Genomic DNA, 536,403 nt, shown 5'->3' with positions numbered 1-536,403 from the left:
GAGATTTGGGGCCTTAAGTTTCCCACCCAGCATGGCTATCGTTGCAGATCATCTACATGATCGTGAGCCTCTACGGCGCACATTGACGCGTCTCGATGCTGAGATGGTCGCGAAACACTCTAAAGAGAACAGAAGCTCTCGCGTCAAATCCTTCCTTGACGAAGAAAACCCTACCGCCTTTCTCGATCGTCTTCGCAACCATGTCGCAGACTTCCCACGGTACCTCGCGCTCGACTGTATTGAGCTGACACGCATTTGTGGCGGTCTTCTCAGGAGGTTGAAGTCGGATGACGTGAAAATACTCATGAAGTACGGAGGAGTGGACGAAGTACACCAGCAATATGTCGCGTTGCTAATCCTTCAAGAGCTTGACAATGAAGAGTATATGACACGACCAGGTATGACTGTACCGAAAGTTACGTATGCAGTAGAAGCTGCGGCTATACTGAAGGAGTACATTGAAGGTGGCGAGGATGCTCGAGCAGCGGTTAAAGACTACGTGCAGCGCTGGTAGTTCTGCTCCGCGATGATGACTCTCATACCGTAAATATGTACGCGTAATCTCAGAGACATACCCGCCTATTACCCAGTTCCAGAACCAGATCATTGGCCTTCTCTCTTTCCACAGCTCATAATCCTCTAGCAGTTTTCGTCAAGCTTGTCATAGATTACCTCACGCGCACGAAGCACGCCTGTCACCATACATATACAGTGTTTCCCAATGAAGCCTTATTTCATCTCAGTAACCAGTTGTAGATTTGCCTTAGGCATGCTACATTAAAAGGTTACCACGTCGCCAGCTCGATCTATCCTCCAGGGCTCAGTCCGAGCTAGAGAGTGAGTTATACCCAATGCGGTAAAGTCACTCGGGGGTCCGCACACTCCTTGAGCGCGTCGCAGCGTCCTCAATCTTTCCAAGGTTCTTCTCCACAACTTCGATGGCGCTCAGGCTTGAACACAAGAAGTTCGGTTTCCTTCTAACTATGCACTGTCACTTCTCTATCAATCTGGACGAGAATGTGTAAACGTCTTTCAATGCCCGCGGAATCAGCATACGTCCGAATGATGTCACATCGGACGCATTAACCGACGCGGAGGATAGCGCATCAGCACATCATCATGCCATTCGCCCTGTGCTGGCTGAAGGATGTGGGATTGTGCATTTGCTGCTATTATCGTTGCAGCGGGGGACTAAGCACTGCATACCCAAAACAACTCGCACGACCTTGAGCTCGCGGCCCACTGGAATATTGACAACGACCAGCATTTTGGTTTCTATTACACGTTCTGGACACCGAAACTTTTAGTACTGTCGCATCACCTATCGAGTCGGGTATTCTCTCTCCACGTTGGATACCAGCACTTGTCATGTCGTCGACACGCGCCAATGAGCACAACAGCGGGAAACGAAACAGTAACGCATCACAGCTGCCAGTATGGCGCCGAAGACTACGTCGCATAAAGTTACCGATACTCCCAGTTCACAATCAGGAGGGCAATAGAGATCTCGAAGTCACCACAAGCAAAGGTCACCTCTATTTTCTCGACCAGTTTCGCGACAAGGTACCTCTACGCATTCGCAACCGATTTATTGCAATGATCTCTGAGTTCGTGGGAACATTTTTCTTCATGCTCATCGGACTAGGCGGCAACTCGGCCGTCATCAACAACACAGCGGCTGCTGCACAGTTTAATGGAGGCGAATGCTTCAGCAGATCCTGCTAAGATCCTGCTCATCGCTACGGTCTGGGGCGTGGCTGTCACGGTCAATGCCTGGACCTTTTTCAGGATTAGCGGTGGGCTTTTTAACCCTGCTGTAACTATGGCTTTGGTGCTCATCCGCGCCGTACCACCACTTGATGGTCTTCTCGACGTCTTCAGCCAGCTTGCAGCATCTATCTTGGCAAGCGCCATTGCTTATGGACTCCTACCTGAAGGTGCTCTTGCAGCCACTGAGCTGGGAGAGAACACAACCGTCACGCAGGGGCTGTTCATCGAAATGTTCATTACCGCCCAGGTCGTTGTGTCCATATTCATGTTGGCGACGGAAAAGCACAAGGCTACATTCATCGCGCCTGTGGGTATCGGATTAGCTGTATTTGCATGCGTTCTCATGTAAGTCTTCCCTATATTCTCCGCAGCTATTTGTAGTCAGCACTACACGATTAGGGCAAGTTACTCACGAACTATAGGGCTTCAACCTACACCGGCGCAGCCATCAACCCAGCTCGCTCTTTTGCGGTCTGTGTGGTGCAGGGAAGCTTTCCACACTACCATTGGATCTATTGGGTTGGTCCCGGGCTGGGTGCACTGCTGGCAACTGCTTTCTACCAGTTGGTACGCAAGCTGGAGTACTGGACGGTGAACCCCAACGTCGACGACTACGAGACGAAGGTTGGCGAGACCATTCGAGACGTCGCGAGCAGAGTGGCAGACATATCAAATGTTCCAGGCACGAGGTCAAACGATCCGACGAGGATGCCAGAGGGACTGTGATTACTTGACAGATCCACTGAAATTCAATCTGTTCAACACACAGAGTGCATCGGGGCGATGTATGTCTCTTTTGGTCTTTGCATAGAGTACAGGTCATCTCGTGCTTCTATACAGATACGCGTACATGTGCAATGATATAGCTATATTGGAAGCGTCTACAAACAGCAAGAAAGCATTGCGGTATTGATACGGCCATAGCGATCAGACTTATTTGCAATAGAACGGTAGCTTTAGTTGTCAGTCCGGTCCTAACTCCAAGAAAGAAACAATGCGGACGCGATAAGGTCGGACCTGCTTGATGCACGGGCCATTTGGACCCGTTGGTACTGTAGCGTGCCCGAAACCTGGTAAACCCCAATGCCATCATCATCCACCAACATGCCCAGGCATGAAGCAATCCCAATCTCCTTGACGGAATACCAGGCTCTTCACTTTTCACTGACCTTCCTATTCAACATTACTGCGCCGCTTGCAAAGGATGCGGGCAACACGAGGCGCCCACTGCAGACCTTGTTTATCCGAGATGCCGGTTGCTGGTGCCTCTTGGCGGGGACGCAGCGCGCCTTGGGAGGCTTAACACCTGCTCAATGCGGCAACTACGATGCGCATATCAATTAGACTGATAGATGCAGTGGAAGGTAGATAAATAGGTTCGTTGCCTGGCCTGAGCACGACAGGTGCTTTGTTGCATTCGTCTTGAGTTTCTACCCGACGTATCGTTCTTGCTTCTTGCAAGTGCGTCGCCATGCGCTCTTTCGCGATCCTCGCTGCGGCGCTGCCGTTGATTCACGCCATCGACCCTCCGCGCATGCCACACCAACCTCTCGGCAATGGCACAAAGCGTCTGAGTTACAATGAGACCACCAACGCTCCTGGTTCTTTGACGCCCTCAACCCGATCTTTCACCTGGGTTGGCACCGGAGAGGATGGCGATTACATCTACACAGCCGCGTCTGGAGACTTTGTCTTCGAGAACGTCGCCACTGGCGAATCCTCAACTTTCATCTCGGCTGATCAGGTCCCGGCTGACTACTGGGACTACTTCATCTCGCCCGATGCGACCAAAGTCATGTGGGCCGTCAACTACACCAAGCAGTACCGCCACTCTTACTTCGCCGACTACCTGATCATGGATGTTGCGACTGGAGAGTCCGTATCTCTTGATCCCGAGTCCGTCGGCGATATTCAGTACGCTGAATGGAGCCCGGTTTCGTCATCTCAGGTTGCATTCGTCAAGGGCAACAACCTGTACATGTCCACCAATGGCACCATCTCCCAGATTACTGAGGATGGAGGCCCCGACTACTTCAACGCCATTCCCGATTGGGTCTACGAGGAAGAGATCTTTGGCGATCGCTACACTCTGTGGTTCTCTCCCGATGGAACTAGGATTGCTTTCCTCAGCTTCAACGAGACTGGCGTCGGCACATTCAGAATCCCATACTATATTGAAGACGATGCGGAATACGTTCCCGTCTACCCCAACGAATTGGAGCTCCGCTACCCCAAGGTTGGCACCAAGAACCCCACGGTGGTCATGAACTTGCTCGATGTTGAGTCTGGTGAATACACAAACGTTCCCATTGATGCTTTCCCAGAGGACGATCTCGTCATTGGCGAAGTCGTCTGGCTTACTGAGGAGCACAGTAAGGTCATGTACCGCGCTTACAACCGTGTCCAAGACATGGAGAAGCTGGTACTTGTTGACGTTGAAGCTGGGTCATCCAAGGTCACTCGCGAGCGCGACGGTACCGATGGATGGCTAGAGAACCTGATGCAGGTTCGCTACATCGGAGCTGTTGAGACTGCAAACGCGTCTTACGGAAACGCTACCGAGTACTACATGGACCTTTCTGATATGAGCGGCTGGGCGCACATCTACCTCTTCCCCGTCAGCGGCGGAGAGCCCATCGCGCTGACATCTGGCGAATGGGAGGTTCTCAGCGTTCTCAAGGTTGACTACTCTCGCGGACTCATCTACTACACCTCCACCGAGCATCACAGTGCTGAGTCTCACATGTACTCCGTCAGCTTCTCCGGCGAGAAGACTGCATTGGTTGACGACACTGTGACCGCTTTCTGGACCGCTTCATTCTCTTCCGGTGGCTCATACTACGTCTCTCGTTATGCTGGACCCGACGTTCCATACCAGGAGCTGTACTCCATCAACTCCACCGAGCCAATTCGCACAATTGTCAACAACACTGCGCTTTACGAGAAGCTTCAGGGCTACGCTCTTCCCAACATTACGTACCTTGATATGGAGCACCCTTCCGGATATACCCTGGATGCCATGCTCCGTCTTCCACCCAACTTTGACCCCAGCAAGAAGTACCCTCTCATTCTTCTTCCGTACGGTGGTCCCAACGCCAAGGAGGTACAAAAGTCCTTCAACGCACTCAACTGGAAGGCTTACATTGCTTCTGACCCCGAGCTCGAATACGTAACTCTCACCGTCGACAACCGTGGTACCGGTCGTAAGGGTCGTGCTTTCCGGTCTCTCGTCACTTCCAACCTCGGTGAACTTGAGGCTGAAGACCAGATCTGGGCTGCCAAGGAGATGGCCAAGAACGAGTGGATCGACAGCGAACACATTGGTATCTGGGGTTGGTCATACGGTGGCTACCTCTCCTCCAAGGTCGTTGAGGTCGGCGACCCAATCATTAGCTACGCCATGATCACCGCTCCTGTCAGTGACTGGCGCTTTTACGACTCTCTTTACACCGAGCGCTACATGAAGACTCCCGACATTAACCCCGAAGGCTACAACCGCAGCCGTGTCCACGACGCCACTGGCTTCAAGAACATCGCTGGTGGTGTCGTCATCCAGCACGGTACCGGTGACGACAACGTACACTTCCAAAACTCGGCTGCGCTCGTCGATCTCCTCATGGTCAACCAGGTCACTCCTGAGAAGATGCAGAACACTTTTTTCACCGACAGTGACCACAGCATCAACTTCCACAACAACGGCAAGTTCTTGTACAAGCAGCTGAGCAAGAAGCTTTATGAGGAGAAGGCTCGTAACGGCGACAGCTTTGGCGGACATCAGTGGAGCAAGAGGGCTTTGGGACGGAAATGGAGGGCTTGAACGCGCTTCAAGTTCAGTCAAAAGTCATGTAATCTTTAGTTCCAACAATGCCATAATGTAATGAGTATTCAAAGGCCTACCAACTTTCACATCACATTCCGTCCTATCCTGCCAAGCCCCTTCTTCACTACTTACCTCGTTTCTAACGATTATGCCTTCTTCGTAGACGTCATCATGTCTTTTCAGACGAATCAACGCATCCAGATCGACAATGCCGCATCGAGAGCGCGATGTGTTAGGGCGTCAAGGTCTGCGAGGCGAATTGCCGCTTCTACAGCTGACGTGCGTGTGTGTATCTAAGTGAATAAAAAAATTAGCAAGGGTGACAATCAACGCTGATACATGAGACAAACGCGATTTCTAGTCGTATAGTGAAGAATCTAGCACTCGCTAGTCGCATTGCGCGCGTCTGAGACTCCAATCACTAACAAACAAACCAGCGATATAACACAACTTGAAACGTTCTATCACCGCCATCACATCTGCTAAAAGATCGAACAGACCTCTCCTGAACGAACAAAATGACAGACCAGACTGACCTTAAGACGACGCAACATGAAGACACCCCGGTCGACAACTCCCAGAAATTTCAACACATGAAGACGGTATCCAGTCTCGCGGACGGACACCGCTACGCACTGAAGTACTTCCCCGAAGAGCTACAAGCGCTGCTCAACATAGCTTCACTCAAGCTCGAAGAACGTGTTCCCGGTCACTTCGGCGCTATCCTAGGATGGCAGAAAGATACCAAAGCAGCGTCTCAATACCCACAGGTGACGATGAAACCCTTAGAAATTCTCTGGGATCTGGAACACCGTACTATAGTACTGTCCGATTCGTTTCCATTTAGTAGGAGTACTTGGAAGATTGTCGACATTAATGGCGAGGAAGCACTACCAGTATTGCGGCGCGACTACGATCTTGTACCGCCATTCTCCACGGTCCTCACAGTAGTTGACCATGAGCACTTGGTCTTGCTTGAGGTGTTCTTCCGCTACAACCTCCTGGTTCAGGGCTTCGACGACGCCATTGAAGGGTTCAAGCACGATTTCTGGCTTTGCTTCGAGAAGCTTTGTCGCCATGTTGCGGAGCAAGCTTGGGCAGCCGATGCGCAAGAAAAGGAGGACGATGCGGATTTATCCGAGAAGGCTGCGCCGTCTACACCTGCTCACACACAAGACGCAAAGCTTGATACCCTCACCAGCAAAGTCGATGATAGCGAGCGCGCACACCAAGACAGCAATACAGCGCCGGAGACCAAGGAGGAAAAGGCGGAGGCTACCGGCGACCATGTTGAAGAACAGCTCGCAAAAGCGCATAAGGAAGCAGCCGGATGGAAAAAGGCTTATGAAGGTGAGAAGAACTTCTCAGCAAAAGTAAGGTTTGTGTTACGTAAGCACGTGGCAAGGAATGATGAGCTTAAAGCCAAGCTCAAAGAGCGAGAAGGGGAAGTGGAAGAGTGGAAGGAGAAGTATGAAGCCTTGTGCAAAGAGATCCGGGAGGCTTAAGCTATCTTAACCGCTTACGGATGTACCTGGTCGCATAACATGGGAGTGAGAGAAGGTCGGTCAAGTAATATTATCTAACGACTAGTATTGAGCACACATACTCGCTGAAGAGTTCATATTGAGCCCACATCTCGTGTTCTCGATATTGATAGCCCTACAAACATCACAGCTACTTGAAGCCACCTTGGCCCCTACTGACCCTCACCTTATCGGGTGACGGGTTTCAATAAGTTTCACTACTTCGATCATTCCCATCATGTGCAAACCGATGAGGCCTCCAATCGCCTCCACCGCTACTGGGCCTGCTTCTATCACCCCTACCGTATTGTCCTCCATCACCGCCATTATCGGAGCTCTGATAACTGCCTGGACTATTCATTACAGGACTAGAACGCTCTGAGCTCCTACCCCTACCATATCCGCCTCTGCCTTCAAATCCACCTCTTCCGCGGGGACGAAAAGATCCACGGCGACTGCCAGGACTCATGTCGCTGGGACTAGAAGGCTTCGAACCCCGACCGCTACCGTAGCTGTTCCTGCTGTCAGGTCTACTCCTGTTAGAGTTTGGAAAGTTCCCATTGAAGCCACCTGGACTGAAACCTGCGGAGCTGGGAGATCCTGGGCCTCCACGACTTTGCGGCCGAGAAGAGATTCCTAGTGCTCTATTCTTGCAACCTGTCTCTCTCGAATGCTTAGGCCAGTCTAGATACCGCCTACCATTGGGCAATTGGATCATGTCGACCGGGACGTCAATGTCACAGTACTTGCAAAGGGCTGTTACAGTATCAGACGTAGGGGACGGGCCAACTGGCAGTGACGATGCGTTGCTATGCGGGGTGGTCGCGCCTGAAGCATTGTTGGCCACACTAGTATCGATAGTAGGCTGTGGTTTGGCGGCAGGAGAGTCAGGATTCTCTTGCGCTGGGGAGTTGGTTGATGAGTGCGCACTTGGAAGGCTTGCCGTTCTAGCAGCAAATTTCTGGATCTCTGGATCGAACTCTTGTTCATCGCCAGCTGCCCAGCTTTTTCTTGTGCCTGGGCTCCCACTGGCCTCGGCGGCTGGCGCCATGGGAAGTTTCACTACAGGACTCAAGGCTTCATCAACTTCTGCGCTTTCGCCACCAGTCGTCGGTCTCCCGTCTGGGGCTGTGGGAATTTGAGCGGCCACCTCTACCCAGCTATCATCAGGTGCAGTTCCTGATGTGTTCGATTGCTGAGGCGAGGTCGGCAACTTCGTGATATCTGGCTGCGACTCGTCTCTCTGCTCTGAAGCGTCACTAAATGTGTTGTCCTGTAGACCTTCGCCATGCTCGTCAGCTTGATCTTCACTTTCCTTTGCCTGACTGTGCTCTTCCAACGTCGCTTCTAGATCCATCTTTTGCCTCTCCAACGACTCGACTTGGCTCGTAAGACCGTCCAGCTGCTGCCTGTTCTGCGCTTCATCTGCTTTCATCGTTTCGATATGGGCCTCGTTCTTTCCGATGTCTTTGGTGAGTACATCGTTTCTGACTTCTAAGTCAGCCCTCTTGAGACTCTCCGCCTCTAGCTTTTCTTTGAGATCATCTATAATCGTGCTCTGATCCGCTCCTGGCTGTCTCGTGCCCTCATCAAGCCCAGCGAGCCTCTCGTTTGCTTCCTTTTGCTGGTCTCGTTCATGCTCAGCTGATGACAGATCATCTCGTAGTCTGTTGACCACAGCCAAATGGTTTTCGATCTCGTATGCCATTCTTTGCTGATCACTTCGAGATGATGACAGGCTTGTCTCCAAATCACTGATCATTGAAGACAGACGGTTGTTCTCTTGTCGCATCTCATTCTGATCGCTCTGCGCAGTTAATAGCTTACTCTCCAATTCCTCGAGTTCAGACGACATTTGCGTCGTCTTGTCTCTCGCCGTAGTCCGATCTTTTTGAGCCAATGCCAGTCTTTCCTCTAGTCCCTCGATCTCATTTTCGTAGTTTTTAATCACTTCCTCCTGCTGCTTCATCGCGGGATCTCCATTGGCAGCCACGCGCTCCTTCTCTTGCTCAAGGATTCGTAAAGACCGTTCAGTTTGGGCGACCTGAGTTTGAAGCTCTTCATTCTGCATGAGCAGTGTCTTGTACTCATCACTCTGCTCCTCTCCTTCGGACTTGGTGGCGCGCTCAAGGTCTTCCTTCAAGCTCGCATTGGCCTGCTCTAGCTCGTCCTTTCGTTTGGTAATCTCGCTCATTTTGCTCTCCAAATTCTTTATATGTGATTTGACCGCCACAAGCTCGTTCGCATCCGCCGAGCCTACATCCGTTGTTGGCTGCACGGTCGAGGGCCTCTTGACATCGTGAGTACCAGCGCGAACGGTTTGAAGATGATCAATATTTTGGCTGAGATCGTTAATTCGGTCGCTTATAGTATTGAATCGATCGGTAGCTCCATCTGCCTTCTCGCGAAGCTCGCCGATACAGGCGTTGATAGCGTTCAACTGCTGCGGTAACTGTTCGAAAGTAGCGAACCCCTCCTGAAAGGTCTTCATCTGCGCATCGTGCCACTGCTTCTGCAATCCAATGTCACGAACACGGCGAATCCAGTGAAGAAGTAAGGCGCCGGAACCGAATGCAACAAAGACCGCTGCGAGAAAGACAACATCGTCGGGTGTACTAGGCATCGCGCTGAGCGCACGTCGTGCAAAAGTATATCTTTCCATGATTGTCGGTTTTGCTTCAAGACTAGCAGAGGTGAGATAGTGTGTCTTCAAAGTCTGATCATCTACAGGATGTTGGGCGAACATATCAAGTTCACGTGAAACAAAGGCGCAGCGCAATAGACGAAGGCGAAAGGTTCACAAAGACGCTGTCTGAACAAAGAGGCAAGGAATGCACCCATCCTGCAGTTCTGAAAGAAGACCGATCGCGATCGCGGGTTTCAGGTTCGTCGAGCCGGGGGTGTAGTAGAAAGACTATACTCTTTACCAAATGTAAAGTGAAGCACATACGCCTCAAGTAGTTTCCGGTATGTCTGACTTCTCCAGAATCTCGTCCAACAGTTCAACGAACCTAATAGCCATCTTCTTTCCGCCCGCTTCGTTCGGCTCAACCCTCGCTGTATAGTCATCGGCCAGCTTGCCATCGAGCACCTCGTACAGCGCGCAAGGCACTATCTCCGTACCCTCACTCCGTATCGCTTTCGTCGCCATCTCGTATATCGCTCGAATGGCGGCTTGTAGCTGTCCCGGGTATGAGTTGTATCCTAGCGCCTTGAGCTGCGCATCAGCCCAACTGGTCTGCCCTAGACCCGACTCGAGTGGGAAGTATATCATGCAGACGATGACGGCGCGAGGCTTGGCTTTGGCGGTAAGGCGAGCGATGTAGTCTTGGGTCTTGGTACCGAACATGTGCTTGAAGTACTGCAGTGCGCTTGCGGTCCCGCTCTCTAGGCTTTTGCGTTGGGTCAGCCAGGCGAGCTGTAGCATGTGTCGTATCGTGGAAGGGTTCGGGCGCAGCGCAATATCGTTGGCGCCAACGCTGACGATCAACACGTCGTTCGAACGAATAGTATCGCGAATGAACTCGTCGTGCGGTAGAAGTACGTCATCTCGATCTCGAAGCATGGATTCTTCTACTGCCGTGTTGATACAAGTCGCACGATGCTCAAGCAGGCTGTTCATCCAGAACGCGACATCTGGCTTCGGAACACAAGGGTGTTTGAATGCTTCATCGTAAATGCCTGGCAGATGGGTTGGAGCGATAGGACTAGTCTTGTCAACCCAGTGCTTGTTGTCGAGAGACGAATCCCCAGCCAGATATACGATTGGTTTGTCCGGCCGTTCTGCAAGCGTAATGTTGCGGAAAGTGGCTAGGTCCTCGATAGGATGGCCCTTCCACTCGAAGTAAAACCGGGCGCACTGGATCTTTTCCATCGCAACTGGGGATGAGGATGCCTTTCTTCGCGAGATGTAGGCCGTCGTCAGGGAAAATAGGCTCCAGTCGGATGACCCATGCCAGCAATACGCGACGCTGCCACTACTGCCGTCAGGTGATGTCGTCTACATATTCGGGGAGAACCGCGGAGTTTGTATTGACGCGTGTTCGCGCGGGTTTGGAAGGGAGCATCTTCGTGATGCGCGTGTGACGACGGATGATATGGAAGCAATCGCGTCGAAGATGCGTGGGCGCGCACGGACTCCACTACCATGACATCACCGGGAACTCGATGAGCAGTTGCCCAATCGGGTGAGTTAGGGAAAGGTGTCGACCGTTCCGCGCTTTCACGGAAAGCGCGTCTTAGGCGAATTGCGCGAACTGCGCGATAAGAGTGAATTGGGCGGACTGCGCAGCGTGAGCGACCGGGGCTATTAGGGCGTCCATGTCGTCTACCATCTGCAGGACGGCGGATCGAGGAGTTTAGCATCTCATTACTCATATATTAATCACTTCAGGGCAATATGTTCAAGGAATAAGAGTTAAATAATGCTCTCTACCTACTCAATCAAGGCGACTTGGTCAAGAAGACGAAGCCTATGCTACATTGCTGTGCCGAAATGTAGCCAAAAGCTGTTCCTGCATAGCAAACTGCTCGTTTTTGGCAGCGAGCTCGTCGGCCAACGTGCGATGCGCAGGATCCAAGCACTTGGCTTGATTACGGATCTGTGTTTCCAGAGCTTCAGCATGGTCCCGATACTGATGAACGGCCTTGTCTAGCTCGACAACACGCTTGGTCTTTTCTGCATGGTCCTTCTCGACATCCTCCATGAGGGCTACAAATTTGTTGGCAATCTCTTTGGGCCCTTTTATGTCGACTTTGGAAGTCGAAGACATGGCGCTTTTGACGCGCTGGAACAAAGAGTAGTTGCGCTTGTTGCTTGGTTTGATGTTGATTGTCAAGGCCACATTGGGTAGATCGGGTGTAGCTCGCGTATTAGCAGCAGAAGTGGTCATCTTGAATGGTGGGTCGCTGAGGTTGTTGATGGACTTACCAAGATCCTCCAGTCCAGCTAGCATGTCAGGGTTGATTACGGACTTGTTTGCGACAATTGGCGTGCGTGGAGAGGTCGAAACGTTTTGTAGGTCGGAGAGAGTCAGTGTACATTTGTTCCTTGTTTCTTGTTCCTGATCCAGAGCCTTCAGTGTGGATATGACAGACACGACCTTCGACTCCAACTCGGTACACTCCAGCGAAAGGCTATGATTTTCTGAGGTCAAGCCTTCAACTTCCAGCTCTAGGGCACGCAGCTCGACTTTATTGTTTTCACGAGCGATGGGAGTAATGCAGACATTTGTCAAAGGACCAAAGGAAAGAGATTGGGTCGCCGTGTCGTCGAGATCGATATCATGGAATTCGCTAGAAGCAAAATGCTGTTCGGCGCGTAAACTGCCAATGACTTCTCTGAGATGATTAACTTCGCTGTAGCGTCGCTCATTCTCATCTCTCAGTTCCCGGATACATTCCAAATCCGTAGCCTGGCCATCAGTCAAATCTGCATTAGCCTTCGCTAGATGACGAAATCCTTCTGCTTCTGCTTCGGCGGCGGCCAGTAGTTCTTGAGCATCCACAAGCTGCTGAGATATAAGCTTTTGGTGCTCCTCGCAGCCGTGCTCGTGATGCATATCTGTTGGGCGGCGGTTGGCTAGCCTAGTCTGGGCGCCGCGATACGCGTTCTCAGGAGGAGGCTTGAGGTTAGATAATCGAGCTTCCAGTTGGTCAATCCTAGTATCCTTGGCACCGAGTTCGGTTTGTAGCTGAGCGATGACGTGCGTTGCTTCTTGGTCCTCCTTGGTGCTCTTCTTCGTTGTTTTCCCACGAACAACTTCTTTCTCCATCTCGCGAAGCTTCTGCTCACTGTCTTCTCGCAGTTTGGCCATCTTGACCTCGAGGGCTTTGAAGTCTCTGGACTGTTTATTGGACGCACTGGTCATGTCATAGATCTCATCTTTCTTCTTTGCTACTTCGTTCTTGTAGAATTGGAGTTCGTGAGAAACTTCGTTACGCATGTTCGTAGCCAGAGCCGAAGAACTTTCAAGTTCGGCGACTCTCGCTCTCAGTTCTGCGACTTCCAGGCCTTGCTCCGAGAGCATGCTATCGTGACGCGAAACCATGGCGATTTTCTCCTCGGGGTCATTGGGGATGAAAGGCGAAGTTGGCGGTGCTGAGTCTTGGTCAGACATCTCTACACTGCTCGTACCCACGCGGAGGCTTTTCATCGGGAAGTCTAGGTCAATCCAGGGATGTGCACTTTAGTCCAACAGGTCTCGCACTGTAAATTCAGGCGAACACTATATCGCTTCATTGTACTCGTCACAGGGTACTGGTGCACAACACAAGAACTCTTCGACCATATCCTCACGGTATGTTGTAGCAACAATGCAACAGCTAAACTGTTGCTAGAGCTAGACGACCTGTTGCATCACGGGCCGCGGCGATGTTGGTTGCGCTAGGTAACCTCATGCCACTATAGGTCAGCGAACATGATTCGATAGAGGCTGACGCTTCACATAGCCTCAAGACTCCGTGATGACATGCCGCTGTACGTTCGTTGGCGGACATTGACCCGGTTCGTTGCATCGATTTGGTGAATTGATCAGAGTTGGGCCATGGAATGCACTTTTGTGCATCTCGGAGCGCACTGCGAATGTTGAAGAACCACAAAGCCAGCAGTCTAGTAGGCGGTGTATACGTGATGCGGCGCTGGGCTGCATCTGCCGTGTTGCCGGCATACCCTTGGCCGCGTCACGTCGCAGGCTGTGGAAAATGAAACCGTGCACCGCCACACATGTTTGACGACGCTGCCCAAACACCGAGCGTGGGACCTTTGTGTTGAAACAAGACGCTCGACGCGTCCGAAAATAAAGCTGTCAAGTTACAGATTATTTTGAGATGAAGGAACGCGAAGATTGATTGTAGTGCGGGGGACAAGGCCAGGACAAAGAGGAGAAGATGCGAGAAGGTTGTGCAACACGTCGCATCGCCAGCGGCACTAAGAGCTGGGATCGCGGCGACTGACCAATCATGGACGCGACATGTGGCTCCCTGATCATGCGCCACTGCGAGTGACGTCGGTTTCAGGGAAATCAAGAAGGGACAAGGTCGTGGCAGCATCATCGCCTGCCAGCCTGTGCGGAGGCATAAAGAACCAGGCCGCCGCTGTGTTGCAGGCCTCATCGAGCCTCTCTACACCCAACTGCTGCAAACAACAAATACCATCGACTTTCGGTAGCGAAGACATCTGCAGCCACAATCTGCCTACCCGCTCCGTAGCCCCTGCAGCCATCCATCGCGTAGCCGTAGCGCCTCTCTACTATCAAAATGGTCGCACCCGCTCTTGTCCTAGGCCTGCGCGGCGTACAAGTCGTCTTCAGCATCATCGTGCTGGGTCTTACAGCCTACAGTATGTTGCACACAGACCGCGCGATGCCGTAGCGTCACTAACATGTCTGCAGTTGTCGATGCCTACGTCACCTGGGTGCCGGCGAGCGTCGCCTTCATGCTGTTCACCTCCATCTGGACCCTTCTGGCTGTCGCATATCTCGTCCTCGCACCAGCTCGCTTCCCCGCTGCAGCCCACAAGTTTGCCATTGGCGGAGTCGAGTTCATTACCATGATCTTCTGGTTCGCAGCCTTCGTTGCAGTGGCCACTCGATGGGGTAACAACTGGTGGGCTGGCCGCCAAGGCACCTTCTACAGCTGCGGAGTCGCTGCCATCGTCTTCTCTGCTTTCAACTGGTATGCCATCTAGATTTTCACCCGCGACTGTGTACTGACATACCACAGGGTTGCCTTTGTTGCTTCGACCGTGCTTGCGGCGCTGCACATCCGCAGCTCCCCCAGGAATGACACCGCTCCTGCACCGAACATGGCCGGCGTCTAAACGACGATTCTCTGTCGCGCGATACGGTCCAGACCAGCTGTTGGTCTTATAACTCATGATACCCATATCTTTCCTAATCTTACTCTTGTACACACGGTTAGAACGTAATGTCGAGCGTGGCGTTCGTGTTATGTACGGTGCGTCCGAACCCCCGATACCACGTTTATGATACATGCTCTTAAAGCGTCCTGAATAATGAGATTCTTGACTTTGATCTACTAGTTGCAGATGTCAGCTACAGTTTTGGTGATGATTACCACGACGGCCCTGCGGCAATCGCGACTGACAGTGCCCCACCTTTAGCGACGCCGCCGGCCACCAACCTGGAGATCATCGACCCTGCTTGGAGCAATCGACGCTTACTGCAGAACTTTGTCAACTCCAGATATTCGCATCTCACCTCACTTAAGCTGTTTTACTTTGTTGCTGCCTCTCCCAAAGACGCGTCGGCTGCAAACAAGCGGTGCGCTACCCGACGCGAGTCATCATTCCCTCCTCCACGCATCCATGCGAATCAGCAACGAAGCCAGCGCTGGTCGTAGGCCCTTGGCCAACGCCGCATTTACGACTACCAATCGCCAAGTTTCCGGGGAGTCTGACCGACAGTTGAAGCGCGTACCGTGGATGCCGTTCATGCTCAGCAACAAGAGGGAATGCCTTGTGGAGATCTCTTACCTTAAGTACCGCTTGGCTGGGACACGGTACATCCGACTCTTCCTGAGTGCTGTTGGACATTGATGAAGCACCCACCAGGAATCAGGATTACCGTGCATTGGGGCTAACCTACCCCGGGAAGGACTCGGTGGCTGGCCCACTCACTCTATCTGTCTCGCGTGCATGTTCGGAGCAATCCCACGCGCTTCCCGTCGATGAAGTACCCACACACGGACATGTTGCTTCAAGAACATCAAGCTACGGGCTTGGTCTAGTTGGTTGTGGACTCTATACGAATTTGATTGCCATGCTAACGCCCCGACACTGTCCCAGGGCGTGATACTCGTGCATCAACCCCCGCCTGTCGCTTCGGTAGCTACGACACGAGCATTTGCCGCGTTCAAGCCATCGCTACCGCTTAATCCTCCTGATATTCGCGCTTAGTGCGTGCGCCTCTGGATCATCATGAGCCGAAGCTGGATGCTTGTATCATGGGACTGGACATGATCTTCAAGTCCTGGCAATACTCCTGTTCTCTCCAGGGCGTGATCTGACAAGCATATCATCACACGTCCCATCAATTTGTAGTTGGACCCCAAATATGTTCGTGCCTTGCGAAATTGACCGTTAATTCGCCATAGGACAAGATCCACGGTGTCGGGTTAACATTTCCTGTCCGTGCCGTCGGAAGAGCACGACTAGGCGCTGCCTCGCTAAAAGTGCCACTGCAACTTCGAAGTGCAACACGAGAGCAGGTCACGTACCAGCCAACAGGTTAAACACAGGCTCGAAAAATGCACTTGCGAGCAGCAAGGCGTTCGTTCGGGCTCTTCTGAGCTTTGTTCGGGATGATTAACACCCGATAATTGGAGGAACAAGACCAATTTAACCGGCTGCCAAGGTATGCAGCTGATGCGCCGCGACGCTTACCCAATATAAGATGCAGGTTCGGTATTACGGTCGTGTTCTCCGCCTTAGCCTAGGTAGGCTACGGAGCATCTGGGGTAAAGAGCCGGGGTAGTGGATCGTCCTTGGGCCACGCCGTATTATAAAGGGTAAACCCCATTCTGCTCGAGCACCAGCAGCCTCCAGCGCTTCCAACACCGGCATCATGGGTCTCCTCAAAGCTCAGGATGGTACTTCCGACCCCATCATCACCCGCATGGTGGAGCAGGACAAGGTGCGATGGTGGAAGAAACCGAATCTGCGCATTATGTACATCTGGCTCTTCTGCTGCTGCATGGGTGTTGAGATTACCTCTGGTTTCGACTCTCAGCTCATCGGCACACTTCAGTTTTCCGTTCCATTCAACACATGTAAGTCCAAACTGTTGCAGCTTTAGATCCACAAGGCTGACAGTCTCAGATTTTGGAGAAGGCTACAAGGACTCCGATGGCGAAGCCAGCATCGAACCCAAAATCATCGGTTTCATGTCCTCATGCTACCAGCTCGGTTCCATTCTTGCAGTTCCAGTCGCACCCTGGTTGAGCCAAAAGTATGGTAGACGCATGTCTATCTTCGTTGGTTCCGTCATTATGGTCATCGGCGCTTTGTTGCAAGGTTTTGCTCAGCACAGTACGTACACAACCCGTCCACATACACAGTGGCGGCGTATCTAACGCAGTATCAGTTGGAATGTACATCATCGCACGTATGCTGCTTGGTTTCGGTATCCTCTTCGCCATCGTCTCCGGTTCTTCCCTGATCGGAGAGTTGGCTTACCCCAAGGAACGCCCATTCATGACCTCGCTCTTCAACGCATCTTACTTCATCGGATCCATCCTTGCCGCTGCCATCTCAATCAAGACAACGGAGATGGTAGGAAACTGGGGCTGGCGAGCACCATCTCTGCTGCAGATCTGCCCGTCCATCCTCCAGATTTGCACTGTTTTGTACGTTCCTCCGAACGAGTTTAGAGTTCCACACTGACTTTACTAGCCTGCTACCTGAGAGCCCACGTTGGCTTGTCAGCCGTGATCGCGATGATGAAGCTTTCGCCGTTTTGACAAAATACCATGCCGAAGGCGACGCCAACTCCATCCTCGTACAAGCCGAGATGGCCCAGATCCGATCCACAATCAAACTCGAGATGGAGAACTCAAGCCGCTCGTGGATGGACATGGTTCGTACACCTGGTATGCGACGCCGTGTCTTCATTTCTTGCTTCCTTGGTCTCTTCACCCAGATGAGCGGAAACACTCTGATCTCGTACTACCAAAATCTTCTTTTCAAGATGATGGGATACACCACCAAGTACGCCAAGACGCGCATCAACATCGCCAACCAATGCTGGAGTTTGATCAACGGTGTCACTATCGCTCTCGTCGTCACTCGATTCCGCCGTCGCTGGATGTTTATGCTTTCCGCTGGATCCATGACCATGGTCTTCATGGCCATGACCATCGCTTTCCAGCGTCTCCAAGTCGCCGATGCCAACGGCACCAAGAACCAGGCTGCGCAAATCGCCTCGCTCGTCTTCTTCTTCGCATACTCGCCCTGCTACAACATCGGTAACAACTCGCTCACATACACCTACCTCGTCGAACTCTTCCCCTACGCCCAGCGTACCATGGGTATCGGTGTCGAGCAAATGTTCGGCAAGCTCGCCGGATTCTTCTCCGTCTACGTCAACCCTATTGCTCTTGACGCGATTCAGTGGAAGTACTTTGCCATTTACTGCGGATGGATCACATTCGAGTTCTGCTTCGTCTACCTCATGTACCCTGAGACGTACAACCGCACGCTCGAGGAGCTTGCTTTCTGTAAGTATATGACGGAGACGACTTGTATTGAGCTATTACTAACTTTTTCGCAGTGTTCGAAGACAAGGAGTTTGCCGACGAGGCTGTCAGGGCTGTCGAGAAGACCGTCAACCACGGCCACGACGACGGAACGGTTACCGAGCACGGCAAGATGGAGACTACTACCATCGAGCGCACTGCTTAGGCCGCGTCTTGTCAATAGTCTGTCAGTGTCCATCACTCTTCGCTACATAGAGTACGCGCCTGAAGCTACTGTTGCTTCGATGAATCTAAACAAGTTTCACGTCCACGATTATGCCGATTGCTTAATGTTGATGTCCATTACTTTTTTTATATCACGCTTTTCAGAGAATGCGCGTCAATCTAACAGTAATAAAAGAACCAGTATGATAAAAACTGATGTAGGTAGCGCGATGGTTGCAACAAGCATTCCAAGGTTGGTGGCGGAACTCAGGTCTTTGACGCCACGGAACTTCGATTCGCCGCGCCACACTAAGCTCATCAAGCACACGCCACCCGCCATCTCAACCTTGGACTTCATCGTCCCTCATTTTCACCTTTTTCATTGTCCTTTGTTTGCTCATGTCATTTTTTTCCGGACATGGCATGACCCTCACCATCCTCTTCACTTTACTATTTCACACGTCGATTTCATCTTCTTCCGTATTCTCCTCGGTCCTGACTCGTACATTGCTCTCCAGCTCGGCGAGTACAACATCTTCGTCATGATCAGCTAGCTCTCTTTCACCGATGTCTAGATGCGCTTTCTCTAGATCTACAGGTCTTCCTTTGAACTCTTTGCCTTTCTCTCGCCTTAGGCTGTAATGCATGTTCTCTTATGTCTTACCTGCAGCTATTATTACCTATACAATTATATATTCTATAATATATTTTATTTACTCTAGCTAGCTATTTTATAACTTTTTAATTTTTAAAGTTTATAATCTTTATACTATAGCCTATAAGAATATAGTTAACTTATTTCTTTTATAGATTATATATAAAGTTAGTAGTAATATTTAAAAATACTTATTTTATAAATACTAAGGTATACTTAAGTATTTAAAGTTATTAAAAAAAGCTATCTAGTACTACTAGTTTAGCTATAAGAAAAGCCTTATTATTAATTAATTTTAATATATTAGCTATATCTTTAATATTAATACTATAATATACTTTAAAAGTAGCTAATATAAAAGTAATACTTTTTTATATTTATAATTTACTTTTTAAGAAGAAAAAAAATATAAGTAAAAAAAAACCTCTTTACTTATAATATATTTTTACTTATAGTAGTAGACTATTTAAAGTAAAAAAACTTAAAAAAAATTTCTATAAGTTATTAGAAACCTGTGTTCTAGATAGTTAGACAACGTTATGTAACCTAACTTAGCATAAGTATAAGTAAATCTAAGAAATTATTACCTAAAAGGTAATAATTTATCTATTCTTACTAAATAATATACTATTACTTTACTATTTCTTACATTTTATATTAATTATTAGTTACTTATTTAATATTTAAATTATTTACCTTATAATACGTCTATATTATATAATATCTACTTATAATACTTATAGCAATAGTTATATGCTAATAAACGTTAATAATAACGTAAAACTATCTAATATAGCAGTATTAGCTATAGGTCTATTAGTACTAACTTTTATTAAGAAAAAAGTGTATAAGCTAACACTTTTTATATCTAAGATAAATAATAACGTTAGTAATAGCCTAATTCTGCTACTATTACTATAAGATTATATTCTTACTTTTAATAAGACTTAAAATATTTTAAAAGAGGCTATTCTAGACTAGAAGCTATAACGCCTTTATACCTAAAAAACTCTCTAACTAAAGCGCATTAAGCTAGCTAAGTTATAGAACTTTTACGCTAAAGTTACTATAAGTAACTTAACTACTCTTAAGAAGAATATAAAAGCGCTATTTATAACTTATTTAAAGAACGCTCTTTCTACTAAAGGCTTTCTAAGACCTAAACCTCTATAGTTATTCTTAAAGACTAACTAAGTGTAATATAATTACTAAAAGTAGAATTATAAGTTATACTTTCTTTATATACTATAAAGCTTTATAATAGAGATATAGAAAGTAGATTTTAGTACTATATATATCTCTAAGCTATTAAAGACTTTATAGCATACCTATTAGGTATTAAAGAAGTACTAGAACTCTACCTAAACACTATTATAAGTAGACCTTAAGTATATTATATTAAACTTACTTAGTTCTTTATAAAAGCATAAATAATACGCTTATAATTACTTTAAGCGCACTATATAGTGTAGTAATTAAAATTCTATAAACTTTTTAGATTATATAAGGCTATTATAAAAGAAACTTAGATTAGACTAAACACTAGATATATAAGTACTAGAGTATACTATAGCCTTATAGAATAATATTAGAAAGAGCTTACTCTTACTTTTTATAAACTAATGTTTTACACTTCTATAAGTAGAAGAATATACTAACTTTATTTTTTAATAAAAGTTTTATATTATAAAAAATAAGCTATAACTACCTAAAAAGAATAGACCTTAATTTATCTAAGATTAATCTAATATTTAGAGTACTAGTAAACCTTTAAAAAACGCTAAGTACGCTAAATTAGCCTAAAATAAGTTAAAGAAAAGTAGTTTAAGTAATAATAACGTATCTAAAAAGTAAATTACATACTATAGATATAGTAAAGTTAGTTATTATAAAAATAAATATTTAAAGGCTAATAAGTCTAATACTATAGGTAAGTCTGCTAATAAGTCTAAGTTAGAAAAAGACTAGAAGTAGAAGAATTAATCTTCTATCTTACTACTTACATCTTTTTAAATAAGAAGAATAAGAATATAAAAACGCTACGCAAGGCCTTATAGCCTACTCTATTCTAACTTTTAATAGTAAAGTTTACTCTTAAGACGTCTAAGCCTAAAGAGGTAATAATTAATAGTAGTTTATAACTAAACCTTATTTCTACTATATTAGTAAAGAAGCAAGAATTAGTTATTAATTCTTTACCTAACCTTCTTATAGAAGAGGTTAATAGTAGAAAGCTTACTATCTATAAAATAACTAAAGTAGATATTACTATTACTAATTTATAGAGCTGCGTAAAGACGTAGCGTATTTTATTTATAGTATCTAACCTAAATAAGTATACTATATATTTAGAATTACTATAGATTAATTACTATAACTTTAAGTTAAACTACGCTTTATAGCGTATACTCTTTAGAAGTAATAAAGCTAAAGAGATTAGCTCTTTTTAAAAGATTATAGTAGAAAACATCTAATTATTTAAAAGAAGTATACGCAATTCTAGTGCAAACGTGTATACCTATCTAGTAGGCGTAGTAGGTTAGAATAACCTATTCTTAGCTTAAATAAGTAATATGCCTCTACTATATATAGAGTTTATTAATATTTATTTTAAGAAGAACTTAGTAATTATTACTAAGTATAGTCTATAAGACCTAGCTCTAAACTTAGAACCTAAGATAAATCTACTATATATACTATTATATAATCTTTCTTAAACTAAGTTAGAGCTTCTTAGAAAGTACCTAGAAAAGTATATAGTATAAAAGTAGATAAGACACTTAAAGTTACTAGCTAGCGTATCTATTTTTTTTATTAAGAAGAAGAACAGCTCTATAAAGCTATATATTAACTATTATAGCTTAAATAAGATTATAATTAAAAATAGATACCTACTATCTTTAATTATAGAGTCTTTAGACTACTTAGCGTAAGCTAAGTACTATACTAAGCTAGATATATAAAAGGCTTACTATAGAATTTATATCTAGAAAGAAGATAAGTAGAAAACTATATTTTGCATCTAATATAGTTATTTTAAGTATACTATAATGCCTTTTAGCCTTATAAATGTACTTGCCTAGTTTTAGGTATATATTAACTAGACTCTTATTAGTCTAATTAATATATTATATATTATCTACTTAGATAATATTCTTATCTTCTTAAATACTCTTAAAGAATATAAAGTATATATTAAAAAAGTTTTGTAGAGACTGCGTAAGGCTAAGCTTTATTTAAAGCTTAGTAAGTATAAGTAGTATACCTAACGCACTAAGTACTTTAGTTATATTATTATACCTAATAAAATTAAGATTAACTAAAACTATATTAAGACTATCTAGAATTAGCCTAAGCTACGTATAGTTTATAATATTTAAGTATTTATTAGCTTTATAAACTACTATTACTAATTTATTACTAGTTTTTCTAAATTAGCTCTACTATTAACTATTTTAATCTAAAAAAGCCTAAGCGTAGCTAAAGGTAGCTACGCTATATAGAGAGAGAAGAGCTAGTTTCTAGATATTAGTAAAGCTGCTAAGAAGGCTTTCTATAAGCTTAAGAACTCTTTCTTAAAGAAACTAATCTTAGCTTACTTTAAAAGAGATTGTAAGATAAAAGTTAAAGTTAATATATCTAAAGGTGTAATATTAGGTATTTTAAGCTAATATATTATAGAATTACCTAAGCTAGATAACTAGTACCTAGTTAACTTCTATTTACGTAAGCTTATTATAGTAAAGTATAATTATAATATATATAACTAAGAACTATTAGCTATTATTAAAAGTTTAGAATATTAGTAATATTACTTTAAAAGTATCTATTTTAAGATCTTTACTAATTATATAAACCTTAAGTAGTTTATAGAAACTAAGGTCTTTAACTATTATTAAGTTTAGTCTTACCTAGTACTTACGTAATATAATTTTAACTTAATTTATTATTCTAGAAGCACTAATCTAGTAGATAGCCTATTACGCTGCTTTAATTACATAGCTAAGTTATAGAAGCTAGTCTAGAAGTATAATAAAGCCTTTGTATAGTCTATAAGAGATATTATTCTTAATAAGAGTAAGAAAGCCTTCTTAGCTATAGCTACGCTAATAAGGTTTAGTTCTAAATTAGAACTACTAAATAAATTAAGTAAAGCGCTTAATAAGTTTAAGTAAGTTAATTAGACTAAACTAAGAGAGTAAGAGTCTATAGAAGATTAGAATACCTCTAATAAAGCTAGTAAATTCTCTTTAGAAGAATTAGACTTAGACATAAAATAAATAGACTTATTAGAACTTATTATAGGTTATAGTTACTTTTAAAAGCTTACTAATATAGAAAGTAAGTTAAAAGTACTTATAAAGTGCTATAATAATTTACTAGTAGAATATTTTAGAGTAAGACGCATCTTAGAAAAGCTCTAATATTAATATACCTAAAAAAGTATAAGAAAGAATATTACTAAGTATTATTATAATTGCTTAGCCTACTATAAGGTAACACTAGCTTACTATAAACTATATAGTTTATTAGAACTTCTACTTTCTCTAGATTAACTCTAAAAGAAAGCTACTATAGATTTTATTATAGAGCTTCTCTCTAGTACTATATAAGGCTAAGTCTATAACATAATACTAGTTATTATATATAGACTTACTAAGATAGCCTATTATATTCTAGTAAGAGGTAATTAGAATAGCTTAGACCTTGCCTAGGCCTAAATATGTAAAGTTATTTATCTATATAGTATTCTAAAGTAAGTTATCTTAAATAAAAGCTTACTAATAAATATAAAGTATTAGAATATCTTTTAATACTATTTAAACTCTAGAAGAGTTCTTACGTCTATATTCTACCTCTAGATAAATAGTTAAACTAAGTAGTAGAACTAAACACTAGAATAGTACCTATAGTATTACTATACGCTAGAATAGAATAACTAGGCTCTATAGATATCTATTAGAGAATTTGCGTATAATAATAGTATTTACACAACTACTAGTATAACTCTCTTTTAAGCCTATTATAGTATAGACCTAAAAGAAGTAGACTAGCCTAGTATAGCTTAGAGTAATAGAGAAAGCTTTATAAAGCTTTCTACTATAGTAAAAGTACTTAGCTTATAAGCTAAGTATAAGAAAAAGATTATTATAGCTAATACCTATTAGAAAGTATATACTAATAAAAAAAAAATATCTCTTTTATTTAAGGTAGAGAATTAAGTTTTAATTTTTAATTAGTATATGCGTTCTACTAGGCTAAAGAAGAAGCTAGATTAGAAGTATATAGGCTCTAGGCGTATAATAGCTTAGATTAGCCTATCTACGTTTAAGATTAATATACCTAAACTAAAGATAGTCTATTTAGTCTTTTACGCATTACTTCTAGAACTATATAAGCTAACTAAATAATTATTATACCTACTAATATAGAGTATTAACACTATGCGCAGATTTAGTAATAATATATATAATGTTAACTAAATCTTAGATTAAAGGCGTAATAAGAATAATTAGTAGAAGTATTTTATTAAATAGCAAAGCTACTTTAATAAGAAAAACTTTTAAAAACTAGAACTAAAGATTAGTGTAAAGGCGCTATAGAAGTTTTAAGATAATAAAAGTATATAGCTCTAATATTAGTCTAAAAAGAAAAAACCTAAGTAGAGCTGTAAACAGCCTTCTAAAAAGAAAAAGAATAAGTTAAGATAATGCTTAGAGAATAAAACTAAGTATACCTTTACTAGTTTTTTTCTAATTTAGATTTTTTAATATAGTGTTTAATAGTACTATAGCCTAATAGCTTACTTTAGCTATTCTTATAATAATTATATACTACTTATTATAGATTATTATAACCTATTCTATATTATAAAGCTTTACTTCTATTAGTTTTTTATAGATCTTAAACTTTAAGATAAAATATTATATTTTTATAAGTTACTTAGAAGATAGATTTTGTAAGACTTTAGTAATTCTTGCTAAGCTAGATATACGCTAGAGAATAAGCTATTAAAGCCTATTATAGGTTAGAATAATCTAAGATAAGCTAAAAGTTCTAAATATTATACTTAAAGGCTACTTTTTTGTTAGATTTACTACTAAATACCTAAACTAGTACTTAATACTCTAAAATTAAGCTATATGCTACTAAAATAACCTAGAATAGCTTATTATAAAGCATTTTACCTATTCTTAGTATTATTATAAATTATGTTAGCTACTTTAATTTTCTTAGTAAAGATACTCTTCTAACCTTAGATAGTATTAACTCTACTATTCTTAAAAGTATAGATTTTAGTAGCCTTATCTAATATAATCTTCTTAAGCTAAACCTTCTTAAAATTAATAACTATATGCTATTATAAGTTAGAATAGCCTATAATAGCCTAGTATAGAGAAGACTTACCTTCTTAAAACTATTCTCTATTATATTATTAAAAGTACGCTTTTACTTAGCTGCGTAAACTTAATTAGAAGCTAAAACTAACTTTTTAGAGTAACTAAAAGTAGAAGAGTAAACTAAAAACATAGTAGACTAATAATAATAAGTTTTGCTATTATAAAGAAAGAGCTTCTCTATATAAAAATAATATTACTTATTAAAAGTTAGAATAGCCTATAATAGCCTAGAATAGCTACTTACTTCTTAATAATCTTCTTAAAGGCTATAGCTATCTTTAGAAGTTTATTGTTAAAGCTCTAAATCTCTTAAGTAGTATAATTATAAATAGATTTAATCTACTAAGCTAGAGCTAGAATCTTAGTGCTATTAGTATTAGTAGAAAGTATAATCTAGGCGCTCTAATTATTAACTTAATAAAGTAGGTTATAGTTATAAATAGTAATAGTGCCTTAATTAATCTTCTACAGAAGATTACTAATAGTATAATTAAAGTAACTATTGCTTAATTCTACTTAAAAAAACTATATAATAGGTTAGTATAGGTTATAATAGCCTATTATAGAGTATTATAACTTACTATATAGTAATCTTAGTTAAGAATCTAGTACCTAAGGCACTTAGACTAATAGTAGGTCTTACTATTTATAACGCAGAACTAGCTGCTTAGAAGACTAACATACTTAGCGTATTCTAGAATCTTTTTCTTATTTAGTAGGTAGATAAAGTAATAGCTAACTTTTCTAAAGTACTTAACACTGCTAGTAGAGAAGAATATAATATAGTAGTAATAAAAGTTTATAGCCTACTTACTATATTCTATAAAAGTATTTAAAATGTTAGTAAAGTCTATAGTAGGCTATTCTAGACTATAATAGCCTTAGATAGGTCTTCTAGAGGCTAGATAAAGTAAAGTTATTAAGAGTAAGCGTAAACGTAAGTAAAACAAATAGTGTAATATAGATAGTTATTTACTAGTATTATGTTAGCTTAGTTATATCTTAGTAACTTATAATACTCTATAATAGTCTATAATAGGCTATTATAGGCTATCTAGGCTACTAGTAGAAAATATTAAAATTAAAAGTACTTATCTAATTATTATTAGTTAGTGTAAAAGTAATAGTTAAGAAATTTAAAAGATTTTAATATAATACTACTAAGACGCTAGCTACTAGCGTAGGTAGTAGTATTTACTATAATATTCTATTATTACCTATTTTAGTAGTAAGTAAGAAAATTACTAAGTAAAGGTAAAGGTAAGTCTAAAAAATAACTTTCTTATAAGATAGCGTATTTTATATCTACTAATATACGTCTTAATTACTAGGTAATAATAATCTATAAAATAGTCTACTTTAGCCTAGAATAATCTATTCTATCTAACTCTAGAGAATTAGAGCTAAAAAGAGAGATATTATTAGAAACCTATATTCTAGATAGTTAGACAACGTTATATAACTTAACTTAGCGCAAGTATAAGTAGATCTAAAGAATTATTACCTAGAAGGTAATAATTTATCTATTCTTACTAGACAATATACTATTACTCTACTATCTCTTGCATTCTATATTAATTATTAGTTACTTGTCTAATATAAGTACTATATAGCTATAAAAGCTAAGCTAGATATTAGAGCTTAAAAAAGTAGTAGTAATAATTAGTTTATTTATAGTATATAAGTTATATAAGTAATAAAGATACTATAGTAGCTATCTTATATTTCTCTTTTAACTTATATTTAAGTATAATATAAATTTAGTTTTTTATTTTTATTTTATAGTACTATAGTAGCAACGTAAATAAGTAACTTACAACTTCTAAAATCTATATATACCTATCTAATTAGGTTCTCTTGCAAAAAGAGAAGTATTGTTAACACAAGAGCTTGTAATGCATGTTTTTCTCTTCTTGTGCTCTGAGAGCGTCGAGATCTTTGAGCCGTTGGCTGAAACGCGTAGTTCGCGCAGACGGCTTCGTTTTGGTCTTGGGTGAAGGCATGTCCGGGGTTTTCTCAGCTACAGTTTTGTCCCTCGCTTCGTCGATGCGCGTTGAAATGTCTGTGTGGGTATCAGTGGAACTTTCGGACTGGGCTACATCAGAATCGTCTTTTTCTGAGTCCACTTCAGATCCGGCATCTTCAGGGCTCTCACCGTCTTGGTCCTCATCTTCGGAATTCTCGTCGTTTGTATCGCCTTCACCGTCACTATCCGAGTCGCTGGTAGTACCGTACAGCACGTGTTCTACTGTCCTGAACTCTCTCCTCATCCTGTGAAAGTACCATCGATTCGCGTCGGCGTCGTGCTTTTTATCGATCCTTGTCTTCCAGACCACCATCGCATTACGGAATGTTGTGTAAACAGTACTGGTGCGGTCTACGATGAGTTCTGTATTCTCCAGAGCGTAGAGGAGGTGCGCAACGGTCTCTTTGATAGGTTTGGTAGTGCATTTTTCGTGGTAAAGATTGAAAGCTTCTATATCTTGTCTAAAGTCAATCGGTGGAGTAGGTTGGGTGAAGGCCGCCATCTGAATAAGGTTATGAAGATTGTTGATCTAAGGAGAAACAAGGTTTTGTATGAGGGTAAGGTCAACATGTTTGCTACTTGCAAGACTTCCAAGGTTGTCAAAACCGCACATACAGTGAACAATGAGCTCATCAAAGTTCAGCACGTAGCGTGCCTGAATGTTGCAATCAACTAGCAGCATGACATTGTATTGTGCATGGTATTGATAGAAGAACAGATAACGGAAAGATGTAGCGACGAGCTCAGACCGAGCAGCACAGAATGCAAACGAAACTGGCGGTTACCATGGGGACGTGCTCAGGTGAAGAGAGCGAACTCTACCTTTGCAAATTGCGCGTCGTCAAGCGACCTCCACAACAGCCTCACGCCTGCCTCAAAATTTCTTGAAATTTTGACGCTCACATACTGATCCGATACTCTCCAGATTCTCGTCTCGCCGATCCAATCTCATCATGATGGATCTAGCATCCCAGCTTCACGAGCAGTTCCGCCTCAGCGGAGGGCAGTCGTTCCTGGCGCAGAACGAGATCGAGGCCACCTTCGCGGTGTTGTACGGTGCGCATTCTCTGAGTATTCGACATTTGTCTTGTCCGCACACTAACATCAAGTTCTAGGCGAGTCCACCGAGAAGGACCGAACCGACTTCGACCTGCTGTTCCGCGGTCTAAACCAGGACATGTGGGACCTGCAGCACGAGCTGTCGGTGAACACAGTTGGGTGGTGGTGGGCCGGGGTCGCAGCATCCCGTCTGTACGACCGCCTGAACGGGTTCATGGACAAGAGGGTCAGGGCATTGGCGGATGGCAGCCCCATCCTCGTCAAGGGCTTGCCTCCGACCATGCCAGGTCCGATGCTGTCGAAGTGGGCGAGCGACTACGTCGCCAACTCCCCTGCACCCTCCGCGCCTCTTTCCGCAACACCTCGGGGAAGCAGGATAATCGCCGGGGAGACGAAGACTCGTCGCACGGCCCGCATCCGTCGTGAGAAGCGCGAGCGTAAGGCAGCCGCTCTGGCCAAGGGTGGTGCATAGTACGCTGGTGGATGGCGTTGGCGACTACATGTCGGCCTCAGGATCAGGATACCCGAGCTGTGTAGATGATAAGTACACTACGTAGTCCTATACCATACCCGGACTTACCTCACTGTCCGAGGTCAAGCATTCTCATGTGCTTCCCCATCTTTCCTCGCTTTTCTCAACCTAATGTACTCCTCCAGTGTGATCTTCCGCACCACTGGAGTGGTTACATCCTCATTGGCGGGAACATTCGTCGTAGTGACATCGCTGCCGGGCACTGACTTCATAGCCATACTCGCAGATGGTATAGCGTGGGGCGCTGATGTCGTATCCGGGGTCGGTCCCGCAGTGATCGTCCGCTCACCGTCGCTGTCATGGATTATAACAGGCCCGCTCATATTGAGGGAGATGTCTGTTGCATGAGCCTTTGTAGAGAACAAAACCAGTCGTCTCAATGTTAGCATGGTCCTCGCTACCTCGTGCTCCTGCTCGGTGTGACGTTCGCCTGTTCGGTCAGGCCTACCAATGCGGTGATCAACCCATCCCATGCGACTCAAACTTTGATGAGGCCTGGTAGTAGCAGCGGTGTCTTGCTGACAGCGATTTGAGATCGTGACAGTGGGAGTATTTAGTGGATTATCCGACATCTCGCCAACTGTGTAGATTGAATGGAAGAGTTCTAGGGTTCATTGAGGGCTAGTCGAGTCAAAGTAGTGGAGAGAATACGGCTGTTCAAGCCACTATATCACAAAGTCTGTCTCGGCTTACGACGGGCTATATTCCCGCTACAGTTAGGCAGATGACTAAAATCGACGTGAATGAGCAATTGATTCTAGAATATCTGTAGTGAATGGCCGCCTAATTTGCAGTGCGTGAATTGAGTGACTGCTTACTAGGTGCAAGAAGGTATGTGCACACATAATTCCCCTAGCAGGATTTGGGCATCTTCTTGTCTCCGAGAAAGGCCTACTCTTCCCATTCGTTAACGCCCCACAACTCGCTCCACATATCCTCTTGCTCCATAGCCATATCTACGTCTTGCTGTGTTCGCGCATGTTCGAGTTCCATTTCTCTGACCCTATCGTTTGCAGCATTCTCCTTCGGCCTACTACCAAAACCTTTGTAGCTCTTATGGCCGAAAGCCTTCTCACCAGCAAGATCAGCCGGAAAGGCCTTAGGACGACTCGGAGGCTTCAGAAGTGCGTCAAGTTCTTTAGCTTGAAGCCCGGAAGGGCTGTCGTACTTAAACTTGAAGTCGTTTGCCGCGGATGGCATGAAACCTTCGCCCTCATCCAATTTCAAGGGCTCAGGTGCCGGTTGCTCAGATTCGATGGCCTTTGAGGACGAGTTCCCAGCTCCGGGAGCAGCGGCAGTCTTCTTTCGTGTCGAACGACGAAGGGGTATAACCTCGCGCGGGGTTTCTTCCTTAGCCAAGTTAGTCGACTCCAAAGTCGTTCCAGGAGCGGCCGGATTCATGAGTTGCTGGACAAAATCCATACTCGCAGGATCAGCGGTGATGTCACTGTTTGCCATCTCCCTTAGGATAAATGCAGCAGTGAAGTCATCGTTATCCACATCATGAACAAGCGTGCTGCGCATAGCGCTTTCATGCTCACCTTGAACAGGGGGTATGTAGCCTTCCTGTCCTTCGAGCATGGATAGAGAGAGGAGTTGTTGTTGACGTTCGAGGTCCTTAGCTTGCTCAAGATCGAAAGCATCCAATGGTTCGTCAGTATCCAGCGATTGCGCTAGGCTGTCTACTTCCCTTACAACCAATATCCTGTCGTTTGTAATTCTTAACTTTGGCAGCTTCAGAGCAGTGTGTTGTCCAGGGAGTCGAGATAATGCTTCCTGCGCTTTCCGCGAAGTCAGGAGACCCCTGGACTTTGAGGGCCTCTTCCGTGTCTGCTTTACTGGGTCTTTCTGAGCGGGCATTGCGGAGTCTTGTGCCAGAGATTCAGCCAGAGTAGCCTCCAGCTGTTCCTCTTCAGTTAGAACTTGATCCCGAGAAACCTGATTCACATTGCGCGTAGTACGGCGGACCCATGGAGAAGTTCCACCGTGGCCGCTCCCGGATCTCGTTACGCGTTGTGAAATATGAGTCGTGGGCGTATTTGAAGAATTGGCATCTTGTTGTTCGGGTATATCGAACGTTTCTTCAGCAGTTGCCATCTGTACCACTGACATCGAAGCCGGATGGCCTGGTTCGGTCTGATTATTTGCCATTTCCTTTATAGCTCGCCATAGCGAAGTACCTTCTTTGAGACGGGGCATATTTGGTTGGTGGTCGTGAGTTCTTACTGAGGAACAAAGTTTAGGACATAAACTCTGGAATTTTCAGGATGAATGGTATTGGGATTCATTCACATGCGTATCTACTCTGTAGTTGCACAGTACTAACCCCTAGGGCAACAATGGGTGTGAAACAGCTTGAGAGGACACGATAGCTGCCCAGTATAAGCTCAGTCACATTAACACTTACTAGAAACTAAAGGAACCGTCGGAATCAAGATGCAAGAGATTTTGTGAGTGCATCTCAACCCGATATTAGACTTTCATCTAATTCACTACATGAGAGCTGTTTACCCAGATACTTCCTCAGCAAGTGGAGGCCCTGGATGACTACCTATACTGCTTGCAACTCTCAACCGCGATCATTCCCGCCACGATCACCGACTCTCAACTCAATCCTCCAGGCTCAGCCCAGTCTTGGTCTTTCCAGGATCTAGGCTCCCCTTGCATGGTTCGTTCTTTCTGAATGGCCCTCTCAGGAAACGAGTCAGGCCAACCATCTTTGCGCCAGTGCTGCAACCGCCAAGTCGAGTGATAGCTGTATGGATCGTCGTGCCATTCGATACGTGGCTCTGCATACTGGGGGTCTATGGGCGAGAGTTGTTGCTTATTTAGGAACACCGATGCAGAGGGTTGCGCTTTGGTGATCCCTAAGATCACCCTGATCTTGTAGTCGGCCTCGGTAGTTACTTCCAGGCGGTTGTCATCGCAGATCTTTTCGATGGCTTCGTCAAATACGGAAAGGGCACTGCGGCGGTCTCTTGGCGAGCAGATATCGCTGTCGTGATCGTTTGGTATCTTTTTGGTGAATCGCAGTCGTTTCTCGCGGAGACCACGGGCTATGGTGGTAACAGGGTTGTCTTCTAGAGGACCTTGATACTGGAAGTCGCTCATAGAGAGGCCGGTTTTCCTGGTCGGTGGGGGATTTGGCGGAGTACGGCGACCACCTGAATCATGTGGGACGCTGAATGCTTTAGGCATTAGGGATGTAGTATAGCAGAGCAATCTTGGGAGTGGAAGAGAAAGAGAAGGGTGTTAGTAGGCGTAGGTTATGACACACAGCTACGCAACAAGACTTTATAGGGTCTAGAAAGTGAGTGATACTACTGTGTGATCGCGTGAGATTCTTGATGAACGTGACTGCAAAACAAACGCGCAGTACTAGGATATGAGCATGAGAGCAGTGACGGTTTGGTGTTCAACCATCGCCGTAGAACAGGGCAAGAACAGACATGGACACTCGCCGCCCGATAGCCACTTCTCAGGTGTTTCATGACGTCAGGCCTCGTTCCCAGAGCGGAAGTCGGACTCGTTGTCTCTTGCCCGTCATCCGCCTCCTTTGCAGGCACTCAGTCCCACTTGAAGAACTTTTCGTCGTTGTTGACCTTGCGCATGAACTTCCTATGGAGATATTAGACTCATTCAGTTGGATCAAAATAGCACACTTACTGCCTCTTGCTCAGCTTCCGAGCTCTGTTTGCGACAGAGCCCATCAGGGCAGATCGCCTGACAGCATTTCTGCTGAAGATCATGACGAGTGACTGCTTCTCGTTCCTCTCTCCGGCCATCTTCTGATCGCTGGTGCTCTCTGTCTTCTCGCGGAACCCAAAGCTCTTGTAGTAAGCCTTTGTGCCAGGCTTGTTGACCGAGCCGTCATCGAAGCGGAGGTCGGCGGCCTTGAAGATTTTCGCATCCCTGCCGTAATGTTTGATGGGGTGTGCCTGAGCAGGCGAAATGGAAGACGAAATAGCGAGCGAAGGCGCTCGGATTGGAAGTGCCACGGGGCCTTGACCTAGACCTGTGACAATGATGTCAGCATCAGTAGTCGCCATGGTGATGTTGAAGAGGTTCTGGTGGCGTTGAGGTTGAAGAGGATGCAGAGTGTTGAGATCGCGAGAGACTTAACGATGTATGAGAAAGTCAAGTGAACGGTGACGAAAATCCCTCTGCCGGTGAAAGGTGCTCGTCCAAATCAGGCCTATACGCAGACCCTCTTTCACAGCCATGCACTTACGAAGGGATCGCGACACCCGTACACCTTGTACTCATATCGCATCCTCGACCTATCTTGGAGGCTCAAGCTTGACCCAATATGAAGTTCTTCATTATGCACACCTGTCTTCAGCAGGCTAAACCTGGCGCTTCCATCGCCAGACCTCTTACATGAATCAAATTATCTATTTAAATGGGCCCGAGCCGCTCTAGTCCGGAAGGGGTGTTATAATCTCTTGAACTTCCTCCTCATTGTCGCTGGCGACGTCTTCGTCCCCCTGGGGAGCGCTGGTTTCCTACACAATGTTAGCGCCGCACGGACAGCATTAAGAAATACGACATACATTTCTTTGCGGGGCGGAGGATACGAGACCGCTGATTGTTGACGGTGGCGGCGGAGGCGGAGAGGGTGGAACAGACACGGCGGTCGAGGTGCCGATCAGGGGTTGATTACTCTGCGCAGGAAAGGCGCTGAGGGGAGTTGGCCGCCCAACAGGCTGTGAAATCTGTCAGCTGGGCACTCTCATACACACTCGAGCAAGACTAACTTGTTGTCCACCTTGGAGTATTGCCTGGACGCTTAAGTACGTAGGCAAAGTCGTGGCAAAGGCGCTTTCGATCTCTTTCGCAAGACTCTGTGGGTCACCTTGTCGTGCCTGACTCCTGTTGATGATGTCCTGAAGGGCTATGGTGATAGCGTTGAGAGCTCCACGAGCTGACTGCTCAACGAGGGCATAGTCTTTGTTCTTGTCGTGCGCTACCTACTGCGTTAGATTGCGTCTGGCAAAAGTTTATCATCACTTACCGAGGCCAAAAATAGAAGTGAGCGCAGTTTCGTCGACATTTGAAGTGTCGTCTACTCCAGGCTCACCGTTGTCTACAGCCTCAAAATGATCGTCGGGGCTGCTGTCGTCTTCGGGCTCGACGTGTTTTCCAGGCTCACCGCTTTCCGATTCGTCGTCGTCGTCATCTTCGTCCTCTGAGTCTTGCTCGCTAACGAACTCCTCGTCGAAGCCCTCATCCTCTTCGCTGTCATCAGGCGGCGGCGCCTCTGCCTGGACGTCATATGCATTATCAGTGGCTTCGGACTCGTTTAGCCAGTCTTGCCATTCTTGACGAGAATTGAAACCTTCCTCCTGCCATTCTGGGCGCTCCTCTCGGGAATTTGTCGACTCCGAGCTCTGATTTGACATCTTGGCTAGACGTGAAAGACTGATAGATGACCCGGGTTGAGTATATTGTTGAATGATTTCGAGGGGTTGATATATAAACGAAAGCGTGGTGTTGGTAACCACAATATCTTGCGTGGCGCGATATCGCGATCTGCAGTTAGGCAATGTGCGCAACTAATCGCTGTGTCACACCACGTTAGATCGAAGGCAATTGATAGCCGCTTTAATGAATATACATGTGCTGGAAGGGTGACTGGAGTACATACAGGCTGATGCCTCATTAGGTACCGCCCTAGTAGTCTGACTTGCCACAGTCTCTAGTTCAAGGTAGTGAAATCGCAGGGAGGTCAATGAATGACAGAGTACTCAATCCCGTTTTAGTATAGCTATATGACCTGCAAAAAACAGGCCTGATTCGAGGACTTATAACCACCTTGAAGATTGGCTCGCGGTTTGCTACACTGAAGTGGATACATCGAGTAAACACTGATACGTCCATAGCAAGCAGATCCTGTGTACCTGCTGCAAAAGACAGCAACCGATCGAGCGGTCGCACCATTGAGTGACTTTCTGACTGCTTTGGCATCCGCCTTTTCTGATAGATCGTGATGACGCAGGCGGACGTACACATCTGCTTGATGGTTTGCCTTATCGAGGTGAGTTGCTACGAGGTCAGCATCGGTTCCTTCCATATGATCACCACCTGTTGCATCGCATCTCAAATTCATCACTGCTTGGGACTTTCTTTTCTTCAAGACTCCACAAGATCTTCCATCATTCACTTTATAGAGACCATCGAACAGGTCCAGATGAGGGGAAGGTGCTCGCTTCGGTGTTATCGGATATACGGGCCAGCTGCTGTGAGCGTACCGTACGCGCATCGTGACCGCGGAATCATGGCCAGTTCGGGCTGCAGAAGCTATACTGAGTACCGGAGCTGATGGAATGTGACGAGGAGAGGGATGGTAGACGCAGGGAGTCGTAGCGGCGATCTGGTGATCGTCGGAGATTGCCAGCTGTTCCTCCGATGCATCGCCAAGAGGGCAGGAACGCCTCATGCGGCGTCTCTCGCCGTTGCACTATGTAGTTCGCGTCTTGGAAGGGGAATGTCTTGTCGATGCTGTAAATGTAGGTCTCAAAGCCATGCTCCACTGATGCCCCCGCGACGCGTGTCCCTCAGCAATACGAGGCCGCGCCACACCAGGCCTGTTCCACGCGTCTCGGTCGGGCCTAGGCTCCCCTGAATGCGGGCGGACGTTCGCAACGCGCTTTTTCTCAAACATGGATCGGGCCATTGCGATGGGGTGAAACACGTTTTGGGCATCTTCGATCTTGATCTCTGTACTCTCCTTTAGCTACCAATCCGACAGATGCCACACAGCAAACGCTAGCGACCATGTCGTCCTACCGGAAGCACATGCCGCGCCCGGCCCGCCTCGTCTTCAGCGTCATCCTCATATATGCCTTCTTCTGGGTCAAGGGCTGGCCGCGCACCTACGACGACGAAGAGCTCCCGCCGAGCAAGCGCCCGCAGCAAGAGTCGAACCTCGGCCCGCACCAAGTCGACCATGACCAGCTCGTCGTCGCCGTCACCACGACCGCAAACGACGTCTACAACAAAGTCACGCCTCTCATCCTCAACACCAACGAACAAGACCACGGCACGCTCCTGCTGTTTTCGGACCTACAAACCCAGATCGGAAGATGGCCCGTCTTCGACGTCATCTGGCGTTACAAATCCGACTTCATACAGAAGACGAAGCAGCTGGAGCGATACCGCGCTCAGGTCGACTATGCGCGGAGGAGCATACCACTGGCCAAGTTGAAGAAGGAGGACCCGGAAGAAGAAAAGAGGGAGATGGAGATACTGGACAAGTACAAGATACTGGAGACAATGGCGTCTGCGTGGGAGTACAGGCCAGACCGCAGCTGGTATGTCTTCGCTGGCGATGAGACGTACGTCAACAGGCCGAACCTACTCGATTGGCTGAGTCAACACGACCCAGATGCGAAGCACTTCTTTGGCAACCCACCTGCCCCAGCGACGGCGCGCGTCCCCGATCCCTTCGCCGCCGGAGGCACGTCGTTCATCCTCTCGCGAGGTGTAATGCTGGAGCTGTTCAAGAAGCGCAAAGACTTTATCCAGAACTGGCGGGAGCAAATTGCGGACCATACAACAGCTTTCGACCTCGTCGCCAGCGCGCTGCAGGCCGAGGTAAAAATCACCTTTACCACAGTCTGGCCCAGCATCTCTGGATTCGACCCAAGCACGGTGCCTTTCTCGCCTGCTATATGGTGCGAGCCTATCCTGCTGATGCACCACATTACACCGGACATCGGCAGTGATCTGCTCAGATTGGAGAAGGACCGACCCTCGGACCAGCCCACCCTGCGCTTTGCAGATCTATGGTACCGCTTCATGACCCCGGAAGACTTGAATTACACACGCAATGATTGGGACAACTTATCCTCCGAGTCCTCGAACAACCGGTGGAACATCCTTTTCCAAGGCGGCGAACATCAGGACGCGGATCGCGCTGGGAACGGAGAAGCGTCGCCAGAGGCATGCCAAGAGTCCTGCGACAACAGCAAATACTGCGTTCAGTGGTCGTACTCCTCGGTTAATCAGAGGAATTGGAATGAGAACCCGCCGACTAAGTGTCACCTTAGCAGCAGTATACGCTTTGGAACACACAAGGAGCCACAAAAGTTAAACATCGATGGAGAAAGGGTCACACTCACCTGGAAAAGCGGTTGGAAGAAAGACAAGTTCAGTAAATGGACCAAGCAGCAAAGGTGCAAGGAGCAACAGCAGTAGCTCCGTAGTCTCGTCATTTTTAGCGTTCTAGCGGTATTCTTATCTCTCAAATCTCAGCCCGGCTTTGTTCCTATCTCCAGTGGTTCTTGTAGTTTGGCCAAGCCCGCTTCAGTTCCGTCTCAATCCGGTCACCCCAGCTCTCCTGCCTGGTCTTGACTACTATCAAGAGACGTTGCAGGATGTGTGCGACCTTGACTTCGTCGACCCCAACACCAAGGCCCCTCATCTCCGCGCCCACCGTGACGTCCGTCTCGTCTCCAGAATCCTCGTTGTCTTCGACGTCGCCATCGTGCGAACTCAGGGCCCTCTCAACACTCCTCTCCACCTCTTCACCCAGCCCAGAAACCGCACGCTCATCATCCAGGACCCCGAGGCCCAGACCAACTTTCCTCGAAGCCATTTCCAGATCTTGGAACCAACCCTTCTTCGCATTCACCACGTCTGCATACCCGGCGGCGACGAAGTAGAATCCGCACAGTGCCTTCAAATTATGCAGACCCGGGCGCTCGACATTCTCTTGCAGATGCGCCCAAATGCTTGTCAAGGCGAGGCGCTCGTTATCGCGTCGCGAGAGACTGATGTTGCGGCGGAAGAGCTGGATGTTGCCCTCGCTTGTCATGTATGCCGAGACTTTGTGTGTGAGGCCGTCGACGACAATGTGACCGAGGAAGAGGGAGTGCGAGGAGAAGCCGACACGGTCGTAGTCAGGTCGCTCCCAGGGGATGTCGTCGACATCGAGGAGCGCGTTGTAGGCGTCAGGGAAGCTTTGCTCAGCGATCTTGACAATTTCGTCGTAGATGTAGGCGCCCGGGGGCTGTGTTTTCGCGTTTGCGGCCATCGCGGAAGGTATGTAGTTGGTAAAAGGATGGCAGAAGCTGAGATCAAAGGTCAAAAACAATAGAGCTAGTAAATCTCAATTCGAAGTCACGGTGAGTTGCGTTTGCAGTGTGACATCATTGCCGCATTTGGTCCAAAAAGTGAAGGTGAAAGCGCGTTCTGGGGAGCAAAAAAGAGCAAAAAGGTAAACCTAGTGGAAGTATCTCCATAAGACCGCACTTTAGGGGTATCGAACTGCGAGCCGATAGAGAGATTTTTGAATCAGTGGTAGTATCGCCATAGACGGCTCACTCTCAGCTATGTGTGCTGTTTGATGGGAGATTTCAGATTTAGATTGTATATATGATTATCTCAATTGCCAAAAGCTGATAGGAATGATAATTCAACTGCCTGAGCCTCATATGCTGTCGCAATAAACGCGTAAATCCACAACCACTAGATAGGACGTCATTCAAGAATGCCATAGAAGGTGTCGCACGCGAGTACTCCAGTGCACGTGCACGTGTTCACGCTAGCGGCAGTGGACCGCCTGATCCTTCCCGGAACAAGCAACGCTCCTGCGACCTGCATCTTCTTAGCCTTATCATCAATGCCCCGTCCATTGCGATATATCTTGCTGTAGTCCAGAGTAGTATGCACCAGACTTCTCCGCATGCTTTGTCATATATCTTGAGTGCAGGGGGTCGAGCCTCCGGCGACGCGTTGTAGCTCAGACGCGCCAACATCATCGCGCGACTTGCTGGCAACAAGGCCCGTGATCCTTGACAAACAATTGACCAGACATCGGATGCGCTGGAACGCGACACAGACGGCTATCCTCGGCGACTTATCACCTTCCACAAAAACCGGAAAATGTCCCTCCAGACAATTCGAAAGCTAATGGCCAAGGCCGGCGCCGACTCCTGCATGGATGCACTGCCACCAGCGGATTCCCTGACCTGGATTGAAAATGCACTGGATGAGGCGGAATCCCCAAGTCTGTTGATCGGAAACGTAGGCAACCGCAACGTGCTGACTTACCTGCTGCCATCCGGCGGTGGTTGGGAGGTTCGCTACTGCCTCAGATCCATTGGCGATGACCGCGCGACCTCGACGCTGCCATCAATCACCGGAGATGAAGCCATGACGAAGCCTCTCATCGTTCCGTTCAAATACTTCACAGATGGAACGAAGACCAAGAAGCGAATGCTTAGCATGATTATACGTTACTACTTCCTTTTGCAAGGTCATATAAGCAAAATCGATGCGTGGAACGATGACTTTAGTCGGCGGTTATCGTCTGTGCTGAGAAAAGTCTACGGGAATACCGATGGAAGCCATGGGACCTATAAGCACCCCCGAGAAACAGGCGAGACCGTGGAGGAAAGCTCAGAGCCGGAAGACATGGAAAGCCCGAATGGATTGCTGCCTGCCAACCGAAACGGCTTGGTAAACGCACCTGAGAGCAACGTCACATACGATACCCCACATGGTATGAGCTGGGACGGAAATCCGGATTTGCAACTACTATGGTCATACCTTGCTGAGCGCGGCGCGTTGCGACTCTTGGAGAATATTCCCGATGCTCATGACATGGAATTCTTGGATCAGACGTACATCCTAGAAGCCCAACCGAAGAAATTATTCGTCGGAACCCATGCGAAGACAGAGCACAGAATCTATGCCTACATGGTACGAATAGCGCAGCGGGGTTTCCATGAGATCCGATTTTACCTGGAAAGCGCTCGTGGTACCTACGCGTCAATGTCCGCCGAAGCTACAGGGAAGCAGCGCATCTTGCACCCTTTCAGCAAAACTTACCCCAGAAGTACCGGTCCAAGCGACCCACCTGACAAAGCCAGGTTGACGCTCATGGTCAAGTGGTATTTCATCGCAGCTGGAATTGCTACGGACTGCGTTTTACACGAAACCAAGGCCTACCCCGAGCGTCTCCGCTGCGCACTGGAGTACATCTCTGATCAGATGGGCCCTAGCGCCTTCAAATCATCCGGTACCGTACCAATGGATGACAGTATAGCAGATGAGAGTAGCGAAAGCTCCTACACCCCAGAGAAGCAGAACACCAAGTCGACGCTGGCCAATGAACCCACGCCTAAAGCGCCTCGCTTCCCGCAGAGCGTTGCGCGTAAGTCCGCCCCTTCAATCGCACGTCGTACAATCCCTCATGCAACAACAACGCAAAAGTCGCTGCCGAAGACCTCGTTTTCCAAGTCTGCCAGCCCCGAAGCAGATGCAACCCCTACAGCCCCGTCGCGCAACTCGAAACGCTCAGCCGAAGACGAAGAGTTCGACGCCCTCACCAGGCTGGTCATGCAGCAAAACGCTCTGACGAAGGACCTCAACAATGTTGATCACGAATTGGAGGTTATGGATGCACGTTTCGAGGCTTTCCAGGAGAAATGGAAACGAGAGCGCGCAGAGTTGGAGAAGAAGAGAGACGAGATCGAAGAACGCAGGGCTGAGGTGAGGAACATGTTCAAGAGGCGGAGGACGCTCGATGTGGAGAGTGACTAATAAGAGCGTGTGATGGGCGGTCACGTGTGCGAACCATGGTTGAGCTCTCAGAATAACGAGAACTCTGGTTAGTTATGCGAATTCCGGTAAATAGGCGCTCGAATGCAGCCCCATACATTCTTGATACGAATTATCTTCCATCCTTGCTGGGTATTCTTAACAACCCGCTCGCCTATTGCACATTCAGCTCGAATATCAGTCGCCATGAACCTGAATCAACTCCTCAACCCGAACACACCGCCGCAGCGGCTGCTGAAGTCTACATGTGTTTCAAAGAGCGCTTCCCTGTACTCTCAAAGCAAGACCGCTGCGTCGCAGCAGACGGCGAGCCCTCCAGTATGTCAAGTGGCGTCGCGAGTCACCCAAGGTTGCCTGCCTCTCGACTCCGCGGTCAGGCCAGTAGCGTGCCCTACTGAAAACCGACCTGAAGTGACTGGAGAGCCTTATGCCCAACCCTCGCAGAAGACGAAAGCGCATTGTGGTTCATGTAGGGCTTGTTCACCTGCAAAACTACCACATACTCTGAACTTGTCAACGGCAGTCGCACCTCGACTCGAGCAAACACCCATAAGAGACGTGAACACACCGCCTGTTGCCGCGCCTAGTGTTACTTCTACTGCCACCATCAAGAAAACAAGGAAAGCGGTCAAGCAGGCTCCAAAGCGTCGCAAGAAAGAGGAAAAGCCCGCTTCGGTCACCGCAGCACCGTCGCACGAATCGACAACTCTCCGCACTCTTCTTCCTCTACTACTACCCAAAGATGCCAACGTACCCAAGGCCGATCTAGCTACACCTTTCAAGCAGATTAGTTGCCCTGTAGCTCCAGATCTAGACCTAGATGCTGAACCACGTAAACTTATTCGAGAAGTACCGCAACGTCCTCTGGACCTACCCGTTCCGGACGCAAATGAAGCGAAAAGCAAGAAGCGCAAACGGGCAGCACCCAAATGTGACAAAAGGCCAGACCCGGCCTCTACAGGTCACCACGCCCGGCGTAAATGTTTCGGAAAAACGGAGGTTGTGACAGTGGGTGGGTGGGTAGCGTTCAGGAGGGTAGTGGCGTAGGCGTAACCTTGGAAGGCAAGGATGGTGGAGCAAACGCTTCTCGCGGAGACGCAACCTCCATTCATCTCGCGATATAGTCAGCCCTTTGGGGGTTGTATTGATATCTTGCCTCTGCAGAAACAATAGTAATTCGAGGTCACCTCGACTCGCAGTCACCACAGATGCGCTGGGCCTATCCGCTCAATTATATAAATATCTTATATTCCTTCGATGATACTTTCTTCTCCCATCTCGTACATCCACTCCCTAACACCTGACACAGCCATGTCAGATGTGCCAAGGCGAGCCCAAAAGGCCCGCGTGGTTGTTGACAGCGACTCATCAAGCCAGGCTTCCGAAGACAACAGCCCCCCAGCCAAGATCGACCCAAAGGCTAACAGAGTCCGTCAACACTACGCAGCCATGAATCCCGATCGACCTAACGCAGAAACGAACGGAAAGTATGGAATGTTCTCTCAGGTTGACCCACGTCTTCCACCGCCTGCGACTCCGAGCAAGACGGTCGCGAAGCGCAAGAGAGCGACCATGGATAAGACGGGTAGTAACAAGAAGTCAGAAATGAAAGACATATCAGGAGAGCGAGAGCAGAGTCCATTGTTCGAGCCGGAGTCTGATGGACAGCAAGATGCAGACACTGTTATGCTGAGTCCGCCTTCGACGCCATCAGCCAACGTGCGCCTACCAAGCCGTAAAAAGGGAAAGAGTACTGCCACCCCCCTCTCTACCGTCTTCGCTCTCGGTCGCCGTAGACACAAGCCCATCGTCATCGAAAGCGGATCTTCAGGCTCTGACTCTGACTCTGACTCCGACACAAACTCTAACATCGTCGTAGCTACACAAGATGACCTCGCGACCAAGGCCACCAAAGAGCTCATCGCTACTTCTGCTATGCCTGGAGATGTCTCAGTCGTTGATGAGTACATCAGTATTCTCAAAGATATAGCTACTCACTCCCCCGAGACCGCTAAGCATTATCAGGTTATTGAAACACTCGCCGAAGAAGAAGAAGACATATCTCTCGCTCTCGACTGACTTGCCGACGAAGAGGAACAGGAGTATACCGCCATTGCGCAAGCATGCGCTCAGGTAATACAGAACGACATGCAAGATCCGATCGTGATTGCTGAGATGTCCACCATCCAAGCTGCAATCACTAAGCGTAACGAAGAAGCTGAGAAGGCGCGCCGAGCTGTACCTGAGATCATGGCGAACAGGAAGGAAGTGCTAGAAGCGGAGAAGTCACAAGCACGCTACAAGAGAGAGACGTTGGAAGAGGAGAGAACAGACTCCGAATGGGAGAGATTGCAAGAGAGGAAGTCGGAGTTGGAGAATCGGGGTGGCATGGCCATGGCATTTGAGCTGGGCAAGAGGTCGGGCAAGTAAGAAGGCGCAAGGCAACCTCGGTGAGCTCGCATGATGCGCTATGTCTAAGCCTGCATCTCAACGATGTGACATGTCATCTGCACAATCATGGGCTTGACGAGTGTTATCTGGGCTGGAAGACTTCTCGTCTCAGTAAAAGCAGAGATGATGCGGAGACTACACGGACCTATCAATTAGCAACATCAAGGACTCACACGGGCTTTTGCCTCAAGTAGACTCTGAACAATGAGATTTATGGGTATACCAGTAAACTAGCGAACCGTCCCTTGAACCACGGAAACCCAAGTTGAAACGCCTTATAACCCCAGCTAACGAATGAAACTACAGATAAAGAAAAATCGCGACACTCATCTAGAGAACGCCTAATACAGGTCATAAGACCACTAACCCTCAACCTCAGTCTCCGCCTCAGCCATAACCTGCTCGCCCTCATCCAACATATCCAACACCCTCTTCAAACCGCCAACCATGGCATTGGCCTGACCGACCAGCAACAGCTTCTCGGCATTGGCAGGCAAGCCAAGGTAAGTGGGCGGCTCGCGCTCGGGAAGGTCATTGACCCAGCCCATGAAGTCCTTCCAGCTAGTCGAGGTAGGTAGTTCGAGACCTTCGCTGTGCTCGGTATCCTTGACGATTTTGAAGTTGTCCTCAAAGGCGGCTGGTGTCATAGTAGCATCGACGAGAGAAGCGAGAATGCGCCAGTCTTCTGCGTCGTCGATCTTGCCGCCGTACATCTCTGTGATGAGGTAACGGAGCATCTCCCATGGGATCTTGGTAGGGGCGATGTTAGATCGGCCTTGTGCGACGGTGTCGACCCATGTGTCGATGATGAAACTGCAGCATTCGTAGTCACTGTCATTGAACTCCCAGAAGCCCTTCCATCCCAAAGTCGGCGCGTAGCGAAGGCGCTCTTGAATGACTGCGTGGAGGAAGGACAAGAGGAGGTAGACACGTGCCTTCTCCACCGGCGGCTTGGTGGCCTTCTCGGCCAACGAAGAGAGCGAGTCTTTCATGTTGGCACGGACTCCAGCAGGCTGCTCGTAGGATAGGACGCGAGAAGCGCGAAGTAGGTTGACCGGAATCTTGGGGCTGGACTCCATTGACAGGAAGAGACGGAAGTCGGGGTTGGGCTTGAGAGCTTCAAGACGCTTCTCAAGCGATTGCAACCATTGTGGGGCGAGATGGACGTTCTTGACAAGTACCCAGTTGCCTGTAGTGGCGGCGTTAGCGATGGCTTTGTCGGCTGATGCGGCACCTTCGTTGGAACCCATGGCAATGTTTGTGCAGCTGACTTGCTCCCTCTCTACAAGATTGTCGACCTTGTAACTTGCATCGAATCCAGGACTGGAGCTGAGCGCCACCGGGGTTACTGCGTTGACTTGCTTGACAATATCGCCCAGATCACCGCTGGCATCTAGGATGCCCTTGCCAAACACCTCAGTGACAAAGCGCTCGACGGCGGGTACGAAGCGATCCACACGGAATAGCTTGACCAAGACGAGAGCTCGTAGTAGCTTGTCGAACTTGGTAAGATCTTCTGGCCAAGCCTGCGGTACATGTCGCTCTCCCATCTCTTCATTGAGGAAAGCATCCCAAGCGCTTTCTTCAATCTTTGGCAGCTCTTCCTTAAACATCGGGATCTTGCTGGCACGCTCCATGGCCTCCTCTTTGCGCTCTGTCTCGGTTGACACATCGATACCCTTCAGGTCGGGGTCAAGGATCTGATCGATGTGTGCCTTGTCCATCTTGTAGGGCGCCGCTTGCACGAGCAGCATAGCAAACGTAACACGGTCCTTCTGGAGCAAGGAGAGCGAAGTGCGGCGGTATGCGTCAACGAAGAGCTCAGTAACGATCTGCTCAATACGGGCAGCATGACCAGTGATGTTGGAGTTGCGAATCTTGCGCAGCACAGTCTCAAAGATCTGAGTAAAGTACTGGAGCGAGAACTGGTAAAAGTGGTTGAGATGGTGCAGTTGCTCCAACACAGCGAAGATAGCTGAGCAAGAACGAGCGACAACAGTGTACTCCTTTGTGATGTTCTCGACCTCTGTCATAACGCCAGCGGTCTCGGAGACCTTGTCCGAAATCTCCTTGGCCTCCTTCTTGAGCGTCTCGAGCGTTTCGATGACGCGGTCGTCGTCCAGAATGTTACCGCGCGACTCATTGAGAGCTTGAAGCAGTCGCTTCTCAAGCTGACGAAGATGGACTGCGAACTCTCCTTGCATCTTGATGAGGTTGGATCGGCGCTCATCAACATCAGGTCGCTCGGACTTGAGGACTTCGTTCAGTGTCTGTGTCTGCAAGCTGCTCTGCGTGACAGTAAAGTTGACGAACGTGGTACGACTGCAGATGTCAGGAGCGAAGTTGGCGGAAGGATCGCGTGTTGACAGGTAGAGGCGGAAAGACGGCGAAAAGTCGATCTCCTGCTTGCCGAGTTGAATGAGCACACGACCTCCAGTTTTCTGGTACTCCTTGTTGAGAACGTGGTTAAGGATGGGATCCAGATGTTCGGCATCCTGAATCAAGATTGGGTTACCGAAACGCAGGGAACTCTCAAGTTGTTTGGTGAATGAATCATCCAAGAAGCTAGTCACCGTGAGACGGCGGTCCTTGCATTCGTTCTGCAAGAACTCTGTTGTTCTGCCAGAAGGATCGATGATAAGCGGGTAGCGGTTGAACCTCTGCAGGATGATGGCGTTCTCGGTGCACAGGTCGTCGACCGGCAGACCATTGTGTTGCCAGTTCAGGCGGTCATCAGCAGTCGAGAGATATTCCGTGAATGGATTTGTTGGCTTGAAGCTAATTCCGGAGTGTTTGAGGTGATCGTACCAGTCCTCTGTAAGCGCTTTCCTGTACTGTTGGTCGTAGTAACCGGCATAAGCGATGAACGCAGCTGCAACCAAGACGTCACCAACGATGGTGTCGATCTGAGAATCGAAAGACTTGCTGCTCTCCTCCCATCGAACGCGTTCAGAGGACAAGCTGTCGAGAAGGCGGACACTGCGGTCGACCTTGAACTGAACGGTCGCCATCTCCGTCTTGATGGCCTGAGTTTCACTGATCAAAGCCGCGTACTCAGTCTTGTATCGGCCAATGCTCTCCTCGAGGTTTTGGATGAGGACCTGGGTTTCCTTGGCGCCCTCCTCTGTCTTCTGAAGCTCAACTTGCAGGTTCTCGACTTCGGCACGTAGAGGACCGACGCGGTCAAGGATGTCGGAGTAGGTGACTTGCGCAGATACCCATTGTACAAGGGGACCGCAAGCCTTGGAAGCGCGATTGACCTTCTCGAAAGTGAAGTCTTCTTGGGAAAGATATTCCTTCTGCATCTTCCTGCGGTGGCCTGCAGTCATCTGCCTCTCGTTGTCGAACTGTACGATACTGGCGATGAAGTCGTCACGCCTGACGATGGAAACGATAGTCTTCCAGCTGTCGGGCTTGTGTCCAAGAATCGTGCAGACGGCTTCCAAAGCGAGCTTGACACCAGCAGGAGGATTCTGCATAGATCGGACTTCGGTAAGATGCTGTCGCTTGATGTTCTGCACACTCTTCTGTGCCTCCGCCACAGCCGGCTCGGCAGCCGCCAAATCGTGTTCTACCACCTCTTGTCGCTTCTGGATCTCCTCCTTGTCCTTCGCAAGCTGAGCTTGCATCTTGATCGATCCAGCCTTCTTCTGTTCCGCCTCGTTCTGGTCCGCAATCATACGTTGCAGCTTTTCGTTCGCTTCTGCATCCTTCTTAGTGAGCTGCGTCTGCTTCTGTGCAAGGCTTGCTCGCAATTCCTTAACCTTGTCGAACGTCTCGCGAAGCTTCTCAAGACCGACGTTGAGATGGCGCTGCTGCTCCTCGAGGTCTTCGCGCTTTTCGTTGTAAAGCTTGACGTACTGCGCAACGAAGTCCAAGAAGTGGCGTGGGGTAAGGTACATCTTCCGGTTCTGTGTCTTCTGCAACTTCGCGTTCTTGCTGCGTAGTGAGTGGTGTACAGCAACCATTGCATTGACCACACTCTCGCGATGGGATGGCGGCAGGGTGAGTCCGCGATAAGCAACGGGGATGCTATCCGGTGCGACATAGTTGGCACGGTCGAGATCGACCGATTGTGTGAGCTCCGAGCTGACTTGGTAAAGAGCCTGGTCTGACCAGTCTCCGAACCAGTTGAGCACGCAACGGTTGAAAAGAGCGGGACTGGTGGCTGCCTTCGACGAAAGACCCTCCTCAGGCGGGTTCATGGTGAACACCACGTGGAGATTCTTGACGATTTGTTCCGTGAACCACTTGTACAGCTCTTCTTGTGAGTCGAGAATGATGCCTTGACGCTGCGCACCCTCCTTGATTGCAGTAAGCAAGGAAGCGTACTCATCACCTTCGAACAGACCAGGAACCTCCGCGTTGGCCAGGAGGGTGTTCATGCGCTCGAGGAAACCGGAGTCAAGAACATTGGCTTCGTCCATGATGAAGCAGATCTTTTCGCCCTTGCAACCGCATCGTCGAAGCACGGTACGCAAGTCTTCGTCAAAGTCTTCGCCTGAGTACTTTCCGTGGACCTTGATTTGGTAGACGCTCAGACCGTTCATCCAGGCCACGAAGCGAGACAGGGTTGTCTTTCCAGATCCACTGACACCGATGAGGATGAGATGGCCTTGTGGTTGACGGAAGACACGATCGATGCGAAGTACGTGCTCGAGCACGTCGTTGAATAGGATGAGTGGCACATCCACTTCTTCTTCGCAGAAGGTACGGAGACGAGCCTTGACGAACTCGCGAAGCTGCTCACGCTCAACCGGCACGTAGTTCTTGGACAGCCAGTTGGAGAAGAGGATGGGGCCACCAAGAGCCTTCTCTTCGTCGATGGTAGGGAAGTGTTCAGCCGCAATACGGTGGACGCACTCTTCAGTCCATTGCCTCTCTTCCTCTGCGATAAGACGATCCTGGAACAGGCGGAGTGCCTCGTGTGCCCAGATACGAACGAGGCCTTCGATCGGCAATGTCTCAAGTGGTCGTAGTGCCTCGTAGATACCACGTACCCATCGAGTAAGCTCACGAGGAGAGTAAACGTAATGTGGCTGGATATCCGGTGTGAAGCGCTTTTGTGACTCCGCATATAGCTGCACCATAGCCCTCGTAAGAGCGTCTGCGTAACCTCGCAGAGTCGGGATAATTTTGAGTACGGCGGTATTGAAGGTGCCGTAAATCTGAAGAAGAGATTGCTGTCCAGGGTAATCGACCATGATGAGCGGAGCGTGGCGTAAGAACCTGAGGCCCATAGGCGTACGTCCAGCATCGGTGGGAGGGTTACAGGCACCAACGAATTGAATGCGATCGAGTGTAACCCAAGTCTTGTCAGATGTCCTCCAGAAACCATTGTGCTCGACAAGCTGTCGCAGGAAGGAGATAGCTCGTTGAGTACCGTACTTGTCGGGTGCTGGCAAGTTGATCTCGTCGCAGAAAATGACGAGCCAGCGACCAACTTGAGTGGGAGTAAGTTGCACGCCGTTAAGAGTCTTCTTGTATTCACAGTACTGTTCGAACGTCTTGATGAGAAGATCCGGGGTAGTGGCACTGGAAAAGTTGAGACCAACAACCTGCATGTTGGGTAGCTTTCGAAGTGCGCTGAACAAGGTCATGGTCTTTCCAGAACCTGGAGGACCGCAAAGGAGTAGGGGCTTGTGCTCCGCAAGCCAGGAGTAGAGAACATCCTCGTGGCGAACCGTGTCCAACGTGGGAATAACCACGTCGGTTTGAGTAACGGAATGGGTGTTGACTTCGACGTTCGGTACCTGGCTCTGCCATGTGTCCCACTCTGGCTTGTCAGGCTTGACATCGTAATCGATGAGCGAAGTGGTCTCGTTGAGGGCGGGGAGTTCAACGTCAGTAAGACCAGCGATGAGATCTCCAAACTGCTTACGCTCCATAAGAGGGCAATCACCGACCAAAGCCCAGACCAAGGCTACGAGCAACTTCTTCGCGAGATAAGTCTCCATCTTGTCATCCTCAAGGGAAAAGTCCGGGTGCTGCACATTGTACTCCAGAACATTGCGGCATGCTTTGTTGAGCAGAGAGAACAGTGTGTTGAGCGCACGGATGTCGGTGTACTCCATGATATGCTTGAACTTCCTAGCCATGCTGAGAGCCTTCTCAATGAATCGGTCCTGGGTGAGCTTGATGTGCAAGAAGTCGGCGATGAGACCTTGTGTCGTCATCGTCTTCTGCGACATCTGACCTGGAGCGACCGAATCGTCTTCGAGGTCTTCGAATGGTGTAGTCTTGAGATGTTCGATGTAGTTCTTAATCATCATATCGACCTCCACAGTATCGTCGCTGAACCAGACCATACCGCAACGGGAGACGGTAGCCAGTGTGGCGTACTTGAGAGTCTCAACTTCAAACATGATGCGAACGTTGGATGGCAAGTTGAGACGCTCTCCGTTTGGCAGGGTGAGAAGCTTGTTATCGTCAAGCACTGAGTTCAAGTTCTCGACCCACTCAGGGTCAACATCACCATCAAATACGATCCAGTGACGCTTAGTGTCTTCACCACGAAGGTTGTCGACGATCTTACGCAGTATGCTTGTGAAAAGACCATCGGTCCACTCGCGTGTGGTGCTGTCGAGAGTTCCGTAAAGCTGTTCCTTTGACATGACTTTGGGATCGATGACGTGACAGACGCCTTCCACTCCCTCCACGGCTTGAAGGGCAGAGAGAAGCGTCCTCCAGGCAGCAGTTTTTCCAGATCCGGAAGAACCGACCATCATGACACCGTGGTGCAGCTTCTGAATCTGGTAAAGTTGAATGATCTTGGTCAACCAGGAATCGCTGACCACGAGCTTCGACTCCGCGGCGCACTTGTGGATAGCTTCGGTCAACTTGTCGAGAGGCGCAGGGATGTATTCCACACCAGGGAAAGCCTCCTCTTGAATGGCCATCAAGAGCTCGACATCAGAGCGGATAAGCTTCGGTGCCATTGTTTCGCGTAAGCTCTGGATGATGATTTGAGGCTCCATGCTGGCTTCATCCAGAGTCTGAGAGTCTTGCTGAGCGGCGATGCGGGCTCGCTTCAATCCACCAGAGCTGACGAGCACACTCTTCAGTGCACGCAGACCAAAGTCGTAATGAGCCTGCTTGGATAGACCAGCTGAGCACTTGTCGAAGAACGGTACGACCTGCTTCGACAGCTCTTTCGCTTGCGAGAAACCTTGGGAGTACAGCATGACTTCGGCGATAAGCTCCTTGTCGGGCTTGGACATGGCCACGCTTCGGAAGAGCTTCTTGAGATTGTCGGGCAAATTCGATCGACCTGCATAACCAGGGTTCATGGTGATGAAGACTCCAGTGTTACCGTTGACCTTCAGTTGACGACCAATAAGCTCGATCTGAGACTTGTCGTCTTCAGCGCCCTTCTTGAGACCCAGCTGAATGTTTTGAATCTGCTGAGACACAGCCGACAGGATACGCTCTTCCAGACGGTTGAACTCGTCGAAACAACCCCAGGCTCCAACCTGGCAAATACCAAGGAAGATACGACCCATAGCTTGGAAGTCGAAAGTGTCGTCACAACAGAACACAAGGGTAAAGCGTCCAAGCTGGACACCAAGAGCTTTGACCGACTCGGTTTTACCAGTACCAGCAGGACCGTATGGCGAACCACCAAGTCGCTGACAAAGCGCCTGGGTGAGGGTGAGGAAACAGCGGTCGGTAAGAGGTGTGCGCACAAGGCGATCGGCAACACCCAGGTACTCGAAACCGTAGTCGAGAACGGCATTTGCCATCTTGATCCTCAATCGCTGCAAGAGATCATTGCCGGGCTCATACATGTATCGCATGCATAGTAGCCACATGTGATGGGTAGGAGAGCGTGCGCCAACCTTGTCAAGCTTGTGGATGACGTCTCGCTGGTGAACGAACTCAGTAATGAGGTCCTCGCACTTGCGACGCTGAATGGGTTCAAGGTCGCCCAGAACAGCGGTAGCGAGGAGCTTCAAGACGTTTACTTGCTTCTCGTACAACTGAGGCAAGGTCGTGCCTTCTTCAGAAAGAGACTTCTCTACAGCATGGGTCCAAGCGATCTGCGTTCCGAGGACGACCACCTGCGTTGGGTACTTGGCGATGTAGTTGGTGAAAGCTTCAGGGTCCATCGCATCAGGCTCAATGAGTTGAGCGAACTCTTCGTAAGCTTCGAAAGTCAACTCGGCCAGGGTAGTCTTCATGTTGGCTTCAAGGGCGCCGAGCCATTCGTTAATCCTGGGTGTCTTAACGAGCGAGATTTCTTTGCGAAGCGTAACCTCCTCTCCTTCCTTGGACGTGAATCCTTGAATGACGCCGTCCTCATCTGTGATAAGTCCAGAGATACCAGCAAACATCTTTCGCAGATGTTTGGCAATACGCATAACATCGTTACTGTTACCAATTATTTCCAGTAGATCCTCGTCACCAACGAAGTAGAAGCGAGGGAAGGATACACGCTCTCGCTCCAGATACTCTCCGAGTGCCTTCTGGATCTTGTTCAATAGCTCGGCGAGGCGTTCCAACGACTTCTGCACACCAGAGATGTTGAGGACTTCGAGCACGAAAGGCTGTCGCGAGACCTTTTTCATGACTGACAAGAACTCAGAGTTGATGTTCTGGAAACGAGCCGACTCCATGGGGAGCAGGTGCTTGATGTCAGCGTTACCAGTGAACACGCCCTCCAGGTAGACCCATTGACGTTGCACATCGATCCATACATCGAACAGAACATGCACGCGATTGAGCTTGTCCTCCCAAGAAGACGCCTCTTCCTCGAACTCCTTGTAGTAAGGCGAGTGGCGCATAGCCTGCAGTGAGTTGAGGTTTTCGCTGCACTTAGCGAACAGGTCGTCCCATCCCCTGATAAGACGGCACTTGTTCTGGTAGTTGACGAGCTCCAAAGAGTAGTTCTGCCAAGTCTCGCGGACCTGCTTGATGAACTCCTCAAGTGCCATCTCGCCCGCTGCTTGAGTAATGACATCGCGAATGATCTTTTCGCTAGGGCCGAGCTTAAGGTCCCAGACATCACCGAGTGTCATGGAGATGGCGGAGTATCGCTTCTGTGGCCTCAGGTTCTTGAAAATCTTGACCCAATGGCGCTCCTTGACGGCATCAGAGCGCAGTTCTGCAAGAATCGTGTTTTCTTTGAGAAGTTGCTTCAGGGTAGTCTGAACGAATTCGAAAGCCTGGTACTGGCGCATCCGGCTGGGCATGTCCTTGGTCATCTTGAGCAAGTTGTCAAGGTTCTGTCGCAGCTTGCGAGGCTGAATGCTGGTCCACAAGACCTCACGAAGGTCGTCGATGCTGGCCCAGATGGTGCCAAGCGCAGACCAGACGGATTTGAAGTCTTGCACTTCCTCCAGCAGGGTCTCAAGTGCGTTTTCTGGAGATGGTGGTAGTCCAAGAGCTTCCTTGGCCTTCGAGATGTTGCTGGACTCGTTCTGAAGCTGGCTAAGCTTCTGGTCGAACTTGGCCAGAATGGCTGAGGCTTCAGCTGGCGCCAGGTTTCCTGCAACAGGCTTGTCCTCTGCCCACTCTCCTGTGATGTTCACAATCTTCTGGCTGACAACTTTGTCCTCCGCGCCAATCTTGGCGCGCAGCGCGTCAGCTTGATCGTTCGCAATCTTGGTCTTCCTCTCCAGAACCTCGTTCAGCGTCTGCCATTCATGGTCGATCTGTTCCATCTGCAGCCAGTCGGACGGGAACTGGTAACGCTGGCGAGCCAGAGTTGCTTGACCTTGACGGAAAGTGGACATCTCTGGCTCCCATTCGAGAACCTTCCTCTTGCATTGCTGTACTGTTGTAATAAAAGAGACAGCCTGAGCGGTGGATGAGGCCTCCAGGGTCTGCATTTCAAGATCCTTACGTGCCTTCTCTATCTGCACATAAACGTCGTTCATGCGCTGACCAAGCCTACTGGCAAACTTGGTGAGGATTTCCTGCTGCCATTGGTCGTACTTGGCGTTGACCTTGACCTGCACTTGGTCGTAGTCGACAGTGACATAGCCAAACTGGCGACTGATGTCAGAGTTGTCGAAGGTAGCGCGAGTTTTACGAATTTCCTGGAGTAGTTGTAGCCATCGTGAAAGATCTTCGCCAAGGATGTCGTAGACATGGTCTGACTGCAGATCCCATAGAGATTGGAACTGGAGCCACTCATCCACGTATGATGAGATGTCACGGAGCTTGCCTTCGACAGCGCCATAGACTTCAATAAGCGAGTCGGTGCACCGGCTTGGCAAGTCAGAGAACTGGCTGGCAGAGGTGTCGTTGGTCGCTTCAAGTCGGATCTCGTATCGTGAAGCCTTGATCTTCTGAAGAGTGCAAATGATGGCGAGCCATTGCTGTAGTTGCTCAAGCCAGCTTGCACGGGCGTATTCTACCGGAGGGCTGAGGTAAATGACCTGGTTGCGCATAGTAATCTCAAGAGTCAATCGCGCCAGAGTCGGCTTGACTTCTGGTGCCTCCGTCGAGACAACTTCACTGACTGGGCGTCGAGTTCGATCTTCCTCGTCTACATTATTGAAGACCTCAATCCACAATGCAATAGCTCGGCTGAGACGGACCAGCAAAATCGATTCGATGCGCGCATTCATATCAGAAACCCAAGAGTCAAGATTGGCGTAGCTCTCAAGGTTGAGCTGATCGATGGACTTCTGGATAGTTTCGAGGTTCTGTTGGAAGGCTTCCTTGGTGTAAGGACATGTCTCCAAATCCTTGAGCGATTTCTCAATCGCAGCGTTGATGTTGATGAGCGTTGCAACCTTGAGTTGAAGTAGTGATGTTGTAGCTGCGAAGTCACGTACGAATTGAACATGCTTGCTCTCACTACGGACGCTACCACCGCCAACAGGGAAACCAGATTGTCGGACATGAAGATCGTAAGCATGAACAAAAGACTCCCACTTGAGGGGAACACCTTTGCCGACAAGCGCTTGAACCTCGTTAACGTAGTTGTTGAGTAAGAGCGCAACTCCGCCAATCTCAGAAATCGAGCGCAGAGTCTGGGTGTACGTGCGGACACTCTCCATTAAGCTGACTGCGTAGGGGTAGACACGCTTGGCCTCTTTCGAGATGTTGTTGATGCCGTGAGGCACTTGGTAGCCGCGCCATGTCAGGTTACGAACTTCCTTGAACAGCGCAATGACTTGCGCGTCAAAGTTGACGTTCAGCTCCAAGATGTTTCCTGCGGCACGGTTCCTGCTGACAAGGAAGAGGCGTCCTGAGATCTGAAGTTTCCTCCTCGCCACTTCCTGAAGCCATGACTCAAAGATCGGCCTGGTGTCGAGCTTCTTCTTGAACATGCTGCTCTCAGCCTGGAGCTTTTGACCTTCAGCATGTAGCGCCCAGTCCTTACCGAGGATATCTTCGACCTTGCCCATGTAGCTCTCCAGCTGTGTTTCAATTTGTCGAGCCCAGATAACAGCACCGGAGACCGGAGGGAAATCGCGAAGCTGCGCCATGGCATGAGCTTCCGAATTACCGTACTGGCGCTTGAAGCGCTCGTGAAGTGCCAAGATATCCTGCTTGACATTCTCAATGAGCTGAGTCTGGTATTCGGAAATGGCTCCCCGAATCTTAGGTCGCACAAAAAGCGGATTGAACTTGGAGAAGACGCGGAACATCTCACTGGCGGTCTTGGCGGTACCAAGACGGTCTCGCAACCTAGCGATGATGGAGTTCTCGACACGGGAAGTACGCTCGTTATACTTCTGCTCTGCTTGCTCGAAAAGCCGTGTGCCTTCAGGAGAGACATCCAGGACATCGACGTCCTTGAGCACATCGTAAGCCTCCTTGACTTCTTTGACGGCGTCAACATCACCGATCTCCTCGATGATGACCGCCTCCTTGGCGGGAGCGCTCTCGGATAAGGAAGATTGCGAACCCAGGACATTAACGATGGTTCGCTGAAGCTGCTCGTGGTTCTTGCGGAACGTTGTAATGTAGCGAATGCGCTCCTCCGTCTCCTTGTGCCTAGCTGCAATCTTGATCGGGATGAACTTCTCGTTCCTTCGCCTGGTCACCTCACGAGCAACATTAGTGAATTCCTTTACGTTTTCCTCCCATGTGCGCCAGATGCTCTCAGCGACAGCCATGATCGCCTGGAATTCAGGGTAGTCCATGTGCATGAGTGTCTTGCCGTGTAGCAGATTGTGCAGTTGCTTGTCGAGGTCACCAGAGATAGCCTCCACGAGAGGAAGCGCTCGGCGGACGGGGTAGGGGCAAATGCGAAGCTTCTTGTTCATGTGGCTGAAAATGGCCTGTATCGCTTCCTGTACTGCTTGTAGTGAGGTCGAAGATAGCAGCTGGTCGAGGGGAAATTCGCGCATCAGCTGGTTGTACTTCTGGACCAGATCTGTACTCTCCTTGAGTCCGGTATCTGCGCTGAAGCTGACCGTCGCTTGGAAACGTTTCGCATTCTTCAGCACGTCCAGAGTGAGCCTAACACCGGGACTGCCCAGTTGAGTCTCAATGTCCTGCAGCCTTGACTCCATAGAGATCCAGAAATTGATCTCTTGCGCTGCAGTCCCAGTTGATACATCTCGGGATGTCTTTGTAATTGTCTGTATCGACTTGATCCATCCGTTAACCGTCGACTGCAATCCGTTAAGGAAGCTGCTGTCTTGAACAATGCCAGGGGGAATGAGTTCTGGGGAGGGCTTCACGTTGTGCTGGGCAGCATCGTCGAGCGCACTCTGGATGAGCGGGTGGAGAGGCAGAAGCAGCTCCGGAATCTCAACATTCTGCTCCAGATTGCCCAGACTGACGGCCAGTTCCGCAATCTTCTTCCGTGTCGCCGAAATACCCGTCCTCGCATCATTATCGCCCTTGCTGTATTTCCCCGCCAGGTCGCGCGTGCTCTTGGTGTAGGTGTCAAAGTACGGCTCGACCGCAGACTGAATGAGAGAACGAAGAAACTCATAGGGAGTGCCGTCGGGCGAAGAAGCGTTATTAGAAAGTATAAAACCGGGCAGCGTCTGTATAAGGACCTGCTGGCTAAGGGGTATCGCGGGGTCTATGGGTATCGGTCGCTTCGAAATAACAACAAATGCTGCGCAGGTAGGAGAAGCGGTAATCTCAGTCGAAATGGTGTAGGTGAAGCGCTGGGTCGCCCCTGCTGCTTGTGTCAGTCTGGAGGTTCCTTCCCCGTCAGAAGGGTACCTGCCGTTTGCTCCATCCAGGCCATCGATGCGGGCTTCATCGGCTCGGTCTTTCACAACGTAGAGCGCGGACTGCCCCTCGGAGGCGAAGCGGGCGCATCGTTGCAGCGTGTCCTGCAGCTTGGCGCTCGAGAGCAGACTACCGGGTGCAAAAAGATCTTCCTTGGAGGCGCCCAGACTGACGTCAAGTACCTTTTCCAGGTGGTCGACGATGAGCTGGGGGTCTATCGAGGGTGGCGAGGGGCTGGGTGTGCGTATGCTGCCGTTGGGCGCCCCTGGGTTCAAGGGTCCCTCCATGTTGATTGTTTATCGCGTGTGTCGCTATGAAGACATGTGGTTTGCGCTTCGAGCGGAGTAGCGACGGACGGAAGGCGGAGTGATTGCTGTTTCTCACGAGGGACTCGGTGCGCCGGCGGTGATGGTGGTGCCTTTGTCTCAGTATATTTCCTGAGTAGGCGTACGCGAAGTCGACGCGCACGGCCGTCACACGCTTATCCTGACTAGTGGGAGCGGCAGGGGAAGCGGAGTGATCAGCGTCTGATTGGCTCCTCAATTCGGGGTCATGCAGTGCAACACAAGGCGTGGAAATCGTGGTAACGGTTGGGGACGCGTCGTTTGCGGATGCTGTTGCAATGTTGGCTTTTTGCACGTCCAGCAGCCACTTTCTCCCACATAGGCAGCGGCGAATGGCGACAAGCAATGACAGCTCACCACGTGCAAAGTAAGCTAAGGTTGGCTCCACTTTCTAGGCTAGCCCACCCGCTCCTTTCATCTCAGGTACGAAAGGCGGGCATGGGAGTTTCAGGATGCAAACGGCGAGACTCTGGTTCGGGAATAAACGCTATCTATCTCTACTTCGGTCTTCCAGCTCCACATCCGTACTTCTCCTACCGTCTTCGTTATCATCGTCATCGTCGTCCCCCACCGCGAATGCTCCATCCCCTCTTTCATCATGGCCACTGGCCCGTCTCTCATCTCGCTCATCCCTGGCAGTCGCAGTGGTAGGACTTGCCAGCCTAACCTCTCCCACCTCCTTCAACCCAACCTTCCTTCTCCCCCAATTGACCACAGCCTTCCCCCATCCAGCTAACTTCTCCATGCCCTCATCGCCATTGCCTGCTCCACCACCATGTGCCCCTCCGGCCTCTACTTTGAACTGGTATTTGAGACAATCCTTGATGGTGACAAGACCAGTCAGACGGCCGCGGTACTCAATCAGTATGACACGCGGTCCCATCTTCTTGAAGAGTTCCATAACCGTTTCGAGGGGAAGGCGAGGGTGGACTGAAAGCGGTGTTGGATCAATGTAGCGCGTGAAATCGAGTGAAGTTTGAGACGAAGTAGTGGGTATAGAGTCGATTGTCGTGTTCGGTGCTGGTGGACCCGTGCCGCTTGCACTTCTGGACCCTGGGTTGCTAGCAGACGAGGATAATGAGAAGTAGCACTTCGCGTGACCTGGGGCCTGTTGCTCAATCTTCGCGCGATCGATCGCATAACGAAGTTCTGTGCGCCCGATGTAACCGATCAGGGTCTTTGTCTTCATATCTTCCACGATGGGGTAGCCTTGGTATGCGTTTTCGTTCATTAGACGTTCCATTTGTCGAAGTTCCATGCCTGAGGCTGGCAGACAGACTACGCGGCTTGCCATGACTTGACTGACTGGAACACCAAACGTGTGTTCTTCTTTGCTGTCGAGGAACGGGTAGCCGTTCAAGTAAATCATGCGGTCTGCGATTCCGCCATGGCCGAAACGTTCACTGACCGCTTTCGTGACGCCGACGACTATCATAGTGGGAAGAATGTATGTCAATGCGCCAGTGATCTCGAACATGATGACCACGACGCTGACGGTGATATGCATGATGCCACTAAGTGCTGCTGCTGCGCCAAGGAAGGCGTAGGTGCCAGGCGTAATACACGGTCCATCTGGGTCGCAGGCCGAGAAAAAGGCTGAGCCGGGGAAAGACTCGTGTAAAGCCTGGACGCAGATGCCGACCATACGACCGAATGCTGCACCGATAGCCATACTAGGCACAAAGATACCAGCCGGCACTTTGCACCCGAACGAGATGACTACCAACAGCGTCCGTAGCACTGTGGCAATAGCAAGTGTCGTGACATTGTGCCAGCGATGATTCGCGTCACAAAGCTGATCGTAGTCCTTGTCGCCCTCACACTCTTGAAACAGTATCTCCATACTCTCAGTCATATCAATCCTCAAGAACATGTTCGGGTAGCAAATCACGCCGGTGATGACAGCGAGAGTGACAGCTTCTGTGATGGGGTATGCAGAAAGGTACTTCTTGCGAAATACCTGCATCTTGAGGTTCCACTTGATGACAAAAGCGCCGTAGAGACCGCCGAAGATACCAATGATGATATAGAAGAGAGTTTCGAAGAAGTGCCAGGAGCGGTCGTAGGAGACGTTAAACATAACGAGCTGACCCGTTCGGAAGGGGTTCATAGCCTGGTGTACATCAGCGTTGAGTCATAGTATCTCCGGTTCTTGAACATACGGCAAGAACAGCTGTAGCGACCAGCGCACAGAAATAACTCCGCCAGAGGGTCTTGAGTGGGAACTGGTTGCTCATCTCCTCTAGCGAGAAAAGCACACCTCCGATCGGACTTCCAAAAGCCACTCCTACACCGGCTGCTGCGCTCGCACATAGTATCTCCCTCGTCTTGGCCGCATTCCTCCTGTACTTGTCGAAGAACCTACTGATCACATTGCCCGTGCAGACAGCGTAATGCACACTAGGCCCTTCTTTGCCGACCGACAGTCCCGACGCAATAGCAAGCGGCAAGCCAATCGACTTAATGAAGAGTGTAGTAAAGCCCAGGAAGCCTTTCATGACGAACCCCGCAATTATGCACTTCATCTCCGATATCCCCGATCCAGCTGCATACGGCGCAAAGCTCTTGACCAACCTGGCAGCCGTGAAGGAGAACAGCGCTGCGAAGAGCATGTAAAGTACATAGTTCACAGGCCAGAACCCACTCCAGCGCTTCCATTCAGGGCAACCTCCCTCAGCGCCCCAACAGCAGAAACTCTCGTTGAGGTAGAAAGCCGTGGTGCAATGTCCTAGCTTGATATCGCTAAGCCACTCTGTCACGATATTCAAAAATGCGGCGTTGAGTCCTATCGCTGCGCCGACAAGCGTGACAACAATCCACGCTTGGCCCGCATCATATGCCTCTGCGATCTTCCTCCTCCACTTCCCTCGTCCCCGGCCTAGGAACACTTTGCCCGTCCGCCCATCTTTTCGCACGCCGATGTTATCTCTTTCGCGCCGGCGCGCTTTGCGTCGGAGTTGTTCGCGGGCGGCGTCTTGTACCCAGTCTATAGTTGTAAAGTCCTCGTACCGCTTTATCTCGGCTATCTCTTCGACGATGGCCGCGTCGGCGTGTGTTGTTTCCGCGGCTTCGGGGTCGTCATTGTCGATATCGAGTGACAAGATCGATTGGCCTGTTGTGCGCCGCCGGAGAGAAGGTGCGAAGGATGTGGAACGTGAGGTTTGGCTAGGGCGCGAAGATGGGCGGCGCGTGGAACTGGGACGGAGGGGTGTGGGTTGTTGTGAGGATTGGCGGGCGCGTGAGCCCGAGGATGAGGATCGATTCATCGCATCGTTATAATTATTGGTAACTTCGCGTGGCAGAGCGTGAAGTATGTTGGTTTCGAGATTTGGCTGGGGTTGCGTAACTGGGGAGCTGTCTCATGCAAGGGTCCCTTCCGTCCCAGCTCCAGATCGACGTCTCGCCCGCGGGAGTCCACCCATTGCACCGCCACACTTATCTCATTCAAGGGAAAAATTGAACACTCTGGAGCCTACATGAAAATAAAAACATGCAGAGTGGATGACCTAACGTCAAAGTAGGCTCCAGGGTACATAAGTAAATTCGGGGTATATACGTGGATCTGTACCGAACTCTTGCTATGTTTTGCGTATTTGGCATCCATCACCTATCTTGCACGAAAATTCACACCTCAACACCACGAAGTGCGGTTGAGCTCACGTTCGCCCAAAGGGATATACGTGATAGCCTGGAGGATACAATGCGGTTGGAATCTACGAATTGATACCGTAGCGTGCAACGTATACTTCTGGGATACCCGTGGACTCGTTGAAATGTGACATTCCAAGCTTCTTCATCACAACAATTCCCACACAGCAATCTGGCAGCACTTCGGTGTCAAATTGAAATGTTGTATTGTGCTTCATCTTGCTTCATACGGGGTATCAAATGTCTAAAAACCTTTTTGCTAAAATCATGTTTGCCGACTACATCTACTTTGCGCGCCCACACTCGCGCCCGCCAGACGGCATGTCTACTCCATCTCGATAGTTCCCGGAGGCTTGCTGGTGACTAGAGTTATTAGTAGTTGCCTCGCTCAGATGAAATTTTCGTCAACTTACTGTCATATACCACGCGGCAAACGCCGTTGACCTCATTCACGATCCTCCGGCTAACCCGCTTTAGGAACTCTCCATCGAAGGGGAACCAATCAGCCGTCATGAAGTCACTCGTCTCAACTGCCCTCAGAGCAATAACCTGCTCGTGAACGCGCTTATCACCCATGACACCCACGGCCCTAACGGGCATAAGCGCTGCAAACGCCTGGCTGATCTTGTTGTATAGGCCCGCAGCCCTGATCTCTTCGATAAAGATGTAATCCGCTTCACGCGCAATACGAACTTGCTCGCGTGTGACTTCACCCAGAATGCGGATGGCGATACCTGGGCCGGGGAAGGGGTGGCGCCAAACAAGGTCCTCTGGAATACCAAGCTCTTTGCCCAGCGCGCGAACTTCATCCTTGAACAGCTCGCGAAGGGGCTCGATCACCTTGAGCTTCATGTCCTTTGGTAGACCACCGACGTTGTGGTGGGTCTTGATGGTTTGGGAAGGACCCTTGAAGGACAGCGACTCGATGACATCAGGATACAGGGTACCCTGAAGGAGCCACTCGACCTCACCAGCGTTGGAAGATTCATGCGCTTCGGCCTTGATCTTATCGGCTTGCTTTTGGAAGACCTCGATGAAGGTGTTTCCAATGATCTTGCGCTTCTTCTCGGGATCGTCGGTCACACCCTTCAGGCGGTCGAGGAAGAGGTCGGACGCGTCGACGACGGTGAGGTTGATACCCAGGCCCTCGTCGAGTGTCTTCTTGACCTGAACGGCCTCGTTGAGTCGGAGGACACCGTTGTCGACCATGACGGCGTGGAAGCGGTCGCCGATAGCCTCCTTCATCAGCTTTGCAGCGACAGTCGAATCGACTCCACCGCTAACGGCACCGATGACCTGTCCCTTGTCGCCCACCAGCTTCCTGATGCGTGTGATCTCCTGGTCGACGAATTTGCTCATGGTCCAGTTGGTGTTGGCCTCGCAAATGTCGACAGCGAAGTTCTTGAGCACAACCTTGCCCTGCTTGGTGTGTGTGACCTCGGGGTGGAATTGAATACCGTAGTACTTCTTCGTCTTGTGCGCAATGCCCGCGAACGGCGCATTGGTGGTTGTCGCGACCGTCATGAAGTCCTGAGGCATGTTGCTCAGCTTGTCGCCGTGGCTCATCCAGACCTCCAGGTCGTTGCCCAAGTCCTTGAACAGCTGGTCCATGTGTCCGCCGTGGCTCTCAACCTTCAAGTTGGCGTGACCGTATTCCCTCTTCTCGCCAGCTACTACGCCGGCGTTCTTTCCGAAGTGCCATGCCATCTCTTGCAGTCCGTAGCAGATTCCGAGGATGGGTACGCCGAGATCGAAGACGGCGTGGTCGACGTGTGGAGCGCCTTCCTCGTAGACGGAGTATGGGCCACCAGAGAGAATGACTCCCTTGGGGGTGAAGGGCAGATCGGCGATCTTGGTAGTGCATGGCAGCATCTCACAGTAGACATTGAATTCGCGGAGACGGCGAGTGATCAGATGCGTGTACTGCGAGCCGAAGTCGAGCACCAGGATGGTGTCGAACGTCTTGTGGGGAGGGATCGGATCGGAGTTGTCGGTCGCCATCTTGAAGTACTAAGAGTGTGATGAAAGTGAAAAAGAGAGGGGATAGAAGGAAAGAAAGAAGAAGAAGAAAGGAAAGGGACGGGTATATGAAAGCAGAAGGTACGAGGGGCTCGGTCACTGACTCTCACAAAGTTTTGGCGGGGTTTTCCAGAAAAATTCTTATCGATAACAGAAAAATGCTATCTCGTGCTTCATCGTCCATGGTAACGCGCAGGCAGCACAGACTGCGCCTGGGCTCATATATCACTCTGATGCATACATTACCGAGAAATTGCGAGAAGAGGTCATACGAACCGCATTGTAGACATCTAGCTCAAAATTTCCCCGCATGAGGTACAACTCAGGTGACGCAAGCATCCTTGTATAACCACTCTACGCGTATCGAAGAAGTCTCCAATTAGTCGATCATCGCCTATGGGTCGTAGTACGAACCCATGACAGCCTTGGAAGCGGAATGGCTCTGTGGCTGACCGTGCTTGTCCTGGGCCCCGCCCAAAATTTCATTTATCGATAACGGCGTAGTTGGATCGCGCAAAGTCGCGTCTATCCAGTGACCTCACCCACCCAGCTCCCTACCAATCGCATACCCACACAATGGCGAAACGAAAGTCAGAGAGAGATCCCGAAGAGCTGCCCGATGCGTCGGACAAGCGCAAGCAGAACGATGACGACGAGTCCGGCAGCGACGAGGTATGCGCCTTCCTCACAACCTCTCATAATGCGCCGTCTTACAAAATTGATAGGACATGGACATGGTGAACGTTGACTTCGAATGGTTCGATCCGCAGCCCGCAGTCGATTTCCACGGGCTCAAGAACCTCTTGCGCCAACTTCTAGACGTGGATTCGCAATTGTTCAATCTCTCTGAACTCGCCGACATTATACTGTCGCAACCGCTACTTGGCAGTACGGTCAAGGTTGACGGCAATGAGACGGATCCATATGCGTTTCTTACTGTGTTGAATCTGGAGACACACAAGGTACTATATCTTTATTCAAAAGTTTAGGAACTTGCGCATACTAACAGTAACCAGGACAAGAAAGTGATCCAAGACCTGACAACCTACCTCTCCAAAAAGTCCGCACCGATCCCCACTCTCCCACCCCTCCTGACACCGTCGTCGCCTGCGCAAATCGGCCTCATTCTGACCGAGCGCTTCATAAACATGCCACACGAAATTGTCCCACCAATGTACACGATGCTTCTGGAAGAGATACAATGGGCGGTTGAGGAGAAGGAGCCTTACACATTCACCCACTACCTCGTCCTGTCGAAATGCTACTCGGAGATACAGAGTCAATTGCCGAGCGAAGATGCGCCACCGAGCAAGAAGAAGAACAAGAAGGCCGATGTGGGTGAGGAGACATTTTATTTCCATCCCGAGGACGAGGTGCTGCACAAGCATGCAGTGGGATACACGAGTTTTGAGTATGACACACCCGTAGATGAGGGTGCGAGTGATAGCAAGAGGGCGTTCCAGGAGTTGGGTGTTAAGCCCAAGGGACATATGGTGCTGGTCGAGGCGGACAAGTTCAAGGATGCTGTGGAGGCTGTAAAGACGTTCCTGAATGGGCAGTAGATACGAATGGAAGATGAAATCACTAATAATGCAACCAAAGAGACAGCGAATGTTGACTCTGACTGGTGTTACATTGCAAGGGACACAAGCCGAATCTATGTGAAACAAACCGTAGGAAATTGATGCTCGCTCCTATACACACAAGTCGACATCACCGTCATCCACCTCCACCCAAGAATTGCTCTGCTTAACCAATGACAACCTTGCCGTCCTCGGGGAAGTCGTATGCGGGAATCTCCAGGTTGAGCGGGGCAGGTCCCTTTCTTATGCGGCCAGAGATGTCGTAGTGGGATCCGTGGCAAGGGCAGAACCAGCCTCCAAAATCACCAGCCTCGCCGATGGGGACACATCCCAGATGGGTGCAGACACCTAGTGCTGTTAGTACTGGATCATTGTAAGGATGTGTGTGGTGACGTACCCAACATGATCAACCACTCAGGCTTCTGGACACGGTCGGAGTCGGGCTGGGGGTCACGGAGAGACTGCCACTTGGTGTCGTCGGCCTCCTTGATCTCGCCTTCGGTGCGGTGACGGATGAAGACGGGCTTGCCTCGCCACTTGATAATGACCTGCGCTTATCAGCTCCACTGTCCGGATATGTCATGTCGAATTGCGAAACGTACGTTCTTGCCCTCGGGGATGGCAGCGAGGTCGATTTCTACCTTGGCCTGGGCCAAAACATCGGCGGAGGCGGACATGTTGACAAGGAAGTCTGTTGGGCGCAGTCGTTAGCCGTCCGGTCTTCATCAATTCGCGATCCAAATCATCCCCAAAATAACCAATTGCTCTTTCCCAGCTCTGAATATGCCATCGCCCTTGTTTCCAACGTTTTCCACCCCTCCGTCGAGCTATCGCAATGTTGGAGACCTACCCTGTACAGTCGCCTTCGCGCCAAGCGCACTCAGCGCACCCATGGTTCCGACCATGAAGTATTGGAAGACCTTGGGGCCGGTCTCGCCTCCCTTATTCCTGTATGCGGCGAACGAGGGGATCTTGGTCGAGTCCGGGCTGCCCTTGAAGGGGCTGTCGAACGAGGAAGCCGAGGCGTTGCGGGTCTGCAGAGCGGTGCAGCCGGCCGCCCGAGCGACGGGCATCTGGTGAGCGGTCCATGAGCGTGCAATGGCACGGGTTGTGTTGGCGAGGGCGGGCATCGTGAACGCGGGTGGGCGGGGGTCGTTGTCGTTGATGGGGAGGAGCTTAGGTCGGGAATGTTGAAGTTTTGGCGGTTTGGCAAGGAGCGTTATGTCAGGTGTCGTGTGATTGGCCCAGCGCCCTTCCGCGCGACCTTCGCCAGATTTGAGCGTCATCGGCAGGCATTACCACGAGAGTTATACACTGTGATATTCAATTTCGGATTCATCCCATTTATTAGGCAGTTCGCAGACTTGTACTCAGGACGTGAAAAATTGTTGCAAAGGAGAACTCGAGCGTCTCGTCAGCGTCCCAGGTGGTAAGATCGCAACATTTATACTGAGTTATCGAACCATCCAGTCTTCCTTCCTCGTTCAGCCAAATAATGCACGATAGTAGTCAAGACGGCAAGCGCTCTGGGTAAGCACCCTTGTTTGAATGTCTTGGCGACTGCCTGATTCCATGTGTGCCGCACGCAGCGTATCTCTCTTCGGACACGCGAAAGTCGTCTGGAAACAGCTGCTCCTCTCTCACTTCATTGTTGAATTCACTTTGTATCACTACAAGTAACCTCTGACAAACAATAAAACACACATCATGCCCCCCAAAGACTCTACCATCACATCCTACTTTGGGCCTAAGATGGAATCTCGCGCCCCAACAAAAGCCAAGGAAGCCACCAAAAAAACGACCGGAAAAGCGACCATGACACCATCGCCTGAGCCACAAGATAAAGGCAAAGGCAAGAGGGCGCTATCAGGATCTCCGGCACCAATACCTGAGAAGCGACGAGACATAAAGCCGGCAGTCAAGCCCACAACATCGCGCCATCTCTCACACAAAGATGTCCCCTCGAACAAGCTCTCCCCATCCCCAAGCTCGTCTGATCTACCTACCCTGACTCTCACTTACCACGCTGGCGACATCTTCGACGCACCCCCACAAACCCTTCTAATCCACGCCTGTAACACTCAAGGTGTATGGGGTTCAGGCATAGCCAAAGCCTTCAAAGACGACTATCCAAAAGCTCATGTCATCTACAGAGACTTCTGCACCAAAGAACACCTACTCAAATCCAGACCGGTACCCACCGGCACCGCCTTGCTTATCCCACCTGTGGATGTCGGGAAGCGGCATTGGATCGGGTGTCTGTTCACTAGTGCAAAGTATGGTAAGGGTAAGGATAAGTCGGATGTTATTGTCGAGAACACGAAGCCTGCTATGGAAATGCTGTTTGAGCTGGTGAAAATGGCGGGTACGGTTGAGACGGTCAGGATGTGCAAGATCAACAGTGGAGCATTCGGGGTGAAATGGGAGAGGACGGAAGGCGAGCTGGAAGGCATTGTAGTTAGGGAGGGGTGGATGGGGAGTGTGGAGGTTTGGGAACCGGAGATGGGTTAAAAGACTAAAGGGAGCACGAAGTATGTGCATGTGATGCAAATTGATCCACGTCAAATGTCTACTCGAGGAAAGTTCAGTGTGGACAATCACTTGTACATTTGGCACTATCCTGGTTCAATCGCATACCTATAGGCAATGAAGCCGTGATGCGACCGACCTTCCAAACAGCTGAGCCCCATTCCCATGATATATCTAGCAAACGCCGTTATGCAATGCAAAATGAATCGGCTTCCGTACCGTTCTGTCTCTGCCTACAACATCAAGAGCCGATTCACTTTTGACCATTGATCGCAGTAAATCCACCTGTTGACCGCCTAGCCTCTGGGCTCTTGCTTGCACTCGCAGTGGGTTGGCGAGGGGGCCCGCGCATCTCCATCTCGATCTGCATCGCCGCTGCGTCCTCTTCTGGTTCGCTGTCCTCCACGCGCTCGACCTCTTGGTCGACATCCATGGCATCGGGCGTCTCGTCTGGTATGGCTGGTGTAGGCGAGATTGTCGAAGCGCCGTTGGTGGGTGTCTCTGTGTCCTTGTCCGCACCCTCTGCCGTCTTGGAAGCACCGTCCAGCGTCTTCTGTCCGTTGACCGCGCCATCCTTCTTCCCGTCCTTCTCCTTCTTCTTCGCGTCCTCCTTCTCCTTCTCATCCAACTTCTTCTTCACAGTGCCCCATGTACTTGTCCTGGGCGCAACATCAACCAAGAACTCGAGGTTGTCTGTCTTAGATATCGCGCTGCTCACGTCGCGGTATTGTATGTTGCGGCGCGGCTTACGCTCCGCTTTGACGACATTGTGTGTGGTGGTTGCGAGGTGCTGGATGAACATTTCTGTGGCCAGTGCGATGGCGAAGGCGGCATTTTTGGAGGTCGTGATGCGTTCGGGGTCCGCTTGGATTATCTTTTGCACGCGTGCGACTGTGGAGTGAGTTAGCTTGATTGTCTGCTGCGAGGAAAGACGAGAGTACTGGGGACGTGGGGAATTGAAGACATTGCGCTCAACGCAAGCGGAGCCGAACCAGTCGGTCGTTATGAGGCCACCACAGGCGCAAGTCGCAGCAGTACTACACCGTGGTAGGGTGGTCTCTAAGAGGCACGCAAAGGGTCGGAGTGACGACGAAGGTGGTGGAGAGAAGTGAAGATGTGTAAATTGTTACTTACGAGGAAGCGACACATGGCCGGTGATTTCCTTATTTGGCGCAATCGGAGTGTTGTTGTAGGGCATGGTGAAGGAAGAAGTTGTTGCTCTGGTGAAATGGGCGCTGGATCGATGAGTCCTCCCAGCGTGCTGTTCGAGGCTAGTTGCGTGTCCAAAATATGAATAGCCAAGTATATCTGTGGGTAGTGCGAGTTGACACGTTCCAGTCGCGAAAGTTGGCCAAGAGAGATGTGTAGTCGCGTGCAGTAGTCGTGTTGAAGATGTCGTGTACCCTGGTCGATGCAGGGCGATCGCCGCGGGCTGCTCCAGCCGAGGAGGGCGTCATTAGGCTGCTCCTCTTCGTCAGCAACCAGCCATCTTATCTTCCTGCTGCCTGCGTGATCCTCAGACGATAAATACGTGTGTGTGATATCTTCGTCCTGTCTTGACTCTATCAATTGTATTCCGGTGTTTTCATCTCGTGTCGAGCACCAATTGTCAACCCATCAGGGTACACCTGCCAGCCATGAAGCTCTTCATTACTAGTCTGCTCGCCGCGACTGCAACAGCGTCCTTGTTCTCCCAAATCCCGTTCCAGGAGAAACCAGAAGTGGAAGGCTTCCAGGTCTACCAAAGTCCATTCTCCGAGCACCATTCAATTCGCATAAAGCATCAACAGAGCGACACCATCTGTGACGCGCGCTCCAAGCAACACACCGGCTGGTTAGACATCGGCTCAAAGCACATCTTCTTCTGGTACTTCGAATCACAGGACAAACCCTCCGAAGATCCGCTCCTGCTATGGCTAACAGGAGGACCGGGTGGCTCAGGCATGCTTGGGCTGATGGGCGAACTGGGACCTTGCACGATCAATGAGTTTGGGAACGGTACCGTACACAACGAATACGGATGGAGCAAGAATGCCAACATCATCTTTGTTGATCAGCCCGCTGGTGTGGGTTTCAGCTACGTCGATGAGGGCATCCCGCTTCCTGCGACAAGCTTCACGGCTGCTGAGGACATGCATCACTTCTTGCAGCTGTTCACGAGCGAGGTCTTCCCGGATCTTTTGAATCGCGACTTTCATATCACAGGAGAAAGTTATGCTGTAAGCACATGTTGCTAACCCCGCAAGACACTCACTAATCGAAGATAGGGCCACTACGTTCCAACACTCGGCGCAGAAATTGTCACGAAGAACCTTGAATATCCTAAGCGTCCGCAAGTCAATCTCAAGTCGACCTTCACGGGCAACGCTTTTGTCTCACCTCGGGACACCAACTTTGGTTTCTGGGAAACGCTGTGCACTACGAACCCCGGTGTGGAGACTCCCGTATTCAACCAGACCCGTTGCGACATCATAGCTACCAACCTCCCTCGCTGTATGGCACTTATCGACGTGTGCTACAAGAACCCTGATCCAGCCATCTGTCTCGCAGCTGACAACGTATGCATGGAAGGCGTTGTGCTCCTTTACGATGGAGAGTCTGGAGCAGGAGGTCGCAACCGATTTGATATCACGGACGGGTGCGAGACGAAAGACGAGTTCTGCTACCCAGAGATCCAAAGGATTCAAGACTACATGAACGTGCCGAAGGTCTGGGAAGCGCTTGGCGTACCCAAAGCTATAGCCAACTATACAGGGTTCTCTTTTGATATTGCGTTGGCTTTTGAGCTTACTGGGGATCTGGTATTCAGCATGCAGCCTCAGGTTTTGTATCTTCTCGAGCATGGCATCGACGTGCTCTTCTACCAGGGTAATTTGGACCTTGCTTGCAACACCGCAGGGAACTTGCAGTGGGCTAGCACCATGCAGTGGAAAGGCCAACCTGCATTTGTCGCACAGCCAAAGAGGTCCTGGGAACATGAGGGCAAGGAGGTGGGGTGGTTTAAAGAAGTCAAGACCGTGACTACAAGCGGTAGAGATACCACATTTGCGTTCGCTACGGTGAATGGAGCAGGCCATCTGGTACCGATGGACAAGCCGAAGGAAGCGCTGGCGCTTGTTGATAGATGGATCACAAAGAGGAGCTACGCGTAATTGTCGCGTGATGGATACATATTGTGTTTTGCGCAAGGCCGCACTTAGCCCAGCAAAGGATTCCGCGATCGCAATATCTAGGCATGCAATTTTCGTCAGCCCCAGTACCACATCGGCTTCATGCATGTCATCAGGCTTCTTGCGTTTGGCGCCCGAAATATCCATGGGTTGGTGTTTGTTTTCCCCACCATGATGTAATTGCTACCAGCTACGTCATCATGGGTCCTAGCCTATGCGCAAACTTCAGACCCTTAATAAAGAGGGGAGAAGACACACTCATCCAACAACAAACACAATCAATTGCCACTTCTCACTTCAAACTACACTTTACAAACCTTCCACTTCTTCCCACTTCCACCAACACACACATACAACATGTCTGGAACTTCCAACGTCGGTAACAGTGCGGTCTACGAGGCCCAGGACCAGGTCACCAGGTCCAACGCCGAGATCGAGCAGGAGAAGAAGGAGGCCCGCTTCCACGAGGGCAAGGAGCACTCTCACAAGGCCCAGGACTCCAGTATGTTTCTCTCGGCCTCGCGTGTATTTTCCTCTGTCGACATGCCGCGTCATCAGCCATCTCTTTACAAGATCGTTCACTAACAATCACCCGCAGAGGACGAGCGATCCATCGCCAACAAGCTCGAGCGCGAGGAGAAGCGTGAGAAGGAGGGTGAGGAGAAGTCTCTCGAGGACCGCCAGCGCGAGCAAGATGCCACCCTTCCCGCACGCGCACACGGCAACGAGCCCTCCAAGGGAGCCAAGATCGACCAGGAGCTGAGGGAAGAGGACGAGGCTATGCTCAAGAAGAAGGGCGCCAACTAAAGTCGTTGTGATGAATGACGATTTCGATACCCCGCACACATACTCAGCGTGTTAGGAGTTGGAGGAGGAAAATAATGACTTGGATTGACGATAAAACGTCTCCATGAAGCCCGCCTGAGACATGGCAAAGGCATGAATCAAATAATTTCAACTGAACATGTATTGCCAACAGTGTGTGACTGTGAGAAGGTTGGAGCCAGGTCCTCGTGCCTTGACGCGAGAGTTCTCCACATTGTCGTGCTTACCCCTCGGTGCCTGACTCGTGCAGCCTCGGAGATACGCCGATAGCGACCTCCTAACCGCTGCCTTCTGTCTCCAAATCCCCAATCGCCTCCCCCGCGTCCTGCAAACATCAGTTGCTGCATTACAAAGCATTGCGGTGTACATGCCTAATCTCTCGTCATCTCGCCAATTCCTCCGCACTGCTACTGCCTTCGCCAAAGCTCCCTTACGGCCCCGCCTCGCACCTACAAGCACCCAGCTATCGAACATCCTCCAACAACATACCGCAAACATGTCGACAAAGATGGCAGAGCGCCTAAAGGGCAAGACTATCGTCATCACCGGTGCTTCTTCTGGCATTGGCAAATCCACAGCAATCGAATTCGCCCGGACACAGCCCGACGACCTCAAGCTTATCCTCACTGCGCGGCGAGAAGACACATTGAAAGAGGTCGCTCAGGAAATTCAAGGCTTTGCAAAAGGCGTCAAGGTTCTACCAGTCAAACTTGACGTCAGCAAGCCGGACGAAGTCCAGAACTTTGTCGGAAATCTGCCACAAGATTACAAGGACATTGATGTGCTCGTCAACAACGCGTATGCCACCACCTCTTCAAATACCGCTTACTGTCTGCTAACAATGAATCTAGCGGCCTTGTAAAAGGTGTTGCGCAAGCTCCCGACATCTCACCCGCCGACATCGACACCATGTTCAGCACAAACGTGACCGGCCTAATCAACATGACGCAAGCCATCCTACCCATCTTCAAAGCGCGATCCACACCCTCCGGCGACATTATAAACATTGGTAGTATTGCAGGTCGCGAGCCCTACCAAGGCGGATCCATCTACTGCGCTACAAAGGCTGCTGTGCGCTCCTTCACAGATGCCATGCGCAAGGAGCTTATCGCTACACGGATACGCGTCATCGAGATTGATCCTGGACAAGTTGAGACAGAATTCAGTGTAGTCAGGCTTGGAGGCGACAAAGAGAAGGCGAAGAAGGTCTACGAGGGTGTTGAACCGCTGACACCGGAGGACATCGCGGAGGTTGTTGTGTTTGCTGCGGGACGGAGGGAGAATGTCGTGTTGGCTGATAGTCTGATCTTCCCGAACCACCAGGTATGTGCAACCGGAGGAACGAGACATAGTACACTAACGTTGTATAGGCGGCAGCGACAGTCATGCACCGGAAACCTACCGGTCAGTAGATGCGGCGATCGATGTGTACATAGCGACTACTTATCCGCAGTTCAGAGACGAAGCAAATATCCAGAATTCGACCTTCCTTATGAAAGACCTGTTTGCTGGCCACGACCTACCTCATGTTTCATGCTTGCGACTCCATCTCATCCCGTCTCCTCACAATGTCTATCCCTTCTTAATTCTTGTCTCCACATTCACGCGGACTGTCTTCGAAACAGGTGGAAGATGAAAATATAGCCTGGGCCCCGCCCCGCCGTTGCTGTGGTGAGCGCTGGCAAAAGAGAGACCCGCTTCTGGATAACTCAAACGCTCACACAGTTTTTGTACACACCGACCCCAGTTGTACCCCACTATAGTGGTGAGCGACCACGCCTTTCGTCCCACATCATCTCGACACTTAACTCAAGTAGCTGGCCATCATGCAAGCCGCGCGCGTTTGAGCGCCGGGTTTTCTACCACCACAGACGGAAGCACAGCAGTCAACCGACAGACAACATGGCGCGACTACGAGTTCCCGCATTCCCAGTTGAAACTCGTCGCGCGAATTATGCCCATGAAGGAGCCGGAAACAAGACGCCTAGCCGACCTAATCATTCAGGCCCACAGCCTGAGATCAATGTAGCCTTCGATCCGTCTGCCAATGATCCCCCTGAACATCCCACTTCCTTTCCGCGCATTGTAAGGAGCTTCGCGTTAATGGACGTGAAGACAAAGCGAGATGTACAAGGTTACATTGTCGGACAGTACAAGGCCATTAAGCAGATGGGCCACGAGCACATCACCGCGACTGGCACCAAAACAGTCTTCTTCCTTGGTCAAGCACAGCAAGAGGAAGAGTTCGACATATTAGACGAGGATATGAAGACCGACCTGGGCGAGTACATCAACGAGGATGAGGATGCGGATCGCTCATGGCGTGGGGTTTGCGACTTCATGCAGAAAATTCCGACCTCCAAGGCTGTGGCGCCGACAGAGTTCAAGGATAAGAATATTTTGGATACTGAGACACCTCATCAAGCCCGCTTGATGCGCGCCCAGAGTGCGCCCTCTCTGGCTCGATGTATCGCGAATGCTAGCTTTGACAGCGCCGGATCAGAGACAGACTCTGACTCAGAAGACGACGACATCGATCTTGAACTGAAAATCGAGAACGCACTCTCGTCCTTTGCTAAAAAGGTCGAGGAATTAGAGGATGTAGCAGGAGCGCTGTCAATCACGCCACCCGGCCGCACATATTCTGACGCTCACCCATTTACGCCATCGCCTCCCAAGGACATCGATATACCTTACCCCTGTGGACCAAAGCAAAACTCTCGACTTCGTCGTCATAGCGGTAACCGTTCACTCGCATCACTGATCGCTCACGTTGAGGACCACCGTACGCCTTCGTGCTCGTCACCTGATGCTTCGCTTTCTTCGTGCCCACTAGCTGCAGGTACCACCTACAGTGTTATCCGTAAGCCCTGCTACGACCCAAACTTTGAGGGTCACAGCCCTTGCGCCACGCATGATGAGGGAAGCTGCGGACTTTCAGCGGATGACGCTCTGGACATGCTACAAGAACGCTTTGGAATTGTACATTGCGCTACTGCTGGCACCGGCTTTGATTGTCGCGAATGGCTGGAATACAAGCTTGAGACCGGGTGCAGCATGGTACATGGCCCGTCGTTGCTACGATTTGGGACGAACTGCTATGGACCTGAAAAGCCCGGGCAGATCAAAGACGCGGGTGATAGCCCGTACGCTAATCAACCCGAAGCTACGGCTCGGATTCGCACTTCGTCTTCTAACGATACCCTGAATACCAAATCGTCCGTCCAAAATTCAGTGTTCTCAAAATGCACTTCGAGGACTTCCATTTCGTCTTACCGGACCAACCGTCCACAGTCTGCACGAACTGAACATTCTCGGCTTATGAACGCACTTGGCCCCGACAACGATACTGGAAAGTGCGGACATGGCTATGGAATCTCTGCAAAGACAGGGTGCAATTCTTCTGTCGCAGGTATTGTTCCAAAAAGCGAACACTTTCAAGGTTGTGCAGGTGGCACTGTGCGGGGTGGGAAGGTTGCACTCAGTCCACCTATCACCACTACCAAAGAATGGTCTAGTGGACTGCAGACGTGGGAGGGTGAAAGCTGGCCCAACGCATCCGAGCGCATTGGAAACGACTTTGAAGACGCCCAGAACTCTGTCACGAGGAATGAACATGAGGCTCGCGACGTAGAAGAGCTTTCACAGCTACATGCGTCGCTAACGATAGCTACGGACAATAACGAACCCATGCGGCCTGAAGTCATCGCCAACCGCCCATATGCGGCTCCGCTTACGTACGAGGAAGCCGCCGATTTTATTGAACATGTCGCCACTAATTCGGATGTTCATTCCGAATGTTGGTCAGAACCCTTGGAGGGTTGCGCGAAACCGCGCCGCAAGTGGACTAGCAAGATGAAGCATTGTCTCAAGAAAATACCCCAAAACACAAAGCAGGCTACCCACAACTATGTCAGAGCGACAAAACGATTCTCACGGACTGCTTGGCGCGTGTTGCCAGCTGCGCTGTCGAGCCGACATCCGTTCCAGAAGATCGACAGCATCCTCTAGATGGTCGGCTGGGGAACTGGATCTGCGTCGGAACTCTTTAGGTGATCCGACTGGTCTCACGGACCGTTCGCGCTGCCTCCGCAATCCACCCGGAACGATGGTTCGGCGAGCGTTTGGGCCCACTTCAGACCGAACATATGTTGGGGACATGGTAGATGCGTTGGAATTGATTGGAAAGCCCCTGTGAAACACTTTTCATTGGACGACACAGACATATTTTGTAGAGCATCTTTGCTTTTACTTGAATTCTCTTTTGGCGCGCTATGAAACCTCGATTCTAGATACCCACCTGCATGCATCAGTAGCATTTCCTGTATGAATATAAGCCCTGCCATGTGCCCTCATCGCACTTCAAGCATTTTGTGTGAATTCCAAAGTGTGGTCGTGAATGACTAAGCCCACGAGGAGTGAACCCTGGTTTGATCAAGGGTCATCCACTGCCGCGACGTCACCACACAACGCTCTCACTTGCCAAAATGTCTTCGGTTTCTCATTCTTTACACATTTCACTAGTTAGCCCGCTCGTCGTTTCCCTCTTTACGAACGACTGCGTCTCGACCACCACCACGGACATTTCCAACGCCAAGAGTGTGTAAAATAGTGGACTCTCACCATCGCACACCCACGAGCGAATTTGCAACTGCCTGGTTTACGTCACTCTTTCCATCACATTATCGCGTAGTATCAACCGCACTGCGATCTCGACAGCCATCACTGAACTTGATACGACGACGATCTCCAACCCTTCGATTACCACTCACGGTCACCAAACCAAAACAGTCACACAAGCAATCATGGCTTCCGACACAGTCGCTAGTGTCAATCAGAAATTCAACTGGGCCGACGACGACGAGGACGAATTTGACTTGGATAGCTGGAATGCTACCGTCGACACCTCCGCGCCCACTGCCGCCGAGCTAGGCCCTCTCCAGGTCGCTCCCACTGGAGATGACACGAAGGAAGGCGAAGTCTACACGCTATCCCGCATCTCCAACGAGCGCGCCTATTGGGATCCTCTCGCCATCCAGGAGTCGTCAGACGCGGAGCCTACCCCGGAGGCAGAGGCAGAGCCAGTTGTTGAGCCGCCAGCTGAGCACTGGCATATCGCCGTACTTAGCTGCAGTCCAGAACATCAGGTCATGTCTGCGCGGTACACTCTTATCACGCACGCTATTGGTCCTTCTTATGAAGGCAAAGAAGAGTCCGACGTCCCAGCCTATCCAGAATTGAGTGAGTACCCGGGCCACCGGTCTTACTATGCGAGAGGGTTCCGGGACTGGAAGATGAAACATAGAGGTTTTTCGTCTAGAAAGGTCTATCGTAATTCGCCCTTGAACATCGTCACTTCCATCGACAATGCGCATGAGATCGATGACATTGTCGACCCCGAAGAAGGGGCGGTAGAAGACGCCGATCGCGAGATGAACGAGGAGATTGATCGCATGATTGATGATCAAATCACCAACCATATTGATCAGTTCCAGTGGTTCTCCAGGACAGAACTTGAGAACTTTTACCACCAGTTCAAGGCTCAGGAGCAGAAAGCCGAGACTGGAGACGACGTGTCAGATGATGATGATAGCGATTCGGACGACGGCTGGGATCAAGAGGCTTACGAGCCATACAACGGTCCTGTTCACGACGAAGAGATGTCGCCGACAACCACTGCATCAGTGGAGGACAACGAAACAACGTTCGCGATTACCCGCCCATTCGCCGACAAAGAAGAGGAGCTGGACTTCAACAACGTCGTATTTGGAGACGATGACAGCTGTGATCAGTCGCAGAGTCAGGATGAAACCGACTCTGAGCCCAGCGATGAGGGCTATGTTTCCTCTTCACCACCAGACACTCCTTTTTTCGAAACCTTCAACAAAGCGGACAGCGTAGACGCGCAAAACGCCTTCAATCACATCAATGCGCGACTAAGCATGTCATCCAGGCGCCGCAAGACAATTTGTCGGACGGAATCCATGGACGCGCTCAACACATTTAGGCAAACTGCCAAGTTTGAGCAGCGTGTCGAGGACGCTTTTGAAGACGATGAAGACGACGAGGACTTTGGAGATCAACAGGAAAACTTCGGCATCGATGATGAGCTGGATACATCATCGGATGTCATGGAGAACACAGAGTTTGTCCTCGTCGTTACACCACCCGAGGATGAGCAAAGCACGCAAGACTATCTCTCCAGCCCTGCGACACCTTTATCTTCAACAAGAGCCACTGTATCCGCTTCGACTGAAGAGGACGACCAAGTCATTTCCGTCAAAGACGAATCACGCGGTATCCTCAATTCAGCCTTCACCTTCCCTAGCATATCCGCTGGTGAAGCCTCCCTCCCAAAGAAAGAGATGAGTACCGCAGACACGGTAATCGACACTTCCAAAACCTCCTCCCGGCGCTGGACCGATCCGCCAAAGTACGACCCTACCCTTCCAAATGTTTCACCATCGCCCAGTCATCGGCACCCAAGGCACACGAAGCATGCAAAGCATAGCTCTGTCTCACTGGACTATGTTGTCGGCGCCGTCTCAAAGAGCTGGCTCTACGTGGGCCAAGTGCCCTGGACGCAGATTGGTATCATGGGCGCTGGAGTAGTCGCCGGTGGATTGTTAAGCATGGCGGGGCGTACCTGAGTTAGCCCGCTCTTCCTTTCTGTATGTTCTTTTCTTTTCTTAAAATTTGGCTGCAAAGTTAGCGGAGGCGAAGTTATGCTGGCATTGCTGGTGGCATTATATACCCGGTGTGCTGTTCACCTACACATAATATGTGTCTCAAAAAGTATAAAAGTTAAACATTAATCAAGAAAAGTTATCACTATACTAGGAATCCACCAAGCCGTGTGACCGCTCCGAAGTTGTCACTAGTTGCAAGTACCAATGATAAAGTAGAAGTTCAATACTCAAGTCACAGTTAATATCCTTAACAAAGCGAATGTCATTTGAGAGCTGCTGTATCTACATCTGACTCACCGCCTTCAGAGCGACTACCCAGACATCTCAAGCATTACAAGCAAGCTTCCTCCTTGCTTAAACAGGATGAGCGACCTTGGCCGTCAACAGGCCCCTGATGTTTCCAACAAAGAAGCTCAAAATGAAGCAAGCACCACCGAAAGCGATCGAGATCCAGTATGGCCACCTGTACGCCAATGCGAAAGCTTCTTGGGAAGCACGCAGGACAACAGGGAATGCATCTCTCTGCAGCACTTCCTGGTTGGTAGCAAAGATCTCCTTGACTTCTTCGAACCGAGCATTGCCCATGAGGTTGGTAACGAGGGTGATGACGGCGATTCCGTCGGCCGACAGAGGGTTGATGATGGCGCCATACGCCAATGTCTTCTCCGCGACAATTTCAGTGAGGTGGATGGTGACCTTGCGGAAGAAGAGGTTGGAGTAGACTGCGAAACCAATCGCACCACCGAGGTAGCGGATACTGAGTGTGATGGCTGTGATGGTTGCGATTTGTTCGTCCGGACAGGCGATCTGCGCGATGATAGAGGAAGGAATGATGACCCCGCCAACTCCAATGGATGCTAGTGAGATGAGGGCGTACACTACGTTGAGGTTGTCGGGTGTCGCAATGCACATGGCTCCTGTGCCGGCTGTCATCATGGCCGTGAAGAAGATCATCAATTCGCGGATGCGACCCTTGGTGGTGGGGATGAGGACGAGGCAGATGCATGCACCGCCAATGATGCCGAAGCCGATGGGAAGAGAGCGGATTCCGACGCCAACCGGGTCGTCACCTAGATATATGTTAGTATGGAAGTAATGGGAGAGATATTTGTGTCATGCTTACCATAGACGTTGTAGATTTGAGTAGGCCAGAAGAGCAGCAGGACGAAGTAGTTACCACCACTAAGGAATGTGATAAGAAGGATAACTATCATGGTCTGCTTCGCTTTGTGGAAGATTGCCCTGGGAACCATGGGGTGTGGAGCATACACCTCCCATACGAAGAAGGCGATGATGAGGATGATGCCGAGAACGAGAGGCACGATGTTGTGTGGGCTGCCCCATTCATACTGTAGAGTGTCAGCAGTGCAATGTAACCTGCTTCGGATGGTATACTGACCTGTGATGCACCCCATTGTAGACCCATCATAAAGAGAGTGATACCACATGTGCTCAAGATGCCACCAATGTAGTCGACCTGGCGGAGGACATGGCGGGCGGTGTACTCTTCCGTCAAGCGCGACGGGTCCTTGTAGCAGAAGACACAGAGTACCAACCCGATGAAGTTCCATACACAAACCAAAATACCATTGTAGCGCCAATTGCTCTGTTGAGCGATCAACTGAGCCCACAACACTGATGGGCAGAAGGGAAGGATGGTGATCACGACAAGACCGACGTACTTGCCGCGATCCTTGATGGGCACGATCTCTGCTGTACCGGCGAGTGCGATGAGCTCATTGAGACCGGCACCGATTCCCGAGAAGACCTGACCGGCTACGAGTCGTTAGGTTTGTGATGTTTCAAATAAGGTTGCGGTACTTACCGATAGCGATGTTCATGGTATGCGCAGTCACTGTGATAATCGGCCCGACTATGAGGCACAACTGACCCACAATAGCCACCTTCTGTCGCCCAAACAGGTCGGACAACGCGCCCACAAAAGGACAGAGAGCCGCATTGGGGATGAGGTATCCGATGACGAACCAAATGTATCGATCAACTCCACCAACATCCTGATAGATGAGCGGAAGAACTGAGCCAAAGAGGAAGAGCGGGATCTGAGAGCCGATCCAGAGGAATGACATGCACAGAAGCGTCATGGCCAGCCTTGCGTTCATCTAGGGGTGAATTAGTATATGATCAAGCATTCAGGGTCTTACACTCACCTTCTCGTGGACTTCTGGAGCTCTGCTGGTAATGGGCGCCAACTGCTGCTTCTCGGGCTCGCTAGGTGGGGTGCGAGTAGCCACCATCTCGAGTTGGCTCTGGCCATTCTTGTCGACTTCGTAAGAGTGGTCTCCGGATCTCATCGTCTCATGCATCTTGACGGTGCAAAGCTGGGTGGAGGTGCAGTCGTAGAGAAAGAAAGTTCGGGACGTTCAAGTAGTTTAATGATTGTCCTGCCCTAGCAAGGCGGACTATCGATACGTCGTCCTAGTCCCCATACCATTCCCTCGTTTCTCACCTGGCACTGAGATGAATTGACTGAATCGACACTAAGTTCACTCGAGCCGCGGTAACATACTGGCCTGCGCGGGGCTGGGTGGTCGAATGACTAGGGTCAAGACACCCCTCATCCAACAAGGCTGCGCCAACCATGCCGTCTCGCCCGTTTGTAGAGCTGTAGATCATAGTGAAGTGTGTGGCGTGCCATTCGGCGGGGCCCCCGCACCTGGGCACGCCTAGTTGCTAGTCGCGCTAGCGTCCGGAGCATAAAGCTTGCATCATTGGTGCGGCCGGCACGCTTTTTCTCCTTTACATGAGGCTTGCCTCTTGGCTCTCTATTTCTCGATGTCTTTGGAATAGCATTGTCCCGTTTGGCTTCCTGAAGACCTCAATGAAGTCCTCCGTTCGAATGCTCTTTGTTGACCCTGATGTCCAATCATGGAAATCTTGTAGTCGCGGTAGTGTCTGGTGTGACAAAAGGACCTGGGCCGTGGAATGTGACTCTGATGAGTGCTAGGAAGGACGTCGTGGGAATGTTGGCACAATCCTATCGAGGGCGGTCCTTGAGCGCTTGCAGGATCCTTAGGTAGCGCCCAGTGCGATGGGTGGTGTCGATCGCTTCTAGATGCTTGATGCACCAAGCCACAGAACGGTATCTGGAAAGTTACCGAGGAACTTTGAGTTACTACTGTGTGTGCCTTCGATGACATAGGTATTGGCATGAGCCACTGCCACGGGTGCACGTGGGAACTACGCCTTGACAAGGCCTCCAATGTTTAGGCCGGGCTGACGTTTGTTGCGCATTTTACTGCCATAGTTTTATATAAAGCGGTTTCGCGTCTGTGATAGAAGTCTGATTGGGTTCTCGCCGTGCTCGACCATGGAAGTAAATCGTGGAAGCGCTGTTCTAGGTGACGTCGCGAAACCGCAAGAACAATTGGGGCCCCTCCAGAGTCGGTTCTTCCTCAATATGAAATTCTTGTCGCAAGTATTAAAGTGTGTGGCCAGGCGCTTAACTAGCAACACACTGTCAATTTAGTCGAATGGCCACACGTGGACGCGGTTAACCTTCCGCGCAAAAGGCGGTGATGCGACAGGCCATGAGACGCTCGCAACAATCTTGGCAACTGCGCAAAGTTGAGTTGGAATCATCTTCAATGATGACATCAGCTAGGATTGGAAAATCCTATGCTGCGTTGCCAGTGTTACTCTGCTGCGTACATTGTGATCTTCAAACCCTAGTCCGCTCGTTGAGCCAGACATCATGCTGCGATCAGAGAGACGACAGATAGCTGATACCTTGACTGTAAAACCCGCACATGCTGCCTTTTTTTCATGTCGTTATGCTGGACTTTTGCCGAGGCATGAAATAAGCTTGGTGCTCTGGTTCTGCCTTGCCTAGGGTCTTACTGTTGTATGCTTGAGGACAGGAGCCTACCAGTGACTCCGGGCCAAGATCCGTGGTGTTTACATCGATACTGTGTGTAAGCCGGGACCGGTACGTGGGAACCTGGGGTAGCCTACCCACATCACGGTTCACGGATCACCTAGCCAGTGACAGCGAGCGATGGTCGCATCGTCGAAAAGAGACATCTGCACAGTACTTAGAGATTTCCAGATAAGGGATTTGAGGGAATTGAAGGCCAGTAATATCTGCGAGAACGCTCGTAGTGTTGAAGCTTGACATTCGACCAGATGGAAATGAAGACACCAGGACCGGGAAGAGCCGCACTGGGCTGCGCTACAGCGCAAGAAAGCTGCGTTGTAGATTTGTCTTGGTACTTCCTGCGGACTGAACGATAGGTAACAGCTAGCTCCAAGCTAAAGAAGGGTGTTTGCCCATAATGGCAAATGCACTTGACGATTTGAGTGTCTGGCAGACCTGGTTTTTCTCCTCGGCTTCTCTGCGCCTTGTAGCAAGGCTGGTCGTGAAGTTCCCCGCATGATTCCAAGAAATATGAACCTGCTCAATAGGCCGCAGGCAGCTTGACAGACATGGGAGGTCGACGTTCGAATTGCTGCCCGTCCAGCTTCTTCACTGGCAAGGCCGCTAATCAGGTTTGAGCGGCCTTCTTGTTTTTTGTAGCTGCATCGGAGAGACAATCGTTCTTAGATGAGCTTGAACCGGGCGTTTTCCATCGATGATTACAATGGAAGGTCACTTGCAAGGTCGTTAGAATGCGAAGAGAAGGAAGCCACGATTAGCGTCTTGGCGCTGCCCCTCTTGCGCGGACGCAGGCACCCCCAGCGTACATCGCCGTACCCATACTCCGGTGATGTTTTTCGCAGTCATGTCCGCGAACGGGATGGCTACATCTTCCTTGAAAGCCTAACATTCTGGTCCCAAAGTCTTGTCGCCAGGTGCATTTGCGTCGCTCTCATCTTGGACTCAAGGCCCAGCGCAGTTTCCAGACACGACTGATTTCTGGCGGAAATGATTGAACTTTAGTAGGGTAAAGTTTTGCAGATTCGGCCCTGAGTGAGATGAAGAACTCAAACTCTTCAATCACCTTACGAATTGATCACGATACGACCTCGATCGGTTTATTATCACGGGACGGCCGATTGATCGGTGGGATTCCAGCCATTCCCGTGGCTCAGGCGCCGAGCAACCTCGACTAACAGCTGTTCGCACGGTCTCTGTTGCACTAGCTGCCAACTGTTGGGGGTCTGAGTTCTGAAGTGAGAGTGCCGTTTGATGTGTGTTCAAACGTAGCAGATAGTTTTGATGTTTGGCGTGTTAAGTAGATCAGACCCTGGAACTGCGTTCGCGGCATCTTCTCCGCCCAAGCTTCAAGCTGATGACGACAACCGCGTCAGCTATCCCCCGTCATCACCCCGAACGCCAGACACGCGACAACAAACCAACCTGAGCATGAAGGTCGCACCGTTCGGAATTCGGAATGACTACCAGTGCATCGCGCGCGCGAATAGCTGACTCGTGCTCACCGCAAATAGCGCACCTGTGACCATGAGCGGCTAGCCGTGACTGCGGGGTGCACGCCCTTCGCGGACTCAGCATGGAAGCAAGCATGGGACTTGTGACTGTTCCTGCTCTTCTTTCTTACCTTGCAGCTTTGAATAGCATGCATCCTCTACCACCACCGCCGCCGCCATGACAGAACACCGCCTACCGGTCAAGCAGCTGGCCATTCTCTGTACGTCCGCTCGACGCGTCTTCACCTGTAAGCTTGCTAACTTCGCGACAGCACTATGCCGGTTTGCCGAGCCCATCGCCCTCACGTCCGTCTTCCCCTACGTACCGGAGCTCATGGAGTCCTTTGGCATCCCCAAGAATGACATCGCGCGCTGGGCTGGTATCTCGTCCTCGGCCTTCTCGCTATGTCAGGGCTTCACTGGCCTCCTCTGGGGCGCTGCATCCGATCGCTATGGGAGGAAACCGATTATACTCTTTGGCCTTACCAACACTATGTGGTCGATGTTGCTATGGGGGTTCTCGCTCAATCTGCCTATGGCTTTAGCCGCACGCGCTATCGGAGGACTATCGAACGGGTATGTGGGCATTCTGCGCACTACGGTGGCCGAACTATGCCCATGGAAAGAACTACAACCGAGAGCGTTCAGTGTCATGCCTTTGGTCTGGACAGTTGGTGCCACGTTTGGACCTACACTCGGTGGAGCCTTGGCCAATCCTCTCCGCGTAGATCCTCGCAAGCCTAAGGGCACCGCTTTTCTGGAGAGATTCCCATATTGCTTGCCTAACATCGTGGCTGCTGCATTATTCACTTTTGGCATTTCAGTAGGCTGGTTGTTCCTCCAGGAGACCCTGGAAAGCAAGAAGCATGCCCCAGATCTAGGCCTGAGAACTGGGGCTCGGTTGACAGCATTTGTTCGCAAAATACTACACCTTCCAACCAAGAAGCAGAACAGCAGTTCAGAGCACGAGCCTCTACTTGGTCAGCGTAAAGCAATCGACAGCGAAACGATGTCGCAACATGATGCTGCTCATGAAATTCTCCCAGAAAAAGCACCAAGGTATCGGGATGTATTGACGTATCAGACATCGCTCAATCTGATTGTGTACACGCTACTCGCTATGTACCTTCAGGCATATGATCAGGTGCGTGATTTTGTGCGCCTACTAAGTATTGATATTGATCCAGTGCAGCTGCTTCCAGTGTTCATGCATCACCCTGTACAACTCGCAGACGACCCTACGGTATCCCTCCCTCTGAAATTTGCAGGAGGCTTTGGAATCGAATCCCGTCGCATCGGCATCATTTTTACCGTATTCGCCATCTCATGCACTGTGTGTCAATTCCTGCTGTTCCCACCCATTGCGCGCTATCTCGGTGTTGTTCGCTGCCTTCGGATCGCCTTTCTCATCTTTCCGTTTGTGTTCTTCGTCACACCGTTTCTGTCGCTTATCCCAGATCCAGTCACGAGGGAAATCGCCATGGTAATGCTCTTGATGGTCAGAGGCCTGGCTGGCACATTCTCATTCACCACCAGCACAATCATGCTCACGAACAGTGCGCTTAGTCTACGTGTTCTAGGCACCGTCAACGGCCTCGCTACTAGTTTTAGCTCTTTTGGTAGAGCGTTAGGTCCTACTTTGGGGGGTGGTTTGTTTACTTGGGGTGTCAAGCGCGGCTATGTCATTGTGCCTTTCTGGACAATGTCTGCCATTGCGCTTGCTGCCTCTGTACCAACCTTCTGGCTCGTCGAGGGTAAAGGGTTTGGAGGCGACGAAGATATCAACGACCAGGAGAACGTCATTGAGACAGAAGAAGAAGTGGTTGAGAATGACGCAAGGGCACCTCCAACAGCCTGGCAGCAAGATGAAGCAGCGTTTTCGGAGTCGGAATTCGGCGACTTTGGTGACCCACCAAATATCCTGAGTCTCACAACTACGCGATCGAGCGTGGCCATGGCCTCCGATGATGAAGACAACGCTTCGGTGTCTGTGGGTCAAGGGCAGTCGATGAATCCTTTGGAGGCGGCCAGAAGTCATTCGCAGACCAGACGACGAAAGATTGTAAGGAGGACGTCATCGATACCGATTGGTATGGGTAAGGGATTCAGGCGATATAGCTCTAACCTAGGTAGTACGGGTATCGGCGGAGGCGGTGCTAGCTGGGGAGGCGCATAAACTGGACTTGGGTGGGAATCTGTGCATTACTGAGTATTTTGGGAAAAAGCATTAATCCATGAGTTCATCGAGCGCATCGGTTTCAAATTGGCTCGACTTCCGTGTATGTCAATGACAACAGTGCTAGTGTTATGCTAAATCTCGATACACTTTTTCCCCATCCTGTCCACGACTGTATTATTCAAAATACTACATGAGAGCGTCGTGATAATTGCTTCGGAATCATCCAAAGCAGAATGTTGAGTACGAGCGAAACGTTCAATTACAATGTACAGACTACTGTTATTTTGTCATCCAACCTGCCTACGATGTGTCGTAACCCATAGTCTGACCGCCTAATCCATTAAGGATCATATACCAACGCCCCGTACCACCGTATAACTAGACCATACCAGGGTATCTGATACTCCACGATGAACTCCACCCAATAGTCATGCAGCGTCCCCCGCGATACCTCCCTAGCCCAAACCTTATTAAACGATAACGTAGTCAGTATCCCCATCCCAATCCCCGATGCTACCAGCATCGAAGTCCCCGCTGAAGGAAGAGTCGTCGGAGAAAAGACCAGATAGAACGATACGATGCAACGTTTCTCTTCGAAGTTTCCACGCAGCCATGCGGGGAAGAGTATGGTGCTCAGACTATGAGCCTTGGCCAACATTGTCCATACCGCCTCTGTTGGGCATACCAAAGGGATTCCGATTATCGCTGACGGGTGTGCCGTCGTGCTTATTGATAGCCGCATTGATAGGGCCGTTGATGCTCGCGTTACGGACGGGGCCGCTCATGCTGTTTCGGCCGTTTACGGGGTTGCCGTGGATGTTTTTGGGTACGCCGTTGTTGTTCATGCTAGGGCCTGGCATGCTGTTGTTCCGATTGTGGTTGTGGACCCCGTTGCCGTTGATTGCGACGGGAAGGCCGTTGGGCATGTTGTTATGCATGTTGTTCTCCAGGCCTGCGCTCATGGGGCCGCCCATCGGTGGACCCATTCTCACGCTCTCGTTGTTGTCACCCATGTTGTCGACGTCGGGCCAGAAGCGCTCTTCTAGCCAACACATTTGTCGGAAGATCTCTTCGCAGCGCGACATTTCCTCTTTGCCATCGCGTGTAGTTGTGATGTTTGCTAGCTCATCGACGAGCGCGCGTGTCGCCTCGACGAATTTGCTGAAGGCCGGAGAGGTCCAGTTCGGTATTAGGGCTTGGTGGAGGGCGACGATGTGCGAGTCAGTGGAGGTGTTGGAGAGAGTATTGGAGAAGGAGGCGGCATATTGCCATGCGGAGCGATAGCACTATCAGACATTAGCTTCGTGCGCCCATTGCTGGGTTGGGTTGGACCTACATGTTCGCTTGCCCATAGCACGACCATACCCTCTAAAAGTGATGCGCTCGCACTACTCGCGCTCACGAGAAGATCAAGCATGGCGCGCGTGATAGGCGTAGGCGGTTCCATGCCCAGCGCAAGCCCATACTTGGTCGCCGTGATCTCGAAGAACTGCATCTCTCTTCGCATGTTGTTCAGCGCAGAGATAAGTAGGTCCATGGTGCGATACATGGGATGGAACTGCGAGTTCTGCGTCTGCGGTAGTCTTATCTTGGCCAAAAGCTGTCCTATGAAGCGAATGTAGCCTCGCGCATAGTGTCCGTCTTGTACCAGCCATTGCGACAGCGGTCCTGCTCCTAGCGATCCACAACCGGCATGCGATAGGAACGGTCGCTGTGTTGCTTGCGCAAATGGCCCCGAGCAGATGCTTAGGAGATGAGACGTCAGAGAAGGCGCAACATTGGGTGACATGGCAATATTCGGCGCAATAGGCTGTCCATCGCGTGTGCGCTTACTGTTGGGACCGCGCCGATTTACTTGGAGGTTTGGATTTGGCTGCTGTCCACTCAGAATTTGACTGGGGCCTGGAGCCATGTTCGAATCCATAGGCAATCCATTTTGCTGAGGCGGCTGCTGTTGCTGCTGCTCCTGCGCAAGAAGATGGGCCTGCGCCTCGGGCGAAGTCAGATATCGCTGGCAGTCTTGGAGATGCTCGATCTGTCGCGTTGTATTCTTCGCACGCACGAAGCCGCAATGCAAACAGCGTACTTTGTTACATTTCGAGGGCGTGTCTTGGTCCTGAAACTCTTCGAATGCTCGCCTTATGTCAGGGTTGGCATGTCTGCCCATGGCGGCCTGCTGCCATGGTGGACGTTAGCCTCATGGCAGCACATGTCGTCGGAAAAGATACGGAACAAGTGGAGCTCACCTCGAATCGGGCTGTCTCGATGATGTGATGTGTATTGTGTATTGTAACAATCCGGGCGGGTAAGGTATCGCCCCTCACCGAGGCATGTTAGGCGGCTGCGGCGCCTTACCTCAGCCGACATTGCCCAGATGGACCTGCAACCTCCAAACGTGTCTCCGGCTGCACCTGCCCTGGAGCTGTTTACAATTTTCTAGTTGACATAGGCAGGGGCTAAGTTGGGATACAGTTTGGCTAGGCATTAGACGTTGATGTGGTTTCACGTGGTCGACATGTGCGTATCGTGGGCACCGTTAGTAACCCGGTTCTGTTCGTTAGGTTGCCGCCAGCGCCTGTGCACGCGAAATCTTTCCGTAATTTCAATCGGCGGCCATGCAGTGTGCATCGAGAACGCCTCCGCGTGACTTGCACTATGCCTCTGAAACTAAGCATGCGCAACATTGTGCGCCGAACCTCCAACTATGCGAGCAAGTACCATCGTCATCCAGTCGCCATACTGTGTTGACCGTCATGATGCCGTCTTGTCCCAAGTCACATGGCCTAAAAGCCCCCGAGGCCGTCACTACCAGCGCGGCGACTCTGTCTACCTTCATCACGCGACATCTTGACCCAAACTTCACTCCCACGATGCTTCACACTACCCCACAAACCTATGCTGTCAGCTTAACTCGTTCCAGTAGTCCAACCCGCCCGCGCATCTCCGCACCCCATCGCACGATGTACTATGACTGACGACGCTGCGCAGCTAACTGCCACCTTGGTAGACTAGCAGGCCGGCAGACGAATCCTCGTCGGGTACATCAACCTCAGCGAGCTTTGGGCATCCACGATGGTCACTAGAAAACTTCTGGCAGTCACACGCCCTCCCATGGCTCCGACGATCACGCTCGTAGATCTACTGCCGACTTCGCCAGCGCCGGGAAAGGCATCGTGCCACCTTCCCCGCATCAGCCAAGCTTTTCGCGATCGCGCGCCGTTGCACGTTTATACCCGACAATCGTGTCTTGTCAGTAACCTGGTAACGACATCACTTAGGCAAGCTGCATATGCGTCCGGTGTGTCGGGGGCGAATCTCGTGACGTGCAGAAGAGGAAGTTGGCAATGTACGGTGAAGAAGATGTTTGCGATTGATGACGTCGACGCTTCTGGGGGCGGCTCATCCTCCAGCTGCCCTATTGGCAAGCCACACGGTTTGCCTCGCATGTTGGACACCACGGCACGAAACAACTTGCTTTTACAAATGAATGTCGCCTTTAGCCAATTGGCAAGGCAGAGGTACCTGTCTCAGCTTCCAGGTACCACAGTCCTCTACATGGGGCAAAGATCACTGCCCACGAGAAGGCATGAGTCAGATAATGGCATCATACCTCCACCATGTTGGAAGAACTTCGGCCTCGTGGGCCTTTTGCCCGGGGACAGCGTGTTTTGCATGTGGACGTGTTGCCGATCACAGAACCACAACGAGGTCTGACTTTGACCTTCCCCGCAACGGTGCCGCTTGCAGCCCAGTCTGCATTCCTCAGCCGCCCTGTGTGGACGAACGTACGACATCAGATGCTCAGTACATACCAAGGGTAGTCCGTGAAAATATCGGGGAACGCCCGAAGCAACGTTACACGAACTTGGCCGCAACCGGATTTCCATGTTGTCGACCATGCTCTTGACAAGTCGGTGTTGGCAAACGCCAACTCACTTCCCAAGAACCCACCGTCCACGTTCCGGTGTATCACGACGCTCCTCGGGGACGCGGTTCCAAGCTTCTCGAAGATCATCTCCAACGCGTGAGCACCGCCTCGGAAGCTAAGTGGCTGAGACATGCCGATCCCCACATCATAGCCATCAAACAGTCCTCCAATCACCACACTGTACCTGAATATCCCTTACAATTTCCGCCAAGCAGCAACCCTGCATCTGACCTCTTTGATCCGCCTGACCCCAGATCTTTTGCTTTATGCTATGGCCTGCCGAGGCCCCCAGGGTCCATTCTACCGTAGCTTGCTGGCGGAACCGGTCTTTGTGGCGGTTGTCAAGCGGCTTGGGGTAGCTTCGACTTGCTTCCCCTATTGGAGCTGTTGCGTCACCGCGTCATTTGCCAGCGATGTCTCCGTGTCCGGAGTAAGTAACGATGTACACATCGTTCCGACACTGCTCCATCGCGACATGTCGGCGGTACTGCGGTTGGTTGCCTTGGTTGCCTTCCCCGACACCGCCCTAATGGTGGCCAGAATAGCTGTCGCGGCTAGCTGGGATAGAGCTCCGGGAAAGGAGATCATCCCTACGTCGTGAAGCAGCGAACACATGCTTGTATGGCGGGCATGACTGGGAAGAAAATTGGGGCGAATTTGTTGCTGTGTTGGCGGCTTGTGAGTCTTCGCTTTGTTCTGGTTAAAAGGAGATCCTTCCCCCGATGCCATGGGTCTGCACAAGTTCAAGTCTGGGTTCATCAGCTACACAACCTTTCCTGTACTCCTTTCGAGTACAATTGCATGTTATACAGCATTCAGTTAGTTGAGTAACAACACTCCTCATCTCAGTATGATCGGATCCTGGACATCAGCGGCGGCCATTGGCTTGCTTGCTCTGAGCACAAACGCATCTCCGCTCCTACCCATCAAGCGCGCACCCATGTTCGATTACAACAACCAGAAGGTCCGCGGTGTCAACACAGGCGGATGGTTCGTTCTCGAGCCCTGGATCACACCCAGCATGTTCGAGGGCAACAGCGCAAAAGACGAGTACACACTCGTTGCAGCTGTCGGCAAGGAAGAAGCACAGTCGAGGCTGCGTGACCACTGGAACTCTTGGATCACCAAAGCCGATTTCGAACAGATGGCCGGTGCTGGTTTGAACCACGTTCGAATTCCAATTGGCTATTGGAGCGTACTCCCACGTGACGGCGACCCATACCTACCAGGCGCGTACGACAAGCTCGGAGAAGCGCTCGACTGGGCGTCCGATGTTGGTCTCCATGTTATGATTGATCTTCATGGCGCACCCGAATCCCAGAACGGGTTCGACAACTCTGGCAAATACGGCAACGTTGGCTGGACTCAGGGCGATTCAGTGGCCTACACCATCAAAGTCCTCAACAAGATCCGCGATGATCACGCGTCGCATCCCGCCGTCTCAGCTATCGAGCTTCTCAACGAGCCTCTGGGCCCCAGTCTCGACATGAACACGGTCCGACAATTCTACATGGATGGTTGGGGCAACTTGAGGGACTCGAATGTTGCAGTCACCTTCCACGATGCTTTCCAGGGTGTAACTTCGTGGGGTAACTGGGGTGCTGGAATGTGGAACCTTCTCCTCGACACTCACCACTACGAGATCTTCGACAACTCTGCTGTTGCTATGAGCATTGACGACCACGTCAAGACCGCTTGCGACTTCGGTAACCAGATGGCATCCACCGGCAAGTGGACTATCGCTGGTGAATGGACTGGTGGTATCACCGACTGCGCAAAGTGGCTCAACGGAAAGGACAAGGGTGCGCGTTACGATGGTACCTTTGGCGGCTCCAAGGTCGGTGACTGCACCGGCAAGTCGACTGGCACTGTTGCTGGCCTGTCAGAAGCCGACAGGTACAACATCGGTCGCTTCATTGAGGCGCAGCTTGACGCCTACGAGAAGGCCACCGGCTGGATTTTCTGGACCTGGAAGACCGAGGGCGCACCCGAATGGGACATGAAGGCCCTCTTGGAGGGCGGTATCTTCCCCCAGCCGCTAACGGCACGACAGTGTAAGTACTCCTTCTGGTGTCGCATGAGCATGAAACTGACAACCTCTAGACCCCGGCCAGTGTGGCTAAGTGCCTCGTTGTTCATGCAACGTCTACTTGGCGCGATCCTACTCTTTTTCCCGTCCTTCATGCACACACACTCGCTCCGCCGCAACACCTTCTACTCGACACACCGACCAGTAATGACGTAACGAATTTCATACCGCTTCGAAGATACCCCGACGACGCATTCACTCGCTAGATGGGACACCCACATACAGTAGGGCTGTCCATGCTTGTCTCGGCTGACACAGCTGCCACCGTCGCACCGCCCATTGAGCTGTTGGCTGGGCAGGGGCGCACCTGGCGCAATGTAAATATGAGACGATAAACAAACAGTAGAGTCAACAATGCAATGGAAAAATTGAAACAAACGCAAACTATCGTGACACGTCTGAGCTGTGAGTTGGATTACTTTGTCCAGGTTTAATGGGGTGAAGCGGTGATTTTGCGGGCTGACGGGCTTGTTCGCGGCTGCCGCGCCCGGCCCAAGCCATCTCGCTCGCACCTGCCCTACGGTGAGATGAATGTCTGTGATGTGCAGCCTCGCTTAGACGGCGATGCGTCGAGCCAGAGCGCGCACGAAGGTGCGACAAAGGGCCAACCTAACTCTCCCTTTTCGGGGCCTGGTCGTGAACCAGTGGCGCCTCGACGGCCGCCAGTGCAACGGTACCTGAGCTAGAGCGCACGACTCGGGCACAAGCAAGCAGATCGCGTTCCACGGCTTGCGAGAATCTGGAGAACCCTCGCCCGCGCATCGTGACACCGCCTCACCGCAAACTCAAACACCGCGATGAAATGCGACTCTCATCTCTTCGGCGTTGAGCTGTCGGCCCTTCAGCTGTTAGGGCTGTGTAAGCGCCGATATTGCTGACAGTCTGCCGGCTGACAGGAACAACGCTCCTAACCTTCAGGCACCCGCAGACAGTAGCGACAGAAGCAATCTCCAAGCAGCCAGGAATAGCCCGCACCAGCGTCCAACAAGCTGACCGGTAAAGCCACCAAGCACTCCTGAAGACGCCGCAATCCACTGCAATACGAGCTGCCTAAATCCCTCGTCGCGGTGTCATTCGTCACGCGTGCCCAAGCGCGGTGCAATGCGTCCTAGCGCTGGCTCCGAAGGATATTGCACGGGACTGGAGCACCAATCTTAAGTTGCGCCGGCAACAGGGGTACCTGCATTGACCGTTTGTGGATGGGAAAATCGATATAGTTCGACTGACTCCCTCTTGTCTTGTTTCTTCCTACTGCTCACCTTCGCCTAGATATCTTGCAGCCCTCAGAAGACTTTTGTTTTCAGCCCTTCTTTAAGAAACCAGTCACTCATTACCAACCATCTCCCACTACTTAATACTCCATCTACCCCGGTTAATCACCTAATACCACCACAACAACCATCAACATGTACTCCAAGGCTACCATCATCACCTTCTTCGCCGGCCTCGCCGCTGCCCAGATCCACGCTCCCGTTGGCGAGCCCAGTGGCAACCCCATCACCCGTCCTTTGAACGAGGTATGTTCGCATCCCTGAGCGTTGCGCGCGCATCGCGAAACAAACAGGACCCTTGAAGCTAATGCGCCCCACTAGGTTGTCCCCACCTGCGAGCAGTTCACCATCACCTGGCAGCCAACTACCCCCAACACGGTCTCCGTCCTCCTCCTCAAGGGCCCCTCCACCAACGTCGTCAAGTTCGGTCCTTCCATCGCTGAGGGTATCTCCAACAGCGGTTCCCTCAGCTGGACCCCTGCCTCCACTCTTGAGGCTACCAACGGCCCCAACGGATACGGTATCCAGATCATCGACGATGTCACCGGCCAGTACCAGTACTCCACCCAGTTCGGTATCTCCGCTGGAAAGTGCGAGGAGGCCGTCTCTTCTTCCATGATTGAGCCCAGCAGCGTCGCCGCTGCCGCCAGCTCCACCCCCGCTGCCAGCTACGGAAACGGATACGGTGCTTCGTCTGCTGCCGCTAGCCACACCCCCATCCCTCTGCCGTCTTCCGTCCACTCCAGCGAAGCTCCTTACCCTACCACCGTTATGACCTCCGCCATGGTCCCTGCCTACAGCACTGGTGTCCACGCTAACGGCACCGTCCCCATGCCCACTGCTGGTGGCAACGCTACCACCTCCAGGCTCCCTGAGGCTACCACCAACGCTGCTTCCGGTGTTCAGGCTGCGCTCAGCTTCGCTGGTGCCGCTGCCGCTTTCGCTTTCATGCTATAAGCGCATTTCCGTACCCCGGATATGTTATTATGTTATGACTAGCATTGGTTTCCTTTCTCTTCGATGATACTCCTGGTGTTCACTCATAGGGTGTCGCCTTCTTGTTTGGTTCCGAATCTGTGCGTTGATTGTGTGCGTGTGTGTGGTGGGCGGTTGTAACTAGAGTGGAATGCGAGTGTTTTGCATAGTCGTCGGCGCGATTGCTTACCCAAAAGGACCTTTTGTGATGCGTAATGGAACCGATTATACCCTTTAGTCACTCTCCCCCTACGTGATGTTCAATGAATTGTGAATATGGACCTCTGCGACATTGCGCTCCAGCCAACAGTGCCCCGCACATCACACTCCAACTCATGACACATCAGACAGGAAAGGTTTACACATCTTCCTCTCATATAGTCTTACTAGGTAAATGATAAGCAGACGGGGCTGACATTGAATATGTAGTTCTTCAATCCATCATTCGTCACTGGCAGCCCTGTGTTGCCAAGATCACCAATTGAGCACATCAGGCCTATAGACATGATCGACCAACACACGTTCGAGACCTAAAACCTCTGTCCAAACCATGCGATCACGCCACTGTGATCCATAAGCCGAAGCAATTCTTTCACTCGCTCCCGTCCGTACAGTAACGAGCAGATAATTCTCACTTGACCTGCTGCCTGATGCCCGGGCTCAGAGTCCAATCCGAATACACGCGCGAAGCACATGAACCCTATACACACTTACACTCGCGAACGACTCTTGGCAGTCAAAAACATATCCGCCCTGCCAAGTGATGCTTCGCGGGTATATCCAGTGAACGGACCGCACCCGTCGTACCAAAGCAGCAGAGCGATTGGCTTGATGTGTCAACGCAATGCCCTTTCCCTCCAAACGGATGTCGATGTGTCCACAATGAGCAGAAAGTGTATCATTTTTGGTATAGTGTTTAGCTAATCTAGTAAGCTTGTGTAGCCAGGCGTACTGTGAACTGCGTTATGTGTCTGTATGTGGGTAGGTGTGCGAAACTTGGCATGCTGACTCTGAACGTAGCGGAGCTTGGCAGAGTGGCTTATGGGGTGGTGATGGACTTGAACCGGTGAGAGTAGTTGTTTGAATGGGATGGTTCTCGTGGTAAAGTCTGGAGTTCGTGCTTTGGGTTTGGTAGGTGAAGGTTTCTAAGTTATGATTTGTTGGGTATTGGCAGACTACCTCTAAGCTTGCACACGAAGAGTAGAGGGTCTTCTTTCTGGCGACTGTCAAGAGCCTGTACTCATTTTCAAATCTGTCATACTTACCTCAGGTCGACACGTAAGCTTCTGTAGCCAAGCTTCACGAGATTGTTCTCATACGATGGCAACTACTCACTCCATCTGGGCATGTCTCACGACTCCACTTCGTCAACAGTGTATTCAACCGAACCTTGCAGCAGCCAATGATAGTGAGAAAGACATCCAATTGTATGCTCAAGATGTCTGAGACAGTGGACATCATGATGACCAAAAGCAACACCGGTTTGGTCGACTATTCTCTTGCGGAGCGGACTTAAGAGTCTTCTGGTTGACATGCCAGCATATAAAAGAGGATGGAAATCCGCGTCTACTGGAATAAATCACTCAATCCATTCACCTTCAGACTTCCACCTTTTCAGTCAATCAACTCAATCCACAATGAAGTACCTCCTCGCCACCCTTGCGGCAACAGCCTCACTCCTGAGCGCCGTCACCGCCGACTTCGAAATCTACCGCGTAGGCATCGGCGGCAACGGTATCACGGAGAACGTCGAAGGCTGGCAAGTCTACCAAGATGAAGCCAACTGCGACACTGTGCTAGATTGGATTTGGCCCGACACCGACGACGCGAGCGGCCGTGGCGTCCGCTGCGAAGGCGACGGCTGCGGCCGCTCTGACGATGATGATCCTGCCAACATTGAGATCCTGGAGATGAATTTCGAGGGCTATCACTGGAGTAAGTGTCCTCTTATCCCTGATGTGCGATAGAAAGGGGAAGTGAGAGGCTAACATACGCTGGCGCAATCTAGCTTACTACCGCGACCGCAATGGTGGCGATTTGGTCGATACGAATGATGTGCCTGTTGGAAAGTGCTATCCGTTCCCCGCGGCATTCCTGACGTGTGGCCTGACCGTCGATCGGCTGGAAGGCTATCGCAAGTTGCGCTGTGACGGAATTGATGTCAACGCTGAGCAGATCAACTCCAACCGCTTTAGTCTCAGGGGCCGCAGCTTGCCTGGACGCAACTAAGTGCGATTCGTACCTATTGAGAACGTGGTTCAACACCTTGGATTCTCACTTGGCCGGTCGTCCTCTGTAGTTGACAGTGTGGGATATTTGTGGGAGTATTATACATTCATTTTTCTCATATAGCTCGTACACTCGCTTGGAATAAACAAACAGACGTCTGCTATCTTTCCCTCATGTGATCAATGCTCTCCTCATCAACGATTTAAGTGCCTGCTTGCCATGCCCAAGTCAAACTCCAATGGTTCGCCCTTCCAAGGCGCATCCGCGCCTTCATGAGCTTGATCAAGCGACGGCCTTCCGCTAAGAGAGGTTCGCTGAACCACGACCTCATGCGTGCACCATATCTCGCCATTACCTGTATTTCTCTCATTCGCGCGCCAATGCATCTCGTCCGACGATCTCTTCGACTCCTCCGTGTGCAGCTCCTTCAATTTGAAACCGGACTCTTCGTCTCCTTCGACAGTAGCAAGGCGACTCTGGCTGTGATTTCGGAAGTTGTCCCTGTTGACCTCCGACTCTTGTGTGCGTCCGTAGCCGCGGGAGAACGCGTTGTTCTTGATACGAACACTGGCGACGCCGAGGTAACGCAGTACATGTTGGAACGGCGAGCGTAGAGTCGGTACGCAGATGACGATAAAACCCACGAGCTCTTCGATAGCGGACCACATACCGACAATGATGCTTTCGTTCATCGGATCGCCCGTCTTGCCAAAGTTCATAGCAGCGATGATTTTCAAGATCGATGCCACGCCCGTGAAGAAGCCGAGTCCCATGAGTGCGCCGACGATAACGCGTTCGCGAACAGGGCGCTGGATCCCACGAAGGAAAGATACAGGCAGAAGGGCGAGTATGAAGTCGGTGAGGATATGGACGACGGACACGGTTATCGAGCTGATTCTAACTCCTGTCCTGCTCCAGCAATGGCCTTCTACTGTACCGAGTAGATCCCATGCTTTCTCGACCGGTATGCATTGCAGTAGTGTTGCTAGTGTGTTGTAGACCGCAAGTACGATCTGCAGACCGATCATGGACCAGAGGAAGCGCTTCATGAATCTCGAAGGAGAGATCCGAAGGAGCATCAGGGAGAAGGATATCTTGACCAAGGCCATAGACCACCCCCAGATTGGTTGAGAGATAGACGCTAATCGGGTTGCAGCTTGCGCGTCTGACAGGAAGAACTCGTCTGGTGGGAGTCCGAAAGCATACGGCGTGGCGGCAAGGAGAAGACATGTGTTAACCACTATCAAGACCTGATTCTGTCAGTCGACCCGATATCATGAGTATGTTAGAGAACATGAGCTGCTACTTACCCATGCTAACGCGCAGGTGTAATCGTCCCACTGCATTCTGTATACAGGCATCCATCGTGACCACATGCGCGCTCCAAAGACGATCAGAGCGATGCTTTGAAGGGCCAGCGTCGCACCGGCAATGGACTTCCCGCTCCTCAGCGCTGCCGCTGAGGGAGGCGCAGGAATCAAGTGAGGATCTGGTGGTGGTGGTGTTGCCATGACTCTCCTGTCAACATGTCGTTTGCGAGTGACGGGGCATTGATGCTCATTTCAGGCAGACAGTGGATAGAGCGGAACCGCGGCGTATATTAGGAGTATGTCAAGCTTCAACAAGCATGGCCCATGGTGGCGTGGGGCACACTCTGGTAATAAACTTCGAGCGCAGACCCAAATGACACCGATCATAGCTTGCGATATACTTTAGGGCCATGTCGTGGCAGGTTGGGTTCAAAGCCAATTGTCGGAAATGCGCGGTTGTACCAATGAGCACGCGGTGTTCATGTCGTTGTAAAATTTTCAGGCATGTTAGGTCGTGTGCCTGACGATGTAGGCTGAAGGTGATCGTTCTTCCGCTGCAGGGGCTCGCAGTTGGGTATGTCGATCACACCAAGATGTTGGTCGACATAGTGGTACTAGCTGTGGTAGTGAAACTTAGCAACTTTTTCCACGTCTCGATTGGCCGAGTTTCTCATGAAGGTGTGCGAAAGAACATTCGATCCAACTTCTGAAAACGTAGCCTTTGAGGATCATTTTGTCAGAGTTTGAATATTCAGACGCAACGTCGCATTGCCCCGACCGTTAGTTGCTCTTCGGGTCGATCATCTGTACTGAATCAGGCTAAAGACTTGACGTCGAGCACCGAATATAAGTCCGGAGGGGCTGCATGTGTGCAGGCTAATTCCATTTCAAGTTTCTCCGCGCAGGTATTTGACGAGAATTTGGCGAAAGCGAGATTGGAAAGATGGTAAAGACGATGTAGTTAGCGACGGGCGCGATTCCGAGCGCGATCGCGGGTGGCGCAATCGTGGTAGCCTTGGACCCTAATCATCAATGACTAATTCGACAATTGCATGTGGCACCGAGGCGCTTTCCGGCGATGGCGCCAACCAGCTTCTGGAATTCGCACCTTGTGAAGCTTCACGCAGCGCCGAATCGGCTTCTTTCCATGACACTACGCTCTCGAACTGGTGTGAGGGCGCCATTGCGCTCATCTTGGCTCCCAATCCTCCGTAGTCATGCCGGAGGTTGTCCTACGCTCTCAAACTCTACTCCAGCCACCGAGCTACAAAAGCTATGCTAATTACGATACTTCCATCCTTCATGAGCCTTCTAAGCGGATGTAAGACGTCGCTAAACCAAGTCACAGAAAATTGTTAGTCACGCTCGCCTGCCATTGCTGCATTGAGAAGCTGCGTACGCTCTCTTGGCCAGCACTCAGACGCCGAATTGATCGATCTTCACATCACGAACATCGCACAAGCATTGGCACGCGCAACGTCCTCTCATGGCAAACAAGGCCTCCAGCACATGCAACATGAGGCGTTCTTCGGTCGTAGACAGCTGTGGAGGCTCATACTACCTTGGGTGGCTAATGTGCTAATGAACACCTGGGCAGACATCGAATCCCGTACGAAGATGGACGCTCCCGTTATGATACACTTGCGACCATTTGCGCAAACGAGTGGAGGGGACTGGTAAACCGTGCGGATATTATAACTTATCTCACGACAGGTGCATGCTTCATATACAGAGGAAGAGTTGGAAGAAATAGGATCCAGAATTTCCGCCATGCACATTCGGCACCCGTAGGACAAGATACGATGTCACATAGCAGCATCATTGTATATCTCTCACGTCCACACACAAGAAAAACACGGAGCTAGGGAGACTATCAGGCATGCGCCATGTCTTGTCAAGTGGAAAGCCTGTATGGTGTGAAGAACCCAGGCAGTCAATGATTCCACGATCATCAGGGCGTTGCTTCACAGCGGAATGTTTCTATACTCGATCGCGGTTATCTGATTGTACTCCCGACGTCGTTCGCCCGGCTTGACCAGAGCTGAGGATGCGCGATCTGCTATTCCAGTCGTAGTGGCGTCCGGCAACGATGATGTGCCGCTGACGGTAAGGAGATCACGAGCGAGATTTACTTCCTAGTAAGCATGTACACGGCGTACACGGCGTACATGGCGTATAATCTTATATCATCATCAGCTTCTACTTGCAGTATCGCATGCGACAATCTCACAGCCAGCGGAAGAACGTATACACGGCAAAACTGTTCTCCGCTTTCGGAGTGCGCAAGTAGCGGAAATTGGAGGACCTAACTCGACATCGGTGATTGTAACCTTGGAAGGCACACTGCTGCAGGCAGAAGATGCTGTACTACTACCACACCCAAATGGCCACATACTGCCCTATAGCGAGAGGTGGAGGGTGGCCTTGCAGGGGGTGTAGCGACAGTTGTCTGCCCCACCACTCTTCTCGCGTTTCGCTGCTGCAAGCGTCAGGGCGCAACTAGGGCAACCAGCTCTCCACGATTCGCCAGCGTGTTAGCCTCAGTTAGCCAGGCCCCAAAGGCGGTCCGCCAGAACAGCTCAGCCTCCACAATGTCGCATGGCGCTATCCAGGATGGACAGATGTGACAGCGTGTCGCGAAACAAGTGATGGTCGCACCGGAGACCACGGCGTGTTGCATCTTGCATGGCCGACATGGCGGTCAGTAGGGAATAGATAGAGATTTTGCAGGATTATCGGATACGAAAGGGCGAGGCGACTGTGTGCGCCGTGTGTTGCTGTTAATAGCATCGGAGCATGGGAGCGGACTAGGACTTAGCGGCAGATCGGGTATAGGCCAGGCTTGAACGAGGAACGTGACCCTGGCCGAGCGTGTCGCTGCAGCAATAGCGCCTGCTAGACACCTCTACATTCCAAGCTGCCTTAGTAGTAATCGCAATGCTCCCATGTTGCTTTGGTCCCAGCTGAAGACGACCCAAGCGACCACAGACACCCTCATGGAGCCGCATCCGACGCCCACTTGACGCTCTTCGCACCCGCTATTACCACATCTGCCCACGCAAGGAAGGCGCGATCAGGCTTACCATGGTGGGGAGGCCTTCACACCATCACAACCCGGGAGCGCAACTCGACAGCACGGCGCCCTCAACGGAAGGAAGGGGGAAGGGCGTCGCTTTCGCCAGCGATGAGGGCAGCGCTCACAGAAAACGGGCGGCCTACGACGAGCGCGCGCGCACCACATCCGTCAGCTCTGAAGACTCCGAGGGCTACGAGCACGTGAACACGCTGCTCTCTGCGTCGTCGATTGCTAACACCGACACTATCTCCTCGTCAGGCCACTCGACGGCTATGACATCCGCCACTACCTATGACGATCGGCCGAATGACGATACGCCCATTGCCACTCCGTCCTATGCGGCCCCCAGCCTTACCCTCCTCGAACTCGTCTCCAACACTGCGTCCTCGTCCGCGCTCCCTGATAGCTTCGATGTCAATGTGTCACGAAAAGGTGGATATGTAGCGGTATACTCGGCGTCGAACCTGTTCTTGGTCAAGACCGTGCAGCTGCCGCGACTATGGGCCAGGACACTGCAGGTCAAGCGCAAGCCGGTCGCAATCGATATTACTGAAGATGGCTTTCTATTGGCCGTGCTATCGAGACCTTCACAGGTCGATTTATACGAGATCCACGGCGAGGGCGATAACCAGATCAAGAAGAGGCGGACCATCATGCTGGTGCACGAGGCTAGCTCTATCGTCATTTCACCGGACGCGCGCATCTTAATTACGGGCAACAAATTCGGCATCGAAGTCATCGCCATTGGGCCAGAAGTACCTGAGACGACACGGCGTACGCTTTCTGGGCCCGCCGGTGATGCATTGGAGTTCTCGGACGATGGTCGCACACTGCTCATAACGGGGTATGCGAGGAAGTCGGATGGCTCGGCCTTGTTCGTCCTGCCAGGTCTCTACGATGGTCCGCTTACAGAAGAGGGTGAACCAATCCCACAACCGCCGGAAGCTGCTTGGACTGGCTCGGTGCTGTTTCCTGAGACGGCAAGGATAGCACGCCAAGCTACACTGCTTCCAGATGCGGACACTGGAACGTTCAACGAACTCTTCGCGTTCAATGCCGAGGAGGACTCATGGGGCATCTATGACATTGCATGCCAACGCTTCACACAGAGAAAGATGTTCCTACCGGATCACGCGAGGTGGACGCGCTCGGAATTTGTAGACGATGCCATGCCTGCCGTCTCCCCCAATGCTGACCTTGCAGCTGTGGCCCTGCGCATGCGTGGTACCACTAATATCTGGATTTACGAAGTACCAGGTTGGGAGTACAAGCCGAGCGAAAAGGCCAAGGTGGATGCTCCGATTCAGCCTTGCTTCTGCATCCCTATCCCGAACGACAACGCAGGTACTTTGCAAGAAATATGCGTGCTCAGATGGGTTAGGCTGAACGCCAATGTGCAGCGACTTGTAGCGGTTGGCAACTCGAGCATACTACCCGATGAGAACGATGTGCCTGGGGCGCCACTGGGGTCCAAGGGCGTTCTGATCGTCCTGGATTTCGACAAGACAAAGCCCCTGGGAAGCGCTCCACCGACGCCGCTCAAGACTGAATACGACTTAGACCCCCTTTGTCCAGGCGAGATGCTACCGGAAGGCTCGATTGACTTTGATCGCGAGGTGGAATTGGTACGAACCAGGACCATGGCACAGCGCAGAGCCCAGGATCGAAATGACAGTGTTGCACGAAGACCTTCGAGAATTGGAACCACGCCTGTTCAGCGGGCGCGTACTTCTGCCAACCGGAATGCGCCAAGACCACCACTGCCTTCCGATGAGTCGGAGGAGTTGACACCGGAAGAGGCACAGGCAATGTTTGAAGCTCCGTATGATAATCAGCAACCTCGATCTCAGATGTCACTAGCTAGGGCTGCCACCGTCGCTGCCGTATCACCTGCGAACCGTCGTCATCTGCGCGCTTTGCCTTTCAGACCCCTGGAGTACCGTCGTGCAGACGGTCATCGAGAGCTTCCACACGAAAGCGATGCCGACAACTGGGTGCCACCCCCGCCAGCATATACGACCACCGCAGCAGCAGCAGAGAGTGTCAGCCTGAGCCATCCGGATGCGCCCCCTGTACCTCGATTACCTCATACTCATTCATCATCTTCCATACCGCCCGTTCCTCCACTACCAAACATGTCCGCAACCATTAACCCCTCTCAAATGTCTCCGTCGCACCCTTACCACCAGCGCCAACAATCGATATCTTCCGTCGACGTATCATCACCTCCAGCTGCAGACCCAGGGCGTCGCCCATCTCTGCTGCATCCATCCACATACCCCAGCCCCCAATCTTCGGGCTCGATACGACGGAGGCGATCAAGTACCCGATCACCATCGGAACAAATGTCGTATGTACCCTTGCCGCAAACGCAATCCGCATACCCGAACACCGCTTCCCACATGCCTACCCGCCGTCCCACGAATGGGCGCACTCAACGCGTTCCTCACGATAATCTCGACCTGTACGCCCCACCCGTCCCTAGTATTCCGGCCTCCCGCCGCGGCTCGGCTCCAAACATAGCTGTCCAGCGCCGGCCTCTACCTATGAGCAGCCCACGCATGAGCATGCCATACCCTGCACCGCCAGTCAACAATTCAAGTCAGCCAAGGAACACTCTACCGCCCCTGGCTGCTCCAGACCAACAGTACTCAGCCGGTCAAAGGTTCCCCATCAGTGCGCCGCCAAGAACAGATCAAAGTGCGCAGTACAACCATCCCTATGGGAGTTACTACGGGCCACAACAAGGTGGCGTGCATAGGGCGTCGCAGAGTGTGGGCGATCTTCTCGGTGGGAGTGGAGGTACTGGGCGCAGTTCCAGGATGGATGGCGTCCTTGTTGGGGAGAAGAAGGCCAAGGGGAAGAAGAAGATGGGATGCGCTGTCATGTGATGAGCGGTAAAGCAACGACGGACGACCGATTTATGTTTCTCATGATTATATTATACCCACGAAGTTGTTTCCTTGGTGTCGGCGTATTGGTCTTTGGCGAGGGAATGGATATGCGAGCGCTCCTGCAATTGGTTGAGCGGTTGAGCGATGTCATCTTTGTAGAATTTGACGAGATCGCACATGGTGGTTACCTATATACAAGGCACTTAGATTGACGCAAGGAGCAATCCAGGGATTATTGGAATATCATCTCTTTCTACATCTTGACTTGTTGACTTCGCATCTTGATTAGAAAAAAAGGTGATTACAAATCTGACGTGGCTTTACTTTAACCCAAGTCCTACCATGGCATCACGCTGACGAAATCAACCACTCACGACTCGATGACTTCCAAATTTCATACTCTACTCTACTCTACTACAGGATTAGGTCCTCTCTAAGAACGAGAGTCACAATCATAATGGAACCCCGTACTTTCATCATCCCAACTCCTCAGAACCGGTGACGTACTACGATATCACGCAATCATGTTCACTGAGCGCGTGAAGCCGTAGCAGACATTTGATATGACGCTAACTCATCTCTGTCCGAATTACCCCGTGCGTCTAGGCACGAGCCTTGGCGTATAGCGTTGAGCAATGATATATCGCATCGTGACATTGGAAGACCTCTTCAAGACAACACCCGCTCAACTATTCCAACACGTTCGAAATGGTCGGTCCGCGCAACAACAAGAAAGAGGCCGCGCAGGTACCCGGTGACCGAGGTGACGTATCGCGCTTGAACACAAGATCGCACTCCGTTATGGCGCAAGGTCACGATGACTTCAGCGGCAGTCGCCCAGGCTCCCAGCGTAACCAAAACGTTTCAGCCGATGACGTGGTAAGCTTCCTGCCCTTCGGTACCAATTAGTATAGCAATTAACGTGTGGCAGTTCGCATACAGTCCCAACGTCCAACCAAATGGCGCTCAAACGTCAAGGAACAACGTCTTCTCGCCTGTGGGTCAACCAACATTTCCCAACGTGAGTCCTAGCTTGGTAAATCAGGCACCAAAGACTGTAAGTATCTGCATTATCAGTGTAAAACATGCTTCAACTAACATAACAGCAGGAAGGCTGGGTCACACCAACACTGTCTAACAGACAGCCCACTGGTTTCGCTCAACCCATGGACGCTCGTCAATATCAACATGCTCTGTCACAGGCAGGCTACCCACCCTGGGCGACCCTATCAGACTCTCACTCGTTCAACCCGGGCCCACCCCAACGCCCGATCGCATCCCCGTATACCCGCTATCGAGAAGATTACAAACAAAACCTCTTGACCGATGCGTCCGCGGTACCTAACTCCTGGCTACCCCAACTCGATATCGACCTCGATCAGATGCATAACCAGTGTCCCGTACCCAGCCCATCAAGACCACTACTACAACCCTACTCGATCTCGTCGTTCAACGAACTCGAATTACCCACCGGCGCGGCTGTCGCATCTTACCTAGAAGAAATCATATGGCGACCGTCGACTGGCGCCTACGCTGTACCACAAAACGAAGCGGAGAAATCGTACTACGTCAAGAAGATCTGTTTCGGTCTCGTCAACCTCTCCAACCTATGGGATACAGTCGCAGATGTATATCCCTACGCCGTCAAGTTCTCAAAGACAGGTACATGGGCTGATCCCAGAGACATTGAGGCGACCGCCCACATCATCGTCAGCAACGCTATGCGTATCCACAAAGTGGGTGTCGCTGGCTTGCCGTTCCGTCGGTGCGAGGAGTTTGAGTCGCTGAACGCGGAGGACATGGATTTCACTTTTCCACAGCGGATTCATTACCTTGCGCGTCTGTTCTGGCACTCGAAAGTCGCGGCTGATAATGTCATGTTGGGGAGGGATATTGCCAAGTATGTTGCGCTGCCGCTGACATCCCTCCGCCATCTACCACGGTTCGAAGAAGAGTGGTCGACTATGTCGGACCAGCAGCGCATAGTACAGACTCAGATTCACCCGTATCCGCAGGGGCTTAGACATCCGACTCCTCAGGAGCAGGAGCAGATCCTAAAGCATGTACGTATGTTGCCGTCGCTGTTCAACAACTATATGGCTACGGGTGGCCAGTCGGGTACGTTTAGTCCACGTCAAAAGCCACCTGGTGGATCAGCAACGCCTGGGAAGCGTCCGGCCGAGGGAGACGGAGGATACAAGATGGAGCCTGCAGCTAAGCGCTCTCATAACTATGCGCGTTCTCGGGGTGATGAGAGCTTTGAGAAGTTCCAGTATGAAGAAGGTCACCGCCCAGGTAGCACCATGGGCACTAGATCGGCCACCCAAACTCCGGCAAGCGATCGGACCAACGGATGAGAGACCTTAGCAGAGTACTGAAAATGTGGAGGCCAGTAACAGTACGGTCATAGGGCGGCCTCTAGGCTCGAGCCTGGCGAAGTCTCGACAGTGCAGCTTACTTACAGTTCCAAGACCATGTAAGTAATGAACCGCTGATTGGATTTTGTTTGATGGAGGTTGTACTGCGGTGGGAGATACCCCGAGAGTAGATCAATTAGCTCGAATCTCTTGTCATTTTTCAATAGAAACTGGTTTCCGGTGACTGCACATATCCAGGCTATGAGGTGGAGTCGAGTCACCCAGCAGTCGCCTCGCTGGAATTATATATCGCGGCTTGACTAGCAGTGTCAATTTACGTGAGGCTGTTAACACTAAAGGTTCTCGCGGAGTCTCCAGTCTTGTATGCGCTTCAAGAGCGCTCCAGATTCGGGGATGTGATGCTCGTCATTGTCGCGCTCGTGCTCGGTGTGCCGCTTCCTTTCATCAAACTGGTCAGAGCGCCAACCCGACCTGTACTAGTCAGCGGACATTCGCGAATATTACAACACACCTACTTCTCTGTACAACTTATTCTACAACATCCGCGTTGACAAACATTGTTTCAATCTTTTCGCGGCTTTGTTCAAACTCAATTTTGAAATCGCCCCTCTTGTCAGTGTTGCACAGCTCTCTGACTGATATCGGAGTCTGCCATATCTCCGATAGAATTCCTACCTCGCGAGCAAGACCTATATCGATCTCGAAATCTGCCCGAACTGCCTGATCACCACCGACTGCCGCTTATACGACTGTCGAGATGCGTCCTCCAACTGCTTCATCCTCCCAGACGGGTATGGACTCTTTGGGCCGATTTGCCAGTACATACGATCCCCACGACCAAGGCCAGCCTCAACGCACTGTATCCGATGATCAGAGAGGAACAAGATACATCAACAGACATGCGCCCTACGAAGGGCCAGTGGAACGGGCTGTGTTGGGCCTTGACCAAGGCGATGCGAGGACGCTGTTTCGAGACCGGTTTGTTCATGAACGGGAACATCCGCAGCTCACCAGCAGTCGTGGAAACCAAAGACCTCAGTACTTTCTAGGCCCAGAAGAACATATTGCCAGCCCCGATGCAGTGTGGCTTGGTCAGAATAACACCATCGCCGCAACGCACGGACCCTTTGTCTCGCAACCATACCCCTCTCGTTGGGAAGACGCGTCCTGGCTATACAACAACAACGGCCGTATGTCTGGTTTACAGCTTCCACATGGTGTTGCTCCTCTTGCAGGGCTCCCACAAGCGTTTCATCCACGGCTCGAAGACAAAATTCCCGCTAGTCACCGCGATAAAGACAGCCGCCGTTGGAAAGAGCATGTCCCGCGAAGTGGGGAGAGTGGGGAGTGCGAAGAGACGCCCGTGGTGCACAGTCCCGTCTGGTCCGAAAAGGGAAAGACGAAGAACAAGAGTAAAACGTTGGAAATTGAAGAGCAGGACGAACTTTCCGCTGCAGTTGTCGGAGCTGAGCAACGTGCTTCGGTCCACAAGACGAAGATGAAGATGAGCGCAAAGGCGAAGAAGGACAAACAACAAGCACCGCCAGTAAACTCATTCGGCTTGTACTTCACGGAAGTCACAGAAGCCCGCCAAGGAGCTCGGGGGCTGGACTGGCCACCTCGTGAAGATGACACCCTGCCAAACACCAAAGAAGAACGGGTCGCAGTTGTTCGTGAGCTCTTTGCAGCCATTCAAGACACCAGCGATATCCAGGACAAGAAGTCGAGCCCCATGCTCAAGAAACGCTGGTTGGCAGAGAGTGCGGAAGAATTGAACGAAGACGGGGTTGGAGACCCCGGGAAGACAAAACGCAAGCAGAGTATCGCTAAGGACACGGTGTACAAGCCCTGGATGAAAGAGCGTCTCTGCTGGGAGATATTGGTCGGTATCGCTGCAGGATACGCAATGACAGGCGCTAACGTGAACAAGGAAACGACTGAACGCATCTACCGGGAAGGCACAGCATTCGTCTCGATCCTAGATCCGGTAATGATCGAGCGCTGCGAGAAATACCGGGAGCTCACATTTAAAGAGCGCATTTCCAGTGTAGTGGGGGTGTTGAAGTCGTATAAGAGCCGTGTTGATAAGTTGCTGCGTGGAGGATGTGTCGAAGAATACGTGTTGTGCCCGGATGCTGTTCTTCAAATCAGCTCGAGCAACCGCGAACAGAACGATGAGCGTCAGAAGGACCTTGCCCATGGTCGAAAGCGCGAAGACCGGCCTGTCAAGAAGCCCGGGAAGAAAAAGCAGATTCGTAGGTCTATCATCAGGCACCATGGGACTTTACTGACCATCGTAGTGGCGCCTACACCGGCAACTAGTCGCAAGCGTAATCGCTACAATCCCGAGGACGCGTCCGATGTAGAAGAGCCGCAGAAAAGCCGCACCCGTAGGACCTAGACGCAGTGACCTTGGAAGCGCGGTGCTGATCCGGTTGGAGTTTTCGCATTCCCTCAGGTGAGGGAGGCGTATGGTGTGCTCACTGCGGGAATATCTGATTTGCTTCTCTTCTGGTATGTGTGGTTGTTCAGTTTCCGCTCGTCGCAGCCAGGTTTGGTGCACGGCGTTCTCCCCTGGAGCAGGTGGTAAAGAGGGCTTGATACTTTTGGTAAATGGATCCTATTTCTCTACAGACTTAGGCGCTTTGGCTAGGTTCTATGCCTAGTATCAGTGACGCAATCCTACATCTGAGGCTGACGGCCGATGTGTCTGGCTGTACATGACGATATTGTGCCGCGCCCGCTCGTTACGGATCATGGGCATCAACCGCAATTGTGAATCTGCTTTCTGCGAGTTCGTTGGAAGTAAGAATATCGTGGAGATGTAGTGCGCGTAGTGAGTAGCGACTGGGTAGTTGAGGTGCGTCGGCGTGAAGTTTGACGCGAGCTTGGGAGCGCGTGACGTCATTAAGTGGGGCCTCAAGCGGAACGCGTGATGCCTCATCACACCAGCGACGCCTCTCACAACTTCCTCGCTCTCTCGCTGCGCGTATGCCATGCTAGCAGCAGTCGCGGGTATGATTCCGCTATTGTACGACGTCTGCCAATCGACACTGAGAAGATGAAGGTCCGCAACCAGGACAGACTCATACATACATTGCCGGCCGCATCACCACCTATGACATGACGCGTCTGCTTCTGTGCGAGCGACGAATGTTTCTTGCAGACTTCGAAGAAGACGCCGATGCCACCGAACTTACTTCATCTGCAGGTAGGCGCGACCTTCATGTAACAGAGGGAAAGGGCAAGTAGCTTTGCGTCACACATTGTACCTGCTACTCCTACAGATGACTGCCACAACGTCGTCGAAACGATCGCACAGCCATGTCGCTACACTCCCACACAGATCCTATCCTATCTCACCTAAGCTTCCTCGACACTCGTCTAATCACACATCGCCCCGATTTCTATCTCTCCTATCCATACGAGTGAAGAGCCATGCCGAGATCGTCTGGCGATGGATACTTCGTATGTTACCTGCAGAGGATCAAGCAGTATATGGACGCGCAACTTGCTAAGGAGGGTAGATGGGGCCGCGCGACCTCAGCCATCACTCGAAGTTTCCGATGATGCTGCGACTTCACGGCAGCATCACACCTAAGCTTATTATACCCGTTTTGCTGGTAGGCGGGTGGGCCACCGCCGTTACTTGCATCTCGAAGCTTGTATATGACCGTAAGCCATATTCTCTTCTTCCTGTACTACAAAGCCCTATTCTAACATGACGCAGTTGGAACCGACCAAGTCTTTATCACCGTACTAGGCTTTGTCGTCAGTCTGGCCCTCAGCGTCCGCAGTTCTACCTCGATGGACCGCTACTTCCAAGGTCGACAGCTTTGGGGGCGCCTTCGACTCGCATCGCATATCTTGGCTCGTCTGATATGGATACACGCTGAAGAGAGGCATGGTGCTGATGCAGGGGTGGGGAAGCAAGATCTGCTCGGCAAGGTCAGCTGCCTGAACCTGATTGTGGCTTTCGCTGTCGCAGTAAAACATAAATTGCGATTCGAGCCAGGAACGCATTACGAGGATCTGAAGCACCTGGTCGGTCATTTGGATACCTTTGCGCAAGCAGCGGATATGCCTGCGCCCGACCCTCCGAGCGCTTTCAGGCGGACTTGTCAGTTACTCGGCATGCCCATGGCGACGCCCAACCCACGAAAACACGTCAAGCAATCGCGCGTGCCTCTCGGGGACCTGCCCCTTGAGATTTTATCTCACCTCTCTGCGTACATGAAAGTTCTATACGACAACGGCACGTTGAGAGACTACAGTATCTATCAAACCCAGACTTTGGACTCGCTGACAATCATGGACGAAGTGTCGTGTGGCACGGAGAGAATCCTGAACACACCGCTTCCACTTGCGTACTCCATCGCCATATCCCAGGTTACATGGCTGTACATTCTATTGCTGCCCTTTCAATGTTACAACAGCTTAGGATGGATCACCATCCCTGCATGTGTGGTTGCAGCGTACATCATCCTGGGTATCGCTTTCATCGGCCGTGAGATCGAAGACCCTTTCGGCCACGATGTCAACGACCTACCTCTCGATGCCTTCTGCCAGCAAATCCGCCAAGATCTTGACATTATCATGTCGCGCGTTGCACCTCTCGTCAATGACTTTATGGGTCGTGAAGAAAACATGCCGCTGTATCCCCTTTCGTATCTGAGCACGAGAGCATGGGCAAACAAGTCGCCGGATGAGATACATGTCGCTTTATCGCAGAAGGTAGGTCTCCACCATCCAATGGTTGAGCGCGGTGAGAATCCAGCGCCGCCTACGCAAGGAAGACTAGGCGGCGTGGATAGCTGGGTCGAGAAGGGCGGAGCAGGACCGATCGGCACGACAGGTCACTACAGAAGGAAGCACGGAAGTGTTTAGTTTTCTCAGGTCCAGACACCAAGAACACTCCCTCTTATCACCCTACCTAACAGCTAGATCCCAAACAACCATTCTATTTCGTTTCCCGTCCAACTTACCCTCTCAAAGGGCCCGTCTTCCAAAGCTGACCCATCCCTCCCAAACCTCCGATATTCTTCAAGAGGGTGTCTAATTTCCACGCCTCTCTGTCTTCTCCAATACCCAAAAACCCCAAATCGGACAACAGTCTATGCGTCTTCTCGCCATACGCTTCTGCCTTCTCCTTATCGCCCTTCTCCAACCATAGCATAGCCAACATGGCATACTCATCCGTCAACATCGACCAGACTCCTTCGTCTTTGATCAGTTCGACGGATTCCTCGGCGAGAGCTATGGCTTCGTCGAGTTTGTAGGCCTTCGCAAGCTCCATAATCTTTTCCTCGGCCTGCGTGATCATTGTGCGGCGAAGATCGGAGGCTTGGCGTTCGTCGGCTGGTAGGCTGCAGAGGCTACATGTGCATTTGAACCCCCAGCGTTTTATCAGAGACTGGCGTTTCTGGAATGGGATGCCCAGGAGGAGGTCTAGGTGACGTTAGCACAAGAACAGGAAGGAAGAGGGTGGAGATTACAAGAGACGGTGATCTCTTCGCCGGCTTCAATGTCGCGATAGGCTTTTATGGCCATTGAGACGCCTGCGCGGGAAAATAGGACGAAGGAGTTTGGGTTGCATGCATGATTGATGCGCTGGTACGGTGAGCGACACTGATGTTGCTGTTTAGACTGCGTCGCGACCTACCGAGATCAGCGGATACAACGCCCTCGAGCTAACCTCCGCAACCGTACTGCCATACGCGTTCGTCTTCATGATGGCTTCCTCTAAGCTTCCTTCATTTTCGTCATCTCCATTTCCACCTTCATGGCTCTTCCCCGCATGCGCAGAACTCATGTCTCTGATCATCGCCGGTACGAGCAATTGATCCACAGCCCTCTTCATCAACTTCTTATTCTCAGCCTCACTCAACGCCTTCTCCGCCCCCATATCCACAACAACAGCGGCCTGATCCACCATGAACGTTTCGTACATCTTGATCTTCCGCGTAGCCACGACGCCTTTCGCCTTCCCGGGTATGTCGACGATTTTCCATGGTTGACCGCCGAGATACAAGCGCTCAGCATCTTTCTGAGTCAGAAAGTTATTGAGCGGGTTGTCGTCGAGATATTCCGACGCTAGATGGGCGGATCTTGGGGGAAAGATCAGGGAGAGACCGTGTGGGCCCGTCGTGTTGGATGTGTAGACGCAGTACTTTTGGCCGAGGGTGGGGAGGTAGCTGCTGGTTATGCAGTGCGGTTTATGAGACCATGGTGCGTACGGATGATCTTCATCTGGAGCAACTAGATGCTGTTGAAGATCTGGTTGCAGTAGATCGTCGATGTCCAGGACGCCTACCGTCGCTAACGCATGCTGGAGTGCAAGTTGCAGGACAGCAATCGTTGAGGCTAAGGAGCGCATAACTACAATGACAGGTTGCTAGACCGAAGTATGAAAGTTCTCATATAACTTCGAGGTACGACAGCACTATTTTTGATGTTCCGCGATTTCCCATAGTGTTTATTGTGTCACAAGCCCAGAAGCGACGGCATACGTCACAGAAGTTTACCCGGAATCTACCTCATACGTCTCTACCGATCCCAAGAACTTGGGACTTTGTACGATAAATTGTTGCAGTATGTTCGCCAATGATAAATATAGCTGCCTCGGGATTTGCAGGTAATGCAGAACTAAGAGGCTAGTTGCCTAGCGGCTCAAATAGTGAGCATCGAGATCGCTTCTTCCATTTTCCCAACACCCTTGGCAGCGCAACGTGGTGTTATTGAATATGATACTACCCCACATGCGACGGCAAAGGACAGCCTATCGTGAATAACTTTTGAATGCACCATGCTTTTGTCAAGACTAGGTATTCGGGGGTGATGTCAGGGCTCCTGGTAGACGTACGCCCAAGTATTCGCATCCAACTTCCATCATTGATCATAAGAATTCAGATCAAGGAGCTGTAGACGAGAGAACATATCTCTATATATGTAACATGAACGTGATAGCGTTAATTTGGACTCAAGAGAGGTATTGCTGTAGTTATCTGACCCTTTCGTCAATGTTGCGACAAGATGGTCATACATTCGTTCCATTGAAACAAGTACAGTTTCTTGCTGATTCCAGAAGCTTCTGCTGCGTGATGTTCAGTTGCGAAACAACAGAGTGAAGCCAAATAAAGGCGCATGCTGATAAAGCTATCAGACCGTGTTCCAGAACAGCCCAACCACCAAAGAATTTGAGCAAGATTGCGAAACCCACTGCAACGAGTGCAGTTACGATCTTTTTTTTTGCATCTAAATAATGCGAGTCTGTAGTGTTTTGTAAGTAACTCACGAATCCAACCAGCAAGAGCGTCCCAAAAGGTATCCAGAAAACAGAGCTGAATATCTTCAAGTAGAAGAATACTGGTTCGAGAGCCCTCCGCAGATGCTCTGGAAAAAGTATTGCAAGGACTGGACTGAATTTGGTGTTCTGTTGCGCTTGTCAATATCGTATTGTCAATGTTGTATATACACAGTGCCCAAATTGGACTAGCTGTTGACATACCATCCACCTGGCAATATATTGCCAACGTTCCATAAGTTCCGGCAATGGATATGGACGACGGGACCGATAGCTTTCAAGACGCAATCGAGCGAAAGCTTTCTCTCTGCCCTCGCCGTATATAAGCGGCATTTGCACTCCGAGAACTCCCAGGAGGGAGTAAGCAGCATCTTCCTCACGTTTCGTTTTTCGATGCTCGGTCCATCGCATTATTTCTTCAACGCTATACCTCCCGGCTGCTCTCCTTGTCTCGATGAGTTCACGTGGAATTTGAGTCTGGCGAGCAATTCCATTTGTGAAGGTTTGCCTATGCCCTATCCTATTGCCATCTGCAGAAAAGAAGACTAAATCACGCGGAGCAAGAAGCTCTTGGAACGTCCAACCGCGTGTGAACCAGCGGCTTGCTAGGAACGGATCCACAGGAACTTCCTGCCTCGTAATATCCAGGGTAGAGCTGAATATATCGGATAGGTAGACATAACACACTTTGGAGCGTTCGTACCACTTGTACATCGAGTTGATAGCCTCGGAGAGTTCGGCGCTGCTTCTTTTGTCGATGCAACACGTATCAACCTAATAGGCAAGTTAGCTCAGCGTCGTAGCACGAAAGTCTGTCGCGATTTACCCAAAAGTACTCAAGCCCATCTTCTTTAGCTTGTTTTGCGCAAAAGCGAAGTTTTTTGTAGCCAGCCTTGAACTTCCCTTTTCCTTGGCCTTTGTATATGTCCTTGAAGGTCACCTCCTCGTGGTCTGAACCCCATGTATGTGACAAGATTGCGTAGGGCGGGATATCATCGATGTGCTCGACCAGAATGAAGTCGTCGTCACCTCGAGCATGGAGGAGACGCATGGCACAGTTTACGCGCAGCGAAGCGATCAATACCGATTGGAAGCAGTTGTCGCACGAAACATTCCGAGCAAGAAGGCGAGGAGATCAATGGAAGCTGTAGAACATGAGATGCGGCGCGCTGATAAAACAAGCCCTGAACTGGGGCAGTGCAATACAGCTGAGAACAAAGTGAGGCTTGATGTGGCGTCGCTGCGCCTCTGACGCTGCTGACAGCTGTATGCCCTTGTATGAGCCAATCATGAAATACCTACCACCGGCGAGACCGATTCGTTAGACATTCAAGGATGAATAAGAGGCAGAAACTGTGGCAAAGGGCGGTTCACGTGTCTATTTGCTCACTATCAGACACGTGTGCTGTAGAAACCGGACCACGATGGGTTAACAGCTAAGGTCTCACCAACGCACTTTGACAGCCTTGCTCCACCGAATCGTCGTTCAACCTATGCATCATCAACATCAGCTCCACGCCTCAAAGCTTCGAGCTCATACCGGTATACGCAATGCACTCAATCTCGACCGGCACACCCTTGGGCAGCTGCTTAACGGCAACACAGCTGCGCGCAGGCTTATGGGAGAAGTACTGCTCGTACATGCCGTTCATCTCGGCGAAGTTGGCCATGTCGTCGAGGAAGACGTTGACCTGGAGTCGTAGTCAGCACCTCATCGGCTGTTTGTCCATGTGTGTTCTTGAACGCACCTTGACGATCCTGTCCATAGCAACACCAGCCTCGGTGAGGATACCCTTGATGTTCTCGCAGCACATCTTGGTCTTGTCCGCGATGCTACCCTCGATCAAGTTGCCCTTGGTATCGGCGGGGATCTGGCCCGAGACGAAGACATTGGGGCCTGCGACGATGGCTTGTGTCTAGACGGTGACGTTAACGTGGATGTTCGGATGCGATGGGGACGATAGAGGAGGAACGTACGTAGGGTCCAGCAGCTGTATCTCTGTTAGCTATCTCTCCTTCTACATCTCTGCCGTCAATTGGAACGTACGAGGACACGCGTTAGCGGTGTGAATCTTCTTGATATCAGACATCTTTCGTATTCCTTTGATGTCGATTGCTTTGTAGGGTGAAGTTGTGATAGCAGGTCGCGTGAGATTCGTGGTTGTAGTAGTAAGGGATCGTGAAGCACGTAGAGCTCTTGGTACCGCCGTGCGTATCAGCAGCATGGGACCGTTTATCTACGTCAGGTAAATCGAGGCTATCGTCGGGCTAGGTGGACACCTAATTGAGCGCGTCCGCCCTATACCCGTGACATAAGATGGGGCTTGGGAGCGGCATCGGAAGCTACCCCACTTTCCTTCTTGGGCGGGCGCTGCGTGTCAGCAGCTTGCAGGGATGTTTTTGTTGATGGAGGGGTAATGAGGGCGGAAATTTTGGGGACGGCGACTTTTGCGACGGGGAAAGAGGGTATGGCGCCGCTGTCGTGTTGCGCAGGGCGCAGGGCTTAGATCGGTGTCAATGATATAGTGTGGAAATGACCATTTGAAGGTGCGTATACGAGTAAAGAGACTTTTGACGTATTTATCGTGATATCCTCGCGCGCATCTCTCATCGCGCCATGTCGTGACTATACAAACCACCAACGCCGCCCATATGCAATCCTATGCCCCATCTATAATGTGTATTGTTTACGGTATCGAGTCGAGATTCCAAGAGTGAAGATTACCAGCCGTCTCAGTATTACACCCCTACTGCTCCATCTTCTCCTCCTGGCCCGAGAGCAATGTGTGTACAGGCGCGTCGAGCTGGTCGCGGCCCTTGAGGAAATCGAGTTCGAGAATGAAAAGGTATCCCATGATAGTTCCGCCTAGCTTCTTCACCAGAGAACCAGCTGCGGCTGCGGAGCCACCTGTGTCGTGTTAGCATGTCGTCTCGTCTCTGATGCGAACGATATCACGTACCAGTCGCAATAATATCATCCACAATAAGCACGTTCTGCCCGCTCTTGACAGCGCCCTCCTGCATCTGGAAGAAATCACTGCCATACTCCTTCTTGTATTCCGCCGTCTCACACGGACCCGGCAGCTTGCCCCTCTTCCTGACGGGCACAAAACTCGCGCCCAGCCTCAGCGCAAGGCTGGGCCCGAACAGGAAGCCGCGCGCATCGAGTCCGACGACGACATCTGGCTTGGCACCTGTCGCGCCGAACTGCTTCTCAATCGACAGCTCAAGACCGCGCAGCAGTCCCTCGTGGAGCGCGGGGTCTGCGAAGATGGGCAGGATGTCTTCGAAGAGGATGCCGGGTTCGGGGAAGTCTTTGAACTGGCGGAGCGAGGCCTTCAGCGTGCTTTTAAGACGGGCGAGTTCGGCGGCGGCGGAGGGACGGGGGGTGGACTGTCCGCCTTGGGAGGGGCCATGGCTGTTGGACTCGAGAGTTGGGTCGGGCTTCTGCGGGGGAGGGTGCGCGGCGGTTGCGTCGCCCTTGAGTGGGGGGTCGGCGGACGTGGTGGTGTTGATGGGGTGGGTGCTGTGGGCGGGCGTGTCGTGGGGAGCGGACATGATGGGACGAGGGGAGGGGGCGGCGTCGAGATATAAGACGGACGGGTCAGGTCTGTATGGGAGGGCGGATGCGATAGATAGGGCTAGGGCAGAAGCCGGGTTGGGGTAAGGTGGTCAGGGCTGGCTGGCTGCACTGCAATGCTGTCAGACTCAGGCGTCGTCGTGGTCGCTGAGAGTACCCAGCGCAACAAAAAAAATTGAGTTAGCCCCTCTGGAAAACGGTCCGCAGGGCCACACAGTTCCTAGGCCCACCACCGAAACCCCCGTATGGCGAATCAAGACGCCATTTGTTCAGCCGCTCAGCGCTCAGCGCTCAGCGCTCAGCGCAGCACCTTCGCACTCGGTTGCCTATACACCACCACGCTGCTCGATGCGGCAGCTCCCTACGCCCGCACCGCACTCGCCCATCCTATCGCACGCGCGCCACGGGCAGCTGTATCGCCGTGATCCCTGACCCACAACTATCTGCGGCGCCAAACATGTGCCAGACTCGACATTTACCCTTATCGGAACCAAGGGATGCCGAACGAAGACGTGCATTCACATGTCGACGTCACGCCAGGCCAGAAAACGAGCACGTAGGCTGTAGGGTAAGAGTCATACTGCCGCTTCCCAACAATTTCTCCTGCCCTCCCATGGATCCCATGCCTTCGGGCGACTATAGTAGCTGCGTTACTGTTGAAAGCCCTTCTCTAGCTTTGCATTCGCGATTCGCGCAATCTATTACTCAAACACGACATGTCAACAACATGATCTGCGTCCTCTGTCTCGCAACAAAAGCCAGTGCCGTCGAGGCGTAGCGGGGATCTCATGTGCAGTACCCCACGGATGTGGTAACCGAAAGGCAACTAAGGCGTTGTCGCAGCGGTGAGACGTTCTAGAAGGTCGAGCGGGATCCTGAGCTTGTTGTACCACGCTGGTATACCACCACACAATCTTCACCCAAGATTAGTGCAGACGGTGAAGAGAGTTGTGTATCGCGTTCCGCCGCTGCCTGAGCAGTAGCCAACGAAACACATACAGAGAACATGCTAGACTTATCAAGCGCCTGCGACGGCGCAGACCATCCAAGGCAAGCAAGTACTTTACGCGTCCTCGCAGCGAGCAAGCCCTTTGTCTCCACATTAACCCGCGGCATGCATGCATACTCACTAAAAGACCCCAATAGGGCAATGCCTAGCGTCTTGTCGCCTGTCGACTTGTTGACACCCGTCAACCGAATGCATGACGCGACCGTCAAGTTTCTCTCTGGAACCGTGGTTGACCAGCGTTTCGTCACACGATATCTTAGTCTCGACAAAGCGACTCTGAGGCAGCAGACGCGTGTCTGTCGGAAGAACCATGGTAGTAGCATCTCAGGTGGATTGGACATGCTCTAGAAGCTCGATAAAAGGTGGGTATATATTGTTTGATATGCCGCTGCAACCGCGGAGGCTCCCGGTGGCCCAGACTAACTGTCCTCTATACATGCTGCCTACATGTCGTAACCCTCTCCACTACATGTGTGCATGAACTACCAGAATAAGACTAACTAACCCCAAACGTCCATGTTGTTCACAATGCACTCCTCGTCTGTCCGCTTCCTCAGACTACCAACAACATAGACCTTCTCGCCATACTCTTGCAAACGGTCCATGGTAGTCCTCACGTTCTCTTGGCTAACGACGAGCACCATGCCGAGACCCGTGTTGAATGTCCTCGCTAGTTCCGTGTTATCCAGGCGACCTGCCTTCTTGAGCCATTTGAACACGTCCAGAAGTGGCCAGTTCTTTGCATCGAGCTCCGCGGTCAGGGTCTTTGGCAACATGCGAGGAATGTTCTCTAGCAGGCCGCCGCCCGTTATGTGGGCCATACCCTTGATCAAGCCCCGCCGGGTCGCAGCTAGTAGTGGTTTGACGTAGATCTTAGTTGGCGTCAGGAGTGCCGTTCCGAGGTTCTCGCCTGAGCTCCACGGGCATGCGTCTGAGTAAGAGATGCCTTGTGTCTCGACGATTCTTCGGACAAGAGAGAATCCGTTGGAGTGGACTCCACTGGAGGCCAGACCGATGAGTACGTCACCCTCGGCCATGGACGCTGTGTCTGGTAAGATCGTTGCGCCCTGCTTGATCGCACCGATCGCAGCACCTCCGGCGTCGTATTCGCCTGCCTGGTAGATGCCGGGCATCTCTGCCGTCTCTCCACCAACAAGGGCACATGCAGACTGCCGGCAGCCGTTCGCGACGCCCTCGACAAACTTAGCAGCGCCTTCTACATCAAGCTTGCTGCAAGCGTAGTAGTCGAGGAACATCAGAGGCTCGGCGCCTTGTACGACGAGATCGTTCACGTTCATCGCGACGAGATCGATACCGACAGTGTCGTGCTTACCCATCTCGAAGGCAATCTTGACCTTTGTGCCGATACCGTCGATAGCGCCCACCAGTATAGGTGCCTCATTGTAGCCAGCCGCTTGTAGGTCGAGCAGCCCACCAAATCCACCGATCTTGCCATCGGCTCCAGGGCGCTTGGTGCTAGCAGTCAACGCCTTGATCTGCTTAACGAGCTGGTTGCCCGCGTCGATGCTCACACCCGATGATGCGTATGTCAGCGCCTCGCCAGCTGGCTGTGAGGTGCTTGAAGGGCGGGTCACAGTGGTGCCCTCCTCGGCCGGCTCAAGGAGCTTCCAGTCGCATGTTATGCCTTCCTTCTTGAACTCCTGTAGCAGATGTTCTGCGATCTTGTCAAAGTTCTCAGTCGCGAGTGCGAGGATGGTCGGGCCGGCGCCTGAGAGACAGATGCCCAGCAGGCCGGGGTGTGATTGTGGGGTAACGGATTGGAGGATTTCGGTAAGACCGGGGATGAGGCCGCGACGGTAGGGTTGGTGGAGCTTGTCTTGCATAGCTGTGTAGATCATGTCGGGGTCTGGTGTGGCTTGACCGAGTGCGGTGGTCAGGACAGCCAGTCGCTGCATGTTGAAGATGGCATCTTTGCGCGAATACGACTCAGGCAGTACCGCACGCGCCTTGGCCGTCGAGACCTCGAATTGTGGGATGACGCATATGCACTTGATAGCGGGCGACCAAGCAAACTTGGTGTAGTGTCCGATGTTGAGGGGAGGCTCGGGTGGCCGCAGACCCGTGTCTACACCACCTGCAGGCTGTGGGAGGACTTCGCTGAGGGGAATTTCGAGGCGCTCGGTGTCTTCGGGCGACAGCTCGTTGAGGTAGGTGCCGACAAAGCCTCCGTATAGCGCTGCTGCGACGTTGTCTGGGTGACGCTCTTCCATCAGGCAGTAGTCGAGCATGCGCGCTCTCGATAGCCCAAGGTTTCCGACCTCATTCGCCAGATATACACCTCCTACAATGGCCGCAGCCGAAGAGCCCAGTCCGCGTCCCAGCGGTATCGGGTTCTTGACGTGGACGTGTGTTTCCGAAGGGAAGTCGCGAACGCCATGGCAGCGGAGCACGTATACGGCGGTTCGCGTGATGAGGTTGTCTTGCGCGGCGAGCGGGACATCTTCCGCGCCTACGCCCTCATAAGTTATCTTGCAGTTGAGCGAGTGCTCTGATTTCTCCTTCTTGGTGACTGTGACCTCGAGTTCGAGATAGAGGTTGAGCGCAAGGCCAATGACGTCAAAGCCGGGGCCGATGTTGGCGGACGAGCAGGGGATCTTGATGTGAGTAGTCATATTGGACTACAGAGCGCCTGGGGCTTGACGTGATGTCTTGTTATGTCGTCGCGCAAAAAATATTGGACCAGCGCATGGGAGGGATGAAAAAGATGGCGTGGGGCTCAAACGCCGACGCCGGTCGCGGGGTAGCGCACCGCCACACTTCATCTCTCCCAGCCTCGCGACGCGTCCAGCTACGCGCAGACAACCGAGTAATCCATTCCATCTCATCTCATCTCTGCATTCGGCTCCCCATTTCTGTCACGACAGCGCGATCGCATGCATCAGCTTGTCGGTCCAAGCCGCGGTCTCTCACGCAACCGATTAGACGTACAGACACCGCGATCCAGAGGGGAGTCGCGTCATCGCGTTCGCTATCAGCAGTAGTGGACATGATGCATCGCAAGCGTGGCTCGAATATGGTGAAGGCAGAGAGGAACTTGGGTGAGGCTGTGCAACACGTCTCCTCGCTTTGGTGGCATCCAAGAGCTGCAGTGACGCCACCGCTGACGCCTTGTGTGACCCGACAGCATTGCCAACGCATAGCCCTTTCAGCACTCAGGTAAGTAAAGATCTGTGTGAAAGCCGCTCACAGTAGTCGAAATCGACAACTTCGCAGCCCTTCTGCAAGGGCTTTCGCTACCAGACCTGCAGCAGGCAGACGTTCCACGATATCGCCGCACGACCAGGCAACAGGCAAGGCTGACCGGTTCTCTTGGCTGCCTACATATAGCCTTGTGGAGTATTTTTTGCTTGAATCTCAGTCCACCTCCCTTCTTCCTTTACGGTTATCTCTTACTTGAATAATCGGAGTGAATCGGGACTCCCTTTATCGTTCAACTGCTTCGATAATACGGTGAAACGAATCCTCAGCTCCGCTCGACTAGCACGGCTCCCAGCCTCTCTTACTGCACTACGCTCTCACTTCTTCTTCAACCCATTCAAAGCCTTTACTTGCCCCACCCACTCAGCATACCATCACAGTATTTCAAGCAAGCCGATCTCGAAGGACATCCGTCACCTCAGTTCAGTCCGCCCCAACAGCACTCGTCATGTGCGACTCGCCCACTGAAGAAGACGCGCGCGCTGAGCAGTTGGCCTACTTGCGCCAGCTCATGGCTCTGGAGCAACGCAACAGAGCTAGGCGCGAGGCTCGCTCTCCATCGGTCTCCTCTTCATCATCCGAAGAAGATAAGCCAACCTCAAAGACCAAGTCAAAGGCCAAGACCAATGGTGTCAAGCACGTTCTTGTCAACGGTAAAGGTCGAAAGCAGGCTGAGAATGGCGCCGCCGATAATGACATTCCGGAAGACAAGCCCGAGGACGAGGAGCTTTACAAACCAGGAATGAAGAACGGTCTAAAGCACTTGTACTCCGGAAAGGAAGACAAAAAAGGCCGCTTTCAGTGGCAAGAGGAGATCCCCGAAGACCTTGGAGAAGCCGTCGAGAACGACGAGACCGCGAAGTGGGCGTTGCTCGTGCGGAACGTCAAGGTTTACAACGATCCCCGACGAGTATTGTCTATTCACTCGATTGTCGTTCAGAGCCCGCTGCTGAAGAAGCTGCTCGCTGTTGTACTGAAGAACTACCCGGGTGTCACCGTCGGCCTCAACCGTCTCGAGTTCCAGGGCAAGTTTGAGCCACTGATTCATCGATGGACTGAGTTGCAGGACGCTATTGCCAAGCTTGGCGACGAGACAGAGGATAAGCGCACGACCAAAGCCCACGCTGAGTTGCTCCAAGACATTCTCACCAAGGAATTCAAGAGCATGATTGATACCTCCCAGGACATGAAGAACAAGAGGGTTATGACATACGAACACCTTTGGACGCTGTATCAACCTGGGGCGACTGTTTTCGCTCGACAGGATGGTCAAGAGACGGCCATGATCCTGGTCGAGACGCGTTATGGACAGGATTGCAAGGGTGCACCCTGCTTTTGGCTGACTTGCAAGTACGTCGATTGGGATGGCGCCAAATTCGGTTCCAACAAGATCAACCTCTCCATCGCCGCCTATACCGGTACACGCGCTATCACCAATCTGCGTGTCTACCCCATCGAGTTCCATCCCGAGGGCGAAGCTATCCGCACTCGCCTCATTGAACGGGGTGCCAAAGCAGAAACTCTCGCTGGTCCGAACTATAGAGCATACCAAGGTGTTGCATGGAGGCAGGGTGGGTTCGGGAACAAAGACAAGTACAACGTGAAGGGTCGGATAATAATCGATACCTACGGCTGGAACCGATTCGACCCCACTCATTCGGTCTTTGTAACGCCATTGAACCAGAAAGATCCCAGCCCACCACCAATCCCTCCTATCCCGGGACAGTACGACGAGGAAGAAATCGACGAGTGCCAGGATGAGTTCGAAGACGAAGACGACAGTGGCATGCCCTTAGATGGCGCATTTGCCGACGAGGACGATGCAGCCAAACACGTGCCGTTGACAACTGAACAAAAGCTGATCTGCACACCTCTACTTCGTGGTTACAGCCTGAAGAACAAGCTTTGGCTGAATTTCTTCGTAAACTGTGTCAAAGACATTGAGTGGCAAGACGACGCTTTCGATAGGTTGGTGCTCCCGAAGAACCAGAAAGAGCTCATCTTAGGCTTCACGGAGTCTCAACGGAAGTTCCGCGATACGTTTGACGACGTGATCGAAGGTAAAGGCAAAGGCATGATTATTCTACTCTGCGGCCCGCCCGGCGTGGGTAAAACTCTCACTAGTGAGTCAGTCGCCGAAGAAATGAAGATGCCTCTCTATATGATGAGCGCCGGTGATCTTGGCTTCGATCCTAGAAAGGTAGAGACCAAGTTGCAAGACATCCTCGAAATGTGCAGCCGCTGGAACGCAGTCCTCCTCCTCGACGAAGCCGACGTCTTCTTAGAGCAGCGCTCCCTCCACGAGCTCGAGCGCAACAAACTCGTCTCTATCTTCCTTCGCGTTCTAGAGTACTACGAAGGCACCATGTTCCTCACGACCAACCGCGTCCAGACCTTCGACCCGGCTTTCCAATCGCGCATCCACATCTCGCTCGACTACCCCGGTCTCACCATCGACTCGCGCAAGACGGTCTGGAAGAACTTCCTCGATTCGTCGTCGCAGGAACACACCATTTCCAAGGCTGAACTCACGGAGCTGGCGCGTATGGATCTGAATGGACGGCAGATCAAGAATATCCTCAAGATTGCTAGGTTGCTGGCTAGTCGCAAGGAGGAGAAGCTTAGTCGGGAGCATATCACTACTACTATGGATGTCACCCAGCATCTTCATAATGAGACGCAGTTTAGTGAGCGCACTAAGGGCACCCTGTATGGCTAGTGCGGGAGGAAGAAGGACATAGGCGGACGGATTGGCTTTCATGCATTCATGGGACATTCAGGGTCTAGAAACCACGGAAGGCAAGAGTACGGCATGATCAGACATCTCTCAGTAGCTGTAGGAACTGTGGCTTTCTCTTTCTCAAGAGCTTTGGGGTTTACATACGTAGGAAGTCTTACTAAATGATAAAATGAAAAACACGATGGATGATGAAATGATGATGGTATTGTAGAGTACCGACAGGCTAACACGCACTACCATCCCCACGCTCCAGTCGTCACAATGCAATATTCTCACTTCTGAGGACCCCAATGACGGCTCACCCAGTCGTAAGCGTTTTTCAAGAATGGCTCCTGGTTCTCATCGAGGTCGTAGTCGAAACCATGGCCAACATCTGTGTCCTGTACATAATGCATCCCCTTTGCCTGATCGAATTTTGGCTTCTTGTTCAACTCCCACACAACGTCCAAGCAAAGCGTTTCGGTGTCTTTGAACCGGTCGCCATAGAGTTCGGGTTTCCGGAGCGTCGCAACGAACTTTTCGGTGTTTTTAATGGGACAGTTGGTGTCATTATGGCCGTGATAAATGTAGATGGGTGGTAAGAGCTCATGATCCACTCTGTTTGCGCATATTTCGGCCCTCTCGATTCCATCCATGAGCGTTTCGTCAATGTTGCCTTCCTCATCGAGGTTTAGCGTTTTGTCTAGCGTAGGGTCTCCGTGCTGGCGCTGGAAGAAAGGCTTCCATTTCTTTGAAACGGATAAGAGGACAGCAAAGACCATGCCGCGAGGAGGTGGTCTACCTGTGCAGGTTGGCACAACACCCATTCTCTCGAGTCTGAGGATTTCTTCCGCCACCCTTTCGGCTCGCTCTTTTATCTCTACTTTTGACCGGTCCGCACCCATGTAGGGAACTTTCTCTCCTGCCTCGCGTTCGTAATGCGCAATCATGGGGAACCGCAAAAGGGCCGCTTGAATGGGGATTTTCAGTCCTCCGTCTTTCGCCGCATTGAGCCACATCGCAGTCACGGCTGCATGCGCGCCTGCACTTTCACCTTCAACATACACTTGATCCTTATCGATGGCGAGCTTCCCACCCTTGTTTGCGACCTCGCGGCATAGCCATTCCTGCCAAGACTTGGTTTTATCCTCGGTATCGTCCCAGACCTTTTTAAAGTACCCGTCCTCTTTGTACCACCTGAGGAAATCGTAAATCGCTCGGTAAATGTCGACGTAATTGCCTTCTGGTCCCAGAGGGTAGTTTGGTGCTATGATGATGGCGTTCTTCTGCTTGGCTCTTTGAACGGCAATTTGCGAGTACCATGGAATAAAGTCGGCAGCACCAGTACACTGTACACAATTTAGCATGTTTGGATTTATATCGAACACCCGGAATGTTTACTTACAAACCCGCCACCATGAAACATCCACATAACGGGCGACATTTGATCATCTGGTAACTGCTGCGGTACGTAGATTGCCACCGTGAGAGACTGTTTGTCCCACCCGTCCGAGAACGAGTATTGGGTCTCGAAAGAGTGAAACCCTTGCTCACTAAACCATTCCTTGCTTCGATTAAATATGTTGTTGGGTGGATCTGCTTCGTAGAAAAGGTTTCCATCGGCCTCCTTCTTAGTAGGCCATTCCAAAAGCCGGGTCAGCCTGCCACTGACAAGATCGCGGTGCTTCTTTGCCGCATCTTGCGCTTCCTTGATTATACCCAAAGGATAGTCCCATTTGGGCAGCTCTCCACATTCTGCTCCTGTGAGTCGTTCATTCCGGTTGTCGATTCCCTGCTTCAAGTCGTCAAAGTCCCTACTTTCCTTGTCGCTCAGCTCATATGGATTGAAGTCCGTCAACTTCGAGGAAGACATTGGGGGCTGGAATGTATGTTCAGTCGAGAGTCGTCGATGTGGTTTAGTTGAGTTTGCCTAAGCGTCGAAAGGTAGTATACTGGTGTGAAAGTACGATCACGTCGATATGCTCTTTATATACTCCTGATTGACTCACAGCTCCCCTCAGTCACCCCCGAAGACTCACAGTCGACGCATATAGCCACCAGTCAGCCCGCGTTCGACTCTCGAAGAGTCAAGCCCACGTTGGTATGCCATGTCCACCAACTGCTCTTCATACGTGGTACCATGTGATCGTGCACAGCGGGAAGCCGTGCGTCGTGACTCTATCGCCCGGGTACCGTCATAAAAGTACTTCTCGTAACACGTTGTCGGGTGTGAAGTGTAACACTGGATCCAAGGTTTCCGTTTCTCTCGGCATATAGGCCCCTCGTTGTGGCCGCGACCATGCCGTGGGGGACTGTATAACCTCGAGCCTCCGGTATCGCTCGTGGGTGTTTGTTCCTTTGTTGCCTGTCGCAGAGAACAAGACTTTGTTCATCATTCTTGTTGTAGCTGAGGTCTGAGCTTGGACCAACTATTGTAGCTTGAGTTGATGCAGATGATGGCTGACGAGAAGGAGTATGTCCGCTATTGCGCATCACCTTTTCCAGTTTTGAAGCAAGATCACAGGGCTGGTGGTGTGTTTGTGAACAATCAATCACCAATTGGTTCTTCCATTCCAAGGTGTCATCCGAACGTCATGGCCTTTCTTCCACCCAACACCCGCTCGGTCTGCGATACCGTGTGAGCTCGTAATGTAGCGAGAGGTGTTATGACCGCAAAGTATTCAGCTTCTAAGTCGCGAATGGAGCATGTGTGGCATGCGAGGAGTTGCAAAGGTGATGAGACGTGAGATCCGACTCCGCATTGGCGAAGGTCGGCATGGGTGGTCAATGCTGAAGCTTCCCATGTGAGGCCCCACTTTCAGTAGACGCGTACGGGAGGAGCGATCTCTAGCGGATGGCGTTGTTTGGGTGTGACAGGCAGACTACGTAGCGTACCGTTGTGTAGGGAGTTCTCCGCATTCCACCGGACAATTAGTTCATACCCCAAAATGTATCTTTGTTAAGCGCAGAGGAGAGCAATCACATGACAGCATTACACATGAATCAGTTTAAGCGTGTGAGCATCTCACGCTGGGGTATTCATTACTCGCTCAGAGAGCTTCGTGTGCTATTTACACTAACGAACGCATTACATAGTCCTATGCTAAGTAGAACTGGACCTTCAAATGATCTGACTAGTTTGGATCCGGATTTACGCAGTCGGGACAGCGCCAGTAGCGTAGCCTTTCTCGATAATCGGAGGGGGCTTGGGCACATTTCGGCGGAGAACCGTCTTGTTGATGAAGTAAGGCACCGACTGGGTGATCTCGTAGTGGAGGTACTGCTTGGTGGGCACACTGAAGACCTGGTCCAGTTCTTCAAGCGTGAGCTGCTTGGTCTCTCGGACGAAACAGAAGATCATAAACCAGGCGATCAAGTTGAGGCCAGCGTAGAATCCGAAGGCGCCGGTCTGCGTCATGACTGACACCATACGAGGGAAGGTGAGCGACAAGACTCCAGCGAAGGTGTTGTTGATGCACACTGCCCAGGCCATTCCCTGCTCACGCTGAATGGTAGGGAAAACCTCAGCAGAATACTGGAATGCGACTGGCCCTTCTCCGAGCGAGTACATGATTGTGAAGAGGTAGATGAATAAGACGATCGGTCCGAGTTGAGCGGCTTGACTACCACTGTGGTTAAGGAGGGATAAACCGCCAGCCAGTAGGAAGATGCACATGAAGGGGAAGGTCTAGCACACAGTCAGCACAAGATTAGTCGCGCAAAGGTTGGGAAGTACTTGCCCACATGCAAAGGGTCCTTCGTCCCTTGGTGTCGATGAGGAACAGAGTAGGAATCGTGGAGACGACCTGAAGAGCTCCGTAGCCCAGAGAGGCGTACAAAGCCTGGTCATCGGTAAAGCCGACCTGGGTAAAAATGGTCGAGCTGTAGAATGAGATGATGTTGATACCACACATCTGCTGGGCAATCATGACAGTCGAAGCACCGTAATTGGCACGCCTAATTCGAGGCACGCGGAAGCAGTCCCACATGCGGTCGAAGTAGCCAGCTCCACGTGCAACGGCTAGCTCGGTCTCATAGATGACGTATGAGTAGTAGTAGTCGCGAGCAGCAATGATGGGGTGTGCGCGCAGTCTGGCCATTGATCGGTAGCCTTTGGCAATGTGGCCATGCTTCATCAACCAACGAGGAGACCTAAAAGTGTTTGTCAGTATATGCTTGATATGATTGAGCGTGATGAATTTCACTTACTCTGGGCAAAAGAAGATGCCAATCATGAGGATAAAGGATGGGATGAAAGCAGAACCGAGTTGTAGACGCCATGAGATAGCTCCAGTGTCCTTGACGATGACATTGGCGCAGAAACCGAGGAAGATACCTGTGGATAGGGGTTAATAACATATCGTCGACAACGCGGATGGTACAACTTACCAATGACAACCCACAACTGCCAGAACATGACCAGGGCACCGCGAATTCGGTGAGGTGCAATCTCAGCAGAGTAAATCGGGACAGTGGCGTTCTTTGCACCGATTCCAATTCCCATGATGAAGCGCGCAGCAAAGAGCCCTTGCCATGATTGCGCACAAGCGGAACCAATGGGGGTGGCAGTCAGGCAGATAGCGGTGACGAAGATTTCTCCACGACGACCGAGGTACTTGTTGAGAGGGTCGACGATGAAAGCGCCGATGAGACCAGCAGTCAAGAAGATGATGGAGTTGATAAGTCCGATGATCCATTCGCCCCTGTCCGATCCGAGAAGACCAAATTCTTCAGGGAAGGACAAGTTGGCTCCGTTGGATCCAGTCTGGTCCCAGCCCTGAGTGGCGGCTCCAATGGCACACAGACCAATCGAGTACCACATCATGGTGGGACCGAACCACTTGTGGTCGCGCTCGTAGATGAGAGCATCGCGCTCTTCCTGGGTAAGGTCGGTGAGCATTTCGAAGCGCTCAGGATCGCGCGCGATAAGGGCGGCCTTCCCGAAGAGGGCGGCGTGCTCATCCAAGCCATGGGTGGCAGCCCATCGCTCAGCAGCGCTGACACACTCGGCCTTTGACTGGCGGGTTAGAGGGTTCTCGATGATGTTGTGGGCGACAGATTCGCGGCGGGCGCCTGTATCAGCGATGTGCTCTGCGGTGGGCGTGTAGTGAGGCTCCTTCTCGTTGGCCGGGTCGTAGGCAGCTTCCTTCTCAGCAGAGTAGGCTACTTCCTTGTCAGGAATGTGGCTGACGCCAGTGTCCTTTGCGTCCATGGTGGAGTGGATGTCTCGCAGGCTCCGACGTTAGTAAGACAAATTGCAAGGAGTTGCGGAGAGCAGTGGAGTGGAGGTAGAGAGAAATGGCGGGGGAGATGAGCAGTCGATCTTATACCTGGGGGAGTTCGGAGTGAGAGGGAGGCCTAAAAGTGGAGCCTCAACGGCGCACGCCAGCTGTAAGAGGTTTCCGACAGGCACCTGGGTTTTTCCAGATTCTCTTTCACTGGCACCACCGTCGCGGCGGTCGAGCACCCCGGGATCCTGGCTCGCGTCAGCCATTGAGAAACAGCCTTGGAGGAGGGGGTTTCACGCGCTAGCGCTATCGTTCATGAGGATCCCCACTCCATCTCTCCCCATGGAGTAAGCCTCCCCAAGCGTGCTGCGGCTATCTTAGCCACGCTTAAGGCCTGGGGCTTGGCCCTCACCCCAAAGCTTCGCGCAGGCCGACGTCTATGACCTCACCCTCCGCATTCTCGACCCCATGTGATTCCGCTAGCTCAAGCCACCGCGTTACATTGCTCGGCTGTCTTCCGAGCAACCGTCACGCCAGCCCGCTCTTATTCTGGAGGTTGGTGAAGGGCGCTGTCAGCTCACCCTTACATGTTTACCGGTGTATCTTGCGTCGCACGGCGCACGAGGCGCAATCGCCGTCACAGTAGCGCGGCAGGTATCCCGTACTCGTGGTGTCCCCGTGATCAGTGCAAGGCTTCACGTTGCATGTGCTTGGTGCGATCGAGGTGTGCGGCTTGTTAAGCTGACGCTGCCCAGCTCCGATCGGCGCCCATGTTGCCCTTCCCGTCAGCCGCCTGCATACCGGCACATGTTGGCGCGACCACCGAGGCAGGGAGCAAGGCGCCATTGTACTGCCGCCAAAGGTCCTTCCCGTTGTTTCCTTCTCATAAATGTCAGCCCATCCCAATCTCCGCCAGGATCACGACTGCAATCTATCTGGAGAGGTGTTCGACAAGTCCAGAAAATGTAGGAAGTCCATCGCATTGTCGCCTCAACCAATGGACGACGTCGGTGGCAAGCCTCGACGAGACCAGCGAACTCGATAGCGTACGCGCGGCGATGTCTTGGGCACCTTGAGTCTCCTTGTCCCAACAATCCAAGCCCTCGCCAAAGCTTGGGACGACATCGAGCCCGGCCCAACTGTCAGAATTGTGGGCTTACGTCTCATTCGTAGCGATGCCTTCTTGTGGAGACTACTCCAAAATTTTCTCCAGGTCTCTCCAGGATTCAGCGGGTCAACACACAGACCACGGAAACACTGCTCACGTGCCTGTGTTGCAACCTCGACCGCGCAAGACAAAGAAGATGGGATGCGCGGCCGACGAGCATGCCGGTGCTTTTGCCGCAAACAGAGGGACCAGGTACCGTCTTGCGAGCAGAAGCAACCCGCGGCTACCGGCTGTGGCACAGGGTCGCAAACGGTAAACTCATTTTCCCGGTCTTTCCTTAGCGCATAGAATCACACATATTCACAGATCACTAGTCTTTCCAGCGTCTGTTAACCATCCTCGCACTATATAGGCGCGATATGCACTTCGTGTCTCGAACCCATGAGGCTCTCGTTGAAGTGGGCCTCGGTCGATTGCAACGCTAGACATCGTCCGATACCCCACACCATGGAGCCGTCATTCTCCACAACCTCCGGATTGCCCACTTTGGACGACTAACCAGCGATTTTTCACTAATCACACTCGAGCCTCATCGAAAGTTACTCCGACGCCCTACTAGTTCCCGCTAGCCGCAACGCTGCGTTATCGATTTCGGACATGACCGACAATGCTCTAAATGCACTCTTTCAAACTATCGCCTTTTCACAGCTCTATCTGCATGCTCCAGACCTCGGCCAGGCGGTGTGAAATCGAGAAAGAACCTTCCAAAAAGTAATGCAGAAACTGGTACTACACCCAAGCCCGTCCGCTGCTTTCGGGGTTCGCGTTCGAGGGACTATGGGTGTGTACATTGGTGGGCTGGTAAGTCGATAACGGTGGTTCCAGTCCGGTGCTTCTAACTGGTTGTGGAGAACAGCTGATGTGGGCACACACGCAAATTGAAGGCGTACCGAATGCGTGTTGGTTGGTTGGTCTGACGGCTACTATTTGAGCAGGCAGCAATTCTCAGCTGTAGTATACGACTAAATGCATTGCAGGGACGACCGAGCGATGAGTTTTTTTGAAATGAAGGCACTGGGGCAAGCTGTGAACAACAGTACTTCTATTAGTCATAACCCAAGGATCGAGCTCGGTAAACAATGTCCATGGTCTACACCATATCTCCTTGCGCTCATTTGGCGCTGCCAACGAAGCTTTTATGTCCATTGGAGTGCGCTACTCTCGAACACTCACACAGGGTATCATTTCCAAGCTTGAAGATTTCCGTCAACGCCATACTCGTGACCTTGCAAATCGTTCTCATGATACAACATCGCGCCATGCTGTCCCTTACGGAGTATACAAGATATTGTCTATCGCGACTTGGGATAGTACTAGAGCCTGCTTCACCTCGGCTGTCAATATGACATTGCCAGTGAATATTTACAGCACTACGAGCGACAATGCACGGACCTTGAAGAACTCTCACTGCGCGCACTTTGCATTTGGGTTTTCTATTCCGAAAGTAGTCGCGCATTCTGTATGGTAAGCCGAGCATGGAGAACGCTCAATTCGACAAGAATAATCTCATAGATTCTGGAGATGATATGAAACTTCAAGTAGCGCAGCAAATTAGCGATCGAGACGGCGATAATGCTGTCGAGCTAAATCAGATCTCCTCGGCTGTGGGCGCAGACATATCCAGATCCGCAAACATCCAATATAGCTCATCTGCAGGTACTACAAGATTGAATGGGTCACAGGCGACTTTTCTAGAAGACTACATTCACCGCGCATACGAAGACATGCAAGGATTCTCCGACCCCTCGCCGCGCATCTTCACCAGATCTCCAGGACCTGAGCTCCAACGCGGCCGGGAGAACCGTATTGTAATCTACCCCGGATGTTTCAATCCACCACATGCAGGTCACGCCGCGCTTCTCTGGCACACCTATCTAAACACGGATGCGAATACCATCGCAGTCATGATCTTTGCTCTCAGTGACGACTGTCTAGATTCCAAAGATCATGTTACTGACAACAAGGGTAAAGCGTTCATACTCTCGCACTACCAGCGCCGCGAACTCTGGAAAGACGAGGTGCTAGGGAGATTCGCGTGGGTATTCCCAGAGGACGATGACGATAGGTTGGACATGTTTATGGCAACAGTCAAGCGGTTAGCGAAGTTGGATGGCTTCAAAGTCTCCTTTCCAACGCTGTACGGAGGCGACCACATCACCCAGAAGAGTATGGCCAACGGACTGTGGGGTTGGGATGGCAGGACGTGCGTTAGCAGCGATGTCACACGACCCATGGACTTTGTGCCTGAAGACGGCAGTGGTCTGCTACAGTTGGAAGAATGTGAGAAGTGGAAAGAGATGAAGAACGAAGGCCAAGAATGGACAGGCAAGGATAATGCAACTCCAGATTGCTGGCCGTGCTGGCCGTGCTGGCCTTGCGCCAAGATGCGCAAGGTCTTCCCCGAGGGTGTCCTGAAAAATGGGTCGTTCTCGTTCGGCAAGTCTCCTTTCCGGTGTTGCTCGGTCGTACCTTGGTGCTAACGTATGTACAACCAGACATAAGGGCTTCAAAGCACCCGCTCGCGACTATCTTAGCCCGTTGTCACTTCACCAAGAACACACTTCAGTGGACACGCTTGACCCGCAAACGCGGCTACATCATCTTCATCCCTAGCAATCGGAACGCCAATCCTCCTTCTCCTACGGCTTGTCCCACAATCAGTGCCACGGCGATCCGAGAGTCACTTCTGAAACTTGAAGTAGCGACGCAGCAGTTTCGCGACGAGATCAACTACACGGTACCAAACGGTGCCTTGCTTTGCATATACATGGGCTTGGACCGTCTTTGGAAGGACAACGGAACCTATGAGCAGTTGATAGGCGGCAAGCGTTGTGAGGACGATTTATGGTTGGAAAAACTGAGGAAGAAGCAAGCACACGAGGATGGAAATAAGCTAAGGCGAAGGTCGTCATCTCTTTGAAGGCCATGCCGCGGGTACTTGGAATTGATCGTCTATGCGCGCATCACCGAGTACTTCTAGAATAGCCTTGAACTTTTCTAGCATCTTGCATGCATGACTCCCATAGTCCGATGTCCACGACCTCACCATGATGCGCGGGCCCGATGGCCCTTGTAGAGCTTAACCTAGACGTCTTCCGTGCCCTTAGTCGACTGACCTCTCTTCCGCTCTTCCTCTAGCCGCGGCACTATCATCTTCATCGCCACAGTATTGTTCAACCTCCTCCGAATGCCCTCATCGATCACTTGGAATATCCGTTGCGTGCGGGCGCCAAACTCGTCAAAGGTGATTTCTTCGGTCCAGAGCTGCTCCATGAGGTATACGTATTCGTTCCAGTTGTCTGGGCCTAGAAGCAATGTTATCAGCGAGTGTTCCCGATAGTTTTGAGCAATAACCAATTACCAAGGGCTTTTTTTGTGCCTATCAACTCCAGAGGAACGACGTAGCTATGCCTTGGCTTTGGTCTGCTGGGTTTTGGTGGTGTCGCGGACGATACCTGTGGAGGCGCAAACATGCCGATGGGAGGCTGCGCGCTGATTTTTTGACCGATGTGATCATTTCCCTGGCTGCTCAGCCCGCCAGCTGCGTTATTATCTTGAGCCCCATCGTCTAGTCGCGGTCGTCCTCTCTTAGGGGTACCCAACGGCGGCGTATTGAACGACTTCTGCTGGCGTACTCGGCTGCCTTGTGAGGGGCCGGGAGCTGCCTTTGGTTGACTCGCGGATCTCTGTTGCTTCGTTGGCGGTATCTTTCTCGCTATGAATGGTGAGATGTCATCTGGAGAGCGAGCTGCCAGCGGCGCCTTCCTCGGAATGTTGTTTGATGGAATACGACTACCGTTCCAGCCCGTCGGAAGCGGTGCAGGCGAGACGTGAATAGTGTCTCCCTTAGTCAGAGAGTCATGTCGCTGGTCAGCGGAATTTGTATGACCACTGCCTTGCGTCGGTGACGCCGGCTGTTTTAGATCGATGTTTCTTGCGCCAGTGTTAGGGTCGACATTGTGCTCGTTGCGCGACATGCTGAACGGAAGTGGGTGTTCTCGGCGTCTGGCTGTGAGATCAGGATATGAATTTTCGAATGGATAGTTGAGATGCGGAAAAGAAGGCCAGTGAGGTGGTGCCATGGGAGGCAGGAAGGCCTGGCCGCCCGTTGCATTCCGTTCGGACCTGGCTGGAAATTTGGACGGCAACATGTTTGAGGTAGGTCCGACGAATGGTCGGTGTTGCGAAGGCATTAATGGACCTGATAGAGGTCGCTGTCGCGTGTTCTTCATCTGCTCTTGCGCCATAACTGGGTGTGGAGGGTAGGAGTGATGGGTCTCGACCGAGATCTTTGTCGAATGGAAAGCGCGACGTTGACAATACCGCGCGGCAACGTTGCGCTCGCACTGATTGATAGATGAACTTTCGTGTCTTACTTCATAATATACAGAAGTGTAGCCAGAAGACAGAGAGCGATTAGCGTAGGAAAATTGGAGGTGAGGGGCGCTTGCCGTGTTGGGGAGCAAAGCTCAACCTTAAGGAAGGTGCCTTCCATGTTAATATGAGTGTTACGTCACCAAAGGTAATCTGAAAATCGTTTCCAGCTAGCTTTTGATCTGCTGTTCCAGAAGATTTTAAGTGCAACGCCCTCTTACCTAGGTAGTCAAGTGAAGGTCCAGGGTCAATCGGTATGCGAGGAGACCGATGCAGCACCTAGGCAGTCATCACTCCCGCACGAGCCAAACCAAGACGAATTTGGATGCAAATAATAGTTTGATGCTCACTCAAAATACAGACCTTAACTATAATGTATTCGTGTGTCCCTCATACGACAGGAACCAGGTGTACAAGGTATTCACCTGCTGGACATTTTGACCTGATTATGAACGGCCGATACCAAACATCTTTGGCCGTGATTTTGTGAAAGTCATCATCTAATACACCGAATCTCATCGGTGCGTTCTATATACATGGTCTAGAATGATTCAGGTCTGTAAGATGTGTCTTCAGGGCTAGCTACTCGAAGATCAGGATGTGGGTGTGGCCGCAAACACACCACGAACAATGAAGTATAGAGCCTTTGTTCGATACATTATCGACCTAAGACAAGGAGCATATAATCAAAGAATACCTGGGGCTTTTTTGCGTTCTTGTGATCAAAACAAGAGCTACCTTCGGTACTGCGCAAAATAACTTTGGACCACATACATGGCAGATCCGCTGGCTTTACCTGACGGCTCGACGCAGAGATACAATGAGCTTTTCAGTGCACTACCCAACGACGATGCGCGGCGTGGATATTTGCTATTCTTAACGGAGTACAAGGGCGGGATTAATGGGGCTGGTGTGCTTTCACGGGTATGGAATAAGACGACATCCACGGCGCAACAGGAATACATCAACCGTGCCGCATCTGGGGCGGTCAGCCATGCGCCAGATCGTGAGATTGAGAGCGAAGAAGAGTCTTCTAGGGACACTCCCCAAGAAGTGATTAATGGAGGCCGTAAGCAGGCAGAATCGGGAGCCCGAGAAGATAATGTTCGCGACATACAAGACCCGTTGCATGGCGTAGCGACACCCGCTGAGGCCGAAAACCCGGAAGCATCGAATGAGACAGAAACGTCTCATTACGAGCCTAGTGATGGCGAGATCGCAATAGCAAGGGTCGGTCTTACCGAAGCAGATACTGGTAGAGCAGCACCTCCCCAAACGAGGAAGAGGGGCCTCGACGAACCACATGACGACGCAACGCAAGCATGGCGATGGTGCAAGACGCTGATGGACTCTCGTACTAGATTCAGTGGATCCAGAAAGATGCGCACAGTGGTATGCCTGTACGTGCTATGCGACGACACGGGTAGGATATTGAAAGTTAGTATCTTCATCAACTCCTACGTCGCTAAATAGTACTAACATCAGCTAGCGGAAGGTATGTAAGAAGATACGTTGTGGTTCGCAGAATATGGTGAATTTTGTCGAAGATGAATACAATATCAGTCGACAACTGGAGCTTTGTGATCATTGCCATCACATCCAGGCTGCCTCTCAAGAGGGTACGCTAATGTATCGCTTGTATTCTGATTACGCCGAGCACGGAGATCTCAGCGAACTTCTCAAAGTTTATTACCAGGAAGAGAATTTGGACAAACAAATACCAGAGCAGTTTATCTGGATGGTCTTTCATGCACTGGCCGATGCCATATGTACCCTAAACACGGGGGTGTGCGGAGAGACGCTCGACGAAGTCAAGACGGCGGAAGGACCAGAGAATGGCCCAGAAGTCGGAAAGGAGGGACAAATGGCAAAGAAAAGAAAAAGAGGTGGAAACAAGCCCAGGGAGAAGTTCAAAGACAGCATGGTGCACTTAGATGTCAAGCCAGCGAACATCTTTATCAGTACCGCTAAGGAACCCTACCTAGCGTACCCAAAAACTCTTCTTGCTGACTACGATGTCGTCAAGAGGATCTCACCAGCAACAGATGCTTCAGAGGGGAGGAAAGATTGGGGAACGAAAGGATTCCAAGCCCCGGAAATCATCGTAGAGGCAGCACACCATCATCCTGTCAATGCCAAAGCAGATATTTGGTCGCTTGGAATGGTCATCTGGAAGCTGACGCATACTACGCTTGGAAGAGAGACGTCGGACCAGATATGCGAGGACAGCATAAAAGCTTCTTTCCAATTTGCAGAAGGCAATACGTTCACATCGACAGACATTCCAGGTTACGATGCGATGTATTCCAATGTCTTGCACCAGCTAGTAATTGACTGTCTCCAGGTCAATCCAGAAAAGCGACCAGGTTACGGAATGCTGAGAAAGAAAGCGAAAGCGGAGTTCGAGAGATCGCAGAGGCGATTAGGTTCCGTCTTCTCGGGTGATAAGATGGGTAGTGATATTGCCGGCCACCTCCGAGTCCTTAGGAAAGAAGAATTGGAGTATAAGCTAGGGAATATGTTTGTGGAGCCTTTGAGCAAGAGGAGGAAGACTCATGCGCCTGCGGAATAAGATGGCGATGTAAGCGCGTTGGATATAGAGCTTGTAGCGATTGCCTAATACATGGGTTAGGTAATCGGGGATGGGTGCGTTCTGTCCGATGTCTTCTTATTCTTTTCCCTCCTTTTCCTGCTGGTATTGTGCTGCTTCACCTTTTTTAGCAGCATAAATGACCAGTTGTAGACGTCTGCAACAGTACAGACACTGCGGTAAGGATCGCGGCACGAGCCAAGCTTGACCAACACACTAGTGTTGGCTTCATCACTGTCTTCTTACTGGCGAGGCCACAGGACAAAGCGCCTAATGGCCAACACCCTACCGCTGTTGCAAGTACCGTGCACTGACCCAAATATATATAGTCAGCCGACAAAAACAAACCTGAAGCGTTTGCCTAGATACTCGGTGTTTGAGACTTCCCGGGTTCAACCTGCGGGCAAGATTATTGTCGCAAAAGCGTCGTATCGGCTCCGTAGTTACAACGCTCATAGTCAATCATTTTTCATCACCTTCATCGAGCTGAGTAACATGGCGACTATAAGCATGTTATTGTGCCTAGTCGTCTGCAGCCTGCTAGTTTATAAGGTCTGGAAGCGCCAAATGCAGCGCGAGGTAGGCGTGGTTGATAGAATGAAAGATGATGCTGCTGATGATCACCAGGAAGAAGACCGATATGCCGCGCAGATGGGGTGCAAAGCACCGCCCAAGTGGGCAGCAAAGTGGCCACAGGGCTTGGATCTGCTCCTCAAAGCGAGGCAACATGCAAGAGCGCAGACCATCCTGCAGTTCTTCGTGGACATAGTGAACTCTAGCGGTCCGACGCATGAGCAGCAGTTGCGTGAGTCCTTGAAGGCACAACAACACTGCGGAGTTGACACTACATAGTCGGAGCTCGCGGTATCAATACGGTTGAACCACGCAACATCGAAGAAATCCTCTCTACCCAGTTTGAAGGTTCGCCAAAACCGCATAGTTAGGACACGCACAGGCGTTGACGTTATCGTAGACTTCAGTCTTGGGCTCCGACCCAAGCATTTTGCTCCATTGATGGGAAGCGGGATTTTTACCCAAGACGGTGCAGCATGGAGACACTCGCGGGCGCTACTCCGTCCCCAATTCACTTCCAATCGCTACCAGAACTTCGAGGAGATGAAAAAGTCGGTCGAAAGCCTCATCGATCAAATTCGTCCCGACAGCATTGTTGATCTCCAACCGTTATTCTTTCGTTTGACCTTCGACACGACGACATTCCTGCTTTTTGGCAAAACATTGAGCTCTTTGCAAAGCAGTGACATTGCTGGACAAGAGTCTGAGTTTGCAGCAGCCTTTAATTTGGGACAGGATTACTTGTCGCATCGTGGCAGGCTGGGAGAGTTGTACTGGCTTGCGGGTACTCCCGAGTTCTGGCAAGCTTGCAAGACTTCTCATCGCTTCGTTGACGACGCGATTCAAAGAGCATTGGACAATGCGGAGAATACGGAACCCGAGAAAGTAGAAGCCGAGGACAGGAAGCATTATGTGTTTATCGACGCGCTCATCCAAGAGACTCGGAACAAGAAGGAACTTCGCGACCAGTGTCTCAATGTGTTACTGGCGGGCAGAGACACAACAGCATGCTGCCTCACCTGGACCTTGCGCCTGCTGGTCCGTCACCCTAAAGTTTTGGAAAGGTTACGTTCGGAAATAGAGGCAGTAGTAGGCCTCGGACAGCATGCGCCTCAGCCAAGTCGGGTGGATCTGAAGAAGATGAGATATCTTGATCTCATTCTGAAGGAGGTACTTCGCCTCTACCCATCCGTGCCGGTCAACTCTCGCGCAGCATTGAAGACGACGACACTTCCTGTTGGAGGAGGCCCAGATGGAAAGTCGCCGATATTGGTCAGGAAAGGCGAGGCTGTCGGTTACTGCGTATACGCTATGCATCGACGTACAGACATCTACGGCGAAGATGCGCTCGAGTTCCGCCCTGAGAGGTGGGAGGATGGATCACTGTTGCGAGATGTGGGTTACGGGTATCTTCCCTTCAATGGCGGGCCACGAGTTTGCCTGGGTCAAGAGTTTGCCCTGCTGGAGGCGGGATATACTGTAGCGAGGTTGGTACAAATGTTCCCTTCCATGACTGTTCCGAAGGATGACCCTGTTGTCCCTACTGGCCGGGAAAAGCAGACCTTGACGTTGGTAGTTGCTTCGGGAGATGGATGCCGTGTACACATGCGCTCGTAGACCGAGACAAGTTCACTCTCCATGAACGCTTGTACACTCTGAGCCGTGCATAGTCTTAAACGTAATCCTGCACCTGCGCGTGGAGGTGGTGCGCTCTCTCTTCGTTGTTTGGGTATATAGTCCGACAGAGGCCTTGTTTCGACGTCAAGGTCGAGATGTATGATGATTGTGTGTCCCATGTTTCCATAGCTTCCCAGCTGCTAGGTCCACGTATATCCGCATCGCGCAAGAGGAAGGGCGTGGCATTACCCATGCGGCGCGTGTGATCGGCGAAACAGCAGCGTGCTGCAAGACTGTAGTCGTAGTCTGGAAGGCGATATCGGCGAAGTTGTGGAGGGTTGGGCGCGTGGTAAGCTTGGTGTGTCGTGGACGACGGTCGAGATTATACGCGTCGGTCGAGGAGCGCGATGCTGATCTGTTGCAACAAATTTATGGTGGAAAACTTTCGGAAGTCGACGGCTGTAAAGTTTGAGTCGACACCTCGACATTGCGTCTGCTATGCGTCGTCGGGTTTACTCTGTAGCTTTGCTCCCTTTCGTCCTGGTGCGCGTTCGTACCGTGCAGATCGGTTGATCTCGAATGGGTAATCATCCATGTATCATAGTGAACCTCGGGACGAGACCGGAGTAAGGCATCGTTTGGAATGGCGATAGCCTCTGATTTTCGTGCTTAGCCAGGGCTTGTCAGGTCGCATGTTGGAGCATATGATATGCTAAGCGGTTGCCGAGAGAATGAACACGTCTGACGGTAGGAGGGATGCATAGTAGTGGCGACTTCGCGTGGCGTGTCCCACGTGGGAGATGAGGAGTGCATATGTCGAATCCGCTATCAAGCATGGCGACGCATAGTTGCGACTGATTGTACACGAGGCGCGCGATTGAAAGAGCTAAACCTCGATTGTGGGGTCGCAGTCGATACCGGGTCCATCGAGCTAAGAGCGCGTTCCGCGCTTCGGACGCGTGTTTTAGCGCCAAGCCTGGCACATCTCCGTTCTGTCGCTTCCGGTCACCCTCAATCCTTCGTTCCCTCGCGACCAGCTGCCCGAACAAGTTGCGACCGTATACTGTGTACAGCTCGCTGTCACATCCGTTTCCGAATCGACAAAATCCCTTCCGCGATGGCACCCTCGATCGTTCCTGGCCTCGGCAGACTCCCCGCCTTCACGGTGCATTGATTGCTGCATGCGTCGCTTACTGCATCCATGGATGTAAGGCTCCACTCTAGATGGCGTGGCAGGCCTTGAGCAACATACCCACCTGATCGCGGCGCCTGTCACAAATGTATCGCCTTGCTCAGCCCGCTTTGTGAGGGGGAAAGAAGTTTTTACTCCGGCTGTGCTTCATGCATCGTTAGCACAAAGCTCATGATATCCCGCTTCTAGATCACGCTACCCTATCGTCGTGCGCTCGTGGAGGAGTTCAAAAACCACCGTCACAGTCGCGCAGGAACCTGGTTGTCACTTGTAGGATCCGCACATGTTTTCAGCCAGAGGCGATTGGATTCTTACTATCGATACTACATGCCAAATGTAGTTGCTTTCATAACAGCTCCGACGGGAATGCCACAACAGTCTTCATGGGTTACTTTATGAAAGGCCCGTCGCACCGAAACTACCACACAACGTGCAGGACACGCATGGCAGGATTTACGCTTGTAGGGGCACATATTTCGTCGCGCCAATAAACGATACGTGGCAGCGTGCCGCCCCACGCCGCCTATCTCACGGGTAAGATGCGAACTGTATTAGTTCCTCTTGAGTTAGCAACTGTGGGGAACCTAGACTCAGCATGGTAGGCATCCAGGGCCTTGACGGGGCAGATGTACCAGAACGGTAAGTCACCTCTGCAACGTAAACGCCAGACGCCCCGTCCCGCATGGAATGGTTCAGCGGGGATGCTGGTTTTCAGGTCCCTTGAAGAAGCGTTGTACCCGTCTTGTTCTCACTTGTCAATTCAACTTGAACTTCATTCTAGCCCCAATGGCTTCCAGTAATAGCAATCTTTACTCAACGACCAAGTATCTGGCTCAAGAACGGACCCAGAACACCAAAGTTCCGGGCGGCAGTCGCTCAACCACGCTATCCGGAGTCAAAGATGCCGATTTCGTTGCCATCGGCCTTGGAGGCGCAAACATGCTGGCGATGCTGTGGGCTATAGCTATGGGCCGCCGTGCCGTCGGTGTTGAACTTCGCGGCGACCCGTTTCTAGGAGTGCACTGGAACATTCGTGAAGACATGTACCATCAGCTGGGCCTTATCGACAAGATGATGTTGGATCGTTACGGACTGGACAACCTCCCGAAAAGACTGGATGGAACACTGCTTAGTCTGGCAGATTTGTTCTACCATCCCATGACCAAATCCAGGGACATCATACCCGGAGCTATCATCGAGGGATACGAGAAGGAACTCCATATGGTCGGCGAAATCCACAATATTGAGTACATCGACGACCGCTGGAAGAACGGCAAGCCGCATCGCACTGTCACCACTGTGCCTCCGCCGACCATTCCGGAGCACCCGTGCCCGACCAAAATTCGTACTGATATGCGAGAAGTGCTCGACGGACCGTCGACATGGCAAGCTGCGGCATTTTCCATCCAGCTTCTTCTCCGCCGCTATCTCGAGGCGCTCGAGAAAATTGATCTCAACGCTAGCAAGACGCCCAGATGCCGCCTCTTCACCAAACACCGCGTGGTACAGGACGGAAGTGGTCTAGTTCATCTTCCGTGTGGTCGCGTCCAAATTCGGATCGAGGAAGTTACCGAAGTTCAATATCATAACGATCTTCAACGAATCCGTACGCCAGGAAGTGACTTCATCGATCTTGGAGTCCCAGAGCTGTTCAGCGTCGCCACAGGCATCAACTGCCGTGAAGCAGAGCAACTAGGCTTCCAGCAGCACGACGTACAGGTTGACCATGGCGATGGTCAAGGTGCCAAAGTAGCGCAAGCAGATTTCGTCGCTGGCCAATTCAATATTCTCGTTGATGGACGGTTGCGTCGTCGTATCGCTTCCGAATTTGATAAGCATGGCAATGAATCATGGGTACGGCAGATCGCTGTAGGCCACGAAGGTGACCCAAGGGTCTCCTGGCTCATCGTCGAGGTACCTGAGTTTGTCTCGCTATGCCCAGTCGAACGCGGACTTGTCGGTGCCGAGACCAGCAAAGACTCCGCCGAATACTTCGCAGCGTATCAACTCCTCCTTTACGACTACTACATCTCGCAAGCCTCTCTCGTCCTGGAAATCTCGCCAGACGAGCTCCGCCGAGTCGCCATGGTGTACGGCCCCAAACCCTTCAGCCTCGTTGAGCGCATCGGTACCGACGCGCGCGTTGCGACAAACGGAGTCGTGGTAGGTGATTCCTTCGGCAACGGCCATTTCCTCCATTCAGCAGGCGCAATGTGCGGTATGATCGGCCATGGATATCGTTTCCTAGAATACTGGCAACGCCGCGCCGCCGCTCACTGCGCTGAGTCATCTATCCGTCTTCTTGCAGACCGGATCAAAGCTGATACCGAGGCGCTGCTGGAAGTCAGTGCGAAGGAGTTCAGTCAAGCAATTCCCAGCAACTTTGGTGCGGAGAGGGGCAAGAAGGTCGCTGCTGCTAGTGGTATTGCGGAAGAGAAGCGAGCGAAGGTCAGCGCAAAGAGGGGCAGGAGGTGGGATCAGGCGCCACTGAATCCGACGGATTGGAGGAGGGTGTTTATGCGGAATGGGAGGACGTGGAGTGATAAGCTGCCGAGAATTGACGAGAGGCATCCAGCTTCGAGAGCTGAGAAGGCGAGGCTCTGAAGTGGGGAACATTAGCTAAGTGTTTTCCATGTTGGGAAAGTTTGGGATTCTTCTAGGTGTACTATCCACCATTACGCTGCATGAAACAACCACGCCGTCATAACTTATGAACTGTTTTCCGTGCGCTACAATTCTAGGGAAATGCGAGGTCTACAAGTTAATAAACAGAAACGCTGCGGATACATACTAGCTGCCTCAAAACACAGCTACCAACCAGCCCAGATATACATACCCTCCTGAAACCAACCGTCTGCACTAGAGCAAAATCTTTAGCGAACGTGATGTTTTATAGCCTATATCAGGTATGTTCCCCTTCTCGATCTTCTGATGGATAGTATAAACTGAATTGTCTGAACAACCTATCGTCTCTTGTCAGGGATTCCTTCTCACCCTGCCATCCGCACAGCGCTATACCTTCTGATGCTTTACCCAAGGCACTTAACGAGACATGCACCGTCACAGTCTCAATCATGTCGTCCGGTTCGCTCAGATACCATCCAGGTGAAACGTTGAACAAACGCGACGTAGTACCCATTCGTCGGAATCGATGATAGTGATCTCTTTTAGATCTTGATCTCAGGAAGACGCGGAATAACTCGACAAAACCCAGCGGCTTTTCAACGTCCGACAAATTTGATGTATACTCAGGCAAGTCGCGTAACAAGTCCTGCAAAGGAATTTGGTATTCGAGAGGCGCGTGCGATGAACTTTGGGTAGAAAGAAACAATGGATTGGCTGGGTCGCGATTGGCAAAGCGCAGAATCTCCAACAGATTCCACAGACAAGCCCTGTGACCTAGTTTGTGGTGTTTCAGTTCCGCTTCTACACGCTCATCATTAAAAGGAACCGTACCACTAGGCTCAAGGTATCTCTGCCACAAAAGACTGGTATCGTGTAGAAACACGTCTTCGATTTCGAACGTGAGCATTGGTTCGGCGGAAGGGATTGCATCATCAGATTTTGCACGACTAGGCGGCGTAAGACTCCTCACCAAAAGCGCAGCCGAACAGATGCACGGGATGTGTCTGGTTTTCGCGAGTATTTGCGCGAATATATCCGTCCATGGGCTCCCGTAATCGACTTGTATCTGTTCCTCTGGATGACACATTGCGAGTAGAGAGAAAACGCGATCTCTTGGCACAGCGCAGTGTTTGTCGCGAAATCGACCTAGCAAAGACAGTAGGTTCATGTCCCGCAGTGGCTGCAATGAGTCTGGAGTATGAGAGACCTGAAACTGTTGGAAAGGCGTTTGCGTAAGGTCAAGACGGAGGCAATCGATTCTTTTGCAGAAGTCAAGTAGCGACAGCGTTGTTGCATTGAGTGAAACCACAACGTCCCTTGCGAGAGCAATTTCCTGGACGACCCAGGCTCTGTTCCAGTACTCATTGTGCAAAATGTATCTTCCAATCAAGTTCAAGTTCGTTTGTAACTCGAAAGGTCCGATATGTTTGCTGCCATACGAAGAACTCCTGGAGAGTAGCGTGGACATGCGATCAACGTTGGAAGTTTTCCCAAGCCAGACATGGACGAGTCGCGCGCTAGCAAATATCTTGCCCATCTGAGCAACCTGATGATTTCTCTCGGTACCGTCTGATTGGTTTATGCACAAAGCATCGATCCAGTACTTCTTTTGCATGACATGTGACCACTCAGGCTCGGTGCTTGCCAGATGAAGAAAGTCATACAGGTTTTGGCGTATGGTGAACAACTTTCCGTCCAAGAATATGTCCTTCGATGTTTTTGGATCTTCGTCACCCCAGCGATAGGATAGGCATACATATTCCGACTCGATAGTCGCATGCGATATTCCACAGCTGATCAGCCCATCCGCGGAAAGACCAGGCGTGATTTTAATAAGCCGGATGGACGGTTGTGTATGATCCAGAGGCGCATGCCGGAAAAGAAGACGGTGCTCTGTCTCAGGAGAAGCCGTCATTGGGCTACGAGTTGCGTGACGTGCGCGAAGATGAAGCAGCGGGTGCTGAGGGTAGAGCGTATACAAAGCGGTGCGCTAATTAACGAGTGTTTCAAGCAAAGTGGTAGACCAAGGTGATGATATCCAAGCATGTGGTGTTGATGCCTGGGGCGGAGCTGCAGGTGGGGTGCCAGCCACTACAATCGTGGCTGTGCACCTGCATGCGCCTAAGCACGTTGAACAAGAAAGTAAACGAACGTTAGTGTGTAAGCCGAATTTAACACAGTCCCTAGGGTAATGTAGACTTCCAAGAGGTAGATGTTTGGTTTTCGCTTCGAGGGGTTGTGAGGGAAGAACTAGGTGCAAGGGCCACCAAGCCGAGCAAAGCGCCTGCCTGAAGTAGCTAATTCTCCAGGATTTAGCCACGGTGATGCGCAAACAAGAAGGCACGTTGGGCACAATGATAAAAATGTTTCTATTGCACTTGCTTCGTATGACTACGGGCTGTTCAAACTCGATAGCTAACTACTGCGTGATAACGCCATCCATCGACAGCTCCTCGTCTAATCCGACGTAGTACCTGATCCAGTTGAAGATGGACTTGTGCCAGAGAAGACTGTTCTGCCTGCTAGTCACCCAGTGGCCCTCATCGGGGAAGTGCAGGAAGCGCGACGGCACACCCAAGCTTTGCAGAATGTTGAACGTCTGCAGTCCCTCGGCCTGCACAACACGGTAATCGAGATCGTTGTGGATGATGAACTCGGGTGTGCTGGCATTGGCGAAATGGGCAAGAGGGTCCCAAAGTTCGTAGTTGGCGCGGTCGTTCCAGACCGTGCCGTTGTTGTCGCGTTGGATGAACCATAGCTCCTCGGTGGCGTAGGAACCGACTTGGTTGATTTTTCCGTCGTGGCAGACGAGGGCTTTGAACTCGCGGCCTAGGTCGTGACCTTGTACCCAGTTTGTCATGTAGCAACCGAATGATGCGCCGGCGGCAATGGCACGGTCGGTATCGATATAGTCGACGTTGTCGCGGAGGTGCTCAAAGACCTTGACGAGATCAGTGTAAGGAGTTCCGCCCCAGTTAGCTTGAATCTTATCCGTGAAGGCTTGGCTGTAAGATGGCGATCCGGTGAATTGCGTTGCAGTAACAACGAAGCCCTGATCTGCCCAAGTTCTCAAGTTCCATCGTACGCTCCAGTTGTCTCCCTGAGTAGATTGTGGTCCACCGTGGATAACGAACGCCAGAGGGTACTTCTTGCTTGGGTCAAAGCCAGTGGGGTAGAAGACAAAGGTCTGGATATCGTCGCCGTCATCGTTGGTGACCCAGAAATTCGATACAGAGTCTGGCTTGAGACCCTCCAGCTCTGGATCAACTTCGTTGGCAGTGAAGAGGACATGCTTGTCCTGGCCAGGGTATTGTTTGTAGAACATCCGGCTGGTCCAGGAAGCCGCTGCTGAGACGAAAGCACTGCCGTCGGGTAGAACACCGAAGTCGGAAAGCACTGTATCAGGACCGGTAAAGTTGACGGGTGTGAAGTCGGCTGGCGCGTCTTCGGGAACAAGCCATAAGCGAACAGAAGCGTGCAACTCGGAAGTGACCCAAAGATCGACATCATCAGGACTCCATTGGAGACCGGTCGGGCTGGAATCCCAGTCTTCAGCGACGGAGCGGACTTTGCTGTTCATACCATCAATCTCCGCAACGTACAGCTTGTATTTGTCTGATTCGTAATCGATGCCATCTTGCTGTGTGTATGCCAGCTTGCTGCCGTCATGCGACCAAACAGGAGCACCAGATGCACCCTGAGCTGTCTCAGGGGCAGTAGTGCCAGGTCCGTTAATTGGTACAGCGACCGCGGATCCGTCAAATGGAGCAACGTAGATGTAGCTAGCTGTGTAGTTTGCCTTGGGGAGATCTGGGGATTTGGTACGGAAAGCAACCATGCTACCATCGGGAGACAGATCATAGTCACCCGGGTCGCTTGAGGAACCCTGGACAGGGCTCTCTGGGCGCGTCACAGTGTAGTTCATGCCGTACAACAGGTTCTTGAGCTCTCCACCATAGTTGTAGCTTCCGTTGCCGCCGTTCAGAACTCCGCTGAAGACAGCAACACGCTCGGCAGTGATGTAGTAATCCCAATGCCTTACAAAGTTACTGTCGTATAACTGTCCGAGACTCTTCGGGGCTGTGACAAGTTCGGGGTTGTATGCGGTTCCATTGCTTTCGTATGAGAGGCAATTGCCAACAAAGTTGATGCCTGACTCGGTTTTGACAGCCTTCAATCCAGAAAGAGGAGCATGTAGAGATGCTACCAAAGTTGGCTCGAAAGAGTCGCCACTGAGATCAGCAGTGTACAGAGTGACACCTCCGGGAATTTCCTCGTTGGTTGCGTTGAGGTAGAGAATGCTGTCCGCAGTGTCACCGACCCACACAACCTCCGAGGCATCGCTTCCGAAGGGCGCTTTGGTGATGTTTCCAGACTCGGTGTCAATGAAGTACCAAGAAGTGCTGGACTTTTCAGACGTCCAGTTGAATTTCGTCTCGGAGAACAAAGCACGGTCCTACAAAGTCAGCATCCAGCCACCATAAGAGACAAGCTGGTCGACTCACTCCCTTGGGGCTCAAGTTACCAGTGCTTCTGCGAGGTGCAGCAAGCATGCCCCTAAGTATCGTCAGAATGAAGGTGCGCAAGCATTAGGCTGGACTTACTCGACTGTTATGGCTTTAGCAGACCCCAGCAAGAGGCCAGCGGCCACGAGCACCTTCTTGATGGCCATCTTTTCTGCACAGCTTGAGACGGATTCAAGAAGTCGGAAGTGCAGGAGAGACCTCTGTGAGATCAAGCCGGACTACTGGGACATAATTTGTAGTCCGGGTTATCGGGCGCGGCGTCACTATGCGGAGCGGAGCATCACAATCACTGCCAAGACGTTGGAGATACGCACCTGCCTCATTAGCCATGTGCCAAGGAAGCTTTCCACGGCTTAACCGACTTTTATTGAGCCGGCATCTGGGCAGACGTTGGACTTGTGCTTTTTGGACGATGATATCGCTGATAGGAGCGGGGTTCCATGGAACGCGCATGTTGTATTTGCAGGACCTGCCAGATGAAGCTTGAGACGGTGTGCGGCCTGAAAGAAATCCGGGTGACAGGAACGCGAGGGATTGCCAAGGTGTAGGGTAGTACGGATCTGTTCAGACGTGTCCCGAGCAGCCGTCACAGTGGTTCTGTGTTGCCGGACACGAACTCACGACGACTGTTTGAGAACCGCGATGAACTGCAAGATGACGAGATGGTTCACGGTGCTTGGCGCCAAGCAAATGCGTCCCAGCTGGACGACCAAACGCCTCATTTCTACGTCCATTGCATCAACATATCTGAGATGGTCTGCGGATCTTTGTCGTGAACCTGTGTCTTCGTAGTCGGGAATCTGATGTAATGTCACTAGCTTGACCTTGATGGTGCGAATAGTGGTAAGTCAACTGCACCGAATTGCGTGTGGACCGTTGGTTTCGAGGAACAACCAAATGAGCCTTTAAGATTGATCATCATACACGTGAATGAAAACCATAGCCTCTCCAATCTCTGGAAAGAGTCGATGGCTGCGAATGAGGCCGGTCGACGTCCACTTCTTGACGCAGATGGTCCTTTCGATACATGATGATAACGATAGTCAAACATACTACATGTGAACGAGCATACAGACACGTCAAATACGTCTTGAGACAGATGCTTACCACGGACCCCGGCTGAGGCCGGCTTAAGTCTGACTGAATCAAGAAACACCGTGTAGAAGCAGCCGTGAGCGCACCGAGCTACGCGTTCAAAAATTAGGCATGTTAATGCAGAAGACTCGCATTGTGGTCTGCGAATGCGGGATGAAACCTGGATCGACACGGCTGGGCAGGACGCTAAATTTAGTGTGCTGGCTGCGCCACTGCTCTAAGGCAAGAACAACGCGTTAATCAGCAGGTGGCCTCAACAAAAGACGGGCGGCAGCTGGCCTAAAGATGTCGATGTGTAGTAATACTGGGAAGCATGCCTTGATACTGGACATGTGATGAAATGTCGACTCTTGATATTGCTCAGTCCTGCCAATAGCGCTAGGGATGTGGCACTTCCGCATTCTGAAGTTGTTAAAAGTGTGTTTGCGGGCCAATCACATGCCGTGACATGCGCGTCTTCTCCGTCCGGATCGCGATTGAGCATAACAGGCCCTAATTCTCCTTTACACAGAGCTCCCCTAGTGGCATGACGATGACGTTGCGCCCATGCCTGGCCATAGTACGGGCTGTTAACGCGATGGATGCCGCCCTGTTCGCCAGTGCAGCCAGCTAAGGCCAGCATCATAGCCGTGGCGGCGCTGGGAAAACAGTCATTCCCGCACCTTCTTTGCGGCCAACCTCGAGTCGAAACGGAAGGAGCGTGTGTGCACCGTATACGAAGCTAGCGCCTTGTTGGTCGCGCTTCCATGGCCTGGCTTTCCTGATCCGCTGCACCCCACCGTAAACATTCGCCTCAGGAGTTTCACTACCAACGCTTTGGGTTTCCGGCTCCAGCTCTCCAACCTCACCCGCCTTCGATTCGTACACTCGCTATACGACGCTTTGTTATCGTCTTCTCGTCCATGCACTGCCGCTGCTGATCGCCCGGGTTCCGTCGCCCCTGCCAGCTCATCGGCGCAGCTTCCTCTGACGCCTGTTTCACTCCCAGCAGGCTTACCCTCGCTCGCCGTAGTACACTCTTCAGCTGTGCCCCAACGCATTCCACAACAGACTGCTCCGACCTACGCTCACCCACCGCACCCCCGACGCCGCCCACGAAACTACTGCCACGCCCACACATTCCATTGGAGACCGCCACCGGCCCATCTTTGCGACACCATCTTAAGACGATCGCGTTGAGACGCAGGCTGGAGGGTGAACATGAAGAGGGGGACGTCATGATGGCCGTTACCACCTCGCGCGATGACGCGCTGCGGCTGCCTGAGTCCGAACAGCTCACGATACCCTCGATACGACCCACACAGACGCCCCCACGATCGAGACGGAAAGCATCTACGTTGCCGGCCCTGCGCGCATTCTTCCCCCTTCTCGTCTTCCTCGCCATAGCCTCCTTCCTGCCAATCGCAAGCGCCGTATTCGTAAACTTTGAAGATTGCCTGACACGGGTCTACCTGGCCGACGGCAAGCAAACGCCCTACCTCCGCTTCACCCCCGAATACGTCTGGGCCGACTTCAGTCCGGATCACACTCTTAATGTCACCGTATACGGCAATGTCTCGGGTCAGGCCCAGCTTGGTGACTACCCACCATTGAACGACGACAATTGGAAGGACCCGAATATGACGTTTGGCAAGATTGTGAACCTCGCTCCGAACCACAAGCACTACACTACTCTGTTCTGGAACAACAAGGTCCTGACCTACAACGCATACAACGCGCCCGCCGCCCAGTTTTGTCAGTCCGTACTGAACACAAGCTGCCCGGTGGCTCCATCCTTCGGTGGGAACTTGAGCGAATTCTGGACCTTACCAGCTGTCAGTGTCGCACACAACTTCGGTAGCTCGTACGCATTCTCGACTTGGGCCTCGACACTGCGCATCGTTTCTGGTGACGACAATGCACAGGCTCTCGGCTGCATTTCTGCAAACATCACACCAGACCTCGGCAAAAAATTATCCGACGCGATATGCTACCTTCCGGCTGCCGTGCTCGCCCTCGTGGCTATTGCAACCGTGTTCGCGGCGACCTGCAGCCCATGGGGAACGTCAAACATCTTCCGCTGGACCAGTAACTATGGTCGAGATGAGGACCTGCTGCGGCTGGTCACGCCAGGATTTGGAGATTGTTTGCAGTACATCCAGTTCATCGTCTTGGCAGGAAGTCTCAGCCTGAACTACCCTGGTTACTTCCAGCCCGTCGTCAGCCAGGCCAGTTGGTCGTTACTCCTGTTTAATCAGAGTTTCGTCAGTCAAGGCAACGGCTCCCAGAGTCTTGTTGACGGCATCTACTTTGCTAACGGAACCTACGGCCTGAACCGCCTGGGTCAGTACGTTGGGATGAGTAGAGAGCGTGATATATGGGCGTGCATGGCCATCTTCCTACTCGTTCTGATAGCCTGTGTGATTGTGCTTACCCAGCTCGGCTTCTTTATACGCTGGCTCTTCCGCTGGATTACCAACACGCAAGATGGTGATCTGACTGGGAAGAACTGGTCTTTCACCGCCGGCAACATCATCCGTGTCGTGTACAACTACTTCATGCTTCCGATTATAGCGCTGTCCCTGTTCCAACTCGTAGTCGGTCCACGCTCGCCGGCTTCCGTCGTCTCCTCAGCCGTCATCATGCTGATCATCGTCGCCGGATCAGTTACCTGGATATTCTGGTTTATCTTCACCACACGCCCTCGTGCTCATTTGTTTGACGACCTCCCTACTGTCTTGACCTATGGACCACTCTACAATACCTACTCGGATGATGCCGCTCCATTCTCTTTCATCCCTGTCCTGCTCACTATCATCCGTGGCATCGCTATCGGCGCTATTCAACCGTCTGGCATCGCGCAAATCATCATACTTGCTATATGCGAAGTTATTCTGATCCTTACTCTACATGCCTTCCGGCCGTTCCAGTCGAATACTTCGATGAATGCGTACCATACCTTCTTCGCCACAATCAGACTCATCTGCGTCCTTCTTTCGGTAGCTTTCGTACCTTCCCTCGACGTGGATGAAGCACCCAAAGGCTGGATCGGATACATCATCCTGTTACTACACGCTATCGTGTTGGTCTTCGGCTTCTTCCTGAACGCTCTTCAGACAATCATCGAAGTTTCTGCCCGACTTGGTGGCGTAGGTGCGGACCAGCGAGGTGGTCTTACCGCGGTCTTTGGAAAGCGACAACTGTCGAAACGTAACGTTCATCGAAACACTCGTGGTAGTCTGAACTCGAACGCTGCCATGTTGTCACACGATGAGAACAAGAACATACAGCTCATGAACAGTCGATCTCGAAGTATGTCTGCCAGTTCAGCCGTGCTGTTGAATGGGCCTTATGACCGAGACAGCCAACGGGCAAGTGTTGGATTTGACGGCTTCAGTCAGGGCGACTACGGAAATGTCAGTCCAACTCCAGGATCGGGTCCGGTGCCCTTCACTTTCTTAGGTGGTGGGTCTTCTGGCCAGAGCTCTCGCCGACCAACGATGGGCACCATGGAGGCCGCGGATCCATACTATCGACCTCCACGCCCTCGCAAGCATACGATGGATTCTCTAACCGCAGCTGCACCAGGCAAGGCGCCTCTGGGGAGTGCAGACATTGTGGACGCCCCCTACTCGGACAATCTGGACACTGAAGCTATCAAAGCCGGTGAAGGCCCGTCGCGTACTTCCGGCACACCTGCTCCAGCCTATCTGCGGTTGAATCGAGACGACTCGGACCCAAATCTTGATAGAAGGAACAACAACAATACCGACTATTCCGTGCGCGAGTCAGACTTTTACTATGGACTTCGTGGCCCTGCTTTGTCTTCTCAACCTACGCGAAAGCTGAAGACAGGGCCTGCGGATCCAATGAGTCCTGTCTCGTCGGCTACAGGTTGGTTCAAGAGCTTGAACCTATTGGGTGGGCGGAAGAAGGAAAAGAGCAAGGGATTTGAAGTGGTCAGAAGTACACGAATACCACCGCAGATGATGGCCGTGGAAGAAGACGCTGAGTCGCCAGCAGTCGTGCAGGAGCCATATCGGGACAGTCCTGAGTCACCTCCGCGAGCTCGGAACGCATCAGGAGGGTCAGGCGTAGCGACAGCGGCTGCCTTGGCTGGAGGGAGACGAGACTCTTCCGATAGCGACTCAGACACGAGTGACGAGGAACGAGATTACGATCCAGGCAATCGGATTTCGCCTATTGCACCGGCTCTGGGACCCATTGAGAGTTTTGGCGGAATCGAGCTGCCCAGTAGAATTGGGTCGCGTGCTTCCCGCGTTACGCAACCACCAGGACCTCCAAGTCGCGTGCCATCAATACCGCGCAAGAACTCACGTCGTACGAAGTCGACGGAAGCTGCTCTCCTCCCAGAACGGCTGTCGACTGTTATGGACGTGCCGACGTCAGTGAGTCCGAGCAGTCAAAGACGCAGTCAGCACCTGCAACCGGGCGGACCTGGAGGCCTTCCCATTCGCTTACCCTTTGGATCGACCGAACCTTCACCAGAGCGCTCGCCTGGGCCATCAGCAGCATCGAGCATATACCGTAATGACGGTGTCAGTGAACTGAATGCGCCTCCAGCGATTGGTGGAACGTCGGAGCGTCCTCTCAGCACTGGTGTTGTCCAGCACCATGTGACGAAAGACAGCGTCCAACGTGACGTGTATGACGCGGGAAGTCATCTTGAGGCTTCAGCGGAGATTGTGGACCGCAGTCGCAGTGGCAGCACCCAACACAGTGGGCGCAGCTACCACAGATGAAAAAGTCATTTCATTAATGTCTGTTTTCCCGTATACCATATTGGGATTGATAGATTCCCATTTTAATTTTGATCTTGGCGCAAGACGTGCGCTTACGAGTTTCCTTACTGTATAGTTGTGCAAAAGCGATTTTGATGGCGTTGCTTGGGATACACGAGCGATGGGCTCTTTTGGGCGTAGACGGGGCCACTACATACTTCTTGATACTTTCTACATACATAAGCGGAACGGAGTGCACAGGCACAAGTAGTAACGTACAATAGTAATCTCAGTCAATCCACGGCTATTCAGGACAGATGGACGCTCCAAAGTTTTGACACGTGAAGAGGGCCGACGAAGACGCGGCGACGCACCGTTGTTCCCTCGCAAGGCTAAGGCAGGCGTGGCGGCGCAGATGGTCGCGTGAAACCGCTAAGATAACGGCATAGTGGCGCCTGAGGCATTCCAACGTTGGCCGGCCACGCTTAGAAGCCACGGCTCTCTGCTCACCAGTACGTGTCGCGTTGTGCGCTATTTGACGCCTGGCCTTTCTCTGATCTATCTTCTGGACTTTGCACCTTCACGAGCGGCGCATACAGTAGAGTGGTAGGAGTTCCCCTCGCCGAGCCGACGCGCAGGACCCACCCACCTCCGGCCTCTACACCGCAACCCAACGCTGCGCGACTTACAGGCGGGTGAAAGATAGCTGCCCTGTGGCTCCAGGCTGACTGAAACGAGCAGCGCTATCCACGCTCCGAGTGCCAAAGCCCACACGCGACGCAGACGCCCAAGCAAGTGGCGGCATGTCGCCGTGAGCCGGCCGACCTTCTCTACGAAGAGCACCCCTCCCGTTCACCATCACATAAGCCGTTGTTCACTCGCGCGTGAATTTGACGCTGTTGGCCTCTGTTGGCTCGCTCCCTCCGCTTTCGGTCGCGTCGATCCGTCACAAGCTCTCCCAAATGCCCCCGAACGCCAATCAACGCCCGAGTGGACCCTATTCACACCACTCGCACGCATACGGCGGTCAATATGACGGAGCAAGCAGCACCATAGACGGGCCACGCGAGGCTGTTATGGGCAGCAACTCCCGACACCATTCACAGGGCGTTGTCGCATCACACTTCCTGGCCCAGGACCGCGAAACATGGATGGACTTCCTGAGAGACGGTACCGAATCCACTGCCAACCAGCAACCACCGACTACACATAGCAACCCCGCTGCCGCCACCGAACCTCGCTCGAACCCTTCCCCGTCACGATACACCCTCCCAAACCGCCCCTCGCAACGCACCGACTCGTCCTCCTCCCGCAGCTCAGACCGCAAGCGACGTCTCACAACCGCCGACTCGCCCATGAGGCGGCCGTCGAGCATACGCATGCACTCGGAAAGCGCGGGCGACTCGAGTGCGGATCCCATCATGTTGGACTCGTCGCCTGCCTCCATCCGCGCATTACCTCCCACCCCGCCCGTCACATCACAAGCGAACACAGGCACCATGAGGAGACAAAGTGATATTGTGCTGCCGCCATGGCAGCCGGACAACGAAGTGTCTCAGTGTCCGGTGTGCAAGAAGCCCTTTACATTCTTACTTAGGAGGCATCATTGCAGGTACGTACCGCCAGACCTATCGTCGCAGTCGTGTCAGCCATCGGACGTTTGAGGTCATGTGCCTCGTCTGCTTAGAAACCTACAAGTTGCGCCCGTCTGGACTGTTTACTGACAACAAGAACAGGAAATGCGGGAGGGTCGTGTGCGCTTCATGCTCGCCACATCGTATTACTATTCCACGCCAGTTCATCGTGCATCCGCCGTCCGAGAATATAGCAAACTTCGTCGATCTGACAGGAGAAGACGAGAGCGCCATGTCAACTTTCGGCCCGTTCCGCAACCCAGCGCTAGGCGGAGGCGAGGAAGTCCGCGTCTGCAATCCTTGTGTACCTGATCCAAACTTCAGCCCACCTCCACGATACGATTCACTCGGTCATGGCTCTCGGCCCATCCCACCCCGATCTTCACAGGTCCCACCTCCACCACCCCCACATCCTCGCGCACACAGATCGTCGTCCAGCGTACATGATGCTTCGCGCGGCGCAGGCCAGAGCCATGCATATGGCACACGCGACCCCACAAACGAGAGCAATCAAAGTAGGAGAGTGAGCTATCATGCGGGCTCGCATATGGGAGAGCGGCGGCTGCCACCTCTCCCGCCATCTGCTATCGAGCAGCAACACCCACATCACCGCGCACCTCTCATTTCCCAAACCGTAGCTAACAACCGGGCCCGCAACGCACAAAACCGTGTGAACTTCGGGTACGGATCTTTCTCGGGGACCAGTCCTTTCAGCCAAGCCATGTCAACCCCTGTACCGCCTCCACTTCAACCTCAAAATGCCCAGCCAACCCGGCCTCGCCGCCAAATCCCTGAGGAAGACGAATGTCCCATCTGTGGCGAGGAGCTTCCTCCCCAAGGCCCTGACAACGACGATTCGGACCGCACCCAGCACATTGAAGAATGTATCGCCCTACACTCCGCTTCTCCAGGCCCAACGGCTGCACTCACGCCGCAAACATCTGCCAGCCTACCCACTCAACGCACCCGCGGTATGAGCAGTGCAGGTAATGGTGAAGGCGCCAGTAACGCAAATCGAATGAGCCATGCTGCGCGTGGAATGTTTCCGTACGTCGCGACTGAGAAGGACTGTGTTGATGAAGAGGGCAGACAGGCCGAGTGCACGATTTGTCTGGAAGACTTTGAATCTGGGGACAAGATGGCTAGGTTGGTTTGCTGGTGCAAGTTCCATGAGGTTTGTCTTTCCTTTTCCCAGTACGATGGGCCCAAGGTGCTAACATGTGTCTCAGACTTGTATCAAGGAGTGGTGGGATAAGAAAGGCCGGGGTGCTTGCCCCACGCACCAGTTGCAGGAGTAGCTGTGTGGTTATATCGATGACATCGACTGTTGCATGTCCCACCGGTAGATACACTTGGCGCACCGCAGACTCTTGGGATTAGGAGCTTTTCTTTATCGGCGTTTTTGGTATACCCCTATCCTTCTTTATCATCATAGGCATTATCCTTGGTTTCGAGTGTCTTTGCATTTATAGACTCACTCTTCGTTTCTGATATGGGAGTATAGAAGAATATGGCATAGCAGTATTACTACACTCAATACACCGAAAACAAGCCCCATGGTGGGAAGCAACCTGAGGCTTTGGTTACTACAGTGATGGTCGTTATAACCTCAATCTTGCTGTTTCCATGGAGTCATCCATTTCCCTGCGGTCGTGAAGATTCGATAATTGATGTTTCCTGCATCGAGCTTGTGAGGAATTGTCAAGAAGCATTACCAGGGACGTCACTTTTGGGTTCAAGTGCGATCACCAGAAGACGTCGGCGGCGTCTATTGCGACTTCCTGCAGGCACCGGACTAGGGTGATGGAAGTGGGTCTTAAGGCTAGTCCCACGAGGCTGGTAAGGCGAGTCGAGTAACGATCCTCGACCCACTCCCAACATCGCATCTCAGCGCGTCACGTCGCCTAGTCTCCAGCCTCCGAACTTCTTTTGTGGCAGCCACATCTCGCGACTTCATCTCGACACAACAACCATGTTGACGCAGCTTCCTTCATTCCGTACTCAAAACCGGCTAATGACGCGTAAGCAAGTCCCATGCTACCCGCGCGAACGCGCCTCAGAACTCGGTCGTCCTTTGCTAGCTCTATGGGTGTGGAACTCAGCATCCAGCCCATTAAACAAATGTTTCCGCTTCTGGAGTGTTGCATCTTGAGAGTGATGGATCTGCCGTAGGTCGAGGCGAATTCGCATTCGCGCAGGCGTTGGCTACAAATGAGGAAGCGGTGAGTAGGGCAGCCGCTGATGTAGTAACAAGACTATTAGTCAAACCTAGAATTTAGCTCTCTTGTTGTATACCCCGAGGCCATCGTAGAGGCGACAAACATATTCGCCGACACTAGATGAATAGCGCCGTCGTCCCGTCTTCGGTCCGCTTCATCTAAGACCTCTGATCGCTTGTACCAAAGTCACATCGTTTTTCTTTCCCGCACCACATCCCTCTCGTTTTCTTCCCCAAGACCCTCTGCCACCATGGTACAATTACAGCGGCTAGGTTTATTGACTGTGGCGCCCGGTCTCCTTTCCTTGGCTACCGCCAATGAATACGATTACGACGTGCTCGTGGTCGGTGGAGGCTCCAGTGGCACTCACGCTGCCATCCGGCTACAGCAGTCTGGAAAATCGGTTGCGCTCGTTGAGAAAGAGTGCCGGCTGGGTGGACACACCAACACCTACAAGGACACGGCGACTGGCGAGACTTTCGATTACGGCACCCAAGTCCTCGTCAATACCACCACCGTTCGACACTTGTTCGACTCCCTCAACATTCCCCTAGCTCCTTTCAAGCCTGGTGGCCAGCCCAAGGCAGTCGATTTCCGAAATTCGGTCGTCGGGCCCTCATGGCCCGTCGTCGACGCGAATGCCTCTGCTGTAGCTCTGGATAAGTACCAGGCTCTTCTCACGCAGTACCCAGACGATTTCTTCCGTGGATACCACCTCCCTGACCCCGTTCCGGAGGACCTGTTGATGCCTTGGGGTGACTTCCTGCGGAAATACGACCTGGGTGCGCTGGCATATGATGGCTTCTTGCAATTCCAAGGCATGGGCAACATCCTAGCCCAGCCTACCCTCTACGTGATGAAGCTCTTCAATCCCATGCAAGTCTCAGCACGCAAAGACAAGACCAAAGTCTCGCAAGCAAACCACAACCAGCAGGCGCTCTGGGATGCCGCAGAACAGAAACTAGGGATGGGCAACAGCTCTGTCGTGAAATGCGCCAGCATCAAGTCCATCAAACGCAGCCCGTCATGCGTCACCCTGGTCGCTCAAACCCCATCAGGCACTCAGACCATTCGCGCAAAGAAACTTCTTATGACCATTCCTCCTAAGGTCGCCCTCCTCGACCAGTTCCTGGATTTGAACACGGAGGAAGCAGACCTTTTCTCTCGCTTCAACAGCAGCGGATATTGGAACGCAGTTGTGGCCAACACTGGCTTCCCACAGGGCGTCTCTATGTACAACTACGACGCAAAAGCCGCCTTCGGTATCCCCGGGCTGCCAGGCGCATACTATTTCACCGCCGAAATTGGCAACCTCTACTCAGTGCAATACTCCACTCCCATGGAAGCCTCGGACGACTACTTCGCCTCTGATATTCTCGCCACGGTCCAAAGGATTCGTGGGGCCCTTGATCTGCCTCCTGCCAACCAGTCTACGACAATAAAGGCTAGCAACAACCATTCCCCCTTCGCTTTGTCGGTCTCGGTGGATGAGATCAAGAACGGCTTTTACAAGCGTTTCGTTGCTCTGCAAGGCATGACGAATACGTTTTGGACGGGCGCAAATTGGGCTTCGGGGAGTTCGAGCACGATTTGGGATTTCACTGAGGTGGAGGTTTTGCCTGCTATTCTTAAGAGCTTGGAGTGAGCAAATGTGTTCGATAGTGTATGCGTTAATGCTGTAGTCTAGTATCTACGAACGCGTATATTATTTAGCTCGCGGGTTCGTCTTCAGAACACCGACTCTTCTGGTGCAGACCCAGCAGCGTTAATATCCCAACTGACATAACCCACACGAATTGAAGTCATGGATCCATTAGTCCCGGTCCATGACCTTGGGCAAAGCTGGACTCGTCTCTTTTGTAGGCTATCCTTACCGTACAGATCAAAGAGGGACCATAGAGATATCCTGATTCTTGCCCGCCCTGGGCCGATCGCAGCAACGCTTCTACCAAGAGGTTGCGTATCTCTTGGCTCTATTGAACCCACATTGGTTGGCGTGGGCGTTTTTGTAAGCGACTTGATATGCTCCTGCCCACAATAGGTCGCATCAGGTAGTAACCTCGTGTCTTTGGTCGCAAAGGCCCGAGAACAAATGTGGTTAAGAACGACGCATCCATTTCCCTCCCCAATATGTACCCAATCAGTCCCGTTTGTCTCAATCTCAATATACGACCCGTTCCTGATTCGGCCATCGCTGTTGGGCTGAAGGTTGTCAATCTCAGGCGCCAGGCTTTGCATAACAACGAGAGTAGAACAAGCGCAGAGAGTATGCTCATTGCTCTTCATGATGGAGTACACCAGTTCAAGACCCGAACAACCGTAATCGACTGTGATAGCATGTGTCTCAGAGCATAGCGCAAGTAGTGAGAAGATCCTATCTCTGGCAACGCTGCATCTCTTGTCACGGAATGTTAACAGAAGGCTTGCTAGAGGGTTTCCGACAATTTTTTGACTGCTAATGAGCGCGAAAACTCGACCGATTGCTTCATCTGTATTCCCAGGCAAGCCACGGAGCAATACCCGAAGCCTATGCATTGTGATCGTTAATGGCCCAATTGCAACGGCGATGCGGCGCGCAAGTTTGAGCTCTTGTGTGATCCATGCTCGGGTCCAATAGTCGTTGCCGAGTAGATCATTGTTTACTGCTCTTCTTGCCTCCCGCACGGGTGTTCTTTCCTTCCAAGTAGAAGGATGACTGTACCTCAGCTGTAGTTCTCCATGATAATGTAGAACTGTCTCTTTCGACGCAAGTCCCAGCCATGCAATGACCGTTTCGGCCCTGGAGTATATCCTCCCCATCTGCATGACTTGGTGATTCCGTTCGACTGTGTTCTCTTGATCAACACAAACAGCGTCTATCCAATATGTATGAGCTGTACGCTCAGGATCGGCTCTGGTGACCTTCAAGTATTCGAAGAGATTCGGTTGAACGAAGAAATGTTTTCCGTTCATCAGTACAAGTTGTTTCGGTTCAGGTTCGCCCCACGCGTACGATAAGCAACGATAGGGCGCATAGTCTATGGTCGTATGCGATATGGAACATTGGACGAGGCCTTCAGCTGACAGCGTTGGTGATATCTTTAGCAGCCTTATGGAAGGCTGCGAATGATCGAGTGATTCGTGTTCGAAGAAATCGGTGGGAGAAGGCTGTACTATACTCCGCAGCTGCGAGACTGGGTCATCCGCCAGGATACTTGACGGGGAAAATGAAGTTGAAGTCGCCATGGTAAATCGCTTGAGACTTGACTCTAGCCCGAGCACGAGGATTGCGAAGGAAAGGTCAAGGTCGATGAAGAGTATCGTTGCTTCCGGTACCATGTGGAAGCGCGGCTGAGTTTATGCGGGGTTATCAGCTGAGGCAGCCACGGTGGGCGCAGCATGCTCAGCCGCAACACCGAAATCTTGCTGAGAACAGCGACGTAATCGCATCACTGAGAACGTGTTTCCAATCCAGAGGAACTGGTATGCAAGCTACCATGCGCGAGGGGGTTCGAACGCAGCGCTGAGCTGCGCCTTTATATCCTGTCAGCATCCGGTCAAGAAAAGGAGCTGATCGCGCAAGTCCTCCTTCTCAGCCTGCTCTTTTGGCCCGCTACAAGTATTTGTCAGCTCTCATTGTATTATCGTCCGGCTATCAAGATGGATTTCTCCAAAGATCCTATCATAATGACTGACACATCGGCACAAAACGGACAACGTACCAGTCCTCCTCCCCGCTTTGAAGGAAAGCCTTATCTGCAATGTCTCGACACGCTCGAGGATGCATTCCCAGCGCTCAAGTCCTTCTTGGAAAAGCTAGCAAACGAGGGAGAAGCCGGCCGTCAGGCTGTCAGGCAACACTACGAGAAAGAGCATCAACGTACGCCGGGTCGATGCTATTGCTTGGAGTTCAAGGCCAAAAGCGTTGTGGATGTGGAAAAAGGTGGCTTTAAGAGCGCTGCTGTGCTCCGGGAGTACCTCAAGGAGAAGCCAGCCAATAAGAGCCGTGAGGAGAGACACAAGCGGCTCTTCATTCTTGAAGATATGGAACCGGACTATGTGGATGCACTGGGCCATCATCTAGGCGTCGACCCTCTGGTCTTCAGCGAGCAGATGAATACCTGGAACGTTAGTAATATCCATGTACGAACTGTATGTGAGACAGACACTGACTTCGTACACTCATCTTTAGTTCACGGACTCCTGGTCCATCCCACATAGAGGATTGCCATCGATGTCAGTGCCCGGGCAGTCATTCACGCTGCGCTACTACGAATTGCGGACTTTGCTCTGTGCCAAGTCGGTAAATGTTCTGAAACTGCAGACGTCGTTCGCAGTGAATCGTCGGAGATACGAGAGGTGGCGGGATATTGACGTACCATCATCAGGCACCCCTGATCGAAGGCATGCTTTTGTGAGACGGTGCGCTTCGTTCTGGACATCACAGACTTCTCCTTCAGATGGAGAGGCGAACGATGAAGGTTGGGATGGTAAGGCTTCTGAGACGATGTTATCTGGTAGATCACTGCTGACGGCCACCCACTTTAGCTGTCATCCTAGTAGATCCCGCCTTTGCTACCGCATGCGAGCCGCCAAAGACGGAGTCGGCCAGCGGCGGACGGGCGACGGGTGTGGCTGCAAGCGAGTGCTTAAAAAATCACGAGGCTGAACTGGATCCAAGTGCACGCAAAGCTCTAGATGATTGCTTGATCCTACAAGATCCCACAATCTTCCCCGACCGGTCGGAACTCTGGAAAGCACAAGACCACAATTCATCTCGACCCCCCAAACTCGAAGCGGTCTCTCATCAGAGCTGGCCGTACCACTACGGATGTTCTACATTAGCTCCCCTCATGTTCTCCGAAGTTGGTCTGGGTACAAAAGAGATGAATCTTCCAATGTTCCAACAAAAGCGAAATCTTACCAGTGCTATGGAAGAAATAGCATTCCACTGGACCAAGCTTGCCACTCCAGACTTGATCCAGCAGACGAACCTGAAGTCATCCAATGCTGCTTATTACCTCTTGAAACATGTTGCGCAACACTGGGTTAATCAACTTGAGCTCATGAATACCACCATTGCGAGGGCTGAATGGTTCGCAGATGACTACCAAGCCAAAATCGACGACAATTTGACCAAAAAGAAATGGAAGTCTGACCTACTGGAGATCAATGAGATTGCGAAGGACATCAATTACATGCGCCGACACTTGAATCACTTTTGGCGCGCTATGTATCTCAACCTAGAGCGTCTTGGTGTTCAACTAGGTGATGAAACTGTCACCAAAGAAGCGTCTCTAGCGATCAAGCATGCGCAGAAGGACTTCCTTACAATACACACAAGGATGCAGCCTTTGCGCGATCGCGCAGAAGCCTTGAACTCTGTCTCAAACGATCTCGCGAATCTTCGGGCGGCGTTCAGAGGCGTCTCAGACGGCGAGTTCGGCCTTCGTCTCAGCCTGTTCGCATCCATCGTCTTCCCGCTCACCCTGCTTGCTGGCATCTTCAGCATGGGGGACGACTTTCGCCCTGGTAGAAAACAGTTCTGGCAACTCTGGGCTATCGGCATACCCGTTTGCGTTGTGGTCGCACTCGGATTGGTGTACGGGAGAAGGCCTTGGGCAGTGGCCACCGATCTTTGGGAGTATGTAAGATCATGGTTCGAGTACTACGGGCTCATGAAGCCCAAGGAAAAGAATGCGGCGCAGAAACAGAAAATTGAAGGTACACAAATGAAAGAGAAGAGAACCCGCAAGCAAGGCGGACGAGCAAGTTTGGTGAGAAGGACAGGTTGGAACGTCCGGGACGAAGAACATGGTGTTGATGATTGAGTGTAGATTCATGATAATCCGAGGTGCAAGGCTAGAGTGGGGTCTGCCGAGGCAGCACGGGCTTGGCACCACCGGGGCCTCACCCCTGCATCACGGCAGCAATAGCTTCAAGCTGCGCCCTCTTCCACCTCTGCGAGATGGTCGTATGCGTATCATCCTCCACCCTCAAAACGACATTTCCATTGTCACCGCCCAGCCTCGCCGCAATCTGCATTCCATGATGGGCAGGTACGAAACAGTCATCCTTGCCATACCACAACTGCACCGGCAGATCCTTCCTGATGTCCTCGACCCGGAAACCCCAGTCACTACATATCGTTCGCCCATCCAACGCTATACCGTCGAAACCCTGCGCTCTCGCTTCACGAGTTGATCGTAATATCAGGCGGATGAGGTCCTCATCTGCCATGATCTCGCGATCCCTTGGATCCTTGATTGAGGCGAGCTTTGAGGGGTCTAGCACACGCTGTAAACGCTCCTCGTCGCTTAGATCCATACGCCCAAAAGCATCGCGGCTGAAGAACCATTTGATGAGAAAGACGGGCGCGTGCTTCCATCCGAACGGGAAGCCAAATTGGTGCTGGAGGTCTGCTCCCTTCATGCCAATGTCCATTGGTCCGACCCCACATACAACGGATACGCATTTGAGCTGCGGAGCTGGAAGTGCTGCTGCGCACGCAAGAGTATAGGGGCCTCCTCCAGATGCACCCAGAACAGAGTAGCTCTCGAGTTGCAGACGGTCGACGAGACATTGTAGGTCTCTTGGGCAATCCAACAATGTTCGTTGGGGATGCGGCGTGCTCAAGCCGATTCCAGGTCTATCGACCGCGATTATCCGTAAGCCTAGCTCCAGAGCGATATCCTGGTACGAAGCTGCTTCGATGCGAGACCCTGGAAGTCCGTGGTGATAAAAGATGGCATGGCCAGAAGGCGACCCGTACTGTGCGTAACCCAGCTTGCGCCCGTCGGGAAGCGTCAGTGTGTCTGAGGTATCATTTCCTAAGGGGTATCGACATTTGCGGGTATCTTCTCCGTGAGTGGTAGTTTCATGCTCTTCTATGCTCATAGCTGTGTATGATATGATGGGATATCCTGTGATGTACACTCGGCAAATAGGTGTGCCGTGGTATTCTATCTTACGGGCAAATCGGATCGGACGTGCGCACTCTAACTACCATCATTATCACGATAGAACATGGTTTTATAAACACTCTCTTTGATGAGGAGAAGCCCCATCGGCACTGTCGGACAGCCGACCAACAGCATCAGGTGTTGTGCTTACTCCGATCCTTTCCGCGTTCTTGCGACGATTAGGCACCAGCTCAGCCTTGCCAAAACGTTCAGGGTGAACGGCAATCCATCCATCACCTTTATGTCTCGATGGGCGGCATGCGCCCACAAACTTTTCGCGTCTGTGCTGTGACTGCTTTACAGCACGGGAATATCAGGGTGCTCTATCTTTTTTTTCTACCTAGGAATGCGACACAGTTTCTACGTACAGTCTTTGAAGCGCAGGGAAGTGGGGACCAAGTTACCCGTCGCTTGAGGACCGCTGTAACATCGAAGTGTATTCATGATGCTCAACACAGTCGTTCAAGGCATACCTCACAGTTTCGACAAAGAGTACTTCAACTTCATTGTAGGCGGTGTGCCTGGTTTTGGTTCTAGTTGCTGCGGATTAGGGTGGAAGGAAGCTACCCATTCAACGCAGCCTTGGGCCTACGCTATTACCGGCCATGCTATTCTGAGGTATTTGACGCATACTAGCGACATACGCGCCCGTGTACCAGATTCTGCACATGCATAATCGTGAAAAGGTCTTGGCTACACTAGCTAGATATCTGCACATACACTATGCAGTCATCAGGCCAGATCAGCACACAAACGCCGTGTTACTTTACCTCTCCCGCTTCAACATAGTCTACACCGATTAGTCGAGATAGAGACACACTACGGAGTCTACGATCATGTATGTACGCCTTAGCATCGTACTCGAACATGGCAAGAGACGGCGAAATTTCCCCGCGTCCATGTATGGATTACCGCTTCCGGCTCGACCAGTGTATGTGGAATGCAGGAGAGAAAAAAAGCAGTCCAAGAGGCGTACTGTCAGCGCGTGCAGATATCCCGGTAGACACCATACCTGCAGCAGAAAATCTCGTTACCGTCTATGACGACGCGATTGCGTCGATTGCGTTGCGCTGCGTTGGAATCGCGAACACCCGGTGAAAGCTGAGAAAAGCGTTTCTCGACTCGCCACCACCAAAAGATCAGCGCAAACCACGAGGTGTCAACACCAACACATCCCAGCATCCACGCGCACAACGCAGATCACCAAAGAGTGAGGCTCAACGTTGCACGTGTCGACTCGAGTCATGTCTCCACGCCACCGCAGCTCGCGAATCTGGCCCCAGAGCGAGTTCTCCGTCGATCAGGATGAGCGCGAAACCAATGCTCGGAACAGCATACTCGCCTTCGTAGCTTGAAGCAGTTGAGATCGGCGACGTTATCGACGGCGCCCTGCAGCATGTGCAATTATCGGCGTTGAGCGCTTTGCTGCGTGTGGCTGTCGGCTGGTTGGCTGTTGTGCGACGTAGCATTCGCGCGTACCTCACCGATATTCAGACAGCGGTTCCGGCTCTGGGGGCCTCGATCCTGAAGACGTGTTCCGACAGCCTGTCACTCCAGACTATCGGGATTTCGTGACTAGCATGTGGTGCCCATGTTGTTGTTTGCGAGGGAAGAGCAACTTGTGATTGGCGAACTGGAGACGGGAGAATGTATGGCTGTGAGAGTGTGGATGTCAGGTAAAGCCGTGGCGGACTGTGGCGTAACGGGTCCGAGCTGCACGGGATCATCCTCTCACTCACAGATTGTCATCTTGATTATGTGAGCCAGACTTCTCACACACTACCATTGCAGTGGATTATGCCCATAGATTAGTATGCGAAGTGAATGTTTTTACGTGTTAAATACGGCGCTAGGGGCTTAGCGCGCCGAGCCCTACATTATTTAACCTACCTGCACCTATTTGCGAGTAGGCTGCAGGGGCTCTGCACCTTATACTTATCTCTATATATATATACTGTTGCTTGCAATATATACTTAATACATTTAAATTACGTGTTAAATACAGCCTTAGCTATATTATACCTTAACTAAAAGTAATAATTAATTCTCTAAGCGTTTTTCTAATACAGACTACCTGCATTACATCTTGCATCTTGCATCTCGCATCTTGCATTACTCTATTATTGCTCTATTATTACTCTATTATTACTTTATTATTACTCTATTATTACTACTTTATAACTAAGTATAACCTATTACTAACTTAGAGCTACTAATTAAAGCAAAGAGTAGTAAAGTGCTATTCTAGTAATATATGTAGTATCTACTAAGATAACTATCTACTTTAGAGTTATACGTATAACTATTATAATAAGCTACACACCTATAGTAATTAGAAACCTAATTATATAGAATAATATCTAAACCTAAAGTAAGAGCATTATAATAATAATAAGAACTAACGTAGTAAAGATAGCGTTAGTAATCTAAGAATCTTAGCACTAGATATAAAGAGTAGAATAGAAGCTAATAGCTACACTAAAGATATTATAGGCAACGTAGAGAATATAGATAGAGATTATATAGACTTTTATAGTAGTATTTATAATAGTATTAAGTATAATAGTAAGGCTATTAGTAATATAAGAAGACATAGTTCTAATAATTATATAAAAGATAGTCTATATAAGGTAATTAGCATATATAAAGAACTTAGAAACTATACACTATACTTATAATATTAAACGCTAAGCTAATCTAATATTTAATCTCTAATATATAGAAGTCTATCTAGTAGAGCTTTCTAAGTAAGATAATAGTATCTATTTATAAACTAGATATATTGTTAAGGTAGTTAATAACGTATAGTATAGAGTAGGTAAATATACCTAATATAACTATAAGAGTAATAAAAGTAATAAAGATAAAGGCTATATAAAGAGGTATATTATTATACAAAGAAGTTCTTATAAAAAGATTATCTAGTAGGTAGAGTAGAATATAAAAGTAAGTAATAAATATAGAGCTATTAGTAAATACTACTATAATATAAGTCTAAATGTTAGCTACAAGAGTACTAGACTACTACTTATAAGATAAATATTAATAAAAGTAGAAACTATAATCTAACTAAGATAATAATATAGTAATATATTACTTTATGTAGCTACCTATACGTAGTTATAAAAGCTATAATAATATCTTAGCTTTATATATATATAAAGAAAGATTAATAATACTTATATATTTTATAACTAGTATTAATAGAGATATAAATAAATAGTTTTAATATAGAACTAGGTAAATTAAGAGTAGCTAGTTAAGAGCTTTATTAAGTAGGTAAATAGATAAGTATATATTACTAATATAGCTACTTTATTTAGTTGTCTATAACTATTATAAGACTAAAAATAATAGTAAAGATCTATTTCTATTAGTAAAGCTTAGACGCAGGTAATAGAAAGTAGAAATACACTAACTATAATACATTTACCTATACTCTAGTATTAGAGACTTTATTAAACTTAGTAAATACGTGCTTCTAACTTTAGATCTACTTCTATAGAACTTTTAAAAAGTTATTAGAGATACTATTAATGTTTTTAAAACTAGAATCTTTACTAATATTTTACTTATCTATATCTTTAAGAAACTCTTATATAAGATTATATAAGATCTTATAGAATAGATAGAGTAATAGCTTTTTATCTCTAAGAGTTATAGCTATGTCTTTAAGTTACTTAGTGTAACTAGCTAGTGTAGTATCTTTCTAGCTAGAGTGTAGTGTATTTAGTGCCTATTATATATAAGATATAATAGGTAGTTATAGATAGGTAAAGATAAGTAAAGAAGTAAAGGTATTTTAGAGGTAGAAAAGACAAGTTTAAGCGTAAAATTTTCTTTATTATCTACTTTACCTTTATACCTAGGTATAGTTCTAAGTAAGCTACCTCTCTCTTCTATAAACGTAATATAACTTTTATATATAATAATACCTACTCTAAAACTATAGAAGATATAATATTAGTTAGATATAGTTATATAGGCGCCTAGCTATAACTTATCTATTTAATCTCTATAAGAAGCGCTAGCTCTTATAAGTTTAACGTAGGTTATAAGTAGTAGATAAAGAGCTAGTAGAGTAAATAAAGTGTCTTAGTTACTATAGAACTTATAAACTATAATAAAATCTAAGTCTACTAGTAAAGAACTTTTAGTTAATACTACTAATAGTAGAGTTTCTAATTAAAGCGCCTAGTTAGCGTAAGGTATAATACCTAGATAGAGTACTAATAAGTAGTAGAGTCTACTAAAGCTTTATTTTCTTTGCTTAGAATATAGAGTAAAGTTATAATCTTTACTATTATATACGCTAGCCTTATCTAGTTAGTGTAGATATTATAGCTCTAGAGATTGTATAGAGTTCTACCTAATTAGAAGGTTAGAAGAGTAGAACACTATAGCTAGATAATAGGCTATATTAACGTTGCTACGCTTAATAAGAGTATTATTAACTTACTATCTAGCGCTAATAGTTCTATCTCTACTATAGTAGAGGCTAAGCACTAACTTACTATCTATATATATATAAAGATTCTCTATCTAATAGCACTTATAAATCTATATTACTACTTATATATATTAAAGACACTTAGTACTCTTTTAGTAAATTTATAGAAGAATAAGTAGCGTATTAGTATTACTACTAGGTTTCTTAAAGTAGTAAGATTAAGCACTAGCACTACTCTTACTACCTCTAAAGACTATATTAAGTTATAATAAGCCTTAAGATTAGCTTACTATACTAAAGTAAAGAGTTTAAAAGAAAGTATAGTAGTTATTATAGATACTTATATAGAACTAAGATAATATAATAAGAAGATTATAATATACTAAGAATATTTAATATTAATTAGAAAACTTAATATATTACTAGGTAAAGTAATTAAGATCTAGAAAATGCACTAGTTTAGAATAGGCAAGATTTGTAATACTATGCTAGAGTAGTAGGTATTAGAGAATCTTATAATAAGAGAGTAGTATAGTAAAATACTAGATAGGTTCTATCTAATAATAATATAGGCTTTAGGCGCTTTAGACCTTTCTCTCTACTAATTTACTATCTTTATATAGCTTATTAGTAGATTCTATTTATAATATATAAGTTATAATTACTATACTTATAGTAAATACCTAGGTCTATAAGATTAGTGTCTAGCGCAGCGTAGCCTAAACTTCTAAGGCCTTAAAGTATATTATAAGGTACTTATTATATTTACTAAGACTATTTAGCTTATTTTATTTTATATATCTACTATAGTTACTCTAATAAGTATAACGCGTATATCTATATTAAAGCGTATAATAATACTATATATTCTTTCTCTCTTATAAAAGCTTACTTAAGAAATATTTATACTTTTCTTCTCTCTTAATAACCTACTATTTCTGCCTATATTATAGTATTACGTAACGCTTTCTTCTACTAGTACGTAAGAGTATAGTAAAAGTATATATTAGATAGTATATATATAATAAGAGAGCTTAGAGTAATTCTAAGTTTAATATATAGATAGTTAGTATTAGCGTAAGTATAAGTGTAAGATAGAGTAGTAGCTCTATTTAAATAACTCTAAGATAATATAAGTAGCTACTACTAGCTACTATTTCTAAGATATATAAGTAAATCTTTAAAGAGATAGCGCTATAGCTAGATATAAAGATTTATATTATAGTAGCCTTTATAGCTATTAAGATTCTTATTACACTTACGCCTATAATATCTTCTATCTATATTATAATAGCGCTTAAAGCTTAACTCTAGCGTATATACTTTATTACACTTTGTATTTATAAGATAAATTTACTTATAGTACTTAATAAACACTTTAGTAACTCTAAGCTCTTATATAAACCTACGTAACTATTAGAGTAAAAGCACTATAAGAGAAAGAGAGTAGTTTCTCTTAGTAGAATATACGTAAGTAGATTAAACTAAGGCAAATTCTATAGCTCTACTTTCTTATAGCTTATACTATAAGTTAGAAGACTATAAAGCTATAATAAGCTACTAGTTCTAAGATAAACCTTATATAGATTAACTTCTTTATAGCTTATACTAGATAGAAATAAGATTATAAAGTATATAACTCTATAAGTAAATATAAGTACTTTATAGCTTACTAGAAATCTCTTTAGCTTAAAAGTATAGTATACTCTTCTCTTTTAGTCTTTACTCTTACTATACTTTACTAAGATTTTACTATAACTATAGTTATTATAACCTCTCTATCTAATAATCTAGACTAAAATAACTACTAGTTAAGCTTACCTATATTACTACTTTCTATACCTATTATCTACGCTCTAAGCAGAACTCTATTAGATATAACCTTTAACTAAATTATCTACTAAGAGATTAACTTTATATTAGCTATCTACTCTAGAGATAAGAGTAGTATTATACTAGTGTCTAACTATAAATAATAAGGCCTAACCTAAGTTCTTTAAAAACTAATTAATAATAGATAGTTCTCTATAGCTTATATTATCTATCTTCTTAAACTCTTTAACTAATGTACTAGTAAATATTATCTATTTAATTAGACACTAGAGTACTTTATATACCTTTCTATAGATATTCTTTAATATTACTTCTTAGTAGTAAATATAATTATATACTTTAGTATACTAAGCCTAACTATAGTAGCTAATATAGTAGTCTAGCTCTCTAGTTAGAAATAGATACTATTACTAGATAGAGTACTTATTATAGAATTAGTTAAGAATAAGAAAGACTCTAGCTAGTGTAATATAGCTTAATAATATATAGAAATAGCTTTACTACTAGGCCTTACGCTGCATAAAGTTAATAGCTATAAAGTAGAATAAAGTAGTCTCTAAGAGTTTAGCCTAATAGTATTCTAGAAGTAATAACTAGTAATTTAGTATAAAAGTCTAGCTAAGTAGATAGATATATAAAGTTAGTAATAGAGAATATATAGTAAACTAGCTAACTATATATAGAATCTTAAAGGTATAACTATAGTTACTAAACTAGTTAACTATGTATAGAATCTTAAAGACATAATAGAGACTAATAAGAATAGTAATAGACTTTATAGCTTATTTATATAATATTATATAAAGAAGTAGTCTAAGTTCTCTTAAATAGCGCGTAGAAGTGTTTAGAAATTATAATAACTAAAATAAATATCTAGATATAAAGCTAATTATTAGAAGCTAGCTAGGTAAGAATAGGTAGCTTAGATATTTAAATTATAATAGAAAAAGTAAGAAATAAGTTTTAACTTTAATGTTGTATAGACTTATTCTACTATACTACCTAATATATCTTAATTTATAGTAATATCTTTATATAGACTAAGCTATATCTTACTTATAATATAGATATTACTAGTAATAAGATATTATTCTAATAGTATTAGAATAGCAAATATCTAGAGCAGCCTTTACTATTCTCTAACTAGTAACATACCTTAATAGCAAAACACTTATTATAATATTAAAATCTTAGATCTAGAATATACTATTAATAAGACTATTAATATATATAAAGAATATAATATAAGAAGCCTTTTACTCTATATATAGCGTAGCGCTAAGACTATTACTAGTAGTAGAAGTCTTTATTAGAGCAAGAAAGGCTAGAAGTTTCTTTAGTAGTAGGCTAGCTAGAAATAAGTTACTATTAATACACTAAAAGTAATTATAGAAGTACTTAGTAGTTAGTAGCTTAATAAATTAAACGTATAATAGACTAGAATTAAAGCTCTACTATATACCTTCTCTATATACTAAAGTAGAAGAATAATAATAGAATCTTACGTAATAGTAAATATAGAAGGTACCTTATATTATATTTACTATATAATAAGTATATTCGCTAAAGAGCTACGTATTATATAGATTATCTATAAGAATAGTAAAACTATAGTATATAGCTAGTAAATTTAGCCTCTCTAGTACTCTCTCTTTTATTTACTATAATCTTCTATATTATTTATACGCTAATTATCTCTATATTATAGAATAGTAGTATATAGTTAGATATAGTTTACTATAGAAAGGCTGCGCAATAGTTATAGTAGAAGTAACTAATAGAGGTTATTATAAGTAGTTATAGTAGAAGACTTAGTACTATTTAGCTAATAATAAATAGCGCTTTATAATTCTAGAAGCGCGTTAGTATTATAATAAGTATCTATACGTAGGTAATACTTCTTATAGCACTAGTCTTTAAAAGAGGTAGTATTTAGCTATACTTATACTTTCTTCTTCTTCTTCTTATCTAGCGTACTATAATCTAATAAAAGTAGGCCTACTTAATATATATTAGCGTTCTATAACTTTTCTAACTCTTTCTTATAATATATTTTACTCTCTACTAGCGCTTTATTTATTACCTTTAAATTAAAATAAGTTAGTAGTTAGAGACATACTTAAATAAAGCCTTTAAGATAGTTACTAAGTGTTAGCGCTTCTAGGTAGAGCTTATATATAATAAGTTAAGTAAGTTTAAGATTATTCTACTAACTTAGAAGAGCTATAAAATTATCTATATAAAGTTATATAGTAAGAAGCTCTATATTAAGTATTATCTAGTATACTTTATAGATATACTAAAGCTATACACTATAATTAGAGTAGTTTAGATAAGCTACTTTACTAAGATAAGTAGTAATAGTTAGATAGTAGTGCGCTATATTGCGTAGTGTTAAATATAGAATAAATAATTTAGTACGTAGCTATATTAGAACTTATAGTATAAGAGTAGTAAGCTCTATATAGAATTATGCACATATATATATACGTAATACGTAACTTATAATCTAAGTTAGAGTTTAGATACTAACTTATCTACTTATACTATGTTTTGTAAAGTAACTAGCGCTATAGCTTAAGTAATAAGTATCTTATCTTCTACTTAGAAGTAATCTATATTATTCTAGTTAAAACTACTCTATAAGCTACCTAGTAGTATAAGGCGCTATTTTATATAGTTTCTTCTATTACTTATATTTATTAGTACTACTATCTATAATAAAACATCTAACGTAATAAAGCTAAAAGTACTACTACTTAATAAGATTCTAGCACTAGCATTTAATAAATTTACTATCTAGAACCTAAATACTATTAAGAATTATAAGAACTAGAAGAATAAAATACTCTCTATAGGCTAGTAGTGTAGAGATTTCTTCTAGTATCTTCTAAATTATAATATAGCTAGCAAGATTATAAAGTGTTATAGTAACTCTAGACTTAAGTAAGTATTATATCTAGAATAATAGTAAGCCTTTTCTAAAACTAATAGACCTAAATATTTTACTTTTATTTTTATAAACTTTACTTAGAGCAAGTAAAGCTATATAAACTTTAAGTATAGCTTATAATATACCTAGTATATAGCCTATAACTATCTTATAAATCTACTTACTAATAATACTCTAATTAGCTATTTTTAGGTAGCCTTATATAAAACCTATTAACTATACTTTATAAAGTATACCTTCTATATTCTTCTCTATACTAGTACATATATATACCTTTTAATAGCTAAAGAGCTTAAGAGTATTATAGAAATATAGCCTTTAGGTAAATAGAATCTATCTAGCTTAGATTATAGTTAGTAGCTTAATACCTTTCTAGATCTATAGAAAAATAACTCTACCTATAGTAAATAGAAACGCTTTATATCTTTCTAATTTACAAATCTAAAGTATCTTTATTATACTATACACTAAACGTATAAGCTTAGTAGCTTTCTTACTTATAATCTTTTTCTTTTACTATCTTATCTAGTACTATTATATCTAGTTCTATTCTTTAGTATACGTATAAACTATATTAATTAGCTAGTATAGCTTTTACTACCTAATAGTTATTAAAAAGAATAAAAAACTAAAAAGGCTAATAATATAGGCATAGGTAAGGTATCTAATAAAGATATTAAATATAAAGTCTAAGACTTTAGTTTAAGACTTCTTTAGATAACCTAATACTTACTAAACGTTATAGTTATATAATATAAGACAGCGTACTATAAAGATAATAGATATATTTATATAAAGTAATTCTACTTCTTATAAAAGTAGTATATTATTAATTTTTTTATTAATAAGGTCTAATAGATTTTAGCTCTATAAATACTAATCTTATTAGTATTCTTATACTACTCTCTAAATATACACGTAAGAGTATTAACTATAGTTAAAACTAGTAGCTTATTAACTAGACGTAGAATATTTTTCTATCTTCTAACCTAATAACGCTAAAGTATAAATAAGTTATTAAAGTGTTATTTTCTACTCTTATAGGCAGGCGCTACTTTATAGTTAGCTCTTTCTAACTTAGTTACTATAAATTACCTTTAGAGACTAACTATAGTAATATTAGTATACTCTATTTTACTTTTATTTTTAACTATATATATTAGACGCTGCGTATTTAGAATACTTTATTATATAGTATATAGGTCTCTACTAGTTTCTATAATAATATACTAATACTTTTTCTTAATAAAGCGCTTCTTAAAGTCTATCTAGTTATGTATATCTAATATAGACTTAATAACTACTTCTACTTTCTTTTTATTCTTAATTAACTAGTAGCTTATAATAAATTTAATTCTTACTTTACTTACTATATATAATTAATTAGCTACTTCTCTTCTAGTATAACTATAATACGTAAGTAGTCTAGGTTTCTTTTCTATAATATTAAGCGTTACACTAAGTAGATATAGATATATTCTTAATATACTTATAACACTAATCTTACTAATTCTATACTATATAATTAGAACTAGCGTAATATATAGTTAAGTCTATACTTTATAAATTATAAGTAAATAAAACTATTTTCTATATACTACTCTATTATAAGTACTATATATACCTTCTAATATAGCCTCTACTACGCTAGTAGTCTAGTATAGTATCTTACTCTACTCTTAATAAACTTTATCTTTTAATTATTTTAAATTAAAAAGCGTATTATAAAGTAAAAATCTTTTAAATTCTTCTTACTTACCTATATATCTACTACTTATTTAAGTTTAGTACTATTAATAGCGTAGTAGACTACTTAATAAAGTTAGTATCTTTTTATAGTACTTATAGTAAGTAATTCTAAAAGCTTAATAAAGCGTATAATAAAAGCTATAATAACTTAGATACTACCTCTAGACTTACTAAATTATTATTACTACTTTTTAATAGTAAGAAAACCTTTTCTAGTACTATAGAACACTAGGTCTATATTACTACTATATAATAGTAGTAGCTAGCTTAGTTTTATGTTAGTATATATACTATAGATTCTAGTTTTATTAAGGTATATCTAAATTATTACATATAAATATTATCTTAGAAAACTAAAGCTAAGAAGAGAAATATAGTAGTTAACCTTACTTACAAAGCTCTTATTTACCTAATAGTTTATAGATATCTTAGTCTATATAACGCACTATATTAAATACTTATTTATCTACTATTATAAGTAATATCTTAGATCTATAACTATATCTAGAGTGTAACTAGTATCTATATAAACCTCTACACTAGCGTTAAGTTTAAGAATTAGTACCTAACTCTAGTAAATATAAATAAATATCTTATACTAGATAAAAAAACTTAATATAGCTTAGATTATATTAGTATAGTAGATATATAGAGAGGTATATAAATAGCTAAAGCTATAGAGATTACTTCTATAGACTTTAACTTTATTAACGTATAGCTCTACCTAGTAGACTTTAAGTTACTTATTTCTATAGATCTACTAAGAGAGCTACTATAATATAGAAGCTATTAGCTATTAATACAGCGCTAAGTCTTTATATAATATAAAATTAATTTTCTTAAGTAAGCTTATAGTAATAAGAAGATTACTATTAGTTAGTCTATTACTAGTAGAACTATAAGATAGTACTTTACTACTAAGAAATAGTAAGCGCTTCTTATCTATATTAAAGAATTATGTAGTTTCTACTTTCTAACCTTTATACGTTAAGATTTAACTTTCTTTAGTATAAGCTTTAATATAAGTAATACTATACTAGCGCTATAGTTAAGAAGTTCTATTTTATTCTAGAGAAGTAACTACTAGACATATTTTATATATCTATAGATATATACGCTACACTAGACTATATACTCTTATATTATTACTATTACTACGTAATAGATATAGATAGTAACTAGGTTAAGCACGTATATTATATAGTTTAAGACACTCTATATTCTTATTAGACTAGTTAACTATAATACTTTTTATAGATATAATTATAAGTTAATACTATAGTATAACTAATAGTGTCTAAAAGACTATCTTAAGAGTTAAGCTACTTTATAGAGAAGTACTTTTATAACATTATAATATAATATACTCTATATAGGTTTAGACTACTCTTTATCTTAGCTTAAGAGTACCTAATAGTAGACTTTAGCTATTATTACTATTAGTAGAGTAAGTAAGAGAAGAAGGTTTTTCTTCTATTAAACTAATCTTCTTATACTATTAGTTATCTACTAATATCTACTCTAGTAGTGTCTACTCTTATTTATACTAAGTATAGAGCTAGTTCTTCTTATAGCCTAATTCTTACACTATCTAAATTTAAGTATCTTAATACCTATAACGCTAGTTATCTACTATTTTTTAATATATTTAGCCTAGAAAGCTATAATATTTATAGCTTTATTATTATAATCTCTTTTAAGAATATTAGTATATTATTAGTTAATTATAATTACTACTAAATAAACCTTACTAAGTATAAACAAAACAAATATATAGCTTATAGTTCTCTTCTTATCTAGTAGATTTACTACCTAAACGCTATTATAGATTATATACTATATATAATAGAGCTACTTATATTTAAACGTTCTAGTAGTTATACCTAATAGGCTAATATATAGAAACTACTTTACGCCTATTCTAATATAAATAGCTTCTTATATCTTCTAGATTCTTAGTAGTTACTAGAGTAGTTTTGTGTTACTATAAGATAGCTACACTAAAGTTTTACTAATTACTATACTACTATTAAAGTTTAATAAGCCTTTGCTAAGCTAAACGTTCTAAATTATAAAGATATAAAAAGTAGTATACTTAATATATAAGAATAGAGGTAGTAGTAATAGTAGTAATATAACCTTATAGGTCTGCGTAATAATTATCTCTTTTCTAAACTTTCTAAAAGTAAAGCTATTAGTTTAAAGAGAATTAAGACTTATTACCTAGATAGTAAATAAAATAAGCGTTAGATAGTGTATACTAGTAACTAGGTAGAAAGCTCTTAAACTTAGTTACTTCTCTTTTAAGCTAGGTTTTACGCTCTTTATTTATATTATCTAACCTACTTACTACGCTCTCTACTACTACCTACTTTTATCTATTACACTACTTAACTTAACCTAGAGATTACTTACTACTTTCTATATATTACTATATATCTACTATTTAACCTAAGGCAGCGCTAAGCCTAGTTACTACTTCTAACGCTAGCCTTACTCTTACTACTCTACTTAACTTAACTTTTAGCTATCTTATAAAAGAAAGACTACTTTATTTTATCTAGACTATAGAATAGAATATTACTATATAAGCCTATATAGGTTATACTATTAATACAGCCTTTCTAGAAGACTTTTTAAGTTAATATCTAGATTTAGAGCTAGCCTAAAACTATTAAGTATAAATAAAGTATTAATATCTAAGACGTTATATATTAGAACTTAAATCTAACTCTACTATAATTTTATATAATATATACTTTTAGTAGAAAAAGATATATAATTATAAATTTAATATAAAGAGTTATCTCTAACATTATTAGTAAACACTACTTAGTAGAATAGGCTTTAAGATTTATCTTTTTATATTAATAACGCTATTTAATAAACTTCTTAAAACTTTCTAGAAACTAAAGCTTATAATAAGAGATATTAAGAAAGTTCTTACTAGTAAGACTACTAGATCTAGAGAGTTATTTAAGGCTCTATAGAATCTCTCTAAAAAAGAAGCTAGGTATCTACTAGATAGTATAGATAAGAATGTAACTAACTCTAAAATATAGTAATAAGCTTTTAAGAACTAAGCTAGTATAGTCTACTACGTAGTATATTAAGAAAATAGAAACGTAAAATATAGTATATAACTTATTTATAAGCACGTTGTCTAAGTTACATAGATTCTAGTAGTTTTTATTAACTAAGTTATTTATAATAAGAAACTACTCTACTAGGTTACGTAGATTCTAGGTAATAGACTAGATAGAAAATATAAGTATAATAATTATATAGTAGAGTTAATCTATCTTAGTAAATTAGTTTTCTTATACACTTTACTAGTAAGTGTAATATTAAAAAAAGTATAGAACTAAAGTATATTTATAACGCGCGCTATTATATATAGACTACGTAGCTAGGTTTCTACTATTAAGTAAGTATAAATAAACGTGTCTCTTATCTCTACTAATTATATAAGTTTACTAGTAATTACGCTTAACCTTTATAGATATAAGTCTAGAGCTAAGTAGTAAATTCTAAAGTAGTATAAGTTCTTATCTACTATAGCCTATCTATATTAGCTAGTAGATAGCACTAAAAAACTTAAACTATACTAAGAGAATAGATTCTAAAAGACTAAACTAGATAGATTTTATATATCTACTTATAGTATTCTTAACCTTCTATAAGTAAACCTTTACTACTAAATATTAGAAAAGGCGTATAAGACTTAGAGTAAGATTATAAATAATTACTATAATAATTATATTACCTCTTAATTAGAGTTAATAAAAAAGAAAAAAAAAGAAAAACTAAAAGTAATAAAGAAGCTAGTAATAGAAGTAAGAAAGTAAATTATAAAGCAGAACTTATCTAGAAATAGAAGTAAGAATAAGGCTAAACTAAAAAACTTTACTTAAGTCTAGTAGCCTTCTTCTAAGCGTAAGATAAGTATACTATCTATACTAAGTTCTAAGCGTATAAGAACTAGTAAATAGAATAATAGGTCTATAAGGTAGAAATAATTAATCTAGAGGTAGAGGTAAAAGTACTACTCTTATAACTACTCTATTTATACTAGTTTAGACTAATATTAAATCTAGGTATATAGACTATATTATAAGCTAAGAGTCTTAAGAAGCTAATTCTTTACCTTACTATAGCTTTAAATATATTCTACTTTACTTATAGTTAATATCTAAGTAAGCTATCTAAGAATAATAGAGCTAGAATATCTTAACCTAGAGTTATAGCTAAGCGTAATAGTAACTAGCGCTAATATTTATATATATATATTAGCTTTTCTAGTAATATACGTTATAAATACTAGCTATTATATAGTTTTTATACGCTCTTCTATATATAGTTTTATCTCTTCTTAATAAGTATATTATAAAATAATTTTAGTGCGTTATAAATCTCTTTTATACTATTCTCTAAGCCTTCTCTATTTATCTTTTCTTTAAGTATAGAGATAATTAGATTAAGTAGCTAATACTAGATTATATAAAATATAAGAGAGAACTTATTAATTAGCTATTAAGAAGGTATAGCTAGTATAAGATCTAATTACTATTAGCACTAGACTATACGTATAGTGTTTAAGCCTTACTACTAGGCTTTTTAGTATTTAGAATATGTTTAGAAACTTTTAAGATATACTTATAGAGCTTCTTAGAGAGTGCTAATAATATATCTTTTAATTTATTTAATTATAGAATTTATATAACCTAGAGCTAGCTCTTTCTAAACTACTTAATTATATCTAGTCTATAATTATAGGCTAATAGCGCTATACTATTATAAGTTTAGAAGAAACGTACTTATTTAACTTATTCTATATATAGCGCCTACTCTTTCTTTCTCTAAAAGTAGTTTTATATATAAAGAATCTATAGTATAAGTTTACTAAAGTTATTCTTTATAGTAAGCTCTTTATTAAGTATATATTTTAGATCTAAAATAGAGACTACTAACTTTATCTATATCTTCTTAGTAAAACGTAGCTACTATCTAGTAGTTATAGCGTACCTACTTTAAAATAATAGTATCTTACGTAGTATACTTTTCTAGAACTAGCTATAGTTTCTAAAGCTATAATCTTTTATTATCTATTATACTAATTATTTAAAATCTTTTTATATTATCTAGGTTAAACCTATATATAGAAGCTGCTATAAGAAGCTTAAGTAATTTAAGAAGTAAAGTAGTAAAAGTTAGAGAATTAGAGAGATTATCTTAGAGTCTACACTATACTCTACTTTAAACCTACTAAGCCTATTTAGACTATTTCTTTATATTATGTATATATAGTATACGTAAACTCTATATTTATAACCTTAGAAGTATAGATTCTTACCTTAAAGATAGTACTATATAACTAAATATAATAGAAGTTATAGCTAAGTAGCTCTATTACTTATAAAGAGAATTTTATATATAAGCTAAATAATAGAGTCTTTTATAAATTATAGAGCTTTAAAACTACCTAGATAAGTATACTTTTATCTATTACTTCTTTATAATTAGTACCTAAGTAGTGTATTACTATAAGTATAAAATAAGTAGTAATACCTCTAGCTTTAGAAATCTGCGCTATATCTTTAGATATAAAAGTAGAATGTAGAAGTTAGTAATCTATTACCTCTTACTTCTAGTGCTCTTAACTCGTAAGCTATAAGCTTTTATACTACTTATAATATAAGTAGTAGTACTTAAGTAGTTTATATATTTTAAACTTACTATATTTTATATATATATAGAACTTATAAGCTAAACGTTTATAAACTAAGTATTACCTTTTAATTAGAATATATAGTATAGGCGTATAGTAGATTTTTACGTAATAGTTATATACTATAACTTAGTCTTATAATAGCTATACTACTACTACTACGTCTATACTATATATATTCTACTTTATATTAGAAAGCTATAGTGCGTTATATCTATTAGAGACGTAAGCTTTATTATATTTATCTTATTAATTACACTAATTAGGTTATTTATAAAATAAGTATTTCTTCTAGATATACACTATCTTATTTAATATATATAGTTTATAAAACTTTTTTATATTATATTTTTCTAGGTTATTAAAATAGTAATTGTAAACTAGAAAGCGCTTTAGAAATAGTATTCTTCTAGAGAAACTATACTACTACTAGCTCTATAGTAGCTAGTAAAGTTTAGTGTTATAGTTTGTAAATATTAAGAGGTTCTGTAAATATAGCTATATATTACTACTACGTAAAGAGAAAAACCTAATAGATAAAGTATAGGTCTCTTCTTAAGCTAGTAAGAGATTTCTAGATCTATCTATCTTCTTATATATCTAAATCTTACTATTATTAAGATTTTCTGCGCTAGAGCTATATATAATATAAGATTCTACTAGAAGAGGTGTATATATATATAGAGTATTTGTATCTATAATCTATATATTGCCTTTTCTAATAATAATAGAGATTATAATATAGGCTTAATAGATAGATATAGAAGACTAGGTAGTAATAAAAAGATATAAGAAGTAGATATCTTATAGAATATAGCTTATTACTAATAACTATAATTTAATATATAAATTAATATAATAAGCGTAAGAGCTAGACTAAGAATATAGAAATTATCTAGTTTCTATAAAAATAGTACGCTTAAGTTAGAACTAATTATAAGTAACTATAAAGACAACTATAGTACTCTATAAGTAACTAATAGGTATTATAATAAATCTATTCTCTAGGTACGCGTAAGACTATACGTTTAGATACTAATAAAATTAACTATATAAATAATCTATAGTGCTTTTATTTTATTAATTATACTAAATCTTCTTTACCTTATATTTATTAGCGCTTAAGGTATTAGTTTACTATATTTTAAGTATCTTTTATGCGCTAGCGCTATATACTATTATATAGTTTAAAAGGCTATTCTAATTATTTATATAAATATATACGTCTATTAGATATATAGCGTATATCTTTAGTGTAATTTTTTCTTCTTTATATAGTTCTTGTATATACTAAATATGCTTATTCTTATTACTAGATTAAGAGAATAGAAATAACACTTTATCTCTAACTAAGTACAGCGTAAGAAAATACTAGTTTAGCAAATCTTAAAACTAGTTAACTAACTATTTTTAAATTTCTAATAAAATAGCTTTATACTTAATAAAATACTATTTATAGCTATTTTTAACTAGAACTATATTTATAATAAATAGACTTATAGAGTTATAAAGAAGTTATAGACTAGAGAAACTAGCAAGATAGTTATAAAACGTAGTAACACTTTTAAGCGTAGTGTTCTATTAGATATAACTATAACGTAGTATATCTAGATTATTATTAGGCTTTAGAATATACTATCTATAGAATATTATATTATTAGATAGATTTTAATACTAAATAGTTTTCTTCTATATAGCTTCTACTAATAAAGTAAGCGTATAAGAGATATTCTTAGCCTAAACATAATATAAGCTAAGATAGCTAATATCTAAAGCTATCTACTAAAACTACTAGAGAATAATATAAATACTTATTAGGTCTTCTAGTAATACTTAGACTATAAAGAGAATATATAATTACCTAAACTTTATATATTTCTTCTTTTATAAACAGCTTTTAATATTAAATAGTAGTAACTATATGTCTTTTTAGTAAATATAGTCTATAGTAGTTATAAGTTTAGTAGTTAGATTTTTAGTAAGAAAGAAGCTCTTTATCTCTTTAGAATAAAGAAGAAAAGTACTATTAGCTAGTGTACTTTTATTATCTAAGTGTTAACTATTAAATTAACTAACTATAGAGTATAGAGAAGCTAACTTACTTTAAATTACTAAGAGCGTAGATAAATCTAAATAGGCATAACGTAGTATATTAAATACGTTAGACTTAGTAATAAATATAAGTACTCTATATATCTATTTTTCTACATCTTTAGCCTTCTTTCTTTTTATATTACGTTTTAGTAGTATTATTATATAAACTTGCGTACTTAGATAGTAGATAGACTAAGTTTAGTAGAAGTCTAAACTATAAAGTAGTAAATTAGTCTACGTAGATAAATATAAACTTTAGTAGATAGTATAATACTAAAAGCTAAGCTCTAGAGTAAAGTGTAGATAAGAAGGTAAAGTTTCGCATAGAGAAAAGAGAATTATTAGATATATTACGTTAGCTTATACGTTTCTAGCTTTCTCTTAATTAGCTAGCTTACGTTTAAGTACCTTCTATCTTCTTAGATTATCTTGCGCTATTACGCACATATTTTTACTTATACCTACTAAACCTAATATTACTATTACGTCTACTAGCTAGTAGCTTTATTTAGTAGCTTTCTAAACTATAATTATAATAGTATATACTACTAGATTTTCTATACTATGCGTAAGGCTAAAGCTAGTTAAGTAGTCTATAATACGCGCAAACACGCTATAGTAAGATAAGACTAGTAAAAATATCTCTAAAGTTACTATCTTATTATCTAAGCGCTTAGCTTTATATACTATTATTACTAGGTTCTTAAAGGTAATAAGCTTTAATAAGCGCCTTATTTTCTATAATCTTATTACTTACTATATATAATAAAGGTAAGAACTATAGATTACCTATACTTTCTTTTATATACTAATAGTTTAGCGTAGTTATCTTTATTCTTATCTTTATAGTTATAGTTGTAATTACTATTACTATCTCTATTACTATATAGCTATTACTATATAACTACTATAGCTTTAAAAGTCTTATACTCTATATATAAATAGCTAAAATAGAGCTATCTAAAAAGAATAATAGTGTTAAAATATAGATATTAGTAGATATATACTCTTTTCTTTTACTAGTACTAGAAGCTTCTATATAAAAAGTAGTAAACGTAGATATATTTATAAAGAGATTAGTTCTACTAGTAATTATCTAAAAGTTAATAACTTTTTATAAGTTTTTATTTAACCTATTTAATTTATTACTAATATTACTTTTTAACCTTATAGCTATATAAGAGACTTTTCTACACTAATATATTATTAATTCTAATATACTTAGCTATTATAGTCTCTACATCTCTCTACAGTGCTATCTAGTACTTTAAGGTAAGTAACTAGACTAATAATATTACTCTAGCCTTTTTAAATAAACTAGATATAACTAAGAAAATAGTGTCTAATCTTATAGAATATGCTAGATAACTTACTTAATTAAAGAAGGTTAGAGTTCTTATTATAAATCTTAGTAAATAAGTAGTTCTTATAAGTGCTATAACTTTATATATTATCTATAAGTTTCTTATAGCTATAGATATTATATAAATATATTTAGACCTTACACTAGCTTATTTAAAGCTTTAGCTATTTAGACTAGAGTATAAAGCTCTACTATAGAATAAAAGACTACGCGCTATAAGTGTAAAATATATACCTAGTGTTATATATAGTTTAATCTATTATAAATCTCTACTACTACTAGCTAGCACTAAGATAGAAGGCGCTCTAGCTATAGAGAAAGCTAACACTTCTAATTCTTTTCTAAATAATAAATGTACCTTTCTACTTAATATTAAGATACTAGATAGTTCTATTATAACTATAGTTAATAACTACGCTTATATATTAAACTAAGAATAATAAAATTCTTCTACTTCTACTTATATTATTAACTCTACTAGCTAGTTACCTTTTAGATTATATATTATTATAAAGAAGTAATTAGAGAATTCTAATACTAGCTTCTTAGTAATAAATAAGCCTAAGAGCGTAGTGTAGCGTAGTAAGAATAGGTATTAGTTTTATTATAGTATAACTAAAAGTAGCACTTTCTATTAGCGTAAGAGGTTAATAACTTTAGAGAGGTAGAAAACTATATAGTATTATATTTCTTATTATTAAGAAGTATAGAATTAATTTAGATAGCTTTTAGTAGGTAGAGTATAAGTGTAAAGAACGTAAATTAAATTCTTTTATATCTATATAACCTTTGCTTTAAACCTATAGTTATATATATTAATAATATTATTAATATTAATCTATATATAGCTATTACGTTTTATACTTATATAACTCTATCTTTCTTATATTTCTCTACTTAGTTTATATTACTCTATACATAGCTTACTATATTTCTATACTTTTTATTAGCTTATTATAAAGATTCTAAATATCTTATATTTACTAATAGATAAGATAGAGTATAAGCTTTATCTTACTTAGGTATCTAGTAAGACTTATACGCCTATATAATAGTAACTAGACTTTCTAACTATAGTAGTAAGTAAGTAACTACGCTTTACACTTTATTAATATAGAAAAAGTATATAATAGTAGAATATTTACTTAGTAGTAACTTTAGTAGTAAGAGGTATATAGTATTAGTAAGAGCACTTATATAGAAGACTACTTTTATTAGATTTTTAGTGTACTATTAAAGCTACGTATTAAAGTATAATTACTTTATATTAATCTTATTACTAGTTAAGCTTTAGAAATTAACGCTATTATTTTCTACGCCTATAAGATCTACTAACGTAAGTATACTATACTATTTTCTAACTAGAATAAAGATATAGTAGACTAGATAACTTTATAAAGAATCTATATTAGAAGCTGTTTTCTATATCTTATAAAGCTTCTTCTAGTGTTCTATTAATACTTAGAGTATTAGTATACTTATTACTAAGTATACTATTAATAAAGTTTTAAAGCATTATATTATACGTGTATTACTACTAATTAACTAGATATCTCTACTTCTAAGCTCTATGTTACTTATAGTAGTCTAGAGTCTAGTAAAGTTAATTTTAATAGTAGTAATCTATATCTTAGTAATATATATAGTGTCTAGAAAGACTTACACTATAGATACTATAAGGTAGTATTCTAAATAGAAGAAAGTGTATAACTTACTAGTTTCTATATAACTATCTTCTAGAACACTAACTCTTTACCTCTTAGTAACCTATTTAAAAAAGTTTATAAAGAATAGAGATATATTTATATTAGTTATTCTACTATAGAAGATAAAGAGAAACTAGTATTAATATATTTTTCTTCTACTAAGGCTCTTATAATTAATAAGCCTAGTGTTTCTTACTATAAGCCTCTGCGTTCTATTAAATACTTTACTAAAGATATTCTAAGCTATATATATAACGTTAATAACTTATAATATATATATAACTAGATCTTGCAACTCTTACTAATAGCTTATAGTATTAGCCTTAGGCGTTAAGCTTTTAATAGTAGCTACTACTATCTTAACACGTTCTAGAGTATTAATATAGTTTAAATTAGAGCGTATATAAAAAGAAGAAGTTAAGAAGTAGAACTTATCTTACTAATAGTAGATTTCTATACTTATAATTCTATTACTTTTAAATATAAGTTTAGAGTTATAAGACGCTAGGTAGAGATCTTTAGCTAAATCTTTATCTAAGAGTCTATCTATTAAATATATTATTAGTTTAGATTATATTTTATTATTAATAATTTTATTAGATTTAGATATAAGATTAGAGTTATTAAACTCTAGGTAGAGAACCTTAGCTAGATCTTTATTTAAGAGTTTATCTATTAAATACGTTATTAATTTAGACTATATCTTATTATTAATAATTTTATTAGATTTAGATATAAGGTTAGAGTTATTAGACGCTAGAAGAGAAATCTTAGCTAGATTTATATATATAGGCGTAGTAATAGAAGGTAAAATTAGACTAGAATCTATATTGCTATTTAGCCTAAGATTAGTAAGAATCTATAGTAATATATTGCGTAGAGTTGTTATAAGAGAGTTAAATTTACTATTATATATATTAGTTTATATCTACAGCTCTTACTATATATAGAACGTAAAGTAATAGATAATTATAAATAAATAGGCGTAGTATTATATCTATGTATACTAGTAGAAGTAAAAGAGAAGATAGATAGATAATAAAATAAAGAATAGCTACTCTTAATAGATTCTACGCTATAGTAAATATACTATAATAAACTAAACGCTATATAGTAGCTAATAATAAATAACCTTTATCTACGTAACTACTTCTAATAATACGTAATTATAACTATTAATAATTTAGATTATAGCTTTATTAATAAGCTAAGAGATACTCTTATATATAACTAAATAGAAGAAAGCTTTAAATATAAACGCTATACTAGTGCTACTTTATAGCTAAACGTGTAAAAAGTTTATAAGTAGATTATTAAAGTAATTACTAATATAATTACGTATCTTATGCTAGGTCTTCTATATCTAAGATAACGTAGTACTAATATTAGTAGGCTAGTTAAGTTTAATATCTATTAGCTTATTAGGCTCTATATTAGTAGATAGATAATATTTAATATTAGAAAGCTAGTTAAGTTTAACATTAATGCGCTAATTAGTTTTAATATTATTAGGCTAGTTAAGATTAATATTAGTAGACTACTTAAGTGTATGCGTAGAGAACTAGAGAGAGTAATTAGAAGATATTATAGTTAGCTTTAATAATAGTATAATAATTACTAATATTATAAGTAGATAAATAGAAAAAGATCTAATATAAAAATAGAATTCTAGAAATCTATATCTCTATATAGTAAGATCTAGTAGTAAGATATCTTATTATAAAGAAAGAAATATACCTTTAACTTCTATAAGAGTATAGTCTTAGTTATATTAAAGCTATTTCTCTTAGTATATATAGTGTAAGACCTACTTAGATAGGTAAGCTCTAAGACCTTTTATAAGACTCTAAATACCTAAAAATATCTTATAGAATAAAGCACTCTAAGAATAACTATAGTACTATAGTAATACACTATATACTCTAGTAAATAATATTAAAGCTATTATAATTATACTATATACTAAAGTATAATCTTAATAACTTAGCTCTACTAAGACTAGACTATAGTGTAAGTAAAAGGCGTACTTTTTTATTCTTTATAGAATAAAGTAGTAAGCTAAGATACACTAGTAGTAAAGTTATATATTAGAGTGTATATTATAAAACTTATCTAGATAGCTCTAAGATCTTTTTTAAAACTCTAGGCGTTTACTACTAGCTATAATATCTCTCTAAGACCTATAAATATCTAATATAACTAAGACTTAAGCTCTAATAAGCTATATATATCTATATATAATTAGAACCTAATAGTAAGGTTATAGAGGCTATATACGCTTTATAGATTCTTATAAAGTTTACTATTAATTACTCTTACATACATTAACTCTAGATTAAATATCTTTTTTGCTAGCTAGTAACGTAAATAACTATCTTAATAGATAGTAATTATAAGCTTACTTTAGAAGCTTACTATTCTTTCTTCTTCTTCTCTTCTTCTCTATTATTATAATACTATTAACTATAGAGATAAAGTAGGCACTTAAAGCGTTTCTTAGTAACTACAGCGTAAGTATCTATAATACCTAGACACCTCTATATTAGTAAGCTAACTATACTAGATAATTATAGCTCTTTATAAAATTCTATCTAGAGATCTTAATAAGACCTATAGAAGCGCTCTTAAGCAACTAGCTTACTATTACTTTTCTAAGCTTAGTAAAAAACTACTATATAAGAAAAGAAAGGTAGAAAATAATTATAGTAATAGGTTAAGTAGAGGTTATAAGACTACTAAGAAAAGTAGAAAGAGCTCTTTTACTATAATACTAAACCTTCTACTACTATATCTCTATCTAGTAGTTAAAGCGTATCTATAACATTATAAGGTAGATATATATACTTTTCTATATACTAAGAAGCTTACTAATATAGCTAGTTATTATAGCGTAGATAGTAGTAGAGAGGTATTTATTCTTTAATATAGCTATACAAAGTCTTTAGATAGCTAAATTAGAATAAGTTATATTTAGTAGCTATTTATAATGCTTATATAGTATAATATTATTAAGCTTATATAACCTAATTATACTAGAATCTAAATTAGTAGGCTTATACAGAAATATCTTTATAAACTAATTATACTTATATATAGCGTAAGTAAGAATATAAAGACTATTTTAATAGAAGATATAGTAAGCAAGCTAAAACTATAGTGTAAACTTAGTAACAAGATTAATATCTTTGTTACCTAGTTTAGCGCAGAGTGTCTCTTCTTTCTAGATAATAGCTTAACGCAAAACTTATAAGTACGCTATCTTCTAGCAAACTTACATACTTACATAACTAGCCTAAACAACAACTATAATACTTCTAGCGTCTACTATAATAAGGCTATGCAGCATCTCTGCGAACAGTTACACCTAGAGACGCTACTTAACTAAAGTTCTATAGTACAGTAACTAGGCTGCTACATTTAGAAGTTCTTACTTTGCCTATTTAAGAACTCTGCTAAAAAGAGGGGAGCAGAATAGGTTAACATAATAGTAGAGGCAGGAGTGCAGGTAGACAAAGAGAACGTAGAAGAGGATGCGTGAACAACTTCTATTTCTGTGTACTTCGGCGAAATAACTGCTTATACATCCCTCTTAATTTATTTGGAAAAATAACATGCACTTCGTACATGCGTTTTTGGTGCCAGCCAGTCGTACGTCTAACCTCGCGCGGTATCCAGCGAATGTTGGTAGGAGCCGCCTAACCCAGACTATGGGGTCGCTTGTGACAAATAACTCCAAGTGGCTTCGCGTTTAGATGCGATCTGAACCGAGATTCCGGGTAAGCTCCTAAGCTGAAGAAGGAAATGGGGAAAACTTGAGGACAATATCAACAGTCTTGGCGGGGCATTCCATTCTGACTCGCCACGATACTGGTCTGAGATGCTTCGTTCCGATACCAAATATACAATCCATCCACAAGTGAACCCTTCGCAATCTATTCAAGGCAGCTTTGTAACAACCAATGCTTCCCTAGTCCAAGCCTTCGCTACCCGCGTATCTATTCCAGTCGTTCATATTCATGTTCTCTGTCATAGGCGTGAGTGATGACGACGCAGCGATAGTTGATGGATATGTCACGACCTGTGATCTAATCTGCCCTTGCTGTCCATAGAACCCTCCTAGAACGGTCGGTGAAAAGCCAGGTGTGGCCTCAGCAATGCTTGACATTTGTAACGGTGCTGCGCGGTGAGGAGTGAAGGGGGCGCGCGGGTTCGTCTCTACAACCCGGGAGAAGCTCTCTGATACGTTGAAAGGTGTGTGCTCGGCTGAGGTGATGGGCGTGTTTAGTGATCTTCGCTCCATGGTAGGCCGGTCGATGTCATCCGGTGAGGAGAAAGCCGGTCTGAGAATCGGCGGATGAGCACTGACTGGAGGTACGGCGGGACATGAATTATGCCTTTGTGGCCATGCGGAGGATTGGGACCTGCGCTCCTGAATTTCACCCGATACATCATAACTCCAATCATGATGCCAAACCATGTCTTGCTGCGGGTCTCCTGGTGCTGCGACTTTCTGGAAGTGGGTATATAAGTGAAGCGGACGGCTACTCTCATCTCCTCGGGAATTTTGCCACCCACGATGATCTATCGTGTTCTTCAGCTGATGATCATGCAGGGTTGAAAAGTCTGCAGGCGAGGTTGGAGCAGTGTAACCATGTGGCTGCATGTGATCGTCCTCAGACAGAGTCGCGTATCGTGTGGACGCTGATCGCAACGTGGTCGATCTGCGTATGCCCTGCATGCCGTCTGTGTATCGAGCGTTGGCGACATAATCTTTGGGTGATGCTGCTTCTTTCTTATATGTACCTCCGCGATGTAGACCTGCATGACCATGTTCTTCGGTCTGGGTGGCAATATCGGGATCGTTCCAAGCCATCGGGGAAGAGACTTCGTTCGCGGCAGTTTGCTGGCTCATGTCCTCGAGTAGAAACGTTCCAGTGTGACCCATCACTGTGTCAGTCACAGCCGAAGCTCGTGTTGCTTCGTTGTGCCGCGCCCCTTGCATAGCCGTATGCCTCTGTCCGCGCGATTGGACGTCGGACGACAGTGTTACTAGCCTGTGCAACTCCTGCAAGCAAAGACTGAGCTTCTCTACAGCCAACCCTGCAAGTTCGTGGACGCTGTTCTCGTACAGTTCCTTGAAGACAACGAACGCTTGTTCTGCTTTGAATGCGCCAGTGGTAACGGTTCGGCATTCTAATGCATCCAAGAGAAGGATCATGCATCCATTGAAGGCCTGTTGTGCGATCGCCCAATCGATCAGCGCAGCTGGGTCTCTGTAGTGGAAGAACATGAAAGCAGAGATAAGAGCTTCTGATGAAGCAAGTACCAGCATCCTTCCGCGAGGTGCAGTCTGTGTTGAGTATGTCTCGTGTGAAAAGTCCAAGGAGGACGCGCGGTTGGCAGCTTGGAATGGCAATACATTATCCTTGCCAGTTGAGGTTGTCGCAGAAGTGGCATGTTTCTCGATTTTCTGTTGGTTCAGAAGAAGGATGTAAGTATGAGCATTGGAGAAGTATACTGCAGCATGTGAGCGAATGCATACATCAGATGACGTCTTCTTTGGACCCTAGAAGGGGTAACAGCAGAAAAGCCGCTCACGGTTCTGCGATTCGGGACTGCGTCCAATACTTCCAACTCAAGGTGCAGGGTTCCGATGGCAAGATCGTACCTGTTAAGCACGAGGACCAAAATACAGGCAAAAGAGTGTTGAAACGTACCAGTAGCTATGGCGCTTAAATCCGGCAGAGGCGTTTCGGGAAGCATCCACGTGTCACGAAACTGAAGCGTTTCAGGTATCGTATCTAGTAATCTTCGGAGTATATCGGTGAACTCATTGATCCTGGCGTTCGTCAAGGGGTTACTACTCATTATCTGTCTGGCCAGTATCGTGAAGTGGTAAACGAACTCGCCGAATCGTAATAAAACCGGGTCGGTCGTCAATTCAGTCGGCCAGGGATTGTCACCAATGCCGCTTATTCCCAGAGGTCTTCCAAGGGTCATAGACATGTGTTCATCCAGGTGCAGCATGTGCCACCAGACCTTCTGTCGTATTACACAGTCTTTCCCATTTGTAGGAGCAGGATTCAGGTACTTGGGGTGACGATGAAGACCAACCGAGTGAGCAAGCCGGATTGTAGTGCCGAACAACGCAAACGAATCCAACATTCTTCCGTTGTTGGTAAGATAACTCCCAATCATGAGGAGCGTCTGGATTGCGGAGAGAGATGGCTTGTGTGTAAAAGAAGCCAGTCGTAAAGCTTGCATCGCTGCTGCAACTAGATCAAGAGCGTTAGCTCGAACTCCACTAGCATCGCATACACCTACTGTAGACGTTGCCCTTCTGAGTCTCGATTTCGATGGCGTTAGCGTCCCATCGCCCTCCACTTTTGTCCCAGACTGAATGTTGTGCGCCAAGCGCGATGAATCCAAAAAACAATGCCAAAGTTGCTGGATAGAGTTGGGAGTTCTTTCGTGCGTCGGAAAGGAAAGCCTCGATCTCCTTTTTCGTCGTCTCCACAGGCACTGGGCAGACAAGCCGCTGGAAAACTCCAAAGTACCCCATAAGCTCATCCTTTCCAGGGAGGCAGCTAATTAGCTGTGGGATACATTCATCGGGTGCAGCAACGAAGAGAGTCGGGAAGGGATACGTCGGCAGACTGCGAAACATATCTGAGGCTCGAGGCATTGTATACGACAATGGCAAAGCGCGAGCATCCGCCGAGGAGAACTTGTGATATTAGATTGGTGTTTAAGATGTGTGTGAATATACATACATCACTGAGGACAGTAGCGAGTCCAGGCGAGCCAAAGTAGATGCTATCCTGCCACTCGGAAGTCTGGAAACGCTTCTGCTTCACAGCTCGCCGTCTCGACGGAACAGTACTCTCAGTAAGAGGTGATTCCAAAGAATCCACATGATCCAGATCATCATCTGCTGATATCTTGTAGGCGCGCAGCCTTTCTTTAAGACGTAAATTCTCGGCGCGCAGTTTACGAAGCTCATAACTCTGTTGTATTGGGGCGTAATTGCCATCTTCTGCAATGAAGTGGCAGTCGCGTGGAGAGCCACGAGCACAACATGCCGAGCATGGTTTAGTGCGATCACACTATGCTACGTCAGCTCAGTGTGCAGTCAAAGTGCACCGCGAGGATATTGTCCGCATCTCTTATATCGCAATCTGTAATGCGAATCGATGAATGTGACTGACCTTGACCTTTCGCTCTCTGCATTTTGTACATGAGAGCAGTTGGCGCGGCTGTTGAGCCTGTTGCTTCTTCCGGTTGGTCTCGGCCAAGATTGAGGCCTCGTCTTGCGCGATATGCATGTGTGCGCCAGTACTTTCAGCCATGGTAGAAAATGATCGCTATGCTAGGTTATGTTGCGTAGTGGTGAATACTGGGCGAGAAGCGATACAAAGACAATTGGCTATTGATTGGGTATAGTAAGTGATCCCATAGATGAATACTGGATATTTGGTGGGCCGTTGGACCTCGGATAATAAAGGCTTCGGGGTACCATTATGTAGGGACGAAATGACAGACATCACCTAAGGTCAACTGCCGTGATAAGTAAACGAGAACCTGGAGCCTCATTCTTGAATTGAACGTCCGCGAGTCATTGGAAGAAAGACGAACGCCAATGATAGATATGCTGGGCTTTCACCGAATTTTGGGTTACCGAATAGGTGGTGTTGCATTGCGTTGACGCTAATCCTCATCAACGTTGAGGCGCTGTTGTACAAAAGATATCGCCAAGCGGGTTGAAGGGACCGTCGGGGCATTACAGGATGCTTGACACGGCACACAGATCTGACGCACCTTTTGACGGCCCGAGCCTCTGGGTCTCCCCAAGCGCACGCGCATGCACGACGAACCGGGTTGCTTGCCGTGTTGCTTCCTCATCTCCATAACCGAGCGGAGAACACGATCTTGACACCACGGATCTACACGAATGCTGGCTGTTCGTAGCAAATGCATTAGTGGCTTGGAATGGCTTGCAGGTGCGCGTGCTGTGACGCCTCCGTCGCTCTAGCCTCCATCGGCAAATTCCCATTGCTTCGGACGTTATTGCTGCGCACTATCTTGACCATTTCGCAGCCCACCATAGTCTTGAATGTGAGGCTGGCAATTTGGAATCGGGTGCGTGATTGAGGGCGATCTGCAATGACGGAGGGCCCGTCCCGTGCTGTGGTACAAAAACGCCTCCTCACGCCACCGCGGGACGCCAAGCCATTCGCCTGTCAGACATACAGTCTGCTCGGAAGGAAGTATGGTGCTTATCGATAGAACCCAAGTCTCTACACGATGAACTTACACCATAATTTTGACTCCATGCTCACTCAAAGCGCATCGGTGACTCGATCAAGGAGGCGAATCGGCTTGACATAGATCAACCTCGTGAAAAGGTCGACCCTATCTAGCGCTACTTCCCACTCGTCACCTTCTTTATAGTCACCGCTCAGGACAGCTTGGAGACCGTACTCAGGTATATCGCCAAGGGCGTAACGGCCTGGGCGAACGCGACGAGCCCAGAACTTAAAGGAATCGGGAAGAGCAGCCTCTTTGTATTTGAGGGCACGGTGAATCGCCTGAGCGACCCAAAACCGCGTTGAGTGACGCTTGGCCAGGGTAATGATCCGTTCCCGAGGTGAAAGAGTTACAATGGATTCCTGCATTTGTCGTTGCGAGAATGGAAGAGCTTTGTACATGGAAGCCTGGGTCCCATCGAACTTCCTACCGGACTGTGCCTCCCATCGCACAGCGGCTTCGATTTGCCAATGTGCAATCATATCAGAAAATCGACGAAGAGGGCTGGTGACCTTGATATAACCAGGTACTCCTATGATTTTATGTGGCAAGGGCGAAGAATGTGCAACAGCCATGCCAAGTGCTTTGAACCACCGCGCAGTGAGATCAAGTCGTACTTTTCCATGCTCTTCGTAGTGAGCTTGGACGAGCTTTTGTAGCTCTTTTGGATCCAGATCCCCGCTAGGTGGTTCGATAGTGCCTCTGTACATGACGGGGATATGCCTCTCCGTGCACCAAGCCGCCGCAGTTTGACCCGCAAGCATCATCATTTCTTCAACGATGTTCTTGGGCCCGATGGTGAGCTGCATAAAGCCTTCTGGTATCGAGTTCGTCACCTCGATGATCGGGTCTCCTTGTATATATCGTGCCCTATCCAGAGAAGGAGCGTTCCAACTTAGACCTCCCTGAGTGGTGCTTTCAAAAACACGGGCGTTGACGTTCGAATTACCAAATCGGACGCCACCAGCAGCCTTGCGAGCAGCCCATAGCGCTTGAGCTGCACTATAGAGATCACGCAGCTCTTCGAGTTGACTTGGAGAAACACTAGGCGGCGGCCGCTCCGATCCACGCGGCACCTCTCCGCCGACAACAATCCTTCGGGTGTTCGTAGTACTCTGATCACCCATGAGAGTAGCCAACTCGGATGGTGTGATACTGACGATATTTTGAATGAAGCCGTGCTGTATCTTTGTTTCTAGCTTACTGCCAGCTCCGTCGATGCGAGTACTAAAGGTTATAACAGGGCGGCCACGATCAAGACTGAAGTGGCCTTGACTAGCCCAAGTCGGAAGCATCGGGAAAGATCGCTCCGGTGTATAGACAGACTCGGTCATGTGCGCGGCGAGTCCAGACAGGGTGTGGGTCTTATCGAAGAATGCTGTTGGGTTTGCGACGTGTACGTGGATCCAGAACTCAGAGCTTGCGTCTTTGACCCGTTCAATCGATATGCCATCATCGATCTCCTGGGCGCCGACATCGTCAATGCAATACACGGTGGTCGAACCCCAGTCGCGACGTAGGTTCGCCATTGAATCCCGGAAGTCAGGATTCCTTCTTGTCAACTCCGCTTTAGTATTGAGTAACTCCAGATTACGAGACAGACGGACAGTGGGCAGCATCAGCTGCTCGTCATAGATCGCGCGATTGTCGTGTGGTGAAATGACGCCAATTTCTTGTAAAAACAACAATCCAGTAGCACGTTTGATGTTGCTTAGGGTATCGTCGGGAGATCCGGTATCGCCAAAGACGTCCGAACCATAGAAACCTGATGCTGAGATCAAGCTCGCACAAGCAGCATGGAGACCAGCCATACCCGTAAACTGACCGGTCAGTACCCATGCTTGTAGGAAGTTGATGATCTGCTTGTCAGCACCTGTGAACGGCTCCCCCCAAGTGATGTGCAGATTAGAGGGCCCGTTCTGTGTCGCTGGAGTCTTACTGGGTCCAAGGCCGCCGTAGGTTGGCTCACGTAACTTTCGACTCGCTGAAATAAGCCTGCCGGCCTTTGCCAGGAAGTCTATGATATGAGTGGCACCGTCAGTACGGCTTCGCTTGGCTTCCGAAGGGCTATTGACGGAAAGAGCAAGATATTCTCTGTATTCTCGGATCCACTCGTGAACTGTTTCTACGACCTCGACATCGGTTTTGGGTCGTATAGCGAACATGTTCGTAAGGCGATGGTTACGACCATCGGAACGAAAGCGAAATTCGTTGTGGTTCAAGGCCTTTCGTACTGCTAGTAGCGCTGCTGGCGGTGGTACCCAGTCGGGGGAACCCCGCGCGAGCAGAAACTTCGCAATTTGTGTCAGTGTCATCATACGTGTCCTCGTCTTGTCTGCCAGGATATCATAGGCTGTGTCCAAGACTGGAGCATTCTTTCGGTAGATCTTCTCGGCTTCTTCAGTCATATTCTCAAGACTCGCTATCACAGGAGCAGCAAAGTCTCGCGGGACATGAACCTCACCCTTGGGATTAGCCGCGCCGGGATCCGTGGGTAGGAATGGAATGAGCGGCTGGAGAAGTGCTGGGTCGATGCAACCTTGGATGGCAAATGAAACCCGACTTATGGTCGAATGCGTCCATCTGCCGTTGACGGAGAAGAACTGACTGTCGTTGTTCAGTTGCTGCACGAACACAGCAAGCACAGGTTCACGACCCGGTTGTGAGAGTTCCACCACGTCGCCAGGCTTCAAGAAGAGCCCAATCGTAATCACTTCTTCGCCCTCGTCTTCCTCAGCAGCATCCCACTCATTCTCTCTGGCGTCTTCGTCGGCCTTGAACGCGGACGACAACTTCGACAGGCCATTTTGTATGTCTTCACGTTCGGGATGATTCTCAAACGCCGATAGTACTTCCTCGGTCGGCCCACCAAACTGCTGTTGCCACTGCTCGAGGTATTCGCGGATTGCAACGCCCTCAGGTCGAGGAAGAAGAGACGGTTCTGGAGGCGGTGTGGGAGTTGCGGTATGTGAGGATATTTGCGAGCGCTGATATGTGTCAGTTTGTGAATGGCATACTGAGCGAGTCACTTACACTGCTAGCGACATGAAGCGCCCGCCTTGGTGTTTGCGAAACTTTCAAAGTAGAAAGCCCGCGTGAAAGTTGTATTTGTCGAGAGGCATTTCGCTGGTTTAGCAAGCGCCATTGACACCGCAGGCATACATGGCCCGCTGCCTGCTGAAATCGAGGATACATGTTGAGGCGAATGGTGGATGATGTCGTCAATACAAAAAGTGCGGCGGAGGGAAGGCGCGCTCGGGTGGTGGTCTGTGCAGACACGCTAATGGCCGCGCGAACTCACATGTTCCTCTGCACACCTCCGTCCATCTTTCTTACACCTCACGCGCCCAAGGTATGTACATCATCTCCTTCCACCCAACCCCCTTTCATGATGTATTCAAAATTATAGCATGTATTATCCGACCGTCGCTTCGGCGTCAGACTGCGGAGCAAATTTTTTCCTGATTGAATTTTATGTTCCCACTTAGGACTTGACGATGTCGCGACACAGTTCTGACATGTCTCGACAGGCATCATGGCACCCGCCAAAGCGCCTGCGGGCCAATTCTCGATCCTGTACTTCGCAGCAGCCTCCACCTTCACTGGCAAGACGAGCGAACATCTTCCTGCACCCGTCCGAGCTCGCGACGTCTTTGCTATGCTGGAGGAGCGGTACCCGGATATTCGTGACAAGGTGCTGAGCAGCTGCGCGATGACGATCAACATGGAGTACGTTGACGTTGGCGAGGATGATGCCGAGGACGCGAACAAGCAGATCGTGGAAGGTGATGAAGTTGCTATTATCCCACCTGTCAGTTCAGGATGAGCTCAACGGGATGGTTTTATGTTATTAATGATGTTATGAACTCGATCTCTTTAATGAACTCATTACAACGTTTACGAATTTTGCTTTGTATGCGATCACATGTGGTATGACAGAAGACTTATGCTAGAGCTTCGACACAAGTACTGCTGTAATTCCCGATGACGCCTCATTACATGCTATTCGAGGGGAATTAAATCCCGGCTTTCTGTAGAATTGGAAAGAACACTTGCTCAGAAGTCTACATTAAATTCGACTATTGCCAAATCTTGTCTTTATGCTAATGTAGACGGCAGTGCATGTGTTTAACTCTGATGTGTGAGGTGATAGACAGAAGCAAAAGTGAATAGCTATGAATCCAGTTTGGCTTGGCGCACGCACTGACGCCTGAACGCCGAGGTTTCTGTCAACTTTACCCACAGGCGGAAGTTCGGTCACTATACTACCGACGCCGACAGTCATTGAACTTAAGCCTCGAGATTGACGATTCGTGATGTCCGATCCGTTGCTCGATCCTAGACTTTTTGCGAGCGCGTCTTCAGCGCCATCTTCGCGGCCTCAGTACGCGTCTGCACCGCAGCAGCAGCAGAACACCGGCCACCCATACTACCTGCCATCTCCGACCGCTCAACACCACCCCCAGCTATCGCAGCCCGCCCCACTAGGGAACATACTCGATCCCGCCCTCGAGCAGACATCGCCGACCGCACCAGGAACAGAGCACGATGACGACGACCACGACGACCACGACGACGCGCATGAACACGACACACCTGGGTCTGGCAAATCTCCTGCCGACCTCAAGCGCCCACGAGCATGCGATTCATGTCGAGGACTGAAGGTCCGCTGCGACCAAGAGCGACCTGATGTATCATGCAGACGTTGCGCAAAAGCAGGCCGACCTTGTATTACAACACCGCCGACACGGAAGCGCCAGAAGAAGGCCGACAGTAGAGTCGCCGAGCTCGAACGCAAGATAGATGCATTGACAGCCACACTACACGCGCAGAAGTCGGGAGTACCGGGCGTACCGGAAATCAGGCACCATGGAGGCATACCACAACCCGGCGCCAGCGCCAACGCGATACCCATGCCGGTTGAGGGTCAATATCGCATGGGAACAGTCGAACACGACTGGGCGCAGCCGCCGACGGCCAGATACCCAGACATACCAGCCGGCTATGGTCCGGCACAGAGCTTGCACAGAGGGCCCGAGCCAAAGCGTAGGAAGATGGACAATGCGCACGCTGTGAGTCGAATCAATGGTATGTAAAGCCAAAACTAACATTTCAGACGATCCCCGAGGATATGGATGCTATTCATCGCGATCTAGCAGAGCACCCGGAGATGCGACGGACAAGCAAGAACAAGATCCACGCCGACCATTCACACATCAGTGCTTTGATCGACAACCTCATGACGCCGGATATTGCGGAGCGGGTTTTCCTCCGCTACGTGAACGAGATTTGTCCACATTTCCCTGCCGTACCTTTCCCTCCTGGTACGACAGCGCGCGAAGTCCGAGAGAAAAAGCCGCTCCTGTTCCTCGCTGTCCTGGCTGGATCTTCGCACGGGAGTGCAGAACAACTGGTCTCGCAAGAGGCGCAACGCGAGTTGACCAAGCTCCTCAAAGATCAGCTTGCCGACATCATCTGGCGCAACGGAGAAAAATCGCTCGAAATCGTTCAGGCATTACACATATCTGTGCTTTGGTATCGGCCGCCTCTTCATTTTGAACAGCACAACTTCTACATGATGGTCAACTGCGCTGCCGTAATGGCTCTTGACCTAGGTCTCGGAAGGAAGGCAACTCCAAATGTCATGAGACTTTCGGTTGGTCCGTTCAAGAGGTACCATCCCAACTCTAGCAGTGTCGAAGCCCGTCGGACTTTCCTTGTGTGTTACTATCTCTGCATGAGTATTACAATGGTTCTGCGACGACCAATTCTGCTCCGCTGGACTAATTACATGGCGGAGAGTGTTCGCATACTGGAGACCTCGCCAGAGGCATTGCCTTCAGACAGACTGCTTTGCCAGCAGGTCAAGATGGCGCACATTGGAGAAAAGATCTCAGTGGAGTTCTGCATGGATGACCCTTCAGTCGAGGTCACCATTTCCGATCCAAAAGTCATCTACGCCCTGAAAATTTTTGAGAACGAGCTCAGCTCACTCAGGGAGGAGAATTCCTCTCTGGGTGAAATTGATCGTAGGTTGTAGCAGTCATGATTCATTGCATCTACTGACAGTCGTAGCAACCCTTCGCTTAGCAGAACACGTCACAAACCTATACCTGCATGAAATTGCACTGCACCAAAATCAGGGCTCGGCCGATCTACAACCCCCTTTTGTTTCGGATACGTTGTCGCCCTCTCTACCATCTGGAGTCAAAAAAGATGTACCTGCTGGCCCAGCACACATAGGTGCCCTGGGTGATTGTCTCACTGCTACGCACGGTATCCTAGACACGATCCTAAGTATCGAACTTGACATCCTGCTGACTCTGCCTGTCATTTTCTGTAATATGCCCTGGTCTCAACGTAATGTACGCGCTAATACAATCCAGGTGTACGGGCCATTTACGCTATCGTTTGCCTAATGAAGATGTGGGTATCAGTCACCAGCTCCGGCGAAGTGGGTAGTATCATCTGCCAGGAAGATCTCAAGATCGAGGCCTATACCGAACAACTAGTCTCCATGTTCAATGCCATTGTCTCCCGCGATGCTCAATCGCCCCATGGAAAGTTCTACTTCGTTGCGAAGCGCCTTCAAGAGCGGTTCGCTCACATCAAAGAGGGTGCTGCTGGCGAGCAACAAACGGATCCCGAATACGACTCCACCCGAAACAACAGTCAAACTTCCCGACCCTCCACGCGCCAATCACCTGCAAACCAAACCCCGCTTCACCTTCTCTCGGAAGTCGCAATGGGTAGCAGCAACAATGTCGCTTCTCAGCAACAGCAGCAGCAGACGCAAGCGCAGGCACAGGCGCAATCTCGTTCTCAACAACAAGCTCAGGCCGCTTTACAGGCCCACGCGCAGCATTCTCAGCAAGCCATGCCAAACTGGTACCCTAACATGAACGCACAGCCTACTCCAGATATGATGGGTCTTGGTGCACAACAACCATTCGATATCAACTTCGATTTCACCCAATTCGATCTAGGCACAGGCTCGGACGCAGATCTGTCAGCACTGTTCATCCCGGACTCAATGGCAATGTGGGGTTACCCTGCCGATCCCAACATGCAGGGTGGTTACAATGGATACTGAGGTGCGCTGCAGTCTACCTACGCGTAAAAAAAAATACAGTTGCAACTTTGGGGTGTAATGTAGACTTCTGGGTCATTGTATTGTATCGTATGTAAAATCACTATACAGGTAGAAGTACAAAAGCGTGTAACACTACAAGATATGGCGCCGACCATTTGCTCAAGCATGAATCCATTGTTCTCCGCCACCAATATCGCCCTTACAGTACACCCTGCCGCGCCATGTATCGTATATCATCACTCCAACTTGAAGCCAGTCTTTCTCAAAAACGCCTCCACCCCCGTCAACTCCCCCTTGACCTGCTCCTTCGCCCACTGAACAGCCTCCTTCTGCCCCTTGCCATAATACCCATACTCCCTGTTCAACACGAACATCTCATACAACTGCTCCCGGAACCCCTCCGGGAAGAAACCCTTGACTACCTCATCTGGAAGCTGAACATGCTTGACCGTCTTCCCCGTCACCTTGCTCATGATCTCGGCGACCTCGTTCGGCGTATACAACGCCTCTGCTGCAGCAAAGAACTTGCCGGCGTACTTGTCTGGTTCAGCAAGGATAGCCCCAACCCATTTTCCCGTCTCGGTGATGTCGATGTACGGTACAGGAGTGTCGCCCGGCAAGATATCCCCCAATACGAACGTACCGTCATTCGCAGGAGAAGGACGGGGCTTCATCATGCCCTCAAAATTTTGCATAAACGATGCTGGAGCAAAGAACGCGCTTTGAACAGGCAAACCGCGGATATACTCTTCGATCTCAGCTTTGTCGTCAAAATGCTCTACGTTCTTCAGCTTCCCGTTGCTGATCTTGAACGGGTGCGACATGGAGCTGAAGATGATGTATTTGACACCTTGCTTGATGGCTTCGCTGCATACGGCGCGTGCTTGGCGTGTTTCGACTTCGCGCGTGAAGCCGGTGTATTGCGTTGTTGTTATGAGGAAGACGTGCGTGCAGCCTGCTAGGGCGGATGGGAGCGTCGTGGGGTCGTCCATGTCGGCTGCGGATAGCTCTGCACCGAGAGAATGTAGCTCTTGCATCTTGGGGGAGGTGGTAGAGCGCGAAAGGGCGCGGACACTGTACAAGGCTGATAGGGAGGGGTCGGTGAGGACGGTGCGGGCGACAGAGTTGCCTTGGTTGCCTGTGGCACCGAAGACGGCGATTTTAGACTTGGACATCTTGGGGCTTTGGTGTTTGGTGAGGATGTGAATGATGTCTTGACAGTGATAGTATGTTGGTAGATACGAAAGTTGATGATCACCTACCTTATATACCTCTTTGCTACTCTGATCTATCAGTCATCTTAGTCGGGCCACGTCTTGAACCAAGCCACGCATATACGCCCATCATAGAGATTCCGGGTGTAGTCATCGGACTTTACGCTTTAAAACCATCTGAAGTTTTTCGACATTGCGAATCTTCAATACGGAAATGGCCCGTTTTGTAGTACGACTGAGCCGGTGTATCGAGCCAATAGTACCGCGTGTTTACAGTGTCCTGGATGTAAGGCATCCGACGCGAGTGTTGTTGATGCTGGTGTCATGAAGACGGTGATCGGAGATGCTAAGTTCTCCGATCCGGCTCCGAGCTAGCGCATTTCGAGCTCTTAACTCCACTAAACACCATGCCCAGACTCCCAGCTTCGTCTTTCCACATCGCGCAGTTCGTCCTAAGCACCAGCGGACAAATTCCGTACCTATGACGCCAAGTTATCTTTCACTCTAGTCCGCCCGCAGGTCCCGACGATGACCTGGCCGTGAAAACGACTAACCGCCCGTCCTTCATTACGTCATGCGTCTTTGTTCACACCTGGTCAAATTAAGTGAAGGACACACTTTCCTTCATTACCTAGGTATGATACGAGTTGCAACGGCGAAGATGAACTCAGCCACCAAGATGATGCAACGAATCGACTCAATGGGTCCAGGCAAATCCTCCTGGGCCAACGACCGCTCGCTAACACAACAGCAATGGATATGCATATTCCCAATTACTCAACATTTCCATTGACGCGTCGGCAAAAAGCAAAATTCCATTTCAGATCCTCCAGTTGTGTCGAAGTCTGGCTCTCGTCTGACACATCATGCCAGCCTGACCAACAAGACTGGATTCGTACCTCGTGCATGAGACAGGGCAACCTCTGAAACTTCACGGGAAGGTTGTCGGCGATCAAATCCTACAGATCAGATTTTATCAAGATGTTATTGTCCCTGGCAAATGTTCTCATGCAGTCCATCTCGATTTGTAAAAGGGGGTTGAGAAGGGATTACTCAGACAAGCATGGTCTCTAACACCTCGAGTCCTTCCCAGGTCGGACATTGCGACTTAACCTACGCGAGCACCCCGTAACCTTGCAGACCACCAACAATCCAATAAAACCTCGTCGCCCCATTCTTCGGTTGCCGTCGAATGGGGTGTTACCCGCTGGTTCCCTTCGGGATTGGCGACCGCTGCAGGTACGAGACAGGAAGGTAATCCCTTTGCATCGGCATCGTGGTTCATCACACCTCACTAATGCGAACTGGACTATCCCTTTGGTTCTAGAGATCATTCATAAACAATGGCTATTCACCAAGATGATAATGGTCGGCGTGGTTCTGTTGGCCGCTTGCGCGATTGTCACGACTCGATTGCGACACCGGAACGAAATCCACAATTCTACATTCACCTTATTCCTTCTCCCGTCTATTTGAGTTCAGCGCATACTTCAAAGTCTCGCAATTCTTCCACGCTCACTGCGACTTCTCAACTAATTCTAGATCACCCCGACCGACTCCATTGAAGTTCCCGATTGCAAGACTCGCCTCAAGCAATCACATCATGAGTCGCCAGATCGTCGTTGCATCATGCTCGCTTGCTCAGTGGGCTCTGGATTGGGAGGGCAATTCTACCCGTATCAAGCAGAGCATCCGCGAAGCGAAAGCCAAGGGTGCTACATTGCGCGCTGGACCAGAACTGGAAGTAAGTTATCTTTTTTGTTTATCTTCTCTCGAAGGCGCTTTTCCACGCCTGAGACACTTCTCTGGTCATCCACACCTCGAAATTTTGCCATCCATCGGAACTTAGTGCTTCACAAGGCTACCTACATATTAGGCGTTAAGCACATTTGCTGTACCATCGTTCCCGCTAACCAAACTAGATTTGTGGGTACGGCTGTCATGATCATTTCTACGAGGACGAGCTATACACCAATTGCTGGGAAGCACTCATTGGTATCCTCACGGATGAGTGTTGTGACAACATGCTCGTAGACATTGGTATGCCAATCAAGCATCATGATTTCCGATACATCTGGCAAGTACAATGCTTCGTTGCTCCGATAATCTACTAACAACCCGTCAGCAGAGTGATGGCACACAACGGTAGAATTGTCTCGATACGTCCGAAAACAACTCTGAGGACTGACGGCAACTATAATGAGTCGAGGTGGTTTACCGCTTGGGATCCCACTATTCCACCCGAAGCATTTCCCCTACCAGACTTCATTGCGGACATGCAGGGCACCAGCGTCGTTCCCTTCGGCAGTGCTCTACTCTCCACTTCAGGCGCTTGTATCGGCGCCATCACATCCGACGAGTTGATTGGGCTCGAAGATTTGCTTCCAACAGCCTTGAGCTCGACAAGCGCTGATGTGTTGACGGTCTCTGCAGCCAATCACTTCAGTGTCGGGAACTTCGACTCCCTGGTATCTTCACTGCAGAATATCAGCAAAGACATTGGGGGAGTTATCCTCTACTCGAACCAGCATGGCTGCGATGGCGATCAAAGCTACTACGACGGTGGCCCGATGATCTTGGTGAACGGAGAAATAGTTTCTCAAGGCCCAAGGTTCTCGGTCCACGATGTTGAGGTGGTAACCGCTGTCGTCGATCTGGACGAGGTTGAATCGTATCGGGCGAAACAAGCAGTCTCGGAGCCCCTCGATGACCTTACCACGCCCCGTGTAGACGTAGCATGCAGTTTGTATCGCCCTGAGCTTGCCAGCCTCCGCCCGGATCATCATCATCCTATTGTCCGGGGCCCAAGCTTTCACACATTGGAAGAAGAGATCGCCATGGGACCAGCCTGTTATCTTTGGCATTACCTCCGCCGCAGCGAATGCGTCGGCTTTCTAGCGCCACTGAGCGGCGGTATTGACTCGTGCTCGACATCAGTGATGGTGTTGAGTATGTGCTATCTGGTTTTCGACGCGCTTCAAGACGGGAACGAGGTCGCATCAGACATCCAGCGCATCACAGGATCAAACGACTGGCTGCCCAAGACCCCTCAGGAGCTCTGCAACCGCATCCTGCACACAGTGTACATGGGCATGTCAGAATGCTCGTCCGAAGAAACACGTTCACGAGCTCAGCGTCTGGCAGACGGCATGGGCGCCCACCACATCAGCATGTCCATCGATACCGTATACCGAGCCGAGCGAGATCTACTCCCTCAGTACACAGGCTTCACCCCCGATTTCCGAGGCTCTTCAGCGGAGAACCTAGCACTCCAAAACCTGCAAGCACGTATCCGCTCAACCACAGCCTACTATCTCGCCCGCACCCTGCCCGTCATCCGCAACCACCCCGGCGGAGGCGGCCTCCTCGTCCTAAGCTCCGTCAACGTGGAAGAGTCCCTCAGGGGCAACTTAACAAAGCACGATTGCAGCTCCGCAGACCTCAGCCCCATCGGCAGTATCTCCAAGATCCAACTCCGATCCTTCATCCGCTGGGCACGTACCGCTTTCACCCTACCCATCTTAGACGAGTTCCTCGACGCAATTCCCCGCGCTGAACTCGAGCCCGCTAGTTTCGGTTCATGCGACGACAAGGAAAACGGCATGACGCATCAAGAGCTTTTCGTCTTTGCCAAGCTGCGCAGTGAAGAGCGACTGGGGCCGTTCGACATGTTCCAGCGTCTGCTGTGTGACTGGCAGGACAGGAAGAGTGCGAGGGAAGTGGGAGATCTGGTGAAGCGGTTCTGGACTTTCTATGGTAACAACAGGCATAAGATGGCGGCGGTGACGCCGGCGGTCCACGCAGCGGGTTACAGTCCTGATAACAGGTTTGATCAAAGACCCATGTTGTATCCACGGTTTGAGCATAGTTGGGCGTTCAAGCGGATCGATGGGGTGGTTGATGAGCTGGAGCGTAGAGTCAAGATGGAAGAAGATGAGGAGATACGTTTTGGGGAAGTGGGGTTTGAAGAGGAACCGCGCGTAAAAGCAAGGCTGTAGACATGGACTCTAGACGATGAGGTTCGATTAGATGGAGGGTTTTGCATTGTACTTAATCATCTTTATACACGGTTTGTTATTCTACTCAACCCACCTCCCCCTCTCGACGTCCAATTGTACACCCTCCTCCTTCAGTGCTCCCTCAAGCGCACCGTGCCCCTTCCACCCATGCCCAATTCTCCCAGTACTGCTCAATCTCCCCAAATCCTTTCCGCTTTTCCTCCTAAAATAGGCTTTCTGGTCTTCAGTCGGCCCTTTCTTCTTCCACTGCCCTGTCTTCTTGTTGAACTGATATCCGTTGTACCAATACTCTGTCAGGGCGTCTGTACCATATTCCTCTAGCAGCAGCTCCTCATATGCATACGGGACCTTTACGTTTACGCCCTCTAGTGTGGATTGTCGAAGGGGAAATATTTGGGTGTTGAGGTAGGCGTGGGTGTCTTTGACATAGAGTAATGTTTCGTCGTCGAAGGCGTCAGGATCGGATTCGTGGGCTGAGGGATGGGTGCTGGAGTAGGGAGAGTTGGCGATGGAATTCTGTTCCGAGGCCGGTGCGACGTGGAGTGTTGTGATGTCGATGTACAGCCCATTGTTTACATCGATCCAGCGTATGTCGATGTGGTTGTATATGTCTGACGTAGATTTGTTGGTGTAGTTCGGGTTTACCTCTAGGAGGTATTTCTTGCCCTCTTTCCTAATGTCTTCTTCCCATGCCAGACGCTTCGAGCGCGTTTCTGCATCTTCGTCCTGATGCTCCAAGCCGTGCATGATTCCTTTCTGCTTGACCTGACCATCCTCGTTGTCTGGTGCAAGTTCAAGCCCCAGTTCTCGAGCGTTGAACTGATGAATTGTCATGTTCCACCATGTACCCAATTCTCGTGCGCCGTCCTCTTCTACGAGGAAATCCAAGTCTTTATCCCACGGCATCAAGCTTTTGCCCCACCACCATCCAAGCAAACATCCATGCATTATCCATGTTTGTACTCCAATCCTCTCCATCGTGTCGGTGTACGCCTTCAGCATAAGCCTGAGATGCCATATACGTTCTTGGAAGGGCACCTCGGAAGATGCGAAACGTCCATCGTAGTGGCTGTTGAATGTAGATTCGTAAAAGTATTTGGTCGGCGCGTGCGCGTAGGTATGCCCATTGGAAAAGGAGTTGACCAGGGGCGTGAGGCCGCGGAATGAGCGGAAGGGTGTGCTGCGGCGTTCGAGAGGGAGCGAGGTGGTGAGATGTAGGAAGTGCGTGAGCAGAACCAAAAGTTCTACAGGAAGTCTCATCGTGACTGGGGCCTTGTCGGTATGAAGCGCATTGTTCTACCGTCTCGTTATCGCGGTTCGGGGTATTGTCGATCCAATGTCGATGACGCTATAGTGGGAAAAGATGCATGTAGCCAAAGTGAAGCATAACAGCGCAATCGCAGAAGGGCCAAACGAGGTTTACCGACGAGACGATGGAGAGAGGGTCGCAACAACCCGTTATCGTGTTTCTACATGGCGAGCGCAGGAGCCGAATTCGATGATGGGCCGACGCGCAGAGCCAAGGACGATCAAGCACGCGCCAAGACCTCTCACTCGCCCACGCTGCCGGCCTCATTGTTCTAGCCCGCATGGATTTGCTGAGTCTAATCGGCTAGCGTGTCATTCACAGCTGCTGTGAATGTGGAGCTCGTTCAAGCCGATTGCGCGTTCGCAGTCTCGTTGTTACTAAAGGCGGCTACTCAAGCTGCATCCTGTGTCGTATGGTGTCGTTGCTATCTGAGGCTAAGGGAGTGCAAGTGCGGGCCAGCCACGTGAAAACGAAGTCTGGCAGGCTAGAGTACGCGTCCTCTAGGCCGGCACCGCACGTGCGATGCCGCATCGTAACCACACTTCTCGCTAGATATGGCGTACGAGACATTGATCGAAACACATCTTTTCGGCGCTGGCAGTAGCATGGCACAGGATCCTCGTACAAAAACTTGATTGTGTTATCACGCGCTATCAACCCAGTCGATCATCCCCGCTCTACCACTCAATGATGTGCAGGCACGATCCGACGCGCTATTAGCTGGCGAAAGTGCGCTTCGGTCCGCCAAGAGACTCGGGTCCAGAGGAGGAAGACTCCATTGTTCTGTTATGGTAACGCTAATGTACGATCTTGAGAGCTGCATAAGGGTATGAAGCTTATAGTCAACTACGTCGTCATCACGGTCGATCAATATGTTCAGGTATCAAGGTATATGCGGGGTAAATGGTGAGTAACTACCCACAAGTGCAGTTCACGAGATGAGGACCATACTATGTGATTATCTGTATTGCATTTCATAGTTCTACAACCACAACAAGTGACCAGCTTTAGGTTGGTTTAAACCATAGGAATAAGTACCCAAGCACAAGTTTCCCGTCATCTACACATATCCACATGCGGCACCTCCAAACGTCCTGGTGAAGCTGGGGAAGGAAGAGACAATCTCGACCTCAGACCAGCCTGCCAACAATTTGATAGGGTTCCATCGCTCAGATCCAAACAGGCTCACTGAAAGAACGGACGCCGTTGAGTACGGCTAATTACACTTTCCACCGCTTTTGTTCGTGTGAAGTAAGTATACATTGAGAAAAATAAGACAATCCGGTGCTCGTGTACGCAATGCCGGAGAGACGAAATGGAAAGACAAGCTAAGAACTGTATGTTCATTCATAAGTAAAAACGCCGTGATACGCCGCCCGATGTTGAAACGCCACAATGGGAGAGTGAGCGCTGAATATGCGAAAGTCAGAAAATGAGGGAAGGAGAATCTATCAACAAGCACGTCTGCGGCGCCGGCAAACAGAGCGACAAACAAGGAAACCCAGAAAGCCAGCAATTAAAGGGGTATATTTGCGAAGCGTGGAAAGTCACTCAGATCCTTTTTCGTATTTGACGGGGTGGAAGAGCGTATTGCGCATGCATAACCGGCCGGTGCCGGCTTCCTCTTCTTGTGGGCCACCCTTGTCGTTCTCGCGAGAGCCGAGCCACCTTCGCCACCACTCGGATGAGAAGCCAGCATTGTAGTAAAAGCTGTTGCCGAGCTGGTTATGTTCACCCCAGCCGAAAACGCTGTCGGTCGGCTTAGGAGGCTTGTTGAAGGTGCCATCGAGGGCTTCGAGTGGCCAGTTGTGATCAAAGTACACGGGGTGTGCAGCATAGACGGCCTTGAGACCGTGGTGGAAAGCGACTGTTGGAGGCCACATTTCAGGGAACATGTGGTGCTTCATGAGGTATGTCTCGCGATGCATAAGATCCAATAGGCGTTTCGACAGACGCGAAACAGTAATGATAGCGCATCTCCGCGGGGGTTCCGGGAGCTCGAGATCGTAACCTGTGACGTCGTCGCGGAAAACCCAGTTGGTCTTGGCCGGATCAAAGATTGGGTTGAATGTGATGATGTCGGCATCCTCGCCAACACCCCACTCATAGTTGTCTTGCGAGTACGAGTGTGGGGGCTCGGTCTCGGGAGGGCTGGGAAGCATGCCGGTGTTTTCGAATTTGGGTGGGCCCCAGACAGGCTTCTCGTCGCTGTTGTAGAGCTCCTCCTCAACCATCTCGGTGAAGTTCTTCCAGGATCCGTGAAGCTCAGGAATGTAGTAGCGAGATGATCGCTCCCACAAACCTTTGCGAGGCTGCTTCTTGGCCCACTCGCCAATCTTGTTGTGGAACTCGTAGTAGTGGCCGCTGAGACGGAGATCCATCTCCCAGTTCCAGTAGAAATCGTACTCTGGGCGAGCTTGCGCGAACCATTGCATTGCGAAGTGGGCGCTGCGGTAGACAGAGTGGACGGGGGCCTTGGCGTGGTTGTAGACGTTGTTGGGGAATGGCTCTGGGTAGTACATGCGCATTTGCTGCTCAGACCAGAGGGTCGCCATGCCCCAGAACTCTTTGGGTAGGTTGTCTTCGATGACCTTTTGGTAGATCTCTTCCGAGGACCAGATAGGGAGGCTATCGTCCTTGACGTGGAGGAGGAAGTGCACATCGTACTCGCCTCCGGACTTCAGCGCGAGCTCGTTGATCATGGCGCGCAGAGTGAGGATCTGGTAGTCACTGTACTTGTAGCCGGTCCAGGTACGGAGAACGTAAGCGTGGCGTGGCACCTTCTTCTTGGCGGGTGCAGTCTCTTCGGCGGTGGTGTTCTTCTTGAAGCGGTGGGCGTTCTTCTCACGGCATCGCTTCATGGCGGACGCCCAGTTCACCTTGCGGTAGTCGACCTTCTTCTCGTAGCTCCAGAGCTTGTCGGCACCGCCCTTCTCAGACTTGCCGTCCATGTCAAGGCCGCCCTCGTCGCGAGAGTACGAGTAGCCGTAGGGGCCGAGACGACCGAAGCGCTCGAAACACTTCTTGTCGTCAAAGCCAATCTCCTCATATGAACCGAAGAAGGGCGCAGTCATGTTTTGAGGGATGCCGGGGTAGGCGTAGATGTCGGGGAGGTCAATCTTCTCTTCCTCGTCGAGGTAGCAGGTCTTGACTTCATCGTGCTCCTTGAGGTACTCGGGCGAGTCAAACTTGTATGGGTCGAATGGCTGTAGCTCCAGCGGCGGCTCCTTGTCCTCCTTGGACATGTGCGGCCACTTGGGCTTGATGTTGTCTTCCGGGTTGGGGCTTTGCGAGTACTTGACAAAGTCCTGCTCTGACACCCAGTCGCCGTAGGGAACAAGCGTGCGAACGCCATTGAAGAAGCCATTTAACCTGACCAGTTAGCGTGCGAAGGGTTGAGTTGTGACTGGATGCTTACCGAGGGTAGTGTTCCCAGTGGTACTGTTTCCGCTCATCGCCTGTCCGTTGCTGTGCGTTCCACCTGTGTCTCCTGTAGATACCCGTGCCGAGCATCGAGGCCAGCAGCACTATCGTCACCGCGAGAGTGATGAGACGCGCGAACGAGAGTCGTGGGCGCTGCAGGCGGTTGGCCCAAGCGGGCTGGCGGTACTTGTTGCCCCATGACTTGCTGCTGAAGAGCGGCAGCGGTGACGAGGCCTGGCTGTCCTGGCCGGGCACCTTTTCGTAGTTGAAGCGCGTTCGGATGAACAGCTTGCCAGGGTTGAATCGCGAGGCCATTGTCGAGATTGTGTGTGCGGATGTGCTGTGCAGCGTGTGGGTTGCCTATCGCATCTGCGGCGAGGCTGCGCAAAGGAGGTCGCTCGGCAAGTCGGGATGCAGGTGCGTGGTGTCAACTCGGCCGCGCGAGTGAGGTCGAGAGCAAAGCAGGCACGACACTTGGGACGACAGCGGAGAGTGAAACGAGTGACTGTCCTGGAGACGGAGGCAGGATTCTGGCGATGGCTTGGGCGTTGGGGAGAGAGCGCGGGCTGAGCAGGAGCGACCGACCCTTTTTCCCTCGTTGCTCGCCCCAGACAGCCTAGCGCTGCCTCGCACCTGCCGTCTACTGTAGCGCTAACTTACAAGGGTCAACCACCGACTTCTGGAGCACCACGGCGGGACTGTATAGGCTAGCCCACGCACCGGTGCCACTCCAAGACGTGCAGAACTCTCCAGATACTGCCCATCACAGCCGATCCGCCCCCTCCGCGTCTTCGCAGCGCTCTCAGCAGCGACGGCGTGAAGCCTCTGCGTTATCGTCGAGCGCAGCCCGCCACCAAATCAAATGGCGCCCAGCTATCAATTCACTCTATCGGGCCCTGCATGAGCCATGGCAAAGCGCACTATGCAACGGCCTGCCCTCCCGCCTCAACAACGTCGAGCGGAGCTTCTATTTTTTCTTGACGTCTTGCAACTCTTGACGTACTTGGCTGGGTCCTGCGATGGGTCCTCAATAATGCGACTCTGCACTTCCCCTGCCGCGACACACGCAGCTGGGCGAATGATGCGATCGCGAGATGCTCAAATTCGCCGTTCCCTGACCCCTGGGCGTTCGCAGCGACAAGGTGGCGTTGTCTGTGATTGGCTTGGCCAGCGCCCCTAGGCTTGCATCCGACACCAGCATACGCGTCCTCTTCGAACGGCGCGGGCGGAACAGTCTAGGCTAAAAATACCTTCCCATCGAGCCACCGCGAAGTGGGCTCAGCTCAGCGAGGCGATGAGCCCAGTCGCAGGGACGCCTGAGCAGTTAGCTGCTGATATAATATTGTTGCATTGCCTCCTCATATGCTGAAGCTGTCAATTTGCATGTCACCTGTCCTTCGCCTGCAGTCAGTGGTGTTGAGCCATCTCGGCCCCTCTGACAGGCCCCACAGTTCCAATACTCTCTGCTGCTGCAGAACAAGGGCACAACTCCGCCGGAGCACATGGTATCCCACCCGATGACGTTGAACCGCGTGGATCCCGTCTGAGATGTAACCCTCTCCATGCGCACATCATCAACACGCCGACCGGTGGTCGTTTCCAGGAGCAACAGCGCGGGCGCGTAAGCACCATGCCGAACTGTATTTTCGAGACACCAACTCCAAAACCTGAGAGGTATAGCTTGAGACCACAGCTCGTCGATGATTCCCGGTAACCGCGGCGAATAATACCGCCTATAATACAGACATCGCGATGCAGTTTCGATAACATTCGATAACATGTGCGCACGTCCGCGATACCATCCACAACGCTACCGTCTGCACTTGGTCTCGGGATCAGCTAGCTCGCTTTTTCAACACTTCCCCAAAGCGATTCTGGAACCGAGCGGAGGCCAACGCTCTACGACGTCTAGCCCTTGGTGTTTCTTTCGACCGTCGAGAGCGATCGCATGTTGATCGCGTATCAGGCGCGGTAGTCGACTGGTAAGAGCGACAGCTTCCAGGTGTGTGGGCACAATACGCTAGTTGGCAGAACGACCGCAGATCTTGCTTGCGTGTTTGAGGTGCAAGTGCAACTTGGAACTTGCGTGGCCCTTTACGCGTGCGCCTTTTCTGCAGGATCGAGCTTTGATCATGAGAACTAGTGGGGACTGTAGTGAGTTACAGCGTTGTGCTAGCAGAGCGCAGCGCCTCTTGGCTTGCGAGAAGGCGCATAGGACTATTGTATGCACCGATAGCGGATAAGCATGACCAAGAAATCTTGTAGGCTTCTGTCCAGGCGACACGAGTGCAACGCGGTTGATGTAAGTGTAATGCGTAGTAGCAGAATGAAACGAGGCCCAAGCAGGTCGACTTAACACCCGCGTCGATGCGCGCTGTCTTGAAGGACAGTCGAAGAAGCAAGTTGCTGTGTCTCGTGGGCATATCCAAGGCGCGAGCCGCAAAAGACAAACATGTCATCGTCGATTTTGTTAGTGCACCCCAATGTTGGGAATCTCTTTGAAACCGTCAGTCTGTCTGTGTCGTCTCATTGACCTCGCTCCATTCCACTTGCGCATCTGAAAGCGAACTTGCACCTGCAGTGTCTGGTTTATCAGCAAATCTGTGTCCGGTCATGGCGAAGCAAATTGTCCGACTTCGTAAGAAACTTCATAGATGGCTAGCAGCCCATGGACGTGATCAGACGTATGCTTCCTGAATGACGTACACGTGGAAGAAGAAAATTGGTCGCGTAGAGCACATTCAACTGTATTGCTCGGTTCTGCAGGCAGGTGAGTGCTGGAGATGCTGCGAGGCTGCGCCGCCGACAAGCCAATCAAGTGGCACTGAACTCCGAACGGGCCTTCAAATCTCCGACGACCCTTCCACTTTCGACTCATCGCCGCAACCCCACGTTCGTGACTGGAGTATTGTAGCAATTAACTTTCTATCACAACCGCAAAAATGCCTGGAACAAGGGGCCCTGTGCCCGTACCGCTCGAGACTAAAGGCCAAAATCTCACACAAGAAATTCTCGATCTCTTAGACACCAAGGAGCCCCTCCAGAGCAATGAAGACTTCCCCGCGATATCGCAAGCCGAAATCAAGGCTGCGCTGGACAGGCTAGCGAGTCGCTCGATGGTCCAATACAAATCACTGGACTCGGAAAAAGTCATTCTCACACCAGAGTCGGAAGGCATAGTAGCGGATGGCAGTCACGAATTCAGGGTCTGGCAGTACGTCAAGGAGAAGGAAAGAGTCCCAATCGCAGACCTACCTGTATGCATGCCATCATGGACCACATTGAGAATGAGCGACTGATACAACGCGTAGAACGTCTTCGGAAAGGAAGTTGCGAGTGTAGGACAGGGCAATGGATTCAAGAACAAGTGGATAAAGAAGGACGGGAGCGACATCATCCTCCTGCAGACCGAAGAGCCGAAAGATCTCAACCGCGAACTCCTTCAAGGCATCAAAGACACCCAATCTCTCGACGACGCCAAACTCCTCGCTCAGCTGAAGAAGAAGAAGCTCGTCACCGTTACGAAAGTCATCACATACACCATCACAAAGGGACCCAAGTACGCGAAGGAAATACCAGTAGAACACACAGACTTGACTGTGGAGCTGCTCACGAACGATGCATGGAAGACCGCCAACTTCAAGCCATACAACTTCGCTGCGCTCGGCGCAAACCAAGATTCTGGCGCATTACATCCCCTGAACAAGGTCAGGCAAGAGTTCAGGAATATCTTCTTCTCACAAGGCTTCGTAGAGATGCCTACAGGACAGTACGTATTGGTCCAGATGTCATACTTGTATGCGACTGACACTCTCTAGCTATGTCGACACTGGTTTCTGGAACTTCGACGCGCTCTTCGTACCACAGCAACATCCCGCCCGCGACATGCAAGATACCTTCTTCGTTTCATACCCACCAAAAGCCGATAAGCCGCGGTTAGACCCTGCGAATGAAGCGACAATGGACCGCATGGAGGCTGGATCAAAACGTCTCTTCTCTACACCCGAGAGCGAGAAGAAGGAAAAGAAGCCCAGGGACTTTGAGAAGTACTGGCAAGACGTCAAGAAGGTCCACCAAGAAGGCGCTTTCGGCTCAATAGGATGTTCGTTTCTATCTAAACCCCCGTTGAACATGGACCTATACTAATACTGCACAGACCGATACCCATGGGAAGAGGATGAATCCCTCCGCCTCGTCCTCCGCACGCACACAACCGCAGTCTCAACATGGGCTCTCCACCGCCTCGCCGAAGACCCACGCCCCGCCCGCTACTTCTCCATCGACCGCGTCTTCCGTAACGAAACCGTCGATGCAACCCATCTCGCCGAGTTCCACCAGATTGAAGGTGTCATCGCAGACTTCGGCCTCACACTAGGCGGTCTCATGCGCTTCCTAGAAGACTTCTTCGCCAACATGGGCCTGACAAACCTCCGCTTCAAACCTGCCTTCAACCCTTACACCGAGCCCAGTATGGAGATCTTCGGCTTCCACGTCGGTCTCGACAAGTGGATCGAGATTGGCAACAGTGGCATGTTCAGGCCAGAGATGCTGGAGCCTATGGGTCTGCCCAAGGATATGCGCGTCTACGGATTCGGACTCAGTCTGGAGAGGCCGACGATGATGAAGTATGGGGTTTCGAATATTAGGGAGCTGTTGGGTCACAAGGTGGATTTGAGCTGGATTCGGGAACAGCCGGCAGTGCGCTTTGACAAGGAGTAGGGTGGTGGACGAAAAGCAAGTAGACGATGCGCATGACTGTAACGATGGAACTTACTCTGTGCAAATGATATCCAAATCAAGACCAAAATGGCTTTTGAGAGATGAGTTTGTTGTTGCTACTTTGCGCAATCTCCACCATGTTCCGTGCCACCTTCTTCGGTCATTGATCAAATGACAACACCTCGACGCTGGGAAGTTTGATCTCTCAAGAAGCATCTGCGTCATGTTGCGCTGACCCTGCCACCATAGCTTTCGCCTATGTGAGCCTCGCGCTTCTTCTACGCATTGATACTGATCCTGTTGGTATCTTCTGTGTTTCGTTCTCCTCTCATTTCAGTCCAACTCACTCCTTCTCCAAACTACTCTTAACATCCTCCTCAACCATCTTATTCCTCGCACCCTTATAAATCCAACTCTCCTCCTGCTTATCACCACCCCACTTGTTCTTCGCCCATATTAACCCGTCCTGACCCAGCCCAAACCCAGCCCCAACAAACAGACCCAACCGAATCGTTCTCGCAGCCGTCGAAACAGGAAATTGATGCCACGCGCTCCACAATCCACCCGTAACCATGCCCGCCAGCCCACTCGATATGAAATCCCTACTCCCCGCTATCCCCTTATTGATCCTCCGCATATCCAATTCATCCACACCCTCCATCTCCTCCATCGTACGTCCCGCGCTCCATGTACCCCGGAACACATCTAAACTCTCTTCTACGATGAAGAAGACTGACGACCATGCTGCAATATATGCACCTTTTCTTAATCCCTCAACGATGCCGTAGCGCCATTTGTAGTAGTTCTTCGACTTGTGGTAAAGGTACCAGCCGGGATTCGAAATGGGCAGGCGGTGCGCGTTTTCGGCGCGGAAGCGCAGGGAGGCCATGTGGCCGGCGTTTAGGGAGCCGAGCGTGAAGCCGGAGAGGAATGAGAGCGAGGTGGTGAGGAGGAGGCGCCGGTCGAAGGGCATGCCTAGGCGGGGTGCGTATGGGAGGGGTTGTATAGGCCGTTGGGGTGGTGTCGCGAGCATTTCTTGGGGTGGCATTGTGGATTGCGTGGGCGCAGTTGTCGCCATTGTTGAATTGTGGTGCCCTTGGGCGCGATGTTCAGTCGTGGTCTCCCTGAGAAGGTGATCGTTGGGTGAGGTTTGCGACGGGTGCGGAGGTGGTGCGGAGATGCCTCAAGTCCGATTTCGTCAGACTTCCGAGCGCGCGCTGAATTTGCGGATGATACACTAGACACACTTTACTGAATGCGCTTAAGAAGATCCGGAAAGCAAGTGAGTCTCGTGGTATACGGGCTGGAATAGATGTGAGGTGAAGATCGGGGAAGCTCGTGAGCTCGACTCGCCAAGATTTCTAGCAAGGGTTCAGGTCGCGCCTTCCTCCCCGCGAACCCCTCCATTACTTTAGCAACAACGCGTCTCTATCCCTCGAACACTACAGCGTCACTCGCAGATACCTGTATATTCTCTCTGAACGCGTACAATACACGTCCGACGACTATACCCTATCCTACTCCACCGCCACATCACGATGGCGACGCCTTCACCGCAGACCTGGACGCTTCGTCTCAAGGCTCACAAGACCACCGTCATCCTACACGTCGACCCTCTACACACCTTCGATACGATCAAGACATACCTCTACGACGCTCTACAAGAAACCGACTTCAAGAACCCCGAGACCAGCGAGTCAATACCACTACCTCCATCCGCGTCAGACATCCAGCTCGGTCGGCCAGTGAACATCAACGACGCAAACGAGGGTTTCGAATTAGGAGACTGGGAATATGCCATCGGCGAAGAGGAAGAGGAGGGCGGCAAGGGTAAAGGCAAAGCGAAAGCCAGTGGAAGCGCCAATGGTGGAGCGAAAGCAGGCACAGCGAATGTCAAGCAATGTCCCAAGGGCGCTGGGCTGAAGGACGGCGCTGTGTTAGCCTTCCGGTGGCCCGGTGACGGCAACTGGGATGGTGAAGATGAGATCGACGTTGATGAGGGAAGACCCGGAAAGGCTGGAGATATGTGGGGTGTCAAGCTGGCGAGCTTCGAAGATGCGTACGGTGTTGAGAATGAAATGGATGTGGGTGGTAGACCGGAATTCGAGGGCTAAGCGGACACGGATCACCACTTTTATATGCTATTGGCCGTAGGAGAACACCTGTACCCGCGAATTTGCTACGCTTCGGATTATCTGGAACAGCCAGGGAGGGCAGAACGATTGTCCCCATGACTTCGAGATGGAGCATTTCAACGGGCCCCAAACGACAACGTCGCCCAGCGAATAATGACGGATGGTTCCGCGAAGCTGCGGTACAGTGGGCACCGAAACTGGGAAAGAGACGTGCCGAATGAGAGGAACTATGACCGCAACGGACAGTTCAGTGAACGTTAGAAGGGTGTGCGATGCAACTACAGTGCAATGAGAACGACCCAGAACCTGGATGAGTATCCAGTGGTTATTTAGCCAGGAGTGGAAGACAGAACATCTGACAGAATGGGCAAAGCTTACAGTCCATGTCGTCGTATCATATCATATTTCCTAATTACGTGGCTGTCGTGTGCTGTGCCGCAATGTCACATAACCTGAGAGCGCGCTACATCACGAATAGGTTAGTTAGCCACAACCGGACCGACCCAGTGTCTTAGGCATAAACATACGTTTCTCTCCTGGCACTTCAATCACAACGCCGTCTACCGCGATTCGTCTTTTAATCTTTCCGCCTAACCGTTGTTACTCACACCTACCCCCAGCCACAAGTATGATGCTCTACGATGCGCTAGCCCAAGAAGATGCAGAGCAGATGTACGAGGCTTGGAAGAAAAGACTTGACGCTGCACAGAAGGACATTGTTGACTTCGTCATCAAAGAAGTTGGAAGTGATGTTGTGGGAGAGTTTGGTGGCTATCTCGAAGAAGGGTCCTACAACATCTGCCTGGTCGTCAAACTCAACGCAAAGCCTACATATGTCATACGCTTTCCCCAGCCAGGAACAACAGCTGCATGTTTCTTGGATGAGAAAGTTCGGAACGAAGTCCAAGTCATGGACTTGCTGCGCGAAACCACGATCCCTATACCGAAAGTATACAGTTGGGGTCTGACTAGCGATAGCCCGTCACAGCTTGGCCCGTATGTCATAATGGAGTATGTTAAAGGCAAACCATTGATCGAAGAGTTACGAAGACCTACAAAAACCGATGACGGTGTCGAGATGGAACTCTGGAAAAACTTGGGCAACCCAAGAGTTCTTCATGCCTACAGCCAAATAGCCGACTACCTGCTGCAAATACATCAGCTGGATTTCAATGCTGCCGGTGGTTTAAGAATGAGCAGTTCAGACCAGTGGGTTGCTAGCGAGCGACCTGTCACCGATAACATGAACATTTTAGCAAGGAACATTCTGAATTACCCAACCGAGTACTTCCCTACTACAAGCATCTCATCTCCAAAGGCCTACTTTGAGCAGCTCGCCGATCAACACCTAGCTCATCTTCACACCCAAAGAAACGCCGTGGAGAACCGTGAAGACGCTAGAAGATGTTTCATCGCTCGCCATCGCCTCAAGCAATCGATCGACCAATACCTGTTAACCGACACCGAAACAAGCCCCTTAAAGTTATATTGCTGGGACCTTCGCCCGTCTAATATCCTCGTAGACGACGATCTGAACGTCAAAGCTGTCCTGGACTTCGAATTCTGTAACGCACTGCCCGCGCAATTCGCCCATGACCCGCCCTGGTGGCTTACTATCTTGCGACCGACCACGTGGATCGACAATGACTTCCATTTTGGTGCCCTGAAAGACAGACTTGAGCCTCACATCGAACAGTTCCTGCAGGTTATGGAGAAGAAAGAGAAAGAGATGAGGGGAACTGTAGCACCGCTGTCCGCTCGCATGCGCGACTCGTGGACTTCCAACAGATTTTGGTTCAACCTCGCTATGAGTGACAGCTGGAGTATTGATGCTGTCTATTGGGCTGCGCTGCACAAGCCGGGTAATGAGGTACTAGACGATGCCTTGAAGGCCGAGATGGAAGTATTTGTGGAGATGAAAATCAAGCAACTGGATGCATATAAGGCTGAATGTAAGGCACGTGGTATTTGAGATCGAGAGAATATGCCGGGGTGCTTCACTTTGCCTCGTTCAATGTAACCGATACAACTCGGCTCTTCGTTAGTCTCATCGTCTACAATTCGATTCCCCGCATCCCAGCTTGCATCAAACATGCTGTTTAAATTTAAGGTGCGGGCCGAGAAGCGTTCTGAAGTCCCCATGATCATTCTGTTGCACTAGTTATTGTGACTACCTAGGTAGGTTAGCATGTTTCCTATCATCCCGACAGCGAGCCAATGGCGAAGTCGACGATATGGAGGACTACGATGGATGCGGCAAACGACCGAAGCGCTTTACATTGTTCAGTGATAGTTGGTGCAAAAGACGGACGCACTATAGTAATTGGTGCCCGGAGCGGGTCGATGCATCTGACGGAGCAATGTTCCACGAATCTGGGGTACGGTACTTGGGGTGTACATGGGTGTGTGCCGGACATGCTAATGCTATGCGGCTCGCGAAACTCGTGGAAGCAATTAAGTGGACTTCATTGTGTTTCTTGGGGCCTGTCCATGTGGTCAGTCAAGCGCTCCAGGGTACCTACATGCCGACTTCAAACCAATGAAGTTTGATAGAAGCCGAAACTATGTGCATGCCGGGAGACTACCTCCGACCGAGAACAAGAGATCGTCGCGTCCACGGAGGCCATCGAAGATCCGCTAATCATGCGATGTTGGATGAGAAACATGTATATAGCCAGGAAAGATGAACTTCCAAATGCCCTTCACTAGGTCAGTCAATCGCTCAAGATTCGATCTCTACTACTTCTTTTCTCCCCAAGACCTTTCGAGACGACAGATCTATCGACCATGTTCCCCAAGATTGCATCTCTTCTCGCTCTTGTGGCCAGTGCAAATGCACATGGCTATCTCTCTTCTCCTATGAGCAGGACTGGTCTGAATGCTCAGGTAAGTTATGGCGTCCAGTTAGGGACATCAGAGGTATACCCCGTGCCGTCGTTAACACGTTACAGTCTGGCGCTGATACATGCCCGGAATGTACCATCCTCGAACCTGTTACAGCGTGGCCTGACCTCGACGCCGCAGCGGTGGGCCGCTCAGGCCCCTGCGGTTACAACGCCCGCGTGTCCGTCGACTACAACCAGCCCGGTCCTCGCTGGGGTTCACAACCTGTCATCACCTACAAATCTGGTGATGTCGTCGATGTACAATGGTGCCTCGATGCCAATGGTGACCATGGTGGCATGTTCAGCTACCGCATCTGCCAGAATCAGGCTCTCGTTGACAAACTTCTGACGCCTGGGTACCTTCCTACGGAGGCCGAGAAGCAGGCTGCTGAAGACTGCTTCGAGGCTGGTGAGCTGAAGTGCACTGATGTCGCTGGACAGACGTGTGGCTACAACTCTGACTGCCAAGAGGGCCAGCCTTGCTGGAGGAATGACTGGTTCACATGTGAGTACATCTCAATGTCTCGGGATAGTAACGCGATACTCACACTAAGTAGGCGGTGGCTTCAATGATGGCTCAAAATGCAGGAGCGTCGACAACGCACCACTCAATTCGTGCTACACCAGCATCGCAGGCGGATACACAGTCAGCTCGAAGATCAAGATCCCCAACTACTCAAGCAACCACACGTTGCTGTCGTTCAAGTGGAACTCGTTCCAAACACCGCAGGTTTACCTGACTTGCGCAGACATTAAGATTACTGGCAGTGGCTCAGGTGGCTCAACACCACCAGCATCGAGCAAGGCTCCCGCGTCTTCGACGAAGGCGACTTCAACCTCGACAGCGGCACCTACTGGCTGCGCATCGCCTGTATCCACAGTAGCTGTGACGTTCAACTCGAAGACCACAACATCGTTCGGCCAGACAGTCAAGATCGTTGGTTCGATTGCCCAGCTCGGCAGCTGGAACGCAGCGTCTGCGCCTGCGCTATCTGCGAGCCAATACACCACCGCAAACCCGCTTTGGTCGACAAAGATCAACCTTCCGGCTGGTGTCAGCTTCGAGTACAAGTTCATCAAGGTCGAAAGCAGTGGTACCGTGACCTACGAGTCAGGTGCTAACCGCGTGTATACCGTGCCGAAGGGGTGCTCGAGCGCGGCCACCGTTGCTAGCACGTGGAAGTAGAGCCGCAGGTTCCGGAGAGAGAAGGAATGTTGTATGCTTTCTTGGTCGTATTAGAACGGCATGGAATGTGTTGGTTGTTCAATGTAGCAAATAATGCCAAACACTTGCTGCAACCCGTCACGCCCCCCGACAGCGCTTGTGATGAATGAAGATGCAGGAGTCCAAGAACGCTTCAGGTTTCATTAGAGAGATTCTAGGTTTCGGGCGCATTATGTTCTTCGTGAGGTGTGAGGATGGTAGGTGTTCGTAATGGCTGACGACTGCCACGCCGTGACGCGACATCCTGACGCGACAACACTAGACTGAAATCAGGCTAGCGCTTGTTGACACCGGCCATCGACACGGAACTGCTGCCTACTCTACACTCAAACCCTCGCGTTACCCTCGACCCTTGCATTTTATATACAGCTGCCCTCCAAAACGCAAACTTTGATATCGCAGACATGCACCGCGTACAGAAGTGTTGATCGTAATGAAGACCGAATTTGACAAAATCGCGGAGGAGGCTGGGAATGCTGAGCTCGAGGCTTGGGCGGCGAAGGTAAAGGCCGCAAACCAAGAGATAGTCACTTTCGTAGGCGAGAAGCTGAAGACCAATGTACCGGGAGAATTCGTCAGATACCTTCAAGGTTCATACAATGTCAATCTTGTCATAAGATTTGGCGAAGAAGACATCGTTATCATTCGTTTTCCCAAGCGAGGAATAACTGCTGCCAGATTTCTGGAGAAAAAGGTCAAGAACGAAGTTCGCTTATTAGAGTATCTGGCAGAGAAGACCACACTACCTGTTCCCAAGATACGTGACTGGGGTACAGCTAAGGACAGCCCTTCTCAGCTTAGTCCATATATCATCATGGATTATATTGAGGGCACAGAGCTGTCGGAGCTCTTGGAGCAGCTGCAAGACGATCATAAAGAAGCAGAAGTCGATCTTGTATATGAGCAGATAGCCGACTACATGCTCCAGATTTCGCGACTGCACTTTTCGGCCATTGGACCTGTCAACAAGGATACGTCGGGAGCGTGGACGGTGACTGACCGTCCCCTCACCACAAACATGAACAACCTAGCTTCTGTCGTTACAGACTACCCGGTAGATCAGTTTCCTAAAGCCGCGTTCACCAGCACCCAAGCCTTCCTTCATTACCGTGTAGACGAGAATTTGGTCCATCTCCAAGTACAGCGGAACCTTGCACACAGTCGTCAGGATGCAGAGAGATGCTTCATTGCACGCCACAAGTTCAAACAGCTGATTGAGCGATATTACCCTCCGTCCGAAGCCGATGAGGGCCCATTCATACCGTATTGCCATGACTTCCGTCCCAAAAACATGCTCGCCAGATATGATGACGGATCACTGAAGATCGTGGCGGTTCTAGATTTCGAGTTCGTCAATACTATGCCCGCTCCGTTCGCTTACGACCCACCATGGTGGCTTGCCATGGTCAGTCCTGGCCTTATGCTTGAGCGATTCGCTATGGAGGACTTCGAAGCCTTGTACGTGCCACGCTTAGAGCAATTCCTCCGAGCCATGGCGAGGGTTGAGGCAAAACAGATAGAGGGACATTCGAGAGAGATAGTCTCTCTCGCTGATCGCATGCGAGACTCTTGGACGTCAAAGAGGTTCTGGTTCAACTACGGTATCAGGAAAGGCTGGGATGTTGACGTGGTATATTGGAGCGCTCTCCATGAACCGGGAGATGAAAAGCTTAGCGAGAACTTGGAAGAGGAGATGAGTTCTATCGTTGAAAAGAAGATGGAGCAATTGGCGACATACGAAGCCGAGTGTGAGGCGCGCGGAATCTTGTTAGGCAATTGAGCTAGAACAATAGACCGTCGGCTATGTTTCTCTTACAAGCAAAGTTCATGAGTACTGCCAGACTCCTCTATCCGTGTCTCTGAGACGCAACCTTGCACTGCATTACAAACATGAATGCTACGAGGCATTCGTTTTTGTATCGAGAAATGCGACGAGAGCGATAAGAAGCGCTCCTGTTTGTGTCAGCTCCCTTATCAATCAACAAGACGTGTGCTGGTTTGAGTGTACCTGCTGTTACCACATAGCTTCCGATAGTGAAACCTGTCTGAAAGCTGGTCTGAACATCCGCCTTGAAGCTTGCTACTGCCACAGCAGACCAAATGATCGAGATGCTAAGACTCAGTGCAATCGGAAAGAGAACGACCAAGCTGGCGACATGTGGATCCCAGCCTCGCACAATATTGAGTGCATTGATTTGTTGGTGACTCGCGGTCAAAACGTCCTCCGTCACAAGCCTGTCCCGTATGGCAGTTCCTGTAACATCAGATGGATCTCTGAAGTAGTAGATCTGGCGACTGTAGGACCCATGTCGACCTAATTCTAGGGAAACTCCGAGACGATCGCCAACTGCATGGTCTTGTTGCAGCTGATGATTAATTATAACATTAGCAAAAGAGCGGCGATAGCGTAAATGATTTTCATAATCTCATACCTTTACTATATCGATTCTCTGGCTTGTCTTCAGTCCAAGAACCTCGAAAACACCGCGCCCCGTCCGGGCCAGGTCGTAAAACATCCGCAGATGCTCTAGAAGCGCCTTGTCTTTTGCGTCTTTTAAGCAGGGAACCGCGAGACGCCAGCCGTTATCCACAAACATGATCAATTCTTTATCAAACCCTTGTTGAATGCTCCATGCTGCCGTATAGTCTTCAATGAATTCAGTTCCGTCTTTTGCGCACACAAAGTACATGTGCCAGAAAAAGTGCCATGCAGGATTCGTTTGTCGCGAGATGATCCTCAGAAACGAACGCTAGCATGTTTTAGTATTGACTTCATGGCATGCAGACTGTACCATACACACCAGTATAAACCCGCGCATCCTGACAGAACTAGCGAAGTCTCCTGTTCCAAGTCCGCATTTCGAGAAAACGATTGACAAGAACCTGATGAGCAACCAAACGAAAAACAAAGGGGGGATTCTGAACTGGATTAACAAGAACTAAACTCCCACTCTGCAGCAGACCATCCAGCGCCATCCAAAAAGGTAGAAAATGTTGGTTACGCCAATGTCTCTCCCGGCAGCACGATGTGTGATTAACGCTTCAGAGACGAACATTGTCGTCGCGGAGAAACTCAAATGATGGATCAGCGGGGTGTTGTGTGAGACATTAGAAAGAGAGGATCATCTTTGAAGTAGAGATCTCTCCGCGAATGTGGGCTGGTGCCTGACGCGATCTGAAAATTGGCGCTAAGTGCTCCAGCTGAGGCATCAAGTATATCTTAGTAGTATAAAGCGTGGCGAAGCTTGCCTGTTCAAACTTTTGGTGTAATTGAGGCGTAAGGCTAGAGCAGCCTTAGGCTTGCTTCTCCCCATCCAGGATCTCTAGCTGATGAGGAGCTCCGAGGCGACTAGCATATGATGGTATTGTGTGATCTGAATTTGAGAGACAGAAGCCTCTTTGAATACCAGCTTATCCGATGATAGAATGAGCTTGTGGGATCTGGCTGACATTCGGTAAGTTGAGGTTGTGACGAAGGCATCCTCTTAGCCTGAAAGACACAGCCCCGACCCCGCCCCTTCGCTTCGACCTTGGCAGGTCTGCGGCTGACTTCCATGAACAACAACAACGCTGGGTCTTTACACTAGTCTGATGTTTGCCCCATAATTCTTAGGCGGCAGCTGGCATAGCAATACTGAGAAAACAATGTGCCCCGCGCATGTCACCATGCTTTCATACATTATACTGCAATATGATCCCAAACGCCTCGCCATGCTGAACTACAACGAGGAAGTACTGTAAGTGTACACATATGTCCTTGCACTGAAGAAGCGGCCAGGGTCGGCTGTGAAGTGGCTCGGGACATGCGCCTGGGTTTCCAAGCCACACAGCCCGCGTGCCAGATACCGCGATACAAAGAACATCACTATGCAGGTTGGCCACATACCTTGCCCTACAATCTTCTGCCCCTGTTGTCTTCACTAGGACTGACAGTCCCACTTCCATTCATCGACCCATAGCCATTCGCTCCTTGACTTCCACTGGCAGCTGGCATAAGCGACTCTCTTGCTTCCTCAGCCTCCTCTTCGATGTTCTCCCTTTGGATCCTATGGCTCTTTCGCCATACAAACGCCACAAGGGCTAGACCGACGAGCAGCGCCAAGCTAAGCAAGATGACGTTGATGGGTACAGGGTCGTTCTTGAAAGTCTTGTGTGTAGCAGCGTCGAGAGCAGATTGCGAGAAGTTGAGGACACCGGCGAGGCAGATGATGAGGCCGTAGACTTTTCCGAAGGTGGCGAAACCGAAGACTTTGGCGGAGTAGTCGCTAGTAGTAGTGTTAGCAAGGAGCTTGAGAGCGGAAGATTGGACAACTTACGATACTGCAGTGTAGTACAAAGGTCGGTAGAGCACGAAGAGAACGATGTTGGCGTATGCAGCCCACGTCTCCGGAATCACACCTAGCACACCAATTGTGGTAGCAACAGTGACGAGCAGCGCCATCGTGAAAGTAGTACTTGTGTTGTCGAGGAGCAGACCGATGAATGGTACAGACAATACTCCACCAACCGGGAGCGCGACATCGAAGAAGTTGTTGATCTCGACCGCCTTCTCGTAGTCATGGAAAAGGTACGTGTACTGCGTCCGAATAGTAGCGACAAAGTAATTAATACGCGTCATCTGCAGCACTGTGAACAGCGTAATGAGGATGAACCAGGGAGTGCGAATCTGCTGGCTGGCGGTGCGACCGTGTAGCGCACCCCATACACCTGAAATGTTCTTCTTCTTGTCTTCCTCTTGTGCCTGCTTCTGGCCATCTTTCGTGCCAAGCAAAGACGTGATCTCGCTAACAATGCTGTCGCGATGTGCTCGTCGCGCATCTTGAAGGCTTCGAACCGTTGCTGCATCTTCAATCTCGTCGTCTGAGTCATGGATGACCTGCTCTTCCTCCGCGCTAGTGACGAGTTCACCAACCGTCTTGTACGATACCGATGGCATGAAGAGAATCTGAACTGCGAGGATAAATGCCGGGACGATCAGGTAAATAAGGAAGAACTTCTTGATCGAAAAGTTGCCATCGGTGCCTTGGTAGATGAGTCGGTACATCAAGAAGATCGCGCTCGAGGTATCGAAAGCTCCAGTCAAAAGCGCCAAGATGAGTCCAGAGTATTGCGGAAACGTGTTGCTAAGCTGGAACGACGAGATGAAGATGAACGGTCCACCCAGCGCCATGAACAAGTATCCAGGGATGAACGCGTCGAAAGCCAATTCCTTTGCGAATGCGAAAAGCAATGCGCCAATCGTTATAGATATCGCACCAGTTATTCCGCACACGCGTGGTCCGAAGCGATCGAGGATTGTACCGACGGGAAGCGCGACGACATTCGTAGACACGGCAGCGATCGTAAACATGAGGTTGAGCCGGAGCTCCTGTTCGTAGCAGACGTGAACATCTTGATCCAGCTCTTCTTTTGTGCAGTAGTCTCTGTAGACACCTTCCTCGAGGAGTACGGGTTTTATCGCGGCGTAACCGAAGACGACACCGGCGGCGAAGAGGCAGTAGATAACGGCGAAGAAGACCTGGACTACGTGATGTTAGCTTGTGTACACCCATGCTGTGTTCCGGGATACATACGCAGCCTTTTCCACCTAGGTACTTCAAATGCGCCTATGGTTGGCTCTTCGCCTGTTTGTTCGGTCCAGGTGCCGACTGGGTTGAAGCTCATCTTCCGGTGCCTGGAGTCCGGGCTCGCCTCTCTACTCCACGGCTCATGCTCCTCCATCGATGTCACTCGTTGCGTGAGCGACATGCTGGGCTAGTATCTCCCCCCTTCCCAGAAAAATAAAATGTGAATAAGTCGTCTCAAGAATATCGCAAAAAGTAACAGTCTTGAGATTCTCGGCTCGCGTTCAAAGTTTATCCGGGGATGACGTCGTACCGACGAAGCTCAGGTCCCTTAGAGAAGCAATTGGCCAACCAAACTACCTCAATAAGAACCACGATCTCAAAGTCCGCGTTTGAATATCCCGTGGCACTGGAAAAGATGGGAATCAGGGTTCTATATACACAAGCACGGCGTCGAATGGCGTAAAGCGGGGACTAACTGGCCTGCAGCCGGGTGCATGAAGGCGCTGACAATCCGACGCGCTGGTTCGCGCGTGATCACCAAATGCTCGGCTTTTAGGATTCCATTACGCAGTATACACATCACGTGTGAGCCATTTCAGAGGCTATGCGCTCATCTAGAGGATCTGCAATGGATCTTACGGTCATCCTTCACATTCGCGCACGTCGTGAAGTCGCAACGCTCTGAAGCTCCGTTGGTTAGGCTTGCTGCTTGCGACAGCCAATGAACGCGCGAGTCAGCCGCGGACAGGGAGCTTTGGTAACCGTGCAGATGGGATGGCATCAAATTTTCCTTTTTACCACCTCCGCCTGTTCGCTGAACGCCGATACACGATGGACGCCTTCTGCAGGCGTTTCCCGATGCAGTAATTTCGAAACTTGCGAGAACGAATGCGATTGCAGAGATTTCTATCGGTTTGCAAGGGGTGGAAGTATGCATCTCCGTCGGACAAGTCTAGATCTCCATGGTATATACTTGGCTGTTGTTCCCATGTTCCCGGGGGTTTCTAGGATTATGCATTCAAGATGCACTGGGTTTGGTCTGACAAGATGACTGTCAGACTGGCATGTCTAGGATCACCTGGGTGCAACTCTCGGTCCCACCGGATATTTTGAATGACCCTCAATCAACGCATTGCCGCGACTGAAGCCCTGATGTCTTCTGGACGACGGCACACTGCATCATGTATACTCGTATGCCAAAGAGCTTGTTAGTTCCGCCAAGCTCATGTGCTTGTTGGATTCAACATGCTTCCAAGGTTCCTTCTCGCTCTCTACAAGTTGCACATTTTGTTTCAAGTGATGTAGCCAATTCACCACGGTATTTTCTTCGACACCTTCAATTTTTGTATACTACTATATAGCAACATAAGAACATCTCTCATATATCCCTCTGTCTCCTGTCTAGGCATCTCGATGTAGCTTCTCAGCAAGTTTCCAACTCGACCACCAAATTATCATCCCTTAAGAGCGATATTACTCTGTCCAGTCGCATAGCCACCCCAACTACCTTGCTGGTCGCCATCGTCATCTTCTTCTTTCTTGATCTTGACTCCTTTATCCTTCTCCAACTCCGCTACCTTGGCTTTTGCCCTGCAATGAACGCAAAGCTGTCTTGAATCCCTTAGTTCAGGCGTGCCATAACGTGTCGCCTCCAGTCTTCCGAACGCTTCCCGCTTGGTCTTGCAAAATCCCCAATCTTCATACCTCCAGTCCTGCGGTATGAGGTCAGGGTGGTCCCTGGCCCACCTCTGCGACTCTCGACATGCCTCTTGGTCCCGCACCCTAGGCGGGTCGGCGGAGGGGTGCTGGCAAACTTCTTCGAAGCTTTCAGGGTTGAGTCGGAAGTTGTAGCACGCAATGTACCATCCGAGACACATTGTAGGATGTGTTTCAGATTATTCCTGGTCTTGACAAGAAGTTCGGGTTTGCTGATCGCTTAGTCGAGCAGAAGTTGGTTCTTGTCTTGATGGGGTGGATGAGAGCAAAGTATACTGATGTAACTTTAAGAATGTGATAGCTTGTTGGTACGAGGAAGAGGAAAGAGCGGTCAACTCTAGCTTTTATACTTGTGAAAGCGATGATGTGTACGAATGACTCCATAGAGCTTTGCGTGTCATATCTGAGTCGACAATAACAGCTGGAGATATCGATGAGCCAAGTGTAACATAAGAGCACAAGCCTAAAATCGAAGCTGACCTTCCCGTGCTTGAGCTTTCCAGGGACCTCGCATCGCTGGGGTAGTCGATTACAAGATCGTGGGCATTAAGCGGAGGTGCTATTTGCCGCAAGCTGGCGTCTACTCAGGAGATCATACCGAGCGGCGCTATTTCATCCACAGAGTAGTCCTTGCGTCTTGGAACCACATGATCAAGCACTGCCAAAAGGTGGAGCGTGCGGACGGCAGCGATGTAGGACGTTGGCAACAGTGCGTATCTCGAACAAAGAAATGCGCGTTACATGACGATAGCGATGTGTAACCGAGCAGGCAGCCGGTGATCGAAGTCACAGCTTGAGGGATGACTGGAAAGGATAGCATGTGATGCATGAAGTCAATGCAATTGATTTGATACAGGCGCCTAGGCCCAAAACTATCCATTAGGATTATAGACATTCAATGTCTGAAGAAGGAGACAGAAGCAAGACAAGACAACTCCAAACTCCCTCGCAATGCAGACTATTTTTATAGTTTTGACAGAAAGATAAGGAAAGACATGAGTATAGGTGGATAGAGGGGGTGGAAGACTGGCAGAGAGCGCTCTTGACAGGACATTCCTTTTTTGCTGAGTCGTCGCGTTGGCTCGACATGTTCGATGGTTTGGGTTCTCGCGTTTAGGCGTCCTCGACGGTCTTGGCGGGCTTCTTCATGTTGTTCTTGTACCAGAGAGTGGGGAGAAGAGCGCATGAGACGGTGAAAAGTACGCTGAGTCGTATTAGTAGTGTATCAGGCATGATCTGTCGTGTGAGAACTTACCAGAGAGCAATGGCCATACCCCAGACAGTCTTGGCCTGGAAGCAGTTGCTGCGTGTGACACCGGCCCAGTGGCCCAAGCTGGAGGTGGACTTGTTGAGGTTCTCAACTGTCGCAGTGACAAAGGCGTTGGCGTACTGGGCATCGATCTCTGCGGATGACTTGCCGATGACGTAGCAGTTAAGGAACGACATGGGCTTTCCGAGAGTGACTGCGCAGACGATAAAGGCGATGAGAAGGAGAGAGTCGACACCGGTCATGACGAGGAGGCCGAGGTTGGCTTGCGACCAGTAGTAGCCTACGCTGACCATGATGTAAAGAGCAGCGATGCAAGTCTAGTGATGTTAGAGGTAGTCAGTCATGGCATAGGAAGTTACATACCACGCTCAGTGTGCCGACGAACTCTTTGGGTGGCTCAACACCGGTTGTGACAATCATCTGGATGAAGTTGGAGCAGATGCCAATGACCAAGATCATGCAGATAGCCTGGAGAACACGGGCGCCAAGGAACATCTTGCTCAAAGGCATGGCGTTGTAGCTGGGGACAGGCATATTGGCGGATTGAGGTTGGTTGCTGTAAAGTGGATGTGGCTGAGGATGCGATGTCGAAGTAGACAGACGAGGCGATTAAAGCAGCAAGGAATGGATAGCGGTCTGCACAGCAGAAGAGAGGGTGATTTCGTAGAAAGTGAAGAATGAATGAGACCCAGATAGGAAACAAGGAAATAAGGAAACAGAGAAAAAAAGACGAAAAGGAAGTGAGTTGTAATGAGCTGGTTGATGATGTGTGTGATGAGTTACTACGACGTTGCGTCCAGCACATCTTATACAACGAAGAGTTGGTTGCGATCTCAACAACAGATCGCAAAGGGCATAGTCAAGATTGCTGCTATTCTTGCTCATGGTGTGTCTGGACCACAGTCGTTTCATGGCAACTCGAGTAGTCGCTGGAGGAGCCAATGAGAGCGCGAAGCGGCGGTATCTCATAAAATGGCCCGAGCTGCCGCACTGATGCACGTAGGCGCTTACAGCATGACGAGCCTAAACGTCAAGTCTGGGGAAGCCATTCAGGTGTGTAGAATCTGCGCTGTACCTGAAGCATGTGGATCCATAGTTTGACGTCTAGATCGACTGGGTGGGAGGTGTTGTTGCGGGTGTTGCTCAAGCTTCCGCGGTCCCACATCGACCTCCCGCCCTACCTCGCGCGCGGGAGCTATGCTGGGAAAGTGTTGAGGCTCAATCAGATGCGAGAATGGTGGAAACAATGTTTGAAGGAATGGTTCTGTGCTTTGGTGATGGCGTTGTGGAAGAAACGCGTACGCTGATGAGAGGACAACGCGACGATATGCGTCAATGCTCTGCTGGCGGGTTGGTGGTATCTCGTAAGCATTGGTTAGCTGATATTTACGCGCGATTCAGATGGGTGCCCGCGTCAAGAGCGTTAAGAAATGGAGACTTTGGAAGTGAGGCGTCCAGGCTGAAGAGTTGTGCCGGACGGCTGTTGGACGGTTTAGTACAGCGCTCGCCGTGCCCATGGTCGAATTACGCGATGCTGCATGTGTGCAAGTCGATCAAGACCATGTCATAGTCAGGATTCGCGAGAAGTCGCGTACGAGCACCGAAGATGGGGGTTGTTCCTCTGATGTTGGAAAGGGAGGATGATAGGAGCTCCCCGCATCCAGCCCGGGTCAGCTCGAATGCGGCAGGTCCAGGCGACACAGCTCCCAGATAGCCAGACGCATACTCGCGGCTCTCACGCGACATGTGACTGATAACCGTTCCCGAGGGCCTTAGAGCTTCTTCTGAAGCTCCATTCCATGGACACCTCGTCCTTCTCCTAATTGCAACCTCAAGATGGGTCTCTCGGAGTACAGACAACACAAGGCCGACTGGTGAGCTGCTCCAAGCTTCCCCCACCCCCCACCTCGGCCAATGCCACGAACTAACTTTCCACCATCAGCAAGCGCAAGCAGTCGGAACGCGCCTCCAAGATCGCGACACTCCCCACGCCGTACCTGTCCGCTCTATCCTCGCAAGACCGCTCCATCCTCGGCAAACCCATCCAGGAGCTCGTCCAAGATGTCCACAAACAAATCACCAGCCCCGTCGATATCCTGCGCACGTACGGCAAAGTCGCGATAAAGGCACAGGAGAAGACGAATTGCGTGACGGAGATACTGTTCCCGGAAGCTGAAGAATGGGCGGAGAAGGAGGTCAATTTGAAGGGGCCGCTTGCCGGTATCCCCGTGTCATTGAAGGACTCTATACAAGTCAAGGGCTTTGACATATCTGTCGGCTATTCGAGGAACACCGGGAAGCCTGCGACGAAAGATGGAGTCATGGTCAAGATATTGAAAGACGCGGGTGCCGTGCCGTTCGTCAAGACCAACCTCCCTACCACGCTCCTATCCTTCGAATCCACCAACGACGTCTGGGGCCAGTGCAAGAACCCACACAACGACAAATACTCGCCAGGTGGCTCAACAGGTGGAGAGTCAGCACTGTTGGCCTTCGGTGGTAGTCGCATTGGCATCGGATCAGACGTCGCTGGCTCGGTCCGCGCACCCGCACACTTCTCCGGCTGCTATTCGATACGATGCTCAACGGGTCGATGGCCGAAAGTCGGCATGAACACAAGCATGTCGGGTCAGGAGGCTATACCTTCCGTCTTCAGTCCCATGGCGCGCACGTTGAACGATTTGACCTACTTCACGCGAAGCTTCATCCAGATGAAGCCCTGGAAATACGACTATACCGTCCACCCGCTAGAGTGGAGAGAAGATGTCGAGACCGAGTTCCGGGAGAAGCCAAAGCTCCGCATAGGCGTCATGCGAACCGATCACGTCGCAGACCCTTCGCCAGCATGTGCGCGCGCTCTAGACCAAACAGTCGAAGCACTCAAGGCCGAAGGCCACGAAGTCTTCGATGTCGAGCCTCCTTCGCCGTACGAAGCTCTCAAGCTAGCATCCCAACTTCTCCTAAGTGACGGCGGTAACACATTCATGGGTCATTTCCGTACTGGAGAGTGGAATGATCTCGGTGCAGCGCAACTGGTCTACTACATGCGCCTACCCAAGTTCATCAAGTACGCGCACTACCTGTACGTCAAGTACGTCAAAGGTGACGACATCTGGGCTGGCTTGCTACGCGACTGGCACCCAAAGTCTGCACACGAGTACTGGCAGCTCGCTGGCAAGCGCGAGGCATACAAGCAGAATTTCTACCAATGGTGGTCTGAGGAGGCCAACATGGATGTCATGCTTACTCCACCCAATGCGACTCCTGCGGTACCTCATGGCGGCATGCATGATGCAGTCAGCAGCTGCGGTTACACTTTCATGTTCAATCTGGTAAGTCTTCTTCTTTCACAACACTACTGTGCCCTCGCTAACTATGTGAAGCTCGACTACTCCTCTGGAATCATCCCCGTAACGCACGTCGATCCTGCCAAAGACGCCTTGCCATCCGACTTCAACATCAAGAAATTGAACGGGGTCGCACAAGGCGCGTACAAGCTATACGACGCGGAGAAGATGGCCGGTCTGCCCGTGGCTGTACAAGTCGTCGGAAGGAGACTGGAAGAGGAGAAGGTTCTCGCTATCATGGAGAGAGTGGAAGATGCGTTAGACAAGCATGGCGGGAGATACCAGTTGCTGGAAGTGGATTGAGGATGACATCTGAATAAATCCAATCATCATCTAGCCCTGCTAAGCACAACCCTACATGCTAACCCGTATGTTGTAGACCCCTCCTTCAAGGTTGAACACCACACGTCCATCTTCTTCCCGATACTTCTCCTTGCCAAGCACACTCCCATCAACTACAACCGTCGCATTCCCACCCAACCCATCTACCGGAAGCCTCACTGCACCCTCTGTCCCCACCGGCGTCTCAACCACCACTTCGTACCCAACTCCACTCCTCTCCTTCTCCCAGCCCACCCTAAATCTCCCCAACCCCGTAACAAAGCCTGCCTGCGCCCTCATCAAGTCTCCAAACCTAGGCTCAACAACCCACTTCCTCCCCGCCGGTTCAACTACCCTCAACCCGACCACAAACTCCGTCAGCGCCGATGTAGGCCCCGAACTCCATCCATGAGCATGACTCACATAACTTGGATCATACCCATACCCCCTCTCCTGTCTATACCCAAACGTTCCATTCGTCCTATACCCCTCTATAACCGTCGATCCAGTACCGTTGCGGTGATTTGCATACCAGCCCCAGCTTCTGCGGATGAGTTCAAGGGCCCGGGTTGTACCTGTTGGGTTGGTGAGGGTGAAGTGGGCTTGGATTTCGAAGCTAGAGATGAAGGGGGATATGTTGCCGGGGAGTTCGGGGGCTTCGGCGCCGATGGGCGTCCAGTTCTTTGTTAGGGCTGTGGAGATGTCTTGGGCGGTTCGGGAGGAGGGTGGGATGAGGTCGAAGAGGATGGCCATGCTGTTTGCGTCTTGGGGGTGGAGGGTGGTCAGGGTGGCGTTGTCGCGGAAGGCGCCGTAGGTGGAGTCGAAACAATGGGTTAGGATGGCTGTTTGGAGGGCGGTGGCGCGGGATGTCCACATTTTTGCTAGAGTGTTGGAACTGCTTTCGTTGAGCCATGTAGCGAGTTTAGCACCAGTTTGCAGAGTGTGGTATAGAATGACATTTGCTTCCGTATTGTTGAATCCAGTTTGCCAGCGCGCCCAGTCCCTGGTGCCGGTTTGATTGAGGAGACCAGATGTCTCGACTTGGACTTTGGCGTATATGTACTCCATAGCCTTTTGGTACTTGGCCCAGTTCCTCTGCACAAAGTCTGCGTCGTCCGTGTATAGCATGTAGTTGTAGGTACCGATCATTGTCCACATATGATACGTATCGCTGTTTTGCTGTAAAAGCGGCGGGCCAGCTTCAGGGAATGAACCATCCGGATTCTGGTAGTCGAACATGACTTGCAGTGCGTTCTTAATGCTGGCGAGATCCCCGGTACTGACAAAGGTGGAGGGAACAGCAATGCCCATGTCGCCTGGCCATACGGCACGGTCTCGTTTCGCTCCATCAACGATGATGGTATCGCCTGGACCCAGAGTGCCGTTGTTGGCCCACCCGTTCGCGAGCATGGGGACCCAGCGTCCCGTGTTGGTGGGTACGGCGTTAGTTTGAAGCGTATATGCGCCTGCATACCAAATTCTGTTCAGCAGTTCATCGTTGGAATCGAAAAACCCTTGATAAGCCTCCAGGTTTGACCACGTAGGCTGAAAGCTTATCTCAAGCTGCACATCCGTGACGTTGACGTAGGTACCGCTTTCCGTGACAAGGAAGGCCGTCATGTATCGAAAGCCTCCTCGCATCACCTCATCTGGCATCGTGTATGTCCCTGGGCCGGCAGTGCTGATGTTGACATATAACGCCCCATCGCGACCAGCGAACTTCCCGTTCGATGCGTCAGACCATTCACCTACCCATGTCGACGCTTCGGAAAACGCAAGGCCAATGGCACCGGTCCCGTTGCTGGTGTACGAGATAGAGGCGATGCCACCGACTTCAACACCGAAATCGAAAATGACATTCGTCCCGTTGCCGCGGAGGACGACGAGACGCGGATAGCTTGCTGGATGACGGTCTTTGATGGTGAAGACTGATCTTGGACGGACTGTTCGCGATGATGGAGCGTAGATGTTAGAGTTCCAAGGCCCTGGTCTATCAGTAGTGCCAAAGGGAGGGCGAGTTTGATAGAATAGTTACCTTTGAATGCGGCTTCAACAGGTCCGCTGCATTCCGTGTCCCGCCAACAGGTCGCAGCCAGAGTATCCAAAGGTAGTGTCGCCAACGCAACAACGGTCCCTAAAAGTGTAAGCCAACGCATGATTGTACAGACCAAAGTCGTTCTCAAGTTGTAGCAAGTCGCGTTTTCCTATTACATATTTCCAAAAGATTCTCGACACCATTTCATGTACTATACAGCGCTCGGCATGCGTTACGCCGAGCCGCCCAGATGGTTTTCCGGTCCGGGAATAGATGAGGTATACGATCTCCTGGATCTTCGCTGAGATGCGGGGAAATAAGCTACGAGCTAGACGCAGTAAGCTTCGCAAACCTGGGCGCATTCGTTGGTCATAAACTTGGGACGGAAAAGCAGTCTGAATTCGCATCAGAAGGTATAGTTGAGCATTGGTGGTTTTGTGATAGTATGGCGCCATGAAAAGATGGGAGCTGGAGTCATGGTGCTATTCCGAGACGACTTCAACTGATCCTCAGTGTAGTCAAAGTGATTTAGATGTATACAGATGTCCTTCGCGCTTGGTCGAAATCGAACTTCGCCGTTCCTTCCGTTGCCAGAAGGTCAGTAAGGATGTATTGGTGAGGAGGTTGGCCGTGCTGCATTCGACCTGCACAGCTAACCAAAGAAACAAGCCAGGGCATTGTATCGCAGAAGAATAGTTGATTGCGACACAGAATCTGAAAGCATGTTGTGCATGGGTACAAGTGATGAGACAGCGCGCTGGTCGCTCAAGCGCGAAACTTACGCGCCTGATCGCGCCAGCCTGGGAATTGTCAAGGGAGGCTCTTTCCTTCCATCCACAGCCCGCTAAGCCCTTCGCCATCACCATCAGAACTCAAATTCCAACCAAATCTAACTACGTCACTTTCTACATCATTTCCAAGGTTCATCGGATGCATTCTCCAGCCAGTGCCAGAGTAGCTAGCTGCCCCGCTTACGTCATTGCGGCTCGCGTTGTTGATCGCAACATAAGTCTCATGCTACCCCTCATGCAGCCCCAAGCGACCACTACTTCCGAATCATCACTCTTCCTATCTTAGAAAGACAATCCTGAGCCGCATAGTATAGCCCAAAGCCTAGTTGCCGGACTTGCATAGACCTAGAAGTTAAGAGCCGGGACACGTCGACGCGTCAACTCCCGACTGATAAACCGTGAGCACATAGAACGTCATCCCTGATATCATGTACCATGATGCCGCTAATGCAACAATTCTTTGACAAATACCCGCATCGGGATGCAGAACACAGCTGCCGATACGCTGGGATTTCCAGACCGCATGAGGGAGGGACCACGCTAAATGGGTGGAGGGGCGGGGAATCCAGCTAAGCAACGAGCGCTGGGTCCAAGGTAGGCTTTATATAAATGTCTACCGCTTCTCGAATACCTTGTTGTCCATCCTCCCTTACATACTTTGACATTTAAACTCAATACGGATAACTAGGAGGACCAATCAGATCATCATGACGGACTTCAAGGGACATTGCCATTGCAAGCAGACAGAGTGGACTGCCACCCTGCAGCAAGATCAGCAGGCACACATCCTATGGTGAGTAGTGTCATTCTGTTCCTATAACAACAATTCGTTGCAGGATCAAGCTAACAATCGATTAGCCACTGCAACACTTGCAAAGAGCTCTCCGGCTCCACGTACACGCTCAATCAGATCATCCCCAAGAAAGCCCTCAAAATCACCAAGGGCGATGATCTAGGCAAATACACATACAAGGGTGACTCTGGAAAGAGCGTTCATTGCGTATGTCACCCCCTGGACATCCCATGGAACTGGAGAAGAGGGCATTTACTAACGAGTCTTGATAGTTCTACTGCAAGAACTGCACGTCACACGTGTACCACGAGCAAGAGGCCCTCGGCCCCGACAGCATTGTCTTGAGGACGGGATTGTTGGACGAAGGTGTCAAGAACTTCAAGCCTGGTGCGGAGATCTTTGGCAAGGACCGCTTGTCATGGGAGAAGGAGGTTGCGCAGACATTTGAGGTCATGCCACCTTCATAGACAGACATATTCGATAGCATAAATATACGAATATCTCATCATAATCATCAGGGCTTTCAGACGCATCCCCACGAATGGAACAAGGTGTTTTCGCCGTGAGACATGTCATTCTAGATTGGATGCGTATATAACATTATATCTTATCCCAACTTAGTCAGAAAGCGGCGGGAAACTCCTCAAGAAGTGGCTCGGGCACTCGTAGCCGCCCGGGTTGTGGTCCAAGTACAATTGGTGGTACTGTTCCGCATCCCACCATTTCCCTGCAGGCAGGATCTCTGTTGCGACGCTTCCCTTCCACCACTGCTTGTTCACCTTGTCGGTAACGTCTCGCGCAATCTTCTCCTGCTCGGCATCGTGGTAAAAGATGGCGGATCGGTATTGGCTGCCAACGTCTGGACCTTGGCGGTTGGAGGTGGTGGGATCGTGCATCTTGTAGAAGAATTCGAGGAGGGAACGGTAGGTTACTTTTTCGGGATCGTAGACGACTTGGAGGGCTTCGGCATCTGGTTTACTAGTCAGCTAATGGCCAGAGATCACGTCACGCCTCGTGGCGCAACAAAAGCGAGGAATACGTACGACCAGTGCGTCCGCTGCATACCGCCCTGTACCCTGGGTTGTCTGTGTCACCACCGATATATCCAACCCTCGCATCGTACAAGCCCTTTCCCTTGTACTCTCTCCGGTACATGTGCTCGACACCCCAGAAACATCCGGCAGCGACAGTGGCGGTTTGCGCACCCGAAGGCACGTTCATGGGTTGCGCGGGCGCATTCGACATACTGCTGAAGGGGCGAAAGAATTTAGTCAGAAAGGACATGGACAAGTAAGACGTGACGACCAAAAGGAAGAGCGTGAGGAGCTTCAGTTTGGTGGTGGTGATGTATATGTTGTAAGAAGGAGAGAATTACTTTGCTGTTGAGTTATTATGTATCGCAAGTTTGCCGCTTCGATTGGGAAAAGGGCAATGGACCGCGGCGATGATGCCATCATTTGGCGTGACAAATCGAAGGGTCCACGGCCACGCTTCAGCCACATGGGTGGCGGCGGGGTCGCTCCTTCGCGAAGATAGGAACGCCCGACTCGTGCATCTTACTGATCACATATTCCCACACATTACGGTCCTCCTAAACAGCAGTGCACGCTGTCTTTGACGCGTCGCAGTGTTGTTTTATCTGACGAGATTCGCGTGCCGCCGTTCTGCCCGCCCCGCTACGTGTCTTTACCCGGACAAGTCGCGGCCGATGTCTGCAGCCTTCCGGCATCAACACAGGCTCGAATCCTCCAGCACTGCTCTTTGCATGATGTCCTGCTTCTTTGCTACTTGATCCATGGCCGTAGCATTGCCTATTCGAAGGACATGCTCTTGGAAATTTCGGCTATGTCCCAGCGGACCCATCCTGCGCTCTCGGAAAAACACTGCGCAGTAGGCTGGAGTGAAATGGGACGTATAAGCGGCGGGACCGGGACGTGGATTCTATTACACTCGCGTTAGTGTCATGGAGAGATCTCTTCGTTCCCTCTCTTGTAGTACCGAACGCCTTCTCAGCTCATAGTTGCACGTACAGTTTTACGAATGTCGTGTATCAAGCATACACAGTCAGCTTGCTGTTTTCGCACTTGACTGACAGTCCCATAGTCCTACCCTCCAAGTCAGGTCCGGCTGACAGCTTTGGTCGAATCACCCCGACACGATGCGCGTAATCAATTCTCAATCTATTTCGCCTGAAAGCCTTGCACCGGCTACAACCCGCGTTGCTGAACCGGCAGTAGTTGAATCTAGGCTCATACGATGCATCCTTGGACGTGGCGTCGCTCCGAGTCACCACGTGCGTCGAACACTGCTTGATGCATGCACTTGACTAACTCTTCTAAGATTATTTTTAGATGCATCTCTAGACCTCACATCTGCAAGGGCAGCAAATCGCGTTCGCTAAAATTGATCAAGGCAGGGCCTCGAGCACCGATGGAACGACAAGCTTTAATATAAGGTTAATCTACGCGCCAAGAACTCCTCACTTCTCCAGATCTTTTGAATTGGACGTCCACGATACCCTCGCAGTACTATGCCGCTCCTTCCAGGCAGGGAAACTATTTTCAGTCTTCGCTTCCGCACATGTTCCGTTGCTGCATTACATACAGGATCTATAGATGAAAGACAATATCCGGATGAGCTTGTTTGCTTCTCGGTCAGCTTCGTGGACTGTCTATACCCAGCATCCAGGCCCGGCGTTTCTATTCTGAGTTCTGCACCCCAGGCAAATACGCTCGACTCATCTCGCTTTCATATCTACATCCACTGGGCTGGCCAAAACCTATGCGAGGAAACGGCTCAAACTCACAGCGACTCGCTTGTGCAAAAAGACTTTGGTACCCTAGCCGTCATCTGATATGAAATGGCCACGGTATACCTCGTTGACCGCGAGTCTGGGTTTCGTATTCGCTATCAAGAGAATCTATATGCCCACGCGACGGGTGTGCTTTTAGTTTCAGCAGCTGTACCGCCGGCACTCGGTTTCCGGGTAGGTTGCATACGGCGCCACCAAGTTGTGCAAGAATTCGTGATACTCGCATGTCAGCAAACCTCGCCAAAAGACATTGGCATTGGTGATGCCGAGAGTTTCACGCATACTGCACCACCTGGTGGCGCAGACGTACGATATTCAAAGAGCCGCCACGATTCAGGGTTCAATCTCCTCGCGCCCGGAAAACTCAAATGAAGATGCTCCGTTGCTGTGATTCGGGTTAGGATTGCAGCTGGAAGCGAGATGCACGGCGGAACGAGACTATCACATACCCCAGATACCGACGCTTAGCCTGGAGGCTGGCTCAGAATGTATCCACACGGAACAATATTTCAGCTAAGCGGACAACACGAACTCAGCTGAGCAACTTCTGCGATTCTGGACCTATGAGCACGAGCGGGCCGCCGGTCCAATCGTACTCGATAGTGCCATTGGCACTTGGCAGCTGTTATCGTGGTCGGACTGTAGATATCGCCCAAGATGGTGTTGCCGCGGTAGTGGTTAAGACAATCAAAGGTAAAGGGCTGGCGCCGAGGGACTGGTATATAACCTGGTCCATATTCCCTTCCATGATCCTCATCCAGCTTCTACTCTCGGTCTCATCTACCACATCATCAGCTCTCCATCTAGCCTTCTCCGAAGACCATCTTTCCAAACTATCAACATGAAGTGGCTCCTTGCTCTCCTTCCCCTCGCGGCAGCAGCCCCTGCGTTCCCCAATGTCGAGCTCGGTGATGCCCCACCACCCGGTCAGGTACGAGAAACTTAGATGGAAATTTCCGAAACGATCAACTCACGCAACACAGGTCAAGATTCGCGGTGTCAGCTATGGAGGAACTGGTTGCCCGCAAGGCACCATGAGCTCCCAGATCAACAGTGACAGGACTGTCATGACCCTCATCTTCGACGCGTATATCGCCTCGATCGGCCCCGGCATCGCCGTTACTGAGCAGCGCAAGAACTGCCAGCTGAACGTCGACATTGAGTACCCAGGAGGCTTCCAGTACTCCATTCTGTCCGCCGACTACCGTGGCTACTCTGCCATCCAGAAGGGCGTCTCTGGCACTCTCAAGTCTACCTACTACTTCTCCGGAGACACTGCTCAGGTAAGATCTATTCAAGTTCCAGTGGCGTGGACCAGATATGCTGATACCCGAAATAGACCTCGACTGAGTACAAGTTCGACGGGCCAACCAACGGCGACTACCTCAAGCACGACGAGGCGGACAGCACCTCGGTTGTATGGGCGCCATGCGGCACCAACGGCATGCTCAACATCAACTCGCAGGTCCGCCTGACCAGCAGCAACGCCAGCGCCACTGGCCTCCTCACCACTGACTCTACCGATCTCAAATTCACCCAAGTCGTGTACGTGCAGTGGCAGAAGTGCACACCACCCAAGCAGTAGAAACTGATTGCGGTTGATGTAGGCCGAGACATTGGATCAGCTGGATTAGTGTGAACGGGCCATGGGTGGTGCGGGTTGAGGATTTGAGGTGGAGGCGGTGTTAGTCGGGGAATGGAATTTACGAAGATATGCCGGACGCATGTTTGATGTTTGCATGATAGTTGAATCCTTTTATGAGATGCGCATCTCTCATTTCACTCTCCACATGCTGTGATGCTCCACTTGCCCCTTTACGCACTTCAGGACCAGGAACACGAGCGAGTAAGGCTTGCCAAAGAGTGAGGGTGATGGTAGTATTATTCTGGGATCACACGGTCTGCAACATTCGCATTCGAGGTAGCACACAGTCGGGTGCGCCCGTTGGCAGGACAGAGGTGATGTGGCGTGTGGTGTCGCAGCCACGTCGGAAATTGTGGGGATAAGAGGGCATTCTTGGCGGCAGGGTCGTGGTTGCCGCATTTAGATCCCTGTCTGTTTACCAGCGGCCGTGCGTCCCATAACAGAAGTTCCGGCTGGAACATCGTCATTGAGCACTCCAGCCCGCAACACCAAACCCTCGCTCGCGGCTGTTCCCCACGCTTTCAAAGGAGGCTGCGCAGTGCGATTGACCTGCTTTTTTCATTTCTTGGGCGCAATCATGGCCGCCGCGGGCGCGTCTTCCATCTCCGTCACCGTACGAGTCCGCCCTTTCACTATCCGAGAGGCAGCCCAAGTCACGAGGAACGATGACCAAACGCTGTTCCTCGGAGACGGTTCGCTGGCGGGCTTGCCAGCGCCGAAGCTCCACAAGGGCATCCGGCCTGTCATCAAGGTCATGGACGAGAAGTGCCTGTATGAGACGTCACGTATCATTTCAAGTCATGAGGGCTGACCTTTACCAGAATCTTCGACCCTCCAGAAGACAATGCCGTCCAGCGATTTGGACGATCAACAATAGGACCTCAGGGCAAGCGATCAAAGGACCAGACATTCGCATTCGACCGCGTCTTCGACGACACTACCTCCCAGGGCGATGTATACGAAGCCACGACGAAGCCCCTGCTGGACAGTGTGCTGGATGGATACAACGCGACTGTCTTTGCCTATGGCGCCACAGGTTGCGGAAAGACACATACTATCACGTATGTTCATGTACACCGCTAGTTGCTCGCAGGAGGTCTAACCTTTTCACAGTGGAACATCGCAGCAGCCGGGCATAATCTTCTTGACTATGCAAGAATTGTTCGAGAAGATTCAGGACATACAAGATGAAAAGGTCACCGAGATCACGCTCTCCTATCTGGAAATCTACAACGAGACAATTCGCGACTTGCTTGTAGAGGGCGGCAGTAAACAACCCCTGATGCTCCGCGAGGATGCCAACCAGGCTGTATCAGTCGCTGGTCTTTCCAGCCACCGACCACAGAGCGTAAGTGGGAGGGATACACTGCACGGCAGGCGTCTAACAACCACAGGTCCAAGAAGTCATGGATATTATTGTCCGCGGCAACGAGTACCGAACCATGTCACCTACTGAAGCGAACGCTACCTCTTCCCGATCCCACGCCGTACTCCAGATCAACGTGTCCTCCAAGGACCGCAATGCCTCGGTCAACGAACCCCACACAATGGCTACCCTCAGCATCATCGACTTGGCAGGTAGTGAGCGTGCGAGCGCTACGAAGAACCGTGGAGAGCGTCTGACGGAGGGTGCCAACATCAACAAATCCCTGCTCGCGCTGGGAAGCTGTATCAACGCCCTATGTGATCCCCGAAAGCGAAACCACATCCCATACCGCAACTCGAAACTCACGCGATTGCTCAAGTTCTCTCTCGGTGGAAACTGCAAAACTGTCATGATAGTCTGTGTTAGTCCATCAAGCGCGCATTTCGATGAGACGCAGAACACCCTGCGTTACGCCAATCGCGCGAAGAACATCCAAACCAAGGTCACCAAGAACGTATACAATGTCAACCGCCACGTAAAGGACTACCTTGTCAAGATCGATGAGCAGAGACACTTGATCGAGGAGTTGATGAAGAAACAGAAGGATTTCGAAGGAAGTGCCTTGGTCAAGTTCCAGAAGCAGAGCGAAAAGAAGGATGGCATCTTGCGAGACGCTGTGGTACGCTTGCGCCAGGCTTATGCGGACTCTGAGCCCGACCGTCGGGATCGGCTGAATATGTCAAAGACCTTGAAGCTGGCCGAGAAGCGCATCTCGATGATTTCGGCATGGATCGCAGCATTCGACAACGTGAAGGATGTTCGCGAAAACGAGGAGATGCCCGCCCAAGTTACAGCAATGAGAGATACCGCAGTCGGAATTTCGGCAGAACTCGAACAAACGCGACAACATTGCCATCGGCGATTGGAGCGTACTGTCTGGACGAGCAAAATGGACACAGCGCTGCATGTTGGACTGAAGGGTCTGGCGGAGGTGGACGGCAACGCTGACGGCCACGATGCTGCCAATCTGACAAGAGAGTACGAGCTACTCAAATCGAATGCGGATCGTGAACAACTCAATGCTCTGCTAGACATGGAAAAGGGCGGCGATGCTGCCATCGTCCAGGTGCTGGTACAGGCGCACATCGAGACTGTCACAATCCTAAGCCAGATCACCCAAATGGATGAAGCCCAAGCGGTCGAAGCGGCGAGGAAGCTGCTTACAAAGATTATGAATTCTTGTACAAACGCAACTTCGCAGGTTATTCGGCCAGACGGTGGCCTGCCAGTGACGGAGTTCTTTGAGCCAAGCCACAGAGGCACACCAAAAAGGAGGAAGCCAGTGAACATCATGGAGCCGTCTCCCATGCGACCAATTGCTTTGCCAACACTGGCGGACGCGCCGCATCTTACATCATCGCCAATGAAGTCATCACCACGCCGAAAGTTGATGGCAGGAGCCAGAAAGAGCGTCCAGTTCTCGCCGATGAAGAAGAAGAAGTCTCCGTCAAAGACGAAGCGGGGGGTGCGCTGGAGGGACGACACCGAGAATGGGACACTTGCGGAATTCCAGAAAACACCAGAACACCTAGCAGGAACACCAACACATTCTTCCACCCCAGTGCCAGCACCGACTTACTCGACAGGCATCCCCATACCAAAATACGATGGAAGCGGTGGCTCTTCGCCCATCCCCACACCACCAAAAGCCTCTGTAGATTTGAAGGGCTCATCGCGCTTTGCAGTCGGCGCGCTATCTAAGCGTTCGGACGGATCCCCCACATCTCGTTCCAACAACGCATATGGCTCGGATTCCGATGGTGCGTCGCCTCTCCGCGACATCTACAACAACGCTCGCACTTCATCCTTGAGCAATGTAGAGAACGCCTCGTCGGGCCCCACGCGAGAAGGAGACAGCGGCCACTCCAGTTCAGAGGGAGAGAAGTGGACGCCATCAGACGCGCGACAAATCGGACACGCGATCAAGCGCCGTTCTTCCACAAACGGAGGATCTGTGCCTGTGAACCGAGCGCATCGTCGTCGTAGTCCGACAGCAGCGACCATTGGTAGCCCGCCCAACGAGAACTCCCTTCTCTCCGCGGGTGCAGCACGTCGCATGGTCAAGTCAGTCCACGAGGCTGACTGGAAGAACAGCGTACTCAGCCCACGGGTTACGCCCATAATGAAGAGCGCTGTAAGGCGCACTACCTTGGCGAACGTTGGTGACGATCGACCTCGGGAGGCACCACCCAGCTTGAATGCGCGAGCGCCTGTACGGATCACTAGTGGTTCTTCGTCCAGAGGTAGCCTCATGCCTAATTCTAAGAGCGTCTGGCGTTGATTTACCTCTTGCTAATTGGGGCACTAGGTGGTTGGAGACGCCACCGTTGGGGCTTTTAACGACTTTTCCGCTTTTCGTTGCTCACTAGTCGCATTCTGTTCTTTTCGATTTGGCGATGTTCTGGCGCCAGGTTATTCTCTTGTGCATCTGTCTCATTCTCAAAACCTTGGAAAACTCCATCTAGAAGCATTAACGAAGGCTTGGGTCGGTGTTTGGGTAATCTCCCTGCCTATGGCAGTCGCTGGGGCGTATTCAGTTGCGATTGCACTGGGATGTACTTGTATGCGTGTCTCGAGTATTGCGTAGTTTTCCTGTTACTAGCATCATTTCAACGTTTCACGATCATCTTACTTGATCTTTTTTGTTCAGCTGTGCCTGATGAGTGTCTACTTTCAATGAGCAATGTCAACATGTCGGTACGACCTCGCAATGTGACTAGAACTACTCGCCCACTCACCAGGTGATAGAGCCAGACTCCACCACCTACACCGATCTCCTCAGCCCTGCTACTTTCTATTTACTGTCACTCTGATTTGCTTTCCTCGGGCGCAAGTAAAATCTAGGTGACGTGCCGTTTGTTCTGCAGAACCTGACGCACTCTTCTTCACTCCGACCCTAGCGCTGGGTCCGTTGGCATCACCAAGTTGAGCATCGGCCGCGCTGTCCAACGCCCTTACGTAGCTCGCAGCGCCCGCACCATCACAGGTAAGCAAGCCACGGTGTTATCACTCAGTCCATTGACACCAACACAGCAAACATGCCACCGAAGCCAAAAACCCCAAAGGCCCCGAGCCGTCCCGCCACCGCCCCCAAGAAGAAAGCCGACACGCCAAAGGATCCAACTTCTAGTAAGCCGGCCAAGAAGCTCAAGATTGCTCGGAACCGCAAAAACGACGGCAATGACGATATTCTCGCTCCCGGGACGGATCCGAAAAGCTTCATACAATTACACAAAGGCGAAGGCCAGGTCGGCTCCTACGCCATGTTCGGCCGCCGGAACGAGTTCCGCAAGTTCATCCTGTCCAGCCTAGTGCTGAACGCTATACCAATGCTTACACCGACCGCGGCACAATTCAAGTGCCCCAGAGGGACGTACTAGAGTACATCCGTGACCAGGAGAAGGAAATGAAGCTCGAGGAAAGCCCCATCGACGTATACCCAAAGCAGAGCGACAATATCCACGCGGTTCAACGAACCGCCCTCGCATGCGCACAGCTTTCCAGACAGGTTGAGAGGGCTTCCGGGCAATGGCCATTCGACCAAGAGCAGGAGAAGAAGGCTGTCAGCGCGTTCAAGGCCCTGACAGGAAAGCAAGTACCCGAGTTTGATCGGTCGACCGTAAGGGTGAAGAGCTTCGGCCCGCACACCAAGTACGGCGAGAGTGACTTAGAGCCATACAGTCGCGCGTTCAACGTCATCATGTATCTTTCGTGGTCATTGAGCCCCAAAGTATGGAGCACAAGGTTCGAAAATGCCAAGTGGGACGAGGAGGTCCGGTTTAGTACAGCTCACGTCCCGCATTGGATGCGGGAGCGAGACGGCACAAAGAAGCCCGCCAAAGCCCCAGACCAAGCAACAAATACATCCGAGCCGCCCAAACCGAACCCGGAAGTGCTTGTATCTTGGAAGATGACTTCCCTTTTTCCTAAACAACGAGAGCTCACGGAATGGTTAACAGAAATCGGGCTGGTCGACAACATCCCAAGTGAACTCCCGATAACAATCAGGCCGACAGCAACCCGCGCAGAAGTCCGCGACATCATCCGAGCCAAGTTCCAATTGGATCAGAACCAGGCCCAGATCGCAACACTGCAGGTGAAGAGCTCGTTGTCGAACATCATGAAGAAGTATCGTCTGCGCTGCCACGGGCAGGGGAAGTCGAGACGAAGGAGGACGTCGCCATGATTGACGCTGTCTGATACATCCTCGTCGAAGTTACTGATACGCAGGAACATTAGTAGGTGTGGCAGCAACAACAACTTTTGTACCTAATAGAGTCTTAGCTTATAAGTCTATGTAGTCTGTTACAGTCCATACGTGCTTACTTTATAACAAGGATAATACGCCCGTATTCCTTAAAGCCTCCTATACTACTTGTCTTGTAACTGTGATCCTAGTAAAGATATTCCTGGCACACGTAGTGCACGTATAATAAGACTCACCGGCTATCATGTGGGCGGTACGTCCAGCATCATCTCAACGTTTCACGATCACCTCTTATGCTCAACTGTGTGAGAAAAATGATGACATCTACCATCTCCTAGGTTTCATTGCATTGCTCATGTCTCCATCCTTACAACTTCTATTTCTCATCTCCAATCTTGAAGATATACTTGACTCCACTCGCCTTGCCATCCCTCAAATTCTTCATACCCGTCTCGACTCCCTCCAAGCCACCAGGAATAACCTCGTGCGGATGCGGCTTGAACCAGCCCTCAGCCAACCCCCTCGCCATATACCGGAACATGATGAACGCGTAATCCGCATCCTCCTTGTGCGCCGAGCCCACCATCGTCTGAGTCTGCTGCACAGTTTCGGGAATACCCTCATACGTCTTACCCGGCAGAACAAGCGTGAGCTTACCCGTGGGCTCTAGCACCTGCACAATGTTTGTGTAGGAGTTGTGTTCCGATACAGCGTCATAGGCGTACTGCAGTTTCTGTCCCTTGAGCGCGTCTTTGATGCCCTTGACGACCGCGTCATCACCCCTTCGGTAATCGACAATCGTGTCGCCCTTTGAGCGGTCGATAAGTCCCTCGACGAACTTCTCTCCTTTCCCTGCTACAGCGATGATGGGGTGGATGTTTGCGCGCGATGCTAGTTTAATCGCATATGCGCCCACTGCACTCGCACCGCCATACACAACAAGCGGCGTGGGTTCCTGCGCCGGAGTCCACGGGTCTGGCAAACGCATGCGTTGGTGCAGTCCGATGGCTGCTGTCATGGCGGCAAGGGGCAGGGTCGCTGCTTGCTCGAAAGAAACAGAAGATGGGATGTGGAAGGTGGTGTGGGCCCAGCCTACTGCGTACTCAGCGAAGGAACCACCCGGTGTCATCATCTCGTGGAAGGAAGCAACCCGGTCTCCGGGCTTGAACTCGTAGACGTTGGCACCGACGCTGTGGACGTATCCGGCGATGTCGTCGCCGGTGTTGAAGTTAGGCTTCATGTCGTAGGCGGGGATTTTCCTGGAGGATATGTTAACGGAGGATCGATTGGTAGGAGATATATTGAAATGGGAGACAACGTCACGTGGATATTGTGATCGTGCAGGTAGCATGTGGACTTTGGGAAGTAAACATACCAGTCTTTGGGGTTACTACCAGAATAGACGACCTTGATGACGACCTGGTTGGCTTGTGGCTCGGGGACGGCAACATCCTTGATGGTGACCGAAAGGTCTTTTGCTACTTGTGCTTCCTTCATTATGATAACTCTTTCTGTTACAAGTCCCCTTCAAAATGTGTAGAAGAATTAAGATAAATAAAGGGTATAATGTGCCGTTAAGTTATGTGAGTAAAGATGCCCCCCAAAACGAGGCGGGGCTCCCAAGCATCTTTATATCCAAACAACATGATCCTGAACATTCCACCGTCCGTCGTCCGACATCACAAACGCGAATATGTGGAGCTGGCATTAATAATGACGAATGTGGGGTTTAGTGTGCTGGGTGGAGTAGATCTAGCCCTGGAGGTTGTTGGCGACGTCGATGATGCGACTTTTCGGTATTCGCTTTTGGTTGCATAGCCGAGATTGGCCGGATGGATTGATCGGAAGCTGGGCACCTGAGATTCCTCCGATATCATTAATCACGGACTGGCAACCCCTCTTGCATCTACTCTGAGCACGTAACGTATTATACTATACCCTGGCATGGGACAAACTGCGCAGGTAAATAATGAGGAAGACGCAGATGAAATCTTAAGCTCGCTCAATGCCCGGGATTCAACCAGAAACCTAGGATCCAGCAAGCTATCCATATTGTAGCCAACAAATCTATAGCTTCCCCTGTATCTTGTTCCCCAAAACCTCCTCCCTCCTCCGTACATCCACATCCCGTGGCCCTTCCTTCTTGAACTTCGTGGTAACAACCCATTCCCTGAGTCCCGCTCTCCCCTGTCCCTGGCTTTCAACCTCTTTCCCCGGCCGATCAAGCACCAAGACAGCAGTATTCTTATCCACGCCGCCAACCCCATCCTGCCCAGCCTGCCCATACTCTCCTTTGCCCAGAGCAAGTGGAGATATGCAAGCTTCAGCAAAGGACACTTCAGGCTTCCCGTCGTACATGCGCGGCTTTTGTAGGAAATCAAGACATTTCTCGCGCTCGAGTTGTAGCTCCGCAAGACTAGGTGTGGGCGAAGAGGGCGATGTGACACTTGATGCTAAGTACGGAGCCAGCAGCAAGGTAAGCAAGAACTGTGGTGGGAATAGGATAATCCTGTTTTGCCGCGCCAGGTCAATCCATTTGTTGGGTGGCAGGAAGCGGGCAGCGGTGTGCTCAATACCGCCATCGTGTGTAGGTTTGGGTATGACAATCTCGTCCTCCTCCTCCAGTCCCGACGACGGTGGTGTACCCTTGGGCGCGGCGTGCTTCGTCGGCGACACGGAGCCAAGGGGCAGGAAATAGATGTACATTTGCGTAGTAAAGCGTTTGGGCACGTTGGGAGGCGTTACCCAGCGAGTAAACGGAATCAGAGCTTCGGTATCGGGAAGTGCACCCCATTTCTCCAACAAGTCTCCAAACTTGACCTTTCCACCATGTACGTCTCTTCGGCCTTGTTCTCGTTCTTCGTCGCTTATCTCGGTGAACAGCTTCCCGGTCTTTTTGCTCTTGGCGAGTAAGATGCCGCATTCCTCGAAAGTCTCCCGTACGGCTGCCATACGATACGCGGGCCCATCTTGATGTCTTCCTGGGTGGTCTTCGTCGGGGATCTCGCCGTCGTGGGTTTTGGAAAGGGCGCCGCCGGGGAAGACATGGGCAGATGCGAAACTCGAGGCTTTCGACACGCGATGGAGGAGAAGGACCTGATTCGTAGGGGAGATGAGAAGGACGCTACACGTGTTAGCATCTCGATATTGGTCGACATGGTGATAATCGCATACCTCGAGCTAGGCCGTGGGACCTGTGGTGCCTTTGACGCCTGCTTCGACGGCTTGTGGTCTGCAGGCGAAGACATTTTGCGCTTTTGGAAAGAGGTCTTGGAGAGTTGAGCAGACTGCAGATAGGAGGCAGTTCGTAGTGACGCTGACGATCGCGCACCGGGCTTCGCTTGCAATATGGAGTACGATGAGCTTGCGGCGACGGGGCGTGGAGAGCAACAAGAGCGTAACGCAGTTGATCTACCTTTAGCCAGGAGGAGAGCAGTGGAACTCAGCTTTGGCATATCCGGCGACAAAAGGAGCCGACAATGGCGGTCGGCGCGTCATGATGGCTTGCATGTGGTTGGTGTTGATGCGCGGGGAGGTGCCGAGGTTAGGAAGTAGCTCGAGCAGTGACAGGGTGCCCAAGAGTCGACACAGCGTCAGAACTCTGGCAGCGCTTCGCATCCCTCAACAGAAGACCGTTTTTTAAGTTTGATCGTAAATGAACATAGTTCGTGGTATCATTGCTTTTGGCCTATCCATTGCTCCATAATAAGAACATAAATCGTCTTCGTGTCGCATGTCTAATGAGGGAACCTAGCAAACCAGCCAACCACCCACTAACGCCCTCCCAATGCATTCCGTATATCATCTTGAATCGTCTATGAGTAGAGCTTCTTGTCGAAGCTGTGCAGACCGTGCACGTTACCCTCAGCCTGTGCACTAGCAGTGCGCAACTCGAATCTGACGGTGCCGTTGGCAACACCCTCGTGAAGCTCGGCAAGGCTCTTGATGCCAATATCCTGTAGCGAGTGCTGAACACCAGCCATAAGGTAGGGCACGAACTTAGTGATCGAGCCACGGTCCTGGACGGATCCAGACACACCTTGGGCAACCAGCACGCGGTCACCCTCGGAGAAGTAGCGCGCGGTACCAGCGTTGCTGGCCTTGGAGTCGGCAGCGCCAGCACCGGCCTTCTTGTCCTCCATGGCGGCGATACTGCCCATACCACGGTAGGCCTTGACGAGCTGACCATCGCGGCTGACAAAGTACTCACCAGGAGACTCAGTGGTACCGGCGAGGAGACCTCCCATCATGACGGCTGATGCACCCATGGCAAGACCCTTGACGATGTGTCCTACGTTCTGAATACCACCATCCGCAATGCAAGGAACGCCGAAGCGCGATGCGAAAGAGGTGACATTGTACACCGAAGTGGCCTGTGGTCTTCCGACAGCCATGACTTCTTGTGTAATGCAAGCACTTCCGCTACCCATGCCGATACGGAGACCGTCAGCACCAGCGGCGATGAGACCAGCAGCCTGCTCACGAGTGACGACGTTTCCGCCAATCACGTCGAGCTGGGAGTACTTCTCCTTGATGTACTTGATCATCTCAATTTGGTACATGCTGTTTCCCTGACTGCTGTCGAGGATGACGATGTCAAGACCGGCATCGACGAGCTTCTGCAGACGGATCTTGTCCTCTGGTCGGGTGCCGATGGCAGCCGCGGCGATCAGCTGCTTGGAGTGTGGGAGCTTGGACGCAAGCGGGAAGTTGAGGTTCTTCATCAAGTCGGAGCGAGACAGGAGCGCAATCAGGTTGAAGCTCTCATCCACGATGGGAAGCTTGCCCTTCTTGGACTTGTTCAGTATGTCGTTGGCCTCCTTGAGCTCAACGCCGTGGCGGGCGGTTACGAGGTCCGTGGACATGACGGCGGTGACCGGGTCGTCCAGCTTGTCGTGGAACTGGATGTCTCGGGGAGTAATGATACCGACGAGCTTGGAGCGGAGGGTGCCGTTCTCTATAGTCAACTGTCAGCGAATGCATCTCGACGAATTGACAAGGCGTAGCGTTTGTGAGGCATTTCAGATACATTTTCTCCACAGTACGACGGAATCGTTGCGGATGAACGAAAGTTAAATTGAAAAGGTAATCATCATAAAGCAAACACGGGGATAAGAGTGTAGAGTCTGACTTACCAGTGACTGGGAAACCACCGAAGCCCCACCTCTCCTTCAGTGCCTTGGCCTCTCCGACTGTGGTATTGGGAGAGATGACGACGGGGTCCAGGATGAAGCCGTTCTCGAAGCGCTTGACCTTGCGGACCATCTCGGCCTGGTCGTCCTGAGAGCAGTTGTGGTGGATCACACCGAGACCTCCAAGAAGGGCAATGTGGATGGCCATGTTGTGCTCGGTGACAGTGTCCATGGGCGAGGAGACAAAGGGCGTCTTGAGAGAAATGCGCTTTGTGATTGGGGTGTCGAGGGCGACCTCGGCGGCAGGGAAGCCAATGTAGCCAGGAAGCATGAGGAAGTCATTGTAGGTGAGACCACCGTTCTTCTTGGAGTCGATGAGCGTCTTGATGTCGATGCCATCGCGCTCGGGGTACTCGTTCTTGAGGATCTCAAGAGCCTTGGTGTAGTCCAAGGCGTCGGCGGCCGTGTTGGTCATGGCGTCACCGTTGGAGATGGGCATGATGGGTAGAAAAAGAAACTTCTCGAGGACTTGAGAAGGGTAAGAGGGGTATCACGGAAGAAAACAGGCCGTCGTGCTCAGCAAAAGACTCTGGCCGGGGAAAGTTGAGGGCTTTCCCAAGAAGAAAAAAGTTGGAAGAAACTGGCGGCGCGGAAAGAATTTCTGTGGGCTCCTTCGCCAAGCCGCGTGCTTCAGGTGACCCCGCCTTTTAGCGCGACGACGACGCGTCCGAAGGGGGATCGATGTGCAGGCAGTACCTACTGCGCTCGACACATGCGTGAAAGACGCATATACAATCCATTTTGGACATATCAACGATGGTCGTTGTCTGGCTTCCGGAATGTACGACGTTTCTATTAGCAATCCGATCTAGTGCATCTCGTTCTTGCCTCGCTAGCACACTCACGTGGTGGGCGCGACGTTTGGACTTGCACGGTACCGACTGGGAGCTCCCTTATAGTGACAGGTCGACGAGTCGATAATTGGGCGTGTCCAAGGGGTGCGCTAGGCTAAGGTTCAGGTTCAGGACGCGATAGCTCACCGTGCGAGCTGTAGTAAGGCTGTCGCCGTTGATGGCGCCGACGTCCTTGTCGCCCTGCAATTCAGGCATCATGGCCGCGACGCGTACATGGGCTTCCGGGATGGTCGATGAATCCGGACATGATGGTGAAGTGAAGTGGTCGGCTCGTCCAGACATGGCCATTCAGCAGCAGCAAACACGGTCGATGCAATAGTGATGCAGCACTAGGATGTTGTTTTGAGGGATTCCCGGTCCGTGTGACGGGAGTCGGGATGGATGATTTTCGCGGCTGGAGATGGGTTTCTTGGGGTGGTTGGCGCGACAACAGGCCGGCAAGCCCTCGCAGCCTGAGTAAACATCCGCAAAAGCTTGGACGACACACGTCCGCTTCCAGTTTCAACGCCGCTGCCTTTCATCTACGATACCCAATTTCCCTTTCCCGATTCACATTCCTCTTCGCCCGTGCAGAGTAAAAGTGCGCGCTTGGTCGCAGGGCTTTAGACTGTCGCTTGATCTCGTTCGCGATTTTTGTTTTCGGCGGCAGGCGCATCCATATCTCTTGTAATTATCGCGGGCCTCCATGACGGTCTCTTGAGCCCCGACGCCAACGCCATCACCATCTTCCTTTGTCCTGTACGACGCATGCGGTGTAGGACTGGGTCGCAGTAACGCCCTCGACTGTCGCGCTCGCCATGAGTTACCTGACTGCCCCACGCTCGAGACCAGGCCACTCGGCAACATCGCCCTCCCCGCTCCGCCAGACATCGACCGCATCCAATGGCTCCTCCAACCACTCGAACCAGTACCCGCCGAGCCGCTCTAGCACGCAGTCGAGCAATGCCTCCAGCGGCTTCGGCTCGCTGTCGCACCGGCGCGGGCTGAGCGAGGCGACTGCCCTCTCGCGCCCGCGCACAGAGGACTACTTCGGCTCGGGCGAGACAGACCCTTCAGACACGTTTATGAGCATGCGGAAAGCGCTGCGACCGCTGCAGCAGGCACCTTCGAACCCGCCCTCGCCCGAGAAGCAGAGCCCGTCATCACCTGACAAGTATATGCGACCGACGACGCCCGTCTATCCGCCATCGCCCGAAAAGCTCCTACGCCCAGCAACATTCTCGAATCCGCCATCGCCAGAGAAGCTCCTGCGCCCCGCGAGTGCTAGCCCGACCCGAAGCTCCAGCCACCTGCGATCACATAGTGTCGAAAACCTCTACGCCCCGTACGATGGCTCCACCTCGCCGACAGCCAAACCGCGCCCGCTGTCGCTAGCAGTATCACGAAACGACTCCGTACGCGCGCCCACACGCGATCACTCGTCCCGACCGCTGTCAACTCACCTGGAACGACCGGAACTTAAGAGCTTCCAGAAGTCATCCACGGGACATCTGCGAACTCTATCCAAGTTCGCCGAGGCTGGAAGCGATGAGGACTTCGCCATCAAGTCCCCGGAGCAGCAGGTTGTTGGTCTCAACGGACGGAGAAGGTTGCAGCGGCTAGAAACACCACAAAAGACGGCGTCCACTTGGTCAAGTCGGAATTGGATGGACCAACAGCGCCAGTTCTTGCAGGCCTACGAATACCTCTGTCATATCGGAGAAGCCAAGGAGTGGATGGAAGACATCATCGAGACGGACCTCCCGCCTGTTGTTGAATTGGAGGAGGCACTGCGAAACGGCATAACACTAGCAGAGATTGTTCAGTCAATCAAAGGACAACCGCTGCGCATATTCCGCGACCCGAAGCTACAGTACCGGCACTCCAACAACTACGCGCACTTCTTCAAGTTCCTGTCCGAAGTCGAACTCCCCGATCTCTTCCGCTTCGAACTGGTCGATCTCTACGAGAAGAAGAACGTGCCCAAGGTCATCTACTGCATTCACGCGCTCTCATGGCTTCTGTTCCGAAAAGGCATTGTCGACTTCAGAATTGGCAATCTAGTCGGTAAACTCCAGTTCGAGGACCACGAGTTGGAGGCTACACAAAAAGGTCTGGACAAGTCTGGGGTTAGTATGCCCAACTTCTCAGGCATGCAAGCCAACTTCCAAGTCGAGCCGGAACCGGAGCCAGAGCCGGAACCAGTGGAATCTGAGGAAGACCGCATTGACCGCGAGCTTGGAGAGAACGAGGACATCATACTAGATCTCCAGGCTCAGATGCGCGGTGCTCTCGTCCGAATCCGCCTCGGAATGGTGATGCAGGAGCTCTGGGACCATGAGCACCTCATCGTGGATTTGCAGGCGCGCATCCGTGGCGACTGGGCTCGACAAATCTCCACCTACCGCATGGACATGCGCCGTTTCGCAGTCACTCTGCAAGGTGCAGCGAGAGGATTCCTGGTCCGATCACGGCTCCAGGGTGAAGAACAATTTTGGCACGCCAATGAGGCCCAGGTCTTGAAGGTGCAGAACCTGTTCCGTGGGCGCAAGGCCAGAGCGCAAGTTCAGTACACCAAATCGAAGATCGAGCGACACGAACACGGCATACGGCAATTTCAAGCAGCAATCCGAGGAGCGCTCGAACGACTACGCGTGTCCGATCGATACGAACAAACTCGCGATACCGAACCATCCGTTATGCATGTGCAGGCTATGATACGTGGCGCTCTTCTACGCCAGCAAGTCGATCGGGAATGGGCTGAGCTACAACAGAACGAACCTGAGGTCGCGCAACTCCAAGCCGTCGCAAGAGCAATGCGCGTCCGCCAGTCACTGCGTGCCGATCAGGAAGGTCTTCGTCAACACGAATCTATGATTACAATGTTACAGTCAACTGCCCGAGGTCTTCTTGCTAGGAAGAAGGACGCCGCAATGCAGAAGAAGCTGGTAAGCACGAATGTCAATTGGTCTGGTCTTCAGTCCCAAGTTCGCGCCAATGTCTTGAGAAACTCTGTCAGGCAGATCCACGAGGCGCTTCGAGCCGAAGTACCTCAGATCACCGATTTACAAGCTGTCGCAAGGGGTGGCACCATGCGTGCAGAGATCACTGAGATCCTCACGCTTCTGCATGAACAAGAAGACAACGTTCTTTCGCTTCAGTCACACATTCGCGGTTTCCTTTCGCGACAGAAGCACTTTTCTGATCTCAAGGCACTTCAGGCGCAAGAACCCACCATTCTAGACCTCCAATCGGCTTGCCGAGGCTTCATGCAACGCCAACGGACCTATGAGACTCTTTGCGAGCTCAATGCTCAAGAGCCAGAAACCGTCGATCTCCAAGCGGTGGCACGTGGTATGCTGCTCAGGATGCAAATCGGTATGCAGCTTGGTCAAGTGGAAGAGCACGAAGATGCGATTGTCGAACTACAGACCCTGGCGCGCGGTTTGATGATCCGCCAGAAGTTTGCAGAGAAGCAGCAGTTCTACAAGGAGAATATGGAGAAGGTCATCAAAGTGCAGAGCTTCATCCGTGGTCGTCAGCAAGGTGAAGCCTACAAGAGCTTGACCAGTGGCACAAACCCTCCAGTGTCGACTGTCAAGAACTTTGTGCATCTTCTTAACGACAACGACATCGACTTCGATGAGGAGATTGGTAAGTCGCTCTTTGATTACTATAGTCATGTTTTACTAACGGAATGTCAGAATTCGAGCGTCTTCGTAAGACTGTAGTACAGCATGTGCGCCAGAACGAGCTCGCCGAGCAGTACGTCGATCAACTGGACATCAAGATCGCGCTTCTCGTGAAGAACAAGATCACCCTTGACGAGGTCGTCAAGCACCAGAAGCACTTCGGCGGCAACGTCGGCACACTGCTCAGCAGCAAGGACATCTCGTCAAAGGACCCCTTCGATCTCAAAGCGCTCAACAAGAACTCGCGCCGGAAGCTGGAGCAGTATCAGGAGCTTTTCTTTGTTCTGCAGACGCAGCCTCAGTACATGGCGAGACTCTTCAGGCGCGTTCGTGAACAAAATCTCGCGGAGGGTGACATCAAGCGCATCGAGCAGCTGACCATGAGTATGTTTGGTTTGGCCCAGAAACGCAGAGAAGAGTATTGGCTGTTGAAGCTGCTCACAAGATCGCTAAAGGAGGAGATTGAGGGCTGTGCGAACCTCCATGAGTACCTTCGTGGCAACTTCTTCTGGTCCAAATTGTTCGCCAACTACGTCCGGTCACCGCGCGACCGAAAGTTCCTCAAAGATGTTCTTGGAACTGTCATTCGTGAGAATATCATTGAGAATGAGCACCTGGACCTGGAGAGCGACCCGATGCAAATCTATCGTTCCGCCATCAACAACGAGGAGCTCCGTACTGGCCAAAGTAGTCGTCGCGATCCGAATGTCTCGCGAGATGTAGCACTCAAGGACCCCGAGACACGTGGTACTTTCATTCACAACCTGCAAGATCTTCGCGATGTTGCTGACCAGTACTTTACGATGTTCGAAGAGGTACTCCACCGGATGCCATATGGTGTGAGATATATCGCACAGCAGATGTTCGAAGAACTACGCTTGAAGTTCCCCTACGAGGCGCAAGAGCAGCTTCTACAAATCACCGGCTACTGGGTATGGAAGGCTTACATTCAGCCTGCTCTATTGCAACCTCAGCACTGGGGTGTGGTGGATCGTGGCCTGTCGCCAGTGATGAACAGAAACCTTGGAGCCGTTGCCAAGGTCCTCAGTCAGATCGCCGGCGGGAAGCTGTTTGGTGGAGACGATCTTTACCTGCAGCCTCTTAACAGCTACATCACCGAAGCCATCGATCGCCTACAAGACATCTGGTCGAACATGATCAACGTCCGTGCCGCCGAAGCTCAGTTCGAGATTGACGAGTTCAACGATTTGTTTGCAAGAACCAAGCCAACACTCTACATCAAGCTCGCAGACGTCTTCGCCATTCACAACCTCGTCATCGAAGATCTACCAAGTTTATGCCCCTCTCAAGACGATCCACTCCGTGAGATTGTCCGTGAGCTCGGTAGCGCCAAGAACAACGAGAACGAGCTTCTGCACGTCAGCTCCAGCGAAATCACATTGACCCTGAACCCCAAGTACCATGAGCAAGAGGGTAAGTTCTTCCTCCACTTGCAGTTCCCACTTACTGACTTTTCTAGACCCCGACTCTGCAATCAAATCCCTCTTCATGGAGACCAAGCGCTACGTGCTGTACATCATCCGCATCCAAACCGGTGCCAACCTCACCGAGATCATGTGCAAGCCGGTTACACCTGATGACGAGAACCGCTGGGACGCTCTCGTCCGCGAAGAGATCATCGCGCAGCGGAAAGATCGTTCGCGGAAACAGAGCAACGTAGTCCGATCCTCTGCCGCCTCAACTTACACGCAGGATATGGGCTCCAACTCTGTACTTGATCTTGACTACCCCACTCTCAAGCAATACTGTCTGGAGAACATGGTACAACTCCAACGCGCAGGCCGCATCTCGCACACCAACAACTACCAAGACCTACTCAACGCCATCGCCGTCGACATCCGCACCAAGCACCGAAGACGTATTCAACGCGCCAAGGAATTGGAGGGAGTACGCACTACACTGGCCGCACTCGACGAAAAGGCACATTTCCTAGAGTCGCAACTCAAGTCCTACAACGACTACATTGAACAAGCCATGGTAACGCTGCAATCGAAGAAGGGCAAGAAGAAGTTCCTCCTCCCCTTCACCCGCCAATACAACCACCAGCGTGAACTCAAGAACAGCGGTCGCGAGTACCGCTTCGGTTCCTTCAAATACTCCGCCCGCAACCTGGCCGAGAAGGGCATTCTAATCTCCTGGTCTGGATACCACGAGCGACAATGGGACCGCATGGACATCACCATCTCCAGCAACCAAACAGGTATCTTCGAGATCCAAGGTTCTCAAGGTTCCATGATGATTCCCGGTGCATTCGCCGAGGTGCCTCTGGACGGCCTCCTCCAAGCGCAATTCGACAACCACCAATTTATGAATCTCTTCGGCGAAGGTGCTCGGGGTGGCGCGGCTGCCGGCGACGGTGTCGCCAGAGTCAACGTTAATCTGTTTTTGCATTTGATCTTCAAGAAGTTCTATCGGGATGAGTAACGGCATGCATGCAACGGCGGTGTTTGATGGTGAAAGATGGGGTAACCGTGTTATACCTTTTTCTTTTTCTGCTTGTTGTTTCTGCATTTTATGGATGGTCGGGGGATCGGTGTTTTCTCTTTTTGTTGGTTACGACCATGATGATATCGTTCGTCGCTTGACGCTTCTTCTTCTTCTTCTTCTCTTTCTCTTTCTTCTTTTGGAATGATACATACATATCCTAGCATAAATGCATCTTACATAATTTGTACTCTGAGTGTTATCGCCAGTTGCTTTGCTGTTGGCTTGTAAAAGTCCATCCGTGAGACTTGTGCAACCACGGCTGGTCTTACATCTGCGACCATGAAAAACGGTGGGGGCAGGCAGGCGTGTTATTTGGGTCGCGCTCTCCGTTGCTGTCGCAAAAGCCGGAGTAAGATGCCCTCATCACGCACGTACTCGTTGGGGTATACAGCACCGATAGTCTTTGATGGAAAGGGTCGAGCAAAGCTCATGTAGTAGGCAATATGATGTATTCTCTACAGAATTGCTCACAGATACGCCCCTGTAGTATAGCCGGCTTATACGAAAGCTTTCTGTCCAGCGCACAACCATGAAACGAATCCGGCTACCTGACTCAATGACCTCGAACTTTTGTACCACGCTCGTTCGGTGAGAGTCCTGCGGACTATCCGTACACCTGTTCCGCTATCCTCCACGACTTTACCGCTTTGTAAGTGCTGGCTTGGGAAACCACCACACTTCAGGCAGTCCTCCATCGGCGATTTCTCCAGTATTGGTAGGCGATTCGGTCTGTGTCGCCTTGGAGTCGGAATGCCTTTGGGCCAAATCAGTATGCGTATGTACAGGAACCAGTTTGCGCGATGACTTACTGTCGCTTCACCCTCTTGTCTGGCCTTTCTTCGTTTTGCCGCAGGTACACTGGATCTGCCCTCCGCTTGAGTCGCAGAAGGTTCATGTCATTCTCTAGGGCGTCATCATGTCGAGTTTCTTCGCTTTGTCCTGCGCGCACGTCAGTTCTTCCAGAGATCGTACACCACAAGGATGCGCAAAGACATAACTCACCTCCCGCGACTGCATCGTTTGGCGGAGCGAAACCACGAGTCTGGCGTTCCTTTTCGTCCACTAATTCTTGACGAATTTCCATAAGCGCCTTGCCGAGAAGATTCTTGCCAGGCCAGCGGCCCTTGTGCTTTTTCGCCTCCTCGAGCGTCAAGCCGCAACTCCAAGTCATGTCCCTTGATGCCTCGACGATCTCGCGATCAGAGGTTGCGAGGAGGACTGCGCGGAGAGCATCAGACGACTCTGAGACGGTGAACTTCAAGCCAACTGCCTTCAACATGACCTTGTATGACACTGCAGCTTTAGATTAGCGATTTCTTCGTTGTGACACGAGGACGTCATCATACTTTCGTTCCACTCTTTAACATCTAGGTTCTTAACCTTTTTCCCCAGTGCTTTGTGCCTTTTCGGGTCGGATGTTCTCATGATCGCGTCGCCGGATCCCTGTTAAGTGTTAGATTCTGGTTTCCTCACCGCTGCTTAAACTTACAGTGTCCATCGCCCAAAGCGCCTTAGCATGCTGGAAAAACTGCTCCACGCAGCAGTATTCCCTGTACTTCGGGGGACCGTAGGTAAAGATCGAATTCTTAAAGCTGCTTATATACATGTTGCTGAGTTGCCCGTAGACGTCCTGGGCACCGTAGAAGAGTATGGGGCCGGGCAACTCATCGGCGCGCGGCTGCTGAGATGCAGAAGCAGGCTGGCTGTATTCGTTTCCGCGGTCGCTGACGTACATGGGTGATCGGTCTTGGGACTCCATGTCGCACGTAGTGTTACTGTTCTTGGCAGGTTGTGAGGAAAGAGGAAGAGAGGGCTAAATCTCGTTGTTCAGTCATCTACTTATGTGAGCGGAGATGCCTACGGCTCGCGCATTTTGTTGTCTCTCACCTTGTAGCTCCACCTTCACCTGTCTCGATGAGAGTCCAAGGCCCACATTTGAGCGACCAGGGCGACAGCTCCGCATGCTTGTCGTTCTGTGATCTTGATTGCCTCCGAGAAGCAGCGAAGCTACCTTCATTATGCCCTCTGGTATCGTGCAACCTCGATTGGCGCGTACGGTATCTGTGTAACTAGCGGTAGTGGCTAACTTGTGCTGCACATCTTCAAAAACCGTGTTTCGGATGTATGGTAAAGAACACGCCTTTTGCATGTATGCATTCCGACATTATGAAATTCCAGCCGACGTCACTGCACGTGTCCGATCGCAGCCTAGAGACCCCTGAACACACGTTCCACGTTTTGCGGATCGCGCACGAGCCAGTTCCCGCCACTTTACCGTCCCATGTCCAAACTCGCCCAAACGCGACCTTTCAGCAACGCGCGACTATATAGGATCACAAAATGGACTTCTCTTCGCCTTCGGGCATTTGGTCAATTTGAAACGATACAGAGAAGATTAGCATGGCCCCTGCACTAAGGATGACACGCTCAATCAAAGAGAAGCTACCATTTTTTTTGGTAATTTCTGTGAGATCTGAACATCCAAACTCCGGCCTGTTCGAACCACAGCGGTAGCAGACGACCACGACAGCAAAAGGGCGGCTCTCTTTTTGCCAGGAGGGTGCGCTAGAGGGGGCTGGATCAGCGTAGAGCAAGGCTTGGTTTCATGGACAGTGCAGGGACCATGGCAATCTTACCGCCTTGTGTGTCCACGAACATCACTTGCCAGAGCACCGGTACATGCGAACGTAATCATGATGGGTATATTGTGTCGTCGTATCTGGGTAGAGCCTGGAGGTATTCGCGAAATATCCGGAGTGCAAGTCGAACTCCGGCAGACCATGTATCCTCCAGCCTATATTATCATTTCGCCGTCTTCGCCATCAACACCGCCTGTGTCCTCCCCGTCATCCTCATCCAGGTCTTCCAGGGGATAGGTGAGAATGGCCGCAACGTTTCCAAGGCCCTCTAGTCGCTTCCCGCTCTCGTGTAATGAGCTGAGCACCCTGACTTCGCCACCCTCCACATCCCGCACTTGGTCGACTAGCTTCACCCATCGTCTCCTCTCTTTCACATCTTGCGCGCGAAACAGGGCGTTGTTGATCATTAGCACTCCACCACCGCGCCCAACTGCGCCTTTGGCGACGGCGCGCTCCACCTCGCGCGGGCCGTACCACGCCCGGCCGTCATCTTGTCGCATGAGCGTGTTGAACTTGTCCATCAATGCCGTTTCGCGCGCGAATTTCGTGTCGGACAGCTTATTCGTTATCGCCGGCGACGAGAGCACCTCATTAAGTGAGTGTACGTGCGCCGATGAGGAATGCGCGATGATTATCGTGGGTATGAGGGCCATGAGCGGCTTGTTGGTGGTCCGTGTCGCTTCCTCCTTGATGTACTGTAGAAACGCCGACGCGACGAAGCCTGGACTGGCGAGGAGGAGCGGGAGGGTCTTGCCTTGGGGTGTGCTGGGGGCGTTCGGTAGGTCGATTTGCCGTAGTAGCGTCGAAAGCGTTGTCGAGAAGAACCTGTCCATGCCTTTGCTGTGCCCGTCTACGCCACCTCTCCTCTTTCTGGGTACGGAGACCTCAATTTTCTGTCGTAGTATCGTCTGATGCTCAGTGATCATGCATATGTTCGCGGTACCCTCTCCTAGTACAACAGCCCACAGTTCTGCTCGTTTTGATGCGTCGCATGCCTCCTTCAGTTGTTCCAACGCGACACTATCCCAACCGTCGGCTTTTTCGATGGTAAATTTGCGATTTAGCTCCAAATCCAATGTGTGATGTTGCCCTAACTTTACGTGCTCATTCTCTTTTGCTACGCGACCAGACACATGGAGTTGTCCGGAGCCAATATCGAAATCGGTCGAGGTTACTGCGATCGTGAGGTCTAGAGCGATTCGTTGCGAGGACGTTGAGCCGGCGTCAGATGTCTTCGAAACTCGACGAACTGCCTTGGCGCGTATTTGGTCGTGTTCTTGGATTAGGTTGTAGGCGTGCCACTGGATACGATATTAGTATATTCGAGCCTGGAGGGACGCGCATGCGTATAATTGTGGCGCGCGTACCATATCCTCAGGCTCCTCAGGCAGCAGGGTGACGAACCCCGCGCCCGTTTTCTGTTCGATTTGGCTCTTGAGTAGCTTCATTATAGTGTATCCCGACGTATACGTAGATTTGAAACTGGAAGTTGTGATTGCGGCGGAGGTAATGTAGCTGTCGCGCGTAGTTATGCGCAGCCTGAACTTTTGGGAATGTAGTGACGCAACCGTGGGATGGAGGGGCACTAGTGGGGCCGACCCACTTACGCGTTCAACGAGCGGAAGCTTGTTCGCAGACAGTCGCGCGTCGACTCAAGCACATCAACTCATTAAGTCCTTTAGTATCATCTAGCCCGTGCATCAGGACCTTAGTGTGGCCTGGAGGTATTCACTGAGTTTGGGGGAATCAAAAGAAGGTGAGCGGAGGAATGTAGTCCTCAAAGCAATTTTGAACAATGCAACGTTTACACGCGCTTATAGCTTATGTAGTCGCTGGATACATTAAAGTAACTAAGTATATACAAGAATGGAGTTTGAATCATCACCACGCTCTACCTGGACTTGATAATCTCAGCAGCCTTCTCACCAATACCGTACATGGTGGCCTGGAGATGGCAAGACGGGATGATAGGGATGATAGAAGCGTCAATGATAGACAGATGTTGTGTGCCGTAAACCATCAACTTGTCGCTGACACAGCCACCGTCCTTCTCGGGCATCATCGGGCAAGAGCCAGATGGGTGAGCGAGAGTAGGGGACAACATCGACTGGGCAAGCAGGGCATCGTAAATCTCCTTGTCGGAGGTGTATTGAGCACCAGGGACGGTCTCGGATATCTTGTGGCTGGCGAGCTCGGGGCGGGCCCACACGGTGCGGAAGAATCGCATACCAGCCGCCATGACCATACGGTCGATGGGGTTGACAAAGGCGTTGTAGACGACGTTGGGAGGGCCGTTGGGGTTCTTTGCGTCGATGTAGACTGTACCACGAGATAGGGGCTTCTCGACACCGACAAGACCGTATGAGCCGTCCGCGGGAACGGGGAACTCGGCCACGGCTGCATCCTTGCGGCCGAAGATGTCAGCAATGACTGCACGCTGCTTAGCAAAGCCCTTGGCGAGCTTCTTGCTGTTCTTGTAGACGCTAGGAAGGTAGTCGGTGGCGGTCTGGCTGTTAAGGGTGCTGATAAGAGACTTGAAGTCCTTGGTAATGTCAGGCAGGGAGATGAAAGCCAGGGCGTTACCGCGGGCATAGGTGTAAGGGCCAGTCTTGTGCTCAACGTACTGCTCCCAAGCGGAAGCGTTGAATGTCGCGTTGGTCATCAGCGAGTTCTGGTTGGGGAAGTAGTTGGAAGTGGTGTTGAAGACAACGGTGGCGTAGGGGTGGTCCTGGAAGTTGGAGCCTACAGCATCGAGCTCAACCTTGACGTCGATACCGGCAGCCTTCAGGACGGACTTGGGGCCAATACCACTGAGCTGAAGGAGCTTAGGTGTCTGAATAGCGCCCGCAGCCAGAACGACCTCTTTCTTAGCGTAGAAGGTGGAAGTCTTCCCAGTCTTGTCGGTAACCTCGACACCAGTAGCCATGAGCGGCTTCTTCTTGTTGTCGAAGATGATCTTGTCGGCGGTGGTGCCTGTGAGGATGTGGAGGTTGGCACGAGTCTGAATGGGGTCGTAGTACGCGTAGCGAGCATGTGCGCGGCGTCCAGTGGTCGCATCCATGGTGTTGGCGTACCAAGAAGGACCATAGGCTTCGCCGGCGTTTCCATCCTCTGGGACGTAGATACCAGTGGCCTTCCACGCCGCCCAGTAGTCCTTGATATCCTCATATTGGTTGGATGTGATGGAGACGGTCAACGGTCCGTTACCGTAAGTCGACTCATCCCAAGTGATGTTGAAGTCTTTGACAACATCGGGAGTGGGAGGTTGGAAAGTGGTACCCTTGATGAAGGCCTCTTCCATTCCCTTCCAACCCCATCCTTTGTTGCCGAGAGCCTCCCACGCATCGTAGTCGGCAGCTGAGCCGCGGTCGTAGACCATGCCATTGATGACAGATCCACCACCGAGGACCTTGGCAACAACAACCTGGTACGATGTGTTGCCGATAGCTGGCTCAGGTAGGGAGTTGATGTTCTCCCAGATCAAACCAGCCGCAGAGGTCAAGTCATTGGCCTTGTATGGGATCTTGGTTGCATCGGTATCGACGTTGTCACCCGCTTCAACGACAAGGACAGTCTCTGGGGCTGATGTTAGTGAAGTTTTCGACAAAGTCTGGGGCTGAAACACATACTGCTCTTGTCCTCGGTGATGCGGTTGGCAACAATCAATCCAGTGACACCGCCTCCGACAATGACATAGTCATACTCGGGCTTAGCGGCGGCACCAAGAACTGGCGACAGGATTACAGCAAAGAGCTGAACAGCAGCGGCTAACCTAGAGAATACAGGCATCTTGAAAGTCCAAAATATTAAGTTTAAACGAAAGTAAATTTGGATGCGCGCTGCAATGAACCTGTGAGGGTGTGCAGCCACTAGATGCTTTATACGGACCGAACAAAGTACTTACTCGCTGCTCGCATTGGTCGAGAACATGTTCGCCACGTGGGAAGGCCTACATTGCGGTGTTATCTTACCGAATTCATCCAGGAATTGATCGACCCACTAATACCGCGAGGGCGAACGATAGTCTGGTAAATTGTTTGTATGCCGTGGCGCGGCGCTGGCGGTTGCCATGTACAGATTCGTTCTAGAATACGGACGTTGATCCTTCTGGTAGGGGTTCAGTAATCTGAGCCTATAAACAGGCCGCATAGGGATCGTGCAATTACAACTCCCTGACTCCCGGTGAACATCAGGGACTTGTGGGCTCCGTTGCGGTCCGGGGCCGGGGTGCTAAACGTTCTTCCACCAGAGAGATCAGGCTCATGACCGGCCAGCCGCAGCAGCAGTGAACATGGAAGCGAGGTACATCCAGTGGTCTGATGTTGATGTGGGCCAATGAAAATCTCTGCGGCTCGTCGTAGAGAGCGCATCGTACAGAAGGACCGAGTTAGCGATTCAGGGTGTTCTTGCCGGATGTAGGCCCCACTTTTGGACGGGAGACAAGACATGGACAGATGTCCTCGGCCCCAGACCAGCATGTGATTGAGTTCAAGCTACAGCTCTGGTAACGGCAGCGGCGTACATGTTAAAAATCTGGGGTCGGCACTTTCTAAGAACGCATTATGGCTTCGGAGATTTTGCAAAGGACTGCAGCAAAGGATGCCGCTCCTCTGGAACACGGCAGGTACATTGTTGCGGGATATGCAGCGTAATAAGGCCACCAGGAGACCTCGATCCTTGATTCGCCATCTGAGACCATCTCGGGGAACCAGGTACCATGATTTCGGAGAGTGGACGCGATTCGGGATCGATGGCCACCTCGCTTGCAGGAAACATACCGCTAAGCTTCCGATCCGCCTATCATTGCCTTCTCTTCTGCCGTATCGATAGCTTTATGGTGTCTTCGTCCACGGTGAGGAATGCCAGCGCGGCGATGTCCACGTTGTCGTAGTCGAAACTCAGATGCAACATGAATATCGGAAAGGCATATTCTCATGGGCGCACCATGGACTCCCCTCTGCACGGCTGGAGCTGCGTCAGGATACTGAGTCAGGCGGCCCGCGGAGTAGTGAAGACCCGGCCCCCTTCAGCTCAATATTCTGCGTTCTTCCCTGTAGACTGAGTCTTAGGCCCGATTGCTGCTGTGCATCGGCCCACACATGCGGGCCAACGAGGAGAGCCCGAGGAAGGAGTGTGAAGTATCTTCTCTTTGGGCTCAGCCGCACGTTGACATGACATTGCGACACTTTGCAGGTCGACGATAGAGAATGTCGCAGCGCACATAATGGAATGTTCTTTCTGTCACTAGGTAGAGCGCTAGAAAGAGAAGAAGATCTTGGGCAGCTAGTGCCGTGAAAGGTGGCTTCGGTTCGCTCTACCGGTGAGTTTGAGCATGCGGAGAATTCGCCCTGCATTTAGCTCATGCGCTAACCGCACTAGCACCTCTAGCGCTGTTTGGCCTTGCACTCGCTACCACCTCTTCCACCATTCCCATCTCATGGGGCGATAGACGAAAGATTGCGCAACGTCCATGCGGCAACCCCGAGCACCGTGAGACGATGCAAGATCGCACGTTCGCTCTCTGACCGTCGGTTTAATGCACCCTTCCAGTGTTCCACCAGCGTTGCGACCATGGTAGGCGGGCCTGAGATCTGCAACAAGATCTACAAGATGCGTCGTCCTATGCAAAAGTTCTCATGCGCACACATAGCCACAATCGCAACTCTACATGGTGTGACCTGTTCGGTTGTACTTCTAAAGTGTACGCTTGAATCATGGTTTCCCGCCCACCCTAGATGCCGTTCTCATTGGGTGATAAAGGGTTAAATACGCAGCATGTGGGGCCTCAATTTATGCGGCATCACTGCCAGATCAGCTCGGCGGCCGTCACCCTAGGATGTACAGCTGGATATCCCCGTGTTGGATTGTTTCGAAAGTTGGTCTCGAGCGAGTGCACCTTCTGTGATCGATCTGGCGGCCTTCTCCCGTCACCCGCGACCGTGCTGTTTAGCTTTCGCTTCGCCCGTCTTGAACCAGAACGGCCGACGCAAGAGATGAGTGGCGCGAAGGAATATACTTGAAAACCCCGGGGCACTCCCGATCATTGAGTGGCTGTTTGCTTTTTCCTCTTGTTCACCGATTGTGACTTTTGCGATCCATGCCATTCCGCCCGCACCTCGAACGACCCCGCTGCAGTGCATCATGGACGCAGGTACACAAGAATGGCCGGACCAACGCTTGAAGATCCTCATCCCAGTTTGGACCTTAACGGTGATTAGTACCGCTTTCTTGGTATGGAGAGTCGTGTACGGACTGCGATCACGCAAATTCATTGCCTGTGATTACCTGTTGATCATAGCCACTGTGAGTCTTCCCCCAGCCCGAAGATCGTCCCGACTGTGTGGAATTCGTCGCTGACACGAGTCCATCAGGCTCTGAACATCACAGCGACATCACTGAACCAGGTCGTCGTCAACAATGGCCTCGGGCGCCACATCATGGACCCGACGGTCTTTCCGAATCTCAGAGCATACAGCTATCACCTTTGGATCACACAGATCGTCAGTAAGTTTGCAACTTCGCGTTCCCGCCTTTCTATTGCTAATGAATGATTTTCAGACATCATTGCCGTCGCCTTTCTGAAATGGTCCATTTGCGCTTGGCTGCTTGTCTTGAACTTCTCCAGATTGTACCAAGTTATTGTTTGGCTCTCGATCTTGATGGTCACCGCGTTCAACTTCCTTGCACCAGTCCTGACGCTATTCGGATGCACACCCCTGGAACGGAACTGGAACTTCGGGTTTACCGGGGAGAGCCATTGCTGGGCAAAGGGCACACTCGCACTATCCTATACCCAGGGTATCAGCAACATCATCACCGACGTAGTGTATATGGCTGCGCCTCTGATCTACCTTTCGCGCGTCCAGTTGAACAGTCGAACTCAACTGGGTATCAGGATCGTTTTCCTGCTGAGTATCCCGTAAGTAACACCTCTGTAGTCCATGTGAGTGAGCCGCCACTGACGTTTATAGTGCCACGATATGCTCAATCTTCAAGACTATCGAACTCAAGGCCATCACCAAGACGCAAGATCCAACGTGGGACGGCGTAAACCTCACCATATGGTCCAGCTCCGAACTTTCTATCGGCATCCTCATCGCATCCCTCCCTCCGCTCCGCAAAGCATTCGATCACCTTTTCAAGAAGTTTATGCCATCGACATTGACAGGCTCGGGCAAAACGCCACACTACGGCTACGGGAACTCTAGCGTCGCACAAGGAAACAGCATCCACATGAAGAACTTCCAAGGCAGCAAAGCCTATCACTCTAGGCTACCCGGCGAAAGCATCCTTGATGGCGACGACGAGAGCGATCGGGCCATCCTTGATGACGATCAAAAAGGCTCTGGTATTATGAAGAGTACAGACGTACAAGTCACGGTGACCAATGATGTCGGAGAGGCAGGGAGTAGTTCCAACTCCAAGAGCGGCGGGAGCCCCAAGATGTATAACCATGAAATCGACTGGGCAAGTCCACACTTGGAGAATGGGGAAGGACCGCGCCGGTCTCGGTAATGAGAATGTCTTTAACGGCCGAAAATCAGGATTTCGTTTGCGTCTTTAGTCTAGGCCAGTGTGAAAGAGGCTGAGCCACTCGATAGTTGGATACCCAGGTACTTTTTCTTATGAAACGGCGGTAATATGTATGGCGCAATTGGTTCACGATGAAGCGAAGATATTTATATGTATTAACACCAAGTCTCTTTACCATATGCCGTCGCTTTTGGTGTGAAATAGTCTCACAATAAATTACTGTCACAGTTAAACTTTGGCTTTGCAAATGAACTTGATGATGATGATATGCTATTCGTACCAAGTACCGAAAGGAGAACGCGGTCATTGTAGAGAGATAGTGCCAGCGCCATTCGCATACATTGAAATCAACAGCTAGCGCCACCATGTTGAGATTGTCATGCGCAAGTAAACATATCGAGGAGATTTAGGCCAGTCGTGCGATACACCGTTCGTGAATTTCCCTTTCGTTTCGATTCATCATATCGTTGTGGGAAGTGCCGCATACGCCGCCAACTATGCAAATACACTATGTGAGCTGCTAAACCTAGCATATATGCACCTCAAACCGGCTTGTACCAATGAACCACTTTCCTGTTCATTTCACGCGTAGAACGATGACCGAATTAACGACTTTAGTCCACGGATGTACTTCGGCAAGAATCTCGAGACCGATGGATTGGAGTTCTTCTGACAGTTCCAGTATCTGTGTTTTCATTAATGACTACTGTCTGACATGACTGCGCTGGAAGTCGGTGCGAACATACCGGATACAACACACTTCGCATCCCCTGCGCGCTCCTCGCCACCACCAATGTACCTGGGACCAGCTTCTTAACCATGCTTCTGAGTATGTTGAGCTTCGTGTACGTATCTGTACCAACCAGCGCAGCAAGGAAGACGACCTGGCATGATTGCCATTCGGCGTTTGACGAATCCTCGGTAATGTCTTCACAAGCGAAACTCATGCGCTCGCCATAGCCTAACCGCTTACATAACGATTCACTGACTTGAAGCGCGGAGGCATCGCGATCCACGTTATGCACTTGCGCGTTAGGATAGCGGTCCAGGAAACAGAGGGAGGTCAGAGGTAATGGGCCGGAGCCGATAAAAGCGATCTTGGACGGTGGGCTGGGGAGGAACGCTTCTATGGTAGAACATTCCAAGCGGGAGAGATCGACGTAATTTTGGTAGTAGGGGAAAGTTGTCAGAACATCCTCAGGTGCTGTGGTTGTACCTAAAGAATGTTAGACTTGTAGTCAAGTGTGATGCGTGATTGCGCTGCACTTACTGCTAACGTCGTTGAGCATGCGCTTTGCCCAGAACTTCTCCAACTCTCCTTCGGCTTCTGAACATAGCGGTCGCAAATTGGAGCAAAGGCTCTCTACAGCAGGTATACGGAAAAAATACGATGTAAATTCTGCGCTGTAAGGTACGACGCAGAGGTTTACGAGTCGTGTGAGGAGAGAGTTGACTTGATCCGACGGCGCTAACGACGATAGTTCGTTGAGTACCGTGTATATGTCCCTGATCTCGGAAACTAGCTGATGCGCAGCGGTACTGGTCGCATTCGGTGTGATTGGGGGTGTGACGGTAAGGGACCCGACCGGGGTAGTAGGTTTTGATAGTTCCGCAGTGGGTTTACGTTCGATGGTCGTCATGATGAGGTACGAGTATACGTGTTTATTGTTGCTTCTGTTGTCAGGTAGTACTGCCGTATTTGAGTGTGTGATCAAGATGCAAACTATCAGTTTAGCAAAGTTTTATACGCTACTGTGATTGTCAGCTGTGCCCGGGAGAATCATCAACACGAGCGTGCATGTGTAGACTAGGAAAACTCTTTCTCGCATTTGCCATGTGTCAAACGCATTGAGCGGTAATGGCGTCTGTCTGGTTGGCTGAGTACCCTGATGGTCGTGTGGGATAGTGAGTTGTGCTAGGGATGGCCCGACATACAAGCGGGATCTACGCTCAATGTAGTACAAACGTGTGGGGTTGAATGTATGTTGGGCATAAAGAGTTGAAGGCACACCTATAAACGTGATTCAAAGAGCAGGGACACATTATGACCCGCAGCCTCAAACCCTGGCGGCAGTATGCAGATCAACGACCCCTCTCTTGCCGGCAGCCTACCGCTCGAATTTTCTCGAAAACTTTTGATTGACGGCCGCCGGAGCCGTCCAGTCGACTATGCTGCATCAATGGCTTGCCGAGCTGATGTCAGGCGTTGGCCGGTGGAGGGAGATCTCGCCGCTCAACCTCTCTACCGAACAAGATCTTCATGGCCGGGCCGTCAATAGACTCGCTTGCCGCCCACCCACGTCTCTTTCACTGTCACCTTCCTCAATGCTTCTGGGTCCAGCGATTCGAGTTGTTCGTCGAGAACAACCCAGTCAGCATACGCCCCCGCTTCGATGACACCAGCTTTGCCTTCTAAGAAGGCACCATATGCAGCGTTTACCGTGAAACCCTCTAAAGCTTGTTCGAAAGTGAGGCTCTCTTCGGGATACCAGCCAGCCTTGCCACCGCTAGGGTCCAGTCCTGTACGTGGACTTCGTCGCGTGATTGCCGCGTACATTCCCTCGAAGATACTCGCGGGTTCGACTGGGAAGTCGCTACCGAGGACTGGACGAAGTGGTAAGAGCGATCGCATTCGGTACGCCTCATCTTTTGTTCGTTGCTGGCCAAGCCTGCTCTCCGCATAACCCATGTCCGAGGTCGCGTGCGTGGGCTGTATTGACGCAATGATACCAAGTTCTGACATCCTGCGCTGGTCATCTGGGTGGATGATTTGGGCGTGCTCAATGCGGAAACGACGTTTAGCTTGACAGTCGCGGAGGTTAGCGTGGGGGCACAAGCGTTTCAACGCCGCTTCAAACGCGTCAACCGCAAGCCTGTTAGCAAGATCCCCAATAGCATGAATGTTAACTTGGTACCCTGCCTTTACGGCCCAATCATATGTCACACGTGACAGCGTAGTCGCGTTGACAAGTAAAGAGCCGGAGGACTCCGGTTTGTCGCTGTACGGCTCAATCATAGCTGAGCCCCAGGAGCCCAAAGCCCCATCTGTACATTGTAAGTAACTTGTTGAGAGTGGGCCGTGTATACAAACCTCCGAAAAGCTTGACGCTCTTCACATGCAATCGGCCATTTGGAGTCGAAACTTTCCTGACCGCCTCGGGACAAAACGTGTTTCGGACATCGCATTCGATCATCGCATTGACTCTCACAGTCCAGTCCGGGTCGTTCGCGAGCTCTTCGTATAGCTCCAAATCTGCCGGCACTACGCCGGCATCGTGCATCCCAACAATTCCATGTTTGTTCAACTCTGCCATCGCAGTCTTAATGAACTCGGTTTTGCGCGCTTTGGTCGGCTTTGGGTAATACTCCAGGACGATGTCCATGGCATTGTCGCAGAAGACACCCTTTGCCGGCACTTCGCCGCCGGGAGGTATACTGAACGACGGAAGAAGGTCAAGCACCTTTTCAGATACCCCTAAGATGAAACCACTGGATTAGATCAACCTCATGCTCAATTTGCAGGGCTGACTCACAGATACAATGAACATCAACCTGCGCAAAGTCAGTATATGTGTCGCTCCCATTTCGCGCGAACAACTAACACGATCAAGCATAACATAAAGATCCTTAAACCTCTCATCTATCTCCAAATCTGCCTAGATGAAGTGTCAGTATCAGCACAGTCGTTACAGCGCGTCTACGTTCATCAGGTCCAACGTACTGCAGTCGGCCACCTCCCTTCAAAATGAGCTTGGTCCCAACCGACGCCACGTAGCCACTGTTCACTATTTCCTTTTTCTGGACGGACGCTCTTATACTCCAACAGTCTCCTCTTGATCTCGTCCATTGAATCGGCGCCAAAGAGGCTCACTGAATCTAGAGATTCTCCAAACTGGATCAAGTGACCGTGTCCATCCCAGAAACCAGGATACACGTAACCTGTGCGGGATTCCTTGACCGCATCAGTGGCTGCATTGTCTACGAAGACACTGGAGAATTTGCCGTCGTGGATGGTAAAGCACTCGGCATGCGGGAACTCCGACGAAAGCGTTCTGACAAACTTGTAGCAGTATGTGGGTACGAAGAGATTTGGAAGCAACGTGGATGGTACGTATTCGCTGATGAAAGCCGGCAGCCCTAGCTGATAAATCAAAGCAGCCAGAATCACAGGCAGCGATACCGAAAGGAAAGTGGAAAGGGTAGGCATCATGCCCTCTCAATTCACGTGGGCAATGTTGGGGGCTGGTGTCACGAAGATCACGGGCAAAGGAAATTTGGCAATCGATAAGCGAGCGCCGATGACGCGACCGAAGAAAAACGACATCGCGGCCCGACGCGTCTCGAAACGCAAAGTAAGTCGCGTCCGGTCGCGCCGTCTACGAGATGCGCAAATACTCGCCTGCGCATAAATACGACAATGTGACTATACTAAGAAGTCTAGAAGTCAGCTCTTGGAATCACGTGATGTCGACGGTCGCTTCGATCGCGCCGGCTCAGCTCCCCGCTCCCGAGATCCCAACAAAGCAGCAGAGCTACCAGAAGAGCCTCTACCCGCGACACGGAATCATCTTTACTTTGTTGGAGACAGCCCTCGTGCTCGACTGCTCGATCTGAACTGGCTCGCGACATGAGCATGTCCAATTGGAAAAGGGCGGTGAGCGAACCTAAGCAGGCGTGTTGCATATTTTCCTCACAACTCCTTCATACGACCGGTGTGCATTTACGCATTAGGCCAATGGCCCCTCTTCTGACCGCGGCTCTGGACCCAGCTCCACCCTAGCTCCACCTTGGCATAGATGAAGATTGGATGGGAAACTCGAATGCTGAATTGAAAGGCTGGGCTTCCTGCAGCGCTAGTGTGGGGGCCGGATCCTAACAATCCTACACGACATAAGCAGAACCTTCTGTAAAGTTCGATTTCGAGAATAGCCATCACATGTCGGGTCGCACGGCTTTGAACACTACAGATGGCAACGACTGAGATTGACGATCTTCGGAAGCAGCTAGAGTCGCTCCAGCGCTCCCACGAGGCGCTATTGAAAAGCTTATCAGCAACGAACGACACCTTCAAACCATCCGACGCCTCACAACTTCGCCGCACATCCACACGACATGGAGGCGATGCTATCTTCGCTGATACCTCGACGCTATCTGACGACAGCAGCGATGAAGAAGACGACTATTTCGTCCAGAACGAATTACCGTCCCATTCGTTCGACCACGAACATTTGCGCGAACACCTGAAGACGCATAACTGGACTGAACATGGCAGAGAGATTCTGGCATCGATCATCTCTGATCCCGCGAAGCTCACCAAACAATCTCATCTCTTCCACATGGGGCCCGGGGCAGCAGATGATCGGAGCCATTATTCGCACTTTCAAGTGTACAATGTCGGAACGAACGGTTTGCCTGAGCTGATTGAAGTAACCGGTCCCGAAAACAACATGAGTCGGGCAACTGAGATTTGGCATGCACTGAGAGACGTTGGCAAGCAGCCGGACCAAACAGTGGTTGGACGTATCACCATAGCGCGAGAACCTTCCCCAATCTTGTTTGGTGCACTTCATCTGACGCTGAATGATGCTTTTGACATGGACGAACTGTTCCAGCATCTAGTCGAAACAGAAGCTTCATCAGCGCATATGTTCCGAGCCTTCAATCAGAATCCCAAACACCAAAGGACCTTTTTCTTCAACTTCGAATACTATACCATTGTTGGAGATGACTGTCAACCCATGCAATGGCAGCGTGCAGATAAGATAACGGGTCAATCTGATCATCATATACCACTTTCGCGGTGCAGTGCAGTCGTTGCGCTTGTCCTGTATGACGACAAACCACGCCGCATCCGAAATCGAGGAAGACGTGCGAAGACACAGTTCGGATGGGTGCATGATGTCTGGTCCCCGTGGCAAGTTTTGCAGCTGGAGAGTTTCCCAGACTGGAAGTCGACACCAGCAAATGGAACGCCATATACCTTCGAAACTGGCCACAAGTATCTCAATGGTGCAGAAGCATTTCTCCATGCTTTGCTCACGGAATATCGGGATGCGAGGAAGCGATTCGACGAGATTTATAAGCGCATTACCGACCTAGTCACCCCACCGCTGGGCTTTCTATTCAGTGAGGAGTTACGCCGAGCCCGACTGTTTGAAGACAAAGACTTCACCTGGATCCGCAGATATTTCTACGCACACCAAACTTTGGGCAATGTCAACAACAGCATCAAATCCATGATCGACGCTTTCGAGGATTGCTTCACGGACGATATTTGGGAAGGCCAGAACAAGACGCTCTGGCCGCTCTTCGAGGAGTCACCGCGCAACGATCACTGGAAGCGCCGTTTGCGGACATTGCGGCTTCAATTCGAACGGGAAATGAAAGAGCTTAGGATCATCATCTCGGAAAATAATGAAAGACGGCATGAGATTGAAACATTGCAGGAGCAGTTGTTCTCTGGTACTAGCATCCAAGAGTCCAGGAAGTCCGTTGAGCTAGCAGATGTCACCGTGCACCAAGGGTACAACATCAAAGTCTTGACCATCGTCAATCTTTTCTTCATGGTACGTGAACAGATCAAGTCTCTGGATCTCGCGCAAAACAGTCAACTAACTAATCGGCAGCCTCTCACATTCGTAACTTCCGTCTTCGGCATGACAAACATGCCCGAAAGTCCAGCAAACTTCACTCCATTCGCCATCGTCTTGGTGACGATTTGCATCCCCTTCTTCAGCATCATCGGCTTTCTCTCAACCAAATACGGTTACAGCATCTGGGCGCAGAAAACGAAGGAATTGTGGCGATGGCTACGACCAAAGCCGCAATTAAAGATTCCGAATGACACAGACTTGGAGCCCCCAAGGCGCGTAGATAGGACCATGTCGACGGAAGAGGGTATGCGGTTACGACTTAGAGGGGCAGAGCATATGCCTATGGGGGTTGGGGTAGGCATGGGGAGGAGGAGATCAAGTCAGAGACCTGCGCCCTCGCATCCACATATCCAGCGCATGGTGGAGAGGATGGGCGAAGGGAGGGAAAGTGGGCTGACGCGATTGGGAACTGTTGTGGCTGATGATGAGCACTCGGACCATAGTAAAGAGAAGAATGGTAGTACGGGGAGAGATGCCGTCATCGATATCAAGGAGGGTTGATACAGTTCCTTATCAGATAAACTCGCGGCTCGCAAGCACACACTACATATCAAAAGCACCCAACCCATCCATATCACTCGGTCCGTTCCATTCTTTGGGTAGACTCCACTCGTTTCCATCTCCCAGTGGCATGAAATCCAGATTCACTCCATCAATCGGACCGCCACTAACACCACCACTACCACCCGTACCAAGATCATCAAACGCGCTCAGCTCGGGGAAATGCGCATTAGCAAGTTGTGAAATCGGATCGTGAGGATCAAAGTCTGCGCCCATCCAAGCCCCAGAGTTGCGGTTCATGTGTGAAGAAGAAAGGGTAGTCGAAGGGGTAGACATGTTGTGAGAAAGCTCAGGAGGTTCCGATATGCTGGGCCAGCCAACACTACCGAGTTCCGAACGTGGCGTCACCAATACGTACCCATCGTTGTTGTGAATTGGGTCGTCGAACCGGGGTGGCGGAGGAGCTTTGATGCTGAGCCCATGTCTCCCTTGATCAGACGGCATGCTCATAGTAGTACTCATACTCATTGTTCTCGTCTTTCTGTTTCCGCCTGTACCGGCTCTAGGTCTTCCGCTGCTGGTCTGCCTTTTCTTGGCCCACTGCTGGTTGTCGTTCATATCGGCGTCCATATCTATTGTGCTACCTCTTCGCGCGGGTACTGTCGAGGATGCGGGCTTGTACAAGTTGAACGAAGAGTTGGGGGGCTCGGGGCCGCCGCGTAGCTCTACCATCACCGCACGAAGTACGGTAGACATTCGCTCCGCAGGTTGATAGGTAGATGCCATGTCTGAGAGAGCGGCGGACAGACATTCGAGGTACTGCATGTTGTTGGCTCTGGAGGTGGGGTCTTTGATGAACGCCAAAGCTGCTACGAGGGCGGTCGCCGCTGTACCCTACGGAAAATCGTTAGTAAGAGAGACGAAAAGGCTCGGTTACTACATACCGCATGTTGCATGCCTGTTACGAAAATTTGCTTCGTATCGAATCGCTGTCGATGTTGCCAATATATCCTTGCTACGCGAATAGCGTGTTTGGTGCACACTGTCCTACTCAGTGCAGAGAAATGGTCGTCAGGTCCACTTTCGTTGCCTGCTTGGTCTTCATACAATGCGAACGGCCGATGTAGCAAGATCAAGCTAGCGTGGTACTGCTGATGCAACAAGAAGAACGAGAATGGAGCAGTCGCAATGTTGGCTGGTGTCCAGCGCAGTTGCTCGGGTAGTCTAGCGTACCAACTGCTGAACTCGCGGTCCAGCGCTGCCATGCGCATATACTGATTTCGATCTACGGCGGTGTGTGAGTCGGAAGCAGCGTTTTGCGAGCGATGCGGATCCATATTCTCGGTAATCTTTCCTGCGAGCTCCATAAGATCGAGGAGTGCTTCGTAGATCATGGTTTCCATGCTCTTCCCCAGTCCAGCCGGTCGACAGGTGCCAAGGCGCTCAAACTGCTTTGTCAAGTTGTATATTTCAAGATCGGAAGGCTTCATCGAGGTCGGCCGGCCCAAGAAAAGTGCCCAGTATTTGTCGTAGATGACGCATGCCCAAAGAGTCATTTGGCGGATCTCGACCTCGCGTTCTGGAAGACCTGAGAGTCGTGTATCGAGATGGAGACTATGTAGATGTTAGTATACCACTGAGATATCTTCCAGTAGAACATACCCGATATCGAAAGCAAGTCGCACAGCCATCCCGCCGTACATCCAGCCCAGATTATCTCTACCAACGCCGCACTCGAGGTCGCCTAGCAGAAGTAATGCAACTACGCTCGGTATTCCACCTGGTCTTTCCAGCTCATGATCAAGCATATACTTTGCTTCGCGATGTAACGTGCTCTCCATGCCCGGTAAACCGATTCTTCTAATGTCGAGCCTTTCCTTGTTTGCGAAACGGTAACCCATGGCCAGAACACAGACATGCAGGAAACCAGAATAGAACTGTGTATGGCCCATCTCGCGGTCTTCGTTGAAAGCATCTTGGTGCAAAACATGGATGACTGGGTTGTAACATTGCCAGAACAGATCCATGAGATAATCGTATGTTTCCAGTGGAAGAGAGCGGATGATCTTGTCGGCGCGTCGAGCCTGCTCATTCATCTCTTGTGTTGCGCCGAAGGGGTTGACCGACTCAGAATGTACATGGCAGTTTGTTGTTGGACCGAAGTAGCGGAGGCGGCCGTTCAACTGATCAAAGCTAAGATGACCACGAGTAGAGAGGAGACGGTTGACCATGCCATCTTTCTTTGGAGGTGGTAGCATAGATGGCGAGCCCGCGCTTTCTGCATCACCGTTTGAGAAACGAGGACTATTCGTGTTCATCTCGTGCTGTTCGAAATCAGGATAGTCATCTTGTGGGCTTTGTTGACTGCCTGGACTGGAATGGTTCTCGTTGTTGTGCGCTTGGGTTTCGCTTGCTTTTTGGGTGGGTGATGTACCTTCTTCGTCGGGTTGAGGGTTATGGCGGGTCTTGGGAGGGTGATTCGCTGGGGGTAGCTCTTCGCCTCGCTCCTTCAGCATCGTTTCTAGTAGTGCTACGCGGTCGGTGAGAGAGCACATGTATGCCCTCGAGATAGGTCTGTACAGGTGTCAGCTTGGTATCAGTCAGTAAAGACACATTACATACCGTCGTCGTTCGTCATCGTTTTTGATGACGCATTCCACACCTGATCGTTTACACTGTGTACACTCTGTCTCGCCCGGAGGTACTACACACTGCAAAGTCGTCAGAACGTATCGTGGAAGCAGCTAGAGAAAACATACCCGTATCCGGCGGTCTCGGCACGATGCGCAAGCGACTGACGCCCTGTGTCGAGGTTTTGATGACTTCCCTTTCGTAGAACCCTTCTCCGATGTACTCTGCTCCTGCTTGCTACCGGCTTTGGAGGCCGGTTCCGGTGAGCGCTGTTCGCTCATGTTATTATCAGATGCTGCTGATCTTTCGTTGGCCATCGATGGTGTCGCTTCTGGTATGTACGGGGGATGGTTTCTCGCGGACAGACGTCAGTAGGGAATCACACTAGTATGTCGCAAAGCGTCGTGGATGTTGCGGGGAGAGGAGTCGCAGACCGGACAGCGAGGACGACTGTCAAGCCTAAACTCCGAGTTCCACGAGCATGAAGTGACCCAGGCCTAATCTAGCCCTAAACGTTAACCGCTAGATTTTTGGAGAAGTTTAGGCCTTCAAGTCGTGGAGGTGGGGCCCCGCAGTTTCACTGTACTGGGCGCCTCCAAGCTATGCGACCACGTTGGCTTTTGGCAAGCTTCTTCGTAAATCTAGCAACCGAATGACATGCACCTAGTAATGCTGTCGGCTCGACATGCTCGGAACGAGCTGCGTACCGGATCTGACGAATCATGACCCCAGAAGAGCGAGTGCTTGCAGAATCGAGAACACCGTGCTCAAGGCCAAACCTACGGCATGGCTTAATTTCCCTCTCCACACGCTCGTTAACCGGCATTGAGCCGATCTTTGCGGAGAAGCCTACAGTTGACGTAGGAGTGCATTGCGGATCGCTTGGTTGGAGGAACAAGTCACTCTGTCGCTTCGAGGCCATCGTCACATGAACCTATGGCGTCAGTAGTTCGCATCTGAGCTGAGTCTGGGGCTGCTCTGCATTCACCCAAAGCCCAATTGCAGGCCATAGCGCAGTGTGGCGTCGTCCCTATGCGACGGTAGTCGGGAAATCACGATTCGTGTTAGGGCAGAGTGAGTCTTCAATCCGGGGTACATGAGTCGAAAGACGTCGAGATGAGCGGGGTCAAGGCTTGCGATTGGGGTGGCGGAGTCTCGGAGCTTGTAACCATCGTGATGTTTGCTTCTTGGCGTTCTTATTGGGACTAGGAAGCGAGCATCCGACGCCTGCATCCATGGACGCAATCAGGCTAGCCATAGTCACTATAGTTTGACACGCACACCAGGTCCTAGCGAACTGCGACAGAAGCCGTGCGCGATTGAGGGGTCTTGAGGGCTGTGGGAGCTGCCAGTCACCAATATTAACTTTCTTCCAAACCATTCGGAATTGCCGAAGTGATGGGCACGCATGCTATGCGCGATGCAAATGAACCAAAAAGTAGCAGCTTGTCAGAAAAGAAGTAAATTATGAGCCCTGACGGGTAACGCCCAGCACGCTCGGATGCCAATGGAAAGAAAACAACCCGAAATCCGGGCCCAGATCTAGTACCAACAAGCGACGGTACGCCTGACCCATTGACAGATGTCAGCTCGGCCGCCTTTAGTCAACGTCCCATTCGTGGTCCCAGTTGCGAATATAGGGGCTCAAGCCATGCATATCCTTCATTGCCGTCGCCTTCACATCGCCGTTGCCTAAGAAAGCAAACCGGTTCTTGTATCTGTATACATAGTCGTAGTCTTCCCAGCGCGGTGTCTTGATGGTTTTGAGGAAGTGTATCGTCTGCATTGAATGAGTCAGTCGCGAACAGCTTTGTGCGGGGTTGATAGGAGATGCGCGCATAAGGTCGGGTATGCGCGACACCACCGTTGATTGGGACAGGGATATATAGAAGGAAGCGCGACATAAAAGCTGAAGGTTACTTACGGCACCAGGCCACAGATAGATCCTGTTCTTGATCTGCCCGTTCTTGAACCAACTCCGGCACTCTTCTTGCCACACTGTCGTCTTGTGGAACTCATCAAAATGCGCGTAGATCTCATCTAGCGCGTCCTGCTTCACGCTCATAGCTTTGATGCCTTCGCTCTGCATCTTCTTCATGCACTTGATGCTATACTCTACGGTTGTCTCGATCGACGGCAAGAGCGTGCCGTTACTCCACGTCGCGCCGGGTCCGACTATAGTGTAGAAGTTCGGGAATCGAGGAGCGGATACACCCATGTAGAGGTTCGGGCCGGTGGTCCAGTCTTCTTTTATGGATACGTTGGAGCCGTTGCGAACCGTGAAGGCGGGTTGGAATGCGACCTGGAAGCCAGTGGCGCAGACAATGGCGTCGAGTTTGTGGATCTTGCCGTCCTTAGTCTTAATACCTTCCGGAACTACTCGTTCGATGCCGTCGAAGACTGGAGTTACGTTGTCTTGCACTAAAGCCTCCAGGAAGCCGTCTCCGGGCGAGATGCGCCGGCAGCCAACGGACCACTTGGGGATTATGAACTCTTTCAGCTTCTCGTGGCCAGGCCCCATACGGCGGTGCATCTCTTTGGTGATAACATCTTTGAACTGGTTCTGGAGTTCTGAGTTCTGCTGGTACATCCCGAACAAACTGTTGATCTCTGCTTCGATCTTCTTCCGGAACTCCAAGTGATACTCCGGGTCTTCCTTGAATTTCTTGATGTCGGCTTCGGTGAAAGTGTACTGCCGTTGTCCAGGGTCGACGTCTTGTCCCTTCTGCAGGTCATCGTTCAGTGCGCCGGCGCCGAAAGGAGGCGATATCCATGTTGGACTCCGCATGTATACTTCCAACCCCTTGACGACCTTTTGAAGTGATGGTACGATTTGGACGCTGGTCGAACCAACACCGATAACGGCAGCGTTGATGTTTGTGAAGTCGACGCTGTGATCCCAGCACGCGGAGTGGAGGACGGGACCCTTGAAGTCGTGAAGACCTTCAATATCTGGCCATTTCCAGTTGTTCAAAATACCTACTATCTGTTAGGCGTGTAAATGTGGCGCTGGTCTAGCACTCACCTGAACCGTTCACCAAAACGTGCGCCCAATCTTTCCTCATCGAACCAGTCTTGGGATTCCTGATGGTAAGGCTATAGCACCCATCCTCATCATTCCAGTTGGCTTGCTCGATCCTGCTGTTCAATTGCATGTACTTCTTGCTTCCATGTCTCTCGGCGAAGTTCTCGAAATACCCCTGGATCTCCTTCCCTGCTGCGAAGAAAGTCGACCAGTCGGGTTTCGGGTCCCAGGTGAAGTTGTAGTCATGCGATGGAATATCGCATGCGACGCCGGGATAGGTGTTCTCGTACCATGTTCCGCCAAACTGTGCGTTCTTCTCAAACAACGTCAACTCCCAAGATCCAGGCTCCAGCATCTTCTCCATCTTGTAGGCTAGACACAGCCCTGATGCACCCGCGCCAACACATGCCACTCGCAGCTTGGCTGGCTTGGAATGGTATTGATTCAGGGTTCTGTAGGGTCCATCAACATGCGATGGTGGGTAGTCGTAGTTGTGACCGTAGCCGTTGACGTTCAGTCCGTTTGGCATCTCCGAGCCCCCCATCGTGGCGCTTGCTAAGACTGGTAGGTGCTATCCCAAAGGAGAGTGACAGATACGTGATCACAGGGATAAAACGAAAAGCGAGAAGGACAAAGTCGATAGGGTATGCTGAGATGCAGCCTCGAAGACAGTAGATAGAGCTTGAAGATGCTACTCAATCAACATAAAGAAGATAGCGAGGCAGCCCGACCACTGTATCGGGGCGAACCAACATCTCTGGAGTGTTTAACCGCGCCTCGGATGTCTTCACACATCTCACTGTGCACCTCCTCGCACGCCGGTTGGTGCATGGCATGCGGCATAGATTAGGCCGGTTTTCGCAGGCGCTGCGACCGGTACGAGAACGCGTCTGGGTTCGCGCACTGTCTTGCTGCATTAGCCAGGCCGAGATGCATGACTACGGTGATGCTTGTGGCGGCATGATGGGTGTCAAGGGTGTGCATCTGCTGAGGGGTTGCGGATGTACTTACGCGGGGCAGTTCAGGTGCGATCCAGCATGAACTCAAAGCTGGCAAGGTCACGCTTGCCCACTTTGGGATGTGTGGGGAAGGCGGGGGTAGTCGGCCAGAGCGACATGTCATGAAAGCTGAGTTTAGTAAAGAACACTGATTCATGCAAAATGCAGGTGCAGTGTACACGCGTGATCTCATGATCAGGCGTCGGGTGTTGTCTGTTCATGCTCGTGTGGTGTTGGTCCCATTGCAGGTACTTTGAAAGCGGATGAGTGCCAGACGCATCATGTTCGGATACGGAATATCCAAAGATACGCTATCGCTGATATCGCGTGCAGATAATGACTATAGTACAGCGCTGTCTAGAGCCTAGCCTTGCCCATCTTCTCAGCGTCCCTCTTCGCCCATTCTTTGACGACCTTCCTCATGATCTTCCCAGACTGCAACTTCGGCACCTCGTCCACGAACACGATGCCCCCTACAAGCTGCTTGTGTTTTGCGACCTTGATCTTCATGTGCCTGTGGATATCCTCCGCGGCTGTCTTGCCCTTGTGTTCGTCCTTGAGCGTGACGTATGCACGTGGCCATTCCTGCCCATCAAGCGTGATACCAACGGCAGCCGCATCGGCGATTGGGTCGAATTCGAGGAGCACGGCTTCCAGTTCGGCGGGTGCAACTTGTAAAGCGTTGACTTTTATCAGCTCCTGGGTAGTATTAGCACTCGTTCCAATCGTGAGTGTTGAAAGGCAAAAGTGACTAGCCTTCTTTCGATCAACTATCCAGAACCATCCGTTCTTCACGATAGCAACGTCTCCAGACTTGAGCCATCCATCTGGTGAGATAGACTCCTTAGTCGCGTCTGGATTGCGCCAGTAGCCAAGACATATGTTGGGACCACGAACATGAAGTTCGCCTGGCTGTCCTTCGGAGACTTCGTTGCCGTCGTCGTCGAGAAGCATGCATTCGCAGTTGGGGTCTAGCTGGCCTACACTACCGGAGCTGTGGCTGATTAGAAGCGAGTGGCGAGATGGCGAGGACGAACTTACTCATCTACAGTACCTCCTGGCACGTGTATGGCTCCGCAAGTAACCTCCGTCATACCCCAGCCCTGGACGATCTCGCATTGTAGCTTCTTGCTGATCTCATTCTGGAGTTCCTTTGACAGTGGTGCGGCACCGCATAGGATATCAGTTACGCTACTAAGATCGTACTTCGCCGTCTCTGGTCTCTTGCTGAGCATGACCATAATTGGCGGCGCAACCTGCAGATGTGTGACTTTGTGAGTCTGAATCACCCGCAAGAATTCCTCATACTCAAACTTCTTCATGATATAGCAAGGTATCTGCAGCTTCTGTGCCATGGCTATGGTGTAGAGCTGCCCGTAAGCGTGATATAGAGGTAGGAACCCGATCCATGTTTCCTGAGGCCGGGTATTCGCGTTCCATGGCTTATTCAGATATCTTATGAAGATTGTTTGTTCGAGGTTCGCAATCAGATTGTAGTGGCTTACTTCGACGCCCTTGGGTAGACCGGTGGTGCCGGAGGAGTAGTTTACCGTCGCTGTTGTGGTGGTTGCTTCTTGTTCTGAAAGCTTCGGGAAATTGTATGCCTTGCTCTCAGCCGGGGATGGCAACATGTCCCTCCAGTCTTTGCAGCCTTCGACCGGTGCGCAAGGCTCGTCTGAAAAGAGGAAGACGCGGCCTTCTGGAAGACCGGCACCTTTCGCTGCTGCTACGGCTGCTTTGATGAGAGTTGGGTGCGCGAGAACGAACTTTGCCTCCGTATTCGCAACTTGGTGTATCATCTCTGGAAGCTGTCAGTATAATCCCTGCTGTTCTTGCATGATACTTACCAGAGACGGTGTATGCTGGGTTCGCGCCGCTGAAGATCCGCTTCGACCCCACAATTCCAAGGTAGGCTACGGGAACGAAGATGTGGTTTGGTGTGAAGATCATGACCACCTCGCCTGGTTTACTCCCAATGCGATCCAGACCCAAGGCCAGCCGTTTTGACCATTGCAGCAACGATCGTGGTGTCAAGTGCTGGTCGGTATCTTTGGAGTCTATCCAAATCGGTGTGTCTGAAGGCGCTGCTTCCTGGGGAAACAGATAATCGAGCAGGTTGCATTTTGGAATGTCAAGTACTGGGAATGGCGACGCGAACGGCATTGTGATGGTGGTAGGGGACGAGAATGGCAAGCTCAATCAGGGTAGACGGGGAAAGCGAGACGACGACAATCGCTCTCAAGCCACACAGCGAAGAAGTCAGATGCATTCATGATGAGAGAATGGCTTATAGTGAGGATTAATCATGGGGAGGCGTTGTTGCTGCAGCCGGTAGACGAGGTATCCGCGGGGGTGCACAGACGCGTCCGCTCCTCCCGAGGATATCGAACTCCACACACCGAGCTTCCCAGGCGCGTATGTACCCCAGACTGTTCATCAACATGGCGCATCGCGAGACCGTTCCTCGCTTGCTATCGTACTGTTTCTTCCTTGACGCCGGGGATTGACCACCATGTCTGAATTGAAAGACTTCAACCGCATGTTCAGCCTCGACGGCAAGGTCGCGCTCGTCACTGGAGGTAAGCAATACCACTACAATTAACACGAACGCGTCTTAATCGATATCACCAGGCTCAAGAGGTCTCGGCCTCCATACTGCGACCGCGTTTCTGCTCGCCGGCGCAAAGAAAGTCTTCATCTCTGCGCGCAAAAACGAAGGCGAGCAAGGTATCGACCAAGCCGTCGAGAAGCTCAACAAGCTGCCTGTATCTGGTACAGCAGTCGGAGTCGCTGCCAATGTCGCCGACACAGAAGACATCGAGAGACTAGTCAAGAAGGTGCAGGAGACAGACGACAAGTTGGACATCCTCGTGTGCAACGCGGGAGCCACATGGGGAGGGCCGTTCGATCCGACACCAGACTGGTCGAGTAAGAAAGTGCTCGACCTCAACGTTCGCGGTGTCTTCAACCTGGCACGACTGTAAGTGTATCCGCTAGGAACGATATATGAGCTGCTCCTAACGCCAACAGCTTCGCACCCCTGCTTGAACGCGCCGGTACCCGTCAATCGCCCTCACGCGTCATCATCGTCTCTTCCACAGCCGGCACGACCGTCCCCCACGTCGGTGAGCACGGCACTATCATGTACAGCATCTCCAAAGCTGCAGCCCACCACCTTTCAAGGCAGCTCGCTGTCGAACTCGGGCCCAGGAATATCACAACCAACACCGTCGCACCGGGCTTCTTCCCCTCGAAACTCGCAAACGGGCTGATCGAGATGCTGGGCGGGCAGCAAGAGCTGGAGGATAACAATCCGCGAAAGCGGCTGGGCGAGCCAGAGGACATCGCTGGCGTCATGGTATTCCTGTGTAGCCCAGCAGGAGCATACATTAATGGGGAAGACATTGCTGTGGATGGTGGTATGAGACTTGCATCAGGACGCCATTCCAAGCTCTAGAAGTGTATGGAATCCGTTCGACATTTGCTGTATATCTATGTACATCTCAAGCCCCGTTCGCACCGTCTTTCTTGCCTCCTTCAAATCTACTTAGCTGCTTCGCCATGCTAGTGTGCGCCATCATCGCCCGCATGTTATCATCGCAAAACTCCGGTCCTGCATTGAAGTAGAAATTGTTGCCGTTCACCTCCACCGTCAACCCCCAATGCTCGTCCGCAGTCTTCTTCACACCTTTGGCGTCCACAATATCGCCTCCGTCTACCAATTTGACTACAGTATCGACCACCGTTTCCATGGGTGTGAAATAATCCAGGGGAAAAGACTTCCATTCTTCCTGGCTCAAAAGACCAGTGTTGACTGTTCCTGGACACGTAGTAAATGTGCGTATCCCCTCGTGGTGGTATGCGACGGTGATGGCGCGATTGAACTGTATAACGGCGGCTTTGCCTCCACTATATATCGGACAGAACTCTGATGGGTATAGTCCCCCACAAGACGCTGTCATGACCAACACGGGATCCAAGTTCCCATGCTTTGCCATGGCCTTGCGGAAGTAATGTAAAGCCAGGTACGATGTGTCGATCACCGCTTTCAAGTTGATGTCTACGCTTAGCTGATTTGGTGGTGGAGGAGGTCGACCATCTAGGTCATGTTTCGCATAGAAGTTGTCGCGCTCCACAATACCGGCGTTCGCGTATACAAAGTCTAACCTTTGAGATGGGCTGTAGCTGGCTTCGAACGCGGAGACAAGTGAAGAGTAATCAGTGACGTTTGTCTGGTGAAACTGGGTATTCTTCAGCTTGCTAGCTGCTTGTTTGCCGGCTTCGGCGTTCATGTCCAGGAGATGGAGTTCCCAGTCTTGGTCAGTCCGATTCGAGAGAGCTGTTGCAACAGCTAGGCCCATGCCTGATGCTCCGCCGGTGATCAAAGCGACCTTCTTCGACATCTTGGGAAAAGCGTTCGTGATCAAGACCCCCTTTGGAAGTATTGCATATATGTGACAATTAGGAGTTGGATAGCAGGTCGACAAATCAAATTGCAATAGTAGTCGATATGTCAATTGCACTGTTGTATAATATAGGCTATCGGTGTGATACTGTCCATTTAGGTGAGTAGCTCAAGCAGCCGCCTTACGAAAACGCAGACGTCCCGTGTGTGCCTTCTCCGCATTTACTAGGAAAGCATCTTCCGAGTTGGCAGCTTGTAGTGATGGTTGATTGGCAATCCCTTGAAATATCTCCAAGCATAGCCGTCATGCTTCCTCACGTCGCGGTTTGCTTCAGCGGTGACCATTTCCACTCTTACGTCAAAAGCAGATCCCACCTGCAATATGGATCACGCTCGTAGGCATCGTCGCGAACTCTAACTCTACAGCATTTGGCATGACTCTCGTTCAACCTGCGCGTGTGATCGACATGATTCAAAGCTGTCGTACGCAGCTTCGCCATGGCCGTCACACAGCATGACGCGGGGCGATGCGGGGAAAGTGGAGACGCTGACTCGACGCGTGCACGCGCCGAAGACACGGAAAACAAACCGCGAGCGCCATCGCCATCATTCCGGACAAACGGTCTTGCGACACCACGTCGTCGCCAAGCTAACTTCTCCTCATGCAGTGCTACCTATGGCTGCAATGCGTTCGCGCAGCCGATAACAACCGCCACCAGGCTGCATACCTCCGTGGTTGAGACTTACCACTTTAGTCAAGAGGTGAGATTACTTAGCCAGCGCTTCATACGCGTGCGCCGTCTCTCGAGTACAAGTTTAATATACCCTTCATGGACCCTACATTTCGTGCTTTCTTACGATATTCTTCCTCATATTTCGCCCATAATGACACTACAATACTCTGCCAAGAACCTACCAAAGCAAATCTTCATCAACAATGAGTATGTTGACTCAAAGTCGCCGAAGAAGCTCACCTTACACAACCCGAAGAACGGCGAGCTGCTTGCAGATGACGTGCCCTTAGCAGGTGAACAAGATGTCGATGCTGCAGTTGATGCGGCGGACAAGGCGTTCCCAGCATGGAAGAAGATGAGCGCGAATCAGCGCCGAGGTATCTTGAACAAGTTCGCAGATCTCATCGAGCAGAACGCAGAGGGTATCGCACAGTTATCAAGGATCTCGCTCGGTGCGCCAGCAGCCTTTGGTGCTTTCGAGATTGGTCTTTGCGCAGAGGTGCGTACAGCTTCCGAAGACGTAAGAATGTCTACTGATGCTACTCCAGGTTTTCAGATACAACGCTGGCTTCATCGACAAGTTCGGCGGCGAGTCTTGGCCCCAGGAAGACGGCTTCCTCAAGATCGTACGCAACGAGCCTCTCGGTGTCACCGCAGGCATTGTACCTTGGAACGGTCCTATCGGCACCATTGGCCTCAAGGCAGCTCCGGCACTCGCCACAGGAAACTGCTTCATTCTCAAGCCCTCAGAAAAGACACCCTTCTCGTCGCTGGCTCTCGGTACGCTCATCAAAGAAGCCGGTTTCCCACCTGGTGTCTTCCAGATCCTCTCTGGAGATGGAAGCACCGGTGCTTTGATCGCGAGCCACATGCGCATCCGCAAGGTCAGCTTCACAGGATCTATTGCAACAGGAAAGAAGATCCAAGAGATGGCCGCAAAGTCTAACCTCAAGCGTGTCACCCTGGAGCTAGGAGGAAAGTCACCCGCCGTCGTCTTCGACGACTGCAACCTCGACAACGCGGTGACCTGGACCGCCAATGCCATCACTGCCAACACAGGCCAAGTCTGCTTCGCCGCCAGCCGCGTCTACGTGCAAGAAGGCATCTACGAGGCCTTCATCGAGAAGTACAAGCAAGCGATGAAGGACAAGACAAAGGAGATTGGCGACCCAGACGAGACATCAACGAACATCGGGCCTCTAGTCGACGAAGCCCAGTTCAAGCGCGTACAAGGCTTCATCGAGCGCGGCCAACAAGGCGGAGGCACTCTCGCAGTCGGTGGCAAGCGCATCGGCACATCGGGCTACTACCTCGAGCCCACCGTCTTTACCGATGTCGATCCCACTTCTGAGATCCACTGCGAAGAGATCTTTGGCCCTGTTTCTGTCGTCAAGTCCTTCAAGACGGAGGAAGAGATCATGCAGTTGGCGAACAACACAAACTTTGGCCTCATGGCTGGTGTATTCACCCAAGATATCAACAAGGCGTTGCGCGTCGCAAGTGACTTTGACTCGGGTATGGTCGGTGTCAACTGTGTGAGTTTGATGTTCACCATGACACCGTTTGGTGGAAGCAAGGAGAGTGGCTTGGGCAGGGAGTGTGGCGTCCATGCGCTGAGGGCGTTTACGGAACCGAAGACGATCATGATTAACATGAACTATTGAGCTGTCAGTTAGCTGTTTGGGTAGGACTTCAATAGGTATTCTAGTTTTCATTGCTGTCTCTTCATCAGAGCGCTGGATGTAGTAGTGCAGTCTATAGAAATGCCTCTAAAAATCCTCCTTCTTTGCACACTATTGTGCGGCACGATTGCATGGCATGTCACGTCTCATAGCTACGGGATAATCTTGGCCTTCCTCATCCTGTCAAAGACAGTTCCCCAAGTCTGCCTCGTATCCCTCTCCTCGGTGAATCCTGTTGAGTACATCTTGGTCATATCGAATTGACGATCAAAGTCGAACTTGGTCATGAGCATCGATTCGGCAATCTGAAGTCCACGACCACCGTCCACATGGCCATGTTGTAGCCCATACTTCTTCTCCATTGCCAGCCATGTCTCCATGTTGTCGTTGATGAACTTGCGCACATCAATGGGAGTGGCACCAGGCCCAGTGGCCTTGAGGCCAAAGTAGGAACACAGAATAGGCCATTTCTTCTCCCAGTTTGAAGGTGTCTTGGAGTCGGCGACGTTGTAGGCCTCTCCCTTCTTGGTGTTGGGGGAGAGTGTGAGGTGTATGGTTTGACGCGCAATCATGTCGCTGGAGCTATCGTTGCTCAGCGCTTTCCAGACTCCTTGGTTGCCAGGGAATGGGCATTCAGCACCCTCGCCATGGATCTCCTTGTAGAGGCTCAGATAGATACCCAAGGATGTACCCAGCGAGTAGAAGTTCTGATTGGGCACGTAGCCAATGATGAGATCGGGACGAGTCTCGATCCAGCTCCATTTCTTGTCTTTGGCGTAATTGGCGATCCAGTCGTTCTGTGCGTGGTAGAACAGCATCTCGGCGTACGGGCTGGGTATGCGGGGGTAGGATTCTTTGAGCGGCGGTGGAGGGAGTTTGGGCCCGGTGGTGCCCGGAGGAGCGACTTCATCGAACCACGGAAGTGCAGCGAGGAGATGGCAGCCATCTAATGTACGTTAGTCTTGGGTGTCCAACACCATCACAAGAATGGGATAGAACTTACAGATCTTCGAGCCGATTTGCAACACAACGTATTCCAAGTTCGGGCACAGCTTATCCATAGCTGTCACCGCTTTGGAAAACATTTCCACAGCCTCGTCCAACTCCTTTTGTACATCCATGCCCGCCTTGTACGCAAAGTAGTATACGTGCGTTACCTCCCCGATGTCCGGTATCTTCTCTACCAGCTCCTTGTTGAGACTCTCTTGGCTATGCGCGAGTAGGTCAATGCCAGAGACCAGGTTTAGGCGCGGGTCCTCTGGCCATTGCGTCTGGTTTGGGGCGAGGGGGCGATTGTTGAGTCCATGAACTCGCTTCCATATGTTCTTCTCGGGATAGTCGGAGAGGATTTCGTTGACGAAGGACCATCCTGCATGATCATTATCAGTATGAAGCTCATCTATAGTCTTTTGAGGGGTTTACTGACCGGTCACGCCGGATGCGCCAAACACGACAGCTGACTTTGACATTCTTCAAGACGTGCTAAGGATGAGCTTTGAGAAGAGTGAGGCCTCAAGGATAATGAAGCTTATAAGCAGGGCGAAGCGATAAGGCACCGGCACGGCGTGTGCCAAAAACTAGCCCTTGCAGAGACTACATGTTGTCTCTTTGCATGGGCGACCAGTATGGAAGGTGGGGTTGCGATTGGGATTGCGATAGTGGAGACATGAAGTCTAGATGAGTTCTCTCCTACGGGAGTTTTCCCATACTGCCCATGGGGTGTACTAAACGTCAGTAGTACGGACACTTGTGCGTAAGCTACCTACCGCGCGCATAACTTCAAACAGCCGCTCTACACTCTACAGATCGTCAGCGCTCTTCTGAAGATCCCGCGTCGCATCACGAGGAATTCAGAAGGAGGCCCGGTCGCCTCGGCGGGCCATCCGGTACCCATGAGTTGTGGGGTTGCCGCGAGGAGGGCCCGAGAATATAGCCGTTTTCGAGTCATCCCAACCTCTTTTGGACGCGTCGCCGATTCAGGGTATGCAAAATCTAGATTGAGGGGCCCGTTGAGTGTATGCGACATGTGCGCGGCGCGTCGACGTCTGATGAGGAGCTCATAGGACAATGTCGTGGTGGAGGAAGGAACGACGGGAAGACGTGACGAGACATTTTCGCAGGGTCCATGACGTCGGCGACGCGCCGGGCGAGAAGGTAAGCGTCCCCTGACACTCATCTTGCGCACCCAACACAACACGACCGCATCATCGATATGTCCAACAATATGCAAAAGATGGTATGAGGAGACTCAGATTATCAATTAAGCTACAGCATTCTATGTGCTCAGTGGAACTCGTTCTTGTCCGCGTACACGTCATTCTCGAGGAAGACCTCCACCTTGTCCGTCATCTTCGGTGTCAAATCCTCGCAATAGAAGATGCAGAGCAATCCTACGATACCAAAACTCAGGCTACTGAGTGCCACGATCTTTAGCGCGTGCGCATAGCTCCATTGGAACGCCAAAGAAGCCGCGCCTAGTGCCTCTGGACTTGTACCTGGCACTTCGGCGATGGCGGCTGCGCCTAGGGGCATAGCGGCAAGTAAAGCTTGCGCGTTCTCCAACGACATGCCCGCCTTCACAGCTGCAGCGGGAACCGTCGCAGCAGCGCGAGTGGTCTGGGTGTTGGTGAGGATAGTGGTATAGATGGCTTGAGCCAGCGATCCTCCTGCGTAACGAGCCATACCCGCCAAGCCACCTGAGAAACCGAGGTCTTGTTGTGGCACGCCAAGCTGCGTAAATGCGATGGACTCGTACTGTGCCCATCCGAAGAAAGAAGCGTTGATGCAGCAGAACGCGATCATCAAGTTCTGGTTGAACGGGGTGACAAGGCCCATCAAAGCACCGAAAAGCACCATGCCAGTCCAGGTACCGATCAACGTCCATTTCCAGTGTCCGATCACGTTGCCGAAAGCCATGAGGCATAGTGATCCGAAAACAAGGCCTACATTCGGCGGCAGTGTGAGCAGCAACTCGGTACTCCGCGACACGTTCGGGCCCAGGTAGAAGACATTAACCATTGTCGGCCAGATGATGTTGACCGAGTAGTAGAACATGGTGACGATGAACGCTACGATGAAAGGCGCCGTAAATTCCCTTCCTTTGTGGCTCCGGAATAGGTGTGGCGGGCAGAGTTTGAAGCGAGTGTTCGAGAGCGTCTCCCAGACTCCAAATGCAGCGATCAGGACGAACCCGACTACCATGGGTGCAATGACGGTTACGTCTGAGCTTGGTTTGTATGTGGTGTTGATGATGCCAACAAGCGCAAGGCAGATGCCTGGGACAATGAGTGCAGTGCCCACATAATCGAGGCCGCGGACTGCCTCGGACCATGGAACGCCCTTGGGGTGCTTCGGTGGCTTGTAGAGCAAGAAAAGAGATATAAAGGATATGGATTGAGCAATCAGACCAGCCCAGTATACCCACTGCCACGCATTGACGTCGATGGCGTACTGTGAACGATTGTCAGCTATTTCGCCCAGCAGGTCGAAGCACTGCACTCACTCTTCCAACAATAGGACCAATTATGACAATGAGGAAGACGAAGCCATCCGAAAGACAGATACCAATGTGCCGGAACTTGTTCGGTAGAAGTTCTGTAACAGTCAGACCTACTAGCATGTAAAACACAACGCAGCTCACTCACCAGGAATGCTACACATGGCCATCTGCGCAAATCCAGCTCCGAATCCGGTTATAGCCAGTCCAGCTGTGAAGTGGTCTGCTCCTTTCGCTGTCGCGGTCACGATGAAACCGACGCAACAACATGCATTACCAAACAACAAGAACCACCTCCTTCCAAACAGATCGGAGTTCGCGCCCGCAAGAAGGAAGCCAATCGCGTTGGCTGTTGTGTAAGCGGGTATGAACCACGCGCTCGCTGTCGGAGCACCGAATTGAGTGGCAAGTCGAGCCATCATCGCTGAGGTGGTAGGTACAGGCCAAAAAGAAAGACCGAAAGTCGAAGACAGGATGAAGATGACGAGCCATGTCTTTGGTGTTATAGTGGTTGTATCTGGGGTGACGAATGTCTGTGGTGGTGTCGCTGCAACGGTTTCGATTTGCTCAATGTCTCTCTTCTCGTCCGATGGCCGGCGCAGGCCGCTCTCGTGGATGGCTGTTACTGCCATGATGGTTTGGTGAAAGAAGCCGCCTGATGCAGGTGCGACTTTGTGTAACTGGGGTGAGAGATCGTCGCAGAGAGCCCACTCATGGCTTGCATATATCCTTCGCCGGGTCTTGTAGACATGCACAGGTCACATCCCATCAAGCCACTGGTCCGACACCTGGACTTTCCTCCAGCCCCGCATCTCGGATACACAGAAGCACAGCTAATTATGCCACTGGGTTGTTCTATTGGCTAGATTCCTCCATCATTTCAGCATTTTGTTGCACCTTCTGGAAATCCGGGGTAGTGGATGTGGATGTGGGTATCCGAGACTGACTGCGGAGAAGAATTGCGCCACATCATGGCGCTTGACTGGAAGTGATAGTGGGCGATCAAGGGGTGAGGATCGTCTTCACCTGGAACAACGTTTCCGTCGGTACTGAGTTATGCGTGAAAGCTTATTTCCGACATCCGGGCGTTCACCTCGAGATCGCAACCATGACCATCATTGCACGTGCGAGATACAGGGTGTACTGTGGACTTTGAGCTAGACGAGACCGACATGTGACACCACGATGCTGAAGTCCTGGAGTTGGCCAAGGGTTGGGCTAGTTTGGTTGAGCTGAATAGATTAGTTTGCAAACCGTAAATCTGCATCAAGGCATGGAAGAGACATGATGGACTGATTCAGTGTGGACGTTATCTAGTCGCAGAGAGACCATGTGTAAATAGATAGATATGGTAGTCTTCCGCTCTAATCCACTACAACGCCTAGTACGTTGCATCCCGGACTATGTCTACTTGGCGCCCAGACTACGCATCCGCTCTGCGCGTAATCCCATCCGTAGCATCGCAATCAGGAATCGCTTTTCCAAAGCAGATCATATCATGTCTAGACTCATTTCATCAGCAAACCAGTTCACACTAACCACCAACCTCGCCGACATTACCCGCCAAAACAGGAACAAAGAAAGACTCACCCAGCCATGACCTGGATTCCCTTCTCCAGATCCATAAACTTCTCCGCATCCGGCATCAGTGCAGCCCGGTACTCGTCGCTCCCGGCAAAAGCCTCCCAGTCTTCCCACTTCTTCACCCAGACTTGACTGCAAGCATCGTAGTCTAGTAGATCCATGCCCAAGCTCTGCAATTTACTTCTGAGCTCTGGTGATTGGTAGTGCTGTACGTAGCGTTGTATCTTGACTGCGTGGAACTTCTTGCATGCGACAGTGAGATCGGAGTGGATGTGGTTGTAATGCTTTTTGAAGAACTCATCGGTAACATCGGGGCGCTTGCGAAAGAAGAAGGAGAGCTTTATACAGGCTAGAAGAGAGCTTCAGTACATGATATATTCCAGTGACGAGGATGGACAGACGCTGGTAGTTCTCTTGTTTGTCCCATTCAAACTCGGGGTTTGCGAAATCATGCTGCTGAAGTGTTAGTCATGCATGTAGAACAAAAAGGGCGGAGAGCATACATCGATAGTCTTGTAGGTCATCTTAGCATGTAGTTGGTGATCGTGTAAGAAAGTCGAAGGCTCTTGGGTTGTCGGCTCCTAGAACCTAAAGTACCTGTGTATTCCACAAGTACAGCCACTAACAGTGACCCTGCATAACCGACCGAGGAAAACGGAGCAAGCCAAGTTCAGCGTGCGGGGTCTAGTATATAGCGGTACCCCCAGTGGCACGATCGAAGCAGGCTGCTTAATGTCATGTTGTACAATTGATCGCTGATCAGTGGTATGAGCGCCTCACAGTATGTAGGCATCGTGATGACGGTCCTCAGTTGATATCGTAGAATTAATGCTGGACTAGATAAATAACGTGTCTAGAATACAACAACCTGTCTCTTCTCCGCTTTACCAGCCTCCATATCAGCGACCATCTGCGGCAAATCATCAATCTTGCGGAACTCGACTTCTGGTTGTATGCTGCGGAAGGTCAGAAACTGTTTTCACATGTCAAAAGAAGTAACATACCTGTGCTTGCCAGTGAAATCCACAGCCTTCTTCATTCGCTGCGGAATACCCGTGCTGTCGGCCTTGATGCGGTACCGTCCTGTTGTTAAGTCGAAGGTGTTGATGAAGTCCAATCCTTTCGGTGCGATTCCAATGACCATGAGTAGTCCGCCTGTTCTCAAGACATCTGGAGCGCCTGCGTATGCTGCATTCGATGCGCTATAAACCGCCGCTGCGTGACATCCTTTGCCTCCTGTGAGCTTCTTGATCTCTTCGAGATAGTCCTTGTTCTTCACGGAGTTGAAGACAGCTTCCGCGCCAACCTTTTTCGCAACATCCAATTGGTTGTCGTTGATATCGAGACCGATGGTCTTGATACCCATCTGTCTACTGTCAGTCGCCATGCGTAGCGCAGCTTTCTGCCCAAACTTACGGCTTTTGCATATTGTATCGCATACTGTCCAAGACCGCCGCACCCGATAACCGCCAGCCAATCGCCCGCCTTCAACTCACAGCTGTCCACCGAATGAAATGCTGTGATACCTGCACAGAACAGCGGTGCAGTCTTACTCATATCGAGGTTTTCGGGTAGCTTGACTGCATTCTGCCAATCAACGACCGCGTACTCGGCGAAGTACCCATCCGACACAAAACCTTGTAGTTTCTGGTTACCCGTCTCGCATCGCATGTTGTGGATCATGCACCCTTCGCATTCGAAACACGCGCCGATGAAGTAGTTGAATCCGATAGCATCACCGACTTTGAAGCCTTTGTCGCTGGCTCCCGCTCCGATGGACTCAATGTAGCCGACTCCTTCGTGGCCTAAGGTAACGTTGTAATCGGGCCTCATGGCCATGAGCAGGTCTGAATGACATAATGACGCTGATTGTATCTTGACTAGAAACTGATTTGGTGCTTCGGTAGGTTTCGGTACGTCATTTACGACGACCTTTTGCTGCTTGCTGTATGTCTCATCAGTATCTCATACACAGTGATGACTACTCTGTACTTACGGATCCCACTGGCCGGCCTTCATGATCACGAATCTTTCCTGGTATCTCTTGTGTGGCTTTCGGTATAGCTTGAGGACTATGTTGGATCCCAAGAAGAGTATAAATACCTACTCTGCGCTTCGCATGCTTTCTAGCTATGTATGCAACGGGTTGTGAGGCGCGCCAGAACAGGAAAGACTGCAGGGGTTGTGCTGCGAGTCATGCCGGCACCATGAGGGCACCGTTGCTGACTTGGCCTAGCTAAGCCGTTCATACGGAAAAAGGTGGCCGACATGGCGCGCTGGCTGAGAACGTTTGGCTAGAGGTGAAGCTTGGGAGTTGCTGGGTGCGTGGCGCGCGGGGAAGGAAGAAGCGGGGTCCAAATGTCTAGCTCGACTTCTTTCGCGCGACGCTGTCTTTCTAGCTGATAGGCAGACTCCACGGGCAAGAAGAAGAGATTGCACTGTGTATGCTAGCCCTGGAGAGTAACCTTGAAATGGTGCGGCGCGTGGGCAAAAAGAGGGCACAGTCAAAACATTTATTAGCAAAGGGACAAACATACCAACAACACCAAGAATTATAGTAAGTGCCATATTTTATTAAAGAACTTTAATATTAAGCTGTATTTACGATACTTTGAGGTCTAATAATACGTTCTTACGGTAGGGTATTACAGTGTAGGTGAAGTTTCAACGGAGTCTTCCCAAAAGCCGGCTACTTGCGTGTATGGACATTGGCCTGAGGAAACCACTTTCCGTTCATGTAGAGCACTCTAGTATCGCCCTTCTCTGTCGTTAGTTGATACTCTATCTTTGAGTTTGTGGTCCTGCAGCTAAACGCGATATAAAGCCTCATTTTCTTTTGCTTATTATTGATTGTTTCTGTAATGTGAACTGCGTCCCCGGGAACGTATTTCGCGACGCCTGCCTCGGGAAACTCTGGCAGCTGTTTGATACGCGAAACTGTCTGTGTATCGACATCAGCAATGTTTGTGAGAAGAAGCGACTCCCCCTTCTTATCAGGCTCGGCTTGTAGCTCTGTCTCGTTTTCTCCAATTCGCAATCCCCGTAGTTTCATGGACTCGGTGTAATTTTCCGTTGCATGATGCGCTATCGCGGCTGGGACAGCGTGCGGAGATCGGTGCTGCATCATCTCTTCATACACTGGAGGCATGCGAGCTTGTCTAACCTCGTGCGGTGGCCTCGGTATTCCTCGAAGAACGAACGATTCCATGGCTGATGCTTCAAGACAGAAGCTCAAATCTCCCAGTCCTTCTAGGGATGTCGAGATCTCATCCACAATGGTGAAGTAGGATGTGTTGTCGACGCCCAGATAGTCATCTTCTCCAACGTAGGACTTTGCGACTTCTAGTAGCCGTATGGTTTCTGGGTATGTTCTCCGATCAAGTGTTTCTGGGTTTGACTCAAGAAGAAGAAGACCTGATTTGGGTCAGCCAACAAAAGGTATTGCACTAATCGCTCATAAGTCAAGATGTTTACCATGGTAAAGTGCATCGCACAACTGCAACAACACAAGAATGACATCTTGTCGGAGATCTTTTATAACTGCCAGTGTTTTGTCCAGTGCACCACTGCTTACGTCGAACTCTTGACCCCATAGGTAGAATTGGATGAATGCTCTTTGTAAGGTTGCTGTTTGTGACGAAATGGTAAGATTCAGATCGGAGTCCTTGAGTCCCAACAGCTGAAGCGGGTGTTCAGAAGGTTCATCGCCAAAGACTACTGCTGTTGCATGATCCCCCGCTACTGTCTCGCTGTTTTGCGGGTGCTGGGCAGCATGCACCAGTCGAAGAAAAGCTTGGAAGTTCTTCAGAATCGTATCGTGCAATGAAAGAAGTATGCCTCGTTCCTGGCGATTGGACTCGTCAAGCTCTGCGTGTTGCGCAGCGGCCAACGCTGATGGATCACGACCTCGCACCCCGCTGGATTCCGTTGTAGATTCTCCGAAAGAGTCGGCGTGTGGATCCACGTTCATGATTGCAGTAACAATTGGCGCGATTTCGGGAAGAGTGCCCAGGTGGATATTCGTTTGTAGGTAATGAATGCTTTAACACACACGATGCCTTCGCGCGACAAACGTCGCCAAAAGTATTTGTGGACTGTTCCAGACTCTGCAAGCGCCTTCACCGGACGTGGCGTGATGGTGGGGGCGAAGCGTCGAAGTTGAGGGGCTGTGCAATGCGCAGCTGCCTATTCGATACAATGGCTGCTTCTTATCTGACTGCACACCCCGATGCCAACTGAACTTGAACGCCGTGCACTCTACGACATAGTCAAATTTGAGAGAGACCCCAATTGCCCAAAAGCTGAATCTAAGAGCTAGAGATCCAACCAAGATTTGCCCAAATTTGCGATGAGCGGACTGGAACTTACGGGTGTTGCACTCGGCGCTGTTCCAATACTCATAGGCGCAGCTAAAGCTTATCAGTCGCTGCACAAACGTCTGTACACTCTGCGTCATTGCCATGAAGTCGCGCGGCGACTTTGGTTGAAGTATCACGTCATTCAAGCCCGACTCCGAACCACATTTCGGCTCTTTCTTACCCCCGTCATTCAGGACGATGACCCATGGGGTTACATACAGACCAATGGCCTATCCACGGAGCAACAGGAGGAGATTGCGACATACATCGGTACAATGCTGGGCGCAAAATCAGCGTCTATGTTTGCTGAAATCTTCAACGAAATCTCTGCATTGCTCAACCGAGCAAGCGAGTCACTGATCCGTGTTGAATCGTTAGCATCTGCCAGCGCAATGGTGAGCTGTGGGTTTACTTTGCTGGAGACCTGACTCTGACTCTTTTTTTTTAGCCCAGGTCGTCAATGCTGAAAGGGAAATCTATCAAGAATGCCGTAGATCTGACGGTACACGAGTCGGAGTATGAAGCGCAGCTAAAAGAATTAAGGGACTGGGTTGGTGAGATTTCGCATCTGCTGTCCACAGGACTTGCCATTCCAGCAAAAGGCCAGGCCAAGAAAGCGAAAGGACTTCTTCCGCTCCCCCCGCGGGTAAACGCAATCAATCTGGCATCAAAACAGCTCGCAGGAGGCCTTGAGCAAGCCTGGACCTGCTCAAACACAAGCCATGGCAGCCATTCTGCTATGATGCGAGTCGACGCGCAGATGGACATGAAAGACGCTGTTCATATGGACGTTGCTATCAGGTGCCATGCTTCAGGGTCGCTTATATCAACCAAGTATGTCTCGAAGCTTAATGATCTAGACTCGTGCTGACCAGTACAGATCCCAAGATCAGTATGTCTGGCTCCATGTCAAGAGTGTAGCGCCAATCTGTTCAGAGCACATGCGAAACAGAAGGATGAAACAGTCTGTGGCTACTGTGGATGATAGTACGCATATGGTGCGACCAGATTCAACGACCACGCAAGATCTCGTAGAGGAACACGATATCGAATCTCACCAGGAGCTTGAAGGTCTTTCTAGCGTATGCTGCCATCTCTGCGATGACAACTACTCCAGACCGATGCAGGAATCCCGGTGCTGTCGTAACTACATGGGAACTGTCCGTGGCTATCTTAGTACATCTGCAGCTTACGAACATGCTGTTTACTACAGTAGACCAAAGAGCGGTCTGGACCAGAGTCTACCAGCCCAAGCTTTGAGCAGTCGTCCCGTGAGCGAGTGCCTGGAAGACATGACAATGAAACAGCAACTACAGACAGCTTATGGTTTGACCATGGGTGTTCTCCAGTATAACCGCACGTCATGGCTCCGAGAAGAATGGTCCTTGAGCGATGTGCTTCATGTTGGCACATCGTCCTTCGAGAATAGCACACTGCATCTAGCGAAACGACTGCCAGCAAAAAAGATTGCTTCGCGCGGTCAGGCAGGGACCGACCCTACTGCAACAACATCTCGCAGTCAGGAGCTCCAGATGCTCCTGGGCATTCGCAACGCCCCTCTCGCAAGCCTTGGGCACGCACTACTCGAGCTTGCACATCGTAAGTCCCTCAAAGACTTGCGACAGTCTGGCGACCCCTGTAATGCTGTCGCTGCTCGAAGGCTCCTCAATGGAGTATACATACCATTCGGTGATCGCTATCGACGCGTGGTGCGGAAGTGTCTCGAAGCAGACTTTGTCGTGGAATGCACAGACCTTGCGGATGGAAGACTGCAGACCGCTGTATATAATGATGTGGCATTAGAGTTGGATAGTCTAGCGAAGGAAATCGAGAGCGTTCTCTCGCATATCCCAGGATGAGGATGAATGAATTCATCCTAGATAGCTTCAACATCAAGAACCCCGACGTCACACCTAATATGAATAGCGGTCTTGTGCATGTCTTTCAGCGCCAGGATATGCCAGATTTGACAGCGAATTTGCTAGTGGTTCACAGGATAAGGGGTCTCTAGTAGATTGTGTTGTCCAGATTTATTTAGGAAACAGGATACGGGGGATACGGGAGGCTCACAGGTACGTTTACGTTCCAGGCTAGACGTTCGTAGATTAGACCATCGGGCTCTACAAGAGTTCATAGCGCACTTGCAGAGCAGACGGAAAACACTCATCACGCACGAAAACCAAAAGTCCAGGCAGACGTCGAGTACGACGGTCATTCTTTTTCATAGTGCCTTCATCGATCTACACCTATTTACTGCTGACACTACGTCTACTCCGCTACATCTTCCGTCCTTCTTACTCTTAAACGTAGTGATACTTGATCGTGATGCGGGGAACGCACATAGCCTTGTATGACATGGGAGCAGTGAAGGGAGCAACGTAAACTGGAGATGTAGGCTGAGTGGGAAGAGCGGCGACACTGGAGGAAGCAGCAACGCCAGGGTAACCAGCAGCGCCAGAGTAAGCGGCAGCACCAGAGGGAGCAGCAGCGCCCGAGGAAGCAGCAACGCCGGAAGCAGCAGCGCCGGAGGAAGCAGCAGAGCCAGAAGCAGCAGCGCCAGAGGAAGCAGCAGCGCTCGAAGAAGCAGCAGCGCTCGAAGATGTAACAGCGCTCGAAGATGCAACAGCGGCAACGCGAACAGACGAGGCGACGGCAGAAGAAGAAGCGCTGGGCGTAGGTGTGGGGGCGGCACATAGAGGGGCGGCGGCATTGAGCTTTCCAACGGCCCAGTTCGAGGCGTCTTCGGTGTACTTCTCAAAGTAGCTCAGGTGCTTCTCGACGTCGTCGCCGTTGGCGCAGATCGGGTCTCCCTTAGAGCAGTAAGAGCGCAGAACGGAGGAGAAGCGGTTGAGGCGCGCAAGAGAGGTGGCGTCGCGACCGTTCTTCTGTAGATCAGAGCCGTCAAGAACGTTGTATGGCATGTTAGCCTCGTGCTTGACATCGCCCCAGAGGAGAGCAGCAGCGACTAAATTACCACATTAGCACAGTCCAAGGTTCGAGTGTGTCATGTCAAGGATACTTACTAGCGTTACCAGGAGCCGCGGCAGGGTCGAGACCAGTGGTGATCTGCGAGCATCCACCAGGTCCAGCAAGGACATCTCCCATGATCCAGGCACCCTGAGAGAAGCCATTGAGGATGAGGTGCGTGCACGGGCACTTCTTGTTGAAAGCAGTGATCTGGTCAAGACCGTTGCGGACTCCCTCGCCAATTTGTTTGCAGTAGTCGCCGCCGTACGGGAACACGACCTCAATGTAGTCGCAGGTCTTGCCCTCAGCCCTTAGCTTGGCGCACGTAGCGTCGGCGAAGGGGAATGTACGGTAGTCATGGTACGGCGCAGTGTTACCGCGGGCCATGAAGATAACGGCATCGGCGCAGGGGGCGTCGAGCTTTGGGGGTGGGGAGTTGGGGTCTTGAGCGACGGCGACGGCGGCGGCAGCGCTGAGCGCGAGAACGGTGCGGATGATCGAAGACATTATTAAATATTAAAAGAGTGTGGTATTAATTGGTTGTTTCAAAAACGAGTGTAATGGTTATATTGCGAGGTTGGAAGACCTGTGAGAAGAAAGAAAGTCCTCTTGGCTTCGGGGGAAACAGTTTAATAGGAGCGTTCATCTTGCATTTCTGCCGAACTGGGCGTCGTGTCGGCTCGAACGGGCGGAAAAGGGATACGAGTTGGATCCCTTTTTGGCTGAGCTATCTACCTCGGGTCGTGCGCTAGCAGGAGCGCGGACAAACGTCGTATTATCGAGATTGATGCTGACCATGAGGTTTTGGAGGATGGCCCAGAGGACGGAAGTCCCCTTGATGGATACCTAGGTACCGTCAAATTCTGCCATCTTTGCGATATGGGTCACCGGGACATCTGAGACGTTGCTGTTGCTGTTTGCATTGAAGCTAACCTTTAGTTCATGGGATCAAGCAGGGTCCAAGAAATTTGCTAGCGTGCGTGTCAATGCTTGAGCGATCCTCCATATACGAACCCCTGAGCTTGTCTAAGATAAGACTCAGTGCACGTCTCCTCGACTAACCCGAGATGTCTTAGCTCTTGTCGGAATCCGTGGACTCTTCGAGAGCTGCCGTGCCACTTGCCACATTCGACAATCTAGATGCACTTCGCTTGTTGGATGCAGTCAAGTTTCACAACTCCACTTGTGCCAGTCTGGCGCTACGTCCATCGCAGCGAGGAAGAAATCAAAACATTGTGTATTGCGAGTGACTACAAAACTTCAACCCAGTTGAGATGGGCAAAGAGAGCCTGGACATACCAAGAGCATATACTGAGCAGACGCGTTGTTTTCTTCCTCGATGAATGGGTTTTCTGGCAGTGTGAGTGCGCTGTCTAGGATTTGGATGTCTTCCAACCACGGAAGAGCCCCAGATCTGCCGTTGTGGCCCCACATGTGCAACTATGTCGAGTATCCTTCAACGAAATCCTACGTCCACTTCGGTAGGGTTCAGTTTTATGCAGACTTGATATGCCCTCACAACGGTCGGGAAATTTCTCATTAAGAACACGATTTATCCGCTTGCACGGGTGTCTTATGCCGCCTTTCTCCGGTATTTCCAGACGGATTTTTGTTCGGTTCGCCACGACAATACCAAGATTATGTACTTCCATCTTGGGCCTGGTGTGGTTGACAGTGCTTTGTTTATTCCCGAAGCTTTGGCCCTGCCTTGGGTCTCGGGAAACCTGGAGGATTTGGAAGACTGCAAAAGATTATCGAGTGGGAATACCCAGCTCCTGCGCAGGATCAGTAATACTTGACAGATAAGTAGTCGTATCGTATGAACGGCCAATGAGCTTGGCATTCCAACGGTCTCAAAGTGACTTATCAGCGAAGCCAATACGACTAAATCACACATCGGCTCGTGTAGCCGTCGCATAGTTCTTTCCAGCAGCCACACTAGCAATTCTCCGCAAGCCATATCGGAAGTTGCATTCAGGTTTCTTGAACTGTTATGCAAATCTAGTTTGACTGAGAAACCTCTAACATGCCTAAGGTAGTCGTTCTCCGGGGCCATATGTCAAGATACTCTGGTCTGCTGCGCTTGACAGGAGAGATGGCGTGCAAGCGGGGCGAGGCGATGGAGCTTTTCGCTATTTCGCAGGGTAATACAATTAGGAAAGAGATGTCTTGCTGGTTCGAGGAGAAGGTGTTTCAGAGAAGCATGTTTCGATACCAATGGCCGTTTCACGCCACGTACGACTCCAACGAGCGGTGGATTGACAGTTCGGACGACTTAGGTGAATTGGATGAACACAACTACCGGGTCGACGCAACCGAGAGACACGACTAAGCTCTCGAGATACCAGTAGATGGTGACAAAGAGAACCAGGAGTACGAATTCTACAACGTGCTTTCATTCCAGAGAGGCGACGACAACATTGCATACAGAGCTCGGTGTAGGTGTGCTCCTAATCAACGCTGAGAACACAACAAGTCGGAAGAGACTAGGATTACTCTAGGTTGATGAACAACGTTTGGTAGTGGCCCATTGTTCCGCCTCGTCGCGATGTACCTCAGGTGCAACCGCATCCACCCAGATGAGTTGTGGGTGCTGTTTCTATACCATAAGACAATGCATATGAGCTGATCAAATGTGCATGATCAAGCTACAGCTACTCCGACAACACGTACTTCACTCCTCCAGCCAGGTTGTCATAGAACTGCTTCCTCGGCTCATCGAGTTTGGGCGAAGGCCAGGCGAAGAAGAAGTGTGGATAGCCATCGTAGTAGTCGAGTTTGACAGGTACCCTGCAGTCACGTCAGCAATAGTAAAGCAACGAAACAGAAGACCTACTGCGCATCATCGAGCATACGCTTCATAAGCATGCCGTCATCTCTCAATGTATCTTGGCCCGCAACAGCCAGGTAGACCTTCTTCAAGGTTTTGATTCCTGGGTGAAGGAGCGGCGACCCGTATATATCTGTTGGTGGTGCACCAAAGGCAGCCCAGAAGTCTCTCATCGCCCCCGAAGTGTTGATGGTGTGCTGATCATGATCCTCCATTGATGTATAACCCGCCCGGAGTGCCTCGGGAACACCATCTGGATGGACAGTCGCAGGTATAATTCCAACAACACCAACAAGTTCGCCCGACTTCTCGTCCTGGCCTCTCAGCGCAGTTGCGAAAGCCAGTTGGCCTCCAGCGGAGACTCCTGCAGTGAGGTATCTCCCCTCAGCGGTGTTGAGTCGCTTCGAATTGCCTAACGCCCACACCAAGGCCTTGTAGCACTCGTTCAGCAATCCCGGATGCTTGTTGTCCGGCGCGAGCCCATATTCAACAGATACAACCACTATGCCACCGGCTTTCGAGATCGCTCTGCTGAATGGGTCGTCGCCGTTCACATCGCCCATAGCCCAGCCACCACCATGATAGTACATGCACACTGGCTTGCCACCGGTATATCCATCAGGTGTGTATATGCGCACTTTGGTCCCGTCGTCGGTGACTGTGTCCTCGGTCTTTACAGAAGGGTCGGGCGCAGGGAAGGTATATTTCGAGGCCATGAGGCCACCGTATCGCATGAACTGCTCGGTCATGCTCGAAACAGGCGGCTTCAGGAGCATGCGCTCGCCGAACTCTTCTTCGAACTACGCGACCCATTAGAACAATCTGATGCATATACTCCCACTTGACATACCTCCAGCCATGGTTTCGCGAACCCCTCGTTAGCCATGTTGCCCTAGATCGATGTGTAAATAGTGAAAAAACTCTCCAACCTCGGAGGCCATGCTGTATAAAGCCCAACGAAGGTTGGCGTCATGTCGTGCTGCTCATCTCGACTCACGTCGACGCGGAAAGACGTCAGGGGTCCAAGCTTCCCATTCGCTGCCTCCAGAGCTGTGCCTTCCCCACGCTTAAAGACTTCCGGCTCCCCCGCCAAAACAACATCGCCTCGGCTGGGCTGCATATCGCGACGCGTCGGTATCGACCGTGCAGCGAGTCATGTCTGCTATATGCACGCGTAGACATTTGATTCTGGAGTTTGATCATCTTCACTTACCTCCATAGCATCACTCACGTTCCGGCCTGCATCATGGTTTTGAGCATCGACATCAACAGCAGCCCAGCGTTCTCGCGCATACCGCCATGGGTCAAAGCGAAACTTCGTCCGATCGCAATTGAGAAGATCCAGCAGGTATACGATTGGGTCGAGACCGAGTGCATACCAGCTGAGCGCATCTACAAAGCCCAACTCAAGGAGAGCAAGACGCGATGGGAAACACCAGCCATCATCCACGACCTTCGAAAGAAGGCAAAAGCGCAAGGATTATGGAATCTCTTCCTGCCGAACCACTTTGTCGAGAGTCCAGGCCTCACCAATCTGGAGTACTCATGCTGCGCTGAGATCATGGGCAGAGTGTACTGGGCAGCGCAGGTAAACTTCTCCAGATCCAATGTAGCCTGAACGTCTTCTAACACGTCTCCAGACGATGAACTGCCATGCTCCCGAGACCGGCAACATCGAACTCCTCGCCAAATACTGCACACCGGAACAGAAGAAGAAATGGCTCCACCCCCTCATGAACGGCGACATGTCCTCCGCATACAGCATGACCGAGCCCGACGTCGCCTCATCGGACGCAACCCAGGTCGGCATAAAGATGGAAATCACCGACAAAGAAGTCATCATAAACGGACGCAAGCTATACGGCAACTGCCAGTACAACCCAGAGATGCAGCTCTTCATCCTGATGGGCTGTTCAGATCCCACGAACGCGAACGCCTGGAATAGACACACAACGCTGGTGGTACCAGCGAACAGCCCCGGGCTGAAGCAAGTGAGGAACCTGACAATCATGGGCTACGACTGGGCGCCTGAGGGACATGGCGAATACATCTACGAGAACGTGCGTGTGCCGCGCGAGAACATCATCCTCGGTCCCGGTCGCGCGTTCGAGATAGCGCAAGGGCGATTGGGGCCAGGCCGTATACACCACTGCATGCGCTTGATCGGGCAGGCAGAACGTGCCTTCGAACTCGCGCTCGTCCGCTGCATGGAGCCGCGCAAGAAGCCACGGGGCAAGTTCATCGGCGAGTTCGACAGCAACATCGAACGCATAGCAGATATGCGCATGACTATCGATGCTATGCGACTTGTTGTGCTCAACGCAGCTGATACCATGGATCTTCAGGGTAACAAGGCAGGCAAATACGCCATCGCGCAAAGTAAGATCATGGTACCGAATGCGTTGCTCAAAGTCATCGATGAGGCTATGCAGATATATGGCGGCCAGGGCTTGACGCAGCATACGCCATTACCGGAGCTGTGGACGTATGCTCGTTTCGTGAGGGTGGCTGATGGCCCAGATTCGGCTCATCGACATCAAGTTGGGAGAGATCAGATGAAGACTGCGCAAGGGTTTAGGAAGAGAGCGGAGGGATACACGGAGAGGTATAGGGAGCTGTGTAAGAAATGGGGGTTGGAGCCAGAAGAATTCTGGGGTATTCTGTAGTAGCTGATATGCTTGTTCTATGTGCAAACGAAAGCAATAATGCCCACATCCATGCCTATCCCAGAGTGTGCAATCGTGACCTTTAAGTATCATGTTCCGTGAAACCTTGAAAGAATGCCATCGCGGAGCACATAGGTTCATTAATCGCGTATCTACGTAATCATCTAGCAAAAGTAATCGAAACGGGTATCATAACCAAGACCCTAACTCCTAGCCAACGTCTCTCATATCTACATAAGCCAATCCGTCAATCATACTGCAATGGGTGGCGATCCAAAGCTCATGTTATCGTCGTCGTCATCGAAGAATGAAGCTACTTCCTGCGTCGACATGGAAAAGTCTTCAAAAGACGCGTTTGGTCCCGAAACCACGGCAGAGGACTTTGTGTGGGTTATAGGTACGCATTGCCTCTTTACTGGTGGTACTGGGTTCTTCGAAGGTATCGGCGTAGCTTTTCTCTTTGCACTGGGGCCAGACATGGACATGGGCAGCTGAGAAGCTCGGAGCTTAGCAAGTTCAGCCTCGAGCCCCGATGCAAAGGGACCTGGGTTGACACATTTGCCAGCTACCTTCTTGGACGATGATAATGGTCTGCTCGAGTTCGCAGTCGCAGAAGGACGTGGTGAGAACTCGGTGGGTGTAGGGAGGCTATTCATCCGCATGTGAGGCATCAGCGGGTTTGCCAACTGCGGGGGAAGAGGCAGAGACATCGGCTGTGGTGAGGGTCGAGTAACAGGTGATTGCGCCTGAAGCGGTGCAGAAACTATGCCGGGCAGATTGTGCTGTACAGTAGGAGTAGATTCGCATTTCGTTTCCTTTGCTTCCGGCTCTTCATCGAGATCCTCCAGAGAAAAGTCGAAGTCTTGGGTCGAAATGAGGGGAAACGTTTCAATAGTCGGAGGCGACACGGTCGCTGGAGGTTTGACTGGTTCTTCTACCGTCGGGGCTACTTCTAAAGCCAGCTCTCGCGAGATCTGCGTGCTAGTTTCGAGAAAGTCATCCCAACAGTCGGTGGGTGGTAGTGGTATGTACTGGCTTTGCTTCGCGACTGATGTAGGTATGATTGTGACGGAAGAGCTTGATTTTGATGCTGGGAGTCCAGGAAGTTTAAAGTCTGGATTCTTATTTGCAGGAGCCTTTGCTTTGACAACAGGAAGAATCGGTTTCTTGAATGAACCGGCGGGCGGCACACGACCAGGTATAGAGGGCAGCTTAAACCCTGTTTGTGATGTGTCTCGTGGCGTGCTGGACGGTGTATAGTCTACGGCTACACGGATGGGAAACTGCGTCCGCTGAAAGGGATACTGGTCCAGATTCTTGTACTTTGCGATAAAAGGAACCCGAGTCAGGAAAGTCTTAGTTCCCTGCAGCTGCCCGTCCAGAAGCAAGCACTCCAGTCGATCGTTCTCGCACCTTAGAACTCGCAAGTGCTGGCTCTTGGACAGTTGGCTGCTTGTATTCAGATCCCGGAGCAGCATGACAATGCAGCCAACTTTGATGCGCAGTCGATGCGGGGGTAGGCCCACCGGGTTTAGCTTGTGCAACAACCTGAGTGACGGGTCCCAGTCTGGCGTCTTGAGCGAAAGATCTTGTGATAGCATTTCGAGCAGAGGCTCAGGCAATTTGTCCAAGACAGCCTCGATGGCCTTATGGATGGGGCCGTGGGTACGAGCGAACTCGCGGTCATCTTTGACAGCAACTGGTCTCGGGGAAGGGGTCGGCGCGGCGGGTGGGGCAGGGTCGATCGGAGCGACAGGCGTAGGAGGTGGCGGCGCGACAGTTTGTGGTTCCTCTACTGGATCCGACATGACCATATCGTGTGCTTCGAGTAGCGTATCGTCGTCGAGATCGTCGTCAGGCCATTGTTCTCCAAACGACACATTCGCGCTGGGCAGATCGAGGCCCATGTCCTCATCGTCGTCGTCCCATGGCTCCTTCTCAATCTCTTCAACCATCTCCTCCATCTTTTTGGTAAGCTCCAAGTCTTTCTTGCGCTTCTCCTCGTCCTTCTTCTTCTTCAGCCCCAGGAATGCCTCCATGCCATTTTTCAACTGCGCCTGTGTGTGACTGTATCCAACCAGCTGTGTCGCAAGGCCAACGCCAATCTGCTGCCTTGCCTTGGCCTCCTTGGCCTCCCTCTCCTCGCGCTTCTTCTTTGCTGCTTTGCGGCGTTCTTCGGCTTCGCGCGCGCGGGTGGCGCGTTGTTCTAGTTCAAAGTCGCGTTCGAGCTGCTTCTGCTGGCGCTCGTTGAGGCGAGGGCCATGTTTCTTGTGTTGCTTCTTGAGTTCGGTCGAAGTTTGCGCGATTCGGTGAGGCGTGGGTGGCATGGCGGGCGGCGCATCGCGACGAGGGGTGCGGGTGGATGCAGGGCCTGAACCGTGGTGGCGAAGGATGCAAACCGTGGAACCGCGCTAGAACACGCAAACACGTGCCCAGATGACGTAGAACAACACGCCATCCGTGCATCACGATCCGCCTCGCAGCACTTCTACCGTTGCTCACCACCATTAGCGCCCATTTACTTTCTTGCAACGGCCTTCGCGACGGCTTCTAGCAGTAATGACTTCGTCTTGGCAAGCATGCTGAAGGTGTTTGACGGCGACCGATCGAGGTCATCGTGCCTTCCCAGCACCTTGTCATATTGATACAAAATGGTCGCATCCTATATGAGCTGGACTCGCAATTCTCGCAGGATGCGACCAAGCTCAGATGCAACGTACAAGGTCCTCGCATCGTAGAGCAGACATGACTCGGTTGTGTTCGCCTCCACGAGCAGGAAAACCGCATCCGATGCAGAGCGTAGCCCCGCCTAAGAACCGCCTCCACAGCATCAGCCTTCCACATTTCCCCTGACGTTGCATATGCAGGGCGCAGGTCATCGCTGATAGTTCTTGAATCGTAACATCAGGCTGATAGCAACAGTAGCGGCAACACTGTTCACGAGCAAGGTTCCGCGGACCTGACATTCGATAGCTGGATACCCAGGAAGGCTCGCAATTCACACGCTGCACCCAAGAACATGGCTTTTACACTGAAAGGAGTGGCATACATTACCGGTGCTGGGTCTGGTATGCACCATCAGACTGTGCAGCAGTTACAAGCAATGAGCTAACATGTCGTTAGGCATTGGCCAATACACTGCATACGCTCTTGCGAAACAGGGTGTACGCTCATTCGCGCTGCTGGATCGCAATCCCCTCACCAAAACCGTTAGCGAACTCCGTAAACTCTCATCCGCCTGTTCTATCAAGACATTCGAGATCGATGTCACCAACGAGAAAGCTGTCGATGACAGTATAGAGAAGACGGTCAAGGAGTTCGGACGACTAGACTATGCCGTGAACAATGCTGGCATCGGTGGAATGATCAAAACGACCGATCAGATCCCCAAAGATGACTTCGAGAAGGTCATGTCTATCAACACCATCGCTGTCTGGCAATGCCAACGTGCGCAGATTCGGCAAATGCTCAAACAGGAAAAGCTATCGGACTCATATCGGTCATATCGAGGTTCCATCGTTAACGTCGCATCCATGTATGGTCTGGTTGCACCACCGCTCAATGTTCCTGCTACAGCATACGCTACCTCAAAGCACGCTGTTATTGGCCTCACAAAGTCAGATGCGCTCGCCTTCGCGCACAAGGGTATCCGCATCAACGCAATATCGCCTGGATATGTAATGACGCCTTTGGTACAAGAGCACATGGGTCAGGGTGAGATGATGGAAACTGAAAGGAAGAAGGTCCCTGTTCACCGCTACTCGGAGATGGAGGAAATCGGCGACTGTATTGCCTTCTTACACTCAGACGCGGCGAGCTACATGATCGGCGCCACATTAGTCGCGGACGGAGGATACACAATTGTCTAAACATTGGTACTAGCCCAGCGCCTTGATAATTCGACATTTCCTTTACACGCTTGCTACGATACATAATCTTTTCGTCAAACATGCAATTATGTTGATTACATCGGTCGCATCTCGGTAGAGGTTCTCCACCCCATTGCTCCACCCCGATCCCCGCAAATTGGGAGACGCAACCTCCGTATCCGAAAAAGGATCTCGACTGCCCCAAGCATTTGTACGATTGGCTTATCGACCTTCCATCGGCTCTATCACGATTACGCGACCTCGAAGCCCCAGACTTTTCGTCTGTGCAACGTTCGGAAATGCTTTGCCAGACGGAAAGTCATGAATAGCATCTTCAACAGTTTGCCCACATCACGAATCGTCACCATATCTCGAGACCCCAACCCTGCTCCAACTCACTTAGCGTGACCCCAGATCTCAGCGTACACTAAATTGACTCGCTACGTGGAGTCATCAGGCCAGCACCTGACTCTCCGTGACTGAGCAGTCGCGGCACAAACATGCCGCAAACAAAGTTTAAGAATGGTGAAGGCCTCGGAGTGGTCGCAGCGTTGCCTTAAGATCCAGCTCCAACTTTGTCTTGCGATTTACCCTTCTCATTAGTTATTTACCCTTCACAATGGCAGACGGATTTATTGTCCCATCAACGGCTGCGCCAGAGACTGATGCGCAGCACCGGTTACGTGGACCCATTCACGCGCAACGCCATGTACGCATCGTGTGTATTGGCGCAGGTGCTTCGGGACTCCTGATGGCATACAAACTGCAAAAGCACTTTACGAATTACAGCCTCCAAGTTTACGAGAAGAATTCCGAAGTTTCGGGCACATGGTTCGAGAACAGATATCCGGGGTAAGTGAAGATCATATTGATTGCTGCGGGGCTTGATGCACCTTTCGCCCCGCGATCTACCGAAGCGACTGCAGCGACGCGGCGCAGTCGACCAAACTCGCTAACATCCGCTTCTAGATGCGCATGCGATGTTCCCTCCCACAACTACACGTGGTCATTCGAGCCCAAATTAGACTGGTCCGCTGTATACGCCAGCTCCAAAGAGATCTTCGCCTATTTCAACGATTTCGCCCGCAAGTACGGTCTACGCAAATACATCAAGACGCAACACCAAGTCGCTGGCGCAATTTGGAACAAGCAAAGGGGCGGATATGATGTACAGGTCAAAGACCTGGAGAGTGGCCAGACCGTCAACGATCATTGCGACATCTTGATCAATGCAGGCGGCATCTTGAACAACTGGCAATGGCCTGCCATCCCAGGTTTGGACAAATACAAGGGCACATTACTACACACTGCGAATTGGGACGACAACGTCGATCTCAGAGGTCGCCATGTCGGCCTGATTGGGAATGGGTAAGTGCATTTGGAATGATCTTCAACTCCGCGACTGACCACTTCAGCTCCTCCGGCATCCAAGTTCTCCCTACGATCCAACCGCACGTCAAGAAAGTTACAACCTTCATCCGCGAGCCAACATGGGTCTCACCGGTCCAAGGCCTCGAGCAGCACGTCTTTACCGATAGCGAAAAGCTCGAATTCGCTACCAAGCCCGGTGCATTGGTTGAATACCGAAAGAACATTGAACGCGGCCTCAACGGACAATTCGGCATCTTTCTCAAGAACACAAACGTCAACTCCGAGACAGAAGCCTACTTCCGCCAGCAAATGACCGAAAAGCTCAACAACGAGTATCTACAAGAGCGCTTGATCCCGAACTGGCATGTTGGATGTCGGAGACTAACACCAGGCGTTGGCTATCTTGAAGCATTAGGAAAACCCAACGTACAAACTGTCTACGGCGAGATCAACTCCATCACCGAACGCGGCTGCCTATGCGACGATGGCAACGAATACCCGATCGACGTGCTCATCTGCGCCACCGGCTTTAATACATCCTTCAAGCCACGTTTCCCTGTGATAAACTCCTCCGGTGCCAACCTACAAGATGCTTGGGCCAAAGAGCCACGTTCCTACTTCGGTCTCGCAGCCGCCGATTTCCCAAACTACCTCATCTTCCTCGGGCCCAACTGCCCCATTGGCAACGGTCCTGTTCTCAGTGCTATCGAAGCGCAGGCAGACTACATGTGCAAGCTCATCGATCGCTTCCAGACACACAACATATCAACATTTGCCCCGAGAGCTGAGGCCATCGATGACTTCGTCGCCTTCAAGGACGAATACATGAAGCGTACGGTCTGGAACGACGGGTGTCGCTCATGGTACAAATCGCTCGGCGCTGACGGCCCTGTAACCGCGCTCTGGCCTGGTTCTACTTTGCACTACATCGAGGCACTCATGGAGCTGAGGCTAGAGGACTGGGATGTAAAATACACTGGCAACAGGTTCTCATGGCTGGGCAATGGATATTCGCAAACGGAGATTGATCCTACGGCCGACTGGGCATTCTATGTTAGGGACAGAGATGATGATGAGCCGATATCTAGGCTGAGGAAGTTGCAGCTGATCAACAAGAGTGGGACGGTTGAGCCGAGTGAAGGGGTAAATTTCGCAGGCGGAAGGGCCAAGACGGATGCGGTGGTAGAGTCGAAGCTTTAGCGATTCTGTTGTTTCTGTATTTGTGGTGCACAGGAAGGCGTTTTCTATCAAGGTCAGGGAATTTCCAAGGTTGTATGCATTATGATACATCATCAGGCGATCAATTCATCTTCAAAGTTGGAAAACATCAAGCGTGCCTACTCAATGTTCCCAATCGCTCCATCACGTACCAGAGCCAATGTCAGAGAAGTCTAGCCTGCCTCGGCCGAGCTCCGGAGAGGCCGCGCTGCATCCAATGTATACAGCCCTTGGATGCCATGCGAACACGTGCGCACTCCGGGCAAGCAATGAAACGCGATACACGCGAAAATAGCAAACATGTAACTGCCTTTCGCACGAACGATGAGTGAACCGGTTCAAAATAGACGAGGCGACAGCGACACCCACGCGAGCTGACTTAAGATTTGCGCTAGGGCAGCACGGCTCCCCAACCCGCGGCGCCCGTCGATTCTGCGAATCCACCAGCGAAACACTCCGACACTGCTCGCGCCCAGCACCCAATTACTGCACGGAGAAACAGCGACCGAGCCCTTGGAGATCCGGAGAGTGGGAGTTCGTGTTCTTATCTGCGTGTAAGCATTATACATGATCGACAGCGTCAATGAGCGTTGCAGGCGCCTTGCGCAATAGCGTTTCCAGCTGAGGAACGACCTCGTTTGCGAACGCGAGCAGCGCGGACACAGACGTCACAGGTAGACAAGCAGTGTGCAAACAGTTCTGTTTGACACTACGCGACTCGAAAGATGTTTCTAAACTGTCAGATCAGCTATTTCCAGCTCTCGCTCTACCACCCGTCCCTTCAAACGTACCAGACACAGAGCAGTCACGTCACAGCTCCACGATTCAACCCTGTGGACATCGCTCGGCTAACGAGGATCGTCCTACCTCACCATCCCCAACCCAGCGCGCCAACGCACAGACATTGCCTATCCCGGCGCTCGGAAACGGAGACGACGCGTTTCGGTAGCTACTATTTCGATATTGGGCGGGTGGATGATCGTCGGCGTAGTACAAGCCATGCGTGGGTAAGCTGTACAACTGTATGGATGTTGGGGTAGAGTGAGGGACGCCATGCCGTGTCAGGGGTGTAAGACATGCATCTTGACTGCGTCTTGACGTTTTGGACAACGGGTTAGGGTCATGGAGAGTAGAGTAGGGGTCTCCAGACGCGAGTAAGACCGGTAGGGAATGAGGAAGCGGGCGAGATGTATATATTCTGCTGCCTTTCGCCGTGGAGATAGATCATCATCCAGCAAGCTTCTACTTCTCTCATCAACTCAACACAGCCTTACCAACTACTTCTCTTCACTATTACTGCCGGCCAGTTCCTTTAATCCTCTACCAAATCTTCAAGCAACAATCGATCAGCCGAAATGCCTACTTCCCAGATCTCCACTCCCCTCAACGGTGTCGATGCCGCTGTCGTCATTGCCGCTCTCCACAACCACGACCTCATGATCAAGACCCTCTGCCCAGCGCTCGTCAGCTACGCTTTCGAGTCCGGCGACAAGACTACTTGCGCCACATACACCGTCACCGACAAGAAGCCCATTGGCCAGGTACGACTACCTCTTCCCACACCTCCTTCCTTCAGTGCAGCAATGCTAACCCACCCCAGACAACCTACAAGCTCACCCTCACCAACGTCTCCGAGGGCGTCGACTCCCTCGTCAACGCCAAACCCCCCGTTGGTGTCCTCACCATCAGCGGCAAGTGGCGTGTGACTGGCGGCAAGCTCAGCGAGGAGATTGACATTGACGCCAACTTCATGATGAAGAAGGTTGCTAAGAACAATGTTGAGAAGACGCACCCGGAGCAGCACATGAAGCTTTTGGAGGCTGCTCAAGCTTAGATGGTGTCTATGGTTAGATGATGGCGATGGATGAGGAAGGGATGCATTGGATGGAGCATTTGTTTTTGTAATCGGGTTTTATGTGAGCATTTCGGTCGCGACGAGTGGGATGAGGGTGTACGCATAGCTTGGTGTTCATGTTTGCAATGAAGCATTTTATTGTTATCTATACTATGACTACTGCAAACGTGATGAATACAGACTATGTACTTTGAAAAGATATTTTTGTAGAGCTCGGCTGGATATTCTAGAGCTAAAGATATTATCTACTAGTTTTCTAGAGGCTTTCTAGCTAATATCTGCTAAGGCACAGCCCATCACACAATGCCCATAATCACACTGGTCAGGCCAGATGCTGCAACCACCACACAAGTTCCAGATCGAATTACAGAGCTCGTGATTGTGAGGGCGCCCACCGCGACAGTGAAAGGTAGCCACAGAACACCAACTTTGCATGCTCCCTTTCACGTTCGCCCAATTGTATCCAGGCGTCGCTGTGGCAACAGCTTGGACTTGCACAGTTTGAGTGGCAGTCTGCGTTACGTGTTCCATGATCTGCACCACCTGTGTGGTCTGCACAACCTGCGTAGTCTGCACAACCTGAGTGACAGTCGTTTGCACGTACTGAGGGATCTGGACATACTTTGCCACAGTCTGCGTGGTAGTGGTTGCAAAGTACTGAGGGACCTGGACATACGAAGGTACCGTCTGTATCTGCGTAATCACTGCAGTCGCGTGTCGTGTAAACGTCGTGTACGTGGGAATGACCTGGTACGAGGTGCACGAGCCCAGGGTCGGAGTAGCCAAGTTTCGATTCGGCGTCTGGGTTGGAGCAGGCGAAAGTGTAGTCGTAATAGTCACCGTGGCTTGAGCACAGTGTGATTCGCCGTTGCCGCCGTGAGTTGATCCGGGAGCAGTATGGTGGCCGCTACTGTGGCCGCTACCATGACCTCCATGGTGGAATAGAGCGTCGAAAGGGTTCGGAAGACTATGAAGGGGGTTTGGGATATGGTCCAGAATATTTCTGGCGGCACCAGTAGCATCCTTGATCAGTCTGTTTGCCGTGCCCGGAATGATGGAGTCGACACCTTGCATAGCTGACTCAACCGACTGGGACACTGTATCCAAAGCAGGGGAAACGCGGTTCGCGCCTTCTTTGATCTTCCCGCCTAGAGTTTTGGCAAACTCCATGGTATTCCTGTAATGGTTGGTGAACTTAGCCATCATTCCTATGGGATCGGCAGCAGGGTCGAACGGCAACAGCGCAATGCCGTCTACACCTGCGACTGGTAGATTGGCGAGCGTGTTGTGGCTTAGTTGAACGAGGTTGCTGATTGCTGGCTTGTTCAATAGTTTGGCTCCTACAGCTTCGGCCAGCTCTGCGGTGTTGGTTGCGAGTTCGCGATTGAGGTATTCGAAAGCTGTGGCCAGACTGCCGGTACTGTCGACCAAGCGAATCGTCTCTTCCATTTGACTTGCAAACTGTACTGCCCGCGCGGTCTCGACCCCCATGTCTTCTAGTTGGCTCACCAAAACTTCTTTGAGACCGCGATTCAGTGAGTTAGCGACCCGACCCGCAACTCCAGCTTCAGCCTCCTTTATGACGTCTTCAACATCGGGGAGAAATTTGTCGCAGATACTCTTAGCCAGAGCAGTTCCAAGACTGTTGGTAACGACGCTACCAATAAACGCACCAGGAACAATGCCTTGCTCCATCTCTGGAGCCGATGTGCCATTTCCATCGGTGCCGTTACCTTGTGGGTAAAGTGTTTTGCCGGCCTCTTGACCAACAACGGCGCCAGCCATGCCCCCTGCTCCATTTATGATAGCGTTGCAAAGACCCCCAGTGACGCCGTTGTCTGCGATGCCGGTCGCAGCAGGAATCAGCAGGGAGCTGACGAAGGCAGCGGCGACAAGGCCATTCTCCTTGTCGGTACGATCTTCGCGAGAAGAAACCGTGAGGTTTGAAGATGGCGCGGCCTCGGCAAGAAGACTGTGGGAGGTAATCCAGATCGCGGGTAGGTTACCTAAAGACCCGTCGAGGAGGGCGTTGAAGTCGATTTGGAGATCTGGCTCGATGGGTTGTCGTGCCGTTAAGTGGAAAGCCGGTGCTATGGGTACACCTGCGGTTAAGCCGGTGAGACAGAACGTTGCCCATGCAGCGCGGTAAATGCTCTGGATCAGATGCATTTTGGAAAACCGAAGGTCTCTGTCGAATTGGGTCCGTTATTGTCTGTAAGTCAGATTCGGTCTTTACTGGTGATGTTAAAAGTGTATCGAAATCTGAATGTAGACACAAGCTTGGAATAGAAAACGCTTGAGGGAATTGCATATGCTTTTATAATAAGTACAGTCCAAGCACAGTGGAGTTATGCAATTCGTGTGCCAAATCTCGCAATGCTGTACCGTAGTTGCCATGTCCTAGTCATCGCTCCCGCCCTTAATGAACTAATGAACCTTTTTCATGATTACCATAGTTCGGTGATGACGCAGATCGCATGAGGAATCGCCATGAAGTTGGAGTGGTCGTGAACGAGGACGGTAGTGGTGGATCTCGACACGAAACCATGGTTGAGGCTAGCGAATGCCAAAGTCGCGAGCCTACCCCCGCTTGCACCAATGAACATGCTCTTCACACGACCCTGAACTATGGTCATTGAAATGCTCGGTTCAGTCTCACTGTTGTTAGAGCCTTCATCATCTTCTTGTAATACTTGAGTCATGCTGAATTCAGGTTGACTACGGGTTGCGAGGCTCTCCCACAGTCGAAGATAAATCCACCCTAATCATCGTTGAACCTGCCAGGTAGTCGCCACATCCAGTCGCAGTCACCCTGCCCTGAATATTGAAGTATAAAGTCAGTGTATATCTTCACACGCAGTTCGCATAGAGACACTCACAGCCGGTGTACCAGTCGAGAACCTCTGTGTAGTCACTTGTCGCTCGGCACTCTGCCAAAGATATGGGAAGGGATTCGCTGCGCGTGCTTTCATCATCACGAATCTTGCGTGTTCGGCGGAAGCAACGCGCGGGCGGCATCTCTTTTCCGCGATTTCTGACCTGTAATTCTTTGCTGTTCGTGACCTGGTTTTCCATGCCCAGTACGAGCGTGTCCAGGGATGGACAGCTAGATTGGTTTTCTAGATGCGCAAAGAAATCTTTTGCAAATAGATGAGCTTGGCGCTCGATGTCTCCATAAACATCGTCACTCTCCTCTCCGAAATTGCAGCAGTCGTGACCCCACCTTTCCCGAAGTTGAAGGGTGCGTAGCTTGGTCAATTTGCAGATGGGTGACTGTATATATGTTAGAGATGGAACGTGAAATCAGATACTGTACAGTCTTACCAAGTCTGGATCGAACCCGCCTTTGTAATTCAACATTATACCTGAGCTAAGATTGAACGCGAGTTGTTCCAAGTTTGGACATGCTAGAGATATCTCTTCCCAAAATGGTGGTTCGCTGTCATCTAAGCGCCCTCTAGTGTCCCACATGTGTATCGAGAGAACAACAAGCTGCTGTCCAACAATCGCCAGAATTTGCTTGAAGGACTCCAACGTGAAATCTATCCACCCCCTATCACTCCACTGCAAACACAGACTTTTCAATTCAGGACAGCGGCTAATCAACTCTTCGACGGCGTCATCGTCCTCTTCGTAGGGAGTATCATCATCCGGGTCTTCCACCTCGTCGTCGTCGACTAGCTCCAGTCCTAGATGTTTCAACGATAAGTCCTGGTCGCCAAGCTCATGTACCAAATTGGAGATGAACCTTTGGCTGCAGGAACATGCCCAAAGAGTCAAATGTGTGAGCTGAGGAAACGATATAATCTTGCTGAGTCCGTATGTATCGATGCCGAGAGGGATTCCGGATATTGAAAGTTGGCGAAGCTTCTCTAGGCGCCCATACGATTCGTCTAGAGACGAAAAGGTTTCGGCGAGTCTTCGGCTAAGATCGTGTGAATACCTATCAAACTTGGTTCCAAGGTACAGTCTCTCCAGATCCTTATACTTGCCGATGTCCTCCAGGGAGTCCAGAAAGTTCTCTTCCTCCAATTCCGACCAGGTTTCTTCTGGATGGGGGAGCCAGAGGTCCGCAGTTCGCACACAGTCGAGGTATTGTAATTGAAATAGGTCCTCGAGTCTTAGGTGTACGTGTGTTAATGTGCCCATTTGTTTAAGGAAAAATTCGCGTGCTATGTTCGACGGCAACGGTAGGGTCGAGAGGAACCTATCACAATTCAGTAAAGTTCTGACATGACAGTCCGCGAGGTTATGACGAGAGCATGCGACAGGCTGGCATGTGCAGCATTCCGAAGATCGAGGACGCACCGAAAAGATTGTAGGCAGTCCGGAGGGAAATAGTCTAGTATCGCTTCTATCGCGCTACTTTGAGCAGATGTCAACCTGTCTTCACGGTCGAAGCGTCGATGCGGCTTGGTCTGGAACTCGGGAGCTTCTGCCGGGGGAAGGCTGTCCATCAACGTCAAGCTCCTTGTAGCGTCAAGATGCGCTTGGGCACCTTCGGCCATGCAGTTCTCGAACCGTGCGACTTCCGATGGATCGAGTACGTTGATGGTGACCTTCCGATACAGTCGAGGCCTGGCGAGGTCGCATAGCGCTTTCGACGTCAGACATAGGGCCTGGAGGTGCGAAGGCAAGTGGATCTGCTGGACTTAGCACATCGGCCGATGGGAGGTGTCTTAGGGTCTCCGCGCATACATAATCCAATATCAGAAGATGTACATCTGCCGGCAGCACCGGGAGGGTCGACATGGTCGCGTGCATTTGTTGAGCAGGTCGAGCGGAGGAACGACGCGTGGGCGCGTCCAACGCCGCGGGCGGGGCGGCGCGTGCTAGACTCTTGGCACTCAGGTACCCCCTGAGAACGGCTTGTAGGTTGCCGGCTTACCCAGGTACTTCCGCCCGAACCACAACATCCACCTTTTCACATACCGCCCATTACATTTATTATGCCGTCGCATTTGATGCACTCCCAGATTTCGTACAAGACATTGCAGCTTGATTCTTAGGAGCTAAGCTATGTACAATATTGCTCGGTGTTGAGAGTCATCAGGATCAGCCACGCATGTGACACGGCCCACGACACTACGCTGTCTTTTCTACCCAGGGCAATTTACTCCTCGGAGAGAACGTCCTTCTTCTCCTTCGGGGGCCTCATTCCACAGTACAAGCAAGTATCGGGGTATCCTGTCCATGGGCTTCCCTTGACCGGTACACCACCATCTGCCGTCCACATATTTACGGGTTGAGGATTCTGTCTCGCGCGGGGATTGACGCCGACATCGATGGTAGCGTAGAGCCCATCTTCGATAGTCTTGCCAATGAGCGAAATCTTCATCACTGGGTCGTCGCCACCCTGCTTCGCCATGTTGAAGAGCGCATCAACTGCGTTGGTGGTGATGGCTTGCTTGTTCGTGTTGTAAGGAGAAGTCTTCTCAACTTGGCCTAGGAAGTTCTGCTCGATATAAAACTGACCGACGTGCGAGATCGTGCCACCTTGAATGGTATTGTTGGGAAGGAGTTTAGCACCATGGTGGATGATGGCTAGGGTTGTCAGTAAGGCGTTGGTAAAAGACAGGAGTGAAGCGTACTGTGGAGATGGTTCGTGCGGCCGACGTAGTGTCCTGGGATAACGGTAATGAAGGTAGCGGTACCATTGGCGCTGGTGGGTTGCACGCCGCGAAGAGCATTGGTCGCAATAGCGGTAGCAGAGCCGTCGCCATTGCCCTTCGCCTGAACACCCGTGTAGACACCAGTGGCGTTACTTCCCCACATCTCAACGTAGGCATCGGTGACAGGCTTGCAAGATGAAGTGTCGATAATGTTGACGTCCAAGTGGGTGATGGCACCCTTCTCTCCGGTCAAAAGGTCCTGGCGAACGAGCTCACCGGTGACCCCTATCAGTTTGTAAGCCAACCTGTCTCAAGAGATGCAACCTTCTCCACTTACAGTATGGACCCTCAGTGGATTCAGGGTCAAGCGTGCATGCTGCCTCGGCACCGTAGCTTTCCTCGACTTCAGCGACGTCACGACGGACGAGCTCGTGTTCCTTCGCGAAACCAGCTGCAACCCGAAGCTCGTGGAGCCTTGCCTCACGCCTCTGATGCTGCTCCCGGACCCACCCGGTCTCGACGAGATCCCTTTTACACGCCTGAACACTTCGACGGTTGGGATGATCCAAATGAGCCTGCCTCCTCAAGATCTCCTTGTTGGTGTTGCCACCGGGATGCGCGACAACACCGGTAGCCAAGAGAATGGCAGCGAGGGCTTGTGTGAGCTGAACCATGATGTCTGCAAATGCTCTGTGGACGTGAGGAGGCTCAAGGTGATCTCAAGATGCCATGTAGTCGGCCTTCTTATACTTTCCGGTTGCTGCGCCTTGGTGCGGTATTCCTGCAGGTGCTAATGACATCGTTCTGGATCTACACATCTGTGCTGTCGCTGTTCTCGTCACCGCGCAGTCTAAACTGCGTTCCCTGTTGTGTGCTACTCTCCACAGATTGTCTAGGATGAGGTCCATAATCAACATGGCTGTGATAGGCAGCGGCAATTGCTCGCTTCGGTACACGCGCCGCAGCTAGATTAGCGTTCATCTAGTGCCCGATCTTGGCGGCGGAGTGCATGCGGCATGGTAGTCTTGGTACGACTCTCCAGGACGACGTGTGGCTAATGTCGACCAGTCGTATATTAACCGGAAGTGCTGCGCGTGGTGATCGGTAGTTGAATGCGGTGTGATGCGTCCGCGTCATGATGCGAATCTGGATCTATACGTCTAAAAATGCACAAGCGAGCATCCCCAAGCTTGTATAGGTAAATACCTTCTGGTTCGAGGTTGGTGGGATGCTATTTGACGCTGCATCTGAAGACAGATACAAACTCGTTGAATCTACTTAGCCAGTCTCGGTTAAGCGAGGGGAGGGCGGTTGGATTTTACTGGGGCTTACACATGTATAGTCGGGCGGCCAAGACACCATCTGGATATACTTTTGCATTGATGAAAACCGGCAGGCTCGTAAGGTGGAGCAAATGGCATGACCCGTATTTCTCAGCACCAACAATGTCTTCGAACGGGTCGGGCCTATGGAGCCGAGTGTGCGTGTCTCATGTGCCTGGATGGATGCAGATCCTGGCAGCTGCCATATGTGACATGGGACTGGAGATGTCACGTAGCTGGGAGCAGCGCTCTGTACATGGCTCGATCTTCTACCCACGTTCACCGCGGAATGATTTCCACTTGTCGTAAAGCCGGTGACATGCTTCTTACCGGGCTCTAGCAGTCGAGACCGTGAGACCGACTCCTCTTACTCCTCGGAGCACTCGCTCAAGAACAGCCACTCGGTTCCGAGAGGTGGACTGTCCTTGCGGTATCTTCGGACGATACTCTCCCCCTCTTCGACGACATTCATTCATTCCTGAGCGCTCAAATTAGCACGTATATTGTCGAAGTTTCCGTAAGGTGATTATGGTGAGCAGACCGCGCATCGTCAGCACCCCCGTGATAGGCTATGGATATCCGGCAGCCCAAGCGGCGATATGCCACTAGCAGGAGCGTGGTTGAGGCGAGTACGCGTGGTTGAGGTAGCAGTATCGGGAGCCTTGATACGCAGGTTTAGAAGGTGAGTGGCTTTCGCATAATAGAGAGCTCGGAAGACACACGTGCCAGGGGCATTGCGGGGTGCGTAAGAGCTCATCATCAGTATTGCTGCCGCAGCCGGCATAAGGCAACCAAAGAAGACAATAACGCGACTATGCTCTGCAAGAGATATTAGCAGTACAGGAACTTCCTTGCTAGGTCCTCTATCTGTGCGTAAAGCCGCTCTTGCGCGCCGGCAGAAAGTGCCTAGGCATGGCTCACCCTGCGTGGGTTTCAAGGTGTCGCTGCAAGGAAGGAGCAGCCTGCGACTCCTGAACGGAAAACACAGACCTGCTGCTCTTGGAGTTGTAGCAGTAGGTATAGTAACGTGACATAAGCTTCGCGATTTTCTGGAGGCTGGAGCTTCGCAGTCCGGAATGTTCTCCATGAGCTAAGAACTGCGCTAGTCGCCATCCAGGTCTGTGCAAGCGACCTCGACAGCCTGGAGCCGTGCCTTCCGCACTCCTGGCCGAAACACGATCCTCGACAGCTGAAACCCACAACGCCAGGACAGCCCCGACACCAGCGTCTTGACGATGTTTGGTAGTCCTTTTCGTGTGCTCACCGTGACGCGATTAGCCCAGCGCCACACCTCCGTTGCACATTGAACGAATGGTAATGCTCATCAGCTCCGTGCCCCTGGCGGCACTCCTTATAGTATCAGCATCGCATGCCTGCGAAGTTAACCACAGTGGCGAAACGGGTTGGCGTCTGAGGGTGATGAAGAAACGACGAAACATTGCAATGCTTTTGCAAAATCAATATAGGCGTTCATGCTCGCTAGCACTAACTTTCTTTACTTGACCGTCGTCATTCCAGCTTTCTCACGCACGCATACAGCAAGATGGCGACTTTTCTCAATTCTCCATGTACACCTGCCAAACCCGCACATACCTTCTACCATGACGACAGCGCATCTCGAAGCCACAAGGCAAACCTGTCTGGCGCAACTATGCTGGACTTGTTGAGTGGCCCCGAAGGATCCATCGCCGCAGCCTATGAGTCCTCGAGCGTGCACCAGCGTTCTTCTAGGTCGAGGCGGCCATCCCAAACCTCGATCACCAAATCTCAATTACGCCAGACGAACCGCACTTTAATCGAAATCATCCACAATGTTCAAGCCGAGCTAGCGACACAGAGAGAGGCAATGCTCGACATGCAAACACGGATCCTTCAGCTTGAAAGTGCCTCGCAAATATACAACCAGGACCTTGGCCCGCGTCATACAATCGCCGGCCACCGCAAGCGGTCTCAAATCAGAAGCGCAGAGGGCGCTGCTCGCGAAACGCAGGGACGTTGGGACGCATACCAGAAAGATGTAGACATGCTTGGCCCTCCTCTTATCGCGAACGAGTTCTGGAAGTCACCTAGCCGTTTCTCTGGCTTCAACTTCAACTTCGATCTACTTGAGACGATACCGAAGTCTCTCCATCCCCCTCCTCCAGATGTGGATGATGTTCCGAGTCTTTCTCCAGATGAGCAGCCAGAAACATATACGCCGGGGCTTCGCCGGATTCCCGCCAGAATTACCCGGATCAAGACATCCGATCCCACTACGATGTACCATGATGCGGTGAGCGACATCAAAGAACACGTTGTAGAGTTCGACAAAATCAATGCCCCCATGCCTGTCAAGCTCCAGACACCGCCACGAAGTTCACGCAGCAAGTTGACATCGATGTACAGCCGGGATGATGAAATTACAGCATTACCCCGGATTCCCTTCCAGCCGGCACCAAGCACACATAACTCACATCGCAGCTTGATGGGTATCAAAAGCTTGCTATTGTACAGGACATCATCGAGGAGTCAGAAATCTGACTACCCTCCATCGGATCATCGACGTTCAGGCTCTTCTTTACGCTGTTGAGTACAGGTTGGCATCGCAGCGCAAGAGTGACGTTTGTATTGGTAGCAAGAGAAGCGAAGAGAAGGGAACTATGAATTAGAGTCGAAAGGGAATAGTTCGCGATAGACGTGTACGTGTTATGAGGAATCTATTACGCTGTGTTACCATCGCCGTTAGTCTGGACCACAGCTTCCAACAATTTCTTACAAGTTAAGTGCGCCATTCCGAAATATAGTTCAGAGAAATGCATACAACATGTCACCCGAATGGGCTCTTTCATCATGACTGTGAAGTGACAAATGCATGACCTCGTGGACGAGCAAATAGCGTGAACATGCCTCGGAGTTAAGGCGGCTTGGCATTTCTCGCGCTTTCCACCACGCAAAACGTCATTACCCGTTACATATATCATCGCGCCGCCTTCCACCTCCCCATCGACAACGACATCGCAAAGGCACACACACATCATGGCGTCCCTCTTACGGAGACCCTTCGCCATCACGGCAACATTGCGACAAGCATCGCCGAAAGCACCGCAGACCCTCACGATCCGCGCATTCCACAACACGCCACTGAAGCAGCAGTCGCACTTCTTCCGCCCCGCAAAGCCCACGGTATCGACATCGCACAATGTTTCCAAGTTCCAGCAAGCGTTCCGACGCGGATACCAGCAGGCTGCATACAACCCGGTGGCGCAGGGCGACTTGCGACAGCGCATGCTGTATGGAGCCGGCATCTTCGGTGCCACCCTTCTAGGCATCAACTTTATCTTCAACCGCGAGACCCGCGAGGACGGCGGCATGCCGCCATTCGAGCGCGAATACCTCAACGACACCTTCATGCACACTGGCCTCGGTATTGGAATGATCGGCATTGCTGCCCGCGCGCTGCACATGAACGGCTGGAGCTTCAGGCTTATGAGCGCAAACCCATGGCTGGTACTCGGAGTTGGCCTGGTTGGAAGCATTGGCACAATGTATGGCACCATGGCTACCTCGCCGTCTAAGTAAGTGTGGATATCGATATTGTGTTGTGGAGTAGACATGCTAACCCGACGCAGCTACGTCCAAAAGTACGCCCTCTGGACTGCCTTCAACGGTACTCAAGCCCTCCTCCTGTCGCCCCTCTTCTTCATGCACCCTGCCATCCTCGCTCGCGCCGGTCTCTACACTGCCGGAATGATGGGTTCAATTGCTTTCGTTGGTAAGTTGTGGCCCGTACGAAGTGCATGGAAGATACACACACTGACTTTTTATTTCCAGGTGCGACCGCAAAGACAGACAAGTACCTCTACCTAGGCGCACCGCTTTTGGGCGGCGTGGCCATTGTGGCGCTTTCTGGCCTCGCTCCACTCGTCATTCCCGCCACCGCTGCTCGCACACTTATGTTCACCGAGAACATCTGGCTATATGGAGGTCTTGCAGTATTTGGTCAGGCTCTTTCCCCTTGTATCAATTGCCTGTAAGACATACACTGACCGTTTTACTAGGAGGCTTCACGCTCTACGACGTGCAGAAGGTGCTGAACCATGCGCGCCAGGCCGAGCGCGGCTTGATCCCCAAGGATCCCGTCAACGAGTCCATCTCGCTCGAGCTGGACTTCATCAACATCTTCGTCCGCATGGTACAGATTCTGGGCATGAGCCAGAACAGGAGGAAATAAACATCTTGGAATAATGGCATAGGGAAGCCTGCAGGTTACTTAGGAGACTTGCTCGTTCTTCATCTTCGTTGAATATGCTATGAGTTTTGGCTATAGCTGTATATAACTCCTCTCTTTGGGCTTTTTGCGCTGATACATACCACAAATGAGCAAAAACAGTTGAAATCACTCCCTCATATACGTCTTTCCGATTTACTAGTCGAAGGCGGTCCGTCGCGCTGTATCTGTAATTATGCCCGATTATCTGTCACCCTGTACCACGGTAAGCAGTTGAAGCTTCCGTTGGCTTATCTTCTGCCTCCTCAGCTATAATTGGGTTGGTAGCTTGCTGCTACTGCAGCTGTAATCCCATTGCAGAGCGCTATCAACTTGTCCCGATCTTCCCATCTGGGTAGTTCAGGCGCCAACTTCAGCCATTGGCCCACAGCATCTGTGAGGCGTCCTCGGTGGTCTTCTGTAGCGATATGAGCAACGCCAGTTGCAGGATCATCGGGATTTTGAGGAATGAGAGCTGCACCGGCACGAATCATCATCATCGTTACTTCAGCATCATCCACAGCACGGAAACTCTTCCTAGTGACCATGTGCTTGGATTCCATCCATGCGACCCAGCAAGTTTTCGTATCATCCCCAGACAGTTCTATACTGTCGTTTGGATCGCTGCCAGCGCGGATAAGAAGATCGATCATACCCGGATAACATGCATACTCGTCTTGATATACAACGCTTGTAGCCAACAGTGGACTCAGAAAAGCGTGATAGAGAAGGCTGTATCCCGGACTTTCTTGCCCGTTTCTCAGCTTCCGGAGGTCGTTGAAACTTTTGAGGTCGTGTCTTTGGGCGAAAGTTGTGAAGCCGATTTCTATTGCTAGTAGAATAGCATTTGTATCCAGTGACAGATCGGACACAGGGGATAGATCTGAGTTCTTGTAGTTTGTTTCATGTAGAATCGCAAAAGCGAAACGGCTAAGTAAGCGGGACATGTGCGAAGGCGAATTCTGTTCCACCTCCTGCGCATAAGCAACGGCAGTCCAGAAAGCCCTATCCTTCCCCGTGATGCTTCCCAGTTCGCTGTTGTACAGGGTGTAGCAGGACATATATGCCAAAACCGTGCTGGCGTCAAAAGCGTGGTCACTGATGTGCAGGCAATCAATGTCCCAAATATTCGGAGTACTGAGGAACTCAAACACGGTACGGTGCATGAAATCGACGTAAGGATCCTTGCTCATAAAGGACTTGTAGACCTCCAGGAGTCCTCTACATCGACTACGCAAACGGCCTTCGAACATCGTAGTTCTGGATCTCTTTTCATCGAGATTAGGTTCTGTGAAATCTTCCATTGCGCGTGTCTCCATGTTCTTTTCATAAGCCCAGGCTAAACTAACGGCTGATGTCTTGTCTTCGATTTGTAGTGAGCGATGGATGTAACAAATTCGCAGAAGTCGCGCAGCTTGTTGAAGGTAGCGAGTAGGGAGGCCGTTGAGTATGTGGCGGAAGAGACTTTCGAGTTCCGGTGGTAATTCCTCAACGCGACGTCGTATTTCCTCTACGCTGTCGTAGGCCTCAAACCCCTCAAGGAGCGTGCGGCACGCAAGCACGACCCATAAGAATACACCATCTGCTTTGTTCTGTATGTATTCTATCAGCTCTTGGACGATTTCGTGGCTTATGAACTTGTACTCTGCGACATAGGAGTGTGACCTCACAGTGTCGTTGATGTACAGTTCGATGTCCGGTCTCGTTATATCCTGAAGTCTCAGCTGCGGCGCAGAGGAGAAAGCTGCGATGCATGTATCAATGGGCCTGCTTGAAACTAGGAGCTTGATGTTTGCGCTGGTTGCGAGGCTTTTCACAAAGGATATACCGTCTCGTTCGTTGCCCGTGAACTCATCGAGACCATCGATGAAGAAGGCGAAAGCTCCGTTCGTTGATATAGCGCCTAAATTTTCGAATGCGGTCTCCATCTCGGTGTTCGACAACACTTTTAAGTCGCTAGTGCGATTTTGCGCTTCTTGCCACATATGCGGGAGTACTGCAGGTATCAGTTTTGGGTTCTGCCCGAGAACATGATATAGCAATCCCCGGGCAAGTCCTTCTTGTGAGCTTTGCTCTACAGATCCGATATTCCACAAGAAGAATGAGGCCATTGTCAATGTTCTGTGACCTGCCCACGAGCGTAGTGACGACATGGTCTCGGGGTGATTGTACAGGAATTTCTAATTTGATCATAACATTAGTACACTATTCGCACGAACTTCATGCTTAAATATTGCTCACCATCAACGTCGATTTACCGCTGCCCGGTTTACCATGTATCCAATAGATATCGCGTCCAAATCGTAGCCATTTTCCCAAGTCATCCCAAATGACCCCAGATGCAGGCGGTTTGATGGCCCATTCGTAGGTGTTGGAGTGAGTTGCGGCGATGTTGTTTCTTCTATCGTCGATTAAGCGAAACCAAAGTCGGTCCAGAATCCTTTTTGTACATTTTTCATCGAATGCCTTCTTTTCGTCGCCCACGAGCTTGCTCTTGTTCACTACGTAAGAATCGATACGCCTATCCAAGTTGCAATCGCTGTTCAAAGCTTGTGTTTCATGCTTCTGTACAGTGTGGCCAAACGCATTGTCCAGCCGGCGTGGGACCACTTGATTGATGTCTGTGATCAGATCCGATAACTTGGAAATAAGGCTTTCAAATTGTTCCTTGTCTTTGATGACCCATTTTATCCTACTGAAACTGGAGGATTTGCTTTTGCAATCTTTGCTTAAAGACTAAAGAGAGTCTCCACCTTGACCAAACTGAGAATTCGACGATTTGAGAAGGGGTCGGAAGTTGAGCAACCTTTTGCGTAAGCTTGTCCGCGGTCGATCAGTCACAGCCGCTGAGACATCCGTTACGTCGTCAGCTGATCTCAGACCATAACGTTGTTCCAGTACGTCTCCGTCTTGCAGAAGCCCGAGAATGCAGCCAAGACCTTGCTGCACAAGACATCGGAGGTCTGGGTCGTCCAGTCGCGTATCGTACCCATCGAAATCGTGTAACTTCAGTCGTTCTGCCCATTGGAGCAACAGCGTCTTTTGGAAGTTAAGCCTTGTTTTGAGTAGTGTGTAATCTTTCTCCATGCATTTGGCCGCTCCAATCTGCGAGAGGAGCGTCACACAGTCTTCGAAGACCCCAATGAGCGCAAGCGTGCCAACAGCAAGGCCGGCAGTCTCCATGGCGGCTGAAGAATCAGTGTAATTTCAGCCACACCTATGCATTCTAAACATGCGCTTTAAATCGTCAGTATTATAACGCAAAGTATGGTAGAAATAACTTCAACGAACGTTCAAGACGATTTCAATGTTTGGATGCGACTGACGCTCCAGTGTTCGTGCATCACACATGAAGGCAACTTCTCAACAGGGCGCTCGAGCGGTCGTGTGCGAACATGTATGGGGCAAAGTCGTACTGGAGCTCAGCTGAGTCTTCGAGGCTGTGTACTGGAAGTTTCTTCATGTGTGTGTGTGGAAGGCTGAGTGTGCATGCCCCAGCGACTGCACGCGACGCGGCCTTCAATGACTGGTTGCACATCGCAACACCAAGTACGCCACTTACCGCAGCACCACGGAAGGCGTTTCTGCCTTGCCGGAAGACCAAGCTGTGCGGTCAGGCAAGATAGCTACGCCCCGTTCGCTGCTCACACTCTATCTGCTCCTATGCACCAGCGGCTACAGGAGGCTGTGCCGTCGCAAATGCACTTGCGACAGCCTGATTACCTAGGTACCTAGGTACAAAATGGGTACGCCTTGAGACGCATTTTCAATCGAAGAAGTCGTCATATATCCCGAGGAGATCTATAGAGTGAGTGCGTCTCAGCAGAGATAAAGCGTTAGACTAAGCAATTTGGCAGCTTGCAGTTCTCCAACGCAATCTCCGCACCTTGGCATTACCTAGGTCGCGATGGAGAAATCCAGATTTGCATCAATGAGCTCATCTGTGGCGCCACATTAGTAAGCTGTGGCTTGCACACCAAAATCCATCAGCCACCTCGCGCTGCCAATGTGGTTCACGCATAGCATCACATCAGCATCAGGCAGTATAATCAGAAAGCAGGCACATTCCACTGGAAAAACAACATCTCGACCCCCACCACCGTGCCACTCTACCCGTAAACTTGGCAGGCTTCGGTATACCTTGTCAGGCAAACGCCGCGATCGGACCATTGCTACTCCGACATGACTCGAAACCAAACAAGGCCTCCGGTACTGTATCCACCCAATTACAGTAGTCGGATCTGGGCGATCTTGGTACTGACCACGTGCGGGAGGGAAGAGTGCATGAGGCTCTGCTCCGTTCTACGGTGGAGCATGCGCAGGGCGAATGTGGAGAGTGTGAAGCACATGACGTGAAATGCGCGAGAGGAATTATGCATCGTTAGTAATAGCGATTGAGCATGGCACACATCATCCAGAAAGCATAAGGAAGTGAAGGAATTATTGTTTTTTATGTTTTTATTCATTCATCGTATCTCATGATCATATGGATCTATTTGGTTTCATCATCATGGGTATCAGCCAGCGGCTCAACCGCTTAATCATGTTCTGCACTGCAGACAAGATCTGGTGGAAGAGCATGCTCAAGCCTTCTCGTTGTGGTTGGAGCCGTCAACAACCTCAACTGCCTTGACACCGTCCTTCTCGCTGTGCATGCTACCAGTCTCAATATCCTTGACGGGCTCAATGTTGGCACCGATAGGACCAGCCTCCTCGAAGTGACGACCCTTCTTCTCGGGGCCAAGAGCAGTAGTGACAGCAATACCGAGAGCGATGATTGCAGTCGCAACAGCCATGACTGGTCCGTAAGCGGGAGACTGCTCGCCCTTTGCAGTGCTGATCATAGTGGCCTCGGCGACGGCGTTGACGATCTGAGCGGAGGGCGAGGAAATCATGTTTCCGAGCTGGTAGGTGATACCGACGAAAGAGGATCGGAAAGCAGGTGGTGACAGCTCGCTCAAGTGGATGGGAATGACACCCCAAGCGCCCTGGACAAAGAATTGGATCATGAAGCCAGATGCGGATAGACCACGCTCAGTGGTGGGGAGGACCCAGGCGGGGATAAGGCAAGCGGAGATCAAGGCAGCGCAGACGATCATGCGGCGACGACCGAACCATTGCGAGGTGTATCCAAGAATGGTACCACCGACACAGGCACCGGTCTTCATCAGGATGGAAGCACGGGTAGCACCTGCGGGGCTGAGATGCTTCTGCTCCTTCATGAAAGTAGTGTAGCTGTCTTGGCTCGTGTGGGAGTAGTAGTTGAACTGATAGATGTTAGCGGCAGTTTATCAACTTAGAAGCGGCCTGTCATACCCAAGTCATGAGGATGATGCAGTAGACACACATCTTCCACTCCTTGCGAAGCATCTGCTTTGTCTCGGCCCAGAAGGCACCGGGCGCCTTCTTGTGCCCAGCCTTCTTTGCCTCTAGGAACTGCTTCGATTCAGGGAAGCATACGCGGATGAGACCGACAGCGATCGAGAAACCGGCGCCGACCCAGAAGACGGTCTTCCAGGTGTTGGTCGCACCACCGACACCCAAGTTGGCGCAAGCTGCGAGCACATAACCGAATGAGTAACCTTGCTGTAGGATACCACTCATAAGACCACGGGCGTTGACCCTGCGAATGTCAGTATGGGACTTCCATGTAATTAACTCAGATGTACTTACGGGCAGTTCTCAAGCGCCATGGAGATGGCGTTTCCGTAGACACCTCCCATGAAGAGACCGAAGAGACTCCGTACAGCCAAGAATTGCTGGAAAGTTCCAGCGTAGATGGTAGCAACCTGGAGAAGACCCAAGATGATCATGTTAAGAACCATGGGCCACTTTCGACCGAACTTATCGCCAGCCACGCCAAACCTTACAAACCAGTCAGTATTTGTCTCACATACAGTTCGTACATGGGTATTACTAACATAGCAGCACCGACGGAGCGGAGAAGCAGTGTTAGGGTGATGGCCGTCGAGATAGCAGTGTTTGAGGTGTCGTAGTAGTCGGCAAGCTTGGTAGTCTGAATTGACAGCGCGTGGAAGTCAAAGGCGTCGGCAGTCCATGCGAGGAATCCGACAAGGAAGTACTGCAGAGGTAGGGGTACGAAGTCAGTATATGTCTCACATGCACTTCGTACAGTCACAACTTACCAGCCAATCCTTAACTCCGAGTTGAGCGAACAGGCTGATAGGATTCTTGAGAGGCTCTGGCTTCTGCCACTCGCAGTGCTCCTCGCCGTAGTCATTGCGAACGACTACACGTTGGTCCCAAGTGAAGAGATCCTTGAGACTCTGTTTGGCGGTGGGGATGATGCCCTTCGCCAATGGGTCTGCTGGGCGGTTGGTGCTCGCCATGGTGCTGATGGTAACTTGAAAAGAGCTTGGAGGCAATGAGAAGGTAAGAAGACTGCCCTGTAGATGTAGGCGCAAGTCCGATCGCACTGCTGATTTCAAGATCGAGCGCGGGGGAGCTCAATATATACCCGCAGTCATCTTGGCTGACCAGAACGCCTCGTAACGATACTATCAACGCCCATGTCAGTCAGCCGCTGAGTCTTGATGCGAGCCAAGTTCTGCCAAGTCCGTCCGTGCAGTTCGATTTGCAGTGAATGTAACCATCTCCGGTCCGCCAAGAGCGCTATTTTGCACTAAGCCTTCCGGTGGGCCAAGCTAGCGCTTGTGCGCAAGTGACAAAACGAACATGTCCCGGGGTCGGATCGGACGTATCAGTGCGTTCTCTCAGAGCGGAGGAAAGAAGTGGGTGTGACGATCCTACGACGCCGTTGACATCTTCCCCATGGGGTCGCCCTTTCGATTTCCCGCAAACGTGGTAACTTTCCGACTACAGATTGCGCGACCACACCACACATACTTCGTTGATATGCGTAGTAGCACCGAAAACCGTTCTGTGCTTGTGTCCGACCAAGCTCCGCAAGCGCTGGCGAAGCTTCCTCGCGAGACTTGCTCGCAAAGAAGCTTCGAGCCAGTGAAGCAGCCACAAAACTTGGCGACTGACCCCGCAGCGACGAGCTGTGCCGCCGCGGCTGCCGAAGCTTTTCTCGCCTCGTTGTAAGCCAAGATGGAGAACGGCACATACGACGGCCAAGATGCTTCGTCGTCAGCCGAGCGCCCTTGAGTGGGCTTCTTTCAACACCCATCCTTTGTTCATAGAGGCCCGTGGCAACGTCCCAACACCGCGCCTTCAGCTATTGTTAGTGATCGGACAACACGCATCCGGTCAAACTGTTGGTCTGGACTGTTTTTGGTGTTATGTGCGGACTAAGCACTGGTGCAAGGCCCGATGGTGCGGCTTGCGGTCCCTGGGTGGTTGGATGTTTCGCGCACGCGGCAGAGTGAACAGCAAGCGCGCACGAGACATGAAGTGTGAGCGGGGACAATCCGGTCTTGGCGATAGAGGTGTGCTGGCTAACATGACCTGACCTCAACCTTGCTGGTGCGCGAAAAGACCAAATATGGTTCGGTAGATGCTCAGGATTGGGTGGATGAAGGAGAGATGTGGGGATGACGGCGGAGGCGATAACGTTTGGACGGGGGAAGGCCCCCCGTGTCCTCGCTAAATCCTTCACACCAAGACTCCGAGTTCAAACGCCGAAACGACTACAATTACTCGTGTGTATTCTTGGACGTGGTAACAATTGCATAATATCGTATCCACAGTTGTGGCCTGAGGAAGGGCATGCGCCCATGGAGGCCACATTTCTACACGGCTTCCGGTTCGAGCCCCGAGACTCTGGCTATACGCGCCGAAATTGTGCCTGATTAAATCCTTCGCAATATTAGAATTCGGTATGAACTACCACTATCTAGCCGAAGATTTGCGTAGCTCGAACGGATGCAAGCCACAACCCCATCTTCACCGGAAGACCTACAATGGTTAACCTTCTCAAGAGATAAGGGTCTGTCTAATTTTGAAACGGATGGATTGACTTGCGCTCTAGCTAGATCACCCACTTGCGCATGCATCATGCATTCTACTCTTCCAACTTGGCACAGATCTAGGCACAGCGGGATATGGGGAGGCGAAAATACCGAACACGGTCCTGGCAGCGACACCAATCACACGCCGTGCGAATCCACCCGGTAGCTTCTGGCCCTGCATAAATGCGGCTCTTAGTTCGGATGTGGCAACTGCTTTTGACCGCGGCCGCAAATCCATGCGTCTACGCGGGATGTAGATCGTTCGACTTCCTCGAGTGATCCGGAAACACTTCTTCTGGGCGATATCAAGTCGACTTGATGGAGCAAGACAAGCGTTGGCATAGTCGTAGCGAACATTCAGATGCACTAGTTGAAGGCGTTGAGCACAGTATGATGAGTATATGATCGCTATTCGGTGCCGTATTCCGACAGAAACGTGGTAGTCACTGCCATCACACCGATCGCGGTCACGACAGGATGAGACTCTCCGGTATTCATTCCCTCATCAGGGAAAAGAGGTATCGCTTCCTCGCTACAACGTCACGACAGGTCACTGGCAAACAAGTCCGTTAGTCGGAATACCAAGGCTTGATACCAAGACTCACGAGGTACCTCGTTGATCATTTTTTACGCTGCGAAAGAAAATGCCTACCCTTTATACCCTGTTGCCTTCCGTTTCTTCGCCACCCGGCCAGCCTTCAGCGTCTTACCACGCTTCGCATTCTGCCTTGCTTGTGTCCTGGTTGCAACGGCGCGCTCCCCTGGGTTGGCTACGATGTTCTGCAGACTACTGCCGCCGAGCAAGGAGTCGCACCTTGTCTTGGAAACAGTGAGCAGTTCTATGATCCTATTCATCCGGTGTTGGAACGTCCAGCCACGTGTTCGCCCTGCTGATTCCCAGAAATTGTCGTCGAAGGAATGCAGTGCCGATGGCCCAACCCGGTGCAAACGCTCTACAAGATCCTCAATATTCCAGCAAAGGATGAGTTTATCTAGAAAGAGGTAGTAGTTACTTGGCCCTTTCACCGGATCAGTCCAACGCTTCTTGAAGTCTTTGCCTTTGTTGCCTTGGGTATTCTTGACGTTGTTGACGGCATCGAGGAGCTTTTGGACCCACTCCTGGCGGTGCGCATCTGACGTTGGAAGGGTGTCGTCGTTGATGGGTGGGCTCCAATCAGGTGACGGCATGGCAGCCATAGCCTCATCAAGAGAAGCATACATATCGGACGGGTGAGCAGAGTGTGCGTAGCTCTGTGTACCTCGGTAAGTATTAGGCGGCGCAATAACACTATGTTGGTCAACTTGTTGAGCAGAGTACTGAGGGGCGAACATTGGATTGACAGCTGGCGTATCCTGAGCGTAGCCAATATGTGGACTCATGTTGCCGTAGTTGACGTAGTTATTGCTGTAGTTTGTTGACATCATGGGAGACGAATACACTCTTGCGTCAGGAATATGCCATGAAGCGTTCCGAGCATCCCATGCGTCCTGCTCCTGCTCTTGCTGTGGATTTGGAGGTATCATCTTCAGATATGTATGCCTGACTGTTATACTGTCCTAAACTGGGGTTGAGTTGTGTCTCGGCGATGTATGCTGCTAGTCTAAACCTGAAATAGAAGGCGCATTTTACCATAATAGGCAGGTGGTGTGAATGCACCTGGGCACCTTGCCAGGCGATAGAATGATCGCGTGAACGCCAGGAGCAAGCAGCGCAACATCGTGAAACACCAGCACCCCCGAGCGGTGAATGGAACGCATTAATCTCTTCTTCTCAAATGAAGCAGGCGCGCGAGACGTTAAGACGGTACGGGCCAGCATTGATGCCCATTAGACTGTTCATCGTAAGACGTAGTGCGTCGCGTCGCAACGCGATGCAGTGCGCGCGAAACCAGAGTAGGCTGAGAATTCCAGTTCGACTTTTGGTGTTTCTTCTCCGAAGTCTCCAGGCAGCAGCGAGAGCGAAGACGATCATCGCTTTGCGAGAGTTTGCCAGTTTGCAGTAACGTGGATCAGAGGGAAGCCACGTACCGAAGACGCGTGCAGCTCGGAGCACGTACCAGGCCTGGCTAAAAAGTGACGTCACGCGTCGATGATTTGGCCACCAGGGCAGAGACGTTGCTCACCATCACAACCACAACATCAAAGCCCACGAAAGTCGCATCATTTAATGAAAAAGCACCCATTTTATTGCAAACTATCATCCACGAAGTAGCCACAGTGTTCAGTGAGCACGCGCGCGTTAGGATGTGCAAAGCACATCTAAGCAAAAGACGAACAAGTCTGCGAGACGATAAAAGGTTCATGTAATTTACTACGAATACATGAGAATGCCAAAATTTTCAAAGAAGCACCAGTACAACGGTCCGCCTCAGCTAAATTTGGAACAGAAGAAGACGCAATCTAGCGAGGAAGGACGGAAGTTGTCACTACTGCCCGTTCTAATCCTCATTCTTATCGTCATGCCCCATTTCCTCAGCCTCCGTCTCTTTACCCGCAACAAGATCATCCTGTCTATTCCGATTGTGGTGATAGTTACTCCTTGTCTGTCTAATGAGCAACGGCGCCGTAGCAACCACCATCTCCAGCCCCTCAAACTTGAGCAGATTTCCACACCTAGCCTTGCTGATGCGCATCAGCTCACACACCTTGTCGATGCGCGCACTGAATGTGAGATCGCGGTACTTGTACACGTTCTCTAACTTGCCTTGATCGTAGATATTGAGAGAGATGGGGCCATGGGTGTGCAGGTTGATGGCGATGGCGAGGAGGGCATGACAGACTGTGGTGATCATAGCTGGCGTGTAGGGGGAGGTACCGGACGAGAGGTTAGCCCAACGAAGGTCGAAATTGGCAACAGTGGCGCTGTCGATGCATTGGGTGATGTCGGTGAAGGCGTCGTACAGCCGACGAATGTAGAATCTGCGGGCCGCTTCGTCTTGGGGAAAGCTGCTGTCGTTTGCCAGGGGATAATAGTTATGGTGAATGACGCGGGTGGCCGCAGCTTGTTGTGCTTCAGCGAGGTTGGCAAAATGCATACTTTGGGGGGGAGCGGCGGCAATTGCGCGTGGTACCTGAGTGGGCGCCTTTGAGAAAGCAGGAATTGCTACTTGTGGCGTTGTTGGACGTGTGAAATCTGGACGCCACGATTGATCTTGCATTGGCTCGGGGGTCGGCACTGTTAGCCGCAATGCCATAGACTGACGTCCGGCTACTTGTTCTTGCGATGTATCAATCATGGGTTGGCTTTGTAGCTGTAACTGTTCTTGCATCCACGGTACTCTTGCTCGGGTGTGTGGCGGATAAATATGTTGTGGTGTTGTCGGTAATGTCTGCAGCTCATTGATCAAACCTTGAGATGTTTGCGCATGCTGGCGAGTTCTAGCAAGAGCGACCATGGCGGCCGCACGAGCATCTTGCAGACTCGTATCATTCAACCCTATTGGTGTATAGCGTATCTCGTTATACGAATTTCGTTCCTCGTGCCACTGTGGCAGCTGATGGTACTGGCTGTCGCTCTGCTCTGGGGAGAGGGGAATATCAATCTGCCAGGACTCAAGGTCCATATTGTCCATAGTGAACTCACCAAGATCGGCTTCTTCCGCCTTGATGGCGGCGAGAACCTCGGGATGAATGGCGCCGATGACTTTGTTGAACAGCTCATCAATGGTCTCTGCGTTCTGGCAGTTTTCCTCCCCAATGGCGTCTTTCGTTTGTTCGTTGGCCAGCGTAACGAACCGCGGATCTTGATCTCCCTCAGACATATCTGGTTGTGGTTGCGGATTCATCGTAATCGTGACGATAGTGTGTTACTGTAGTTCGGAAAGAGCTGGTTCTGATGAAAGCCTGGGACTCGGTTGCGTACGCCTTGAGAGGGAGTTGTAATGAGTGACATTACTTCAGACGCCAGGAAGGAGAAACTCATGTGTTCACTAGTGAGCTGACATCGTGAAGCACTTCTGTGAGGGTAGTGGAACATTGTGGTGAAATAATTACCTGACAAGCGCACCATCGAGGTGAATTTTCTTGCGACTGGATATTTCGCTGGGTGAATGGGTGGAACTGGCGCTCTCGTTAATCTAATGCCGTCTCATTACAAAATGAGGCGCGAGTGGCAAATGACGGAACGAGAGGGTTTGTATATTGGCATGGTTGTATATAGTGGACGTGTAGTTATAAAAGCAACGCAGAATTGCGATCATGAGATAGAAATGAATGTAATAGACGCAAGCATCCCGTATACGTATCGAACCATGGTGATACTAGAATTGTCCCCGGCTTGATTTCAACTTTGAAACGTTTGCGGTCGATCGGCCTGGTGACTGCGAGACAAGCGTACAATCCAGGGACAGGCGGCAAGGAGATCCCCGGAGTGGTCCGCAAGAAGGGGCGTAGAGCTCTTATGAGAGGTGTCGAAGTAAGTGGCGCTTTCAATGTCTTTCTGGAATTTCCAGATTCCAGATGGTAACAAACGAAGAAAGGCAAACCATTTCCAACAGCACTCACAAGCGCTCTGCGTCCCTTCTTGCGGACCACTCTGGTGTTCTCTCTGTAACCTATCACGGGAATGCGATGGCCTAGGCAAGAGTGGTGGCGGCAAGTCCAGTGGTGATGTGCTGGACAGTGGACGACCCAGAGAGTAGAGGGTGGTCAAAGAACCCCATGTGCTCGAGAGCATTGCGAACAGCGGCGAAAGATGCATCTCGTGCATCTACGTGTATCGCTCCCACAATGGCTTCGAAGGTGTTCGCCACCATGTCGTTAGATGGGCTGCTCATGCCCCGGTTCATGATGATGAGCTTGTCCAGTCCAAGGCTGAACCCACGTTCAGCAAACTTCTCATTGCTGACGAGATCGTTGCGCATCTGGGTCCAAGCTGCGAGGCTGTAACGCTCACCTGGTATAATCAGTATCGAGCTATGGTGAGCGCTGTAGTTTGGAAATACCCTTGTGATCGCGTGCTTCGTACCACATAGTAGCTAGCACAGCATCGATGACAGCGTCTCCGACCAACTCGAGGTCTCTGTTCTTGTGGAAGAGATGGAGTGTTCCTTCGACGCGAAGAGGACAATTCGGTTCCTTCATCTGCAAGGCTTCTGCACATAGCAGCTTGTTCTGTAAGTGATACCCAGTCATGGTCTGGACTTGCAGGATGCGGCTGTCCATGTCGGTCATATTTGCGGGATCTCTTCGGTTTCTCAGCTAGGCTTCGGTGATAGAGAGTATAGCGTTGTGGGTATTTCCTATAGTCAACGACAGATGCATGGCTTTTATTCATCTTTTGGATGTCCCTGCCTAGCGATCGATCCATTGCAGACTTCACCGGTGACTGCGCCATACTAAATTGTTTCGTGTAACCACACCGTAGTAGATGTGTCACTGGCAAAGGACCAAGGCTGACAGCCCCTCGGTTCAAGAAGCTGTGCCATGGACTGCATATGCATCGATCGATTGGCCGTGAACCGCTGTCAGAAGCGTTGGAAAGCTGAATCATGTAAGATAGGACATGCTGGACAAGACAAATGAATCAATGTCAATTCGATTTCCCTGCAACAAAAGAAGCGATGTAATGAAGGGCAATTCTTCTGGCAGTGGAGTGCCCTTAACCCTGTACCCCATATGACGATCAAAAGTGCGACGTTGAGATCAGCACCTCGAGGGGTTGTCTACGAAGGACCAGGCTGCATACTTTCGGTGAGCTTTCGCAAGGCTTCCAGGCAACTGCCTAAGTGCCCGGAGGAGGGGTGCCGTTCTGCTGCATGCATTAGAAACCATATGCAGAAGACACGTTGTTAATGGCGCAGTGGAATCCGAGAGCGCAGGCTGGTAGATCCAAGCGGGTGCGGCGCAGCTGTGGCTGATATTTGATGGTCGAGACATCCCCGAATTATCGAAGCGACAAAGAGGCGCCCCAGAAATGTCTTTCCCTTGCGTTCCAGTCTCCTCACGGAGGCGCAAACGCAGTGAGAAGCAGAATGAGACGCCAACTGTTCGTTAAGAGAATTTGGGATTGCCTTGTCTAGCAGATCCCAGAGGCAGCTGTGCCGGGATCTAGAAGTTTGCACATCAGTCAACATAGCATCGCTATTCATAACGGGAAGAGGAGGATTTGAGACGTTACCGTGAGGAGCTCATGGCCGAAGAAACCGAGAGACTGCATGACGCGCTGGACGGCCGCATCTCCACCATCCTGATAAACCGCACCAATAACAGCTTCAAAGGTCGTGGCCGCCATTTTTTGGAGACACAACAGGCTTGCTGTCAGCCGTAATGATGCATTCGTCGAGACCAACCTGGTGTGCCCGGCGCGCCAGCGCATCGTTGCTCAACGATTCGTTGCGCATTTGCGTCCATTGCGCCTGAGAAAGCACTTGGCCTGATGTCTTCAGTACCCCGCAGCACATGTGCTGAGGAAAGCGTTTCTTACCACTCGGATTGCGAGCATCAAACCAGGCACCGCACAGCACCTTGGCGAGCACTGCATCGCCCAATACAGACAACCTTTTGTTGTTGTTTAGGCCAAGAAAGGCACCGTTGTGTATCAGCGCAACCTGCGGAGCAGCCATTTGGACAGCCTCGACAGCAATGCGCCTGTCAGAGAAGATATACCCGATTGATTCCTCAACTTCGCGCGCCTTCATTTCGATGTGAATCATTGTGGGTTTTGGAAACTGATATGTTGATGGGTCGAGATGGGACGAGAAAGAGGTTGCAACAACTGTGGTGTGCTTCGCGTGATGATGCAGCTTATCCGGGTTTTCTTGGCTACAGGCTCTGCGAGAGACTGCTGTTATAGCGCACAGAAATAGCAGGTTGTCATCAATATCAGCTCGAGAATTAGCCATACAGCTTTCGACAAGATGTCCAGACTGGCATGGCCAACGCCGCGAGAACGCCTTTGCCTGCGCAATGGTCGCATCCAGACCCCGGCGTGCCGACAGCCGTTCCTGATGAGCGACGGCGCTACGCCAAACCTCTAGCTTCTTCCCAACTAGCACCACCCTACGTCATTCCAAAAACGCATGAAAACAGGCATCATGGGGTTCCCGCCAAGCGGGATTGAACGTTAAGAGACTGGGCATGCCAGTCAGTCGACACATTCAGTACTTTTGCTATCCGAATAAGCGGTTCGCGGACGTAACACCGAGACGGATCTACCGGAAAGACCAACCACAAGGGTCTAGTCACTATGGCAGAAGAGATGGTGGTGCGCGGCCCTGCAGACGTCCTCTCAAGCGTGCGACCTGCTGATTTGCTTTCTCGATAAACAGGAGCTCGGATTCGAGGGTCTTGACAAGTTCACCGACAAGTACTTTGACAGAACCTACGATCGTCTTCCGGCATTTCCCAAAACAGGAAAGAAGAAACGCAAGCTACAAGCGCAGCAAAACCAATTCCAGCAAAACGCACAAGGCCCGCCTGTTCAAAACGCACATCAGTCGTCCTACCCGGCTCAGACCGCTTCGCGAAATCCCGACAAGGAGTACACTTCGCCTCGCTCTGTACCGAAGAGTGTAGACGGCTACAACTCGGACCCAGAGATGTATGCGCCAGACTACAGGCAAGACCGTTATGGCCCAGATGATCGGTACTACGAGACGGAACAGAACGACCACAGGGCGCCGGGACCAGGGTTTAAAGTCCCGCGCGGTCGCGACGGACCGAGTGACACCCGCGACATGCAGGTAGCAGTGCGCTCTACTCTGAACAGTATGCAAGACTTAAGCTAACCAACAATAGCCATACCCACAGCAAAGTCAGCCTGACTACGGTCAACAACGCGGATACGGGGGCGCCGGCGGTAGACCAGGTACCCAGCGTAGAGGCTCATCGTGGTCTCCGCCGCGGTCTGAGCGACAAGGCCGACGAGAAACGCGACGCCGTCGGTCTAACTCGCGCTCTCGGTCTCGCGACGACATGAAGAGCCGTCTGATTGCGACTGTTGGTGGCGCATTGGTGGGCGGCATAGCAGGCAACCAAGCGACTAAAGGCAAGAAGTACGACACTGTCGCAACGATTGCTGGAGCCATCATAGGCGGTGTTGGTGCAAAAGAAGCCGCGGGCCATTGGGACGAACGCAAAAGGAAGAAGGAGCAGCAAAGGAACGGTGATTGGGAGGAGGACTACGATGACAACAAGCGCAGGAATGATCGCAGGAGAGACGACCGATACGACCGTGACGACAGGTACGATGACAGATATGAACGCGATGACCGAAGGAGATACTAGACATGCTTCAGGATGGTGGGCCCGGGCTGACAAGGTATCCGGGACTTTGGGGCTGGCGCCAGGCGTGCGCGACATTTCTTAGGGGCGAAATTTTCAGGCTCCGGTATGGAGTTATGGATGGGGCAACCTGGAACACGATACCTTTGTACGATTTGACGAAAAATGGATGACATGCAGGAGCAGTAAACGTTTGTTGCGGGAATGACGTGCGACGTGCGAGCCATGTCTGCGACGTGATCTGATGCGAAGGGGAGGGGCCACGCGACGGTGGAAGTTCACAGGAGGCGCCAGGGGGCCGACTGTCGGTGCGGTGGTGGGCTGCCGTTCGTAATAATAGCCGACACACGAGGCACATCTCTGTGCTTTTTTGCCGATAAAGAAATTCCAGAAGGCTTCTGGAGGGTGTGGAGAAGGTTTGAAGCGGATGCGGGCGTAGCAGACACACTGTGTAGAGATTCCCAAGCTTGATAGCCATGATAAGAGGCAAGGTTGAGCTCGGTGTTATAGCTAAGGCTGGCATGCGGTTTCGAGAAGCCTAGTAGAAGGTTAGGCTGATCCACCGCGTTGCGGGACCAAGCCTCGTCCCGCAATCTATCCATCATCTCTCCGAGCAGCACGCTTCAGTCACAAGAAATTATACACTACACAGCAGCCAGCACGCACCGACCCACTGCAGGTTCCCGAGCTGCCCTGACCCAAGCTTTCCGCCCGCCCAGCTGCAGCATTGCTCAGTCATTGTGCTACCCACCCGCTGCGCTTCGTCTGCATCCCGCTCCTTCGCCGAGCAATCATCTCGCAACCCAGAGACACTCGAGCTGCTGCACCGCGCATACCCACGCACCACCATGAGCTGGTGACTGCCCGACAACTGCATCGCCCCTTCCCCACCACGCACGAGCTCCTTCCCTAACCGTCTGACACCTGCCCCTCGCTCCTTCCCAACCGGCAAGTTTGCCTCTGGCGCCGCTGCCGGCCACCAACACGACGATGCGCCGATACAGGCCTGGAGGAGGTCCCGTGCGGGCTCATGGCGGCGTGCCGGTGCCTGATCCCTTTGCCATGGTACGCGCATACGACAGCGACTCCAATCCCGCCCGCCCGATACGTCCCTCCCCGCTGGCCGCCTCGACGATTCAGGGTCTACCGCTAGACCTGCTCGACCGCCTGCGCTCCTTCCCGCTGTTCCAGGCAGCCCCCGACTCCTTCCTCACCCAGGTCGGCCTGCATCTCAAGCCGCAGCTATACCAGCCTCATGACACAATTCTCACCGAGGGCGAGACGGGCAAGGCCATGTACTGGCTGGTCCGCGGAGCTGTGCGGGTGACATCGCGGGACCAGGAGAGCACATACGCAGAGCTGAAGCCTGGTGCGTTCTTTGGCGAGATCGGTATCCTCATGGACATCCCCCGCACCGCCACCATCATAGCCAACATGCGCTCGCTGGTAGTGCGCCTGAACAAGGAGGACCTCATGAAGGAGCTGCCCGCGTTTCCCGAAGTGGAAGTGGCCATCATGCACGAAGCGCAGGAGCGACTGGCCATTCTGCAGCGCAAGAAGTCAGAGTTAGGAGGCAAGCGTCCTGCGATACCCATGCGTCAGATCACAGGCAAGCGTGACCGCGAAGATGGCGACGTGATCATGGCCGAGAGCGGCACTCTACGCGAAGGAGAGATCAATGCCTTCAAGAAGAGGAAGTCTCCCAGTCCGGGCCTCGCTGAAGCCATAGCCCATAGTGCCTTTGGAAGCGGCAGTATTCATGTGCGGCCGCTGCTCAAAGAGCTGCCTCTCTTCTCCGAGCTGCCCGACGACATCCTCCATTTCATTGGCATGCGCGCCCAACCCTGTTCGTTTGATCCTTTCACAGACATAATAAAACAGGGCACACAAGGACGTGACGTCTTCTTCATCGTGAAAGGCGAGGTTGAGGTCATCAGCATGAATGTACCAGAGCAGAACGGTACCACTTCACCCATAGGTCGTCGAAAATCCATCGCCGCGGGCGAGCAACATTTCCAGGAAGTAAAGGCCCGATTGAGGCCCGGGCAATACTTTGGCGAGGTCGTCAGTCTCTCGCTTGCGCCACGCCGCACCGCTACGGTCCGCTCCGTATCGGCTGTCGAATGTCTCATGATCAGCGGTGACACTTTGAACCACCTCTGGGAGAAGTGCACTCCAGATGTACGCCGACAGGTCGAGTCGGTCGCGAAGGAGCGGTTACGGACCGCCAAAGACGAAGATGTACACATGCTGGACGCGAACAGTACACCCAACATCAACGATCTAGCCATAGCGGATCACATAATACCTCGTACACCACGGCGCAAGAAGAGTGTGCCAACTGTCACTTTCAATGACACCATCGACATCGACAATCCGGTGACACCCACCCGGAGAGACGAAAAGATGATGGAACCATTTGATCCAGACCCATTTCTTAACGTCGATTTGGACAATGTCAGGTCGAGGTCAAGGAGAGGCTCACTAGCTCCACCCCCACCAGGATCAATACCGGACTCGCCATCCAGCCCAGCAAAAACAGATTTCCCCAAGTCACCATCGCCCGGTGGCTCGCCCCTTTCCCCATCACCATCGTTTTCCATATCGAAGCATGCGTCCACTCCACCAGAGATGCCACTCGACTATAAACGCCCTCGGCTAGTCAACAGACCAAGTAGATATGGAAGAGGCATACTGTCGGATCAAGTGCTCACTAAGATTCTTGCGAATCTAGACATACACGAGCTGATGAAGTTGCGTGTAATCTCTTCCCACTGGAACAAGTTGATATCAGAGTCGCCGGATATACTCCACGACCTTGATCTTAGCAAATACAATCGCAAAGTTACGGACCGATCGCTTGTAGACGTCATATGCCCATTCGTAGGCAGTCGTCCAAGATACATCAACATCAGTAACTGCTTCCACGTGACAGACGAGGGTTTCGCTGAGCTAGCAAAGACTTGCGGTCCGAGCGTCAGGATCTGGCGCATGAAGAGCGTATGGGACATCACTGGCCCAGCTGTACTGGAGATGGTGCAGAAGGCGAAGGGTCTTGAGGAGGTCGATCTTAGCAATTGCAGGAAAGTAGGCGACAACCTTCTCGCTCGAGTTATAGGGTGGGTGGTTCCAGAGATGCCACCTCAGATGGCAATGGCGCATGCGCAACACCAAGCTCAGATAAATGGTCGCCGACAAGGAAAGGGTGCTAATCAGCCTGCTCCGCAACCGTTACCACCTGGTACTGTTGTTGGATGTCCGAAGCTGCGACGTCTCACGCTGAGCTACTGCAAGCACATCACTGATCGCAGTATGGCCCATATCGCTGTCCATGCAGCGAACCGCATCGAGAGCATCGACCTAACAAGGTGCACGACTATCACCGACGTCGGCTTCCAACACTGGAGTGTATATCCGTTTCCACGGCTGACAAAGCTGTGCCTCGCAGACTGCACATATCTGACCGACAACGCAATTGTGTACCTGACGAACGCAGCGAAAGGGCTAAAGGAACTGGATCTTGTAAGTCTACTATATTCCATCTGGTGTTAGACAGAATGTCCTTACTAACGTATACCAGTCGTTCTGCTGCGCCCTGTCTGACACCGCGACCGAAGTCCTTGCGCTCGGCCTCCCTTCACTTACGCACCTCAACCTTGCCTTCTGTGGCTCCGCCGTCTCGGACACTTCTCTTCGCTGCATATCCCTTCACCTCCTCGAACTCCGAAACCTCTCTGTACGAGGTTGTGTCCGCGTCACCGGCACTGGTGTTGAAGCCGTCGTGGAGGGCTGCAGAGACCTCGAACGCTTCGACGTTAGTCAATGTAAGAACCTTGGTCGATGGATTGAAGCTGGTGGTGTAGAGAGCGTGAAGAGTCGCGGAAGAAATGTCAAATTTATCTGCGTTAGTGATGGGCGATGGAGAGATGGCAAGGGGAATGTGAGGAAGTGATGAGGAAGATGACTTTGTATGGATACTATGTGTATGGTATATGTTAAGACGGCCGCGGCGATACATTTGGCTGATCTACGAAAGCGTGTACATTGAATCATGATAGAGGAGAACTACGATACGGATGTCGGCTTGATTGTATGTGTCTTTTGGTGGGGGTTTTCGCATCTACGCAAGATACCAGGCTTTTGTTCGGTGTATTAGCGATGTATTACTTGGAATATTAGATCTCCTTGCTCATGATAGCGGCTTCTTGTACGTTCTGATCTCTTCCACGAACTCAGGAAGGATTGAGTGTGGTTTCTCTTGTTCTTTCAAACTGTATTACACTGCGACGATGAGCCTCCTGCCCGCGTGTAATCATTTAAAATGCTCTAGCTTCATTTGGGTAGGCGCAGTCTGGAGCCTAGACCATCGACACTCACCCGGCAGCTTGTGCTTTCTTTGTTTTACTTCACCCAACTGCTCCCGCGTAGGCAATTTGACCGCATTGTCCATCATCCCAGTCAAATATATCGATCTCGCCGCCCGGCTTCGTTGCATACCTAGCCAACGTAAATCTGCCCTCAGAGTCGCTCGCCCACAATGTCAACATCAGCGAGGGAATTCGATGGAGCACATATATCGGCGTAATTGGTACCTCTATTACTTAATTCTGGTGGCTAACAATCTTGGTAGTATGCTAAGGGATGTTGCATGTCTCTCAACCAAGCCTCAACAATCGACTCGCGAGCGTTATCGACGTAGAGTGGAAGTGAGAGTAAAGATCGAGGAGTACTCAAAATCCGAGTGTCTTACTCTCTGCTTGATGATGCAAGAGAAATTGCCTCGCGAGCTGAGAGATATGGTCTACGAAGCCCTACTTGGAGAACCTCAGACCTACTACTTTGACGACGATGCACACGGTTTGGGATTTTCGGATCCAGCTAACATTGTGGCCCACAATCCCCATATCGGCGACAAGTTGTTCCTCGGCGAAGAAACAATTACTGAACTTGCGGAAATGTGGTATCGGCACTCAGTCTTCAATTTCCTCGGTGATGCTACCGTGGCTCTCTTATTCGGCAACCAAACCTGGGCACTGCCTGAACTTGATCCCGCTCGGTTGATACGCCACGTATACATGACTCTAGCCCCCAGAGATCGTCAGAACAACATAAGATACCAGGCTGTGGAAGCTAGGGACGAGCTGCTTCTGCCATCGGACTTCGAGCAACTTGCGAAACTGCAGCAACCGGCGACCTTCACAATCGGTATCTACCTCGGACATTGGATTTACCATGGTGAGACGAGAGAAGACACGAAGACCTCCATCGATACAATGTTCAGAAGGGTCTTTCCGATGTTGAAGCAGTTGATCGCTTCCGGCGTGGGCGTCGCTCTTGAGATATACAAAACGGAGCCTGTGAAAGTAGAATTGAAACATCTTGATAGCGAAAGTTGGTTGAAGCTGGTTCGTGGGACGCATCTCCGACAGTGAAATAAGGTACAGGGTCACTCGCTCCAAAGGATTATGTTCAATATGAACGGGTTTGAGAAAACACCTAGGTATCTCGATTATGTCTAGTTCCGGCTAGTCAAAGCCCGATCGAGACTAGCCACGCTTAGCCTCAATCTCCACCTGGGCACCTGGCTTTTGCGAACAACCCGTTACTTCATTTTTCATACATCAACTTCCGCAACTCGTTCTATCCCCGGCATGTCACAAACTAATACGATTTTCGATCCGGCTCTTGTCTCCAGGTAAATACTGCGCTTTCACTTACAGTGCAACTACTCATAAATCCCAACAACAGTATGCTGAGAGCAGCTCAACGCCACGCGATGCAGAGTGCAACACTGCGAGACAAAGCGCGCGAACACGTTGAGAACTGGGCAAAATCATCGTGTCTTAGCTTGTGTACAGAGATGCAATCGCGGTTACCCCGCGAGCTACGAAATATGGTCTATGGATCAGTTTTCCAAGATGCTGGCAGCTTCCTGGCATCTTGGCCCTATCCAGAAGGCGTACTGAAAGACTGCCCACATCTTCGCGACATCACATACGTAGGCAATGAAACACTTGTCGAATTAGCTGAAGAGTGGCATCATTACTGCATCTTCGGCCTCGACCTTGATGGCAACTGTCAGGGTCTCGTCAACACGGGAAGCGAGATTTGGGGTTTGCCTGGTCTGGAATTTGCCCGACATATCCGCCACGTAGAAGTCGAAATACGTCCTGCATATTCGGAAGCACGTGTGGGATCCGATGACTCCATAGGATTGCCGGGAGGTTGGAGAAGCCTGTATAAGCTGCAGCGACCGGCTACGCTTACCCTGAAGGCGGACTTCGTGGAATGGCTAGATAGCGATCAGCCAGGTGATTTGCATGCCCAGGTCGTTGAGCTGTTGACATACCTGATTGGTGCTGGTGTCAAGGTAACTGTTGAACTTACAGCTTCTCATAGATCCAAACCCCACAGTGGAAGTGTTGGTTTGGAACATCTCGAGAACGATATGTGGTGTGATTTGCTTTACCGAGTACGGAATGATTAGATTGGGCGTGTGGTATGATTATCGGGTGACCTGTATAACGATAGACCATTACTTGGTTAGCACATGGAGTCCGTCAAAATAAAAGCAGAAGTAGTGAAAGGCCCTGTATGGATCTTAATTTCGTCGTTCCAAGATTGTTGCTCTTTCATGGAGCAACCCGACGCTGCCTCCCATCGAGGTTTACATGAAAACGCATTCAGTCTTCCGTCCTAGGTCTCCCACAGTTTCGATGTTCCTAGACACCACATCCGAGACGTTTCGCTGTGTCCGACTCGATTCGTGCGTGTTGTCTGGAATGTCGCGCTGGGACGTCGTGCTGAGACGACAGTTTGATAAACTCCACTCCTCCTTACTCCTTCATCCAAACCTCTTGCCGTATCCTTTGACCACATCGTCTAACATGGTACGCATCCTCTTGCATCCTTCGATACCCACTGCCAGCATACCCTCTAACCTCTCCACTCGTACCCTGGTCTCCATGACGCACACAGCGACGTTATCGGTATCCCCCAATGTCCCTACCGTCAAGAACGGCAGCTCCAATTCCTCCTGGTTGTTGAGATCCAACAGTGGATCATCGGCAGACGCGTTGTCCGCCGCTGACGCAGAAGCTGAAGAAGCAGCTGTGCAAGCAACCAGATAATCTGTCATTGGTATACCCGCATCGATAAGCGCCAATGTTGACGCATTGATACACGCTGCCAACAGCGACCCATCCTGTGAAATGATGTGTATGTTCAGTGTAATCGTCGAATGCGGGTAGAGATGCAGCAGCAACACGCCCTCAAACGCCGACCTCAGGCAGTGCTCCATCTCACTTGTCCGCTTATCGCTCTTCCTCTTCCTTCGCTCTACACCGCTGAAACCCGCAAAATTTATCTCGACCTCAACTTTGGCCTGCTTGTCTGCGCCGCCTCTTTGCCCTGACTGCTTACCCTCGGCGGGACCCGTGACGGAAACGAGGATCTTGGTGTTGCCCATCTCGAGATATGACGAGCCATCGGCGGCGGCTTGCGTGGAGATTTGCGCGTGGATTCGGCGGAGTTCGTTCCAGCGGCGGCCATCGAGGCGGAGGAGCGCGAGCGAGTAGGTGCTGGTGTCTAGCGGCATCTTGGTGGTGTCGCAGAATTGTGAAAGAAGGGCTGTATATTGCGCGACGCGGTTCGCCGACTGGTGACTGTGGTTTGTGAAGACAGCTGATTTTGGCAGGGCGTGCAATTGCGCGCGATGATGCAGGCTTGCAGGCTTGCAGGCTCGAGCTCCAGATTTTGGCGGAACTTCTTGCAGGGATCTTCTGCCAGTCGCGCCCCGCTTTCACGTGAGAGCGTGTTAGCGTGTTTGGGTAGCTTGGTGGCGCTTCCTTTCACGCTCCATTCCAGGTGCTTCCTTCCGTGACAATCGCCGCAGATCAGGACCGTGCGCCAATATGCGATTGTCAAGCGCCCGTACCAGTGATAAGCTGAGCAAAGTCACACAGCCTTCACGACCGACGCCTGCTACCCGCCACCTCGGTCATCATGTCCTTCAGTCGCGACAAGTCGAAGGATGAACAGAGAGCGCGAAGAGTTTTTGGCGAGAGTGGTGAGGAAGATGACGATCTTGACATCATTGAAGCGTCTAGAAAAGGTTTGGATCTCTCCCAGTATATTGACGGTCAGTCGATGCTTCCTCGACCTTTGACAATATGCTAATACTTGGTAGTCCTGACTCAAAGTCAGACTCAGTCGCAAAAGGCTACAGACGAGGTCACAGAAGACGAAGACGAAGAGGACGACGATACTGATGACGATGCAATGGATGAACCAGAACCACGAACTAGAGATGTCACTAGCTCAGGTACCGATGACGATGAGTTGTTAGAAGCCGAGTACGATCCAAGGGCTTTTCACAAAGAATGGACGGGACGCAAGACCGAGAAACGGAAGCGCACCACTGCTGAAACCAACCGGATTCGCAGTGAAAAGAAGAGTAAAGCAACGGCTGCAACCAGTATCGTGGGTCGCAGACCTCCACCCAAGAAAAATGGCTATGGTCCGACAGGCTTCAGTACCGACACCTTAGCCGATGATGAGGGCGCGACAGCTTTCTTAGACGACCCCATTCCTGACTACTTCATATCGCGACAAAAGACACTCAAGAAGTTGCACGAATCTGGACTGCGATACCCTCCCAGTTATCACGACGTTGACTGGTACAGCGCGGGCACTGAAGAGAAGCCAGAACTTGACAACTCCGTACAGCAGCAGCGCGAAAAGAAGGACATCAGACTCCGCGGGTCGCATGGGATCATACCTGGCCCCATCGCTCAATGGTTGCGCGACTACCAGGTTGAAGGCGTCCAGTTCTTGCATGAAAAATTCGTCAAGCAGACCGGTGCGATTCTAGGTGATGACATGGGACTGGGAAAGACTATCCAGGTCATCGCATTCCTCACAGCAGCATTTGGTAAGACGGGCACTGAGCGCGATGCCAAATGCATGCGGAAGATTCGTGGTCTGAGCAAGGCTCGTTGGTATCCGCGGGTACTCATCGTCTGCCCTGGTACGCTCATGCAAAATTGGGAAGATGAGCTCTCCAAGTGGGGCTGGTGGGAAGTCTACAAATACCATGGCCCCGTCAAGGCCGATCGGAAAGGCGTTCTCGGCGCTGCAGCTAAGGGCATGTTAGAGATTATGATTACGACATACACGACATACCGCAATCATGAGAGCGAGATCAACACCATCGACTGGGACTGTGTCATCGCTGATGAGTGCCATCAAATCAAGAGCAAGGACTCCGAGATCACCAAAGCAATGAACAAAATCAACGCACTGTGTCGCATTGGGTTGACAGGTACCGCGATTCAGAACAAATATGAGGAGCTCTGGAATCTCCTCAACTGGGTACGACCTGGCGCATACGGGTCAGCCCAAGAGTGGAAGCAGAAGATTAGTCTTCCGCTGAAGCTAGGCCAGGCTCACGATGCCACCAACGCTCAGCTTGCCGACTCGCGAAGTCGAGCTCAGGATCTCGTTCACAATATCCTACCTAGTGTCTTCCTTCGGCGTATGAAGACCCTGATCGCTGACCAGCTACCAAAGAAGAGCGATCGCGTCATATTCTGCCAGCTCACCGAGACTCAAGCTGACGCCTATCGAACCTTCCTTGAGAGCGACAGGTGTGAGTACATACGCACTTCGAGGGAAAAGTGCGATTGTGGGTCCGGGAAAAGCAGAGGCTTCTGCTGTTACGCCGATGTCGAAGGCGAGAAGTGGTCAAACTTCATCTTTCCCTGCATGGTCACATTCCAGAAACTCGCAAATCACCTAGCCCTAATCGTGCCAATGTCGAGCGAGAATGCAGAGAAGCAAGACAAAGATCGTCAAACATTGGAGCTAGCCTGCCCTAATACGCACAATGATCTCTTCAAGATTCGAGACAACATTTTGGTACAGTCTCAGCGAGAGTTCTGTGGAAAATGGAAAGTACTGCGGCGACTACTTGACTTCTGGCACTCGAATGGCGACAAGGTGCTTATCTTCTCACATTCCGTTCGCCTGTTGAGGCTGCTTAGAGGTCTCTTCGATGTCGACGGTACAAAGTACAATTTCTCGTACCTTGACGGCAGCATGAAGTACGAAGATCGCTCCCAGGCTGTTGCAGACTTCAACGCAGATCCCAACCAGTTCGTGTTCCTAATCAGCACTAAGGCTGGAGGAGTGGGTCTGAATATCACGTCGGCTAACAAGGTTGTCGTGATGGATCCGCATTGGAACCCAGCCTATGACCTGCAGGCACAAGATCGAGCGTACCGTATTGGTCAGACACGCAACGTTGAGGTATTTCGGTTAGTGTCAAGCGGTACTATCGAGGAGGTGGTCTACGCTCGTCAAATCTACAAGCAACAGCAAGCGAACATTGGATATAATGCATCGGAAGAACGTCGCTATTTCAAGGGTGTGATGGATCAATCCACCAAAAAGGGCGAGCTGTTTGGTCTGGAAAACCTCTTCACCTTCCAGGAGCACAGCGTGCTGCTTCGCGACATCATGCACAAGACGAACGTCGCTGAATCAAAAGCCGGCGTCAACGCTTATGACTTCCATGTCGATGAGTCGCAGTACGACTCTGAGGATGAGGATATCCTTTCCAACAAGAACCTCGGCCTTGATGACGACGCTAATATCGCCGGCATCAAGAAGTTCGCTGATTCAATCCTTTCAACAACCACCGGCGGCAAGGGCAAGATGAGAGCCACAAGGCGCACTGGGCCTGATCCAATCAACGCAATTCTTGCGAAGGCTGGAGTTCAATATACGCACGAGAACTCAGAGGTCATCGGGCGCAGCGAGATAGAAGCTCGACTAGGTAAACAGGCCATGGAGGTACGCAACGATATCGATCTCGCAGGCAAACGCGTCTTCCAGAGTACGCAGTCGCAATCTCAATCACAGCATCAGTCCGGTAATCGGGATCATGGGGATGAGACCGACGCTGAAGAAGGCGACGAGGTCCATGTTACTGGTAGTGCGACGAAAGGCGAGTTCAAGATCAACTACCGGTATAGACCGAGCGAGGATGTGCGAAAGCGACAGTTCTGTAGCATGGCGGAGAGTATGGGGTTTGATGATCCGGTAGAGTTTGCGCTGCTTGTGGAAAGCAGTACGCAAGAAGAGAGGAGGAAGATGCTCGAGCGCTTCTATCGTGGGCGGAGGAGGCAGATGATGGGTGATCTTAGTACACCGAAATAGCCTGCACAGTCACCCCGAGTGTCGCGCGCACTCGCTTGAAGGTCTTGGAAGAGGCATTCGCGAAATTAGATGTCCATATCGTCCATAAATTTGATGCCGTGGCTGTCGTTGCGTTACGTCGCACTTTCCTGCGTCAGCTCGCTAACCCCACAATCGCACCCAGCCATTCGGTAGGACTAGATCAAAGCTTTCCAACATCAACCCACGACGCCCGAGAGGGTCACTTTGCAGGTTTCAGCGTCGACATGGAAGAATCATTGAACAGGTACCGCGCGAAATGAACACCACACGGTGCAAGCATTACGCAGGTAGCGTACCGACCTTGGCATGGGTGTTGATGCCCATTACTTGTATTAGATACCTCGTAAGTCTTCATTTGTTGTTTATCATGTATCATTCGCTTCTCGTTTTGTTGTTTTGACCATCAACCTAGGCACAAAAATCCGCGTGTTCATAGAGAGGGGCCTCATCTGAAATGACTACAATGACCAGCAGACCCAGGGCCTGCGCGCACTCCCAGTAGTGCCATTGAGCCACCCTCCAGACTTTCGCATCACTGCCGGGCTGCGATCCGAACTTTAGCCAAGATGCAACCCTCGTTGGCTAAAGCATACCGCGGGGAACAACGTGCATCATAGTGCATATCCTCCACGTCGGCACGAGCACATCTTCCCGACCAGTGGAAGTAGAAGCCGAGAAGGCGGTCGAGTCAAGACAAAGAAGAGCTAGCGGAAACGGAGGGGCTTTTCTGGACTTCGTCTAGCGGTACGCGGATGTGTGTCGGAATCCAGCGAGTACCTCCGCAGTGGTATGGCGGTGGTTACAGTGCTAAGGAGGCTAGCTTTGCCATGGCGATGATGGCCTTGGTATCCTCGTTGTACCGGGATTGCGGCTCCAAAATTTCGGCCGGGTACGGGCGTAGAAAACGTTGCGCCAAACGTTACGACGAGATTTGCAGTCTACTCCGACACCCCTTTGCGAAGACAGAGGAGGAACAGTCTTTCTTTACCACCAAGACATACGATCCTCACTCGGAGCTTTAAGCACTCACTGGCAACACTGTCATTCTGGAGAAAGCACCGGAATCTCATAACCGGCATGCGGCACGCCCCCGGATCGGACGTTTTTCAAATGCTCCGTAATCGTGGATGTCGAGTCATTTACGAAGGGCGGAATGTGGAGTTGCGCGTCAGACCCAGGGTGCGCAGTTTTTTGTTTGCTCACATGACAGCTGAGCTACCAGCTCGAAAGGGTGTGTCGAACCGTTCGTTATATGTCATGAGCATTCGTAGCGTGTGTGCGCACCCAATCACCAATCTGCCGGACCAGTATTCGGCGGGAAATGAGGGCTTAGCTTCGGGGGCTTTACCCCGACCCACGTTTCCCCCACAATGCACTCCACACTCATCGCCTTGGCAAATCGTCGGCTCCAGCTAATGGCAATCTCGACTGCGCCAAGGCCAATGAGAAGCTGGTTGTTGGTACGGGTTCCAAGACGACGGTCTATCCGAAGTTTCCCCAAGCAGAAGCAAAACTTCAAAGTCCCTCGGACATAGCGCACATGTCGGCAACGCATCGTGACGGGGTGTATGAAGCCAGACTACAAATACCTGGGTCAAGGCCGTCTACCGAACAGTCAGTAGCAACCGACCTCACCCTTCACCTCGTGCCTCAACTCATACTACCGGCAAGATGGTCGCCCGCAACCGCAGTCAGCGCAAGCTGAACACCTTCACAACGCTGTTCTTTGCTGCAACAGCCATGTCAACAGCCATCCGAATTCCGACCTCAAGTGGTGCAAAATACCCGCGAATGACATCGCGGTCAACAGAGATGGACTCAGCACCATACCGAGATGCTTCTCTATCGGTAGATGAGCGTGTGGAGGATCTCATCCAACGCATGAACATGGAAGAAAAGGCCGGACAGCTCTTCCAGCAGATCAGCTTCCCAGGATCTAACGGAACCCTATCGAACATAACTGCGCCGTCAATCCAAGGAAAGCACATGACACATTTCAACCTCAACGGTGCCATCACCGATGTACGCCAATCTGCGCGGTGGCACAACAGTCTTCAGCAGCTGGCTTTGGACACCAGACTCGGCATACCGATTACGCTTTCTTCGGATCCCAGGCACACTTTCGTTGATGCCACCGGCAGCCAGATCGCGGCAGTCAAGTTCTCGCAGTGGCCCGGAAGCCTGGGATTGGCAGCACTACGTGACGCTGAGCTCATCCACACCTTTGCGGATATTGCACGACAAGAATATAAGGCTGTCGGAATCAGATCCGCCCTACACCCTCAGATTGACGTCGCCACCGAACCGAGATGGGCCAGAATCACCACGACAATGGGCGAGAACGCCACATTGACCGCTGAGCTTGTGGTCGCATACATCAAGGGCTTCCATGGCCCCGGTGAGTTCGGACAAGATTCCGTGACCACCGTGTCGAAGCATTTCCCCGGAAGTGGACCAGTCGAAGACGGTGAGGACAGCCACTTCACCTACGGCAAGAATGCCACATACCCAGGAAACAACTTCGAGCATCATCTCATCCCCTTCAAGGCTGCTATCGCAGCTGGCGCAAGGCAGATGATGCCCTACTACTCCAGGCCTATGGGCACCAAGTACGAGGAGGTCGCCGCTGGCATGAACAAGGGCATTGTCACCGACCTTCTCCGGGGCGAGCTCGGTTTCGACGGAATCGTAGTCAGCGACTGGGGTCTCATCACCGACGGCATCATCGCAGGACAAGACATGCCAGCTCGTGCTTGGGGTGCTGAGAACCTGACTGAGCTTGAGCGTGCCGAGAAGATCTTGAATGCCGGTACCGACCAGATGGGCGGCGAGGAGCGCACTGACCTCGTTCTCGAGTTGGTAGAGAAGGGCATCGTGAGCGAAGAGCGTATTGACATGTCGGTCCGCCGTCTCCTCCGCGAAAAGTTCATCCTCGGCCTCTTCGACAACCCCTTCGTAGATCCCGAGGAAGCCGTGGCCAACGTGGCCAGGAAAGAATGGGTCGAAGCCGGATACGAGGCCCAGAAGAAGTCAATTACCCTACTTACCAACAAGGAATCGACTCTCCCACTCAAGGCTTCTGAATGCTCCAAGGCCAAGTTCTACGTCGAAGGTATCAACAGCACTCTCCTAGAGGCTCGCGACCTGACCGTTGTCGCGACTCCCGAAGAAGCCGACTACGCCTTCCTCCGCATGGCCGCGCCCTACGAGCCCCGCCCAGGTGGTTTCGAGAAGAACTACCACTCTGGCTCTCTCGAGTACAACAGCACTGAGAAGGCGCGCCAAGCAGCCATCTACGCTGCCGTCCCCACCATTGTTGATATCTTCCTTGACCGCCCTGCTGCTGTCCCCGAGATTGCCGAGCAAGCCCAAGCCCTCATGGTCAACTACGGTACTAGCCCGCAAGCCTTCCTTGATGTTATCTTCGGCGTTGACGGTAGCGGTCCGGAGGGTAAGCTGCCGTTCGATCTCCCGAGGAGCGACGAGGCGGTTGAGGCGAGCAAGGAGGACGTGCCGTTCGATACAGAAAACCCTGTCTTCAAGTTCGGACACGGTTTGAGGTATGAGTAGGGGGACGCGCTGTCGAGCCGCTTAGATAGATGACGACTTAACGATATGGTCCTAAAGTCATGATAGCTTAATGTATTTGTTGATACCCATTCCTCTGTTCGTTCTTCGATGTGCTGACTGTTCCGCTGCGCACCGCAGTCGAACCGTAACGGTAGATGTCATCTGTTGGGTGCGCGGATCGCGTAGCATGTAACGATATTTCCAAAGTGTTGACACGCGGCAGAGGGAAAGAGCAATGCTGATCGCGCGAGTAGCGTGCTGATTAAGCGAGACGCGTCTTCTCTAGCCGCGTCGCGTGTTTCTGACAAGCTTCCTCACCTGAGCAGAATTCTCCCAACATCGTTCCTCACCTGGGCATCTGTACACGCACTGGGTATCATATCTTTAGCCACGATCGAATTTCTCATTACTTCTCATTCCCTACCCAGTACCTTCACATTTAGAACCAACTCAAGCATTCTACGTGCTCGGTGATAGCACGCTACATGCCACCGCAAAGAAGCCAAACACAGCTACGGTCATCCACACTACACAACGCGCTAGACACGGAGGAAGAAACCGAGTGAACTCAATCAGTCTACAATGTGCATTCATCTACTCTGTTCTTTATTCCGTCAGCTAATGCTTTTCTCCGTCACCAGTCTGCCTAACCCGCTTTCCGTGTCAGCCATTCCTCGTAACTCTCCACCTGATCGATATTACCCACGACTTCATATTCGACGTCTGTACGTGCCTGAAGGTGCCTACGGACTTCCTGTACCAGACGCCCTTCACGCGCCCCTGTCAGTGCGAAGATGGTAAAGTCGTCGCGTCCGAGGTAGTACTCTAGATCTTCATTAGATTCTGCGCACAATCGCACGCAACGAAGTTGTGGAATCGAATGTAGTGCGCCTACAAGGGCGTCCACGCTAGGGCTGACCAAAGGCTGGCCATGTAAGAAGAACTGCTCCATCGCCTTCCGGTCCTGGGGACCCATCACCATGTGCATGGGTAAGCACATATTTAGTGTCCGCAAATTTCTGCACTCTCGCAGCGACGCGATCATGGTCTGGTATTCTTGGTGTTGCGGTTGTTGATAAACTTCGTACACCCCTTGTACCGTCAAGCCGGCAAGGGCGCTTCTACCTAGAGGGCCAATCTTCTCAAGAAACCGGTGAACGACGGAGCAGTAGTCCTGTGGGTCATAATTCTCTAGGACAATCGTGATGTGGATTTGAGCCCAGAAGAAGGTCTGAACTTCTTTCCGGATTTGCTTGTCCAAGGCTCCGACAACATGCAGCGCTGAAATGGTGCGGTCACAGCGGAGTTCTGCAAGATCCAGTTCCAAACTATATGTCCGGGAACGAGAGAGAAATATGTGATCACTGTTGGCAGTCATCTCCCAGTTTCCAGCTTGTGCGAAATCGCCCGAAGGAGGTTCGAAGAGGGCAAGATCATAGATCATGTTTCGGACCTCACCAGGCAAGTCCGTGAAAGAGATTCTGGAAGGATCCCTTCTGAATTCGCTGGCAAGCATCATCTCTGGGTGCTCACGAAGACGACGCTTGGCCTGACGAACCGGCCTTCTCGTGTGTTCCATGTGCATGTCTCGAAACTGACGGTCAAGCACGTCGATCATCCGTTGCTTTTTTCCACCTTGGAACATCCCGCGCGACTTCATCTCCTCGCGAAGTTCCGAATAACTCATGGCCGCATAATTTGGCATGTCGTCAGCTTCAAGCCTAGCGAGTCTTGTTTCGGAAGCGATGTAAGTGGAGTAGCTCATTTCGGGCTTTGGCTTTGCTGCTCGTCGCACCATATTGATAATATTCGAAAGTTGGGGGGCTTGAGTTGATCTGTAGTGCGTGTGGAAGATAAATATCGCGGGTGTTGGCGGTTTTGAGGAGAGAACGCACTGGGTGGATCATGGGGTCTCCGCGATGTGACTAGTGACCACGAGCACGGACCTGAGCAATGAAATGTTGCCTTACTGCTCAGACCTAACTGCGGGCTGTATAAGATCTTCATGCTGATTTGATCGAGCTTTTGGCGGCGGCGAAAGAGAGACTACGAAACCTAGCACCTAGCACAATGAACCCCTGGCATCCCTTCAGAAGATGCCAGGAAGGCGGATCATGCGCGCTTGGACTGCCTTGATTGCTACATATCAGGAGAGTTACTCACTCGGTCAAGTTACGACAACACATACTCTCAGATGACATACGATATGCCTGCTACGTCGACACGAAGATACTACAAGTAAGTCCTTCTCCAGACCTCTCTTTCCGTGTGCTAGCATCTCTCATTATGATTTTCCCCTGACATCTCAAGCGGAGGTGACCGTCGCTTGCAAGGGCGTTTGTCTCTCAGCATCCAGCGTGACCGACGCGCTCACCTTCCGTATTTTACTTCTCGACGTGACGGCGGATTGTCTGTTTTAGCGGCAAACGGTGGGGGTCCTTGTTTGTATATAATCTACTCTCCTCATAGGCTTGCTTCTTCTTTTCCTTCTATAACAAGCGGAGCATCTCCATTTTCAGCATCACGCTTTGACATACCACTTCCATTATCCTATAATCGACAAAATACGACAAGATGTCCAACAACACCTCCTCAACCAACGAGCTCGTGTACCGTCTAGAGAGTGACCGTCCAACTGGTTATCAGGTCAACGGCTTCGAGGCCTACGCCGACGCCAGCATGGTTACACATTGGCGCACATACAAGCGCAAAACTCCAAACCACGTTCACGGCCGGGATGTCGTTACTGTGGTGAGCGTCAGCAACGCTATCGTAAGTTCCTTTCATGTTCAGTTCCATCATTGTCAATGCCAGTTCACTTCTTCTTCACCTTCACTTTCACCCAAGTATCTACCTACCAATTACTAACGTTGATCAGGATCTGATCGAAAATAACGCCAGCGCGATGGACCAGATTGTCTGGGGCATCACCCATCCTGACGACTGCCATCCCGGCGTCGAGTCCATCATCAGCAACGCAGCCTTGGTCGACCTCCTACTAGTCCGCCACTACAAGAAGTGGGGCGGTCTCGTTCTGCCACCCCTCCAAGCAGCCCGAGGGCTACAAGACGCCCACGAGGTGGTCGCCGAGCAAGAGAAGCAGCGAGGACTAACTTGGGCATCCGGTCGTTCGCTGATGAAGTACCCGAACTGGTAAGATATGGGATGAACTTTTGCTGGAGCAAGACGAGACTGACATGAGGAGGCGCGATACTCGCGGTATGGCTCCACCTCCCGGATTCCAGGGACCGATCGCACCGCCGGCTTTCACCCCGGGTCCTCGTGGTGAGTCTAGTCGGGGACGAGGTGGAAACCGTGGCCGTGGTGGCTTCGGAGGTGGTTACTAGAGGTCAGCTCTACGCGCTTGAGACGTAGCACATCGCGAACAAGAAACTGCATGAGTTGGTGAGCAAGTCGACTTGGAGAAGAATGAACACATTGGTTAACTAGAAGTCGTTGAGGCCTCGCTATTATGAGTCCTTTCTCTCCCCAGACCTCGTCATGTACGTGAAGTTCACTAAACCGCCATGCTCTTAACATCAGCAGTAAGCTTCAAGAAATTATTGCCAGCATCCTCCTTGATCATCTCCGCAGCTCCCTCCCCAATACCATACGCCACCATCTGTGTATGCCCATTGTTAACCTTTGGAATGGAAGACACGTCCGCCACGCGCAGATTCCTGACACCGCGCACACGAAGTCGTGAATCGAGAACAGCGTTGGGGTTATCTGCTTTACCCATCGCGCAGGTACCGGATGCGTGGTAACCTATATCCACCACATTAGTATTTTTTCGCATTTGTAGATGAGAATGGAAGCGACTTACAGGTAGTAGCATGTTCTCTAACATGCGGCTCCCACTCCTCTCTGGTCTCAAAGCCATGATGCGCTAGGGCGTCAGGCCAACTCCCCTTGATCAAGCTCCTTGTCCCCTTCCCCTTTGTAACAATTTCGTTCGCAAATCGACATGCCTCAGTCATGACTAGCATGTCGAGTGGATCTTCCAAATACGCATGATCGACAATGGGGTTTTCGAAGGGATCAGCCGACTTCAGCGTCACGCTACCCCTGCTATGCTGGTTGAAGAGCAGTGCACACATGGCAAAGGCTTGTTTGTGATCAATGGGAAAGTCGGCGTATTGTTTGGGTCCGCCATAGAGTTCGGTGTTCCAGAATTCGATGTTGGGTTGCGAGGGGGTGAGACCCATAGGATCTCGGCCGGGTTCGCGAGGGGCGTCTGTCCACAAGGGTGAGTCTTGGAGGCGCTCGTCTAGGCGCGCGTAACCGAATATGCCGAAGGGGAAGGTCGATAAGATGCCTGTTTTCTTCTCTTTGTATAACGCGTAGGTCGAGGTCATGGCGTCGTCGTGGTATGCGAGGTGATCGTTCGTGAGGTTGGGTTCGGAGACTTCGTAGAAGATGAAGCAGAGAATGTGGTCCATGAGATTGCCGCCTACACCTGGCAGATCAACGCGACACTCGATACCATGATTTTCGAGTTGTTCCTTTGGGCCAAGACCAGAGCGCATCAGGATCGGTGGGCTGCAGTATGCGCCCGCTGCGACAATGACTTCTTTTCTCGCGTGGTAATCGATCTTCTTGCCATTCTTCGATATCGTAGCGACACCCGTGGCTGCCAGGTCTCCGGAATCTTGGCTGAAGAGAAGCTTGTCAACAGTCACTTCCGTCTTGATCGTGATATTTTCCCGTCGATAGCCTTTGGTGATGAAGTCGGCGGCGGTACTCCGTATACCTTGATGTATTGTTCGCGGTACATCGCCACATCCGTGAGGGGTTTCTCCGGTGGAGAACATGTCCGCGTGGTAAGGAAGACCCTGATCAACAAGACTTTCCCTAACACGTTCAGATATGGGTGCCAGGTCGTGAGGCTCGATGTGCAGAGGTCCTGATGAGCCATGAACAGACATATCCGCTTTGTGCCAGTCCTTCTCGTGGAAAGTCTCGGACTGTATGAGGGTCAGCTTGTGTGCTCTCACATCTCTGCACTTCCAGAACCGACCTTCTTCATGTATTCGAACATCTTATCGCCAGTCCACTCATCCAGCCCCCAGTCATCGTAATCCTGCTTGGTGCCCCGTATACAAAGCGTGCCATTCACGCCACTCGATCCACCAAGGAAGCGTCCTCTGCTGACCTTGACCTGGCGGTTGTCTACCTTGGGCATGGGCTCGGTAACGATGTTCCAGTCTGTTTCTTTATCGAAATTTTGGCTCCATCTATGGTGATTTACTTAGCATAACCCAATAGCATTATACGTTAATATGGCTAACTTACCCTCCCGCCATATGTACATTTTCAAGGTCAGCATTGTCGGGTCCGGCTTCTAGGACGAGGATTTTGGCGTTAAGATCTTCCGCGAGACGGCCTGCTATTACACAACCGGATGTGCCGCCACTGATGGGTATATGTTAGTAAAAATATCTGAGGAATGCTACAGTGAGTATGATAAGAAGTCAACTTACCCGCAAATGATGTAGTCGTACACTTCTGTAGGGTCCACCGAGTCGACGCGTTCAAGAGACATGGCTGGTTTGTGAGTAGATGATAGAGGAAACTTGCCTCCCGATGCGCAGTACGAGGTCAGAGTCCATATAACGTGGTCTGGTTAGTCTAGAGCTATGTGCAACGGAATGAGACCGCGGTCCACGGTAGCGCTACCGGGTACGATTCTACGAGACTAAATGTTGAAGCTGAGTGGCTACTATGCCTTAGCCAGGCTACTTTGACATGTCATTTCAGTGACGCTGAACCAATAACACGGAAAGTCATGAAGAATTTGGAAGACTTGCTTCAGTCTGCTTACACGCATATGCATCTTCCTCATCCACGTAGGCCTCCATTTGCCAGGAGAGCGGAATGAGTCCGAACTTGTCGATCACGCAGCATTTAAGGTTCGGGCCTAGTCCATCTTCTTGGCTGTCGAGGAAGAAGCAAGGCCTGAGGGCGCTGGAAACTGGGGTAGCGCGGGAGGCGGACGAATGAAGCGGGAATGGGCGAGATGTAGCGCTCATTTAAGTTGGTGCCCGGTCGTGGAGACGTGCACGCTGGCGCGTGGAATTGCATTGCGGGGTAAACCCATGTCTCCGAAGGGTCTACCTAGGTATGCACACTAGCCTACTCAGCTCAGGTACGTCGATTCAAGGAACGCAGCTCTTCGAAGCCCTGCTGTATAGTTATATGCCCTACATACCCATCTCTATATCCTTCGTTTCGTAACTTCCGTGACCGAAGCCGTCCTCTCACGCGTCGTATGCACAATCGTCTTCGCCTCCATTGAGTTCTTAGTCGAGCCCAACTCTTGCTTCTTACTCTTAACAATCGCTGGATGTCTTGTGTCCGCGGCTACGCGCTCATAGGCAGTCGCCACAGTCCCGACTACTAGACAGAGCAGCAAGATCAGGTCAACGATGTGCACACCCCACCACCAATGCTGAACCCCGACTCCACACGTGCTAAACTCGAAGACCCACTCGCCTTTCTCGCCCTTACTTTCATCGAACCACGCTGATAGGAAACCTGCGTAGCCTGAGTACTCTCCCATCATGCTGCGGAGTGTAATCTCGCGAATGTGAGGGACATCGTTGATGGAAGTGCATTCGTTGGCTGGGGTGATGTCGTATGGACGAGTTGGGAAGCGACGAGCCTTCCATTTCGGTGGCGCGGGAGTTTCAGGTTCAGGCTCTGAAGTAGGCTCTGGTGCCGATTCAGATGCTGTCTCGTCCGAGGTCACATCGGATTCGGCAATGGTATCATTAGCGGCTACCACGTTGATGTCGACGCCATCGATATCCATCGAAGTAGCAATCATAGTCGCATTCGTAGTGCTCGCTGGCCAGTATGCCTCCTCTCTCTTCACATGGGCAACTTGACACGCATCGTCCACGCCGGGCTGACGAATGTAATGTACGACGTCACAGCCAGCGTGATCATGCCCGTTGAGTATTATACCCCTCCTACCCTGCCCCTTGCCCTCTGCATCTTTATTCGCACTCATGCCAAACAACCCCTCGAGAACAATCTTACTAGCATGGTCTGATAGCATATTTTGCTCCTTCACCCCTTGACCTTCTTCAAAGAAGTCGAAGTATGGGCTGTCAACACAGACACCTTCCTCCTTCTCGAGCGGAATATGGGTGAGGAGTATGGTAGCGTGTGTCTTGTCATCGACCGGAAGAGAGCTGGTTATGATGTGGTTCATGTAGGAGTATGTCTCGGTCTGAAGGTCGGAGGACCAGGCGGGTGTATCGAGATTCATGGAGTTCAGGATGATGAGGCGGAGTGTCGGAGGCCTGGGCAGGTCTTGTATAGCGGGTTCGGTGGTCTTGTTCAAACGCAATGTGTCCGGGAGCGTGAACCAGATATCCCAGTTGGAACTTCCAAAGGCCTTTTCGAATCGCTCGATACGCGACTCGTCGATGTCGCCAGCGTAACCAACGTCGTGGTTTCCAACTATGTTAATGACGCGCTTCTCCCAGTCTTGATCAGCACCCAGCACTTCGGTCGTTCCACCCCACAGTGCCTTTCTCTCTGGTTTCTGTTCCTCATCTATCGTCTCTTCTCCTGAAACTTCTTGTTCCGTTGTAGGTTCTGTTGGCGGCTGTTCTTTCTTCTCGGTCTCAAGAGCACCAAAGATGGCATCCGGCACCTTCTCCAATCCCCTCATGACGATGTTCCAGTAACGCCCTGCTCGCTTCCTGAACTCGCCATCTGTGACCCACTGGCTGCCCAGCAAGTCACCAAGCACACTGATGTGTGTGGGTTCAGTCCACCACCGTAGGCTTCTTACGATGTGCGAGAGATACCAGTCGTTCCCCCACAAGTCTACAGCCTTCCTTTTTCCCTCCAACCATCTGCCGGCATCTTTCACGACACCTCTCGCTGCTTCTTGTACGATGTCTCGTCGGTGGGTGGAGTTGGCTGCATCGCGCAGATTCGGTACGAGCTTCTCGATCGACGGGAAGACGAGCGCATTCGGATCGGGGAGTGAAGAATCGCCCTCGAGCTGTGGATCACCAAGGGAGAGGAGACGGAAAGGTGCGATGGCTTGCGCCTGCGTGGATGGGGGCTCTGGGAATGCGCAGCCGTGAAAAATGGGATATAAATACAGCCATGTCGTGCCAATCAAGGCTATCGGACACAGCAGCAGGGCGACGCGGAAAAGAAATCTCGAGAGCTGCATCTATGCATGTTCGGGTCCGGAAAGGGGACGGTGCTGTTGTTTTCACATGCCACACGTTGCGCGCGCGTCGACAGCGTCTTGGCCGCGGAGGTCATGCAGGGGTAACATCAGCCAATCAAAGAGGCGCATTTGCGGAGAACCATCACTGTCCTCATGGTCTTCATCATCACTATTTTCAGATATAAGATCGTCTATTACGCTCTTTCTCGACTGTCGTAGTATCATACGCCGCATTTTGTATCTTCAAGCCAAAACAAAAAAAAGCATTGCACACTGTTATGGCATCTAGCCCAGCAGATCTCCCAGAGCGCCGCCAGGCTTTGACCCTGACTGCGATGGTTGTGCGGCAGGGGCAGGTGTGCTGGATGCAGAAGCAGGGGCACCCCAGAGTCCTTGTGACGTCTTTTGCTTAGCCAAATCCCCCATGGTAACCTTTTGTGTTGGCGTGGAAGACTTCTTTGGCGCAGCTCCAGCAAGTAAAGAAGCGAAAGCGTCACCGCCCGCTTTCTTGGGAGCAGCTCCTCCGCCAATGCGACCACCTGGTGACATGACAGAAGGTGTAGATGCTCCTGATTGGGGCGCGGGCTGAGGAACGGAAGTGAAGTAGTTCGGGCCGGCCGCTTGGTAACCTGTGGGTTGTGGTGGCTGCGAGAAGCTCGACGTCATGGAAGGAGGCGCGCTCATCTTATTCGCAGCGGGTGGTGGCGAGACGGTCGCAAACAAGTTGCTGAGATTGTTGTTCTGCGCAGCAGATTGAGCTTGCGGTGCGGCGAACTGGGTTGACGAAGTAATGTGAGAGGTCGAGGCAGGAGACGCAACGTTGAAAGCTGAAGCAGCTGGCTTGGATGCAGGTGCTGCCGGTGCCGCAGACTGGAAGTCGTCGAAATCGTCGTCGTCGCCAAAGTCGTCACTTGCAGCAGTGACAGGCTGCTTCCCTGCCGAAGTCGACATGGGCGCGGGCTCATCGTCAAACGCAAGTAAGTCGACGACTGGCTCAGGTGCTTTCGGCTTAGGTTCCTCCTTCTTGACTTCTTTCTTTGTGTGACTCGCCGTAGGCTCTCTCCGCCGTGCTGGTGCTGAGCTGGCATCACCCTCATCGTATTCGTCGTATTCGTCGAACTTGTCGCGCCTCTGTTGCGTATCTGCGAAGCCAGACTGGTTGCCTCCGAAGCCACCACCGTCGCCGTATACCTCCCCTCTGTAGCCGCCATAGTCGGCTTGTTCGCTACCAAAGCCTCCGTAGCGGCTGCCACCTCCACTGCTTCCCGAGAAGCCGCCCATGCCGATGCCCGCTCCGCCCTCGACACCGCCAAATTTGTTTCGGTTCGCTCGCGCTTTCTTGCGCTCAGTCCGGATGCGATCGACATCGCTGAGGAGTTCGGCGAGCTCCTTGGCACGGTTGCGTACGTTGATGCCCTGATCCTTGCCGTTGGAGTCGATGAAGTGGAATTGCCGTAGCATCTTGAGGAGCGAGACATGAGAGCGCGCGTCGTCGATTACTCGTTCCGAACCGTTCTTGATCAGGTATTCGAGAAGTTGCAGCGCCTGGGTCTGTTAGCGACGGTGGTGGCACAGAGCGCTCAACGTACCTTGTAGATCTGTCTCCATTCCTCCGAGGCCTTCTCGGTGAAGCGCTTGTAAATCATGGGCATGATCTCATTCAGTAGTTGGCTGATCTGTTAGCCGTGATCCACCAGCTCCTCAGGCATCGCCTACTAGTTGAAGGTTCCATTGGCGATCTCCTGTAGCATAGTCGAGGATGCACCTTGCCATCTGTCAGCGGAAGCCTTCGTCGCGCACGAGATTTCGCTCACCCCATGGCTCATTGTTTGTCGCCTCGCGGACCTTGGCCTCCATCTCCGTGTAGTTCATGACGGCTGCGCAGCGCGTTAGCATTGGCCAGCTGGCTTCATGCGCCCCCTCAGCCTACCATTTTGGGCCTTGCGAAATCCGGCCTTGAGATCGTAGAGCGTGAGGTTGCTCACTTGGTCCTTCAAGCTGTTTAGATCCATGATTGCCGAATTCTGGCGCGTAAATCTGGCGGTTTGGCGATGTGGGTGTATTGTAGTTGGGCTGGCAGCTGTCGACCACGATCTCGGTAGCGGACCCCCGAGGGCGCTTTGCACAAGTTTCGGGAAGTCGGAATGGGCGCCTGCGTTTGGGATATTTATATGGCAGAAAATATCAATCAGGAAGGATGCAGAAGCCTTCAATTACAGGAATGCGTTTACCTTGTCAGCAAGCCAACCTGTGAAGTGCATACACCGTAGACAATCCGACAGCAGCCCGAATCTCACGTGACATGAGCTTGGACCTTGCCCGCCTCGAGAACTACAAACAACACTACTTCGACAGTGGTACGACTCGGCATACGGATATAGCGTGGTTCAATGGGCATCCGTATCCCTCGTTGTGTAAGAAGAAGCGGATATTAATTCCAGAGCGGGCCGGTCCCACGCAAAGGTCCACGATTGACGTGAGCGATGAAGCGCCGAATCGGGGAACGCGCTAGACTCGTGCACAAGCTTGAGGTATCCAAAGTTTTCCGTCTGGTCATCCATCCGACACTACACCTGCTGCCTCTCGTCGGTAGTCCATCAATTGTATTATATCTGTTCCGTTTTGCATATCGTGTTGCATAGCGGCCCGATTCCTCCTCGTATACTTTGGTAAGTTGCCACCGTTGGAATTGTATACCTCGATCCTTGGGTTATTGTAGCGATGCCGCAGTTCTGTGTAGCTCTAAATTGAGTTTACAGCCAACAAAGTGGCACCGGATTTCAGCTCCAAAGCTGCAGCATCTCCCAGCAGAAAATTACCTGCTATCTCACGATTCACTGCCAAGCTCCATGACCTAACTGCCTATCAGGTTAGACTCACACCCCGCGCTGCATCATGCCCCACCTTCCGAGAGCTTCTGCTCTTTCAGCTTTCCGTGCAGGTCCCCAACTGCGCGCTCCTATCAACAAACGCTTCTTCACTCCCTCGGCATATAACATGGCCATCAAGGCTTACTTTGATTGCTCTTGGACCGGCCCCACTGTCGAGGTCGATAACGCTGGCAATGTCACTAGCCAAGGTGATGTCAAAGGTAGCTCCTCCCAGCTTTGTCATAGCATGTTACCTGCAATTGCTAACTTTGTATACCTACAGCGCAAACCGGCCGTGTCAACTTCGAGCTCTTCGACGATGTCGTCCCCAAGACGGTTGAGAACTTCCGCGCTCTCTGCACTGGCGAGAAGGGCTTTGGCTACAAGGGCTCCAAGTTCCACCGCGTGATTCCCGACTTCATGCTCCAGGGTGGTGACTTCACCCGCGGCAACGTGAGTTTTGGCCCCAACATATCACAGGGACAGTTGGCTAACAGGCAGTAGGGTACAGGTGGTAAGAGCATCTACGGTCCCCAGTTCGCCGACGAGAACTTCAAGTTGAAGCACGACCGCCCCTTCCTCCTCTCCATGGCCAACGCCGGCCCCAACACGTAGGTTTTACACATCCACGGATGAGCGGAGTGAGTCATGGCTAACGCGTCACAGCAACGGCTCCCAGTTCTTCGTCACCACCGTCGTTACCTCATGGCTCAACGGCAAGCACGTCGTCTTCGGTGGCGTTCCCGACGGCGACGTCGAATCCTACAAGGTTGTCCGAGCGATCGAGGCCTGCGGCTCCAGCAACGGCACCATCAAGTACAAGGATGGCCCACCCACCATTACTGATGCCGGAGCCCAGTAGATACTCTGTGATGAGAGTGGAATATAACTATGGTCGACTATCTGAGAAGGATTTTTTGGTGCAATAGACAGCTTTCGATTCAGTAGTAATGGTCAACAAGGCTCCATAACTCTTCGAGAGGCTATCCATCAGCGAAATTATCCATTTTGATGTGCATGTGACAATTCCGATACATTTGCCAGACCCTCTCTTTCACAGCGCAGGCGCGCTGCTGTCTGCGACTTTTTTTGTCGCGAGGAGGGGCAACAATTTACCCCGCATTCGTCATATCTCCGGTCATTCCGCACTACAGGAGCTCGCGCGGAAGAACATTCTTCGAGGGATGTCCCTATGCTACTTCACGGGTATACAAGTATCTGTTCAAGTATATCTATCACCGAGATGTTCGAGACTCCACCAAGCGCTGCACGAGCTTAATAGCTTCATACCCACTCCCCAGCTCATGCTACGCCTGTGTCCACAATTGCCGGCAAAGCTCCACTCCAATCGCGTGAACGGTTAGATCTAGCGGCCGTGGTCCGCAAGTTTCACCGTATAGGGCGTGATGTCGCAATCCTCGTCATGTCATCGTGATAAGCGTGTTCTCCATTTACTTAGAGTCATTCGTCCACACTGATAGAAAGAGTTGTGTCATTTACCTTCAGATTGACGTTCGTACAGCATCCGAAACGATCGCAATACTGCAGATATCGCTAGCTGCCTGCCAAAGATCTCAGAGTCATCCATTCACAGTCATCATGTCGGCATACCACCCCTCAACACACGGTGTCCATGGCGACGACCGCATCAATGTCCTCACCGATGTCGCCCCACCAATTCACACATCGACTACCTTCCGGTATCCTCACGACCCATCAGAGCTCCAACCCGTCCCGAAAGAAGGCGAATTCGTTGACCTACAAACCCCTCTGATCTACTCTCGTCTCGCGTCCGCCAGCACCAACCGCCTAGAAACAATCCTAGCGCCTTTACTCTACCCTGGTGCAAAACAGGAAGAGCTAGATGGGCAATCCGGGTTAGCAAACCATGTTGTCAGCTACACAAGCGGCCTCAGCGCCTTCCATGCCATGCTCGTCAACATTGTTCCCAAAGTTATTGCCATTAGTGGTGGCTACCATGGCTGCCATGGCGTGATCGAACTACACAAGAAGATGCACGGCGTCAAGACCGTGGATCTCCACGCCGATGATGCTGCTTGGGACGCCGCCGGCTTAGGTAAAGGCGACCTCGTGCATCTCGAGACACCCTTGAACCCCACAGGAGAAGCTTTCGAAATAGCAAAGTACGCCGCCCGAGCGCACAAGCGGGGCGCGTTCCTCAGCGTCGACGCTACATTCGCGCCACCAGGTCTACAGGATCCGTTGCTGTGGGGTGCAGATGTGGTCATGCATTCTGGTACAAAATACATCGGTGGTCACAGCGATATGCTTTGCGGTATCCTGGCCACTGCGAAAGGACCGGAAGGACTGAAGCAAGCAAAGACGCTACGTGCTGAGCGCATTTTCCTGGGTGCAGTCCTTGGTAGTCTAGAGGGGTGGCTCGGCGTGCGAAGTCTCCGGACGTTTGATTTGCGCGTTCAGCGACAGAGCAGCAATGCGGAAAATCTTGTTCGCTGGCTGCAAGACTCACTCAATGGCAAGGGAGAAGACGTAGATGCCGTAAAGAAAGTCGTGCACAAGATTGCTCACGCGAGTTTGCAAGAGAAGGATATGTCGTGGTTGAAGAAGCAGATGCCGAATGGTTTCGGTCCCGTCTTCAGCATCTACATGAAGAGCAGCCAACAGGCGCGGTCTCTTCCCTCCAATCTGCGTCTCTTCCACCATGCGACCAGTTTGGGAGGTGTAGAGAGTTTGATCGAGTGGCGCAGGATGAGCGATGCGGATGTGGACGAGAGGCTGCTGAGGGTTAGTGTGGGCGTGGAGAACTGGGAAGACTTGAAGAATGACTTCCTGGGAGCTTTCAAGGCGTTGGCTGAGGGAGGAGCAAATAGGGAGAGTGCGAATGGGGACGGAGATGTGCAGATCGGACAGGATGGGGCGCAGATGCCGAAAGCAGGAGCTGGTGCTGTGTGATGAAGGTCGCTTCGTCGTGGCATGTTGTGGAAGTAGTTTTAGTGTTGTATGTCATTTCAAACACGGACTTGAAGAAAGGACAGTGACTATCATGCCTTCGTGCCATGCGCCTGAGAGGGCCAGCTTGGGACAGCACCTGGATTGAGGTCTAGTCTGGGGAAAAGTGGGGAAGTAGAAGCAGGAGAAGACGCGTAGGTGCTTCTAGTCAGTGCTTGATTTTGTTTGGGGACAAGCTCTGTAATTTTGGTGGCCAAGACCCAAAGGTCATCACCTGACGCTTGTGGGGGAAATTAGCTTCGGCGTTTAGTAAACGGATTGGCAGACGCGTACACAACACAGTGCGGTGACCTGGGGATCTCAAGCACTCGTCAAGACACGTCTCCGCAGTGAAATTACCAAGTGCAAGCTGGTATCGTATCATCAGCTGCAAAAGACGCGAAGCCAGACTGGAACATAGTCGGCGTGGGTGATTGTGGGTCCCCGACGCTTTCCGCAGCCAGAACGGCCCTCTTCGCGGTCGCCATGCTAACATCAAGCCATGACAAAATTTGCTTCTTCTCCATAATATCCGATACCGGTGCGCGTGGTACCGATGCAGAGTCTGAGTGGAGATGATGTGGTCAGAAGAATTGAATACTGGGGGCTGGTCCTGGACTTTGAGCGATGCCGCCATGGCTACGCTCGGCTCTCAGCGTGGGCGGCAAACCCAACACAGATCGCGAACGGAGCTGTGCTGGCAAGATGACGCTAATGTGAGGAGCGGCTGGTTGTGCATTTCGCCGACTGTGGGGTAACAGGCATTGCGAAGGTCACGATGGCAGCTTGGAGGTCAAAGCCATGGCAAAAGCAAGGGATCGCAGACTGGAAATTGATGATGCTACGTCACCGGCCTACACGGGAAGCAGGCACGATGAGTTTCCCACAAACTCTACAACGGTCATTACATCACATCCAGCAACAAACCTCAACACCATCACGTCGCCATGAATGCCAGACATGTCGTTTACTCCACAGGAACGCGTTGCGGCATTGTCCAATCATCGGCCCGTCTAGCGCGGGCGACAAGCCGGCGTCTGCGTCAGTCTGGCACCATCTGGAGCAACAATGAAGCTGCACTAGTGCGACATGACCGCATCCGACGCAAGCCGAGCATCGCGTGCGATATCGTGGAGCACCAAGAGTACCAACCATGGTATATATGGCCTTCACCACAATGAAAAGCAAGTCACAAGACCTGCAGAATTGCTCGCCCTCTCAAGTTTGCACACACCGAAAATCTATAACCCGTGCCGATTCACCAGCTCCAAGTGCAAACTACACCACCTTTCACACAACCACTTGAGCGCTAGACTACACCCACATTCCAAGATGATGATCCGGAGACAAAACCTCCACCGCTTCCAGAGCTTCGCGCTCGCACACACATCCCGAACCCTTGCGCAGACACCGCGCTACGTCTCCCAGAGCGCACGACAGAATGTCTCTATCCCCGCCTCATCACAAGTCTCGACCTCACATCTCCTGTCGACGCAGCCAGAGTCGCAGATAGCGCAGACAAAAGCAGTCCTCGGACGCCTACCTACAGAGACCGTCCTCCGATCCTACCTCATCACCGCCGTATCCTCACGGCCACTGCTGCTCAATGCTTGCTTCGGCATCTTACGGCGCATGCTAGACTCGAAGTCTTTCCTCCTGAGCATCGAGCGAAACCCGGTGCTGTCCAACTTGCTCAAGAAGACTTTCTACGCGCAGTACTGCGTTGGCGAGAAGAAGGATGAGGTTGTCAGGAACACTGAATTCGCACGCACGCTTGGATACGGCGGCATCCTATTTGAGTACGCGCTTGAGGTTCTAGGCGGAAAAGCGCCGACTGCCGAAGAGACCAAGATGGAGATCGAGGTGTGGAGGAAGGGAATGCTGCAGAGCGTTGATATGGCGAAGGAGGGTGACTTTGTTGGACTGAAGTAAGTCTTGCCTCGATGGCTTAGACACAAGCACCTACTAACCACCATGTAGATGGTCCGGTCTCGGTCGCCATGCCCTCAACCTCCTCCAGAACCAGCAAGATGCCACCCCTGAGATGTGGGATGCCATCACGGCAGCTTGCGATGCCGCCGCCGCAAAGGGTGTCAGCCTTCTCCCTGGTGCCGAAGAAGAGGCAACCAACCGTGGACTCGAGAAGTGGACAGTAGCCCTGCAGGAGAAGTACAACAAGCCCGAGAACGGTCGCGCGGTTCTCTACATCACATACCAGTGCTACCTGCGCGACATCTCGAAGCGCCTGGCCGAGCACCTTGAGCGCGCCTCAAAGAAGGGCTACATCGCTGGTGTCAAGCTTGTACGCGGCGCCTACCTCACATCCGAGCCCAAGCATCTCACCTTTGACACCAAAGCCGGCACCGACGCCAACTACGATGCCCTCGCTGATGCCGTAGTCCGCCAACAATGGACTGACAAGGTCCCCGCCCCCACACCAGGCACTCCCTTCCCGAAGGTCAACATCGTCCTCGCAACCCACAACCTCGCCTCCGTCCAAGCCGCCCAGAAGATCCGCGCCCAACAAATGCTCTCCACTTCCCCCGAGAACCTACCTCGTCTTACCTACGCCCAACTCCAGGGTATGGCCGACGAGATCTCCCAGGCTCTAGTCCAAGACGAGACCATGAAGGCGGACACTCAGGCCAAGGTCGTCAAGTGCATGACTTGGGGTACCACAACCGAGTGTCTCAACTTCCTGCTCAGGAGGGCGAGTGAGAACAAGGAGGCTGCGCTCCGTACTGAGGATACCCGAAAGGCCATGGGCAAGGAGCTTTGGAGGCGGTTGAGGGGTGTTTTCGGCCTGGCTTAGATTGGGCTTGTTGTTTCCGAGGTTGATGATTTATGAAGCGAGGCATTTGCATGAGCATGAGCGTGGCGTTTGGAAGGGACGATTGGGAAGCTACTTCTCGCATTACAGCTACCCTTTTCCTTAGCATTTGACATTTTAGGTATTTTGCATAGCGGTTTTGTTTCAGAGAATGTTCATCAGATATCAATACCAAAGTCACAGATTACTTAAAATTCTCTCTCGCGCTCTCTCTGTGGCCCTGACTGTGTCAATCGGATAGTCCCCAATTTCACTCGTAGATATCGTCGCCGCTGCCGCCCCACACCCTCGCTTACCACGTCAACGTACTCTTGCCCACATTTGACGTGTCGATATGTTCCATTCAATTTTTATTAGTAATCAACAATCGCCTCCTTGGCTAAGTGGTAAAGCGTCGCACTTGTACATGCTACGATATGCGAAGATCGGTCGTTGTAAGTTTGAACCGCGCTTGGTTCAAATTCCATTACTAACAGTATCATAGCGATTCGGCCAGGTGGCATTCAGTGATCTTCTTTTTGCCTCCCTTTGCATTCGACGAAGTTGTTAAGTTGATTCTTTTTGCTCACACAACAGCGCGTCGATTGTGAGGAACATGAAGTCCTGATGTTTGTTTGTACCCAAGCTTCTTCCAGTTCTGGTTATAATGACAACTGCAGAGACAAAATGTCTGTATCTTTATTCTCTTGCTAGAGATAGATTCAGAAGTCATGAGAAGCGATCAGAAGGAAGCATCTCAAGTACGTGAAGGTGTGAATGACGGGAAAATCATGCCTGCAGATGATGGCGGCCTCAGTCCAACGCACGGACCCTCCACACCGACATACTCCTTCTGCCGCTCACGACGATCAACATCGCAACATCTCCAACAATGCCCCTTAAGCTAGATGTAATTATGAATAGCAGTACTCGTACGCTCGGCGCGCTCCAGGTAGCTCTGCAAACCCTTGCGACCTGAAATCGTACGCCAAGCCCCGGCCCGAAACACCAAGGCCTCCAAGCTCAAACCACAGCTGCTGCAAGATCCGCGCATCAAACACGACTTCGATGAGCCTCGTCCAGAACACGCCGCTCAGTGGTGGAAATCGGTTATGTCAAGCTCAAGAGAGACAAGGCGAAGCTCTGACCTGTAGGCTTGGCTATACTCGTACGCGTTTAGGAGTGAAAGAAACTGTGTTTCGCAGGCTCGAGGCCTTTCCGTGATTTGTAGCATGCCGTTCATGCAGTATAGATGTATGGGAATCCCCCACACTTCTTTCCTTTCTTCTCTTCCCGCTATACTGCCGTGCGGTAACTCTCGTCTGCCACCCTTCTTTCGATTCTTCTTCCTGGCCGGTCCATCATTTCAATAACCTAATTTCTATTTCCATCTATTGAGCTTATCGTTTTTGCCATCATGTACGGACTCATCACTCTCTCGCTGCTTTCCCTCACTTCGGCGCTACCACAACGCAACCGCGGTGGTAACGGCAATGGACAACAAGCGACAGCCTTTCAGAAAGCGGCTCAGGTGCCCCAGGGAATCTCTACCGCCACCGATGGCTCTATGATACTGGATGACACGGTCATGGTCAACAACCTGCCTATTCGATTCAAGATCTCCGCACCGGCAGATCAATTCCTTCCAGCTTCGGGCGTCCCCGGTGCGGCAGCTACATCGGCGAACGGCACCCTGGGCGCGAACGTGTTGCTCCACGGCGACGGTGGACAGAGTTTCTTCGACATGCCGAACCAAGCTGTTCAGGCCAACACCATGGGTGTTGCGCTACTGGCACCCGACAAGAATCTGTTCTGGGGAGGAGGCTCGGGTCTTCAACGTACAGATGGCGTAGCACACGCTCAGGCCGTCAACGACTTCATCCAGACCGAACTGCCGCAACGGGTTGCAGTCAACATGTCCAACATCGTCTTCACAGGTGTTTCGGGCGGGTCGCTGATGATGTCCGGCTTTTTCATCCCAGCACAGATGCAAAACTACGCGAACTCGGCTGTCGAGCTTAACTGCGGTGGCATGCCGCCACAAGTCGCTTTCCAGAACGCTGCCACAGTCATGTCTCAGACAAGGATCCACTTCCAATCTACACAGAGTGAGCTCCAGTTGCTTCAGGGTAGCATTCCACAGGCTGTTACAGCCTATGAGCAGCTTGGTGCTGATGCAGGTTTGAGCGCTGATCAAGTCAACACATTGCAGACAGTGGACAACACACCTGCGGGAGGACATTGCGAGTTTGACGGTCAGGACTTCGTCTCTGGAGTACAGACCATGTCGTCGAGCTATGCGAACGTCATGCAGGGCGGCAATGGCCAGGTGCAAGGAATCGGTGCGCCGAGCACTGGTGTTGTCACGACGGGTGTTGTTGGAAACGAGAACTTGAAGTTTGTGGGTGGGCAGAGGAAGCGTGAGGTTGAGGCGAGAAGTATGATACAGATGCGATGGGCGCAGGACGTTGTTGAGGAGGCCGACTTCCAGATGCTGGCGTGCGATAGAAGCTCTTGCTCGGCCGATGAGCCTAGGGTCTAGATGTTCGTGGGTTTAGTACATAATTCCTGTCTTCATGTCAGATCAATCAATTGAGTCCGACCATCGCAAAAGCGTTTCCTCAACGCGCTCCTTGTGCTGTTGGTCCTGTTGGCGCACTGCCAGCATATCATTCATCCGTCACTGCAATGAGGAACACAAAGTGTGGTTTTGGTCGTAATGTTCATTTGACTGGTATTGTGAAGGTCGTCCCATTGCTAATCGTGGTTGCAATGTCGTCTCCCAAATCCTTCACCCCGTAAATGCATTTTCGCCGTGCCCGTAAACCCATGAATGTGATCGAAAGCAGGAAAAGAGACACCTCACATGACGACACCGGAGTTGGAGGCGATACGCTGGGAGTTGTTAGTGTTGATTATTTTGGTGGCGGGTGCACACGTACCGGCCACAGCTCAGCGGCCTCCTTTGCGACGGGTCCAGTGATGGCGGAGCCCTTCATCTCACCCTTGGGGTTGACAATGACACCGGCGTTGTCCTCGAAGTACAGGTAGATACCGTCTGCTCGCCTCCATGGCTTGCTCTGGCGGACAATGACGGCAGGCATGACCTTCTTCCTCAGCTCGGGCTTTCCCTTCTTGACGGTCGCCATGACCATGTCACCGGCACCACCAGCGGGCAGGCGGTTGAGACGCGCACCGATACCCTTGACGGAGATGATGTACAGGTTGCGGGCACCGGAGTTGTCGCAGCAGTTCATGACGGCGCCGCTGTGCTTCTATTAGCCTGCATTCCCTGTGTGCCTTGTATGCGTGTTCGCGAACGGAGAGGTTTTCGGCGGAGCGATCGCATCGGGGTCAAACGTACACTGGCAGACCAAGAGTCATCTTGAGCTTGTTACCGGAGGTAGAACCTCGACTGCACACTCGTTAGCCAGCATTCCTCTGCATGACAGCCTCAGACTGCCCAAAATGTCGCTGAGGACTACGTACCCGCGCTTTCCAGACATTTTGGTAGATTATCGGGGGGATATTCGATTTGGGCGGGTTTCGGGTGCGTCGTCGCTGGAGTTGTCGTGAGCGTCGTGAAGTTCGGCAAGTGGGTTGGCAACGACGAAATTCGTGTGGGCGCACGGACCCCGCTAGCGTCATCTTCTGCTTCTCGAGACCAACACCAACACCAAGACTGCTCAAACCTCCAACTTTACACTTACGCTATCCTGTGTTCACGCCTATGCGACTCATGGTATCTGCGCGTGCCTGTCCGTTTGTGGACTTGTCGCGGCAGCGAGCATAATCTGTTCAAAAACCACGAAATCAGCCATGCTTTGAAGCGAAAGGAGCTGCAAACACTCAGACTCTGCTTTGTCTGGTGTCAACAGAAGCCTGACCGAAACAACAAATACTGCAATCTGCCAGCTAGCAATAATTTCTTCAGTCAACGGACCAGCATGGCACCCTGAAAGCGCGAGCTGCATTCTCTTGTCAGGAACCAGGCGTTCAGACAAGCCAAGATTGTCCATTACAGGTCAAGTCGCAGAAAGTTGATGCATTGTACAGAGACCTGCTACAGGTTTCCATGTCCACATATAGCTCACAACTTTAGGCCCTCTTCTTGATCTCTCAAGAACTCGGTTCTGAGGGTGGGTTGTCGAATGAAGTCGAACACGAGACACGTCCTTGACATGAGCCCATCTTAATATCGAGATGTTGCGCAGATTGAGCAGCTAGAAGTCAAGCTGCCTGGTAATTGCATATCGAAGGAGCAGGATACTGCATGAGCGAATGTGATAGCTAGTCTGATCGATACACCTGGCTCAGACCGTCCCTTGTCTTGGCATCCACCATTGTGGTGGAGACTGAGTAAACATTGCTATGGGCACTCGATTCATACAATCAGGCATGCGCGAAGTTTCGGTTGTCGGTTGGCGGTGTCGCGCAATGATAGACCGAGAGGGTTGAACACGCGTTGTTGCGGGCACAAACAGGAAACCTTTGAACCCTGGAAGTCTGCGCGGCGGAGGACATGCTAACCTTGTTTGAGTAAGGACAGCGAAGCAACGACGTGAACGACCACTAAGAAACCCCGAGACTTGCTAGGACCATGAGCCTGGTCAATTCATGAAAAGCAACGTTGGAGCTTAGACGTTGCATCCCGCTCGTCATCACAACAAGCTCGACCCCGCAAGCCCCCCGCAAAGCACCCAGGCACTGCCGAAATTGGGCCCGACCGAACTCGACCGAGGAATTCAATCCGCCAAACCCCGGAAAGGGATCAAGGCCGCACCACGCCCTTCGTATTAATTCACGACGGGACTAGGGCTGCGAGGTTTTGCGAAGCGACAAGCGATTGTACATGCCGATGACGATGAGTACCACCGTCAGAATCAGCCCCACGGTCCGATTGAAGAGCCACAGAGGTATAAAGAGCTCCGCAGAGAATACCAAGATGTATCAAGCGTTCCTTGGCCATCATCATGAAGCCTCAAGCACTTCTTGCGTATGGCGCTGTGGCTCTCGCCCAGCAAGTCTACGTCCCTGCTGAAGGGCCTGTCTCGCGACCGCAATGCTCGGCAAATCAAACATATGCGACTGCACTGCCCTCGTATACCTTCAGAGAGTTCAGCTTCACACAGACCGAGACTGTTCGTACAGCAACATCTGCCCCAGCTCCCACTACCACTACTACCTATGCACCACCGTACGCGTCGCTCAGTAGCTTGGTGCCAAATCTGACGACAACACAATGGGGCAACTGGAACTCAAATGTCACCGCATCACCGACCGACTTGGGGAATCCATACGGAAACGCATCCTGGACAGCTCTCTGGACGACCGTGCCATGGGTCAACTTCACGACCGGGATGTACTCTACAACAGTTGAACCGACGCCAGTACCGACCAGCGAGCTCATTCTGCCACCACCTGAGCCACTGGTACCCCAGCAATGCTACTCCTTCCCTGCAGACTTCATGCTTGGCGTGGCGGCATCAGCTGTCCAAATCGAGGGAGCCGTCGCAGATGAGGGACGGACACCCGTTCACAACGACGTTGCTGCCTTGAACAACCCGGGCCAAGCGCCGAACTGGATCGCGAACGAACACTACTACTTGTACAAGCAAGACATTGAACGAATTGCTGCCATGGGCATCAAGTATTACAGATTCTCCATTCCTTGGACTCGAATTCTGCCGTTCATCTTACCAGGCACACCAGTTAACAAGCAAGGTCTCTCGCACTACGACGATCTTATCAACTTCGTCCTGAAAAAAGGCATGCATCCCGCTGTTATGCTTTACCACAACGACTCTCCTTTCCAGTATTTCAACAACATCAGCGATGTCTTTATCAAGCCCGGAACTGGAGGTATTGGCTACCTGGACTCTTGTTTCCAATGCAGCTACAAGAATGTGTCGTGGGAGGATGCTTTCGTCGAATACGGGAAGATTGTCATGACACATTTTGCTGACCGTGTTCCAATCTGGTGGACCTTCAATGAGCCTCTCCTGGGTGCGCGGAACGGAAAGTCTATTGATGCTGTCATCAAAGCTCATGCGAGACTCTACCACTTCTACCACGATGACATTGGCGGAACTGGAAAGATGTCGCTCACATTCAACGACAACTTTGGCGTCCCACGCAACCCGGATGACCCCGCTGACGTCGACGCTGCCAACCACTTCAACTCCTTCCAGCTAGCTACCTTTGCCAACCCTATCTTCCTCGGAACAGACTACCCGGAATCATTCAAGAGTAGTGTTGACGACTACGTACCATTGAGCCAAGAAGATCTACAATACATCAACGGTACTGCGGACTTCTTCTCGATCCAACCGTACACTGCCACAGTAGTCAGTCCACCACCAAATGACACCATCGCTGACTGCGCTGCCAACATCACTCATCCCCTCCGACCTTACTGTGTAACTCAGAGCACCCTTACCACCACTGGCTGGGACATCGGATACCGCAGTCAATCATATGTCTACCTGACACCCAGCTATTTCCGCACATACCTAAACTATCTTTGGAACACATGGCGTTCTCCAGTGGCCGTCACTGAATTCGGCTTTCCTGTCTTCGCCGAGGCGCAAAAAGAGCAAGCAGACCAGGAGTTCGACAGCCCAAGGAGCTGGTACTACCAGACGTATCTGAACGAAGGCCTGAAGGCGATCTGGGAAGACGGTGTCAATTTCATCGGCGCGTTTGCTTGGTCGTGGGCCGACAACTGGGAGTTTGGCGACTACGACCAGCAGTTTGGTATCCAGACTGTGAACCGCACGACACAAGTGCGAAGGTACAAGAAGAGTTTCTTCGACTACGTGGACTTTATCGAGAGCAGGAGACAGGCGGCGTAGGTATCGTAACATATCCGAGCCCGTTTGTATATACAAAAGTCATCTCAATAGTACATAGATCCAGAGTTACCCTGCAATGTATGCTCACAATCTCTAAAGACGACTCACAAATCCACTTCGATCCATCTTGACCAAGTACTCTGGTCCAATGTCTTCAACCTTTGTCACACCCGCAAGTCCCATACACAACTTGAATTCATCGCTCAGCAACCTCAGCGCCAATTCAACACCTTCTTGCCCTTTGTATGCCAATCCCCAAAGTATCGGCCTACCAACCCAGACAAAGTCCGCACCCAGCGCGAGTGCTTTGAACACATCCGTCCCGTGTCTGATTCCTCCGTCTACATGCACAGGAATCTTCTTCCCGGTTTGTGAATGTACAGCAGCAACGACTTCGGGCAACGCATCGATGGTAGCCAATGCGCCATTAAGTTGCCGCCCACCATGGTTTGACACCACGATACCGTCGACGCCGTGGTGGCAGGCTAGGAGTGCGTCTTCGCCCGTCGCAACGCCTTTTACCCAGACTTCCATCTCAGGGTAACATTGTTCTTTCAGCCAGGCTATGTCGCGTTCCCAGCATAAGGTCGGGTTTGGCGCGTGCGTGTGAAAGCTTATCGGTCCTTGTGGTGGCTGTCTCTTATTGCCGTCGGTGGCACTGGGTGTCTCGCTCCTCTTGCGCGACTCGTTCGCTTCCGTGGATGGTGAGGCGATTTTCTCTTCGACCTTCACACCCTCGTCGTGTTTCTCATCGCGGTTGAAGTTTGCTACTTTGAGGTGTTTCGGCAGCTTGAACTGGTTCCTTATCTCCAAGTTCCGGCGTCCGAGGACTGGAGTATCGACCGTGAGCATGACAGCTTTGTAGCCGGCTTTCTTGGCGCGTTGGATGAGCTTCTGGCTTTGGGTGCGCTCTTCGAAGAGGTAGAGTTGTAGTGCTCCGGGATGGTTGCCCAATGCGCCTTTCACGTCTTCAAGGCTGGTTGTGCTGAAGCTGCTCAGGCCCATCACGATGTCCTTGTTGGCGCATGCACGTGCGGTCGCCAGTTCACCGTCGTCGTGTGCGAGACATTGCATAGCGGTTGGTGCGACGCCGAGGGGTATGCTGTTCTTGTGTCCGAAAACGTTTACGGTCGTATCGATGGAGGAGATGTCGCGAAGCACACGTGGACGGATGCGATACTTCTGGTATGCGTCAATGTTCTCGCGCAGCGTCGATCCAGAGTCTGCACCCTCATTGTAGTAGTCGCGTGTCTGCTTGTCCATGCGCTCTGCGGCAAGCTTCTCGAGTTCGCCGATGGTAAGGCAGTTCAGATCGTGGGGAGTCTTCGTGTCCGTCATTTTGATCCGTGTGGTAGGGCAAGACGATGCGACGGGTCGTGATGCGATGCGGGTGTATATGGGCCTTTGGGGAGGACGACAAATTCGTCGGATATTGAAGGAGACCAGGGATCAGCCATCTTGTCCATTGCTTCGGCAAACTTATCTCTAATTCGGCTATAAGGTTGATGATGACGGCGACGATGTAGCGTGGGAGCTATGGCTTGCCGATCTCGGGTCGACGCGTCAACTTCCCGTTCGTGCGAACGTGGGATGAGCCAACGCGCGAGCGCTCCTACTTTCCATCATCGCAACGATCCGGTCGCGTCGCGACGCGATACAAGAAACCCGAGGCACCAGCATCTGCATAGTACGCAAGTTTGAAGATACTTGAGCGGAGTGACAAATCTATTGAATGAGAGTACGAATCGAAGTCTAAGTAAAGCAAAAAGAGCACACGACAACGGGAAGATGACAAGGAACACCGAAGGACGAAAACACAAGACGCAACGCACGAAAACATGGGGAAAGAACCACCAGAGCAACAGGAAACCCATAAACACCAACGCATACAGCTACAAAGGAGATCAAGCCAAGAAAAGGAAGACACCATACGTATCGGGAATCCATAGTCCCATAGCCTCTCACCGCACGATCCGAATCTCCTCTTACATCCAGAACATACCTTGGTCAAGGTTTGGGTGCCATGGGTTCAGCCTGAGCGGCTTACTGTTGTCATTTGGGTTGTCGTGGTAATTCTTGCCCCAGACCTCGGGAGAGTGCAAGAGCCTGTCAACCATCGCTCGTTTCTCGGATAAGATCTCGACGTCGGTGGGCTTGCGTTCTTTTCCGTTTCCGTCATGATACGTGTCGTACTCAAAGATAGGATCGGCAAATTCATCCTCTGCCCAGTGACGAATGTAAGATCTACCGCGGTCGCATAACCTATCCGCGGCGTATGCCGGGGTTGCGTACGAGACACCGGTCGTCGATCGACCAAAGGTGTAGCATAGCATCATCGTCAACTTCTGCAGGTTCGCGGTCCCGATGTCCGTGTCGTTCTGGAGTACGTAGTAGTGGGCTGAACGTGCGGTGCCTTTGATCGCAGTGTGAGATTGCAAGAAGAAGTTCAGGGGCTTAGGCGCTGTGACCACACTGTCTACAAGTAAGCCAGCTTTGACGTTGCCGTTTTGAAAGTGTCGGAACACGCCCTGGGTCTTCTCTCGAGACTGGTATGTTTCGTTCTTAGTGGCAGCGTAGAATCGTGTATGGTGACGTTTGCTGACAACGAAAAAGCATACACTGAGGTCTTTAGCATTGCCTCCAGCCTCAAGATACGCCTCTCTGATCTGCGGGATCTCGAACTTCTCCACGTTGGAAAACTGCGACTCAGAGACACCGTCGCGATAGAACAAGATCCTGGTCGGAAGCTTGTCATCGTTACACGACTTCCAAGTCTCAAGCCGTTCTTTGACCATACTGCGGAGATTCGCCTCATCAATCTGTTCTTGGCCACCAGCTTGAAGTCTCATCGAACCGCGGTAGCTCATGAACTGAGCATCAACAGTACCCACAACGGCGGCGATACTGGGTGTACCAATCTTCGAGCCGTTGCCGGGATGGGTGACATCTGATCCTAAGATCATGGTGCTTCGTCTGGATTCCTCTTCACCTAGTAGCTTATCCAACATCTCGTTGTCAAGCCAGTGATTGTCCCCACCCAACTTCAAATTGACTTTGAGGGCTAAGTTGGAGAGATGCTGCCAACGATTGCCGGTCTTGTTATGATCGTTGTTCCTGTCATCTTGGATTTTGCTGCCGATAGCGCAGATGGTGTGGTACCCTTCAAAATCGCCAGTCCGTTTGATCTTTGCGTATTTGTCGAAGTCTTTCTCGGCCAATAAGACAAGGTTGCAGTCATTCCGCTGGCACATGGTGAACCAGGATTTGAGATCTTCTTCAATTCCTTTGTATTGCCCCAACTGGTTAGCATGGTCTCCAGACGTGGTGTGAACATGGTGAGCACACAATTGCTCAGTGAAATCCTTTTTGACAATAGCCAATTTGTGTTCTTGACGACATCCCGGCAGCCCGACGACGTGAAGGTTTTTCAGCGTTCCAGGCTTAATGAATGCCGCGCCTTGAAGATTCCAAGCTGACCGGTCGACGTGAATAAGTGGCTGGAATTTTGTATGAGACTGTGTACTGACGGTGTGTTCGACGTCGGGGTCACCGCGCTTCTCGTACGACAGACGGGGAAGTTCCAAAGACCTGGCGGCCAATGATATCAATTTGTTGTCGAGCTGAAAGCCTTGGTCCTGGCGAACTGTAAGTTAGCGATCCAAAGCTTCTGCGCCATTTGAACTTACGAGATACTTCTTGCTAGTCGTGTCTTCTTGATCCTCGATTTGATCTTTGAGACCAAGGATCCGGAGGCCCTCTTGATCAATCAGAGCTGCGTTCTCCGCGGGTAAGTGCAAAGCATGCCTCATCATCTCAGCAGTATGCTTTGGGTTCATCTGCCCTGTCATTGGCTGAAAAGGCATGATCTCGAGTAAACAAGCAGGGATCCACTGAGCGCCGTCCAAGGTCTGCTGACGCATAAATGTTAGTTTGCCTGCATCTTTCGATCTAGATGATTGAACGCGCTTGCCGACATTGACGCATAGAAGTTGAGCAGGTGACAAGCTACCTAGCATTTCTGCTTTCATTTCTACAGATGTTAGCGTAATATAAAATGGAGAGTCTGAGATTTCCTCACCGTTGAAGTATTCGATAACGGAGGTACCCTTATCTGTTGGGCTGACGTCGACCTTGGCGCCTTGCTCGTTAGCAAGAACTGTGAAGAACCTCTGCTCAGATGCAGGTAAACCAAACTGTTGAAAGACCTTTGTGCGCGGAAGGTCGTCGTTCATGGAGAATCCAGCGTCCTTGGTCTCTTGGAACTCTTGTCGTCGGTAGATTAGCCTGACGCGCTTGCCCCTCAACATCTTCTCAACAGTATTTTGGCTGAGCGATGTAGCCAACAAGTCAGAGACCAGTATTGGAGGTAAAAAGGCCGTTGTCGCTGCATTGATATTGAGCACAGGACCTAGCGCTCCAGGCCTTATCGACATGTAGTACCCGCGGACTGCGCGCAAGCCCAGGCTGTTGGAGTTCTTATCGACCATTTCGGTGAAACCTCGATCAAGGTAGAACTTGTTCGCGCCAAGCTGAGTAATCGATCGGTCCTCCTCTTCGTTGTACTTGCGGACACATTTCGCAACATGAGCATTCAGAGCCCGAATGTAGTCGGCGCTTTTGGTGATGTGTTCCTTACGAAGGACGCCGTCGATATCGCCCAAGACTACACCTTTCCTCACAGTTGCGTAGATGTCTGCATATGTTCGACCATCAAGGAGTTTGCAGTCAAAAGTTGCCGTATCCCACTCTTCCTGATCTCCGTGAGAACCCTCGAGAGCAGTGTCGCACCAAAGACTCTTGTAGTCGGTTGCCCATGTCTTCCGGTTCTTGGTCAGTTCCAACACATCTTCCTCGATCATCGCATCGAATACACGTCCAATCTCTTGCCGCTTGTTGAGCTCTACGCGGGCGTTGGGCTTCTTTGGGTCGCGACTTGGCCTATAGAAGGTCAAGGCATATGTAAAGAGTCGAGAAGGTACCTTGCGCACTTGCACATAATTTGTGATCACTTTGAACTCGCCTTCCGCCGGTTCTGGACCTTCGTGCTGTGTTGCGACGTTCGCTAGGCCATCTTTGGGTATATCAGCCTGGACATTCTCGGCTTTTGTCTCGTCTTTTGTGTAAATAAGCTTGCCAACATTCTCAGTCTCGATAGGCGTTCTCTTCTTGACGGGCGTCGCGGGCTTTTCGTTCAGTGCGCTGCTGGATGCGGGGTCTTCCGGAATAGTAGACTCAACATTCTGAGGTTCGCTTTTCATCTTATTGTCGGGTTTGGGTTGATTCTGCGCGACAGGCTTGCTTACTTGCTTGACAGGAGTGTATGTTCCGTCCGCAATGAGCTTGGCACGTTCGGTCTGAAACAACTTCTCCACAGCCTGCTTGTCCGCGAAGTTACCAAGACCCTTCGACCAGTGCTTGGAATTGGCGTTGGCGTTGCATTCGTTGATATGACCATGGTTGAACTCGTCGCATCTCATGCACTTGTTCCCGGTGAATTTGGGTGCTCTAATCTCGTCAAGCAACTCGGACTTCGTCACGTCGTTAAGCTGTTTGCCTGCTGGGGCTTTGCTGCCGCCTTTCTTGGGTGGCATGTCGATCGGACTGGGGCGTTGTCTGCAACGAGTACCAAGAAACGAGCTTGATGTGAAGATGAAACAATGCCGGTAAAGTGAAGCTCTGGGTGTGGTGGCTTACATTCAGTACCGGCACAGGATCATTATATGTCGGTGCCGATCGACCCAAACTGCTAAGCAAGCAGGATACAATTGTGTGGCATGTTTAGTAGATAGAAAACAAAGGATCGACTTGCCTTTGAACAAGCAATTTGCGGATGTTCATTGTAAAACGTTCGACTATCCATCATCCGTGTTGGCTGATCATGCAAAACATTGACCGATACTCATGGGTCATGGGCCCTGCTCGCTTGAAACAGATTGCACTTTGAGCAAGCGCCCATCATTACGCGGATCGCAAGTTGACTTGGTGGTTGTAAGATGTAGGATTAATGACAACCAACTGGTATGTGTATATTGCTCTAAGATCAGAAATCTTCGTCCTTCCGGCTGACTCACTGGAACAAGATCGCCGACTTTACCTGTGACGCTCGTCAGGCTTGGTCCAATACTGGCTTAGCAGTTGACCTGATCAGGGTACGGTCAGTCATTTCTTCACGTGTACTGCGAGAAATATCGACCTGATTGTTATATGCGCCCTATCTCATCGCAGCCTCGTTGCTGGCACGCGTGATCCCCATTTTACATTGGTAGTGACGACTGCTTAGGCTGATCTGGATGTTTAGAACATGCTGCACCGAGAGACAGGTGAATTTGGCGCTTCACGAAGAAAGCGCACGAGTGTTCGTCCGTAGGGTTGTCGCACAAGGAAAGCGAGGCGCACTTTCCTCACGCAGAGAGGTCTGATGCGATCGATGTCAGGCATCCAAAGGCCTAAACCGCGCGGAACTCTGCGACTTTTGTCAGCACACTCATATGTCTGAACCAAGGCAATAACCCAAGAAAAGGGCGCATATCGATTATAGTGGCCCTGCGTCGCGTGTAGTCTCACCGTAGCCGTGCATCTCGCGTGTTGATGGCTCGCGGCCGACGGCGCGAAAGTGGGTCCGGTCAATCGCGTCATGATCTGATTGGTCAATCACGGGGCTTTACTAGATTGCAACCCACCCGCTTTGTAATCCAGGCCGTAATCACCGCCAGTCGTGTAACCATCTGAATAGAATCGGGTCCGGTTTGGGATGAACGGTGGAGTGCTGATGCCAAGTGGAGCGTAGTGAGCTTGATGTTCACTATACTGAGAGAAGGTGCGAGATAGATAGAAGTGGAACATAAATAGTCGACTACCCCGCCAGGGCAACTACTAGCATCAATCAACTTCATCAACAAGAAACTGAACCTGCCATTGTCCTCACGCTTCCAGCACTTCCTTCAATTTCCAAACTACCACCCAACATGGCTCTCTCATTCCACAAGGTCGCCATCGCTCCCGTCATCACGGGCCTCAAGAACGCACACTTCTTCATCAACAAAGGCTACGAGCACGCCAAAGCCACCGACCCCAACGACTTCCTCACTGCATCTATCCACCCGGACATGAAGGACTTCCGCTACCAAGTCTACCGTTTCACCGACGCCGCCAAGTTCATTCCTTCTCGCGTGAACCCTGCCTTGGAAGGCATGACTCTACCCGACGAGGAGCAGACCTTCCCCGAGCTACTAGCTCGTGTAGAGAAGACTATCAAGTATCTTGAGGGCTTCTCGGAGAAGGACTTCGAGGGTAAGCATGATGACGAGGTTGTCGTCAAGTTTGGCGGTGTCAAGCAGATGAGGCTGCCGGCGCTGGACTATGTCACAAAGTTTGCGCATCCGAACATGTGGTAAGTGAAGATTCGCTTGAGGGTTCAGGCTCGTGATGAGGTTTTGCTGATGTTTGTAGGTTCCACATCGTGACTGCGTATGACATACTGAGGATGAAGGGCGTTGATGTTGGAAAGATGGATTTCTTGAACGGTACGGGCGCCATCAAGATCGAGGACGTTTCGCAGTAGTGGAGCTGGACTTAGATGTATGGCCATGCGCTGAAAGCGATGGGTCAGTCCGCGCAAAAACATAGTATCGCGCTAGCAATGAAGATGAATTATATAAGTCGCTTTCTTCCACTACGTTCTTCACCCTGGATCTTCAGTCGACGACTATCAGCGACAAGTGCATCCATCGCCGAGCTATGCGTGCTTGCATTCGCCGGAGTGACCCATGGCCCTCGCCAGTTCACGCTGAATACAGGTAAACCGTCAACCGTCACCGCTCTATCCCGTTCCCAAATAGACGCCGCATTCACGTGGATAGCGTTTGCGAACACCTTTTCCGGTGCCACAGTATGAAGTTTGACCAGATTACGCATGAAAATGCCCTTGAACTGGGCGCCATCGGCACCACAGTTCGGCTCGCATTCGTCGTGTAGAACGCCATTTTCGTCCGAAAGCGCGACAAGTGCCGCATTCGCGATTTCCGATGCGAGAACGAGGTATGCGGAGTGGGGTGAGCTTGAAGCTTGGTAAAGTTCGACAAAACCTCCCAAGATTACACCCTGGTTGTATGACCAAACAGTCTTGTTGTTGTTGGCACAATCCTCCGTCAGTCCATCGTTGATTGTACCATGCTCGTTGATCATACCACTTCCAACGAACCAATTCAGACTTTTCTCCGCCCAATACAAATACAGGGTCTTCTTTTTATCGTCGTGGACGCGGTTGGCCAGATGCGCAGCTGTGCTGAAGAAGAGCTCATTAGCGATCGCGTTTACGTAGTCCCTTTCCCAATTCCAGTAGATACCGCCATAAGAGCAGTAAGTACCCCAGGTGCGCGATACAGCGAGGAATATGCCTTCCGCGAGGGTGAGATAAGCGGTATCCGCGGTGACGTCGTATGCATTGATCCAGGCTAACGCCCACCAAAGATCATCGTCGTAGTAGCCGTCCAGCCAGTCATGAGGATCTGGCCTGGTGGGATAGGACCCCCCATTATCGTACCAGCCAAGCGGATAGAATGTGTGAGGCTCGTTGGTATCCGGATCGAGTATCTTCGTGTACCCAGTCTGATGGCAAGTCGTGTTGCCGACAGTTGGCGTTGTGCTATAAGCACATAGCTCATCAATACTCGCGTCTGGATTTTTGATCGGCGCCTTTAGCAACGCAGTCGCAAAGACATTGCTTGCCAGGTCCTGCAATTCTTCGTCTTCAGTATCTGATTTCGCGTAGTCGCCAATCATTGTCATGATATTCGCACCATTCCACCACCCAGTCGACTCCCATAGGCCGGTAGTTGTGTTATACCACAATTGTAGAGCTTCAAGCGCGAGTTTCGTGCGCCCCTTGGGATCGAATACGTCGTTGCTGTTGCTTTGCGCAGATGCTTTAGTAATGAACATGAGGCTGGGAAGGAGCAGATGGAGGAAGGGTGTGGAAAGCATGGCGAATGCGGACTTTAGAAGCCGTACACCTTGAGGCTACGCGAAAGCGATGATACAAAACAATATTCCAGACGATGTTCAGGCTATGAACAACGTTTGAATAGTAAGCCAAGATGGGCGGGGCTTGCAAGTACCCTCCGTCGAAGTCCGAGAATGGCAACACCCGCATGCGCTAATGTACTTGCAAGAGCGAGCATACACAGGGTAAGCCGCGAAAGGCGGAGGCTGCGCCTATTCTCAAAAAGAAGATCCATGTGGTCTTACCTCTGAGCGAGCAACGGTACCTGCTTTCCATCAAGCTGGTGCGCATCTAGAAGTGCTGATAACTGATTGGCGAAAGAGAAGCGGGTCGAATGTACCATGCAGAGCGCATATACGACCCATCCGAGTTGATTTCCTATGGCACGCCATGTGCGCATGATGGAGTTTCGCACGAGAGCAGTACTTTGAAGGTCTTGGCGTCGGAGCAGCTCGAAGCACAAAATTGGGCTTTGAAGTAACGCGAATATGCGACCCAGAACTCGAAAAAGGTGGTAAGACAACCTGGGCGATGCGCATTGCATGTTTCGAGAAGCCAAGTGCTTGTATAACACGGTGCACGCAGCTTGAGGTACCCGTGACGGATACCCCGCTACCGACCACCCGGGGATCGACCAGACTAGACTAGGTGGTGCCTGCCATCGCACCCATCGATCTTGATTAGGAATGGTCTGTGGAATTGCAGCAGTAGATTACTTTTTCGCAATGGAGGTCCGACCGATGCGTGGGATGTGAGTGTCACGGAAGGTACACCCAAGGAGCTGGGTCTGCAATGTAGTATAACTACCACCCAGGTAACGTTCCGCCTGCATGCTGGTAATCCGTTGCGGGCATATAGATCCCCGTTCGAACGTTCAATTTTGTTGTTTCGCACCTTCATACTCTGTCTTTGGCCGCTGCACGTACTCAAGCGATCAAGATGTCATTGCCCAGATCTTTAACCTCTTCCACCCAACAGTTGCCGGCACCAGGTCCAGCTGAGTCCTTGAAACGCCAAATAGCCTCCAACACGCGCTTGGACGTGTGAAGATAGCCCCAGAACATCTGACCATAAAGTTCATCCAGTGTGTTCATGATCCACTCGCGCTGACTAGGGTCCTCCGACTCGGCACCAGCAAGGAATAATGGCCAACAGATTGATTTGAAGAGTGCATCTCCAGGCTCAAGATGCGAAATATGATTGACGACGTCATCGGCGAGAGCGGTGAGGCTGACGAGGGCTGTGCCACTTGCTGGGTCGAGAAGAGGGTTTGTGGAAGGTAGTACGCGAGCGAGATAGATGCAGACTGCTGATCGATGTGCCGACGCTATTCGAATCCGTTTCTGTATATCGTCGAATGGCGATGCACGCTCGAACTCAAAAGACCATGCGATAGGATCGAAGTCGAGCGCGCGCTGCAGAAGTACGCCCACCTGCTCTTGGAGATAAATGGGCGTGGTGGTCTCAGAAGGCGACCCATGACTATCGGGCAAGGCGAAGGATTCGAGCATTACACGCAACAACGGCCCAGGACAAGAGAGGTAGTTATTTGTTTCCGCGTAACGAAGAATCGGGTCCAACTCGATGGTCTCTGGGATCAATGCGGGAAGCGTCGTGAAGCTGAAAGTCGATCCGAGGATATGGAATACAAGAAAGTCTGAAAGAATCGTCTGGCGAAGCCTACTCATCGGCCGTTGTATATACTCCGGCTCACCCAGCAGTTTGATGAGCTTCAGCGCACCGTCCATGTGCACTTTCCACTTATCTCTGCCCGACTCTACCAGAGCATAGTTGACAAACAGCAGGATAGTGATCAATATGAGGTCAATATTCGAGGTGTTCACGCAAGTCACACTCTTTGCAAGTAAGGAGAGCGCTTGCTGTTTCGCCACGAGTGCGTCTCTGTAAGATGACTTCAACGGACCTCCAAACCGACTCACAGCTTGGTAATAAGCCATAACGGTCGGGCTCCGCTCGCCTTGGTAAGCTGACTGGCCCATGGGGTTGCGCGTGATATTGAAGACGTGAAACGCCGAGTTTGCGACAATGATCTGCAAGAGCAGCGGGTAGGCAGAGGTCGCGGGGATGAGGTCGCGAATGGGATTCTGTCCAGGCTCATCGTACACAACCATGACCTCGCACAGCTGTGTTGCGAAGTGGTAGAGGTAGTATCGAGAGTTGCGATCGAGATCATTAACCAAAGGGTCTGTCATCTGTCGGTGCACGCCAGCAGTCATCGCCATGGTCTGATCTTGTTCCTGCGCGGACATGCGGGCAAATTCCGGTACCGATCCTGCGGGCACGATTTCATATTCGGTCTCCGGTACTTGGTGTTGTTGCGATGAGCCCTCGTGCTCCCACACCAACCTCGGCGGTACGTCGTGAGTCTTGGCTGCCCCTTCCGTCGCAGCTGCAGCACCACCAGCATCGTGCTCCATCTTCTCCTCATACCCCTTCCCCATCATCTTGCCCCGGCTCGCAACCCCGCGATTCCACACAAACAACTTGCCATAACCCAAACATTCCGTTCCGGCGGATAAACATTTCTGGCAGCTTGGCAGCGACCGGTCGCACCTCCATCGTCGCTTCCGGCAATTGTGGCACGCTTTGGTCGGAAGATTGAAGGGCGTCACGCTCATTGGATGGGCGCCATGCGAGATGTGTAGACGATTGACTGTATTGAGGTGCTTGAGGTTTGGTGGGGTGGAGATCTTTCGCGTTGCTTGTGGCGGTTGAAGGGTCGGGTTCACTGGGTTACTAACGCCCTCAAGACTGATGTGGATGCAGGATTTCGTCACACCTGTCGGACTGCAGCTACAGAAACCGATGTTGACCGAGTGCGCAGCCCGAGGATGAAGCAAGCAAATCGCATGTCTCCGCACGCTGACAAAGACGGTTTTAGGAGGGGAATTGCGCGCATGGTTCGCTTGACTTGCCGTTCGCCCCAGACCTCGATAGATCCGTCTAGGCTCGATGCAGCAGCCAAGACTCAATCTTTGCATCGACGGTCCACATCGTGACGGCTTTATGCTCAGACGTCACAGTCACCGCTAGGATTTGCCTTTGGCTGTATGCTGAGGCTCAGCACCCGAGTAAATGTCTTCGATTACACATAGCAACAATGTCCGCGGTCATTTCGGAGTCCGACGACAACATATAGAAAGAATGAGACTATGATGGAATTGGGTCCTCTTAAAAGTTCCTGCCATATCGACTCATAGCTTCTCATCTAGATGGCTTTACGATAACTTTCACTGCACCTAATACCAACCAGCCCATCACGGGAACCACTACCATGTCCAACGACCCGATGGAGACTACCGCACATGCCCCAAGCGACGCGATACCATCCAACAACTCAGCCCCCATATTAGAGAAGGCCGAAGAAGGAAGCCCACCACAACATGGCGGCTCATACAGCCCATCTGACATTGAGCGACTCGGCCGCGAACGCCCCTCAGCCTTCCGCTCCCTCCCTCACGAACTAGGTTTCTGCTTCGCCCTCCTAGGCTCCATGTTTGTAGCCGAGTACATGATCTCCGGCTTTAACATCCTGCTCCCCGACCTGACCTCCGCTCTCGATATCCCATCCAACGCGCAAACATGGCCAGCCTCCGTCTTCTCGCTGGTGACGGGAGCCTTCCTACTGCCTTTCGGCCGGCTGTCTGATATGTTTGGAGGATACATTGTCTTCAACATCGGGTTGGCATGGTTCTTGATCTGGTCGATTATAGCTGGTTTCTCACAAAACTATGTCATGCTTATCGTATGTCGAGCGCTCCAGGGTTTCGGTCCTGCGGCATTCTTGCCTAGCGGTATCATGCTGCTGGGTTCTATTTACCGTCCTGGGCCGCGCAAGAACCTCGTCTTCAGCTTGTACGGTGCTTTTGCGCCAGTAGGCTTCTTTACTGGCATCTTTTTCGCTGGTGTCGCTGCACAATTCATGAGTTGGGGCTGGTTCTTCTGGATAGGATCGATCATCCTCGCTATCGTGGCCGTTGCGTCGTACCTTTGCATTCCCAACCCGAAAGCAGAGAAAGAGAAGGCGAAACAGGAAGGAAAGGGGGTCAAGATGGATTGGTGGGGCACAGCGACTGTAGTGCCAGGTTTGGTCCTAGTGGTCTTTGCACTCACGGATGGAAGCCATGCACCACAAGGATGGGCGACACCTTATATACCCGTCACCTTCGTCATCGGCTGGATCTTCCTGGGTTTATTCGTTTACATCGAAGGCTGGGTCGCTGAACAGCCTCTCCTACCCCCTGACCTATTTCGTGTCAAGGGTATGAAGCCACTCGCGCTTGCGCTGTTCTTCCAGTACGGCACCTTCGGAATCTTCATCTTCTATGCGAGCTTCTATATCGAAGAGGTTGCCGGCGCCAGTCCGCTGCTTACCGCCGCATGGTTTACGCCCATGTGCGTTGGCGGACTGATTTTAGCGACCGTTGGCGGGTTGATTCTGCACCTCCTCCCAGGCCGCATCCTCCTTCTCATCAGCGGCACCGCGTACATTCTATCGACGCTTCTCTTCGCCATTCTCCCTGTCAACTTCAATTACTGGGCCTACATCTTCCCCGCTATGATCTGCGCTACACTCGGTATCGACATCACCTACAACGTCGCCAACATCTTTATCACAACGTCGCTACCAAAAGCGCGTCAAGGGCTAGCGGGATCTTTCATGAACTCGTTACTATTCTTGGGTATCGCGGTCTTCCTTTCGTTTGCAGATCTAGCGGTCAGCGAAACGGAGGAGAGAGGACGAAGGGGGAGTTACAAGGTGGCTTTCTGGCTTGCGACTGCGCTTTCTGGCGCGGGCTTGATCATCATGTTCTTGGGCGTTAAGATTGGAAAAGCGAAGAGTGATTTGACCCTTGATGAGAGGGAAGAGCTGGAGAATGAGTTGGTGAGAAGGAACACGAATGAGTAAAGTGATCTTGTAGAGTATCATTGCCACTACTTCAGCGCTTGAAACTAGAGTCGACATCGTCGCGCAGATCCTGGTCGACATCGTCGCGCAAATCCTGGAACCCATGGCCACGATACCAATCAATGACTGATCTCCTCTTCACCTGGTGCCGCAGTCTTATACGCCTTACGATATATCGACGACGCCATCACACGCGGAAGTCCTTCGCTCACGGCAGCATCGTCACGTACAAGGCGGTTTCGCACTTCATGCACGTTCCCACCACTCGGTATACCGCGCTTTCGGCAGAGCGCTGCTGCTCTGTAGTAATCGAGATCGGTGTAGTCTGAGTTACCGTGTAGAGGCTGTAGTGGTACAACTGTGCGAGCTTGCATTGAGCGCTGGGTCGACAATCGTGAAGGGGATATGGAGATCAAGATCGCTCGGTTGGGTGCAATCCCAGAATGCAGATCGGGCTCTTCTCGGCTTGGGCACTTGCGCGTGGGGCTGCTAAAGGGTGTTGCTGTAGACGGGTCGGCAGAGGGTAGGAGATCCGGAGTGTATCGGAATTGCGCTATTCGTTGCTCGAATGATGGTAGGGTTGCAGTTGGCAGAGTTTCTCTGATAGGTGAATTCGCGAAGTGCTTCGAAGCGTTGGCTACAAATGCTTGTGTGTTTCCCTTCTGGTGATGATCGGTACGGCGTCCGTGTCCTGTGATTGTGAGAGGTCCAGAACTGTCGGATGAACTGTCATTTCCTTCGCCGGCATTGCCGATGCAGTCTTCCTCACGCATAGCTAGACCGCGGTTCCTGTATGCTCCTTGCATCTCAAACTGTCGTTGGGTACCTTGAGTATGCGACAGTAAGTTCCTGCCGTTATCATCGACCTGATGTCCAGTTGGGTGACCCCAGAGATCGATGCGTCCCGCCCGGTAGTCTTCCAAAACCCTATTTTGTGCCTCGTCTCTGCTTCTCCGGTGTTTCATAGCAGTCTGCATAGCTGGTATCTCGTCGGCGTCCTCGCCAGTGTAGTCTGGATGAGCTGCGAGGTAGTCTGTTGTATACCTGACGCTGTGAACGTCGGATTTGGGGTTGACTTTCGACAGCTCCGCGACCATGTGCTCGTCGATCGCGCCAGCGTTCCATAGGTGGTGGGCATGTGCGGATAGCATGGCTTTCTCAGTCGCTGCGTGGCTGTCACCATAGACAGAGCGACTTCGCTCGACCGGCGTGTCTGGCGCGGCTTCCGGTGTCGGTTTGAGCTTCTTCTTAGGCGCCATTGTACTAGGGCGAGATAAAGGGAAGGCTGATCCCGATCCGAGTGTGCGTGTGGCCTGGCTTGCTGTGTCCATAACGATGGATTGGCGGTAAGCGACGTGAGTTCGGGAGACAAACAAGAATGCTGCATGTAGAAAGGTAGCAATAAAATGACGTAGCGGGACAAGACTTGTGCAGAAGTGAAAGGGTCGCGTCCACGAAGTTCCAAAGTTGTTGGTGCAACATGTTAGACGCAATGACAATGAAGAAATTCTGTCCACACTGAATAACGACATGTTTTTTTGTATTCAGAATGCTCGGCTAAGCCTCACTGATGCCGAAATCGACGTTCAATAGTGGGAGTGGTGGATAGTGCAATATGCGCTGCTGGTGTGTAGTGTTCATGGCTTCAACATTTGAATTTAGGCCCCAAGGATCGCCGAACATGTCACAGGGTTAGTAAGTATGCGTACAAACTCCAAGCGGCCATAGCTACGAAGAGGTGAGTGTCCACTGAGTGTGACAATGATGCTGATTAGACATGGCTATCGAACGGAAGACAGGCCGACTTTCGTCGACTCGACTGACGCTTGCCTTATTAAGACTAAATCGAACGCGTCGCGTGCGCCAACCCGGGCCTCCACCAATTGCCACAGGTCTCGCATTTCATTTTGGCTGTTCTGGCCTCGCTGAGCGATAGGATGCTTAAATCAGTCCAGAAAATTGCCTCCAGTCTTGGCAAGTACTTCGTCGTAGTAGCTCTGGAATGCCAGCCATCCCTTCTCAGGCGTCCCAACCTGCTTATATGTCTCGGCAGCCTCGCTTTCCGGTATGATCTTGGGCTTGTATCCACTTCCAGCGGCCGCTGCATCTACAAGGAGTTGTGCTTGACACGTCTTGTCGAGGGAGAGGAACCAGAAGGCTGCTTCGTCGACGGACTTGCCCACGGTGAGGATGCCGTGGTTTTGGAGGATAGCTGCTTTGCCGTCACCTGTGCAAGTGATCAGTAGCGTAAAGCATGAATGTAGACAGGGTCATACCTAAGGCATCCGCAATCCTCTCACCCTCTTCGCTGGCCAGCACGACTCCGCCAAACTGGTTGTATACGCCGTGGCTCTTGTAAAAGCGGATGCTGTCCTGTGTGATCATGTCCAGTTCCCTACCAAAGGCGCTAAAGGCCTTGCCATGTACGCTATGCGCATGACAGGCTGCATGTACGTCTGGCCGTCGCCTGTGTATGGCGCTGTGAATGGCAAAAGCCGCCGCATTGATGGGCTGGTCGCCGTGCACCACCTCGCCTTCCTCGTTCACCAGTATCAGATCCGACACGCGTATCAGGGAGAAATGCGCCGACAATGGGTTGAGCCAGAAATGGTCGGTGAGTATTGGGTCGCGCACGCTGATATGGCCGGCGACACCTTCGTCGAACCCGCGCGAGGCGAAGATGCGATAGGCAGCCGCGAGATGCTGTTTACGGTAGAGGCGTTCGTCTTCGAGGCGTTCAAAGGCTGGGTACTTGCGGACTTTGAGGGTCTTGCCCGACTTGGTCCGGCCCATAGCTGCTACTGTCTGGTTGTCATTGCTTTCGGCGTGATCGACCCGCGTGCCTGCCGCAACGGACGCGTGCAGGTCCTTGGACGATGTTGTGAGCGCCCGAGTAATACGTCGTGGGTAGAGCCATTGGGGGCGCCGTGTGAATGACCCTGCGACCTGCACAAGTGACGAAGGAAGAAGGCGAGCTGTAGGCATGGTCAGTGCGGTAGGTTAGCAATCTATGCAGTGGAAGAGTACAACGGCTTCCCCGCCGGGTATGACATGACGGATAGTCCGCTGCGCATCCCTGGGAGTCACTGGACGCGATTGGTGAGCTTCGCAAGAGAGGAGAAGATGGGCATCGGAGGTTAGGCCGAGGCTTGATGGGAGATGACATAAGCGGAACTCGCCCAACACTCGCTGACTCTCCAACACCAGAGCATTGTCGACTCTCGACTACCTCGATAGACTGACATTGCTGAAGTCGCCTCACAGCCATCTTTGCGTTTATCTCTTGCAAACAATATGCATTCTTCCGGATGGCACTGGAGAAGAATAGCCCGTCCATCGGAATGCCACCAAATGACATAGAGGATGACCGCGGAGACAACTGTTGTTTCTGTCACCGACCTGTTGTCTCCCATCTACAATGTCTCACTAACTGGACTATATGAAGTCTAGGTTTGTCAAGCTGTCATGAGATGAGCGTAGTAAACCCTTCTGCGCCTGCCCTTTCACTCCCAGTCGCGGCCGCGCCAATCGCACAACAACACGCTACTGCTCTACTCCTTCCCTTCTCACCCGCTCACTCACCGCACAAACTCCGTCGCCTTCAGGCAGCTGGGCCCACTTCCATGTCAGACTGGCGCCTGCGCACTATATCATTTCGCCTGCCCCTGCCCTCATCAACGCCCTGCCACGCTTCCACCTCCAACAGCAACCCGAGAATCAGCGCAATCAACCACGGCCAACATGAGGTGCACCTTCTCCCTCTTCTGCGCCTTCCTTGCGCTTCTCGCGCTTTCTCTCGCAGCCCCGGACTCCATCGACGCCGACAGCCTAGGTGAGTGAGAAACCAGTCGATAAGCCCGCAATCGCTCTACTGACGTTGGAGAGCAGTCTCCTCCTCCGTTCAAGGAATTCCCCAAGGACCATCGATTGTCGGTACTTCTCCCGCCCCAGCTAGTTCCCAGGTATCATCAGAAGATACCCCCTCCGAAGGCGATTTGCTCGCCGAGCTCCATGGCTTCACTAGCACAAACACAACATTGTCGACTGCCAGCTCCGACGTTCACGTTGCCGATGTCGAGGAACAGTGGAAGCATCTCAAAGGCTGGTATCGTGTTGATGTTCGCCTCGGCAAGGGAGCTACCCACGCTGGAACTTTCCAACAGGGACGGATGTATGAACGCATCTACTCAATCCTCAAGAAGTGCAAAAAAGGATCTACCATAGACGACTGCTCTATTCGCAATGCGGTTTTCCGGGATGGAGACAACAATTATCGAACAGACTCGGCGCTCGTTCTCGAGATTGAGCACGAGTACTTCAATCCGGATTTACCAGATCTCCAGGACTTGGGAGTAAGCGTTGCTGTACTCTAAGTGGTCATGTTCAAGGGCTAACACATGTATAGTACCGTATGATGGCTAGCGTGTACCAGAAGATGACTGAAGTACCACGGAACTGCTTCAGAATCGGCGATTTCAAAGACAACAGCGGTGGTGACAGAGACTTGTTCTTTTGCTCCGTCCCGGCCGAGGCGTTGATAGTATACCCGACCAACGGAGGCCCAGTTCAGATGGTTCTCATGATCAAACTGGAATGGGATCACAAAACTTCCGATTGGACCTACGAATGTGATGGTAAATCGGACAAGGGCGTTGCAGAATACGCGACCCAACCATTCCGCAATGGTTTCAATGAAGAAATCGCCAAGATGCACGGATGGAGAGCAGACCGAGTTACCCCCTTCGTCGACTGTTATTCCCTCGGATGCTTCTACTATGATCCGAAAAACGATGGAAAGACATGGGATGAGCAAAATGTAAAATGTACACCGCGACGGGATCCGATAGGGTGTACTAAGGACGAGGGTGGTCCCAAGCCTGAAAACCATTGTCCTCCAAAGTACCCTGGATGATGGAGCATGCTCCACTGAAAGCCACAACATCATGGAGCTGGCGATCCCACTTCCTGGAATCCGAAAGTGAAGGGGCAGCTTATACTAAGATGTCGAGGTCGAGTCGGGCAGCCAAGGGCAGTGGTAGCAGTACTCTTACTGTAGTGTAGTTTCAGATAGCTAATAGCAGTAATGAGAATCTCGTTTGTATCAATATTGTCATGATCAGGATGCCTCGAAGGTGACTTCTGCCTTGACGTAATCAGCTCTACGGGGCTGGCAAACATTGAACAAGCAGAACATATGAGATGAGGTTGGGATTCGAATGGTCTGTGACTTTATGCTATCTCATTCAGTGTATGCATTAATCGTTTCGATAGCAAAGCCGTCTTACACCGCCTAGTCACCTCCCGAGACAAGCAAACTCTGCACATCCACCATACCGTGTCCACGATCGTACAATAGTTTACGCCCACGATGGAGTGGAAACTCCGCAACTACCATGACTGCGATACTCTTCACACCAGCCTTTTTCAGTAGATGTAGCACCGCGCAAAGAGTCTCGCCCGTCGACAATACATCGTCCACGACTACGACCGAGTCAGAGCCGATAATCGCGTTTCGCTCTATCTCGATGCGCTTTCCAATCTTTGCTTGGTTAGGAGCTTGGGAAGAGATATACGATGCGTTTTTCGTGGCCGAGATGGTAGGTGGCGGAAGCTTGCCAGCCTCGCGAATGGGCACGAGAGGCACGCCTACCAGCGATGCTAATGCCGGTGCAAAGACGAGACCGCCCACCTCGCAACAGACAATGGCATCGACGTTGGCCCAGCATCCAGTGAAGTGACTTTGTAGTAGTGATGCGCAAAGAGCAAGGCCACCTGGCTGCTGCGAGATTCCGAGTACATGTCGGAACCGGATGCCCGGCTTGGGGAAGTTTGGGATTGAGCGTACCATATCGGCCAGTGGTTGTAGGTCATTATGCAAGAAGGGAAGTATGGAGGCCTCGGCAAACTCTCGTACCGCGCCGTTTCCTGGTGTGTCGTTGACGAAGGTCGGATTTGGACGATGTCGCGGAGCTGCAGAGTCAGTCGTCTTCTCGGTGCGTACCCCACGAGCAACCCGTGAGGCTTCGCTGGTATCAACATGGACTTCGATCACTCTGCTCGCCGCCACTAGATGGGAGAATGATGCGACAGGTGCCTCATCCCTCATCCCCGTGATGAACAAAACATCGACATCCGCGCCTGCCGCATTGTGGACAACTTCAAGAAAGTGTTCTTCCGGTAGTCGGGGTCGTTCCTGGATTTGTTTCTCGTAGAAGGCTGTCAGCGCTGAACGGTGTTGCTCCTTATATGCCCGATCGTCTAGAAGGCGGCGGAAGTCGTTACCAGTCGCGTCGGCGAACTCGCGTTTCGTGACGTCGCTGATGCCTACAGCTTGCGCGCGAAGACCATGCATTGAAGAAGAAGCGTTGCCGTTAAGTTCAGAGAACACGGCGACCCATTCACCGGCACAGTAGTCCTTGCCGGCGCCGTGTTCGCCGGTAACAAGAATGATGAGTTTGGGCAACGGGGGCTTCGGCAACGGACAGGCCCACGCCAACACGTTCCGTGGATCCATCAGGCGTTTGAGACGACCGAGGCGCACGGTATTCGGCCCGAACGCCTTCTCCGCCAGCACTGCATCTCGGGGATCAGGTCCAAGGTCCGCTCCGTACGTGCCCCTGCTTAACGGCAGCAAGCTATCGACTACGTCGTACACCCATTGCACCGAAGCATGCGTAACGCGACTGCCATCCTCATCCCGAGGCCACACCCCGGTGATGACGCAAGCAAAGTCCCAGTCTCGGCAACCAAACGCAGTCGCTTCGGGTGTGACCTTGCCAGCCTTCCCGCCGCCATGCAGCAGATGGAGGTAACAGAGCGGCGACGGACGAGAATCGACCGCTGAGACTAGGCGACGAGCGATTATCGACCTTCCAATGTCCTTGAGAAATACGCAACGCTTGAAAGATGACGTCTTGCCGTTGCCATGCCCCCCGTGCATCGCAGACATGTACATCTCGGCTTCGAACGCTTTTACACCATTTAAGATATTGGTGTCGCTAGCGGTTCCCCATATATCGCCTTTGCGCTTTGACATGATAGTCGTCGGCGATGGGGAAGATGCGTCGTTCATCCTCCCAATACAGGTATGCGTCGGCGGAACAGAACTCGCTGCATCCATTTGCGACTATCTCGTCGAACTCCCGAAGTTTGCGTTTGGCTTCGGCATTGTCGCTCAAAGGGATTACCCAGTTTCGCGTGACAAACGAGTGGGCGTTATAGGCGCGAAGTGTTACGCTGAGTACGATACCAAAGTTCGTGCCGGCACCTTGCAGTGCCCAAAGGATGTCGGTTTCATTCTCTGGGCGACGAGCCTCCTTTGGAAGGTACTTGCTTGGCACACGGCCGACATAGAAGATCTCTCCAGAAGCCACACTGATGAGTACGGCGCCGACAATGTTGTCGCAGGTGAGGCCGTACATCCTCGTAAGATGGCCTATACCACCTTGTAGCCAGAGTCCGGCTCCAACACTTGGACGAGATCCTAGAGGTACAGTGAGGTCCTCATTCAGAGTTTTGCTGATGATATTGACTGTCGTGCATCCAGCCCCAACGACTGCAAGTGGAGTGAAGACAGCGTCTTGGTCCTCTTCATCCCCAACCTTCTTGAGTACATGTAGGGAGTCGAAAGCACTCATGTCGATTGCCACCACATTGGATCTGTGGCAATGTGCGCTGTGTCCTCCACCGACAACAGTCAGGCCAAGGCCGTGCTTGAGTGCCCACTGGACGCAATCTTGCACCTTCTCAATAGTATCTGGCCTGACGATAGCGGCGGGGCGTTGTAGACGAGCTTGTTGGTTCTTCACCGGGTTCTCTTCTAGCATCGGACCCACACGCATCTCCAATTCCTCCACTTTGTCTGCGTGGTGATTGAAAACCAACATGACTTCAGGTGCGGAGAATAGAAGGGTTGAGGGATGGCCGTCATCACGGTGGGCAAGATCACGACATAGCTTTCGCCAGTTTGCTAGAACAGCGTTGTCTTCGTCGGTGTCTTGCATGGTGAAGCCAGCGACGAAAGATGCGAATATATACAGTGCGTCATCTTTATCTGCTACGCCAACGAAACCGGTGGGATAGGAAGCCGAATGGTGGCAGGCCAAGCCGTCGATGTGGAAAATACCCTCACGACGGAAAACTGCGACGATTCCATCATCGAGGAGCATGTTCAACGCGTGCTTGATGAAACTGTCTTGCGGCTTCATACCGTACATGCTGTGACAAAAGAGAACGATGTCGTACTTCTCGATATCGGCACCACTCGGCGTGTCACAATCCGGATCGAAACGAGTACGGTAGATGACAGGATTACTCTCCAAGCAAGGAAACGGAGCTTTTGAGGTTGTATCCGTCTTCTCATGATCCTGCAACCACTTTCCCAGCTTCAGAGCATACAAGGCATTGGGTTCAAAAGCGGTGTACTTCCCAATCCTCTTTCGCAGGCTTCTATGTAGATGCCCGAGAATGCTCTTGGGGCCCGGGCCGATCTCCAGAACCGAGATCAACTTCTCTGATTGGTGTGCAGGAGCTAGGAGGTAGGATAGTTCTGGGATGATGAAGTCGCGGTAGATCGCCCAACTGGGTCCTTGGACGAAGGTTTCGAAGCCTGCCGCATATTGTTCGTCGGTCAAGGGCTCCCTGGAAGAGGTGACGGAAGGTTTGATGTTGGCGCTTCGCACTAAGGCCTGCTTGAGATAGTCGAGCGTGGCCATAATAGCTGGCGGCGACGCACGAGTACGCTGAAGATCTTTGCAATGACAGTATTGATACGAGCTTGAGCTGAGTTGGAATGAGAGTGCTACTCGACCAGCTGGGGACCGGATGGGATTTGTGCGGACTACGTTGTTTGCCATCACAGCGGTCGCAGCGGCAATACACATGTCTGCTCTGCCTTGATGCACATATCCGCCCGTCGGAGGTAGGTGACACCGGTAATGCACGTCTGCTATATGCAGCACGCTGTTTGATTATCTTGGATACTGTAAAACGTGTGGATCGGACGTATTACTGCATTTTGTTATTTCATACCCGATAGAATGAGTTGAACGTGTCTTTCACAAGCAATCTCACAGATTGCGATCTATCCAATTTTGCCCTCTGAGAGTTTCATAGAACGATCAGCAAATGGATCCACTTGAAGAGTGCCGAGCCCACAAACAACTTTGCGCTCAAGATCTCGAGATGTACAAAACCCATGATCGTGAAATATGCCGTGTAATATGCGTTGTGCTCGGAATTCAGAATTGTTCGGCTGTTGCAAAACCCTATTCCAAAGATTGCTGTGCGTACGATTTTAGCAGTGATGAAGACCGATATCAAGAACATTCTTAGCCCTCCATTATAGGCAAACATGTAGAGCCCGCAGTCCTGAAGAGATTATCACAGTGACGTGTATGAGGCAAAAAGTACTCCACAGCCTTAAGCATACGCCAACAGCATCGTGATCAGCATCTCCTAGAGACAACGAGTCCAAAAAAAAGGGGCGGCTTCGAAGGTGTAATACACCAAAGGTTTTAGATCCCGAAGGATCTACTCCAAATATTTTAGATCCAAAGGATCTATTCCAAAGCTTTGACCAAAGGGCCAACACCAAAGCGGTAGGTGTTAAAGGGGGGGCATACCAAAGGTTCAACCCTTAAGCCCTCAACACCAAACTGGTAACACCAAATTTGACCTCGAAAGATCAACTCCAAAAGATTTGTACACCGAAAAGCGTCTGCAGACTGATTCATCGGAGGTTTGAACTCCGGACCTTCAGTGTACTAACAGGCTTTTGAGGGCCTTTGTTAGACTGACGTGATAACCAACTACACCAACGAACCGTTATTGATGAAAGACGGCAAAAAAAGTTGGATTTTGTTAGCCACCAGTTTACTTCCAGGAGACAAGCTCAGTCTTCGTAGCAAGCTGTATATACGCTGGCGATACGATAAAATTCTGAGGTGCGGGGCAAAGAAGCTGAACCAGTTTTCTTCCGTCGTGGGTCGAAGTGGTTCGCCCCACCAAAGGCTACCATGGTGTGATAGAATGGAGTATAGTTGTAATAGGGTCGCTTGACATACAATCGGGTATGCAAACAAGTGTGGCTAGTCCGAGTATGTTTGTGTTGTTCATCGCGAACCGTCAATGAGTTGCCGACCGAACTTTGAGTGTTGGGTCTGTGAGAACACTGCTGGACTCGCATTCGTAACTATACACTTGCTTCTGCTTCAAAGCTGAAGAGAGCTTAGTTGTTCGGAGCGAGTGCTGTCGAGACAGAAGTTCGCGTTTGTGGGGAAATGTGCTGCCGCACCAAGAATGCCATTGTTGCCTCAGACCTTTTTTGCGCGACTTGACGCTAACAAGATCAATTACCAAGCTCAGCGACAGCTTGGGAGCGGGTAGCTGCCAGCTAGCAAACAGACAGGCGGGCGGTCTGCATCGCGCGACGCGGCTTGAAGCTACCGTCCGGGCGGAAGCTGTAACGTGGCTTGGTACAGCTGGGCGACCAACGACTTCCGCTGACCGCGCATCGAGCGAGCGTAGTCGTCACAATGTTGGCTGTCTCGCGCTCGTGATCGCGATAATAGATCGAAGAGGGTATGGGGTACTCTGCGCGTGGTGTTGAGCATGTGTGTGGTTGTCGGGGCTGTAGCTGTTCTGGACGCGTCCACGCGTGCCCAGGAGATCGCGGAGCGGGATCAGCAACGCCGACAGTAACAAACCTCCGTGCCCCTACGTCTTCCTCATCGTTCACTCTTCACCATGAGTCCAGTCTTCATGCCGCTGAAGAAGCCAAGCTGCGCGTAAGATTACAGCCAAGAACAAATCGATCGACTCCAGCGCATCTAGGCTGTGGGCTGCAGCACAGTCCCGCTGGAGCAAGCACACGTCAGCTGCACGCGCGCACCGTTCCTCACGACAAGTACCATGACAAGCAGCGTTCCGAGACCGACGCTGTGCTTCCTGCATGAGTCTGGAGACGATGCGAATCCAGCGACGTCCCCGCCGGCCAAGACATCGATTTGTCGCACCTCCGTAGGAGTTCCAGCCACGGGGTAGCGCACTAAGGCCGATCTGGAAACCACAGCCTAAAAGCAGACCACATCTCAAACCTCGCATCGCGTCTCTAAGGCTGCGACCCCAGCACCTGGCTCCGCTCAGGTATCTACAACTCCACTTGTTCAAGACGCCAAGTGTTGCGATCAAGGCTTGCCCCTTCCAAGCTCATCGCCGAGCCCTGTCAGTCTGGCCCCTTTGCCCCAGACGAACGCTGTGGAGGAGGTCTGCCTAAGGGTCGCATCTTGCTCGTGCGCGCCTGAAAATCCGGCGATCGATGCTCATTGAGGTAGACAACCCCTCGATTCGCCCCTTCGGCCACCTCCTGTATACCGCCGCTACTTGGCAAGTCAGCCTGAACGAGAAGCTATAGGCTTGGTGCTCTAAGCATTACCCAGTCTTCTTCTACCACTGTCAGGGCTTTAGATTTGGGCTTGGCCAGACTTCAAGCAGTCGAAAGGATTTGTGTGGTACGCGTCAGTGTTCGGAAGATCAGTACTCCAAGACCCATTATAGGGCCCCAGTGTGACAAGTGCATCGTTCACTCAACATGCAGTTGACCTTATGTGCCTCAGGCGGATCGCTCTCTCCACGTGCACTCGAAGAGGAACTCATCCATGACCACGCTGAGGCCTGGAGTAATCACACGGCTCAGGATCGTGGTCACCAACCCACTTGCAGTACCAGAACCATGCATTAGCCCCGGTAACTAAGGACGCTCCCCAGGCTTATCCGACCTTGGCTCCGCATCACAAAAGTTTTGACCCAACATCAAACAGCGGGAGAAGCTTGGCATGGCCATCGAAGGCAAAGCTCTGCCATGGTATGCTTGCCGCTACTTGGCGTAGCCTCAAGAAAGTTTCATGCCTTGACAGTTATGGTTAATTCATCTTGGCAGGTAACGACGGTGGGCCTGCGATACCACGACTATGGAGACTATGGAGACTCAGTGGTTTGCGTATAAGAAGACAGTAAACCCACTTCTTCTATTCTCCAGTCCGGTCACTCACTTCATTTCACTACCAACTAGTATTCACTTCTGTCGCCGGGCGACTTCTATCACTTAGTACATTTTTTGATCATCTAATCGTTCATCGAACCTCAATCATCCACCACTACCACTACCTTACCACCTAATCGAAAGATCCAACAACCCAACCGACAACATGCTTCCTCAACACGTCCTCTTCGCGCTCGTCGCCACTGTCGCTGCCGTCCCCCTTAACATCAACTTGGGTGCCTACTCGCCTGCCCTGGTAGTCGGTGATGGAGAGATCTCGCTGGGATCTACAGAATCAGCTTCAGAGTTGATGTCTACGCTCGCTTCGGGAGCCGCAGCCAACGCCGGTGGGGAGGGCGCAGCACAAGGTCAGCAAGAACAACCGGCCGCCGAACAGCCCGCAGCTGAAGGCGAGCAAGCTCAAGAACAACCAGCTGAAGGAGAAGCAGCTAAACGATCCAACCTTCGCCGCGCCGTCAACGACATCATCAGCAAGCGTGCTCCCGTTGAGCCCAAGATGGCCGCCGTCGAGGAGGCCATGCAATGGATCAAGCGCGACCTCGCTGGCTTCAACGCTGCTCTCGGCTACGCCAAGGAGGCCCAGAAGGACATGCCCAAGGTCGAGATGGGCACTGAGAACGCCGGTGTCGGTCTTCTCGTCAACCCCGGTGTCAACGTTCCCAAGGACTCTGCCGCCGCTGGCGCCCCTGCTGAGAAGCGCAAGCGGGATGAGGTCGTCGAGGAGGAGGACGCACCCAAGATGACCCTGGTCGCCATCACCGAAGTTTGAGCACTATACCCGACTTTGCATTTCAGCTAGCACATTCTCCCTCCAAAAGGCATCACGCGCCATGGGAGGAGGAGTTATACACGACAGTCATGTCACAAGCTCGATCTTGTATTTTCCGAGCGCAAGTTTTCTTTTCAGCAAGCATCAGCAGGATCACGCGCACTGCGGACCGGAAGATGAGGAGTTTTGGATAACGGTATTGATGGATGGATGGACGAACAAGGCAATGGAAGATGAGATAAAACGTCGCAAGATTTCAATAAAGTACTATTTGATCAGACCTCAGCTCCAACATGTCTCCTCACTAACACAATAGCATCTCATCTTCTGCAATTCGGCAAGCCGAGTCCACTGTTTACTTGCTTCTAACTCAGTTGCTTGGGTTCCGCCGCTGCACGACTCATTCCACCAACACCCATTGACATTGCATCCGTATTTCCCGCCTTGGACGTTTTACTCTCGTCGCCATCGAGAATCCACAAAGAATACCGACGTCTCTAGTCTCAAGTCGCATTAAAGTCTCAGTAACGTAACTTACAGCTCTTGGCAACGCCGCGGGTTCAGGGTCCAGGGTCCCGGGTGCGGAGCGTGAAACACGGCCCTGTCGTGTGGTCTGTGCGGTCGGAATGGCCTGGCGAGGCCGCCGGTGGGCTGGAGGAAAACTTCCCTTTTCTCAATGCTCAATTGATAAATTGAATCCTTCGGCTTTTGGAGGTCATAAGTTTCAACTATGTGGTGATGTTGCCCAGTGCAGTCTTCACAAGGTTGTTGGCCTGAATCATGTGGAAGTCGCAACGCAAACCGTTTGGCATGGACATTCGGAATTGTTCGCCGAGGCAATGAGAAAAGCGGAATCAGTAATCAGATGTGTGCGATTTACAGCACGGAATGCCTTGATCTTGGTTGCGTTTCCGCTCTTTCGATGACTTTTTCTGGGTGCCATTTGAACGACCAGAGACACTCTACAGGCCATGGTAGTCGCTCGAAAGCAATTAATGTGATCATGCCCAAGTTCCCCAAGTAGACTATCAACACACGTGCCTACCGCTTCCAAAATCGCCAACTCTTCGCTTTCTCCCTCTTCTCCGCACTTCCAATAACATTGCCAACAACCTTCTGATCCATCTGATCCAACTTGTAATTCTTGAGACAGAACGTCAACGGCACGATAGGCGCTGCGCAGCAAAGAGCTCCAATGAGTAGGTACCGCATCGTCTCTTGATACGCCCGATTGATAGCAATACGGACGGGGGATCCAGCAGGGTAGGTAGCGTAATCTGCTGCGACTAAGAGGCTACCGTAGATGGTCGAATAATCCGCCACGTTCTCCGCGGGCAGGTACTGCTGCAGTTTGGCGGGGATGTAGGTCGACCAGATGGCACCTGAGATAGCAGATCCTACTGCGCCACCGACTTCCAGGATGGTTAGCCAGACTGTTGTGGCGGCTGCGACTTGTTGATGAGAGGCTGATGCTTGGACAGCGAGTTGGACAGGGACGTTCAAGAACCCTCCGCCGATTCCGATGGCGATTTGGGTGCCGACGAGGGTACCAGTAGAAGCGTCCTCGGTCCGGTATGCCAACATAAGACCCATGCCCATTAGGTAGATGGCTGCGCCCAAGGTTGTGTAGTACTTGTAGTGCGCTGTGTACTTTATGAGAAGTGACACTACGATTGATGAGACGGTTGAAGCGAAAGTGAAGGTTCGTGTGATGTATCCGGCTGTGGAAGGAGATTGACCTTGGACAATCTGGAGGTAAGAGCTGAAGTATGGGAAGACCGACATGTAAAATGCCACTGTTTCATTCGTTAGCATCAAGCCATAGCATTGTTTGTATGGAGCTTACTGAAGTAGAAAAATGCGATCAAGACACCGGCGATGATCGTTCTTTCTTTGAAGAGGTTTGGTGGAAAGAATGCCTTTGGTGCTAACTTCTTGCTCGTCTCCCACAGTGGAAAGGCAAGAAGCAGTACGCCGCCGATGACTAGCATGGCGATCATACTTCCATTACTCCACCCACCGCTTGCGCCTGGAGCCAGCGTAAGTGGCAACAGAATGAGTGCTATGGCTGCCGCGAACAATAATAGGCCAGATCCATCTATGTCGATCCAAATGTTCTTCAGGACCTGGAGTGTATTGCGCCCGTGGAATGGACTAGGGACATCAAAACCCAAACTCTTTGCGCGTCGCTGATTCATGAAAAGACTAACAGCCAGTGGGATGAAGCAAACCGGAAGGATGATAGCCCAGATACCGTATCCCCATCTCCAGGTAGTGTTGTTCAGGATCGCTTCTCCTACTTCTGCTCCAGCAAATGTAGTCCAGAGAAAGGGCACGTCGAACAAGGTGGAGAAAAGAGCGCGATTCAGCAGATCCGTGGTATCAGCAACGAAAATCTGTTGCAAAACTCCTAAACCGTTGAAACCAGCGGCCCAGAAGATCTGCGCTCCGGCGAAAGTTTGCACATTGTTGGAGCCAGCTTGCATGCAATACCCGATCGTGTAGAGGAAGATGGTGATGGTAAACGATTCGAGACGTCCAAAGACATCGGCAATCTTTCCCATTGGCGGTTTGATCACCGCTGGAGATGATTAGTCGCTGTGCTGAGCATGGCGGAAACGAGGGACGTACCGGCTACGACACCCTGCACTACATAGATTGTGGAGACGAGCGAATGCAGCGCAAAGGCACTCGTGGCATATGGCGTTAAGAGACTAGTAACCTGGATCTCGAGAGATGTAACATTGGCGATAAGTAGAAGTCTGGACTGGAGTTAGTACAGAAAGACCCTTCTAATTGAAAGCGATCGTGATGACGTACGTGACGTAGGCGACGATGAGCGAAGTCTTCGTCCACGCCTTGCTCACAGCTTCAATGCGCTTCACACCAGCCTGAGCCGAGTGCTCGCTCGAAGTATCATCGCTTGGCGACCGCTCACGATTGTAGTCGACATCTTTGCCGAAGTTGCCGCGATCGGTTTCGTTATGAACAACATCAGTCGGGCTCGTTGCCTCTCCAGGCCTCAATGAATGGCGCATGATCGCGTCCAATTCTGCAGGAGGATGTCGAAGTCGCAGTATGCGAGATGCATCCAAGATAACGGCACGGCGGAGGGAACTACTTTATCTGATCGGCCCTGCGTCGCTACATTGCTGATGCGCGCAGGCGGCTGGGCTGCCGTGTCGTGCTATTGGCACACTTATTCCTCGCCAAGTGCAGTGGTGGCATGGCGAGAGGCACACACCCACGCGACAGTACCACGAGGAAGTCCGCGGGTCTGTGCAATGACACCATGGCTTGCCCGAGGACCACATACTTGGGTTTAATAGCCTGTAGCTAGCGATAAGGCAGATCTAATCTGATCCGTTCCAGGCGTTGGATGCTTCTTGGCGTGGAATTGTGGTGTCTTGGAGTTCCCGTGTTACGTCAATGCTGAACCGCGAACAAATTTTTGCTTGGGGTGGCCTGAATAAGTCGACGCTGGCGGTCGGTCACGCCGATGCGCTCACCTCATAAACTTTTCGGCACTGCTACGTCGTTTACACTGCAGCTGTCAGCGCCAAATCGGGTTCCGTCGCGAACTCAGCGCGGTGCAACGCCGCACAAGGCTGACTGGATACGAATCAGGTCTCTTTCCGATGACACCTTCCTTTGCGGATGCTGCCAGCACAGAGGTGAGAATTGTGTAAGTCAAAATGGAGTTGCACTGACGTTCGCGGGATGAATGTTGAGGAGGCTGGGATGAAGCCTGCTGCAAATCCCGACGCGTGCACGTGGCGCGACTTACAGAGAGCGTCTAGCTCTACGAGAACGATCTCAACGGGAGCATGCCGCGGCGCAAAACCCTTCACATCAGCAGACGATAGATAAAATTACGAGCATTGCAGTATGAGCGGGAGTTACCAACCATAACGGATTGACCTGCTTCACCCAGACCAACCAAGCGACCACCGCATCTGCAACAAGCTCACTACGGCGAGACCTCGGATTTCTCCCTCAACCCCTCTTCACTCCCGTCACTCATAGCCTCACCCCCGCGAATCGCCTCGCTATCCTCTTCGTGCCTCACACTAGCATTGTCATCAGCCGTCCCTCCGTTAGTCTCTTTCCTGAGCGCCAACTCCGGGTTTGCGGACTCGAGCTTAACCCTCATATCTCCGCTCATCTCTTCCAGGCTGGGAACGACCCATTTTGCGCTTTCCCATGGCTTAACGCCCATCAGGTACATCGTATCGATCTCCTCGAGTGTGCGCCCTTTGCCTTCGATGACGAAGAAGTATACGATAAGACCACCTAGGATGTTTGTCCCGGCGAAGACGTAGCCATAGCGGAAATCTATGGCACCAGTGATGAAGGGCGTGAAGAATGCGAGAAGGAAGTTCCACAGCCAGTTCGATGCCGTTGATAGAGCCATGGCTTTCGCGCGATAGCGGCTGGGGTATAACTCTCCGCAGATTGTCCAGCTACACGTTGTCAGTTTGACGTAGCATACTGGGAATCGGCGCGAAACTCACATCATCGGACCCCACGTTGTCGCAAAACCAAAGATGAAGAAACAAGCAAAGCATATCATCGCTGTGGCTGCGCTTTCGGTATTTTCCGGGTTGTCGCGATCAAGGGCGAAGTGACCGACAGAAGCGAAGATGAGGAAGCAAATGAACATCCAGCATGAGCCGGCAATGAGCGATTTGCGACGACCGTAGTGCTCGACGATATAAAGGCCGTAGAAGGTGACGCCGAAGTTAATGCCGTTCTGAAAGAGGTCAGCGCCATTATGGATGGCCTTGCGGAATGAGGTTGCATACCAAGATCATCTGCGTAACGAACGAGTTCTTGATACCAGTGCCGGCAAAGACTACGGTACCGTAGTAGAAGCTTTGGGATGTCAGAATGTGCTCACTGGGGGCGATTAGTTGCTTACAAGTAGTTGGCGCCTGTCAACTGTTGAAACATCTGCAAGCCCATGCCAATTGCCAACCTGTATGCCATCTTCGGCGCCATCCACATACCCAACCATTCTTGTATGGGTCCGTTGGTAAGCTTGCTTTCGGCTTCGAGCTTGACCCTCATCTCCTCAAGCTCTAGCTGAATGCTCTGATGGTTGGTTGGTACCCCATATACTTTCGACATGGTTGCGGTGGCCTGGTCGATCTTACCATGACGGTAGTTGAACCGAGGTGTTTCGGAGAAGCCCAAAATACCTACCGCGAGAATAGCTGCAGGTACGAAGGAGAGCCCGAGGGTGATCTGCCAGGATGCGGCTTTACCGGATTGGTGGCGTTCCGCAGCGTAATTGAAGACTGCGGCCAGGAAGATTCCGAATGTGATGAAGAGTTGGTAGGTGGAAATCAAGGCTCCGCGGATATGTCGAGGTGCTGTCTCCGCCTATGTCTGTCAGTGATGGACATTTGCTGTTCATGTGGGGATCGTACTTGGTACATGGGTACGAGTAGGCTGAGTGCACCAACACCGAGACCGGCAACGAACCTGCCCATCATGACCTGATACCACTCATCTGTGGCAGCAATCTGGACGATGATGCCCACAGAGAAGATACCACACCACCATATGATGCTCATCTTCCGCCCAATCCTGTCTGCGATTGGTGCCGCAATCAAAGCACCAAACAATGTACCAATAGACAATAGACCCACGATGAGTCCAGATCGTACGTTGGAGAAGTATGGCGTGCCATCTGCATGCCTCTGACCGAAGCGTCGAAGGAAGTCGACCATACCAAGGAACCCAGAAATCTGACCAGTGTCATAGCTAAGACATTTAGCTGGAGCGAAGGTAGTTGTGTTGGGCACTGCTCACCCGAAGACAAATCCTCCCATTGACACCAACATACCCATCCAGAAACTCTTCCATGTCAACCTCGGAAGTGGGGTATTATCGTAGCCAGCATGTTCGTCGACGTTTTGCGATGTCTGCTCAACGGAGCTTCTGCGTCGCCAGTCTCTTATAGGGCTCGGTAGCTTCATCTTGATCTTGTCCATCGTTGAGATGCGTTTTCATTGACAGAATGAGGCAGAAATGCTGAGATGGTAAGCATTCTGAGGTAACACAACCTCTCTTATAAACCCGACTCATCTTCGGCAACGGGACCTGGAGCTTCCATGCTGACAGACCCCCATTTGCCCCATGGGCACGAGGTCATGCAGAGACTGACCAAAGATCGAAAAATCTTGGGGAGAACTGTGGGGCGGATAAGGGCGGATGAGAGTAATCCTCGCGGTTCGGTCGAGGACGTATCACGAGACTGACGACGGTTTGGTGGGTTTGAATCTGAAGCCAGCAACACTTCCAAAGTAACCAATAATACGTCGTAAATGATTGATGTTTCTTCGCTAGTACATACAAGTAGTACTTAAGCACCTGAGCATGAGGTAGTGTTAAGCGAGAGCTCTGCGTGAAAGACGCTCAACTTCGTTCATTGCGCAATCTGACCATCCGAAATGCTTCTGAGTCATGGCGTTCGACGTCATTCCTCGTTGGAAACAAGCATGAGTGCTGCTGAGCTTACTTCTGGAAGCATTCTGCTGTTCCAGAAACGCTTAGTGAGGGACATCCTGGTATTCCGCTGGGTTCCGCGGCGGGTGGCAAAGGGCCATACTGGAGACTTATCAGTTGTGAGTACCTCGGGCTCACGTAACATCTGTGGGCAGCGCTTTCTGGGGTGTGGGGAGGGATGACTTGGGTTACTTGTTGGTCAGTGGGTACGCGGATGGTCAATGAGACGGTCTTCTCCGATGAAATCTGGTAAAGGAACCGTCTCCGAGCTGTGCGGGAGGTTTCTCGTCGAATTTCTCTTGAGATAGATTCTCTCATCTAGTCTACGCGATTGAGCTGACGGTGACTTCCGGATGGAGTGGAAGAGGATGCCTCTCGGTCTCTTTTGCCCGCTGAGTGTACCAGCCTGTTGCGCATTTCGTTCGCTTCGTCCGACACATGCCTAGACGCGATCGCAGTCAGTCTACCCAATATGAGAATGTCCGCTATGTGCGTGTGGTGGTTGCTGCATCCATGGATGAATGTGCAAGTTCAGAACTCGTGGGGTAGGTGCAGTTCGGGTCTACCTAGGTAGTAACCGCTGAGATGAGCACGAGCCATCACCTGTCCAACACAAAACGCCTTGAACGATGGGGAGTACGGTCCTTCGTAGTCCGATCAAAGCCGAGACTGATGTTTGGTATTCGAATTTTGAGTGCGACAAATGTGCCCAGAAACGCCACAACACCTGCTATGCATACCTAAGTCGCAACCCTATGCCTTGTTCTGCGCCTTCTGCCACTTGGCGACCCTCTTCTTGATGTCCGCAGCGGTCTGCTGCATGGGGTTGAGCTTGCGGTCTCTCGCCATCTTTCCGTAGTCCTCCCCGTACTTGTTTACTAATCGCTCCACCCACTCCTGCTCCCTTTGGCTCTGTCCGCGGGGTGCCTTCCTCGCGCCGTTCATAGCAGCCTCTTCGAGTTCCCGGATGACTGGGTTCTCGGCCTCTTCAGGTCGCTCTGGTACCATGGAGAAGCCGTTCCACTCCATCTCCTCGTTGTCATCTTCGATCTCGTTGAGAGGGTCGTTCAGCGGGTTGTCCTTCTTGTCGAGTGTGCCTGTTACGTTGAGGATAGCGCCTGTCTCGGGGTCGCGCTCGACTTCGATCTCCTCGATTGCGATATTCTCGGGCTTCTTGGCTTTTGAAACGATGTTGAGGGCGTCTGCTGTGCTGTTGGCGACGGTGTCGGCGCGCGAAGATTTCTCATCGTTGAGGCCGAGGAGGGCGATCGTCTTCTCTGTGCCACCGGTTGCGTGGTTGAGGCGCGCCGTTAGACCGAGACGGCGGTAATTTTGCGATAATGTCTCTTTTTGGTTCCTGCGATTGTGTCAGTCCGATCGGTAACGCAGAGGCAGGCGCAATGTGTCGTACCAGTGCTTCGCTATGATGGGATTCTGCAGAATCTTCTTCTTGGAGGGTCCATTCTTGCGCTTCTTGGGGATGGACGACCGGTTCTTCTTCTTCTGGAGTTCGCGACCCATTTTGTGTTGTTCTGGAGGATTGCGAGGGTATCAGTGTATTGTCTCTGGTGTTGCAGAGGCGCCGGTCGCAACTTCCAAAAGTTTTGGCGAACTTTCCGTTAGCGTTATCGATAGCGGGCGGGCTAGGTACCCACGAGCAGGCTTCCATGAGGACAGACCCCTGAAGCATCAACCCCACGACCCAATATCAGGGTCTGTATATTGCATCCAACCAATTCACGCGTCATCATGGTCTCGCGGCGCAACCGGACCTTGCTGTCCTTGGCAATCTTCCTCGGGGTGCTGGGATGGAACGTGGCAGCTGCAGCCGTCAAGGGCGAGACCGGCGTGCCAGTAGGCAACCTGAGCGCCCATGAAATTGAAGAGCAATTGCAGGTACGCCTTCCACTCGCCAGCCTCACTAAACCTCTTGCACCATCACCTGGGTCGGATAGAGGATAGCGCATTCCTTTGACACCAGTTATCGTCTAGATACCCTGATGTCGCGTGCTCATGGCGGTACTGACACCAGCTAGGAGTGTCCCCTTGTGCAAGCTCTCAACCAGCACAAGGCAGCCTCGAACCCGACCACGTCCTCCCTCACCTCTCAGATCTTCGCCTTTCTGTTCCCTGGCAGCCCTGCAGTTAATGCCCTGCTAGCGACGCTCTACATCTCGGGCCCACCAAACTTCCTCCTCGCACTATGCCCGCCCAACATCGACCCCTCCTCGCTCTCCGTCATGGTCGCATTCGCTGTAGGCGGCCTGTTGGGTGATACTCTCTTCCACCTGCTCCCTGAGATCTTCTTGGGCGAGGAAGAGCACGACTCGGTCAAGTTCGTCATGGTCGAACCCAACAAGAACCTGTTGCTGGGCGTAGCTATCATGGTCGGCTTCATCACCTTCGTGGCCATGGACAAGGGACTTCGAATTGCGACGGGAGGCCAGGGCGGACACGACCACTCGCATGGGCACTCGCACGACAAAGTTGAGGCTTCTGCGAAAACAACAGGCGTCGACGTCGGCAGCTCCAAAGATGGTGTGCGCTCCAGGAAATCTGGCACAAACGGCACATCGTCTGTCGTAGAGACAGCAGAGAAAGAGATCAACGCCAGTGTCAAGCTTGGTGGTTACCTCAACCTCATTGCAGACTTCACCCACAACATCACCGACGGTCTGGCCCTCAGCTCCTCATTCTACGCCTCGCCTACGATTGGTGCTACTACGACTGTGGCTGTCTTCTTCCATGAGATCCCCCACGAGGTCGGCGACTTCGCTCTCCTCATACAGTCTGGCTTCAGCAAGCGAGCCGCTATGGGGGCTCAATTCGTTACCGCCGTCGGCGCTTTCTTAGGAACTTGCATTGGCATTGCTGTCCAAGAATTTGGAGGCAGCTCCGCCTCTGCTGACATCCAAGGTCCTGGCATTATGGGCACTAGTCTGCAGTGGGGTGACATGCTACTACCATTTACTGCTGGTACTTTCCTCTATGTCGGCACTGTTGCTGTTATTCCTGAGCTCCTCGAGACCGGTCCGAACAAAGGCCAAGAGCTCAGGAAGACTCTGATGCAATTCGCCGCCATGTTCACTGGCGCCGGTATCATGTTGTAGTAAGTTTCGCCATCCCTTGTTGTGGTTCAATGCTGACTCCCGTAGCATTTCATGGAATTAGATTCTCTCATGAGTAGGTAGCTTGGCGGTCGCTCCGAGAATTTCCGTTCTCAGACTGCTGTAGCTCTCGCCATTGTTTATTAGACGATCTGCGAGGTTGGCATGCATGGCGCAATTTCAAACCGATAGAGCTTAGAATTTGACCTCGACAACGCACGGCGGGCATAAGCCGGCGCCGATCAAACTCGTATCCTGAAATGCGCCAGAGTTGCCAACGTGTAATCCCAATGGCGCCTTTCAGTCTGGCAAACTTCCCCTTCTGGGCGCATCGTGAGATCAGCGTTGCTCTTCAGTACACCAACTCTTCTGCGAACTCATCTCAACGTCACATGCTCCATTCGGTCTTTTTCACAAAAACTGAGTCTAGGCCTTGCTCACAACTCATATTCCGGCGCAATATTCACGACTAATTAGAAACGAACTCTACCACCACGTAGGTTTGGCACACATGTACCAAATTCTACTCACCATCACTATGGCGCAGTTAGAGTACTTCTCGCAAAAGGTAGCCGGAATCGGCTGCTTACACAAAAGGCCCGTGTGTGTTCCCTCCAAGATTGTAGTGCTGACGGGCTACGTATCTTCAGCTCCGAACATTGCACGACTGAACACGCCCAGGGCCCAAACTTCCCCGGATTACGGGCTTGTCCCCCCAAAGGTTATTCCCGCTATGCCAGGGTCGAGACCGCCGCAGCGGTCGTGGCTGTGCGTTGTGAGATATGTCTTTGCCCAAAACTGATCAGTGCACAGTTTCAGCTCGCGCTTATCTTACATAACCACACAAGGCAGTCAGCGGCACGTTCATTTGGGGGTGTTCGTCGTGCGATTAGGCGTATTTATGCTTGCACGAACGACGCTCGATTGGCTAGCTGATTCATCTTCTGCACAATTGGGGTAAGGCGTGCAACGAGTGATCTTGGAGCATACCAATTTGGTCACTAAGCCACACTTGCACACTAGCGTTGCCGCCTTACCGTCTTGACGAGCGCGAAGTGGCTGCCGAGTAACCGCCGCCTCTGTCATACATATGGGCCGCATGGTTGTCATGCCGCTGTCAGACTTATAATGTGCTAGATCCCACCTTTCTCCTTGACTGACTTCTGGTTCTCCAGTGTTTGGAGTGTTGGTACTACGACGACTAGCGAATCGCGACTATACTTGCGTACAAAAGGCACAGGCATCCGGCCTCCACTTGAGATCTATCTATCAGACTTCACGACGTGATGAAAGAGTTGGCGTGCGACAGAAAGATCATTTCGCAGAACGAAATGCACACGACTGCCCGACCCCAATGCAGATATACGCCACGATACCGAACGATCCTACCCACACTCCTGATCCTGCTATGTATACCGATCTTCTTCTACCAACTAGTACCGAAATATACACACGCCACCGCCGAGTTCATATCATCTCTCACGAACACGCTTCGCCCACAATCGACGAGTACCTTCTGCACAAAAGAAGTCGGAACGCCGCACTGCTGTGCCGTATACCTCGCTGCCGCACCCTGCCTAGACGAATGCAGGAAACAACACATGGACCGCGAAACTCTCTCTGTAACAGCACGATATGAAAGTTGCGCAGACGAATGCTTGGTCGAATACCAAGACACATGCAAGAAGGCGCAACATCCACAAAAATCCCTGAAGTCATCACAACATGATTGAGCTATCCACATCAACAAAATACAAACAATTATTTACATGAAATCCTCCATCGCCCTGTACAACGACACAAATATCACACCCCGCATGCATGCTCCAAAGAAAGACGAGCCAAGAGGCTGGAACAGTGAAGAGGCGGTGCAGGGCGGGTACGCCAAGACTGAGGCGCAGGGGATGATCGGCTAGAACGGCACTGCACGGCCACTCATGAGCTCAGTGATCTCGTGAACCGCGGCCGAGGCAGAAGGGGAAGTTCATCTCAGTAATCTTGTGTTTCAGGCCATCACGTTGCTGGGACGTCGAGAGGTGGGGGCTGGGTTACTGTGGTGATGCGATATAGGGTGACGGGTTGGGATAGGATAGAATTGGACTTGAGGAAGCGCGGCAAAAAGTTTGGCTTGACACATTGCTAGGAATCCGTGCCAGAGAAGAGATTGGACAGATATAGGCATGTCCATCACCTTTCATATGTAACAATACAGCACAGGAGCTGCGAGAAGCGAATACGTCTGCTCAGCAGGACATAGAAGAATATCAACATCACATATACTCAACAACCTGCCTATGTTTACGCCTCGGATCTTGGACTCTGCATCTCCACAGCTCTCCCGTTCTGCAATTTCCCATATTGTAATTAGCAAGCACCTCAGGTCTTCGGCATCGCCGTGAACATCGCGATGAGATCTAGGATGCAGTTCCTGGCAAGCTTTCCATGCCGTGCTCATACGATTAGAGTATGATATCCAATACCTCGCCGAGATAGATCCGAGAAGTTAGCGATGCCATGAAAAACACGTTCTGAAATGGTGTTCAATGTTTGACCTTCCCGCGGAGGAGGCAGCGCATCTTTTTCGCGCTTAGTGCCATTCTTAGCGCGTGACGTCAGGGTTTGCTGCAACACCATCTCTCATCATCGCTTCATGCCGTCTCTGCATCAACATTCATCGATACTGCATCAGCGCATCAAGTACCCAATACCGCCGATATGAAAGACTCATGCGCTCAAGCAGCTAGCCTTCACTTCGGGCGCGTGGCAGCGCGACGGTCCGAGCCAAGAGCGCACACAAATCCTCCACAGTTGCTTCCGGAAATGTGATCGCGGGAAGCATTCATGCCCCCATTTTGCTCGATACGAGCGGTATTGCAGTGTTGGGATCTATATTACGCTCTCGGTATAGCGATTAGCAGTTGAAGCAATTGATAGAGAGGATGAACTGTTAACGGCACATCATCGCGATTCCAGCCTGCGTTGAACTAAGGTATCATTTCCTAACGCTGGAGAACTACCTAAGGTTGGTTCGTCATTTCGACGATAGGAAGATTCTGGTACTTTGCCTCGAGATCCTTTTCAGTCATAAAGTCGAAGGTGCTAGGGGCATGGTCACATCGTTTGTGAGACGTGCGCATCTAGAAGCTAACTTTGCGAGTGGTAGGACATCTTATATACTGATTCTGCCAATCTGGTCTTTCCGGGTTCTCTGCATTATCCTTCTCGTGCACATGATAACTTCACCTTCAGTAGCAGATTGCACACCGTACGGTTCCAACACCTCTATCAGCATCTTTGGCGACACCCTCACCGCTTTATTCTTATATTACCATCATACGTTTTCAGCACGATAACTTGGATGGGCTTCTAACTCACCTGCTACTTAAATACAGACCTACAAAAGGATCTTTGTACCTTTCGACCTACCATAAACCCTAACCTCACTTCCGCCGTCGAGAAAGTCAACCTTCCTTGACCTGTTCTCGAGTGGCAGCCTCATAACAGCCTATTGCCAGCCCCATCAAGATACAGAAGCACGATGACAACCTCAACTTCCGTTACTGGCAGCGTGGCCGACCCTTTCACGTCGACCGCAGCGCCAGACCCACCACCCAAATGTACCGTCTGCAAGAGCGATCTTACGATCAGAGACAAGCAGAAGACCACGAAAAATTACTGGAAGAATTGTCAAAGCTGTCGAGATAAGATGAAAACGGCTGCGTCGAACCGGAAGCGGCTGCTGACGCCAGCCTCATCCACGATTGACGCCGCCTCAGATACACCCGCGAAGAAACGGAGGAAGAATCCAGCAAAAGCAGCCGAGCCGAAAGAAAAGTTCTGCAGGTTTCCCAGGAAGTTCGTCCCGAAGAAATCGCCGCCACAGAACATCATCGCATCAGACGAAGACCTGAGTCCAAAGTATAGGTCGGAACTTGAAGCCATGAGAAAAGCACTTCAATCCGAACATGAGAAAAGAGACAAGGGGAATGAGAAAAGGGAGATACATGTCGAGGAGATTTGGGACGAGCCTCATAACTCCACCCTCTCAGAGCGGCCGGATGAGAAGGAGTGTAGTTCCTGCGCGGACTTTGTCTTGGCAGAACGCTTTCCAAGCCTTGAAGGCTGCGATCACGACGATAACGTCTGTCAGGAATGCTTGGTTCAGTGGATGAATCAGCGGTTGGCAAGCGCGGAAAACGTCACTTGTCCGTCCAGTGGTTGCACCAACGCAGTGACATATGCAGATGTTCGCAAATTCGCGCCCCGAGACGTGTTTACCCGGTAAGATTCTCCAACACCAATAATCATTACAACTATCAATTCCACGCTTGCTTACGTTATTGAACAGGTTCGACGAGCTCTCGATGCAAAGCTACCTCAGCGCTGACAAAAGCTTTCTCTATTGTCTCGCTGAAGGCTGCCCATCGGGCCAGATCCACGATACCGGGGTAGAAGGCCCGATCTTCCGTTGCGCCGCTTGCGGATTTCGCATGTGCACTGCCCACAATCCCGTCATACCATTTCACGAGAATGAAGTATGCACGCAATACACTGAGCGAATTGAACGCGAAAGAGTCGAACGCGAGGCACGAGACGAACAGGCACGCATCAGAAGAGAGCAAGAAGAAGCAAGTGTCGCTGAAGTTGGAAGATCTTCAGTAGAGTGTCCGGGCTGTGGGGCGCAGATCGAGAAAACGGACGGGTGCGATCATATGACTTGTAAGCTCGCTTCTCATTCAATGCTCCTCAACTGATACTGACTTGAACAGGCCGTCATAGGAGATGCAAATTTCAGTTCTGTTACCTTTGTCGAGCTCCATATGACGGCGCGCAAGGTATCCGCATGGTTGGTAATTCAGCGCATGCTGAGAGCTGTTTACACCACTCCGGGAAGCTTCCAGCTCACCCTGGAAATATCTGAGTGTGCTTTAAGAGATGCGGAACTTTCATTTCTGCAGAGGTGCACAGGCTCGACTAGAGTACCCTTCATGACGACTTTTCATTTGGTGCAGTGGATGCAAAGGACTGAGAGAACACGAGCATGGTTGGCTCACAATTTGTGTGGACGCTATACAATACGGTCTTACATTATTGGATGGCTCTTCTTTTTCGGTTAGGGTAAGGGTCCAAATCATCCGTGCGATGCTAGCCATAAGGACTTCCTGAGACTGTCCCGAGTTTTATTGAAGGACGAATAGCTTTCTGCACGGTTACAAGGGCAACCGGAAGTTAGCAACCACAGATTCATCATAACTTTCAATATTCAGCTGGTATCACGCACTATTTCCTTGCATTCCTACACTGGATCGCGGATTTCCCATTCGCATTACCCGCGAGACACTTCTCAATCTCCGACACAACATTAGCAAGATGACTGCAAGAGTCAGTCAGCGGTTCACTCGCTAGCGCAGTTACGAAAAGACCAAGCGCAACACTCACAAGCCCGTCAAGGTAACCAGCGCTTGGGCTTCTCTCGGGTTCGCACCATGTACGACATCAAGCCTCTCGACCAGCTATGTACCGTCTGTGAAGATACACCCCCACCGGAGGACGTCACCCGATTACGGGAGTGTGAGCATTACCCTGGCGTATGTCGGAGCGGCATCGACAAATAGCTGGACAGCGATGTGGATAACACTACTATCGCTCGTAATCCTTGTCATTCAAGACAGTGTTCTACAGAGTTTGCAGTGAAGGATGTCGATGTTTTCGCGTTCGCTGAACTATTTGATCGGCAAGCCTTCCCATTTTTGACTCACTTGCCGTTGTCGATGTGTGTAGCTACGAGAAACTGATTCTCCAAACATTGCTGCACGGATTCCCAACCTCTGCTATCGCATCCGGTCAGGTACCTTTGAGCTACATGACGCTAGGGATAGAAAAACATTCATCTGCAACCTGCGGCCTTGAAAGCTGCGTACACAATAACTCTGATTTTCACTTTGGCGAGACATGCGAGCAACACGACTCGTGAAAAGGTCAGTGAGACTATAGAATTCTTAAACATGAACAAGGCTACCATGGCTGTGAACTATGAGATAAAGGGGACGGCGATTTGCTTGGAGGCTGTAGCTTAATCGTTCGACGAGGTTGAGCGGGAAATCACACTTTTCATTCAGGTTTCAGTCACGCGATATGGTGGGTTTCAGCCGTCGCCAGTATGCGAGCTGTGGAGAGCAAGTCAAGCTACCAGTCATTCGATTGACTCAGGGTAGCTATTGGATCGGCTGAAGATTGAGCTAAAGTCATAGACTTCAACCCCGCTTAAGGGCCCAAAGATCAAAAAGTGAGCCCAGTAATGTTGTTTCACACGTCCCCCCGGGTTATGACTTTAGCGCACCAGCCACAATCCGGGCGGCATACCACTGACAATGGTTACACGAAGGGTCACAGTATAATATAAAAGGTACACGCGTGCACTATATCTGCTGTACCAAGGACCTTCTTCATACTGGGGAGACTTGACGCTGGCAGTTACAGTCTAAGCCTCACACTATCTCAATCTGAAAATACACAGGTATCTCTTAATCCACCAACAAAAGAAATCATTATGTCCAGTTTATAACGTAAGAAATCCGAAGCGGTGCGTTGGTTCCTTTGAAACAACGTCACCAAACACGGTCGACCATTGGCCCTAACCTCGAGGACTCAAGTTGTGACAACATTCGGAGGTTTCCAGAGCAGGGCTACAACATGTTGTGACTATGTCGCGACAGTCACACGCATTCGCGGAGTCATGGTGTAGTATAAATTGAGGTTTCAGGACTACTCTCCTTCGATATCAAGCCTCTACATCAATTCACATCGATACATCGATCCTCATACGCTGTATTCAGTGGCAGCCATAAGACAATCTCAGCGATTTACTCCCCGTTCCTCGAATAATTCGGATACAAGATACCTAGGGACCCTCAAACCAAAACAGATTCCCAGAATGTCTTCAGGATCGAACAGTTACCGCAACCCTGACAATAAGAAGATGTCCGAAGAAGAACAAAATATTAGCTCAAGCTACAGCTACAGCACAGCACTACACGCCTATCGCCCTAAGGCGCCAAGCAATGACGCCGAAGCTTCCAACGCAAAAGGAGCAGGAGGTGGAGAGAGCGGCCAGAGTGCAGTATCAGAGGGCAAGAGCTCACTCAAGTTTATGGCCACGCCGGTGCCGAAAGATACAAGTGACGGAGCAGAGAAACGTAAGATGGTCACAGTGACATTGAAGCCTAAGGTCAAGGGAAAAGATACCAAGGACGAGGGGGATAGTCCACAGGAGAATTGACCGAGAACATGATTTTGTGGATACCAGAAATGAGATTGTTGAGATAGATGAGCAGGACGAAAAGGAAACGTCGGATTTGAAGCTACTGTACCAGCAACAGTAAGACTATTGCATAGATCCAATCTCAAACGGTGTTTCTAGTTGGTCATTGTAATGCAAGCGCAAGTTCTAGGGATACCGTATCTTTGAGATGTTAAACATCATCCGCAAGCGCTTTTCCATCCATGACATGCGGGGGGTACGTAGGTAAGGGTGCCTTTACAACTTCAACTTCGGATTCGAGAGGCTGTGCTGCATGTGCGGTATTATGCGAACTTGCTGGCATGGTTGTGTACGAACGTATAGCCGTTAACTTCATGTAGCGTCTACGAATAACTTGACCAAAGGCTCACGTCATGTGTTCGTGACAATCACTTAGTGTTGAAGCTGTCGAAGGGTGACGGCCAGTGTCCCGTTGCGAGAGAAATGGACACGCGACGATGCCTAAAGACGCATCGAGCGTTCCAAGGTTGACATGAGTTATAGAGTCACGTAGAGCCTATGACGAGGCTATACAGATGAGGGGATGAGCGACGAATTGCTGCAGTGTGTGCAAATGATGTAAGTGGTGTAGTAGATGGTACCTGTAAACGACAAAGAAGGTGATGATGCCACCTGCAAGATTGACTGGCCTTGGTGGGGCTCAACAGCGTCACGCGTCGCGGCGCGTTCTTCAGCACCAAGCCCGCTTTCCACACCTCACGCAGCTGTGTACACATTGCGATATCTCAGCTAATACTCTCTGGTCTTGCGATACGCTACCTCCGGAGACGCAACACATAGTTGGTCCGCTAGTCTTCCGCCGGCTTCCAAGGTTCTTGCGGACGCGACGCTCCAAATCACGCAAAATGCTATGCACACGCCGTAGCAGTCTGCATGGCGCGTCTAACACGGAACTTCGAGAGATTACGCGACTCTTGAAACGACAAAGTCGCAGTCGTATGCCACACGATGCCATATGTTATACTTCAGACAGGCTGGTCTGTCGACAGCAGCAGCCCCACACGTCAAACGCGTAACGTCCTACAACATCTGACCCGATTGTATTGCGTACCAGCTACCCTACTGGGTCAGAGATCTTCTTGTCATTCATGGTAATGATTCATTATGCTACTGTCCTAATCTTAACACCATAGCGTAACAGGCCCACGAATAACCTCCGGCAAACCTCGAGATATCCAAATACCCACCGTCTCGATGCGCGACACCCAACCGAAGTCGCTACTCAAACTGGCGTATGCGATCGATATCCTTTCCGCGATACAGTCACCTTCATGCAAATCCGCGCGATACTGCCTTGGTTACGGGCCAACGGAATGAACAACACTATGGCTGGGCCGACCTAAGATGCACATCAACATCTAGGCCAAAGGATAGAGACTAGTCAATACCCATATTAGGCACTGTACTTTTGGATCACAGCGTGCCTGATATGCACGAAATACCCAGGGTGTCTGGACATAGATATTTCACCCAAGTGGTGTAGGGATGTGGTGGAAAAGGCCGACTACACAAGCTTGAATCAAACACCACTATGCGCATCCGTCCAAAATCGCCAGATAACTCAGCCAACGCCACCCTAGTACTCCGGCCATTGCTACTGCATCTCGGCTTCTTTGAGGATATGCAGACAGTTTAAAGCTCATCCGAAAGGAGATCAACAATACTCATCAACGATCCTCCATCGTATGTGTTTAGAACGTGAACAAAGCTAGAGGCCACATGAGGTAAACAGCCGGTAAAACCGTGAAGCAATGATTGAGCAAATAGTTGGTATCCTTTGTGGGCTTGATGTCTGCACGCAGCCTCACGTTGGCGTTTGTCAGTTGTTCCTTTGTTACTCATCATTGACCCCAACGGTAGAAGACATACACAAAGCAGGTACAGCGCAACATGGGCCTTCGGCACATGTTTGATTCTATAGATATGGCAAACTGTATAGAAGCTGATGGAGATTCAAGATGCGAATTCTCAATAGCTAGATGCACCCTACGAAGCCACTTCTGGACTTCACTATAGCTTCGGAAGTCTTAAAACTCCTTACACGGCATCATGACGAAAGGGCCACCGTACAAAACCGGGCAACCTTACTTTAAGAGGACTTTCGAGACATGGTGTCGGACTAACCGACCAGGATGGTCAAGAGGTAAGCCTTCAAAGATGGGCATGCTGAGATGGTAGCTTACTCTATTAGACGATGTGAGATTGACCGCTCAGACCTTGTGGCATGGAGACATGGTCATTCAAAACTTTTTCCTCCGTAAGGTTGGGAAGAATTTTAAGTATCCTATGCAGCAACAACATCAGGTGCCAGCCGCACCATGGACCCAAAATGATGTAGACTTAGCAAGGGCAACTAGACAGCTACCTGGTGTTGCACTTCCTGTCATTGCGCCTGTTCCGGCAGCTCTTCCGGCAGCTCCGCCAGTTCAACCCTACCCCTGCAGCTTTTGGCCCAACAGGCCGTGGCACCCAGATCCAGAAGACGCTTCTATCGGTCCGGAAATTACGATCGAGGCCATCAAGGATGACGTGTTTGAGGAGAGCCCTAGAGCAGACTGGATGGCTACAAAGCCATTCTTTTGGCCAATCCAAGATGAGCAAAACTGGGAGAACAAGAGATTTCTCGGCGCTGGGGCCTCTGGCTGTGCGGGATTGTGGTGTCAAAGTGATGCCCAAGGTAACATATCAAGGGTATGTGACTTCAGGCATAGGATCATTACTCGGGTTTGAGAGAGCGTGCTGACAAAGAACAGCGGATGGTTATCAAGGAAGCGAGGCCTGACAAGATCCAATGGCGTGACCTTTGCTTTTGGCGAGATCAGTTGCCGTGCGAGATCCACATGCACCAGCTAGTCGAAAACGGCCGCGTGGTATCTGATAGCGACGATGAGCCCGCTGGTTCTGATCATGAAACTCTGGTCAGACATCATGGTTACCGCTTGATGATGACCCAGCGGCGTTATCGCATCTTCTTCGACTACTACGAAGGCGGCAATCTTTGGCATGCTTTAGAAAAGCACTGCACCAGGATGAAGACATTCTATACCCAAGGCGAGGAACCAGGGCTTGATCATGACTGGGATGAGGAGTTCGGTTGCTACCGTGACTCAGAAGCGGTGCCCGGCGAGGCGGGATTGTGTGAGAAGATATCCGAAGGCCTTATCTGGAGAATTGCTAGCTCGCTCGTTCAAGCGTGTCAGATCCTGCATTTCGGCCAGGTCAGTATTGGAGGTGTGCAGAACACCACACCTGATTGGAAAGCGATCAAACACTGCGATATAAGACTTGACAACATCTTCATCAAGCCAGCGGCTGAGGAGAACGAGAACGAGGTCTGTGATCAACCTCCGCAGGATACGTTGGAGATCGTGTGTGCTAACCGTACCAGTACCCAATATTCGTCTTGGCAGACTTCGGCCTCTCGTTTACGGACATGGGTGCTCCTGCAACTGACAACCCATATGAGTATGTCAGGGAAATGACAGACGAACGATTTGCGCCTGTGAGTAACAAGGCTACAATCCGTATGTTTTTACAAAGTTAATTAGATGCAGGAACACCAGTTTGTAGTCAACGACGCAGCAGAAAGCGCTGGGGTAGTACCCCTAGACGAAAAGACAGATGTATGGCAGATGTACGTACACCACCATAGAATACCCGTTCGAATTTTACTAACTACAACCCTAGTGGTGCAGTACTTTACTCATTACTCAGCAATGGTTTCTTCCCCCCTCTCGGCCAAGGGCCATGTCGCTTTGTCGAGAAATTTAACGTAACTGTACCTTTCGCCGGCGACCTGAGAACCATCGTCGACCCAGAGGATGACCCATGGAATGACATGTATTTCTTTCCTACTTTCAAACGTTACAGCGAGGATCTGAAGCGGTTGGCGTTCGAGTGTCTGGCATGGCAATCGAGTGAACGGCCGACGTTATTGGAGATGAGGAATAGGATCGATGATTTTCTTGGGACGCACCCGGATGTTGCGAATGATCGGAATATGGAGTCGCTAGAGGTCGTTCGAGATTTGGAATTCGCGATTGGGAAACCTATGAACTAGACGCGGCTTTAGTCTTGGCAGATCGATGCGCGACTTTGAAATCTGTACGCGCCCAAAGCTATGGCAACGGCTTCACAATATGCACTAACCTATCTGTAAATACGTGCTTGTATCCATGTCTTTGTCCTTCCGCATCAGCCATCTCCCGGCGTCGGCATAAGTGCCGCAACAGGAAGTTTGCATCTCTTTGTTCGGCCGTTGTAGTCCTGAACGCACCTTGCCGATGTAGCCTTTCGGGAAACAAGTCGAATGACAAGTTGTTCTAGCACATCCACCAATGCCACGGAAGTCACCACCCTATAAATCCGGTCTGCCCTACTTCAAACGCGACTGCGAAGCCTACTTCCCCACTAATGCCTCGACCGTTACATGGAGCCGCGCCGAGCAAAACAACACGGTCAACACGTTATGGTATGGTAGTCGGATTATCCGCGATTACTACAACGCGCGGATCGGGCGACGAGAATTATTTGGTCTACCAACACCAAACCCCATACCAGATAACCCGTTCAATGCGAGCGACGTCACGTTTGCGCGCACAAATAAGAGTATGCCGACGTATCGTGATGGATTGGGAGGAACGGAGCCGGCGTGGGTGAATGCTCCAGCGGGATTCGGCGCGCTTGCGATGACTGTGCCACCGCCCGCTGTGGTCGTTGCTGGCCCTGTTGCAGCGCCTGTTCGTGCCGTTACAGTATCGCAACCACGGCCAGTGAACCGATATCCCTTCAACTTCTGGCCACCTAAGCCGTGGGATGCGGAGCCAGATGATGCGACCTTAGGCATGACCATAAAAGCCATCAAGTCTAAAGAAGAGCCCGAGAATGGTGAGAGATGGATGGATGATACCCATGATCCATATGGCGACGGAAGAAGGTGGATAGGCGGGAAGTTTCTAGGTGCAGGCACTTTTGGATGTGCAGGTTTGTGGTGCGCAGTCGACGACAACAACATCGTGACGGCCAGAATAGTCGTTAAAGAAGTCCGCCCACATAACTGGAAATGGCGGGATCCAGCGTATTGGAGAGATTATCTTCCGCGTGAAATTCGCATACATGAGCGTATTGACGCGAATCGACCCGCCGCTGGCGCTGATACCTCAGGCTATGATAACTTGTTGAGGCATTTAGGGTACAGATTGATGATGCAGCAGCGCCGCTTCAAACTGTACCTGGACTTCTGTGAAGGTGGCGATTTATTCCAGGGATTGAAAGAGCACTTTGACCGATGGAAAAGAGGACAAGCGACGGATAAAATTGAGCGACTCAAAGTCGTACCAGAGAGCTTGGTCTGGCATGTACTGTCGCAGCTTGTTGATGCATGCCTGGTCCTCCAAACGGGATCGAAAGATCCCGCGACAGCGGAGTCGGCTTGGCCACCAATCACGCATCTCGATATCTCGTTGAGCAACATCTTCCTGGAGCCAGCGGCTGACGATGCTTATCCAAACTGTGTCTTGAGCGACTTTGGTATGGCAATGTATGATCTGGAGCAGAGTGATCCCGCAGTGAGACCCTCAGACAACCCTCAGGAGTACGTGCTCGGACACACCAGTTGCAAGTACCCTCCCGTAAGTCAAATCTGCTCGGTATCGAGACACCCAGAATAACTCGTGCTAATCGCATCAGGAGCAACAACTTGCACGAGGCACTCCGCCTGACTTGACACCTTTGAATGAGAAGTCAGATGTTTGGAGTATCGGAGCCGCAGTCTGGTATATGATTGCGAATCGCTCGGTCGCTGGTCCGCAGCGCGAACTGCATTACTCGGAGGACATGCCGCAAAACGTGAACATTGGCGAAGCGGATCATGGGCGACTAGACGAGCCCGGGGCGAAACCGTTTGAAGGTTTGGGCTTTCCGGCGCTGAGCAAATACTCGGAAGAGCTGAGGTCGTTGGTTGCGCGCTGCATGAACTGGGAGCAAGAGCATCGGCCAGATCTAGCAACATTGAGGGCCAAGATCAATGCGTATCTGGCAAGCCACCCGAAAGTGAAGGATAGCAGAGACTTTGGGCCGCTGAGAATGTCGAATCTGGAACAAGGACTGGGGATTGGAGACACATTTGTAAGAAAGAGGCGAAAACCGGTCGCAGGAAAGCAAGCCCGTAAAAGGCGAAAGGAAGACGAAGATAATAGTGAAGAGTGATTAGATGCCGTTGAATGCGAGTTTCGCTTGGAAAGACTCCGTCGTCCGGCAGGACTAAGCTGTTTTTCGCAGGCGAAAGTAGAGTGTTTTTGATAGCACTTTGTCCATCTTCCCTTTGCCTGCGCTGTCCAGCCCCTCCGTTCCACCTGTTATCGTTGCCGATTACTGGTTTTGCGTGCATGTTCGAATCGATATCCGCCTAACCGTACACGAGTGCCCGCGACGAGCGATTCTTCATGTCCATGCTCGCCTCTGTTCCCGTCTATGTCCTGGTCCGAGTTTGCTCGTGCGATCGACTTCAGCAAGCTGCTTATCACCCAAAGGCATCGCGCAGCTGCTGGTGTGTATGATGGGTAGGGTATGGAATTCGGATCGGTAGGCCATGGCCTGTCAGACGGTTGGATTAGGTTCTCGGGTCGTGTTCTTTAGCGGTGCCGCTCCCGTGCTATCACGCGGTGATATTATCTGCTCTCTAATTTAGTCTTCGGGTCAGAATCTAGCAGAAGTGCGACATGCTCCAACATACCTCTCGCATAACCGATGCTGTTCGTCTTCGTGTATTCGCCGACATCCCAGCAAAATTAGCTGCCATGGCCTTGATAAGCCCTTACCATTGTGAGTCTGTTCTCGCATGAAGTAGGTGGTCAGCTGTAGCTACACATAGCTTTCGAGATCGTCAAATAATCCGAGTCTATTGCTGGAATAGAGACAACGCGGACACGGATCTAAATCGCTACGAAGGCCACGGGCCATTGAGGGGAGAATTGGAACGCGTTGTGTGCTAGGTGTGGGCCGTACTTGAAGTGAAGATGGTTGAGCATGGTAGTCGACCTCGGAATGTGACATCAGGGAAAGACGCGGTGGAACGTGCACGCTTATCTTATCCGACAGCGGTGGTGGAATACGACCAAGCCACTAGGTAGGAATACCGCAACAAACAAACATCTCTGCATCATTCAAGGGCATTGACGGAAAATACGAAACGGGTGTCATGCAGTGATCCTTTTCCTCAGCCACTACCGGCATCGATTTTTGACAATATTTAGGTAATCTCATTCCTCATCCTACCCTTCACTTTGTCATTGCACAACTGATCTCTTACTTCGTTGACCATCGCTTTACCTCACAACTTGAAGCTGTTCTGCACCAGCTTCTCACTCAAGGCCCACAGTCGATCGGCCAACTTAGGATCAGTCGCGTATGGCATCGCATCACACATCTGACAGTCAGACAGCATGATACCCTTTGATTCTAGTACGTTGTCAGTATTGAGTTTTGCGGACTGAACCTTCACTTACCGTCCAAAGCTGGGTCTAGCGCCGCAACTAGTACCGTCGCGGCACCTTGATCAAGGCTTTTCCAGAAGGGACTGACACTTCGGATCGCAGCCTCGCCATCCGCGTCCAGATTTCGACTGAGACCAGTCCAGATTGCTAAGCTCATCAGCGATTCTGAAACTACGCACTCAAAAGGCTTGCGCAGCGGGGTACTCACATCCGGGATGCACCGCATAACTTCTCACACCCTTTCCTCTGTAGTTCTCGTTCAAACCCACTGAAAACAGCATGTTCGCCGTCTTCGCCTGTCCATAGGCCAGCCACCCGTTGTATCCATCATCTGCGCCCTTCGCAAACTTCGGAGGAAGCTGCACGTGCCTCTCTTCTTCGGGTATCTCGTCTTTGCTCTTCTCCCAGTTGTAATCAGAGAATCGAACAGGGCTCAACCGATGACCAGCAGAAGTGAGGTTGATGACGCGGGTGGCACCTTCATCTGAAGAGGAAGCAGAAGCCAGAAGTTGATGCATGAGCAGGTTGGTCAAGAGGAAATGGCCAATATGGTTGGCGCCAAATTGACCTTCGAGGCCTTCTTTGGTAGTTTGACGCGCCGTTGTCATGATACCAGCATTGTTGATGATCAGATCCAAGCGGCTCGTCAATTGCGACACTTCTTTTGCAGCAGTCTTGACAGATTCTTGAGACATCAAGTCAAGAAGGACTACTTTGACTAAGACGTCTGGATAGACATCCTGGGTGCTCTTTACGACCTCTTCTAGTTTGGACTTGGTGCGTGAGGCGAAAACGAGGAGCGCTGGATTTTGGGAGGCGATCGAGAGGGCTATGGACGAGCCGATGCTTTCAGGGGATACACCGGTTATGAGCACTTGTTCAAGTCAACTTTGCTTTCAACAGCGTGAGCACGTTGAAGTCTTACCATTCTTGCCATGAATCTGCTCGGCAAAAGCTTTCGCGACTTCAAGACCGCCCGTCTTCTCATCCCATTCAGGATGAGTCAGAGTCGACATTTTGGCTCTCGATATATTCAAGAAGTAACAGTCTGAGCCTTAGAATCTTATTAAGGGGAGTGCGTAAGTCTCGCTCTTGCTCTCCCTGGGACTGAGCTTGTCTACCATAGCGACTTCCATCCGTAAGCATCGAGACTGCACGCGCATTTCCTCCCATGTCCACAGCATCTGTGTCGCCTTCGGGACAGCATGCGCTGGAAATGGACAAGTGCAGTTGGGGTGAAAGTTGCGGGGTACAAGCTGAAGGCGGGGAAGGTTAGCGCCATGTGGGGCAGCTACAACGTATACTTCGCGTCCCCAATGACCTCGCATCACGCGTCAACATCCTTTAACCGGCAGATATGGCGATCCACATCGCAATGATACGACTCCACCCCACGGAGGGGACATGCCGGAAGAAGCGTCCAGCACCTGCAGGCCCTCAGCGCCACGACTCGCGCTTGCAACCTCGGTCGTCGGTTCCATCTCGCCTGGTTGAAGTTACTGAGAAGGATGGGTACATGGCCATATCATCGGTAGATGCAGGGTTGCTGAGCCCCACGCTCACAAGCAATTACCTGGTCGATGCGTCTGGATACCTGGGACCTCTTCTCGCATCGAATCGCGTTGTGTTACCTTATTCCGCCCAGTCGTGAAGCTTGATTGAAGTCGCGCATGCCACTCCGTGCGAGAATAGACGAGACCAACCTCCCCAAGATGTCTTCTTTAGAGACCAACGACAACGGCCCAGTCACTAATGGCGCAAAGCCACAGACGGGCATCAAAGTCATTATCATCGGCGCAGGTACGTCCTTAGCAGTCCGTGCCACAGCCCCGTTCTAACACACATCACCAGGTTTCGGCGGCCTTACAGCAGCCATAGAATGCATCCGCCACGGCCACACACCCGTCATCTACGAATCCTTCCCCTCGCTCAAGATCCTCGGCGACATAATAACCTTCGGTCCCAACGCCGGGCGCATCTTTGCGCGTTGGAGTGATGGACGCGTCGCGCGCGACATGCGTAAGATCTCGATCGATCTCACCGAATACGGCTTCAACATCCACAAATGGGACACTGGCGAGATTGTCATAAACCAGAAGACACCACCACGCGACGAGAAGGCGCCGAACTTCAACGGGCACCGCGGTGAACTACACGAGATTGTGTTCAACTATGCCAAGGAGATTGGCGTCGAGATCAATTTGGGACAACGAGTGGAGAAATACTGGGAGGATGAGAAGGAGGCGGGCATCGTGCTAGAAGATGGCACGCGCGTTGCTGGCGATCTCGTGGTTGCAAGTGATGGTGTGCGAAGCAAGGCGAGAACACTGGTGTTGGGATACGAAGACAAGCCAAAGAGCAGTGGATACGCCGTATGGCGAGCTTGGTTCACCAACAAGGACATGATCGCAGACCCGGAGACAAAGCAGTTCTGCGAGAACGGCGATACCTTTAATGGATGGATCGGTGAGCCTTCTTCCACCCCACCTTTGAGACTAATCGCATGCTAACAACTTCGTAGGCCCAGACGTACACTTCCTCTTCAGCACCATCAAGAACGGCACCGACTGCTGCTGGGTGCTCACCCACCGTGACGACCACGACATCGACGAATCCTGGTCCTTCCCCGGCTACCTCAAAGACGTCAAGACTGTGTTGGACGGCTGGGATCCAATGTGCTGGAAAATCGTTTCCAAGACACCGGAAGAGAAACTCGTTGACTGGAAACTCGTATACCGGGACCCGTTGCCCAACTGGGTTTCAGGCTATGGCTCCGCGCCAGGTCACGGTCGGATATGCTTGCTAGGCGACGCAGCGCATCCCTTCCTTCCAACAAGTGCGCAAGGCGCGACGCAAGCACTCGAAGATGGTGTCACACTCGCCGTGTTACTACGAAAAGCTGGAAAGGATAACGTACGAGGCGCGTTACGAGCGTACCAGGATATACGCTACGATCGCGTCAAGGCTGTGCAGAAAACGGGTGAGACGACGAGGGACATGTGGCACAAGACAGACTGGGAGAAGGTGAAGAAGGACCCGACACTGATTCAGTTCCCAAGAGAGGATTGGGTATTCCACCATGATGCTGAGAAGCATGCGGAGGAACTGGGGGATGAGTCGATCAAGAAGGCTAGTGCTGTTGCTACGTAGATAAATCGAGCGGAATCCTCACAAGGATACACCCAACAAGATTTTAAAGCTCATTGAAAATGCTTCACGATGTGTCTGTGGCAAATGGTGTCAGGCTCTTATGATGTCTCCGAAAAAGTGCACAGCTCAGAGGCACGTAAGCCACGTCCAGCCTTGCGTCAGTTCGATAGTAACACCGGGACACATCAGCAATGACATCGAAGCAGAAAACGCGTAGTAGAAGGAGCAAGAAAATCGATTGATCCCAAGAGCAAAGCCTAACTATATGTGCGAGCCAGAGGCGTCAAGCGACGATATCTCCTTACAAATGGATCCACTCGTTGCAGCAAGTCATAGCTCAGCCACTCTTCTCCGCACCGACAACCTCGTGGTGCACAACCTCATCCTTGTCGCTATCACGGCTCTCGATCTTGTCGTCAGGACCAGCTGCAACACGGCCAGTACAGACGTACTTTCTGAACTTGCGCGCCGGAAGCCTAGCCTCAAACATCTCATCAATCTCTTCGAGAGTGCGGTTCTTGATCTCGGGCAGGTAGAAGTACACCCATGCTGCTGTGATGAAGCAGGATGGTCCCCAGATCCAGCCTACATATGATGTTAGTATGGGGTTCGAGTATAGAGAAGTAAAGATGGATGTCTTACCATATTCAGGACCCCAATTGAGGGAGTCAGGGTTGATGAAGTATGGTGCAGTGAAGGTGGTGAGCCAAGCACCTGCGAAAGCGACGGCCGATGCGATACCAAACGTGTATGAGCGTAGACGCTGCGATGGGATTTCTCCACCAGAGAGCCAGGCGTAAGCCGCAATCATACCGTTGTAACCGATGATGTAAATCACCGAGAGACCGACAATGGCCTTCGATATGTCAGTCAAGAGCTGGAATAGCTCACGAAAGAAGACCTAACGTACCTTTCCAGTGCTAGTCGTGCCGGGATTGACGTGGTAGACAGCCGCAATGATAAGTTGAGTGACACCACAAATAGAGAGACCAGTCATGAGGAAGACGCGACGGCGACCGATCTTCGAGATGACACTGCTGTTGATCATGACTACCACGACACCGACGGCGGTCAAGATGCACGAGTTCATGAAGGGGCTACCAACATTCGCCATCTTGCTTAATGTTAGCCTGGCATACTCTAGAGAACGGGAGCGATGCACTGACCTGGAAGAAGTACGTTCCATACGCAATCACGAACATGGCACCCGAAGCAGCCTGAGTCGATACCGCGGCAATAGCCAACAGCGTGCGCCTACGATCAACAGGATCTTTCCAGATGTCCAGGAAGTTCGCGCTCGACTTGACAGCCTTTTCAGCATCAATCGCCGCTTGGATCTCTGCTACTTCGCCGGGAACGCTTTCGGGATGAGGACGCATCCACAGGAGCGCCTTCTCGGCTTGCGCTGGCTTTTCGACTAGAATCAGCCAACGTGGCGATTCGGGAATGAAGAACAGGCCAAGAGACATGAGAACCGGGACGATGAAGATCATGCCAAGTGGGATGATATACGAGTTTCGACCGTTCATGTCGTGTGTTGCGTTGTCGATCACAGTGCCAATTAGAGTGCCAACTGAGGTCCAGATCTGGAAAACGGATATCATGAGACCGCGGTATCGAGCTGGCGCTGATTCCTACTCGTATGTCAGTAACGTACCGACCGAAGGCAGGGGAATACGGACCTGGATGTAAAGCTGCGAAAAGGTCATATACCACCCATTTGCAATACCAATCAAAAGTCGTCCAGAATACAATCCCGCAATGTTGGTCGTAGTCATCATGACAATGTTCGCAACGCAGCAAAGCGCACTGGCCATCCAGAGACATTGGCGCCTTCCCAGCTTCTTCGCGAAGACACCAGCGAACATTGAGCTGATAAAAGCACCCAGTGTCATCAAAGACGAGATGAGTTGCTGACGCTCGGGAGAGATGTTGTAGCCTATAGGCGTCATGGGATCAGGATGGCCAAAGACTTCGAGAAAGCCGCGCATGGCTTGTAGACCGCCGATAGCACCAAAGTCGATGCCGTACTGGAACGGCGACATGGAAACGAGGGTACATGCCGCGAGGCATTTCCAATTGGAAAGCAGACTGCTTGTTAGATCGGGCATTTTGGTGGTTTCTCTCTCCAAAGGTGGTGATGAAGAAATTCAAGATGGTGCGGCGAGGTTTTGCTCGATGTTGCGAAGTAGGGTTAGCTTCAAGAAGCGATAAACTTTCAACTAGAGAGGCTGGCACCAGCGATCCTTCTGCCTCATAACAGGGCATCCCTTTCATCCAGACTGGCATGCAGATCTTTGTGAATGTGGTCCCACCTGCATTCTTGTCCCAATATATGCCGATAGTGCCTGGAAATGCTTAGCTTGCCCCTACCCCGGAATCCACAGGCAGTCTAAAGTGTGGAGTGCGGAGGTGGCGTTGTACCATGTACAATATCTCAGGTATTAAGGCTGGTACATCCCGTTTCCGCGTGGCGTATGAGACCCATCGTCACGATGCCCGGTAGCTACATAAGAAGAGTGACAAAACGCCCGGCAGTTTCTGCCGTTCTAGTGCTTGTCTTGCTATCCGCCATCTGTTTGGAATAGCACATGGCTAGGCTGTCGCTTCGAAACTCTATCAAGGTCGCCACAATAACCTCCCTAGAAACATGCGACCTCAGAAAACCAACATCGAATTTACAATCAGGGAAACCCAGGGAGTTCACAGGCTGTACGGTACCACCGTGCGGTCGGAGCGATAACGCCGTGTGACATTGGCCATGATCGTGAAGAACAGTAAAGATCTACATGTACTAACTTTCACAGCTGTGCATAGCGAGTCAATAAACTTCATGTCCTCCACTTCGGAATCGGGAAGTGGAGAGACTCGTGCCCGCCTGAAGGATCAAAGTATTCAAAGCAAGTGTTGCGATCCGCTAATGTGAGCAGAAAATGAAGTTGGTGGTTGAGAGGCGGGGAAGTCGACTGCGAAGGTGGTGGGGCACTTTCCAGATAGAACCTTGCAACCCTACAGGTATGCCGCTTACGTAGTATTGAATCTGAAGCAGCAAACAGTGTCTAAGACAACGAGTTTTCCAGGCTAGACTCAGGAGTCTCTCAGACTACCCTCCTTGACCATGTCCACAACGTCCATGAAGGTATCGTACATGTAGCTACGCCGCTTCTGCCCTTGCTCATTTTCGAAGACCAACTTCCATTTATCCTCCGGCTTAAAATTGTCCCAATTTACTTTTACCCAATCGTGGCAGGATGCATCAGAGTCACAGTGGTTGTTGTTGACATCTTCATGCAGTTCTGCATTGTCGTACTCCAAAACATCATCATCAAGATACCTGCCTACTATCATAGTCCTCTCATGAAAGTAGAAGTTCTCGGTCTCGTAGTAGCTTACGGCCGAATTGGCGCAAGCCCTGAAGAAAGCGCGAAGGGTATTCGGGTAATGGAAGTTCGTGTTCTTGAGGACAATGCGACGGATCGTGGAGGAGTGTACGTTGATGATACTCGCGAGTGTAGGTGCAGTAGTGCTCGTAACGAGTCCGTTGATATGGAGCGAGCGTAGGCGGAATGGAGGACTGCCGCCCAGTAGCTGGAGCAGAGGAGCCCAACTCTCATTGCGGATCTGATACTTACCGATACCCTGATCGCCAACAGACAAAGCCAATGCTTGGAGATTTGCATTGGTATTGATAAGCTTGACGAGGGCTAACATGTATGCATCAGTCTTCAAGGTCGCCATGTCGAGTTCCAGGTTCAATGACGTTAAGCCACGTAAGGCAGGTGAGATCGCCTCGAAGAGCGACTTTGGAGTCCCCAGTAGCCAAGTCTGCCACTTCAACCCGAACCCTACAACGCTGAACTCTTCAAGCTGCTGTGGCGCAAGTCGTATGGTGTCCACCAGAGCATGCATGACCCTGTATATGGGAAGCGCATGCATGATATGGGTGTGTTTTGGTGAATAGGCTATCGACAATTCGGGACGGAACCCCATAACACCCATTGCCAAAGGATTAGATGTTGAAATCACGGGGTAGCACAATTTGTCAGCCATCCCTTTCAGCGGGGGAGGTGCGCGAAGCGTGATACTCTTCAGATTCGGTAGACGCCGAAAGATAGCACTGAACAAGTTTCGCACGTCAGATTCGCTGAGCGTGGTTCCAATGCAAGGCGATTTTGCTGTGTCCATGCTTTGACCGTATCGCAAGCTCGTCGGTGACCGACATTCCAACTTAAAGTATATCTCGAGTGCGCGAATACGGGTTGCAAATCGTAAATGAGACAGGGCCTCGAGACGTTCGACGCTCGTGATAGTGAGTTGACATCTTCGGCTGGAAAACTTCGCTTCGGTCTTAAGGTAGGGTGGTTAGCGACTCATTAACGAGCACCTTGGAGTGAGATAGAGTACAAGCTAGGGAAAGATCGAGCTTTGGGTAAGGGGAGAAGGTACTTACAAGAGCATGATCGATGGCCTGTAATATAGTCCGACTGCCGAGCGCTTGTAGTATGCTCAGAGATTCCTTGTCGAGATTCTCAGCGATCATGCCGATGAGCTCGGTGGGTAGGTCTTCCAGACTTCTCCCAACTGGCGGTGGTCTGTAGTCCGACATGAACACATCAATGTCTGTGTGATCCATGATAGCCCTGTCCTCGGGCGTAAAGCTGTCCTCGTCCATGTTAGATAGTGATATGTAGCTAGAAGTGCTCGAAGTGAAAATAAAATGTTGCAGATTTTATGTGTGGGTTCGAGATGAATGGCGGTACGAGTGGTGCGAGCGGTGGCTACCATGGTCCTGGCTGGCGATAGGAAGGGCTATCTGTGGCACCACCTCATTCAACAAAGGAGGTGAACAGGCGCCCTGCAGCCTACATTCGTGTTGAACAAGTGTTAGCAAGATCGTAATGCAACGTAGGCATCCTGGGTTGTTTCCTTCTCTCTTTTTTGTAGACGGGTGTCCAATTTTCCCTATGAGTGGGTGACATAGAGTGGTACTGCTTCCCTGGTCCACAAAGGAGGAGACCCTTTCGGTCGCTACTTCCGATTCATGGCTGACCATATACAGTCGGGATTTCGAGGGCGTTGTGTTCGTCATGGCTTTCTACGCGGATGTTCGCGCGCATCGTGTACGGCGCAGTCGAGTTGAAAGAGGAGAGCATAGGGTGCTAGGGGATCATGGCGCTCCTAGTGCTCGAGTCGTGATAGAAAATGCAATAGTAGGTACTAGACAAAGTACATTGCGATGAAGGGCATCGTGATTTTGGTGTCGACATGTTCAGAGACGTCGATGATGCCCAGGTGCATTCCGGCGCTACTGCGTAGCTAAGCATCGCGTCGCGTCGCGTCCGGGGTTCGGCACAACACCTGCCGCAAGCTCCTTGTCTGCCGCCTCACGTGCGCATCCGGCACCATGCCCACAGATGCTGGCCCATCCTTCCGTGTATCAGTGCGAGAGACTTGCATGTCTTCGGGTGTGAAATGCCCACGAGGCTGCAAACTTTACCCGGCTGTCTGTGCCCCACCCCCGCGATGTGGGGTTAGGCGTTGCGCGCATGCAACCCTCCGAGGATGGCTACTTTCAATGCTGCTGGCGGCGATGCCTGTTGATTAGCAAGCTCTGATTCATGTGTTTGTTCATTGGTCGCTTCATAACAGGCGCGTCGTGCGAGCTGCAATGCATCCCTTGGTCTCAACTGTTGCTTGGAGCAGTCTTCTTCTGAGGAGCATTCCCAGTGAACACGATCAATACAGCGGAAAACATGGCGATAGAGCAAATATTTGAGGCGTTGCCTCTACACTATTTGCAGCATGGCATCTCCAAGTTTGGTGCTGGCAATATCGCCTTGGCAGTCTTCTTGACCGCACTTTTAGGTGTACTTGCAGATTATGCTTGGATGCTGTATATGAGATCGAAGATGGTAAGAGCAACACACAGGATCTGATGATGGTACTAACGTTGAATAGCCCCCAGGGCCCTTCCCATACCCCATCGTTGGCAACACGTTCCAGCTGCCTGACAACAAGCCCTGGATTTTCTTCGAGGAGCTATCCAAGAAATACAACACGCCGCTGATAACGTATTGGATCGGACGTAACCCAACCGTTTGGATCAACGATGCATGGACCGCAAATGAACTACTCGACAAAAGAGCTGGCATATACTGCTCGCGACCGCGCATGCTTGTCTTTGCCGAACTCGGATCTGGCCAAAACAACCTCGTGAACCTGATCACTACTACACAGGCGCAGCGTGAGCGTTTCCGGATGCTACGCAAGGTGACGCATCAGGGCGTTGGCATTCAGCAGGTGAAGAAGTACCGCGACTTCCAGAATGATGAGAGTAAAGTCGTCGCCCTCGATCTCCTGAGTACCCCCGAAAACTACGTTGCGCACTTTGAACGCTACGCGACCAGTGTGGTCTCTATCATCGGCTTTGGCAGACGCGTTGCAAGCCACGAAGATCCAATCATCACTGAGGTCATCGCATTGATGCACAGAGCGGCTGATCTGAACGTACCGGGCAAGACATTCCCTATGCTAATGGAGACCTTTCCGATCCTTGCTCGCGTACCTACGGAATATGCCCCATGGAAGCACGGCATGGGATCGAAGAAGAAGTCCTCCCGCGGCCATGACTTCTTTTATTCGCTCGCCAGAGAAGCAAACGAGAAACCAGGGCACGAAGACTGCTATTCAAAGATGTTGTTTCGCGAGCAGGAGAAATACGGTCTGAATCACAAGGAGATTTCGGCATTAACTGGTAACCTGTTCGGCGCGGGGTCCGACACATCAAGTAGTACGCTCATCACCGCTGTTCTCGCCATGCGAGCGTTCCCAGAAACTATGCAGGCCGCGTGGGAAGAGTTAGATCGCGTTGTCGGAGAGGACCGTAGCCCTTCGTTCGAAGACGATGCAAGCTTGCCTTACATGCGAGCATTTGTAAAGGAAGTGTTCCGATGGCGATCAGTCGCCATTATTGGTGGACAGCCGCACGCTCCAGTTCAAGACGATTACTACAACGGTTACCTGATTCCGCAATCCGCATGGATACAGGGCAACGTCTGGGCGATACACCATAACGAGCGTGACTTTCCTGAACCCGACCGTTTCAACCCGAACCGCTTCTTGAAGGACCATCCTGATTCGCGACCTTTCCCCGGCGAAAGAGGGTACATGACATTTGGTTGGGGTCGTCGAGTGTGCTCAGGTCAGGCGCTTGCGGAGCAGGGCACATGGCTGACGGTAGCGCGATTGGTTTGGGGCTTCAGGATCGAGCCAGCACTAGATGAGAATGGGCAGCCCATTCCGGTCGACATATTTGATTACACGTAAGTGCCTACTAGAAAGCGATCAGTATGTGAGATACTGACATCTGCAAGTAACGGTTTGAACATGCGACCGCAGCCGTTCAACGTGAGCATAAAGCCTCGGAGTGAAAGGATACGTCAAGCTATCGTACGAGAGGGCGAACAGGCATTGGCAGACCTTGCGCAATACGAGGGTGAGACGAAGTATCGCATGAGTACATTCTACAAGAAGTAGATCTTGCCATGAGAAAGTAGTAGCCGGGACGAATTTGGCGGTAGTGAGTGGTGGGCTGACGCGTAGTCTTGGTCAGCCAAGGCGAATGTCCATCCATCTCTTTTTAACCGGTGCTGCCTCCAATAAGGTTGATGTGGTCCCAGTACCAATTCTTTCCCAATGCGAGCCCCGACACTGAACTACCAGGACATGATGCTCTCTATCGTGTCCATGACGAAAGTACCAGGGTAAGTGCAGTACATAGGACTCCAGGAGAAAGCTGGGAAGATCGTGAGCTGTAGGTTCAACATCAATGAACGTTGATGCCAGTCCGATGCGGGAGATTTTCGGGTCAGGCTCAAGATAGTATGAACGAGATCTCTGCGATTGCGGCAGTGGGAGCGGCATTATACGAGTAACGTGAGCACTGATATGGATGTATATAGTCGGTGCCTGTGTGATGGAGTCGTATAGTGTTTGGTAAGTTTTCCAGTCAACAATTTTCCCGTCATTGAGCTCCGGCTTCACTGCGCATGAAATTTCAGTCTTGTTTCGGGACAATCTGGCGTTGTCCAACATCTTCAACCCCCTGGCCCATCGTACAGTGCCTTCCCATCCGGTCCACGACCAGCTAGGAAATTCGACTCGTCGTCTAGCTGGGCCTTCCACGTCCCAGCTCAAGTTGCTGACGAATCTTCGGTGCGATATGTTAAGCGGTGTTTTGTCCGACCCAAAAAGATCGTTATCACAGTATGGCAGTCCCCAAAGGTGTCTGAGACCATTTGAGTGTCCCAGAGACGCGAAGATCCCAAGCATTGCATTCAGTACATCGCTTTCATATGTGAGTGAGCGCCTTGTGAACGCTTCGATCCGGCCGAGGACTGTCATAGCGTAGCCCTTGACAGATGGGAAGAGGCCTGGATCATGTTCCTCGAAAAAGAATCCAGTTTTTTCCCCACCACGACGCCAGAACATATGTTCGGGGGCTATCCAGCCTTCCATCCGAAATCTTTCTTGACATTCGAAATAGAGTTGAGTGTCGGTGAAGACAAGACGTCTATTCGGAAGCAAGCCTTCTTGATATGTCCAGCCTCTCGTACTCCATGCCGTATTCTCTAGGGTATCGCTACAAAACACGGGAGTGGAATCCAGTTTTCGCTGCCCAATGTGGAGAGGGTGGTTCACTTTACGTTGCCGGCTAACACCTGGCAGTCCGTAAGCCCCATCATATCCCGCCGCTGCGATGATCGTGAAAACAGACCCTGCATAGACCTTGTCCATTTGTTTGAGCTGTCGATGAAAGTCTTCTGAAGATTTCTCCAAGCAATATCTATCGACCCAAAGGTAGTCGTACCCAAGCATCAGCGTGACTTTGATGGCATCCTCGATAGTTCGAGGTAAGTTGCACGATAAGACGCCCGGCTCCAACGACTCAGCGCCCGCTTGCTGGCCAGGATGTTGTGCGTCCGGCTTGCCCCACACGTAGCTCAATGTCACATACGACCCAGCTGGTGGCAGTTTTCCAACTAAGCGGTTTCTGCAGTCGATGACCTTCAGATTGTGTACGTTGGTGTCGTACTTTGACTCGGTCAAAAACTGGAATTTGTGACATCCATGACCCTTTACGCATGACGCGATCCACTCGCGGGCTTCTGTGTAATCATCGATCAGAGGTGTAATTGCTCGCAGATTCTGACTGATAAGTCCATCCGGATCGAAGATGATGGAACTGCGGATACCGAACAAGTCGAAGAGACTATACTCCCCGCGTCGCTCGATACAAAGTATGGGTGCTTCGATCTTTTCGAGAAGAGGTGTTACTGCGACGTGAGATTGCACTGCATTAAGGTTGCACACCCCGCCTTCTGGCACCTGACCCATGCTACCGGATAGGAATTGGCAGAGACTACAAGTTTCTGGCTTCAGTCGAGAGATCCTCAAGACAGTTCGGACCGGTACCCCCGGATTGAACCGGAGCGCATCGTCCAGATCGAAAGCTGCGCACTGCGAACAGAGGTGGTTAGGCGGTCTGACCACCGTGAAGCTTTGAGGAGGAGATAATGTCATGGCCCGACAGATCTTCTGGGATCGCAGTCGATGCGTATGAGCTGTCCTTGATTCGAATTGAATCTGCGTGCGGAATTGCGCAGAGGTGTAAGTGGGACAACTGCGCCCCATGCCTGCAGGACGCCCGCAACATTCGGTGACCAGTAATACACAGTTAGCTCAGCAGCGCGAAATGGGGAAACTTGGGTTTGATTTGACTGCAGCATCGCTGTCAACGTTGAGCCTAAATACACGGTGAACCAAAGCTGCTCCAAAAGCGCTGATAGAGTTTAGGAGTCTCTTCTATCTCCAGCATGATGCGACCGCTTGAGGCAATGGTGAGGATGGCGGAGAGGCCGTTCCCGATGATATTGTCGCCTTGAACATCAGGAGCGTCATCCGTGATCAACGCCAGATCAGAATTTGCCTGTTACGGGCAGACCTGCTGATGTAAGCGCGCACGTACCACTGCGTCATCGCGGTGCGCTCCCCTTGCGGACACCGAAAACGTCTACCTTTTGCATCGCGGTACCGTTATTGTTTATCGTGACCTGCTAACATTCATCGCATTCATATCGGATGCATTGGGACTAGAAGCAATTCGGCATCCGCGGTGTCGCACACTGACGACATCAATTGGACAACGATGAAGCAACCCCGCGCTTCTATCGCTCAAATCTCGGCCAGGTCTTCACCCAAGATCCATGATGGCGAGTTGGACTTATCGAGAATGCTTCATTCACCATGCCATTTTCCGTCATTAGGAATAGCAGGCAGCTCGAACCGTTGACCGATGTTAGTTCACACACCAAAGTTCGTCTACGAGATCCTTTGAAACACGACCTCTGAAGCTCCATTGTTTGGGCGCATTGGCTCCCGTTTTCGGCACTCATATTTTGTGCGGCAAGGAAATCATTCCTTTGTTGTAGTATGGGCCATTCGCTCCTCGTCAAAACAGCTTTCTGCGCAATGGAAGACGAACTACTCACGGATGTCGCACCTCTGACAAAAACTTTCATCTTTTGTATCGATTCAGCTCTTGTACCCAGCAAGCTAAATGGCGCCACCGTACGCGAGTTTTTATAACTATTTCAGATATGATGCCAACGAATTCATCCATCGGAACAGGAATTGGACGACTCGTGAGTAGATTTGCTAAGTACAGACAAAGATCACTTGCTTATAGTAGCCACTAGCGGAACGTCTTTGGACAATTTCGACTATATGGGCCGGGGATGGGAACGTCAAAAATTACTATGCTACTCAAACCCAGAATGCGAGTGGAAATTGGAAGGCGACCAGTCCTGGATTGCCAAACCCGAACCCAATACCAGTTAATCCATTCACGGCCGCAGATGTTAACCATGCAAAGACTACGCAAACTATGCCTGCATCTGCAACTGCTCCCGGAGCGAATGTCCTGCCTGTCGCCGCTGCTCCTGCATACGTCTCGTCTAACCTACATGACTTCTGGCCAAGGCTGCCATGGTCTGCACCGGACGAACCCGCTCCACCATTCCTTGACATGCAAGCGTTGAAAGACGATGTTGATTTCGTAAAGGAACATTGGCTCGACACTGAGCCGCGCATGCCTCCACCGAACGACAACTCTCGTTGGCATGGCGTCAAGCTGTTAGGATCTGGTAGCTATGGCGCAGCCGGTTTGTGGGCTGAAGCCGATGCAGCAAACAATATTCGTGACGTATGTATCTAGTCACAGACACGATCAGTGCCCTTTCCTCAGCGATAAGCTAACATCAACACCAGAGAATGGTGATCAAAGAAGCCAAAGCCTTCACACCAAGCCGATGGCGCGATCCCAAGAACTGGCGGGACCGATTGCCACAAGAAATACGTATCCACCAGCTTCTCGAAGAACGTCGTGTCGTGGAACCAGCCATGTGTCGTCATATTATCCGTTGCCGCGCACACCGACTATGGATGGAACATAGAAGATACAGATTGTATCTAGATTACCATTCGGGTGGCGACATGAACGCGGCAATGACATTTCATGCTAAAAGCTGGAAGGACGGGAAACCCACCGACGAGGACATATTCGTACCAGAGGGGTTCGTCTGGTATACCATCAAAGCGCTCGCGACTGCTTGTCTGGTGCTTCGCGAAGGCACCATCGATGGCACTACGGTTGATGGCTGGAGACCCATCACCCACTTGGATTTGCAGTTACCAAACATACTTTTGAATGTTTATACTCCACAGATTCCGGAAGCCAAAGGAAAGTCAAAAGCGGGCTCCTCCAAGAGTGCTAGACTCAACCGTGCCGACGCTGACGATTGGAGGGCTGGAGAGCCTCCCGTGATGCCTGTTCTCGCAGACTTTGGTATTTCCTTCTTCAGTCCGGATCGTGGCACCTGTCCGATTACCGACAATCCTGACGACTATGTCATCCACGAAACTGACACGCGATATCCTCCTGTAAGTACCTTTCTTTCTCCGAAACATCACTCACTACGACAGCTAATCGCTCCTAGGAAATGCACCAACAAGAGGAACCGTACTATCTCGAGTTGGGTGAAAGAACTGATGTTTGGGGCATCGGTCACATCGCATGGAGGCTCTTATGTAATAAGCAAGTTGATGTATTTGGTCCGATTCGTTGCGACACAAAACCTTCGCGCAGCACGAAAAAAGATGACCGGCACAAAATCCCGTTAGCCCTTAGACATGAGCGCAACGTCCGTCCCAATGATGACAAAAGTGTACTCGCAGAGAAGAGCACTGCACAATATACAGCTGGGAAGTACGGGCGAGAAGTCAAAGAGTTGGTGCGGAGGTGCTTGAACTTCGATCATAATCTCAGACCGACTCTAAGAGAAATCCTTGCTGAGGTCGATCAATCATTCTCGGATGACGACGTCTTGACAGACCAGATCAAGGACAAAGACGGGCTGCAACTCATTCTGCCAGATACTCCCGAGTTCGCCATTGGACAGCCAGTCGACGCAGCTAAAAGAAGGGGACGTGAATGAGACTTAGTCTGGCCGCTGTTGTAAGACTAATGCAATCACCACTCAATACCAGCGAGCGCCGCCTTTACTTCGCCCTCCCAATGTCTCTCGCTACTCTTGGACCAGCAAACTCCAATCGGCCTTGCCGTGAGGCCTCCTGTGTCTGCGCCGCTGCCTAGTGAAATCACTACTCGGGAAGTTTTTATTGATGATCATGAAGACGGTACGCTCTCTGTCCATCAATGCCAAACTTGGCTGTCATCCCATCATCTTGGTTGGCTGGCTGGCTTGCACAATGTCATGTCTATCTTGTTTGACAACACTTCCACCAGTCAATTTGCTTCACTATACAAGACAAGAAGATCGCAGAGCCGTAGTCGGCAAGCCTCCTCGTATTGACCGTCCAATGAAAGACTGAAGACAGGGCTCCTGTGTTGCTGAATGCAAGGGCTGACGGAAGCTGGGTACGTGATACGGTACGGTTTACAGCACGCCATCAGATCTACTTGAAGCTTGGATGTTTTCAAGCAGGAAGATACGTCATCTCGATATCACCACACCATCTCTTCATGTCCCTCAACGCCAATGTCTCGGAAAGAAAGGCACGATCCTCGGCGCTTAAAGCTTGATTCAAGTAGAAAGCTTCACTGCGGGCCTATCCGGCGTGGCATCCACGACGTCAGAAAGGTAAGAGCTACTACCTATTGAACAATTCAGGCGTAAGGCCAGCAAGAAGGTCTGAGACACAGATTATCCATGGAGAAATTGCTTCCGTCCACTGTACCCATCACACTGCGGGGGAACTGGGCTAATCATACTAAGCCTGCGGGTTGATACGAGGTACACTCTCATCGAAGAAGCGATATTCCCGCTATAATGAGACATAAAGTGGAACTGTCAACCCAAGGCGTGCCTGATCGTCGTGTGTAGTGGTTGTGTTCAGAATCCTATGGGGCTTACGGGACGCCTTACCCGCCCCCAGATTTCGATCCGTTGCTTAGCCGTTGTTCCCGGGCGGACATGCTCGATTTGGATATAGATGCTCGCACGATGTTCGAGGGACGGTGTTTGGTAGAGCAGGGGAAAAGTGTATATAAAGTCGTCGTTTGTCGGCTTGGAAGTATTCTTCACCAGCTCGACTCGACTCTACTCTTCAACTTCAACATCCAGACCAAGAAATCACTTTTCCCACACACTACCAATCCTCCACTTGACCATCAACATGCGTTTCGCTGCCGTCATTGCCGCCCTCGCCATCACGGCCACCGCTCTTCCTGCGACCTCTTTGGAGCAGACTGGAGCAGCTCTCGGTATGCTCTTTTCACATGAACTACCACGTCCGCAGAAGCTCTTGCTAACCACTCTGATCCAAATCAGATGCTCAGGCTGATGCTTGCGCCGACCTCGATGCATACCAGACCTGTACTGGAGCCTGCAGTGGGCTCGCCCCGGGCTTTGCCTGCGCTATCAATTGCCTTATCGCCTACTGCGCTTAAACTATTACCCTTGGTGCTTAGATTTGTATTCGGGCGGCAACCAAGGGGAAAGACCCTGGCTTCGTTGTTGGATGGGGGTAATCTTGGCCGTACTCTTGATTGTACTTAGGGTCTGTAGACTGGCCAGCCGTTCGTTGCTCGCATGCACAATGAAAATCTGTTAAAGTCAACCATTTCCGAATCCCATCTGTTCCAGATGAAGGTCCATAGCGTGATGTTTCAGAAGAACAATAGATTGTGTATAGATTTGGTATCAAGTTGAGTACAGTCCCTTAACGCCAAAGTAGCAAACCCTCATGATCCAAAAGAACTCGCCGTACATGACGCTGAAATACCAAAATCAAGCCATTACGCCATGCAATCCCGTCCCAACGTTATCATATCATATCATGTCGTATCGTATACAGTCTATCAGCGCCTTCCAAAGCCACCGGCCATCTGCTTCTGCACATATTTGGCGCCTTCTTTCTTGATGATAGGTAGGGCGTAGTCCTTGAACATGCCCATAGCCTGCCTCTGCCACTCCGGCTGTCCAGGCTTTCCCGGCTTGCCGCCTCCACCTCTACCGCTCCTGCGGCGGTCATCGTAGCGATCATCGTCGTCGTATCGACTGCGCCTGTCGCGACCTCCGTCGTCATAGCGAGAGTCGCGACGCGGCTTGCTGTTGAACATATCGTCGTATTTGTTATCGTAGCCGTCGTCGCGGCGTCTGCGATCGTCACGGGGCTTGTCACGGCGGTCGCGGTCATCGTAGTAGGGGTCCTTCTCTTTGCGGCGGCGGTCGGACTTGTAGCCTTCGGACTTGTAGCCGTCGCGGTCACGGCGCCCATCGTCTTTGGGCCTGCGAGGGGGATAGTGTTCGTCGTATGAGTCGTAGGTATCCTCGTGCCTGGGTCGGCGGGGGCGGTCGTCGCGGCGTTCCTCGCGATGCTTGCGTCGAGGTTGGGGTGGTGGAGATTCAGAGTCAGAGTCGGACGAGTAGGACGGTTGCCTGCGATGGCGACGTGGTCGGGCTCCACGAGGGTCACGTTCTTCTGCTGCTTGGTTAGCTGGAATTGCGAAGAGCGCTGGCAGGCTGGCATACCTCTGGGTGGTGGTGGCATAGATTCAGGTGGTGGAGGTGGCATGCCCTCCATTCCTGGCGGCGGAGGGGGAGGCGGCGGAGGATAACCTTCGTGGCCTGGTGGAGGCGGTGGAGGATAGGCGCCATGCGGGGGCGGAGGAGGGTTGTTGGGATATGGCGGCGGCGGCGCATCGTCTACAGGCCTCTCCTTGCGAGAGCGGCGGTGATCGCCTCTTCGGCTGTCGCGGTAGTCGCGGTAGTCTCTCTTGTCGTCTTTGCCAGGCGCCCATTTTGGCTTGCCGTTCTCGTAGCTGTCAAAGCGGTACGTGCCCGGATCTGCTTGCTTGTCAGCGCTGTACCAGTTCAATGCATGCTGGACATCTTACGTGATGGCGGCGGGGGCGGCTGCTCCGGTGAGGAATGTCTGTCTCTATCGCGACGACCCATATTGCTTGCTTGTTGTAGCGGTCAAGGTGCAGGTAGTGGTGGAGTGTAGGTGTCCAGGTAGCGTGGTCTAACAGTCGGCGGCGAACATCTGACACTTAAAGCGCGGCTCTCGGCTAGGCCGCACCTCAGCCCAGTCTCACAAGACACCATGTCGTCATATGCCCTAATGCCTCAGCTCGTCGTGCACAAGTGCAAAATTTGCGGGGCTGCCGACGCATTCGAAGCTTCGCGACGGCGTGGCAGAGCTCAAGTGGGCTGTGTATGTAGGCTGCGATCATCGTGCATGGGTAGCACGTCTAGACGGGCCCACACCTGCAAGCCATTGCCGTCCGCGATGCTCGACTGGCCAGGTTGTGCGCCTGAAGAGAAGGGCCGTTCCCCCGCAATGAAGCGTGGGATAAACTGAAGATCAGGGTCTTCCGGAGATTTCGACGATGGGGTATTGCTACGTGGTGTGCAAAGGGTGGTGCTGCCCTATGCTGATCTATCACACGCTCGTATAGACGTCAGGGGACGCCGCACTGCCCAGTCGCTACACCTGCTGACTGATCTCGTTACCTCAGTCCTGATGTCCTGACCTTGTCCACGGTCACGGGAAGCGGTGAACCTCGATACCACATGCGGACTAGATCTCATGACTCAAGTCTTCGTCTACATCATACTCGGGCTTCAATCGTATCGCGACCGAATTTTGACTATTCGGCGACATCACAGTAGCTCACCAAGATCCAACGTCACCTCGTTCATCGAGCAGACTACGTCACACAAACGGCACGATGGTAAGAGCATGTCGATCGAACTATCACACTCATCTAGACTTGATCTGAATTTCCACCAACGTCACCGTCGTTCAGAACATCTCGATAGCCTGAGGGGGCTGGGAACTAGACTGGACCTGCATAGAGTTGCAGTCTACACGATAAGCGTCTTAGCGGCCTCGCTCTTGAACGTACTACGTAGTAGACTAGATCTGATCAACCTCTGCTGCTGCTCTCTCTTGTCTCTGCTTCCTCTCTATGTGTAGGCTCAGGGCAAGCTCGACCAATATTAACTGAAGCCGTCCAGACGGTCACGAGGAGCTCCCGCGCAAGAGCCCTTCTGAAGCTGCAAGAATTGAACTCCAGTGGTCCTGTCAAGATGTTCCTGGACCTCGGTAAACTACGTGTACGCCGTCTTGGTTCGGACGCGAGCCCCGGAACTCTATCTAGCTAGCTTTGTTGAGATATCAGGTACCATATCGCAATAATTGCTACCTCCATTGTGAAACAAAGGTTACCTGTTCACCTGCTAGCGCGACTGCAAGCCAGCAGATTTCATGTACAGATTTTGATATTGGTTGATTTCTGGCTTCTTTTTGGTTTGACGGGTCACCAATGGTCGCACCTCATACAAGGGAAAAACTGAACACCCTAGAGGCTACATCAAGAAGAAACCCTGCAAATTAGGTGGCCTAACGTCGATGTAGGCTCCAGACCTGTCCAGGTTTTCCCTAGGTTGACGTGGTCGTGTACTAGACTTGGTCATCCCAAACGACTATATCCGCTCTCGATACACTGGAGGAGCTGAAAATCTACTGTCGGCTACCTCGCTGAGAGTGGTGCCACCTCATACAAGAAAAAAACTGAACAGGTCTGCAGGCTACGTCAAGCCAAAACCTTGCAAAGTAGGTGACCCAACGTCAACGTAGGCTCCAGGCTGTTCAGTTTTTTCCTAGGTTGACGTGGTGCTGGCCACGACCTTGAGGTGGGGCGTAATACCCGCGACCACGTGAGTTCGCAGAATCACCCCCTCGACTCTGGCCAGACGTGAACTGCCCGCGCCCGCGCGAAGGTGTAAAGTCTCCTCGACCATGACCAGGTACGAATTGGCCACGTCCGCGAGAAGGTGCAAAGTCAGACTCTCGACCCTGACCGGGTGTGAAATAGCCACGTCCGCGCGGAGCTGCAAAGTCTCCTCGGCCTTGAGCTGGCGCGAAATTCCCACGACCGCGAGGTCCACTGTTGTAAGCACCCCTGCCCCTTCCACCACCCCTTCCTCGATTGCCATGAGTAGGGAGCGGCCAGAATGTTTCACGTGTCTCTCTGTCCACAGCCCAACTTCGTTCTTCCATCGTACGCAATACGATTGGCCCACCTTTCTCTTCCCTCACAAGAATCAAAGCTCGATTCGGCCGATTCTCTCGCTTCAGCACATCTCTCAGGCGTATAAGCAGAGCAGCGAGTTTCCTCAACGGTTCCTGCTGGTTCTGCTCCCATGTCTTCACCCTTACAGTTGCGACTTCCTCCTTGATCCTCGATACAACACCGGTACCTTTCTCGTAGGGAGCGGTGTAAAGCAACGATGTACGACCGAACCAGAGCTGATCTTGACATGCGACCAACCCTGATGCCAATGGGTTATAAGCCTGAGTTTTGAGCTCTAGTATCTGGGCTGTTGGTACGATATGGCCTTTCTGCAGGACCCGAATTGGCGCGTTGTAATTGAACCTTGGAGGGTTCACGTGTGAGCTTCCGCTCACCGCTGCTGCTTCGGTCTGTGTGAGATCGTCGGGAATGATGCCGTCGTCGTATGCGTCTGCTTCGAAGCGACAAACGACGTTGAGAGGGCCCATTGCATATCGTATGGCTCGATAGTGACTCGTCGCATCCTCCATGTCTTCAGTTTTCTTGGTGAAGGCTCGCTCGAAGTTGAACCCGTAACTATGCCCATCTGAACGTTTCCACCACCGTGACTCCCTGCGCACGATGACGAGTGTGTTGAATACTAGATACAGATTGAGCCGGAGAGGTGCGTTGTTCTTGCCCTGAGCAAATTCCAACAACACACGGAGATTGTTGCGATCTGCGAGAACATCAACGTTGTGGAAAGTGGTATTTGGTGACATGACCCGGAGGGCATTGAACATCGGCAGGTACGGATTTTTCGGTTGGCGAGCGTAGTTGTAATCGTTGGAATCCCAGCCACTATCCCTTTCGACAGTGTGCGGCAGTCTTGGCGGTTGCCATTTTGCTGGCTCGCCGGGAACTAGATAGATGTGAGTCTAACAATACTCGACATTTCAACTGGCAAACGCCTGGCTGGAGGTCACGATATACTCACCAAATATCGTATTGGTACCGTCTTCCGCAGCCTGCCAGTTGTAGCAACATAACAGCTCCGGTTCCTCGTCCCATGTTACTGGCTCTGGTACCGGGATGAGTGCGGTCTTTTCGATTGTCTCTACAACATGTCCCGCATCTCTTGCAATAGTGCTGTTGAAGCGCGCCATTTTTCTCCTGCGTTTCTCAAGTACGACTGGATCGATCACTTCTTCTTCAGGAATTTCCAGAACGGGATCTCCACCGTCAGAATCGGAGTCAACGCCATCTTCGGCCGCAATGGTGGGCTCCACAGCACTGTCACCCTGCAGTTGCTGCCAACTCGAACCACCCAAGGCCAGGGCAATTTTCGATTCGAAAGATATAGCTGCCGAGCTCATGTCCGTTGGTGCAGAAGCCACCACTGGATTCGGCTCGATTATGCGCTGCTTTGGTGGGTTGGCCTGCGCGTCTCTTTCTGGCGTATCTGACTGATAGTCTTCTCTTTCACGTTTTCTTCCACTACTGTCGCTTGGACCAGTAGTTCGCTCTCCAAAAGCTTAGGAGGAACGATGAGCGGGAGGGTTAAATTCAGGCGTGTACACAAACGTACCGTACATGCCGGCTGTTTCGCAGCGTCTTCCCAGCTCTTGCGCTATGGATTGAATATGCGCACGTCCAAAGTAGTGTCAACTTCGAATGGAGTAAAGGCGCCTTCAAAAGTATTTGTGGAGAAGGGATGAGCGTATGCGCGCTATCCTAGGTTGGCAGTCGGATAGGTTATGTAGGTTTGAGGAAGCTGGATAGTCATACACCAACTCTGTCTATCGGTTCAAATATGTCGAATCCAAGTCACTTAGCTAACGGGCCTATGGACGTTGTGGTGTGGGTAACAAGACGACAGATTGTAGGGAGCAGGGAGACGCGAAGGCCGGGGTGACGCGACTTGGAAGGCCTCGGTGCGCGAAACTGGATTAGCGCTTCGGCTAACAGCGTAGCGCGTGTGATCCTTCGATCGTCCAAAAGCACCTCCAGGGCTGGACAATTCAGAACGTCCTCAGTTTATAGATGCTCCCGATTATTGCACCTGCACTGTCATGTGTATCCGCAAGGGATAATCGGTGAATTTGAGCAACCTTTACTGTTGACCGCGAGACCCGATCGATGCAATCGTAAGGAAACCAGCAAAGTGAACATAGCAGCGTATACATTTGGGACTCCAGCACGATATAATTTAATACTGTAGCGCCATTCAGATCAACTTACAACTTACAATTTCCACCCCCGCTTCTTTGAAAGCGCCGTCTCCTGTCTGACCGCCAAATCCGCAATGATCTCTTCACTCCCACCACCAACAACCTAGCACACGTTAGTATCAGCATAACAATCTATGCATCACATTTCAAGGAATCAAACATACCATCATCCTCAGATCCCGACTAATCTGCTCGACAATAGCACCAGGCCCACCCTTCTGATACCCAGCACCACCGAAGATCTGCTGCGCCTCTCGATTCGCCATCTCGAGTATACGGCCACCGTGCACCTTGCACAAGGCGATCTGGCCCGCAATCTCCGGATCCTGCCAGCCGAGCGGAGATTGCTGGATATGGTATGCGAGTTGTTCGAGCCATGCCCAGTGGCTCTCTACATAACGGCCAATTGTAGCGAGTTTGTGCGCGATGATCTGGTTGGAGATGAGGGGCTTGCCGAATGTGTGTCGCTTGTGTGCGTAGTGGAAAGATTCGCTCAGGCAGGTTCGCGCTTTTCTGTTACAGCCTATGCTCATTATGTACCTTTCCTTGTTAAAATTAGTCATCACAATTCGAAAGCCTTCGTTCTCTTTGCCGACGAGATTGGATACAGGGACGCGGACATCGTCCATCTCCACGAAGCTTGCGCCTCCACCCTTTTGACCTGAGTTGGGAATACGGCGGTGTGTGAGTCCGGAAGAGTCGGTGGGAATGACGAGGACGGAGATACCAGTGGCGCCAGGTCCTCCGGTGCGAACGGCAGTCGTCATGTGTGTGGCCCATGGCATGCCAGTAATCCATTTCTTGTAACCGTTCACAATGAAGTATTTTCCGTCTTCGGTCTTGGTTGCGGTAGTCTTGAGGTTCGCGACGTCGGACTGCACACTCTGGTTAGTATTCGATTCAACGACAATTGTAGACGTGTTGAGAGATTGGCGTACTTACACCACCACCCGGCTCAGTAATGCCTAGACAGAAACTAGTCTCCCAAGTAAACAAACCTGGCAACCACTTCTTCTTCTGCTCCTCGGTTCCATGATGTACAATCGGCGGAACACCAATCACGCTGCCACCGCCCAGAGCAACGCCTACACCACCCTCTATCCTACTATTCTCATCTGTCATAATCAACAAATGAAACAAGTCCAAGTCGCCGACAGGTATGCCCGCGGGCCCCGGAACATCGCGTGGGCGATATGGTTCTGGCACGTCTGCGAATGCGTAACCAGTCTGCGCCCATTTGTGCCGTTCCTGGGCTGGAGCCTCGCCAGCTTCCTCCCATTCTAGCATGTACGGCTTTATGTTTGTGTCGATGTATGTGCGAAGCGCATTGCGCAGTTTCTTGTGCGACTCGTTGTAGTAGGGGGAGGCGAGGGCGGAGTACCACGACGGTTCGCTCCATGGGGCGAGGTTGCCAAAGGTTTCCTTCTTCTGAGGCTGCATTACGGAGGGAAGAGGCGTATCGGCGCGCGGCTTAGGGTTCGCCATTTTGTCTGCTTGGTGGTGTTGTGAGACATTTCCGTGGGTCTGAAGAGCATACCTAGGTATTGGACCATTTGGTAGTGGAGTTGAGATGCCGCGGCTGAGAGACGACGATCATGCTGACTCGCGTGCTAAACTGCGGGGGTGCGTAGCCGATTCGCGCGTCCCCAACGCGTTCGCCCTACCAATGTCTGATGGGCTTCGCGCTCGAGCATAAAATCTTTTCACCAGTTACTACGGTTAGAGCATAAGGTGTAAATTTTGGAGATCTTCTACGTGACCAGACAGAAGATTCTCTGAGCGACCAAAAAGGACGAACGAAACGAAATCACGACAACATGATGGATGGCTTTGAAGTGAAACCTGCGAAGCTTTATTACTGTCTCGATGCTATTTACACGGACTCAAGTCTTCCGGCATAATGTCGTTCATTATTATATTCCTCCACTCGTATCAAGTCGTCAAGACGATACGTTTACCTGACGCAGTAGCCACCGTCGATGAGGAGATCGGAACCCTGAGATTGTTAGTGACTTGAACGGTATGATCTGGACGTATAAACTTACAGTGCAGTAGGATGAGGCGTCAGAGGCGAAGTAGACGTAGGCACCCTTAAGCTCGGTGGCCTTGGCGTCACGGCCCATGGGGATCATGGAGTGCCACAGCTTCTGGATGTCCTGGGGAACGAAGTCGGAGAGACCAGTGTCAATGTATCCGGGGGAGATGGAGTTGACACGGGCAAAGTCCCTCCACTCGTTGGCAAGAGACTTGGCGAGGTGAATGCAGCCAGCCTTGGCGACGTTGTAGGAGGCCTGCTCCTGGGGGAAGTTGGCAATGTGGCCGGACATGGAGGAGGTGATGACGAGGGAGCCGGTCTTGCGCTCGCGGAAGTGGAGACCGACGGCACGGGCGCAGTTGAAGGTACCAGTCAGGTCGGTCTCGATGACCTCCTTCCACTGCTCAACGGTAGCGTCGAGGATACCGTTGTCGGCAGTCTTTCCGGCGTTGGCGATGAAGACATCGACCTTGCCGAAGTCCTTGATGACGTCGTTGACGAGCTTCTCGCAGGCGGAGTAGTCGTTGACCTGGCACTTGTAGGCCTTGACCTTGACGCCGTACTTCTCGCTCATCTCCTTTGCGTTCTTCTCGGCGCCCTCAGCGCGAGAGTTGTAGGTGATGGCGAGGTCGGCGCCGTACTCAGCGCATCCTCGGGCAGCCTCTGTGCCAATACCGGTAGGGCCGGAGGCACCAGTGACGATGACGACCTTGCCCTTGAGGCTAAAGAGGTCCTTGAGCTCGGTTGCTTGGGGAACGTTGATCATTGTGGCGGTTGTGAAGGTTTGTGAATAGAGTAGAAAGGTTTTGGGGTATATAGAAGAGAGATTGGGTTTGAGTGTGATGGAATAAGAAGATGGAGGCTGATCTGGAGGGGCACGGAGGGGTTCAAGTACTCCTCTGCGGCTGAAAAGACTTGATGGACAGCTTCACGCATTAGCGGTTAGTGAGGGGCGCTGGGTCGACAGTGACGTGTGGCTCGTCCTAACAGCTTCTGGACGTCATGCCACCGAGCGTGATTCGCCAATGGCACCAAGATGTGGACAGTCTGGCTTCGCTATTCCGCTGAGATCCTAGCGACCGACGGGGGTGGGTGGGTTGCTGTGACGTTCCTGCCCCTCTGTTAGCTTGCTCTACGGGAGCTTGGGCCGCCTCTTCGTGCCTTCCAGGCGCGTGAACCCATCGCATTGCTTTTTCTCCCACGCGTTATCATCGATTTCTCCGATCCCGTGGCTGACTTTTCCAATGCTACAACCTAATAACTTTAGGTACGCTTGTCTCGTGGCCTTGCCTAGGTGCCGCCGAGCTGTTGCATATTCCCAAAGTGGAACCCCACGATTGATACACGACATGCGCTGTCAGCGATTCATGCTTTGACAAAGACATTTGGCCGTGTCAACCCGCGCGTCTAAGCTGCTCGTGCAGTACGAAGCCGCCACGCTGCCACTCGAGCACCTTATGCCATGTTGAATGTAATGCACACCCATATGTGCTACTGTGCTCAGCCTTGGCTACTAGTAAGCAAGGCGCTGTGCATTGCTAACTGGGAGCCTGGCAGATACAGTAATCGTTACTCAGCTCTTTCTTCTTCATCGAGGCATCGGTCGTCTGCTCGATCCTGTTGGAAGACTCTGACGGACCCTGCATGTAGCTGCAGGCGAACATGGTGGTAGCTCCGAGAATCTCTGCGTACATCGACATGTAGCAAGCGGATCCGATCGGTCGTGGAAACCTTGGAACTGCCGGCCTAGAGCGTGAGTGATGTTGCACGGCCGAAGGAAAACCGCGCATCCATGGAAGCTCCACGCATGCGGAAGCCGTCTCCCAACCATCCACGATCTCAACACGCAGAATCAATGGGGCTTTATTGTCAATATACATGACGTTGCCGGTATCCGCCGCACGCTGACTTAGTTTGCCATGCTCCATCGGTCCCGCGCATGGCTGATGGGAATTTCATTTCTCCGATGCCGCAGACGCACGTGACACACCTCGTCGGCCAAACTTGGAACCTCCCATTTCATCTCAATAGAAACCGACGATATCGTATCTCGCTCGGCGAGCGGTGCTTGATCCAATATCAACGTCGAAACCGCGAACGTGTAGTCTTGTAGCACCTTCTAGCTAGATTAGCCAAGCACCTGCCACCGGGTCTGATGCAGCCCTCTGATTCGCAGCGATTCGCAGCCATGGGGTTCACCATACTTTTGCTCATGCTTCGCCATTGCCCCTGAAGGTCGATAGCTAACACGTAACATTCGTCTGCATCGTTCCAGACACATTCCCACACTTACCTCTCCGCAACCCGCAGGTCCGCAGCAATGGTGCAGAATGCACTCCTCCCGAAGCCCCTCCCCGCCGACGCCCTCGTAGTCGGCCAACTGGTTACAGAGCCCCTACACCCCGAACGCGACTCCTTCTACCCCGATAAAGCGCACGCAGAGGTCGACGATCTGAACGACTTCCACATCCAGCTCCGCTACAAAGACCTCTACTCAGTCGACACCGAAGGCCGATTCACGACCAACTATGGCGCGAGGTTCGATCTGGGAAAGATATACAGGCAGCCGAACCTGCTCACTGTCAAGGCCGAGCAGATGATACAACGGACTACGCAATCATCGTCAAGAGCTTTCCAGGCCGTCTGCAACGACCCCGAGGCACGCATCTGGATGGCCGAGCAGATCAAAGCGGGCAAGCCACTCTACATCGTCCTCGGCCTGACCGAGCTCAAGAACGCAACCTTCAAGCGCGCCAAATTGCGCGACGCAGGCGCCTCGAACCGCATCAACGAGACGCCCATCGAGAAGGACGCCAAGGTCCCCGGACCCCTCCGTGGCAGAGCGGAAGCCAGCTTGGGCGGAATCGGCACCGAGCCATCTATATCTGGTGTGTTCGGCATGGACGTACGCCGCGTTGCTGCGCGGCTCACGACGCCTGCGGAGCCACATCGGCTGGAAGATATTGACTACAGGTGGTACTACTACGACGTGCCCGGCTCGGTGGACAAGGAACAGTTGATGGTGGGGCTGGGAGCGCCGTTGAAGGCGAATGAGCTTCGTCTGATGCTCGACCTCACAGACGATGACGTCCAGGGCAATCTCGACGCTATCAGCAAGCTCAGTCTGGACGCTCTGAGCGCTACGGCGAGCCCCATGCTTAAGCCTAGTACGCCCATGCTGAGAGGGCGCTCGCCTTCTCCTCATCCTACTATGCTACGCTCTTAGTGTCATGGGGATGATAATGGTCGCCGCGTTTCGAAGTAGCGATTTGGGTTATGGATACGTATGATAGATTTACGACGAGCGTTCTGATAACACATACACGACCTTGTACGGCCTAGCACCTCTCCACTTTCTTATGTAGTAGTAGTAGTCATGCATCTGTCTTGTTTCTGTCGAAAACCTTTTCAGTCATCCCCGTCACCAGAGTTCAATGTCATAGCGGAATAAGTTTTTCAAAGTGAAAGTAATCGTATTAATCAAGCAAGACAGACCTGCGCTTGCAGTAAAGGTATCATAAGACAACAACCAGCCAACCGAAAACGCCCCATATCGATCGTATATACGTAACTAAGCGTGGACATGGCCATAAACAGTGGACATCGTGACAGGCTAGCAACAACGCCTTGAAGAGATCCAAACGCCAATTGGGTAATCCAAGAATTTGTGGAGAAAAAGAGGAACGAAGCAGCACAAGTAAGCGTGGCTCATGATGCGGCGGCAGGTACCTCAGTCTGTGATGTAGTCTCGACGACAGTCTCGACAGCGGGTACTTCGACAGCAGCAGGAGCAGCAGCGACCTCTTCGGCTAATGTTGTCTCTTCCTCAACAGCAGCAGGTACGTCTTCAACAACGACACTCTTCTTCTTCTCCGGCGTCACACAGCTAGCATCGAATACGTTTGACAGACGCGAGGGCTTCTCGATTCCAGCATCGACAGTGACGTACGAGGTAGCGTCACAGCCTTCGGCATAGAATTCACTTGGTGCAAGGTCACCCAGTGGCCTCCGGTCCTCATCCATGGCATCTTGGACAAACTTGCGAAGACGAGGTTGCTTGACAGGCATATCGGCTAGGATATCAGTCTCGTAGCCGTCGTCAAAAGACGAAGCGTGGTTGCGCTTGCGAGTTTGCTGAGCGAGGAAGTCTGGTGGTGGGACGTTCTCCTTGCCGCGGTCCTCGTTGCTGGCCTTGGTCTTTGCGTCATCGTCGGATGAAATGTCGAGAACAGATGCGGAGTGCTCCATAAGGTTTGCGGCTTCCTGCTCGGGTGTGTCCTCGTGGATCTCGAAGAACCAGCTCTTGGGCATGCTGTCATCGACGATTGGGGTCTGCGGGGCGGGTGCTGAAACAGGCGTGGCGGCTACGGTGGGGGCCTTGGGTGTGTAAGTCGAGATGGAGCCGCTGAGTGCCGCGTCGATGGAGAAGGGTAGGCTGGGGCTGCTCTGTGTGAAGGATGGGGGGTCGACGCGTCGGAAGGGCGAGCTAGATGCGCGACGCTTTGAAACAGCATGGAGACGCTTGTTCTTAGGTGAGCCGCGGCTGGTGGAGATGGGTGTTGACTTGGCAGTGTTGGGTGACGAAAGTGCTTTGCGCACAGACGGGACGGAAGGCGTCGCATTGAGGCTGCTGGCACTGGGCTTGGCCGCCGAAGTGAAGATGGAGAAGTTGGCCGGCTTGATGTATCCTGCATCGCTGTGGCTGGCTGTCTTGGACTTCTTGGTTGGGCTGTTGAAGATGGACGGGTCCATGTTCTCGGAATCGGCATCTTCGAAGATCTCGGGTGCGCGCTGGCGCTTACCCGTCGACGGCGTAGGAATTGACTTCAGGCCCTGCTGAGACGCGAAGTTTGGCGTAAGAGCTGTCGCATACGCGTTTAGTGAATGCAACGGCACGTGGAGTGAAGCTATTTACCATTTTGCCTGTTCTTCGCGCTCTGGAGTACCTGGAGACGTGACGAGCCAAGCTCGGCAAACGGCTGGCGCGTAGAGGTGGCCATGGTAGAGACTGTCGGTAATGTTGTGATAGCGATTGAAGTGATGTGAAGAAGGTATATCGGCCCGAAAGATCAATTGACGCGATTGAGATATCGGGGTAGTGGTGTTGTAGGTGATTGTCGTTGGGACGGAAGGTGCGAAAGGTGGGGTGGTTATCGTATCTCGTTTGAGCTGGAGCGCGCGACTAGGTCCAAGGCGGCAGACCGAAAACAAGAACAACAACAAATGTCTCGACTACGACTCTAACAGTGAATAGAGGGAGCTGAGTCAACGACAGAGAACTTGGACACGATCAAGTCTGAAGAGAAGAGATGGGAGAAAGAAGGATGCGAGACTGGGTCATGAAGCCATTACATGGGCGCACTCAACGCGTCCCCAGTCTCCCTCGTACTTAGCGTGTCCATCACGCACTTAGGGGCCGCCTCCCACAATCGCGTCCGTCTTCTCCACTCAGACCAGGATCATGTCCCGAAACTATCATGCAAAACTGGTTTTGACCCTCCAAGCCCCGGCATGTAACGCAGTCCATTGGCCAGGAAGCTCCGGATCCACCTGCAGTGTCACTTGCGCCACCAAAACGCGACTTTGCGCGCTCGCGATATGGACGTGAACGCTGGTTCGATTTTGCGCGTTCATCCCGGGCCTTGCAGCGTGCTGAGGCATAGTGCGTGCAGTAGAGACGCTGTCCGAGGCTTCTTGTACGTTGGTCTGCGTTTGTCACTTGTCACAGAGATGTCATGGTGTCATAGGTGGTTGGCGACCTGGTGAAGTCCGGACCATCTGCTGGTCTTCGAGCATCGCGTTGGTGTTTCGACGCGCACCTATATGCAGCGGGGTTCCCTCTGCTCGACGCGATGAGGCAGGATGCACGCGAATTTGCTGGATCATGCATGTCGAGCTGACTTTCTGTTGGCTTCCCATGCTGACTGCCGATGCGCATATTAATTGCCATGCATCCCTTCAGTTATAGCAGATTGGCAATCCCGTGAAGCATTTTCAAACTTGCAGCTAGTGTTTCCGATGGTTGTGTATGCTCGAGCAGTTGATTCAGAGTTTCTTTCCATTGCAATGTCTCCGTTTGCTTTTTCCCTTGCAGTCACGTCGCGTGGTCGCGTCTTCTGCTTACTCCCAGCCGTCACCACTTTGCCTTGAAGCCCTGCTCCCCGCGCGACTCCCCACTCGGACTGGAATACCACCCCAATTGTCATTTAAGTATGTCGCATTGTTCTCATCGAAGCCATTCGCAAAATTTCCCTTGCCCTTATCTCCGTCATCCCAGTCATCGCCATAGTTGACATGAGCTTTTTCGCCATCCCAGCTCGTTTGACTGGCGGCACGACTACTAGGCCACCCGGTCGCAGCATCAGGCTGATGGGAGTTCTGGCTCTTATAGCTAGTCTGACTGCCACCAGCCCAGCCTGCTTGGGCGTCCTCCCATCCAGTAGTTTTTCCGTGTCTGTTACTCCTGTGACTAGTACGGGTGTCGTGACTACGATGAGACCGGTGTGTAGGCGGCTGACTAGAGACTCGACTTTGATTCCCTAGAGATCCGCGCTCACTATCTGTGCCGACCACACCGGCATCACTAGTCCCTTTACTTATTTCGAAGCCATCCCATGCAGTATTGCTTGAAGGACGCGTTAAACCGCCGACACGTGAAGTCGTAGGGCTGTTGACTACGCTCTGGGAAGTAAAGGGTTCAATGCCAGTCCAGGCAGGATTGTCGGCGGCTTTAGGCCTATTGCTCCAGCTTTTCTCGCTGGGAGATTTGGTGCTTCCCCATGTATATGGGTGAGGATTGTTTAGAGGTGAAGCCCATCCAGCTGTCTTGTCGTTCTCTTCGCTGTTCTTCTTGTTGGCATCCCAGTCATGAGAAACGTCGCTCTTCACACTGCCTCCCCATCCAGTTGCAATGTGATCTTCTTTCTCTCTCGAAGAGTCACTGGGCGCATCTTCAACTGTAGGCGCTCTGTAGGTCGAATGGCTCTTTACCGAGCCATTGTCAAAGTCTTTCTTGGAGGTTCGTGCATTGCCGCTCCTGCTCATACGGTGCGATCTGTCGCTCTTGTGTGAATGACTTGGACTGGCCGCTTTCCACGCACCCTCAAACTGCCCACCGTCCCAAGACCTTTCTGGACCTGCCTCACGGTTCTCCTTGACTGGAGACAGCTCGGGAGACGGCCATCCTCCAGGTAGTGAACGCACAGGTGATGATCTCTTCTCTTCGACCCATGAGTCCGACTTTGGGACAACTTGTTTGTAGCCCCTTGAGGCTGGTGTGACGTATCTGAATCCCTCACTGATCGTCTTGAGCGGTGAGCCTGGAGCGATGTATTCGTAGCCATCGCTCACAGATATAGCTGGAGACGCAACAGATGTAGGTTTGCTAGAAGGCCAACCACTGGCTCCACCCGTCATCATGAAGCCTGTTGGCGACCCTATATCTTCGCCGTCATAAGGCAAGTAGCCATCTTCGTAGTCCGACTCAGGGATAGGCGTGAGGGCTTTGGGTGGTGAGTGGTGTGACTGGCGAGACTTCTTATTCTTATCCTTCTTTTCACTTTTAGTCTTCTGCTTCCGGCTGTCGCCAGAAGCTTCCTTCGACGGACGGGTAGAGTTGCAGTGTTTCGGTGGTGATGGGGGGAATGAAGGGCGAGCAGGGGAGGCTGGTTCGATCGTTGACGCTGCTTTGACCCATGGTCGCTGTTGCTCACTGACAGCCTTTTGTGGTCCAGAGTCGAACTCTCCGTCTTTGTCCACGATGATAACGCGGCCATCCTCTGCTTTGATGACGAACGTCCCCCATTGAGGTGGCATAGGAATCGTTACTGTATCCTTTTTCTTCTCTCCTCGTCCGCCAGCTGTCTCGTTCGTACCCTGATTGCGATCTGACTTCTTCACTTCTAGTCCACCTAGGCCTCGGATCTTCTCCAAATTCCGTTGTATATCTCCACTAATCGCTTTTTGCATGTCTTCGTTCCACATTGTACCTGCACCATCCTTGGGCTGTGGTCGTTTTCTCTGGTTGTAGAAGCGTGTATCGATTGGGCCAAAGCCTGGGGCTGCTCCCGGTGGAAGGTGCATGTCCGCACCGTCATCGATGAAACTGCCGGTATAGGCTGAGGTATCTGAGCTGTTGCTGGTAACCCACTTCGCGACATGGCCGTGGTCAAGCCCGCGAGGCGTGCGCTTCGTGAAAGAGCCGCCGTCATCGACGAAAGATTGGGGGGTTATGGAACTCATGTCTGCATTGTAGTCGTATGGTCGGAGTTCGGAAGGAGCGTGGGATAGACGCTCGCAAATGTATGTTTTGCAGACAGAGTTATTTCGATTAGCAGATTTGCGTGCAGCGGGGCGAACGAAGAAGCGTCGGTGTGGTGAGGACTTGGATGACGGCATATCCAAAATAGTGGAGCAGAGGTGAAGGTGAACAGCCTTTTGCCTGCTGCATGATAGACACACAACGACAACGAAAGTACGATATGCAGAGCGAAGAGACATGTTTGCAAGACACGACAGACACAGAGACACATTGAGAGACTTGAAAACATTTACCGTGACACAGCGCCCGTGCTGCCAATTGCTAGAATACCTATGCGCACATCCAACAAACACCAACACGCACCAGCACCGACCCTCTGTTACCCTCGAAGCAAAGGCGTCTGAGTCAACGCATCAACCCACCTCCTATAGCTTCGCCTTCTCCCGCTTTTTCTCCTGTTCCCACTGTAGCTGCACGTTGCGCATCCTGTACCAGCTCAACGCGCCAGCCATGGCTCCAAACGGCGGGAAGGCCCAGAGGAGGAAACTCCACCATCGCGGGCTGTTATTCCTGACGTCCTCCATGACTCTCTGTATCTCCTTCTCTAGGTAACTCCTGTCGTGGTCATTCCAGACTACGACGCCATTTCCCGGACCCCTCCGTAAACAGCGCTCGGCCTTCTCGCGCACGTCGCCTTGACTCATGACGCGGTTGCGCGCATCCTCTTCGGTAAGGTGAGAGTCGCGATCTCGCAGGCGCTTTATTTGTATCGCAGGGTCCGAGACGCCGACAACAAGGATTGTGCCGCAGTAGCGTTCCCAGCCACTTTCGAAGAGGAGAGGGACGTCTAGCACGACTGCCCAGTTGCCGCGCAGATAGGCCCACACCATCTGCCTGTACATCTCCTTGCGCACTGCAGGGTGCACGATGCTGTTCAGCTTCTTCCTGTCGCGCTCCTTCTCTTCTCCGCCGCCAAAGACTCTCCGCCCCAGTGCTGGCCGGTTCAGCGGGCGTCCTTTGGGTGTCGCATCGGGGATGAGGAGGTCAGGCGTAGTAGGCAGAAAGTGTTCGACGATGGCATCGTAGCCTGGTGTGCCGGGCTCGACGACTTGTCGCGCGATGAGATCGGCATCTACGATGGGGAGCGAGTAGGGCGCCTTGGAGAGGATAGACGACACGGTCGACTTGCCCGTCGCGATGGAGCCGGTGAGACCGAGGAGGAGCATCGTGGGCTAGTCTTCTATTGGCGAAATGGTGTTTATGCCTGTGATTGCAAGCCCAGCTGTGGGGTCTTGGCTGGTGATGTTGCTTTCACATGGCGGGTGCGTGAGAGATCGGATGACGATTGCGGGGACCAGATAGTTCGTACCTCGGAGGTTAGCTAGCACAGGCCTCACAATCAGTCCATGGCTGGCATTGAGCACTGCTTACTCAAGAGCTTCATGCAATGAGACAGTGGTATGTTATAACGGACGCATTCTGACTCATGATTCTACGGAACTGTATTCTGAAAAGAATTCGAGAAGGATATCACTAAGCTGTTGCGCCCAACACCAATCTCATGTTCTCACTTTGCTCCACCACCACTCCGTTGTGATCAACGTTCACGGCCGCTACGAAGGCGAGTATCAAGAACTGTTTCGTCTGCGAGTGTGTTCCATGGAGGAGGATCAGAAAGCTCAGAACTCTCAGAACGTCTAGAAACCTCTTCTTCTGAAGCCTCTCCCGCGCTTTCAATCACCTGAGAATCAAAGGGCGGAGAAGGCTCCTCGGGTGCCGAAGTCGTTACCGCAACCTGCAAACACCCTTGGGTTAGCCACCTAGAAAGGAACAGGTCTAGAGGATGAGGGAGCTCAGTCTGAGACCTCTCCATGGTTCACAGTCTTGTTAAGCGGCTCGACAAGTTTGCGCGCAGGGCGGAAGATCTGCAGCTGGTTGTCCTCGGCAGCACCCATCATAAGCCAAGGGTCGTTCTTGTTCCAGTCAAAGTCGCAGATTCGGTTGGTGAATCCACCGTGCATGAACAATCTGTGAGAAGTTAGTACAGGAGCCGGACATAGGTTCGGAACTACTTACAGCTCAGGGGGCCCGTCTTCTTGCTCATCCTCCGTCTGTTCAGAGCCTATCTTACTGAAATCCCAGAGGAGGACACGGCGATCGTAGCTAGAGCTGGCAAGGATAGCAGCGTCTTGCGGGTGCCACTGCAGACCGATGACATCTGAGCGATGGCTCTGCAGGCTGTGTATCTTCTTGTCGATGTTGCGAAGATCCCAGATTCCCACCGATTTGTCGGCAGAACCCGTCGCAAGCATCGAGTCAAACTCGGGGTGGAACGAGATGCAGTTGACCGCGTCTTCGTGGGCTTCCTTCCTGTACAGCGCCTTCTTGTATGCCTCCTGACGAGTATCGATGACTTGCCAGGTAAGATCGTCTGACGCGGTACCGATGAGCTGGTTGTGGATTGGGTGGTATTGGACATCGTTGACGGTTGCGCTGTGGATGTTGTATGTTGCCGTCGGGCTGATGGTCTTGCTGTTCTTAGAGAAGCCACTCTTGATGTCCCATGTCTTGACTGTAGTATCTTCGTTACCAGTCACCAGATGTCCTTCTTTCAAAGGACTCCAGCTCAAGCCAAAGCCCTCTTTGCTGTGACCCACAAGCTCCGCCTCGAACTTGATGGTGTCGTCCTTTGGTTGCAACGGATGCTTGGTCCGGTCGAAGATAAGCACCTTGCCATCGACACAGAGCGACGCTATGATATCGGGATTCTGAGGCTGGTAGCGGGCCTTGTTGACCTCGCCGGGGTGGTTGATCTTCTGCACAATCTTGAAGTCAAAGGGTCGCTTCGCATTGCCGTGGCCGCCAATCTCTCCCCGCTCCTCGTTGAGCTCGGTAAGGTCTGGAACGCGGGCGTCTGGTATCTCGCAATGGGCGATCTGGAGGTAGTTCTGGGCTTGGTTTGACGTATGGGTGCCGAGGATGACGCGGTGCTGGCTCATGTTGGTGCCTTCGACGGGCTTCTTGTCCGGCAGCCATTGTGTTGTGAGCGTCGGCCACTCGAGCGCGCGGCCGTACAGCATATCGTAGAGGAAGACACTGTTCTTCTTCCACATCTTGTACTCCTCGTTGATGATCTTCTGCTCGGTCTGTTCTTGGTCGTCCATCTCGCGGGAATCGAGAGCGTCTGTCGGTGGAATTAGTATCAGGCGTTGGGGCACTTTAAATAAATTTAAGAGACGTGGGTGACTGTAGGAATCCGGTAGCGAGCTTGGATGCCATGCGCCGACTGTATCGATGCGAATGGTAAAGCGAAGCTTGCTGTTGGTCGGCATGACGCTGTCGCGGACCACACTTTCCAACAGGAAATGAACTTACCGCTCATAGTCTCGTCCATAATGTGTTTGCGATCGTACTCGAAGTCACGGGCAAAGTGTATTGTATGGAATGCTGCGTGTGTAAAGCGTGGAAGAGGCACGACGCGCTCCCAAAAGTCGCGTTTGGACCAACCCCGATGTCGATCCCTTAGCGCCCCACCTGCTTGGCAGTCGCCGCCAGCATATCCATTGCGTCGATGAGCATCACTCCGACTCTTTGAAGACCCCAGCGTCGAGAACCACCACCCCATACTCTCTCTCGCCCTCCCACTCACAGCGCCTTTGCGCGCTTCTCCCTATCACATCTTCCTCCCCGTTGCCCTCTTTGCGACTCTCACCCCCGCCACTTGTACACACAAGGTGCATCGCCGCCTCACCACCATATCCATCCATCTTCAGCTATTCCTAGACAGTAGCAATCATGGGTGTTCCCAAGTTCTTTCGATGGATGTCCGAAAGGTATCCCGGTATTTCGCAGCTCATTGCCGAAAACCGCATCCCCGAATTCGACTGTCTCTACGTAGGTACCCGTGTGTCGCAATTGATGCGCCTAGCTAACAGTCACAGCTTGACATGAACGGTATTATTCACAATTGCACCCACAACGATTCCGACAGCGTCACGGCGCGCAAGTCCGAAGATCAGATGTTCATCTCCATCTTCAACTACATCGAGCACTTGTTTGGCAAGATCAAGCCCAAGCAGCTCTTCTTCATGGCCATCGATGGTGTCGCCCCGCGCGCCAAGATGAACCAGCAGCGTGCACGACGTTTCCGAACCGCTCTCGATACTGAAAAGGCTCGGGAGAAGGCTATCCGCGAAGGCGTAGAGATGCCGACGGAGGAAGCGTTCGACAGCAACTGCATTACGCCAGGCACTGCCTTCATGGCGAAGCTCACGCAGCAGCTCAAGTACTTCATCAACAAGAAGGTCTCCGAGGACATAGATTGGCAGGGCGTGGAAGTCGTACTGTCTGGTCACGAGGTCCCCGGAGAGGGAGAGCACAAGGTCATGGAGTACATCCGTCAGGCCAAGGCACAGCCGGGCTACGACCCGAACCGCCGCCACTGCCTGTACGGTCTCGATGCCGACCTGATCATGTTGGGTCTGCTCAGCCACGATCCCCACTTCAGTTTACTGCGTGAGGAGGTGACGTTTGGTCGCCAAAGCCAAACCAAGTCCAAGGAGTTGGAACACCAGAACTTCTACCTCATGCATCTCAGCATTGTGCGAGAATACCTGGAGCTTGAGTTCCAGGAACTGGAAGAGCCCGGAGCTCTCAGCTTTCCGTTCGACATGGAGCGTGTTATTGACGATTTCATTCTTATGGCTTTCTTTGTTGGAAACGATTTCCTTCCCAATCTTCCACATTTGCATATCAACGAGGGCGCCTTGGCCCTCATGTTCAACGTCTACAAGACTGTCCTGCCCAAGGGCAAAGGATACATCAACGAGGAGGGTGTCATCAACATGGAGCGTTTGGCTATCTTGTTGGATGAACTCTCAAACATCGAATACCGTCATTTCGAATCTGAAAACTCCGACGCCGCTTGGTTCAAGGGCAAGAAACTTGGAAAGGAAGACGTAATGGTGAAGACGGCGAAGCGAGGCACGATTGTTATGACTACCCAACAGCAGGCTCTGTTCTCCAAGGTAAAGAGTTGGCTGGGCGATTACTTGGAGAAGAAAGAGCCAGCCCCGCTGGACCTTCCTGTATCTCTTCCTGCAGAGGACCGAAAGTTTGTCCAGGAACTTGCCGACAAACTACATCTTCCATGGAAGACTGTACAAAATGACGACGGCGATCGCCATATTCAGGTTACAGCTCCACCTAAGCTGGTCGAGGGTGATTCGGACGACGAGGACGAGATGGACGACGAATCCACGAAAGCCATTGTACGCGTCGTACAGAAGTACGAGCAGGCCAAGGTTGTCGACATCTCACCCGAAGACGCCCAAACTGAGATGCAAAAGAAATACGACGAGAAGTTCGACGCTTGGAAGAACGACTACTACAAGAGCAAATTCGATTGGGATCGCAGCAACGAGGAGGAGCTACGCAAACTGACGGAGAACTACGTGCAAGGATTGCAATGGGTTCTTTTCTACTACTACCGCGGAGTAGCGTCATGGCCATGGTACTATGGCTACCACTACTCGCCTATGATTTCTGACGTCAAGCGGGGTCTGAAAGCGGACATCAACTTCAAGCTTGGACAGCCGTTCAAGCCTTTCCAGCAGTTGATGGGTGTACTGCCCGACCGCAGTAAGAGTATCGTACCGAAAGCGTACCATCCTCTCATGACAAACGAGGACTCTCCCATCATCGATTTCTATCCCCGAGACTTTACTCTCGATATGAACGGAAAGAAACAGGACTGGGAGGCTGTTGTCAAGATTCCGTTCATCCAAGAGGACCGTCTGCTCAAGGCCATGGCCACTAAGGAGAATGACTTGACGCCAGATGAAAAGATGCGTAATTCATTTGGTGTTTCTCTCAAGTTCACATACGCCAAAGATCTGGATTTCGTGTATCAGTCATCTCTGCCAGGCGTTTTTCCGGACCTTCCCCACTGCAAATGCATCGAGAACATATTCGACCTGCCGACCATGGAAGGACTGGAGTATTACATTGGCCTCATGGACGGTGTTAAGCTGGGAGCCGAGGCATTGGCTGGCTTTCCCAGTTTAAAGACTTTGCCGTTCCATGGCAAGCTGGAGTTTGCAGGCGTCAATGTTTTCATGCAAGATAGCCGGAACGAAAGCATGGTTATCACACTCCTTGATACAGAGCCACGACAGTCTGTCTCTCACGCGCAGGCCAAGCTGGGCAAGGCAGTTCACGTTGGTTACCCTTTCTTACACGAAGCGAAAGTGGTCAAAGTATCGGACGAGTTATTCGACTACGTTTTGCCCGAGGATGGCCCATCTCCTGCACCTGTTGCTATTCCTCATGGTCCACAGGAGATCTCCAATTGGAAGAAGACGGCCAACCGCATCGAAAACCAGTACAGCAAGCGCCTCGGTATCAACGTCGGAGAAATTGAGTCCCTTGTGCACGTAGAAATGCTCAAGGGACTTAGGAAGACTGACGAAGGAGCCACCATCAAGGAGTACGGTGAGGTTGCTGGCCTGCAAGTGGAGTACGCGACCCAGACAGTCGTAGACGACGTCTTCAGCGCAGACCCTCGCTTCCTGGAGAAAGAGGCACTTCCTATCGAGGAGGAATTCCCCGAAGGAGCACGCGCATTCTATCTCGGAGACTACGCCTATGGCCGTCCTCTGCAAGTCGTCAGCCATGCCGACAACAAGGCTACAATCATGGTCGCCAAGCTCAAGAAGCAAGAGCCGCATTTTGGACGTGAAGTTGTCAGCAAGGCTGAAAGGTCAACACCCTATGTTCCATCTTACGTTGTGGCAAGGCAACTGAACATGCCGCCGCTTGCATTGTCCAAGCTCACGTCCTCTTTCAACGTTAACTCAAGTGGTCTCAAGCTCAACCTTGGGTTGAACCTCAAATTCGAGGCGAAGAAGCTCAAGGTGTTGGGCTATTCTCGTAAATCAGCCAACGGCTGGGAGTACAGCCAGAAAGCGATGGACCTTTTGGCGCAGTACATGATCAAGTTCCCAGAGTTTGTTGCCGCCATTATCAACAACCCGACAGGTGATGGATGGGAGGACACTGACTTTTATCCTCCCGAGGTGGCAAAGCAGAAGGTCAAGGAGATTGGAGCCTGGTTAAAGAGTGTCCAAACCAAGAACTTTGAGAAAGTACCCTTGGACGCCGAGCAGCTCGACTCTGATACAGTCAAGCTCATCGAGCAAGCGGCTGATGCCAACTTCCCACTTACACAAGAAGTTGAGCCCAAGACTGTTGCTAAGGTGCCACGTGTTGCCTTGCTCAAGCCATCTGACGCGGAGCAGCGTCTTGGACACCAGAACTTTAGCATTGGCGATCGCATCGTCTATGTTCAGGACTCTGGAAGGGTACCAATTGGATCATCAGGTACCGTGGTTGGCAAGACCCGCACCGCACGTGTTTTGCTGCTGGATGTTGTGTTCGATGCCACCTTTATGAGCGGTACATCGCTCGGAGACCGCTGTTCGCCATTCAGAGGATCCACTGTTCCAGCAACTGCAGTTCTCAATATGACGGATCAGCAGGTCGTCCACTATTCCAGTGCTGCTGCCGCGAAGCGCCCACAACAAGTACCTTCATCGTACAACATGCCTCGCTTCGGTGCCCCTGGGGGTCCTCAGCTCGTTCCAGCGGGTACGCCAGCACCTCTCCGTGGGTCATACCGAGGAGCATTCGGAGGCGCGAACGGACGGGGTGGAGGCTTCGCACCACGCCAAAGCCCAGGACCACAGCAATCTCAAGGACAGCAGCAGACCCTCCCGATTCATGGCGGACCACCTCGTGGTGGCCGTGGCGGATTCGCGCCCCGTGGTGGACAAGCAAATGGCCAGCCCGCGCAGAACCAGAACCAAGCTCCAAACGGCGGCAACGCTCGCGGTAACCTCCGAGGTGGCTCAGCAGACTTCGTTCCCCGTGGACGAGGAGGCCACAAGGGCCGTGGTGGCTTCACTGTCATCGACAACACTGACCCAGCGGAGGGAGTTGTTCCTAACAACCCGAACTTCCAGCCGCGAAACTACTCTAACGTACCACCGCCGGCCAATCTAGATGGCGGACGTGGTGGTAGAGGACGAGGCCGTGGTCGTGGCGGATTCCGTGGGCGTGGAGGCCCAAGGGGCGGCGCGCAACCTGCTGCACAGTAGAGTCTTCTTCTCGATCATTTAAACGTCTGTTCGTTATTGTTTGAGCGTCCCAGAAAGTAAGTTAGCGTGGCGTTGCGGCGTTCAGCGTGAACACATCTGGGAGGGATGCATAGACGATGCGCGTACATGTCAGGGAAAGAGCTCAAGGTTTGGGAAGATAACGTTGGATGATAGGAGTGGTGTAGCCTGATACCCATATTGAGTCGTCGGTAGCAGCAACAATAAACTTAAGCCCACTCGAACATGTGTACTTGTGACAATGTCCACTCGTCTGACATGAGACGATGATGCACTAGCGTGGAATAGGTGAACCCTGGTCTCATAGGGCTGAGCTCCGACCTCCGCGCAAGAGTCCAGATACGTGTTAGGACCACCCAAGGCTACATCTCCACGCCCACCTTCAACAGTTCCTTCTACCTCTCGTGGCCGAAAGAGGTTGATAGACTGGGCTCTGCGCTCACCCTACACATTTCACAATGCATTCGACGCTTGTGCGTCTCCAGAATGTCTTTGGCTTCTTTACCACAGTCGCTTTCACAGTCGCGAGTATCATCGCGCTGAGCAGCTTCGTCTCCCCGCAGAACCCGACGGCCAGTATATCGCTGCGCAATGTACAGGTAGTGAGAGGCCGGCCGCACTACTACTCACCCAAGCGGGAGGAGTATGCGCATGTCAAGTTCGATCTAGACGCTGGTACGTCTCTCACACGAGTCGCAATCACGCTGCGGCCAAGCTTTCAAACATCCTGACTGACGCCTCCATGCAGACCTCAGCTCCCTCTTCAACTGGAACACGAAGCAAGTCTTTGTCTACCTCAAGGCCGTCTACCCCTCCACCCGCGCCTCCGAACCCCCCTCCGAAGCCATCATCTGGGATGCCATCGTCGCCTCAAAGTCCTCGCCCTGGAACCAAAACCACTTCATCCACCCCGACCCCAAGTCCAAGCTGCCCAAGCAATCCGCCAAGAAACGCGCTGCATCCAAGCAAAAGACCGCGTCGCCCTACCCCGTCGGTGAACTCCACCTCGATAACCAGAAGCCCAAGTACAAGATTACCGACATTACGGGCAAGCTGGGCAACAGGACGGACGTCACACTGGAACTGGGGTGGAATGTGCAGCCGTGGGTTGGCGCGCTGACATGGACCAACTGGAACACGGTCGGTGTTTGGAAGGGTCTGGAGGGTGGCAGGAGCAAGGCGTTTAGCTTTCCTGAAGTGGGCGCCAAGGCGGCGACGCCTAAGGACTTGGAGACCGAGAAGGGTGCTGAGGGATACAGATTGGTTGTTGGTGAGGAGGTGCCGCTGAAGAAGGCTGCTGTTTAGGGAAAACGCGGTCAACATACTTGCGAAGAACCGGATTGGAAAATGGGATTATATTTGATACCAGATATGGAATGACCTTTTGGGCTTGATCATCAAATGTCCAGGTTTTGACTTGCTCCATGCGGTCGGGTTTGGAACTGTGTTCCCGGTAACATCTCAGCCATGAGTTCGGTAGATCATGTGCTCAAAGCGGATATGCTGCTGCCTCGAGCACATGATTTCCCGAATTCATGGCTGAGATGTTATCGTGGGCTTGGTCATCATGAAAGACGCTTAAGGCAGGTATACTGATTCTGGTACAGTCACATATGTCCATGTGTTGCCATGTATTAAATGCAAGAGTTTAGAGTCAATTCGAGTTTGTGAGGATGACCATTTGCCGTTTATCAAGATAACCATATTATAATAACCTTCAGAGTTCGTGGGAGGTAATGCGCTGGTAGTAAGGTAGGCCTGCTCGGGTCAAGGTCGGACCTCCGATCTCGCCGCAAACCGCCACTTTCAGGTCGTTGGATTTCAAAGCGCGCTCCACAACCCTCATTCACTCACATCATGCGCCATCCGCGACACCCTCTACACCACCCCTCCTCCCGCCCATCTGACGACGCTCCGGATTAATACGATAGTTTGTGGGACTCGAAATCGCATACACCCCCCTACAACGAACCACTTCCCATCAGCCCCCGTCAACGCAAACCCCACCGACCCCCGCGTCCATATATACCCAGGCTATCAGAGCCTCCGTGTTCGCGATGCCTCTCGAAAACATTCGCAACATCGTCCTCGTCCTCTCCGGCAAAGGCGGAGTCGGAAAATCGAGCGTAACTACGCAACTCGCCCTCACGCTATCGCTACAAGGACATTCGGTTGGTGTCTTGGATATAGATTTGACGGGCCCGAGTATACCGCGCTTCTTTGGTATTGAAGATGCGAAAGTAAGACAGGCGCCGGGTGGGTGGATACCGGTTGACGTGCATGGTGAGCAGACGTTGGCTGCGCATCAGAAAGAAGGAGAGGATGGGAATACAACAGATCAGAAAGAGGGAGGAGCGGCGACTGCAGATGGTCAAAAGATTGGATCTTTATCATGCATGTCTCTGGGATTCATTTTGGCTTCGCGCTCTGACGCTGTAATTTGGCGTGGCCCAAAGAAGACCGCCATGGTGCGCCAATTCTTGACCGACGTCCTCTGGCCAAAGCTCGATTACCTGCTCATCGATACACCACCCGGTACCTCGGACGAACATATCTCCCTACTCGAAACCCTCCTGAAGAATACCACGCCATCTCCTGCTCTCAATCCACATGTCCCGTTCTTGGCAGGCGCCGTCGTAGTCACAACCCCACAAGCTATCAGTGTTAGCGACGTGAAGAAGGAGCTGAATTTCTGCAAGAAGACCGGAATAAGGGTACTAGGCGTGGTGGAAAATATGGCCGGGTTCGTGTGCCCCAACTGTTCGGAATGCACAAATGTCTTCAGCAAAGGCGGCGGAGCAGTCATGGCGACCGAGTTCGAAGTACCATTCCTCGGCTCTGTACCAATTGATCCAGCGTTTGTGGAATTGGTAGAGAGTGGGACGAGGCCCGTATACCCCAAGGGTACTGTCATACAAGGCAAAGAGCTCGACACTGAAGAGGTCGCAGCTCTTAAAAACAAGGGCGGTCTTTTTGTAGATAAGTACCGGGATTGTTCGTTGGCGCCGCTATTTGACGAGTTTGTGACGAGGTTGAAGGGGGATATCGGAAGGATTGTGTGAGTATGTGTAAAATGGTTCATCCTCAATGGTAGGCATGGCGAAGAGACGGAAAAGATAAGATCAAAGATATAGAAGAATAGATACCCCTCCCTATCTCGATGTTCTAACAGTGCCGGTGAGTCTTTGCTTCCCCTGGAGGAAGTTCAAGGAATGCTGACCTTTGTATAGTCTTTGACATCCACTTTCCGTGCTTCGCTATTATGTGGTCCTCTTCACTCCTACACGTCGTTATGACAACGCCCTACTACGTGACCATTCTAGCTCAGATGACTACAGCAATCCTGCTCAGATACCCGTGAATACGCCTCGCTACAGGGAATCAGGAGCGCATCATCTTGCCGACAAGTAAATATTGCTCACCGACATCGGCAGTCTGCTCTTGTGACTGGTCAGGCTCCAGTCGTGGTCATCAGTATACGTCTCGTACTCCAGATCCCACGTCTCATTGGTACCTCTGGCTCCTTTCCCTATAGAGTAAACGCGCAGCTATTGGCTCAGAGGTGAGAGAACGCTTATTTACGCTGTGAGGTAAAGTTGAACGTAATTAATTATCGCCCAACTGTTTTGCAGGCTCCATATAAAGCCGCTACTGCCCACAAAAAAGGACTCACAGTCTTTCGTCCTACCTACTACACCCACCAACTTTTTAACCTATCACAAACACCGAAAAACGACTGGTAAGTAACTATCGCGACCCTGAGGTTGCTCGACAAATACAGCTTCCAGGGCAAGACGCCAATCAGACTTCCGCAATACTGACCTCGCAGGTTACAATATTACCGACACCATGGACGCCGCGAGCAATCACGCCACATCGCCAGACCCTCATACCACCGAGGGCAGTCCGCATCGGAGAATTCCGACACCGGTTCAAGAACAGGATCAGAGGAAGAGTCCTGAGACCAAATCACGTCAAGGACCCGGCAATGGCGCAGACCAACTCCCGAAAGGTGACTCCGTTCCTATCACAGTCAACGGCAACGAGATTCTGACTTCTGAAGAAGAGCCGAATCCAAGCGCGAAACCGCAATTCATGGTCAAGCTGAAGTACAGTACCAAGATTCCTGTGACTTCACCGCAAGGTCACCGAAATATCAGTAATGCCTCTTCTACTTCTCCGGGCTTGCGTGCAACTCCGGATGAATCAGCTAAGCCATCTATCGAAACCGCCATCGTCAAGCAGGAAGTCGAAGACCATGAAGCTACTGCACATCGAAGCCCAAACTCGACCTCGCCACAAGTCAAGATTGAGAAACAGGGCGATGATCAAGACTCAGCCCTGAAGCCCCTGAATGAGCCCAAGGGAAGTTCGAGTCAGGTCAAGGAAGAGCCTGAGCACGATGCACATGAGAATATCGACGGTCGAAGCCAGGACCTGGTTAGAGATGCTGTGAGCATTGACGGTCATCTTAGCGACGAGGCAATACAGGTCTCGATCGAACATGACATTCCCGGCAAGTCCTCGGATGCTGTCGGTGTCCAGGCTGCTACATCTGAACCCGAAAACTTGAAGGGGACTGCGGCCGTGGAGGTGCAAGGTGTCGATGACGTCAACGGCGGCTATCAGCAGAGCGCAAACGGACCATGGTTCGCACGTGATAACGACTTGTCGTTTGTCGCCGACACCAACATGTCTTACCCCTTCGATGTAGACGAGTGGGCCTCCAACGCCGCGAACCAAGCCGAGGCGGACGCAGCCAGCGGAACCCGACAACACCAACATCATCAACCGATCGATCACCAAGCCATGCCGTCTGGTTTCACATATGGAACGACGCGGATGCGGCCAGAGGATCCAATTGATCAAGAATCTCTGGCCTTTCTTAGTGGCGAAGCTGAAGCTGGGGTACCGTGGAGTCAACGTAACCACGGATTTACCGACCCGGTCCGCTTCACCAAGTCTAGTTCACCCTCAATTGGAAGCGCACGTGCACTGAATCCAGCTGCCATCCTCCAAGGCCTTTCGCTTTACGGAACACATTCACCCCGCCATGGGTCGCAACAGCCCGCTGGCCAAAACCGCCAGCTCGATATCGACTCTGCCTTCAATCGTCAACAAGAGCTTCAGGCCCTGGTTGAGGAGAAGCAGAGACAGTTGGATCAAGTCAAGAAGAAGCAAGCGGAGCGTCAGCGATCTACTCAACAGGTATCTTACGATTCTGCCGGTTATCATGGCCAGACAGCTGCTGTACCTTCGTTCCTCACTGGCCCAATGAGCTATCAACGAGCCTCTCCGAGTGGCTATCAGCAGATGAACTACGAACAGAACAGCTCGCATAACTGGACACCGGAACGTCGTACTACCCAGGTCACCCAAAAGGCACGAAAGCAATTATTCAACGAGCACGACTGCGACGAGGAAGAAGGCAATCCATCCGATGATGATGAGCCGCTTCGGACGCGGGTGGAGCGTCACCCATCAGTCACTAGCCTGAATGACGACTCAAGCGTCGAGTTCGTCGCGAGCAATTCCAAACCCAAAAGCAGTGGACCTATTGTCGACCGGAAGGTAGTGCGCATGCCACGCCCTCTTCCTCAGCCTGCTTCGCCCTCTCCCACACCCACGGAGAATGCGCCACCTTCCTCCGACGACATCCAACAAATTGATTGGACGCTTCCCCGATATGAAATGCAACGCCAGCCTCTCGAGAAAGGCGAAGAGATCCCTAGCGCAAAGGTCTCACTCCCTGGCATGGTCCGCGAAGAAGTTCTCCTCTCGCCAGACCACGCAGACGAAGAAGCCCGCCTACTGATCGATGTCTTCATCCCCGGTCAGCAAGCCATGTCATCACCAGACCCAGAGCCCGCCGTCGCTCTTCTGAACTTCCATACTATCACTCTCATGGTCATAGAAGCGTACGTTCAATTCGAAATCGGCGACGAGTTCGGCATGGGACGAGGCCACTTTCACCAAGATCACAACCGTGGCGAAGAGGACTACGAGCGCATGCGCGACGCCGCCAATGCCGATACCAACGAGATCTTCTTTGCCGTTGTGGACCGATACCGAGCGGGCTTGGAGAGCAAGAAGAAGCCGCTACAACTCATCCGCGGCACGCAAGAGTTCTGCGACGTGGCGCTTGATGTGATCTACTACATCAAGCAACATGGACTGCTGAAGCCGGAACCTAAGGCCAAGAAGGTGAGGGCTGATAAGGGAACTAAGCGGGGGCCTCAGGCGAAGACTGCGGCGGCTGAGACTGCGGCGAAGGGTAAGGCAAAGGGAACTAAGCGGGGTACGGCGGCCAGGCCGAATGAGGTGCAGCCTAGGAAGAGGGTGAAGACTGCGCCCGCGGTCGAGGTCAAGAAGAAGAAGAGGAGTAAGCCGGAGCCGGCTCTTACGGTTGTGAGGAAGTGAGCGATCAGGCTGAGAGGATGGTGTGAGTGGCCATCGATGCTTTCAGCGCTTGGGGTGAAGAGAAAACGGGGAGTTGGATATGGGGATATGGAGTCTCATTTGCGGGCTTTCACGATCTGTGCAAGACGATGCACTCGTTGATGGTTTTGGCTTCTCATTTTTCCATGACTCGCGTCTTATAGACCTTTCCTTCAACATACGTATCCCAGCTTTCCAAGTCTTACTTAGTGATGGCAAGCTGGAGGAAGACATATGACCTTTTCCCATATCTTGGAATGAGAGATAGAGTGACGGCTCTGTTTGCCCGTCTTCGGTTGTTCTCACCGCCTCGCCCAACAGCTCAGTTTGCTTCACTTGAAACGTCTCAATCTAGCTCTCTCGGGACCGAAGTTATCCTTTGGAAAGAGACTGCTACAGCTTCTAACATGCTGTGCTCATTGCCTGGATCTGAGTCGCTATCCCATCGAACCAACATCTCTACCCGTCCTAGTACGTTGTATCCACGTGGACGGGTTTTCAATTCCAATTTCCTGCAGCAGTTATTCATCTCCGTTGCTGTTGCCCAGGACTGACAGTGCCCCCAGCTAATAGTCGTCCGGAACGCCTGGGGCTTGTGAAGCTTGATCCAATAATGGAGCAGCTCCAGAAGGTCCGCCTTTTTTGAATGGCTGGCTTTTGATTTCGCTTTAGAAATGTCGAAGTTGAGTTGTCGGAGCCGCAGGCGAAGTAGCGGAATGTTAAGGAACAAATCATCCAGAACATGCATTTGGGGGAAGGCTTTTGGGATGATGACAGTGACTTCGGTGGGGTCGATTACGGGTTTTATTATAAAACGAAAGCAAGGTTTGCGAAGCCATTTGGCGTCGTGGGCGCGGAAGTACTTGTCAGCGGCCTTTTGGATCTCTCTCTGCGCTTCTTCTCGGATCTGCTTGCACATGTGTAGCAGAACATTGTAGACTAACGGTGTAGGATAGACAGCTAGTTGGTCCTCTGGTAAGAAGTATTCGTATACCATGCAGCGGAGCTCAGCGGGGAGGTTGAGGAAGGAGCGTCCATCTTGGCGCATGGTGGGGAGTGACAAATGGGAAGCGGCGGATCCAGTGTAGTTGCCCGGCAACTTTGCGTCGTCGCTATCGTGACCCGTGGAAGATGTATAAGTCATCTCGAGACAGTATTCGGTACTAATCTGCAGATCGCAGCCGAGTTGTAGAAGTCGAGTCGAGGTGCTGGCGCGGGGTGGAGGCAGGACGCATCGAGTTAATATGGAAAGTACACAATACGATAACGGAGCCTTATCGTTAGGCAGACGTAGTAATAAGACTGATCTGACGTCACAAAATAATGTAGCCCGCTGTAGTTGCCTGAACGTTCAGGCTTGGTAGACATTTGCTCCCAGCACTTCCTTCTTCCCTACATTCCTTAACGTATAAAAAGGCTGGAACTCCATATCCGTTCAACATACAAACCACTCAACCATCTACTCAGGTTGAAGATCACTCACCAACATGACAGAGCAAGCCGTGGCAGTTGCTACCCCGGATAGCCGTTCACCCACATCTCAAACCAACAAACTCATGACGCCGGCTCCATCGGTCGCACTTGATGCGCCCAGTCGCTTTCTTCAGCTGCCTGCTGAACTGCGGTTTCTAGTATACTCATATCTTTCGCCCTACTCCTCGACTGATCGGGAGCACTTCGGCAAAGCTCAACACCTCAACCTCATACAAACATGTCGACAAATCCGCGAAGAAGCACCTCCGGAGATTGAGAAAGCTGCCGAGGGTTTCTACCGCAATTACGAGAGGAACTGGTATGATAGCCAAGGAGAGCGGATTTGCATCAAAAAGGATCGCTCCTGGGATAGTGTGGGCGTGCACATCGGCCATCCCCTCACTGGTCGCGGTATTCCGCTACTTGACCTGCCTATCAAGCGAGTTGATGTCTGCGTTACAAAGGCCGGAACCGACGAGCCGAAGAGTAATCTCCTCCAAAGATACTATGCACAGTTGAAGACTTTCACGAGGAGGGCGGACTCTCCGATGCTTTGCGTGACACTCAATGGTTTCAAATGCATAGAATTTCGTCATTTGAAGGGCAGCCAAGTGTCCACTCATGGTGATTAAGTCGTGAAGCGGAAGGCGGGCTAAAAAGGTCTTCGGGAGCACGGCACCAGATGGTGCGCGTAGGACATCGTATGTTATTGCGGGTAGACCGTTACAGGCCAGCACGGAGAGATCGAGGTAGACTATGTCGATGTTTCATTATGAGATTACGACAACTTCTAATATATCATGTCGTCATCTACTACTTCTTAGCATAACTGTGGTAGTTGTCAACGGGAGCAACCTCTTTGACGCTCTCCCAAATCTGCTCAATGCCCTTGACCGCCTCATCGCTAAGCTTGCCCTTCTTCAAGCTCTGCGCAGTCTGCTCAGCCTGAGCGATCTTGCTAGCACCGAAGATGACACCATCTTCGTCTCCCTCAAGCGCGCTGTGGTAGGCCATCCAGCGGTATGCGAGTTCCGCCTTGGGGACACCCTCCTTCTCGGCGATCTCGTTCCACTTGATGAGCGCCTTGCGCATGGTCTCGTTATCGTACAGCTTTCCGTACATGTTGCCCATGGCTTGCTCGTTGAAGCGTCCGGCGCCTGCATCGAGATCTGCAGCCGTCTTCACAAGGAAGCCACCAGCAAGGGGTGAGTATGCGTAGAAGTGCATACCGAGCTTGCGGAGTGTGGGGAAGAGCTGAGTCTCCAAGTGACGGGCAACAGGGTTGTAGTTACCCTGGTAGACCTGCGGGAGTGGGTAGCCCTTGGCCTTCGCGATGTCGTAGACTTGCTGAACTTGCTCGGCCGAGAAGTTGCTGAGGCCAAAGCGGCGGAAGATACCCTTCTTGTATACCTCGTTCATGCCCTCCAGGGTCTCCTCAAAGGGAACGGTTGGGTCTGGAGCATGGATATAGAAGATGTCGAACTGGTCGATCTTGGCACGCTCGATAGATTCCTGGCAGTACTTGATCACAGTGTCCTTTTTGAGTTCACCGGGCGGACCAAAACCGCCAGGGAGCTTGGTATCGATAACAAAGTCCTTGCGCTTCTCGAGCTGGCCGATGGCAACTTCGGATCCAGCATAGAGACGTGCGGAATCGATGTTCTTGACGCCGTTGGCAAGCAAAACATCGATGAGTTTGGCACGGTCTTCTTGCGTGTTGAAGTACGCAGTATCTGAGAGCGCAGCCCCTCCGAAGACTGATTTGACCATGGTGATGGGTGATGAACTCCGAGTTTGATTTGTGGGGATTGATTTGTGGTGTTTAGAGTCAAACAAAAGCTTCAATGCGTAGGAGAATTGATAGCGGGGAAAGCACGAGCGATGATGTTGATGATATAACCGATGATGCAGGGGAGGAAGCCGCGGTTGAGCTGTTGATAGTTCCTTCCCAACACCCCTCTTCCGTTGACTTATATACCTGATGCAGCAGGCAGCAGCTCGCGTCTTTCTCCCAAAACGCCGAGCGAGCCAGCATCCACATTACAAATGTTCACATTCGCCAGTCGTCCGATGATGCCACCAACACAATGCGTATTCTTGGTTAAGGCGTGCTCCACTTATTCCCGACCCCTCTTCGGCAGGACTTGCACACTGGCCCCGCTCGACCACTGCCATGCATGTGCGTACGGAAATAACGGCAGACAGTAACACCAGTCACGTGTTCATCGTGCAATTCAACTAAACAACGAAATCATGCAAAGTTTGTGAATGTATTTGGATACAGGCGATGGCCCGATGTGAGATTTTGCCCTCACTTCCGAGACAGACATACCTGCGGCCTTAGGCGGGTCGCAAGCTAAGCCAACTAGTGATACGTACCTTTCTGCATGGGTCGAGTGGTCCGTAACGGCGGACGAAAAGTAAACACCAAGACAAACAAAGCAGATTCAATACTCAGAGCGACATAATATCACAGAAGGATCTAGAAAGTGTCTGTTGTCTTGTCGTGCAATCTCAGCAATGCACTTGTTCTTACAAATAGTGAAACATCTAACGCGCATTTCCCTAAAGCGTAGTCTCACTTGCGAAATCATTGTGCAACATGACTACCGATCAGATCTGACATATACATCATGTGGACGTTCTCGTCCGCTCGGTCATGTTGCATTAGAGGAACGATACCCTCCTTGCCAGATGCGCAGTCTGAAAAACGTTCGTACAAGTTGGATAAGTTAAGTGGAAGTTTGAGAGAAAGAATGAACGTGTTGTTGTATGTGCTCATCGAGATAGATGTGGAGCCGAAGCCATGATGAGCGATCTGTTAGCCTTACAATAAACTGCTGTCTTTAGTACCGTACCGCATCGCATGATCCTTCTTGTTCATGTGCTTACTACCACCAGTGAAGCGCTTGAATAAGAGAGATCATGCGATACGACGCGGTGCTGATCAAGACTACTACATTCTCTTGCAAAGGGATTACGATGGTCCGGAGGCCATGTCTGTCCAACCGCCATCCGCTCTCCAAACTCCAGCTTTCGTGTAATCCCCCCTTCCACCACCTCTTATGTACGCGAATCGAAAGTATTCGTTCACGCCTTCCATGTGTCTTGTCCACGTCCAGCTTTCCTCCATACGGTCAGCGTATTCATGGTACCTTTCTACATCATTGACCAGAACGCTCATTCCATCGTAAGGCTCAGGGAATGGATAGTGCCAATCGAAAGTGATGTTGGGTCTCAGATGGTGAAGATTGAAGTTGTTGTGGATGATAGGCGCAGTGATGAGTGGCAGTACGGTGCCGATGGGTGCGTCACCACGAAGTGCGCCGGGCGTCTCAAGGATACTGGCAAATCCCCAGCGTGCGGTCCCGTTGATGAAGAGGCCGATCAAAATGCCTTGGAAAAGGAGCGAGGGGCGTGTTTGCATAGATGTGCCAGGTACAAGGAGCAGGCCGAGGATGTAGTGGTGGATGCGGACGTTCATCCTTGGTATGGCGACGAGTGCGAGGATGCCAGCCACCAGAATGCCATAGAGGGCAAGGTAACGCGGTAGACGACCTTCGACACGGAATGACCATGCCTGTCCCAGGGCGATGACGAATAGGGTGAGGACGATAATGATAAGCGCAGGAATAGCGCCTGGCTGGTTCTTGATATCGTGGGGTGTAAGACGCTCAATGGGAATCTTGTCGAACGTGTAGTTGTTTAGGGCGCCGATCCAACATCCGCCGAGCCAGAGGATGGTTTTCTCTACTTGTGCGTGAAGACCTTGCAGTTGGCGACGCACTGCAAACCGGTAGACAGCATACATGCAAAATGACGCGGGAAGGAAGCGTGACAGAGCAATACTGATTATGGAGTAATAATCAGTCAAGTTGGGAGGGTCTGATGCCAGTGCGACGTGGAAGAAGACACCGACGAAGATGGAGGTAAAGAAGACGGATGGTGAGGTAGTAAACAAAGACAACAGGATGGTAAAGGTCAGCGATACGCCTAGTAATGGCCACCGCAAGTCGCGACATTTGGCTGCCGTACCGGGCAGAAAGGAGAAGGAGCGCGGGAAATACGAATCAAAGCCAATGCTCTTGATGTGTCTCCTGTTTACGCTGGGGTAGTCAGTCTTCTCGCCAACCTGCGCAACAACTCCACAGCCACCCGACGCGTCATTTATGAAGCCAGCATGGATAGCAGCACCGCAGATGAAAGAGTCGGCGCGGTAATATGTGTTCTCCAGGGTGTTTTCCTCGTCGGTGGGTCCGCCAATAACCAATGGACGATAGTTGACGTTCTTGTCACCAACAGCATGTGGATTCAGCAATTGCACGCGTTTACAGTTTGCGGGGCAGCGGAAAGGCATGGTGCTGTTCTCGAAGGGTCGACACAGATCGCCGTTGAGCCCGCAGCCATTGCCATCGTTCCAGAAGCGATCCGTACACCGTACGCGCACGGGGCTGCCATATCCAGGTATGTCCGCTGCAAACGCGCTACGATGCAAGACCAAGCCAAAGGTCAGGATCCAGCAGAAGTAGAAAAAGACCAACAGGGCGATCTTTTGTCTTCTCTCGGGAAAGTAGTTGTTCAACAACTGGATTGGCGCAGTCTGTATCTTGGGAAAGAAAGGGTGTATCTTCCAGGGTCGGGGCGGTTGTGGACCCTTGACCCATACGACAACATTGTTCCATGCACGTTGCAACCGCGGCGGAATGTACTTGTTGGCGTAATAGGGCTCTTGTGGGGTGTCGTGCTCTTGACCGGATGTCTCGGGAGGCGCCATGGCGTCGGCTGACTCGGCAGGAAGTGTCGTCGCGTTTTCGTCGTCGCGGTAGGCTTGCGGAGGCGCGCCCTCGTCGTCGAGGCTTTCTCGCGGCTCCATATCGTAGATGGATGCCAGCTCGTGGCGGGATCTCGTAGGGGACGACACTTTGGTAGTGAATAGGATGACGATGCGCCGAGGCTTAACGGATGCTTATCGATAGGAATGCGCGTAGAGATGTGCGACGATGAGCGATGGCTGGCAAAAGACTCAAAAGACACTCATGTACAGGACGAGGTGAAGGAGGGAAAGGAGGGGAGAATATACGAGCGAAGGCGAAGGCATGGCAATGGCAAGGAAAGAGCTCTGGGGAGCTTCGGGACCTGCATGATGCGGGCCTGTGGAGTGCCCACGTTCCGGCTTCACGGCACTGAGACGCTAAGATCGGCCTCCGAGTGTAGGAAGCTTCCAAAGCTTTGGGTGTCGGCGGCAATGGCAGTATGTGAAGGTTCACGCTCCCCGATACAGTAGAACCGGAGTTATCATGCTTGCTCTCATCCCAGGTCGTTCGAGATGGTTATTCCCAGCTGCAGCTCCCACGTGTGGCTCAACGTGGCCTAGGCAGCTCATGCGGCTTCCCGTTTGGTGATGAGGTCACCGTTCTGGCATTTCTAATCAGCGCCTTATCGGTCCCTCGGACCATTCGCCTCGGGCGACGGAGCGACTCCATACCCAGGAATACCCCCATCGTCCTCTACCTCTTTGTATGCGATTGTTTGTATTGGACGATATTGTTGACATTGTTGCATTTGACGCGTCCGCGTAAACCTTATCCGCACACCGCTGCAGTGCCACGATGGCGCCGTACAACTCTGACCCGAGCTCTTTCCCCGATCCAGTGGATCTTACGCATTTCCTGTCACGCAGCACGAGAGCGCGCGAAGCTTCTTCTGTCAAGCAGTTCTACAAGTACTTCCAGATTCCCGGGATCGCCCAATTAGCTGGAGGTATGCGCGCGTCTGACCATATGTTTTCGCCTCAGATTACTGATTCCGTCCAGGTCTCCCCAACGATCACTATTTCCCCTACGACACGCTCGAGGCCAAAGTCGCACAGCCGAACCGATGGCAGCCAACGCCAAACAAGCCCGTCGATCCGCCCGCCGACGATCCTCCGACCGCCCAATTCGCGAAGACATCCATCTCGGAGCGTAGAGAGAAGGAGCCACCTGCGTCGCGCCTCGTTGTGCCCAAGTACTCCAATGTGCCAGATCCCCTGCGCATGATCGACCTGAAGTCTGCGCTGCAATACGGCCAGGCTCTGGGATACCCCGCACTATACCAGTTCATCCGGCAGTTCACGAGGGAGAACCTACATCCTTTCGTCCCATACAAGAACGGGCCAGAGGTCATCTTGACCTGCGGCTCTACCGATGGCTTCTCCAAGACGCTGACAGCGCTCAGCAATGAGTGGTCAGCCGAACATGACCCTGTCGACGAGAGGCCAGGGCTGCTGTGCGAGACATATTGCTATATGAACGCCATCCAGACCGCCAGGCCACGAGGCTTCAACATCGCGCCAGTAGCCATCGATGACGAGGGAATGATGGCGCATGGAAAGGGAGGTCTGCAAGATGTTCTAGAGAACTGGGACTACTCAAAGGGCCGCCGCCCACATGTCATGTACACCGTCACCATTGGCCAGAACCCTACATCAGGCACCTTGTCGGTACAGCGCAGAACCGAGATTTACGCGCTCTGCGTCAAGTACGACATCATCATCGTCGAGGATGACCCATACTGGTACCTACAGTACCCGTCCTCGTCGCCTAGCAGCGTTTCTCCCAAGCCTACCAAATCTTCCGGCTTCGAATTCCTAGACAGTCTCATTCCTTCATACCTCAGCGTAGACTACCAGGGTCGCGTTGTTCGTCTCGATACCTTCTCCAAGACGGTGGCCCCCGGGTGCCGTCTTGGTTGGATCACCGCGCAGCCTGCACTCGTAGAACGTCTCCTCCGCATTACCGAGACTTCGACCCAGCAGCCCTCAGGCTTCGTGCAGTCCATGATGGCAGAACTGCTCATGGGTCCTCAAGCCTCGAACGACCCTGGCAAGGGCGGCGCGGCCGATGGCAGTGGCTGGAAAGTGGATGGATGGGTACGCTGGCTAGAAGGCCTCCGAGGCAACTATGAGCGTCGCATGCAGAAGATGTGCGACACACTGGACGCTGGAAAGGAGGCTGTAAAAGCTGGCCGCCGAAGGAGTCTCGTCGACGTCGCTGACGAAGAGGATGACTGGGCCGTGGTCGAGAAGACGCAGATCTACTCCTTCGTTCGACCTCTTGGCGGCATGTTCGTGTGGGTGCGCTTTGACTTCGCGTCCCACCCGCTCGCCAAGCAAGTACCTGCCGCCCGCCTTTCTAGGGCTCTGTGGGTCTTCTGGACCTCGAAACCCTACCTATGTCTCGTAGCTCCCGGTACGATGTTCGCAGCGAACGAGGAGATCAAGGCAACGGACAGCTTCAACTGCTTCCGGTTGTGCTTCGCCGCATGCCCTGCGGAAGATGTAGATGATATCAGCAAGAGGTTTGTAGATGGCGCGCAAGCATTCTGGAGGATTAAGAGCAAGAGTAAGATTGACAAATTATTGGAAGAGGAGGAGGTAGCGGGCGTGGATCACGTTGCGGGTATGGCGGTATTGACCGGGATGTGTTAACGGATTTTCAAATATACATTAGGAACGCTATATACAACCAAACTTGATGGTGGAGTCACGCTATGCACTCCCGTTACTCGCTATTTTTACTTGGAGACCTTGGCGTCCGCGATGATGACGTCGGATGCCTTCTCAGACAACATGTAGAGGGGAAGAGCCAGGTAAGTGCCGGGAATCTTGGGGAAAGCGGAAGCATCGACGACACGGAGACCCTCGACGCCACGAACCTTGAAGTTGCCGTCAAGAACAGCCTTCTCGTCATCGTCGGCACCAATAGGGCAAGTGCAAGAGGCGTGGTGGCCCCAGGACTCGTACTTGGCAAACTCCTTCCACTGCTCGTCGGTCTGAACCTGCTTTCCGGGCCAAACCTCCTTGAACTTGCCGTCAAGAGGAATGAGATCCTCAAAGACCTCGCGACCGTACTTCATTCCCTCAACAAGGGCGTCAAGGTCCTCGTCACCACCGACAGCGAAGTTGCGCTTGCGGATCTCAGGCACATCTTGGGGATCAGCGCTACGGAGGGTAACAGTACCAGCGTTGTTGCGAGACTCAGCCTTGAGAGTAAGCCAGGTCCAGGCGTCGCGGCCAAGGGTGGCGTTGGCGAAGAAGTCAGGGTAGTATCCGTTGAAGTACGCGGGCCATCCAGCGACGAAAAGATCAGCGTTACCGTTGGGAGAGTTGCTAGCCTTCTTGGTGATGGCAAGCGCGATACCGTTGGTGGCGTAGACACCCTTCCCGATTCCAAGCGTGCCAGTCTCCCACTTCTCGAGGCAGGGGTCGTGGTCACCTTCAAGGAATGTGCAGCCGTTGAGAAGAGAAATCTTGCTGGGTGCTTGACCGATGACGGGGATTTCGTAGCGGTCCTGGAGGTTGGTGCCGACACCAGGTAGGTCCTTGACGACATTGATGCCAAATTGCTCGAGTTCCTCCTTGGGTCCAACGCCGGAAAGCTTCAGGATCTGAGGGGTGTTGAAAGCACCAGCTGACAGGATGACCTCGCGAGTAGCAGTGACGGATCCCTTGGTTCCCTTGCCAGCAGCAGAGCCGGACTGACGCCTTGGGTCAGCGCCGTAGAGAGACTTTCCAGTCAAGAAGCTGACACCAGTAGCCTTGGGTGTGGTACCGTTCTGGTTGAAGTCGACGTTGGTGACGAGGGTGTTGAGCTGGATGTCGAGATGGTACTTGCGGCTTCCATCCCGGTTCTTCGCGTTGATGACTTGGTGAAGGAAGTCGACGGGGCCAGCACGCTTGTACTCAGGAATCTTCATGGCAAGAGGAACCTGCCACATGCCCTCGGCGGAATCGCGGTTGGCGCCAGGGTTGTTGATGTCGCGGAGCAATACCTGGCCGAGGCCAGTAACGGTGGTGATGAGCGAAGAAAGAAGGTTCTTGCCCATACCAGTAGCAGCAGCCAGGACGAGGGAGATGACCTTGAGGTCCTGAACGATCAAAGTAAGGTCGGTCAGTGAGGTCTCGAGCCATCCGGAGAATCCGTGTCCAACAACGCTGTTGGGTAGGTAGCGCGACTTCTCCAAGCGGGTGAAGTACTTGCGCATGTTGCTGGGTGCCCAAGAAGAATCGCCAGTGATGGACTGGAGGTACTCCCAGTCACTCTCGTATGGGTATACAGTAATGAGGGCATTGTGAACAGTGCAGCCTCCGAGCGAGCCAACACGGGGGTATAGAACACCGAGGGGTTTGGCGCCGGCGGGAGGGCTGGGTCCAGTGTACCGGGTGCCGTCGGTCAACTCATAGGTGAGCTTGGTGTCCCTCCTCTGCTCTTCTTCGTCGTCGAAGTGCTTGACAAAGTAGTCCCATCGCATGGGCTCATACTCGGCGGCAACGGAGTGCAAAACGGGCACGTTGTACTGAGTGGTGTTGGTCTGGTCATCACCGGCCTCAAGGAGAAGGACCTTGTGGCCAGCAAGAGCTAGCCTGGCTGCGAGAGGTGCACCGCCGGCACCAGATCCGACAACGACATACTCGTAGTCTTCAAGAGTGGTGGTGTTGGTAGCGCTCACAGCACGCTTGACATTCTCGCCGCGGTAAGGAGTGTGCTCGGCGCCGTCGCTGTCGCCTTGTTAGCACTCATTTGTTGATATTGCCACGTGATAACATACATGATGCGTGCAGAAGTGAAGTTGGTAAGTAAAGAGAGGACGGCAAGAGCCTTAATGACAATCATGGTGACGAAATTAGAGGTAGTAATAACCTTGCAAAAAAGAAGAGACAAAAAGCAAAGGACTGGATATACAACGTCGTTGCGAGAACGAGTGTGGAGAGAAAGCGACGAGGGCTTCCCTGTGAAAGCTTATATTGGCATGCAGGACAGCCTCGCTCAACCATCACGAAGCGCCACCGGTAGTCGCGGTACACGTGGTGAACATTACGATCATCGACCATCTACCCCTTTGGTCCTTGACATTTCACGAATGCGACCTGCGGCTAAACCTCCCCCTACAGGTCAGCCTGTTCTTACCGCATGAGGATGGTAGTACAACCCGTGCGCTAGTGGATCCAGGCGCATGGTAGAAAGGCTTCCCTTGTCGGACGGCATCCTCGCCCGCACTGACAAATGTGACGAATGCGAGGCTCTTGAGTCAGCGTAGGACAGAAATTCTCCTAGCTGCAGGTCAAGAGATTGAGCGGGGAGACGAGGCGTTGTTTGAAGCTAGACCGAACTTCCACCTGGGAGCACTGGAAGTCGGGCCGAACCTGGCTGGCGTAAACTTACCTCCATGTAGCAAGGAAACTCCCGCGAGATGGCTGAACTTTGCAAGTCAACGTTCAAAGTTAGAATGTAGCCGTCGTCTAGCTTGAATCTCGCTCAATCTGGATATCTCATGATAGTCGTCGCTGCTGCATCCAATATATGCACCTTGGCATCCTTCTGAACCTCTTCTGCCGGCGGCACGCCTCGTCGCTACCGTACACGGTAGTTACGACTGCCCAACGTACGCCGCAAACGTCATCGGATAACCACGCCGCGAAAGTCTCCACCTCAAATTTCACAACCCAAGTCGATCGAGGGCTCCAGCGCGGCCACAAGAGGACGCCTCGAAGGTAACGTACCTGTATCGATCGTAATCCATGCACGACTCCACTATGCACGTGCTAGAATCGACTTGGCGGTCAGGGTGGGCCTCAAGGGTCTATGAACGAGTAAGAGTCAGCGCCTGTTGCTCCAGAGGATTTCCATCCCCAACAACGTCCATCGCAGCCAGCTTCCGATGTGTGCTGGAAAACATCCCCGTCTGCATAAGCACGGCAGAAGGTCTTGGTAATTCTGCGAGCCGTCCCCAGGGATGTTCGACGACATCGACTGTGCCAGAGACAACTTCTGAAGGGCTTGTCAAAATGAGGGAAGGTGCGCGGTATGTACACACCCTGGCTCCGTGACCGGGTGTGCAAAGGCAGTTCCCCAGCGACTGAATACGGCATTTGCAGAGCAATCCCTTGCTCTCCACCCCTCTCGGTGTCTTTCGTAACCCGACCTGCCAACTCTCCACCGATCCATATTTCGGTATGATTTCCCCTTGGCCCGGATGAGAACGCTCAAGTGGGCACATTTTGTGTTATCGCAACTCCACACGAGCGCCGTGCAGATTATTTGCTTGGTATTTACTGTAGTACATAACCTACTACCTTCAAACCTTCGTACGAAGCCTTGTCCGAAGCCAGCCGCTATCGCCTTTTCCCCAACTCTATCATTTTACCTTTCTTTTACGACACCTGCACATGATATTTCCCAATGCGGTTAAGAACTGTGGTAGCTTTTCTCGGGGCCTTCGTGGCTGCCGTTCATGCTCAGAACCCGCTTGAGGCTCTGGCGGCACACATGCCAAAGTGCGCTGTATGTGTACTTACCTGAAGACTGTAACTGAACTCTTGTCTGACATTCGTATAGCTGGCATGTTTCATGGAAGAGCTTCCCAAGTCGACATGCGCCACAGACCTCACCTCGCAGTGCTTATGCACCAACACTGCCCTCAATCTTGCGGTAGCCGCCTGCTCCCAGAAGACATGTACGATCTATGAACTTATGCGTGAGTATACCCTCGTAACATGCAGGCCGCATACTTGGATACTGATGCGTAGCAGAGACCAAGAATATTACCAGCACTGGTTGTGGAGTACCTGTTCGTTACAAGGGTGACTCCTTCATGGCTATTGGCATAGCTGGAGCTGTTGTCGCTATATTAGCCTTCATCCTGAGGATGGCCGCTAGTATAGGCAAGAAGGGCCGCCAGGTATCATGGGACGACTTGACGATGTTTATTGTTGTCTTGATTGCTATACCTCCCGCGGTCTTCACCCATTTCTGTAAGACGATTTCGACAAACCCTCGGCCGCCATTTTACTTACAACGTTACAGTGGTCAAAAACGGTCTTGGACGAGACATTTGGACTCTCAAAGCTGACCAGATCACCAACGTCCTGTTCTACTACTTCCTGGGAGAAATCTTTTACGTGACTGGCCTTGGTGTCTCAAAGATCTCGATTCTCTTCTTCTACCTTCGCGTCTTTCCGGCCAAGAGCTTTCGAATCCTTACTTACAGCGTCATGGGCGTCTGTGGTGTCTACACCATCGTATTCTTCGTCGTCACCCTCATGCAATGCCGGCCCATCAGCATGGCTTGGGATCAATGGGATGGACTCCACGAGGGCACCTGCAACAACATCCATCTCCAAGGCTGGATCGCGGCCGCTATCAACATCTTCCTGGACGTCGTCGTCATGGCGCTCCCGATGAAACATCTAGCAGCGTTGAACATGGGTATCAAGAAGAAGGTCATGGTCATGTCCATGTTTGGTGTCGGTATCTTCGTCGTCGTCATCTCGGTCATTCGCTTGGAATCCCTCATCCACTTCTCGAATACGCAGAATGTCACCTGGGACTACGTCGACGCCGGTCTATGGAGTCTTATCGAAATCGACGTTTCCATCGTCTGCGGATGTATGCCTGCTCACCGGCTATTGATCGCCAAGTTCTGGCCGAAGATACAGTCGACTATCGGAGCAAGCAAAGCCCTTTCGACGAAAGGTTCAAAGTTCAACAGTACCAACAACACGACCATCAGCTCTACGGCCCCCGAGAAGTCAGTCCGCCTTTCCATAAAACCCAAAGCAAAGGACGAGAACAACTTCATTCCATTGGACGACATGGACGACAACAGCGATCGAGCCATGTTGACGAAACGAGACACCGAACGAGACTCTAGGGGTTGGATCGTGGCAACACATGAGGTGGAAGTCACGCACAGGAATGCTTCGGTGGTCACAGAGAACGCCAATGATGGTAAGCCACAGGACTGGAACAAGCCTCCTATGATGGGAAGAGAACATGTATGAGCCTTTATAGGCAATATTGGTGTTGTAGCCATTTGGCGTCGACACAAACGGAGTACAGGCGTCACAACCAAGGATATCCCATAGACCGTATCTTCAGAGAACTGTATAATGTACTATATCTTCTACACACCTTCAGTCTTCTCATCGCTCCCGCATTTCGAGACATCATGTTCAGCGCCTCTCAACACTGCCGACATGGTGCCGGTACGTACATGATGATTACATTTTCCAGTCACGGTGTACACTGAAGTCACGTCAGTAAGTGGCATGACTAGAGTCCAGGCTTGATCTGGACTCAGACTAAGCGCCGAACTCGGGCGTGAACGACAGTAGCGCGTGGATGCAATGGGTGGGATCGTCCACAGAGTGAAGCCAACAGGCCGTGCTGGGTTCAGAAGCTAGGACGCGGGGAAAGGAGCGTTAAGCCGCTCAGGGCCCACAATGCAACCACGACAGGGATTCTACCAAGGACAACCCTTCTCGAAGACCACTCGTACCAAGGGGGGATTCAACATCTGCGCGTCCCACTGAAAACGCCAAAATTTTCGCCACTTATCTCTTCCGACATCTTTGCTTCGGTGCTTCTGGAAGGCGTCAGGTGGGCCTTCGACATTACGTATGTACGTTCATCCGAAGGATCTCCGCCAAGGCATTTAACGATTACATTATCTGTCGTACTATGCTACCGAACTCCAAGAAGAGCGATCAAAAAAAAGTGAGTTATCAAAGTTATGTATGTTATATGCAAAAGCGCGGTTGGCGACAGCATCAACCTTGGAAGCGTTGAGGGAACCGGAGCGGACCGCAGGGGTAAACTCACAACCTTCGGCTTTCTGGATACAGATAAGCTTGGTCCCAGTTGAACGGGCCGTTTAATTAATCGGACCTTCACACTGCGTCTCCACTATTGGCGATCTGCCTGCTCTTTCCTCTTCTTTCGAGCCCTGGCATCGGGTGTATTTGTTTCAGACCACTTTTCGGGTATCGTCAGCCTTGCTCCTTTTCAACATCCCAAATCGACTGAGTTGGATCTTCTTGTCTAGTCCTCTTTCAGTCCTGTCCCTGGCATAAGTGGAGTCTGAACTCGGTGGCATTTACCGTGCCGCGGTCGTTCATGATCTTCCCCACGATTGTCCTGGGATTGTTTAATGATGATAGTCGTTGCTTCTCTGCCTGGGCAAACAAAGTGGTTAGCTTGTCACTTTGCCAGAAATCCTCCGATGCAATCGAACGCTCAGCTATGCCACATCCGCATTCAGCAGTTCGTCCGCGTCTCACCGCCGGCTCATCTCCATGTGGCTTACGCTTACATGATGCTCGTAGACACCACCATCTAATTACTATTCCCTTGACTCTCTTTGGCTGTTTGTCTAACAGGTATCTTTTCGTACCATTCCGCTCGCTATGAAGTTCTCGTTCTCCATTCTCACCCTCCTTTCGGGCAACATTTTTGCCAATGCCTTTCCTTCTTCTCTGCATCATAGACACCTCGAAGGCCTCACTCCCGAAAAGCTGAATGCGGCTATTCGATCGGTGGAGGAGTACAAGCATGCCAAGAGACTTCTCGTTGATGTAAAGAAACCCATTGACATCACCGGCAAACACGCCTTCCAAGCTCCCAAGAACAACGACCAGCGCGGACCGTGTCCTGGACTCAATGCTCTGGCTAACCATGGATACATTTCTCGCGATGGTGTCACCAGCTTCGTGGAAGTGGTGGCCGCCATCAACCAAGGTTCGTCTGATGCGTCTCAAAGTAGACTGGCCAACTCTAACACGCGTGATATCCAGTGATGGGCATGGGCACAGAGCTGGCTCTCGTTCTCGGTATCATGGGTACTGTCTGGACAGGAAACCCACTATCGTTGGATCCTGGTTTCTCCATCGGAGGCCCCACTGCTGGCACGAACAACATCCTAGGAAACCTGCTTGGTCTTCTCGGTAAGTACATCACTCCGACGTATTCCAGATGTTATCATGCTTACGCCCTCCCAGGTAAACCTCGAGGTCTTCAAGGTTCGCACAACTGGATCGAGTCAGACTCATCGCTCACGCGCGATGATCTTTACGTGACCGGTGATGCTTGGACAATGAACATGACGCTTTTCCGCGACTTCCACGATCGTGCCGATGAAAACGGTGTCCTCTCCATGGATCTGCTGGCCGACCAAGCTGCCCGCCGCTGGGAGTACAGCGTCGCCCACAACCCAAACTTCTATTATGGGCCCGTCACTGGCATGGTCAGCCGTAACGCTGGCTACTTCTTCCTCGGTCGTCTGCTCTCGAACCACACAGCTGAGCACCCCGAAGGTGTTCTTACCCAAGAGATCTTCCGCAAGTTCTTTGCCGTGTATGAGTGTGCGAACGGAACCATGGAGTATCGTAAGGGCCACGAGTCAATCCCCGAGAACTGGTACCGAAAGCCGGTGGAGTACGGTCTCATTCCACTGAACTTGGACATTATCTCGTGGGTCGCGAAGCATCCAGTCCTCGGCAGGTACGTATCCAAAACTCCCACCCTCGCTGTTGAGTGATAGGCTGACATCTCCTGATAGCATTGGCGGCAACACCGGCACCGTTAACTCCTTCACCGGTCTCGACCTCCACAATGTCACTGGCGGTGTCCTCAACGCAGCCTCCCTACTCGAGAACAACAATCTCCTGTGCTTCGTGTTCGAATTGCTCAAGACATTCCTGCCCAACTCGCTTTCTCCGCTGCTGTCGACCCTCGAAGTCCCGATCAGCTTGGTGACGGATACCCTGGCTTCGCCGCTGTTGAGCCTCGCGTGCCCAGCATGGAAGGATATGACCGAGGGTGGCGAGCCGCTATGGGACGGTATACAAAACACTTTTGCTGGTGCACGCAAGGCGGGTTCAAGCCTCTAGTCCAAGCAGGGAATGGCCTGCAGAGTGCGATGTACCGCAGTAGTGACATAATTATATTCTCTTCTCTTGTCTAATATAAGCTGTTAACGGACTGAGCTCGCAAAATGTAGTAAAGAATGCGCAGGCGTGTTTGTGTCGCAGTGGACAGCTGCGGTAGGACGCATGCAAGAATTGCTGAGTGAAGACCGTGCTCATAACATTGTGATCGATATCGGCTTTTGCTTACTAGACTACGCTACGTGTAGCTTGATGAGTAATTGAGGTAGCTCCTTAGTTCCGACAGAAACAGGAATAGATGACTGTTGAGATCGTGACGCAGATGTCAGGGCAGAGCGTGAGGTGGTTGGGAGACGCGTTCGCGTCGCGCTGGCGAAGAAAGCCTTACCGAATACGGACTAGCTCCTCTACCATGAACACCTGCATGAAAGTCACTCTCTTGCAGACATGAAAAGCCGGAACGGTTTGGACAGACGCGGATGATTATCTGCTGTGAAAAATGAAATGAATGTTCTACAATGCCTTACCATCAGGTCGAGGTGGTGGTGTTGAGGGACCATTGAGTGCTCACAATGGCTTTGTGCACGCCAGAAGCGCAGCGATCACGGATGAAAGTGCGCACTTTTGCAATGTCTCGTGTTTATCCTCTCAAGATAGTGGTAAGCGTTCACGATGTTTGGAACGTTGAATAGTGCTGTACAAGGTTGCATTCCAGTGGTGATTTATTTTCCCTGCTCACGATAATCTAGGTACCTGACGTTCCCAAGGTCGCTTCATCAGTTCAGCTCCAGCTGTCAACCATATAGTATACCGATACCCCAGACATGAGTGATAAGACGCCTGAATTCGGCACAATCATGAAGCATGCGTTGGCATACGAAGAAGCCGTCGAAAAAGGACAACGCCTCTTGGCTCTAACAATCGCGGATATCACCGACGGTCCACCTCAAAGTAAATTTCAGGACATCGATGACCTGGAAGTATGGGGTTGGTGTACTTTCACTCTTGCTAGCCCGAGTCCCACTCCTGCTACGAACCTAGTACGAGCCCTAGGCCCTACCCTCAAGTCTTCTCCCACTACAGCGGGTATCCTTACCAATCACGACGAGACCGTTACGGTCGACGGTAAGACCTATCCAGCCACCATGGCGCATTTTCACAGCGTGATAGAACCCGAGGCCGGTATTTTGTTGGCAGAATGCAACACGACCCCGGAAGCAATGCTGAACCCATATAGGAATCTGGATCCAGCGACGTTGGTAGCCAAACTCCCAGAGCTGCGACATTGGTCCGATGTTGCTTTCTTGCAATGGAAGAATGTATGTACTAACTTTAGGTCTCGGTACAACATGCCAGAACTAAGACTTGTAGTAAGATACCAGGTTCTCAATGCGAACACACGAGCCATCTGTAGCATCATTCTTGCCTCTCTTCGTAAAAAACGACAGGAAACAGCTGAGCCAGGAATCTCGTATGACTCCTGGCTTCCGAGATGGCCAGGTATAGCTTTCCCAATAGAGTCTGAAGAGGCGATAGCGTTATGCGGCACACCCAATGGAAGTGGCGTACTGCATTTGCTCGCTCAGCATAAGGCGAAACTGGGCCACAAGACTATTCAAGAAGTATGCTTGTATTATGAAGATGAAGATGATAAGGGGTTGCGAGAAGTTCCGACTCTGATATTCCATGTCCAGGATGTTTGAGTAAAGCTAGGTAGCGAGGCCGTATGGGGGTCAAGTAGAGATGGATTACATTAAGACCTTTGTAAAAGCATCTCCTAGTCCCCTCTCCGCAAGCCATTCCTCGATCGCCTTCATGTCACCTCTATTCGCTCTTTGGCCGCGTCGCTCACCGACTGTGTCGGTAATTTCAGTCATGTCTGGGAAGACTCGCTTTTCACATTGCTCGCGATGTCGCTCGCTGACTTTCTTGTGATGGGCCGGGATGTCGCCCCAGCTTTCCGTTTTGATGTACTTCATGTAATCATCGATATTTTGTGATCCGCCCTCGACGCACAGAAGACCTGGCTTGCCAGCGTAAAGAAAGCCGGTCAATTGGTAAGAAGGAGCAAACTTGATGAAGTCGTCGCGTTTGGAGCGTGTGCTGATCGATGGAAAATAGAACCAAACTCTTACCAGCGGTCCAGCGTCCACAGCAGTGAGATCCGGGCCCAGTTCCGTCGTCTCAATTTCCGTTAGGTATTCGACTGCAGCTTCTCTGATGTACTCGATTTTACTGAGCAGGTCTTCATCTTCTGGTATGTCCGACGTCAACCGCGACGTGGCGGCTTTGTTCATCCATTGCGGTTGCTGCACCCGAACCTTTACGGTCGGTGGGTCTAAAGGCGGCTTATCACCGCGAAACGCGAACGGTACCCCAATATCCAGACGCAATGTCCTTGAATTCGGCGACTCTTCGTTGGGCGTAGATACTGGCAGGTCAAGGATGACTGGGATGACCGGCGTATATTTGGCTGCAGATCTAGACCGAGCATCATCGGTATCGCGCAGGATATCTAGTATTCCCTGAGAGTTCTCGTCGAGTGTGATCTCGTCAGGGTACATTGCCAGCAAAAGCTCAACTTGGCCAATCTGAAGCTCTATCAGATCGGCTGGTAAGATCTGCCATTGTTGCATGTCTGTCATCATTGAACGATAGATAATGATAGAATTTCTGAAGGTCGGAAGTAGTCGGAGGGGGCTGCGAGATAGAGTGAAGTTTGATTCAGGTTTGACAGGTAAGAAGACGCGCACTAGCGGAAGAGCGAGGTCGGCGCCAATTTTCGGCTACCAGCCACGCGGTGAGCCACAACCGCCACCCGCATCGGGATTGTCGAAAGAGAAATCAGCATCAAGCATTGCACGATGATAGTTCAATCCAGATTTTATTTTTGTTTTCAACATCAAAGCCTGACCCCTATGCAGGTGGAGATGCCTGAGCTTGTTAGCCTTAATTTCGTCCCGTGCTCTTTTCCCTCCACGTACCTGCCACATGTCGATTATCACACTCGACGTTCCGTTCCTTCTGAGGACGCCTACAGCAGCCACATCGTTCAACCACGCAGCAGTTCCGTTTGTGTCGGTTTCGAATTGTCCTCGCAACATCGTGGGGGCACCATCCGCAGCGGGTGGGAGTCCTATCGTCTGGACGTATATGAAGGTTCCGTCATCGGTCTGGATATTGTATCGGGCGTCTGGTCGGAAAGCGCCTTGCGCGTCTGTAAGGCGCCAGTCCGCGCCGAGATTGAGAACTTTGCCTTACAAGATGTGAGTGACATGACGTCATGATACATAAGAGCACGAGGCACGAGCTGTCGAAGAGATATCCCAGCCTTTTCTCATGATCTTTGAAACACGATGACATGTTTAGGCCAAGAGGACTACTCACCACTTATTCTTGGGCCCTTGAAAGTGCCTCCAACGATAGGGATGACGATGCGTTCTTGCCCGGTTGGAATAGAACCGAGCGAGAATCTTTCTCCCAGGAGCGCTTCCATGTGGTAAATTAGGGTCATCTGAGGTGGTTCTGGTGCGCTTTGTGCCATTGTGAAGGTAGTAACAGCAGCAAGTGCAGTGATTGGGGTGAAGAGTCGCATGGTGAAAGCAGCGGTAACGTTGCTAGATACTAGTTGGAAACTCTAAACGCAACGACATCATAGTCGCATAGCCAGAATATATACATGTGCTACGTGCGGTGACAAGCTTCCATGCCGTTGCCAGGTACCGAAGATGACGTACAGCTTTAGGTTCCGCGTTCCTGCAGCAACCCCGCAATCGGCAATTCCTTTAGATCTACCCCAAATCAAGATGCCGGCTCGTTTTCCACCACATCCCATGGGGAAAATTGGTCCCTCGTCGCATCGCATTCACTCACTTCGTCATTAACTACCGTTACCGACGGGAAATACGTTGTCGCGCGCGAAGATGTCATAACACAAGAGCGGTCTGCTATTCTCTCGTACTAGCCCGTGCCCAAGTGTGCCATCCCTCTGCACCTGCCGATCAGCAATGCAATCGATACGTGGCCCACTGCATCACGAAGACACGCCGACACCCGTATGAACGATAGAACGAGCATCAGGAAGGTCAATACCATGGCGCAATCGTTCGGCGCCCGACGTCTTCAGCTCTGTTGCGCAATCGCAAATCTACCGGCAGCCCTACCCGGTCGAGGCGGCTGGACACCACTGATCTTCGAAAGAATGCGCCGAGTTCCCAAGGTACGCTGCCATGCTTCACCTCAGTCTCTCCATAGCTTGAGAAGCAGCTTGCCCGCTGGTTGGTTAGCATAGCTGTAATGCACCTATCCAAAGAGGCGAGCACAAAATCTATGGGAAAAGATGAATACCTACCTAGGTGCCTCCCAACCTAGAAGTACACGTTGCCTTGGAAGCTCGTTGACTTTATCGCAATCCAGTATTTCAGTTTGTACCTTGAATGAGGCGCGAGGCACATTCCCTCTCTACCCATGATGCCCCAGCTCCATGGCATCGAAATTCACGCTTGCGGGCCATGAGCTGCTAACACGACACTCCAGGCTATATATGGTCGAAGCGGCACAAGTATGAGCATGCCTCATGGTTGCGAAATGATTGGACAGGCTCGCGCGCGAAAGCCAGAAGGTCCCATGATCACGAACAGGGCCCACCTTCAAGACGACTACCACCCACCTGTGTTATCTTTGTGGAGAATTTTCTTCACGACACGGCCTTCAATCGTGGCTCGAACGTCCAGCCAAGGCATCGTGGCCCACAAGCTGGACGGTGATCATTGCCCAGGCGTCAATGGGCTCAAATTCCAAACCGTGGCGACGCCCCTCAACATCACCCTAGGGTTGTTACGAAGCACAATCTTGTCTAAGAAAAAGACGAGCTATCGGGTTCTTCTCTCCATTGTCTCCCTGTGCAAGAAGGTAAGACGTCTCAAGCAAGTGACGCAACCCATAATTTTCCCCGGCCGAATTTCCTTCACGATGTGGATATACCGCCGCGCCGGCCCGACCAGATCTCGTAGAATGCTTAGACCATAGCATTTCGAATACAATGGCTAGCGAATGTGACTTCCCCTTTGAAAGCAGCAAAATCGATTAAGGTCGTACTGTTCGAAGAAAAACCCGACTTCTTCGTTGCTCATGACTGACTGGCTGCATCGCTATCTCAGTCTTGCCAGCGAGCTTTCTCTCACCAACCAGACAGCATGCGTTAAGCAGACTGGTGTTTGTATCCATGCGTAGCAGCGGTGAAGCTGCTATCGCTAGCCACGGTATTGCTTCGGAGAGGGTATGGTTGAGTACTATTTTATTTCGTTGTGGAGTAGGCCAACTCATGTGCGATATGAATAGGTATAAAAGCTACACGTTATGAATCATTTTACGATCATCTCTCCCGTCACCTTACAATACATTCCACAAGTACGCAGCAAAAGCAGCAATGAAGCTCTCTTCTTTTATCACACCTGTCTGCCTCTTGGGCGTAGCAGCATCAGTCGAGATGACTCAGTACTCCACAGGATCTGGGGTCGAAGTCGGTTTTGAGTCCTTCGTCAAAGAGTACGATATCCCATGATTCTTCCGCAAACGGCAAGAACGACTAGAGCACTAACCCAAACTTGTAGGCTCTACGCCTCCGCGGAGGACCCGTCCGCTACAAGCACTTTTACCGATTTCTTCACACCCAACGGGCAGCTCATCGTTCTTGAGAACACCGCTACTGGCTCCGAAGAGATTGTCGCGCTGAAGGAGGAGCTTCTCCCCGTAGCCGGCAACAAGCTTTGGAACCATCTTCCTAACGTGACCACCGTTGATTCAGAAACAACCGCCGAGAAGACATACCAGGTGCTTGGTGTTATCGAAACGAGATACGACGGTGGAAACTGCTCTCAGGCCTAGTACGTTCCAAAATCACAACTCCGTGAGCATTGTACTAGTCTGATGGAGTATACTAACGATGCAACTCCCGCAGCTACTCGACCCGCTTTACCGTTACCAAGGACGCCAGCGGATTACCCCAGCTCACACCCCACAGTGGAAGCCTCGTCGCGTACGACGATTTCATCGTGAGCCCATCAAACACGCCGACCGATATAGCTTGTGGAGCTTAGTGCGAGCGCTGGGGGCACGGCCCAATGACTAAGATCTTTTCGCGATTTCGAATTGTACGCAAAAGGCATGAACATATTGCTAGCGAAAGTAGAGCACATCACATATTTAGTCTCATGTTGTAAAATCACATTGATACTGTCTGCATTCAAGTAGTTAAGGCGACTCTAGCGCCATTTTCGTATCAAGCTCGACTGAGATGATGAATGCCTACCCAGCGTGGTAATATCGACTGTACGCGTGTCAAGCTCACACTGGCTAGATTTATCACTAGATCGCTGTACATGTAGACGTTGATGACAACCCGTCAACGCACAGCTGCCATTCCAACTCTCACAATGATTGGTATTCATCATAAATATCATTCCATATTTACTGATCTATTCTTTCCCACCAGTAGCCCAAGCACCAAAAGTAAAGCAAGTCTCACAGACCATCCATGTCCTCCACAGACATGGTCAAGACGTCCTTGCGCGACAAATATGTCGTACTCGAAGAGGCTCCGCAGGGCTTCCACGGTGGCAAACAGAACGTCGGTGTCTACGTTGTTAAGTATCGCCCTTTGAATAAAACATGCGTCGAAAAGCGCGTGACTGCGTACCAAAACGGTGTCCATTCGATCCACAGCGAGATTGCCACCATGGAACAATGCCGGAGTCATCCAAACATTGTATCAATCATGGAGAGCGACACAGCAAATCTTGATCACACGTATGGTTCAATCTGGATGCAGCACTGCGAGCTCGGTTCTTTGGATGCGATAATTATGCGGTACAAAGAACGCGAGATGCATCTCCCAGACGAAGGTTTCTTTTGGAAAGTATTCTGGGATATTTCACAGGCTCTCTGCTATCTTTGGACGGGGCAGGATTACAAAAAGACACGCGATTACGCTATGCAGGGCCGACCAGTAGAGGGCCGTGTACGTGGTTGGAACGCCATTCGTCATCGCGATCTAAAGCCAGCCAACATCTTGTTGACATGGTCTAGCACTCTAGCTGGCGACACGATGAATAGCTACCCGACCGTAGTACTCTGCGACTTTGGCTGCAGTGTAAAGTCTACGGATATTAGTTTGAACAACCAAGCCGCAAAGCTTCTCGCTTGGGAAGACGTCGCTTTCGAGCCTCCGGAGTCTACCTACAGCGAAAGAGGAGACATATATGCGCTCGGTCTGATTTTGCTGTGCCTGGGACAAATGCGACAGCGTCCTAACATGGATGTTCTCGATCCAGAGTGCGATCCATTAGGATACTCTAATTACTTCCAGTTGGAACTGGGGTCGCTAGTTGGAGAATGCTTGGAGCCAGATCCAAGTGACCGACCGGCACAAGAAATTTTACCCGTGGTGGTTTGGGAAGGCTACCAGGAGTGGCGCTCATACAGTGGTGGCGACGGTAAACCACTACCAAAATGGGCGTTTGAGTAGATTCACGTATGTGATAGAGGCTCTCGGCATTTGGGTTGAATATGTAGGATTGTGAACAGAAGTGAATATGTACAAATTTATGAAGTCAACAATAGCGAACATGGAGTGCTCGGCGAAGTGGAGTTAATGGCCAGCAAGTTTCGTAATCGGTGGTGTGTTCGGGTAGAAGCTTGCCGGCATCGTAGGAATAGGAATGGGACTGGCTGTACCAAACGCAGTCTGGAGGTTCTCTTTCATGGTAGGTGCAGAGTAACCAGTGGGTGCAGCATTTTGAGTGCTGGTAGTGGCTGGATAAGCGCCCCCACTTCCCTTCTTCAAGCAAAATCCGCTACCGTAACCATTCTGGCATTGATAGATGTTGTTGCTGCCTTTCTCAGTCCACATGGCCAAATCTTCGATGGTAATGTCTGTGCAAGGCGCCTTTTCTGCGCAGACGACTTTGACAGGCCCGCGGTTCAGGCCGTATTCGACTGTTCCCTTCCAATTTCTAAATGTCATGTTGCTCAACTGCACGCCATTGCCAGCAATAGCGCTCATCGAAGCCCACTTTTGATCGATGTCTAGAGACCAGGCGTTGCCGTGACCGATGAAATTCTCGAAAACAACATCTTCGACGTAGCCGCTGCCACCATTAGACTTTACCATCATCATCTGGTTAGATTTCCAAGTGTAGATGTTCTTGTATACAACGGAAGAGATGGCAGTATCAGCGCCAAGAGAGCCCATGGCGCAGCCACCGCTCCAGTTGCAGTAGATATTCTCGATCAGGACATTCTTGGAAGGCGACTTTACGGTTACGCACTCGTCTTTGTTAGTCACCATGATATCGTGTACCCAGCAGTTGGTACAGGTGACGTCGACACCGTCGAGACCACCCCAGTCGCCTCCGCGGATCGCCATGTTGTAGGCTTCGCCGTTCGTGCAGTTGTTGATTACGAAGTGGAACATGGGCGCGTCGACAAGAATTATGTCGTGGATCCCAAAGTTGGTCGATTTCTCAATGCGAAGAAGACGCGCGCCATTTCGCTTGCCGTTCTTGTGGTCTTGGTAACCATTGCCTGTAATTGTGATCAGCACTGTGACGGAACATGACCGATCTCGAATAGCATCCTTGCGTACCCTGAATAGCACCCTTGCCAGTGCTGCTGAACATCTCGAAATCGTTGGCATTCCTGATGAACATCATATTTCCAGCATCGGTACCCGTACGGTAGATGGTGCCGTCAAGCTGCAGCGCCCACGCCTTGCCACCCTCAAACGTGACCCAGGTGTTCAAGGCATAGTCTCCGGAAGGAACAACGACAGTACCACCTGCCTTGCAAGCAGTGAATGCCTTGAGAAGGGCTGGTCCAAGATCTGTGGACTTATCGGCTTTCGCGCCATAATCCATAACGTTGCAGCTCTTCTTGGCCGTTTTGGCCGCGTGAGTGGTTAAAGGCCCGACCTTGCCCGACAGCTGTGCGAGTGCCGGTGCAATAGCAGCCGCTGCAAGCAGGAATTGCGAAAAATGCATCGTGAATGAAAGACCTGCTCAACAGGAACGAATGACTGGAGTGAAAACGAGCGACAACGAAAACAAGACTGAAGAGTGAGAGAATCGAAGCCTGAGAGTAGAGTGGGATATACGTGGATGGTGAGGCTAGACACGAAGGCCATCTGCAAATCCTAGCACAGATCGATGCCAATCTCATGTCCCTGGTGGGCCCGCAGAAATGATAGCGCCCCTATGTTGCACCCCCGGAAAATCCAAAGGCTGCGACGAGAAGCACCACGCTGCCGTTATGTTTACTGATCTAGCAGACCGTGTTCGCCATGGGAGTACGTTCATCCCCCGTGGAAGACAGATAAATTGTCCGAAATTTCCAGAAGCATGCTAGAGCGCGCGTCAGCTCATCTATCGCGAACAAGCCTGAAGCAAGCGAGCCGACGACCGTCATGTCGGTAATGCTTGTCGTAATGCTTAGTATAAACGTGTTTCAACGTGTACGCCTCGAACTTCGGTGGCGCACGCCTTGAGGCCGCTTTGCCAGATTGATTGATGGATTACTATCTGTTGGGTGTTCGTGGAGATGAACAGGCGCGAGCCGAAGCCGATGTCGTGAGCTAGGAAGGGATTCGTGGAAACACGGGTTCACAACTTATGAAGGACCAACGTGCATTGAGACCATTTGATGAGTTCCTTCCGTAGCAAAATGTCCCGAGAAAAAAACGTATCGCAAGCAGCAAAATATATGTTGACACTGCTGAGTAGATTCATCCTTAGGGAGAGATGGTGGCTGGGAATGGAGCTGTCCATGTGGGTTCGCCTCAGCGGGTGACGCGTTGATATCGGAACTCTCGGAAACGATCGGAACGAGACGAGTCGCATCTCGCCCAACTCACGACGAGTTCATTTATCGTATCTTTGATACGTGTACTACGCCGCACAGCACATCCGCGAGAGCAAGACAGGGCAATCAGGGCCAAGATCTATCGCCATGATGCACAACGAACCATTCGTCAAGATTTAGGTACATGTAACTGTATTCCATACAAAATATCTACTAGTACAACGCCATGTCGCACGAGGCATGTGCCGCAAAACATACAGATAAGAAGCTAAAAGAGCAAGTTTGTCCGAATGAACCTAACAACTATACCTCCCTGACCGTTTATATCAACGCCTTGCATACCTAACGCAACATAAATATGAAAATGCCCAAACTCCTCAATGTTCTCTTCTTTTGCCCATCAAAGTCCCCATAAAGCATTCAATGTCCCCTTTTTCAAAAACACCAAACACCGATCTCCTCAATGAACTCAGACCCTTACAGATAACCCATCCAGAGCGGATCGCACTGACTCAACTTGGCCGGATGCACCGCAACAGCCACCAAGTCCACTACTGTCTGGTTCGCAGGTAGATTGGCGCCCGTGGGTAGGCTACCAATCGCGCTGGCCCTCTTGACTACCAGATCGCTATTACTTTGCACACTCTCCCTGAGCACCTCGGGAGTAAGCTGGCTGGCCTTGTGCTGCGAGGTGAACCAGTGGTTCATCTCATCGCGCATGAAGATGCTGAGTTGCATCTCTAGCTCGCCCTCGGGTTCAATCAAACAGCGCGCGACTGTCATGACACTAGGAGCGAAGATGCCTTCGAGATTCAACGGCCCCATGAGAGTTTGTAGGTTGGGTGTGAGGCGGAAAGGTACTGGTTCCGAGTTGTGCAAGATGGGCTTACCAACTGCCATGCTCGGGATCAGTTCGGAACCCCAAATGCGGCCGCTAGAGCGCGAGACGCTGATCTTCTGGGGGAAGCGCGTATTCATATGCATGACATAGGTCATGAACGTGAGCGCAGCGAGTTGGTAGCTGAAGGTACGGCGGAAGAGCCAGAAGTCGGCGAAGGTGGGGAAGGTAGCACGGAAGTAGTCTTGGATGACCGTTGGGGGCACGTATTTCTCTTGCACAGCAGCGAATGTCTCGAGGCGAATGCTGTTGGCGTGGTCAAGGTTCTTCTGTTGGGGCTGGGTTAGAGACCGGCGGCTTGCATGCACGTCTGAAGAACTTACTGGCTGGAGTGCTCGCAGCTTCTCGATGCTGAAGAGCACGGGTTCATCCTTATTGATACCATTCTTCCGGCAGTAATCCTCGTAAATACCTTGCATATTGATATATGACGGGTCGTCTTGTACCATACGCACACTAGGGGTAATCGGTACCATAAGCGGAAGATGGAACTGCAAATTTCTTCGCCGGCTCTCCTTGCGCTTAGCCAGTATGCCGTTGAAGATGCGGAAGAGTTGTAGGATACGCTCCTCGCGCCTGGAACTTCTAGCAGCCGGGAACTGAATAGCGAAGGGGTGCACGCTTCCATCGTGACCACGAATCTTGAGACGGCGATGGCAAATACCGACACCGCGCACCAGCTCCACATCTGGCAGGAAGCGTTCAATGCGCACAAAGTCGGAGTTCTTGTCGCGATGTTGCAGGTACTGCCCAGGCACTTCTACATCGTCGAACTTGAGGAAGCGGAACTCACTAAGCTGATGCGTATACTGTTCGAGCGGAACTGTGAGCTTCCTGCGATCGAGCCTTTCCTCGAAGCGATTTCGCCATGTGCGCAGCTTCTGGATGTACTCGTACATCGTTGGCTTGTTGGTAACAAAGTCCTTTTCGAAAGCCTTGCGAATGTGGGGCGGGAGGACCGACTCGGCGAAACGTGTTATGTTTGCTTCAGTTGATTGCGGTAGCTTGATCTCCCTCGCATATAGGTTAGGCTGGCGACCGACATATGACAGACCATCGTTGAGCAGAGCAACAATGAGTCGATACGCATCCTCGTCAGGTGGGCACTTGAAGTTCTTCTGGATCTGGTCAAGCATCGTCTCCATGGAGAGGGCGAGGAGAGGGAAAGCCGTTTTGAGGATAGCGCTGATCTCTTCGACATGATCCCACGGCTTCTTCGGCGCTGGGGCTGCGTCGCTAGGAGCTGGTGCACCATCTTGCGTAGCAGTTTCTGTCTTGACAGTGCCGTTGGGCGTGCCGTTCGCAGCAGCCTTAATGTCCGCACCTGCGGTTGTTGGCCGGCTGCCGGTGCTGGATCCGGGTCGGGTTTCTGGCGAAGCCTGCTTCGTTGCGGGTGACCCTTGCCCCTGTTGTTGCTTGGCCTTTGCAGCCTTCTCTTTTGCCTCCTTCTGCTCGTGCGTCTTCTTGAGAACCGCCATATCCTCTCGCGTTGTTCGAAGATGGCAGTACAATGCCTGAGGATACGTCTTCGCCAACTTGCCGAGAATGGATCTGGCGATCGGCGCCTCCTGTCGTGACAGACTGTTCAACAACTGTGGAATGTAAGTTATCCAATACCATGCCGGTGTATCACCCTTGAACTCCTCAAACTTCTCCGCCAACTTCCTCTCCGGATTGTCCAAACTGAGCAACCACAACACACGTCCCAACAATTTCCTTGACTTGGCGTTCTTGAACTGGCTGGCTGCTTCGAGATAGCAGCTGAGTGCTGCCTCGGCCCTCTCCAGATTCTGCGGCTCCTCCTTGAAGAGCATGTCGTTGTATCGGCCCCACTCCGCCCATGCCTTCGGGAGCTTAATATCGAAGTACAACGCGGTACCGAATGCCTCGCCGGCTTCGTTCTTCTGACCCAGCTTGGCCAGGAACATACCCTTGAGCGTGTAGAACTCTGCCTTCTGGTTGGGTCCAAAGTAGTTCAGGTTGGTGTTGTTGATCACGTCCAGCCCACTGTTGAGATCGGCCTTGATCTGGTAGTGACACTTGGCCTGTTCGCGCAACTTGAGGAAAGCTTCTTGAATCTCGATGTTTGGGAGGGTGTAGATACGTCCAAGCTGGTTGATGCAGACTTCTGGCAAGTTGTGCTTGCGTGCGACGTGCGCGAAGCGGTTGATGATCCATGCCGTCTCGTGGTAACCTCTGTAGGCAAAGGAGTTGCCACTAGCGTTGTTCTGAGTCGGCGGGAGGAGGTTGAGGTAGACGCCGTTAATCAACTGGAAGATGTGTTGTCGCCAGGTTACCAAGTCTTGCCACGCGTTGATGTCGTCCCAAAAGTTCGGTAAGCGGTCGCGCCAAGTGCTGAGGAGCAGCTTCAGCTCTTGAGATTTGACATCAAGGTTGACTTGCGTAGTCTGGGCAAGACTCTGGCAGATAACACTGGCATCATGAAGTTCGACGAGCTGCTGGAAGTGTTGAAGTAGCGGGATATGGGCCTGGGTAATGCGTCTGGGCAACTGGTGCCATTTTCTGATCGAAAGTTGAATGGATTCATCGCACAGTCGATGGAACTCCGGTTGCGATTCTTGCTTGTTGTGAAGCTTGAGAAGAGACATGAAAGTTTGGAAGAATACTCGTCGTGGTGTGGGCGCGTCGCTGACAGCTTTGATAGTTGCATCAAGCTGCTCGCGGGTCTCAGCGTTCTGCCAAGCATCGAATACGCGCCAGGTTGATTCCAGGTAAAGATCATTAAAGTTCTCGTGCTTAGCAAAGTCGCTCAAGATCTCCCATTGCTGAAGCTTCTGCGCGCAAATCACCCAGTGATCCTCCCAAAGCATGTACTCTCCAGTACTAAACGGCAGAACTGAGGTGCGGGCCTTGATCTGGGCAGCCTCGTACATCTGCTGTGCCTTGTCCCAGATGCCGCACTGCTCGTATGATAGAGCAGCGTTACTCTCTATGAATTGGCAACGTCGCCGCCATGTTCCGTAGAACAGGTCATCCTCTTGTAGGCCACTGTAAATTTCCAGTAAGGCGTCCAGGTTGCTCTCGCGTAGCTTCTCGACATCCACGACAGGTGAGATAGCGGAGTCTTCCATGTAGACAGCAGCCGTGTACCATGCGTTGTAGGTCTGAGCGAGGTACTTCATGATGTGAGGCGGGAACTTAACTCGCGGTCTAGCATGGACAATGGCGTCAAGCATGGTCGCAACACAGTTGGGTCGTTTGTCGAGTTGACGAGAATGGTAGTCCTTGGTGAGCAGCGCGGCCATACCCTTCTCAAGATCGCTTTGGTCATCCTTCGTAAGCGCCGTCCATGCCAGCGGGAAGAAAGCGATCCAGATGTCATGAGCAAGGTTACTATCGGTGTGTTGTAGGTGACCAAGTGGTTCGAAGATGTCCTTGATTTTGATGTCGGCCAATTGATTGCAGAAGCGGCGATGACCGTTTACAAGATTTTCCAGTTCGTCATCAACCATGACGTCGGCGATCCTCGGATCCCTGCCATATGAACCAAATAAAGCGGTGGGTTGCATGAGACGGAAATCTTCCGAATGAAGCTGTGCCGGCGTGTTCATTTCGACCGATCCAAACATCAAGTGGATGACTTGACTGAGCCAGTAGCTGTCGGAGAGTGTATCCCAATTCTGGGACGCAAGCACGTAGCTCAGGCGACTGGCTGCTGTGCGACTCAAGCTCTTATCAAAGATGGTCATGTATCGGTTGCGCATCTCAACATCCTGCGCTCGAGTACCAATCAGGAATGCGTGCTCCATCCGCACGGTAAGCTCACTCCTAGTGATCTTGGGGTCCTCGTAGATACGAATTACCAGGTCCAAGAAGCGAGTCAGTAGCGAAGTGTCGGCGCGGTGCTCGAAGAGCAACATCTTGCTTAGGACTGCCGTCTTCTCCTTAAGCGTAGGCACTGGCTCGGTGGAGTGGAAGATCCATTCTTCGACGAGATCTAGTACCTTCATACAGACAGAGTTGGTCTGAGAGCGCTCAACAAGTGAAGCCAGCACGCTGAGATATGGCCTTCGGTTCTCGCCAAGCTCGTTCATGCGCGCAGCCAGGATGTCAACTGTCTTCAGTACCAGATCAGTCTGAATCTCGACCTCACGAGGATCAGTAGGTGGGTTGGCTCCTTCGGGGCGCATAGCAGGTGGTACTGGCTGTCCTGGAATGCCGCTGGTGCCGGCAAGGTGGTCCTTGGCCATCTTGCCCTGGAAGGCCTTCATGACCTGTGGAATGTGTTGATCGATCTCCTCAGGCCGCTTTTGGCACAAGGTCCACAAGATATTGATGGCACTGACGTAGGAGCTATTGGAGAGAGCTTCCGTAGCAATCGTACCAAGGAAGTTTACGAATTCGGTAGAGGGCGATTCTTCAATGTTGCCTTCATCATCCGTAACAGGCTCAGGCATGACCTCGAGGATGCGCTTGAGGATAGGCTTCAGCTTCATTGTGCCGTCGTCCGACTCATCGGTTGCGTGAAGACTGGCCTGCACGTCTGGGTTCTCAGAACGAATTGGCTTCTCCAAGATCTTCTGGAATTGAGGAATGCGCTGCAGTACCCAGTCATCCGACTTGACATTCACGATGACTTTTACGATCTGGAGCGTGTTGATCATGCGTGTGCTGAACACTTCCGGTTTGTCCTCTTGCTTCATCTCGGTCAACAGGATCTCCTCGATCTTCTTGCTGAGCATGAGATCCAGGTCCAGATCGCTCCATAATCGTGGCGAGAGCAAGTCATGCAATAACTGCACAGCCTTCTTGCATATCTCCGCAGGTTGTGGTGTGGTGGTGGTGACCGCTGTCGGGTCCTTGGATTTTGGTGAAGCCACAGGGAAGCGTTCTGGAAGATAGGCGATGAACTGAATCAGATACTTGATAAGCATCATACGAATGCCAGGTCCGGCCACGAAACCCCTCGATGAAGAGTTAGTGACTACTGCCGACCCGTCTGCTCGCCTCTTTAGTGCTTGAGGCGACTGAGATGGACGCTCGACAGGACCGGCGCTCTCGCTTGCTGTACGTTCTTCCCATGTTCTGATTAGGCTGATCAGATTCAACGCGAGCTTCTTTGCATCGGTCGAGGGATTCGGAGGTTGCGCAATCTTTGACAACGCCGTAATGATGATGGAGGATAGATGTTCACGGCCTTCGTAGAACAAGTCCGGATGACGAACCACAAAATTGAAGATACTCATCAGCTGCTGCAGGTTCGAGCTTTCCTCGGATAAAATCTTGCGAGGATACTGGATCCAGCGAGGCATCTTGGCGTCACCACCTGGCATGCGCTTCTTCAGGACAGGAGCCATAAGCTCAAGCGCCTGCATTACCAACGATCGACCCTCGTTTTGGTGTGCTTTGAGAAGGGCTTGATAGACTTGAACGGCGATCTTGACAGGCGTGTCGAATGCAGCGATGAAGAAGGCGATGAGCACGTAAGCGGCGTACTTGTTGATGATGTCTTCAAGCTTGATGTAGTTCCAAGCAAACTTGATGACGTCTTTGCGAGCATCTTGTATCATCCCGGGGTAGTGCTTGAGGAGGAGGGTGGTAAGCTGAAGGAGTTCCATCCGTGAGTGGTCGACACCAAGCTGGGCCGTGTCTTCTGAGAGCTCCAGGGTGGACTGCGGTTTCCAGAGCCGGCTGTGGATTGCCTCAGTCATGGCCTTGTCCATGAACTTGGTACCTTTGGCCTTTGGACCGAACAGGCTGTCCCAGTTGCGTTTCACATCCATGGCGAAGATGGGGTTGACGATGTAGCGGAAGATGAACGTCTTCGTCTTCTGGGAAGAGTTACGGGAAGTGTACAGATCGATACACTTGTTCACAATCGTCTTCCAGTAATCCACAGACTCACTGGAGATGATCTGGTCATAGATGAAATCGAACAGGCGCGGTGAGGCTTTCAACTCCTCAGATGTGACCGCATCTACTACTTCGAAGAAGAAATCCAGATTGTTCGGTTCTTGTTTCAGGTACGTGGTGAAGATGATCATAATCTGATCACCAGCTTGTTCTGTTGCCAGACGTAGCTCCGAGTCGAGGGTGTTCACCCTGAGCTTCTTCTCCAGTCCCCTGGCTGCGTCGAAGAGACCCTTTCGCAGCTCTTCGTTCGAAACGAGCCAGTTACTCGTCTCTTCGGATTGGCTGAGAGCGTACGCAATGTGAATACCGTTGAGTTGAGCCTGGCACTTCTCCTTCTCGGTACCCTCAGGGTTCATGGCGCTCAGGAAGCCAGACGCATCTTCTGTCACCTGCTTACGAAGTACTTCGCTTGCTGGGTTCTCGAGTAGCTGTGCAAAGAAGCGTCCCTGGGTCTGGTCCTTCAAATCGGGTGCGAAGTAGTCCCAAGCCTCCTTGGGATACATACAGAGGTACTTGATCAACGGCTCTCTGAAGGGGCTGTAGTGCGTCCTTCTAAGAGCCGTCTCAAGCTCGATAACCTTCTCGATGATTTGCTTGAGGAACGTCGCAGCGGCCGCCGGGAGCAGGTGGAAGATGTTGAAGATACCGGTGACGATCTTCATCTTGGGATTCTGCTCGATCATAGTGAACGAGATCTTCTGCAGACTGTTCTGGTCCGCAATGCTCTTAAGGTGATCAAGGAGACGTGTGCCAATCTCCACCTTGAAGTAGTTTGTGAGGAGCTTCAGCAACCGTGCCAGACCGTCAAGATTCTCGACAGAGAGCTTCCTTGGATCCTGGAGGTTGACAAGGATAGGACGAAGTCCACTCTGGAGGACATCTTTGGGCAGTTTGTTTGTAGCTGAGATAACGCCAGATAGGCCGATGTTCGCCGCCTCAATCACTTCTGGAGACTTCGAATACAGGCACTTGAAGAAGACAGCGATAATGCGGAGGAAGGTCTGGTTCGGCGGTGTCGTGCTAAACTCAGGGAAGGTTTGAGCGGTGGAGAGGAGACGGATGCATGCAACTCGTAGGTTGACGATGTGATCTGCGTTCCGCTGCTCAAAAGGCTTACTTGCCAAGTGCTCGTCTTCGGCGTCGGCTAGTGCCAAAGACTCCATCAATAATCTCGTCAGTTGTTCGTTGAACTCGAGGATGTTGTTCTTGAGCTTCAAACAGAAAGTGATCGCGTCAATGTAGGCAATCTGAATACTGAACGGTAGTGCTCGCAGCGGCTTGGTCCAAATCGGTAAGATGAGTCTATCCTTCACCGGCGTGATCAGGTCGCTGACGCTCAACTCGGTCACATCTGACAACACCTGGAACGCCTTCTGGGTTGCGTCTCGCACACTCTTGTTCATATGCGAGAGATCACCCACGAGCTGTTGGCAGAGCTTCAGGGTAATGTTGTTGCCCTTATCGAAATCTTCCTTGGTCGTCTTCTTGTGACAGCGTCGGATGAGGTCTTGGATGAGGCCCTCTGCTTGTATGCGCGTCTTCGAGTCGAGATCGATAGGCATGTCCTTCATGACAAAGTTGAGTGCCCTAACAAGTTCGAAATGGCGGGGTACGAGCCATGATTGGGGAAGACCCAGTTGTTTGATCATGATTTCAATACCCCGAGTTCCGCCAGACTTCATGAACCAGTCATCAGCATGACAGTTGTGGCAAAACGTACTTGACAGCTCATTGAAGAACACGAACTTGTCCAAGGAACTATCATTGCCGAAGATTGCCTTCGTAGCATCGCGCATTGTGATGATGGCTTGCTCAGCAGCGTCCCGCACTGCGCCGTGTTCTGACGCCAGAGACTCGCCAATAGCTTCAGAGATGACATCGCTCTCGATCACGACAGGCCCTTCTCCTGAATGCACATCGAACGGCTTGTTCTTGTGTTTCAGAGTGGCAAATTGCGTTCCAAGCTCCAGAAGCGTGAAGTGCTTTGCCAAGTTGCTTACCAGAGCCTCCGCTTCCGACTTCAGCTCAGGTACCGAAACAGCAAAGATGCTCGCCTTCAGCAGTTTCTTGAGAGTCTCTTGTTCTACAGTCTTCTTAGTGATGGACTTTTCGCGCTCTGATGCGGTGAGGATGTCGTATCCCACATCAAACTTCTTGGCACACAAGTCGTTCGCTTGCAGGCGTACTAGCTGGGCGAAGTCTTCTGGCAAGCTGTCGAAACCGACCAGCAGCTTCGTATGTGCGGTGATGAGGCGAAGAGCCTGTTGCTTATGGAACGTGTCGGACTTTTTGGCTGCTGGAGTCTTTGGGATTTCGTGGAGCTTCGCGATGGCGGTGTCGATGCCTATCGCTGCGGGGAAGGCACGGTCTTTGGTAGATCCAATGAGTCGAATGTCAATAGATGACTGATCATCAGAGTACGGTTTGAAATCCAGCTCTGGTGGGCCAGTGATGAACTTGCGATTGCGTCCGCCTAGCTTTCCAAGAATGCGCATCGTGGTATGAGCGTGGAAGTGGCTGTACGGGTTAGGCTTCAGATGCTCCCATAGTGCAGCCATCAGCTCGTCGATGACTGGGGCCATGATCGGGTCCAGATAGTCGGCGGTGAGATTGTCCACGCAGAGCTCTAGAGTACGAAGACCCTGACCGACAAGATCCGAGCCAGCACGCAGAGCAACGACCAGTGGCCTCATCAAGTAACTGAGATGTGGCAACAAGTTACTGAGTCGTGCTGGCACTGTGAGAGATAGTTCAACGAAGAGATCCCTTTCAGCCGGCTTGCGCGCCGTCAAAAGAAGGTTGTTGAGCACGTCGAGTAGCATTTCCAGCAGGGGAAGAATTTCTTTGTACAGATGCTCGAATCTACCGCCACCAATACTTCTGAACAATGACCTAAGCAGGAGGAAGTAGTTCATGGGTTCTTCGGCAGTCGTGGATAGCTGAATCGACTTCGTTATGATCTTGCTGACGTGTGGTAATAGCACTTGCTCATTCTGGGCAGAGAAGAGCGTAACGGCCATGAAGGAAAGTTTGAAGAGGCGAAGGAGGATGGAGGACTTCTTCACATCGGCAGTGCCAACCTCTTCGATTCGGTCCATAAGAAATTGCAACAGCATCCCCGAAAAGCTGGGTGATGTAGCCTCGGAAGCGAGAAGGAACTGTGGAACGTGAAGTAACGCCGGGTGATCGAACATCATATCGTACAAATGGGGTATCTCGGATGAAAACACTTCGTGGAACGTGGCTGGATCGATGTGGTGGAAGACAGTCGCGAACGTCTCCAAAAGGTCCTTCTCTTCCTTGCCACTCGACATCATATGTTGGTTGCCCATGAAATCTCCCGGTGACAAGCCTTGTGTTTCAGGGGTCTTTTCAGTACCGTAGTAACGGAACACCTTGGCACCTTCGCGGAAAAGCTTGATAAGAACTTCCACCTCTTCCGCGTTGTAGCCAAACGACACTTCATGCCAGTTTGCAGACGCGTTGGTCGGATCAATCTCGTCCTTGATCTTGGCTGGGTTGCAGGCTCTTAGCTGATAGAAAAGATTCTTCAGCCCATGGAGTAGGTTCTTGAACAGGAACTTGTTGTCGGCGATGGGATCGGAGCTCCGGTCTCGTGGATTGGACGTCTTGATGGGTGTCGCGTTGGAAATGTCGATTTCGTCCCAATCCGGGGGGTTTTCCTGAACGGCCATGTGGTTCTCGTCGACCGCATCAATGGACGGTTGGCTGTACTGAGCTGAGAGCTTGACAGCATTGTGGTATTGTCGGTTCATTGCCGCGAACTTGTCACCGATGGCATTCAGTATCATGATCAAGAAGTATCGCGCGTCCTCCTTAGGTTCCAATTTCGCGATGCACTCTGCCATGTTCAGCAGAAGCTTCGCGCTCATGGTCTGGAAGCTGGTTCCGGGAAATGTGTCGTGCAAATTCTTCGTGTAAACCTCAACTGTGCGTCGGATCTGCTCTTTCGACAGAGATTCTCGCAGATGGTGGATTAGATCGGCCAGCATGCTGTATGCGAGCGGACGCATGGTCTCGTACACTGTCAGGCCATCTCCGATCAATGTCTTCTCGTCCAGTAGCTCGTCAATCTTCTTGAGGAAGATTTTGCGGAAGTTGAAGTTGATGATATGCCTAATAGCGACTAGTAGCTCTTTCCGTGCGCCGGACTTTTCGCGTGGACAGTCCTTGAGCAGTCGGACGACGATATCAGGAAGGGTCGGAAGGAAGTCGTTCAGCTGGTTTGCATACACCCTAAGTAGGTAAGCCAGAAAACTCATGGTTTTAACCTGAGCTGTTATGAAGTCGCCAAATGCCGCGCGGTTGCGAATGTCTTTGCTGACACCAGTGAAGATCTTGCCCTGCGCCTTGGCCTCCTCATGTGCCTTCTCTTGTGGCTTCGCCTGAAGCAAGAGTACGTTCTTGATCAGTGGTACAAAAAGTTTCACGTTTTTGTTCACACAGTTCCTGTAGGCCTGGAATAGAGATACCACAATTATTGGACACTCTGCGAGGACCTTGAACGACTGCATTCCCTTGAGCAGCATGCGCGTTTGCTGGTGTTCCGATCCAATATCCCCTGCGGATCCAGATGTGAGGGCAGTCGCTGGCGAGCTCGGGCGTGGGGACTGGGAGAATTGGTGGTTGTTCGGGGTGGAAGGAACGCCTTGCGAGGCTGAAGCTGTCGTGTTGCTGTCGAAGGTATCGTGCACCGCCTGCTCCATCGTCTCGAACATTTCCTGAATCAGATCCAAGAATGGCTGAACTCGGTCCGCGAGCGCCTTGGTTTGGTGGCGCTGAAAGTCCATGATGGTCTTCATGCACAGAACCGCATTGTCCTCGTTCTCCAGCTTCACCAAGCTCATGAGTTTGTCGACGATCTTGGCCGCGTGCGGTTCTATGGCTTCGGTCGGGTTCATCGGAAGACGGTGCAGGATCTCGAGGACACAGTTCCGTATGCGCTGTTTCTGAGTCAGAAGGCTGTAGAGTTGTCGCAAGTCGTGCGCTCACCTGTTCGGGCGACGTGGAAATGAAGACTGGGTTGCCATCTAATGTCTTGAGGAACACAGGGACGAGGTGATTCAAGAACGAGGCGTACTGCTGTCCTTGACAGTAGTTCTCAATGTTGTCCCGGATTTCGATCGCCTGGGTGCCCTTGACTCTGAGATCTGCGCCAGTCAGCCGATGTTCTCTTGTGATGATGCGCGCGCATGTTGTGGGCATGCAGCGCGCGCAATGTATTGTGTACCAGAGTTTGGGTCGTCCAACTTGGAGGCCATAGCCTCGAAGTTGTGAGTCGCCATGGCGATGTTGCGTGCAGCCTACAGCCGCTCCTCCACCTTGTCGAAGTCCTCGTAGACTGTGCCCTGCAATGGCGCAGCTATCCAGTATGTGGCGCGATCAATGTAGCGGAAGACAGGCGCATTGGTCTCGGTGGCACGCGGTGGTGTGCGGAATCGGGTGCAGGTCGCTGCTGTGTCGAATATTAAATTTTGAAAAGGAAGGTGCAGGCGGGATGGCCTATATGGTCATTACAATCGTTATTGTGGAAGTGAGGCCTGGTGGTGGGGCGAGGGCGCGTCCCGAGTGCGGGTATGGAGTCGCGACTTGGAGTGATGGATGAGCTTCTGCAGAGCACTTAGCCTGGAGCTGACGAGCGAGGGAGGCACGCCGACCCCCAAAACTTAGCGCGTCGCTCTCATTGGTCGGCGCCACCCCTGTGCGCCGTGCGGGTGGCACCTTCCAATCCATGTCCGGCATATATCCAACAGTCATCTCTCCACACCAGACTTCAGCTGGTTCTGGCAACCTGGTGTTGATGTGTGCTTCTTATGTGATTTGGGACGTGATGGATATTATTGAACGCGATTCATCGCGCCACCATCTGCAAATGAATATGCGAAACTCCTGCAGAGCCGCAGCCGCAACGCATTTCTTCCAGTGCATGCTTCGGCGGACTAAGATCACAACAAAAACTGCGTTCAGAAGTTCACGGGTCAGATGGGACTTGCTGCAAGATACAAACACTATACATCTATCCAACTACCTGCCGTCGCCTGACTCACCCTTCATAGCCTCCCAATCATATGCAATTCTGCGGTTATCTTGTGTGAAACAGAGAACATCACCATAGTTATACAAGGCCACACATCCACGTCCGGTCTTCCGTCTAAGATAAGAAATAGAAAGGTTGACATTTACATTGTTGGAGAGGCGCACCATGGTATTCGATGTCAAAATGTGGGGGCGGGAACATGGGGATAACGAATATGCGCAGCCTGATCCTCTGATCTCTACTTCTCATCGGGGTACATGGCCTCCTTGAGAGGAATGCCGAGCTCCTCGCGTATGGGCTCGAGCTCCTGGAGGTACTCTGCGTATTGACCCTTGTTCTCGACCTTGAACTTGATACCTGTGACGTATGTTAGTAATCAACGTCTCAAGGTTGGCCGGATGCCGAAGTAGCGTAGTCCAGAGTCCGTTTGGCTCCCTTTTGTGTAGAAAGAGACAGGACTGATATTGGGAACGTAGTAGAAGACGTACCCTCGAAAACCCGGACAGCTGAGGGGAAGTCGTTCACGCGCCTGGCAGCGCGGAGAGCGGCGGTGATGACGGTGGTTGAGGGAACGAGATCGTAGGCGAAGCAGTTGTTCAGGTTTCGCTGGCGATTGTCAGCCTATTGACTCTGTTCGTGGCATCCCACAGTTGCCCAACCCATGTCGGGTGATACCGGTGGGGTCACATCGTGGAGACAACAACGTACCTGAAGCTCGAAAACGTCGTTCACCTTCTCGAATTCCTTCTCATATCTATATTGAAGAAGCACAAGTCAGCGATGGAGCTCGTCATATCCTCAATGGCGCTCAATGGCTGTCCATGATCTCCGCATGACTCCTGCCCGTCCGACTCTACAGCCCCTCCTCGGATTGGTCGTACCTGGCGGTGAATTCCTCGAATGTCTCCTCAGCATGCGCATCGCTCTTGCGGACAGCCGACTGCGAGAAAGCACGCTGGGTGTTCAACGCAACAGGGGTTGCTCGGTAGGCCGGGACTCGCACGCCCACTCGGCTGACCTTCGACGCGGCGCGGACGAAGGACATGTTGCGATTTGGAGAGCTACTGGCAAGCTACGGGAGGTGGATTCGGGGCTGCTGGGCGTGCGTAGCCGGCAGTGTGTCGATGAGTAGTGGTGTCGGTGGTGCGATTTCGCGTGAGGTTACGAAAACGAAAGCTCAGGCGATCCGAGTTGCGCCCAAGCCAAGCCGTCTTAAAAGTGGGTCGCACCCGTTCCTGAGACTGACGGCATAGTCGCGCTGCCGCACTTAATCATATAAATCACTGTTGAAGCATTCTTCAAATTCTAACCTGTATCTGAGTTCTCTTCATGCGCGTGACATCGCCTTTTTAGGCAATGCACGCCATTGTCTTTGAAGGTCCTTGAACAACGCTCCCAGCTATCTGTAGACAGGATTGAAGAAGCTAGATAAGAGAACAGCTATGAACGCGAGAACCAATATATTCTGGCTTTCATCCACAAGTGCTCACGCTTTCATAGAAACACTCGGAAGGTTTATACCCTGTAATAACCGCCAAACGGGACTGGTCCCTCTGATGCTGCTCGGACGGACATGACTGGGCTGTCGCTGTCGTCATCCAGCTCTGAGCTGCCAGACAGATCATCGTTCCTGCCACCGGCCTGTATCTCTTCGTCTTCGTCTTCATCCACCTCGCCATCTTGATCATCCTCGTCGTCCTCCGCATCCCCGATGTCAGCGTTCAGAAGAGTATCTGGCTGTACAGGATCTTCGGTCATGTCCTCCGGAACCTCGACGTCGTCTGGCGCCTCGTCTCCGTCAGCGTGGTTTTCTGGCTCATCAGTCTCCTCCATTTTCTCGAAGGCGTAGCGCGGATTCCTTGCAGCCCAACGCACGTTGTGCATCACTTGGTGTTCCCTCCTCTTCTCGTGGTGTGTGTGACGGTCGTCGACTTCACTCTTGTACTGCGCTGCCATTTCCTTATCGTCCCACAGCTCAGGCCATTCGACGATACGCTGATATATGCTATCATCCGGTTTGTCGCCGCCAATAATTGCGTTCATCTTGTCCTTCAGAATGACCGTTGCTTTGGCCCAAGTGCCAACGTGATACCACCCTTGGAAGGTGGGTGCACAAGTTGATCGAATGTCCTTTGTAGCCAAAACCTTCGCAATGAGAGGATCGGTAATATCGCAGAACTGGAAGAGGTTGCCTGTTCGCGAAACATTGACACCATCAAATGTGTGCTCAGTCTCCAACTCTTCCGGCGACATCTTTGCTAGCTTCAAGACATGCTGATCGAAGACCGCGCGGTGCTTTGATGTGCCTGACTTGATGTAAGACAGGAAAGACACAGTCTGATACTTGCGATATTCAGGGTCTTTGCGAGGATCGACTCCCCAACGGACAAGAGCCTCTCGCCAGGGCCCGCTTTCGAAGAAGAATCCGCAATAGATGGCTGCTTGCCGAAGCTTGGTTCTCTTGTCCCATCCCAGTCTGTTGTAAAGTAACTGCCGGGTTACTATGGGTCTCTGTAAGAGCAGAGTTCTAATGTTTGCAATCAGTGACTGCATATAGGGTGAGAGATCTCTCTCTGTTGGAAGACCGGGTCGGGGTCCTGTCGGTACATGTTCGTCTGTGGGTTTGACAATTGTGTATGCGTTGTAGGCGAGGCTTCTTTGTATATTGACAACACCTTGATCGGTGTATTTGACGTTTGAGTTTTGCTGGAACCGATAGTTGAAGGCGATTGGCATCTGTATGAACTCTGGCGATGGCCCAACGCTTTTGGCCAGATCTGCACCGGCCGCGGTGTTGACATTATACTTCAACAACTGTTCGTCTAGGATGGATTAGTGACATTTTGAGTGTGTTGGGATTAGTCTTACATCGTTTTGGCAGGACGTGGTCTCGCAGACCCACCATGGTCTCGTTGTGAGAAGCAGCATACTGCAAGTCAGGCATATCTGGAGAGTCAGTGATGGTTCCACAGAGTTCAAGATTGTGCTCGACTCACTTCGGAACCGATGAGTTTCATCTACGACTCCGGCCAGAGCAACCTTGTACATCGAGGCATTGTCTTGCAGGCTCCTGTAGATAGTTGGTGCATCCACATACGTCTTGTTGGTCAAAGTGATTTCATCTTCAGTAAGGAATGGCCCTGTGGTTCCACGCTTTCGTTTGCGTCCTGTCCGTTTTGGCACCGTGACCTTGATGAGAAGGTTGTTCGTCCTCACAGGCGTGGACAGCAAACGCTTGGCAAAGGGGTCGTCTGGGCGCAGCGAGACAGAGATGAGTTTCTTGAGCTCGTCGTCACCCTCGGCGTTGGTCGTGGTTTCCAATCGTGATCGCAGGCCCTGGGCGAGTGTTAGTCCCTCCCAAAGCGGTAGGCACTGCTATTGCCGGCTGACCTTGCTTAGTTTGACAGGCCCACCTAATGAGGTAATGCCCTTGTCAACGTTTTTGATGATGGCGGGATGCTCGACAACGGAGACGGCACGTGACGGGATGGGCAGCCAGGGCGCATGCTCGTTCTCGGTCGACATGGCGTTGTCCATATTGGGTTACACGGTGGAGAGGTGCAAGCTCAAAACGCTCTGGCGGTGAGATTCACGAGAGTTTGTAGTCGCTCAAAGCTTTCTGTCTACTTCGGCCGGACTATCTGGGTACGCCCGTGGTAGGTGTTCGAGAGACAAGTGATGAGACCCTGGGCCAGTGCGAAGCCCGTCGCCGCTTCTCTATAGAGACAGGGATCGATCTCGCGATGACTCTCGTGCAAAGCGCCAGATCAGATGATACGAGGCTGCCGCGGACCCAGCAGCGGAATAGTCTCCCGTCTCTCGCGCAGTCGCTCCCTTGACACGCCCGCCGTGCTACTTCACTCTCGCAGCTATCCTGGATGTCGTGACGGCTGCGGCGGGGCTTTTGGCCCAAACGCACGGCCTCGCTACGGGACGGCTAGCGCGAATCACTCGACGCTGTCTGTCTGGCAGCAGCCCTGAGTTGTCAGTTGACGACCTGCTCCAACTTGTCCCTCCAGCTCCAGAATACACGCCTCTCCCTCAGCCAGAGCGCCGATACGTCACCAGCAACTTGCTAGGGCCCCGGCTGCCGTCTGACCCCCCCTCGCGAAGCTGCTCCCTCCACCGACTCCCCGTGCACCATCCTAGACGGCTACACTAGCCACCATCTATTACCTCACGCGTCTCTCCTCCATGTCGGCCTGAGCCCTACGCTCTCCTGTGTCCGATTCCCCGTGTGTGCGCCTGCCATCTAGTTTCCATTGGCGCTATCGGCTTGCGACCTGTCCCCCGACGCCTCGAGGCCAGCCGCCATCTCGGACGCCCGTTTCTGCAACACCGCTGCGCTTGACCTGGCCGTGGGCGCATTCCGACAGCCATGAAGGGCTTCAGGCAGAGGGTCGTAAGTGCTCGTCCTCCCCATGGACCCCGGCCACACCACGCACCCCCCTACCCCTCTCTATGCGCGGAGGCTAACATGTATAGTCCGAACAGCTCTCTCGAAGCAAGGATAGCAAGTCATCTAAGAAGAAGGACTCCACCTCGGGAACTGCATCGCCGTCGCTGGGTGCTTCCAACTCCCCCTCGGGCTCTGCCCAGGCTACGCCTTCCTCGTCGCAGACGCAGCTCACTGATGCGCGAAGCAAGAGCCAGCCCGCCGCCGATGGCGCTTCGGCCAACATTGGGTCGCTACAACAGAACCCCCAGCCCTCGTCCGGTTCCCTCGCGGGTGGACCCCAATCTTTCGGCGGACAGGGCATGATGAGCCCCGGTGCTGCTGGTAACGCTGGCGCTGCAGGTCCAGGCACGCCCTCTAGGCTGGGGCAGCCCCTGGCACCCAGCGTCGTCATCAGCCCAAGCGCGCCTGTAAGTACCCGCGCATCAACCGATATGTGTTTGGTAGGCTAACCAGTGCAATAGCATGTGCCTCCTCCTGGCGCTGCCGAGACGATGCCCGGTGATCTTGCGCCTCCAAAGGCGGGCCAGAAGTCGGGAATATTCGACCGTCTTCAAGCAACGCCCAAGGACAACATCGAGGGCATGCGAACCCCGAAGAGACAACACTCGTCGCGCTTCGACATCTCGGATCAACGTCAGCGTGAACTGGAAAAGCTCCCCGGATTCCACGAGGTGCCCCCGAACAAGAGAGAGGAACTCTTCATGCAAAAGATCGACCAATGCAACATCATCTTCGACTTCAACGATGCTAGCGGAGACATGAAGTCAAAGGAGATCAAGCGCCTGGCTCTGCACGAGCTGCTCGACTATGTCGCCAACAACCGCCAGGTCATCACCGAGAAGATGTATCCACGCGTCGTAGAGATGTTCGCGAAGAACTTGTTTCGTCCTATCCCGCCCCCGATGAATCCCCAAGGCGAAGCTTTCGACCCAGAGGAAGACGAGCCGGTGCTGGAAGTAGCGTGGCCGCACATTCAGGTAGTCTACGAGTTCTTCCTTCGCTTCATCGAAAGCCAGGACTTCAACACGAACATTGCCAAAGCGTATATAGACCACAGCTTCGTGCTAAACGTACGTACACGACCTGTCCTCTAGATTCCCCTAGCTAACACCAGCAGTTGCTCGAGCTATTCGACTCTGAAGACCCCCGGGAACGCGACTTCTTGAAGACTACGCTCCATCGCATATACGGCAAATTCCTCAACCTCCGCTCCTACATCCGCCGATCCATCAACAACGTCTTCTTCCAATTCATCTACGAGACAGAGCGCTTCAACGGTATCGCCGAGCTTCTCGAGATTCTCGGGTCCATCATCAACGGTTTCGCTTTGCCATTGAAGGAGGAGCACAAGCTATTCCTCACGAGGGTACTCATCCCGCTCCACAAAGTCAAGAGTCTGAGCATGTACCATCCACAATTGGCGTACTGCATTGTCCAGTTCTTGGAAAAGGACGCGGCATTAACAGAAGAGGTAGGGACATACGCCAGATCCAATAGGCTAGGCTTACACGTTCAGGTTGTTTTGGGTCTTCTCCGCTATTGGCCAAAGGTGAACAGCACCAAAGAAGTCATGTTCCTGAACGAAGTAGAGGACATCTTCGAGGTTATGGACCCCGCCGAGTTCGCAAAAGTTCAGGAGCCGTTGTTCAACCAGTTAGCCAAATCAGTGGCCAGTCCTCATTTCCAGGTCGCCGAGAGAGCGCTGTACTTCTGGAACAACGAGTACTTCTGTAATCTGGTTAGCGACAATGTCGAAGTCATTTTGCCAATCATGTTCGCACCGCTGTACGAAAACTCAAAGGGACACTGGAACCGGTACGTATCTGAACTCTGGTGACATGGCTTGCTTGCTGACTATCTGCCCAGAACCATCCACGGCATGGTGTACAATGCTATGAAGCTCTTCATGGAAGTAAACCCGCAACTCTTCGACGACTGTTCGCATGACTACGCCGAGTCACAAAACAACGCAACGCAAAGACAGCAAAGTCGACAAGATCGCTGGGACAAGCTCGCCAAGCTCGCCGAGTCACGTTCAAACGGCACTGCAGAGAAGTCCGCCGTCGACCCGATGCGTATGGATGACTCGGAGTCACGTTTGGAGAACCTCCGTCTACAGGATGACGGAACAGCATCGAGAGAGAGGCGGCCAAAGGAATATGAGCGTCAAGGCAGCCAAACCTCGGTACGTTGATTCTTAAGTCCCTAGAACTCTGGATGAGCATTCTGTGTGGCCGAATCGATGTACTCTTAATTCTATCCCTAGACTCCTAGGTTTTCTTCCTTTTTTTCCCAAGACTTGCATTTCGGTTCAGGTGGATCTGACGTGTTTGTGCTTTGCGTCTTTGTAGCGACGGCATCATACTTCGCAAGGGGAGCACCACGTTTCGTCCAGCGCTCGCCGCTCGGCTGGCCGACCACGTAGCAACAGTCGCCCGAATTCCTCTTCTGGCCATGTCGTCTCGTCGCGACCATCAGGTGGACGTGCAAGGTCGAATTCTGGAGGTACGATTACCCGGGTTGTTAGCTCTTGATTTCTTGGGTGCATCCATTCTCTTCTCTTTTTGCTGCCTTGCTTCACTGCCAGTCTTTTGAGGGCTGATTGTAGTCGCGATATCATGTGGTTTATCTGGCATCAAGCGTCGCAGTTTCTTTGGTTCTTCCCAAAACAACATGGAACGTTTCATTTGGGTGTTCCGGATGATGTTTCTTGTGAAAGACGACGAAATAGGGACTTTCTTCACTGATAGACGCGGAATATAAAGAATTTCTAAAGACTTTTGATTGCTTTGCAGATCAATCGCAAGCTGTGCGATGTTGAGAACTATCGTGAGCTCTCGTAGGAGGCTTCTTTCACGGATGAGTGGTGTTGTTGTTTACTTCGTGCGCCTTGTGGTAGCCAGTGCTGAAAGGGTTGCAAGGGAAACCCATACTGTCGAAGCCATGCAGGCTAAAATTACCACGCGAATAGACACGGGGAGCCGCATAGGTTTCCTGGTTATCCGGTTTGGGAGGTCGCTAACTTCAAGGGGGGCCTCGGCTTTCGGAACGCCAAGATATCCGACTCGATGCCATGTTCTGGGAGGCTTTGCTTCTACTTTGCGACAAAGGCCAACGTGTGGTTCGCGCCGAGTGAACCGCAGAGACAATGGACAACGTTTGCATTACAGGACTTTACGTCAGTTAGGCCTAAGTGCACGCTATCCACGAGCCAGCGTGGTAATGCATGTGTGTGAGAACATGGTAAAGGTAGTCAGCGGCGGTCAGCAGCGATACCAAAGTAAAAGGAGAGCAATACAGTAGCGTAGCCAATAGTAAACAAGTCAATGGCCTCGGTCTGCAATGTGTCGTAATTTGGACGTGCAACGGCGCGTTGGGCCCAGGTGCGGGAGAGGCGGAAGACCCCAGCAGTCATTTCCGACCTCCTTTCCGCGCGCAGCCAGAAAACATTGCTGGCCCTTCATAACCTTTTGCGCATCACCTCCATCTGGCTCGGTGTGAGATTTACTTCTTCACATTTTCTCGTCACTCCTTTGTGCTTTGCACTTGCTCGGTCGCGGTTGCCTTCTCTTCCTCCACGTTTGTCTTGTTTACCTAGTCGCTTTGCTAGGCTCAACCCTTTAAATCCCCACGTCCAGGGCTTCCACCGTTCCGAACACCACAACACCAACCTCGACAGTCCCAACTCATACTCGCACACAATGGGTGGCCCAGATTGGCTTGAAGTCGGCGCGCCGACGCTCGACCGTCCCTTTGGCCTGGCATTATGGCCTATTTTCGAGAAATGCTTCGAGCCCATCGCGGGCTACAAGCCCCAGGACTTCCGCTTCGTCCAAGGAGAGACGCCGCTCTCGACATTCAAGGTCTGCGTTGTCACGCTGATTACCTACTACATCATAATCTTCGGCGGACGAGAGCTCATGCGCAACCGTGAGCCCTTCAAGCTCAACTTTCTCTTCAAGGTCCACAACTTCTACCTCACGGCGATCAGCGGCACCCTACTTCTCCTCTTCGCTGAGCAATTGATCCCCATTGTTGTCAGGAAGGGTCTTTTCTTCGCCATCTGCGACCACCAGGGTGGATGGACCGACAAGCTGGTCATTCTGTACTACGTAAGTACTTGCGCCGAGATGCTCAGGATGCTGCTAACATTTGCAGCTCAACTACCTCACCAAGTTCCTCGAGTTGATTGACACTTGCTTCCTGTTCTTGAAGAAGAAGCCATTGAGTAAGTGCAACAAGCCAACATCGACGTCGCATCGCTAATAAGCCCAGCTTTCCTCCACACCTACCACCACGGCGCGACCGCTCTCCTCTGCTACACCCAGCTCATTGGTCACACTCCCGTCTCATGGCCCGTCATCACTCTCAACCTGGCTGTACACGTTGTCATGTACTGGTACTACTTCCAGAGTGCGCGAGGCATCCGCATCTGGTGGAAGAAGTACATCACCGTTGGCCAGATCACCCAGTTCGTCCTCGACCTCGGTAAGTCCAATTCCGCCACATTCCACATCAGACTCTAACAACATACAGGCTTCATCTACTTCGCCTCGTGGACCTACTTCACAAGCACCTACTGGCCACACATGCCCAACATGGGCAAGTGTGCTGGTGAGGAGTTTGCTGCCATCTCCGGTATCTGCATCATCACGTCGTACCTCTTCCTCTTTCTCGCCTTCTACTTCGCCACGTACAAGAAGCCGGTGCCCAAGGGCCGCCGCAGGGCTACAAGCGCGTTGGTGGAGATGAAGGACGAGAAGGTGCCGACTGTTGGTGAAGCTCGCAGGCGTCTTTCGACCTCGCGTGCTGGTGTCACTAACGGTGTCGCTACAGGAGCTTCGCCCAACGGCACACCCAACGGACGCGCGACCCGCAGCCGCAAGGCCTAAGCTCGAGCGTTCGGAGGACATGCGAAGTGCTGTGCGGCAGATAGAGCTCTTTGAAGCATTGGACGACGCACAACGGCCTCTCGCCGTGGAAGCACTCGAACTACTCTGCGATAGCATCTGATGTAGCATTCGATGCTCTTCAGGGCTAGCCAGATGTTACGGGCCAAGCACCGGTTCGGAACAATCTTCGTCAAGTGGAGCCACCTTTCGGCCAGGCTCCTACCAATTCGTTCTTGACACGATATCAGCCTGGAGGGCTACAATTTCCATATCTTATTGTAATTGCTATGTTTGGGGCTCGACATTTTTGGTCCGGCCCCGTGTCACGATAAAAGCATGTAAGAGCATGGTTGGTCGGTTCGCGTTACGACAACTCTGGTGTTAGTCTTGGGCTTTGGCATGGGCGGTAGAGCACGTTGTAGACAATATTCAACGAAAGATAATGCATAATCGTCAATGACTGCTTCATGTTCCATGTGTGTACTTTGCCTTTGGCGGACGCTCGTTGGACGTACATGTAGCTAATGTAGGGAAGTCTACCGAGTTGCACGTGCAACGGGCGACTATACTCGTTTTGATATGACAGCCATCGCACACCAGTCAGTAGAAGATAGCCCAGCCCTGCACGCTGTGACGGGCGATTACAGCTGAACACATGAATATCTTAACGGCCCCGAAAGCATTTGCACTAGAGAAAATGGATTTGGTGAAGTTACGTGCAATAGACATGCAGTGCTGAGGTCTGGTAAGACAGGCGAAGAAGAGTAAGGTACATCGGGTAATGTGTTGTTACGTTACTCATGTAGCTTAGAGGTCGGCTGTAGCCCCACATATGTACCGGGCTCCTGTCGTCAGCTTTATAACAGCGTGTTCGGACGTTCTGATGCAGCCTGGGAATGCGTAGGACGCCAAGGATTGCTACAGGTCGTTACTCGATGGAATTTAATAACTAAAGTGTCTGCGTCGGTGTCACTTCGCTCGGGGTAAAGGCCGACAAGCATGGTGGCGTTGGCTTGGGTGGATTGTTCGTGACATGTGATAGGATTTTGACATGTGAGAGGCGATCGCCAATTTGCTGCCCGGCGTCGTTTCGCGCTGTCATCCCCCTCCAACCCTGCCTCCGGCTCCACGATGCGATAACCGACAATTCCACGCCTCTCGATCGATACTTACAGCTGCGCTCCCATGCTGTGCGTCTTCTGAGATTCGCATCCCCTGAAACGACATCATCGCGTCCCCCAATTCGCACTCGGCCTCCGATTACGCTTCCGCGGAGCAGAATACCCCTTCGAGGCGCACCCTCCGCATCATCATTGGGCATTGCGACGGCTTTCACGGACATAGCGCTGCACCGGACAACTGATCGGAGAGTCGCAGAGACACAACCCGGCGTGGTCTGCGCATAGATGAACGTGGGGTAGTCGGGTTGATTAGAAACGTCACGGTCCTGCGAGAATCCTACCATGGAGCAGGAACGACCATTACAGCGTGCCCCGCCGCCCGCCTATACACAACACGAGCCCGAATCGCTTCACCTCCCTTCGGTTCCGACGCATATCCCAAGCCATGTGCCGGACCATGGGAGGCTGCCTGGCATCAAGTCGCTAGACCTGCCGGACACGAAAGCGCGTCATACTCCACACAACTCAATAGAATACAGCCCGCGGTCGCAGTACGACAGATCGCAATGGGGCATGCTGCCAGTACCGAACAATGCGACTTTCACACGAGCGCCAGAGGGCCTACCGCGTGAAGACGTGGGAAGCCCGATGGATACCGCGAGTGTGCGCAGCATGCAGGATGACAACGTCGGTAGACGGGAAACGAGTGTCAGCATGGACGACCCGGATGTAAGGCTGGCAGCAGAGGCGTTGAGCGGATTGGGGAACCCGGGTACGTCACGACGCTGTTGCGGTTGCTGTTCATGACGTGGAATGCATGCTGACTGACCATCGCAGACTTCGTTCGCTCGCCGACGGCACGATCCCTCACACTATCTGCTCGAGAATCCACAAGCGAACCTCCAGAGCCACTCCTCTCTCTGATTACGTCGAATCACCCATGGCTTGGAAATGGCATCAACGGCTCCATCTCAGCCTACAACACCACCAAAGGCTACACCCCACGTCTGGTCCAGTACGGTGCTGAGCTCATTGAGCGCAACATTGGATCGCCCATGGTCAACACTGTGTCATCTGTGGGTAGGCGAACGGGCATGGAGAAAAGCCTGCGCCGCTATCTAGGGGACAGACGACCCAGCGACCTCGAGCAGGGAGATGGCGAGAGTTCAAGGAGCAAGAGGCAAAGGATCGCGAGCCCAGCAGATGACGCCATGGACGTCGACGATGCTCTTGCAGCAGCGTCACGAACAAGAGGCGGCTCACAATCCTCATACTCCGAGTCGCTCCCTGCATACGACGACCAGCGCTCTCCAAACTATGAGGAGGCCGTCATCTCTGGAGAGATAACGTCGCACAAGTCGCCCGAACAGCGCTCAAATACTCCGCAGGATCGTCGCGTCAACTGGTCCACGCAGCTCATCATGACAACGTCCGGTCTCGGTGTAGCTCTGTCAGAGACATCATTGCGATCGTTGAAGCTCTGCCTCGGTCTTCTTCGCAGCGCAACAACCCACATCGACTCAGTCATGCGCGCGCTCAAGCTCGTCCTCGAAGAATACGAAGCTGCCCTCCGCAACCAGAGGCAGTCTGCCGGCTTCGCTGCCCCGGATGATAAGACGCAACTCAATGGCACCATGGCGCAAATGGGCCTCGTTGACACGGACAAAGACGATCAAGTCCGTCAAATTGCCGACCGCATCAAGGTCCTCTCCTCAGACATTTGGCAAACCCTCCAATCCGTCGTGCAGTCCGTGTCCCGCTACACCGGCGGCGCCCTCCCGCAAAACGCCCAGACGGTTGTTCGAACACAATTGCTCTCCGTACCCCAGCGATGGCAGCTCGCCGGCCGCAACGCGAACAATGAACACGCGGGCGGCGATGAGGTTAGAGGCGCAAACCGCATGCTGGCATTTGCAAAAGAGGGGCTGGACATGATGGGCCAGATTACTACTGTCGTTGATGGCACCGTACAGAGTGCCGAGAGCTGGCTCGCACGCATCGGACGGAGGCCACAGGGTGAGTCGAGCAGCAGCGGTCAGGGACAAGAGCAGAGGGAGAAGACACCGCTTGCGCTTGAGGCGGGTGTGCAAATGGGTGAGAAGAGGTAGGTAGAGGAAGGCTTGTTTAGCTCTCTATTCGCAGAGCGAAGGGGAGAAAAGACGAAGACACATGAATTGGCATGGGAGAGGAGAGGAACTGCTTTGGCACTACGATTACTACTACAACAACATACCCAAACATGATTTCCTATGTCGATTCCTGTTTCTTTGGAAAACGTTCAGCAAGGCGTCATGATGGAAGAGAAACGGGGGTAGGTGTGTGAGGGTTTTGGTCGTTCGTTCGCAATGTCCACGACGTCTTCTTCATTCAAAGCGAAAACGAAAATCTGTATTACTCAATGTTATATTATTCACACCCACCTTTACCAGCTGTGATGTGTTTGTGACGGTGATTCTAGACACCAGATTGCGTCGTGATGACCTGATGGTTTTTGACACTGTAAACGTGGAAGTTTACTTCTGTCTTCCCAAACCTGCCCATATATTGTACTTTAGGATAAAAGGAAAAACTGTCCCTAACACATGTCACAATGCAGGCATCATGTTAGTGTACGCGTAATTGCATGAGGGGTTAGTAGCATCAGCACCCTCGTATTCGTCACCGCGAAGTACGACCGAATGACACGACAAAACGCGGCAGTGGGTTACGGCCGTAGTGCTTGTACGCTGGGGTCGAGCGGGGCATCGTGCCGATGAATCTGAGACATGAAGAGGACCGGTTCTATGGGTGTTGGAATGAAAGGATGTACCTTGGAGTGAGGTCTAGTTATACGGTCATGGAAGGACGCATTGGGCATGGCGGATTGTTTGAGAAAAAATCTGGAGATGTATGTGGAATTGCTTTTAGAGCCTCAGACTTGTTACCACGTTGCGATCACTGAATAGCACCGAGTGAACGAAAGTGTGTGGAATTGGTAGGTGAAGTTGACAAGTACATTCAAACCAAATGCTCAGATGTCGACAAGAGTGACCATTTCTCAAACAGAGGCGAACTTGACCGATGCTTATACGATACAACCCATCGTGGCCGCAATGGACCATCTTCGTTCTACTCTATTTCGTTATGTCCAAAACGGAAATAGTTGAATTTTCGGTGGCTTACCAGGATGGGTTCTTCGTCAACTACTTCTAGCTATTTTCCGTCATGTGAGGTCGTAGTATTGGAGTTGTCAGTGTTTGACGTCGAGTTACTGGACGTAGTGGAGTTGCCAGACGTATTGGACGCTGTGGACGTCTCCGGTTGATGAGAAGGCTGCTTTGTCTTTATTTGGCCAGACGACGGTGCGCTGGAGACTTGGAAAGGAGTGAAGCGGATAGGTGGGAAAGACATTTTGATGATTATGTCAAGGGTTTATAGAAGTCGATGATTATATTTTCAGTGCTCTTGCAACGATGGAGTTGACGACAGATTGTGAATTTGATAGAACCTAGCTGAAGTCGCCATCAACACTGGCTTATATGTGAAGTGGTCCGTAGCTACTGTTTCCCGGAATAGCTCATCGTCGCGAGCAAGACGAGCAACGCGATACGCACATGCGATGCTTTGGACTCACCGGCGGTGAGTCCGCTGAGCCCCCTGGCGTAAGCTCCTGGAAGCTGCTCATAATGAGTCTGCCTTGACCGTGGCTTACCTCTTGAACAGAGAGCCAATTGCAGTATGAATTGTCAGAGTACTCAAGAAGCCTTCACATGACTTCGCGTCGTGTTGCTCGCGATGGGATGACACATGACGTAGTACAGCTTGGCTTCTCGTGTCGGTTGCTCAGGCGCAGTATGATCACTGGCTCCAGCCATACGTGTAGGCCCCAAGCTGAAACTAAGAGTGATGAAGTAGTGCTGTTTGTTCGTGTTGACCAGAGACATTACGCGCCATGCAGATGCAGTTTCAGTTCTACTGCAAGCCGCGACGCTGTGATACTAATATTAGTGTTAGATCGAATTTGATGTGTGAATTTTCTCCAATCTGTCTGCAGTGTTGCGATAGCAGTAGTCTGAATAGTACCTGATCTTGCAGGCGATTATCTTTACCTCAAAGTGGGCTCGAGGTTGGACTGGACATCCAATGCTAATAGCGGAAAGAAAGGTGTTTTTGTATGTCTTTCGCGGCAGTGACGCCTTTCTTGTACATGTAATAGTGTTGGCCTACACCTGGGCACTACGATCAGTTGATGTGAGACTACATGGCGATATGTGGGGGCTGCGATAATATCACCCTGCAACTACCGGGTATCTACCGATGCTCGAGTATATCGTGTGTCGATCGCAAGAGCAACGGGTGCTAAAATTAGTCGGTGCGGCTGAAGACCAAAGCTCGAAGCCAGAAAAAGCGTCAATAAAGAAGATGATTTCTGATCAGATAAGAACAAGGTCGATGAGTCGACATGAGTCGCGATATGCAGTGCAACCATGGCGAAGCCCTTGCTGCAGATCAGGG

At 50.9% G+C, this 536,403-nt stretch overlaps 183 protein-coding genes and 1 non-coding gene across 184 annotated transcripts in view; 91 read left to right on the top strand and 93 right to left on the bottom strand.

Moving 5' to 3' along the window:
- J4E78_000930 (uncharacterized protein) overlaps positions 1–514 on the top strand; it is a gene marked incomplete at both ends in the record, with an annotated part of 2,644 nt that extends 2,130 nt beyond the window's left edge. The window contains one exon of the mRNA XM_049361591.1: positions 1–514. This exon is cut by the window's left edge and continues 905 nt beyond it. Within this exon, the coding sequence (XP_049226874.1) occupies positions 1–514 (514 nt within the window).
- Positions 515–1,693: 1,179 nt separating this feature from the next.
- Positions 1,694–2,496, top strand: J4E78_000929 (uncharacterized protein; the record flags this gene model as incomplete). The annotated part of the gene is made up of 2 exons (XM_049361590.1): positions 1,694–2,115; positions 2,193–2,496. 2 exons carry the CDS (start codon positions 1,694–1,696, stop codon positions 2,494–2,496), a joined length of 726 nt encoding a protein of 241 aa, XP_049226873.1.
- A 745-nt stretch (positions 2,497–3,241) lies between these two features.
- Positions 3,242–5,587, top strand: J4E78_000928 (uncharacterized protein; the record flags this gene model as incomplete). The annotated part of the gene is made up of 1 exon (XM_049361589.1): positions 3,242–5,587. The coding sequence occupies one exon, from the start codon at positions 3,242–3,244 to the stop codon at positions 5,585–5,587; it is 2,346 nt and encodes a 781-aa protein (XP_049226872.1).
- A 521-nt stretch (positions 5,588–6,108) lies between these two features.
- Positions 6,109–7,095, top strand: J4E78_000927 (uncharacterized protein; the record flags this gene model as incomplete). The annotated part of the gene is made up of 1 exon (XM_049361588.1): positions 6,109–7,095. One exon carries the CDS (start codon positions 6,109–6,111, stop codon positions 7,093–7,095), a length of 987 nt encoding a protein of 328 aa, XP_049226871.1.
- A 662-nt stretch (positions 7,096–7,757) lies between these two features.
- J4E78_000926 (uncharacterized protein) lies at positions 7,758–9,736 on the bottom strand (the record flags this gene model as incomplete). Its single annotated transcript, XM_049361587.1, has 2 exons — positions 7,758–7,786; positions 7,813–9,736. 2 exons carry the CDS (start codon positions 9,734–9,736, stop codon positions 7,758–7,760), a joined length of 1,953 nt encoding a protein of 650 aa, XP_049226870.1.
- A 330-nt stretch (positions 9,737–10,066) lies between these two features.
- On the bottom strand, positions 10,067–10,987 carry J4E78_000925 (uncharacterized protein; the record flags this gene model as incomplete). Its single annotated transcript, XM_049361586.1, has 1 exon — positions 10,067–10,987. The coding sequence occupies one exon, from the start codon at positions 10,985–10,987 to the stop codon at positions 10,067–10,069; it is 921 nt and encodes a 306-aa protein (XP_049226869.1).
- A 598-nt stretch (positions 10,988–11,585) lies between these two features.
- J4E78_000924 (uncharacterized protein) lies at positions 11,586–13,268 on the bottom strand (the record flags this gene model as incomplete). The annotated part of the gene is made up of 1 exon (XM_049361585.1): positions 11,586–13,268. One exon carries the CDS (start codon positions 13,266–13,268, stop codon positions 11,586–11,588), a length of 1,683 nt encoding a protein of 560 aa, XP_049226868.1.
- A 1,102-nt stretch (positions 13,269–14,370) lies between these two features.
- Positions 14,371–14,932, top strand: J4E78_000923 (uncharacterized protein; the record flags this gene model as incomplete). Its single annotated transcript, XM_049361584.1, has 3 exons — positions 14,371–14,452; positions 14,505–14,787; positions 14,836–14,932. 3 exons carry the CDS (start codon positions 14,371–14,373, stop codon positions 14,930–14,932), a joined length of 462 nt encoding a protein of 153 aa, XP_049226867.1.
- A 1,765-nt stretch (positions 14,933–16,697) lies between these two features.
- On the top strand, positions 16,698–18,532 carry J4E78_000922 (uncharacterized protein; the record flags this gene model as incomplete). The annotated part of the gene is made up of 5 exons (XM_049361583.1): positions 16,698–16,902; positions 16,952–17,161; positions 17,217–17,478; positions 17,525–18,348; positions 18,402–18,532. 5 exons carry the CDS (start codon positions 16,698–16,700, stop codon positions 18,530–18,532), a joined length of 1,632 nt encoding a protein of 543 aa, XP_049226866.1.
- An 8,932-nt stretch (positions 18,533–27,464) lies between these two features.
- On the bottom strand, positions 27,465–28,115 carry J4E78_000921 (uncharacterized protein; the record flags this gene model as incomplete). Its single annotated transcript, XM_049361582.1, has 1 exon — positions 27,465–28,115. The coding sequence occupies one exon, from the start codon at positions 28,113–28,115 to the stop codon at positions 27,465–27,467; it is 651 nt and encodes a 216-aa protein (XP_049226865.1).
- A 451-nt stretch (positions 28,116–28,566) lies between these two features.
- J4E78_000920 (uncharacterized protein) lies at positions 28,567–29,144 on the top strand (the record flags this gene model as incomplete). Its single annotated transcript, XM_049361581.1, has 2 exons — positions 28,567–28,669; positions 28,729–29,144. The coding sequence occupies 2 exons, from the start codon at positions 28,567–28,569 to the stop codon at positions 29,142–29,144; spliced, it is 519 nt and encodes a 172-aa protein (XP_049226864.1).
- A 951-nt stretch (positions 29,145–30,095) lies between these two features.
- On the bottom strand, positions 30,096–31,403 carry J4E78_000919 (uncharacterized protein; the record flags this gene model as incomplete). The annotated part of the gene is made up of 1 exon (XM_049361580.1): positions 30,096–31,403. One exon carries the CDS (start codon positions 31,401–31,403, stop codon positions 30,096–30,098), a length of 1,308 nt encoding a protein of 435 aa, XP_049226863.1.
- Positions 31,404–31,808: 405 nt separating this feature from the next.
- J4E78_000918 (uncharacterized protein) lies at positions 31,809–32,402 on the bottom strand (the record flags this gene model as incomplete). Its single annotated transcript, XM_049361579.1, has 1 exon — positions 31,809–32,402. One exon carries the CDS (start codon positions 32,400–32,402, stop codon positions 31,809–31,811), a length of 594 nt encoding a protein of 197 aa, XP_049226862.1.
- Positions 32,403–32,770: 368 nt separating this feature from the next.
- J4E78_000917 (uncharacterized protein) lies at positions 32,771–33,253 on the bottom strand (the record flags this gene model as incomplete). Its single annotated transcript, XM_049361578.1, has 2 exons — positions 32,771–32,822; positions 32,871–33,253. 2 exons carry the CDS (start codon positions 33,251–33,253, stop codon positions 32,771–32,773), a joined length of 435 nt encoding a protein of 144 aa, XP_049226861.1.
- Positions 33,254–33,622: 369 nt separating this feature from the next.
- On the bottom strand, positions 33,623–34,606 carry J4E78_000916 (uncharacterized protein; the record flags this gene model as incomplete). The annotated part of the gene is made up of 4 exons (XM_049361577.1): positions 33,623–33,709; positions 33,758–33,868; positions 33,947–34,170; positions 34,219–34,606. 4 exons carry the CDS (start codon positions 34,604–34,606, stop codon positions 33,623–33,625), a joined length of 810 nt encoding a protein of 269 aa, XP_049226860.1.
- Positions 34,607–35,981: 1,375 nt separating this feature from the next.
- J4E78_000915 (uncharacterized protein) lies at positions 35,982–37,403 on the top strand (the record flags this gene model as incomplete). Its single annotated transcript, XM_049361576.1, has 1 exon — positions 35,982–37,403. The coding sequence occupies one exon, from the start codon at positions 35,982–35,984 to the stop codon at positions 37,401–37,403; it is 1,422 nt and encodes a 473-aa protein (XP_049226859.1).
- A 70-nt stretch (positions 37,404–37,473) lies between these two features.
- J4E78_000914 (uncharacterized protein) lies at positions 37,474–38,241 on the bottom strand (the record flags this gene model as incomplete). The annotated part of the gene is made up of 1 exon (XM_049361575.1): positions 37,474–38,241. One exon carries the CDS (start codon positions 38,239–38,241, stop codon positions 37,474–37,476), a length of 768 nt encoding a protein of 255 aa, XP_049226858.1.
- An 851-nt stretch (positions 38,242–39,092) lies between these two features.
- On the top strand, positions 39,093–40,754 carry J4E78_000913 (uncharacterized protein; the record flags this gene model as incomplete). Its single annotated transcript, XM_049361574.1, has 1 exon — positions 39,093–40,754. One exon carries the CDS (start codon positions 39,093–39,095, stop codon positions 40,752–40,754), a length of 1,662 nt encoding a protein of 553 aa, XP_049226857.1.
- A 1,329-nt stretch (positions 40,755–42,083) lies between these two features.
- Positions 42,084–42,851, top strand: J4E78_000912 (uncharacterized protein; the record flags this gene model as incomplete). Its single annotated transcript, XM_049361573.1, has 1 exon — positions 42,084–42,851. The coding sequence occupies one exon, from the start codon at positions 42,084–42,086 to the stop codon at positions 42,849–42,851; it is 768 nt and encodes a 255-aa protein (XP_049226856.1).
- A 44-nt stretch (positions 42,852–42,895) lies between these two features.
- On the top strand, positions 42,896–43,202 carry J4E78_000911 (uncharacterized protein; the record flags this gene model as incomplete). Its single annotated transcript, XM_049361572.1, has 2 exons — positions 42,896–42,905; positions 42,928–43,202. The coding sequence occupies 2 exons, from the start codon at positions 42,896–42,898 to the stop codon at positions 43,200–43,202; spliced, it is 285 nt and encodes a 94-aa protein (XP_049226855.1).
- A 383-nt stretch (positions 43,203–43,585) lies between these two features.
- On the bottom strand, positions 43,586–56,659 carry RO1 (Dynein heavy chain, cytoplasmic; the record flags this gene model as incomplete). Its single annotated transcript, XM_049361571.1, has 1 exon — positions 43,586–56,659. One exon carries the CDS (start codon positions 56,657–56,659, stop codon positions 43,586–43,588), a length of 13,074 nt encoding a protein of 4,357 aa, XP_049226854.1.
- A 544-nt stretch (positions 56,660–57,203) lies between these two features.
- Positions 57,204–59,982, bottom strand: J4E78_000909 (uncharacterized protein; the record flags this gene model as incomplete). Its single annotated transcript, XM_049361570.1, has 2 exons — positions 57,204–58,829; positions 58,879–59,982. The coding sequence occupies 2 exons, from the start codon at positions 59,980–59,982 to the stop codon at positions 57,204–57,206; spliced, it is 2,730 nt and encodes a 909-aa protein (XP_049226853.1).
- A 707-nt stretch (positions 59,983–60,689) lies between these two features.
- Positions 60,690–62,365, bottom strand: GUA1 (GMP synthase (glutamine-hydrolyzing); the record flags this gene model as incomplete). Its single annotated transcript, XM_049361569.1, has 2 exons — positions 60,690–60,727; positions 60,778–62,365. The coding sequence occupies 2 exons, from the start codon at positions 62,363–62,365 to the stop codon at positions 60,690–60,692; spliced, it is 1,626 nt and encodes a 541-aa protein (XP_049226852.1).
- A 594-nt stretch (positions 62,366–62,959) lies between these two features.
- Positions 62,960–63,945, top strand: BCP1 (Mss4p nuclear export; the record flags this gene model as incomplete). Its single annotated transcript, XM_049361568.1, has 3 exons — positions 62,960–63,055; positions 63,109–63,345; positions 63,400–63,945. 3 exons carry the CDS (start codon positions 62,960–62,962, stop codon positions 63,943–63,945), a joined length of 879 nt encoding a protein of 292 aa, XP_049226851.1.
- A 187-nt stretch (positions 63,946–64,132) lies between these two features.
- FES1_1 (hsp70 nucleotide exchange factor fes1) lies at positions 64,133–65,096 on the bottom strand (the record flags this gene model as incomplete). The annotated part of the gene is made up of 4 exons (XM_049361567.1): positions 64,133–64,314; positions 64,364–64,514; positions 64,569–64,657; positions 64,817–65,096. 4 exons carry the CDS (start codon positions 65,094–65,096, stop codon positions 64,133–64,135), a joined length of 702 nt encoding a protein of 233 aa, XP_049226850.1.
- Positions 65,097–65,673: 577 nt separating this feature from the next.
- POA1 (ADP-ribose 1''-phosphate phosphatase) lies at positions 65,674–66,477 on the top strand (the record flags this gene model as incomplete). Its single annotated transcript, XM_049361566.1, has 1 exon — positions 65,674–66,477. One exon carries the CDS (start codon positions 65,674–65,676, stop codon positions 66,475–66,477), a length of 804 nt encoding a protein of 267 aa, XP_049226849.1.
- Positions 66,478–66,748: 271 nt separating this feature from the next.
- Positions 66,749–67,693, bottom strand: J4E78_000904 (uncharacterized protein; the record flags this gene model as incomplete). The annotated part of the gene is made up of 2 exons (XM_049361565.1): positions 66,749–67,386; positions 67,630–67,693. The coding sequence occupies 2 exons, from the start codon at positions 67,691–67,693 to the stop codon at positions 66,749–66,751; spliced, it is 702 nt and encodes a 233-aa protein (XP_049226848.1).
- A 439-nt stretch (positions 67,694–68,132) lies between these two features.
- On the top strand, positions 68,133–69,647 carry J4E78_000903 (uncharacterized protein; the record flags this gene model as incomplete). Its single annotated transcript, XM_049361564.1, has 2 exons — positions 68,133–68,714; positions 68,763–69,647. 2 exons carry the CDS (start codon positions 68,133–68,135, stop codon positions 69,645–69,647), a joined length of 1,467 nt encoding a protein of 488 aa, XP_049226847.1.
- Positions 69,648–70,022: 375 nt separating this feature from the next.
- On the top strand, positions 70,023–70,472 carry J4E78_000902 (uncharacterized protein; the record flags this gene model as incomplete). Its single annotated transcript, XM_049361563.1, has 2 exons — positions 70,023–70,167; positions 70,264–70,472. The coding sequence occupies 2 exons, from the start codon at positions 70,023–70,025 to the stop codon at positions 70,470–70,472; spliced, it is 354 nt and encodes a 117-aa protein (XP_049226846.1).
- Positions 70,473–70,986: 514 nt separating this feature from the next.
- Positions 70,987–71,902, top strand: J4E78_000901 (uncharacterized protein; the record flags this gene model as incomplete). Its single annotated transcript, XM_049361562.1, has 3 exons — positions 70,987–71,288; positions 71,342–71,813; positions 71,861–71,902. The coding sequence occupies 3 exons, from the start codon at positions 70,987–70,989 to the stop codon at positions 71,900–71,902; spliced, it is 816 nt and encodes a 271-aa protein (XP_049226845.1).
- Positions 71,903–72,392: 490 nt separating this feature from the next.
- J4E78_000900 (uncharacterized protein) lies at positions 72,393–74,501 on the top strand (the record flags this gene model as incomplete). The annotated part of the gene is made up of 1 exon (XM_049361561.1): positions 72,393–74,501. One exon carries the CDS (start codon positions 72,393–72,395, stop codon positions 74,499–74,501), a length of 2,109 nt encoding a protein of 702 aa, XP_049226844.1.
- A 794-nt stretch (positions 74,502–75,295) lies between these two features.
- Positions 75,296–77,140, top strand: J4E78_000899 (uncharacterized protein; the record flags this gene model as incomplete). Its single annotated transcript, XM_049361560.1, has 1 exon — positions 75,296–77,140. The coding sequence occupies one exon, from the start codon at positions 75,296–75,298 to the stop codon at positions 77,138–77,140; it is 1,845 nt and encodes a 614-aa protein (XP_049226843.1).
- A 393-nt stretch (positions 77,141–77,533) lies between these two features.
- J4E78_000898 (uncharacterized protein) lies at positions 77,534–79,503 on the bottom strand (the record flags this gene model as incomplete). Its single annotated transcript, XM_049361559.1, has 5 exons — positions 77,534–78,249; positions 78,303–78,528; positions 78,579–78,955; positions 79,005–79,299; positions 79,348–79,503. 5 exons carry the CDS (start codon positions 79,501–79,503, stop codon positions 77,534–77,536), a joined length of 1,770 nt encoding a protein of 589 aa, XP_049226842.1.
- Positions 79,504–82,742: 3,239 nt separating this feature from the next.
- J4E78_000897 (uncharacterized protein) lies at positions 82,743–84,740 on the top strand (the record flags this gene model as incomplete). The annotated part of the gene is made up of 3 exons (XM_049361558.1): positions 82,743–82,785; positions 82,837–83,708; positions 83,757–84,740. 3 exons carry the CDS (start codon positions 82,743–82,745, stop codon positions 84,738–84,740), a joined length of 1,899 nt encoding a protein of 632 aa, XP_049226841.1.
- Positions 84,741–85,381: 641 nt separating this feature from the next.
- J4E78_000896 (uncharacterized protein) lies at positions 85,382–86,910 on the bottom strand (the record flags this gene model as incomplete). The annotated part of the gene is made up of 2 exons (XM_049361557.1): positions 85,382–86,029; positions 86,080–86,910. The coding sequence occupies 2 exons, from the start codon at positions 86,908–86,910 to the stop codon at positions 85,382–85,384; spliced, it is 1,479 nt and encodes a 492-aa protein (XP_049226840.1).
- A 2,611-nt stretch (positions 86,911–89,521) lies between these two features.
- Positions 89,522–90,794, top strand: J4E78_000895 (uncharacterized protein; the record flags this gene model as incomplete). Its single annotated transcript, XM_049361556.1, has 2 exons — positions 89,522–90,725; positions 90,775–90,794. 2 exons carry the CDS (start codon positions 89,522–89,524, stop codon positions 90,792–90,794), a joined length of 1,224 nt encoding a protein of 407 aa, XP_049226839.1.
- Positions 90,795–92,166: 1,372 nt separating this feature from the next.
- On the top strand, positions 92,167–92,988 carry J4E78_000894 (uncharacterized protein; the record flags this gene model as incomplete). Its single annotated transcript, XM_049361555.1, has 2 exons — positions 92,167–92,277; positions 92,353–92,988. The coding sequence occupies 2 exons, from the start codon at positions 92,167–92,169 to the stop codon at positions 92,986–92,988; spliced, it is 747 nt and encodes a 248-aa protein (XP_049226838.1).
- A 1,655-nt stretch (positions 92,989–94,643) lies between these two features.
- J4E78_000893 (uncharacterized protein) lies at positions 94,644–95,235 on the top strand (the record flags this gene model as incomplete). The annotated part of the gene is made up of 2 exons (XM_049361554.1): positions 94,644–94,941; positions 95,015–95,235. 2 exons carry the CDS (start codon positions 94,644–94,646, stop codon positions 95,233–95,235), a joined length of 519 nt encoding a protein of 172 aa, XP_049226837.1.
- A 194-nt stretch (positions 95,236–95,429) lies between these two features.
- J4E78_000892 (uncharacterized protein) lies at positions 95,430–96,549 on the bottom strand (the record flags this gene model as incomplete). Its single annotated transcript, XM_049361553.1, has 2 exons — positions 95,430–96,475; positions 96,546–96,549. The coding sequence occupies 2 exons, from the start codon at positions 96,547–96,549 to the stop codon at positions 95,430–95,432; spliced, it is 1,050 nt and encodes a 349-aa protein (XP_049226836.1).
- A 3,080-nt stretch (positions 96,550–99,629) lies between these two features.
- J4E78_000891 (uncharacterized protein) lies at positions 99,630–101,395 on the top strand (the record flags this gene model as incomplete). Its single annotated transcript, XM_049361552.1, has 2 exons — positions 99,630–101,246; positions 101,297–101,395. 2 exons carry the CDS (start codon positions 99,630–99,632, stop codon positions 101,393–101,395), a joined length of 1,716 nt encoding a protein of 571 aa, XP_049226835.1.
- Positions 101,396–103,223: 1,828 nt separating this feature from the next.
- On the top strand, positions 103,224–104,872 carry J4E78_000890 (uncharacterized protein; the record flags this gene model as incomplete). The annotated part of the gene is made up of 3 exons (XM_049361551.1): positions 103,224–103,394; positions 103,447–103,536; positions 103,625–104,872. The coding sequence occupies 3 exons, from the start codon at positions 103,224–103,226 to the stop codon at positions 104,870–104,872; spliced, it is 1,509 nt and encodes a 502-aa protein (XP_049226834.1).
- A 778-nt stretch (positions 104,873–105,650) lies between these two features.
- J4E78_000889 (uncharacterized protein) lies at positions 105,651–107,294 on the top strand (the record flags this gene model as incomplete). Its single annotated transcript, XM_049361550.1, has 1 exon — positions 105,651–107,294. The coding sequence occupies one exon, from the start codon at positions 105,651–105,653 to the stop codon at positions 107,292–107,294; it is 1,644 nt and encodes a 547-aa protein (XP_049226833.1).
- Positions 107,295–108,331: 1,037 nt separating this feature from the next.
- Positions 108,332–109,780, top strand: J4E78_000888 (uncharacterized protein; the record flags this gene model as incomplete). Its single annotated transcript, XM_049361549.1, has 2 exons — positions 108,332–108,416; positions 108,624–109,780. 2 exons carry the CDS (start codon positions 108,332–108,334, stop codon positions 109,778–109,780), a joined length of 1,242 nt encoding a protein of 413 aa, XP_049226832.1.
- Positions 109,781–109,874: 94 nt separating this feature from the next.
- On the bottom strand, positions 109,875–110,443 carry J4E78_000887 (uncharacterized protein; the record flags this gene model as incomplete). Its single annotated transcript, XM_049361548.1, has 2 exons — positions 109,875–110,341; positions 110,389–110,443. The coding sequence occupies 2 exons, from the start codon at positions 110,441–110,443 to the stop codon at positions 109,875–109,877; spliced, it is 522 nt and encodes a 173-aa protein (XP_049226831.1).
- A 91-nt stretch (positions 110,444–110,534) lies between these two features.
- J4E78_000886 (uncharacterized protein) lies at positions 110,535–111,269 on the bottom strand (the record flags this gene model as incomplete). Its single annotated transcript, XM_049361547.1, has 1 exon — positions 110,535–111,269. One exon carries the CDS (start codon positions 111,267–111,269, stop codon positions 110,535–110,537), a length of 735 nt encoding a protein of 244 aa, XP_049226830.1.
- Positions 111,270–113,716: 2,447 nt separating this feature from the next.
- Positions 113,717–114,286, bottom strand: J4E78_000885 (uncharacterized protein; the record flags this gene model as incomplete). The annotated part of the gene is made up of 4 exons (XM_049361546.1): positions 113,717–113,887; positions 113,945–114,112; positions 114,174–114,187; positions 114,244–114,286. The coding sequence occupies 4 exons, from the start codon at positions 114,284–114,286 to the stop codon at positions 113,717–113,719; spliced, it is 396 nt and encodes a 131-aa protein (XP_049226829.1).
- A 657-nt stretch (positions 114,287–114,943) lies between these two features.
- Positions 114,944–115,754, bottom strand: APT1 (adenine phosphoribosyltransferase; the record flags this gene model as incomplete). Its single annotated transcript, XM_049361545.1, has 2 exons — positions 114,944–115,104; positions 115,157–115,754. The coding sequence occupies 2 exons, from the start codon at positions 115,752–115,754 to the stop codon at positions 114,944–114,946; spliced, it is 759 nt and encodes a 252-aa protein (XP_049226828.1).
- Positions 115,755–117,285: 1,531 nt separating this feature from the next.
- On the bottom strand, positions 117,286–119,418 carry J4E78_000883 (uncharacterized protein; the record flags this gene model as incomplete). Its single annotated transcript, XM_049361544.1, has 1 exon — positions 117,286–119,418. The coding sequence occupies one exon, from the start codon at positions 119,416–119,418 to the stop codon at positions 117,286–117,288; it is 2,133 nt and encodes a 710-aa protein (XP_049226827.1).
- A 1,034-nt stretch (positions 119,419–120,452) lies between these two features.
- Positions 120,453–122,723, top strand: J4E78_000882 (uncharacterized protein; the record flags this gene model as incomplete). Its single annotated transcript, XM_049361543.1, has 1 exon — positions 120,453–122,723. One exon carries the CDS (start codon positions 120,453–120,455, stop codon positions 122,721–122,723), a length of 2,271 nt encoding a protein of 756 aa, XP_049226826.1.
- A 293-nt stretch (positions 122,724–123,016) lies between these two features.
- On the bottom strand, positions 123,017–124,596 carry J4E78_000881 (uncharacterized protein; the record flags this gene model as incomplete). Its single annotated transcript, XM_049361542.1, has 2 exons — positions 123,017–124,072; positions 124,129–124,596. 2 exons carry the CDS (start codon positions 124,594–124,596, stop codon positions 123,017–123,019), a joined length of 1,524 nt encoding a protein of 507 aa, XP_049226825.1.
- A 1,278-nt stretch (positions 124,597–125,874) lies between these two features.
- On the bottom strand, positions 125,875–127,935 carry J4E78_000880 (uncharacterized protein; the record flags this gene model as incomplete). Its single annotated transcript, XM_049361541.1, has 4 exons — positions 125,875–126,411; positions 126,464–126,875; positions 126,933–127,059; positions 127,113–127,935. The coding sequence occupies 4 exons, from the start codon at positions 127,933–127,935 to the stop codon at positions 125,875–125,877; spliced, it is 1,899 nt and encodes a 632-aa protein (XP_049226824.1).
- A 2,908-nt stretch (positions 127,936–130,843) lies between these two features.
- On the top strand, positions 130,844–131,599 carry J4E78_000879 (uncharacterized protein; the record flags this gene model as incomplete). The annotated part of the gene is made up of 1 exon (XM_049361540.1): positions 130,844–131,599. One exon carries the CDS (start codon positions 130,844–130,846, stop codon positions 131,597–131,599), a length of 756 nt encoding a protein of 251 aa, XP_049226823.1.
- A 2,668-nt stretch (positions 131,600–134,267) lies between these two features.
- On the top strand, positions 134,268–136,065 carry J4E78_000878 (uncharacterized protein; the record flags this gene model as incomplete). The annotated part of the gene is made up of 2 exons (XM_049361539.1): positions 134,268–134,930; positions 135,097–136,065. The coding sequence occupies 2 exons, from the start codon at positions 134,268–134,270 to the stop codon at positions 136,063–136,065; spliced, it is 1,632 nt and encodes a 543-aa protein (XP_049226822.1).
- A 669-nt stretch (positions 136,066–136,734) lies between these two features.
- Positions 136,735–138,273, top strand: J4E78_000877 (uncharacterized protein; the record flags this gene model as incomplete). Its single annotated transcript, XM_049361538.1, has 3 exons — positions 136,735–136,888; positions 136,936–137,004; positions 137,057–138,273. The coding sequence occupies 3 exons, from the start codon at positions 136,735–136,737 to the stop codon at positions 138,271–138,273; spliced, it is 1,440 nt and encodes a 479-aa protein (XP_049226821.1).
- Positions 138,274–140,251: 1,978 nt separating this feature from the next.
- On the top strand, positions 140,252–142,069 carry J4E78_000876 (uncharacterized protein; the record flags this gene model as incomplete). The annotated part of the gene is made up of 1 exon (XM_049361537.1): positions 140,252–142,069. One exon carries the CDS (start codon positions 140,252–140,254, stop codon positions 142,067–142,069), a length of 1,818 nt encoding a protein of 605 aa, XP_049226820.1.
- Positions 142,070–144,509: 2,440 nt separating this feature from the next.
- J4E78_000875 (uncharacterized protein) lies at positions 144,510–146,762 on the bottom strand (the record flags this gene model as incomplete). The annotated part of the gene is made up of 3 exons (XM_049361536.1): positions 144,510–146,546; positions 146,596–146,647; positions 146,695–146,762. The coding sequence occupies 3 exons, from the start codon at positions 146,760–146,762 to the stop codon at positions 144,510–144,512; spliced, it is 2,157 nt and encodes a 718-aa protein (XP_049226819.1).
- Positions 146,763–148,928: 2,166 nt separating this feature from the next.
- Positions 148,929–152,453, top strand: J4E78_000874 (uncharacterized protein; the record flags this gene model as incomplete). Its single annotated transcript, XM_049361535.1, has 1 exon — positions 148,929–152,453. One exon carries the CDS (start codon positions 148,929–148,931, stop codon positions 152,451–152,453), a length of 3,525 nt encoding a protein of 1,174 aa, XP_049226818.1.
- A 4,082-nt stretch (positions 152,454–156,535) lies between these two features.
- Positions 156,536–157,930, top strand: J4E78_000873 (uncharacterized protein; the record flags this gene model as incomplete). Its single annotated transcript, XM_049361534.1, has 1 exon — positions 156,536–157,930. One exon carries the CDS (start codon positions 156,536–156,538, stop codon positions 157,928–157,930), a length of 1,395 nt encoding a protein of 464 aa, XP_049226817.1.
- A 2,021-nt stretch (positions 157,931–159,951) lies between these two features.
- Positions 159,952–162,095, top strand: J4E78_000872 (uncharacterized protein; the record flags this gene model as incomplete). The annotated part of the gene is made up of 4 exons (XM_049361533.1): positions 159,952–160,416; positions 160,486–160,567; positions 160,725–160,745; positions 160,813–162,095. 4 exons carry the CDS (start codon positions 159,952–159,954, stop codon positions 162,093–162,095), a joined length of 1,851 nt encoding a protein of 616 aa, XP_049226816.1.
- A 79-nt stretch (positions 162,096–162,174) lies between these two features.
- Positions 162,175–163,161, bottom strand: J4E78_000871 (uncharacterized protein; the record flags this gene model as incomplete). The annotated part of the gene is made up of 1 exon (XM_049361532.1): positions 162,175–163,161. One exon carries the CDS (start codon positions 163,159–163,161, stop codon positions 162,175–162,177), a length of 987 nt encoding a protein of 328 aa, XP_049226815.1.
- Positions 163,162–193,441: 30,280 nt separating this feature from the next.
- Positions 193,442–196,569, bottom strand: J4E78_000870 (uncharacterized protein; the record flags this gene model as incomplete). Its single annotated transcript, XM_049361531.1, has 2 exons — positions 193,442–196,396; positions 196,561–196,569. 2 exons carry the CDS (start codon positions 196,567–196,569, stop codon positions 193,442–193,444), a joined length of 2,964 nt encoding a protein of 987 aa, XP_049226814.1.
- Positions 196,570–196,944: 375 nt separating this feature from the next.
- On the top strand, positions 196,945–200,502 carry J4E78_000869 (uncharacterized protein; the record flags this gene model as incomplete). The annotated part of the gene is made up of 4 exons (XM_049361530.1): positions 196,945–197,220; positions 197,876–198,481; positions 198,526–199,438; positions 199,796–200,502. The coding sequence occupies 4 exons, from the start codon at positions 196,945–196,947 to the stop codon at positions 200,500–200,502; spliced, it is 2,502 nt and encodes an 833-aa protein (XP_049226813.1).
- A 236-nt stretch (positions 200,503–200,738) lies between these two features.
- Positions 200,739–201,677, bottom strand: J4E78_000868 (uncharacterized protein; the record flags this gene model as incomplete). The annotated part of the gene is made up of 1 exon (XM_049361529.1): positions 200,739–201,677. The coding sequence occupies one exon, from the start codon at positions 201,675–201,677 to the stop codon at positions 200,739–200,741; it is 939 nt and encodes a 312-aa protein (XP_049226812.1).
- A 1,642-nt stretch (positions 201,678–203,319) lies between these two features.
- J4E78_000867 (uncharacterized protein) lies at positions 203,320–205,714 on the top strand (the record flags this gene model as incomplete). Its single annotated transcript, XM_049361528.1, has 3 exons — positions 203,320–203,460; positions 203,639–203,756; positions 203,979–205,714. 3 exons carry the CDS (start codon positions 203,320–203,322, stop codon positions 205,712–205,714), a joined length of 1,995 nt encoding a protein of 664 aa, XP_049226811.1.
- An 81-nt stretch (positions 205,715–205,795) lies between these two features.
- On the bottom strand, positions 205,796–206,995 carry J4E78_000866 (uncharacterized protein; the record flags this gene model as incomplete). Its single annotated transcript, XM_049361527.1, has 1 exon — positions 205,796–206,995. The coding sequence occupies one exon, from the start codon at positions 206,993–206,995 to the stop codon at positions 205,796–205,798; it is 1,200 nt and encodes a 399-aa protein (XP_049226810.1).
- Positions 206,996–208,591: 1,596 nt separating this feature from the next.
- Positions 208,592–210,782, bottom strand: J4E78_000865 (uncharacterized protein; the record flags this gene model as incomplete). The annotated part of the gene is made up of 2 exons (XM_049361526.1): positions 208,592–210,416; positions 210,463–210,782. 2 exons carry the CDS (start codon positions 210,780–210,782, stop codon positions 208,592–208,594), a joined length of 2,145 nt encoding a protein of 714 aa, XP_049226809.1.
- Positions 210,783–213,409: 2,627 nt separating this feature from the next.
- On the top strand, positions 213,410–215,186 carry J4E78_000864 (uncharacterized protein; the record flags this gene model as incomplete). Its single annotated transcript, XM_049361525.1, has 4 exons — positions 213,410–213,724; positions 213,779–214,236; positions 214,286–214,569; positions 214,624–215,186. The coding sequence occupies 4 exons, from the start codon at positions 213,410–213,412 to the stop codon at positions 215,184–215,186; spliced, it is 1,620 nt and encodes a 539-aa protein (XP_049226808.1).
- A 343-nt stretch (positions 215,187–215,529) lies between these two features.
- On the bottom strand, positions 215,530–216,264 carry J4E78_000863 (uncharacterized protein; the record flags this gene model as incomplete). The annotated part of the gene is made up of 1 exon (XM_049361524.1): positions 215,530–216,264. The coding sequence occupies one exon, from the start codon at positions 216,262–216,264 to the stop codon at positions 215,530–215,532; it is 735 nt and encodes a 244-aa protein (XP_049226807.1).
- Positions 216,265–216,724: 460 nt separating this feature from the next.
- On the top strand, positions 216,725–217,300 carry J4E78_000862 (uncharacterized protein; the record flags this gene model as incomplete). The annotated part of the gene is made up of 1 exon (XM_049361523.1): positions 216,725–217,300. The coding sequence occupies one exon, from the start codon at positions 216,725–216,727 to the stop codon at positions 217,298–217,300; it is 576 nt and encodes a 191-aa protein (XP_049226806.1).
- A 649-nt stretch (positions 217,301–217,949) lies between these two features.
- J4E78_000861 (uncharacterized protein) lies at positions 217,950–219,293 on the top strand (the record flags this gene model as incomplete). Its single annotated transcript, XM_049361522.1, has 1 exon — positions 217,950–219,293. One exon carries the CDS (start codon positions 217,950–217,952, stop codon positions 219,291–219,293), a length of 1,344 nt encoding a protein of 447 aa, XP_049226805.1.
- Positions 219,294–219,811: 518 nt separating this feature from the next.
- On the top strand, positions 219,812–221,392 carry J4E78_000860 (uncharacterized protein; the record flags this gene model as incomplete). Its single annotated transcript, XM_049361521.1, has 4 exons — positions 219,812–219,816; positions 220,036–220,207; positions 220,273–220,711; positions 220,764–221,392. The coding sequence occupies 4 exons, from the start codon at positions 219,812–219,814 to the stop codon at positions 221,390–221,392; spliced, it is 1,245 nt and encodes a 414-aa protein (XP_049226804.1).
- Positions 221,393–221,835: 443 nt separating this feature from the next.
- J4E78_000859 (uncharacterized protein) lies at positions 221,836–223,211 on the top strand (the record flags this gene model as incomplete). Its single annotated transcript, XM_049361520.1, has 2 exons — positions 221,836–221,844; positions 221,871–223,211. The coding sequence occupies 2 exons, from the start codon at positions 221,836–221,838 to the stop codon at positions 223,209–223,211; spliced, it is 1,350 nt and encodes a 449-aa protein (XP_049226803.1).
- Positions 223,212–225,323: 2,112 nt separating this feature from the next.
- J4E78_000858 (uncharacterized protein) lies at positions 225,324–227,152 on the bottom strand (the record flags this gene model as incomplete). Its single annotated transcript, XM_049361519.1, has 3 exons — positions 225,324–225,696; positions 225,748–226,954; positions 227,005–227,152. 3 exons carry the CDS (start codon positions 227,150–227,152, stop codon positions 225,324–225,326), a joined length of 1,728 nt encoding a protein of 575 aa, XP_049226802.1.
- Positions 227,153–229,827: 2,675 nt separating this feature from the next.
- J4E78_000857 (uncharacterized protein) lies at positions 229,828–230,518 on the bottom strand (the record flags this gene model as incomplete). Its single annotated transcript, XM_049361518.1, has 3 exons — positions 229,828–229,918; positions 229,970–230,301; positions 230,348–230,518. The coding sequence occupies 3 exons, from the start codon at positions 230,516–230,518 to the stop codon at positions 229,828–229,830; spliced, it is 594 nt and encodes a 197-aa protein (XP_049226801.1).
- A 1,302-nt stretch (positions 230,519–231,820) lies between these two features.
- Positions 231,821–233,634, top strand: J4E78_000856 (uncharacterized protein; the record flags this gene model as incomplete). Its single annotated transcript, XM_049361517.1, has 3 exons — positions 231,821–231,858; positions 231,927–233,316; positions 233,368–233,634. The coding sequence occupies 3 exons, from the start codon at positions 231,821–231,823 to the stop codon at positions 233,632–233,634; spliced, it is 1,695 nt and encodes a 564-aa protein (XP_049226800.1).
- A 437-nt stretch (positions 233,635–234,071) lies between these two features.
- On the bottom strand, positions 234,072–235,319 carry J4E78_000855 (uncharacterized protein; the record flags this gene model as incomplete). The annotated part of the gene is made up of 2 exons (XM_049361516.1): positions 234,072–234,105; positions 234,185–235,319. Coding segments are annotated over 2 exons (1,169 nt in total), but the record flags the coding sequence as incomplete, so codon positions are not given.
- Positions 235,320–237,185: 1,866 nt separating this feature from the next.
- J4E78_000854 (uncharacterized protein) lies at positions 237,186–237,738 on the top strand (the record flags this gene model as incomplete). The annotated part of the gene is made up of 3 exons (XM_049361515.1): positions 237,186–237,271; positions 237,337–237,478; positions 237,544–237,738. The coding sequence occupies 3 exons, from the start codon at positions 237,186–237,188 to the stop codon at positions 237,736–237,738; spliced, it is 423 nt and encodes a 140-aa protein (XP_049226798.1).
- Positions 237,739–237,888: 150 nt separating this feature from the next.
- Positions 237,889–238,516, bottom strand: J4E78_000853 (uncharacterized protein; the record flags this gene model as incomplete). Its single annotated transcript, XM_049361514.1, has 2 exons — positions 237,889–238,241; positions 238,315–238,516. 2 exons carry the CDS (start codon positions 238,514–238,516, stop codon positions 237,889–237,891), a joined length of 555 nt encoding a protein of 184 aa, XP_049226797.1.
- A 2,408-nt stretch (positions 238,517–240,924) lies between these two features.
- On the top strand, positions 240,925–241,668 carry J4E78_000852 (uncharacterized protein; the record flags this gene model as incomplete). Its single annotated transcript, XM_049361513.1, has 3 exons — positions 240,925–241,014; positions 241,067–241,366; positions 241,423–241,668. 3 exons carry the CDS (start codon positions 240,925–240,927, stop codon positions 241,666–241,668), a joined length of 636 nt encoding a protein of 211 aa, XP_049226796.1.
- Positions 241,669–242,305: 637 nt separating this feature from the next.
- On the top strand, positions 242,306–245,435 carry J4E78_000851 (uncharacterized protein; the record flags this gene model as incomplete). Its single annotated transcript, XM_049361512.1, has 4 exons — positions 242,306–242,499; positions 242,550–242,789; positions 242,842–243,076; positions 243,123–245,435. 4 exons carry the CDS (start codon positions 242,306–242,308, stop codon positions 245,433–245,435), a joined length of 2,982 nt encoding a protein of 993 aa, XP_049226795.1.
- A 757-nt stretch (positions 245,436–246,192) lies between these two features.
- J4E78_000850 (uncharacterized protein) lies at positions 246,193–247,340 on the top strand (the record flags this gene model as incomplete). Its single annotated transcript, XM_049361511.1, has 2 exons — positions 246,193–246,465; positions 246,522–247,340. The coding sequence occupies 2 exons, from the start codon at positions 246,193–246,195 to the stop codon at positions 247,338–247,340; spliced, it is 1,092 nt and encodes a 363-aa protein (XP_049226794.1).
- Positions 247,341–247,737: 397 nt separating this feature from the next.
- J4E78_000849 (uncharacterized protein) lies at positions 247,738–248,858 on the bottom strand (the record flags this gene model as incomplete). Its single annotated transcript, XM_049361510.1, has 2 exons — positions 247,738–248,620; positions 248,737–248,858. The coding sequence occupies 2 exons, from the start codon at positions 248,856–248,858 to the stop codon at positions 247,738–247,740; spliced, it is 1,005 nt and encodes a 334-aa protein (XP_049226793.1).
- A 570-nt stretch (positions 248,859–249,428) lies between these two features.
- J4E78_000848 (uncharacterized protein) lies at positions 249,429–250,609 on the bottom strand (the record flags this gene model as incomplete). The annotated part of the gene is made up of 2 exons (XM_049361509.1): positions 249,429–250,485; positions 250,536–250,609. The coding sequence occupies 2 exons, from the start codon at positions 250,607–250,609 to the stop codon at positions 249,429–249,431; spliced, it is 1,131 nt and encodes a 376-aa protein (XP_049226792.1).
- A 567-nt stretch (positions 250,610–251,176) lies between these two features.
- J4E78_000847 (uncharacterized protein) lies at positions 251,177–252,992 on the bottom strand (the record flags this gene model as incomplete). The annotated part of the gene is made up of 2 exons (XM_049361508.1): positions 251,177–252,318; positions 252,497–252,992. The coding sequence occupies 2 exons, from the start codon at positions 252,990–252,992 to the stop codon at positions 251,177–251,179; spliced, it is 1,638 nt and encodes a 545-aa protein (XP_049226791.1).
- A 1,212-nt stretch (positions 252,993–254,204) lies between these two features.
- On the top strand, positions 254,205–259,523 carry J4E78_000846 (uncharacterized protein; the record flags this gene model as incomplete). Its single annotated transcript, XM_049361507.1, has 3 exons — positions 254,205–257,040; positions 257,091–258,512; positions 258,559–259,523. The coding sequence occupies 3 exons, from the start codon at positions 254,205–254,207 to the stop codon at positions 259,521–259,523; spliced, it is 5,223 nt and encodes a 1,740-aa protein (XP_049226790.1).
- Positions 259,524–260,225: 702 nt separating this feature from the next.
- Positions 260,226–261,345, bottom strand: J4E78_000845 (uncharacterized protein; the record flags this gene model as incomplete). The annotated part of the gene is made up of 5 exons (XM_049361506.1): positions 260,226–260,340; positions 260,396–260,525; positions 260,589–260,879; positions 260,933–261,029; positions 261,076–261,345. 5 exons carry the CDS (start codon positions 261,343–261,345, stop codon positions 260,226–260,228), a joined length of 903 nt encoding a protein of 300 aa, XP_049226789.1.
- Positions 261,346–262,380: 1,035 nt separating this feature from the next.
- On the bottom strand, positions 262,381–266,014 carry J4E78_000844 (uncharacterized protein; the record flags this gene model as incomplete). The annotated part of the gene is made up of 4 exons (XM_049361505.1): positions 262,381–263,526; positions 263,593–263,707; positions 264,121–265,801; positions 265,855–266,014. The coding sequence occupies 4 exons, from the start codon at positions 266,012–266,014 to the stop codon at positions 262,381–262,383; spliced, it is 3,102 nt and encodes a 1,033-aa protein (XP_049226788.1).
- Positions 266,015–268,366: 2,352 nt separating this feature from the next.
- Positions 268,367–269,740, top strand: J4E78_000843 (uncharacterized protein; the record flags this gene model as incomplete). The annotated part of the gene is made up of 4 exons (XM_049361504.1): positions 268,367–268,528; positions 268,597–268,729; positions 268,784–269,144; positions 269,197–269,740. 4 exons carry the CDS (start codon positions 268,367–268,369, stop codon positions 269,738–269,740), a joined length of 1,200 nt encoding a protein of 399 aa, XP_049226787.1.
- Positions 269,741–270,335: 595 nt separating this feature from the next.
- Positions 270,336–273,968, bottom strand: J4E78_000842 (uncharacterized protein; the record flags this gene model as incomplete). Its single annotated transcript, XM_049361503.1, has 8 exons — positions 270,336–270,443; positions 270,505–270,974; positions 271,029–271,432; positions 272,059–272,803; positions 272,850–273,233; positions 273,292–273,310; positions 273,361–273,414; positions 273,480–273,968. The coding sequence occupies 8 exons, from the start codon at positions 273,966–273,968 to the stop codon at positions 270,336–270,338; spliced, it is 2,673 nt and encodes an 890-aa protein (XP_049226786.1).
- A 757-nt stretch (positions 273,969–274,725) lies between these two features.
- Positions 274,726–276,912, top strand: J4E78_000841 (uncharacterized protein; the record flags this gene model as incomplete). Its single annotated transcript, XM_049361502.1, has 2 exons — positions 274,726–276,324; positions 276,385–276,912. 2 exons carry the CDS (start codon positions 274,726–274,728, stop codon positions 276,910–276,912), a joined length of 2,127 nt encoding a protein of 708 aa, XP_049226785.1.
- Positions 276,913–276,954: 42 nt separating this feature from the next.
- On the bottom strand, positions 276,955–279,860 carry J4E78_000840 (uncharacterized protein; the record flags this gene model as incomplete). Its single annotated transcript, XM_049361501.1, has 5 exons — positions 276,955–277,806; positions 277,857–278,526; positions 278,575–279,486; positions 279,535–279,623; positions 279,672–279,860. 5 exons carry the CDS (start codon positions 279,858–279,860, stop codon positions 276,955–276,957), a joined length of 2,712 nt encoding a protein of 903 aa, XP_049226784.1.
- A 1,283-nt stretch (positions 279,861–281,143) lies between these two features.
- Positions 281,144–283,112, bottom strand: J4E78_000839 (uncharacterized protein; the record flags this gene model as incomplete). Its single annotated transcript, XM_049361500.1, has 3 exons — positions 281,144–281,323; positions 281,468–282,522; positions 282,569–283,112. 3 exons carry the CDS (start codon positions 283,110–283,112, stop codon positions 281,144–281,146), a joined length of 1,779 nt encoding a protein of 592 aa, XP_049226783.1.
- An 811-nt stretch (positions 283,113–283,923) lies between these two features.
- J4E78_000838 (uncharacterized protein) lies at positions 283,924–285,729 on the bottom strand (the record flags this gene model as incomplete). Its single annotated transcript, XM_049361499.1, has 4 exons — positions 283,924–284,265; positions 284,323–284,560; positions 284,608–285,367; positions 285,414–285,729. The coding sequence occupies 4 exons, from the start codon at positions 285,727–285,729 to the stop codon at positions 283,924–283,926; spliced, it is 1,656 nt and encodes a 551-aa protein (XP_049226782.1).
- Positions 285,730–286,078: 349 nt separating this feature from the next.
- J4E78_000837 (uncharacterized protein) lies at positions 286,079–287,023 on the top strand (the record flags this gene model as incomplete). The annotated part of the gene is made up of 3 exons (XM_049361498.1): positions 286,079–286,145; positions 286,198–286,546; positions 286,597–287,023. 3 exons carry the CDS (start codon positions 286,079–286,081, stop codon positions 287,021–287,023), a joined length of 843 nt encoding a protein of 280 aa, XP_049226781.1.
- Positions 287,024–287,069: 46 nt separating this feature from the next.
- Positions 287,070–287,969, bottom strand: J4E78_000836 (uncharacterized protein; the record flags this gene model as incomplete). Its single annotated transcript, XM_049361497.1, has 1 exon — positions 287,070–287,969. The coding sequence occupies one exon, from the start codon at positions 287,967–287,969 to the stop codon at positions 287,070–287,072; it is 900 nt and encodes a 299-aa protein (XP_049226780.1).
- An 887-nt stretch (positions 287,970–288,856) lies between these two features.
- J4E78_000835 (uncharacterized protein) lies at positions 288,857–290,369 on the top strand (the record flags this gene model as incomplete). The annotated part of the gene is made up of 2 exons (XM_049361496.1): positions 288,857–289,204; positions 289,254–290,369. The coding sequence occupies 2 exons, from the start codon at positions 288,857–288,859 to the stop codon at positions 290,367–290,369; spliced, it is 1,464 nt and encodes a 487-aa protein (XP_049226779.1).
- A 170-nt stretch (positions 290,370–290,539) lies between these two features.
- Positions 290,540–291,856, bottom strand: J4E78_000834 (uncharacterized protein; the record flags this gene model as incomplete). The annotated part of the gene is made up of 3 exons (XM_049361495.1): positions 290,540–291,333; positions 291,391–291,756; positions 291,814–291,856. The coding sequence occupies 3 exons, from the start codon at positions 291,854–291,856 to the stop codon at positions 290,540–290,542; spliced, it is 1,203 nt and encodes a 400-aa protein (XP_049226778.1).
- An 814-nt stretch (positions 291,857–292,670) lies between these two features.
- On the bottom strand, positions 292,671–294,515 carry J4E78_000833 (uncharacterized protein; the record flags this gene model as incomplete). Its single annotated transcript, XM_049361494.1, has 3 exons — positions 292,671–293,837; positions 293,890–293,981; positions 294,032–294,515. The coding sequence occupies 3 exons, from the start codon at positions 294,513–294,515 to the stop codon at positions 292,671–292,673; spliced, it is 1,743 nt and encodes a 580-aa protein (XP_049226777.1).
- A 954-nt stretch (positions 294,516–295,469) lies between these two features.
- J4E78_000832 (uncharacterized protein) lies at positions 295,470–295,991 on the bottom strand (the record flags this gene model as incomplete). Its single annotated transcript, XM_049361493.1, has 3 exons — positions 295,470–295,805; positions 295,837–295,920; positions 295,971–295,991. 3 exons carry the CDS (start codon positions 295,989–295,991, stop codon positions 295,470–295,472), a joined length of 441 nt encoding a protein of 146 aa, XP_049226776.1.
- Positions 295,992–296,320: 329 nt separating this feature from the next.
- On the bottom strand, positions 296,321–299,437 carry J4E78_000831 (uncharacterized protein; the record flags this gene model as incomplete). The annotated part of the gene is made up of 7 exons (XM_049361492.1): positions 296,321–296,423; positions 296,472–296,833; positions 296,884–297,412; positions 297,464–297,539; positions 297,695–297,761; positions 298,352–298,881; positions 298,942–299,437. The coding sequence occupies 7 exons, from the start codon at positions 299,435–299,437 to the stop codon at positions 296,321–296,323; spliced, it is 2,163 nt and encodes a 720-aa protein (XP_049226775.1).
- Positions 299,438–302,125: 2,688 nt separating this feature from the next.
- J4E78_000830 (uncharacterized protein) lies at positions 302,126–303,299 on the bottom strand (the record flags this gene model as incomplete). Its single annotated transcript, XM_049361491.1, has 2 exons — positions 302,126–302,790; positions 302,849–303,299. 2 exons carry the CDS (start codon positions 303,297–303,299, stop codon positions 302,126–302,128), a joined length of 1,116 nt encoding a protein of 371 aa, XP_049226774.1.
- Positions 303,300–305,446: 2,147 nt separating this feature from the next.
- On the bottom strand, positions 305,447–306,742 carry J4E78_000829 (uncharacterized protein; the record flags this gene model as incomplete). The annotated part of the gene is made up of 3 exons (XM_049361490.1): positions 305,447–305,582; positions 305,629–306,422; positions 306,620–306,742. 3 exons carry the CDS (start codon positions 306,740–306,742, stop codon positions 305,447–305,449), a joined length of 1,053 nt encoding a protein of 350 aa, XP_049226773.1.
- Positions 306,743–306,868: 126 nt separating this feature from the next.
- On the top strand, positions 306,869–308,288 carry J4E78_000828 (uncharacterized protein; the record flags this gene model as incomplete). The annotated part of the gene is made up of 2 exons (XM_049361489.1): positions 306,869–307,210; positions 307,263–308,288. The coding sequence occupies 2 exons, from the start codon at positions 306,869–306,871 to the stop codon at positions 308,286–308,288; spliced, it is 1,368 nt and encodes a 455-aa protein (XP_049226772.1).
- A 3,019-nt stretch (positions 308,289–311,307) lies between these two features.
- J4E78_000827 (uncharacterized protein) lies at positions 311,308–312,157 on the top strand (the record flags this gene model as incomplete). The annotated part of the gene is made up of 2 exons (XM_049361488.1): positions 311,308–311,356; positions 311,412–312,157. 2 exons carry the CDS (start codon positions 311,308–311,310, stop codon positions 312,155–312,157), a joined length of 795 nt encoding a protein of 264 aa, XP_049226771.1.
- Positions 312,158–312,776: 619 nt separating this feature from the next.
- J4E78_000826 (uncharacterized protein) lies at positions 312,777–314,728 on the top strand (the record flags this gene model as incomplete). The annotated part of the gene is made up of 3 exons (XM_049361487.1): positions 312,777–313,009; positions 313,127–313,525; positions 313,573–314,728. The coding sequence occupies 3 exons, from the start codon at positions 312,777–312,779 to the stop codon at positions 314,726–314,728; spliced, it is 1,788 nt and encodes a 595-aa protein (XP_049226770.1).
- A 1,373-nt stretch (positions 314,729–316,101) lies between these two features.
- On the top strand, positions 316,102–316,580 carry J4E78_000825 (uncharacterized protein; the record flags this gene model as incomplete). Its single annotated transcript, XM_049361486.1, has 2 exons — positions 316,102–316,287; positions 316,347–316,580. The coding sequence occupies 2 exons, from the start codon at positions 316,102–316,104 to the stop codon at positions 316,578–316,580; spliced, it is 420 nt and encodes a 139-aa protein (XP_049226769.1).
- A 539-nt stretch (positions 316,581–317,119) lies between these two features.
- On the bottom strand, positions 317,120–319,046 carry J4E78_000824 (uncharacterized protein; the record flags this gene model as incomplete). The annotated part of the gene is made up of 3 exons (XM_049361485.1): positions 317,120–317,135; positions 317,224–318,755; positions 319,038–319,046. The coding sequence occupies 3 exons, from the start codon at positions 319,044–319,046 to the stop codon at positions 317,120–317,122; spliced, it is 1,557 nt and encodes a 518-aa protein (XP_049226768.1).
- Positions 319,047–321,714: 2,668 nt separating this feature from the next.
- Positions 321,715–322,887, bottom strand: J4E78_000823 (uncharacterized protein; the record flags this gene model as incomplete). The annotated part of the gene is made up of 3 exons (XM_049361484.1): positions 321,715–322,145; positions 322,193–322,498; positions 322,551–322,887. 3 exons carry the CDS (start codon positions 322,885–322,887, stop codon positions 321,715–321,717), a joined length of 1,074 nt encoding a protein of 357 aa, XP_049226767.1.
- Positions 322,888–325,078: 2,191 nt separating this feature from the next.
- On the top strand, positions 325,079–326,104 carry J4E78_000822 (uncharacterized protein; the record flags this gene model as incomplete). Its single annotated transcript, XM_049361483.1, has 1 exon — positions 325,079–326,104. The coding sequence occupies one exon, from the start codon at positions 325,079–325,081 to the stop codon at positions 326,102–326,104; it is 1,026 nt and encodes a 341-aa protein (XP_049226766.1).
- Positions 326,105–326,550: 446 nt separating this feature from the next.
- Positions 326,551–327,745, top strand: J4E78_000821 (uncharacterized protein; the record flags this gene model as incomplete). Its single annotated transcript, XM_049361482.1, has 4 exons — positions 326,551–327,089; positions 327,144–327,286; positions 327,346–327,513; positions 327,573–327,745. 4 exons carry the CDS (start codon positions 326,551–326,553, stop codon positions 327,743–327,745), a joined length of 1,023 nt encoding a protein of 340 aa, XP_049226765.1.
- A 302-nt stretch (positions 327,746–328,047) lies between these two features.
- J4E78_000820 (uncharacterized protein) lies at positions 328,048–329,709 on the bottom strand (the record flags this gene model as incomplete). Its single annotated transcript, XM_049361481.1, has 1 exon — positions 328,048–329,709. One exon carries the CDS (start codon positions 329,707–329,709, stop codon positions 328,048–328,050), a length of 1,662 nt encoding a protein of 553 aa, XP_049226764.1.
- A 2,655-nt stretch (positions 329,710–332,364) lies between these two features.
- On the bottom strand, positions 332,365–334,131 carry J4E78_000819 (uncharacterized protein; the record flags this gene model as incomplete). The annotated part of the gene is made up of 5 exons (XM_049361480.1): positions 332,365–333,048; positions 333,098–333,404; positions 333,455–333,646; positions 333,703–333,863; positions 333,928–334,131. The coding sequence occupies 5 exons, from the start codon at positions 334,129–334,131 to the stop codon at positions 332,365–332,367; spliced, it is 1,548 nt and encodes a 515-aa protein (XP_049226763.1).
- Positions 334,132–336,363: 2,232 nt separating this feature from the next.
- Positions 336,364–337,140, bottom strand: J4E78_000818 (uncharacterized protein; the record flags this gene model as incomplete). The annotated part of the gene is given in 2 exon segments (XM_049361479.1): positions 336,364–337,120; positions 337,136–337,140. 2 exon segments carry the CDS (start codon positions 337,138–337,140, stop codon positions 336,364–336,366), a joined length of 762 nt encoding a protein of 253 aa, XP_049226762.1.
- Positions 337,141–338,153: 1,013 nt separating this feature from the next.
- Positions 338,154–339,476, bottom strand: J4E78_000817 (uncharacterized protein; the record flags this gene model as incomplete). Its single annotated transcript, XM_049361478.1, has 1 exon — positions 338,154–339,476. One exon carries the CDS (start codon positions 339,474–339,476, stop codon positions 338,154–338,156), a length of 1,323 nt encoding a protein of 440 aa, XP_049226761.1.
- An 813-nt stretch (positions 339,477–340,289) lies between these two features.
- On the bottom strand, positions 340,290–340,848 carry J4E78_000816 (uncharacterized protein; the record flags this gene model as incomplete). Its single annotated transcript, XM_049361477.1, has 2 exons — positions 340,290–340,609; positions 340,659–340,848. The coding sequence occupies 2 exons, from the start codon at positions 340,846–340,848 to the stop codon at positions 340,290–340,292; spliced, it is 510 nt and encodes a 169-aa protein (XP_049226760.1).
- Positions 340,849–342,901: 2,053 nt separating this feature from the next.
- J4E78_000815 (uncharacterized protein) lies at positions 342,902–343,941 on the top strand (the record flags this gene model as incomplete). Its single annotated transcript, XM_049361476.1, has 3 exons — positions 342,902–342,919; positions 342,984–343,403; positions 343,453–343,941. 3 exons carry the CDS (start codon positions 342,902–342,904, stop codon positions 343,939–343,941), a joined length of 927 nt encoding a protein of 308 aa, XP_049226759.1.
- Positions 343,942–344,928: 987 nt separating this feature from the next.
- J4E78_000814 (uncharacterized protein) lies at positions 344,929–347,890 on the top strand (the record flags this gene model as incomplete). The annotated part of the gene is made up of 2 exons (XM_049361475.1): positions 344,929–347,460; positions 347,519–347,890. 2 exons carry the CDS (start codon positions 344,929–344,931, stop codon positions 347,888–347,890), a joined length of 2,904 nt encoding a protein of 967 aa, XP_049226758.1.
- Positions 347,891–350,782: 2,892 nt separating this feature from the next.
- On the bottom strand, positions 350,783–351,535 carry J4E78_000813 (uncharacterized protein; the record flags this gene model as incomplete). The annotated part of the gene is made up of 1 exon (XM_049361474.1): positions 350,783–351,535. The coding sequence occupies one exon, from the start codon at positions 351,533–351,535 to the stop codon at positions 350,783–350,785; it is 753 nt and encodes a 250-aa protein (XP_049226757.1).
- Positions 351,536–351,942: 407 nt separating this feature from the next.
- J4E78_000812 (uncharacterized protein) lies at positions 351,943–355,158 on the top strand (the record flags this gene model as incomplete). Its single annotated transcript, XM_049361473.1, has 2 exons — positions 351,943–352,078; positions 352,127–355,158. The coding sequence occupies 2 exons, from the start codon at positions 351,943–351,945 to the stop codon at positions 355,156–355,158; spliced, it is 3,168 nt and encodes a 1,055-aa protein (XP_049226756.1).
- A 1,692-nt stretch (positions 355,159–356,850) lies between these two features.
- J4E78_000811 (uncharacterized protein) lies at positions 356,851–358,749 on the top strand (the record flags this gene model as incomplete). Its single annotated transcript, XM_049361472.1, has 1 exon — positions 356,851–358,749. One exon carries the CDS (start codon positions 356,851–356,853, stop codon positions 358,747–358,749), a length of 1,899 nt encoding a protein of 632 aa, XP_049226755.1.
- Positions 358,750–361,323: 2,574 nt separating this feature from the next.
- J4E78_000810 (uncharacterized protein) lies at positions 361,324–361,906 on the top strand (the record flags this gene model as incomplete). The annotated part of the gene is made up of 2 exons (XM_049361471.1): positions 361,324–361,521; positions 361,628–361,906. The coding sequence occupies 2 exons, from the start codon at positions 361,324–361,326 to the stop codon at positions 361,904–361,906; spliced, it is 477 nt and encodes a 158-aa protein (XP_049226754.1).
- Positions 361,907–362,266: 360 nt separating this feature from the next.
- J4E78_000809 (uncharacterized protein) lies at positions 362,267–364,294 on the bottom strand (the record flags this gene model as incomplete). The annotated part of the gene is made up of 5 exons (XM_049361470.1): positions 362,267–362,517; positions 362,576–363,716; positions 363,770–363,986; positions 364,045–364,164; positions 364,233–364,294. The coding sequence occupies 5 exons, from the start codon at positions 364,292–364,294 to the stop codon at positions 362,267–362,269; spliced, it is 1,791 nt and encodes a 596-aa protein (XP_049226753.1).
- Positions 364,295–364,966: 672 nt separating this feature from the next.
- Positions 364,967–367,044, bottom strand: J4E78_000808 (uncharacterized protein; the record flags this gene model as incomplete). The annotated part of the gene is made up of 2 exons (XM_049361469.1): positions 364,967–366,837; positions 367,005–367,044. The coding sequence occupies 2 exons, from the start codon at positions 367,042–367,044 to the stop codon at positions 364,967–364,969; spliced, it is 1,911 nt and encodes a 636-aa protein (XP_049226752.1).
- A 190-nt stretch (positions 367,045–367,234) lies between these two features.
- On the bottom strand, positions 367,235–368,961 carry J4E78_000807 (uncharacterized protein; the record flags this gene model as incomplete). Its single annotated transcript, XM_049361468.1, has 5 exons — positions 367,235–368,494; positions 368,539–368,620; positions 368,666–368,714; positions 368,764–368,826; positions 368,880–368,961. The coding sequence occupies 5 exons, from the start codon at positions 368,959–368,961 to the stop codon at positions 367,235–367,237; spliced, it is 1,536 nt and encodes a 511-aa protein (XP_049226751.1).
- Positions 368,962–369,844: 883 nt separating this feature from the next.
- On the top strand, positions 369,845–370,681 carry CSR1 (phosphatidylinositol transfer protein csr1; the record flags this gene model as incomplete). Its single annotated transcript, XM_049361467.1, has 4 exons — positions 369,845–370,040; positions 370,103–370,272; positions 370,324–370,430; positions 370,486–370,681. 4 exons carry the CDS (start codon positions 369,845–369,847, stop codon positions 370,679–370,681), a joined length of 669 nt encoding a protein of 222 aa, XP_049226750.1.
- A 737-nt stretch (positions 370,682–371,418) lies between these two features.
- Positions 371,419–372,753, top strand: J4E78_000805 (uncharacterized protein; the record flags this gene model as incomplete). The annotated part of the gene is made up of 1 exon (XM_049361466.1): positions 371,419–372,753. One exon carries the CDS (start codon positions 371,419–371,421, stop codon positions 372,751–372,753), a length of 1,335 nt encoding a protein of 444 aa, XP_049226749.1.
- A 1,368-nt stretch (positions 372,754–374,121) lies between these two features.
- On the top strand, positions 374,122–375,601 carry J4E78_000804 (uncharacterized protein; the record flags this gene model as incomplete). The annotated part of the gene is made up of 2 exons (XM_049361465.1): positions 374,122–374,717; positions 374,770–375,601. 2 exons carry the CDS (start codon positions 374,122–374,124, stop codon positions 375,599–375,601), a joined length of 1,428 nt encoding a protein of 475 aa, XP_049226748.1.
- Positions 375,602–377,015: 1,414 nt separating this feature from the next.
- J4E78_000803 (uncharacterized protein) lies at positions 377,016–378,140 on the top strand (the record flags this gene model as incomplete). The annotated part of the gene is made up of 1 exon (XM_049361464.1): positions 377,016–378,140. One exon carries the CDS (start codon positions 377,016–377,018, stop codon positions 378,138–378,140), a length of 1,125 nt encoding a protein of 374 aa, XP_049226747.1.
- A 320-nt stretch (positions 378,141–378,460) lies between these two features.
- J4E78_000802 (uncharacterized protein) lies at positions 378,461–379,104 on the bottom strand (the record flags this gene model as incomplete). Its single annotated transcript, XM_049361463.1, has 4 exons — positions 378,461–378,493; positions 378,541–378,865; positions 378,963–379,013; positions 379,088–379,104. The coding sequence occupies 4 exons, from the start codon at positions 379,102–379,104 to the stop codon at positions 378,461–378,463; spliced, it is 426 nt and encodes a 141-aa protein (XP_049226746.1).
- A 1,467-nt stretch (positions 379,105–380,571) lies between these two features.
- J4E78_000801 (uncharacterized protein) lies at positions 380,572–382,452 on the top strand (the record flags this gene model as incomplete). Its single annotated transcript, XM_049361462.1, has 1 exon — positions 380,572–382,452. The coding sequence occupies one exon, from the start codon at positions 380,572–380,574 to the stop codon at positions 382,450–382,452; it is 1,881 nt and encodes a 626-aa protein (XP_049226745.1).
- Positions 382,453–382,545: 93 nt separating this feature from the next.
- On the bottom strand, positions 382,546–383,790 carry J4E78_000800 (uncharacterized protein; the record flags this gene model as incomplete). Its single annotated transcript, XM_049361461.1, has 1 exon — positions 382,546–383,790. One exon carries the CDS (start codon positions 383,788–383,790, stop codon positions 382,546–382,548), a length of 1,245 nt encoding a protein of 414 aa, XP_049226744.1.
- A 647-nt stretch (positions 383,791–384,437) lies between these two features.
- Positions 384,438–388,043, bottom strand: J4E78_000799 (uncharacterized protein; the record flags this gene model as incomplete). Its single annotated transcript, XM_049361460.1, has 2 exons — positions 384,438–386,087; positions 386,139–388,043. 2 exons carry the CDS (start codon positions 388,041–388,043, stop codon positions 384,438–384,440), a joined length of 3,555 nt encoding a protein of 1,184 aa, XP_049226743.1.
- A 1,374-nt stretch (positions 388,044–389,417) lies between these two features.
- J4E78_000798 (uncharacterized protein) lies at positions 389,418–390,013 on the top strand (the record flags this gene model as incomplete). Its single annotated transcript, XM_049361459.1, has 2 exons — positions 389,418–389,842; positions 389,902–390,013. 2 exons carry the CDS (start codon positions 389,418–389,420, stop codon positions 390,011–390,013), a joined length of 537 nt encoding a protein of 178 aa, XP_049226742.1.
- An 89-nt stretch (positions 390,014–390,102) lies between these two features.
- On the bottom strand, positions 390,103–391,392 carry J4E78_000797 (uncharacterized protein; the record flags this gene model as incomplete). The annotated part of the gene is made up of 1 exon (XM_049361458.1): positions 390,103–391,392. One exon carries the CDS (start codon positions 391,390–391,392, stop codon positions 390,103–390,105), a length of 1,290 nt encoding a protein of 429 aa, XP_049226741.1.
- Positions 391,393–392,379: 987 nt separating this feature from the next.
- On the bottom strand, positions 392,380–393,918 carry J4E78_000796 (uncharacterized protein; the record flags this gene model as incomplete). Its single annotated transcript, XM_049361457.1, has 1 exon — positions 392,380–393,918. One exon carries the CDS (start codon positions 393,916–393,918, stop codon positions 392,380–392,382), a length of 1,539 nt encoding a protein of 512 aa, XP_049226740.1.
- Positions 393,919–394,748: 830 nt separating this feature from the next.
- On the top strand, positions 394,749–396,383 carry J4E78_000795 (uncharacterized protein; the record flags this gene model as incomplete). Its single annotated transcript, XM_049361456.1, has 1 exon — positions 394,749–396,383. One exon carries the CDS (start codon positions 394,749–394,751, stop codon positions 396,381–396,383), a length of 1,635 nt encoding a protein of 544 aa, XP_049226739.1.
- Positions 396,384–396,502: 119 nt separating this feature from the next.
- J4E78_000794 (uncharacterized protein) lies at positions 396,503–397,642 on the bottom strand (the record flags this gene model as incomplete). The annotated part of the gene is made up of 1 exon (XM_049361455.1): positions 396,503–397,642. The coding sequence occupies one exon, from the start codon at positions 397,640–397,642 to the stop codon at positions 396,503–396,505; it is 1,140 nt and encodes a 379-aa protein (XP_049226738.1).
- A 687-nt stretch (positions 397,643–398,329) lies between these two features.
- J4E78_000793 (uncharacterized protein) lies at positions 398,330–399,368 on the bottom strand (the record flags this gene model as incomplete). The annotated part of the gene is made up of 2 exons (XM_049361454.1): positions 398,330–398,610; positions 398,660–399,368. 2 exons carry the CDS (start codon positions 399,366–399,368, stop codon positions 398,330–398,332), a joined length of 990 nt encoding a protein of 329 aa, XP_049226737.1.
- Positions 399,369–400,124: 756 nt separating this feature from the next.
- J4E78_000792 (uncharacterized protein) lies at positions 400,125–401,295 on the top strand (the record flags this gene model as incomplete). The annotated part of the gene is made up of 3 exons (XM_049361453.1): positions 400,125–400,215; positions 400,272–400,735; positions 400,789–401,295. 3 exons carry the CDS (start codon positions 400,125–400,127, stop codon positions 401,293–401,295), a joined length of 1,062 nt encoding a protein of 353 aa, XP_049226736.1.
- Positions 401,296–401,673: 378 nt separating this feature from the next.
- Positions 401,674–402,897, bottom strand: J4E78_000791 (uncharacterized protein; the record flags this gene model as incomplete). Its single annotated transcript, XM_049361452.1, has 1 exon — positions 401,674–402,897. The coding sequence occupies one exon, from the start codon at positions 402,895–402,897 to the stop codon at positions 401,674–401,676; it is 1,224 nt and encodes a 407-aa protein (XP_049226735.1).
- A 484-nt stretch (positions 402,898–403,381) lies between these two features.
- J4E78_000790 (uncharacterized protein) lies at positions 403,382–405,097 on the bottom strand (the record flags this gene model as incomplete). Its single annotated transcript, XM_049361451.1, has 1 exon — positions 403,382–405,097. The coding sequence occupies one exon, from the start codon at positions 405,095–405,097 to the stop codon at positions 403,382–403,384; it is 1,716 nt and encodes a 571-aa protein (XP_049226734.1).
- A 1,012-nt stretch (positions 405,098–406,109) lies between these two features.
- J4E78_000789 lies at positions 406,110–406,207 on the bottom strand. Its single transcript has one exon. It is a non-coding gene; the product is annotated as a tRNA-Val (tRNA).
- A 2,382-nt stretch (positions 406,208–408,589) lies between these two features.
- On the top strand, positions 408,590–409,213 carry J4E78_000788 (uncharacterized protein; the record flags this gene model as incomplete). Its single annotated transcript, XM_049361450.1, has 2 exons — positions 408,590–408,791; positions 408,870–409,213. The coding sequence occupies 2 exons, from the start codon at positions 408,590–408,592 to the stop codon at positions 409,211–409,213; spliced, it is 546 nt and encodes a 181-aa protein (XP_049226733.1).
- A 1,041-nt stretch (positions 409,214–410,254) lies between these two features.
- J4E78_000787 (uncharacterized protein) lies at positions 410,255–412,251 on the bottom strand (the record flags this gene model as incomplete). The annotated part of the gene is made up of 4 exons (XM_049361449.1): positions 410,255–411,009; positions 411,060–411,794; positions 411,845–411,975; positions 412,034–412,251. 4 exons carry the CDS (start codon positions 412,249–412,251, stop codon positions 410,255–410,257), a joined length of 1,839 nt encoding a protein of 612 aa, XP_049226732.1.
- A 932-nt stretch (positions 412,252–413,183) lies between these two features.
- J4E78_000786 (uncharacterized protein) lies at positions 413,184–415,084 on the bottom strand (the record flags this gene model as incomplete). Its single annotated transcript, XM_049361448.1, has 6 exons — positions 413,184–413,676; positions 413,728–413,966; positions 414,019–414,088; positions 414,135–414,598; positions 414,646–414,982; positions 415,065–415,084. 6 exons carry the CDS (start codon positions 415,082–415,084, stop codon positions 413,184–413,186), a joined length of 1,623 nt encoding a protein of 540 aa, XP_049226731.1.
- Positions 415,085–416,479: 1,395 nt separating this feature from the next.
- Positions 416,480–417,247, bottom strand: NOP16 (Nucleolar protein 16; the record flags this gene model as incomplete). The annotated part of the gene is made up of 2 exons (XM_049361447.1): positions 416,480–417,083; positions 417,138–417,247. The coding sequence occupies 2 exons, from the start codon at positions 417,245–417,247 to the stop codon at positions 416,480–416,482; spliced, it is 714 nt and encodes a 237-aa protein (XP_049226730.1).
- Positions 417,248–417,475: 228 nt separating this feature from the next.
- Positions 417,476–418,836, top strand: J4E78_000784 (uncharacterized protein; the record flags this gene model as incomplete). The annotated part of the gene is made up of 2 exons (XM_049361446.1): positions 417,476–417,622; positions 417,763–418,836. The coding sequence occupies 2 exons, from the start codon at positions 417,476–417,478 to the stop codon at positions 418,834–418,836; spliced, it is 1,221 nt and encodes a 406-aa protein (XP_049226729.1).
- A 6,690-nt stretch (positions 418,837–425,526) lies between these two features.
- Positions 425,527–426,112, top strand: J4E78_000783 (uncharacterized protein; the record flags this gene model as incomplete). Its single annotated transcript, XM_049361445.1, has 2 exons — positions 425,527–425,531; positions 425,767–426,112. 2 exons carry the CDS (start codon positions 425,527–425,529, stop codon positions 426,110–426,112), a joined length of 351 nt encoding a protein of 116 aa, XP_049226728.1.
- A 2,710-nt stretch (positions 426,113–428,822) lies between these two features.
- On the top strand, positions 428,823–430,214 carry J4E78_000782 (uncharacterized protein; the record flags this gene model as incomplete). The annotated part of the gene is made up of 4 exons (XM_049361444.1): positions 428,823–428,831; positions 428,908–429,522; positions 429,709–429,788; positions 429,842–430,214. The coding sequence occupies 4 exons, from the start codon at positions 428,823–428,825 to the stop codon at positions 430,212–430,214; spliced, it is 1,077 nt and encodes a 358-aa protein (XP_049226727.1).
- Positions 430,215–430,491: 277 nt separating this feature from the next.
- Positions 430,492–432,361, top strand: J4E78_000781 (uncharacterized protein; the record flags this gene model as incomplete). The annotated part of the gene is made up of 3 exons (XM_049361443.1): positions 430,492–431,041; positions 431,576–431,784; positions 431,843–432,361. 3 exons carry the CDS (start codon positions 430,492–430,494, stop codon positions 432,359–432,361), a joined length of 1,278 nt encoding a protein of 425 aa, XP_049226726.1.
- A 1,123-nt stretch (positions 432,362–433,484) lies between these two features.
- On the bottom strand, positions 433,485–434,663 carry J4E78_000780 (uncharacterized protein; the record flags this gene model as incomplete). Its single annotated transcript, XM_049361442.1, has 4 exons — positions 433,485–433,612; positions 433,660–433,794; positions 433,856–434,521; positions 434,573–434,663. 4 exons carry the CDS (start codon positions 434,661–434,663, stop codon positions 433,485–433,487), a joined length of 1,020 nt encoding a protein of 339 aa, XP_049226725.1.
- A 654-nt stretch (positions 434,664–435,317) lies between these two features.
- J4E78_000779 (uncharacterized protein) lies at positions 435,318–436,797 on the top strand (the record flags this gene model as incomplete). Its single annotated transcript, XM_049361441.1, has 3 exons — positions 435,318–435,447; positions 435,499–436,113; positions 436,169–436,797. The coding sequence occupies 3 exons, from the start codon at positions 435,318–435,320 to the stop codon at positions 436,795–436,797; spliced, it is 1,374 nt and encodes a 457-aa protein (XP_049226724.1).
- A 337-nt stretch (positions 436,798–437,134) lies between these two features.
- J4E78_000778 (uncharacterized protein) lies at positions 437,135–438,908 on the bottom strand (the record flags this gene model as incomplete). The annotated part of the gene is made up of 5 exons (XM_049361440.1): positions 437,135–437,382; positions 437,440–437,653; positions 437,708–437,911; positions 437,964–438,431; positions 438,480–438,908. 5 exons carry the CDS (start codon positions 438,906–438,908, stop codon positions 437,135–437,137), a joined length of 1,563 nt encoding a protein of 520 aa, XP_049226723.1.
- A 976-nt stretch (positions 438,909–439,884) lies between these two features.
- On the bottom strand, positions 439,885–441,469 carry J4E78_000777 (uncharacterized protein; the record flags this gene model as incomplete). The annotated part of the gene is made up of 2 exons (XM_049361439.1): positions 439,885–440,667; positions 441,248–441,469. The coding sequence occupies 2 exons, from the start codon at positions 441,467–441,469 to the stop codon at positions 439,885–439,887; spliced, it is 1,005 nt and encodes a 334-aa protein (XP_049226722.1).
- A 1,081-nt stretch (positions 441,470–442,550) lies between these two features.
- Positions 442,551–444,333, top strand: J4E78_000776 (uncharacterized protein; the record flags this gene model as incomplete). Its single annotated transcript, XM_049361438.1, has 3 exons — positions 442,551–442,709; positions 442,756–444,119; positions 444,171–444,333. The coding sequence occupies 3 exons, from the start codon at positions 442,551–442,553 to the stop codon at positions 444,331–444,333; spliced, it is 1,686 nt and encodes a 561-aa protein (XP_049226721.1).
- Positions 444,334–447,742: 3,409 nt separating this feature from the next.
- J4E78_000775 (uncharacterized protein) lies at positions 447,743–449,351 on the top strand (the record flags this gene model as incomplete). The annotated part of the gene is made up of 4 exons (XM_049361437.1): positions 447,743–448,060; positions 448,126–448,213; positions 448,331–448,797; positions 449,124–449,351. The coding sequence occupies 4 exons, from the start codon at positions 447,743–447,745 to the stop codon at positions 449,349–449,351; spliced, it is 1,101 nt and encodes a 366-aa protein (XP_049226720.1).
- Positions 449,352–451,237: 1,886 nt separating this feature from the next.
- J4E78_000774 (uncharacterized protein) lies at positions 451,238–456,033 on the bottom strand (the record flags this gene model as incomplete). The annotated part of the gene is made up of 5 exons (XM_049361436.1): positions 451,238–451,863; positions 451,911–452,225; positions 454,470–455,360; positions 455,436–455,891; positions 456,027–456,033. The coding sequence occupies 5 exons, from the start codon at positions 456,031–456,033 to the stop codon at positions 451,238–451,240; spliced, it is 2,295 nt and encodes a 764-aa protein (XP_049226719.1).
- Positions 456,034–456,682: 649 nt separating this feature from the next.
- On the bottom strand, positions 456,683–458,266 carry J4E78_000773 (uncharacterized protein; the record flags this gene model as incomplete). The annotated part of the gene is made up of 4 exons (XM_049361435.1): positions 456,683–456,772; positions 456,834–457,544; positions 457,612–458,193; positions 458,261–458,266. 4 exons carry the CDS (start codon positions 458,264–458,266, stop codon positions 456,683–456,685), a joined length of 1,389 nt encoding a protein of 462 aa, XP_049226718.1.
- A 357-nt stretch (positions 458,267–458,623) lies between these two features.
- On the bottom strand, positions 458,624–459,470 carry J4E78_000772 (uncharacterized protein; the record flags this gene model as incomplete). Its single annotated transcript, XM_049361434.1, has 2 exons — positions 458,624–458,665; positions 458,715–459,470. 2 exons carry the CDS (start codon positions 459,468–459,470, stop codon positions 458,624–458,626), a joined length of 798 nt encoding a protein of 265 aa, XP_049226717.1.
- Positions 459,471–461,024: 1,554 nt separating this feature from the next.
- On the top strand, positions 461,025–461,930 carry J4E78_000771 (uncharacterized protein; the record flags this gene model as incomplete). Its single annotated transcript, XM_049361433.1, has 1 exon — positions 461,025–461,930. One exon carries the CDS (start codon positions 461,025–461,027, stop codon positions 461,928–461,930), a length of 906 nt encoding a protein of 301 aa, XP_049226716.1.
- Positions 461,931–462,412: 482 nt separating this feature from the next.
- On the bottom strand, positions 462,413–463,704 carry J4E78_000770 (uncharacterized protein; the record flags this gene model as incomplete). Its single annotated transcript, XM_049361432.1, has 2 exons — positions 462,413–463,566; positions 463,620–463,704. 2 exons carry the CDS (start codon positions 463,702–463,704, stop codon positions 462,413–462,415), a joined length of 1,239 nt encoding a protein of 412 aa, XP_049226715.1.
- A 1,120-nt stretch (positions 463,705–464,824) lies between these two features.
- J4E78_000769 (uncharacterized protein) lies at positions 464,825–466,945 on the bottom strand (the record flags this gene model as incomplete). The annotated part of the gene is made up of 1 exon (XM_049361431.1): positions 464,825–466,945. One exon carries the CDS (start codon positions 466,943–466,945, stop codon positions 464,825–464,827), a length of 2,121 nt encoding a protein of 706 aa, XP_049226714.1.
- Positions 466,946–467,389: 444 nt separating this feature from the next.
- On the bottom strand, positions 467,390–468,190 carry J4E78_000768 (uncharacterized protein; the record flags this gene model as incomplete). The annotated part of the gene is made up of 1 exon (XM_049361430.1): positions 467,390–468,190. The coding sequence occupies one exon, from the start codon at positions 468,188–468,190 to the stop codon at positions 467,390–467,392; it is 801 nt and encodes a 266-aa protein (XP_049226713.1).
- A 627-nt stretch (positions 468,191–468,817) lies between these two features.
- Positions 468,818–470,358, bottom strand: HAT2 (Histone acetyltransferase type B subunit 2; the record flags this gene model as incomplete). The annotated part of the gene is made up of 3 exons (XM_049361429.1): positions 468,818–468,992; positions 469,041–470,148; positions 470,340–470,358. The coding sequence occupies 3 exons, from the start codon at positions 470,356–470,358 to the stop codon at positions 468,818–468,820; spliced, it is 1,302 nt and encodes a 433-aa protein (XP_049226712.1).
- Positions 470,359–470,759: 401 nt separating this feature from the next.
- J4E78_000766 (uncharacterized protein) lies at positions 470,760–475,120 on the top strand (the record flags this gene model as incomplete). The annotated part of the gene is made up of 2 exons (XM_049361428.1): positions 470,760–470,858; positions 470,906–475,120. The coding sequence occupies 2 exons, from the start codon at positions 470,760–470,762 to the stop codon at positions 475,118–475,120; spliced, it is 4,314 nt and encodes a 1,437-aa protein (XP_049226711.1).
- Positions 475,121–475,596: 476 nt separating this feature from the next.
- On the top strand, positions 475,597–476,443 carry J4E78_000765 (uncharacterized protein; the record flags this gene model as incomplete). The annotated part of the gene is made up of 2 exons (XM_049361427.1): positions 475,597–475,813; positions 475,887–476,443. The coding sequence occupies 2 exons, from the start codon at positions 475,597–475,599 to the stop codon at positions 476,441–476,443; spliced, it is 774 nt and encodes a 257-aa protein (XP_049226710.1).
- A 752-nt stretch (positions 476,444–477,195) lies between these two features.
- Positions 477,196–478,200, top strand: CFD1 (cytosolic Fe-S cluster assembly factor cfd1; the record flags this gene model as incomplete). The annotated part of the gene is made up of 1 exon (XM_049361426.1): positions 477,196–478,200. One exon carries the CDS (start codon positions 477,196–477,198, stop codon positions 478,198–478,200), a length of 1,005 nt encoding a protein of 334 aa, XP_049226709.1.
- A 787-nt stretch (positions 478,201–478,987) lies between these two features.
- On the top strand, positions 478,988–481,558 carry J4E78_000763 (uncharacterized protein; the record flags this gene model as incomplete). The annotated part of the gene is made up of 1 exon (XM_049361425.1): positions 478,988–481,558. One exon carries the CDS (start codon positions 478,988–478,990, stop codon positions 481,556–481,558), a length of 2,571 nt encoding a protein of 856 aa, XP_049226708.1.
- A 2,304-nt stretch (positions 481,559–483,862) lies between these two features.
- J4E78_000762 (uncharacterized protein) lies at positions 483,863–484,819 on the bottom strand (the record flags this gene model as incomplete). Its single annotated transcript, XM_049361424.1, has 1 exon — positions 483,863–484,819. One exon carries the CDS (start codon positions 484,817–484,819, stop codon positions 483,863–483,865), a length of 957 nt encoding a protein of 318 aa, XP_049226707.1.
- Positions 484,820–486,026: 1,207 nt separating this feature from the next.
- J4E78_000761 (uncharacterized protein) lies at positions 486,027–487,922 on the bottom strand (the record flags this gene model as incomplete). The annotated part of the gene is made up of 1 exon (XM_049361423.1): positions 486,027–487,922. One exon carries the CDS (start codon positions 487,920–487,922, stop codon positions 486,027–486,029), a length of 1,896 nt encoding a protein of 631 aa, XP_049226706.1.
- Positions 487,923–488,658: 736 nt separating this feature from the next.
- Positions 488,659–490,517, top strand: J4E78_000760 (uncharacterized protein; the record flags this gene model as incomplete). Its single annotated transcript, XM_049361422.1, has 2 exons — positions 488,659–488,809; positions 488,863–490,517. The coding sequence occupies 2 exons, from the start codon at positions 488,659–488,661 to the stop codon at positions 490,515–490,517; spliced, it is 1,806 nt and encodes a 601-aa protein (XP_049226705.1).
- An 86-nt stretch (positions 490,518–490,603) lies between these two features.
- Positions 490,604–492,702, bottom strand: J4E78_000759 (uncharacterized protein; the record flags this gene model as incomplete). Its single annotated transcript, XM_049361421.1, has 2 exons — positions 490,604–492,587; positions 492,638–492,702. 2 exons carry the CDS (start codon positions 492,700–492,702, stop codon positions 490,604–490,606), a joined length of 2,049 nt encoding a protein of 682 aa, XP_049226704.1.
- A 1,653-nt stretch (positions 492,703–494,355) lies between these two features.
- Positions 494,356–495,869, top strand: J4E78_000758 (uncharacterized protein; the record flags this gene model as incomplete). Its single annotated transcript, XM_049361420.1, has 3 exons — positions 494,356–494,363; positions 494,638–494,840; positions 494,893–495,869. 3 exons carry the CDS (start codon positions 494,356–494,358, stop codon positions 495,867–495,869), a joined length of 1,188 nt encoding a protein of 395 aa, XP_049226703.1.
- A 1,313-nt stretch (positions 495,870–497,182) lies between these two features.
- Positions 497,183–498,755, top strand: J4E78_000757 (uncharacterized protein; the record flags this gene model as incomplete). The annotated part of the gene is made up of 5 exons (XM_049361419.1): positions 497,183–497,188; positions 497,247–497,604; positions 497,661–497,810; positions 497,865–498,366; positions 498,425–498,755. 5 exons carry the CDS (start codon positions 497,183–497,185, stop codon positions 498,753–498,755), a joined length of 1,347 nt encoding a protein of 448 aa, XP_049226702.1.
- A 1,745-nt stretch (positions 498,756–500,500) lies between these two features.
- Positions 500,501–502,296, bottom strand: J4E78_000756 (uncharacterized protein; the record flags this gene model as incomplete). Its single annotated transcript, XM_049361418.1, has 3 exons — positions 500,501–501,373; positions 501,737–501,969; positions 502,140–502,296. 3 exons carry the CDS (start codon positions 502,294–502,296, stop codon positions 500,501–500,503), a joined length of 1,263 nt encoding a protein of 420 aa, XP_049226701.1.
- A 1,944-nt stretch (positions 502,297–504,240) lies between these two features.
- J4E78_000755 (uncharacterized protein) lies at positions 504,241–504,850 on the top strand (the record flags this gene model as incomplete). The annotated part of the gene is made up of 3 exons (XM_049361417.1): positions 504,241–504,299; positions 504,365–504,637; positions 504,712–504,850. The coding sequence occupies 3 exons, from the start codon at positions 504,241–504,243 to the stop codon at positions 504,848–504,850; spliced, it is 471 nt and encodes a 156-aa protein (XP_049226700.1).
- Positions 504,851–505,287: 437 nt separating this feature from the next.
- On the top strand, positions 505,288–506,277 carry J4E78_000754 (uncharacterized protein; the record flags this gene model as incomplete). Its single annotated transcript, XM_049361416.1, has 1 exon — positions 505,288–506,277. The coding sequence occupies one exon, from the start codon at positions 505,288–505,290 to the stop codon at positions 506,275–506,277; it is 990 nt and encodes a 329-aa protein (XP_049226699.1).
- Positions 506,278–506,400: 123 nt separating this feature from the next.
- Positions 506,401–507,790, bottom strand: J4E78_000753 (uncharacterized protein; the record flags this gene model as incomplete). The annotated part of the gene is made up of 2 exons (XM_049361415.1): positions 506,401–507,335; positions 507,397–507,790. The coding sequence occupies 2 exons, from the start codon at positions 507,788–507,790 to the stop codon at positions 506,401–506,403; spliced, it is 1,329 nt and encodes a 442-aa protein (XP_049226698.1).
- A 1,294-nt stretch (positions 507,791–509,084) lies between these two features.
- On the bottom strand, positions 509,085–520,685 carry J4E78_000752 (uncharacterized protein; the record flags this gene model as incomplete). Its single annotated transcript, XM_049361414.1, has 4 exons — positions 509,085–509,774; positions 509,829–520,343; positions 520,393–520,550; positions 520,631–520,685. The coding sequence occupies 4 exons, from the start codon at positions 520,683–520,685 to the stop codon at positions 509,085–509,087; spliced, it is 11,418 nt and encodes a 3,805-aa protein (XP_049226697.1).
- Positions 520,686–521,675: 990 nt separating this feature from the next.
- On the bottom strand, positions 521,676–522,482 carry COX6 (Cytochrome c oxidase subunit 6; the record flags this gene model as incomplete). Its single annotated transcript, XM_049361413.1, has 4 exons — positions 521,676–521,794; positions 521,926–522,043; positions 522,146–522,191; positions 522,319–522,482. The coding sequence occupies 4 exons, from the start codon at positions 522,480–522,482 to the stop codon at positions 521,676–521,678; spliced, it is 447 nt and encodes a 148-aa protein (XP_049226696.1).
- A 470-nt stretch (positions 522,483–522,952) lies between these two features.
- On the bottom strand, positions 522,953–524,974 carry J4E78_000750 (uncharacterized protein; the record flags this gene model as incomplete). Its single annotated transcript, XM_049361412.1, has 4 exons — positions 522,953–524,259; positions 524,306–524,383; positions 524,434–524,773; positions 524,828–524,974. 4 exons carry the CDS (start codon positions 524,972–524,974, stop codon positions 522,953–522,955), a joined length of 1,872 nt encoding a protein of 623 aa, XP_049226695.1.
- Positions 524,975–525,815: 841 nt separating this feature from the next.
- Positions 525,816–528,117, top strand: PPP2R5D (Serine/threonine-protein phosphatase 2A 56 kDa regulatory subunit delta isoform; the record flags this gene model as incomplete). The annotated part of the gene is made up of 7 exons (XM_049361411.1): positions 525,816–525,839; positions 525,923–526,303; positions 526,358–526,966; positions 527,014–527,367; positions 527,413–527,711; positions 527,763–528,081; positions 528,106–528,117. 7 exons carry the CDS (start codon positions 525,816–525,818, stop codon positions 528,115–528,117), a joined length of 1,998 nt encoding a protein of 665 aa, XP_049226694.1.
- Positions 528,118–529,597: 1,480 nt separating this feature from the next.
- On the top strand, positions 529,598–530,788 carry J4E78_000748 (uncharacterized protein; the record flags this gene model as incomplete). The annotated part of the gene is made up of 4 exons (XM_049361410.1): positions 529,598–530,008; positions 530,055–530,124; positions 530,172–530,384; positions 530,433–530,788. The coding sequence occupies 4 exons, from the start codon at positions 529,598–529,600 to the stop codon at positions 530,786–530,788; spliced, it is 1,050 nt and encodes a 349-aa protein (XP_049226693.1).
- Positions 530,789–532,251: 1,463 nt separating this feature from the next.
- On the top strand, positions 532,252–534,017 carry J4E78_000747 (uncharacterized protein; the record flags this gene model as incomplete). The annotated part of the gene is made up of 2 exons (XM_049361409.1): positions 532,252–532,681; positions 532,747–534,017. The coding sequence occupies 2 exons, from the start codon at positions 532,252–532,254 to the stop codon at positions 534,015–534,017; spliced, it is 1,701 nt and encodes a 566-aa protein (XP_049226692.1).
- Positions 534,018–536,403: the final 2,386 nt, after the last annotated feature.

Source organism: Alternaria triticimaculans (assembly GCF_023758025.1).
Source record: "Alternaria triticimaculans strain BMP 0046 chromosome Unknown scaffold_1, whole genome shotgun sequence".
Classification (NCBI taxonomy): Eukaryota; Fungi; Ascomycota; class Dothideomycetes; order Pleosporales; family Pleosporaceae; genus Alternaria; species Alternaria triticimaculans.
The sequence above is the reverse complement of the archived record's forward strand: the minus strand, read 5'-3'. Positions and strand labels throughout refer to the sequence as shown.